The 543,288-nt window shown below is 36.4% G+C and overlaps 101 protein-coding genes, 3 long non-coding RNA genes, 8 other non-coding genes and 3 pseudogenes across 161 annotated transcripts; 59 read left to right on the top strand and 56 right to left on the bottom strand.

Moving 5' to 3' along the window:
- Positions 1–4,486: 4,486 nt before the first annotated feature.
- LOC105957170 (pentatricopeptide repeat-containing protein At3g06430, chloroplastic) lies at positions 4,487–7,198 on the top strand. Its single transcript, XM_088825559.1, has 3 exons — positions 4,487–4,570; positions 4,742–5,174; positions 5,473–7,198. Exons 2-3 carry the CDS (start codon positions 4,803–4,805, stop codon positions 6,640–6,642), a joined length of 1,542 nt encoding a protein of 513 aa, XP_088681685.1. The 5' UTR covers positions 4,487–4,570; positions 4,742–4,802; the 3' UTR covers positions 6,643–7,198.
- Positions 7,199–7,368: 170 nt separating this feature from the next.
- LOC105957173 (uncharacterized) lies at positions 7,369–11,542 on the top strand. Of its 18 annotated transcripts, none has more exons than XM_088825562.1 (13): positions 7,369–7,643; positions 7,755–7,846; positions 8,082–8,149; positions 8,259–8,321; positions 8,434–8,456; positions 8,894–9,077; positions 9,217–9,318; positions 9,414–9,664; positions 10,075–10,126; positions 10,212–10,250; positions 10,372–10,465; positions 10,551–10,581; positions 11,171–11,542. In XM_088825562.1, the coding sequence occupies exons 1-7, from the start codon at positions 7,462–7,464 to the stop codon at positions 9,253–9,255; spliced, it is 651 nt and encodes a 216-aa protein (XP_088681688.1). In that variant the 5' UTR covers positions 7,369–7,461; the 3' UTR covers positions 9,256–9,318; positions 9,414–9,664; positions 10,075–10,126; positions 10,212–10,250; positions 10,372–10,465; positions 10,551–10,581; positions 11,171–11,542. The 18 variants fall into 18 exon arrangements, with proteins under 18 accessions (XP_088681688.1, XP_088681689.1, XP_088681696.1 ...); XM_088825563.1 differs by adding an exon at positions 10,961–11,030 and having other exon boundaries at positions 7,372–7,643; positions 9,217–9,664; XM_088825570.1 differs by having other exon boundaries at positions 7,372–7,643; positions 9,217–9,664; positions 10,075–10,109; positions 10,382–10,465; positions 11,245–11,542.
- Positions 11,543–13,518: 1,976 nt separating this feature from the next.
- On the top strand, positions 13,519–19,922 carry LOC148767193 (uncharacterized). 2 transcript variants are annotated; one of them, XR_016034359.1, is made up of 4 exons: positions 13,519–14,023; positions 17,445–17,548; positions 18,526–18,675; positions 18,842–19,922. It is a non-coding gene; the product is annotated as an uncharacterized LOC148767193 (long non-coding RNA). The 2 variants fall into 2 exon arrangements; XR_016034360.1 differs by having other exon boundaries at positions 13,519–14,058.
- A 10,404-nt stretch (positions 19,923–30,326) lies between these two features.
- On the top strand, positions 30,327–33,472 carry LOC105957172 (uncharacterized protein ycf20). Of its 3 annotated transcripts, none has more exons than XM_088825579.1 (5): positions 30,327–31,116; positions 31,455–31,540; positions 31,832–31,993; positions 32,079–32,560; positions 32,761–33,472. In XM_088825579.1, the coding sequence occupies exons 3-4, from the start codon at positions 31,848–31,850 to the stop codon at positions 32,479–32,481; spliced, it is 549 nt and encodes a 182-aa protein (XP_088681705.1). In that variant the 5' UTR covers positions 30,327–31,116; positions 31,455–31,540; positions 31,832–31,847; the 3' UTR covers positions 32,482–32,560; positions 32,761–33,472. The 3 variants fall into 3 exon arrangements, with proteins under 3 accessions (XP_088681705.1, XP_088681706.1, XP_088681704.1); XM_088825580.1 differs by having other exon boundaries at positions 30,331–30,683; positions 31,460–31,540; XM_088825578.1 differs by having other exon boundaries at positions 30,331–30,683.
- On the bottom strand, positions 32,919–34,114 carry LOC148767192 (uncharacterized). The gene is made up of 2 exons (XR_016034361.1): positions 33,817–34,114; positions 32,919–33,714 (listed from the first exon to the last, which is right to left on the bottom strand). It is a non-coding gene; the product is annotated as an uncharacterized LOC148767192 (long non-coding RNA).
- A 21,953-nt stretch (positions 34,115–56,067) lies between these two features.
- LOC105961076 (plant viral-response family protein (DUF716)) lies at positions 56,068–57,489 on the top strand. Its single transcript, XM_012985314.2, has one exon. It carries the CDS (start codon positions 56,319–56,321, stop codon positions 57,246–57,248), a length of 930 nt encoding a protein of 309 aa, XP_012840768.1. The 5' UTR covers positions 56,068–56,318; the 3' UTR covers positions 57,249–57,489.
- A 1,252-nt stretch (positions 57,490–58,741) lies between these two features.
- LOC105961075 (RING/U-box superfamily protein) lies at positions 58,742–64,078 on the bottom strand. The gene is made up of 9 exons (XM_012985313.2): positions 63,416–64,078; positions 62,904–62,950; positions 61,536–62,762; positions 61,259–61,347; positions 60,688–60,790; positions 60,410–60,514; positions 59,771–59,876; positions 59,175–59,360; positions 58,742–59,083 (listed from the first exon to the last, which is right to left on the bottom strand). Exons 1-9 carry the CDS (start codon positions 63,570–63,572, stop codon positions 58,923–58,925), a joined length of 2,181 nt encoding a protein of 726 aa, XP_012840767.2. The 5' UTR covers positions 63,573–64,078; the 3' UTR covers positions 58,742–58,922.
- Positions 64,079–64,134: 56 nt separating this feature from the next.
- LOC105960893 (coiled-coil protein) lies at positions 64,135–64,889 on the bottom strand. Its single transcript, XM_012985105.2, has one exon. The coding sequence runs from the start codon at positions 64,844–64,846 to the stop codon at positions 64,268–64,270; it is 579 nt and encodes a 192-aa protein (XP_012840559.2). The 5' UTR covers positions 64,847–64,889; the 3' UTR covers positions 64,135–64,267.
- A 314-nt stretch (positions 64,890–65,203) lies between these two features.
- On the bottom strand, positions 65,204–70,344 carry LOC105961074 (aspartokinase 2, chloroplastic). 2 transcript variants are annotated; one of them, XM_012985312.2, is made up of 13 exons: positions 70,129–70,344; positions 69,306–69,908; positions 69,129–69,211; positions 68,994–69,034; positions 68,424–68,578; positions 67,390–67,539; positions 67,185–67,280; positions 66,877–66,993; positions 66,397–66,516; positions 66,216–66,308; positions 66,026–66,142; positions 65,748–65,864; positions 65,204–65,636 (listed from the first exon to the last, which is right to left on the bottom strand). In XM_012985312.2, the coding sequence occupies exons 2-13, from the start codon at positions 69,708–69,710 to the stop codon at positions 65,439–65,441; spliced, it is 1,692 nt and encodes a 563-aa protein (XP_012840766.2). In that variant the 5' UTR covers positions 69,711–69,908; positions 70,129–70,344; the 3' UTR covers positions 65,204–65,438. The 2 variants fall into 2 exon arrangements, with proteins under 2 accessions (XP_012840766.2, XP_012840765.2); XM_012985311.2 differs by having other exon boundaries at positions 66,020–66,142; positions 70,129–70,300.
- A 508-nt stretch (positions 70,345–70,852) lies between these two features.
- LOC105961073 (mitochondrial phosphate carrier protein 3, mitochondrial) lies at positions 70,853–74,962 on the top strand. Its single transcript, XM_012985309.2, has 6 exons — positions 70,853–71,406; positions 72,274–72,635; positions 72,714–72,757; positions 73,935–74,149; positions 74,290–74,414; positions 74,574–74,962. Exons 1-6 carry the CDS (start codon positions 71,116–71,118, stop codon positions 74,623–74,625), a joined length of 1,089 nt encoding a protein of 362 aa, XP_012840763.2. The 5' UTR covers positions 70,853–71,115; the 3' UTR covers positions 74,626–74,962.
- Positions 74,963–77,996: 3,034 nt separating this feature from the next.
- On the top strand, positions 77,997–81,468 carry LOC105961071 (protein AUXIN SIGNALING F-BOX 2). Its single transcript, XM_012985307.2, has 3 exons — positions 77,997–79,285; positions 79,922–80,417; positions 80,512–81,468. The coding sequence occupies exons 1-3, from the start codon at positions 78,834–78,836 to the stop codon at positions 81,274–81,276; spliced, it is 1,713 nt and encodes a 570-aa protein (XP_012840761.1). The 5' UTR covers positions 77,997–78,833; the 3' UTR covers positions 81,277–81,468.
- A 78-nt stretch (positions 81,469–81,546) lies between these two features.
- Positions 81,547–88,413, bottom strand: LOC105961072 (uncharacterized protein At2g33490). The gene is made up of 12 exons (XM_088825558.1): positions 87,715–88,413; positions 87,467–87,543; positions 87,312–87,371; positions 86,694–86,825; positions 86,177–86,249; positions 85,652–85,726; positions 84,828–84,889; positions 84,683–84,751; positions 83,825–83,853; positions 83,539–83,746; positions 83,214–83,444; positions 81,547–82,602 (listed from the first exon to the last, which is right to left on the bottom strand). The coding sequence occupies exons 1-12, from the start codon at positions 88,244–88,246 to the stop codon at positions 81,919–81,921; spliced, it is 2,232 nt and encodes a 743-aa protein (XP_088681684.1). The 5' UTR covers positions 88,247–88,413; the 3' UTR covers positions 81,547–81,918.
- Positions 88,414–88,820: 407 nt separating this feature from the next.
- TRNAQ-UUG (transfer RNA glutamine (anticodon UUG)) lies at positions 88,821–88,892 on the top strand. Its single transcript has one exon. It is a non-coding gene; the product is annotated as a tRNA-Gln (tRNA).
- Positions 88,893–94,674: 5,782 nt separating this feature from the next.
- On the top strand, positions 94,675–95,037 carry LOC105960891 (glutaredoxin-C5). Its single transcript, XM_012985102.2, has one exon. The coding sequence runs from the start codon at positions 94,675–94,677 to the stop codon at positions 95,035–95,037; it is 363 nt and encodes a 120-aa protein (XP_012840556.2).
- Positions 95,038–97,570: 2,533 nt separating this feature from the next.
- On the top strand, positions 97,571–99,720 carry LOC105961069 (large ribosomal subunit protein eL8y). The gene is made up of 6 exons (XM_012985306.2): positions 97,571–97,779; positions 97,872–98,115; positions 98,720–98,889; positions 98,976–99,104; positions 99,199–99,291; positions 99,376–99,720. The coding sequence occupies exons 1-6, from the start codon at positions 97,777–97,779 to the stop codon at positions 99,505–99,507; spliced, it is 771 nt and encodes a 256-aa protein (XP_012840760.1). The 5' UTR covers positions 97,571–97,776; the 3' UTR covers positions 99,508–99,720.
- Positions 99,721–100,647: 927 nt separating this feature from the next.
- LOC105960832 (protein LAZY 1) lies at positions 100,648–102,714 on the top strand. Its single transcript, XM_088825799.1, has 5 exons — positions 100,648–100,735; positions 100,829–100,901; positions 101,217–101,983; positions 102,139–102,391; positions 102,499–102,714. Exons 1-5 carry the CDS (start codon positions 100,730–100,732, stop codon positions 102,516–102,518), a joined length of 1,119 nt encoding a protein of 372 aa, XP_088681925.1. The 5' UTR covers positions 100,648–100,729; the 3' UTR covers positions 102,519–102,714.
- Positions 102,715–104,332: 1,618 nt separating this feature from the next.
- Positions 104,333–106,113, top strand: LOC105961068 (NAD(P)-binding Rossmann-fold superfamily protein). The gene is made up of 3 exons (XM_012985305.2): positions 104,333–104,735; positions 105,380–105,609; positions 105,696–106,113. Exons 1-3 carry the CDS (start codon positions 104,441–104,443, stop codon positions 105,972–105,974), a joined length of 804 nt encoding a protein of 267 aa, XP_012840759.2. The 5' UTR covers positions 104,333–104,440; the 3' UTR covers positions 105,975–106,113.
- A 749-nt stretch (positions 106,114–106,862) lies between these two features.
- Positions 106,863–108,383, top strand: LOC105961067 (uncharacterized). Its single transcript, XM_012985304.2, has 3 exons — positions 106,863–107,444; positions 107,565–107,632; positions 107,764–108,383. Exons 1-3 carry the CDS (start codon positions 107,025–107,027, stop codon positions 108,221–108,223), a joined length of 948 nt encoding a protein of 315 aa, XP_012840758.2. The 5' UTR covers positions 106,863–107,024; the 3' UTR covers positions 108,224–108,383.
- A 4,613-nt stretch (positions 108,384–112,996) lies between these two features.
- LOC105961063 (uncharacterized) lies at positions 112,997–113,499 on the top strand. The gene has a single exon (XM_012985301.2). The coding sequence runs from the start codon at positions 113,084–113,086 to the stop codon at positions 113,300–113,302; it is 219 nt and encodes a 72-aa protein (XP_012840755.2). The 5' UTR covers positions 112,997–113,083; the 3' UTR covers positions 113,303–113,499.
- Positions 113,500–113,870: 371 nt separating this feature from the next.
- Positions 113,871–114,350, bottom strand: LOC105961064 (uncharacterized). The gene has a single exon (XM_012985302.2). It carries the CDS (start codon positions 114,231–114,233, stop codon positions 114,024–114,026), a length of 210 nt encoding a protein of 69 aa, XP_012840756.1. The 5' UTR covers positions 114,234–114,350; the 3' UTR covers positions 113,871–114,023.
- A 755-nt stretch (positions 114,351–115,105) lies between these two features.
- On the top strand, positions 115,106–115,934 carry LOC105961065 (uncharacterized). Its single transcript, XM_012985303.2, has one exon. The coding sequence runs from the start codon at positions 115,158–115,160 to the stop codon at positions 115,362–115,364; it is 207 nt and encodes a 68-aa protein (XP_012840757.2). The 5' UTR covers positions 115,106–115,157; the 3' UTR covers positions 115,365–115,934.
- LOC105961066 (uncharacterized) lies at positions 115,638–116,116 on the bottom strand. The gene has a single exon (XM_088825120.1). It carries the CDS (start codon positions 116,028–116,030, stop codon positions 115,821–115,823), a length of 210 nt encoding a protein of 69 aa, XP_088681246.1. The 5' UTR covers positions 116,031–116,116; the 3' UTR covers positions 115,638–115,820.
- A 699-nt stretch (positions 116,117–116,815) lies between these two features.
- On the bottom strand, positions 116,816–118,391 carry LOC105961062 (nuclear transport factor 2A). Its single transcript, XM_012985299.2, has 2 exons — positions 117,985–118,391; positions 116,816–117,209 (listed from the first exon to the last, which is right to left on the bottom strand). The coding sequence occupies exons 1-2, from the start codon at positions 118,279–118,281 to the stop codon at positions 117,135–117,137; spliced, it is 372 nt and encodes a 123-aa protein (XP_012840753.1). The 5' UTR covers positions 118,282–118,391; the 3' UTR covers positions 116,816–117,134.
- A 713-nt stretch (positions 118,392–119,104) lies between these two features.
- LOC105956497 (protein FAR1-RELATED SEQUENCE 11-like) lies at positions 119,105–121,780 on the top strand. The gene is made up of 2 exons (XM_088825721.1): positions 119,105–120,306; positions 120,391–121,780. Exons 1-2 carry the CDS (start codon positions 119,447–119,449, stop codon positions 121,754–121,756), a joined length of 2,226 nt encoding a protein of 741 aa, XP_088681847.1. The 5' UTR covers positions 119,105–119,446; the 3' UTR covers positions 121,757–121,780.
- A 763-nt stretch (positions 121,781–122,543) lies between these two features.
- On the top strand, positions 122,544–125,354 carry LOC105961061 (protein NUCLEAR FUSION DEFECTIVE 4). Its single transcript, XM_088825262.1, has 3 exons — positions 122,544–123,133; positions 123,512–124,434; positions 124,528–125,354. The coding sequence occupies exons 1-3, from the start codon at positions 122,798–122,800 to the stop codon at positions 125,030–125,032; spliced, it is 1,764 nt and encodes a 587-aa protein (XP_088681388.1). The 5' UTR covers positions 122,544–122,797; the 3' UTR covers positions 125,033–125,354.
- LOC105960831 (Peroxidase superfamily protein) lies at positions 125,274–126,682 on the bottom strand. Its single transcript, XM_012985042.2, has 3 exons — positions 126,373–126,682; positions 126,084–126,275; positions 125,274–125,988 (listed from the first exon to the last, which is right to left on the bottom strand). The coding sequence occupies exons 1-3, from the start codon at positions 126,577–126,579 to the stop codon at positions 125,425–125,427; spliced, it is 963 nt and encodes a 320-aa protein (XP_012840496.2). The 5' UTR covers positions 126,580–126,682; the 3' UTR covers positions 125,274–125,424.
- Positions 126,683–137,834: 11,152 nt separating this feature from the next.
- Positions 137,835–140,441, top strand: LOC105960890 (nucleic acid binding / zinc ion binding protein). Its single transcript, XM_012985101.2, has 4 exons — positions 137,835–138,032; positions 139,026–139,090; positions 139,519–139,717; positions 139,825–140,441. Exons 1-4 carry the CDS (start codon positions 137,901–137,903, stop codon positions 140,197–140,199), a joined length of 771 nt encoding a protein of 256 aa, XP_012840555.1. The 5' UTR covers positions 137,835–137,900; the 3' UTR covers positions 140,200–140,441.
- A 47-nt stretch (positions 140,442–140,488) lies between these two features.
- On the top strand, positions 140,489–143,618 carry LOC105961060 (DHBP synthase RibB-like alpha/beta domain-containing protein). Its single transcript, XM_012985297.2, has 9 exons — positions 140,489–140,941; positions 141,014–141,129; positions 141,828–141,881; positions 141,997–142,021; positions 142,162–142,284; positions 142,436–142,602; positions 142,697–142,766; positions 143,041–143,139; positions 143,319–143,618. Exons 1-9 carry the CDS (start codon positions 140,753–140,755, stop codon positions 143,370–143,372), a joined length of 897 nt encoding a protein of 298 aa, XP_012840751.1. The 5' UTR covers positions 140,489–140,752; the 3' UTR covers positions 143,373–143,618.
- A 416-nt stretch (positions 143,619–144,034) lies between these two features.
- Positions 144,035–145,371, top strand: LOC105961057 (ribonucleoside-diphosphate reductase small chain). The gene has a single exon (XM_012985294.2). The coding sequence runs from the start codon at positions 144,261–144,263 to the stop codon at positions 145,248–145,250; it is 990 nt and encodes a 329-aa protein (XP_012840748.2). The 5' UTR covers positions 144,035–144,260; the 3' UTR covers positions 145,251–145,371.
- Positions 145,372–145,721: 350 nt separating this feature from the next.
- On the bottom strand, positions 145,722–148,302 carry LOC105961058 (mitochondrial import receptor subunit TOM20). 3 transcript variants are annotated; one of them, XM_088825384.1, is made up of 6 exons: positions 148,029–148,302; positions 147,872–147,950; positions 147,497–147,666; positions 147,357–147,404; positions 146,937–147,035; positions 145,722–146,067 (listed from the first exon to the last, which is right to left on the bottom strand). In XM_088825384.1, the coding sequence occupies exons 1-6, from the start codon at positions 148,122–148,124 to the stop codon at positions 145,933–145,935; spliced, it is 627 nt and encodes a 208-aa protein (XP_088681510.1). In that variant the 5' UTR covers positions 148,125–148,302; the 3' UTR covers positions 145,722–145,932. The 3 variants fall into 3 exon arrangements, with proteins under 3 accessions (XP_088681510.1, XP_088681511.1, XP_088681512.1); XM_088825385.1 differs by having other exon boundaries at positions 145,722–146,064; positions 148,029–148,269; XM_088825386.1 differs by having other exon boundaries at positions 145,722–146,061; positions 148,029–148,269.
- A 13,629-nt stretch (positions 148,303–161,931) lies between these two features.
- Positions 161,932–164,265, top strand: LOC105960830 (B2 protein-like; annotated as a pseudogene). Its single transcript, XR_016034258.1, has 5 exons — positions 161,932–162,407; positions 162,574–162,675; positions 162,973–163,056; positions 163,143–163,253; positions 163,340–164,265. The product of XR_016034258.1 is annotated as a B2 protein-like (transcript).
- Positions 164,266–165,035: 770 nt separating this feature from the next.
- LOC105961055 (transcription/mRNA export factor) lies at positions 165,036–166,615 on the bottom strand. Its single transcript, XM_012985292.2, has 5 exons — positions 166,457–166,615; positions 166,235–166,331; positions 166,020–166,114; positions 165,501–165,577; positions 165,036–165,401 (listed from the first exon to the last, which is right to left on the bottom strand). Coding segments are annotated over exons 1-5 (345 nt in total). The 5' UTR covers positions 166,459–166,615; the 3' UTR covers positions 165,036–165,327.
- A 253-nt stretch (positions 166,616–166,868) lies between these two features.
- On the top strand, positions 166,869–169,638 carry LOC105961056 (sulfite oxidase). The gene is made up of 12 exons (XM_012985293.2): positions 166,869–167,029; positions 167,123–167,244; positions 167,339–167,401; positions 167,489–167,525; positions 167,789–167,870; positions 167,960–168,078; positions 168,168–168,263; positions 168,339–168,449; positions 168,549–168,650; positions 168,844–168,891; positions 169,002–169,223; positions 169,306–169,638. Exons 1-12 carry the CDS (start codon positions 166,955–166,957, stop codon positions 169,441–169,443), a joined length of 1,215 nt encoding a protein of 404 aa, XP_012840747.2. The 5' UTR covers positions 166,869–166,954; the 3' UTR covers positions 169,444–169,638.
- A 57-nt stretch (positions 169,639–169,695) lies between these two features.
- Positions 169,696–172,006, bottom strand: LOC105961054 (Galactose oxidase/kelch repeat superfamily protein). Its single transcript, XM_088825088.1, has 2 exons — positions 171,506–172,006; positions 169,696–170,999 (listed from the first exon to the last, which is right to left on the bottom strand). Exon 2 carries the CDS (start codon positions 170,997–170,999, stop codon positions 169,812–169,814), a length of 1,188 nt encoding a protein of 395 aa, XP_088681214.1. The 5' UTR covers positions 171,506–172,006; the 3' UTR covers positions 169,696–169,811.
- A 2,922-nt stretch (positions 172,007–174,928) lies between these two features.
- On the top strand, positions 174,929–178,536 carry CLC-B (chloride channel B). The gene is made up of 6 exons (XM_012985287.2): positions 174,929–175,438; positions 175,525–175,725; positions 175,823–176,000; positions 176,255–176,787; positions 176,862–177,993; positions 178,144–178,536. Exons 1-6 carry the CDS (start codon positions 175,245–175,247, stop codon positions 178,249–178,251), a joined length of 2,346 nt encoding a protein of 781 aa, XP_012840741.2. The 5' UTR covers positions 174,929–175,244; the 3' UTR covers positions 178,252–178,536.
- Positions 178,308–182,063, bottom strand: LOC105961053 (S-adenosyl-L-methionine-dependent methyltransferases superfamily protein). 2 transcript variants are annotated; one of them, XM_012985290.2, is made up of 15 exons: positions 181,748–182,063; positions 181,559–181,673; positions 181,345–181,456; positions 181,171–181,215; positions 181,010–181,077; positions 180,794–180,848; positions 180,635–180,714; positions 180,470–180,553; positions 180,227–180,340; positions 179,935–180,053; positions 179,705–179,822; positions 179,420–179,550; positions 179,168–179,315; positions 178,927–179,006; positions 178,308–178,649 (listed from the first exon to the last, which is right to left on the bottom strand). In XM_012985290.2, exons 1-15 carry the CDS (start codon positions 181,954–181,956, stop codon positions 178,493–178,495), a joined length of 1,635 nt encoding a protein of 544 aa, XP_012840744.2. In that variant the 5' UTR covers positions 181,957–182,063; the 3' UTR covers positions 178,308–178,492. The 2 variants fall into 2 exon arrangements, with proteins under 2 accessions (XP_012840744.2, XP_012840743.2); XM_012985289.2 differs by having other exon boundaries at positions 179,168–179,321; positions 181,748–182,062.
- Positions 182,064–182,598: 535 nt separating this feature from the next.
- On the bottom strand, positions 182,599–185,741 carry LOC105961049 (disease resistance family protein / LRR family protein). The gene has a single exon (XM_088825672.1). The coding sequence runs from the start codon at positions 185,563–185,565 to the stop codon at positions 182,647–182,649; it is 2,919 nt and encodes a 972-aa protein (XP_088681798.1). The 5' UTR covers positions 185,566–185,741; the 3' UTR covers positions 182,599–182,646.
- A 292-nt stretch (positions 185,742–186,033) lies between these two features.
- Positions 186,034–189,551, bottom strand: MPL1 (Myzus persicae-induced lipase 1). The gene is made up of 9 exons (XM_012985286.2): positions 189,146–189,551; positions 188,960–189,064; positions 187,844–187,984; positions 187,382–187,492; positions 187,151–187,294; positions 186,990–187,030; positions 186,797–186,876; positions 186,584–186,679; positions 186,034–186,495 (listed from the first exon to the last, which is right to left on the bottom strand). The coding sequence occupies exons 1-9, from the start codon at positions 189,338–189,340 to the stop codon at positions 186,173–186,175; spliced, it is 1,236 nt and encodes a 411-aa protein (XP_012840740.2). The 5' UTR covers positions 189,341–189,551; the 3' UTR covers positions 186,034–186,172.
- Positions 189,552–190,468: 917 nt separating this feature from the next.
- LOC105961048 (uncharacterized protein At3g27210) lies at positions 190,469–192,677 on the bottom strand. The gene is made up of 3 exons (XM_012985284.2): positions 192,247–192,677; positions 191,168–191,248; positions 190,469–191,003 (listed from the first exon to the last, which is right to left on the bottom strand). The coding sequence occupies exons 1-3, from the start codon at positions 192,434–192,436 to the stop codon at positions 190,651–190,653; spliced, it is 624 nt and encodes a 207-aa protein (XP_012840738.2). The 5' UTR covers positions 192,437–192,677; the 3' UTR covers positions 190,469–190,650.
- Positions 192,678–195,984: 3,307 nt separating this feature from the next.
- LOC105961047 (Aldolase-type TIM barrel family protein) lies at positions 195,985–198,425 on the top strand. Its single transcript, XM_012985283.2, has 9 exons — positions 195,985–196,087; positions 196,190–196,350; positions 196,954–196,958; positions 197,098–197,160; positions 197,273–197,379; positions 197,542–197,639; positions 197,744–197,836; positions 197,927–197,968; positions 198,061–198,425. Exons 2-9 carry the CDS (start codon positions 196,237–196,239, stop codon positions 198,214–198,216), a joined length of 678 nt encoding a protein of 225 aa, XP_012840737.2. The 5' UTR covers positions 195,985–196,087; positions 196,190–196,236; the 3' UTR covers positions 198,217–198,425.
- Positions 198,426–199,595: 1,170 nt separating this feature from the next.
- Positions 199,596–202,202, top strand: LYK2 (Protein kinase superfamily protein). The gene has a single exon (XM_012985282.2). The coding sequence runs from the start codon at positions 200,028–200,030 to the stop codon at positions 202,059–202,061; it is 2,034 nt and encodes a 677-aa protein (XP_012840736.2). The 5' UTR covers positions 199,596–200,027; the 3' UTR covers positions 202,062–202,202.
- A 735-nt stretch (positions 202,203–202,937) lies between these two features.
- LOC105960889 (uncharacterized) lies at positions 202,938–203,815 on the bottom strand. The gene has a single exon (XM_012985100.2). The coding sequence runs from the start codon at positions 203,544–203,546 to the stop codon at positions 203,118–203,120; it is 429 nt and encodes a 142-aa protein (XP_012840554.2). The 5' UTR covers positions 203,547–203,815; the 3' UTR covers positions 202,938–203,117.
- Positions 203,816–205,566: 1,751 nt separating this feature from the next.
- Positions 205,567–206,333, bottom strand: LOC105960887 (uncharacterized). Its single transcript, XM_012985099.2, has one exon. The coding sequence runs from the start codon at positions 206,176–206,178 to the stop codon at positions 205,750–205,752; it is 429 nt and encodes a 142-aa protein (XP_012840553.2). The 5' UTR covers positions 206,179–206,333; the 3' UTR covers positions 205,567–205,749.
- Positions 206,334–210,202: 3,869 nt separating this feature from the next.
- On the bottom strand, positions 210,203–210,959 carry LOC105960886 (uncharacterized). The gene has a single exon (XM_012985098.2). It carries the CDS (start codon positions 210,870–210,872, stop codon positions 210,444–210,446), a length of 429 nt encoding a protein of 142 aa, XP_012840552.2. The 5' UTR covers positions 210,873–210,959; the 3' UTR covers positions 210,203–210,443.
- Positions 210,960–216,981: 6,022 nt separating this feature from the next.
- On the top strand, positions 216,982–217,054 carry TRNAK-CUU (transfer RNA lysine (anticodon CUU)). The gene has a single exon. It is a non-coding gene; the product is annotated as a tRNA-Lys (tRNA).
- Positions 217,055–217,144: 90 nt separating this feature from the next.
- Positions 217,145–217,217, top strand: TRNAK-CUU (transfer RNA lysine (anticodon CUU)). Its single transcript has one exon. It is a non-coding gene; the product is annotated as a tRNA-Lys (tRNA).
- An 85-nt stretch (positions 217,218–217,302) lies between these two features.
- LOC105961045 (EEIG1/EHBP1 protein amino-terminal domain protein) lies at positions 217,303–222,222 on the bottom strand. The gene is made up of 9 exons (XM_012985279.2): positions 221,822–222,222; positions 220,524–221,269; positions 219,317–220,278; positions 218,939–219,230; positions 218,616–218,831; positions 218,294–218,467; positions 218,023–218,223; positions 217,812–217,925; positions 217,303–217,726 (listed from the first exon to the last, which is right to left on the bottom strand). The coding sequence occupies exons 2-9, from the start codon at positions 221,214–221,216 to the stop codon at positions 217,409–217,411; spliced, it is 2,970 nt and encodes a 989-aa protein (XP_012840733.1). The 5' UTR covers positions 221,217–221,269; positions 221,822–222,222; the 3' UTR covers positions 217,303–217,408.
- Positions 222,223–223,804: 1,582 nt separating this feature from the next.
- On the bottom strand, positions 223,805–226,507 carry LOC105961044 (Ribosome recycling factor). Its single transcript, XM_012985278.2, has 8 exons — positions 226,185–226,507; positions 225,598–225,795; positions 225,391–225,506; positions 225,004–225,095; positions 224,744–224,765; positions 224,578–224,646; positions 224,161–224,259; positions 223,805–224,078 (listed from the first exon to the last, which is right to left on the bottom strand). The coding sequence occupies exons 1-8, from the start codon at positions 226,408–226,410 to the stop codon at positions 223,998–224,000; spliced, it is 903 nt and encodes a 300-aa protein (XP_012840732.2). The 5' UTR covers positions 226,411–226,507; the 3' UTR covers positions 223,805–223,997.
- A 121-nt stretch (positions 226,508–226,628) lies between these two features.
- On the top strand, positions 226,629–229,965 carry MDA1 (Mitochondrial transcription termination factor family protein). Its single transcript, XM_012985275.2, has 4 exons — positions 226,629–226,853; positions 227,693–227,742; positions 227,869–228,084; positions 228,613–229,965. Exons 1-4 carry the CDS (start codon positions 226,783–226,785, stop codon positions 229,734–229,736), a joined length of 1,461 nt encoding a protein of 486 aa, XP_012840729.2. The 5' UTR covers positions 226,629–226,782; the 3' UTR covers positions 229,737–229,965.
- A 913-nt stretch (positions 229,966–230,878) lies between these two features.
- Positions 230,879–234,691, top strand: COP13 (Proteasome component (PCI) domain protein). Its single transcript, XM_012985274.2, has 11 exons — positions 230,879–231,240; positions 231,550–231,665; positions 231,750–231,996; positions 232,543–232,600; positions 232,724–232,813; positions 233,048–233,113; positions 233,317–233,406; positions 233,505–233,663; positions 233,746–233,867; positions 234,146–234,218; positions 234,336–234,691. The coding sequence occupies exons 1-11, from the start codon at positions 231,044–231,046 to the stop codon at positions 234,399–234,401; spliced, it is 1,284 nt and encodes a 427-aa protein (XP_012840728.1). The 5' UTR covers positions 230,879–231,043; the 3' UTR covers positions 234,402–234,691.
- Positions 234,692–234,902: 211 nt separating this feature from the next.
- TPLATE (ARM repeat superfamily protein) lies at positions 234,903–241,939 on the top strand. The gene is made up of 7 exons (XM_012985272.2): positions 234,903–236,394; positions 237,196–237,792; positions 238,199–238,560; positions 239,240–239,543; positions 239,921–240,043; positions 240,296–240,745; positions 241,174–241,939. The coding sequence occupies exons 1-7, from the start codon at positions 235,267–235,269 to the stop codon at positions 241,705–241,707; spliced, it is 3,498 nt and encodes a 1,165-aa protein (XP_012840726.1). The 5' UTR covers positions 234,903–235,266; the 3' UTR covers positions 241,708–241,939.
- Positions 241,868–247,781, bottom strand: LOC105961041 (4-coumarate--CoA ligase-like 9). The gene is made up of 7 exons (XM_088825504.1): positions 247,583–247,781; positions 243,244–244,169; positions 242,878–243,067; positions 242,617–242,762; positions 242,464–242,531; positions 242,243–242,345; positions 241,868–242,157 (listed from the first exon to the last, which is right to left on the bottom strand). The coding sequence occupies exons 1-7, from the start codon at positions 247,668–247,670 to the stop codon at positions 242,038–242,040; spliced, it is 1,641 nt and encodes a 546-aa protein (XP_088681630.1). The 5' UTR covers positions 247,671–247,781; the 3' UTR covers positions 241,868–242,037.
- On the top strand, positions 244,182–247,450 carry LOC105953208 (uncharacterized). The gene is made up of 2 exons (XM_012976850.2): positions 244,182–244,436; positions 244,538–247,450. Exon 2 carries the CDS (start codon positions 244,690–244,692, stop codon positions 247,216–247,218), a length of 2,529 nt encoding a protein of 842 aa, XP_012832304.2. The 5' UTR covers positions 244,182–244,436; positions 244,538–244,689; the 3' UTR covers positions 247,219–247,450.
- A 61-nt stretch (positions 247,782–247,842) lies between the features above and the next one.
- On the top strand, positions 247,843–253,382 carry LOC105961038 (cytochrome c1-2, heme protein, mitochondrial). Of its 3 annotated transcripts, none has more exons than XM_012985270.2 (8): positions 247,843–248,139; positions 248,836–248,912; positions 249,542–249,762; positions 251,850–252,129; positions 252,216–252,287; positions 252,542–252,658; positions 252,780–252,845; positions 252,938–253,382. In XM_012985270.2, exons 2-8 carry the CDS (start codon positions 248,853–248,855, stop codon positions 253,052–253,054), a joined length of 933 nt encoding a protein of 310 aa, XP_012840724.1. In that variant the 5' UTR covers positions 247,843–248,139; positions 248,836–248,852; the 3' UTR covers positions 253,055–253,382. The 3 variants fall into 3 exon arrangements, with proteins under 3 accessions (XP_012840724.1, XP_012840725.1, XP_088681631.1); XM_012985271.2 differs by having other exon boundaries at positions 247,955–248,139; positions 248,839–248,912; XM_088825505.1 differs by having other exon boundaries at positions 247,971–248,139; positions 249,552–249,762.
- Positions 253,383–255,521: 2,139 nt separating this feature from the next.
- LOC105961037 (uncharacterized) lies at positions 255,522–265,322 on the top strand. The gene is made up of 2 exons (XM_088825812.1): positions 255,522–256,717; positions 264,921–265,322. Exon 1 carries the CDS (start codon positions 255,906–255,908, stop codon positions 256,689–256,691), a length of 786 nt encoding a protein of 261 aa, XP_088681938.1. The 5' UTR covers positions 255,522–255,905; the 3' UTR covers positions 256,692–256,717; positions 264,921–265,322.
- Positions 265,323–265,334: 12 nt separating this feature from the next.
- Positions 265,335–268,500, bottom strand: ZEU1 (P-loop containing nucleoside triphosphate hydrolases superfamily protein). Of its 2 annotated transcripts, XM_012985269.2 has the most exons (7): positions 268,368–268,500; positions 268,179–268,232; positions 266,916–267,257; positions 266,334–266,445; positions 266,166–266,225; positions 265,878–265,982; positions 265,335–265,614 (listed from the first exon to the last, which is right to left on the bottom strand). In XM_012985269.2, exons 2-7 carry the CDS (start codon positions 268,214–268,216, stop codon positions 265,498–265,500), a joined length of 774 nt encoding a protein of 257 aa, XP_012840723.2. In that variant the 5' UTR covers positions 268,217–268,232; positions 268,368–268,500; the 3' UTR covers positions 265,335–265,497. The 2 variants fall into 2 exon arrangements, with proteins under 2 accessions (XP_012840723.2, XP_088681939.1); XM_088825813.1 differs by lacking the exon at positions 268,179–268,232.
- A 208-nt stretch (positions 268,501–268,708) lies between these two features.
- Positions 268,709–270,324, bottom strand: LOC105961035 (uncharacterized). 2 transcript variants are annotated; one of them, XM_088825815.1, is made up of 2 exons: positions 270,208–270,324; positions 268,709–269,291 (listed from the first exon to the last, which is right to left on the bottom strand). In XM_088825815.1, exon 2 carries the CDS (start codon positions 269,279–269,281, stop codon positions 268,886–268,888), a length of 396 nt encoding a protein of 131 aa, XP_088681941.1. In that variant the 5' UTR covers positions 269,282–269,291; positions 270,208–270,324; the 3' UTR covers positions 268,709–268,885. The 2 variants fall into 2 exon arrangements, with proteins under 2 accessions (XP_088681941.1, XP_012840721.2); XM_012985267.2 differs by having other exon boundaries at positions 268,709–269,296; positions 270,208–270,294.
- Positions 270,325–270,406: 82 nt separating this feature from the next.
- On the top strand, positions 270,407–273,214 carry LOC105961034 (prohibitin-3, mitochondrial). Its single transcript, XM_012985266.2, has 3 exons — positions 270,407–270,847; positions 270,928–271,524; positions 272,935–273,214. Exons 1-2 carry the CDS (start codon positions 270,595–270,597, stop codon positions 271,515–271,517), a joined length of 843 nt encoding a protein of 280 aa, XP_012840720.2. The 5' UTR covers positions 270,407–270,594; the 3' UTR covers positions 271,518–271,524; positions 272,935–273,214.
- Positions 273,215–273,816: 602 nt separating this feature from the next.
- Positions 273,817–277,141, bottom strand: LOC105961033 (glyceraldehyde-3-phosphate dehydrogenase, cytosolic). The gene is made up of 11 exons (XM_012985264.2): positions 276,825–277,141; positions 276,617–276,717; positions 275,928–276,043; positions 275,721–275,820; positions 275,446–275,592; positions 275,300–275,360; positions 275,108–275,205; positions 274,687–274,829; positions 274,519–274,602; positions 274,188–274,277; positions 273,817–274,081 (listed from the first exon to the last, which is right to left on the bottom strand). Exons 1-11 carry the CDS (start codon positions 276,850–276,852, stop codon positions 274,036–274,038), a joined length of 1,014 nt encoding a protein of 337 aa, XP_012840718.1. The 5' UTR covers positions 276,853–277,141; the 3' UTR covers positions 273,817–274,035.
- A 245-nt stretch (positions 277,142–277,386) lies between these two features.
- LOC105961032 (glucose-6-phosphate 1-dehydrogenase, cytoplasmic isoform-like) lies at positions 277,387–282,330 on the bottom strand. Of its 3 annotated transcripts, none has more exons than XM_088825808.1 (16): positions 281,967–282,330; positions 281,231–281,449; positions 280,892–280,977; positions 280,648–280,702; positions 280,359–280,545; positions 279,821–279,978; positions 279,633–279,701; positions 279,486–279,544; positions 279,341–279,377; positions 278,946–279,017; positions 278,618–278,765; positions 278,432–278,527; positions 278,266–278,336; positions 278,000–278,115; positions 277,850–277,895; positions 277,387–277,747 (listed from the first exon to the last, which is right to left on the bottom strand). In XM_088825808.1, the coding sequence occupies exons 2-16, from the start codon at positions 281,405–281,407 to the stop codon at positions 277,577–277,579; spliced, it is 1,548 nt and encodes a 515-aa protein (XP_088681934.1). In that variant the 5' UTR covers positions 281,408–281,449; positions 281,967–282,330; the 3' UTR covers positions 277,387–277,576. The 3 variants fall into 3 exon arrangements, with proteins under 3 accessions (XP_088681934.1, XP_088681936.1, XP_088681935.1); XM_088825810.1 differs by having other exon boundaries at positions 281,919–281,982; XM_088825809.1 differs by lacking the exon at positions 281,967–282,330 and having other exon boundaries at positions 281,231–281,458.
- A 1,160-nt stretch (positions 282,331–283,490) lies between these two features.
- LOC105961031 (serine/threonine protein phosphatase 2A 57 kDa regulatory subunit B' theta isoform) lies at positions 283,491–287,210 on the top strand. Its single transcript, XM_012985263.2, has 3 exons — positions 283,491–284,075; positions 284,375–285,742; positions 286,620–287,210. The coding sequence occupies exons 2-3, from the start codon at positions 284,570–284,572 to the stop codon at positions 286,977–286,979; spliced, it is 1,533 nt and encodes a 510-aa protein (XP_012840717.2). The 5' UTR covers positions 283,491–284,075; positions 284,375–284,569; the 3' UTR covers positions 286,980–287,210.
- Positions 287,211–288,628: 1,418 nt separating this feature from the next.
- Positions 288,629–290,048, bottom strand: LOC148767188 (uncharacterized). Its single transcript, XM_088825986.1, has 2 exons — positions 289,761–290,048; positions 288,629–289,489 (listed from the first exon to the last, which is right to left on the bottom strand). Exon 2 carries the CDS (start codon positions 289,448–289,450, stop codon positions 288,629–288,631), a length of 822 nt encoding a protein of 273 aa, XP_088682112.1. The 5' UTR covers positions 289,451–289,489; positions 289,761–290,048.
- A 6,242-nt stretch (positions 290,049–296,290) lies between these two features.
- LOC148767187 (uncharacterized) lies at positions 296,291–297,892 on the top strand. The gene is made up of 3 exons (XM_088825661.1): positions 296,291–296,384; positions 296,522–296,665; positions 297,260–297,892. The coding sequence occupies exon 3, from the start codon at positions 297,271–297,273 to the stop codon at positions 297,718–297,720; it is 450 nt and encodes a 149-aa protein (XP_088681787.1). The 5' UTR covers positions 296,291–296,384; positions 296,522–296,665; positions 297,260–297,270; the 3' UTR covers positions 297,721–297,892.
- Positions 297,893–300,084: 2,192 nt separating this feature from the next.
- Positions 300,085–301,602, bottom strand: LOC105960885 (uncharacterized). Its single transcript, XM_012985097.2, has 2 exons — positions 301,317–301,602; positions 300,085–301,045 (listed from the first exon to the last, which is right to left on the bottom strand). Exon 2 carries the CDS (start codon positions 301,004–301,006, stop codon positions 300,185–300,187), a length of 822 nt encoding a protein of 273 aa, XP_012840551.2. The 5' UTR covers positions 301,007–301,045; positions 301,317–301,602; the 3' UTR covers positions 300,085–300,184.
- A 1,781-nt stretch (positions 301,603–303,383) lies between these two features.
- LOC148767186 (uncharacterized) lies at positions 303,384–304,985 on the top strand. Its single transcript, XM_088825663.1, has 3 exons — positions 303,384–303,477; positions 303,615–303,758; positions 304,353–304,985. The coding sequence occupies exon 3, from the start codon at positions 304,364–304,366 to the stop codon at positions 304,811–304,813; it is 450 nt and encodes a 149-aa protein (XP_088681789.1). The 5' UTR covers positions 303,384–303,477; positions 303,615–303,758; positions 304,353–304,363; the 3' UTR covers positions 304,814–304,985.
- An 885-nt stretch (positions 304,986–305,870) lies between these two features.
- On the top strand, positions 305,871–306,400 carry LOC148767185 (uncharacterized). Its single transcript, XR_016034514.1, has 3 exons — positions 305,871–305,984; positions 306,079–306,295; positions 306,371–306,400. It is a non-coding gene; the product is annotated as an uncharacterized LOC148767185 (long non-coding RNA).
- A 777-nt stretch (positions 306,401–307,177) lies between these two features.
- LOC148767184 (uncharacterized) lies at positions 307,178–308,696 on the bottom strand. Its single transcript, XM_088825654.1, has 2 exons — positions 308,410–308,696; positions 307,178–308,138 (listed from the first exon to the last, which is right to left on the bottom strand). The coding sequence occupies exon 2, from the start codon at positions 308,097–308,099 to the stop codon at positions 307,278–307,280; it is 822 nt and encodes a 273-aa protein (XP_088681780.1). The 5' UTR covers positions 308,100–308,138; positions 308,410–308,696; the 3' UTR covers positions 307,178–307,277.
- Positions 308,697–310,476: 1,780 nt separating this feature from the next.
- On the top strand, positions 310,477–312,092 carry LOC148767183 (uncharacterized). Its single transcript, XM_088825637.1, has 3 exons — positions 310,477–310,570; positions 310,708–310,851; positions 311,446–312,092. The coding sequence occupies exon 3, from the start codon at positions 311,457–311,459 to the stop codon at positions 311,904–311,906; it is 450 nt and encodes a 149-aa protein (XP_088681763.1). The 5' UTR covers positions 310,477–310,570; positions 310,708–310,851; positions 311,446–311,456; the 3' UTR covers positions 311,907–312,092.
- Positions 312,093–314,232: 2,140 nt separating this feature from the next.
- On the bottom strand, positions 314,233–314,719 carry LOC148767182 (2-hydroxyisoflavanone dehydratase-like; annotated as a pseudogene).
- A 3,288-nt stretch (positions 314,720–318,007) lies between these two features.
- Positions 318,008–320,846, top strand: LOC105961029 (putative carboxylesterase 16). The gene is made up of 2 exons (XM_012985262.2): positions 318,008–319,157; positions 320,109–320,846. Exons 1-2 carry the CDS (start codon positions 318,286–318,288, stop codon positions 320,647–320,649), a joined length of 1,413 nt encoding a protein of 470 aa, XP_012840716.2. The 5' UTR covers positions 318,008–318,285; the 3' UTR covers positions 320,650–320,846.
- An 803-nt stretch (positions 320,847–321,649) lies between these two features.
- On the top strand, positions 321,650–324,496 carry LOC105961028 (protein WVD2-like 7). 2 transcript variants are annotated; one of them, XM_012985260.2, is made up of 9 exons: positions 321,650–321,902; positions 322,096–322,626; positions 322,718–323,038; positions 323,124–323,182; positions 323,292–323,366; positions 323,445–323,550; positions 323,640–323,711; positions 323,805–323,915; positions 324,005–324,496. In XM_012985260.2, exons 1-9 carry the CDS (start codon positions 321,834–321,836, stop codon positions 324,254–324,256), a joined length of 1,596 nt encoding a protein of 531 aa, XP_012840714.1. In that variant the 5' UTR covers positions 321,650–321,833; the 3' UTR covers positions 324,257–324,496. The 2 variants fall into 2 exon arrangements, with proteins under 2 accessions (XP_012840714.1, XP_012840715.1); XM_012985261.2 differs by having other exon boundaries at positions 321,680–321,902; positions 322,721–323,038.
- A 99-nt stretch (positions 324,497–324,595) lies between these two features.
- On the bottom strand, positions 324,596–325,418 carry LOC105960827 (uncharacterized). Its single transcript, XM_012985040.2, has one exon. It carries the CDS (start codon positions 325,416–325,418, stop codon positions 324,810–324,812), a length of 609 nt encoding a protein of 202 aa, XP_012840494.2. The 3' UTR covers positions 324,596–324,809.
- LOC105961027 (cystinosin homolog) lies at positions 324,596–328,330 on the bottom strand. Of its 3 annotated transcripts, none has more exons than XM_012985259.2 (9): positions 327,872–328,253; positions 327,645–327,777; positions 327,436–327,525; positions 327,139–327,263; positions 327,003–327,045; positions 326,767–326,884; positions 326,592–326,641; positions 326,404–326,493; positions 324,596–325,438 (listed from the first exon to the last, which is right to left on the bottom strand). In XM_012985259.2, exons 1-9 carry the CDS (start codon positions 327,988–327,990, stop codon positions 325,415–325,417), a joined length of 792 nt encoding a protein of 263 aa, XP_012840713.2. In that variant the 5' UTR covers positions 327,991–328,253; the 3' UTR covers positions 324,596–325,414. The 3 variants fall into 3 exon arrangements, with proteins under 3 accessions (XP_012840713.2, XP_012840712.2, XP_012840711.2); XM_012985258.2 differs by lacking the exon at positions 324,596–325,438 and adding an exon at positions 326,160–326,213 and having other exon boundaries at positions 327,872–328,330; XM_012985257.2 differs by lacking the exon at positions 324,596–325,438 and having other exon boundaries at positions 326,160–326,493; positions 327,872–328,131.
- Positions 328,331–329,005: 675 nt separating this feature from the next.
- On the bottom strand, positions 329,006–331,502 carry LOC105961026 (succinate dehydrogenase [ubiquinone] iron-sulfur subunit 2, mitochondrial). Its single transcript, XM_012985256.2, has 2 exons — positions 330,604–331,502; positions 329,006–329,458 (listed from the first exon to the last, which is right to left on the bottom strand). The coding sequence occupies exons 1-2, from the start codon at positions 331,266–331,268 to the stop codon at positions 329,284–329,286; spliced, it is 840 nt and encodes a 279-aa protein (XP_012840710.1). The 5' UTR covers positions 331,269–331,502; the 3' UTR covers positions 329,006–329,283.
- A 2,332-nt stretch (positions 331,503–333,834) lies between these two features.
- On the bottom strand, positions 333,835–334,480 carry LOC105960884 (early nodulin-like protein 21). Its single transcript, XM_012985096.2, has 2 exons — positions 334,260–334,480; positions 333,835–334,167 (listed from the first exon to the last, which is right to left on the bottom strand). The coding sequence occupies exons 1-2, from the start codon at positions 334,450–334,452 to the stop codon at positions 333,869–333,871; spliced, it is 492 nt and encodes a 163-aa protein (XP_012840550.2). The 5' UTR covers positions 334,453–334,480; the 3' UTR covers positions 333,835–333,868.
- A 2,984-nt stretch (positions 334,481–337,464) lies between these two features.
- LOC105960883 (very-long-chain 3-oxoacyl-CoA reductase 1-like) lies at positions 337,465–339,761 on the top strand. Its single transcript, XM_088825618.1, has 4 exons — positions 337,465–338,135; positions 338,902–338,971; positions 339,074–339,443; positions 339,606–339,761. Exons 1-3 carry the CDS (start codon positions 337,495–337,497, stop codon positions 339,326–339,328), a joined length of 966 nt encoding a protein of 321 aa, XP_088681744.1. The 5' UTR covers positions 337,465–337,494; the 3' UTR covers positions 339,329–339,443; positions 339,606–339,761.
- Positions 339,762–340,036: 275 nt separating this feature from the next.
- On the bottom strand, positions 340,037–343,682 carry LOC105961025 (putative membrane protein At3g27390). Its single transcript, XM_012985255.2, has 10 exons — positions 343,159–343,682; positions 342,691–342,799; positions 342,398–342,590; positions 342,166–342,302; positions 341,642–341,930; positions 341,444–341,550; positions 341,227–341,362; positions 340,892–341,090; positions 340,536–340,779; positions 340,037–340,454 (listed from the first exon to the last, which is right to left on the bottom strand). The coding sequence occupies exons 1-10, from the start codon at positions 343,250–343,252 to the stop codon at positions 340,205–340,207; spliced, it is 1,758 nt and encodes a 585-aa protein (XP_012840709.2). The 5' UTR covers positions 343,253–343,682; the 3' UTR covers positions 340,037–340,204.
- A 7,360-nt stretch (positions 343,683–351,042) lies between these two features.
- Positions 351,043–352,018, top strand: LOC105960882 (BAG family molecular chaperone regulator 2). The gene is made up of 2 exons (XM_012985095.2): positions 351,043–351,342; positions 351,489–352,018. Exons 1-2 carry the CDS (start codon positions 351,102–351,104, stop codon positions 351,713–351,715), a joined length of 468 nt encoding a protein of 155 aa, XP_012840549.2. The 5' UTR covers positions 351,043–351,101; the 3' UTR covers positions 351,716–352,018.
- Positions 352,019–353,031: 1,013 nt separating this feature from the next.
- LOC148767181 (protein FAR1-RELATED SEQUENCE 5-like) lies at positions 353,032–354,249 on the top strand. Its single transcript, XM_088825985.1, has 4 exons — positions 353,032–353,040; positions 353,277–353,716; positions 353,803–354,004; positions 354,115–354,249. Exons 1-4 carry the CDS (start codon positions 353,032–353,034, stop codon positions 354,247–354,249), a joined length of 786 nt encoding a protein of 261 aa, XP_088682111.1.
- Positions 354,250–357,265: 3,016 nt separating this feature from the next.
- Positions 357,266–359,977, bottom strand: LOC105961023 (uncharacterized). The gene is made up of 4 exons (XM_012985253.2): positions 359,383–359,977; positions 358,891–359,272; positions 357,628–357,882; positions 357,266–357,524 (listed from the first exon to the last, which is right to left on the bottom strand). The coding sequence occupies exons 1-4, from the start codon at positions 359,757–359,759 to the stop codon at positions 357,501–357,503; spliced, it is 1,038 nt and encodes a 345-aa protein (XP_012840707.2). The 5' UTR covers positions 359,760–359,977; the 3' UTR covers positions 357,266–357,500.
- Positions 359,978–361,995: 2,018 nt separating this feature from the next.
- Positions 361,996–364,012, top strand: LOC105960881 (pectate lyase). Its single transcript, XM_012985094.2, has 4 exons — positions 361,996–362,131; positions 362,264–363,004; positions 363,386–363,524; positions 363,730–364,012. The coding sequence occupies exons 1-4, from the start codon at positions 362,025–362,027 to the stop codon at positions 363,943–363,945; spliced, it is 1,203 nt and encodes a 400-aa protein (XP_012840548.2). The 5' UTR covers positions 361,996–362,024; the 3' UTR covers positions 363,946–364,012.
- Positions 364,013–375,380: 11,368 nt separating this feature from the next.
- Positions 375,381–381,044, bottom strand: LOC105960824 (uncharacterized). Its single transcript, XM_088825983.1, has 2 exons — positions 380,463–381,044; positions 375,381–376,168 (listed from the first exon to the last, which is right to left on the bottom strand). The coding sequence occupies exons 1-2, from the start codon at positions 380,922–380,924 to the stop codon at positions 375,530–375,532; spliced, it is 1,101 nt and encodes a 366-aa protein (XP_088682109.1). The 5' UTR covers positions 380,925–381,044; the 3' UTR covers positions 375,381–375,529.
- Positions 381,045–382,873: 1,829 nt separating this feature from the next.
- GPDHP (NAD-dependent glycerol-3-phosphate dehydrogenase family protein) lies at positions 382,874–385,279 on the top strand. Its single transcript, XM_012985250.2, has 10 exons — positions 382,874–383,239; positions 383,445–383,521; positions 383,626–383,698; positions 383,803–384,020; positions 384,128–384,235; positions 384,342–384,405; positions 384,490–384,527; positions 384,601–384,721; positions 384,818–384,921; positions 384,995–385,279. Exons 1-10 carry the CDS (start codon positions 383,065–383,067, stop codon positions 385,133–385,135), a joined length of 1,119 nt encoding a protein of 372 aa, XP_012840704.2. The 5' UTR covers positions 382,874–383,064; the 3' UTR covers positions 385,136–385,279.
- A 416-nt stretch (positions 385,280–385,695) lies between these two features.
- LOC105961022 (uncharacterized) lies at positions 385,696–388,063 on the bottom strand. Of its 2 annotated transcripts, none has more exons than XM_012985252.2 (6): positions 387,836–388,063; positions 387,314–387,658; positions 387,108–387,144; positions 386,781–387,017; positions 386,618–386,665; positions 385,696–386,356 (listed from the first exon to the last, which is right to left on the bottom strand). In XM_012985252.2, exons 2-6 carry the CDS (start codon positions 387,613–387,615, stop codon positions 385,874–385,876), a joined length of 1,107 nt encoding a protein of 368 aa, XP_012840706.2. In that variant the 5' UTR covers positions 387,616–387,658; positions 387,836–388,063; the 3' UTR covers positions 385,696–385,873. The 2 variants fall into 2 exon arrangements, with proteins under 2 accessions (XP_012840706.2, XP_012840705.2); XM_012985251.2 differs by having other exon boundaries at positions 387,766–387,996.
- A 2,352-nt stretch (positions 388,064–390,415) lies between these two features.
- TRNAT-UGU (transfer RNA threonine (anticodon UGU)) lies at positions 390,416–390,487 on the bottom strand. The gene has a single exon. It is a non-coding gene; the product is annotated as a tRNA-Thr (tRNA).
- Positions 390,488–390,570: 83 nt separating this feature from the next.
- Positions 390,571–390,642, bottom strand: TRNAT-UGU (transfer RNA threonine (anticodon UGU)). The gene has a single exon. It is a non-coding gene; the product is annotated as a tRNA-Thr (tRNA).
- Positions 390,643–390,716: 74 nt separating this feature from the next.
- Positions 390,717–390,788, bottom strand: TRNAT-UGU (transfer RNA threonine (anticodon UGU)). Its single transcript has one exon. It is a non-coding gene; the product is annotated as a tRNA-Thr (tRNA).
- Positions 390,789–391,229: 441 nt separating this feature from the next.
- Positions 391,230–395,208, bottom strand: LOC105961019 (Pentatricopeptide repeat (PPR) superfamily protein). Its single transcript, XM_012985249.2, has 13 exons — positions 395,018–395,208; positions 394,760–394,898; positions 394,492–394,654; positions 394,305–394,370; positions 394,083–394,180; positions 393,666–393,783; positions 393,335–393,544; positions 393,048–393,124; positions 392,593–392,686; positions 392,062–392,127; positions 391,839–391,916; positions 391,600–391,701; positions 391,230–391,506 (listed from the first exon to the last, which is right to left on the bottom strand). The coding sequence occupies exons 1-13, from the start codon at positions 395,040–395,042 to the stop codon at positions 391,405–391,407; spliced, it is 1,338 nt and encodes a 445-aa protein (XP_012840703.2). The 5' UTR covers positions 395,043–395,208; the 3' UTR covers positions 391,230–391,404.
- Positions 395,209–397,946: 2,738 nt separating this feature from the next.
- LOC105961018 (E3 ubiquitin-protein ligase RGLG1) lies at positions 397,947–402,234 on the bottom strand. 3 transcript variants are annotated; one of them, XM_088825175.1, is made up of 13 exons: positions 402,027–402,159; positions 401,208–401,237; positions 400,852–401,176; positions 400,672–400,756; positions 400,448–400,588; positions 400,227–400,340; positions 400,039–400,136; positions 399,667–399,746; positions 399,467–399,572; positions 398,817–398,944; positions 398,560–398,722; positions 398,380–398,436; positions 397,947–398,288 (listed from the first exon to the last, which is right to left on the bottom strand). In XM_088825175.1, exons 3-13 carry the CDS (start codon positions 401,155–401,157, stop codon positions 398,208–398,210), a joined length of 1,359 nt encoding a protein of 452 aa, XP_088681301.1. In that variant the 5' UTR covers positions 401,158–401,176; positions 401,208–401,237; positions 402,027–402,159; the 3' UTR covers positions 397,947–398,207. The 3 variants fall into 3 exon arrangements, with proteins under 3 accessions (XP_088681301.1, XP_012840702.1, XP_088681300.1); XM_012985248.2 differs by having other exon boundaries at positions 400,852–401,237; positions 402,027–402,234; XM_088825174.1 differs by having other exon boundaries at positions 400,852–401,237; positions 401,371–402,130.
- Positions 402,235–405,102: 2,868 nt separating this feature from the next.
- LOC105960823 (GDSL esterase/lipase At5g14450) lies at positions 405,103–406,780 on the top strand. Its single transcript, XM_088825450.1, has 5 exons — positions 405,103–405,464; positions 405,561–405,770; positions 405,865–406,037; positions 406,122–406,395; positions 406,478–406,780. Exons 1-5 carry the CDS (start codon positions 405,212–405,214, stop codon positions 406,723–406,725), a joined length of 1,158 nt encoding a protein of 385 aa, XP_088681576.1. The 5' UTR covers positions 405,103–405,211; the 3' UTR covers positions 406,726–406,780.
- A 360-nt stretch (positions 406,781–407,140) lies between these two features.
- LOC105960822 (GDSL esterase/lipase At5g14450) lies at positions 407,141–409,405 on the top strand. Its single transcript, XM_088825449.1, has 4 exons — positions 407,141–407,490; positions 407,584–407,966; positions 408,367–408,640; positions 409,024–409,405. Exons 1-4 carry the CDS (start codon positions 407,247–407,249, stop codon positions 409,281–409,283), a joined length of 1,161 nt encoding a protein of 386 aa, XP_088681575.1. The 5' UTR covers positions 407,141–407,246; the 3' UTR covers positions 409,284–409,405.
- A 1,248-nt stretch (positions 409,406–410,653) lies between these two features.
- LOC105960880 (cryptic loci regulator) lies at positions 410,654–412,021 on the top strand. Its single transcript, XM_088825452.1, has 3 exons — positions 410,654–411,178; positions 411,307–411,457; positions 411,817–412,021. Exons 1-3 carry the CDS (start codon positions 410,777–410,779, stop codon positions 411,852–411,854), a joined length of 591 nt encoding a protein of 196 aa, XP_088681578.1. The 5' UTR covers positions 410,654–410,776; the 3' UTR covers positions 411,855–412,021.
- A 173-nt stretch (positions 412,022–412,194) lies between these two features.
- On the bottom strand, positions 412,195–415,076 carry LOC105961017 (glucuronokinase 1). The gene is made up of 6 exons (XM_012985247.2): positions 414,807–415,076; positions 414,304–414,453; positions 413,467–413,655; positions 413,251–413,367; positions 412,980–413,140; positions 412,195–412,608 (listed from the first exon to the last, which is right to left on the bottom strand). Exons 1-6 carry the CDS (start codon positions 415,017–415,019, stop codon positions 412,362–412,364), a joined length of 1,077 nt encoding a protein of 358 aa, XP_012840701.2. The 5' UTR covers positions 415,020–415,076; the 3' UTR covers positions 412,195–412,361.
- A 2,879-nt stretch (positions 415,077–417,955) lies between these two features.
- On the top strand, positions 417,956–420,269 carry LOC105961016 (uncharacterized). Its single transcript, XM_012985246.2, has 2 exons — positions 417,956–418,440; positions 418,818–420,269. Exons 1-2 carry the CDS (start codon positions 418,375–418,377, stop codon positions 419,919–419,921), a joined length of 1,170 nt encoding a protein of 389 aa, XP_012840700.2. The 5' UTR covers positions 417,956–418,374; the 3' UTR covers positions 419,922–420,269.
- A 1,604-nt stretch (positions 420,270–421,873) lies between these two features.
- LOC105960879 (SUPPRESSOR OF GAMMA RESPONSE 1) lies at positions 421,874–424,723 on the bottom strand. 2 transcript variants are annotated; one of them, XM_012985091.2, is made up of 6 exons: positions 424,448–424,723; positions 423,683–423,815; positions 423,387–423,573; positions 422,707–423,233; positions 422,355–422,537; positions 421,874–422,263 (listed from the first exon to the last, which is right to left on the bottom strand). In XM_012985091.2, exons 1-6 carry the CDS (start codon positions 424,453–424,455, stop codon positions 422,210–422,212), a joined length of 1,092 nt encoding a protein of 363 aa, XP_012840545.2. In that variant the 5' UTR covers positions 424,456–424,723; the 3' UTR covers positions 421,874–422,209. The 2 variants fall into 2 exon arrangements, with proteins under 2 accessions (XP_012840545.2, XP_088681772.1); XM_088825646.1 differs by having other exon boundaries at positions 424,383–424,448.
- Positions 424,724–427,086: 2,363 nt separating this feature from the next.
- LOC105961015 (serine/threonine-protein kinase STY13) lies at positions 427,087–430,021 on the bottom strand. The gene is made up of 6 exons (XM_012985245.2): positions 429,378–430,021; positions 428,880–429,012; positions 428,568–428,763; positions 428,090–428,214; positions 427,826–427,984; positions 427,087–427,662 (listed from the first exon to the last, which is right to left on the bottom strand). The coding sequence occupies exons 1-6, from the start codon at positions 429,506–429,508 to the stop codon at positions 427,348–427,350; spliced, it is 1,059 nt and encodes a 352-aa protein (XP_012840699.1). The 5' UTR covers positions 429,509–430,021; the 3' UTR covers positions 427,087–427,347.
- A 2,475-nt stretch (positions 430,022–432,496) lies between these two features.
- On the top strand, positions 432,497–437,376 carry LOC105961012 (uncharacterized). Of its 6 annotated transcripts, XM_088825267.1 has the most exons (22): positions 432,695–432,842; positions 432,945–433,006; positions 433,109–433,173; positions 433,284–433,327; positions 433,410–433,478; positions 433,569–433,611; positions 433,781–433,841; positions 433,927–433,994; positions 434,090–434,141; positions 434,489–434,553; positions 434,632–434,698; positions 434,831–434,876; positions 434,956–435,014; positions 435,146–435,226; positions 435,325–435,436; positions 435,658–435,746; positions 435,837–435,893; positions 436,093–436,216; positions 436,360–436,526; positions 436,611–436,683; positions 436,783–436,915; positions 437,004–437,376. In XM_088825267.1, exons 6-22 carry the CDS (start codon positions 433,595–433,597, stop codon positions 437,179–437,181), a joined length of 1,449 nt encoding a protein of 482 aa, XP_088681393.1. In that variant the 5' UTR covers positions 432,695–432,842; positions 432,945–433,006; positions 433,109–433,173; positions 433,284–433,327; positions 433,410–433,478; positions 433,569–433,594; the 3' UTR covers positions 437,182–437,376. The 6 variants fall into 6 exon arrangements, with proteins under 6 accessions (XP_088681392.1, XP_088681391.1, XP_088681390.1 ...); XM_088825266.1 differs by lacking the exon at positions 433,410–433,478 and having other exon boundaries at positions 432,497–432,842; positions 432,934–433,006; positions 435,658–435,740; XM_088825265.1 differs by lacking the exon at positions 433,410–433,478 and having other exon boundaries at positions 432,497–432,842; positions 432,934–433,006.
- Positions 437,279–439,377, bottom strand: LOC105961014 (S-adenosyl-L-methionine-dependent methyltransferases superfamily protein). 2 transcript variants are annotated; one of them, XM_012985244.2, is made up of 9 exons: positions 439,153–439,377; positions 438,986–439,047; positions 438,774–438,825; positions 438,382–438,496; positions 438,187–438,281; positions 437,964–438,070; positions 437,753–437,867; positions 437,621–437,665; positions 437,279–437,526 (listed from the first exon to the last, which is right to left on the bottom strand). In XM_012985244.2, the coding sequence occupies exons 1-9, from the start codon at positions 439,300–439,302 to the stop codon at positions 437,461–437,463; spliced, it is 807 nt and encodes a 268-aa protein (XP_012840698.2). In that variant the 5' UTR covers positions 439,303–439,377; the 3' UTR covers positions 437,279–437,460. The 2 variants fall into 2 exon arrangements, with proteins under 2 accessions (XP_012840698.2, XP_088681394.1); XM_088825268.1 differs by having other exon boundaries at positions 437,621–437,867.
- Positions 439,378–440,849: 1,472 nt separating this feature from the next.
- On the bottom strand, positions 440,850–443,907 carry LOC105960878 (putative glucose-6-phosphate 1-epimerase). 2 transcript variants are annotated; one of them, XM_088825451.1, is made up of 10 exons: positions 443,850–443,907; positions 443,653–443,727; positions 443,344–443,460; positions 443,069–443,143; positions 442,347–442,403; positions 442,103–442,260; positions 441,890–442,021; positions 441,669–441,771; positions 441,457–441,556; positions 440,850–441,354 (listed from the first exon to the last, which is right to left on the bottom strand). In XM_088825451.1, exons 3-10 carry the CDS (start codon positions 443,422–443,424, stop codon positions 441,140–441,142), a joined length of 921 nt encoding a protein of 306 aa, XP_088681577.1. In that variant the 5' UTR covers positions 443,425–443,460; positions 443,653–443,727; positions 443,850–443,907; the 3' UTR covers positions 440,850–441,139. The 2 variants fall into 2 exon arrangements, with proteins under 2 accessions (XP_088681577.1, XP_012840543.1); XM_012985089.2 differs by lacking the exon at positions 443,850–443,907 and having other exon boundaries at positions 443,653–443,818.
- Positions 443,908–445,625: 1,718 nt separating this feature from the next.
- Positions 445,626–447,697, top strand: LOC105960821 (Tetratricopeptide repeat (TPR)-like superfamily protein). The gene has a single exon (XM_012985033.2). The coding sequence runs from the start codon at positions 445,667–445,669 to the stop codon at positions 447,629–447,631; it is 1,965 nt and encodes a 654-aa protein (XP_012840487.2). The 5' UTR covers positions 445,626–445,666; the 3' UTR covers positions 447,632–447,697.
- A 7,582-nt stretch (positions 447,698–455,279) lies between these two features.
- On the top strand, positions 455,280–456,475 carry LOC105960876 (uncharacterized). Its single transcript, XM_012985088.2, has 2 exons — positions 455,280–455,559; positions 456,114–456,475. Exons 1-2 carry the CDS (start codon positions 455,319–455,321, stop codon positions 456,473–456,475), a joined length of 603 nt encoding a protein of 200 aa, XP_012840542.2. The 5' UTR covers positions 455,280–455,318.
- A 798-nt stretch (positions 456,476–457,273) lies between these two features.
- LOC105960875 (uncharacterized) lies at positions 457,274–459,046 on the top strand. The gene is made up of 2 exons (XM_012985087.2): positions 457,274–457,814; positions 458,494–459,046. The coding sequence occupies exons 1-2, from the start codon at positions 457,355–457,357 to the stop codon at positions 458,835–458,837; spliced, it is 804 nt and encodes a 267-aa protein (XP_012840541.2). The 5' UTR covers positions 457,274–457,354; the 3' UTR covers positions 458,838–459,046.
- A 5,980-nt stretch (positions 459,047–465,026) lies between these two features.
- Positions 465,027–465,133, top strand: LOC148767177 (small nucleolar RNA R71). The gene has a single exon (XR_016034593.1). It is a non-coding gene; the product is annotated as a small nucleolar RNA R71 (small nucleolar RNA).
- A 4,986-nt stretch (positions 465,134–470,119) lies between these two features.
- LOC105960874 (ARM repeat superfamily protein) lies at positions 470,120–471,908 on the top strand. The gene is made up of 3 exons (XM_012985086.2): positions 470,120–470,613; positions 470,715–471,132; positions 471,215–471,908. Exons 1-3 carry the CDS (start codon positions 470,411–470,413, stop codon positions 471,617–471,619), a joined length of 1,026 nt encoding a protein of 341 aa, XP_012840540.1. The 5' UTR covers positions 470,120–470,410; the 3' UTR covers positions 471,620–471,908.
- A 781-nt stretch (positions 471,909–472,689) lies between these two features.
- On the bottom strand, positions 472,690–476,471 carry LOC105961011 (uncharacterized). Its single transcript, XM_012985241.2, has 5 exons — positions 475,722–476,471; positions 474,473–474,558; positions 473,823–474,116; positions 473,603–473,686; positions 472,690–473,268 (listed from the first exon to the last, which is right to left on the bottom strand). Exons 1-5 carry the CDS (start codon positions 476,193–476,195, stop codon positions 472,944–472,946), a joined length of 1,263 nt encoding a protein of 420 aa, XP_012840695.2. The 5' UTR covers positions 476,196–476,471; the 3' UTR covers positions 472,690–472,943.
- Positions 476,472–478,296: 1,825 nt separating this feature from the next.
- LOC105961010 (serine/threonine-protein kinase D6PKL1) lies at positions 478,297–481,208 on the bottom strand. The gene is made up of 4 exons (XM_088825803.1): positions 481,044–481,208; positions 480,781–480,848; positions 479,444–480,278; positions 478,297–479,358 (listed from the first exon to the last, which is right to left on the bottom strand). Exons 3-4 carry the CDS (start codon positions 480,241–480,243, stop codon positions 478,515–478,517), a joined length of 1,644 nt encoding a protein of 547 aa, XP_088681929.1. The 5' UTR covers positions 480,244–480,278; positions 480,781–480,848; positions 481,044–481,208; the 3' UTR covers positions 478,297–478,514.
- A 1,020-nt stretch (positions 481,209–482,228) lies between these two features.
- On the bottom strand, positions 482,229–484,761 carry LOC105961008 (RNA-binding (RRM/RBD/RNP motifs) family protein). Its single transcript, XM_012985239.2, has 6 exons — positions 484,361–484,761; positions 484,208–484,248; positions 483,890–484,053; positions 483,711–483,807; positions 483,454–483,623; positions 482,229–482,905 (listed from the first exon to the last, which is right to left on the bottom strand). Exons 1-6 carry the CDS (start codon positions 484,489–484,491, stop codon positions 482,372–482,374), a joined length of 1,137 nt encoding a protein of 378 aa, XP_012840693.2. The 5' UTR covers positions 484,492–484,761; the 3' UTR covers positions 482,229–482,371.
- A 779-nt stretch (positions 484,762–485,540) lies between these two features.
- Positions 485,541–489,581, top strand: LOC105961006 (GPI transamidase component family protein / Gaa1-like family protein). Its single transcript, XM_012985237.2, has 6 exons — positions 485,541–486,013; positions 486,112–486,203; positions 486,575–486,674; positions 487,415–488,228; positions 488,359–488,483; positions 488,654–489,581. Exons 1-6 carry the CDS (start codon positions 485,925–485,927, stop codon positions 489,498–489,500), a joined length of 2,067 nt encoding a protein of 688 aa, XP_012840691.1. The 5' UTR covers positions 485,541–485,924; the 3' UTR covers positions 489,501–489,581.
- Positions 489,582–489,602: 21 nt separating this feature from the next.
- Positions 489,603–491,538, bottom strand: LOC105961007 (uncharacterized). Its single transcript, XM_088825804.1, has 2 exons — positions 491,306–491,538; positions 489,603–490,918 (listed from the first exon to the last, which is right to left on the bottom strand). The coding sequence occupies exon 2, from the start codon at positions 490,911–490,913 to the stop codon at positions 489,837–489,839; it is 1,077 nt and encodes a 358-aa protein (XP_088681930.1). The 5' UTR covers positions 490,914–490,918; positions 491,306–491,538; the 3' UTR covers positions 489,603–489,836.
- Positions 491,539–496,808: 5,270 nt separating this feature from the next.
- LOC105960873 (cyclin-dependent protein kinase inhibitor SMR6) lies at positions 496,809–497,690 on the bottom strand. The gene has a single exon (XR_016034316.1). It is a non-coding gene; the product is annotated as a cyclin-dependent protein kinase inhibitor SMR6 (transcript).
- A 15,994-nt stretch (positions 497,691–513,684) lies between these two features.
- Positions 513,685–515,142, top strand: LOC105960872 (LOB domain-containing protein 25 pseudogene; annotated as a pseudogene). Its single transcript, XR_016034346.1, has 2 exons — positions 513,685–513,816; positions 514,398–515,142. The product of XR_016034346.1 is annotated as an LOB domain-containing protein 25 pseudogene (transcript).
- A 2,469-nt stretch (positions 515,143–517,611) lies between these two features.
- LOC105960871 (oleosin H1-like) lies at positions 517,612–518,400 on the top strand. Its single transcript, XM_012985083.2, has one exon. It carries the CDS (start codon positions 517,678–517,680, stop codon positions 518,236–518,238), a length of 561 nt encoding a protein of 186 aa, XP_012840537.2. The 5' UTR covers positions 517,612–517,677; the 3' UTR covers positions 518,239–518,400.
- Positions 518,401–519,007: 607 nt separating this feature from the next.
- LOC105961005 (Transducin/WD40 repeat-like superfamily protein) lies at positions 519,008–522,856 on the bottom strand. 3 transcript variants are annotated; one of them, XM_088825462.1, is made up of 11 exons: positions 522,595–522,856; positions 522,274–522,374; positions 522,084–522,193; positions 521,931–521,997; positions 521,172–521,271; positions 520,682–520,798; positions 520,460–520,597; positions 520,252–520,333; positions 519,601–519,653; positions 519,336–519,476; positions 519,008–519,175 (listed from the first exon to the last, which is right to left on the bottom strand). In XM_088825462.1, exons 1-10 carry the CDS (start codon positions 522,664–522,666, stop codon positions 519,345–519,347), a joined length of 972 nt encoding a protein of 323 aa, XP_088681588.1. In that variant the 5' UTR covers positions 522,667–522,856; the 3' UTR covers positions 519,008–519,175; positions 519,336–519,344. The 3 variants fall into 3 exon arrangements, with proteins under 3 accessions (XP_088681588.1, XP_012840690.2, XP_012840689.2); XM_012985236.2 differs by having other exon boundaries at positions 519,008–519,211; positions 522,595–522,837; XM_012985235.2 differs by lacking the exon at positions 519,008–519,175 and having other exon boundaries at positions 519,251–519,476; positions 522,595–522,843.
- An 833-nt stretch (positions 522,857–523,689) lies between these two features.
- On the bottom strand, positions 523,690–527,515 carry LOC105961004 (galactinol--sucrose galactosyltransferase). Its single transcript, XM_012985234.2, has 4 exons — positions 526,093–527,515; positions 525,278–525,455; positions 524,772–525,139; positions 523,690–524,409 (listed from the first exon to the last, which is right to left on the bottom strand). Exons 1-4 carry the CDS (start codon positions 527,260–527,262, stop codon positions 523,852–523,854), a joined length of 2,274 nt encoding a protein of 757 aa, XP_012840688.2. The 5' UTR covers positions 527,263–527,515; the 3' UTR covers positions 523,690–523,851.
- A 1,416-nt stretch (positions 527,516–528,931) lies between these two features.
- LOC148767176 (uncharacterized) lies at positions 528,932–530,514 on the bottom strand. Of its 2 annotated transcripts, none has more exons than XM_088825316.1 (4): positions 530,398–530,514; positions 529,994–530,091; positions 529,598–529,771; positions 528,932–529,469 (listed from the first exon to the last, which is right to left on the bottom strand). In XM_088825316.1, exons 2-4 carry the CDS (start codon positions 530,089–530,091, stop codon positions 529,103–529,105), a joined length of 639 nt encoding a protein of 212 aa, XP_088681442.1. In that variant the 5' UTR covers positions 530,398–530,514; the 3' UTR covers positions 528,932–529,102. The 2 variants fall into 2 exon arrangements, with proteins under 2 accessions (XP_088681442.1, XP_088681441.1); XM_088825315.1 differs by having other exon boundaries at positions 530,383–530,464.
- Between the last annotated feature and the right edge of the window lie 12,774 nt (positions 530,515–543,288).

Genomic DNA, 543,288 nt, shown 5'->3' with positions numbered 1-543,288 from the left:
AACTCCACCCAAATTACAAATTTGACCCCATAGCGGATCTCTCTTTCAATATCCAAAATATCCGCCACATTTATGAAAATTCGCAACACCGAGCATAAAATCGTATGATTTACGATTCAAACTTTACGATTCAATTCATTCATATCTATGTTGATTCAAATGTTAAAATAAATCTTAAATATCAACAAATCGATTAAATTTTACGATTTTTGGTCCCTATTATTATATATATATATATTTTTTAATTCTGGTCCTTCAACTATAAATGCACCCCAAGTGGGGGTCAATTTGTAATTTTTGGAAATCCACCTCCCTGACTGTAACAATTTTGAAAATTGTAGAATCACCCCTATACTTACCCCATCTTCCCAGCCGCTCCAGCCCAATTGCAAATTTATCCCCAAAGTGGATCTCTCTTGCAATATCCGAAATATCCGCCAGCAATGCAGTATGCTTCTACTTTTCAACTATAATCGCATGTGACTCATTTATGCAAATTCGCAATACCGTGTTTAAAATCTTATGATTTACAATTCAAATCTTACGATTCAATTCGTTCATACCTAAATCGATTCAAAAGTTAAAATAAATCTTAAATATCAACAAAATGATCAAAGCTTACGATTTACGATTTAAGAAAATTTTAATTTATTATATTATTTTTATGATAATTACAGTTTTGGTCCCTATATTATATACATTTTTTTAATTTTGGTCCTTAAACCGGAAATGCCCCCAAGTGGAGGTTAATTTGTAATTTCCGAAAATCCACCTCCTTGGCTTAAATAGTTGTGAAGATTGCAGAATCATCCCTATACTTACTCCGCTCCACCCAAATTGCAAATTTGAACCCAAAGTTGATCTCTCTTTCACTATCCAAAATATCCGCCACATTTACGAAAATTTGCAACAACTAGCATAAAATCTTATGATTTACGATTCAAATATTACGATTCAATTCATTCATATCTATGTTGATTCAAATGTTAAAATAAATCTTTAATATCAACAAATCGATCAAATTTTACGATTTTTGGTCCCTATATTATTATACCTCTTTTTATTTTTGGTCTTTAAACCAGAAATGCACCCCAAGTGGGGGTCAATTTGTAATTTTTTGAAATCCACCTCCCTGGCCGAAACAATTTTGAAAATTACAGAATCACCCCTATACTTACTCTATCTTCCCAGCAGCTCCACCCAAATTGCATAATCAACCCCAAAGTGGATTTTTCTTGCAATATCTTAAATATCCGCCACCAACGCAGTATGCTTCAAGTCCTCCTCAGCTATAATCGCGTGTGACTTATTTACGAAAATTCGCATTACCGATTTTAGAATCTTATGATTTACGATTCAAATCTTACGATTCAATCCGTTTATACCTAAGTCGATTCAAAAGTTAAAATAAATCTTAAATATCAACATGACGATCAAATTGACAATTTACAATTGAAGAAAACTTTAATTTATTATATTATTTATAATAAAATTGCAATAATTACAGATTTGATCCATATATTATATGTGAATTTTAGTTTTGGTCTTTCAACCGGAAGTGCCCCCAAGTGGAGTTCAATTTGTAATTTCCGAAAATCCACCTCCCTGGCTGAAATAGTTGTGAAGTTTGCACAATCAACCCTATACTTACTCCATCTACCTAACTGCTCCACCCAAATTGCAAATTTGACCCCAAAGAGTGGATCTCTCTTTCACTATCCAAAATATCCACCACATTTACGAAAATTCGCAATAACGAGCATACAATCTTATGATTTACGATTCAAATCTTACGATTCAATTCATTCTTATCTATGTCGATTCAAATGTTGAAATAATTCTTAAATATAAACTAATCGATCAAATTTTACGATTTTTTGTCCATATATTACATGCATTTTTTTTTAATTTGGTCCTTAAACAAGAAAATGTACCCTAAGTGGGGGTCAATTTGTAATTTCTGGAAATCCACTTCCTTGACTGAAACAGTTTTGAAAATTGCAAAATCACTGCTATACTTACACCATCTTCCTAGTCGTTCCACCCAAATAGCAAATTTAACACCAAATTGGATCTCTCTTGCAAAATCCGAAATATTCGCCACCAACACAATATGCTTCGACTCCTCAACTATAATCGCGTGTGACTCATTTACGAAAATTTGCAATACCGAGTTTAAAATCTTATGATTTACGATTCAATTCTTCATGCCTACGTTGATTCAAATATTAAAATAAATCTTAAATATCGACAAAACGATCAAGTTTTATGATTTAAGAAAACAATAATTTATTATATTATTCATAATTAACGTGATATAATTACTATTTTGGTCCCTAACCCAAATTGCAAATTTGACCCCAAAGTTGATCTCTCTTTAAATATCCAAAATATCCGCCACATTTATTATCACAATTTTATCATGAATAATATAATAAATTAAAGTTTTCCTGAATCGTAAATCGTAAAATTTGATCGATTTGTTGATATTTAAGACAACAAATTCACCTCCCTGTCCGACACAGTTTTGAAAATTGCAGAATCACCCCTATACTTACTCCATCTTGCCAGCTGCGCTACCCAAATTGCAAATTTAACCCCAAAGTGGATCTCTCTTGCAATATTTGAAACATTCGCCACCAACGCAGTATGCTTCGACTCCTCAGCTATAATCGTGTGTGACTCATTTACGAAAATTCGCAATACCGAGTTTAAAATCTTATGATTTACGATTCAAATCTTACGATTCAATTCATTCATACCTAAGTCGATTCAAAAGTTAAAATAAATCTTAAATATAAACTAATTTTACGATTTACGATTTAGGAAAACTTTAATTTATTATACTATTTATAATAAACTTGTGATAATTACAGTTTTTATCTCTATATTATATACCATTTTTAATTTAATAATACACCATTTTTTAATTTAATCCTTAAACCGGAAATGCCCCCAAGTGGGGGTCCATTTGTAATTTATGGAAATCCACCTCCCTGGCTGAAACAGTTTGAAAATTGCAGAATTACCCCTATACTTACTCCATCTTCCCAGCCGCACTACCCAAATTGCAAATTTGACCCCAAATTGGATCTCTCTTGCAATATCCAAAATATCCGTCACCAACGTAATATGCTTTAACTCCTCCTCAGATATAATCGTGTGTGACTCATTTACTAAAATCCGCAATACCGAGTATAAAATCATATGATTTACGATTCAAATCTTACGATTCAAATCGTTCATGCTTACTTCAATTCAAAAGTTAAAATAAGTCTTAAATATCAACAAATCGATCAAATTTGACGATTTACGAAAACTTTAATTCATTATATAATTTATAATAAACTTGTGATAATTACGGTTTTTGTCCCTATGTTATATACAATTTTTAATTTTGGTCCTTAAACCGGAAAAGCCCCCAAGTGGAGGTCAATTTGTAATTTCTGAAAATCCACCCCTCTAGCTCAAATAGTTCTGAAAATTGCATAATCACCCCTGTATTTACTCCATCTTCTACCCGCTCCATCCAAATTGTAAATTTGACCTCAAAGTGTATCTCTCTTTCAATATCCAAAATAACCGCCACATTTACGAGAATTTGCAATACCGAGCATAAAACCTTATGATATACGATTTAAATCTTACGATTCAATTCATTCATGTCTATGTGATTGAAATGTTAAAATATTTAATGTTCCATTATTATTATTATTATTCTTAATATTATTATTAATAATAATAATAAAAAAAAACAGTGGAAGCAAATAGTGGGTTTAATGGCTTATGTAAGTTTATATAAATATATATATATATATATATATATATATATATATATATATATATATATATATATATATATATATATATATTTGGACATATTATTATTTTTTAATTTTCTAAAACATACAAAAGTCAAAAGTCAAAATTTATTAGAATTACGTAGAAACCCTATCCGACTCTCTAGCAGCAGTCATCGACGACCACCACCACCAGTGCCGCCCACCACCACCAGCGCCTTCTCCGACGACCACGACCACGACCACCAGTTCCTCCTGATTCTGACGACCACCACCACTAGCGAATCTCGGCTCTCCGACGACCACCACCACCACCAGCGCCTCCCAATTCTCCGACGACCACCACCACTTGCGCCTCCCGATTCTCCAACCACCACCACAACTTGCGCCTCCCGATTCTCCAACCACCACCATCGCCACCAGGCCTCCCGGCTCTCTGAAGACCACCACCACCAGCGCCTCCCGGCTCTCCGACGACCACCACCAACGTATTTGTGTGAGTCTCTTGTATTTGTGAAGATTACTTGTTTTTTGCAATTCGGCTACTGTGTGGTGATCAATTTTTCCCTTTTCCCCCTTTTTTTTTTTTTGGGAAAATTTCGAAAGAATTCCGAAAAATTCCGAAAATTCCGAAAATGAAAATTTCCGAAAAATCCGATTTTCCAAAAATAATATTGTAATTGTAGTCGGAAGCAAGGAAGGATTCGTTTCTTTGTTGTACAGCTGCAGAATAGTCAAAAGACAGAGACAGCTCAACTTGAAAACTAGTAGTAATAAAGCATGATTAGTACTAATCTAATTAGCGTTTTGCTGCTCTTATTATTATTATCAAGTCTTCTCTTCTCTTTTTTAGTTGCAACCAGTCGTCAAAGTAAATAAATAAATAAATATAGATAATCTCATCACTTTCTGGTTTGTTTTCCAACCATCTTCAACAACAGTTACAATTGGAGGCGTTTCTCAGATTTAGGTCTGACACCACCACAATTGAAGCAAGCAACAATGCAAATGGCGTTTCAACTCTCTCTTTCCTCCTCCTTCCTCCCATCTCCACTCCCCACAACCACAACCACCACCACCACCAGAATGACCGTTACCCAGTCACCCCGCAGGCTGATTTATATCTCCTCCTCCACCAATTCATCATCGTCGACAACCGTCAATTCTCCCAAGAAAAAGCACTGGAAAGTAGGGGAATATCCTGGCCTCACTCATACCTCCAACCCTAAATTCTCAACCAATAAGAAGAGAACCCCCATTAAGAACATCAAGAAAAAGCTCGACAGAAAGAGTAATGCCAACGCTTGGGTTAATACTGTCACCGAAGCTCTTTCTGATGCCATCGATAAAAAGCAATGGCTCCGGGCTCTTCAGGTTTTACTCTAATCCCCCAACCACTTTTCTTTCATCTTTTCCGTAAATGGTGTGCTGCTGTACTTTTCTTTCTGAGCTTATCGGCTCATGAATTCAAAAGGATGACGAGGGAGTTCTGAATTTGTATTGGATAAGATTCAATGCTTTACTATATATTATATGATATATAATCATCAGTAACTCAAATTGCAAATATAAGTCTTGACTGCCGAAGACAATGATGCATTACTTTTCTCTTTGCTTTCTGAACCAGAAATTAATCCATAAACTTATCACCACCCCCATTAAATCTTTATAGGTATTTGAGATGCTAAAGGTGCAACCTTTTTACCACCCAAAAGAAGGGACTTACATGAAGCTACTTGTTCTTCTAGGAAGATCCGGTCAACCTGGACAAGCCTCTCAGCTGTTTGATGAAATGCTTCAAACAGGATTAGAACCAACCCCAGAACTTTACACAGCATTGCTTGCTGCATGTTGCAGGAGCAATCTGATTGATAAAGCTTATGAAGTTCTTGAACAAATGAAGTCTCTCCCTCTTTGCCAGCCTGATGTCTATACCTATAGTATACTGATTAAGGCCTGTGCCGATGCTTTTCGTTTCGAACTGGTTGACTCCCTATATGATGAAATGGCTGAAAGATTAATCACCCCAAATACTGTAACTCAAAATACAGTACTGAGTGGTTATGGAAAGGCGGGGAAATATGAAGAGATGGAGAAGATTCTCTCCAAGATGCTTGAAAGTACGACAAGCGAACCTGATGTATGGACTATGAATACGATTATCGGTTTGTTTGGCAATGTGGGTCAGATTGAAATGATGGAGAAATGGTACGAGAAGTTTCGCAATTTCGGGATCGAGCCGGAAACACGCACATTCAACATTCTGATTGGTGCGTATGGTAAGAAAAGGATGTACGATAAGATGTCATCTGTGATGGAGTACATGCGGAGGCTTTCATTTCCGTGGACAACATCGACCTACAACAATGTGATTGAGGCATTTTCTGATGCCGGTGATGCAAAGCACATGGAGTACACATTTGATCAGATGCGTGCTGAAGGCATTAAGGCGGACACCAAAACATTGTGCTGCCTCATACGAGGTTTTGCCAATGCTGGTCTCTTTTATAAAGTGATCAGCATGGTTCAGTTGGCTGGGAGATTGGAGATACCTGAGAATACCTCATTCTTTAATGCAGTCATATATGCTTGCTCTAGAGCAGATGATTTAATGGAGATGGAAAGAGTGTTCAAGAGAATGAAAGATAAGTCATGTCAACCAGATTCCACAACTTACTCGGTTATGATGGATGCGTATAGAAAAGAAGGTATGAGTGACAAGGTGTATGACCTGGAGCAAGAAATGCAGAGGATGAATGGTGGTAAGGTATCCAAAGGGTACGATGATGTAGAAACAGAGGCTAATGATGATGTCAGCAAAGAGGTGTTGGTAATGGTATGAGTGTTGGTGGTGTCAATTAATTTCTGGGAAAATTGCTATGAAAAGTTGATCATGATTGATATCCAGAGTGGGTAAATCACTAATAAAGCCATGCTGGTCGTAGTAGTGTTAGTGATCGTGGCAAGAAGGTAGTTACAAATATCTAATAGCTGTTTGTCTTTGTGTTTCTCCCTTACCGCGATTCTGAACTCCGAGAATGAATTGATATCATACTTGCTGCGGGCTAAAGAATGAATTGATATCATAAACCTGCAGTTGTCCTCACATTTTCTGATGTAATTTTGTAGCCGTGCTATAAATCTTAAAGTTGTAATTTCGTAAGGCATCTATTGTTTATGAAGTGTTGTTTTTGCAGTAGCACTGCCACAGATGATCTAATTAGATCATATGGTTTCATTTTCTTTCTTCTTTCTTTCTTTCTTTGTTTGTTTATTAGTAGTGTTGTATTGAAGTTAGGAGTGTTGTATTGAAGTTTAGGCTGTAAAAAGATAAATTGTTGTATAAGGGGTGGCCGAATCCGATCCGAAATATAACGATTTTGGAACGACTTTTTCAATTCCGAATTCCGAAATTCCGATTTCCGAAATTAAGTATATATATATATATATATATATATATATATATATATATATATATATATATATATATATATATATATATATATATATATATATAGGGATAAGCCATTTTTCTTTACTGCCTTTTATTTTGCCTTTTTTTCGGTCCACTTAATGCTGAAACGCCGCCGTTTCGTATTCCCCCACCAATCAGCATCCGTAATTAATTTTTTTTAAAATTTATTTTGCAAGCAGCTCGACCATGTCGTGGCTGCTTGATTTCCGATTTTCTTTTATTCCGCTTTCTGCGAAACGACGTCGCTTTGCCGGCTGCACCCTTACCCATGGCCAACAATTGTTGACCTCCGCCACTGATCAGTCCCGCCGCCCGCCGCCGCTCCACCCGATGCACCTATACCACGGCACCGCCTTTTTTCTCCAATAGTATGCGTCGCCGCCCTCCTCGTCTCTATCTTCAATTTGTGTAAATGCTTTCCGCCTCGCACTCAATTCTTTCCCATCTTTTTGCTTTAATTGTTTTTCCTCCTAATAAAGCTCTGTGGTGATCTTTGCTCTCGTCCTCTTCTCCGGCCGTCCAAAGGGGCGGCCGCCTGGCACATGGTCGAAACAGAAACTCGCTCCTCTTGGTAAGTTTTGTTCGAGAGTAAATTGATGTAGAACTGAAGTAATCCTAATGTGTTATTTTCTTTCAAAATGCGATTTTTGTTGTCGAAAGTACGAGTCTTTAGGAGATATTGCCTTTGGTTTTCCTCTAAATGCACATGTTTCAGTATTCTTATCGATTTAGTTATCGTAAGTTCGTAACCTTTGTCAGTGAGATGTGAACTTTAACAAAAAGAGAAAATAATTATCTTTAATTAGGCGAATGGATGAACACGTCAGCGGGACTAGCATTTACACCACATGTACTACACGTTAGAGTCGGAGAAGTACGTTTGTTGCATTCCCTAATTAATTATCTTGATTTTATTCGATATTCCGTCAATTTGCAATACTATTTTTCATGTTGCAATTATTAATTTCTAAGTCATGTACAAGATATTACGGCAAAAATACTGGCATTTGCATGACAGCGACCGAGATGTTTATGCATCATGTCAGGTAGTGGAGGAAGTTATCCTCTTACTTTGACCTGCAAATTACAATATTACAAGAACAAGGTTCTTGGTAGTGATTTTTCCTCTTTGTTTTCTTGACATGCCCCTACCAATAGCTGAGATCAATGTGCAGGCTAAGGTATATGTCTTCAATGCAAAAGTTAGGTATTTGTTCTTACAAGATGGTCTGATCAAAATACTGAAAAAGCAAGATTGATTGTTTTCTGGAATAACTATTTTTTGGCTTTAATTTTCTGCTAAGTCAGCTTATTATATTTTCCAGACAAATTGCCTGCTGAGGAATATCCTCTGCTGCATTGTGCTGTTCATTTTTTTTGGGGTTGGGTTTGGGTTTGGGTTTACGATTTGTTCGGTCAAACTTTTCCCCGTTATTGATATTTCAATTTCTCTTTATGGATTGGATTAGTTTTACGGCCGTTTTGATAGTCACTTTTATGTTTTTCTACCTTTCTGAATTCCTTTATTATTTGTTGGTAGAATTAACTCAGGGGCTGATATTTTACACTATTTCCTTTTGGATTTGGCATTTGGCCATCAGTACTTTAATTATTACAGAAATCCGAGGTTCTTGAAGACACTGATGATTGTTAACGGAGCTGGGAATCGTCACCACGGAGGGAAAAGGCATTTTGCAGTCCACAATGTCGGTCTAGGCAAACCTCGATTGATGAACATAGCGAGAGGTCGCGTCGCTCTGCGGCGAAGAAGAAGAGGGAGTACTCTGTTTCGCCCTGCTCTAGTAAACTTGAGTTTATAGCAAAAAATATAATAGAAGATTCAAATGTTCCACTATTATATTGATGTTTCCGGGGACTATTATATTGATGTTTGCGGGGACTATTATATTGATGTTTCTTGTTGGCATTTATTTTTTACAGCTGCTTTTATTCGGGCGACTGAATTCTGAGATGGAGTAGCTTTGTGCGTCCGACGACTTCGTCAGCCGTTGGAGTTGTTTATATTTTTTTGATTTCTGCCTCGTATATTTCTGTTTTTTTCTTACAATTTATTTTGGTTCGTTTAGGTTTTCTAATCTGTTTTGCTTATTTGAGTTTAATGCCCTTTTGCTATTTAGATGTTTGTAGAAATTGTACTTAGTCCCGGTGAAAAAAAAATGGGGGGAGCTTGTTCGAGCGCCAGGATTTATAGACCTGGGATTCTCATTAACTTAATGACTTCTTGTTTCTGTTACTCTATGTACTTTATTTGTATTGAATCTATTTTTTTCAGTTCCGAGATTAGGGATGTTTATTGTGCTCAAAATTTTGATTATGAGTTTTTTTTCAATATAGGGATGATGTTGGTTTCTTCGGCAGCCACCATCAGGTTCGCTCAATTTTTATCCACATGACTTTTTTCTTTCCGTTCACTTTAATCAAGCCCCATAACATCCCTCTATAATTCTTGAATCCCGTACTCCTTGACTGGCGCCATCTCTTCGCCCCATCTCGATGCATATGGGTGTAACTTTCACTTTTGAGTACCAATTCATAAAAACGCAGAATCGATGCATGTTTATCGTTTTATGTGGTTTATATAAGTTAATTATTTGTTTGTGTTTACCTTTTCATTTGTTATAGGTTGCTGATTGAGTTTAGGCCTTCTTTAGTTCTGCGGGATTTTTACAGAAATTTTGGACTGATATACATTTATCTTTGGATGTTCTGTAATTTTAAATTTGTATTACAATTCTAGGTTGAAATTTTTGAACACTTTTGTCTCCTCATTTGATGTAGAACGCACAAGAGAATTTCCAAACGGGAGAAAAGAGGCACGAAGAGAGCACAAGTATTTATTATCTTTTACAGCATTAGGTTATTTTATTTTTTCCATTTTACGTGATACTTGTGGTTCCTTCATTACATTTTTGCAGCCTATTATTTTGGATTGACCTGTTTGCCTAAAAGGATTGGTATGACGTTAATGCCTCATCTGTTGTTTATAATTATTCGGTTTCTTTATCATATGAGGTTGGTTTTTTTTTTTTTTTTTTTTTTTTTAAATTATTTGTGGAATAGTCAACACTTGTTCAGCTTGATGCAGGTGCTTTTGTTTGTTGTCTTTCTGGAATGAAAATTCAGCACAAGTCATTTGAGCAACAGATGTTTTGTTCTATTAAATATCTCGGTATATTTATCTTATCAAGTTCAATTGAATTTATTTCAGTAAACTTTTGCTAATTTATGATGTTTTTATGTGTGCAATGCAAAAGAACCAGCAGCTGACGGGGGAGTAGGAACAAGGTAAGTGAGAAGTTATATGTGTGGATGATCAACTGCTTTGGCGTTTGTGCAGTGTGATGTTATTTTTTGAAACTTGGTCTTCCTATCGTAAATTATATCTATTTTGTAAGCATGCTCCTTATCTCATGTTTTTGGTTTTTGTTTCGGTTTCGGTTTTAGTTTAGGCGATGTTATGTGATTTGTAGATTGGTTCAACTTCGGTGTTGTTTAGAAGCGAACATATGTTTTGGGCTCTGTGTTTCATGTCTACTTAAATTTACGATTTTGTTGGATGCCATATATGCCTTCTTTTTAATATGTAACTTGCATAAATACACACTGGAAGTTGTTTTTGTTTTGTAAGCATGCTCCTTATCTCATGGTTTCGGTTTCGGTTTAGGTTCGTTTTTGGTTTAGGTTCATTTTCGGTTTCGGTTTTGGGAAATTGAATTGCTTTTCACCTGTTGCTCGTGGTTTCTCCCTTCCCCTTTTCTTCTTTTCGTTTTCGTTATATATATTAAAAGATTTGCAGTTTTGAGTTCTTTTGTGTGGGTTACGTCTATGATGGATTTTCGTATGTGTGTATGTATGCGGCATTTTCTGTGTGCAGGCATATTACGTTGTCCAGGCATATTACGTTGTCCTTGTCCAGTTACAGAGATTTGGAAATTGTCTGCTTTGCAGAATGGTCCATTACAAGACAAATTCCTGCAGTACCCCTTCACTAACTTCGTAGCTAAAAAAGGCCACATATGTATTTATTTGTTTATTTCAATCATTAGGCTACTGTTTTCGTAAGTGTAGCTATTACCTACCGTTAATGTCATATACAATGGCGGCCTTCATTGACAAAAATAGAGTTTAGCGTAAACGAGGTAGCTTATTTCTCGTCCTTTTACAATTTATACCAAGCAATTTTGGTATTGTAAAATTGTCTTTATTTCTTAAAACTTCCCAACACATTTGGAGTTTTTCTCTGTTACTCTTCTTTCTGATTTGCAAGACCACAGGTTGAATTAGCTTTGGGTTATCTTCCTTTCGTTGCTTATTTTTGTTTTCCATAAGCTTGCAGCTCCACTTTGTCCTCTACTTCATCTTTTAGGGTGTGCGGGGTATTAATTTTCTCAATTTATTTTGATCGAATTATCGCCGCTGTTTGTGGCACCACTTCTTTTCATCTGTGTATCATGTGCCTTATTGTCGATTTTAGTATACCCTTCGTTTAGTAGCTCTACCTTTATTTCCAGAAATACAAATTGGCCCCCACTTGGGGGTATTACCGGTTTAAGGACCAAAATTTAAAACTATATATAATATACGGAACAAAACTGTAATTATCCCAAGTTTATTATAAATAATATAATAAATTAACGTTTTCTTAAATCGTAAATCGTAAAATTTGATCGATATCATTTGAATCAACCAACTTAGGTATGAATGAATTGAATCGTAAGATTTGAATTGTAAATCATAAGATTTTAAACTGGGTATTGCGAATTTTGGCAAACGAGTCACACTCGATTACAGTTGAGGAGGAGTTTAAGCATGTTGCATTCGTGGTGGATATTCGGATATTACAAGAGGGATCCACTTTGGGATCAAATTCGCAATTTGGGTGGAGCGGCTATGAAGATGGAGCAAGTATAGCGGTGATTCTGCAATTTTCAGAACTGTTTCAGTAAGGGAGGTGGATTTTCAGAAATTACTAATTGACCCCACTTGGTGGCATTTCCGGTTGAAGGACCAAAACTGTAATCATCCCAAGTTTATTATAAATATTATAATAAATTAAAGTTTTGTTAAATAGTAAATCGTAAAATTTGATCGATGTCTTGCCAGTGAAGATTTATTTTAGCATTTGGATCGACTTAGGCATGAATGAAATGAATTATACGATTTGAAGCTTAAATCATAAGATTTTAGGCTCGGTATTGCGAATTTTCGTAAATGAGTCACACGTGATTACAACCGAGGTGGTGGGAAGATGGAGTAAGTATAGGGGTAATTCTGCAATTTTCAAAACTATTTCAGTTAGGGAGGTGGGTTTCGAGAAATTACAAATTGACCCCCACTCGGGGCATTACCGGTTGAAGGGTCAATATTAAAAATGGTATATAAGAAAGGGACCAAAACTATGAATATCCGAAGATTATTATAAATAATATAATAAATTAAAGTTTTCTTAAATCGTAAATCGTAAAATTTGATCGATTTGTTGGTATTGAAGATTTATTTTAACATTTGAATCGACATAGGTATGAATAAAATAAATCGTACAATTTGAATCTTAAATCATAAGATTTTAGACTCGGTATCGCGATTTTTTGTAAATGAGTCGCACATGGTTACACCTAGGGGTGGAAATCGGAACGAAAATTCCGATTTCCGCCGAATCCGATCCGAAAAATTTCGATTTTGGAATGATTTTTTCAATTCCGAATTCCGGAATTCCGATTTCCGAAAATTCCGAAAAAAATCGGATCGGAATCAGAAATACATATAAAAGATTCGGAATTTCCGAATTCCGATCCGAAAGTGGTTCCAATTTTTTCCGATTTTTTCCAATTTTTTCCGATTTTTTCCGAATATTATTAATTATTTTATATATACATTAAATTGTAGGTGTGACTAGGCGATATTTTTCATTACCTTTACCTTTTCTTTTTCTTTTATTTTTAGTTTTAATTGCATTATTAAAAAAAACCTAAAAGTTGCTTTTCCTTTTCCACTTTGTTGGTGTTTGCAAATGCTTTTGAAAGTGATTATGCGGTTTTTTTTGCTCATAATCTGTTTTTAGGTGTTTGCAAAATCAACTTTTGCTTTTGCTTTTCTTAAAATAATCTGCTTTAAGCTATTTTTTAAAAGCACTCATAACCCTGCTTTTTCTATTTTAGTTCATTTTCCGAAATATTTGCAAACACCCCCAACTTTTAAAAATAAACACTTAGGTGGTGTTTGCAAATGCTTTTTGAAAGTGATTATGCGGTTTTTTTTGCTCATAATCTGTTTTTAGGTGTTTGCAAAATCAACTTTTGCTTTTGCTTCTCTTAAAATAATCTGCTTTAAGCTATTTTTTTAAAAGCATCCCTAACCCTGCTTTTTCAATTTTAGTTCATTTTTCGAAATATTTGCAAACACCCCCAACTTTTAGAAATAAGCACTTAAAACTAACTTAAATCACAATCACTAACTTCTGCTTTTAAATAATCATTTGCAAACACCACCTTAAAACTAATTTAAATCACAATCACTAACTTCTGCTTTTAAATAATCATTTACAAACACCACCTTTGTTTTTCATCCGCCGCCGTCCTCCCCATCTTTCTTTACTTTCTCCCTCTTTCTTCACTCCTTTTCTCAAAATTAAATCTTCGATCTTTGCTCCAATCTTCGTTTCGTTTTAAAATACAAAGACCCGCTGGTTAAGGTGGAGTCCACGGAAGAAAGGATGGTGAATTAAGAGGTTATATTTGGCTCGCATTTTGTTCTCGTTTTTAGGTCTTTTTCTACAAATTTCTTTTATTCTCTTTGTTTGTTTTTTGTTACACATTTGGTTTGGGGACAACTATTTTGAATACTAACTTTTGCTTAGTTGAATACCAAAAAAATAGAAATTAAATAATTAATTGTAAATTACTTTAATACCCTTAATAAAAATTAAAACCAAATAATATTACAAATACTATTTTTCTTTCTTAAAAACCAAATAATCAAAAACCTAAAAAAAACATTTCCCTCCTCACTCCCAAACCCCTCACCTCCTCCACCTCCTTCTTCTCCCTCCCCAAAAACCCTCCTAAAAAACCCCAAAACAAAAGAAATCAAAACCTTACACAACTTGCAAAATGGCCTCAAATGACAATAGAATGGTAGTTTACGAGCAAGGAGAACCCATTCAGGTATGTATTCATGTATTTTTTGAGCTAAAACATCGATTTTGAATTTTTTTTTTTTTTAAAGCTCGCCATGTATTTTCGACACATACAGGTCGAAAATACACCTATTTTTCGACATGTATGTGTCGAAAATACCCTTAGATTTCGACGCCCAAGTGTCGAATTATGATGCAATTTTCGACACTTAAGTGTCGAAAATTACCCAAAATTTCGACACTTAAGTGTCGAAAATTGCATCATAATTCGACACTTAGGTGTCGAAAATTACCCAAAATTTCGACGCTTAAGTGTCGAAAATTGCATCATAATTCGACACTTAAGTGTCGATTTGGTTCCTGTTGCAAATTTACTTGTCTTATATTTTCGACACTTTTGTGTAGATCGATTGCACCCATTCATTTACCACGTCAGAAAAATTCCCAACAAAAGAAGCTTTAATGGCATGGGTTCGTGAATCCATGACTGAAAGAGCGTCAGCCAGCCAGCCATCGAGTTCGTTGATTTTTGTGAGGCTGAGGAAAGCTCATCGTACAACCGGCAAAGACATGCAGTGCCCCAAGCATACTCGCCGATCCGATCCAAATCAGATACAAGATTTAGGTACTCAACGCTTACCATATTGCCTGTCTTGTCGCACAGTATAGTACACCCGAGCAAAAATAACAAATACGCCCGAATGGCGTACGTCCTCTTCTCCGCACTATCTCTCATGGTCACTTTGCTAAATTTAGCCTTCAACCATTCCAACTTGACCGCTTTCTTCTTGTTTACATCGTCCGGGTACTCACCTAGCAACTGGAACATCAAAGTACTGGGAATGGTTTTGGAATCACGGACCAAACGCTCGCAGGATACGGTACGCCCAACAACTGGCAAACCGACCAACGAACTCACATCGTCAAGTGTGATGGTCATCTCTCCAACAGGTAAGTGAAATGTGTTGGTAGCTGGCTGCCATCTCTCTACGAAGGCTCTAAGTAGATGGCCGTCCACAGTGTTGTACGATGCCTGTACAACTGACATTAAACCACATCTTTGTACTACCTCTTTAATAAACGGCGCCGGCTCCCAACCTTTCAAAGTTGTTGTGTGATTTCGTATTCGAAATTCTGAGCCGCGCTCCGAACGATCTGGCCCTCCGTTCACAATATGATAAGCAATGTGCTTATCAAATTTTGTGTACAATTCCGGTATCTCGGGACCTAGGACCGGTTCATTGCTCGAATCACCAACTTGTACAGTCGAATGTAGAGCCGGCACCGGATTCGTTGACGAAGAACCCTCTCCAGACTTCTTCTTGGTCGTGGTCTTTTTCTTGGTCGTGACTGCTATGCCCTTGCCTTTATCGGATAATTCCTTCCTCTTTTTACGGTTCGAGACAGTCGGAGGTATACGAGGTTGACGTGGTTCTTCCACTGCAAAATAACACACAAATAAAAATTAATATACATAATATAAACACAAGCAAATAAAAATAGGAAGAAAAAAAAAAAAAAAAAAAAAAAAAAAATTTCACAGTTCAAATTCGACAGAAACCTGTCGAAATATGGGGTAATTTTCGACAGTTAACTGTCGAAAATGGATTGCATTTTCGACAGGTTGCTGTCGAAAATGCAACCCATTTTCGACAGTTAACTGTCGAAAATTACAAAATCCAAACTCAACATTTTCACCATTTTCGACATCTACATGTCGATTTTGGATGAATTTTCGACAACAACCTGTCGAAAATTCATCGAAATTCGACATGTACAGGTCGAAAATGGAGAACGAAGAACCGACCCACGAATCTCAAATCAATGCTCAAATCGACTGAAATCAGATGCACCCATTACTAATTAACGATCATTCTAACCTAAAACAACCAAATCCTAATTACCCATATCAAACATTCAAATCTTAAATAAATATTAAAGAAAAAAAAAATCGAAACAACTATAACTTACTATTCGAAGACGACGACGGCGGCGGCTTTGGGCGACGTTGGGCGGCGTGGGCGGCGTTAGGCGGTGTTTGGCGTCGGCGTCCGGCGGCGGCGATGGTTGGAGCGGCGGCGGCGACGTCGGGCGGCGTGGACGGAGGGAGGTTGACGGAGGGAGTTTTTTGTGTTTGATTTTTTTTTTTCTTTTTTTTTTTTTTTTATTTGGTTTTCAAATAGGTAATTTCAAAGAAAAATTAATGTAATTAGTATTTTGTATGAAAGGGTATTTTTGTACTTTTATTTTTATTTTGGTATTAAAGTAAGAAAAAACTTAAAAATATGTACTCAATTGTGGTTTTCAACTAGGTAGTATTCAACTAAGCAAAAGTTAGTATTCAAAATAGTTGCCCCCATTTGGTTTATAACTTTTTACGCTTTCATTTCTGAAACTTTTGATTATAAAACCAATTTAGCAATTTTTTGTACATTTGTTTTGATTTTACATATTGAATCGAAAACTTCTTGAATATTGGAAGAATATCTGTAAAATTTCCGAAAAATTCCGATATTCCGAAATTTCCGAAAAAATCGGAATCGGCGGAACCCGTATTTCAATTCCGAAAAAAATCGGAAATTTTCCGAAAGGGTCATATCCGATCCGATCCGTCCGATTTCCACCCCTAGTTACACCTAAGGAGAAGTCAAAGCATGCTGTGTTGGTAGCGGATATTTCGGATATTGCAAGAGAGATCCACTATGTTATCTAAATCTAAATCTGAACTTGTCCACGCTTGTAAAAAATAGAGTATTTTGTGTGTGTGTGTTAATGACCTTGATTACCTTTTATATCTTTACAGCTTCATTCGTGCAACGAATTTTCACCCACCTTTACTTCTTTCACTTTAAATCCATCTTAACTCATAAATCTTCAATGCTGCTTGTTCATTTACTTTTCAACTGTGCGGCTGCAAAACATCTGTGAACTATTGGCTCCCTGTTGTTGTTTGGTCAGTTCATAAAAAATTGATGAATACAATTGACATTATTTGTTTCTTCACTATTTGCAGGTTCAATCTCGTATATATAATGATATTACAGTGCAAAATTTACGGTGTGACAAGTTAATTAAAAAAACATTATCCTGCCCTTTAGGTTCACTTTTATTTAAGGAGTAAATTGCAAAAACTACCCCTGTGTAATCCTTAATTACTAAAAAAGTCCTTGTGTTATAAAAATTAGCGAAAACCCCCCTATATAATTTTTTTATTAGCTCACCGCACCTATTGAAATTTTAGTCATTGACCAGAGATGAAAAGACAAATATAACCTTTAATTAATAACATAAAATTATAATTAATATACAATAGAGGCCAAATTGTAATTTTACTAAATTTCTGAAACTTAATTAGGTGACTGAATTGTAATTTTTCAAAATACTATTAAACCTAGATTGAAACACACACACTACGCACAAAATTCATTGCACAGACCCTTGCCTCCTCTGCGGCGGCGCCGTCGACCAGTTCCACAGCCTTTTCTTCTTTTGCAAACTCTAAAACCATCGTCGGAGAAGACGGTAAAAAACAGAAAAACAATGGGGAGGTTTGGATCTGGAGGCATCAGATACCTTGCTCTTCTCCTCCACTATTTCGTGAGGCTGCCGGCTTCGACAGAGCTACAGGATTTGAGAGAATTAGGGGCGGCTTCGGTGGCGATAGTGACCGTGGTTGTTGGCTGTGTTGTTTTGAGTTCCAGAAATTTTGGGGAAGAGAATTAGGTGCTGGATTTTTTTTTTCCCAAGTGGGGGCGTTGAGACTTGAGAGGGTGATGGGGAGAACGAAGATGATTAGGATTTAAGATTTTAAAAATTGCTATTTGGTCCTTTGAATTTAATTTATTTACAATTACATCAAATTTAACATACATTTTTTATTTATATGTATAAAAGGGTGTTTATGTCATTTTACCCCCAAAATTTTCAAAAGAACCGCACAACCTGCGCGTGATTACCACGAGCAGCTTTAATGGACTTTTTCGCCTTTGACTTTTAATCATAGGGGGGTTTTTGCTAATTTTTATAACACAAGGACTTTTTTAGCAATTAAGGATTACACAGGGGTGGTATTTGCAATTTACTCTTTATTTAAGGGATCATGACGACTATAGAATCCAACTCACTAATGATACTCTTTATTTGAAGAACCGTGGGTTGGATGATTACGAAAAAATTCGACCATGATTCCCTCACGGCAATTTTTCAAACTTGGGGTTGCATACATACCTCTATTTGGATCCAAGGTACGTCGCTAAAATTCAGCTTCAGACAGATTATTACAAGGAATTTTGAATTATGTGATCTTTGTTATTTATATATCTTACAGATTCTCTTCTTTGACTCCAAACTCACACAACAATTTCATTTGTTACTATTGTTTAATATTCTTTTCATATGCTGGATAAAAAGTCGGAACTTCTTTGCTTATGGCTTCCAAAGGTTGAGTTGTGGTGCAGGTGACTCTCTTCTATTTTCCTGTAATTTTCTCTTTTTTGTGTTCACCCAATCTAATTTTATTACTTTCTTCATTCGCAACCATTGTTTCCTTTCTTTTCTTTTTCTTCGTGTTTTCTGTATTCAATTACAGGTTAGCCCTTTTTTGGTGTTTCAGCTTCGGTTTGCTGTTGCTCTCTCTGTTCGTATACAGGTTTGCCGCTTGTTCAAGAATTATATTGATGTCTTCCAGTGAAGTTTACTTCTTATAGCTGATTTTATTCGGCCGAGTGAATTCTCAGCTGGAGTTGAGTTCGTCCACATCTGTAGACGGCGCCACTCTGTCGAGTAGCTTTGCGCTTCCGACGACTTCGTTTGACGTTGGACTTCTTTATATTACTTTGATTTATGCCTCTTATATTTGTATTTTTTCCTTACGATTTACTTCTTGTACATTATCCTTCAAAATTTTTGCTCCCTCTCTCCACCAAATCCTTGTTTCCCGGCCTCCGTCGACTGGACACACGAGGCACACATTCCGGCGGTTTTCGATTTGTGTTCTCATATTTTCCAATTTTCTCCGCGCATATTGGTGCTTTAGGGAAGTGGATGAATTGCTGCTCGATCTCAAAAGGCCTTCCCTATTTCCTTCTATGATTGTTTCTTTTGTTCAGGAAAGCGGATGAAATCGCTGCTCGATCGCAAAAAGCCCTCCCTCTCTTCTATGAATATTTGTTTTCGTAGTTGGGGCTATTAGGTCTTTAATTTAAGCAACCTGGATCGTATAATTGCATTTTCAGAACTTTTGAATGCAACAAAATCAGGTGAAGAATCACACGTTCACCTCATATTCATTCTCTGTTTTCCCATTTATTATTTTCTTCTGGTTTTTCAATTTCCTATATATCAGATTACAAAAAGATTTCAAGCACGTGAAGGTATTCACAGTTTTATGTATGTAGACACTTGTAATCCGATCTTTCTCGTATTTTAATACCTCTTGGTAAAATTGAAAACCAAAAATTTTATTGTACGTCGCATAATTTTTTGAACTGTTTATCATGTTCGTGGCGTGCCTTTAAGTTTTGTTTTTAGGTTTGTACTGTTTCCGAATAACGATTTGAGAAAAAACTTTAATTTATTATATTACTTGGGATAATTACTGATTTAGTTCCTATATTACATACATTTTTTTTTTTAATTTTGGTCCTTAAACAAATGCACCCTACGTGGGGGTCAATTTGTAATTTCTGGTAATCCACTGAGACAATTTTGAAAATTGCAGAATTGCCGCTATACTTACTCCATCTTCCCATCCGTTCCACCCAAATAGCAAATTTTACACCAAAGTAGATCTCTCTTGTAATATCCGAAATATCAGCCACCAACGCAGTATGCTTCGACTCCTCAGCTATAATTGCGTATGACTTATTTACGAAAATTCGCAATACCGAGTTTAAAATCTTATGATTTACGATTCAAATCTTACGATTCAATTATTCATACCTAAGTCGATTCAAATGTTAAAATAAATCTTGAATACCGACAAAACGATCAAATTTTACGATTTAAGATTTAAAAAAACAATAATTTATTATATTATTTATAATTAACGTGTTATAATTACTATTTTGGTCCCTATATTATATCCCATTTTTAATTTTGGTGCTTAAACCGGAAATGCCCCCAAGTGGAGATCAATTGGTAATTTCCGAAAATCCACCTCCCTAGCTGAAGCAGTTCTGAAAATTGCATAATTACTCCTATACTTACTCAATCTTCATAATTGCTCCACCCAAATTGCAAATTTGACCCCAAAGTGCATCTCTCTTTCAATATCAAAATATCCGCCACATTTATGAAAATTCGCAACACCGAGCATAAAATCGTATGATTAGTGATCAAATCTTACGATTCAATTCATTCATATCTATGTTGATTCAAATGTCAAAATAAATCTTAAATATCAACAAATCGATCAAATTTTACGATTTTTGGTCCATATATTATTATATATATATTTTTTAATTCTGGTCCTTAAACTATAAATGCACCCCAAGTGGGCGTCAATTTGTAATTTTTGGAAATCCATCTCCCTTACTGTAACAGTTTTGAAAATTCAGAATCACCCCTATACTTACTCCATCTTCCTATCCGCTCCAGCCCAATTGCAAATTTATCCCCAAAGTGGATCTCTTTTGCAATATCTGAAATATCCGCCACCAACGCAGTATGCTTCTAGTCCTCAGCTATAATCGCACGTGACTCATTTATGCAAGTTCGCAATACCGTGTTTAAAATCATATGATTTACAATTCAAATCTTACTATTCAATTCGTTCATACCTAAGTCGATGCAAAAGTTAAAATAAATCTTAAATATCAACAAAACGATCAAAATTTACAATTTACGATTAAAGAAAACTTTAATTTATTGTATTATTTTTATGATAATTACAGTCTTGGTCCCTATATTATATACATTTTTTTTGTTTTGGTCCTTAAACCGGAAATGCCCCCAAGTGGAGGTTAATTTGTAATTTCCGAAAATCCACCTCCCTGGCTTAAATAGTTGTGAAGATTGCATAATCACCCCTATACTTACTCCATCTTCCGCTCCACCCAAATTGCAAATTTGAACCCAAAGTAGATCTCTCTTTCACTATCCAAAATATCCGCCACATTTACGAAAATTCGCAACAACGAGCATAAAATCTTATGATTTACGATTCAAATCTTACGAATCAATTCATTCATATCTATGTCGATTCAAATGTTAAAATAAATCTTAAATATCAACAAATCGATCAAATTTTACATTTTTTGGTCCCTATATTATTAAACCTTTTTTTTATTTTTAATTTTGGTCCTTAAAAAAGAAATGCACCCCAAGTGGGGGTCAATTTGTAATTTTTGGAAATCCACCTTCCTGGGTGAAACAATTTTGAAAATTGCAGAATCACAACTATACTTACTCCATCTTCCCAGCCGCTCCACCCAAATTGCAAATTTAACCCCAAAGTGGATCTCTCTTGCAATATCCGAAATATCCGCCACCAACACAGTATGCTTCTACTGCTCCTCAGCTGTAATCGCTTGTGACTCATTTACGAAATTTCGCAATACTGAGTTTAAAATCTTATGATTTACGATTCAAATCTTATGATTCAATCCGTTCATACCTAAGTCGATTCAAAAGTTAAAATAAATCTTAAATATCAACAAAACGATCAAATTATGATTTAAGATATTAGAAAACTTTAATTTATTATATTAATTTTAATAAACTTGTGATGATGACAGTTTTGATCCCTATATTATATACCATTTATAAATTTTTTGCTTAAACCGGAAATGCCCCCAAGTGGAGGTTAATATGTAATTTTCGAAAATCCACATCCCTGGCTGAAATAGTTGTGAAGATTGCAGAATCAACCCTATACTTAGTCCATCTTCCTAACCGCTACACCCAAATTTCTTATTTGACTCCAAAGAGTGGATCTCTCTTTCACTATCAAAATATCCGCCACATTTACTAAAATTCGCAATAACGAGCATACAATCTTATGATTTACGATTCAAATCTTATGATTCAAATCTTACGATTTAATTCATTCATATCCATGTCGATTCAAATGTTCAAATAAATTTTAACTATCAACAAATTGATCAAATTTTACGATTTTTGGTCCCTATATTATTATACATTTTTTTTTTATAATTTTGATCCTTAAATAAAAAATGAACCCCAAGTGGGGGTCATGTAATTTTTGGAAGTCCACCTTCCTGGCTGAAACAATTTTGAAAATTGCAGAATCACTCATATACTTACTCCATCTTCCCAGCCGCACTACCCAAATTGCAAATTTGACCCCAAATTGGATATCTCTTGCAATATCTGCCACCAACGCAGTATGCTTCGACTCTCCTCAATTATAATCGTGTGTGACTCATTTACGAAAATTCGCAATATCGAGTTTAAAATCTTATGATTTACGATTCAGTCTGTTCATACTTAAGTCGATTCAAAAGTTAAAATAAATTTTAAATATCAACAAAATGATCAAATTTTACGAATTACAATTTAAGAAAACTTTAATTTATTATATTATTTATAATAAACTTGCGATAATTACATATTTGATCCCTATTTATATACAAATTTTAATTTAGGTCCTTCAACTGGAAATGCCCCCAAGTGGAGGTCAATTTGTATATTTGAAAATCCACCTCCCTGGCTGAAATAGCTCTGAAAATTGTAGAATCACCCCTATACTTACTCCATCTTCCTAGCCTTTCCACCCAAATTGCAAATTTGACCCCAAAGTGGATCTCTATTTCAATATCCGCCACATTTACGAAAATTCGCAATATCGAGCATAAAATCTTATGATTTATGATTCAAATCTTACGATTCAATTCATTCATATCTACGTCAATTCAAATGTTAAAATAAATCTTAAATATCAGCTAATTGATCAAAGTTTACGATTTTTGGTCCCTATATAACCTACATTGTTTTTTTTTTTGTCCTTAAACAAGAAATGCACCCCAAGAGGGGGTCAATTTGTAATTTCTGGAAATCCAGTTCCTTGACTGAAACAGTTTTGAAAATTGCAGAATCACCGCTATACTTATTCCATTTTTCCAGTCGTTTTACCCAAATAGCAAATTTAACACCAAAGTGGATCTCTCTTGCAATATCCGAAATATTTGCCACCAACGCAGTATGCTTCGACTCCTCAACTGTAATCGCGTGTGACTCATTTACGAAAATTCTCAATACCGAGTTTAAAATCTTATGATTTACGATTCAAATCTTACGATTCAATTATTCATACTTAAGTCGATTCAAATGTTAAAATAAATCTTAAATATCGACAAAACGATCAAATTTTACGATTTACGATTTAAGAAAACTATAATTTATTATATTATTTATAATTAACGTGTTATAATTACTATTTTGGTCCCTATATTATACCCCATTTTTAGTTTTGGTTTAACGTATTATAATTACTATTTTGGTCCCTATATTATATCCCATTTTTAGTTTTAGTCCTTAAACCGGAAATGCCCCCAAGTGGAGATCAATTGGTAATTTCAGAAAGGCTGCGGCTACATACAAGACTAAAACCACTTGTGCAAGACCAAATTAAAATTTTAAATGTATAAATACTATAATACCCTTATTTGTTAAAAAAATAGAAAATTTCAAATGTGCAAGACAAAAAATTCAAAAACACAAAAAACCCTATCACAAGACCACAAAACCACAAGACCAACTTTCATCTTCTCCATCTTCCAAAAACCACAAGACCTTTCTCTTTCCTCCTCCATAAACCCACAAAACCTAAACATTCAAAATCATCAAAACTGAACAAATTTTACAAAGATGGCAAGTATGGAGTTAGAAGATATCAAAATAGAAGATTCTACGGTGAAATAACCCAATAAGGTATGCATTTATGGATTTTTTAGCTAGAATATCGTTTTTCCAAAAAAAATCCCGCACAAACGAATTCGACATGTACAGGTCGAATTTTATGGGTAAAAATCGACATTTAGATGTCGATTTTGAGGTATCAAATTCGACATTTGGCAATGTCGAATTTGTGCTATAAATTCGACATGTCAGTGTCGATTTCTGCCGATAAAATTCGACGCGTAAGTGTCGATTTGTAACATAGTTTTTTCAACACCTTGGTGTCGATTTTTACCAGTTTCAAATTTAATTTGTTTTTCCTCTTTTTTTGTAAGGTTTTACCAGTTTCAAATTTTTACCAGTTTCATGATTGTGAGCGGCGGGGCTGGCGGCGACGGCGATTAGTGGTGGAGCTTGAGCGGTGGAGCTTTGACGACGGAGAAGGTGGGCGTAGGTGGCATAGGTAGGGTTTGGGGGGATGGTTTAATTCACGCATCTATGTTTTTTTTCCTAATTATTTGTATTTGGTCTTGCATGAGAAAAAAAAACCAATTTAATTTATGAGTATATTTGTCATTTCATCTTAATAAAATAGAATCTTTTGGAATCTTTCTTTAATTTGGTCTTGCACAAGTGAAATTAGTATTGCATATAGTCGCAGCCTTTCAGAAAATCCACCTCCCTAGCTGAAGCAGTTCTGAAAATTGCATAATCACCCTATACTTACTCAATCTTCCTAAACGCTCCACCCAAATTGCAAATTTGACCCCAAAGTGGATCTCTCTTTCAATATCCAAAATATCTGCCACATTTATGAAAATTCGCAATACCGAGCATAAAATCGTATGATTACGATTCAAATCTTACGATTCAATTCATTCATATCTATGTTGATTCAAATGTTAAATAAATCTTTATATCAACAAAACGATCAAATTTTACGATTTTTGGTCACTATATTATTATACCTCTTTTTAATTTTGGTCCTTAAACCAGAAATGCACCCCAAGTGGAGGTCAATTTGTAATTTTTTGGAATCCACCTCCCTGGCCGAATTTTTTTTGAAAATTACAGAATCACCCCTATACTTACTCCATCTTCCTAGCCGCTCCACCCAAAGTGCATATTTAACCCCAAAGTGGATCTCTCTTGCAATATCTTAAATATCCGCCACCAACGCAGTATGCTTCAAGTCCTCCTCAACTATAATCGCGTGCGACTCATTTACGAAAATTCGCATTACCGAGTTTAGAATCTTATGATTTACGATTCAAATCTTACGATTCAATCCGTTTATACCTAAGTCGATTCAAAAGTTAAAATAAATCTTAAATATCAACAAGACGATCAAATTGTACAATTTACAATTGAAGAAAACTTTAATTTATTATATTATTTATAATAAAATTGCGATAATTATAGATTGGTCCATATATTATATACGAATTTTAATTTTGGTCTTTCAACCGGAAGTGCTCCCAAGTGGAGGTCAATTTGTAATTTCTGAAAATCCACCTTCCTGGCTGAAACAGTTCTGAAAATTGCAGAATAACCATTATACTTACTCCATCTTCCTATCCGCTCCACCCAAATTGCAATTTTGACCCCAAAGTGGATCTCTCTTTCAATATCCGCCACATTTACGAAAACTCGCAATAACGAGCATACAATCTTATGATTTACGATTCAAATCTTACGATTCAATTCATTCTTATCTATGTCAATTCAAATGTTAAAATAAATCTTAAATATAAACTAATCGATCAAATTTTACGATTTTTGGTCCATATATTACATACATTATTTTTTAATTTGGTCCTAAAACAAGAAATGTACCCTAAGTGGGGGTCAATTTGTAATTTCTGGAAATCCACTTCCTTGACTGAAATAGTTTTGAAAATTGCAGAATCACCGCTATACTTACTCCATCTTCCTAGTCTTTTCACCCAAATAGCAAATTTAACACCAAAGTGGATCTCTCTTGCAATATCCGAAATATCCACCACCAACGCAGTATGCTTCGACTCCTCAACTATAATCGTGTGTGACTCATTTACGAAAATTCGCAATACCGAGTTTAAAATCTTATGATTTACGATTCAATTCTTACGATTCAATTATTCATGCCTAAGTCGATTCAAATGTTAAAATAAATCTTAAATATCGACAAAACGATCAAATTTAACGATTTACAATTTAAGAAAACTATAATTTATTATATTATTTATTATTAACGTGATATAATAACTATTTTGGTCCCTAACCCAAATTGCAAAATTGACCCTAAAGTGGATCTCTCTTTAAATATCCAAAATATCCGCCACATTTATTATCACAAGTTTATCATAAATAATATAATAAATTAAAGTTTTCCTAAATCGTAAATCGTAAAATTTGATCGATTTGTTGATATTTAAGACAACAAATCCACCTCCTTGTCCGACACAGTTTTGAAAATTGGAGAATCACCCCTATACTTACTCAATCTTCCCAGCCGCGCTACCCAAATTGCAAATTTAACCCCAAAGTGGATCTCTCTTGCAATATTTGAAACATGCGCCACCAACGCAGTATGCTTCGACTCCTCAGCTATAATCGTGTGTGACTCATTTACGAAAATTCGCAATACCGTGTTTAAAATCTTATGATTTACGATTTAAATCTTACGATTCAATTCATTCATAGCTAAGTCGATTCAAAAGTTAAAATAAATCTTAAATATCAACAAATTTTACGATTTAGGAAAACTGTAATTTATTATATTATTTATAATAAACTTGTGATAATTACAGTTTTTGTCTCTATATTATATACCATTTTTAATTTAATAATACACCATTTTTTAATGGGCAAATTACCAAAACCCCCCTGAGGTAAGTTTGAATAACAGAAATTCCCCCCACGTTCTCGTAATTACGAAAACCCCCCTGAGGTATGCAGACATCTTACAAATCGCTCTAACGGTGTTAAACTCGATAGAATCTTTTTGATTCTCCCGAATATTCCTCCGATAATACCAATTTTGCCCTTGTACACAAAATTACCCTTAGGGGGGTATTTGTAAGCATTTTATTTAATGAGGGGTCAATATATAAGTGTCTGCAAAATACTTATTTTTCTTAAATTAAACCCAAATATAATCAATCATTATGAATGTACAATGTATTTTTATTGGATTAAAAAAATCAATGGATGAGATTTCAAAATTTAATTATTTTTATATATAAAATTAAATATTTTGCAATTCGAGAAATACAATCATCATTCAAGCTAAAAGCATAAATCCGTATGAACACTCCTCTGGATAAATAAAATCAATTAAAATATATAAATAAAAAAAATAAAAAATTTATAATATCAAATTATCAATACATCTGCCCCAAAGCAGAACTGTAGCCACGGACGAAAAATCGTCGTCCAAAATCACGATATCGGAGCTCTCCTTCGCCACCTCAGTGCCTTGGATTCCCATCGAGAGTCCCACATCGGCTTCTTTTAAAGCAGGGGCGTCGTTCGTTCCGTCGCCTGTGACCGCCACCACATTTTCAGCTTTTTTCTTTTATTTTCACATATTTAACAGAAGGAATTACGAGAACGTGGGGGGGATTTTCGTTATTTAGGCTTACCTCAGGGGGGTTTTGGTAATTTGCCTTTTTTCTTTTATTTTTCACATATTTAACGGAAGGATATAATAGACATTTCACCTTTTCGGTTAAAAAAATTCGGTCAACCGTTAGTCAATGGGGGTTTTCGTAGTTACGAGAACGTGGGGGGGATTTTCGTTATTTAGGCTTACCTCAGGGGGTTTTTGGTAATTTGCCCTTTTTTAATTTAGTTCCTAAACAGGAAATGCCCCCAAGTGGGGGTCAATTTGTAATTTCTGGAAATCCACATCCCTAGCTGAAACAGTTTGAAAATTGCAGAATTACCCCTATACTTACTCCATCTTCCCAGCCGCACTACCCAAATTGCAAATTTGACCCTAAATTAGAGCTCTCTTGCAATATCCGAAATATATGTCACCAACGCAGTATGCTTTACCTCCTCCTCAATTATAATCGTGTGTGGCTCATTTACGAAAATTCGCAATACCGAGTATAAAAAGCCGAAGCTCTTTTTCAAGAATCGCTGGGGATGCAGTAAATAAGAGATTCTCCAATTCCTGATGAAAATCATATGATTTACGATTCAAATCTTACAATTAAATTCGTTCATGCCTAGGTCAATTCAAAAGTTAAAATAAGTCTTAAATATCAACAAATCGATCAAATTTGATGATTTAGGAAAACTTTAATTCATTATATTATTTACAATAAACTTGTGATAATTATGGTTTTTGTCCCTATGTTATATACAATTTTTAATTTTGGTCCTTAAACCGGAAATGCCCCCCCAAGTGGAGGTCGATTTGTAATTTCTGAAAATCTACCTCCCTGGCTCAACCAGTTCTGAAAATTGCAGAATCACTCCTATACTTACTCCATCTTCTTACCCGCTCCATCCAAATTGCAAATTTGACCCCAAAGTGGGTCTCTCTTTCAATATCCAAAATACCCGCCACATTTACAAGAATTTGCAATACCGAGCATAAAACCTTATGATATACGATTTAAATCTTACAATTCAATTCATTCATATTTATGTGATTCAAATGTTCAAATAAATCTTAAATATCAACAAATCAATCAAATTTTAAGATTTTTGGTCCATATATATATATATATATATGTATATATATATATATATATATATATATATATGTATGTATATATATATATGTATGTATATATATATATATATATATATATATATATATATATATATATATATATATATATATATATATATACATATATATATATATATACATACATATATATATATATATATATAACCTCCCTTACTGAAACAATTTTGAAAATTACAGAATCACCCTATTTACTCTATCTTCTCAGCCGCTCCACCCAATTTGCAAATTTAACCCCAAAGCGGATCTCTCTTGAAATATCCACCACCAACGCCGTGTGCTTCTACGACTCCTCACCTATAATCGTGTGTGACTCATTTACGAAAATTCGCAATTCTGAGTTTAAAATCTTATGATTTACGATTCAAATCTTACGGTTCAATTCGTTCATACCTAAGTCGATTCAAAGTTCAAAAAAAATCTTAAATATCAACAAATCGATCAAATTTTATGATTTACGATTTATGAAAAAAATAATTTATTATATTATTTATAATAAACTTGTGATTATTACATTTTTGTCCCTATATTATATACCATTTTTAATTTTGGTCCTTAAACCGGAAATGCCCCCCAAGTGGAGGTCAATTTGTAATTTCAAAAAATCCACCTCCCTGGCTCAAACAGTTCTGAAAATTGCAGAATCACCCTTATACTTACTCCATCTTCCTATCCGCTCAACCCAAATTGCAATTTTGACCCCAAAGTGGATCTCTCTTTCAATATCCAAAATATCCGCTACATTTACGAGAATTCGCAATACCGAGCATAAAACCTTATGATTTACGATTCAAATCTTACGATTCAATTCATTCATATCTATGTCAATTCAAATGTTAAAATAAATCTTAAATATCAACAAATCGATCAATTTTTACGATTTTTGGTCCCTATATTATATACCTATTTCGCATCGCACGCGCCGTCATTCAGATAGCCTTTAACGGAAGGAAGAAATATTAACTCCTGATTAATTAGCTTTCGTTAACACAGAAATGAGTTTATATTTTGACAATCATTTGTGCACCAGCAAATTCCCTTGTTTCTAAGGGAGTGGACCCCACAGCACCCTCCGTAGACAACTTCAAATCGTCACTTCCCATCGCCACATTCGACACAAATTTTGCCTAATCGTAAAAAAAAATAACAAAATGCAGCCTAAAAATCGATATATGAAAGTATGTCGAAAATATATAATACGATAAGTTCTTAGGCACCGGCACCGCGCAATGCGCGGTGCTCTACACTAGTATATATATATATTTGGACATATGATTATTTTTTAATTTTCTAAAACATAAAAAAGTCAAAACTCAAAATTTATTAGAATTACTTAGAAACCCTTCTCTCCGACTCTCTCTCTAGCAGCAGTCATCGACCTTTCTTTCTCCCCACCACCACCAGCGCCTTCTCCGACGACCACGACCACCAGTGCCTCCCGATTCTCCGCCGACCACTACCACTAGTGAATCTCGGCTCTCCGACGACCACCACCACCACCAGCGCCTCCCAATTCTCCGACGACCACCACAACTTGCGCCTCCCGATTCTCCAACCACCACCATCGCCACCAGGCCTCCCGGCTCTCTGAAGACCACCACCACCAGCGCCTCCCGGCTCTCCGACGACCATCACCAACGTATTTGTGTGAGTCTCTTGTATTTGTGAAGATTACTTGTTTGATGTTTCTTTTTGCAATTTGGCTACTGTGTGGTGATCAATTTTTCTCTTTTCCCCTTTTTTTTTTTTTTGGGAAAATTTCGAAAGAATTCCGAAAAATTCCGAAAATTCCGAAAATGAAAATTTCCAAAAAATCCGATTTTCCGAAAATTCTGAAAAAATCGGAATTGGAATCAATTCTTGAATTCCGAAAAAATCGGAATCGTAATCGGAAGGCGTTTTGGACTTCCGAAAAAAATCGAAAATTTTCCGAAACACCCAAATCCGATCCGATCCGTCCGATTTCCACTCCTAGACTTGTATTTCATGTTTTAATTGACATGATAAAACATACTAGACTAGAGCACACATACATACTGCTCTGGGACTCTGCCTCTTGAGTCGGCATGACCTAAGTGTGGTAAGGGTTCGATTCGAACACTGTACTCTCTTGCTCCATCAACTAGACGACCCTTGCCTTAAATGTTCAAATATTTTATTTTGAGCAAGTATAATTGAGAGGAGTTTAGAAATTCAAAACAAGCACAAATGTTCAATTTCCCAAAACCAAACATTGTATAACAACTAATTAATTGCATTAAAAAAAAAAAAACTGGAATCAAATTTGAGATGTGAGATTTATCTTCTTATTACTTAATAACGGAAAAATACATGTGGTGGCATGTCATTTGAGTTTCAATCCTTTATAATAATAAGTCCGTGTAATAATATATTATACTATATATAATCCCCAAAAAGGAAAGCAATAGAGGCGAACATATTGGCCCTGCCGTCCGTTTGATTATTACTCAACCCTCCGCCGTCGTATCTCCGGCTACCATCAGGTACTTGGACTCTTCTCTTTACTGTTTTTCCTTTTGTTCTTTTAGGAATACCCATAGTTTGATTTCCTGTTTGTACACAGTGATTGATTACTCACTTTAGGGAAGAATAATGAATGCTCTCTATGATCTCATCAAGTCTGAAGAATGAATTTCCCAACTGGGCTTTATATATTTATGTTCACTCACGACTTTGAATCTTTTCTAAATTGTTCATCTCAAGATTTATTTATGTTTAAACATGAAACTACATATATAGATAGGCTTTAATGGTTCTTTGATGTGGCGTTGAAGGTGTTCGTTCGCAAATATGATGAGATCAGCTTTCAATTTAACAAGTCTCAACCTCCTGATACATAATAAAGATTCTAAACCAAGGTTACTTACTGCTCTTTCATTGGGCAAATTGATACCATTTCACTTGACTTTTTCTGATGTTTATCGGCCTTTTACCAAGTGAGTACCAGCCCCATCTTCATTAGTTATTCCTATTTATTATTTCGATACATAATAACAACAAGTATGGTTAAAAACTTAATAGCAAATTGTATACTAGTAGGAGGATGGGATGGTCTCTTAGAAGTGCAGCTGATGACTCCAGTGGGGGAACGAGTGGGGGAACGAGGCTTATTAGGACTCTCCAAGCTATTCAGTTCAAAATTGTTGCCAGATTAAAGGAGTTGCAAAAAAATCTGCCTGTCAAATTATTCTCTTTCTTGGTGGGATTCTATTGTGCAACTGCTTTTGCCACTGTAATAGGGCAAACTGGTGATTGGGATGTACTGTCTGCTGGTTTGACAGTTGTTGTGGTTGAGGGAATCGGGGCTCTTATGTACAAGGCTTCTCTTCCTTTAGTCGACAACATACGCGACTTTATCATCATTTTCAATTATTGGAAGGCTGGCCTTTCCCTTGGCCTTTTTCTTGATTCCTTCAAGTATTGAAACCTGTTTTTTAGTAGTTGCTTATGCCTTGGTGAATTTTTTTCCCTGGCTTCACAGAGAAACGAGCTTTCATTTCCAGGTTTGCCTTTTCCTTTACCCTCAACTTTTTTAAAATAACTTAAAAATGATAATTTTGGTATTTTAATTTTTCAGTTTAATATTATTCTTTCCTTTTTCTTTGAGGCGTATAGCTATCTTTTTTTTGTACTACTGTAAAGCATTCGATGAACTGATTAGTGATTACAAAATCATTACTGACAAATTCTCATCAAATATCAGGTACTTGAAATGCTGAAGGAGCAAGTTTTGTCGGTTTCTTGATAAAATGGTTCAAGAGAGAATTGGACCAATTTTTGAGGTGCTCTTGCTTGCTGCACGCTGTGGGATGGATGGATAAAACTTGCCTACATTCCTGAAGAGATATGAAAGCATCTTCCTATTTGCCAGGCTGATGATGTATACATTTCAGTCGCTGATTGAGGCATGTGTTGATTCTTGTTTTGTACTGGCCTTTGTACCATCGTTCTTAGCTTATGTGGGAATGACTAATGAGGGTGAGATAGATTGATATGATGGAAAATGTTGCTATTGAGGAACCATGGCAGAACCTCGTTCTTGGTAATAATATGTCATTGTTGCTTGTGGAAAGAAGAGGATGGAGAGTTCATGCTTTAAAGCTGGTTTCCCTGGGATTCATTTTTATTAGGACATAAATCAAGATCTTTTGCTGTCGATGGAAGGGGTTTCTAGACAAATCTACATCTGAAAGCAGAGATGATGACGAAGTTCAACTTCTTTTGAGAAACATATTGTTTACTTGATTCAAATTCAATACAAATGTTAGGGTGAATTTGACTTATGTCCCCTGTAATAATAATACATGTTCGTCGATAGCTTACTTTTGTTGTACTATTCAAACTTTCACTTATCTCCCTTTGTTACATAGTGATTGTACAGTAAGTAAATATTGGAATTTTCCTCTCAGTTATAATCCTTTCTTATCTTCTGTATACACAAAGTAACGACCATGCAATTTGACTAGAATTTCTTTTAATTGAAGAACAAATGGAACACTAAGTATAACTAACAACAAATTTTCAAATGGCCATCCTCTGTTCCAACAAGGAAAAGGCGGGAAAAGGGCAAGAGACCAATGGTTGATAGCACCGACACGTTCTTTGATTCCCCATCTGCCGTATATAGATGTTGAGGGGTTGTTCGATGCTTGCCTTCCTGTGCCATTACATAACAACACTACAACTTAGAAAAGAAGAAGAGGAAGAAGGAATATGCCCAAGAAACAAAAAAAGAAAACATGACAAGTTGAGTACGTACTTCATCTGTAGAACCTTGTAAAGAAGAAACGCCAATCTTATTTCTTCTTATAGAGATCACGTTTTGCCCCCACACTGAAAAGCCAGTAACTAGCTCCATCACTGTAACCTCTGAAAACTGTATGTTCGGCTGTCCCGTTCCTGTGAACATTCACAAACATGTCATCCTCGAGACAAATTAGTTTTTACAAAACCATGATTCCATTAGCTACCTGTTATAAGATTAGGTACAACCTACTAAATTCCATTAGTGCGTGTTTTTTTTTTAAGTGTGAGTTTTTGGTTTAGTGCGTGGTTTTTTTTCGGGTGTTTATTTTCTATTGTAATTATTGTGTTATTCAGTGTATGTTTTCGATGTAGTGCGTGTTTTATTATTCATTGTGTGTTTTGGTGTCGTGTGTTTCTTTTTTAAGTGAGTGTTTACGGTGTAGTGCGTGTTTTTTTTTCAGTGTGAGTTTTTGATGTACTGTGTGCTTTTTTTCCAGTGAGTGTTTTCCAGTGTATTTGTTGTGTAATTCAATGTGTGTTTTCGATGTAGTGCGTATTTTATTTTTCAATGTGTGTTTTTGGTGCAGTGCGTATTTTTTCCAGTGTGTTTTTGGTGTGCTGCGTGTTTTTTTTCAGTATGTGTTTTTGATGTACTGCGTGGATTTTTTTTCCTGTATGTGTTTTCCAATTTAGTTGTTTAGTAATTCAAAGCAAAAAAAAAAACCACACACTACACCAAAACACACATTGAATTAAATTCACAACACCGTGAAACACGCACTGGAAATTCAGTATAGTCCTTGTGTAAAACATAGACTACATAAAAAATGCACACTCAATTTCACAAGAAGTACACTCAATTTCCAGTGTGCGTTTCACGGTGTAGTGCATTTTATTCAATGTGTTTTTTGGTGTAGTGCGTGTTTTTTTTTAAGTATGAGTTTTTGGTTTAGTGCGTTGTTTTTTTTTCCGGGTGTTTATTTTGTATTGTAATTACTGTGTAATTCAGTGTATGTTTTCGATATAGTGCGTGGTTTATTTGTCATCGTGTGTTTTCGATGTAGTGCGTGGCTTATCTAGTCACGATTAGGCTTGTTTTCTCGTAGCATCCAGCCTAAGAGAATATAAAGAGGGAGTGGGTGACTTCTATTAGATAGATGCTTCTGCCGAATATAAATAGCTTTATGATCAGTATAATGTTTGGAACCTCCCTGCATTCGATCTCCTCCCCTTCCTACTTTCCGTCGGGTGGGACATAAGCTCGAAAGCTTTCTTTCGCGCCCTACTCAATAAAGATGGAATTTTAAGTAAATCGGGGTAGGGGAGAATGAATTAGTCCTATGCTTCCAAGTTACCCATGATTTTCTGGTATGGATGAGCTTCTAGAAAATCCGCCAGAGCCTTTCCCTTCACAGATTTATTGAATAAATATTCTCCCCGATTAAAAGAATAACAGAGACCATTTGGTCAATCGACCTGATAACATAGGTCTTTTCAATAAGAACTTGAGAGGGTCTGCTCTTGAGATTAACTTGATCTGATTGCTGATCAAGAGTAGCATAGCTTTTTGCAGCAAAGACCAAGATCGTAGGCATTGCTTTCACGTGGGTTGAATTCCCCACAGGATGCCCTGAATCGGACAAAGACCAAAAGAGCCAACTCTTAACCATTTAGTCTGAGGCCCAGAAGGTCATATCTGTTGGGAATCGAACACGTGTACGCAGCGGAAAACAAAAATTTTATGCAATTTAAACAAATTTAAACACATATACACATGCCCGATAATTGAAATCAATTAACTGCGTACCTTTGCGCTTCCAGCAAAATTAAAAACAACATACATGCTTAATTAGTTAATCAAAATTAAATCAACTAGCATGCTCGCGTTTAAATCAAATAACATGCTCGCAATAAATAAAACGATTTCATGTAATCACATAAAATCATACAATAACGAACATACATATCCAATTTAAACTTAAACGAATCTATCGACAATTGATTCGAAAGTTTACCTCTTGAAGCGTGAGGTAGGCGCACCAAGCAAAGCGGGATTGCTACGGAAACCTATCCGTACAATTCGGGGGGAGGCAGCAGCGGCGGAACAGCACCAGCGGCAATACGAGCCACGGCGGCGCGTGTGACTCACGCGCGGTCTTCGGGAGGCGCGTGGGGATGCGTGCGGCTTCGGCTCGTGTGCTACTCCTCGATTCTTCGATCTTCCTCCTCTCGAATTTCACCTCGTATACTTCGATCTATTAAACACGTGGCACTAGACACGTAATAGTTAGAAACACGGAAGAAAAAGAAAGAAGGAAAGGAATACCGAAAGGGATCGGCCAACGGATGGCCGATTCCGGCAATTTACAGCGACGACGGCGTGGTGGCCGCGGGGAGGTGGCCGAGCGAGAGAGAGAGAGAGCGGCTAGGGTTAGGGTTTTGTGTTGTGTGTGTGCAAGACCTATAAATCAAGTATTTATAGTATCTTGCATAAAACCCTAGCGGGTTTAAGTTGGACCGGGCCCAACAGCTTAAGTTCGTTAGTTCTTTTACTGGCTCGTCTCTCTCATTTCAATGATCGGAAAATTGACGATTACATTTTCGGAATCATTATAATGTCCTCGTCATTACGAGTGCCAACTCTCGATTTCCAACTTTCCAAAAGTGGAAACCCTAATTCAGTGCACTTTCTAAATTTGGAAACTTCCCGATTTAGAAAGTTCACTAATACGTTTGCCTATTCTTTTCCTTTTATTATTCTCATTCATAATTCCAAATCATGAATGTTGGCCCCAATCATATTAACTTCCAATCATGCAAAGATAAACCATTTTATCTCTGACCGTTTATTCAAAGATCTCATGTGCACGAGCAGTGTGACCCTCGATGGTTCAGGTGTAAGCTAGCCGTGGGCCCACAACCCTTTGTGGTCAAAACTCGTCCCTTCGAGTTACGATTAAGATGAAGCTCAGTTCACCTTAATCACCCAACGAATCAAGATTGGCGTCTAGCAACTACGCGTCATGATTCCCTAGATACAAATGAAGTGCCTGCAAGAACCTTCAGATATAGTTAACGTACAGTACGGTCCCTTCGATTCATATTTCCCGATTGAACTTGAGGCATTGGTTCGTCGAGACCTCTTTATAAATGACGGTGCGATCGTTCTAAGTGTTGTAATCGTTACGTGCATGACTTAGAGAATCGAATTCTCTAATCATCACTTAGTCACCTCTGGCCAGAGACTTAGAATGATTACAAACTTTCTGAACACACAGGACATCCAAGACTATTCTAGCGATCGAATCCCCGACTACAATGCACAGACCTCCTACTAGATTTCGGACTGCACGAACACTGGCCCTTGGGATGGTCCTCGGTGGAACTCAGGGACAGGTCACGATACAGCAGGTCCTCTAGTGAAGTTACGGTGATGTCTAGGTCATAAGGACTAATGGTGTACAACTATACCATAGATATCTCTACTCGATTATTGGGAACCACTTAGAGATTTCTAGGGTGAGGGAGTTCAGTGAACTTGTCAACTTACGAGCACCCACGTATGCATGCCGATATCACAATACCGTTTACTGATGAGATGCAGTACACATACACTAAGTGCTAGTCTCTTAATGGGAAAGGCCGATATCCTCATTGGTGGCGTAACCCTTCGACTAGGAACACGTTTAACAGTTAAAATACTTAAGTAAATATCTCACGATCCTAACGATCAATTATTAGTACTTGTAATAACTGTAAGGACTATATCTATGCTTGTGACAAAGGGACAAAGATATAGAATGCCAAGTTGTTTTATCATTAATACGAATAAAGGTTCGTTTATTACCATAATAAATACGAAAGACCACAGGCACATGTTGGCTTGTTGGTTACCTACTCTAACAATCTCCCACTTGACCTAAAGCCAACTACCCATGAATCGCAATCCCATCGACTCTCGATGTTTCTCGTGGACCGATCTCGGTAAAGGCTTCGTGAAGGGGTCTGCAACGTTCTCTTCCGAGGTGACTCGTTCTACTTTAACTTCACCTCTATCAATGATCTCTCGGATCACGTGATACTTCCTCAGAATATGCTTCGAATTCTGATGAGATCGTGGCTCCTTAGCTTGTGCCACGGCTTCGGTGTTATCACAGTACAACGGTACTGGATCACTAGCATTAGGAATGACACCCAACTCTTGGATGAACTTCCTTATCCAAGTCCCTTCTTTTGCAGCTTCGGACGCTGGAATGTATTCCGCTTCGGTAGTGGAATCGGCCGTCGTGCTTTGCTTGGAACTCTTCCAACACACGGCACCACCATTAAGCGTGAATATAAATCCAGAGTTCGACTTTGAGTCGTCCACATCCGATTGAAAACTAGAGTCGGTAAAACCCTCTAATTTCAACTCGGCACCCCCATAAACCAAAAATATATCCTTAGTTCTTCGTAAGTACTTGAGGATATCTTTCACGGCCTTCCAGTGAGCCGGGCCGGGGTTAGACTTATATCTGCTTGTGACACTCACAGCATACGCAATATCGGGTCTCGTACATAGCATGCCATACATAATGCTTCATATGGCAGAAGCATAAGGCGTCCTTTTTATCTCTTCGATTTCACTAGGTGTTTGAGGACACATAGATTTCGAGAGACAAACCCCATGAGACATTGGCAAGAATCCCTTCTTGGATTCTTCCATGCTAAACCGTTTCATAACGGTGTCTATGTACAGGCTTTGGGATAATTCAAGCATCTTCCTTGCTCTATCTCTATAGATGCGTATTCTTAATACATAAGATGCTTCTCCCAAATCCTTCATTGAGAAACATGTGGACAACCATGCTTTTGTTTGTTGCAACATCCCTACGTCATTCCCAATGAGTAGAATGTCATCAACGTAAAGCACTAAAAATATCACTGCCCTCCCACTAACCTTCTGATACGCGTTTTCCTCACGTATAAATTACCGCAAGTATACGGTATCGCATTTTGCAGAACAGTGGTTCCGGATATCGATCCACAGGGACCTTGTAGATTCAAATGCTGAGTAGTGTAATTATATTATCGTTATATTATCTAGCCGATCGTAAATAAGTGGATTGGTGAGAAACCCTAATTTAAAAGCATGCAAGAACGTAAACATGCAAATATAAAATGTACGTAAAATAATGTAACGACAACTCAACGCGGGGGACTTCGATTTAAAGGGGACTTCTAGGGCCAAATCCACCTAGGTATAATCAACAACGATCGACAAATCCACCATCTAAAATCACGTTCCTATTCGTTAACCCAGACGCTAATATACTCTAACCCCCGTCTCCAGTGTAGCTAGAGTCTACCCACAGGTCCGACGTCTCCGTTCAGAACCTGCTATTAAGAGAGCATTTAGGTCAAGTCCTTAAGGGCTACCCGAAGTGCATCACGTCTCCGTTTCCACACCCCGGGCTATGTTTTCCTAACTTCAAACAAGAAATCCTCTCTCGAGTTCATTCCTATTTAATATCAGTCTGAGAGCTGATCAACACAATCAGAAGCATTTAATACAGGAAAACATAAACGAAATCAAAACACGACAAATAGAAAGTAGAAATGACGATCGAAATCAATATATACAAGGCTTCATTACCCTAGAAGAAAATGTTCTTAGTTCATAACAAACATAGTATCAAAAGAATGTACAAAGGAAATGAAGAACAAAACGTAAAGAAATTGCGTAAGAAAAACCCAAGTCGGAACCCCCGTTGATGATTCCCGCGAAGAACCGTCGAAAACCGTAAAAAGTCGAAGAAGGATGAAGAGTGAGGGCTTGCTTCTATTTATAGTAAATTGCAAAGCTTCCTCAAGAAGCTTTGCAATTTAAAATATCTGCCCTTGAAAAACGTGCCAGATCGCGATCCAATAAAGCCAGATCGCGATCTGGCTTCTTTAAAAAAAACGCGAACCGCCTCCCAGATCGCGATCCAGGAAGTGCGGATCGCGATCTGGGTCTGAATCTTGTCTGCCACTGGAATTTGTCACCAGATCGCGATCCGACTTTCCTGGATCGCGATCTGGGTCTGAACTTTGCACACTACTGGAATTTGCCCCCAGATCGCGATCCGGCTTTCCTGGATCGCGATCTGGGTCTTAATGACCACTCTCTCGGCTTGAAAACATCGGTTTCGCTTCCAAATGGCTTCGACTTGGCAACAAAAGCTAACAAAACCTAAAAAAGGAAATAAAACAAGAAACGCAATAATATACACAAATAAAGCCGAAACTCGGACGAACGAAGACCAAAACTCGAAGATTTGATAAGCAAAAATCGTGCAAAACGAACACTTATCACACCCTCAAACTTAGATCTTTACTCGTCCCGAGTAAATCAAAACGAAAAATGCAACAAAAATGAAAATAAAAACACCAAACTAAACTAGGCCACTAACGTAGGGAATCACGATTGCATTTAGCGTATGCAACAAGCCTTTGAACCCCTGGGTACCCCCAAAGGACGAGTTGTGTCTCGTGAGGGTTTTCAGACAACACACCCACAAAGTTGCCGGATTGGTCAAAGCATTGCAATTACTTCGAAAGATAAAACGAGCTAGATAACCTAAAATCTCATAATGGCCCACGGCTTTAAGGTATTCGACTTTCCTACCGACGCAATTAGTTGTTTCTACACCAAAATGAAAGATAGACTCAAGAATCCGTAATTAAACAATAAACACAATCATCGAGGGTTTTGAGTAGAAATGTGGGTGAAAAGTAAGTTTTGATTCTGAAATTCAAAAACTCGAGTTGGGCATAAGTTGGTCTTTTTATTCAATAAGATACGACAACAACAATATATTGTGATTTTTCTCACAACTTTCTTTTTTTTTTTTTTTTTTTTTTCTTTTCTTTTTTTTTTTTTTTTTTTTTTTTTCTTTTTTTTTTTTTTTTTTTTTTTTTTTTTTTTTTTTTTTTTTTTTTCTTTTTTTTTTCTTCTTTTTTTTTTTTTTTTTTTTTTTTTTTTTTTTTTTTAACATATCGAATAAAAACGTAGAGACCATTGATAGAACTTCTAGCCAACAACTCGAAATCGTGAACACATAATTCAATTCTAACCTGCCCCCCAAACCTCAGGCTATTATACCCCTCAGAAAAATGCGCTCAAGCTTAATCGGAAAGGATTCGAAAGGCTATCCACACAAGTTGCAAAAACGCAGTCGGAAGGTTCATCTATAATTAGCCGGTGATCCATAATTTCAATTTTAAAATCAACTAGCCCATCTACTAATTCATTAATTGCTTTGCTTCAAAAGAACCCGGAAATGCAAATTACACTCGATCCTACATGAAATGCATGTGACAAACATAACACAATAACAGAAATCAAAATACATAAACGAAACTAAATTATATGATATGCATGCAAAAGACCAAATCAAAATAAGATAAATAAAATAAAATAAAAACAAAGTCTAGCAAAGATACATCGTAAACGAAATATCAATCCAACGACTCATCCCAAAACAAACGAACTAAAAACAAACAGGTTCAACACACACCACCCTCAAACTTAAATTCTAGCATAGTCCCTATGCTCAAAAGCAGAATAAAAAATAAAAGGGAAAGAAAACACAACGTCCCCTAGTTGTCGTGATCGTCCTCGTGGGCTCCTCCCTCCTCTTCCGGTCGTCCCCGCTCGTACTCCTCCCAGGCCTGCGCCACCAGTGTAGTGGCCGCCGCTTGTGCTTGCTCGTCGGCGGCGGAGGTTGATGCTCCATCATATCGGGGCCGTGGTGGGAACGGCCGTGGCTCGACAATGTCATCGGTCCTGCACTGAAGCGCTGCAGCCATGGCCTTCATCATTTTCTTGAACCATCCCACATTTTCCTCCATAACATCCATCCATTGGCCGACATACTCCGGGAGCTGTGGTTCTGCTTCTTGTCTGCCTCTTATGGCCCTTGGTTGTGGTCGAGCCGCATGAACACCTGAGGGACCCGCATCTGGTAAGTCCGAGTCGCCCTCGCCTAGGGGTCCACTCGCTGGCTGGAGCTTGTGGTAAGGGAAGATCGGCTGTGGTGATCTGATGAGCCGGTCATCAGCGTATGTGGGGACCCCTGCACGATCACACAGTGTAGTGATGAGGGAAGGGAACATCAGACCTAGAGAGGTATCACCTAAGCATCGTCGGATCTCAGAGTGTATGATCGCGCCCACGTTCACAGGTGTCCTCTTCATTATGGCATACATCAGTGTAAGACGTGGGGCATAGGTCTTGGCCGTCGACTTTGTGGGCATGAGCCTGCTACTGACGAAGTACATCCACACCTTCGCTTCTCTTGAAAGTTCCCCCCGACGGAACCAGTGCTCTCCTTTTTCCCACTTCGAACCCCTAGGGCAAAGAGTCTGAATCAGCTCCTCATAGGTCGTTGCCATCTTCAGTTGTTGAAACGGCTCGGTCGGGACTTCGGGTAGGTGGAAAAACTTGTTGATTGTAGCAGCGTCATAGCGCACCTCTTTGTCTCGAAGAACGACCACGGACCCCGGGTGAAAACCGGCATTGGCATAGAAGAGCCTCACTAGATTCTCGTTGTAGTCCTCCGGTCGTTTGGCCAAGTACTTCCATTGTCGACGATCAAAGTTTTCGAAGATCGAATCTTTTGGCATGCCATCGAGATCTAATTCCCTTTCTGGAACAAACGGTCGGCTGTGGCGACGTATGAATTCCCTTTTTGCCTCGACGTTCACGTACAAAAGCTCATCTCCCGGTTCGAGGACTACGCGGTCAAGGATGGTGTGTTGATTAGCCCGGGATCCCATCTCAAGTTGCACGTTTCCCGTGCGTGGGGTTTGTTGCTCTTCCGGCACTTGAGATGGTGGTGGTGCGCTCGAAGTGCCTTCTTGGCTTCCCGTGCCTCGAGAAGCCGCCTTTTTCTTCGGTGCGGCTTTTCCCTTTGCCGGTGCCTTCTCCTTGGGTTGGGCTTTTTTGGTGGTTTCGCCCGTCTTTAAGAGTTTCTTGGCCGGCGACGTCATTTCGTTCGACTTTGTGCGAGATGGAGGGTCGAAAGCCTTTGGAAGTTGGTTCGGGAATTTTTGTCGAACACTTGGCGTGCCCAACTTGGTAATCCTTTTGATTTCCACCGGTTGTTTGGTACCTATTCCTCCTACATCAATCACAACACCCAAGTGAGAATCCACCACCACAATCAACAATAGGTAGCTAAACAATCAACCCAAGTCATTCAAGTCTTTATTTTATCCTTTAGTTCGAAATTAAGAACAATAGGGCAATTCCTATATCTAAACATTGGTTCACCCGCAAATTCATGTTTTGAATCCCAACACCAAGTACAAATTCACGTACAAGCATACACAATTAACAAACAAGGGGAAAAATCATGAAATTTTGGGGAAATTCGAAAGAATTGAAGAAAATAAAAGAAATTAGGATTAGATTGAAAATTTACCTTTTCTTGAAGATTCACCCACAAATTCTTGGAATAAATGTGCAAATCGTGAATTTGTGATGATCAAGTGTGTGATTGATGTGCTTTTTATGAAAGAAATTGAAGATTTTGAAGTTGGGGAGGGGTTAGGGTTTGGAATTTAGAAAAGGGGGAATAAGGAAATGAAAGGGGAGGGCTGACTTTTGAACTGTATTTCGGCCCCAGATCGCGATCCAATATACCCGGATCGCGATCTGGGTCTCACCTTGCAGCTTCTGGAAAAACGTCCCAGATCGCGATCCGACATACCTGGATCGCGATCTGGGCCCAAAATCCGCTGCTTCTGGAAAAACGTCCCAGATCGCGATCTGGCTTTCCTGGATCGCGATCTGGGCCCAAAACTGGCTGCCACTGGAAAAACACCCCAGATCGCGATCCGACTTACCTGGATCGCGATCCGGGACACCTAAAATCTGCCAAAATGAAAATTTAAAAGGGGGTGAGATAGAGATGTTGAACCCTAAAATATAAAAATGCACGAAAAAGCTAAAAAAAGATAAAAACGAAAACAAGAAAAAAAGGAAAATGACAGAATATGAGCAACAATGGGTTGCCTCCCATTTAGCGCCTGTTTTACAGTCGACGGCTCGACACAATTTGGACGGATTATGTCCAATCCAAAGCCTTGTAGATTGCGCATCCATCCGTCAGTCTTGATACATACTTTGCAATCATATCGTGGACTAGATTGCAATCTTGTAATGACCATCCCAACCCATGGTACTTTTTGTTTGCTTGGGAAATCAGTCGGTAGGAGACTAGGATGGGTTGATTGCCTACCGATCTCTCAAATTCGTATACAAGATATTCGAGCTTTGGAGTAAGCTCTACCTCAAATCTGAAACTCGTCTCCTCGCTCACACTCAAATCCGGAGTAGCAATGTGGATAGGATTTCGTTCTTCAAGTTCCTCTACCATCATCTTCATCCCACTCTCATCACACACAAAAGTATCTACAGAACTGGGATGAATAATTCCCTCAAGGTGCTCAACCTCATCGTTCATACGAAAATCTGTAAATACCTTGTTGTCTTCATAAAGGATGGTCGGATGTGGTTTATGAATGTGACATCTCTGAAAATTTTCGAAAATATTTGCCAAAAAGTGGAGTTCTTCTTGTAGATAGCAGAAGTGCTCATTTGTTTGTGCAATTCCATTTTCTGGGTTCAACCTTCGATGTCTTTCAATATCCTCCAACTCATGTTGAATGTAATCAGCTCTGGATTGAATCTTGCAAAGAGAGAGATCATAAATCGAGGCCATCGATGTATACAAATCTGCTATAAAAAAAATCAAAAGAAAAAAAAATGTCTAAAGTAAAGTAAGGATAGTTGGTAACGATATTAGTAAATTCAAGATTAACTAATTCCCCGGCAACGGCGCCAAAAACTTGATACGCGTTTTCCTCACGTATAAATTACCGCAAGTATACGGTATCGCATTTTGCAGAACAGTGGTTCCGGATATCGATCCACAGGGACCTTGTAGATTCAAATGCTGAGTAGTGTAATTATATTATCGTTATATTATCTAGCCGATCGTAAATAAGTGGATTGGTGAGAAACCCTAATTTAAAAGCATGCAAGAACGTAAACATGCAAATATAAAATGTACGTAAAATAATGTAACGACAACTCAACGCGGGGGACTTCGATTTAAAGGGGACTTCTAGGGCCAAATCCACCTAGGTATAATCAACAACGATCGACAAATCCACCATCTAAAATCACGTTCCTATTCGTTAACCCAGACGCTAATATACTCTAACCCCCGTCTCCAGTGTAGCTAGAGTCTACCCACAGGTCCGACGTCTCCGTTCAGAACCTGCTATTAAGAGAGCATTTAGGTCAAGTCCTTAAGGGCTACCCGAAGTGCATCACGTCTCCGTTTCCACACCCCGGGCTATGTTTTCCTAACTTCAAACAAGAAATCCTCTCTCGAGTTCATTCCTATTTAATATCAGTCTGAGAGCTGATCAACACAATCAGAAGCATTTAATACAGGAAAACATAAACGAAATCAAAACACGACAAATAGAAAGTAGAAATGACGATCGAAATCAATATATACAAGGCTTCATTACCCTAGAAGAAAATGTTCTTAGTTCATAACAAACATAGTATCAAAAGAATGTACAAAGGAAATGAAGAACAAAACGTAAAGAAATTGCGTAAGAAAAACCCAAGTCGGAACCCCCGTTGATGATTCCCGCGAAGAACCGTCGAAAACCGTAAAAAGTCGAAGAAGGATGAAGAGTGAGGGCTTGCTTCTATTTATAGTAAATTGCAAAGCTTCCTCAAGAAGCTTTGCAATTTAAAATATCTGCCCTTGAAAAACGTGCCAGATCGCGATCCAATAAAGCCAGATCGCGATCTGGCTTCTTTAAAAAAAACGCGAACCGCCTCCCAGATCGCGATCCAGGAAGTGCGGATCGCGATCTGGGTCTGAATCTTGTCTGCCACTGGAATTTGTCACCAGATCGCGATCCGACTTTCCTGGATCGCGATCTGGGTCTGAACTTTGCACACTACTGGAATTTGCCCCCAGATCGCGATCCGGCTTTCCTGGATCGCGATCTGGGTCTTAATGACCACTCTCTCGGCTTGAAAACATCGGTTTCGCTTCCAAATGGCTTCGACTTGGCAACAAAAGCTAACAAAACCTAAAAAAGGAAATAAAACAAGAAACGCAATAATATACACAAATAAAGCCGAAACTCGGACGAACGAAGACCAAAACTCGAAGATTTGATAAGCAAAAATCGTGCAAAACGAACACTTATCACCTTCTTGTATACACAAGGTTCCTCCAGATTCTTCTCAAAATCAAACTCTTTGATAGTTGAGTCGAACCTAATGTTCCAACTTCGGGATGCTTGTTTCAATCCATAAATGGATCGCTGGAGCTTGCAAACCTTTTGCTCACTTCCAGGAGATATGAAGCCTTCCGGCTGCGCCATGTAAATTTCTTCCTCAATATCTCCATTAAGGAAGGCGGTCTTCACATCCATTTGCCATATCTCGTAGTCGTACCACGCAACTATGGCCAGCAAAATCCTAATGGACTTCAGCACCATGACTGGCGAAAAGGTTTCCTCATAGTCAACACATTGCCTTTGAGTGTATCCTTTCGCTACCAATCTAGCTTTATAGGTCGATACCTTTCCATCCACTCCAATTTTCTTCTTATAGATCCACTTGCAGCCTATGGGAACAATTCCCTTAGGTGGATCTACCAAGGTCCACACCTTGTTGGAGTACATGGAGTCCATCTCGGATTTCATGGCAGTAAGCCAATGTCCCGTGTCCGCATCCGATACGGCCTCATTGTATGTTCTTGGATCTTGTCCAAGATCAACATGATTTTCATCATTTTCGAGGAGGAATAACTTATCCGGCATTTTCCGAACTCTTTCGGATCTACGTACCGTAGGTTCAGGAGGTATATTAGTGGATTGTTGTATTGGTTCGATTACTTGTTCTTGCGCTTGAACTTCACTTTGCGGTTCTTGAACTACTTCAAGTTCTATCATGCTGCCTTTTCTATCGGATAGAAACTCCCTTTCCAAAAATGTGGCATTTCTCGAAACAAACGTCTTTGCTTCCTTGACATAATAGAATTCGTATCCCATTGAATCTTCGGGATACCCCACATAATAGCATAAGTCGGATTTACTATCCAACTTGTCTCCCACTAATCGCTTCACATAAGCGGGACAACCCCATATCCTAATATGTTTGTAGTTGGGTTTCCGGGAATGCCAAAGTTCATAAGGTGTGGATTTAACTGCTTTGGTGTTAACTCTATTCAGCAAATACGCGGCAGTGCGAAGTGCATGACCCCACAAGTATGCCGGTAAGTTCGTGAACCCCATCATAGATCGAACCATATCAAATAAAGTTCGATTCCGACGTTCGGAAACTCCATTGAGTTGAGGAGTTCCAGGTGGAGTCCATTGAGATTGTATCCCATTCTCTTTTAGATAGTCAATGAACTCGATGCTCAAGTATTCTCCACCATGATCGGATCGCAGCTTCTTAATACTTCGTCCGAGTTGCTTCTCTACTCAGTGTCTAAAATATTTGAACCTTTCAAATGTTTCGGATTTGTACTTCATCAAGTACACATACTCATACCTAGAATAATCGTCGGTAAAGGTAGCGAAGTAGTTGTATCCACCCTTCGCACTAACACTTAGTGGACCACATACGTCTGTATGGATCAAATCCAAAAGACCCTCGGCTCGTTCCATTTTCCCTTTGTAGGGTGACTTGGTCATTTTCCCTTTAAGGCAAGATTCACAAGTTTGTAGTGATTTCACGTCCTCCAAAGAGAACAATCCTTCACTAACAAAATCGTTCATCCTTCTTAAAAAGACATTACCTAATCTAGCGTGCCAAAGTTGTGCGGGGTTTTGATCTATCTCCTTACGTTTTGCTGATATGACATTGAAAGAATTTATGGTCCCGAATTCGTATTATACAGAGATGTTATCTGAGGTGTTGTGACACTTGAGATAACATGCAGCGGAAATATACAGATTAAAAACAAACACTCAGAAGTAAAAATGTTCACAAGTAAAGACTTGTGAACTTGCCCTTTACAGGACGGAAAAATATATTAAAATCAGTATTCTAAGAATACAAACAGAAGAGGTGCGAAAACTTCTTCCTTATGAATGAATCTTTTTCAAGATCATTCTTACAATCAAATCTAGATACTAAAAGAAAACTATTAAAAATTCTAGATTTCAAAGAATGTACTCTTAAAGAGTAAGTACAACAGATCCTAGAAACACTCTAAAAATATTCAAGATCAGCACTTCAGCACACTCTATGTTTCTTCGAAAATCTGTACAAATCTTGAGTCTTGAGTTTGGTATTTATAGACTTGCCAAGCTTCCACTCCTCAGCCCATGATCTGCAAGAAAACCAACCACAAGAGCACTCAAGATAATGGGTTAGTGGGTTAGTTAGGAAGTTAGAATAAAACCCACAATTAAACCCACTAATCACTACTTAGCCCACTAAGTCATAACACTTAGGCCACTAAGTAATAACTAAAATTTAGTTTGAAAGTAAGAGAGTTACAAAACACTTTTGTAAAATATAACAACGTGTTTCAAACATTAATAGGTATTTCATTTGGATTTAGTTCATACAAGTTGTTTAACAGTCGTCCTTTGCAAATCAAATTCTCATTCTTTTGTATAATGCAAATCGAATTTCCAAAAACAAAAGTAAAACCTTCAATATCTAATACAAGAATACAAATAAGGTTTCTAATGAGGGACCGGAACAAATAAACAATCGTTCAAACCAATAGAAAAACTAGAATCCAAAACATTAAAGTAAATCGTGCCAATGGCTTCAGCAGCAACTCTTGCTCCATTCCCCATCCTTAGGTAGGTCTCACCCGCTCTAAACTTTCGACTTCTTGTCATTAGCTGCAAATCATTGCACAAATGTGAGCCACAGCCCGTATCCAATACCCAAGAAGAAGAATTGACTGACAAATTTACGTCAATGAAATACATACCCTTTTCAGAACTTTTCTGCTTTAGGTAAGCCTTGCAATTGCGGCGCCAATGCCCTTTCTTTCCACAATGATGGCAAGCATCATCAACTTGCTTGCTGACCTTTGCCTTGGGGCCCCCACTACCTTCACCCATTTCGAACTTGCTGTTTGGGAAGGGAACTCTTTCATTTCTCTTCTTTTGGGAAGAACTCTTCTACCAGAAGTAGCAGCAATGAGAACAGACTTCTCTTTCTTAATGGTGGACTCAAAACTGACCAACATGTTCATTAAGTCATCCAGGGGAGGATCTAGTTTGTTCATGTTGAAGTTCACTATGAAATATTCATATGAACTAGGAAGAGACAATAGGATCAAATCCAACGAGAGCTCGGCCAGGAGGGTGATGTCGAGATTCACTAGCTTTTCAAGGAGAGTGATCATTTTGAGACAGTGCTCGTGGACCGAAGTCCCTTCGCGCAGTCTCGCCGTGATCAACTCCTCTGTAGCAGCGTACCTCGATGCCCTAATATTCTCACTATACATGCTATCGAGATGAGCCTTTATATCGAAAGCATGCATGTGAGACTCATATTTCCTCGCAAGCGCGGGCTCCATGGCGGTTATCATATAGCACCTAGCATGTGTGTCATCTTTCTTCCATGCTTCATAAGTTTCCTTTTCAGCATCAGTCGCAGTGGCAGGTATAGTGGTGGGAAGTCTCTCGTTCAGAACATAGAGAACGCCCCTCAACGGTTAGCACAACCTTAAGACTACGCAACTAATCTAGGTAATTAGGGCCATTGAGTTTATTGTCGAGGATTGACATTATGGGATTCTTAGACATGATTATCTAAGAGGTATAGAGAAGAGGATTATTAGAGATTCGCGTTAAATGATTGTTACAATTAAATGTTTGGTCTTATGTTATTTAATTGTTCTCCCACTAATTTTATCGAGTTCCACTTCCCTTTAGTAGACAAACGAGAAAACTGATTTTTCTTAATGGGCTTTAGGTCCAATAGACAAATATAACCCGTAGTTAATCTAGCCCGATTATATTTGCCCAAATGTAGATCACAATCAATCATATCCACAATATGACCCTAAATTAATTTTTCTCACACTTGATAATGACCTAAGTTAATCTCGCGAATATCAAAATCGTCGTGTGTCAAGTCTAACATGCCAATCAAAGATGCTTCATAGAACTTGATTATGCCAAACTAATGCAGTCCCTAGTTAATCTAGCCGACCACGTTAATCTAGCATAACCATTTTCTATGGCTACCTTCATCGCTATGTCAATTGAATTACAGCTTACTTTACCATAGCACTCCCCGCTAACATGGCTTACTGCACTACAGTAAAGGGCTACACATAATCCAACCGTTGGCAGAAGGAAAGAAAAAATTCAACAGATTGGGTTTTTCTTTATAGCCTGAAATCATTCTTAATTAGATTAAGAATGAGGGATTTTTATTAAAAGTTTTGTCTCATCAGAAGGTTCGGATTGGTCTATGTGATTCCTACATCTATGTTCTCTAAAGGTATATGGAAACGCATATTGTCCTAAGAGGAACATACGACCTAAATTAATTACATTAATTAATTATCGGGTTTTTTCAAACCAATTATAGAACCTCAACTAGCATAAATCATTCAAATAATGTTGAGGTACTACTAATTAAGTTGAACTATAATCAATATTATATATGTGTTCTATTAATTGAAATCAATTTAACAATTTAAATTAATTAATTAATCTAACACCTATTTACTAAAATAGATGATTGTTGACTCGATTAACTAATTGGGATTAATTGAAAATAATTTTCCAAAAATTAAAATCAATTTGTTTTAAGTTTAATATTAGAAATCTGATTTTTTTTTTTCAGTGAACCGGTTCGGCCCAACCGGTCTGACCGGTTCGGACCGAAGCGGTCCGGTTCTGCCCGGTCCAGTTGACCCAAATCAGTGGGCCGGGTCAGTCAGACCGAGAACCGGTCTGACCGACCCGAATCCACGTGGATTCGGTCAATTGGATCGTGCATAACCATCGAACCGGCCGGTTCGATCCAAACAATTAAAAAACCGACGTTTTAAAAATAATTTCAGATCCGTTTTTCCAATTTTAAACAATTTTAAAGTTGGAAGAATTCTAAACAATATTTCAAAAATATTTTAAACTTATGAAAACTCTCAATTACATAATACAACAATCACTACTTTAATAAATCGAACATGCATAAAATCATAGCATATTAAAACGAACGCAATTAATTGCGCAACGAGCTCTGATGCCACTGTTGGGAATCGGACACGTGTACGCAGCGGAAAACAAAAATTTTATGCAATTTAAACAAATTTAAAACACATAAACATATGCCCGATAATTGAAATCAATTAATTGCGTACCTTTGCGCTTCCAGCGAAATTAATAACAACATACATGCTTAATTACTTAATCAAAATTAAATCAACTAGCATGCTCGCGTTTAAATCAAATAACATGCTCGCCATAAATAAAACAATTTCATGTAATCACATAAAATCATACAATAACGAACATACATATCCAATTTAAACTTAAACGAATCTATCGACAATTGATTCGAAAGTTTACCTCTTGAAGCGTGAGGTAGGCGCACCAAGCAAAGCGGGATTGCTACAGAAACCAATCCGTACAATTCGGGGGGAGGCAGCAGCGGCGGAACATCACCAGCGGCAATACGAGCCACGGCGGCGCGTGTGACTCACGGGCGGTCTTCGGGCGGCGTTTGGGGATGCGTGCGGCTTCGGCTCGTGTGCTACTCCTCGATTCTTCGATCTTCGATCTTCCTCCTCTCGGATTTCACCTCGTATACTTCGATCTACTAAACACGTGGCTCTAGACACGTAATAGTTAGAAAAACGGAAGAAAAAGAAAGAAGGAAAGGAATACCGAAAGGGATCGGCCAACGGATGGCCGATTCCGGCAATTTCCGGCGACGACGGCGCGGTGGCCGCGGGGAGGTGGCCGAGCGAGAGAGAGAGAGAGAGAGAGAGAGAGAGAGAGAGAGAGAGAGAGAGAGAGCGGCTAGGGTTAGGGTTTTGTGTTGTGTGTGTGCAAGACCTATAAATCAAGTATTTATAGTGTCTTGCCTAAAACCCTAGCGGGCTTAAGTAGGACCGGGCCCAACAGCTTAAGTTCGTTAGTTCTTTTACTTGCTTGTCTCTCTCATTTCAATGATCGGAAAATTGTAATGATTACATTTTCGGAATAATTATAATGTCCTCGTCATTACGAGTGCCAACTCTCGATTTCCAACTTTCCAAAAGTGGAAACCCTAATTCAGTGCACTTTCTAAATTTGGAAACTTCCCGATTTAGAAAGTTCACTAATACGTTTGCCTATTCTTTTCCTTATCTTATTCTCATTCATAATTCCAAATTACGAATGTTGGACCCAATCGTATTGACTTCCAATCATGCAAAGATAAACCATTTTATCTCTGACCGTTTATTCAAAGATCTCATGTGCACGAGCAGTGTGACCCTCGATGGTTCAGGTGTAAGCTAGCCGTGGGCCCACAACCCTTTGTGGTCAAAACTCGTCCCTTAGAGTTGCGATTAAGATGAAGCTCGTTTCACCTTAATCACCCAACGAATCAAGATTGGCGTCTAGCAACTACGCGTCATGATTCCCTAGATACAAATGAAGTGCCTGCAAGAACCTTCAGATATAGTTAACGTACAGTACGATCCCTTCGATTCATATGTCCCGATTGAACTAGAGGCATTGGTTCGTCGAGACCTCTTATTTGTTCAATGACGGTGCGATCGTTCTAAGTGTTGTAATCTTTACGTGCATGACTTAGAGAATCGAATTCTCTACTCATCACTTAGTCAGCTCTGGCCAGAGACTTAGAATGATTACAAACTTTCAGAACACACAGGACATTCAAGACTATTCTAGCGACCGAATCCCCGACTACAATGCACAGACCTCCCACTAGATTTCGGACTGCACGAACACTGGCCCTTGGGATGGTCCTCGGTGGAACTCAGGGATAGGTCACGATACAGCTGGTCCTCTAGTGAAGTCACGGTGATGTCTAGGTCATAAGGACTAATGGTGTACAACTATACCATAGATATCTCTACTCGATTATTGGGAACCACTTAGAGATTTCTAGGGTGAGGGAGTTCAGTGAACTCGTCAACTTACGAGCACCCACTTATGCATGTCGATATCACAATACCGATTACTGATGAGATACAGTACACATACACTAAGTGCTAGTCTCTTAATGGGAAAGGCCAATATCTCACGATCCTAACGATCAATTACTAGTACTTGTAATAACTGCAAGGACTATATCTATGCTTGTGACAAAGGGACAAAGATATAGAATGCCAAGTTGTTTTATCATTAATACGAATAAAGGTTCGTTTATTACCATAATAAATACGAAAGACCACAGCCACATGTTGGCTTGTTGGTCACCTGCTCTAACAATATCCAGCCACACTAACCCTAGAAAAAGGTATTCGTCTTGAAATAAAGACATTCATAGCAGTTGGTGTCATGTAGAATCCCGAGAGAAAGAGAGAGAAGGATAATAGGTTTGGCTATTATAAGAGGGGGCCGTTAGTCCCTATAAAATAGAGTTATCCTATCATTCGCCTTCCTCAGATGAGACCTTCTCCCTAATGTGCCAGATAGCTACGTTTACCCCGTTTAAGCTTAAGCATAAGATTCTCGGATTTGTGCCCAGCGTGTGATCACAACCGGCACCGCATTTCTCTTTGCTTGGGGAGAGAGCCCGGTGTAAAGGAGGACAGGAAAGCCTACCCCTCGAAATCCTTCTTCCTCCGTCTGAGTCGTAGTAGGAAGCTACTTTAGGAAGAAAGTAAGACATCCTTATAGTATAGAATAGACCCGCCTCTTTAAGCAAAGTCTAAGAGGGCTTAAACATTATATCTATCAGGCCAAGAAGACCTTTCCCAAGACTGAGCCTTTTTTTTTATTTTCTCATTGCCCTTGAATAGGATAATAGGGGATCCATATAAGGTCGAAAGGAAAACGGACCATAGACTGTCCTGTGAAGCCTCTGAAGAGGGAGAGCTAGATCTTGATAGAACTAAGCATGGTCCATGTATAGGTAAACTGACAAAATTGGAATTAGTTTTTTGTGATTTTGATGGTTAAATAGTTTTTTGGACGTTCCGTCAGTTTTATCTAAAATTCGTGTACTTATTATAGTACCTGTTTTTTGTTATTTTGATCGTGAAATAGTTTTTTGGACGTTCCACCAATTTTAACTAAAATTTGTGTACTACAGTATACAGCTTTTTGGTGATTTTTATCGTGAAATAGTTTTTTGGACGTTGCACCAATTTTAACTAAAATTTGTGTACTATAGTATATACTGTTTTTTGTGATTTTGATCGTGAAAATTTTTTTTTTGACGTTCCACTAATTTACCCAAAATTTGTGTACTGTATATACAGTTTATTGTGCTTTTGATCGTGAAAAGGTTTTTTGGAAATATCCACCAATTTTATCAAAAAAATTGTGTTCTATAGCATACAGTTTTTGGTGATTTTGATCGTGAAATTATTTTTTGGACGTTCTACGAATTTTAACTAAAATTTGTGTACTATAAGTATACAGTTTTTTGTGATTTTGATTGTGAAATAGTTTTTTTGGACGTTGCACCAATTTTAACTAAAATCTTTGTACTATAGTATACAGTTTTTTGTGATTTTGATCGTGAAAAAAAATTTTGGACGTTCCACCAATTTTACCCAAAATATGTGTGCTATAGTGTACAGTTGATTTTGAACGCGAAATAGTTTTTTGGACGTTCCACCAATTTTATTCCAAATCTGTGTACACCAATTTTAACTAAAATCTATGTACTATTGTATATATATTTTTTGCTCATTTTGATCGTGAAATGGTTTTTTGGCGTTTTACCAATTTTACTCAAAAACTGTGTACTAGTCAAGCAAATTTACAAAAAAATTGTAGGGTAAATTACACCCACACCCCTGATGTATGCTTAAATAACTCTAAGGTCCCTGTGGTATCGATAATTACACTCATCCCCTTGAAACGTAGTTATAAACTCTAATGGGATAATGCATTGGATACGTTATTACGATAGAGTTCTAACGGACTATTGGTTTCAGTAAGTGGTGGAGACAACAAAGAGTTATTGGTGATTTAAGAAATAGGGATATTATATTGGGGGAGCCATGTCACCCCATAACTCTATATTATCTCCACCACTAGCTAAAAGTAATAGTCTATTAGAACTCTGTCGGAATAATGTATCCAATGCATTATCCCGTTAGAGTTTCTAACTATGTTTCAAGGGGGTGAGTGTAATTATCGATACCGTAAGGACCTTAAAATTATTTAAGCATACCTCAGGAGTGTAAGTATAATTTACCCAAAATTGTATAATATTGTCATGTTCTATGCCAAAAATATCTGAAATGTTCATATATTTGTTTAATAGTTTTGAACACTCAAATAAATAGCAAGTAAGATGTTAATTCATAAGTAGTTATAAAATAGTTCATCTAAATTTAATTTCACCAGCTTTTGACTAGTCGAGTAAAGTCATAAAAAATCGTATATTGTAGCTCACATTTTTAGCTAAAAATAGCTGAAATGGTCATATTTTTTTTCTAATAATTTTGAATACGCAAAGTCAAATATAAAGAAATGAAGATGTTAATTCATAACTAGGCAAGACATTATTTATCTAAATTTGGTTTTACTATTTTTTGACAAGTCAGAGCAAAATCATCAAAATCGTATACAATGTAACTCAGTTTTGTTGCTAAAAAGAGCTGAAATGTTTGTGTATTTTTTAATAGTTTTTAACACTCGAATATATGGCAATAAAGATGCTATTTCACAAATACTCAAGAAATATATCTCCTAAATTTTGTTTCACTAATTGTTTACTAGCCGAGCAAGCATATTTTTGTAAAAATAGTCATATATTTTTTAGTAATTTTACTAGCCACTCAAATATATAGCATATAAGATGTTAATTCATAATTTGTCAAGAAATAGTTCATCTAAATGGTGTTTCACTAATTTTTAAATAGTCGAGCAAAATAACAAAAAATCGTATACTGTATCTCGCATATATTACTAAAATAGCTGAAATTTTAATTTAAAATTTTAATATTTTTTCAAAGAAGATGTTAATTCATTACTAATCTATGGTTTCTAATTTTTTTTCTGAAATGACCCCATTTATAAATAGTATTTAAGTGGATTTTGTTTATTCTTCCGATGTGGCATAATCTCCAAATTCATTCTACTTATTAGAAGAAAAAGTACCCAAAGAAAAACCCTACACCATTTTCAACTCTCAAACAATTGATTTAGCAGGAGGAGACTAAATAGATGATGCTGCCGCCTTCCGCCATTGTTGTTGTTGTTGTTGTTTGATTAATTGAATATAACTTAAAATTTCAACTCTCAATAAATCAGAGAATCAAAATGGCAGCCCTAATTTACCAGATATTCTCATCGTCGGCGATGTTGTCGCAGGGTATTTACCACCTTATCTGCACAACCAAGAACCAGCTCAAATCTCCCCGCGATTATGTGGCCAAACCCTATCATCCATTCCCTCCTAACAGCAGCCACCGCTTCCTCCGCCATTTGCAGCTGTATCTCATCCTCATCTGCCTCTTCATCGCCTTCATACACCAGCTCATCGTCTCCTCCTACGCCGATCCCCTTCTCAAAGGTCGCACACCTGTCCATCTCTTTACCTCTCTCCAGTCCGCCGCCATACTCTTCTCATTCCTCCTCCTCTCCGTCGCCCTCCTCCTATCCGATGCCACCTCCCTTCTCCCTCTACCCCACGATCTTTTCTTCGCCCTAGCTTCCTCCCTCTTTTTCCTACAATACTCCCTCTCCTCCTCCTCCGCCGCCGTCCAGACCTCCGATCTCCAAGCCAAGTGCGACTCCATCTCCGCCTGCATCTCGGCCCTCTCCTCCGTCTTATGCCTTGCACTAGCTTGCTGTCCCAGGCTGTTCGTGGCTGATGTGGCACTAGGTGCCTCATTCTGCTTGCAGGGACTATGGGCTATGCAGACTGGTCTATCCCTCTATGTCGATGCCTTCATCCCAGAGGGCTGCCACAAGCTGTTGGACGTGGTAACCGGTGTTGAGGGATCCACAAAGTGCGATTTGGAAGACTCCAAGCTCAGGGCAGAGGCCATCCTGGATCTCATATTTGTCCTACACGTCCTTTTTGTGCTCCTTATCTTCTTGGTGCTCTACATTGCTCTTGCCAAGACTCTGGGTATCCGCAGCAGATTCGGTTCCTATGAAGCCTTGCCCAATACTGCTTCCACCACCGCCGCCACTGTTGATTCTAATCACATTCAATTGAAGGCTATGGCTGGCACTCAGGCCTAGCTATCTTTCTTGTTTGTTAGGTATCTCTGCTCTTGGCTTCCTTATTTACTCAGCTGCTCTGAATTATTACTTGCTGTATGGGACTATTGTATCTGATATGTGAATGTAGCGGGAAAGAAAATTGAGCTTGCTCGGATATCAAAGTAAAGTCATTATGAATGAATCCCTCAGATTGATTGATGTTGAACATTTTTTTGCGTATGAATTTCAGCGATTCTGGGCAATGGAGTTTTGCACCTACCGCCTTACCATTTATTATTTTGATGTGGTTATTATTCTCTTGCATTGTCCCTTTATTTCCCCCCGAATATCTAATATTACATTGATGATCAATATCTGCATTTGTTTTGAGTATGTGATGTATGCGATGGTTATAGTGATATTTACTAATTTATAGTCTGTTTCCTTGTTCGGTATGTATATGGTTTTACAAGGAGAAGAATGTATATATTGTTGTAGATAGGAAGAACACGATAGATGGAGAAATGTGGAAGGAGATATACAAATTGTAAGGGGAAGGGGAATTGGTTGATGTGTGGTTTCTGTATGTAAGGCGGTACCATCCTCTCAAATTCTTATTAAAGTTTTAGCCCTACCTACTGATTTGAGGGAGTCTGGAGCAGAATGGTAGGGAGGAAATCCATTTAAGAACAAGTATTATTTATATCAGTGATGATGCAATTGTCCATTTCATCTGGTGAACTAGAATGGGTTGGTCGATTTAGCCCCTCTCATGAATTTTCTTACATTTGTGAACTCATTTCAGTCATCCCGTTTGTAAAGATAACACTTATCAAATCTCTGTATAGCTATTTGTACATTGGCTTGTAGCTATAATTAAACGAGTAGAAAGAATTACCGAGGCTTTTCTTTAGGCTTGACATTTTAGAAAACGAATACACTAAGGTAAGTTGGAAAAAGGTTTGCCTTCCCTACAGAGAATCAGATCTCTTTATGAAATGAGACTGTTTAATTGGAAAACTGGCTTGGCAAGCTTTGCTTTGCAAATCATTGTGGTCAAGGTTTGTGGGAGCTAAATGTGGAATGAATAATAACAAGGGATTTCAGACACGGGCTTCTCGTACGTGGAGATTAATCTGGACTCGCTTGGATTATTTGAAACGAGTATAGCAGATGGATTATTGGGAGGCGTTCAATTGGTTTCTATAATTCTATTTTTCAGAGATGCAATTAGACCATGAATGAAGTTGCAGGTTGAAAAAGGACCCACTTTGTTGTATTAGTAATGCTCTTTGATTATCATGTATTAACTAAATGTGTTTGCGCAACCTCCATGTTTTCTGTAATCCCCTGTTATTAATACTTATTGTTGCTGCCAAGAGAGATGCCCATCCATCCAAGGTTAATTTGATTTGGATCCTTGTAACCATGATTTCCAGATTTCTGTTGGTGTGGGCTATTTATTGATATTTAATCCAGGAATAATAAATATTAAACACACTGATTGATTGATTGATTGTCACAATTACGGCTTTTGTATAACTTGTTCATATTTTAGTCAGATATTATAAGATATCCAAACAGCAATTATTTCATATCACCGAACAAAAGCACAAGTCCTAATAACAACAAGCATGTTGTTAATACACATTAGGGATTTGCTAGACAAATTTAAATTCTTCAAAGTACAAAGACACAGACACACAAGTTTCTTCAATAGCGCCTTCCACCTGCTGTGGACATGAGAATTCGGGTTGCCTTTTTCCCCTTCTTCACCACTTCATTCCCCTTGCTAGGAATTTGCGGCGGGACTTCCACTTTTTTGGCTCTAGATGTTATATTGGCAAATGAGGCACCCCCAACGTTTCTCGAACCTAAGACGAATGAACAAGAGTCAGTCTTGCCATATACAAATTTACACATTTCAATATATATATACTGATAAGTAGCAAAAAGCTGGTCTACCAATTGTGCTAGAAGATTCATCAGGCTTATCCATCTCTAGGGCCGTTTGGATTTCGTCAAATTTGAGAGAAGGAGAATCATGAGCAGCAGCAAAACCAAGCCTTGCAACATTTGAAAAAGAGTGCTTTTCCCCAATGGTGAGAGGCCTTGATGATGATGATGATGCCACGGCAGAAGTTCCCAAGGCTAACCGCAGTAAACAAAAGCAATGAGTTCACGATTATGTGGACCAAAAACGGAACCATATGTGATATAAATTGCAAATGTCAAGTGCCACAATTTTGCTATAATTGCTACTCCGTAATATTTTCAACAAGTTCATGGTTCAGGTTAAATAATGAAATTAACTGTGATTAGGACTCCATAGTTTACCATTCAGTGAATAAGATCTAGGAGAACCCTACCACCAATACTAAATTTGAAAACCATTGATTAAAATGAAAAAGCAAAAGATCATTAGAGTAATAAAACATAAAAATAAAAATACCACCAATTTAAACTGAATCTTACAAAATTATATATTGGTTATCAAGCTAGATGGATCTCTATATGGCAAGTTTTTTGCTCATATTATAAACGAACAAACAAAAAAATACCTTCAAAGTCATCCATGGAAAAGCTGGGAGTGTCTTCATACGAGTAATATGGTACATGCACAAACTGACTGCTCTCGGCTTCAGCTTTAATTTTGTCCTTGAGTTCCTATACAAAACATAACGTTACATCGCAGAAACTCCTAACAGAAGCATAATAATATCAACAAAAAAAACGTAAGTAAAGCCAACTTGGGGCAAAAAAACCATGTGAAACAAATTACTGGACATTATTAAGCAATTTTTTTCTGGCAATACAAATCCTCTACTGCTAAGCATTGTCCATAAAAAGGTCACTTCATTTTTAGTTTAAGCATCCATCAAATACACAAAAAAATTTAGCAAACAATATAAATCAAGTGGCTACTGGATATGCTAGTTCCTTAAAACGTAATTAGTGTGAAAAGCATCAACTGAGTTCAAAATCAGGTAGCATGATTAGTTAATCTGATTACAGCTTTGCCTAACTGCCACTCAGCAAACATAACTTCAAACCACCAAAAATTTCCACATTAAATTTCAAAAGAGGAGATGTTAAGGTTAAAACCAACTTACTGGAAGACAAGGCAACTGTGTCATAAATAATTAAGCACATTTTCCAACCAACTGAAATTAGTTAGATGTGAAGTATGAAGGTCATACCTTCTTAGCGAGTTGTTTTCTTTGCTTTTCTCTATTCTTGATTTCATCCATAAAGGGAGAAGTCGATTCAGCGGGTAATGTATCAGCCAGGTTGATTTCACAAAGCTGTAAAAGCACATATAAATGACTGAAGCTTGAACATGATTATCTATTGAAAATAAGCTCCTAAGCCAGGAGATGAAAAGATCAAAAAGAAAAATCGAAAGATATAATAAAATAAAAAAAGGCTTCTCTCGTCTACCAAAGGTACCCTGTAAGTAAATCTTACTAGTAATCACCTGAAATGTTGTTGTCAAGGAGAAATGGCTTAAAAATCGATAGCGCCGCCTAATGGCTTCCGATTGTGTCACTGTCTCCAACTGTAAGATCTTTCCAGTGATTCTGAGAATTTTGTTCTTGTCAATTCATAGTGCGATAGACAAACATTCATTTTTCTTTGACTGGTTTAAGACTTTAAGCATATATGACTCTACATAAACCTTTAAATTTCAGAAACATTTCCTTATTTTGAATCATAATCACCAAACATGCTGATGCAGAACTTATTAGTTCTTATGTAAGTAGTAGATTAATCATGAGTTGGTAGAATGATACAGACGTGTATACTTTTCTTGTATTTCTGCAATTTCCACAAGCAAAATCTTCTCCAGAACATTTTATAGACTTAGACAAGAACCCCAATACATATTATACCGAAATGAATATTATATAACATCGTGAGCGTGCAGATGCCTATTACCTTTCTCAACGTCTAACAAGAATAATATTGAGTAGATAGAGATTCTATTTGACTTGTTTTTGCATAGAAAAACTCAGACAAGAAGCGGAAGAATGTAACTTGTCTCATACCTGTTAGGAAGCCCTTCATAGCTACCATAATGGTGTAGAACACACCTCATGCTTAGTGGATGAAGTATGATGTGCTGACCATCAACAGCCTAGAATAATGAAATGAATAAAGATGAACATAAAAATGACATATTCTGATATTCAGATTTCTAATGAAGAAAATTCCTGGAAAGGGCAAAAACGAGGGATTTCATTGAGATTTATAGATGGTCATATTTAGATTTAGTTCTTCACAGATCTCAAGGTAAGACAAGAAACAAAGATATTATATAGGTACCTGGTAGAAATTGTATGCATCTCCATCTTTCCTCTCTTTGATGCCATTAGAGAGAGTCTGTGAAGAATTTGGTGATCTATCGTGATCTTGTAATGATTCACTGAACCCTGCAACTTGAGGTGTACATAACTCACCAGCCACTTTACTTATAGATGATTTTACAAACGAACCTGACTTATCACTCTTATTCCTAGAGATTGCTCCTTGCACAAATCCATTTGCACTATAATTCGCTTCCGCAATTGCAGATGGTGGAGTTCCATCAAAACTTGCACTTGCCTTATCGCCCCTAGAAATACGAAACTTATTCCAATATTTTTTCCTTTGCTCCAAATGTTTCATTGCGGCACAAACATATGGAAGTTTTTCAATGTCGTCAACTAGGCCTGAGTCGGCTCTGGCTATCCAACTATCTAGATCTGACATTGCTTCTCTGACAGACAGTTCTACATCCGAAGTCAAGGTGAACTTTGAGAAGGAGCGCAGAATATCCTCCTCAATATCAACACTTCCACTGTTTTTAAGAGAAGAGCTAAATGAACCCTTTTGGCGGGTCAGTAGCACAAATTCGATTTCATCGCCAACATGGTACTGCTTGACATTCTCGATACGAACGGTGTACAAATCCTTTGAAGAAATCATTGTGAAGCACAATGGACACTTTTTCCAGCACTCGTCTTTAAGATGATCTTCATCCATGGAAAAGTATTGCAAAATGCATGGGAAACAGAAGATATGACCGCATGAGGTTATTTGGGGACATAAGGGGTCATCCAAGCATATGGGGCACTGGACATGAGAAGGAGTGGAATACTTCAAACAAATAATGTTCTCCCAACATAACATCTTATCAGGATCCATAGACTCAGCCGCATAATTCCCAGAGTCTAGCACTACAAATCGGTAGTTTGCTTGAAGAAATAAGTCCTTGTTATAAGGTTTTCTCTTTTGTTGTCTTCGTGGTGGAGGTGTCCTGGACTGTGGACGAGAAACAGGAAGAGGATCATATTGAAAATTTAACAAGTGGTTCCCGTTAAACATCTGAGCTTTTTTTCCAGCCGAAGAATGTCCAGAGCTCGTTCGGGGGCTAGAAGATACAGCACCCTGATGACTGCGCCAATCAGAAGATCCAATCTGCACATGAGAAGCATCTTCTGGATGCAGCGTTTTGCCACGATTTGGATGAATAGGACCTTTTCCATGGTTCTGCCTCTCCCGCCCCTTCACCTATATTATAGGGAGATAAAAGGGAATACACGTAACCAAATTAAGTGTGAGATATATTTATATATATATATATATATATGAGTGAAAATGAAGCTTCTCTCTCCTAAAGTTATTTTAAGTGAAGTAAACAACATAAAATACCTGTTCGGAAGATCCAACAGAAGTGTGTGCAGCGGGAGCCACTTGACCTGAAATGGAAAATGCAAAAAGGTAAGCCTGTCAACTGCTCACTCATCTCCCCTAGGTAAACTAATAAGCTTGATATCAATTTCCGTTGGTTAGTTTATGAAGCTAATCAGTATAAGGGGGTCAAAACAAAAGAAGCAACCAAGTTTAGTTTGAACTTGTATGGATCAAAGTCTGTACAAAATCCCAAGTCAATAAGAAATTGAAACAAGCTAGTCATATTTATACTAGTTTACAGCTTCCAAGGGAAACAAACAAACTGAAAAATGTGAGGAACATGATAAGGAAATCTTTCTTCCCACAAATTCAAAAATTTTAGGTTAAAGTAAGAGTATATGTGAATTTGATTAGAATAAGAAAATCAGTGATAACCAAATAGAAAAAACTAGGGTTTCAATATTAACCATGAAATAAAGAAGAAAAATAAAAATTGAGCGAGTGGCGGTGTAAGAAAGAGAAAGAAAAACCTGAGAGGTGATGGGGCGGGGGAGGAGAATCGGGGATTTGATGGGGTTGAGGTAGAGAATTAGAAAAGAGGAATCCATGGTTGGATGTAGAAGAAGATTGAGATGGTAAGTCAGACGACGATGTTGAACCGGGATTCAGGGACGGCAAGATGGACATGAAAATATTCCTCAAAAACTTGATTGCTGTTGATTTGCCTCTCTCTAGTTTCTGACTTTCTTCTTCTTTTTGTGTCCCCCTTGAAGGGTTTCCTGCTGTATGTATTTGTTATATATTTCTCCCTCGCTACTCTACTCGGTAATAACCCGACTCTGCCCCAAAAGAATCCGAGTTTTGGTATATTACCCCCTTTTTAAAAAAAATGAATATATTACCCCCTTAGACTAGTATTGTTCGTCTTAAAAAGTGGATGATTAGTTAGTTAGTCTGCGTGATTCCTTGATCTCAATAATAAACCTTTGTACTATTGATTGAGATCTCAAAAAAAAGCTTTGTTGGTAATTATATGATGGGGTTTTTACAGTTGATATATATGCTATGATATGTTGCTTTAGCCTTGAAACAACAATCTAATACTACTTACTACTTGAACATACACAGCAATCAATTATTAAGAATGGAAAATTTTCCTACAAAACTTTAAACGGAAATGTCAAAAATCAAACAGCAAAGCAGCAGCAGCAGCAGTGTATATGTATGTGTAAAGGAGGATACCCAAAAATCACACAATTACCATCAATCATTCATTCATTTTGCTCATATATCATTCATAAACTGTTGTCTTGTCAACCACCAGATTTCAAAAGAAAGAAAAAGAAAAACACAAGACAACAAAACATAATTAAAAAAAAAAACTAGATCATCTTCTTGCTGTTGCTGTTGTTGTTGTTGACAAGATGATTATCAGGGACAACCTTGAGAAGCTTCCTCTGCTTGGATTTAGAAATCTTCTTAAGAGTTTTGGGATTGGTGATCTTCTGAAGCTTAGTACCAGACCTCAGAATATTCTCCTGCTTCTTCTTCTCATTCTCCTCACGGCGCCTCCTCTTCTCCTGCTTGTTATGACGTATCTCCTCCTTAAGCTCATTCATCCTCCCTTTGTATGCCTTCTTTATCTCCTTCTCTTTAGCCCTCTGCTCCGCCGTCGTTCCTTTCTTACTCACATGAACGGACGACGCTCTGCGCGTCCTCACTTCCTTCCAATTCCTCCCCGACACTCTTCCCGCTATTACCCCATCGTACGTCAATGACGACTCTGACTCAACTGCTTGCCTCTTCGATGGAGGAGGAAGAAGATCCATATCCACATCCATCGACTCATCCTGCGGATTCAGAAGTTGTAGCTTCTCTGCTTCTTGTTCCGATCTCTTTCGCTTGAATGTTTTTCCGCCGAATCCCTCGTCCAGGTTACGGAAATCGATAGTGCAAGCCATTCTTGTTATTTCTGCGCCGGTGCGACTGCGTTTCTAGGTCTGAATTAATAAGGGGAAATGGTTTATAAAGGACTCGTTAATGGGCCAATATTATTAATGGGCCGGGCCACCTTCAATTATTAATTCATTTTTTCCTTCATCTATTTTTTTAGAACCCAACCATACATATTAATGCCTTAAAAAATTCAAAAATCTTATTATTATATCTTAAATGTCGGTTAAATTAAGAATTAATGATATTTCAAATATTTTAACCAAAATTGTGAAATATCTTATATAAAAAAGTGTTGTAGGGAGTATATTATATAATCTATAGTCAGCTCAGCATAGTCCCAAAAATGAAGGGCTGCAGAATAATTAGAGTGAAATCACAATGTGCAGTGTGTGACCTTATTAATAATAATAACCATTCTCGTTGCTACACTTGGCATGTTATATAAGAGTTACAAAATCGGAAAGAATAGAAAATAGTTTGTCTAATGTCTTGCATTACTAATGAAAACCAACAAGAGACCAAAAAAAATAATAATAATAAAGACCCTACAACACAACCCTGGTGGTATGTTAGCATGCATATCCATGAGATGATTCTTTATGCATATTTAGTAGTTGTAGTAGTAGTAGCTGGAACTAGTTCGGATGATAGATCGCTCTCAAAGAAAGCAAAGTGAAGAGCCCTAACGCATTGTTCTGCTTCGCTGTCATTCACTATCAACGATATATTCACCTTTGAAGCTCCCTGAGATATCATTTGAACATTCACACCATTTGCCCGAAGCACATGGAATGCCTGCCACCCACATTTTCATTCCAAAACAAACACATATTCAGTCATTATTGTATTCAACAAATAAACATTGACAAGTACATATGAGATGACATAATTATCACAAGGCAAAACCTTTTCTAGAATGAGTGAGGATCTCTGAACATTTCCAATCAGAGAAATTATAGATCTGTGCTGGAGAAGATTTACTACTGCAATTTTTTCTAGTTCTTCCACCACATGATCTAGTTCCTGATCAACAAGTTAGAAGCAAGCCTTAGATTCCGAAAAGACGAATCTAGAGAATACTACATTAAACAAAAAGCATGTGCCTGGACATAGGGGGAGAAATACAAAGAAAGTGAAAGCAAATCTACAATGGCTACTTGAGAAGGCTGATATCATACACTTGCCTGCTGGATCAGTTCTCTACTCCAGAGCTTGGAAGGGTCCAACGTCAAGGAAATACTCACTTCGCTAGTTGCAACAACATCCACCGATATGCCTAAATCCTCAAACGTTGAAAATACCTGAAAAAATATCAACCGGATTGCATCAGAAAATAGGTCCATTGTATATGTATGTTTATCTTCATCTCTTCACCTTAGCAAGAAAACCAAATTGACCAAGCATTCTAGTGCTAGCGATATCCAACATTGTGACATTCCGTTTCAAGACAATGCTAGTTAGGATCGCCTGGAATTAGAAAGAAGACAAAATAAGTCCTCGACATTTCTTATGACCATTTATTTTCCTAGTTTCTGGACACAATTATGCAACTTACCTCGCTCATATCTCTTCTTCGGGTAATAAGGGTCCCAGGAGCTTTTGGGTTATAAGAGTTCTTCACGCGCACAGGAATGTCGCCCTCCCTAGCAGGTCTCATGGACTGTGGATGGAGGACCTTTCAACCCAAAGAAACAGATTCTTGGTAAATGAATATATCTCAGTTCTTCAGTCAATAACCTCTCAAGCAGCATTTCTCCATATGGTAGTACCCGAATATTATCTTAATTATTTGGAAATGCAAGTGTGATAACAACAATATTTGAATAGTTTGATCAATGTGCAACATCCTTTCAAATCTAATTTCAACATGTAATCCTATCATTAAAAGAAGTTTGTCCATCTGGATATTTAGACAACGCCCACCACGACCTCAAACAATTTGTTCATCCTTTTCTATTTTGGAAATCATGCAACATAAAAGCCGACTTTATAATGCAGATAGTACAAAAATATTTTATAAAATGGCGTATGAAACCTGAGCACCAAAGTAAGCAAGTTCAGCTGCCTCATCAAAAGTTAAATAGGGCACTGGCGCTGCACGAGGGTATATATTAGGATCACACGTCAAAACACCATCCACATCTTTCCACACCTATGAAGGATAGAATAGTTAAATGGTCAGTACTTTGTGCTTCGGGTTCTTCCAGAAACTGTATATATATCGTAAGTATTTGAGCGTGTTGCAGTTATAAATATGTGCAACATATAGTGCCAAATAGAAGAGGACACAACGAAATTACAGAGCCAGAAGATAAAGATCAGCAATGGCCGATGATGGCTGACCTGAATTTCTCTTAACCCCAATGCTTTACCAATTGTTGTGGCAGTCAAATCACTACCGCCCCTTCCCAGTGTGGTCACTGCACAAGTTCTCCAACCCTATAGCAGAATGAGATTAAGTCAAGATATCGTCATAGTTCATATGATTACGTATATGGGAATTGCATTGTGAAGAAATGTGCATGGGAATCATGAATGTTGGAGCAACCTTTCCAAGGAAGCCAGTCACAATAGGAATAGCAGGATCGCTAATCCAATCTCCGTGCAATCTCTTCGCAACAGCCGGATAGGTTGCTTCCAAAATATCCGCATTTGTAAAATCATCAGTGGTTATGAAACCTATGTCGAAGGCATCATACTGCAAAGGATTCAAAATATTGCTGTTATTCACAAATATGTTATGCCTAAAGGTACTCTCACTGGAAGGAGTTAGCAAATCCAGCAAAAAAAAATAACAAACAAATTCCACTCAGACTAAGCCTAACAGGGATTTGGAGTAAAGAAAGATCTATTGCATTCTAGGATCTTATCCTCCAGAAATGCCAATGCATTTTAGCTATTTTCTTTATTCAGCATCTGATAAGTGGATGGCAACAAGAACTCAATGCAGCTCCAATATACTTATTATTTAGCTTTTTTAGTTTTTTTTTTAACATATACTTCACATGAAGGGGTGAAAATAATAACAATAATAATAATAAATAAATAACTGGGATGAGGTCAATATATCCAATATTTTAACAATGCAGGATGATACCTTTCACTTGGCGGCTAAAGGAAAAAACAAGAAGCTGATGGGAAAGAAAACAATCAAATCCACCAAGATCAATCAGCTTATATTGTATATGTCTCACTTTTACCATACACAAAAAGTAAAAGATTTTTTTTACTCATGTGATTCTGTAATTGCGCATGCCATTCACCAAGATTAAATAAAAGACATATGGCAGTCAATCAAACCATGTAAATGGACCCGCTAAAATCATTTGAATCGAAATGATGTAGACATTGATAATGATATATTAGAGTATATACAAGATTGAAAATCAAAGATATAGGTTTAAGATGGATTTGTTTTAAAAAATTGGAAGACAAAATGGACATTTCCTCTAATTTAGGTCAAACATACACTATTTCAGTTTTACGAGCATTATATAATCAGAAAAACGAGTTTGAAAATAAGACATACGACCTAACTTGTCATGTGTACCATCTGTTAAATAATATAATAAGAAAACATACTTGGCGAGCTTTTACACCAATTTCATTTAAATAGGCAGCAAAAATCCTTGTAGACATGCACTCCCCAAAAGAGACTAGGTAGTCCTTTGTTCTTGGAGTCATCTCTTTCATCATAGCAATTCCGTTCAGAAGTTGTTCCAACTCAGAGAGGTGTTCTGCATAGTTGTTTAGAAAAAAAAAAAAGTGCAACCATAAAAAGGGGAAAGAAAAAAAAAAAGAAGAAACTGATAATTAACAGGAGTTACAAAACAAAATACTTCAGCAAACCACCAAAGATGGCAGCCTTATCCAGACTGGTTTTATATCAAATGGCAGAGAAAGCAGTATTTGTCCATGGTAATCATACATGGGATGGATAATGTATTGCAATGTAGCAAACATATCAAATAAAACAGCAAAAGCACATGCACATGCAAAATGAAAGTCGATGAGCTTAAAATGACTAAGAACAAGCGAAAAACACTGGTTTAACAAATTAACCTTTCTAGAGACCAAATCATCCATCAACCAGCATCTAAATAAAACTTAACTAAAGCATAAAATTCATTTTTCAGTGGAAGTGTTGCTCACTAGATATAATCGATTTATCTACACCAAGCTCCTCTGCAGTCCTGAGTATAGCAAAGCAGAACTCATTCAGATATATATATATATTCCCATGAGAGATTAGAAGGATGGAGAAATGCAAATATAACACACAGTAACCTCAAATGCAATTCTTTGATGAAGGCCAATTCTTCAAGATCAGAGATATTTGAAACACCACAACTGACAGCCTTTTCTCCAGCCTGGTACACATGTCAGCAACCTCCATCTCAAAATGTTACCAGAAAACGAGTTATGGAAAAGAAGAATTAAGACAAAGCACAGTAAACAAAGTACCAGTAAGAGCTTGTTGGTAGTTTTCCCCATGGCAGAAAGAACAATGACCGGCCTCTCTTCTGGGAAGCCGAGAATGAGGTCAGCCACTTCTCTCATTCTATCTGCAGAAGCAACAGATGAACCACCAAACTTCATGACACATGTCAACTCCTTGGCACTTTGGTCGGAATCTTGGCTTAGAGTATCATTCATTTCAAGTACATCAACCTTGCTAGCCGCACATCTGAGTCTCAGCGCTAGAGTTTGGGATAGGCCATTCAGCGGCAAACACGGACCAATGACTGAAGGCAGGGATACGGCAAAATGAAGATGCTGCTGCCTCGGAATAGGTTGACAGCAGCAAGTGCTCTTGGAGAAAGACATGTCCAGAGTTTTCACTCCAGATAAGTACAATGGTGCCGCCATAGTAAATTAAATTAAGATGAAAGAATGATATTTTAGTAAACAAATTAATTGATCTCCCACTAATGAAGAAATTTCGACTAATAAATGAACTAGAAGAATTTATGCCAGGAAGTGCTTAGACAGACAAATGTGCAACTCTTTCCACCCACACAGCCCCCGGAAAGGAATGCAAGTAAGCAAGCCAACCAACCAACCAACCTGCAAATTTAACAAACATGAGATCTCGTTTAATAGATGAATGAACAGTTTGTAATTTCTTTCTTGGAAGAGAAAGCAAACTGCAACAATGATTACAATTAAAAATGATTATCAATTACAATTTCATTCGTACATTTCGTTAGCATACGAATTGAAAACAACGACATTCAGTTTATCTATAGAGAAAAGGAGAATTAAAGAAAAGGAAAATGAATCTTACTTGAAAATGAATCGGTTGCCCAGAAAAGAAAAATGGGAAATGGGGGCTGCGGTAGTAAGGGCGGCGGGGAGTGGCGGCGCTTGGGGAAAGCGATGAGAGTGTTAGTCGGGGAGACTCACTCGACCTCCTTTGGTGTAATATATAATAATAAAATAAGATGCCACCCCCACCCGCTATTGCCTATTCAAGGGGCAAAAACGTTTTTCATCTTTCCCTATCTATTCAAGGGTTTATTAATAGAATTTAAGGGCACAATTGACTTATTCAATATTTTTAGTCCCACTTTAAATGACATTATTATAATTTGTTTATTTATTACACTATTATTTTGTTTGACAAATGAATCATGGTTGCTGCCCATTTACTTCAACCCTAAATTATAAAATAATTTTCTATTACATAACTAAAATTTAATGTCTCTGCAATATTATAAGTACATCAATGTATAAGAATTTCATCCTTACGTCAAATTCTAACATCGTATTTTAAATTCTAATAATATTCATTCAAATATTTCAATTTTATCCTTACAACTTCAAGGGTATAATTGTAAAACATATTCATATATTGTCTAACTTTGTTGTACAGTTTTATTTTGTAAAAGGGTATTCATATATGGTCTTATACAACGAGAAATGAAATTTCTAAAAAATACATTTTATTATGATTTATTCAGTAATAACAATAGTGCTAAAATATTTTGTTTCTTTTTTTATTTAGACCTGCCGGAAATGGGTATTCATTGTTCACCGTCACCCTAATTTATTTATCGCACCCTTGCAGTAACTGATACGTTAGACGACAAGTGCATTTTGGTAAATTCCTGCATTTGTCTTCTCCTTATAAAGAAAGGGTTTCACCAATAATGTAGCCCCATTTTGATTTCTTCTGTTGGAAAAGACGAGCTACGGAGTTGGGACTTTAGAAGAAAGATTTGATTCCCCGTCAATCGTCTCCTCTTTATCTCAGCCGCTCCTCTTTTCCGACATGGCTCTCTCCTCCGACCGCCAGTCTCTCATCCCCAGCTTCCTTTACTCCACCTCTTTCACTTCCAAAACCCTAGCTCTCGATAAAATGACCGGAAATTCCGACATCAACGTCACACCATCGGCATCGGCATCCAGAAAGAGCTTCGTTATTCCGGCACCAAGCGAGCCAGGGAAGATTGAGATGTTCTCACCTCAGTACTACGCTGCGTGTTCCGTTGGTGGAATTTTGAGTTGCGGTCTTACTCATATGACTGTCACCCCTCTTGATCTCGTCAAATGTAATATGCAGGTCCAGATCTATTCATTTCTCCTTTATTTTATTTGATTTGCCTTGATAGATTTTGTTGTTAACAGATCTCGTTGTCTTTTTCTTTGTGTTCTAATTCCTAGCACTATAGTTGTGATCTGTTGAACTCGTCTCTGGATTCGATTAGATCTGCTATTCCCGTTTCTTATACTCTGTATTTTTTTGTTATTACTCATATTGTGTTTCTGATTTACCTTCGTAGGTGGTATAAATTAAATCATGTTTTCTCCATGCGAGGTTATGATTAATTAACATAAAACAATTGTAGGTTGCTATTTTTTTTTTAAATTTGATATGAAGAAAAGCTGCACAATATTCCCCCAGTGTGTGTATGTATGTGCTGGAAACGTATCAAGAGTTTAGTTAACTGTTTCATGATATAAAGAGAGTGCAAGTTAGTTTTGTCGAGATGGACGGGAGTGAGGGTGCCAATGCATGTTTCAGATACTTGTTTTCAGTCTATTTCTCTGCTTTGTGATGAATGGATGATTTAATGCTAGTTGCTCTCTGGTCTCTGATAATTATATGCCCTACAATCCTCAATATGTACATCTTTTGATTATTTTTACACACTACAGTTTCTACTTGTATTGTACTGTTACAGTTGAATAGCTTTTAATGGATTTTATTTGGTCCAATGGTTTTAATGGATTGGGTCCCTTATTGTTTTATTATTCTACAATAACATTCCTTTGGCTGGTGGCACCATAAGGAAAAGAGGTGCCCCTCTCAGGGATCGAGGGATTGGGTTTGGGGGATGGTGCATACGTGGTTATTTTCTGGTTGTATTATACATGTCTGGTCCAAAGCGAGGTAGCATGAAATGATTCTTTTCGTTTACCATGTCAGATTGATCCAGCAAAGTACAAGAGCATCTCTTCAGGGTTTGGAGTTTTACTCAAGGAGCAGGGAGTGAAAGGTTTCTTCAGAGGATGGGTACCTACTCTGCTTGGTTACAGTGCTCAGGGTGCCTGCAAGTTTGGATTCTATGAATTCTTCAAGAAGTACTATTCAGACCTTGCTGGACCAGAAAATGCATCTAAATACAAAACTGTAATCTATCTTGCTGGTTCTGCATCTGCGGAGGTGATTGCAGACATTGCTCTTTGCCCCTTTGAAGCAGTGAAGGTTCGAGTTCAGACTCAGCCTGGTTTTGCTAGAGGATTGTCTGATGGACTTCCCAAGTTTGTCAGATCTGAAGGGGCTCTTGGGTATGTTTTCTTTCATGTTAATCTAACGTGGCATGAAACTGAAGTTGAGTAGGGGTAATAGTTTTTGTATGTTTGCAGGTTGTACAAGGGCCTAGTTCCTCTTTGGGGTCGTCAGATTCCATGTAAGTTTAGGCATTGTTTCATATTTATATTTTTCTCCCGTTCTTTTCATAATTTGGTCACTGGAAGACTATATCAGAGTAACACTTTGGTGGTGTCTGCAAAAGCTTTTCAAAAGTGATTATGAGCATTTTTTGGCTCTTAGTCAGTTTTTTTAAGTGTTTGGAAATGCAATTTTTGCTTTTGCTTCTGTTATAATGAGCTGCTTTAAGACATAATTTCAGAACATCTTTGCACCAGCTTTTTTTGTTCTTAAAATTTCAAAATATCTCAATCCAGTTTTTAAGAGTTTTAAGAACGTTTAAGTCAATTTACCGAAACAAGCTGCAACTTAAAGTTTATTTTGCCAACGCATCAACACTTTCAAATCACAGTTGATTTTTAATGCCATTTGCGAACACCCCCAACTTTCAGAAACAGGCAATTATTTCCACCTTTACTCACACCAACTTCTACTTTTACATAAGCATTTGCAAACACCATCTTTGTATGACTGACTGTACTGGTGATTGTAGGAGCTTCTATTTGGTGGGTGTTTCTACTAGAAATAATATTTGTTCCATAAAGAAGAATAAACTATTTTCTTGAATTATGTCAAATTGTCATTTTATAGATTTCATTCAATGCTCTCAATGCTGCTTATATACCAGACCCTGTCTGCTATCTTTCATCTGAAACACAAAACCGGTTTCCCTCTTGAACCTGGTTGCCATGAGTTGTGGTTTATCTGTGCACTGAATAGTTGGATTATAGTCTAATTTAATGGACAATTGACCTGTTGTATATCATCACAGCAATCTTTTTAATACAGGAGAAGAAAAGTTGGTAGTTCACAATATTTGGTCACATGAGATATTTAGTACTAGGGCAGAACTGAAGAAATTGGTTTATACTGCCATGTATTGGTAGTGCTTTGTGCTTACCATAATTGATTTTTAGGCTATTGTATGTTGTCATGTCTTTCGGTGGTCATATAATCAAGCTGCCTGTTATTCCTCGTGAAATTACTGTCTCTTTGTTCCTCATGCTAGGTAACTGCTATGCTGATTCCCTTGACGTATTGTGAATTCTACTCTCTCTTTTATTTTTCATTGAAAATGCTAATTCAAGATCTCTTTTGCTTATGCTCTAAATTCATATGGCTTACATCACCACAACTTGGTATGGTTTTACTTGCAGACACAATGATGAAATTTGCATCATTTGAGACTATTGTGGAGCTCATTTACAAGCATGCGATCCCGACACCTAAAAATGACTGCAGCAAGCCCCTGCAGCTTGGTGTTAGTTTCGCTGGTGGATATATAGCTGGTGTCTTGTGTGCTATTGTATCACATCCGGCTGATAACCTTGTCTCTTTCCTTAACAATGCCAAAGGCGCTACTGTTGGTGATGTAAGTGTTCTCCTTGTAGTCTGTGTTTGTCACCTTGATTTCTGTTTTCTTATTTTGTTCTTCAATTTATCCCTGACATACATACGGTCTTATTTTGAGTTTTCTTTCTATTGTGTTGCTCCTGTTTTAAATCTCCTCAGGCTGTAAAGAAGATTGGACTATTGGGTCTATTTACCCGAGGACTGCCTCTTCGTATTGTTATGATTGGAACTCTGACGGGAGCCCAGTGGGGTCTCTATGATGCTTTCAAAGTTTCTATTGGGCTGTAAGTTTTCTCTGTCATTTCTTTTGACAAATAATACTTTGCCTCCCTTAGCTTCTCTGCGTAGTTGTTCTGACCTTTACCTTCTATGTGATGTCTGTGGAGCAGTAGGTGTTTGATTGTTTTCTTGAATTTGACTTGCTAAGTTGTTCTTGTTTCCAGGCCAACAACTGGTGGTGTTGCTCCTGTTGCCATTGAACCCGCAAAGGAGTAGAGTTAACTGCAAAACCTGTTGGAGTAAACAAATTGAGATAGGCCCTTCTCCCAAAGGGCAATAAACATAGAATAGCTGATGTTTGGCTAACATCATAGCAGACAGTGTTTAAAAACTGTCATTGTTTTTTCATATTATTGGTTAATTTGAATTTTGGAGAGATCAATTCTCCGACATACTACAACCATTGCGGCATTTTTTTTGTTAGAGCAGTTACTGCAGTGTTCCGAATTTAGGATTGTGAAGCCCCTCCAGACTATGAAAATAATGGGCAGATGTTGAAACACATTAAGTTTATTATTATTTCTGAAGATTGAGGTTTGCGTATTTCCTTCAACGTGCTCATGTTGTTGCCTTTCTTGTCTATGCTTCTTGTTGTATATTTATTTTGTATGGTTCTGTTTTCTGCTTTGTGGTGACACAAGGTTTAGATCTTTCTTCTTGCCTTTCTTCTCGCCTTTTCTTCTTTAAGGACTGAGCTCGTAGACAACGATATGTATCTTCCCACTGCCGTAAAGTAGTTCTTTTTCACTAGCTGCGCGTAAAATTTTAAGGTCATACTCGCAAAGATCACGTAAGCTAATAGCAGAAGTTAAAATCCAAGAAGATTAACATTTTTGGCAATCTTTTATTTATTTATTTTAGAAACAGGCGTCGGTTACATATTTAAAATGAAAAACATACTGGGAAGATCAATACTAATGGGGTGTTTTATTAGGAACCAAGTGTGATAATCATTGTAGTTTGTTTTCTTGGCTTCATTTGTTTTAGCTGCAGCAGCTTCTTTTAGTGAATATAATTGTGTTCTAAAGTAGACATATATTTTGGTCCAATTTTCATTAGTTTACTCCTCCAATCATCTTCTTTTATAGCCACTATAGGCTATTTTGGTTTCTCGGTTAGGATGGAATGGGGTTTTTCTTTTATCTGGCTTGGATTACATTGTTTAGATTGGAAACAAGCATTCGGATTTCATTTTTGGTCTATTGCATGGACAAGCTACAAACATGCCCATGTTTGTATCAATCTTTCGTTTTGTTCGACTATTTTGAGCAATTTCAATTGAAAAAACCAATTTACGCCAAGTTTCCCATAATATATAGGGGCAATATGCCAAACACCCTTCATTAGAATTTTAATTCTTGATAAATTCATTATTTATAAATGATATTTGAGATAAATCCAATGGGCCTTAAAAACCATATATGCCCCCACTAATTATTAATTAGTATAACTATTTAATTTAAAAAAAATTACACCTATAATCTACACCCAAATCTTCTCCTAAAATTATTCCCCTATTCACGTTGATTCAGTTTTTTTTCCTTTTCTTTTTTATTTTGTTTAATGGTTTTCTTTATTTCCATTTAAAATAAAATTTTGTAATTATATAATTTTTTTTTTCGGTTGTTTATTTTAAATTATTCTTTTTCTTATTTATATTTTTCATGTTTTTTATTTTAATTTTAAAAAATGGTTTTATTTTTATTTTCGTTTTTTCATGGTTTTTCTTTTTTCTTAATTTTGATTTTTTTTGAAAATGGTTTATTTATATATTTTTTATTTCCATTTTTTTTAAATAAAAACCACTTTATATAAACATAAAAACCACTCTGTATAAACAGCTATATTAACATGAAAACCACTATGTATAACAATTATATAACATGAAAACCACTATGTATAACAATTATGTAAGCTTGAAAACCACTCTGTATAGCAACTATGTCAACATAAAAACCACTATGTATATACAGTTATATAAAAATTTGTACAAAAATGATTTAAAACCACTATAATTATTTATACAGATTTTTATAGTGGTTTATTTAAAAATATTGAAAACCACTATAAAAATCCGCGAGGGTGTGGATGTGGTCGTCCGGTGGGGCTGCGAGGATGTGGGTGTGGATGTGAGAGTGGGTTGTGGAGAAAAGAGGGAGAGAGGAGAAAGGAGAGAGACGCTATGGGTTAAGAGTCGACTCAGCCAAACTACGGCTCTTTCGACTGTCAACACTACCTCTCTCTCTTCATTGGCTGCTCTTTTCTTCTTCCATGGGAAGTTCACATTCTCGTCTCCGAACGGGGATTTCTCCGAAAACCAGCCTCGTGTATTCGGGAATATTCATTCATCAACATGTAATATGTCCTCAATCGACCCCTTTTCGATCACTCCCTTTGTACCCTCACTCTCGTCATCGATATCGTCTTTATAGCCGAACTTCTTCAATTTTTCGACGATTCTTTCCATCGTCGTGCCGTCGGTGCTCGTACTCGTGCCCTCTTCGGAATCGGAACTCGAAACATCACCCATGTTGCGGTAATTCATCATTGGTTGGGGCTTTCCGGGTTTATCTGAAATTATGGTTGCATTCCAATTATCCAACCAAGAACTACGAGATGAAATCGCTCTGCTATTCATGCAATTTGTAAGTAATACCGCCGATGATTCTTCAAAGCATGTTTGGGAGAACAAAAATTAAACAGTAGGTTTTTTTTTCAGATAACAGTGCCCAAACAAAAAAGCTGAAAATCAGAACGAATTTGTGGTAAAAAAAAAAAAAAAAAAAAAAAAAAACAGAATGAGGAAAAAGATTGTAAGAAAAAAAAACCTCCGTGGTGGTGGTGGGTGCTACCATTTGTGCTGATTGTGCTGGTATCTGAGAAAACGCAACCCCTTGGGCCGAACATTCTGCTTCTCTGATGTCTTTCCTCTTCACTCTCTGTTCTTCCCGTGATTTTTATTTTTTATTTTTGAGTAAGAGGGGGTGATTATTGTACGCAATAAAATTAGGGTTGAATAAATAATTAAAGGGTATAATGGTGAAACTTAACTTTTTTTAATTAATAAAATATGTTTTGGATTTATCTTAAAATTGAGAATTTTTTTTGGATCTAATGTAACTGGACTTGTCTAATGAGGGACTTTTGTGAAATAATCCCTAATATATAACATGTTTCATTTGGATGTTGAATGCAAAACCCTAAAAAATGCAAATCGCGAATCCCTAGTTTGTTTCGGTACAAAGAACCAACAAACAATTTGCGATTTTTGATGTTTAAGAAACATAATTGGTTAGTGCACATTTCAAATCTCATATTCATGAGCTCCAGTAATGATTATAGGCGAAGAAGAAGCTCAAACATGTACGGAGTATGGGTGTGCCCCGTGAAGCTTTATTTTGCCATTACGAGATGCAATTGATTGTCCTAACATCTTGGACTAAAACCAATCCTTGTCGTCGAATCATTTTATGACCTGTAAGAATTAGTTTAATTTTTTTAATTTTCAATAACAACTTTGTCATTTATTTTATTGGTCGATTTTACATTGTTTAGGAGCGAAAGTGAGGTGTTTTTTAATGGCGCAATCCACAAATGTGTGAACGCCCAAAACAGCGGAAGTATTTTCAAAATTGTTTTTTTTTTTTTTTTTTTTTTTTTTTGAAGTTATTTTCAGAAAATGACTGACAAAAGAAACAACAATTATCTCTCCAATCAGAGAAACGCACACGAAATATTAATACAGTTAGTTACAGTATATATATATAAATATACATAAAGGGAATATATAAGTATAGGTTTTGTATGTGTGATGATGGGCCGTCCTTTACAACAACCTTATCATCATCATCATTATTATCATCATCATCAGCATATATATGCTGAATTCGACTTCCGAAATAAGAGATGCATCTTACGACGACGGTCAAGATTCCCTCTCCCTTCAGCCCCCACACACCCACCGTTAGATCTTGCTAACCCCACTCTGATTACAATTCTTATTATTAACCCTAGTCAACCTTCCTTCTTCAACTATTATTATGCCTAGTTAGCTTTATTGCTGCAAGTAAACCCTTTCTCTCTCTCTCTCTCTCTCTCTCAAACCTCAACTGAGAGTTGTGTGTATGTATGTTTAAGAGCAGATTCAGCTTTGACAGGAGCGAGGAAGAGTGAGAGAGAGAGAGAGAGGGGGGGGAGGATCATCATCAACCTTTCGATTGATTTTGGAATGACCTTTCATTTATTATCCAATAACACCCCATTCTTCTCTCCGATTGATAAATATATTTGAAGTTGTCTTCTTTTATATGTTTCTCTCATCAGATCTACTCTCATATTCAAACGCTACTTTCCGTTTTCAGCTTCTTATCTTCAGATCTGTTTTATCTCAGATCCACCTAAGTTAATTGTTCGTTCATCGTGTGATGAATTACATCCCGGAGGAAGTATTGGAGCACGTCTTCGATTTCATCACTTCGCATCGGGACCGCAACGCAGTGTCTTTAGTGTGCAAGTCCTGGTACAGTGTCGAAAGATTCAGCCGAGACAAGGTTTTCATCGGCAACTGCTACTCCATCAGCCCTGAGCGTTTGATTGCTAGGTTTCCGAGGCTTCGCTCTTTAACTTTGAAAGGGAAGCCCCATTTTGCCGATTTCAATTTGGTGCCCCATGATTGGGGAGGGCATGTGTACCCTTGGATTGACGCCATGGCCAAGAGTGGTATTAATCTAGAGGAATTGAGGTTAAAGCGGATGGTGGTGACCGATGAGAGCCTTGAGCTGCTTGCCAAGTCTTTTCCCACTTTCAGGTCTTTGGTTTTGGTCAGCTGTGAAGGCTTCACCACTGATGGCCTTGCTGCCATTGCTTCCGGTTGCAGGTATACATACTTTGGATTTTGTCCTTTTGCCTTTGTGCTGTCATGTATTTGCTGTAGGAGGATCAAGCAATTATTCTGTATTTTTAAACCTGGTTGAACTCTGTTGGTTTTATTGAGCTTTGCTAACCGATTGCTACCTATTTATAGTTTGCTAAATTCGGGGCAAAGTGTACAAGGTTTTGTAATTCTAGAAAAGCTTTTATATGAACATTTATATCTTGTCTTCCTCCTTTTTATGGTTTGTTTTGGTCTTTTATTGAACTCTCATTTTTTATTTCTGCTTTTGCATATAACTCACATAATTCCTGGATTATCAGATATGATGGATTTTTAAGTTTAAATCATCATAAATAAGAAACAAGGCCGCTAAATAGCTGTGGATTTGGTCTAACGATCTCGGGTAATTAGTAGCTCATGCGCTACCTTTCTCAACCAATCACATTGTTTTTTTCCCATAGCTTTTATGTTTGCTTGCTGTAAGTTTTGAAGTATATGTGAGTGATTCTCATTTGTTGATTGGAGATGGAGTAGGTTGATGAGTGAAATGGTTCTCAATGTTAAAAGCTGTTTTTGTCTCTTGGAGAGTTGTTCGAGTTTGTGCTGTTCCATTAATGGTTGGCCATTATTATGATGCAGGTTTCTGAGGGAGCTTGACTTGCAGGAGAATGAAGTTGATGATCGCAAGGGTCAGTGGTTGAGCTGTTTTCCCGATACCTGCACCTCTCTCGTTTCTTTGAATTTTGCTTGCCTCAAAGGTGAAGTTAATGTGTCGGCTCTTGAAAGATTGGTCGGAAGATGCCCTAACCTTACAAGTCTAAGACTTAATCATACAGTACCTCTAGATGCTCTTCACAAAATATTGGCGCGAGCACCTCAATTGAATGATCTAGGAACAGGCTCTTTTGTTCACGATCCAGATTCAGAGAGTTGCAACAAATTGAAGAATGTTTTGCGCATGTGTACATCAATTAGAAGCTTGTCGGGATTTCTAGATGTCAATGGACGCAGTCTGCCTTCTATATACCCAATCTGCACCAACTTGACTTCTTTGAACTTAAGCTACGCCCCTGGAATCTACAGTAACGAGCTTATAAAGCTAATCTGCCACTGCAAGAAATTAGAGCGTCTATGGGTTCGAGTTTTACTTAAACTATACCTTTATAATCACTGTTTCCTTCTTTTTGGCTTTTAATGTAGTAACGGTTATTATAAATTGGTTTTAACAGATTTTAGACACAATTGGAGATAAAGGGCTAGGTGTTGTGGCCTCGACATGCAAAGAGCTGCAGGAATTGAGAGTTTTCCCATCTGATATTGCAGCCGTGACAGAAGAAGGACTAGTTGCAATATCTGCTGGATGTCCAAAGCTCAACTCACTGCTCTATTTCTGCCAGCAGATGACAAACGCTGCACTGATTACGGTGGCGAAGAATTGTCCGAATTTTATTCGGTTCCGATTGTGCACACTGAATCCAACAATTCCAGACGCAGCGACCAATCTACCCCTGGATGAGGGTTTTGGGGCAATTGTGCAGTCGTGCAAGGGTTTGAAGCGGTTATCAGTGTCGGGACTACTAACAGACCAGGTATTCCTTTACATAGGAATGTATGGTGAGCATCTTGAAATGCTTTCAATTGCGTTTGCTGGGAATAGCGACAAAGGAATGCTTTATGTGCTGAATGGGTGCAAGAAACTGAAGAAGCTTGAAATAAGGGACAGCCCTTTTGGTGACGTAGCACTTCTAGCTGACGTGGGGAAGTACGAGACAATGCGATCCCTTTGGATGTCGTCCTGTGAAGTGACGTTTGGAGGGTGCAAGACTGTTGCTCAGAAGATGCCCAGGCTCAATGTGGAGATCATCAATAATGAAGGTGGTGAGCCGATGGATGATGATGATGATGTTGATGGAAAGAAAGTCGAAAAGATGTACTTGTATCGGACACTTGTTGGGCCTCGGAGAGATGCACCTGAGTTTGTTTGGACATTGTAGATGATTGCGTGTTTGCATTAGTCCCTCGTCATCTGCTATTTTTACTTCTACTTGTATTAATAAGTAGGTCACAACTTGGTTTAGATGAACTATATATTTATTATGGCTTGTAGTTTTACTGGTGGTGGATTATTTGTATGTTCAAATAAACCTATTTCTTCTCTATATCTATTTGTACAATGCTTCTGTTAATATTGGCAATGACCCCCATTTTATTTATGTTTAGTACTGAGATATTTTAGTGAAGTGCTTGCTGGGGACATTATCTTGTGACGAATAACAAATAATCTCATTCCTAGTCAATAATTACAAATAACAAATAATTTCACATTTGGATTCAGAAGAAGATTACAAACACACCACTAGTATAATCGCGTATCATCAAGGTACGTAAATGTTGTCATCCTTCAAAACCAAAATAACCAAAGCTTAGAAAAATATAGACGACTGAAATCTAAGCATAGGGTAACTTGACTTGATATGATAACCAGTGAAACATAATCGAACTCGACCTAACTGCTTAAACTTGTTGTCACTTGAGCTGTAATCTGTCTGGAGTTGGGTGAGTTATTGTCTGATAAGGATATATATGTTAACGGCGGTGAATGAGCTTATTCAATAGCTTGCTGCCTGAATGAAAGGCTAGTCGGCTATTCCTCTCTGAAGACTAGAGGGGGAGGAGGAGGAGGGTATGGAAAAACTTCGAGAAACAGTTAGATGTGGGAGTGGAAGTGGAGAACCTTTTTTTAAAGAATAATTCATATGATCTGTTGGAGCTCCGACAGTATGCATGATCTTGTTCTTGGAACCAAAATAATCTGGGGGTCTAGGGAGTTGATGAAGCTCACTTACAAGGGGAGGAGGTGGAGCATTCAAAGACCAGGAACCACAAACTTCAATAGACGATGGTTTGCCGACTAGAGGACCGGAGAAGGATTGAGTTTTGATTTTCCGAGTCTCGAATCCCTCAGTCATCAGAGGAGGAGGGGGCAGTGGGAGGAAATGCTTGTTTCTGCTCTTCTCTTCAGCTGGGATTTGAGATGAATGCTTGTCAATGTCCACAGCCAGAGGTGATGAATGCCACAGATTTTTGGAGCTTCCACCAACTACTTTGGTGCTTGATAGGAGGGGTATAGAGCTAGTTATTGAACCCTTGCCATCATGTGGAGTGGGCAGCACATGTCTGTTTAATTTCTGTGTGGAGATCGTCCTTTTCTCGGCAGAGTCAAACTTCTCCGCGTATAATGGAGCAGAATGACTACCCGCCCTACGTTGTTGCACCTCCACATTTTTCATTCTTGATGTTTGTGCACCCAACTGATCCAGCTGCAAATTAAGTCAAACAGGATAGCATATGAGCTGTAATGCACAAGTTGATTCGCGTTCTTAAACATAATTCACTTGCTATATCAAAGACCAAAGGGTAGCTTATACCGACTTCAAGATCAAATGTACACGGAGATTTGTTTCTCACGTGGCTTAAATCATAGAAAGTTGCGCTGTTTGATATTTTTTTCAAGTCCGAAATGATATAGCACCAAATTTACCTTCACTTTATAGAGTGAGATGGTGATTCTAGTCCTGGCTCTCCTTCAAAAGAGAATCTGCTCTGAAGTAGTATAATGGTTCTCATTTGGATGGGAGAATTTGAGGGAGGAGTTTCAAATCCATAATAACAAATCTGAGTCATTTGACAAGGAATTTCAATTCCATAGCTCTCATTTAACATTTTTACTTGTTTTTTTTAGCAATTGTGGTGGATTTCAAATTCTTCCCATTTTTAAGTCATTTGAAATCCTTCAATCCGAATGCACCATAATTAAAGAATAAAGTTTGAAGATGAACAACTTGATCTAATGATGGAATTAAGAATCACTACTTCAAACATAGTGATTTGCACCAAAGCTCTAAATTGAAAGACTAATTAAAAATCTCACCTCCATTGAGTTCTTTGATGTGCTAGTATTGGCTGACTCTTTCTCGTTTGGACTATAGTCAAAATTTGAATCTCCATCTTCGTTAGTCTTATAACTGTTCCCTTCACCATTCCCTTCTTCCTCATCATTCCCTTTGCATATCTCATAATCAATGTGCTGCTTTTCTGCAACATTTCTAATATGAGGTTCAACAGCTTCTAGAGATTGGAGTCCTTTCCGAAAAAAGTTTAACTGCTTTCAGAAGATGGGAGAAAAAATTAAACTAATAACAAAAAAAGACTCATAAAGGTTATCGACGTCAAAAAAAAATTTAAATGAACAAAACCTGTGCTGCATGGTGACGAGCGGCCTGTGTCAATAGACTCCGGCATTGCCCTTGCTTCAATGATTCCACGCGGAAAACACATAGCCTTGCAGCCTCATCATATTCTTCACGAACTGCCTGCAATTGTTCTGAGGTAAAAGTCTCCCCCTTTCCATGTCGTGACTTTCCTTTTTCTCTCAATTGTCCCACCATGTATTCAAACGTCTCTCTGTAATTTTAGCACGGTCAATAGAATATAAATCGAGTAATAATATTCAGTTAAAATTATGGGGGAATGAGCATGTACCTTTTTTCATCTGATTGCAATTTCATCTCCTGCGCCAAGTGAAAAATAGATCATGTCCATGAATGGACAAAAACAACGCACCAGGCTTGTCAAATAAAATTTACAACATCAAACAACAGGCTTAAAATTATTCAGGGGCCAAGACATTGTTTTGTCAGAGCACAAAGGTACTTGATTAAGAGTACTTAACCATATTCATCTACTATTTAGAATCAACTGCGCAAACCACAAGTTGCCAGTGATTTCTCCGGACCAATTATCACCCCCATCCACCGGTTCCTCACCAGTGGGAAAGGGGAGAAGGAAAGGCAAAACACAAAAACATACAACATAGATACAAAAATAAAGTATAACAAAATTCTATACACAGCCAAGAACCAAAAACATGTTTTAGCCTCCTAACTGATTTATCATCCAGCTTTGACAACTCAACATTCACTTCTACATCCCAAAAAATAAAATAAAAATAATTAGAGCATACATAACCCTAAATACTCATACAGTGAGAGAGTTACCTGAATATCAATTATCACATAAACAATTTTACGAGGCACAATTATAGGACCTTGAGATCAACTTAAGATTATTGGTAAATACTGACTAGAAGAGCCCATTGCAGGCCAAAAATAAACAAGGCTGTTGTGGTCCCGCATAGTGCATACCGTACCATAACAATATAACATCATATCTGTAAACACCTTCATTTTCAACCAGTAGATGCACATGGTTGTGGATAACTCAAAACTTGAAGAAATCATCTACTGCCAAATAATATTTTTAGCATGCTAAAGAACTAGAAGGTATGAGGTCTGGATACAGAAATTCAAGACAATAAAATTAATGAAAGAGTGATTAAACCTCCACTTTTCGTAGCTCGCTTAGGAGAGATTCTGATGGGTGTGTAATTGTCATGATGATATGAGACCGCTGAAATAAAAATGTAGCAAGTTACAATCATTTTCTCTAGTTACAAAGGGATGAAGACATGACAACAAACACTAACATAGCTATCAACAAATTTCTGAAGTTCAAGCTGCACCCTTCCCAGGAGTGTTAATGCCACTCCTGCACGATCATAGAAAATAAGAAAATCAACATTTTACAACTTCCAGTTACATGCAGACTCAAAGAAAAAGTAAGACGCTTCAAGAAAGTAACAGGACAAAGAGAGAAATCTGATAGATATTACATTATATATCATGGTTCTGAAAATCTTTGAGCTATAGCTGCTTTCGGATTATCTAGATAATAACTGAAATCTTTGCTTTGGATCAACGATTCCTTGAAAATTGATGGAAAAACTGGAGCTATCATAGTAATCTATGAGAAAAAAAATATACTTGGCTGGTTAAATTAGGTATTCTGTCATTCATCACCCAAAGCCAACAGACAAAGAAAAATGAAATAATTTAGTCTCAAACTGGTCCAAGGTGGCTACACTTTGTTTGATATATGATATGAATGGATTTGCACAGAAGGTAAATATAAGCAATTAAGAAGTGACTTAGAAGAACGGAGAAGAAAGGATTACTTCACATATATCCCTTGATCATACTATCGCTATGGCTATATATAGCCTTACAGCTGCTAGAGGATAATCACACGATAACCCACAAACTAAGAAACAAGAAATATGCTTTGAACTACTTAAGCCACTACTCACCCCTCATAAACTTACCATTTTATGCAACAATTGCCATGCATTAGTATTAGACGTACCAATATATATTGGAGAAATTCGTACAAATATAATTGCAACTTTGTTCACATTTGTGACTTTGAATAACTAAAGAAAAATCTATAAGTATAAGGAACCGGCTAAATTACCACTTTCTCCATCATCATGCATTGCAGTTTTCTCCAGTAGACAATTCCCCATCTCGAGCAATGACTCCGAAAACTCTGAAAGGAGAAAATCATTTGTTATTGTATGACATAAAAAGCAAGCAAGAACAATTTTGTAAATGACGTAGGGATCTAATTTATACAGCCAGACTCTTCTCAGACACTCTTCCTTTGGCAAGTATAATAATGGTCTCTCAGCGTCAGTGCAACCTAAGATGATAACCTCCAAGGTGCATTATCATTTGTTTACATTTCATTCAGTTATGATACAACGAAGACTGAGTTTGCATAAGTTGTAACAAGTTTCACTGCTCAAAATTTATGAGGAGTTGTTTTATAGACTAAAAGTAAGCATATGCAATAAGTATATTTATGAGTTGTAACAAGTTTCACTCCTCTAAAAACTATCACCAGCAACCCATGTGTGAAGGTTCTCCACCAAAATGAGGTTTTAGATATTAAAGAATATAAGTAGAGCTAGTAAGTAGATCATATAAAAAGGAATACCATAAGCACTATTTGCTGTTGCAGCAGCTGCTGAAAGTAAGCTATCATAGCAAGTTCTCATGTCTTTCATATCCTGCAAGTGTAACGCAATAATATCAGTAACTATTACGCATACCATACCAAAAAAAAAGAGGCCAATATACACTTGATAAGTTAGCTAGTTCCCTCTTCACCTACTAACCTCATTTAATTCTCCGTTTCTACTTTCTAGTATTAGACCGAGGAAGAATCTCATTTAATTCTCCTTTGTTTGACATCTAAACTAGTGTTATACAATTTCTTCTCAGTTAGAAATAAAAAATCCAATTATTACGGTAAAAAAGACGAAATGAGTGGACTGGGGCATCAGCATTGGCTTCAAAATCAACACATCATGTATATGCATAAAATTGACCTAGAAGCTTGATGATACCCCTTTTACCGTATATAAGAAAGAAAAAAAACAGAGATGGTGCAGAACAAGTAAAAACAGTATTTGATTACAAAAAAAAAATGTATGAATAAGATGAAGATGGACCTTTGCAGCTTGAGTAAGGCCATCAACATGCACCGAATTAAGGCGGTGATTCGAATTCTCCTCCGCCTCCTCCGGGTCGGTCTTATTCAGCCCCAATCTAGTCAGCTTCCACAAAGGCGATTTCATCTCCGACTGGAAAATTAATCAGGTCTCTCTCCTTGTAAGATCAAAATTGAAAACTAACATCTATTATTTTTAACAGAATCAGAAAAATGGAAAAGGAAAGGGGAAAACCGAACTAGAGAAAAGGCTGTGGACTTGCTTCTAGTAGTGTGACTACTGATTACTGACTGGGTGTCTACCATTTTTTGTTTATTTGTTTTTCTTTTCTTTTTTTAAATTATATTCAAGAAAGAAAATAATGTTTTACAGGATATATATATTGTAGTTGAAAAAATGAATGTTTAAAATGAAAAAATATAGTATATATTGATTGAAGTTGAATGCATGACTGCAAATTAAAGAGAAAGGGAGACAAGAAGAAGTAGATATATTTGTAAAAAATAATGGAAAATAATTACAAGTTAATTATTATGTAGTAAGTATATAATAATGTGGTAATTATTATAGTATGTGATGGGCCTGGTTGAGGGGCTATGTGGTTGTTGTTGGTGAAACCTTTCTCAATCTTCTCACTCTTCTTTTCACTGCAGCTGCCACCCCACCAGAACCTGCTCCCTGTAATTTTTCTTTTTGTTTACATTTTTGTAATTATTATCATTAATTTATTCTATCAATAAACGAATTAATTATAAACAGATGTACATACATACCTTATTCTTAATGTTCTCCCTTCTAGTTCTGACCCCCACTACTGTTTTCTTCCTCATCATCTCCTCCTCCTCCTTGTCTGCACCCATTACTCATTAGTCATTACCAACACAAACAATATCTATTTATATTTTCATTTTCATTTTCATTCTCATTCCAACAATAATCCAATATTCAACTATATATTGATGCTAAAAAAAGACATACTATTAATTAGGGTCAAAATTATTATATAAAAAAAAAAACTCACCATTTGTATTGTTATTGTTATTGGTATTGATTTGATCTTCTGGACGGCAGTATTCCCTAAAGCTTGGTGATCCCCTAAACATGATTGATGATCCTTCCATCTCATCACCATTATTATTATTATTTTTATCAATATCATCCTTAGATATACATTTTCTCCCACCACCTTCTTCTTCTTCTTCGTCTTTTTCAGCATCCCGGCCATATTTATTAAGATTGTTGTTTTCTCTATCTAGAATATTCTTGTTCTCAATATCGCCGGAATTCCTTTTATTTGGCCGTTCGTGACAGCGGTGATGCTGCTGAGATGCTATATGATTGATCGGGAACAAGGACTTATTATATGGATGAGATGAGACACTCCTCCGACAACCGTCACCCCCTCCGCCGTTAGTACTGCTCTTGACAAATAGGAGACGTCCTTTGCCACCGTGATTGTTTTTGGTGGAACGGTCTTCTCGCCCATCACCATCAACACGATCATGATCGTGATCGTGCAACCGGGAGTCAAAACGGGAAATGCCACAGCCCATCGGAAGAAGAGGATGAGGAGCATTATTAATTGGATCGACAAATTATTTTATTACCATGAAAAAAGAAAAGGATTGATTAATGATGAGATGGATTAGAGATATAAGGCTGTAATTTGATGTGCGTGTGTCTGATTGTTTGAAAGAGAGAGGAGAAGAAGCTAGATAATACTCCCTCATTCCCACATAATAATCATTTATATTAATAATTTTAATTAAAAAAAATTATTTGAGAAAAAACACATTAAATTCACTAAATTCGTTGATGTGATTACGAGGAAAATAAATAGTTCGAAAAGGAATTGCAAATTTTGTAGCCTGCACTAATAGAGTCGTCTAGGGATTAATTTTGCACCCTTCGCTTCCTCAATATAAAATGATTCGATTTTCTTTTTAAAGCATTTTTTGGATTATCACAAAATTTGATATTATGTCATCACATCCCCATCATTTCATTCAAATGCAAACTAGTTGAGATAGTGAGTCTTCTAGGACTTGAAATGATGATCAATAGAAGAATATAATGCCATACTCGTTTCAGTGAATGTAGATTGATCAACGTCAACTTCATAAATATGGTTCTATGGTGTAGTGGTTAGCACTCTGGACTTTGAATCCAGCGACCTGGGTTCGACTCCCGGTAGGACCTTTTTTGGGGTGTCCGGGCGAAACCCGGAGTTGGATTAGGATTATGATTCCTAAATAAGTAGTGGACTTTAAGCCCATTAATTGTATTTCAACTTTTTAAATAATTGGGCTTATCTCAAAATGACCTACTGTTACCCCCTTAATCGGTGATATCGGTAATGACTCGAGTGTGGCCGAGTCATGACCGATAAATGGTGCCAAGTGGGGATTGGCACAAGGCAGCCACACAATCGGCCAATGAGTGGTCGAGTGATCGGCAAGCATTTGGGGTGCTTGGCCGAGAAAAGCAAGGATCGGCTTGATTCAAGTGGGAACGGTGATCGAAAGTACTTGTGGCTGGCACGGGCGTTGCTCGGCAGCAAAGACGGACAAAACGTGGGCAATAATCGGCATGCGGCCGATAATGTGGGCAAACGAACGTTCGAGGGAAATCGACCACGACTTGACAAGTGTGGGCAAAATGGGCAAGGCAAGCAAGGCAGCCCGATGAGCGGGCGTGCCGATGACCGTGTGGGCAAAGAACTGGCAAGTATCGGTAAAGGCAAGCAAAAGTGCGGAAAAGGCAAGGCAGATGGGCTGCCTAGCAACCGGCCGAGCTGTTTGGGCCGTTTGGCGCGCGTTCGCGGGCTCGTTCAAGTTGGGCTTCGGAAATCAGCCTTGTGGGCGGATTTGAGGAAGTTATGGAGCGGTTGAGGCCTGAAAATGCATGAAAACTGCCCCTTTATACTTGTAATAGTTGGCCAAGTGTCATGTTTGTATGCTGCCATGTGTCCTTAGGTAGTTTTGTGTGAAAACTACCTTTTCCTTGTATTTATTGGGCTATGAGTGCACAAATCCGAGGCATCTAGTATCATCTAGCATATGAGAGTTCAGATTGCAATTGTTGGGCAATTCTGAGTGAGGATTTTGTGTGTGCACCTTAGTCTCCTTTGTATTCGTTGTAGGAATTAATATAAAGGTTGGGCATTGCCCGTAAACGTGTTTGTGTGTTTGATTTCCGCTGCATACTCTTGTGTTCGCTTACGTTGGCTTGAAAAGACTTGTGTTGTGCTTTTTGTGCGAAGAAAATCGTGAGGAAGGCTGACTGGTTTGGTGGGCAAATCAGGCCGTACAAGGGAAAATTTCGGTGATAAATTAACCCCTGTAACAGTTGGTATCAGAGCCCGGTTCAAGGGTTCTGAACGTGTTGCTGTTCGGCATGGCTGACGATTCTGGATCTTCGACAAATCCAAATCCTACTCGTGTGATGATGCTAGAGATGGAATCAAGGCTGCAACGCCTTGAAGCCTTGGTTGGGCCGCCCCTAGATCCAACGGATCCACCGATCTTACAAAGGCTCGCTGATGGGAAGCGAGAAATCGATCGTTTGGCTAGATCGTTGGACGATCTGCCCCAATTTGTGGAGGGCAGATTCACGTCCGTTGCCGAGGAGATGGGACTCCTCATTGATGCCGTTGAGACGAAGCTTGATGGGATGCTTACAGATCTGGCGGTGCTTAAGAGGGCTGTTCGTAATGAAGGCTCGAGTTCTGAGGGCAGAACATCGGGATCCAAGGTTCGTGTGCCGGAACCGACTGCGTTTGATGGTGTACGCAGTGCCAAAGAAGTCGACAACTTCGTGTGGGATATGGAGAATTACTTCGAGGCAGCGAAGGTTCCGGATCGCGAGAAAGTGACCATTACAAGTATGTATCTTGTGGGCGATGCAAAATTGTGGTGGCGTGCTCGTTTGTCAGACGATGCAAGTGCCAACCGAGTCAAGATCGAGACTTGGGAGGTGCTGAAACGGGAGTTGAAAGAGCAATTCCTACCTTGCAACGTGGGCTGGATTGCAAGGGAATCCCTTCGGCAATTGAAGCACAAGGGAATCGTGAGGGAGTATGTCAAGGAATTCAGTTCTCTGCTCCTTGACATACGTGACATGTCCGATGAAGATAAGTTGTTCAACTTCATGGTTGGATTGCAGCCATGGGCCCAAACCGAGTTGCGGAGACAAGGTGTGAAGGATCTGCCAAGTGCTATCTCGGCAGCGGACCGACTTGTCGATTACAAGGTGATGGGGGCCGATGATTCCGATAAGGAAGGCTCGAAGAGGGATAAATCCAAGGGGAAAAAGTTCGGTGGCAAGGGTGGCCGGAATTGGAAGCAAAAAGAGAGCGGTGATGGCGAGGGATCCACGGTGCATGCCAAGACCGGTGGACAGCCCGTCGTCAATAAACAAAACCGTGGCTGTTTTCTATGTGATGGCAACCACCGGATGAGGGATTTGTCCGAAGAGGAGCAAGTTGAATGCTTTGATGCGGGAGTCGGATAGTTCGGATTCGGACGAGACGAGGAGTGCGAATCCGATCCAATTGTTGAGTGCTTTGGTCGTGGACAAGGCACCCAACGGCACCAAGGGCTTGATGTATGCTTCGGTGCAGATCAATGGCAAAGAAGTGAAGGCGATGGTTGACTCGGGAGCAACTCATAACTTCGTTGCCGAAAGAGAAGTCAAGAAGCTGGGCTTGACTCTCTCGAAACATGCAAGTCAAGTAAAGGCTGTAAATTCAGAAGCGGGGCCGGTGAGAGGCAGAACCGATGTTGATCTTGTGATCGGTTCTTGGAAAGGGCAGTGCGGGCTGACTGCCGTACCACTTGATGATTTCGACGTGATATTGGGGCAAGAGTTCCTACTTGCTGCTAAGGCTGCGGTGATACCGTTTCTCGGAGGGTTGATGATTATGGACGATGAGCGTCCATGCTTCGTCGAATGCTCGTACGTGACGAAAGCAAAGGCGGGAAAGAGACCGGTGGCGAGGTTGGCTGCGGTGCAATTGGAGGCAGAATCGAACGACGAGGAGTCATCGAGCCTAATTGCAGCCGTTGGAACCAAGACGGTGAATTCTCGGGCTGGTTTGCTTGTACGTGCGTTGCCGAGAAATGAGTCGAGGGCAGAAGGTAAGTTAAGGTATTCATTTGAGCTTATGAGTGGGTATTGTGGCCTTACTTTTGTTCCAAGTTGCTGCCGTGCGTGGCACATCTCGTGGGTTCGAAATGTGGTATTTTCTGAATTTATGTGGCATGTTTGGTTTTTCGTGGGCTGGTTTCTGTTGTGGATGAAATGGAAGCTGTGCTTGGGTGATTTTCGTGGGCTGGAAGTCTCCTTTCTTGATTGGCTGGGGAATCGAGATAAAATACTAGTTGTGCCAAAAACTAGTATTTTCACTTGTGATCGGGTGCTGCCGTTTGAACGTGGTTGGCGTTCGTTTTTCCGAGGGCTGAAAGAATTTGTGGGAAATTCGTGGGATCAGACTTGGAATATTTTGGGTTTCGATGTGGTGCTGGTGCTCAAGCACAATCGAAGACGGTGGCAAGACAAGTGGAAAGTTGAAGCCGATGGTTGCGGTTCGACGAGGGCGTCGAACACCGTTGGTGGGGGAGGTCTGTTACCCCCTTAATCGGTGATATCGGTAATGACTCGAGTGTGGCCGAGTCATGACCGATAAATGGTGCCAAGTGGGGATTGGCACAAGGCAGCCACACAATCGGCCAATGAGTGGTCGAGTGATCGGCAAGCATTTGGGGTGCTTGGCCGAGAAAAGCAAGGATCGGCTTGATTCAAGTGGGAACGGTGATCGAAAGTACTTGTGGCTGGCACGGGCGTTGCTCGGCAGCAAAGACGGACAAAGCGTGGGCAATAATCGGCATGCGGCCGATAATGTGGGCAAACGAACGTTCGAGGGAAATCGACCACGACTTGACAAGTGTGGGCAAAATGGGCAAGGCAAGCAAGGCAGCCCGATGAGCGGGCGTGCCGATGACCGTGTGGGCAAAGAACTGGCAAGTATCGGTAAAGGCAAGCAAAAGTGCGGAAAAGGCAAGGCAGATGGGCTGCCTAGCAACCGGCCGAGCTGTTTGGGCCGTTTGGCGCGCGTTCGCGGGCTCGTTCAAGTTGGGCTTCGGAAATCAGCCTTGTGGGCGGATTTGAGGAAGTTATGGAGCGGTTGAGGCCTGAAAATGCATGAAAACTGCCCCTTTATACTTGTAATAGTTGGCCAAGTGTCATGTTTGTATGCTGCCATGTGTCCTTAGGTAGTTTTGTGTGAAAACTACCTTTTCCTTGTATTTATTGGGCTATGAGTGCACAAATCCGAGGCATCTAGTATCATCTAGCATATGAGAGTTCAGATTGCAATTGTTGGGCAATTCTGAGTGAGGATTTTGTGTGTGCACCTTAGTCTCCTTTGTATTCGTTGTAGGAATTAATATAAAGGTTGGGCATTGCCCGTAAACGTGTTTGTGTGTTTGATTTCCGCTGCATACTCTTGTGTTCGCTTACGTTGGCTTGAAAAGACTTGTGTTGTGCTTTTTGTGCGAAGAAAATCGTGAGGAAGGCTGACTGGTTTGGTGGGCAAATCAGGCCGTACAAGGGAAAATTTCGGTGATAAATTAACCCCTGTAACACCTACCATTATAAAATAATTGGGAGCCCATCGTTAATCATATTGCCCTTAAATATAATTTGCACTGTAGCATACTTCAAGTACTGATGAACTTACGTAGCTCAGTCACCGTACGTCATCAGTGATCACAAAAAAAGAAGGATGCAGGCTGCAGGCAACGCTGTATTATATATTTGCAGAACTTCCATTCGTATATATATAGTTATTATGTGATCGATCATAATACCACTACTGGAGTGGTTGATCCCGATCGGACGTATTGATGTGGTATATTATTAATTATTATTATTATTCATATTTATATATCAATCTCAACTGACTTCTGTGTTGGATTAATACAGATTGACTATTATTATTTACATGCATTACTCGTGACAATTAATAATATAATTATATGTATATATTTATGCAGTGGGGACCGGACTACTTACAGGACATACATTGTCTATATCATCATCAGTATTCTCATCAGACATATCAATATCTAGAGAGATTAAATATTGGGCATGGTCAGCGACAATATATTCAATGCTATTTTTATTCATTTGTTGTACCATTCATTAATTACTAATAATTTACCATAGATTTGAATTGTCAAAAAAACAAATTAGGTAACGTTATTCTTATAGTAATATATATTCAGAATGATCATGCATGTACTATATATATATCATGGATGATGATGATGATGATGATATAGACACAAAACCAAAATAGTAAGAAACAACAAATTAAAGCTGCTCCGATGTCAAAGCTAGCTATGCACGGCGGAAATTATCTAAAGACTTTTGGGGAAAAAACAAGTCGATGACGGTAATGTACGTTCAGATAGAGGGAGAAATTTTTCTCACTTTTTTTTTTTTTTTTGAAAAAATTGAAAGTCAGAATTTGGAAATTAGAATGAGAAAAAATGTTCAAAATTAAAATCATAAAGTTTTGGATTACTAATATTGTTGTAATGTTAGTTAGTTGGATATTGAATGTATTTAGTTAAGAGGAGGGAGTGAGAATAAATGTATGAAAATAGTTAGTTAGTGGGTATTAATATGATGAGGCGGGAATATAATGAAAATAATAATCCCAAAAAAGGGTTAGAATTTTCAACTCCCACTAACTGGGCCGGGGGTAATAATCACTAGGAGTAGTAAGTACTGCATTTATTCTATCTATCTAATTAGCTTCCACACATATATATATGATACATGTATACTATCTTGGTATGTATCTATCTCATGAATAAGAACCCTAAAATAAATATGAATACCCCCAAGCTAATTAAGAACGAGCTGTAATATTAGCTAGGTAATAATTAAAATGCACCGACGGCGGCTCACAAAAATGATGTCATCGAAGAAGATGAATAGTAGGTGCATAGAGAAAATGGCTACAGCAAATGCGGTTGTTATATTCAGCAGGAGCTCCTGCTGCCTCTGCCACGCCGTTAAGAGGCTATTCTCCGGCATGGGTGTCAGTCCGACTGTCCACGAGCTTGATCAACATCCCAAAGGTAAACAGCTTTACAGGGCCTTGTCGTCGTTATTCACCACAACTAATTGTACCACTGGTGGATCCGCATCGGCTGCCGTGCCGGTGGTCTTCATCGGCGGCAATCTGGTTGGTGGAATCGATGCTGTTCTAGCTTCCCATATTAATGGAACCCTTGTTCCCCTTCTCAGGCAGGCTGGTGCTCTTTGGCTTTGAAACCATATATATATCCACATTCCACACATATATATATATATCTTCATTAATTGTATTGTATTCAATCTCTCCAGCTCCGATCCTTTTTGTTATAATATATATTATTATTAACTAGTAATAATTAATCATCATCATTTGCTTTTATATATTAAATTTTATATATAATGATGGGAGAACCGAAAAAGAATGATGATCAGAATTAATCTTGTTTCATTATTCGGTGGTTCCCATGAACGACATGAGTAGTGAGTCGTCGTCTTATTAGTTAATTATTCGCTAGCTTTAATCATTAATTAATTAGCGTTGTTGTCGTCGTCTAATTTGCTTGGAGAAAATTAAAACAACAAGCTAACTGCTAGTATGAATAATAATCAGATCTTCAGATCGGTTCATCCGCTCGATCATACTGAGATCACAAATTTAAAATTAAAGTTGAATTATTCTATATGGTTCACACATATTCTGATTGATCGACGGCATCTATCTTTTGTTATATGTATCTGTTAATAGATTATTATTACACTCATCTCTAAAAAACAAGATCAAAAGAAATACCAGATTTCGACCTTCAAACATATATATACATTTTAATCTTATTTTCTAATTTAATTTTGTTCTCCAATCAATATAATGTAGAATATAATATGCAAACTAAATAGATACTTGTATAAAATTCTGCACAAATTAAAACATTCCTGTTTCAAAGGTGCATAAAATATATTGATTCCAAAACAACATTAATATTTATATATACAAATGTGTGTTATCGCCCATTCCCCATGATCATAGAGTTAAATCTAGATACTTTGAAACTACTATATATGTGGTTTACAAGCATGTCTCGTGGGGTTTATGCATGTTAGTATTGTACTAAAAATAGAAAGTGGAGGTTTACCTATTAGTTCAACTAATTATTAGACTTGCATTTCAATATATATATACACACACACTTGACTTGGTGCATCGTATGTAATATATTAATTAATATATTGTGGTGGCCTGAGGCTGGGGAATACATACATTTACAGCTGCAGCCTGCAGCCAAGTTGCTCAACGTAACTATATATATTTATACATGCGTAGTAGTGGCTGACACCATTACTCTCTCTATATATATATATCAGCTGGCCTGGCCTGGCTGCTAGTGGTTACCTTAATTTACTTCACCTCTATATATTAATATCACTCTACCTATATATCTTTCTTTTTGCTTCCATTTACTATAACACATATTAAATTTACAGTGTTATCATTTCATTTGGACTTCATTTTTATTCTGTTTTTTTTTCTCTATATTTTTATATATAGGACACACATATTGTATGCATAACAGTACTCAAATCATATCCAAAGTTACGTTGCTGATAAAATGTATTTTAGTACAATAGTTTTCTAATTAAACGATTTTTTTTTTTTTGTTTTCTACTGTAGATTTTGATTTGTTATTATAGCAGTCAAATAATGTTTGAAGGTATGATAAACTTTTGAAATTGTTTTCTAAAGCTTAACAAACACATAGTTGATTTGGAAAAAATAATTACTATTTTTTTGAAGAAGAAAAAGGTTAATAATAATAATAAATAAAATAAAATTAAAAGTTAATATATTATGAATATATGTTTGAAATCAATTTAGTATATATTTTTATTTCAAAGAGGGTGTTTGGCTAAGCTTATAAGATGTTAAAATGAGCTTATAAGATGTTTTAGAGCTTATAAGCTCTTCCAAAGTGTTTGGTAAATTTTTAGAAAAAAATCTTAATTTTTTTTAAAATAAGTTGTTGGAGAGCAAATAAGATATTTTTAAATAAGTACCTCTACCCCACCTTTTTATTTAAGATCTTATATTGAGTAAAAATAGGAAATAAGCTCATTAACCAAACACTCTAAAAATTAATCATAAAAATAAGATGTAACAACTTATCAGCTCTTAAAACATCTTATCAGACGTAAAAGCTTATCAGCTGTTTAAAATAAGTTTAGCCAAACACCCTCTTATTTTGTCTTAATTCTATATATTTGGCATTAAACAACTTGTTTGAATCATTACACCGAGTTAATTAATAATGTTTATATTTTACTTTTTGTTCTACACAGTACAGTGAGTAAATTTCAATTCACTCATAAAAGAAAAAAAAATATTAAATTCTGAGCGGATCAGCTGATATTTAATATAAATTAGATTCCACTAATTTGTTGACCTATGACACTCTTAAGTCTTAACTCTTAATAAATCTGATATTTAATATAAATTGAATTCCACTAATTTTTTGACCTATGACACTCTTAAGTCTTAACTCTTAATAAATCACGCTGATTATAATTAGGGTTAGTGGGGTTATGGGTTTTGCTGGGTTTTCTTTTTCCTTTTTTTTTCCAATTATTAGAATCATAATTATATTTTTATTTGAACTATCCACGTGTCGATCTTCCTATGGCATCCGATTTTCTATTAAAATAGACCATCCGGTCGAAATTTGCACAAAAAAAAAATGCAAATACATATGAGTATGAAATGAAATAAGTGTAAAAATAAAATAAAAAGGAGTGATATGGGGTTGGGCTGTATGGGTAGAAGAAAAAATGAATGAGTAGGTGTTTGGCCCATTTAGGGTTTTAGGCCCACTGAGATTATATAACCCTAGTAGCATCGCCATCCATATACCCTCTCTCTTTCTTTACTCTGTGTAACTCGTTGTTTAGCAGCCGTTTCTCCATTGTCACAGCAAACGAAGAAGAAATGGTACATCTCATCCACCCTTAATGTGTTAAATTGACGTGTTTTTTTTATTTAATTTTATATTTCTAAAAAAAAATGTGGGATAAAAATGGCAGGCTCCAAAGAAGGGCGCAAAGCTGCCGTTGAAGAAAAAGAGTGATAAGGTTGTGAACCCACTGTTTGAGAAAAGACCGAAGCAGTTTGGTATCGGAGGTGCTCTTCCCCCGAAGAAAGATCTCCATCGATTCGTGAAATGGCCCCAAGTTGTCAGAATCCAGAGGAAGAAGATGATACTCAAGCAGAGGTTGAAGGTTCCCCCACCCATTCACCAGTTCTCTAAAACCCTTGACAAAAACTTGGGTTTGTTCTTCCCCCTTTATCTCTCTCTCTCTATGTATATCTCTACTTTTTTTCGTTTTATTGCTTTTGTAACGTATAAATTTGATTGTACTGCTGATATTATTCGATGTGATTAGTTTTATTTTGTGTGATTTACTTGGAAAGCTAGTTCTGATTTGAAGTGTAAGTCTACAGTTAATGTAGATGAGGGATATTCGAACTAATCTATTTTGTATGTTTAAGTGTCCGAGGATCTGAGATGCAGTGATACTTTGTTAATTTAGTTGAGGAAGAAAAAGTATCTATCAATCAAACATTTCTATCTCTGACATTGTATGGATATGTTTGTTTACTTGGAATTATTTTCACTTACAGTCCAGCCTTTTAATGTCGTTAGAGCTTTTGCCAATTTGTTTCAAGACCCCCTCAAATTTGTTTTACATTAGTTTCCCTAACGTGTTATGGTTACTTTAGTTTAATTGCTGACTGCATGATTAAGCATAATGCCATTTTATTTCAACTAACGTTTATCCATGATTTTGTAATAGTTGAGAATGAACATGTTTATTTTTTCTTTACGTGTAGAAATTTATCGGAATGTATTGTTTTTGTTAATGAATTGCAGCAACGAGCCTGTTCAAGATGCTGCTGAAATACAGGCCAGAGGATAGAGCTGAAAAGAAGGAGCGTCTATTGAAAAGAGCACAGGCTGAGTCTGAAGGCAAAGCTCCCGAGTACAAGAAGCCTATTGTTGTCAAATATGGTCTCAACCACGTCACTTATCTCATTGAGCAGGTTTTTATTTTTGTACACTAGTTTTGTGATATCTTTGATTTCATGGTGACCCATATGATTAACTGCATTCAAAATTCCCCATGCAGAATAAGGCTCAGTTGGTGGTGATAGCTCATGACGTCGATCCAATTGAGCTGGTTGTATGGCTCCCTGCACTCTGCAGGAAAATGGAGATCCCTTACTGTATTGTCAAGGGCAAGGCTAGGCTTGGAACAGTAAGTAGCACTTTTTCATTTTCTTTTTCTTCTTCGTCTCATATGTATGTAGGAACTAGTATAATACTTACTTTTACGTGCATGTTATTTGCAGATTGTCCACCAAAAGACAGCATCTGTTTTGTGCTTGACCTCTGTGAAGAATGAGGACAAGATGGACTTCAGCAAGATTCTAGAAGCTATCAAGGTATATTGTTGTTCGAAATTAGATTTCTCTGTACTTAGATTTGTGAGGGAAATGGTATTTGATTAAATAGTGATGTCAATGCAGGCCAATTTCAATGACAAATATGATGAGACGAGGAAGAAATGGGGAGGCGGTGTTATGGGCTCAAAATCCCAGGCAAAGACAAAGGCGAAAGAGAGGGTTCTTGCCAAGGAAGCTGCTCAGAGGATGAATTAAAACTCTTTACTGTTAGTCATAGAGAAGCAAATGCCAGTTTTTTTTCTTTCTTTGTATGTCCTCTATTTTATTTCGAGATTCAGAATGACCTTTTCTTTTTGCTACACTACATTTATTACCTTCTATCTAAAACCGCTGTTTTTTTTTTGTTTGAAGAAGAAATATGTTGTTTGAATTTATTGTGATGATTGCTGGCTAGTCGAATTCTTTTGATTCCTTGTTTTCCCATGTTCGTTCGTTTATACTTTGACCTCATATTATGTTTTTAGTTACACCAAGAAATGGTTCAGAGCCAAATTGAAACAAATAAAATTTATAAAATCAGAGAAGTGTACTTCCTAATTTTGCATAAACTGTTTAACCTTTCACTTGATTGCATGCATATTGTTGTTGTCTTGTTGATTGTTGAATATATAAGTGATTATACTAGATGTGATTGATTTACATTTGTTAATGAATCGACAAATGTGAACGTGGCCGGTCGATTTCAGACTCTGAGAGCAAATAAAATTGTGCCAAGTGATTGTTTTAACTCCAGCTCTGCTGATAACTAATTATGGTGACAGAAAGCCTTTGAACACCCAGCCCACAGCCTATTGTTATAACTTTTAATTAGACTTTCATTCTTGATAGCCTACATGCAGCCTTATAATCACTTGTTTTAATTAAAATGTCATTTCTGATTAATCTTACCTCACCAATTTCAAAATCTTAACAAAATAATGCTCACACCCAACAAGACATTGTCGTCGTTTTCTCTAATACTCTAACGTCAAGATTGATATGACCAATTAACAACTCCCTAATCGTGCACCAATTGCAAATACAGTTAAAATAATCATGCTGCTGCTGCTGCTGCTGCTGCGAAGAGTCCAGATGATTTTCCACAGACAAACATCCAATACAAGTTGATTGAAGTGATAATTAATACATGAATCGCAGTCATGTATGTACTAATTAGATGCGTGATTAGTGGCTAATTTCACATCATTAGGGAACAAAGCCACCAACTCCGACAAAGAGATATATATGTATGTAGGCATTGCCCACTCTGAGGTTGTCTTTGTAATTTTGTCAGTGTACTTGTCTTTGTAACACCATTTATGTGATGAAAATATACTCTCTCTCTCTATATAACTCCACTTTTTATATGATTGTTTATATCATTCGGTTCCATCTTAATTAGCTCCCCCACTATTTTCTTTCTTCGGATTCATCGACAATGAAGGTTAGTGCCACATAAAATTAAAATAATAATTTCATGAAACTTGGGTTTATGATCGATCGATCCCATATTTCTAACTTGTATATTTGGATGCAGTTACTAGGCTGGATGCATCGTAAGCTAAAGCATAATGGCTGCATTGAGGCGCTCAACAATAATTCCACCATAGGTAAATTTTATTATTTCTACCACTAAATTAAATATCTTGTCCCTCCTTTTCATGCAGCAACATTGTTCAGTTTAGTTAACTGCTGCTAATGAGATTACACACACATACACACCCACCTTTCGAAAGTTAGATCACAAGAACTCTCCATGTAAGCTCCGCTCTATAAATCCGAACTTGCGTTTCTGCTAATCTCTTACACAAGAAGACGTACACTTTCATGCTAATCTTATAGTTGCACAAAATAAGTCGATCAATGATATTCTAGTTACACTTACTTTTTTATTTTTATTTTTATTTGGTAAAAAAATTCCGCAGGAAACGGTTCCACTTGTTTTTCAGTACAGACAGTGTTTGATGAACATAAATACTACATAGAGCCCGCCAAGCCCTTGCCACACTCGAACATGATACATAGAAAATCTTCAAATAGATATGAAGGCGGCGTTGTTGAAGCTTCCTATAAAGAAGAATTATTTGAGCCTTTTGACTTTCTGTCAATCGGCACTTTTGGCTATGAGTTCATAACCGATACCCCGACACCCACACTTGCCGTGTCCATTGAGAAATTGACTGGTCAACAACAGATAGAGATGATTACAGAAAATGATGTCAATGTAATGAAGAATGAGTTAGACAAGTTTATTGAAGCTGAAGAAGCAGTGTCGTCACAAAGGACAAGTCAAGCAAGCATAATAACCCTTAGTTACAAGCCGATATTCGAAGGAGAAGATTCCATTGATGGCCACATGCACATGGTAGCTACTTGTCCTCTTCAGAATTATCTGTTTGCTGCATCTGTTGAACTACTAGCCGAGACAGAGAATCAAGAGTTAAAGAGAGAGAGGACATCACTCGAAGAGCTCTTCAAGAGAAACAGCGTATACCATGAAAATCCTCCTACCAAGAAATGTACTCATGAACTAGGATCACAAAAACAAGCCAAGAAAGGAAACATAATTGGTTTCATGAAGAAAGTGGCGAACAAGTTTCATTGCTCATCAAGCAACTGCGTTAGTGCTCCTGACAAAGATACTACTACTGCTACCACTGCATCAAATCCAATCAAGAAAAAACTCTCAAAGGTCCGTTTTACTCTCTCTCTCTCTCTCTGAAAGAGATTGTAGTACTATATATATATATATATATATATATATATATATATATATATATATATATATATATATATATATATATATATGTTAAGTTTGCAGTGAGTGTTGTGATGTGGTGACTGCAGAGGCTTATTAAAATGTTGAGCAAGAAGGTGTACCCAGAGGAGATGAACAGCGTGAAACGGATTCATAAGGTGTCAAAGAGTAACAAGATAAAAACAGTATCCATTGATCATCACATTGCAGGAGATATGAATAACAAGTTTGATGGATCAGATTCAGACAGTAAAAGGAAGACGGTTGGAATGTGCAAAGGTGATTCAGCAGCTGCAAAGTCATCATCATCATCAGGGCACTGGATTAAAACAGATTCTGACTGTACGTTCAAATGTCGAATAATTACATCTTTAATTTATCCAGATAAATGTCCTAACTAATTATTATTAAAAATTGTTATCTTTTTCGGGAATAATTTGGCGACAAAGACTTGGTGCTGGAGCTGTAGAGGAGCATGCATGGAGGAACAATGGGAGAATTAAGCAAAGGGGGAAGTAGCTCTCATTCTGTTCAAGTGTGGAATATTTTTATCTCAACTGCATGCATGCTTTAATTCATGTAATGTGTATATTTATTAAAATAAAATAGCGCAGCTACCTCCTCTTGGTTTGAATGTAATAATGGATTATGATGTTTGGTGTATTTGGTTAATTAGTGGTCAATCTCCTCATCATCACTACTAATTGCCGATCGAACAAGTTGTTGTGCTTTTGGTTTTGGCTCAAATGATATATATATATATATATATATATATATATATATATATATAGAGAACCCGTATGAACAAATTATTAGTACTACTACAGTCAGGGGCGAGTCCACCCAAGGGCTAGGGTGGACTCAAGCCCCCCCTCACTTCCCAAATTTTTACTATTATATATATATATATATATATATATATTCTATTTAATTTTTTAGTCAATTCAATTATATTATGGGTAAATTACAAACACCCCCCTGAGGTATGGTCAAATTACAAAAACACCCCTCTTGTTTGGATAATTACAACCAACCCCTCAACTCCTCAAATTTAGTGGAATCTTCGAGATTATATGGAATATTATCACTTTTGTACTCATTTTATCCCATTCGAACTCTACATTTTGAAGCAAGATGATCATAATATGTGATTTTTAGCTTGTATATATCAGTTTGTGGTGTATCGGAAACTGTATTTTTACACAAAACGAGTACAAACTAGAGCACATTTTACGGAACCTAGATGATTATGTTGAATTTGGCACCATAAGGGTGGAGGTGTAAGAAAAAAATCATAGTTGAGGGGGTAGATGTAATTATCCAAACAAGAAGGGGATTTTTGTAATTTGACCATACCTCAGGGGGGTGTTTGTAATTTACCCTTATATTATTTAAGCCCACTTATTTTTAGTCCACTTATTCAAAGCCCCCCATGTATATTCTATTTATTTTTTTAGTCTATTTAATTAATCCTATATATATATATATATCCTATTTTTCTTTTAGTCTGTTCAATTATATTTTATATATATATACATATATACTCTATTTAATTTTTAGTCTATTTAATTATATTATTTAAGCCCACTTATTTTTAGACCACTTACTCAAAACCCTCCATCACCTCATGTATGACTTGCTCTCATCTTCTATTTCTCAAGTTCATTACGTTTCTTGAAAAAAAAAAACTTTGTTCTCTCTCACAGTCACACTAATAGCGGTTAAATTGCCATCCACCGACGATCATTTTAGCATTTGACAACTTCTCTGTGTCAATTTGATAATCGACTTGATATTCATGTTTCTTAAATTTTCATAGCAATTTAGCTTTCGCGGTTTTGGTATTATCTTCTGAAAGTGAAGGAAAAAAAATTCATATCGAATTTTCATCTCAAATTTCTTTCGTAGCAAAATTTTTTTCGGGGGCGCTGCCCCCGAACCCCCGTGTGTTTAAGCCCCCCCTCACTAAACTTTCTGGCCTCGCCACTGACTACAGTACTACTGCATTACATTATTAGAGTAGTAGTAATATAGATCAATTTCTATTTCAAATGAGGGGTTTAAATATTTAGGAAAGTAAAATGTGGGTAAAGAAGATGTTGGACAAAACAAATTTGTTAATGCATTACTGGTGTTTACAAAGTCAAACAATTTATCCTAGTACCAGTTAATACGTGAGCAACGACGTCAACGATTCCAATCCAACGATTCTCACTCAATCTTCCGTACCCGGATGGGATGGCCGGACATAAATAAAAATTAAAAAATTCATTCCCGCACGAGTTTCTCACCTTTCATTATTTAATATACACCGATTTTTTCGGTGACGGATCTATTTGTTCTTCGTATCAATTGACACACTTCAGAGAGTACTATTTGCTTGAATTTAATATGGAAAATTCAGGAGGAAAGAAGGTTTTGCTGACCTCCAATGGCGACCTAATTTCTATCAACATCGCCCGCCACTTAGCTCAGCGTGGGTGCCGTTTGGTTCTGATGGGGAATGAGGGGCAATTGATGATTGCGGCTGAGAGGATCAAGGGCTCCTTAGACGGCGCCGTTTCAATTGATGTGGTCCCCCTTGATATGGAACAAGACAGTGAAGGGGTTTTTCACGATGCGGTGGACAAGGCCAGGATGCTCCTCGGCAGATTGGATGCTTTCGTCAGCTGTTACTCCTATGAGGGTATTTTCACCTCTCTCAATTTTTAGCTGTTCTCCTTTTTTTTTTTTTTTTAAGTAAAAATATAATATTCAATTGGTGATCTGAGAGTTGAGATGGAGTTTTGATTAGTTTTAATTGCATTTGATTTGGGGAAGGGATTTCAAATGAATAAAACAAGAAGAAAGCTCTCATCAATCTTATGTTGTCTATACACTTGTGTTGACTACTAGCTTCGTATCTGTACTCTGTGCTAACTGTTTCCTTGTGATCAACATTTGCATTCATGCGATTTCCGGCTTCCATTGCTTCCAAGGAAGTCTTGCATAGATTTCGTGTCTTTGTTTGTTTTGTGTTTCCAAAGATGGAGGTTAATAATTCCAACACCTCGGAACCAATCTCCCAAACCAGACCTACTAGGCACTTGACCTACATGTGCTTTCGCGTGTCTGCATTTCTGTATATCACAAAATTAATTTTGATCATACAACTCCAAATTGTTTTTTTGCAAACATTATATAATCCCGACATACTATTTTATGTTAACTCTGTCTATTTTATGTTTGTAGACAGCAAAAGCCTAATACTAATAATAATAATAATAATAATAATAATAATAATAATAATAATAATAATAATAACTTCCAACTTGTGATAATGTGAAACAGGAAAGATGCAAGATCCTCTGTGTCTGGGTGAAGATGAATTCAAAAAGATTGTGAAAATAAATTTGATGGCAACATGGTATATTGTAAAATCTGTGGGTAAAGCAATGAGAGATCAAAAATCTGGTGGGTCCATCATCCTCTTGACCTCAATAATCGGAGCTGAAAGAGGCCTATATCCAGGATCTGCAGTATATGGTTCATGTTTGGCCGCAGTGCAGCAGCTAGCAAGGGTAATAAGTCTTTCAACTTATTACAATTACTCAATAATTGTTTGTAATAACTAATAATAATGATTTCAATATTTCCCTCAATGCAGACAACGGCAATGGAGATAGGCAAGTATCAAATAAGGGTGAATGCAATAGCTCGAGGGTTGCATATTGAGGATGAGTTCCCCGTTTGGGTTGGTAAAGATAGGGCAGAGAAGTTGGTGAGTGAAGCAAATCCATTACAAAGATGGCTGGATGTTGACAAGGATTTGGCTTCGACTGTTATTTACCTGATCAGTGACGGGTCAAGGTACATGACTGGTACAACTATATTTGTCGATGGTGCCCAATCTTTGGTCAGGCCCCGTATGCGATCCTATATGTGATTCATCCTAAATAATACTATTATTTATTTATTTATTATACACATCTGCAGTTGGATATGATTTTTAGACTCGTTGGTGGCGAAATAAACAATGTGTGTATGAACACGTATTTCTTGATCAACGTTGGTTTTTATTTTGAGTCTTGCACTAATCGCATAACTATACCGTTTGTGGGTCTCGATAGCCTTATATATGTTACTCATTGTATTGTAACCCTTGTAACCCTGCTTGATCAACAATCAAAAGTGTGATTTATCTGTGTGTCTGGTTGTCAAGCAAATTGTTTATTACCCATGTTCACCTGAGGAAAAGGTTTAAAGTTGTTTGCTGTAAGAAATTTAGTTTCAGGATTACTCAAATAAATCCAACATATACAAACATGGGAATGCTCAAATTGGTATAGATGTATGAAGGACCCTTTGGCAAGGTGGACTCAACCCCCACCTTCAATTAAAAAAAACATTACATTATATTTTTATTTAGTCCACCTTGTTTTTGTTATTTATCCCACCAAAATCCAAATTAATGCATAAAAAAAAAAAAAAAGTCTTAATTTTCCTTTTCTTTTGTCTATTTTCTGCGTATGTCCTACTTTATGCAAAAAAATTGGAGGTGGTTCACCAGAATCCCCGAAAATTGAAGTCCACCTTGTATTATGAACTCCGACTGGAATTGGATGTATGTAAGATGGTAGGATATATGATTGTTAGAACATATATACATACATACATACCCCTGTTTAACTAATTATTACGCTTTCCTTTTGGTAGCATTTAATTAAAGCACATGCTGTGCAGTTGCGTGCACGTCATTGTTGTTACTAATTGATATTATCAGACCTGAGACCACTCCATAATTAATTGATACACATCTGTAATTAGTACTTTTGCTTTCAATTAACTTTATCTACCTAATTATTCAAATCAATAATTTAGTAGAGTGATTATTTGATCCTTTAAGTAGTCAGCAAAACTAAGGAGCAGATTGATATTGAAGCACAATTATCGATCTTATAAACATTAATTACTACTCTTTACCTATCAAAATATAATGCTGTGTGTTAATTTCCCAGCAGTTGCTCCAACAATATTCAACAATATGAGTATGAACAAACCACCCAGATTGTCGTCACATAACTATAGCAGAATTGAAAATAGAGATAATAATAATAATTACTGTGGTGGTGTTGTTAAGCGCGGTATGGGATCATCAATTATTAAATCATCATGTGGTACTGGTGGTGCTTACGAGGAGTTGCCTGAGGGGCTGGAGAAGGAACTGATGCCGAAACATGTGGCAGTGATAATGGATGGAAATAGAAGGTGGGCCAAAAGCAGAGGTTTGCCTGTACAGCTCGGCCACATTGCTGGACGACGAGCCATGAAACAACTTACTCGAAACTGTAAGAAATTTGGTGTTCAAGTTCTCACTGTTTTTGCCTTCTCCACTGAAAATTGGATTCGCACCAAGGTACGTACTTACGTGCATTACCGCTGATTAATTAATTAATCAGTGAACATATATAAATATAATTCATCAATAATCAACTAATTAATTATATATAAACGAATCAATATAATGTGCATGCAGGAGGAAGTTGACTTTCTGATGAACTTGTTTGAAGAGGTTATACGTTCAGATATGGAGGAGCTAATACAGTACGTAAGCGCTTCCTCCATATATATAATTATTACATGCATTGTCTCCATATCTCTATATATTAACTATCATCATATTATATAATTGTTGTTCCATTATTAATTAATGACATACATATTCATATGTGCAGAAATGATGTGCGCGTGTCTGTTGTGGGGAATGTAGGGGGACTTAGGCCGTCTCTGCAGAGTCTGATATCTTCATCATCGGAGCGGTCAAAGGATAACAAAGCAATGGATATGGTGACTGCTTTGAACTACAGCGGACGTTACGACATAACTGAAGCCACAAAACAAATTGCAAGAAAAGTGAAGGATGGTGTTTTGAGATCGGTGGAAGACATTGATGAAACCCTAATTGAGAAGCATCTTCAAACAAATGTGATAGAGGAATCGTCATTTAGAAACCCAGATCTGCTGATAAGAACGAGCGGTGAGTTGAGACTGAGCAATTTCATGCTCTGGCAGTCGGCCTACACCGAACTGATTTTCGTCGACAAACTTTTTCCAGACTTTGATGAGGCGGATTTAGTGGACGCTCTAACCCTATTTCAGAAGAGGCAAAGGCGTTACGGTGGACACAAGTACTAGTTAGCTAGCATATACATAATGATCATATCTCTCTCTTTCTGTGTCTACATGTTTGTGTTTCAGAGTGCATTATTGTACGTTCTTATCACTTGTTCTGCATTTCGGATTGTAAAAGTTACCTTTTTTTCAAACAAGTATGAATTAATTAGTCCCTTTATTTCATTTCATTCTCTGTACAAGGAATAAGGCTATATATCCAAGTTAATTGTGGGCACTTTCATAAAACTATAATTTTGCCTCATCTGCAGTCAGTCAGTAGCACATAGCTAGAAATCTACACATTTTAATTAGTTTAGTTTTTAACTATTAGAAATGATTACTCAAACTCAAGCAATTACTAATGATTAGGAGTGCAAATTAATCTCAGAGTCGTCGAACACGCTTGTTTGAACTTTTACCGAGCTTTAAGAGTTGTGTTTGAGCTTGATTTGATACATGCAACGGAGTCAAGTTGAGTGGAACGGAAGAACAAAAGTAAGTAATTAGTTTTTTGTATATGACTCTTAAATAAATTGGTTCATTATTTATCATGTTTCCTTCACATGCACGTAGTTATAGCGGTCCAATTACGTAAGATGTATCTTGTGTTATAAGAAAACGATTAAAAGATCACATCAGAAAATAATTGAAAAGATTAGTGAAATAAATCCAGCCAACTATTTGCAGATAGTTTTGTAGTATTAACAAAATATAATTCATCGAGATCCAAGTTTTGTGTCACCTTTAATTTCTTCAAGATTACGCTAGCTAGGTTGATCTCTCGTTGGCACCATCCATGCATTTAATTGAAGAACATGCATCCAATCCAAGCCAATTAATTATATTGCCTACCTGTCAGGATTCCTTCTTCTCGATCGATCTTAATTCTTAACACCTCAAGATGTAAAAACATAAGTAAACTGGCCGGCAAAGAACAATAAAATCCCCATGTAAAGATTGTAGGGTGCTATTCCCCTCCAATTATAACTAAAAATAAAATAAAGATTGTTTCAGTTAAGCACTTAATTTAGTATTATAGTGAAAATGTATTTGATCAAGAATTAAAGGTTGACATTTTTTTCTTTCTTTAAATAGGCAGCAAACCTAAGGATATCTCGGAGCAAATGAAGCACAATAATATCTTGAAAAACATTAGTATTAATAGTGTAGTACATACAAAAAAAATATAACGATGTGTGTTCAATTCCATGGGTACGTAGTAATTGCCTGGAACCAGAATTGAATGATGCCGATGGAAACACATATATAGCAGTGATAATATATGGATGGAAACAGAAGGTGTAGAGGTTTGCCTGTACGTTCAGCTCGGCCACGTTACGTTGCTGGATCGGAAGAAGAGCCATGAAACAACTTGCTCTTAACTTCTCCCTGTTTTTGCCTTGTCCAGTACTGAAAATTGGAGGTATCTATGATCTTATTATTAGTAATTAATAATACATGCATGAACCTAATTAAATGTTGTGTGTCAATTAGCTAGTTACAGTACGTAATGGAGCATGTATGCATGCAGGAGGAAGTTGAGTTTTTTGATGAACCTGTTTGAAGAAGTTATAGAATCAGATATGGAGGAGCTAATTATATATTGTGTTCCTGCAGCAATACAGAAATTAATGATCGATGTGCGGGTGTCTGTGGTGGGTAATGTAGGCGAGTCACTGCAAAGGCTGCTGATACATTCATCATCATCATCGGAGCGCTCAAAGGACATCCATCCATCGTATGGTGATTGCTTTGAACTATATATGTACGGTGGCAGATACGACATAACCGGAGCTGCCAGAAATATTGCTAGCTAAGAAAATTCAAAGATACGGACGGCGGCTCTCTCAGCATTTCAGGAGAGGCAAATTAAGGCGGCCGTTTCGGTGGACACTATTAATACGTACGTGTAATAGAATAATAATATTGTCATTATATATGTGATCATGGCATATGTGTGTGTGTGTGTTGTTTTCTGCAGTAGACTGGCATGAAATAAAGGGAAGGAAAAAAATAAAGATTTTAATTTATGTTTTGGTATTAATTGTATTACATATGCAGTGGTAGCAGCTCCTTGGTTGGAGCTTATCCTTAATTTTGTTGAGGTCTTATCCAAATAATATACATCCTTATCAAATATCCAGAATGTCAAGAATATAGATATAGATAGATAGATATATCGTGTAAAAAACAAACAATTGAACAGGCCTTATCACACACCTACACAACGACTCACGACTATAGTAGTAGTAGTAGTAGTAGTAGTTGGCGGCAGAAGAAAGAGTGAGAGAAGAAGATGAAGATGAGCAGAGAATTAGAGGAGATATGGACGATGATGATTCACATGTTCCGTTCACCGCCGATTCATCATCTCATCTCCTTCCCCACACTCACATTGTCATCTCAGCCGTCAAATAATAATTATTGGCAGATTTCACCTCTTTTTATTGGTATTTCTGTTGCTTTGATGCTCTTCGGGGTGCTCACCTTCTTCATCGGTTTCCTTTTGTTGCCCCTCGTTATTATATTATGCTCTATCTTTTGTTTCGCTCGGCTCGTCTCTAAACTGTTCGAATTCGGTCGAAGCCTTCTCTGCCCTACTTATTCTTCTTCTTCTTCTTCCAATTATTATAAGCTCAATGGTTTGATACGATATATATTTAATATATCGTATATTTATTCGTTAGTTAGTATTTTATTATTTAATATATTATTTAAGTATTATTTTAATTAGTAGTTTATTGATAATTAGATTAGATTAGTATATTTAGATTAATATATGGCGTGAGTAGTAGTGATTAGGGAATTATTAAGTATTTTATTAGTATAGGTAATTCTCTTTCCTAGTTAGATTAGGATTCTAGGGTTTTGATTCTCTTTAAATAGTCGTATTGTGCTAGGGTTTTGAGAATGCAGAGAGAAATATTAAAGAATAGATCTTACGTTTCGTAGGAAATATTTATGATACACAAGAGATCGCATCAATTGGTATCAGAGCGAAGTTGCGAGGTATCAGAGCGAAGTTGCGATTAACACCAACGCTTCGTTAGCAAGGCAGAGATTATATCAAAGCTACGCTGGAGCAAAGTTGAGATTACATCAACACTTTGCGAAATTATGTCGTCCGAGAGAAAACGTTTAGAGCGATTGGAAAAATCCGTGGAGGAGATACGGATTGGTCTCCAAAAACTGCTCGAACAAAGTCAAGGACGGCGCCAACATAAGAGCCGAAGAGACCGCCACCGCCGACCAACAACACCACTACCGCCGCTGCCGCTGCCGAGCCTATCGCCGGAGGAAGAGGAAGAGGACGACGATGAATTTTTCGAAGAACCCCAATTGTTTGTGAGTTCGCCGAAAGAAGAAGAATCGGATTCAACTGAGATAAAGTGGGACGACGAGCCGAAAGAAGAATTATCGGATTCCACTGAGATAAAGTGGGACGAAGAGCCGAAAGAAGAAGAATCGGAGTCAACTGAGATAAAGTGGGACGAAGACAAGAAATTAACGAAGGAGGAGAACAAAAAATTGCATGAAATTTTGAAAGAATTTCATAATTTTAAGGAAGATCCAATTTTGCATAATGAGAATTCGGTGGAATTAGTTGTTTATTGTGAAGAAGAATACCACTCCAAGTTATCTAGTTTTTGTTTGGCTAAAGTGGATCACTTTGGAGACCAAGTTCATGATTCCACCGAGAGAGATACTTCACTCATAAAATCAAGAAAGATAGTCACGTGCTTGTGAAAATTGGTCAAACAAAGGAATACATCTTGCTCGGAAAGAAAGTCGCTGAAGTCAAACATAGGTGGAAACGCAAAAAAGAGGGACCAAATTGACTCGAACCTTGAGGACAAGGTTCATTTCAAGAGGGGTGGTTTGATACGATATATATTTAATATATCGTATATTTATTCGTTAGTTAGTATTTTATTATTTAATATATTATTTAAGTATTATTTTAATTAGTAGTTTATTGATAATTAGATTAGATTAGTATATTTAGATTAATATATGGCGTGAGTAGTAGTGATTAGGGAATTATTAAGTATTTTATTAGTATAGGTAATTCTCTTTCCTAGTTAGATTAGGATTCTAGGGTTTTGATTCTCTTTAAATAGTCGTATTGTGCTAGGGTTTTGAGAATGCAGAGAGAAATATTAAAGAATAGATCTTACGTTTCGTAGGAAATATTTATGATACACAAGAGATCGCATCATGGTTCTACCTAGATGTATGTATAATGTATATTCATATAATAACATGTGTTATAAACAGCAGCTCTACTCACTCCGTTGTTACTCTTCATCATGTGTGTAAACAATTAATTGATGCTCTTGATTTTAGTTATTACAACAAATGTATGCCGCTCAGTTATTGTGCATATATATAATCGTACAATTAACAAAAGACGAACAATTTGTAAGCATTCCAAACCCTCCACCGCTCTTCAAATTATCTTTTTTTTTTTTTTTTGGTTTCCAAATAATAATAATGAATGATTCTTTTGATAATAATACATCCTTTACAAGATTCATGAATCCTCTAGAGAGGGAAAGATAATTATTAAAAAAAAAAACAATGAGAAAAAGGGTGGTCTATATTGGAAGCTTATGAAACAAAAGTAGTTTGTGTGAACCTCCAAATTAGATAAAGTCTTAATATACTTTCCCCACTTTAGAACTCTACCAGCAAGCAAGTTTAACATCCAATCCATCTTCTCTACTCCTTCTTCTTCATTAAGAAACACCCACCAACACACATTCCCCTACTTCATTACTTATCATTAACAACAACAACACAATCTCTCATCTTATTACTTTTCTTGCAAAAATAAGTGAAAACAGGGTGTGGTGGAAGTGGAACTTATAAATATATATAATGGGGGGTCATGCAGATTGGGGGCCTGTGGTGGTGGCGGTGGCATTGTTCATCTTCCTCTCCCCGGGGTTGCTATTCCAGATTCCGGCTAGGACAAGGGTTGTTGAATTCGGTAACATGTACACCAGTGGAATCTCCATTCTCATTCATTCCCTTTTCTACTTTTGCATCTACACCATCTTAATTGTTGCCATTGGAGTTCATATACATGCTGCCTAGCCTAGCTACAACATCATTTATATATTAATAAATAATGTTCTTTCTTTAGTGATCGTGTTAATTAATCCATAAATTATCTCCTCCTATATATTAATGTTTATGTGCTTCTACTTGGCTTCTTGTCATGTTATAGCATAGATATGTATAATATTGATTTATTATGAGAGAAATATACATAATGATGAGTTAGCATAAGATGATGTAGTTTCTTACATATATTCAATCTTCTTAATTAGTTGTTCATGACATAATTGGGATGATTATTTGACTATCCTATTCCTATGACATGGTCGTCAGTCAACTTAATTAATAGAGGACAAATTCTAGTTTATTTAATAATTGCTTAAATTTGTTGACAAACCCCTTGAAATTGGGCTTGATTTCTTTCTCAAGATTCTAGTCTAAATGCTTATTTAAACTACATGGACCAACCAACAGCTACTTTTAATATATCAATCAAATAATTGTTGTATTCATTCACGAATTGAAGCAGCACTTTGATTAATAATATAAGTAGTAAAAAAAAAAGAATATTAAAGCAATAAAGAAAAGGAAAAACAAATAATGATTTACAAGCAAAGTTGATTGCATAGCATAAAAACAGAGAAGTCGAGTACAGAAAGATGAAGAAAGAAGACAAGATCCATTCATTGTTGGATCGAGGAAAAAAGTAGAGAAAGTAGAAAGAGAAAAATGGCACCGACCGGTAATGAGAATAGGATCAGCCGGTATAGATGTGAACATGAACGGCGAGGATGAGAATAGCATAGAGAGCGAAGAAGATAAGTGTGTGGACGGCAATAGCCTTGCCGTTGGTCTTCATAGTCCCGAACTCCACGTGGCGGTTGTTCCCCGGAATCTCGAAAAGTAGTCCTGGCTGAAGCAGTATGAACAGTACTACTCCTATTAGCACCGGCCCCCAATCCGCCATTTCCAATTACTAATATATATATGAAGCGAATTGAATTGAGAGAGAGAGAGAGAGAGAGAGAGAAGAGAGATCTAGAGAGAGAGAGTAAGTAAATGTAAAAGTAACCGAAAGGAGGAGTCAGGTCAGGTGTGATGAAATGAAACAAGACACTTGTTGGGATTCTCATTCCTCGTTTTTCCCTTTTTTTTATAAATAAGCCCATTAACATTTCCCGAAGCCCACTGGGCTGAATTATGATCAATATTGGGCTGGATTATTATTATTATTATTATTTCTATAATAATTGATTTATTATTTTTAATGTATTGACAATTAATTAATTAATATTGATCCTTGTGTAGAAAAACAGTTAGGAAAGAAAAACTAGAAAATGGCATCATCAAAGAACAGAACACCGTTGTATTTAGGAAAGAATGAAACAAGCATAGTGATAGAGAATATAAATAGAACAAAGGAATATGGAAAGACCACAAATGTATGTGTGTGTCTGTGTCTCTCTCTACTTTCTCTAATGGAATGGTATAATAATACTTAAATGATTAAGCATCAGATACCAAAATTAGTGACTGACTATAGTCTATACATACAGTCAGCTAGAGCCCCACCGCCGCTACTCTATGTTTTCTGTCCAAACACACAAAATATATATATCATATATGAATTGGATTATGGCCATGGGGTAGTAGTATAGTTAGTACAACTCCAATAAAGCAAACATCTAAATAATAATTAAACAAAACGCAGATAGATTAAAGGGGAAACAAAAGTTAAAGTCAAATACTAGCTTAGTGTGCCCCACTCAAATTTAGTGATGATTTTCCCTCCCACTCACCTATACTATACTATATATATTCTCTCCCCATATATATATATATATATATATAATAGAAGAAGGTGAAGTAGAGAGATAGAGAGAATAGAAGAATGAAGGATTATGCAGCAGTAATGATAGGTACAGCACTATTTGCATTTCTCTCGCCTGGTTTGCTGATTCAACTTCCTGGAAAGCATAGGCCCCTCGATTTTCTCAACATGAACACAAGTTTTGTATCCATTTTCATACACACTCTTCTCTACGGTCTTCTTCTTATTCTCTTCCTCCTCATTCTTAACATTCATCTCTATGCTTAATTATATTACCCCTCTCTCTAATTTTAACTTCTGTAATTTATGTCATCTTTTATGTTATTACTCATGTATGTGGTCTTTTCTTCTTTATTTTCCTAGCCCTCAAACACAATATCTGTCATCTTTCACTTTGACAACAAAACTTATAACTGATAATTGAAATAAGGTGTTCTTTTTTTCTTTTTTAATTTACGGATGAGTCCATCAATGGCAGCAACAGCACAAACAACAAACCACGAGGTTAAGTATCCCAGCTAAATGAAACTCAGAAGCACATATGGTAATTAACGTTTCATATGCCCAAGAACCAAGACCATTATTTAAGCATAACTCAATTCAAGACTAAAAATCCAAATTCAAAAAAAAAACACTAGAAGCAAAAGATCCGCTGCAATTTGAACACACACACACAGAGAGAGAGAGAGAGAGAGAGAGAGAGTGGTAATTACTAATTAGTAATTAGCCGATGTACACGTGTACACCAACAGCGAGCAAGAAAATAGAGATTAGAGCAAAGTAAAGAATGGAGTGAACCACGATGGGAGCTGCACCAGTCTGGAAGCTACCGAACTCGATGAACCTGTTGCGGCCCGGAATCTTAAACAGCAGGCCCGGCGTCAACACCACGAACAGAACCACCGCCACAAACACCGGTCCCCAATCCGACATCTCTGCTTCTTCTGCTCCTTTCCCTTTTTTTCCCTGTTTTTTTTTTAATGAATTTAGGTAGAGTGACGACAGATGGTAATACCGGCCCACCACCAAACTTGGGCTTACTATTAACAATATGTACACAACTATCTAGTTGGATTAGGTGTTCAACAATGCCCAGTTAAATTCGGCCTATTAATTACTTATTAAACTAGTTAAATTTTAAATAATGTAACTCTTCAATTTATTTTGATTAATACTCATCTTACCAATCAATTTGTTCCTACTATTACGTGGGATTTGATGCTTGTAACTCTTGATCCGCACATAATCGCACAAACCCCCGTGTGTATGTGTACTTAGTGAATTGTTATTTAACCCTATCAATGGTTACAAACCACCATGTGTGGCATCTAACTCCCCACTATTAACAAACCTGGATATATATATATATATATATATCAGTATGGGCAGTGCAAATTCTATGATGTCAGGATTCAACTTCTTTACCATATCCCCTCCCACATCACCTAGTGGAGTTTATTTTAATTTCTATTCGTGGCTGATAAGAAAGTGAGCTACAAATTTCATGCTTTAGTGATAATATTTCGCAGTACAGTGGATTAAATAGCAAGGAGTGATAGTACCAAACTGGGCATATGCATTCTTAAGAAAGGAAGAGCTGAAAACTGTGCACATCTTCATGCGTCTTGGTGACAATTCAAATGCTCAAATACGACCTTAATAGCTTATAATTTGCTCCTAGTTAGAGAATCACTTAGCTGGAAAAACAAAAATCGAGCTTCAACTGCAAGAGATCCAATATCACAGTGACATGATAAACTATTTAAGAATGTCTACAGAGCAATAAATTGGAAAGTGGGTGGTACATCTCAATTTCCATTCCACTAGATTCAACACAAATCTTTAGATAGTCGACGCAATCAAGTTCAGCTCATTCCATTTTTTTGTAAATAGTCTAAAATCTCCAAAAATAGCCAACAAACCAATAAGCAGATGAATCTCAATACTTTTTTTAACAGTAAAGAATAAAGGACCTCCTCTATGCTGAGGAGCAGTTCATCAAATCCCTGGTCAAGTTCGAATCCTCAACAATGTCAATCAGGCATAATTCAAGCGGAAAATGTCATTCAACACAAAGAGGCTTCCTTGTGCTGTTGGCATCAACTGGAACATCTGTTCGCCAAAAATATGCCATATGATAATTATTTAAAACATTAATCATGAAGAGAAAACATTGGTATCAATTTCAGTTACGCAAATGACAAGAAAAAAATTTAGATATACAACTACCAATTGGAGCATTGAACAGTATTTGCATAGTAAACAAGAAAACTGTAACAGTAAACATACAGCATCAAATATTTAGATCCCCTAAAAGCAGATCTAAATCAAGTAAGCAAATATGCAACTTTCATTCTAATCCAATTCTTATAGCAGTAGATTGAGATTATTCAACTGAACGAAAAGGGAACATTAACATGATTGGGGAATGAATCTGTGCATTTAGATACGAGCTCAGCTAATTAAGACAAAGCATCTTGCTCGCTGCAATGTAACTTGTCGTTAACTCCAAAATTTCATTGCCAGCAATACACAGCATATGTTCAACAACCAAATCAGAAAATTAGGATTTCCAACGATGAGATAAATCATATATGCTCCCAAACTGAGTCTTCATAAATTATTATAAAAAAATAAAAATTGATGACTTAATTCAAGCAGGCTTGCATCACCATCATCTACTAGTTAGTTCCACAACATCCCACCGTATGTTCCAACTAATATATTATGAATCAACAGAAACTGAAGGAAGACAACCAATGAAACCCTAGATCAAATCAAGGAACAAAACGAAAGTAATTGAACAAATCGCAGACAGTCTGATGATTATATCTCTGTGTGAATGGTCTATGCAAAATCATATACAAAAACGTAGAAATGGTGTTACCTGACTGAACTTAAGCGCATGCTGTTCACCGGCGAGCTGGAGATTACCGGAGACGAAAACGAGCATACCGCCAGCGGGGCCGGATGGCTGGCAGTCAACGGTGGAGATTTGATGCTGACACTGCTGAAAGGGAAGGCCGGTGAGCTTGGCGACGATGTTTTGGGATCCCATGATTTTTTGGCCCTCGAAAGTCAACATAGATCCATCTTGATACAAGGTGGCGAGCCCGGCCCGATTAGCATCGAAGGTTGAGTAGTAATGCTCCACAAAAGCCTTGGCCACGGCGTCAGGATCCATTTTCAGAGGTTTGGGGATTTGGTTTAGCAGCAGCAGCGGCGGCGCCTCTTTCTTTCTCCTCTGTTAGTAGCACACGTCAGAGTGGCTTCATCAATCCGTAAATCAATTATTCTTTTTATTTAATCAAAATAAATATTTGAATTAATTTTCTTCTGTAATTTGGATGATCAGCATTAGTTGGGCCATGGCCCAAGTTAATCTATTTGGGTCCATTTTCCAAGTCGTATTTGGTTTGAATATAACAAATTAATTTGTCAAGTCAATATCATACGGACAAGGATCTCATAAAAAAATTATTTATTTAAAATTGTGAACCCTTATTAGATGTTAATTATAATAATAATAGTGTGTCAAATGAAATGAAGACAGAGGTACATATAAATATAAGGGATTTGCTTTTTACCGTTTGAAAAAGGCTATTTACCGTTCAAAAAAACTCTCTCTCTCTCTCTAAAAAAAATTGCTCTCAAGACAATTTCTTCACAAATCATTCTTATTGGTGTGATATACGAACATAAATGAATTTATCGAATGAAGATCGGGATAGCGAACACAGCGAGGTAAAAATTCCGTCTTTTCGATCGAAAAAACTGGGCTAAACATTCAAACGCCCAACTTGGGCGCCCGACAGTGCAGTGCACGCCCATGTTGGGCGTGCAGTTGGCTGTTACACGCCCATTATGGGCGTTTGTAGGCCAACTGCACGCCCAACATGGGCGTGCACTGCACTGTCGGGCGCCCGACTTGGGCTTTTGAATTTTAAACCTTTTTTTTTTTTTTTTTTTTTAAATCAATTTTTTTATGTTTTTTTCAGGACGATACGACTACATTTGAAGTTGATCATACCGATTATTTTACCACTACTCAGTTGTTTGACTCGAAGGATGAGGTAGTGGTTTGGGTGAGGTTCGTTGCAAGAGGTCTTTTTGTGAAAATAGTAAAAAGCAGCAGTCCTAAAAAAAAGATTTTTTTGACTTGTGACCTATTCGGGGAAAAACGAGAATGTCCATCAACTAATCCAGACGCGCGTCCGAGAAGGACCGGTAGCAAAAAAATAGGTTGTGGTTTTCATATTGTCGGAGAACTACGATGGGATGATAGATGGGGGGTCAGAGTAATATACGGGAAGCATAATCATGTTCCGATATACAAGTCCGGGCATGGGATGAGTGCATTGTCTCAGGAGGAGGCGAAGATCATTAGTGATCTGTCACAAAGTCATGTGCCGCCCAAGAAGATTTTGGCTAACTTGAGACAAAATGGTTTGGGTCTCGATGCTTATTCGAAACAAATATACAATGAGAAGGCGAAATTGAAAAGACTATCTAGGGGTGACCGTACAGTGATGCAACATTTGATTGGGTTGCTTGAGGAGCATAACTATTACAAGTGGTTCCGTACTGATGAAACAACACATGCAGTTACTGATTTGATGTGGGCTCACCCTCAATCTGTCGAATTGTTAAGTAAGTTTCCGTACGTATTACTACTTGACAGTACTTACAAAACCAATCAGTACAAATTGCCTTTGTTGGAGATTGTTGGTGTTACTCCTGTCGGGAAAAATTTTACTGTAGCAGTCGCATTTTTGCGCCATGAAAATGAAGACCATTACACATGGGTGTTGCAAAAGCTGAAGAGACTTTTCCCCCCTCAGACTCTACCTAGTGCCATTGTGACGGATCGAGAGTTAGGGCTCATAAAGGCGCTAGAGAATGTATTTCCGACCGTACCTCATCTCTTATGTCTTTGGCACATTAACATGAATGTGGGGCGTCGTGCTTCAAGATGTCTCGGCAATAGTAGGCGTCGCGGCACGGCTTTTGTAGTTGGTACGTGGCAAACCTTGGTAAAATCAGTGTCTGAAGAAGATTTCGCCATGAATTACACAGCTTTGTTGGACGAGTACGCGAATTATCCAGATTTGATTGAGTATCTCCAATACACTTGGCTCGTATACAAAGAGAAATTTGTAAAAGCATGGACGGATCTAATTTTCCATTTGGGTAATACATCGACAAGCAGGTATTTATTTATAAGTTGTTAAATATATATACTTAACTTACTGTCATGTAGTTTATTGAACATAGCATATTCTTAACATATTAGGGTGGAGAGCAACCATAGAGCATTGAAGAGATGGTTGGAATCGTCGACGGGTGGCTTCGACACATTTTGGGCACAGTATCACTCAATGATGAAAGATCAATTTAACGAGATACTAGCCGATTTTGCAAAATCAAAGAGGATTCGGGCCCATACGATCAACGTGCCCGTATTTAAAATATTGTCCAGTGGAATTGTAACACATAATGCTCTGCAGATGTTGGACGATGAGAAGGATGAAGACATAGACGGTTGCGTCTGTTATATGAGGAAATGTCTTGGACTCCCATGCAGACATGAAATTCGTGCAAAGATGAATGCACGACGTGGTGTGTTTTATGCAGAGGATGTCCACATTTTTTGGAGGACATTTATTTCGGGATTCGGGGATTCCCTAGATGAAAGTGTTGGTTCTGTTCCCGACCACAGGTCACAGGCTATTGGCAGGCTAGAAGGGTTAATGAATGATTTGCGTGATCGGTCAGAAATTGAGATCACGGACGTGACAGATGTCATTTTCGAACGAATGCATCCCGGGGCTATGGAAATGAATGAGCCACCAGTACTAGCCTGCCCGAGAGGTAGACCGCGGACGAACTCTACACAGAGGGATTGGTCAGGGCATGAGTTTCCATTATTTCCGGGAGAAGGTGAAGAGTCTGGACGAGGACGAGGACGAGGACGAACACGAGGCAACAGAGGGCGTGGTTCATCTTCTGAGAGATCTAGCCGTGGTCGTGCTCGTTCATCGACCGTGAGTGGACCCGCAATAGGTCAAATTCCCCGACCCCCTTGGATGCGACACCTTCATTTCTGCCTTGTTCCGGAGGTTGTGACGTGGACGGACGTTCAAGGGGATGGTAATTGTGGTTATCGAAGCGTCGCGTGTGCAGTGAAGAACCACGAGAATGATTGGATGGATGTTAGAATGGATGTTTATAACTGTATTAAAACCCACGAAGAGTTCTTCAAGGATTATTTCGGTGGTGGTAATTTAGTGTATCGGGTATTGGCGAGTGTCGCTTATTGGGACAACGCCCCAGCACCCTATGAGAAGTGGATGACTATCACGGACGTGGGCGTGGTTGTGGCAACATATTACAACGCGTTGGTCTTGTCGGCTAGCAGCTTGGGCAATCAGACTTATTTACCACTTTGGGCTCCCGAAGGTGTTTCACAGTTATCTTACGAGATGACTATACTATTTCTTGAATCAGGAAGCCACTTTGTGTATGTGAAGATGAATGACAATTGTCCGCTTCCTCCGTTTGATAGACAGTGGGCGAGGTATAGCAATAATAGTGTTGCATATCTACCAGAGGCGTTGCGGAGTCGACGTGAAATGTGGGATATTCTTAATAGTGTTTGATTTAGTTTTGTTTATTTTGTTGGAATGAATGTGTTACTATTGACATTGTATGTTATAATTATTATTATGTTATGATGTTATAATAAATATTACTATGTTATGATGTTCTAATAATAATAATAATAATAATAATAATAATAATAATAATAATAATAATAATAATAATAATAATAATAATAATAATAATAATAATAAGGCAACCGGGCGCCGGTTCGCCCGTTCGCCCGGGAAACGCCCAAACCGGGCGTCCAAACACTCATTTCACGCCCAAACCGGGCGCCGGCAGCATGAACGGACGCCCACTTTGGGCGTCGGTTCATGCAGCCAGCGCCCGGTTTGGGCGTTTGGCTCTAACTTCCGAAAAATTCAAAAGCCCTACAAATCGATTTGTAGGGCTTTTAAACATGAAATTGGTTGCAAAATCGAGTTACCCATTGCATATAACACATGTAGGTGTTGAAATTACCTGAAAAAATCGAAGCCCAAGCTCGATTTTGGTTGATTTCGAAATTTTTCGAAAAAAAAAAAAATTTCTGAAATTTTTGGAATGGGGGGTAATTGGAGAGAATTTCGAATTTTAGGGGTTTTAGAGAGATAAACTGTTTTTTACTTTGAACGGTAAATAGCAGTTATTAACCCGTAAAGAGCATTTTCTAAATATAATCAATCAGAGTAGAGATGTAATTTGAAAAGTGAGGTTGCTTTGTGTAACACAAAAAAAGTCAGTAGTAACGTGTAGTATGATTGATTACCTTAATTAATTAAATAAATAAATATAAATAAGGATGCCAGAAAGGAATAACTGTACCATGGCCATCGGCCATCGTTGCCTCACCATATTACATCATCATCATCATCATCATTGTCTCAACAAATACATGTATCTAATCAATATTCAAATCAAATCCAAACTTTCCTTCCTTTTTTTTTTTTTTTGTCCCAGAAGGAAATAACCAAATCCCACATCCTATTTCAAGGAAAAAAAAAATTAAAAAACCATCTTAGAAAACATCGAAAAGAAAAGAAGTTGAAGATTGAAAAATGGGTGGTCTGGGCGACAGGCTTTCATCGTTTTTGAATAACAGATGGCTTGTATTTGTGGCTGCAATGTGGATACAATCTTGTGCAGGGATTGGATATTTGTTCGGCAGCATTTCACCGATCATAAAGACCTCTTTAAATTACAATCAAAGGCAGATTGCTCGGTTAGGTGTGGCCAAAGATTTGGGAGACAGCGTGGGATTCCTGGCGGGGAGTTTATCGGAGATTCTGCCATTGTGGGCAGCTCTTCTTATCGGAGCTATTCAGAATTTTGTTGGTTATGGTTGGGTTTGGCTTGTCGTCACCTCTAGAGCCCCTGTTTTGCCATTATGGGCTGTGAGTTTCTTTCTTTCTTTCTTTCTTTCTTTCTTTCTTTTTATTCATTGGTCTGCAACTACTTTTGGTCAATGTATATGATGTATCCAGAGATATGCATATTATTATTATTATTCAGGGGATTGCAGATTAATTGGTGATTATTGATCTGGGAATTTTTATTTTTATTTTTTTATATGTGATGAATATGATCAGCTGAATTTACCTTAAAGATCACATCTTTAGGATTGTAGAAGATTTCAGACATTTGATTTTTAGTTTTTGCCATTGTTCTCATCAAAGGTCAGATGTTTCATTCAATCTGCAATAACAACGTGTAATACGATATTTGAAGCCTTGTACAAAAAAACGAAACATGATTATCGATTTTACTGGCAGATGTGCATACTTATCTTCATAGGAACAAACGGCGAGACATACTTCAACACAGCATCCCTCGTTTCATGTGTCCAAAACTTCCCCAAAAGCCGAGGTCCCGTTGTGGGAATACTAAAGGGCTTTGCTGGTTTGGGCGGTGCCATTTTGACCCAAATATACGCTGTCATGTATTCTCCAGACCATGCCTCCTTAATATTCATGGTCGCTGTGGGGCCCACAATGGTCGTCATTGCTCTTATGTTCATCGTCAGACCCGTCGGTGGTCACAGGCAGCTACGCCAATCCGACGGTTTCAGTTTCTCGATTGTATACTCCGTATGCCTCGTTTTGGCTTCTTATTTGATGGGAGTCATGCTCGTTGAAGATCTGTTCGATTTGAACGAAACCGTTATCAGAATCCTCACCGCGGTTTTATTCATCATTTTGTTGGTTCCCATTGTCATACCTATCACACTGTGCTTTTCGCGGGATCCAAGGGCATTAGTGGAAGAACCACTTCTACAAGATTCGCCGAAACAAGGCCCCGCCAAATCCGAAGAAGAAGATATTATATTCAGTGAAATGGAAGACGAAAAGCCACGTGGAGTGGATATGCTTCCAGCTTTGGAGAGGCAAAAGAGAATGGCACAACTTCAGTCGAGATTAGCACAGGCAGCTGCTGAGGGAGCTGTGAGAATCTCCAAAAGAAGGCCACACAGAGGAGAGGACTTCACTTTGACTGAGGCATTAATAAAAGCCGATTTTTGGCTTATATTTGTCTCTCTCCTATTAGGCTCCGGTTCTGGTTTAACCGTGATCGATAATTTAGGTCAAATGAGCCAGTCTTTGGGGTACGATAATACACACGTATTTGTTTCCATGATTAGCATTTGGAACTTTCTAGGCCGTGTAGGTGGTGGTTATTTCTCCGAGAAAATCGTCAGGTATTATTGATTCTTTATTTGAATTCAGCTCTATGTTATTATATGCTTCAATAATTAGGATCGTATTAAATCTGAATTTTATTAATCAAACAGGGATTATGCATATCCAAGACCAGTAGCAATGGCTGGTGCACAAGTTATAATGGCTTTTGGACATTTCTTCTTTGCTATGGGATGGCCAGGTGCAATGTACTTAGGAACTCTTCTCGTAGGGCTCGGTTATGGATCCCACTGGGCAATTGTACCTGCTGCTGCTTCGGAGCTTTTTGGGCTGAAGAAATTCGGGGCTTTATACAATTTTCTGACATTAGCAAACCCTGCTGGTTCATTAATATTCTCGGGCCTCATTGCCAGCAGCATATACGACCGAGAGGCTGAAAAACAAGCACATGGGCGCATTGGGGATCGAAATGGAATATCCTCATTTTCAAGATTCCTTGTAGCAGATGATCCTCTAAAGTGTGATGGTGCAATTTGCTTCTTCTTGACTTCGATGATCATGTCTGGACTTTGCATCATTGCTGTTGTTTTAAGCATGATTCTTGTTTATCGGACTAAGCCTGTCTATGCTCACCTTTATGGAAGATCTCGCAGGTAAATTTTGACAAGCAATGCGGGTCGGTGATCACTATAGCGGGATATGTATCTCTTTTTTTTTTTTTTTCTATTTTTTGGTGGCCGATTCAGATATTCTGTTTGATGTTGTATCTGTATATTATTACCTATTCTTTGGTAAAATTTTAATCCCAAAGAACAAAACATGTACTGAACGAGAATTGTTTTTGTTCTTCTGTGTTGTAACTTGTTGTTTCACATTATTCATTAGTTCAGAAAAATTCAAGACTGTAAATTTGGATATTCTGTAGTAGCAAAACATTTACTCCCTCACATTTATTACATGTTACTGCATATTTTCACTATGTGTAGAAGTCTTTAAAAAGCAAAAAAAAAAAAACATTATTGTTTGGAAATTCCTTTAGTATTAAAACATCATGAGTTGAAGGCAGAGCAATCCCTCCTAATTTCTCCCTGGTCACCTGTTTTGACACCAACTCTTCCAAGCTTAGTCATAGCTGTAATAAACGCCCCATTAAAATCACCCGGGTTTTGAGCAAAACCCAGCACAGTAGGCTGAGATGCTGGATCAGTGAACAGCACCTGATCAGAAGTAAACAAGCCTTTCCCACCAACCAGATTCTGATAGTAGACATTGTCGAATGTTCGTGGAGTCACTGGATCCATATCAATGGCGATCCTCGGGTCGACATCACGCGGGCACATCTGCATCAGCTGCTGTGCATAATTCGGATCCAGGGTCGGGTCAATCGGATTGGAATATATCCGGTCCGCAAAACGGTTGCAGTGTGAAAACCCGAGCGTGTGGCAACCTGACAGTGCAACCATATCGGTTTGTGACAGACCATGACTGGCAAACATTGTGTTGAGCTGGCCAAGATTGAAATGGGGATCCGGCAAATTTCCTGCCACCCGAGAAGCTTGAGAAACGAGACCGTCACGCCTCCCCAGTTCTACGTTGTATGCGGGACCCCCTGCCTGATAATAATCATTTACAAATAATGTATATATAAGTTTGTTATTATTTCTAAAAAAATCATAAAAAGGGAATTCATTATATAAATTGTGATTACCAGGAGGACAACATCTCTGGCAGCAAGAGCTAAAATGTCAGCACATGATACAATCCCAGGGCATTGAGCTTCTACTGCTAGTTTTGCCTTTGAAACAGTGTCGAATCCATCTCCTGCTAGAGATAGATTGTCCGGGGAATCTTTTTCAGCATCGTTATTCGGTGACGCTATTAGAACAGATGCATCACACCCCTATGTACGTACAATATATTGCATAATTTTGGTAAAGTTGTTGAAAAACTTGTTAGTTTATGTAAATTAGTACGTTAAAAGGGATGAACATACATACATCAACAAAGCAGTCGTGGAAAAAGAGGCGAACAGTGGCAGGAATGGTAACGAAAGTCTGGTTTATCTTTGTTACGACAACCTGACGAACGATACCCTCCACATTCGGACAACTTGAACCGTAAAAATTCAGCAGCAATTGGCCTTGTCCGCTCCTCACAAGTATCAAAATTGTCAATAGCCACAAACTCTTACAGGTTTTCTCCATCCTTCCCTCTGTTTTTTGTGTGTGTGAGAATTGATAATTGTCCAAACTTGGTGTAATATATACTTGAATACAACAGTTATACAATATTAGCTATACGATGATGTAATGATGTGATGACTCTATAAAAGAAAAAAAAAAACATTAATTTGCTAACATAAAGTAAGCTGTATACTTGGTCTAATGCTGGAGGCTTTACAGAAATTATTGTATCAATAATTCTCCACCAATGAAACGTAGCATAACAAATGTTACTACAATTATCCAAGGGGAAATTAAGAATTATTTTTTACTTAAAAAACTTTGTCATATTTAAGGTTTAATAATCCATCTTTGAATATTTCTTCTCTCGCTATCTGAGATATGGTAAGCCACCGCCCACCAGATTTGTATATAGGGATTATTATTTAATATTTAATATAATTAGAAGAAGCTTCAGTGACTCAATCAATAATTTGATAAATTCTCATTAATGTAGCTAAGCTAGCTCATTTATCAAAGTCTTGAAACAATAAACTAATTTACTTGTTAATTACTCTCTCCTTTCGAATAATTTATATATATATACAACAACTAGGTAAGGTGAGGTTAGTAGTAGTAGAGTGTATTAATACCTTTTCTAGATTTCCCAAATTGTTTTAATTTGACTAATAGCGAAAATGACATTGTAACAAATCATATCTGCTATACCATATTCTGCGTTTTCCAATTCCCACATGTAAAGGAAACAAGAATTTGTCTATTATTCATGCTAATACGCCACCTTTTTTTCCAGCTACAGTGTCAACCTTGTGCATTAATAATTTAGGATTAAAGTGTTAATCTGTATTTTTAAGGAAACTTGTATATAAATAATGAGATTTACAAATCAATAATACACATATATATATATATATATATATATATATATATATATATATATATATATATATATATATATATATATATATATATATATATATATATATATATATATATATATTGATGGTGCTCGAAATTCGCACCCTCAAGACCTCCTCCAAAACCCTACTCTTGGTATTGCCGAAAAGTCCATCGCTCGTCGGATCGAAGAACGCGACACCAAAAAGCGGATAAAGAAGAGAGAGAGAGAGAGAGAGAGGGCCCGTTTGATTGCTCTTAATGAGCCTCTTAATGACAACTTTGCTGATTCGGTAAGCATTTGGACCATTCAGGGCATTTGGTAGCAATAGCTGAATGGTTCCAAAAGGATCTGAACTATTCAGCCGGAAAATGATTGCTGACCGAATAAGTGCATAATTGAATGATGATTGTACCCTCTTTACCCTCGTTTATTGCTACCTGCGCAACACCCTTTTTTCTTTCTCAAAGTGTTCTCCACTTTTATATTGATTAATTATATTTTTTCCATCTCAGTTATTATTAAATTATTCTTTTGTCTTTATCCATTTATCAATTTGCCTCTTATATATTAAAATCAATTGGTCTCTTAAATATTAAAATCAATTTCTAATGTATATTAACAAAATTGTTTCATTTATTTTAACAAAATAATACGTATGTAAATTCCATCATTTGTTTTAACAAAAAATAATATGCGTTACTTGTCTTTAAAAAGTCTTCATGGAGCTTTCAACTTTCAACCCAAATACTTTTATTTTTGTCCATAAAACTTCTTTTGAGATGTAGAATAATTTATGTGGAATATTTTCGTATTTTACTAATTCAGTTAACCATGCTAAAAGATTATATTTATACATATATGTCTATAATAATTCAATTAACAAATATTTTAGTATTTAGCCAAGGTTAACAGTAACATGATATTATTCAGACATTACTGATCTTAAATCATCAAACGAGCTTAATGGTTCATCATTTAGTATTCAGACACAATTCTTAATCATTCAGCTATGAATTCAGCATTCAGCATTCAGTGCTTAATCGTATCAAACAAGGCCAGAGTTTGTAGAGAGAAAATATTATTGATTGTGTGTCAAAGCGTGACCCTAATTAGGGTTTATACATGTATTTATATAGGGAAATTATACTAGGTCAAAATTATCTCTCTGGCCCACTTTCAAAATGGTTCGGCCCAAGTTTGCCAAAATGGGCCCCATCATCTAGTCCCCTATTCTCTAGTGAACCTAATGAGGCGGTTCACTTGAGAATAACCATCCTTTTTTTCCAAACAAAATGCAGGCTAACATGCTACAATAATTGCGCAGTACTTCGATTACTTCGCCAACCGCATAGCCTTGACTTTTTATGTTTGTTTTTGAAACATGCGTTTATTGAAGTATCATTGTTTTATTCTTGTTTGATTTTTATATCCATAAATATTTCCTTCGAGCGAGCGCAATTAGCTCCACCATATGACCGTTCATAATTTACTTTTTGGACCGAAGTCGCGGGGATCTCCCAACTTTTTCATGTACTTTCAACTACCTTTTGGGCCGAAGCCGCGGGAGTCTTCCAATCCTTTTCACGTACTTTCTCAACTACCTTTTGGGCCGAAGCCGCGGGAGTCTTCCAACCCTTTTCACGTTCTTTCTCAACTACCTTTTGGGCCGAAGCCGCGGGGATCTTCCAACCCTTTTCACGTACTTTCAACTACCTTTTGGGCCGAAGCCGCGGGGATCTTCCAACCCTTTTCACAGACTTTCAACTACCTTTTGGGCCGAAGCCGCGGGGATCTTCCAACCCTTTTCACATATTTTCAACTACCTTTTGGGCCAAAGCCTCGGGGATCTTTCAACCCTTTTTCACATATTTTCAACTACCTTTTGGGCCGGAGCCACGGGAATCTTCCAACCCTTGCGAACAATTAGCTTTTTTTGTTTGTTTCTTTGTTTCCTTTTTTTTTTTCCGCTGCAAAACAGCCATCGAAGTTGTTGGACGTTCATCTCATACCGAAGGAACTTCTAAATTCTCCTTATTCTAGCAGATCACCGGCGTAGCTTCAAGAAGGTTGAGCTCCATCATCTTTTTCGAATCTCCTCGAGGAACCGTGGAGGGGAGTTTTGAGCTTCCCCGAATCAGTTTTCGAGAGGTGTCTTCATGTCTTATCTCTTGCCCATGTTGATTCGAGCTTATGAGCTCAAACGCGAGCCCCCGCGAGCTTCCAGAAATCTCGTGCCGACAAAGGAATTTGTGCTCCAGGAAAGCTTAACCCCTTTTTCTTTTTTTTTTTTTTTTTTTGACAAAAGATAATATCATTAATTTTACAACTTTGTTTGTTCGTGCTCGCGGTAATCCCAAATCAGCTCGCACCGGCTGAAATCCAAATATGCATATTAAGCGACCTAAAACTAATCGAGGCACAAAAATGTAGCGAGTTGCTTAAATAATACAAATATGGAAAATAAGAGATACAAATCAGAGTCGATAACAAAGAGTTAAATTGGGAAAAACCCTAAAAGATTCTTAAACTGTGAAGACGAAGAAAAATAAATAATATATCTAGCATACAAATTTCCCTTTATAATTGTTGAGCCTTTTTCCAATAACTTCGGTGAACATGGTCCACATAATAAAAACAAAAAAAAAATAGAAGCATAGCAGACTCACAAAAATAATTAGATCGAGATGAATTAGGGCTCTAAGAGTAGAAATTGGTCCCGTAACCACTATTCAATTTTACGACAAAAAACAAGAAAATTCAATTGAACTACTAACATGCACGAATTTCTAAGGCAGCATACGATTCAATAACATAAAATTGTTCATGCGAACTACTGCTAAACTTCAAAAACCTAAACATGCAATTTTATTTATTTACATGCTTCAAATATTAGGCAGATCACATTCAAATTGGTTCGGCAAAAAATCATATAATTGGTATGCATAAGAATTCACAAGATGAGAAATACAGAAATTTGAATAACACCTAAAGAGGATTTCCATGGAGTTCTAAACCATCGTTTTAATTAATCAATTAAATCTCTAATTGCTCATATCTTTCAACAATTAATTCATTATTATTATTCCCATGACTGAAAGGCAAAATTGATTAGCATAAAAGCCATATTGCTATCATCACACTAGCGATCATATAAATATATCCAAATTAACAAAGCATAAGTCCGGGATAACATCAATCTTCAAAAAAATTCACAAATAATTAAAAATTTATAGGGGATTTATATTTATCATAATCTTCCCTTAATTTATTGCTCAACGTCTCAACTCGACTCGAAGTTCCCACAGACGGCGCCACTTGATGGTGCTCGAAATTCGCACCCTCAAGACCTCCTCCAAAACCCTACTCTTGGTATTGCCGAAAAGTCCATCGCTCGTCGGATCGAAGAACGCGACACCAAAAAGCGGATAAAGAAGAGAGAGAGAGAGAGTTTGTAGAGAGAAAATATTATTGATTGTGTGTCAAAGCGTGACCCTAATTAGGATTTATACATGTATTTATATAGGGAAATTATACTAGGTCAAAATTATCTCTCTGGCCCACTTTCAAAATGGTTCGGCCCAAGTTTGCCAAAATGGGCCCCATCATATATTTTTATTGTTTGACTATTATTAATTTAAGGATTAGGCACGCAAAGCTGGCAAATAGTTCTCTAATTTATACCCAATTTAAAGCAATTTTTTTTAACTAGTTGAAAACCAAATAGTTCGCATGCGCCTGAATCCACGTACTCCTTCATCATTTTGTTTATTGGAGTACTTATCAGATTACTATATATGTATCCCTATACTATGCATGCAATATACATGCAACTTTTTATAAATTCGATCTTGTAGATGCTATATCGAATGGAATATATTAAGTAGCATATTATTGTATATATAATTCGGAGGTGTATAATATTTTTAGCATACAAAAAATCATATACACATGAAAGTGGCTACATATCAAACCATGCAAGTAGTTTTTTCCATGGATTGTGAATGAATTTAACATTTTCCATTTATATGTAAAATTAAATTAATTAAAATTTCGGTTTTTTTTTTTTCGTTAAGGTTATATAATTGTTTAGGGTAAATTACACCCACACCCCTGAGGTATGCTTAAATAACTTTAAGGTCTATGTAGTATAGATAATTACACTTACCCCCTTGAAACGTAGTTATAATCTCTAATGGCATAATGAATTGGGTACGTTATTACGATAGAATTCTAACGCACTATTGGTTTCAGGAAGTGGTGGATACAACAAATAGTTATGAGTGATTTAAGAAATATTGGGGGAGCCATGTCACACCATAACTCCCCGTAACTCTATGTTATCTCCACCACTAGCTAAAAGGAATAGTACATTAGAACCCTATCGGAATAATGTATCCAATGCATTATTCCGTTAGAGTTTCTAACTACATTTCAGGGGGTGAGTGTAATTATCGATACCATAGGAACCTTAAAATTATTTAAGCATACCTCAGGGGTGTGGGTGTAATTTACCCAATCTATATAATATATAAAAGTTGAATTGCATAGCTAATTGATTGACATTTGCCAATTACAATTGATGACATGTAATCAATTTCATCCCAAGTGGCGAATTGATTGGTGGAAATAAATCATCAAAAAACATGTCATCATTTTCCAAAATTAGAGGTAATTAAATATATTTAATTATTTTATTAATATATTTATATCCTACCATTTATAAAATGCTCTAAATATATCAACTTTCTTAGAAACCCTAAATAAATTTATTTTTTTTATTTCATTTTATAATTAATTTAATTTGAATTTAGTCAAATTCGATTTAAAATCTTCCCTTATTATAATTGCATGATTGGTGGCGTTACGAATTTTTTTAATTTTAATTCATAAAATTGGATTTATATTAAAAAAAAATATTGCAGAATAAATTATTTGATATTATACATTTTACATGAGCATGACAAGAGAATATGTATTTTTTTTACTAATTTAATATTATATATTAATATTATCTGTAAAAAAGAAAGATACATGTTTGAATTTACTATCTTGCAAAAATTGACACTATTTGTTATGCCATGTGTAGAGTAATGTACTCCCAATTATGTACCATATTGAAAATCATACTACATGAGTTTCATTTTATTATTTAAATAACTATTTTTTCTTCACTGAATCCAGTGGCAATAAATTTTACGATTGATTTAACCTTTTAAATTATATACTAATTAAAATACAAATTTTATCATGATTATACTAATATATTGAATAACCTAAGTGAAGCTTAATCAAATCATAAAAAAATGAATTGATTTTATATATTTCAAAATATAATAATATATATCTATATAATATATAAAAGTTGAATTCCATAGCTAATTGATTGACATTTGGCAATTTTAATTGATGACATGTCCTCAATTTCATCCCAAGTGGCGAATTGATTGATCGAAATAAATCATAGAAAAACATGTCATCGTTTTCCAAAATTAAAGGTAATTAAATATATTTAATTATTTTATTAATATATTTATATCCTACCATTTATAAAATGCTCTTAATATATCAACTTTCTTGGAAACCCTAAATAAATTATTTTTGAATTTAATTTTATAATTAATTTAATTTGAATTTAGTTAAATTCGATTTAAAATCTCCTCTTATTATAATTGCATGATTGGTGGTGTTACGAATTATTATAATTTTAATTCATAAACTTGGATTTATATTAAAAATAATATTTCAGAATAAATTATTAGATATTATACATTTTACATGAACATGACTAGAGAATATGCATTTTTTTAATAATTTAATATTATCTATTAATATTATCTGTAAAAAAGAAAGATACGTGTTTGAATTTACTATCTTGCGAAAATTGACACTATTTGTTATGCCATGTGTCGAGTAATGTACTCCCAATTATTTACCAAACTGAAAATTATACTACATGAATTTCATGTTATAGTTTAAATAATTATTTTTTCTTCACTGAATCCAGTGACAATCAATTTTACGATTGATTTAACCTTTTAAATTATGTACTAATTACAATACAAATTTTATCATGATTATACTAATAAATTGAATAACCTGAGTTATGTTTAATCAATTGATAAAAAAAACGAATTGATTTTATATATTTCAAAATATAATAATTCTCTTTGGTATTAAATTCATTTATCCACTTTATTTAATGGCTAACATTAAGAATATCAATTGTTTTGTTTAAAATGTATAATGGTCGTATATACTATATATTGTATTCCACTAATAAGTATTTCATTATAACTCTAATAAATATAGTTAAATATCTAGAGCAACACTAACCCAAAAGTATCAAAATGAGTTTGCAAGTATTTATGTGCTATTTAATATTTTATTTTGATATTTATCTAAATGTATTTGCTCCAACCATAGGTATTAAATAGTTGTTAATTAAATATATCTAATTGCCATATGTTATTTTCTAAATGGACACTAAGATGGTTAAATTCATAACTCATGTTTGATATTTTATACTCCATGATTGCATAATGTATTTTTACATTCTGAAAGATGAAATATCAAAATACCTCATTTCATAACTCTATTAGAATTAAAAATTACTATTTTGGAGTATAAAAATGGTGGTTAAATGTTTTGATAGCTCATTTAATAATGCCACTCGAAGTGCTCTTGCCGTAAATAGTTTATATTAATAATTCCCCTAATGTTTGTTTCCGTCTTACATTGACCCCCTTATGGTATGATTTTTCAAGGAATTTTTAATCCTTATTATACCCTGCACACACGACATTTCTTTATGGTACTTTTTAAAGACAAAAATTACCCTTAGGTGAACTTTACACGAAATCTTTTTTCTTCTTAAATAACACTTTCACAAATTTTTATTATTACCATAACCACCCATGAGGGTAACTTTTGAGTTTAAAATGTACGATAAAAGAAATGTCACGTCTGCAAGGGTAGACTCCATATTTTTTGGGACATTATATGGAATTAAAAAGATTCCGTAAAAAAATCAACCATAAGGGGGTCGTGTAAGACATAAACAACCATCAGGAGAATTTCGGTAATCACCGATAAGTTGGGGTGTTTTCTGTAATTTAGCCTAAGTTCAAGAGGATTTTCATAATTTATCTTATTAACAATGATTATTGTTCTTTTACGTCTTAACGTTTGCTTATACCCTTATAATATTTTAAATAATTTTAATGTCAGTTTGATAATATAATAAATATTAATTTCTAATATATTTAATATGTGTTTTTTTATGGTTCATGCAGCTACCACACATAAGAAATTTGATATAAATGTTCGAGATTGAATATAATTATTTATTTATACTAAATAATAGATCATTGCAAAAACAGATCTGTAAATTAGAATTTGTGATTAATATTAGTTTTGGAATTAAAATTATAATTAAGATTCTTTGAATTAGTAGTAGTAATACTAGAAATGGGATTCATACTGTGATTAGGATTATTATAATATTAGATTATGATTAATATTAGTATTAGAATTATAATTAAGATTATGATTATGCTTAGTACGATAATTAGTGATATATATTAGTATTAGGAATATGATTAACATTAGGATTATTGGAATTAGAATTATAATTAAGATTAGAATTAGAATTAACATTAGCATCATTAGTATTAAAATTATTAGGCTTATGATTAGTGTTAGAAATAGGATTATGATTATGATTATGATTCGAACTATGATTAGTGTTATGAATAGAATTAGGAATACGATAAGGATTTGGATAATATTAGAATTACAATCATAATTAGCATATTTAGATTATCATTAGCATCAAAATTAGTATTAGCAATAACATTAACAATATTAACATATTAGTATTAGTAACATTATTAATAATAGAATTAGTATTAATATTAGTATTAGTAATAGTATTAGTATTGGTATTAGTATTAGTATTAGTATTAGTATTAGTATTGGTATTAATATTAGTATTAGTATAAATATTAGTATTAACATAAGTATAAGTATCCGTATCAATATTATTATCGATACATGTATAAGTACCACAATATGTATCAGTACCACAATATGTATCAGTACCAATATCAGTATCATTATTAGTATCGATATCAGTATCAGTATCAGTATCAGTATCAATATCGGTATCGATATCAGTTTCTGTATATATGTATATGTATCATTAGCATTCGATCATTAGCAATAAAATTAGTTTTAGCATTTATATTAGTATTAGTAATGATATTAGTATTAATATTACTATTAGTAATAGTATTAGTATTAATATCAGTATAAGTATCCATATCAGTATTAGTATCGATATCAGTACCAATATCAGTATAAGTATCAGTATCGGTATCAGTATCAGTATCAGTATCAGTATCAGTATTAGTATCGGTATCAGTATCAGTATCAGTTTCAGTATATGTATCAGTATCAGTTTCAGTATCAGTTTCAGTATCAGTATCAGTATCAGTATCGGTATCAGTATCAGTATCAGTTTCAGTGTATGTATCAGTATCGGTATCAGTTTCAGTATCAATATAAGTATGAGTATCAATATTAGTATCAATTTCAGTATCAATATCAGTATTAGTATCAATATTAATATTAGTATCAATATTATTAGTATAATATTAGTATTAGTATTACTATTTTTATAGCATCAGTATCAGTATGAGTAAAAATATTAGTATCAGTATTTGTATGAGTATCAGTATTAGTAATAGTATTAGTATTAATATTAATATTAATATTACTATAAGTATGCATATGACTATCAACATCATTATCAGTATTAACATCAGTATCAATATCAATATCAGTATCAGTGTCAGTATCACTATCACTATCGGTATCAGTATCAATATCAGTAAGTATTAGTATTAGTATTAGTATTAGTATTAGTATTAGTAATAATATTATACTAATTATACTGATATGAATACTAATATTGATACTAATACTGATATTGATACTGAAATTGATACTAATATTGATACTCATATTAGTATTAATATTACTATTTTTATCAGCATGAGTATCAGTATGAGTAACAATATTAGTATATGTATTAATATGAGTATCATTATTAGTAATAGTATTAGTATTAATATTAATATTACTATGAGTATCAATATGACTATCAACATCATTATCAGTATTAACATCAGTATCAGTATCAATATCAGTATCAGTATCAGCATCACTATCACTATCACTATCAGTATTTGTATCAATATCAGTAAGTATTAGTATTAGTATTAGTATTAGTTATTAGTATAAGTATTAGTATTAGTATTAGTATAAGTATTAGTATTAGTATTAGTATTAGTATTAGAATTAGTATTAGTATTAGCATTAGTATTAGTATTAGTATTAGTATTAGTATTAGTATTAGTATTAGTATTAGAATTAATATTAGACTATTAGTATTAGTATTAGTATTAGTATTAGTATTAGTATTAGCTTTAATATTAGTATTAGTATTAGTATTAGTATTAGTATTAGTATTAGTATTAGTATTAATATTAGTATTAGTATTAATATTAGTATTAGTATTAATATTAGTATTAGTATTAGTATTAGTATTAGTATTGATATCAGTATTAGTATCAGTATTAGTTAGTATCAGTATTGGTATTAGTATGTGTATCGATATTAATTAGTATCAGTATTAGTATGGATATTAATTAGTATAAGTATTAGTATCGATATTAATATCAATATTGGTATCCATATTGGTATCGGTATTGATATCAGCATTGGTATCAATAAAGGCATATACATCTTATCTCTTTTGCAATATTTATAAGTTGTATTGTTGTTTGAGTAATGTGCATCACTAATTAAACGCGGTTAGTAATAAACTTACAGGTTATTTGAATATTTATTGTGTTACTTCTCTGCTACCGTGTTTGTTGTTAAGTTAGTTATTTTGCAAAAGATTGACACTGTGTAGTAGGTTGCATTCACCTCGAAATAGAGTTATACCATATGTTTTAAGTGATTTCACTTAATCTTCATATCGTGTTTGCGCGCTTCACGTTTTCTTCGTTGTAATATTTAATTTAATTTCATATGTTAAAACTCTGAATTAAGAGATAAAGTTTATGATTTTTTTATTTCCTTCCATTTTGTTTTACTTGAATTGGTGTTGTTATAAAGAGATAGTCGTTTACATATTATTATTTTTCTCATTTTAAAACTGACCTCCGTGCAACGCACGGGTGAAGAACTAGTTGTTTACTATAGATATAGAAATACATTCAATTCAATATTGCAAGCCCAAACCCAACTGGCCCAAATGTTTGTTTGGGAGATACTCGGCCCATAAATTCCTAGTATATTGAAATTCGGAGGAATCACTAATCAGTAATCAATCTGAGCTCAAACATTTTTGAAATTCCAGAAAACTGAAGAAATGGCTATGGTGGTAGAAGAGAGCGGAGCAGAGGTGAAATTTCCGTGCTGGAAGCCGGTACGACGACGTTTCCTTCCGGAAGCCCCCTTCTTCGCGGCTGGTAACATAGAAAGAGAACTCCTCGCCAAACAGGTATGTATGTATAACTCTCTCCTTTACTCGCAACAACATAGTATGTATAATGTATGATTAGATTCATATTTCTAGTTTTCGTGATTGTCTTAGCTTTTGGGATGCGATTGGAGTGGGGTGAGCCTGTCACTGATTTAGTTGAGTGTGACTTTTTACATATCTTCTTTTCAAATTCGGATGCACTTTGTTTCATTAGACTGGCGTTTGATTTAGTTGAGACTGATTCATCATACATATTTCAGCTGAGTACTATTCTTCTTCTGCTGCTGCCTGCTAATTTCTGGAACAGCAACATAATTTTGTATTTTCAGAATTAGAGATTAACTACACATAGTTGATCAATTTTGGGAAGACAGAGATTGAAATTAATCGGGAGAGTATAAGGGAGTTGAAAATACGAGGAATTAAGAAAATAATGATTTATACTCTATTCTGTTATTACTTGAGAACTTCTAGTATAGGTATAAATATCTAAATCATTTGCTTCTTCTAAACCGTCTGTTTGAATTATTAACCAGACATGGTTGATTTGTTACAATGAAATGTAGAATGAAAACTCAACACACAGTTGTATTCAACACCTTAGTTTGTGGAAACAATAAGATGTATATGTTATGTATTTTCAAGAGTAATCAATCAGTACTGGACCAAGGGAAGTAATAATGTTTGTAAAGTTGGTTTTGTTTTGCTTACGGCTTTTAATTAACGACCTTTGAAAGTTAAAAATAAAATATGACAGTATTGACAGCCTTATGCAGATCCAAGTCTTGGAGTGAACTAAGATTAGAAATTGTGTTGCCATCCCTATGTCTGTTATGTCTTCTCGTGAAAGTTTGTTGAGAATGACTTTTATATTGTGTTTTCCTTCGATGGCATCTTCATATCATGTTTAATTCAATGGCATTCACCCAATGATGCCAACTTCCTTCCCTTTGTTCTTCTTTTATTTATATCATATTTCCAAGAAAAAACCACTTACTCTATATGATATAGGTTGCTGTGGACTTAACTCAAGAAGAAAAGCAGCTGATGCGAGACGTGGAAGATTGGGGAAGCAGGTATCAAACATCTTCTTAATGATTTAGTACGTAGGACTTTTTACCATTTCGTAAAATCTGTCGATATTATGTTTTAGAGGATGGTGTGTGGATACCGATAGGGACGGCATGATTTTGTTTTCTGTGGGAGAAGCAGCAGTATGTAAGCTGGATGTTGTTTAAGCCTTTTTGCATTCTTTAAGCGAAATATTCAGTATGGATACATTCAATGCTAGGTTCTTTTCAATTTCATAAGTTGTTTTTGGCACATAATATTAAAATCAAAAGTTTGAATAACAAGATCTGCAGAATGACCTTCGGTCTATTCTTCATGCATCTGTAGTTCATTGCTGAAATGCCCATGGCCTTTTTTTCTCTTTTCTTTATATATTATACACAGATTCGTCATCTAATCTGTTCTACATCCAAACAAAATTGTTTTCAATCAGTGAAGTGTATTGCCCAATTGTTGGCTGTGGAGCACGTCTGAAATCTTTGGACGACTTTGAAGATCACTACAAAGCACGGCACATGGCATCTTGTTCCGTCTGCACACGAGTATATCCAACATCACGCTTACTCAGTATACATGTATCCGAAGCTCATGATTCTTTCTTCAAGGCAAAAGTTGCCCGTGGATTTGATATGGTAAATTTTTGACTTCAATTGTACGTACTTGTTCTTCTATTTTTCAGCGCAGCTACTTGTATGCCATCCTGGAATATATATTTGAATAACGAATTTATGTATTGTAGTATGAATGCCTTGTCGAAGGCTGTGATGCGAAGCTGAAGAACTATAAGAGCAGGCAACAACATCTGATCGACAAGCATAAATTCCCAGTTTCTTTCGAGTTCTTCAAGAAAGCTAAACTATCAAAAAAGCAGAGGCACAAAGTCCAGCAGAAAAAAGCAATGCACACAGACACAGAGGAAAGCTCAACAAGTGCAATGCAAGTGGATGAAGAAGAAATGGACAATCTTGTTTCATCAGTTTCGAGACTAAGTACTTCAGATTCTCCTTCAGCTATCAGTTTCGGGCGCCGCCACACTCGTGGTCTTGCTTTTGTCCCTCGGGCTGTTCAGAAAGAGAGAAATCCAGGCACTTCAGTTGACCAAAATAACAGATAGTGGACATTTTTTAAAGCTCAAAATTGAAGTGTCTGAAAGTGTTTTTGTAGATGCATATCTTTTCAATTTTGCTTGAGAACTTGTACTATTTCCTGGGTAACTTGGAACGTTATTAGTGGGGGCTTATTAGTAAATTCCCCACGTTTAGTTTGAATACCATAGAATATCATCATCAGTTGGTGTTTTGTCGAATGTAATTGGGATAGATCAACTGCAACTGTAGAATATATTTGTTTCCTTAACTGCCCTTTCAGTCTTAAGAATTTGGTGGACTGATTTCTCAAGAATTAGGGATTTAATGATTAACAAAAGCAAATAAAATTTAGACTGAAATACTAATATTTATTAATGGAAAAGAGAAGCTGCGGGAAATGAAAGATAAACCAATGCACTAAAAGACAAAAAACTATTTTAGTTTAATTTTTTATTGCAAAATAAAATTCAAAAAAGCGAAAAGATTTTACTAAAATATCCAGAAACTGCCCCCCCCCCCATTCTCTCACCTCACCCCTCTCTCCTCTCCTCTCCTCTCCACAGCTTCCGATTGAAAAAAATGGCGGTGGAGGTGAAACGTGTCTCTGGAACTGCCGCAGCACCGCTGTCGTTCCGACGATCGCTGAACCCGTGCCCTCGCCACGTGTCCTTTCAGTTTCCTTCAACGATTTCTCGTCGCTTCATTGCGCTCGCAGTTATCAAGAGGAGCCCCAAACGTCTAAAATACTCAACCCCTCGTTTTACGAAGGTCTGATTCGCTTGAAAATATTTAATAAGTTTTGCTGTTTTTGTTTTGACTGCTTTATTTTTCCTGTTTTAGGAGGATGGATTATTGTACGTTGAAGTTGATCCGGCTGGGTCGGACTCCTGGAAACTGGACCCGATCATTGAACTCCTGAAAGAGGGAGCTGTTGGTGTTATTCCAACTGATACTGTGTATGTTAGATTTTTTTATTTAATTTTTTCTCTTCTTTTTTGCTCAGTTCAATTTTATGGCCTTGGTTCGGGTGTTTAAATTTTTTTACATGTACATAGAAAATTGTAGAGCAGGCCGGAAATTATGTGGTAAGGCATCTGGCCTTCTTCGTTATCAGAATAAATGCTCTTACCTTAAACCTGTTAGGGTTCTTCCTTTACTTTGGATGACAACCTTTTCACTTGTATTTTTAAGTGAGACTATAACTAATAATAGCATGTGCTTCAGTTTTTTTCTGGGAGAATCACTCTGAAATCAAATTACATAGGATCGGAGTTAGTACAGAGTGGCTAGACGTGTATTGTCGTGATCTTAGAAATAAACAGAGGATTCAATACTTGAGCCTTACCTTCGGGGGCTATGGATTGGTATATTAATAGAATATACATCTGGTATAAGTAATGCGTATCTGATTGACCGGACATCGTTGGATTGGAGAAATTGAATTTAACATCTGAGGTGTTTATTATTATTAGAATATTATTTCCTTTTTGAGGTAAGAACCAGATTGAGGTGGCAATTCCTATTGGAGTTTAATGTGCTTCGTTGAATTTATATCTTTGCATTGTGTAGAGAGCTCACGTTTTGAGCAGAACAAAACCTGGAAAGGGAAAGGGGCTAGAATCTCATTAGCTTATGTATTTTTCTTTGGTAATAGGTATGCAATAGCTTGTGATCTGAGAAACAACGCCGCCATTGAACGGTTGCGTAGGTATGTAATCTTGACTTCTCTTAAAACCAGCTTTCAAGTTTATGCCTGTGATTTTATATCCTTTTAAGTCTTTAAATTATTTTGGTGACTATAAGTTTTTATGTTTTTTTTCCAGGATAAAGCATATCGAACCTTCAAAGGCAACTTGGAATTCACTCTGATTTTCATATTTAATATCTCCATGGCATTCAGAAGTTACCTATTTAAGTACCTGATTTGCCTTTTGGTTTTCAAGCAAGTACATATGTATGTATTGCTGATGTCTTTGTAACTTTTGCAGCCGCTGAGTATAATATGTCGCTCCTTCAAAGACATCGATACATACACTACCGGGTTTCCTCGTGGCAATGGCGAAGGTCTTACTAACATTTTTCGAGCTGTTAAACATTGCCTGCCTGGTCCTGTAAGTATCACTAATAATATTATTTTCTGGTACTGAAAAACAATCTTCAATCTTCAAAATGCTTTGAATCTTGAATGCGATTCATTGATATGTGTTGTATCTAAGTTTGATTGGGGTTTTGTCTTTTTCTAATCGAAACTTTATGTAACAGTATACGTTCATTTTGACTGCAAGCAAAGACCTGCCAAAACAATGTATCCGATATGGGACTACAACTTCCAAATACGCATCAAGAAAGAATGTAGGGATTCGCATACCAGATGATGCCGTGTGCAAGGCAATAATGGAGAAGATGGAAGCTCCTTTAATATCCACAAGGTGGGCTGCAAAGCTAGATTCAATCCATGACATTAATTACATGTTAGATTTCTTCTATTTATTAATCTATGGAAATGGTTATCTTGTGCTTCAGTGTCAGGTCACCAAAGGAGAATGAATGGATCTTAGATCCGGTCATAATAGCTGATTTATATGGACCAGAGGTACGTACTGCATTCTCTTAGCTCAACCCCTTTCTACAAATCTATTGCAATTGTTGCTTTGTAATCTTTTCCTTACAAAAAAGCCCATGAAAAATCTTGGTTTTTTTGCCCCTTTTCAATGATTTAGGACATACATGTTTAACTACTGTCATAAAACTCTTCATGTCTATATATTTATGTACTCGTCTATTGAACCACTAAAAATTCCCTGCACGCGTTTATGGTTTGTGTATGGTGTAGCTTATGAGTTGATTTGTATTTGGTAATGACCCAGGGGCTTGATTTTGTTGTTGCTGCTGATACTAGAATTGCTTACCCATCTACTGTAGTGGATATGACTGGGACTTCTCCTCGAGTAATACGCCAGGGAAAGGTAAAAATCTGACTTGTTAACGCTCTGATCAAAGAAGTAAAAGGAAAGGCAATACAATCACTCGTTCAAATTCTGAAATCAAAGATTTTATAATAACTGGTTCCTGTACAATGATGTTCGTAATTCAGATTCAAGAATGTGTTAAAAGTTTGGTGATCAGACTGTTCTTTTATTGTCAGGGTCCTAGACAGCCGTGGATGGTTGCAGAAGATGAGGAAGATGAAGATAACTGAAACTGTAATGCAAATACTCGATACTCTTTTTGTTGGGGGCATACTCATTGTGCATACTCAGTTTCCAAAATCCCCAAACTAACCCTCTATAACCAAAACAAAAAATGTGATTACACCACCCATACTGTGAAGCTTGTTCTTTTGTAATTGGCAGGGTAATTAGTACTAATTATTGTTAATGTTTTCCCGCTTGCTCGCATTTTGATGTAAACAGTGGAATGAAATGAAACTTGTCTTAACTTGATAGTTAGATGCCTCAAATTACTAAAACTCTTTCATGTTAAGATATCTGGAATTCCAGCATGCAGGTTTGGGATTAAGCTCTATTTAATAGCCTATTAGTTGTTATGAAATGCATAAAGCCTCAATTTGAGGACTATAGAATGCACTATTAAACTCCAAGACAATGGTTTTTAAATTATATCCAATTTTCCTTTTGATAAGGTCAGAGTCTAGTCAACAGGACATAGTTTTAACAAGTTTTTCCAACCTTTAATTGTTTTTAATCTCTATACAATACATATTTCGGAAAACAAAAGAGAAGTAGTGTGGGGAGCCGCGACAAAGAGTGAGGCATCAAACTCAAACCACGTGACTTGTCTACTTCTCCACGCGCTACTTTGATTCAGAAAGAATCTCAAAATTAAATTCGAATCAGAAACAAAAACAAAAAAAATGGCGCCAGAAAATAGAACATCATTTCCCCAAAACATTCAAAATCCCGCCCTAAAAAAATTTCACTCTATTTATTTATACCCACAAACTCACTCTTCCCAATGAATATCATCAATTCATCATTCATCATTCATCAGTCCCTTTCTTCTTCTTCCTCATTAATAATAATAATCCAAACCCTAGAAAAATCAATCACCTTCAAGCTTCCCCAAAATGCCCTCCATGCCAGAAGAACCCCTCCTCGCCGCTAACCCCGACCGCTTCTGTATGTTCCCGATTCAGTATCCCGAAGTCTGGGAGATGTACAAGAAAGCCCAAGCCTCCTTCTGGACCGCCGAGGAAGTCGATTTGTCCGACGACCTCCGCCACTGGGTAACCCTCTCCTCCGGCGAGCAGCATTTCATCAAACACGTCCTCGCCTTCTTCGCCGCCTCCGACGGCATCGTTTTGGAGAATCTCGCCGGCCGTTTCATGAAGGACGTCCAGATCTCAGAGGCCCGCGCCTTCTACGGCTTCCAAATCGCCATCGAGAACATCCACTCCGAGATGTACAGTCTCCTCCTCGAGGCTTACATCAAGGACTCGTCGGAGAAGAACCACCTCTTCCGCGCAATCGAAACTGTCCCCTGCGTCCAGAAGAAGGCCAATTGGGCGCTCCGCTGGATCGACGGCTCCGAATCGTTCGCAGAGCGAATTGTCGCCTTCGCCTGCGTGGAGGGAATATTCTTCTCCGGAAGCTTCTGTGCCATCTTCTGGCTGAAGAAGCGGGGGCTGATGCCGGGGTTGACTTTCTCGAACGAGTTAATTTCTCGCGACGAGGGTTTGCACTGCGATTTTGCGTGCCTGCTGTACAGTCTGTTGAAGATGAAGCTGAGCGAGGAGAAAGTGAAGGGGATAGTGGCGAACGCGGTGGAAATAGAGAGGGAGTTTGTGTGTGACGCGCTGCCGTGCGCGTTGGTGGGGATGAACGGAGAAATGATGAGCCAGTACATTGAATTTGTAGCAGATAGATTGCTGAATGCATTGGGATGTGGGAAGATGTACAATGTGCAGAATCCATTTGATTGGATGGAGCTGATTAGCTTGCAAGGTAAAACAAACTTCTTTGAGAAGAGGGTTGGAGAATATCAGAAGGCTTCTGTCATGTCTAGCTTGAATGGTAATGGTGACAACCATACCTTCAAGTTGGATGAGGATTTCTGACTTCTGCCTATTTATTTTACTCTTCTCTTCTTTGTTTTATTTATATTTTAATGTCTCTGTAAATGCATAAAATTGATATCTTGCTTTCAATGATTTAATCTAATGCAATGTCAACTTGTTCTGCTCTACTCATATGCATGTGTATTGCTAATAAGTCATATATCAAATAGTTTAAAGCATATTATTGGAAAATAAGCAAATAGTTTAAAGCTTCAAGTATAAACAAACAAGTTGTTTTAAGCTATAGGAAAAATTGTGCTGAGTGTTCAATGTCACAGTTTGATAACATAGAAACAACGAAATGTCATAAAATGTAAAAAGTAGGCAAAAGTATTACAACCCAATGCCCAAATTTAAGGCAACGAAGCATATATATATATATATATATATATATATATATATATATATATATATATATATATATATATATATATATATATATATATATTTATATATCCAGATCAAACAGAATCAATAACGTCATCTAGATTATAAAAAGAACGGCAGCTTCAAACAAAAATTAAGTTGAAACAAACAATTACAAAACCATCTTTGTTGGTACATATATAAAAAAAGGTCTTGTCGAGAAATTAAGTGCTCGTAATTTCTTGACCTATCAAAGGTGAATTCCTCTGGCATGCAGGAGTTACAGCCAACAGTTACACAAAGCAAACGGCATAATTTATCGGGGAGGAGGAGGTGGAGGCATATTCGATTTTGCAAATCCCACCCATGTAACAATGCCAACTGCTAGAATTATCCATCCAAATATGTCATATTTCAGATCACTGCTTTTGCTCTTCTTTGCACTCTGCTGCTGTACAAAAGGTCGAGTATAATCATATTTCATTAGTGACAAAATGCCAATCACAAGAGCTTCCAAGATAGAAAAGAAAAACAAATAAATAAATGCATGGAAAAGGAAATTTCATGAATTCTAACCATAGCATTATGAAAACAATTAGGCAACTTATTGGCTGTCTAATTGCCTCTTTTCCTCAATAAGTGACAGGATAATTATGTTATAACTGATATGCAGTAGCTTTGAAAGGACCAATATGTATAATTCATTCATCAGAATAGATGATAAAACATAGGGTAATTGTAATATAATAACTCAAGAGAGCATGAATAAGTAAAATCAACATAAATAAACCGTGTAACTCCTCTATAACAGCAATTATAACACTGCTACAAACATAAAAAATAAACTGTTTAGAGTGGCTCAGAAAATACAACTAGGTATGTTAACAAGACGGAGATTCCTAAATGTTAATTTAACCTTTTGAATAGGTCACCTCTTGGTCGTGATAGATAAAAGGAAAAAAAGAATGCAAAGATTGTCTAAATTAGGTAAGAAAGGACTGGCTAGTGCATTATGTAAGTACAAGTTTTCTTGTGATCAACCTTTTGCCATATAACGCGCATTCGTAAGTTGAGACAAGGGGAAGGGGATTTCATGACTGTTAGAAAATGGTACTATTAACAGGGCATATTCAATCTCTATCGCATTGATCAGCAAAAGAAATCAGAGCATCACAATTGAAGAACAACTCGAACCCTAGAGATTCCACTTATCAAACACAACCTCACCTATTTATTCTATTGAAGAAGCATTAAAAAAAACACTCACATGAAAGTACGAAAAAAGAACAAAAGAAGTACATCTGAGAGCAGACAATTTACCTTTGAACTAGCAGATGTTGAAGGTCCCGGTCCCGGTCCCGGTCCCATAGCCTGCTGGGCCAAACCATGCTTGTGGATCTCCACATGTAACTCGGGAGCCTTAAAGCCAAAAATAAGGATATTCATGCATGCATAAACCCATAAGCAATGGAAAATATTTGAAACAAAACTAGATACTTATGCTACAATCACATCAAGAATCCAAAAGCAATCTCAAGTGAACACAGAAAAAAGTGTATGCAACGGCTTGCAATATTGAAAAGTATGTAGCAAAACATTTTCATGTATCTCAATGAAATTGATAAAAGTGAAGGTCCATAATCATAACAATCATTGACACAGTTAGCCATAAAAAAATAAATCAAGGAGCACAAAATCAAACACGATTATATCTTAAAGGAAATCTAACATATGATTTACCTTGGACGCCACTTCTAAAGATTTCTTGTAAAGTTCATTTTCTGGTTCCTGCAAGCCAAAACAAGGATGTCACAAGTGACTTAGCAAGGAAATGAAAGCAGAAACCACTAAGCTCTTATTAAGTGAAAATACATACATACCAGTTCATATGCTTGCTGAAAGTATTGAGTTGCCTTGTCAAAGTAACCCTTAGCCACATCAAGGTCAGGTATAACAAATGCACTAGATGTGTATGCATTCCCGAGACACCAGAGTGCGTCGTGTTTCCTAGGGTTAACAACTAGAGCCTCCTCCAACTTCTGTATGGCATCTACAAATAGAATATACAGAAACCCAAGTTAAACAATTGACACAAGTTTTAGAATCATAACTAGGGTTCATAATCCAATAGCAGGCCAAAAAAATCACAAATAACTCCAGCACATTTTAATTTATCAAAAATAAGGAAAAAACGAAACAAAAGCAGCATAAAGTAGAAGAGAAGATATAGCAGAGTAGGATAGGAGGAGTTGTACCTTGAACCATGGCAGTGGAGTCGGGACCGTTCTGAAATTGGGACAATTCGAGCAACACACCTCCCCATCTAGTCAAATTCTGCATCAATTAAAAGAAAAATGAATACAAGGCGAAAACAACAAGAAGAAAAAACGATAATGGTGTGTGGGTACGAACATCGGCGTCGAGAGGGTTTTTGGCGTGGGTAGCTTCGGCGGTTCTGCGAGCGTGCTCGAAGAAGAGGAGGCGATCGAAATCGCTCGACATATCCATGTTTTTTGTTACTGTGATTAGGGCTTGTCTTGTTTCATGAGTCGGAAGACCGTAGTATTTCCTGATTGTGGCAAGTGTATGGTACGCGCGCGCTAATGAATAAGAACTTAAAGAAGGTTTGGTTAAAGAGTGATAACGACCGACGCGCTATGAAAATGATTTGCACCGGCAAATTGTAAGTATATACGAGAGACACCCATGGGTACACGATCTCTGCATCCTATGTTGCCACGTCATGGGTATATTACTAATTGGGCCGCACTTCATTGACCACAGTCCACAGTTTGGCCCATTTCTCCGACCGCCCTGAATAGTAGTTGACCAAAGTAACAACCAATCCAAGGAAACCGCAACTGAACTGAACTCGCCACCAAAATCGACCTTGTTTCTCCCTCTCGCAGGCCAGGCATCTTCCGGGGGATTCATGAGTACTTTCTCTCTCTAACTTATTCCGAGCTTTCGATCCCCAAATGTTGGGTTTTTTTTTTTTGCTAATCCATTTACTCTGTGTCGCCGGTGAAACTTGTCGAATCTAGCTTATTTTCTTAACAAATCGTTTTATGATTAGTGAGTTGAAAATACTAAAATCTTCGTGTTCATAGATTTTTGTTTTTTCACTCACAATTTTATAAGAAATGTGATTCGGTAGAAAGTAACTGTTTCGGCCCATTGAAAGAAGGCCCAATAAAGGCCCAATAATGGGAAGCTCGCGAGAGTCCACTCCAGGGCGAGAGGGGAAGAAGTTCGCGGTCGCCGAAATGAAAGGATGGGAACAAGGAATATTATCTGAAAAAGGGAGTAACATCGCCGACTTACATTTAATGCGTGTCTACTCAAATGTCAGGAACCGCAGAGAATATACAGACTAGATTTGATAAATCAAATATTCTGGGTCTAGCTAGGAAGCCTAATCAAAGGTCGACCGTGGGCGCGAGAGGGAAGACCCTCTCAGTAGCGAGAGGACATAGGCGAGAGTTATAAGATAATGATCTATATGATGCCCGACATAATTATCTTGCATTTAATATCCCCTCTCAAATGTCAAAAGCGTTCAGAGAATATGCAGTCTGGGGAATAAGCAGCTCACAACACTGTTCATAACACTGTTCACCGAGAAGACAGGTAAGTTTAATTTAATAATCTCGAAAAGTCTGAAACATCCCTGAAATGACAGTTAAAATGGAATTGGAGTCCGTATTTGAAATCCGTTCTCAAAAGTTCTCTATAAATAGCAAGAGATTAATTCCCTTAAAGGACACTACTACTTTATTTAAAAAGCATAAAGAAAACATATAATTATTTTTTTTTCCTAAATCAAAGCCGTACTGACTTGATCGTCGGAGTGCTAACTCCGGCCTCAGCCCGGTTTTCCTTTTTTGTGTTCTTATTTGCAGAATCCAAGAAATCCATCAACATATACGGGTCTAAAAGATCCACCAATATATTCGGACGAATCAAATGGCGCCGTCTGTGGGAAAGATTTAAATACAAATAGCCCAAAAGCCCTTTCAAAAAGTATCCTATTCTTTCTTCCAAAATCACTTTCTTCTAAATTCAAAATAAATCCAAAGATGGGTACCCCAGTTGAAAGGGCTGGTCAGCCCGATCCGACGGAGGCTGAAATTAGTCCAGCACCTGACCCTGACTTACAGGGACCTTACCTGGGAAGTACGTCTGCCCGGCAGGTAGAGGTGTTGCACACTCCGGACCCTGCAACCGCCAGGCCCACGATAACTATAACCATGGAATCACTCCAGGCTCTACTCACAGCCGTAGTTCAAGGGGGGTCGCCAAGCGAGAGAAGAGAGCGAGAAGGTTTGCCACCCACGAAAAGACGTTTGAAATATACGGACCAGGCTGGTGAGGAGCTTGTCCTGGAGCGAGAGTCATTGAACGCGGCGTTCGCTCCGGAGGAGTCGCGAGAGCATGTGCAGACCAAAATGAGCCCGTTCACTACACAAATATTGAATGATGAACTTCCCGGTTCGTTCCGACCTGTCACGTACGAATATCTAGGAACCACCGATCCTAGCGAGCATCTATGCAGATTTAACAACACTGCGGACCTGCATCGTTTTTCGGAAGGAGTAAAATGCAGGGTGTTCACTACTACTTTGGCGGGACCCGCTCAAGCATGGTTTAGCCAGCTCCGGCCCGCCTCAATAGGCAGTTTTGATCAGCTCGCTTCTGTTTTCCTCGATCATTTTGCGAGCTCCAAGAAACAGAAGAGGAGTACTTTGACCCTCTTCGCGGTCAAGCAGCGAGAAGGAGAGCATCTGCGAAGTTTCATTAAGCGTTTCATAACGGCCACTTTGGAGGTGCCTATAACATCGGAGGAGGTCCTGATCAATGCCTTAGCCCAAGGATTACGACTTGGAGATTTCTTTACTTCCATATCCAAAAAGCCGCCTCTTTCATTTAATGATTTATTAAGAAAGGCGGAGCGATATATGAATGCTGAGGAAGCCGAGCAGGGTAAGGCCGTAGACAAAGGAATGGACAAAAGAAAGGAAAGGCGAGAAGAGAAAGTACAAAGACTTGTCCCTTCAGTCAAAAAGGAAGGATTGGTGGAAAGAAGAATGGGCCCTCGATTCGAGAACTATGTCTCGTTGGTGGCGCCTCCTGCCGAGATCTTGATGGCAATCGAGAATCATCCCAAGTTGAAATGGCCTCGTACTTATTCTGAGGTCCCCAAGAAGAACCCGGTCGCGGGAAGTTTTTGTCGTTTTCATAATGATTATGGACATACGACGAACAAGTGTCAGCATCTTAGAGACGAGATAGAGAGGTTGATTCGGGCGAAAAATTTGCCCGAATTTGTCAAACCTGGACAGTCTCCCGCGAGCACACTGGCCCCGCGTACCCGGCCTGGGGCTAACCAATCGGAGAACGTTCGAGATAAGACTGGCGAGAGGAAGGACCAACCGGCAGCAGGAGGGTTTATCCACATGATACACGGAGGACCTTCGGGGGGTGATTCAAATAGGGCTCGGAGAGCCCATCTAAGACAGTTGAGGGAAACTGAAGAGCTTTTCGGAGAGGTCGAAGCTGCCGACCTGGCAAGTCGTGCGAACTTGCAAGTATTATATGAAATGGAATCACAGCTCGCGGAAGTGCAAAGGGTGTCGCAAGTCCCTCCCATCATGTTCGGAAGGATAGACGAAGAAGGGATACAGCAGCCGCACACTGACGCCTTGGTAATCACAGCCATGGTGGCCAATTTCGATATTGCGCGGATACTAGTTGACACGGGGAGTTCTGCGGACGTCATTTTCTACAGTTGCTTCAAGCAAATGAATATGAATTTCGAGCTGAAATATGTGGCGACTAGCTTAATGGGATTCTCGGGTGAGACGGTTCAAGCTCTCGGAGAAGTTTGCCTGCCCATATCATTGGGTATGGAGCCTGTGCGAGCTACTAGGTCAATAAATTTCCTAGTATTGGATGTCCCTTCTACATACAACATGATACTCGGTCGACCGTCCATGAACTTATTCCGAGCCGTGGTATCTACTTACCATATGAAGTTAAAATTCCCCATGGGAGATCAGATCGGTGAGGTGCGAGGAGATCAAGAGACCGCGAGAAGGTGCTATTACGATGCACTAAGACGAACGGGGAGGATAGATACCATTCATAGCGGGCGAGCTGTCATGATGGAAAAGGATGAGCCTCGTCCTAAAATCGACCCCGAGAAGGAGGACAGTCACGTGCGACCCATGGAGGAATTGATGACTGTGCAACTCTGCGAGAAGGACGCTAGCCGCACAACTAGAATCGGGAGAGATATGGACCCCACAATGGCGGAGCAATTAATAGAGTTCTTGCGCAACAATTTGGATGTATTTGCATTCTCGCCAAAGGATTTGGTGGGGATCGATAGTCGCTTAGCTGTTCATAAGTTGAATGTCGAAACGGGCACCAAGCCAGTCAAACAGAAAAGAAGGCATTTTGGAGCTGAAAAAGATAGAATAATCCATGAGGAAGTGCAAAAGTTGTTGCTGGCAGGTCAAATTCGGGAGATACGATTTCCCACCTGGTTATCCAATGCAGTGCTGGTAAAGAAGGGAACGGGCAAATGGAGAATGTGTATCGACTTCCGAGATCTCAACAAGGCATGTCCTAAAGATTATTATCCCCTCCCCCGAATCGACCAACTCGTAGACTCAACCGCAGGATGCGAAATGCTGAGTATGATGGACGCGTCCCAAGGTTACCACCAAATACCTTTGGATCGAGAGGATCATGCCAAAGTAAGCTTTATTACATCAACAGGCACATATTGTTATACGGTGATGCCCTTCGGTCTGAAGAATGCGGGCGCAACCTACCAACGATTGATGGATCGGATGTTCCGAACACAGCTAGGAAGAAACATGGAGATATATGTGGATGATATGCTGGTGAAGAGCAAGGAAGCTAGAACACATTTAGAGGATCTTGAAGAAACTTTCCACACCTTATGGCAATATGGAATGAAGATCAACCCAATTAAATGTGCTTTCGGGGTCCGGACGGGCAAATTCCTCGGTTACATGGTCACCGAGAGAGGGGTAGAGGTGAATCCAGAAAAAGTTCAGGCGGTCATCAACATGAAAGCACCTAGGAGCATTAAGGAGGTCCAAACACTTGCGGGAAGGATCACAGCTTTAAGCAGATTCATATCTAGATCCGGTGAGGCGAGTTACCCTTTCTTCAAAATACTGAGAAAGGGCGCTGAATTCAGATGGACGGAGCAATCGGAGGTCGCTTTCACCCAGCTGAAAGGGCTTCTCGCTCAGCTGCCATTGTTAACCAAACCCAAAGCGGGAGAGAAGTTGTATGTATACCTCTCTGTGGGCGAATATTCAGTGAGCTCGGTACTCATTCGGGAGGAAGAAGGAAAGCAGAATCCAGTGTATTATGCGAGTAGGTTGTTACGAGGGCCGGAGGAGCGGTACACCGAAATCGAGAAAATCGGGCTAGCCCTAGTAACCACAGCGAGAAAGTTGCGACCTTATTTCTTGTCGCATACCATAGTGGTCCGGACTAACCACCCAATGAAGACGGTGCTGGGAAGGATTGATGTTTCAGGAAGAATGGTGAAATGGGCGGTCGAGTTAGGACAATTTAACATAGAATATGAGCCGCGGTTGGCCATCAAAGGTCAAGCTTTAGCGGATTTCCTGCAAGAAACCACAAGGGTAACTGAAGAAACAGAATGGAGGTTATTTGTGGATGGCGCTTCTAATTCAATGGGAAGCGGGGCGGGAGTAATATTACACAAAGCAGGCGAGAGCGAGGGAGCAGAGTATGCTATCAAGTTACCATTTCGAGCCTCCAATAACGAGGCAGAATACGAGGCAGTGATACATGGTATGAAACTGGCAGCGATAGCAGGTGCAAGAAGAGTGACTATCTTTTCGGATTCACAATTGATAGTCCAGCAGATAAAAGGAGAGTTCGAAACCAAGGGCAGCCGGATGAATAGTTATTGCGAGATGGCGCGAGCCCTTATGGAGGAATTTGAAGAGGTAGATTTGAAGCAAATCCCGAGAGAGGAAAATATGAAAGCAGATTTTCTTGCCAAAATAGGAAGCATGGATATGGGGTGCGAGTCGCGGAAGATTCAGATAATCGTAGCAGAGCCATCATTGAAGGTTGGACATGAAATCTTGGGAATGACGGGAGTGCAGGATTGGCGAACAGAAATAAAAAATCATCTGAGGGGTAAAAGCCAAGGGAGTTCGCGAGAGATAACGAGACTAAACCAGCAAGCGAAGCACTTTTGTCTCGATGGGGATATTTTATATAAGAGAGGATATACAAGACCACATCTACGGTGCCTTGATATGCGAGAGGGCCAATATGTATTACGAGAGATCCATGAGGGATGCTGCGGCGATCATGCGGGAGGAAGAGCCTTAATAACACGGGTTCTGAGGAGCGGATACTTTTGGCTGACTATGAGGAAGGACGCAATGCAGTTTGTCCAAAAATGCAACAAGTGTCAGAGACATGGACCGTTAATCCATGTTCCGGGAGAAGACATGACGATCATCACATCTCCGCACCCATTCGCACAATGGGGGATTGATATTGTGGGGCCATTACCACTCGCTAGTGGACAGAGAAAATTTTTGGTAGTTGTAGTAGACTACTTTAGCAAGTGGGTCGAGGCCGTCGCGGTCGCTAAAATCACAGATACCGAAATTATGAAGTTCATGTGGCAAAATATCTGTTGCCGGTATGGATTACCAAAAAACATCATCTCCGATAACGGCACACAGTTCAATTCAAAGAAGATACGTGAATGGTGCGAGGGTTTGGGGATAAAACAACGATTTGCAGCGGTGGCACACCCGCAAGCGAATGGCCAGGTTGAAGTAATCAACCGAATACTACTCGAGGGGATAAAAAACGATTAGAAAAAGCGAAAGGAAATTGGGTGGATGAGTTGCATGCGGTCCTATGGGCATACCGAACAACACGAAAGGAATCAACAGGAGATAGCCCTTTCTCGCTAGTATATGGATCCGAAACAGTAGCCCCTGTCGAAGTAGGAATGCCGTCAAGCAGAATTATGAACTTCCAACAAGTGGCTAATGATCAACGGTTACGAGAAAACTTGGATTTAATATTGGAAAAACAGGAGGATGCTATGCGCAAGATGGAGGCAAGTAAAGCGAGGATCAAGGCTGCATACGATAAAAGGGTAAAAGCAAGAGCATTTCAAGTAGGGGACTTAGTCCTTAACCAGGCAAATGCCCTAAAGCAGGTGGGAAAATTAATGGAGAAATGGGAAGAACCATACAAGGTGGAAAAAGTCCTAGCGGGAGGAGCATATAGGCTGTGCGATATGTCCGGAAGGCAGGTCCCGCGAGCGTGGAATATTTGTCATTTGAAAAAATATTATGTATAAGACAGGGAATATGTTAGAAGGTCCCGTTTTTTGAAACTTATATTTTGTAACAATGTAAGGCTCATATTGTAGTTCGTCTCGCTTAAAAGAGATGAACAATTTTCTGTTAGAGTAGGTGACCAACAAGCCAACTTGTGGCTGTGGTCTTTCGTATTTATTATGGTAATAAACGAACCTTTATTCGTATTAATGATAAAACACCTTGGCATTCTATATCTTTGTCCCTTTGTCACAAGCATAGATATAGTCCTTACAGTTATTACAAGTACTAGTAATTGATCGTTAGGATCGTGAGATATTTACTTAAGTATTATAACTGTTAAACGTGTTCCTAGTCGAAGGGTTACGCCACCAATGAGGATATCGGCCTTTCCCATTAGAAGACTAGCACTTAGTGTATGTGTACTGCATCTCATCAGTAAACGGTATTGTGATATCGGCATGCATAAGTGGGTGCTCGTAAGTTGACGAGTTCACTGAACTCCCTCACCCTAGAAATCTCTAAGTGGTTCCCAATAATCGAGTAGAGATATCTATGGTATAGTTGTACACCATTAGTCCTTATGACCTAGACATCACCGTGACTTCACTAGAGGACCAGCTGTATCGTGACCTGTCTCTGAGTTCCACCGAGGACCATCCCAAGGGCCAGTGTTCGTGCAGTCCGAAATCTAGTGGGAGGTCTGTGCATTGTAGTCGGGGATTCGATCGCTAGAATAGTCTTGGATGTCCTGTGTGTTCTGATAGTTTGTAATCATTCTAAGTCTCTGGCCAGAGCTGACTAAGTGATGATTAGAGGATTCGATTCTCTAAGTCATGCACGTGACGATTACAATACTTAGAACGATCGCACCGTCATTGAACATATAAAGAGGTCTCGATGAACCAATGCCTCTAGTTCAATCGGGACATATGAATCGAAGGGACCGTACTGTACGTTAACTATATCTGAAGGTTCTTGCAGGCACTTCATTTGTATCTAGGGAATCATGACGCGTAGTTGCTAGACGCCAATCTTGATTCGTTGGGTGATTAAGGTGAAACGAGTTTCATCTTAATCGTAACTCTAAGGGGACGAGTTTTGACCACAAAGGGTTGTGGGCCCACGGCTAGCTTACACCTGAACCATCGAGGGTCACACTGCTCGTGCACATGAGATCTTTGAATAAACGGTCAAAGGTAAAATATGTTTATCTTTGCATGATTGGAAGTCAATATGATTGGGTCCAACATTCGTAATTTGGAATTATGAATGAGAATAAGAAAAGGAAAAGAATAGGCGAACGTATTAGTGAACCTTCTAAATCGGGAAGTTTCCAAATTTAGAAAGTGCACTGAATTAGGGTTTCCACTTTTGGAAAGTTGGAAATCGAGAGTTGGCACTCGTAATGACGAGGACATTATAATGATTCCGAAAATGTAATCGTTACAGTTTTCCGATCATTGAATTGAGAGAGATGAGCAAGTAAAAGAACTAACGAACTTAAGCTGTTGGACCCGGTCCAACTTAAGCCCGTTAGGGTTTTATGCAAGACATATAAATACTTGATTTATAGGTCTTGCACACACACAACTAAGAGAACACACGTTCATAACCCTAGCCGCTGCCTCTCTCGATCAGCCACCCTCTCCCACGGCCACCACCACCGCGCCGTCGCCGGAAATTCGCCGGAATCGGCCACCCGTTGGCCGATCTCTTTTGGTATTCCTTTCCTTCTTTCTTTTCTTCCGTTATTCTGACTATTACGTGTCTAGTGCCACGTGTTTAGTAGATCGAAGTATACGAGGTGAAATCCAAGAGGAGGAAGATCGAAGAATCGAAGATGCGAGAAGGCAATTCAGAAAAACTGCTCTCGGATTTTCTGCGCTGCCCAGCGAGAAAATTCGCCATAAATCAACCGGTCATCCGATGGACGTGAAATTTTGACAGCAGCTTCACGACTCATAAATCTACCACCGTCCAGTAGGAATTGTTCATCCAGTAAATACGCATGGAGATACTGAAGTCGGAGCAAGGCTGTAGTTTCAGATCAGCAAACAGGTTGGATCAATAGGAGTGGGAAGAGCAGCTAGCCATCTTCTCTGCGCGTGAATCACATGCGCCGCCATAGCTCGGATCATCGCCGTTGCTGCCCCGGATTGCACGGATTGGTTTCCGTGGCAATCTAGCTTTGCTTAGTGCGCCTACCTCACGCTTCAAGAGGTAATGTTTCGAATCTATTGTCATTCGATTCGGTTACGTTTAAATTAATATATGCATGTTCGTTTTAATAAGAAACTTGTATGATTTTATGTGACTACATGAAATTGGTTTTATTATTGCGAGCATGATTATTTAATTTAAACGCGACCATGCTAATTGATTTAATTTCGATTAAGTAATTAAGCATGTATGTTGTTTTAATTTCGCTGGAAGCGCAAAGGTACGCAATTAATTGATTTATATTATCGGGCATGTGCTTATGTGTTTTAAATTCGTTTAATTCGCATAAAATTTTTGTTTTCCGCTGCGTACGCGTGCCCGAAACCCAACATTTTCTTCGTAGCAACACAATATGAAAGGCCCTCCTTTTTTGACATTGTATGAGAAGCATAATTATGCTTAGAAAGATACGTGATAGAATTCAAGAATCATAAAGGCTGCGAGAAAGCACGCTTAGAAAGATACTTGATAGAATTCAAGAATCATAAAGGCTGCAAGAGAGCATGCTTAGAAAGATACTTGATAGAATTCAAGAATCATAAAGGCTGCGAGAGAGCATGCTTAGAAAGATGATAGAATTCAAGAATCATAAAAGCTGCGAGAGAGCACGCTTAGAAATTAAAGATACTTGATAGAATTCAAGAATCATAAAGGCTGCGGGAAAGCACGCTTAGAAAGATACTTGATAGAATTCAAGAATCATAAAGGCTGCGAGAGAGCATGCTTAGAAAGATCCTTGATAGAATTCAAGGATCGTAAATTCTGCGAGAGCTTATGCTCAGAAACATCCAGGGAATAATTCCAGAATCATTAAGGGTACAAGAGCCCCTGCCCATCATGGATACTGGACAATGAAACGCGAGTTCAAAAGCTCCCGATAAAGAACGAAATGCATAATATAAAAATACAAGGATCTCGCATGAAACAATTTCAAATAAACAATATTCGAAAGAAAAATAGCAGATAGAATAAAAAAAAAAAAGAAAACGAGAGTTAAACAAGAGTTTTTGAATGCCGACAGATAGTGAAATTACATAAAAATGTTTTTAAGAATCAGGAATAACGTCCGTAGCAATAGGGGGCTCGTTTGGACCAGAGCTTGCGAGAGCAGGTACTGAGGCGGAAGGAGGATCTGAGACGAAGGGATGACCCGAATCCATTAAAGCGTCCGTGGAGGGAGCATGAGAGGCATAACGGTTCAAGGAAGCGAGCATCTCTTCCAAGACCCGGGACCACCAATCATGGTCGAGCGGTTCTGCAGGATTGCCTTCCCACCCGGGGATCTCATCACCTAGCTGGTCGAGCAAATAACCGATGACTTCAGTGGGGTCAGGATAGCCGTTCTTTTCCGCATACAAACGAACCCCACGTTCGAAGTAACCAACCCCTATGGAGGCAGCCTTGGAGGCAAAGTTTATTGATAGGGGATAGTTGTTGATTAGCGCCTCGCGGTACTTGCTTAAAAAGTGTTGCCCGCTGGGCGAGCAGAGTGTCTCATACAGTCCTTTCGCCCTCTCGTGCGCCACTGCTCGTATACACTCTATCTCCATATTCTTCGTGGTCTCGCGAGCCACAGCCATCGTCTGTTATTTCTCTGCCTCCAATCTTCTAACCTTACTCTCGAGGGAGGACTTCATCTCCCGGTATTTGTGGGCCTCCATCTGAACCTTCTCATCCGAGGTCTCCTTCGCTTGTTTCAGCTGGCGAGCATAATCTCGCAGTTGGACCACCTCTACTGACTTCTCGTTTACCTCCCTCTTGAGGCGGTCAACTTCATTCTGGCGAGATGACTCGTCGGCACCGAAGCCATGAGCCAGAAGCACGTTCATCTGACAAATAATAAATGTAAGCAGTAAAAACAATTAGGTAAATGAGGCAATAAGAGTAGGGGTTGCCATTTTACCTGAGAGGCGTGAAACAGTATGCGAGCATGTTTTTGCTCGGGAGACAGCCGCTCGAGAGCCTGAGCATCCTCAACACACCTCAGCTGGTCAAAATGCAGCAACAGGTCCTCCATAGGAATGTCAGGATGGTAGGACGACAGGAAGCCTCCCTCTCGGACGCGAGAGCGTTTAGAAGCGAGAGAGGTTTCTTCATTTTCAGGCATACATAGGGACTTGGGGCCCATCAAGCCTGAAGGAGTTCTCTCAGCAGACATCGAGAGATCAGGCGTGCCTTGGGCAGTATTCTCACTGCCCAACTCGATAACTGGTTCCCATGTGGCAGCCAGCGGGGGAATAGAAGAGGCTCCCGGAGCCGCGCTGCTCACGGCCCAGTCCGAGGAAGGTTGGCGAGCTGAGGGAGCATGGCTGGTGGATTCGGAAATCTGGCGAGAGGAAGACTGCGCACGCTGTTTGGCAAGGGCCGCCTTCATGGCTTCTCGCATCATCTCGCCTAAACAAAGAACAATGTTATATAAATAAATGACGAGTCAACCAAATAAATATCTAAAGGGGATAAAAGTACCGAGCGAGCGAGAGTCAGGGCAGGACATAGCCCACAGTCCCGAGCGAGTAAAAAGAGAGGGAGTAGCAATCAGTTTTTCGACATCCCATCGCTCGGGAGGGGCGCGAGCTGCCAAATGAGCAAGGAACGGTTTACAGCCTTCCGACACCACCATGGGTGTCGGGGAATCTAACAAAAAGGAAGTAGGAAAAACCTCTGGAAAGGGGGGGCGCACAAAGAAAAATCTTTGGGGCCAGTTTTGAACTTTGTTGGACAATCCGCTGAAAAGCCCTAATCGCGGGCGAGAAGTTAAATGGAAAAAACCTGAGGGGGAGTGGTTTATAACAAATGCTGAGTGAAAAAGATCACCGGTCGGATTGAGGCCAGCTTCGAGACAAATCATAAAAAAAGCGGACATAAATTTGATAGAATTGGGGAGAAATTGGTTAAGGGGGACTTTGTATTTATCTGCCACCGCAAAAAAGAAGGGATGGATGGGAAGGGATAAGCCCGCAAGAAATTGATCTAAGTACCAAGTACTAAAGCCGAGAGGGGGATGTAGGGAGTCTTGGGTAGGATCCGGAAGGGCTATGTCATAAAACACATCCAAACCTTGTCGAACGAGAAGGTCGGCTATGTCATCGGCAGTGAGGATGGATTTAAGAGGGACGGAGGGAATGTGTATAGTAGGCTCTCTCGATTTAGGTTCGCGTATGATCCCGCGACCTTGTGACAAGGGAGGAACAGATCCTTCCGCCTCCCTCGCCTTGCGAGATGAAGGTTTACCACGCACTTTGGAAAGCACGGTTTTCTTCTTTTTCTTCGACACGACGGCGCGTGAGGGGCCAACCGTGGAAGGCGGAGGAGGGGCTACGGCGGCGCGTGAAGGGCCGACCGTGGAAGACGGAGGAGGGGCCTCTCCGGATGAAGAAGAAGAAGAAGCCATAGATATGGGAGGAAAAGAGTAAGATAAAACAACAAAAAGGAGTATGGTGTACCTGAGGAAAAAGGGAAGGCCGGAATAATCGCCGGAGGAAGAAGGAGCAGACGCCGGAGAAAGGAAGAAATGGCAGAAAAGTGGAAGAATGAGGAAGATGAGTGATATTTATAGAGGGAGGCGGCGACATGAAGCGACGGCTGCACAGTTATCTAGGGCAGCCCATACGTCGCCTTTAAGGCGAAAAGACGGCTCCCAGTGAGCGAACAGTCGCGACTTCGGGAAGCGTAATCGACACAAAAAAAAATATATATATAAAAAAAAAAAAAAAAAAAAAAAAAAAAAAAAAAAAGAGGAAACGTATATATGTAGTAAAATTTACTCGCGAAGGACTTCAACTTGGTCCTTGCGAGTAGGGGGCTAGTTGATTCGGTAAAAAGTAACTGTTTCGGCCCATTGAAAGAAGGCCCAATAAAGGCCGAATAATGGGAAGCTCGCGAGAGTCCACTCCAGGGCGAGAGGGGAAGAAGTTCGCGGTCGCCGAAATGAAAGGATGGGAACAAGGAATATTATCTGAAAAAGGGAGTAACATCGCCGACTTACATTTAATGCGTGTCTACTCAAATGTCAGGAACCGCAGAGAATATACAGACTAGATTTGATAAATCAAATATTCTGGGTCTAGCTAGGAAGCCTAATCAAAGGCCGACCGTGGGCGCGAGAGGGAAGACCCTCTCAGTAGCGAGAGGACATAGGCGAGAGTTATAAGATAATGATCTATATGATGCCCGACATAATTATCTTGCATTTAATATCCCCTCTCAAATGTCAAAAGCGTTCAGAGAATATATAGTCTGGGGAATAAGCAGCTCACAACACTGTTCATAACACTGTTCACCGAGAAGACAGGTAAGTTTAATTTAATAATCTCGAAAAGTCTGAAACATCCCTGAAATGACAGTTAAAATGGAATTGGAGTCCGTATTTGAAATCCGTTCTCAAAAGTTCTCTATAAATAGCAAGAGATTAATTCCCTTAAAGGACACTACTACTTTTTTTAAAAAACATAAAGAAAACATATAATTATTCTTTTTTCCTAAATCAAAGCCGTACTGACTTGATCGTCGGAGTGCTAACTCCGGCCTCAGCCCGGTTTTCCTTTTTTGTGTTCTTATTTGCAGAATCCAAGAAATCCATCAACATATACGGATCTAAAAGATCCACCAATATATTCGGACGAATCAAAATGAAATGTCCAGAAGTTGTAATAGATATATATGATAAAATATGCAGTTACGTCTCTGTTTGTAGTTTTAGCACTATGGATAGTATTCACAACTTTTGGCAGTTGGTGATGAGCTCCGATCGGAGGATCAGAAATGGTTGGTCGCTACTGAGCAGACAAGGTCAAAGGCTAAGGCTCTAGCTTCAATCTTGATCCCGGTTCATCTCAATTGAGACAAATGAATAATTTCGGATTTCAACAAGACAAGTTGAACTTGGATTCCAAGTTGAATGAGAATGTAAATAATAATAAAAGTTCCTCCATGAATAGTGGTGGTTCCAATATAAATCCAGTTTATCAAAATCCAATTGTCAATAATTCTATGGGAATTTTAGATGGAAGCAAGCATAGCGGTATCATCCACAACAACATTACTAACAAGGAGGACAGTACAAATGCAGTTGTTAAAAGGTTTAAGACCTTGCCTGCTTCCTAGGGATGAGGTTCTTGGTGGATATATCTTTGTCTGCAACAATGATACAATGCACGAGGATTTGAAGAGACAACTTTTTGCTAATTATATCAATTTCTTCTATTCTAAATACTCGTATTTATTTATTTAGAGATGTAGGCCTTGAATTGTCGAATGCCATGGATTATATATTTAAAAGTTATTAATCCTTGCCTTTCGAGGATGGTCTGCAATAATAGCATTTTACCACTGCATTTTCTTTTGTAGGTCTACCACCGTGATATAGAGATTATGTGAGGGCAATAATACCTGGTTTACCTCTGTTCCTCTATAATTACACCACTCATCAGTTGCATGGTATTTTTGAGGTATGTTTCTTTTGTTATTTTCAACGTAATTACTCCCATAGCAGAGTCAATGTCGATGTGCATTTTACTTGTGCATAGTGGGTCTAATTGCGTATTCATTAGACACAAATGAGATTTTATGAGCTTTTTACATTAAGAAGCACTCTTTGGGAGTTGAAATCCTTCTTTTTGATGAATAAGCATGGAAATTTTTTGATTATGTGGATAAATTAGCTTCTACTTGAGCTATGACTAGTATCATCGTTCTTGTGTCTGAACTCTTTATAAATTGTTTTTACATTCAATTTGGACTCACAGTCAACAAGTTTTGGGGGTTCCAACATCGATCCTACTGCTAGGGAAGATAAAAAGTGCAAAGGCGAATCAAGGTTTCCTCCTCAGGTAAAATTTCATTTTACTAACTATAATCATCACTTGTATTTTCTCACCTCAATAATTGACTGGGCTGCGTGTTATATCTCAATTAGGTAAGAACTTGTGTTAGGAAGCTCTGCAAACCTCTGGAGGAAGATGCTTTTAGGCCAGTCTTGCATCATTATGATGGTCCCAAGTTTTGTCTCGAGCTCTCTATGCCTGAGGTTAGTTTCGTTTTTGTATTATTATAAATAGTTTTTTTTGCTTTGAATAGAAGCCGATGGTTTGAACTTCTTTTGTGGTGTTGCAGACCTTGGACTTGCTAGATCTTTGTGAACAAGCTGGAGTCTGTAATGTCGATGCTGACAGTAATTCCAGCTCAGCATAAACAATTGTTTGTTATTATGGTTATGCTGTAGTTTTGGTGGAGCACCATTTGATTTCACAGATTTTCCATGGACTTGCAAGCTTAGAAAATGGAAGTAGGATTTGGCTGGTTTGTAGTGAAGAAAATGGAATTGAATTGTGTTTTGTGGAGAAGCAAATAGCTTCTCAATGTTCATGTAGTTTTATATGTCACTCAAACTCAAGTCTAAAATAAAGATTTCTGTTTGATGCGCTGTTTTATGTGCCTCTTGTATATCTGTCTGTCAAATGAAGCTAGTCATGCATTTTGAATTTGGATAAAGATACAATCGCAATGTAGGTTTGTTGCAATTGTAAGTTCCATAAATCTCAAGTGATATTTAAATTATAAGTATATCCTACATGATCTTGGCATGATAAAGATAACAATGCAGTAATAAAATACGTAAAGCTCAAGCGATGATAAATATATTCTGATAAAGATAATAATGCAATAATAAGTTACTAGAAAGAACTATGTATGGTTGAAAGATGCATAGGGATGAATAAAAAGAACTAAATTTATGCTCTCTTCTGCAGGATGTCACATGCTGCCCATTTTTGTCTTGGAACTAAGGATTTACAGTTGACCCATCAAGCACACGCATCAAGCAAGGCTGAGACGAAGGAGACCCAAGAGTAGAAAATTCTAGAAGATCTTCTAGAATCCTCCCATTAATATAGAGATTCTTAGAGGATCTTCCTTTGTATATATTTGGTAGAAGAAGATCATGGACTTAATTCGTAGCCTTTAGATCAAGATGATTACCACTATTCATTGAGGATGTTTAGTTTCCTTTGTATACATTTGGTAGAAGATCATGGACTTAATTCGTAACCTTTAGATCAAGATGATTACCACTATTCATTGAGGATGTTTAGTTGTATAAATAGGGAGAAACTCATTCATTTTTTATCATCCAACAATCCAATAATCTAACACCATGTATGGGGACTAGTTAGATTGAGATTCTTAGAGGATATTCCTTTGAATTTGAATATATTTGGGAGAAGATCCTGGGACTTAATGACCATTATCCATTAAGGAGGTTTAGTTCTATAAATAGGGGTAAATTCATACATTTGTGATCATCCAACAATTTGTCACCATGTACGGGATAGTTAGATTGTGTTAGATATAGAATATGTGTTGTATACAGAATTTGTATTTTGGTACATAGACGAGGAAATTCTATGTTTTTTGGACATGCAAATAGCTTCTCTGTGATTAAAAATATAAAGAAAATTGTATTTTATGTTTTTTGGACATGCAAATAGCTTCTCTGTGATTAAAAATATAAAGAAAATTGTATTTTTAAAGCTTCTAATGTAAAGAAAATGGTATTTGTAATGTATTAAAAATAATAGGTGGAAGATTAAAAATATTAAAAAATAGCATTTTTAAAACATTAGAATTAATAAAATAATGAAATATAAAAAACAATCAAAAACCCAATTGAACCAATTCGACTCTATAAAACCACGACCCAAATGGTCGTCCAGTTCAATAGCCGTTTGGTTCAGACAACATTAGACTCACTCCAACGAAAGAAAGCTAGTCATGCATTTTGTATTTGTATAAACATACAATCAATCCAATGTGAAAATTTGACAATTCACAAGTTATATATAAATTCTCAAGTGATATTTAACTTATAAATATATATCATACACGAACTTGACCTGATAAACATGATAATTGCATTAGTAAGTTACATAAAGCTCAAGTGATGATAAATATATCCTAAGCTTAGAAGGCCATTGTAACACTAGAAAGAACAACGTATGATCATCGAAAGATGCATAGGGATGAATAAATTTATGCTCTCTTTGTCAGATTTCTCTTGGGTGGGACTCTTGGCCCCCACCTAGCATGTTGTAAAACCTTGAATATCAATGGGCAACTGAAACGAGAAAAGTTCGGATTTTCTGCAGGAGCTCCGCTTTCACAGAATCTGGTATTGAAGCTGCACCGTTCAAGAAATGCATCACAAAAAACCACGAAACCAAAATATCAAAAATATAGAAAGATGACCAAAATAACTGGGGCGAAAGAGTTATCATACCCCTGCCTTTTGGGGTAATTGCACGAACAAGATCATCTACGGTCACATTATCCCTGCCGTTATTCTTTACAAATGCCCTAAACATAGTCGGTTCAATCAAATTAATTGGTTACCCTTAAAAAAATTGTGGAAAATTATGGGTGCAAGCTGAACGGTACCATCTATGCAAGGGTTTATATTATACATGAATGGTTTAACACATTCATTCCTTGCATGTGCAGAATGTAGGTAAACTACCTTCCTCTAACAGTCAATAACATTTAACAAATTTTACAGCATGCTAGATTATGAAATTACAAAGAAAGTACGTTTACAGGCTTATGCACCCTCAATTCAGGTACCATCAAAATTAATGAAAAAATTGAAGCTAGTTAATAATTTAGTAAGCTAAACTCATACACTGAGCAACATAATTTAAGCACAAGGCACAGTGTGTGTGTTTATCCACAATAGTTAGTGTGATGAATAGAGTGATTAGCAGCAGTAACATTAATTAGGAAATAGAGAAAAAAACAAAACCTGCAAAGAGATCTCATTTCATCTTTCCAGCCACACTCCACCAGCCTCTCCCTCACCAGTTCCATCAACCGCTCCTTCTCTCCACTTTCAGTCAACTATAAACCAAACCAAACCCCCCATTAATCAACCATTTTATTATTTTCAACCATTAAAAAAAAAAAAAGAATTAACTTCAAATAAGTCAGGAGAAGAGAGAGAGATCTAGAGAGAGAGACTTTGATGTTGACGATGTCGATAAGCGTAGGCTCCTTTACTCGTTCTGCACCATCCCGGTCCGGCGTCGGCGGCCGATTTACCGAATGCCTTCTACTCCTATTTTACAGTACAGTATGCTTACCAATTATTATTACATCAAATTAAAAAAATAACATAAATCAAAATAATTGATTTTCGAACAATTCTATTGTAAAGCACATAAATTGCAGTCATCGATTTACATTTTGTTGCTGAGCAGTGAGCACCGAGAAGACGGGTCGATTTATTGAGCCGATTGGAGTTTTTACGGGTCGTAAATATGGAGAAATGGGTCGATTTTTCCCCTCAACTTTAAATTACCAATCTGCCCCCCATACTTCATAAAACCACGTTCCAGAACCAACCAAATCCAAATGATTAGTTAGGAACATTAAACGTAGATTTAATTGGTTTAGTAGCAAATCATTGGTTTAAGATGATGAACCTAGTCAGGATTTAATCTACATTAAACATAGTTAGGCAGCCTGCTTTATCAATTAAAATTGTGTAATTAATTATACAAAAGTGGTCTGGAAAAGAAAACAGATAATTTAGATGATACAACCGTTTTTGTCGTTATAGTAGCGGCATTGCCTTTAAATGTCATCCTCAAAATAGCTCCTCAATGAAACAACAACAACTCTATATATATTCTCTCTGAATTTTTATATTTATATATTTTTTCTTTTGTTGGAAGAAAAATGCCAGGGCTAAGGGGGCCTTCCGATTACTCCCAAGAACCTCCTCGTCATCCTGCTCTTCTCGTAAACTCAAAGGTTCATCATCCCACCAAACACAAATATGTTTTTTTTTTTTTTTAAATTAATAATATGTTTTGATGATAATAATATAATGTTGCTTATGGACAGGAACCCTTCAATGCAGAGCCAAATCGTTCTTGTTTGGTTTCATCTTATGTTACTCCCGTTGATTTTTTCTATAAGCGCAACCATGGACCTGTTCCCTTACTCGACCACCACAATATTGACAAGTCTCATATTTCACCAATTCTTGAATATCAACATGCATGTGTTATTTTGCTAATTCTGACAGAGTTTGTTAGTTTGTTTTGTTTTTTTGAACAGATACAGTGTTTCTATAGCCGGTCTGTTAGAAAATCGTAAAGAGTTGTACATGAAAGACATCCTGTGAGTGCTTTGTTAAATTAATTTCATCATTTTCTATCTAGGAGTACTTGAAAAAATAAAAGTTTATTTTCTCCCCTTGAATAACAGAAAGCTTCCAAAATATGCTGTCACTGCCACTCTACAGGTATATTTTCATTTTTTAATTCCCGTGGTTTGTTTTGCATTTGTTTTACTGGTAATTGGTAATTTGTGTCTAGTTCATCTCAGTTGTCATTTCATTAAATGTGATGCTACTGTATTTTTGGTTAATGAAGCAGCTCTTGTCCTTAATTACTCCAACATATATATGTCTTTGTTTGATCCGATGAATAAAATTATATATTTTCCTTTTTCTCTTCAAATATGCTCTTTTGATCCAAGCTTTAATTTGGGGTTATATATCGACAGTGTGCTGGCAATAGAAGAACCGCCATGAGCAAAACTCGAAAGGTCAAAGGAGTTGGATGGGACATTTCAGCCCTAGGAAACGGTTAGTATGTAAATTTCTTTTTCTTTTTCTTTTTCTTTTTCATTTTTGTTTTATTTTGTATCACCGTGCATCATCTTCTTGATTTGCAGCCGTTTGGAGTGGAGCCAAACTAGCAGATGTTCTTGAACTGGTGGGAATTTCCAAACACTCGCATATATCACCACATGGAGGAAAACATGTGGAATTTGTAAGCATCGACAAGTGTAAGGTCAAATTTCTTGCACCTTTCTTTCGCGCTCCCATGACGACGTCGTTTTTCTTTACCTAGAGCATCAGCCATTTGTACTGTTATTACAGGAAGAGAACGGAGGCCCTTACAAAGCATCGGTCCCGTTAAGTCATGCAACAAACCCCGAGGCTGATGTTTTACTAGCTTATGAGATGAATGGAGAGGTATTCATTATATATATTCTGCACTTTCAGATTCTTTGAATATTTTATTAATAAACAGGACTTTCTACTCTTTAGACTCTTAACAGGGATCATGGATATCCATTACGTGTGATTGTCCCCGGTGTTATCGGTGCTCGTTCTGTCAAATGGCTTGACTCCATCAACATCATTGCACAAGAATGCCAGGTAATTTACTAATTAAAATAAATAGTTATGATCTATCTATTCTTATGCTTCTGTGAACCATATATATATGATGAAGTGCGTGGTTCTTCTTTTGCTTAGGGATTCTTTATGCAAAAGGATTACAAAATGTTTCCACCTTCAGTCGACTGGGATAACATCGACTGGTCCACTAGGCGTCCTGTTATGGATTTTCCTATTCAAGTATTTCTCTTTCTGCATTTTAACCATTTATAGTGTAATAATAATGAATATCCATCACTCGATGCTTCGTTATATAGTTCTTGTAATCTTTTATCTTCATTTCTATACCAATTCGTTTTCATATTTGAGACAGCAAAAACATAGCTAGTTTTCTTCTGAGATTGCTCATTAATGTACAATGTACTGCTTGCAGAGTGCGATATGTTCTCTGGACGAAGTAAACGATTTACGGCCTGGAAAGGTCAGTATATTCTTAATGTGTTTATGCTACTTATTGTATATAGTATACGAAAACCTCAGCCCTATGTATTTACGCACTCTAACGTAAACGTATATTTTTTGAATGAACAGATATTAATCAAGGGCTATGCAGTGTCGGGAGGTGGGAGAGGTATAGAGAGAGTAGATGTATCTATAGACAATGGCAAAATCTGGGCAGAAGCCTCAAAATCTCAGAAAGACGGCATTACATACATTTCTGACGACAATGAAAGAAACGATAAATGGGCATGGGTGCTTTTTGAGGCTGAGGCTGCTGTTACAGACACCACTACTCACATAGTTGCCAAAGCTGTATGTTTTATTACATCTATTTCCATTTTTTTTAATTGTAATAAAAACTCGGTTTTACGTTTGTTGAATGACTTGTTCACAGGTGGATATAGCAGGAAATATCCAGCCTGAAAACGTGGAATTCATTTGGAACTTGCGGGGGATTCTCAACACCTCATGGCATCGTGTCCGTGTTCACATTGGCGGCTCTAATCTTTCAAGTGCAAAATATTCCGTGTGATTTTAGCTCAGACTAAGAAAATTTGGCGACTGTAGATACATATGCATAGGAGTGTTTGTTCTTTGTATGTACTCGCGTTTTCGTTTTCGCCGTTTCTGTTATGTTGCTCTGTTTATCATTGTCAATTGATGCACATTCATTAAATGTTGTCTCTTTATTATTACAATAACAAGTTCTTGTTTCATGTTACACAAATACAGTACCATGTTAACTAACTTATGGATTGTAATTTGTTGTCCAGGATGAATTCAATAACCAGAAAATAACACTGTAGGATAAAATGACACATTTCAAGAAAGTAAATTATACAGAGTAAAACAGAGTAAGGTAGAGTGACTTATGATTACAAAGTGTCATTGCTCCCTCCCTCAAGCAACCATAACCGAACAATTCAAAATAAAATGGCTGAGTCGACTTCTACCACCGCCATCTAGAAGCTTCCATTCCATCTCACCGGACTCACAATCCACAGGGCAGCACGTGTAAATAGCCATATAATTACCAGCAGATGAAGCCCCAATAAGCAATAACTCATCCCCCAAGGACTTAAACGCAACTCCCCAACCCCTATTGCTATCTGCTCTCACCGGGACCCGTCCCAACCCCCGCCATGTATTCGTCTTCTTCAAGTACACCTTCAGCTCGTTCGTAGAAGTTTCTAGAGAGTACAGCTCGTTCTTCACCACCGCAAGAAGAGGAGGCGAATGCGAAGATGACTGTACGGAATCTTCTTTCAGCATCTCCGGTATCAATTCCCATCTATTCCTCGTTTCATCAAAAAATTCTCCACATGTTAGTTCGCCGTTTTCGTTTCTACCTCCAATCACGTAGAATTTACCATCCATATAAAACCCTGCACACAATTTCCTCCTCTTCTTCATCTTCGGAAGTGGGTCCCACGACCCACGGTCAGGATCGTACCTCTCGGCCGAGTCGTACACTTCGTTCCGTGAAATGGCCCCCATCCCCCCCGCTACGTAGGCACGGGCCCCACAAGTCGCCGACGCGAACAAGCATCTTGGCCAGATCATTGATGGGCCCTTGCCCCATTTGTTCTCCGCCAGCTCGTACCTCCAAATGACTAGACCCTCGATCTCTCGGCCAGAAACGAGGAGGTGGGTGCCGGCACAGAGGGATTCTTTATCTCCGGATAAGAAACAATGGTCTGAGGGAAGTACCGGAAGCTTCCGGAAGGACATGAACTCGCGGTCAAAGGCCCACCAGCTGCTTTCCCCGCTGGCGAACATGAAAACAGAAGGTTCTTTGAGTCCTATGTCTCGTCTGATCTTGTAGAGTTCGCCGGTTTTAACAAGGGACAAACATGACTTGTTGACAAAGCATAGTTTCCAATGCTCGGATCTTGGCAATCGGGCGAAGATTAGAGTCTCTAGCTCGTGGCTGAGGGAAGGAATGTGGGAATAATCTGCATCCTGAGATTCTTTATCAGACAAATTAGATCCACTCTGATTTAATTCATCTTCTTCTTGTCCGGCTATATTGCTTCCTTCTGGCATTGATTTAATACTTCCGAACCCAAAAATCCGACGATTTTTCATCTAAGAAAAACAAAGAATCCAATACAGAAAATGACCTCCCCAGGTTAATTTACATACCTTATAAGCAATATCATCTAATTTCGACAACAAAACCAAGTTGGGAGTTTTGAATAAATGGAAGATCAAAAAATCAAAGAAAAAATGAACTTGATATATAATTCAAAATCCAAACCTATTACACAGAAACAGAACAACCCAATCAAGAATGGGAGAAAAAAGGAAACTTGAGGTGAACATCAAAATGCAGCTGAAAACTCATGCAGCATCATATACAAATTCATGATTAACACTAATTAATTAAAAAAGAATATCACCTCCACTCCAATAGAAACTTTGCTCCTAAAGCTTGATTGTATAATCTATAAACCATTGTTATTCAAACTAAAAGAGGCCCTAAATGCACTAAACAAGCCCTACACATCATATATAATTTTTAAACATAAGTCTTTCACATACACACAGATGATTCAGAACAAGGAAGACTGATTAAGGAAGCAAAAACTTACCCAAAAAAAAAATCCAATTTCTGAAGAAAACCCAAAGAAGGCAAGTTGACTGTACAAAACCCTAAAAATGGAGAAGAGAAAAGATGAATACACACACACACAAAAACCCACACAAATATTACTTATATATACACCAAAAGTTAATCAAGAGACATATGCAGAGAAAAGAGGGAAAAAAAGGTATTTAGTAATGCAAGAAGGGGGTTGGATTCCTCAAATGATGGACCCCTCCATTTGCTCAACCGATTAAAAAATACATTAATTAATTAATTAATTATTTCTCTCAAAAACATCAAATCCCATTGTCGTATTCATTCGGGAAAGCAGGCGTTTTCTTTTTTTTTTTTCTTCCTAAAGGGCATTTGTTGAGAGGAAGAGGGGTCGGCAAAAAGAGAGAGAGAGAGAGACTGTTTCTTGTTTAATTTGATGGTGCTGAGTGCTGACTGACTGAATAAATTTTCCAAGAACTGATCATGGAATTAATTTCCAATGGAGATGAGTGGGGGACTTTGGAATATTTTATTGAATGTATATTGTAAAATAGCCTTTTTTTTTTTTTCTTTTTTTCTTTTTTTTCTTAACTTTACAGTGGAATATAATTATTAATTATAATCCTGCGACTAACTAAAACTAGCACCCGCCAACAGCTAGCTCGAATCATTTTTCAGCATTGACATGCCAAATTGGTCCAAATTTTATGTTACCCAATTTGATGAATGTCTTTTAACATTTTAATTGCAATTAAACCCTCTAATTTATATGAACAAAGTGAAATGTGGTTGAGATTTTACTAGAGATTAACTGTAGACTGTAGAGATGTGGTTGAGATTTTACTTTGAAAAATAAAGAACAAATCTTAGATATTAACATGATTGGTGGATTAGTGGTCTAATGTTGATTAAATTAACAATTAATAAGCAACACCTTTCACCCTCTTTTACACTTGCCTACTATTTGAAAATTTGATTTTTATTATTTTATTTATCTAAGATAATTCATATTTATTTAGAGTACATAAGGTAATCTCCATCTTCGTACAGTAGAACCTCGATAAATTAATAGTTTTCCCGACTCGGTGAAAACATATGAAATTATTAACTCAATAATTTAATAATTCACTAAATTAATAGAATTTCTCTATTTTCGATTATATTAATTTATAGAAATTTAACTGTATAATAAATCAACAACTTGCAAACTCTAGGAGAAAAGTTATTTAAGGTGGATTCGATCAAAATAGTACCGTGCTCTTTATCTTCTTTTTTTTCCTGTTGGAGTTGCCACTTTAGCATATATTAAACACTAAAGTAAACAATTAATTAATAGTAATTATGATAATTTTCTATAACATAATTTATTTAAAAAAAAAAAAAAACTTTATGCGCTGCGTGTCCACTGATTAGGTGGTGGGATTTGGCGTTGATTTTGGTTTGCTTTCCACATTTTATAATAAAATTTTCACAGTCACAGTCGAGTAGGCTTAGCATTGTAGTAATTAGAAATATTAATTTAATATAAAACCTGGGATTAAGGCCAAACTTGGCAGCTTTAAACCCACAGATTTGGAAGATTAGAATAATATCTCAAACCCTAAAATCTCAAACCTTATTAAAACAATTTTGAATCCCCCACTAATCCCCCTTCTCATTGGCTTACAATTTGTGGTACCACCACCGCCCACTACGACGCATTATATATATATATTTATTCGTGTGCTCATTAGTGAGTCAATAACTTTATTGGATTATTACTCAAAAAAAAAAAAAAAAACTTTATTGGATTATGAACTAGATATTAATCTGCAATTAATTAATTAATTAATGTAGAGAAGAGAATAAACATTTGTTAATGGTGTCTGCTCGAAGTCCATTAGCAAATGGACCTTCAAATATTAGTTATTATACTACACTTTTCTTTTGGGCCCATTATAGAAAAAAATGGCCCAACAAGCAACATATGATGAAAGTCACTTGTCCAAAACACCAGCCACATCATCCCAAAAAAATGTAAAGAAAACCTTTTTTGCCTTTTTTTTTTTTTTTTTTTTGTGTGTTTTCAGGAAAAATCAAAATAAAAATAAAAATAAAAATATGAGTTGGCAATGACAACAAAAATACAGCCTTATCAGATTTGGCGCAACGCGACACCGTAATTGGTAACATCATATCATATGACCATTAGTTTTTGGTGCCCACCCTTCTTCCACACTTTGATCTTTTTCCCCAAATAAATGTATGGCTCTAAAACACAACCCCAAATTTAATTCTAACCAACTTTTTTCAATGTGGGAGATTCTTTTCTATTTCATTTTTTTTTTTTTTTTTTTTTTTTTTTTTTGCGGAATTAAGTAAAAAGATTCTCCATATAATCAATTCAATTCAAAATAATTATTCATTGTCTAAATGCCGATTGATTGCCACTTTTAAAATAAAATATTCATCAATCATCAATTGATTGGTGAAGGAGACCTTTGACTATGGAATTGTTGTAGTTTATCCGCGGCTCATTTATATTCTTCTAATCTAATAATAGTCCTTCAAATATATATTGCATCGTATTTTCATCCCTCTCGTTTTATAATTTATCAATTTCACCCATTGACAAGGATCACAAATGCGTGATTTTCAGAGTAAAAGGATGGAACTATGGTGTACTTTTAAGACGAGGGCCTAAAATTAATAAAACAAAAAAGATGCCCATATTTGAGAATTGAGAAGCAATTAAAGAGACTTTGGCATCTTACCATAGCTTAACCTGGATGGAGCCTACTACATAATTCTTGTTAAAAAATAGGTGGGCCCACTTTGAAAGTGAAATTGATTCTTAAATCTATATATATTACTGCTTAATCATTGGCATTTGAAACACACATAAATTATTTACTTGCAATGTTGGATCAACCTGTTCCTCCCACCACTTGGAATTTGTTCTGTTCAGGATATATATTACACAAGTTGCAGCAATGGTGGTCCATAAATGTGTTAGAGATTTTATTCGTCAAGCAATCACGTTACTTAATAATCTAATAATATTTACTAGGGGATTAATCAAATAATAATACCACCACTTGTACAAAAAAATGTTCTTCCAGTAAGTACTTAAGACATTTGTTTTCCTTGCTCCAACTAATTCATTCAACACCCTTTACAAGCAACTCTTTATCTATATAAACAAATATATACAAATCTAATAATATAAAAAATTTCAGGTCTACTAGTATCAGTAAAATTTCTCAATCATCACCCCATTCATCATTGATCATTGATGAATGTAATAATCCCAACTTGATTGGAGAGCACACGTCAGCATTGCAAACTGCCAGTTACACAATAATCAAATTATTGCATCTATACAATAATAAATTATTTGTAGCTTTCAACCCAAGAGATATTTTTGCTTGCATTAGGTACTACCATACGATCTATGGTTATCCACATTGTTCTGTTTTCTCTATCTTATTAATGCAAATATATATTTATAATCAGAGTCAGAACTCACTTAATTATCTACCCCCAAACTCTATAATTAGACTCTAATCATTGCTATTTTAATATGTCCCAAAATTTATACTGTTCATATGGGACAACTTTCCAACAAAGCTTTGTCCTTATGTATCACCTAGATGCACATGTCTATTATTCCAAACTCAGGGGAACAACTCACCTTTTTTCTATTACATCTTCAAACTGAGAACTGACTCAGCTTATCTGAGAAGCTCCGCTTCACCCACTCACCTATCATGGAGGATTTCAACAAGTTAGAACAAACACAAGCAGCAGCTAATATACAGACACAACGACAAGATGAACAAGAACACGACCCTGAAAGCAACACACTCCATGAACCTCTGCTCAAAGTAAATCGAACGCTTTCTTCGAATCAACTCGCCATAGTTGGAGGAAAGGTTTCTCATATAGAGAGCTTGGACTACGAGTAAGTGCAACTTCGTAAGTAATTCTCTTCTTTTGCTTTTTACTAGTCTTGTATAATTAGTTGACGATTCTAAAAATTGAATGTAGGATAAACGAAAATGATCTATTCAAGCAAGACTGGAGAAGCAGATCAAAAGTGCAAGTACTGCAGTATATCTTCTTGAAATGGTTGTTGGCTTTCCTTGTGGGCCTCCTAACTGGATTGATAGCCACTCTCATCAATCTTGCGGTTGAAAATATTGCAGGATACAAACTTCTGGTCGTTGCGAAATATATAGAGCAGAAAAGGTACTGTTAGTTAATGAAATAACCTGTATGTAACCAATAGCAATTGTCGATGATCCAACTTGTAATTTGACATATGCGTCGATTTTGATGGATGCAGATATATAGCAGGATTCGTATATTTGGCCGGAGCAAACTTTCTTCTAACGCTGGTAGCTTCCGTTCTGTGTGTTTGTTTTGCACCCACTGCTGCTGGTCCCGGAATTCCTGAAATAAAAGCTTATCTTAATGGAATTGACACCCCCAACATGTTTGGTGCGCCAGAGTTGATTGTGAAGGTACCCTTTTTATTCGTAGAGTAAATATTAGCATCTCATATTTTCAATTTTTTTGGAGTTATAATCGATTAAGAAAAGGCAAAGCAATCATATATCTATCAGTTTAGCAAAATACATGTTCACTTATAGCGTGAGATTGTAAATTTTATCATGTGGCATCCATGAAACGAATATTTTCACTAATGTGCTAAAAGTTGAAGTTAAATACCGTATTATTGGCTGAGTGGTTTGTGCATCTGCTATCACTATCACAGATCTTTGGAAGCATAGGAGCTGTTTCTGCAGGGTTAGATCTCGGAAAAGAAGGGCCTCTAGTGCACATCGGTTGCTGCGTAGCAGCCCTATTAGGTCAAGGTGGGCCCGACAAGTACCGAATCAAATGGCGATGGCTAAGATACTTCAACAACGACAGAGACCGGAGAGATTTAATCACATGTGGCTCCTCATCCGGAGTATGTGCTGCTTTTCGATCACCGGTCGGCGGGGTACTCTTCGCTCTTGAGGAGGTGGCGACGTGGTGGAGAAGTGCTCTTCTGTGGAGAACTTTCTTCAGTACAGCAGTCGTGGTTGTAGTGCTAAGGGCCTTTATGGAGTACTGCAAATCCGGAAACTGTGGATTATTCGGCAAAGGAGGCTTGATCATGTTTGATGTCAGCGGTGTTTCCGTGAGTTATCACGCGGTGGATATTATCCCTGTGGTTGTGATTGGAGTTATTGGCGGCGTTTTGGGGAGCCTATATAACCATTTTCTCCACAAGATTCTCAAAGTCTACAATATCATAAATCAGTAAGCATCATCCTTTTCGATAAGAAGTCTCCGACTTTTAATTTGGTTTCTGAATTATAAACTTACCTTTGCAGGAAGGGCAAATTGCATAAACTTCTTCTCAGCCTGAGTGTATCCATCTTCACTTCTATATGCATATTCGGACTTCCTTTCTTAGCAGAGTGCAAACCTTGCGACAAAGCCCTTTTAGAAGCTTCCTGTCCCACAACCGGACGAGAGGGAAATTTCAGACAGTTCAACTGTCCAAACGGCCAATACAACGACCTAGCCACACTTCTCCTCACCACGAATGACAATGCTGTTAGACACATTTTCTCCATAAACACTCCAACAGAATTCCATATTCTCTCTCTATCTATCTACTTCGCACTATATTGTGTATTAGCGCTCGTCACCTTCGGCATTGCAGTCCCATCGGGCCTCTTTCTTCCCATCATTCTCATGGGCTCAGCTTATGGACGTATTCTCGGCATTGCCATGGGATCATACACAAAACTCGATCAGGGCCTATACGCCGTTCTTGGAGCAGCCTCACTTATGGCTGGTTCCATGAGAATGACAGTTTCACTATGTGTCATATTTCTCGAGCTTACAAACAACCTTCTTTTGCTACCCATAACAATGCTAGTTCTTCTAATAGCTAAAACGGTAGGAGACTGCTTCAACCCGAGCATCTACGATACAATACTGGAACTAAAAGGACTACCTTTCTTGGATGCACATCCCGAGCCGTGGATGAGGAATATCACAGTTGGCGAGCTTGCTGAAGCCAAGTCAGCAGTTGTTACAATTGGAGGAATCGAGAAAGTGGGTCGTATAGTGGATGTCCTGAGGAACACCACACACAATGGTTTCCCAGTTGTGGATGATGGAGTGGTTCCACCAAATGAACTTCATGGGCTGGTTCTGAGAGCTCATCTGATCTTAGCCCTGAAGAAGAAGTGGTTCCTGCGAGAAAGACGAAGAACAAAAGCAGAGGAGGTGAGAGAGATATTTACTTCCGCTGATTTGGCTGAAAGGGGAGGCAAGATTGAAGATGTGATAGTGAGTGATGATGAAATGGAGATGTTTGTAGATTTATATCCGTTGATCAATACAACTCCGTACAGTGTGATCGAAAGCATGTCCGTAGCGAAGGCGATGGTGCTCTTTAGAGAAGTGGGGCTCCGACATATGCTCATTCTGCCCAAATATCAAGCATCTGGGGTAAGTTTAAGATGCCATTCTTTAATGCACAAATCTTCGATGATGTTTTCTTCACTTCAAATGATACAAAATACAAATTTAATCGAAGAAACAAGTTATATTGCTGAAGATGGAATTATGTCTAACCTTGATTTTCTGACCATGAAATAGGTGGCTCCAGTGGTTGGAATTTTGACAAGGCAGGACTTGATAGCCCACAACATTTTGTGTGCCTTCCCTCAACTGGAAAAGTCCAATGCAAGTAAAAAGGGTCGTTAATAAATATCCAGAAAAATAATCACATTCTTCTTCTTCTTCTTCAGAATTTTCCTATATTTATCGAACAATTCATTCTTCTACCAGATTCAAAAGTACATAATATCCAAATGTGTGTAGGTTGTTCGTCGCCATACACTTTTACAGAAAGTTCAGAATTCATCTCATCTATTTGAGTAATTCGCTATGTACAATATTGTTCTATGGCAAAGGCATGTAAAATAGAAAACTGAAATTATTTTCTTCATTCCAAATTTTCAATATTATCGAAAAGCGATTCTTCAAAAAGGTTGTCCTCAATTACAGCAAGTGGGCCTCGAGCGGGTTTCTTCTTTTTCCCAGATTTCTTTTTCTTTATGTTCCCTCCAGAACCTCTTTTGAACACAGCCAGGATCTCAATACTGCATTAGTAAGGATATCAAAGTTTGATTAGTCACTCGGACACAAGAAAAATAACTCCTTTTATAAAAGAATAAGTCAAAAGCCAAAAGAAAATGATATGCAGCAAAGGAAAAATTTCTGTCACACTACAGAAATGACTCACGAGGGAGAAGATATATATATATATATGTGTGTGTGTGTGTGTGTGTGTGTGTGTGTGTGTGTGTGTGTGTGTGTGTGAGAGAGAGAGAGAGAGAGAGAGAGAGAGAGAGAGAGAGAGAGAGAGAGAGAGAGAACCTCTGTGTTCCAGGAAAAAAATTAAAACCATGGACTTTCTCCAAACGCCATGCCTTACGCGAAAGCAGGGACATGCAGTCCTGTATGTAATCCCAGGTTTATAAGCTTAGAGTGAAAACGACAATTCGGCAAAACGGTAAAGTAAAGGTGTTAAAGCTGAAAATTGAAAAAACAAATATATTTTAAACTTATTGTAGTAGTGTGGAAGCTCCATTTGGGTACCTAAAAAGTCCAAACATACCTCTTTGAAACTTTCCCATCCGCAGCTTATGTATATCAGAGTTTGTGGCAGTGACGACTGACTTTCACCTTGTCCCATTTCCTTATTGATCTGCACTGAAGTGTCTCCTCGAAGAATCCATGGTCTTTTCTCATTTTGGACATTTCTCCTGGTACTCAAATAAAAAACCAAAAGAATGAATGCATAACCATAAGACTTCCAATTTCACAAACCATAAGAAATTACTGACTCCAAATACAAAGCTTAGAATACCTTTCAGGTAGATTATGTTTTATCTTGGTGAATGAAAGAGACTGTAATGCAGTGAGTAGAGACTGGTCTAGCCCTTTCCTTGGAGGATCAACCACAACAACATCAGATCCCATCAGCCAAGAGAGTGGTTCCTGACAGTTTCTCACAAGTTAGCAGATTACGATAAACATATCCATGTGCTGTCAGAAATGGCAGTTTCAGTTTACTGCAAGAGTTCTAAAAAAAAAATCCTCATGATTCATTGTATTTGTCAATATTAGACTATGAATGAAATATACTATTAACCTTTGAAGTGTCTGCTTGATGCCAGCTGATGCAGCAGTCTGCGGTGGTTGGTAGCCGAGAAGCTGTCTTTTCAAAAGAATACTTAGCTTCTTTATTCACCTCCACGCATTTAACTGACCTATAAATGCAAAAAAAAAAAAAAAAAAGAAGAGAAGGTGCATTAAATTTTCCAGTGCTAACTCGTGATTAGATTAACGAAACTTAAAACCTAAAATCATCACTTCTCCCACCTGCATTTCCTTGTGGCAGACAAAGATAAACCAATCACACCTGCACCAGCATAGAGATCAACTACTGATGAACCATAAGGCACACACTTTTGTAGTTTTTGGAGTAGAGAATCAAAAGCCTGCCCACAAAATCAATCCAATACTTTGTGGGTTGAGTTAAAAATTGAAATGCCATCCACAATTGATACTATGCAGCACAAAGAAAATGTGATTAAGCAAGAATAAACGCTTCTGAAACAATTGATTTTCCAAATACAAACAAGTCGGATAAGTTTTTACTCCAAATACTAACCCGTGTATTTGCTTGCCCGAAACTTGAAGGGACCATAGAAACATCAATTCCACCAACATGCTCCCAGAAGTCTCTCTCTCCAATAAGATGTCTCCATCTGTTCCCGAAAATAACCTGTGTTATGAAACAACGAAAAATAAGGCTATGCACTAGATAATTTGGATATCAACCTAACTTTTCCTTGGTCTCATATAAAAATAACTGCCAATCAAAGATGTTCTGCAGGATCAAAATGAAACTTACATTACTCATTGATGTCTGAAAGTTAGCCCAAACAGAATGTATCAAATGCACGTCTCTCCTTGGTCCCCCTTTATTCCACATATACTACAACATAGAACTTGATCAACACTCGTACGAGGCATATACACCAACGAATACCAGAAAAAACAACCACAGTTATCTTACATTGGACAGAGCATTTAATTTTTCGAAACTCGGTGAGCTCTCACTTCTCGAATTCCAAACCAAAGCAACCTGCACTTTACCTGTAATCATTCATGTATTTTTTTATCTGAAGAGTCAAACTGTCCGCGATACTCGATACATAATTAAATATCTACCTACCATTTTTGTATCTTTCTGCCGAAGGGAGAGATGTACTGTACGTCGTAACAGCCATCTACAAGTGAAATTTGTTGACACAAGAAGATAACCAGTATCATTAGAAGCGTCTTCCATTTACTCGTTCAAGGAGAAATTTGTGTCATAGTTGGTCAGCAAATTAGATAACCACCACTCAAAATAGGTAACTATGGAATCAATACATTCACGATCCATTACCTGAACATATCTTAGTTCACCCGTCCCGTTGTCTTCATCATACGGTTCAATATTCAGTTCCACTATTGCTAAAATAACAAAAGAAAATATAAAAGAGCATCATTGGCAACAATCTTTGCATAAAATTAAAAGGAGCATGAAATAAAACATCGAGAAGTCACCTTTTCTTAGTAGTTCAACAGCAGCATTAATGCGTGGATGATGAGCTACACAACGAAGATTCGTTACAATACAAAGATGACAGCTGTATATCTCTATATAAACAGCCCCCCAGCGCCACCCACACCCATAAAACAAAAATAATCATATAAGTATTTAATAGGTGAATTTGAGACCTTGGCACTCAGGAATATCAACTGCATTATGAGTGCCCTCTTCATAAAGCCCAATTAATGGTTTCGTAGATGAACCGCGAACCGCAAGCTTTGCTCGACATCTCCATCCCCACTGCCAATTTAAAGAGAACCAAAAAAACCCTAAAAATATAATTTAGAAAGCTGAAATTGATGTACGAAACAAACAAGTGTCAGAGGTGTTGTATGAAATTACGAGTCTACAACTATCGAATGTGAAGTTAGAAACACCAATTTTCTTGAAGAATTTATTCACGTCGGCGAGAATGGGAGGGTGGTGAAGGTTGTACTCGTGGGTACAACCAGAGCAGCTGCAAATTCAAACAAAGAATTAGAAAACACACAATGAAGCCGAATGGGAAAAACAGAATAAGACTGGACCTACGATTGGAAGTGACGGCAGTTAAGAGCGCATGAAGAAGGGGAGATAGGGCTTGTCGTCTTCGGCTCTTGAACGAGCAATAGTGGTGCCGGCGGCGGCGGTGGAATGGTGGAAATTGTGGAAGGGGAAGTGGTGGAGCACGTGATGAAAGTAACGGAGGAGGGTGGTGCGGCACGTGATGGAAGGGAGAGGAGGCATACGGCGGCGGCCATGAGTTTGAGCTATGGCCAAGCTGCTGCTGCTGGTGGCGGGAAGGTTTGGGATAAATGTGTTTCGATGGGAATTATCTTCTTCGGGTGAAAAGTCGCATCACCAGTTTATCTATTTACAAACCAGTATAAGTAAAATGCGACGAGTATCTCTTTAGCACACAAAATTCTAAATTTGTTCAATTTAATCCTCTATTACTTCAAAATTATTATATTATTTTTTAGGGTAAATTACAACCACCCCTAAGGTATGGTCAAATTACAAAAATCCCCATTTTGTTTGGATAATTACAACCACCCCTCAACTCCTCAAATTTAGTGGAATCTTCGAGGTTATATGGAATATTATTACTTTTGTACCCGTTTTATCTCATTCGAACTCTACATTTTGAAGCAAAATGATCATAATATGTGTTTTTTGGCTTGTATATATCAGGTTGTGGGGCATCATAAACTGTATTTTTACACAAAACAAGTACAAACTAGAGCACATTCTACCAGATATAGATGATTATGTTGAATTTGACACCATAAGGGTGGAGGTGTAAGAAAAAAACATAATTGAGGGGTAAATGTAATTATCTAAACAAGAGGGGTTTTTTTATAAATTGATCATACCTCAGGGGGTGTTTGTAATTTACCCTATTTTTTTTATTTTAAGAAGCAATATAATTTTTTATTTTGTTTTGGAAGTTACCTACAATTGAGACAATCTACTATCCTGTTAATCAGTCTACCAACATAATTAAAATACAGGTCCCTCCATCGTTTCTTAATGACCAAAGACCCACAAAATCCCCAAAATCCTACAAAAAACCCCATTCCAACAGAAATAAACAACCACACCCTTTCCAGTTCATCCTTGTCATCATCCCTTTCCCCTGCATTTACTCCAGGAAACGGAGCAATCTCAGGCCTGTAACATTTAGCCGGCAATGGAAATCCACAGAGGAAACTGTTCCCTTCGTAAATCGTCGGATCTACATTCAGTGTTTCAAACTGATTGCCCCTCGGAATCGGGCCCGACAGATTGTTGTACGACAGATTCAAGTGATTCAGAAAAGTCAACGAAACCATGCTCAGTGGAATAGGCCCCGACAATCCATTCATCGATAGATCTAGGGTTTCTATCCGCTCGAATCTACCAATTGTCGCTGGAATTTCTCCCGTCAATTGATTCATCGACAAATTCAACGTCCCCAGCCTGAAAAGCGCCGTGATTTCCGCCGGAATTTCCCCGGAAAAACTGTTTCTCGACAGGTCCACGCTGTTGACGAGATACAAAATCGAGTCGTACTGTAGTATCCTCCCTTTCGCCACCACCTGCAGCCGCCCCTGGTACAGCGCGGTGTGCTCCGATGTGAACTCCGTTTTGAAGCCGGTGAGATTTCCGACGCAGGCAGGAATTTCTCCCGACAGGTTGTTTTTCGAAACGTCTAATATGTGAAGAACAGAGAGGCTGCATATCTGAGAAGGGATAGTTCCTGTGAAGGAATTGTTTCTCAAACGCAAGATCAGTAATGATGACATCTTTGATCCAATCCAAGGTGGGATTTTTCCAGACAATTTGTTGTCGCCTAGATCAAGACTAGCTAATTCAGTGCAATTTCTCAAGCTGGGAGGCAAAATTCCTGACAAATTGTTGGTAGATAGTACTAAGAATTTGAGACCAAGTAGATTGCCTATGGAGTCGGGTATTTTACCCGAGAGAGTGTTGTTCGACATGTCCACAATGTAAAGCATAGGCATACTATCCCAGAAATCAGGAATTTCACCGTTGAGATAGTTACTCGAAACAACGAAAGTGGTTAATGCTGCCATATTTCCTATAGAGAAAGGAATTGTACCATTCAGTCTATTTCTTGAGATATCCATGTCTGTCATAAACGGCAGTGCTGTCCCAATATTCTTTGGAATTGGTCCGGAGAATTTGTTATCCCTCAGATACAAAGTAGTCAAATTCGACGACCAAAGTGGGAGAGGTCCTTCGAAGTTGTTTGAACTCAGATCAACGTTCGAATCGGATTTGAACCGCAGAGAATTCGGAACCCTTCCACTCAATTGATTGTAAGCAACATCCAGTTCGTGGAGTTCCAAATCCATCTCCAAGAACCAATCTGGTATAACATCAGAAATGCCCGCGAAATTTATTATAATTCTTTCGAGATCGGTTTGGTTTCTGAGAAATGAAGGGAACTTGGGACCCAAATTGCAGCCTTGGATCTTAACATACTTCAGCACGAAAGGAGGTGTCCAATCCGAGCTGATGTCGAATTTGAGAGAAACATTCCCCGAAAATCTTCCAATTGATATCTCCCGCAAACTGGAAAGATTTGCTAGATGGGCTTCTGTTACAATACCTTCCCATGAGTTATCTCGTAACTCCATTACAGACATGGATTTGAGCTGGCCAAAGCTCTGTGGAATTTCTCCACCCATCCGATTGGACGAGAGGTAAAGCTCCTCCAATAATGACAAGTTGCCTATTGTTTGTGGGATCGAACCCGTGAATGAATTCCCCCACAGGAGCATATACCGAAGGCTGTTGAGGAGGCCTAATGAGCTTGGAAGATTCCCATCAAGATTATTGTATCCTAAATTTAAAGTTTCCAATTTGGGGTTTGTGCATTGGGATAGGCCATCAACGAATTCTGCAATACTCCCGTTGAGTCTGTTGTAATCAAGGGACAGTTTTTGCAAATTACAGAGTACTCCTAGCCCTTTCGGTAGACGGCCTTCGATCTCGAAATTCGAAGAAAGATCCAAATTTTCGAGGGAAGTTAATTCTGAAAACATATCCGAGAGCTCCCCTTGAAGACTGTTGGAATTGAAATCGAGGCTCCTCAAGTTAGTAAGATTGAACAACCACTTTGGTATTGTGGAGTTGAAGCCGTTATTGGATAGATCAAGAATTGAAAGGGATGTAAAATTAACAAAAGGGATTGACTTTGGAAGGTTCATAAGCTGACACTGTGGCAAGTGCAGCTCCAAGAGAGAAGGCAGAGTATTGATGGTTTGAAGCCAATAAGATGAAGTGGTGTAGAGGTTAACTCCTTCCAAATTTAGGTACTTCAATGAATGAAGCCCCGACACCCACTGCAGATCGTTTTCCACAGATTCGGGCTCGTAAAATCCGAGATCCAAATACTGCAGTCTCGAAAGATTTGCTATATTTTGAGGAATTTTTCCACTGAAAGATGCACCAGAAAGATTGAGATATCTCAATTCTGCGAAGGACCCAAAGAAGTGTGGAATTTGAGTCCCTTCAAAATTGTTCATGCTCAAGTCTAAATCAGTCAAGTACTTCAATTGGAGTAACGAAAAATCGATCGCTCCTCCTAGAGCAGAATTACTTGGAAACGAGTTCCGAAGATTGAGCTTGATCACATGCCCTGTTTTGTTGCTGCAGATAACTCCGCTCCATTCGCAACAATCTCCTCCGATTATCCAAGAAGATAGCCTATTCGACGGATCGATTATATTTTCTTTGAATTTGATAAGTGCTTTCTTTTCGTTCTCTTTGCATCTCGGTCTGAGGCAGGAACCAAAGTGGATCAAAATTTGAGACAAGAACAGAAGAAAGACAAGCCGGTGAAATGAAACCTTACTCATTTTTCACTCATAGAAAAGGAGAAAACAAAAGGAAGTGTGATTATGAAACCAGCAAGAATGAATTGGAGGTATGTATATTTTGATCCACCTGGTTTATGATGTGATTTATTTCAATGATGTTATTTATAAATGGGATATATACCAAATGGAAATTGACATTTTGATTTATGCATTGACCTCAAGTCAAGCTCTGGTTATACATACAAGTCTTGTTCACATCAATTTCATGGTCCAAGTTGCTGAATATATTTCGTCTGCCGTCTCCTGCGGGGTGCATCACTTTCCACTTTCTTCGTCTTTTCTTAATAATTTCGACGCTGTTAATTATGACTGACTTTGTAGTTAAAATAGCGACGTTAGGACAGAGAACTTGATCCTGTAAGTTTCCTAAGGAAAGGAGATTGAAAAGTTTGGTAATCACCAGTTTATTTAATTAATTAATTAATCAATCAATATAATACCCACTAATTAAAACCATTAATACTAAGCTTTATATATCTGAATAAGCTTCTGGGAATGGTTGATTCACATTCTGACAAGAGTAGTTCTCTTACACACACATGCACAAACCAACCACTCCCAAAATCAGTAATATATATAATAATCCTCAATGCAGGTTTCTGAAAAATGCTATAATCTGATTGTAAACTATATCCTTGGCCGTAACCCCCATAATAAAATCGGCGTGCGCGAAATCCTTGATGTACTGCACATGCAGCTTCTCCACGTCATGTAGTTTAAGACTATCGAGCAATGTGGCAACATCCTTAACATCCGCAAGTGAATCTTGTCCCCCATAGCTTATGAAGATGGGAAGATCGTGTGGGATTTTAGCCAAGTCATAGACTGGAGGCTTCGATTGTCCGTAGTGCAACATATTGAAGTTTGCATTTCCGTAGTCGTATTTGGACAGGGTACCGTCTCTAACAGCTGCAAATTTGTTCAGACAATGATACATAGTAGTGTAAGTTACTTCATTGGAAAAAAACAACTTGTGTACACTACAAATGAAACTTACTCTGAGCCAAATGGACAAGGTTCTTAGTTGCAGTGGATTGGGGTTCATTCTTCAGAAAAAGCTCAACGGTAGATGCATTGAGACAACAGTTCTTTCCTGTAATTATTACCGGCCAGATAATTAGGATTTCGATCGAGAAATGACATTTGCTATGTGTAGTATACTCGTATCTATATAAATTTAAATATTAATAGCAATAAATGGATAAAATACCTGTAACTGCAGTCATTAAATCATAACAGTCAATACCAGAACTGGCACACATTGCTTTCAGAAAGTTGGCTACTGGCTCCCTGTGAAACAACAAAAAATCGAGCCGTGTTGTCGTAAATAAGTCCACATAATTAACTCCAAACGTTTAAGCAGGTGGTTCGTACTAATTAAGATTCAGGTTTTGGAGGCTTACTCTTTGGGATTGAATTCTGCAAGTCCGAATATTGTAGTGATCTGTCAATAAATCCACGGAACATTAGACTTTATTTATTTATAAGATCATATATATATATATATATATATATAGACAAGAGTCGAAATTATAAAAAACAAAAAATGTACGAATTTGCTTACTTCACCAACAAAAGCTCGGGCAGTGAGAACTCCGAGAGCAGTGGTCATATGACTGAGATAGGCAATTGGGCTTAACAAAACAGCTGATTTTACTTTGTCTACTTGTTTTCCTTGTGAGAATGATGCCAGTGCTATTAGAGTTCCCTGTAATCACATTAGTTGATTACATTAATTATATATATATACACATGCATGCATAATGATAATGAATTAATAATGACGATTAATTACCATTGAGTGGCCGACGTAGTGAACTTTCTGACCGGTTTGTTTGAAAACTAACTCGATCACCGATGGTAAGTCGTGCGTTACCAGATCGTCCCATGTCCAGTTCCAGTATTCCTATTCCCACACGTGCGCGCGTAAATTAAATAGTATATATATATCTCACACATGCAGACACTACTACTTGATATATATATTTTCTTTTTGCTTCTTTAATTTAATATCTATATATAAATGATAAATCAATTTATTCTATTTATAGAAAGTGGGGAAACCTATATATAACAGCCACTAAACAATCACGGGAATTCTGAGTAATGTGACAGACTGCTGCTAATTCTATAGTAGTAATAGTTATCACATACTAACAACACAAGTCAAATTGTATTTTTCTTGCATATAGTTTAATTTTCCATCATAAAATAAATTGAAGTGTGTGTGTGTAAATGAATATAATATGGTGCTTACAGGATTGGAAGGATCAAGGAGGAGATGGCGGCGGCTGAACCGGGTTCCTCTGATGTTGGAGATCCATACATCGAACCCATTATCCGCCAATATCATCGCCAGCGACTCTTCTGGAGAATTCATCACCCACGTCATCCCATCCTGCGTCATTATATATTGCGTACATATATATACGTCCGTCATTTTTTTATTTATTCATTTCATTTCATTTTATTTCCCCACAATTAATTAATTAAATAAATAAATACCAAAACTAATATTTCATCCCATCTCTGCAAAAATATATATATAAGAGAAAAAGAAACAGATCGAGATATAATAATAATAATAATAGATGATGCATTGCATGCTGTACGGATTAATTGATATTTTACCGGCCCGGTACTTATCTCTAACAACAGACATATATTATATATATCTCAGTCAGTCAGTCAGTGAGTGTGTTGTATTGGCTAACACGTTCTGCGTTCAGACAAATCACGCCCATGCTACGTGGCAACTTGCATGTATATTCATAAATTCATAAATAATTGATATCAAATTACCTAATTGGTACTTGGATGCTTCTCTAAGCTTTGACATCATATTTTTTGTTGTTCTAGATTTCTCTAAGTTGGTTGCATTACATGACATAAGATTAATATATATGCCGATCTTCTGTTAGTATGACATCTATAAATTATAATTATATCTGATCTTTCTTTTTAATTCAGAACTCAGGATAATAATCTTTCATTTAATCAACCAAATATAATCCCCTTTTTAATTAACACTAGTATATATAAATAATCAATCTTAGTACTAGTTAGTATAAAGAAGAATAGAGAGAGTGGGAATCAATACCATTATATTGTCCCACCAATGTAATTATCTAAATTATTGCAAATAGTACTTTTTAATGAAAAGTGAAAACACTTCTTGTCGGTTTCACATTTTCTCTCTCCTCACTCTCTCTCTCTCTACGACCACAAACGTTTACATACACAACAAAACTCCATCTATATTTATATACATACATATGCTAATTATAATTTAGGGGAGATGGTTTTAAGTTTAGCAGTTAGCACACAAAAATATATATACGCGGCGGCGACGAATATATATGTATGTACTTACCACAAGAACCCCATGTTGCAATAAAACCGGTGGCCCACCACCACCGCCGCCTCTGCCCTCCGGAATCCTCTGCACGCTTAATATGTACCCATCATCAGTAGTCACCTGAAGAAAAAAAATTAATTAGTTAATTAACTATCAATCCAATTCCTATTAAATAATAATTAGCTCTTGATTAACCCTCACTTCGAATTCCTGGCACTTGTAACCGTGCACGGAGATGGCGGCGGAGCATGCTCCGGCCAGTGGCGCACCACCGCGGAATTCATGTGGAAGAGAAACGCCGCGGCTGGAGGCGAATGCTTGATAAGGTAGTATTGTTATAATTGGTAGTGAAAAGAAGCACAAAATAATTAAATTTCTCAACATCTTCAATTCCATTTCTTATTTAATTTGTTTTGTTTGTTTATAAGCTGGAACTCCAGAGTGTGTATATATATATTATAGGCTTCTATATCTATTCTAGAACTTGGACTTTGGTGTCTATTTATACAGAAAACAATATATATTTAAAATTTAAAGAAAATATATTTAAAATTAAAAAAATAGAGTGTGAAAGGTGTAGAGAAAATAGTAGGAAAATAATTGACTCAACTGAATAGTGACATTTTCTGGGCTTTATTCACACTTGTTTTACAGGGAGAAGGGAATGGGCCTGGTCCCACTTATATACTCCCTTCTTTTTACTTTTTTTGGTTTTTAGATATATCTTATTAAATTATGCAGGAAGATTTTAAAGTTAATATCCATAATTAATATGAATGTAGATTATTTCAATTCTAAATGGCAAAAAGGATTTGAGAATCCATTTCCAAAACAAAATACAGAAATCTTTCATTTTAAGGGAGAATAGAGAAATTAATTATTCAATAATGTAATTATATTTAGATTAAATTATAATATTAGAGGTGGAAATGGGACGAACCAGGGCGTCTAGCACTTTCTAAAGACATCATTTTTAAGTGGAAATTAATTTTAATTTCTCTACAAAAATCAGAAATTTTGAAAATTAGAATTCTACGAATTTCGGATATTGGAAATTTTAATTTTTATTCACATTATGAAATAAAATACATAATAATATCAATATTAGAATTGCAACTTTCAGAAATTAAAATGAGGTCGAAATTCGAAATTTTATATATATTCCAATTCCAATTCAATCCAAAAAAAATATCAAAATTGGGAATGGAAAAACGAAAAATAGTAACCGATTGGTGGATGCCTTGCAAGAAAAGAAGAATGCCAAAGATGATTATGACGTTTGAAACTGAACTGATTACAATTAGATACATCAACTTTTATTGCATGGGATGGGATTTCATAATTCATAATACATATTTCAGTTTCATTATTTGTCTGCTTCTGCAATCCTCTATGTATGTATCCCTTCAAACAATTCACTTCCTTCTCTATTGTATTCATTCTGTATTTCATACAATTAAAACTAATTAATTATCTAAACAATCTGATATATAAAATTAACTTTTACTAACCTCATTCGCATCCTTAAAAAACGAAACATCCTTATTCGCAAAAAAGATCCCCATAATGGAGAACAAAATATGTTCGTGCTTTACAATAAAAACGTACTTGTAGTGAGTGATAAATATGTATTTGATTGTTTCATATAAGTGAGTGAAACCTCTCACCATTTACATAGTTCCAACAAAAATAAAATTCAACAGAGTTCATCTTTCAGCAGAAGGGCTCGTTTTCTTCTTCTTTTCATCAAAGCTACGACTCGAGCGTAAACTCGGAAGGCAACACTGTGCAGACTCAACCGATTCTTCCTCTGTTTTGAGCACTCCGTTAGTACTGTTAGCTCCAATATCGTTTTTTGCTGCATTTTCCTCAACTATTACGTACTGGTTAGTGCGTAAGCTCTCTTTGAACAGATCCGAAAGCCTCTTCTTCTTATTACCGGGAGGAGATTCTTCATCTACAGAGCCAAATGTTTCTTCCATATCGAGGGCCTTAGTTGATACATTTACCGACGAGAATTTGTGGTGGACAGGTGTACTTCCACGGGACGGGGTGAAATCTGCATTTATTTTTCAAGTGGACGAAAAAAAGACTATGTTATCATGTAATGGAAAAAGCTCGTTTCATTTTACAGGGTAACATGGACTAATAATTATGCATCATCTAAGTAGTTTTGTGGAACGTTTAGTATTTTTCGAGTGAAGTAGAGTATTTCTTAATTACCACCATTAACGCTTAAGAAGTCCTCTTCACAATCCGAATCTAACCATGGTTGGGAATCGAAGAATGCTTCGTCTTTGCTACCTGCAAGAAATTGACACAACCTCATAAAACGGCGTCCAACATGGATTTAAAATACATAATCAAGATTTATCACATTGTTCACATGCCTTAACAAGCAAAATTGTAATAGCAATCACAAAATCGACATATAATCAAGATCCATCACATGACTCTGTATTCAGTCAGCATTAGCTTTCTCGCCATTATTTGTCCACTTAAGAATCATTAAAAACTAAACATTGTTAAGGAAATTCATCGATTAACATGTTGCTTAAATTAAAAACCAATTCTTTCGACGACCCTTATCGCAAACAGAGATATTTATTTTCCAAAACGAAGTTCGTAAAAAATAAACAGCCAGAACAAAAACAAAACAAGTTGACATGCAACACCCATACTGGCCAAAAATAATTGAATGACACGATGTGGCCTTATTGATTCGGTAGGATTAAATGTAGTCTGGAATTATGGAATTAGAAAAGAAATTGAAATAATATATAGAGGGCTACTACACCCATAATGCAGAAGAATTATTCGAGTTATCGAGCCAGTTGGACCACCACCTAATCAATAATGGAACATCAATATTCCAATAATTATTTCCAAGCCACTTATCTCAGAAGATTGTTTCTCTACGATAAGTCGTATAATCGAAACTTTCTTCTTCTTTTTTCCTAATCAGAAATTAATACAATTAACTTTATATTTCCAGACAAATTAAAAATTGCATCTTTTTTTTTTTTTTTATTGAACAAATAAAAAGTCAAGATTAATCAAATATGAAATAACAAACCCCAAAACAACAAGCATCAGGCAACAAACAAACCAACAATCAAATGATGTTTGAATTCTTGTATTTATTTCAAACAACATAACTACCTAAAAGTGACCATCACAAATTCTGGGCTAAAACACATTAGAACAATTATTTATAGCAAAAACATAGAAACACACACACACACACACACACACACACGTGTATAAAAAAAGAAACAAGAAAAGAAAAAAAATAAGAATACCAGCAACGTCGCGAAAACGAGGAGACGACCATCGAGACTTGAGTGGCAAGTCAGAAACGGCGCGATCACCGCCGTTGACTCTATCGGAATTCTCCTTGATCAAAAGCTCCTCCTTTTTAGACGACCCGACTGAAAAACGGAGCTTCGTCGCGGCTTCCGGGTTTCTGTGGATTGAAACGCACGAACCCATCTCCTCAATATATTATAATTACGCAACTCTTTCAAAATTGTATGTATGTATGTATAATCCTATTTATCAATTAGCAGCCATTTTCGAAGAGAATAGTATTTTACTTCTTCTTCTTCTCCTCCCTCGGTTTAGTGGTTATACGGGGAGAAAACGACTCTTTAAGAGAGAGAGAGAGAGAATCAAGAGAGAGAGAGAGAGAGTGAAGTAGAAGTGAGGAGAAGGTAAAGGAAGAGGGGCCGATGAAAAATATCCTTTCATTATATTATTAATATATATTAATTAATCAAATACGTTATGGCTAATTCATCATTAATTTTTTATTTTAACAAATTACGTGCGTGGCAAAATATATGCGAAAGATATATCTCATAAATACTCGTCATTCTCCTAAAGTTAATTTAATTTTTTTTTTTTTGTTTAAATGTAAGACATTATTTCCCTTGTGTAGTAATATAAATGTATATTATCTTTTTATAAATACATACATTATTGATATAATATGATTATTATTTTTTTTGTTAAAGAATATGAATATAGTATATATAATCCTACATGATTCGATTAATATGATATAAATTATTCCTTTGGAGATACACTCTTAAAATAATCTAAAATTAACCAAATATAGCCACACCTCTAATATTATGGCCAAAATTAACCGAATATAAATATAATGTTGCAAAAACTAATAAGGTCTAGTTTGGTTTGAAATTGTAATTGTATTGTTAGGTAGGTTGAAGATTATTGAACTCATCAAATATTCAATAAATTTCAGTTATCTAATTAGTCACGACTAAAAATTTATAACCAAATGAGTCCTTATAGTGATGAATATCTATGAAGAGTAAACTTATTTTCTATTTTAAAAGAAATTGATAACTATTAATTTTTATACCTTATTCATAAAATTGAAATAAATAGTGATAGAAGTCATGAAAAAAGAATACATTTACGTGTGTATATATATATATATATATATATATATATATATATATATATATATATATATATATATATATATATATATATATATATATATTTAAAAAAAATTAAAAAATCAAATGATTCCTAGAAAAATAGAAAAGTGTGCATTGTTCACACATTTATTATTATATAACGAGGTAGTAATAATTAAGGTAATAATTAACTAAATTATAATGCAATGTTATGCCTTTATGATTATAGAAACTGCAGGCACGTTATGAGTCTTTGTTCAACTAAATTAATCAAGCTATTTAACATTTGACTTTTCATATTTTGAATTAGCAAACTAAAAGGAAATAATATTAACTTAAAAATATAATTTATTCTATATTTGAATAAATAATTTTATTCTTTTTGCAACAATCGGCTTCATTTACTTTGGCAAAATACATATCTTATTAATAAAAGTAAGGTTGTTCTGGTGAAACCCTAGGGATTTTTTTCCCGCTCATTTTATGACTATATTTGTCATTTATTTAATCAATTTCATTTAATATAATGTATTTTAAAAATATTTAACTATTGACTCCTATTCTTTTGCCGCAAATCTCTGCAATTTCTTATTGACTCATATTATTAATTCCCTTGGTATATTTAATTTATTTAAATTATTTTTTTCAAAATTTTGTTTGTTCAAAATTAGTGAAAATATAAAAAAGTAGCAATTTTACTGACTCTTATTATTAATTTACTGGGTTTATTTTATTTATTAAATTAATTTTTTGAATCTTATAAATAAAAGTAAGTTTGCTGCTGGAAAACACTAGAAAACTTTTCTCGCTCATTTGATTGTTCAAAATTAGTGAAAATATAAAAAAATAGCAATTTTACTGACTCTTATTATTAATTTACTGGGTTTATTTTATTTATTAAATTATTTTTTTGAATCTTATAAATAAAAGTAAGTTTGCTGCTGGAAAACGCTAGAAAACTTTTCTCGCTCATTTGATAGTTATAATTGTCATTTATATATTTCATTATTTATTTTTATTATTTTATTTCATTTAATATAATCGAATTTTAATAAATTCATTAAGTATCCAGATTTTTTGACCCAAAATCCACGTATCTTATTAATAAAAGTAAGGTTGCTCCTGGTAAACTCTAGAAAATATTTTCCCCTCATTTGATAGTTATAATTGTCATTTATTTAATTAATTAATTTTATTATTTTATTTTATATAATATAATCATATTTAATAAATCCGTTAAGTATCCAGACCTTTTGGCCCCAAATCTACCGATTTTTTTCCAATTAAATTGCTGTTTTACTTAATATTAATTTTCTGGAAAAAATATTTAATTGTTGATAAAAACATTTGGTTATTATCTTATCAATAAAAGTAAGGTTGCTCCTGATAAACTATGGGGATGTAATGGCATCATTGATTTACAATAAATTTACTGAGACATATGTTGTGTGTGATAATAAAGTTTCGTCAAACTTCTACCTCTTAACTGAGATAAAATAAATATTCAACCATATTACATAAAAACTATAAAGTTAAATTAATAAATATGGCAAACAAAAAAAAGGATGGGTATTATCAATTTATCTTCAATACATATAGCAAAACTGTCAAAACATCTAAATGAATTGAAACTTGAATTTTATCATTTAAATTGATTTTTTTTTATTAATTTTACTTTAATCACGTGCATCGCACGGGCCAAAAATCTAGTAGGGTGTAAAATAAACTAAATAATTTGAGTTGATTATTAAAATCTTATTTGAATTTGATTTAAAAATTGAACATACTTATATGGTTGGTTGCAGTTTTTTTTATTGGAAAAAAAACTATAAAAATAAAATAAACGTAATTAACACCGGTTCAGAGTTGATTGAATTGGTAATGAATTCAATTTGAAGCACGTTTCTTAAAAGAAAAAAATGATAGAAATTTATGATTGATATCGTAATTTGCTTAACGCAATTAATATAAACTAAACATATAATGTATATGAAATAAAAATACCTTGTACTAAAATCTTAGAGAGACCTTAATTTAAACATGAAATATAGATATTGGATTGTCATGGCCGACATCACATCGGATATTGCAAGAAAAGTTATTATTATTAATAATATTTATTATAACAAAAAGGAAAAATCAAACTTATGCCCCACCACAATACATAATGTTGTTTTTTAATGGAAAAGAAAAGACAAATAATTGATGCGTGGATGATATAGATTAGAATTAGATCGTTGGTAGGTGGAATTAATTACATTAAAAAATGGAATAATTAACAACTCCTAAACAAAGTTTCTAACTAGAACCAATGTGATGTAGTAGCTTTCTCAATTGTCATCACTAAACTATATATTAATATAACCCAACTTAAATTATCAACTGTTTAAAATGTCAAAATTTGTTGGAAACTCGTTCTAGAAAATAAATTGAGTTTTTGTAATTGATTTTAATTTTGTAAATAACAATAAAAATAAAAAATTTATTATAAAAATATAATGTATGGGCTGGGCCCATTTTCATTAGGCCTCATTGGGCTGAATTGAATTGAATAAATTTAAGGCCCAATAGAACTTGAAAAAACTACCCCACACCACCAACCAAACCAACCCACCAAGGCAAAATCAGCATAAGAAAATGATCTGGTAAAATAAAATTCTAAAGGGGAACTGCGAATTTAGGCACGACAGAGAAGGTAAACAAAGTGGCGTAGTGCATCTGATGAATTCATGAAATTCTGTTCTAGGAAGAGGTTAATTTGATTTTTTTTTTTTTGTTTTTTTTAATTCTGTTACAGTTTTGGTGAGCTGAACTGAGTTGAGTCGTGGTTAGTCAGAGTCAGAAATGGTGAAGGCGAAGATAGCGCCGTCAATGCTTTCATCGGACTTTTCTAATTTGGCGTCGGAGGCGGAGAGGATGCTCCGCTGCGGCGCCGATTGGCTGCACATGGACATAATGGTACCTCCTTTTTCTTATTCCCTATTTTTTGTTTTCAATTTTCAACTACAGCTGTATAGATATAGATGATTGTATTGTTCGCTACGTATATATAATATGTATTGAGTATATGTATACTAGTATTATTTTTTATATTTAAATTTTGAAGAAAGTCGATAACTATGCAGATAGTGGTTATGAAATCAAAGTATATTCGAATTTTGATTGGATTTTCTATTGCAGTTCCATGGCTAGTGTTGTTGTACGGACTCAAACCTTATCATTTTGATTTTGTATGAGTAGTGAAAGTTTAGAAATGTTGCTCAATTACGTATATTTAGTTAAAAACATATTAATCACTTAGTTACACTGGACAATTTTGTAATGCTTATAGAAGTTTGTAAAGTTTGTAACTATCATTCCAAGATGTATCTTTTAGCTTACACGTCTGAGATTTACATATAAGAAGATGCATATTGCACAACATCAATATTAATGCCTGTTCCGCGCACCTTGAATTTTGCATCTAGTATCGATTTCCTGTTGGTTTTTATGGCGATCAAGCACTACAAATAACTTATTTATTGTTTCTGATATTCGTTTATATTCACGGTTTCAATGCAGGATGGGTAGGTTGTTATTCAGTTCAAGAATTCAATTCATCTCTCGTAATGATCAGATATCAAGGGGGAAATACTTTATTTTTTTAACTGTGTATTACCTTCTTCAATAACTTAAATCATAAGTTTTGTGCTTCCTGATTTACAGTCACTTTGTGCCGAACCTGACAATTGGTGCTCCAGTTATCGAGAGTCTCAGAAAGCACACAGAGTAAATTTAACCTCTCTCATTTTCCTCACATACAAACTCCAATCCTTGCTTTATGGCGATTTGATTCTGATGTTTAATCGTGAACAAACATTGACATTTTTTTCTTTTGCAGTGCTTATTTAGACTGCCACCTAATGGTCACAAATCCACTAGATTACGTCGAACCATTTGCCAAAGCTGGTGCTTCTGGTTTTACTTTTCACGTCGAAGTCTGTGAAGGTTTGAGTTTTGTTGTTGGTGACTTATCCTCCCATCTTTCAAATTTTAATCGGGTTCACATTTTTCTTGCTTGCAAACTCGATTAAGAATATGAACAAGAACCAATAACTCAATGTGTTTGGGTGCTACAGTCATTCTAACTGGATGCTGAAAAATGCGCAGATAATTGGCAAGAACTTGTAAAAGAGATCAAGTCAAAGGGCATGAAGGCTGGTGTCTCCTTAAAGCCTGGAACCCCTGTTGAGAATGTGTACCCACTGGTATTATGCTATCCTTGACATCCAAAAAGTGGATTAATTGATGATTGCACGAAACTTGTTACAAAAAAATATATCTTTTATTCATCATTATTCTTGATTGGCAGGTTGAAGCCAAAGATCCTGTGGAGATGGTACTTATTATGACCGTCGAACCTGGATTTGGCGGGCAGAAGTTCATGCCTGAAATGATGGATAAGGTCCATAAACTAGTCTCGTTCGTGATTCATCGTCATCATCAATTTTACAACATATTCCTCTAAATATATGATTTTCAAATGGATTTTCAGGTACGTGCTCTACGGGCAAAGTACCCATCACTTGATATAGAGGTGAGTTCATATCATCCTTAGTATTTAATGACTAAGATTGTTCGATTTTAATGTTTGAACTATCTAAGTGAGGGATTATTACATGATTGTAGGTGGATGGTGGTTTAGGACCTTCAACCATCGATGTTGCCACATCAGCAGGAGCAAACTGCATTGTGGCCGGAAGTTCCGTTTTTGGAGCTCCGGATCCTGCCCAAGTTATATCATTACTGAGGAAGAGTGTGGAAGATTCCCAACCAGTTAGTTGATACGAAGCATACACGAACGAAGTAATTGATCACTCCTCATCATGTATGTTATTTTATTATATTTATGAATTGCATTTGCTTGTTTTTTTAGTGACATAAAGTATGATAAAAATGCATATAAGCTTGTGATCGATTGCTGATAAAGATTGTATCTTAAATAAATTCTTGGAACATGGTTTTTGGTAAGAAATTTCAAGCTTGTGATCAAATCCCGTGAATGTTATTCTGATATCCAGTTGTCAAATTGGATCAATTTGATATAATCATTTAGAATATAGTATTTAGTATGAGGATGTATTGGAGTGGTATGCACGTGCTGTCACGTGCACCTCCCACCCCTCTCTGCACTGCATCCAACACATACAGACACACATTGGGCTTTGATCCATGAAAAGTGGTTTTCGGCCTTCACTTTACAAAATATTCTGAGTCAATAATATAGCCCTTTTAGGCATTGAATAGAAAATGTAATCCACTGGTTTCAACTTTTCAGTTCAATCCAAAAAACTAAGATAAAAAATGAAAATCAAATAGTCATTAGCTATTATTTTTAATTATGGTGGTAGAAGAATATTGCAGAAATTACAGTAGAGTAGTTCAATAATAAATTGCTTTAAGGAATTTATTACATTATCTTTTACAACTTTATTATTACAAAAATGAAATGATCATCAGTTAGTATCAGATCTGTTTAGTTCGAGCCCGATTCATTTCATTTTTTTTGTTATATTTTGTCGTAGAGGGCGCACTTCTTTTAGGTCTTTCCTCTTGTACTATCAATTTCTCTTGTGGACATTTGCTTTTGGGGATTGTTTATTTGTTGTCGACGCTCGATATATATCCGTGTATTATAATCATTAGTTCGATAAGCAAAAGGAAAAAATCATGGATGAGATAGGAATGAGAAAATCTACGAATTAGTGGAGATGATAATATTATGGCCCATCTAATCTATCTATCTATATATTGTATCTATTTGCTTCAATACTGCATCTGCTTTACCAGACACTATAATTTCTTGTCTAATGTCTATGTACATTCATACTCTTATCCTCGTTGCCACGTAACATTCATCAATCTCCCTTTCGACAATCTTCGTACATGCCTAATTCCCGAATCGTGTCAAATGTCTGCGTATTGAAATACCAGTTTAAGTGAATCATTTGATATTTATATCCCCGATACACCCCCTCAATTGCATCTGTGTTATGTTTTGAAGTCCACGTGAATATTTTTCAACGGGTTCCTCTATTCTCCACATTCGTAATATTTGTATCCATTTAGATACAAAGAAATAATTACCTGGTAAACTTTACTATGGGACTTTTCTTTTGCCTTGTATGAATTGATCACCATATTCAATGTACCTTATTAGAAGTGACTGAGTGATGTGGATTTGGGAACAAACAAATATCAAAATTCCTTATCAAAAAACTTTCAAATTCTCACTGAATATTGAGCCATACATAAATCAAGAATTTCACATGTTCAAAGAATATTCATCATCACTTCCATAACAAGAACAAATCTTTTACTTGGGATGAATAGCCACCCCAAATTACCACTTCATAAAATCAAAGGGTCGACCAATCAGCAAGAATCAAACTCAAATAGATTATTATTAATTACTGCTAAATCCAAGAATCTTGTCCCTGAATTCCCTCTTATTATATACACCACCTTGTTTACAGATCCAAAATTAATTAAACACCCCCCAACCTTAAAAGTTGCTACTACATTATATATTAACTTAGCCATCTCATCAAGTGGGCAGGCATATGTAATTCTTTCTCCAAATTGTCAAAAAAAATATGATCACGAAAAAACTCGAACTCAGAGCTTTTGTTTCGTTCAATCTCGTAATTTTATCGGTGATTGGCCAAAACTTGCTTAACTGTGACACAACATCTCAACCAGAGTACATTTGTGATCCAAAAAAGCCTCAACAAAACTGCAATACATTTGCTATTCTTCGTGCTAATTCTCACTACTCTTCTCTCTCAAATCTGAGCTCTTATTTAGGCATTGCCCCTTCCGACCTTCTAGAAGCTAATGGCTTTTCGAACGGCACCGAGTTCTTCTCCAACGAGCAGCCAATTTTGATCCCAATTGACTGCGAGTGCAACAGCAACAGTGGCTTTTTCGAAGCACAAGTGACAAAAAGCACAACTAAAGGTGAGAGCTTTTACGAGATTGTCGATTCTTTAGAGGGGTTGACAACTTGCAACGCGATTAAGGAGAAAAACCCGAGTGTTTCCCCGTGGAATCTTGATGAAAAAATCAATCTTTTAATCCCATTCAAATGTGCTTGCCCTTCTTCACTTGATTTCAGCAACTTCTTGCTGTCTTACCCGGTGAAGCAAGGCGACACACTAGCCGAACTTGCCTCCAAGTTCAATGTCAGCCAAGAAACCTTAGTTTCTGCTAACAACAGACACTCAACATCAGTTTTCAGACAAGATAACAACAACAGCCTTGTCCCATTCTCAACTCTTCTGATTCCATCCAAAGACAAGCCCTTTTTTGGTTTTTTGGCACAACCCTCATCAAATATTCGAGTTAGAGATTCCCACAAGAGGAGAAAGCACAAAATGTGGATGATTGGAGTTTACATAGCTATCGCCATAATCGCACTTCTTGCATGCATAGCCATCGGTGCAGCCTTTGCCTTCATTCAAATGAAGAGAAAAAAAGACGATCCAACAAAAAATGGTGATTTAGAGCTGCAGCAGCTCAGTCTAAGTGTCCGAACAACGAGCGATAAGAAAGTCTCCTTCGAGGGCTCTCAATACAATTTTGAAGATCAAACTAGGGAGGCCACCACCCCCAACAAAACACGAGCCGAAAGCTACACATTCGAGGAGTTGCGAAAGGCAACAGAAGATTTCAACTCGAACAATCTAATCGAGGGGTCCGTTTATCACGGCCGGCTCAACGGGAAAAACTTGGCCATAAAACGGGTCCCACTTGATACAATCGCTAAAATCGACCAACAGATTTGCTACGAGAGAATTCACCACCACCCAAACACAATAAGAATGTTGGGTACCTGTCTGAAAGAGGACTGTCCTGATTCGTACATAGTTTTCGAGTACGCGAAAAATGGTTCTTTAAAGGACTGGATACACGGTGGATTAGCAATCAAGAGCCACTTCATCGCCTCGTGCAGCTGTTTCTTGACATGGAATCAAAGGGTCAAAATATGTCTAGATGTGGCAACTGCATTGCAGTACATGCACCATATAATGAATCCTAGTTACGTCCACTCGAACATAAAGAGCCGGAACATATTCCTCGACGAAGATTTCAGTGCGAAAGTCGGCAACTTCGGTATGTCCAAATGTATCGAAAACCAAGAATCTTCAAGCAAAGGGTACTTGGCACCAGAGTGCATCACTAATGAAGGTGAAATGTCTGCAAGTAGCGACGTGTTTGCGTTTGGAGTGATATTACTCGAGGTTTTATCTGGAAAACCACCCGTGAAATGGGATGAGGAGAAGGGGGATTCGGTGAAGCTGTGTGATGAGGTAAAGGGCATTTTGGTAAAAGAAGATGTGGAGGAATTGAGGGGGTGGATAGATGGTGCATTGGGGGAGAATTATTCGTTTGACGGGGCGGTGATGCTGGCGAATCTGGCGAGATCATGCGTGGAGGAGGAGCCGTGTTCGAGGCCGAGTGCCGGAGAAATAGTGGAGAAGATGCTGAGATTGGTGGAGGAGTTGCCGGAAGGTGGTGGTGGTGATGATGGTCATCAGTTGAGTAATGTGTGTGAGAGTTCTTGCAGACCACTTGTTCATAATAATAATAATAATAATATTAATAATGCAGATGCAAAAGGGATGTGAAACTTTTTCTTTTTCTTTTTCTTTATTAAATGTTGCTTTTATATCACACAATGTTAGAAATGGTGCTCAGTTTTTTGTTGTGTGGATTTTGGTATTGTATTGACTTCGTATAGATGTTATGAAATGGAGTTCAAAAGACAAGATTCAAATAAATGTTTTATTGCAATATATATATATATATATTATATATATATATATTTTATAAATGTCTAGGCCTAGTGATTAAAAAAATATGGTCATTGTAAGTGGTCAAAGTGGTAGCAAGTCAACGGAAATGAAGTTGTACAAAGAAGAAAGGATTAGTTTACATTATCTTTCCAATGTGTAAGTAGCAGAGTAGTGTTGGAGCCAAATAAACCACAAGTTTGGGACTTAGGGCTCGTTCGGTTATCTATATTGGATTAGATTGGATTAACTCCCTATTGACTAATTAATTTTTTAGTTAGTAGCATGTTCGGTTTCTTAGATTAAATTTTCTATTAAATTTGTTAAAATTAGTTTTATATATGAATTGTCTATAAAACCACTTAGTTTACAATAATAAAATATAATTTGAAGGATAAAATTGTATTTTTCCCTTTTAGTCACCCCTATTAAATTAATCACAGGGGAGGGGTGCTACTAATTTAATGAAATAGTAGCATTTAATAGCGGACTTTGAATTTAGTAGCGGGTTTGAAAAAATGTGAATCTTATCAACCGAACATGTTACTAACCCCTACTACTTAGTCAGTAGAACCTTATAGCGGTAAGTCATTTCCAATATAGTACATACTTGTCTCTTTTATTTTTCAAATATTATCATATTAAATATGTATTAATTATGTATTGCATGCCATCAATACTGAGTAATATAAATTATTAACAAATAACCTCTAAATTGAAGTGTGTATACTATAAATTGTGGTGAGGAAAAATATAATTCCCACAAAAAGAATGTCAAAGAACAAACCAATATTGTCACGTCACAATCAATGCTCAAGTATTATCTACATACTTACACATACAGAACAAAGCTAGTGACGACGTCGTATCGTATGTACGTAGTGTCGTCAATCAACAAGCCGACATCATAACCTTAAACTCATCGAAATTGAGAACACCATCCCCATTAACATCAAAACGAGCAATCATATTCCTGCACTGGTCAACGGTACTCCTCTGACCCAATTTGCTAAGCATTCTTTTCAAACTCTCCGGTGTAATGCACCCGCTTCCCTCCATTTCGTACAATTTGAACGCCCCTTTCAAATCGCTCGCCTTTTCTTCATCACCCGCACCCTCCACTATCCTCACGAAATCATCCAAACACATCATCCCATCTCCGTCGGAATCCACCAGCGCCACCGCCGCCTCCGCCTCAGCCGCCGTCATCACACCTCCTATTGAGGCCACGCAGTGCCGGAGCTCCTCCGGAGATATTCTGCCGTCGCCGTTGGAGTCGAAGTGCTTGAAAACTCTCTCGTACTGCTCGTACCTCTCCATTGTATATATCTATAAACAAGTAAAATCCAAGAATTCGCGCGCGAAAATTGGAATATTATTATAAGATTTATGTGATCCGGTTAATTTATGTATTGTTGAAGTGAAGTTTGTTTGAATTGAAGATCGATATATTATATTTGGCCTTCTGGTGTAGTATATATATATAGTAGTTATAGTTCTATAGTAACGCGGAGTAGTACGTGTAGTTGACCGGTGATTTAATTACTATGTGGTGGTACTACGGCGGAGAGGAGAGGAAACAGCGGCGAAGCCTGTTGTATTGTTTATGGTCGGTTGAGATATATATTCCTTTTGAAGAAACACGGCGGATACACGAGTAATCAATGACGTCATCAATACCTACATCATTAATTCATCATATTAAAATATTTACTTATTTCTTATTGGTTGTACGTGGCACACTATACAAGTTCTTACACGTAAATGTTTATTGAGTGGACTTTCTATTGACTATTATTTCTTATATTTTAGTATAAATTTTGCATCTAGTTGTGTGGATATTGAAATGGATGATCCTATCTCGGAATTAACATTTTTTAAATAAAAAAATATTAACAATTAATTAAATTCGGAAATTTAATTTTAATATAACCGCCCTAACTATGATAGCTAGCCGTTCCTTCGACCCTACACCCGGTGATAAATACTGGGTGAGTCTTCTGCTGCCACGTGTTCCTTTTTTTATTTTTCTTAAACCCCTAAAGATAAACCCTAGCGGAGAATCTATTATAAAATACAAAAAAGAAACACGTGGCAGCAGAAGACCCACCCGGTATTTATCACCGGGTGTAGGGTCGAACAAATCGATAGCTAGCCAGTAAATGGGGATTCTAGTTACGTTCACGCGTGCATATAAGTACACGTCACCATTTTTTTTTATTTTTTTTTATAATTTTGTATAAAAAAAGAAAAAGGAAAACGAGGGGCACTGTTGATGAAACTAGTCAAAGTTGTGTAATTGAATTAAAGAAAGATGTGTGCAAACTAGAAACGCTATTTATTGTTTAACAACTCAACGAAAACGTTGTCGGCGTAGCCTACTATTTCCATAAGTTTAAAATTTTAATTAAGATGCAAACCACGTTTCTTCTTCTTCTTCCGTGTACCGTAATGAAAGGGATCCAACCTGATTTGTGCAAGTCTCCCGAAGAAAAGTTCTAGAAAGTTCTTCTCAAGTTGGAATTTATTTCGTCTTCCTCATTTTCTCCACTAAACACTTGTATGACAAGTTACTTATAAATTATAGGAGAAATTAATTGGAAGCTCCCTTAAAAATATTTTCTATAATTCTTCTAAGGTCACATGAATTTTGCATTATTTTCTAAAAGTTCTTGTTCCCTTTCTAGCTCTGAACCTGAAACTAAATCGAGTCTTCGTAACGGAATTGTTTAGGGAAAACTAACAGTAGCGATGATGTCGTGACAGTGATTTGCACACAACTCAATTATATTAATAAGCAAACAACTTAGTTAAAATAAATTAAAAGTGTAACAGATCCAGATGCATCACAAAACACTACACAGCTTACACAAACATCTTAGAAAATTTATTGACAAAGATTCCACAAATAAATTATAGTATGAAGTTTGGGTTAATTAGACAACTTAGAAAGATTTTTGCACAGCTTAATTACAAAGTTTAGTTACATCAGCAGCGTGGAAAAAGTGTAACCAAAATCGCAAGTGTGTCGCATGTGTTTGGTTCCGTATATGTGCATGTAGTTGTGTGAATATGTGTGCATACATGTGTGTGGCTGCGTGACAGAGCTCTGGCGATGGAAGCAACGGGGAGCGTGGTGAAGCAAATTTGTCGGTGTGCAACAAATTGGACGGAATTTAATGGAGTGCAATTAGATTGCATGAAGACGAGTCTAAAAAATACATGGCTTTCAATAAATTGCAAAATATCCGACTCTCCTAATTGAAAGATTATTAGTGCACCAAAATATTTAGTAAATTACCTCTAAATTACAATATCGAAAGATATGAAAACCGAGAAGGAAATTAAAATAAAATTGATCATTAATATTTACTATAAAGAAAGAATATCAAACAACAAAGAATACAAAGAATACAAATCAAATTCAAATTCAACAAATCAATGATGAATCTATTATTCATACATAAAACTACATGACAACAAACGGCGTCGTCGTATATGTATCCATATGATTATCGATCAACTACGTACTAGACATCATAACCTTAAACTCGTCGAAGTTGAGAACACCATCACCGTTAAGATCGAAACGAGCAATCATATTCTTGCACTCATCAACGCTCCTCTGTTGTCCTAATCTACTCAGCATTCTTTTCAAGCTCTCCGGTGTAATGCACCCTCTTCCCTCGAGTTCGTACATTCCGAACGCCGCCTTCAAATCGCTCGTCTTCTCCTCTTCACCAGCTCCTTCCACTACTTTCACGAAATCATCCAAACACATCAGCCCATCTCCGTCGGAATCCGTAAGAGCAATCGCCGCCGCCGCCTCCTCCGCCGTCATCACACCGCCGATTGTGCAGACGCACTGCCGGAGCTCCTCCGGAGATATTCTTCCGTCGCCGTTGGAGTCGAAGTGGTTGAAAACTCTCTCGTACTGCTCGTATCGCTCCATTGATTATATAAACTGAACAGGATTTTGAAATAATTTAAAGATCAATTTGCGCGCCAAAAGTACTGGTGTGTATAAAAGATTTATGAAGTGGTTTAATACTTTAATTTATTTAGTTTGTTATTTGTCTGAAGATATATACATACATATAGGTTCATACGTATATATTTATAGTATAGTTATTATCAGTTAAGGTAACGCGGAGTTGTAATGTGGAGTTGACCGGCAATATTAAATTAGATGGTACGGCAGAAAACGAAGCAGCGGCGAAGCCTGTTGTTTTTCTTTCATCGGCTAAGATTTCGAAGAAACGCGGAGTATTATAAGTAATCAATGACGTCAAATGACGTACACATCATTTGTCTTATATTAAAATATTGAATAATTTGCATCCAAGTCCTTTCAACTACGGTTATTTGGTAACCGTCCCCGAAGTATTTAAAATGTTAGCATTTACTTCCCTTTCATAAATCAACTACAACCAAAAATGAAACTTTTTTTAAAATTTTTTCATTCAAATATTTTTTGTAATAAGATTTTTATTTTTACTATAAAGATTTTGGTTTTTTTGCGTGAAGAAAATGCTAATTTTGACTTCACCATTACAACATCCACCCTTATACACTAGTTTTTTCTTTTTTTTTTTTTTTTTTTTTTTTTTTTTTTTTAAAGTAATGAAGAAAATAAATGAATAGGTTGTGGTGTCAAATTATTGTAGTGTGGATGCCAAGTTTTACATATTTCAAATTGATGTAAATGCTAAAATTATAAATGTTTGGAGTGTGGTAGTCAAATGATCATAATTCAGAATAAGTTGATTTATATATGGTATCAATATTTATAGTGAAAGTGTGGAGTAATTTACTAATTTTTACGTCGTTGCAAACATCAAAAACATATATGGTTTATGATTGTAAATGTTTCGGTTAGATCTTAAATTATGACCAACTACTCACTCTATCTCATATTATTTGTCTTTTTAGGGAGTTTTGTCCCAAATTATTTGTCATTTTAGATTTCCAATGAAGCATTAATTGTATTATTTTTAATTTTACTCTTAATTACTCTTAATTAATTAATTGAAAAACAATTAATGTCAAGGGTATTTTTGTAACTTTATGTGTTCTTTTACTATAATCTATGCGCATTTATTGATTTTCTTAATATGTGCAAAACAACCCAAAACGACATCTAAATTGGGACGAATGAGACTACTTTCTATACTAAAAGTTGGAGTATAATGTACTTTTGACTTTGAGTGCATCAATTGAATATTATTAAGATTGAGGATCTAGAAAACAAAGAAATTGGGGAAAGACTAGGAATTTAGGACTGGGAGTAGTAACTAACTATAAGTCTATAACCGCCCCAACTGTCATAGCCACTCAATGTGCGTTCTAACTTCCACGCGCGTGGAAATTTTGAGATAAATATCTTGTGCGTTTTTAGATATATTATACTATTCAATTTTTTTTTAATTACGTCATAAAAAAACAAACGGGCCCATAGAAATTACATAATCAGCGGCTAAGAAATTAGCAGTCTTGGAGCTGAATAAACCACAAGTTTCTGAATTAATTACTTCTTCCTAATTATAGCTGCAACCGACAAAAAAAGTCAATTTCATATATCTTTCTCACGACAAATGAACTCAATTCATCTATTTATTTAATATATATATAAACACGTACGCACACGTAATCAAAGATACATATAAATCAAATTAGCTCGTTGACTTGTGGAAGTTTCAGGAAGAAAAGTTGTGGAAGATTCTTGTAATATGGTTGGAATTAATTTCAGAAGAAGAGAGTTTCCTGTTTCCCTCTCGGCCTCTCCCACTTAACACCTGTTTATTTGGCGGCCTGAATAATTAAATATTTGCCGCCGTGGCTGATAATTTATTTTGACTAAATCAAATATAATTATTATTATTTATTATTCGTTTCCATTATTAGGTCGGTTCCCGACTCAGGTGGCGGTTGCCGCCAAATCCACCCTCAACCGCTGCACCGCCTAATAATTAATAAAAAAAAAAATTAAAACAAACGGAATACTGGTGTGAGTGAGTAAGGCTGTGTTTGATAACATTAAGCGCTGAATGCTGAATGCTGAATACATATCTGAATGACTAAGAGTTACGCCTGGATACTGAATGCTGAATCATTAAGCTCATTTGACAGCTGAAGTTCTGTCGTCTGAATAATATCATTTTACTATTATATCCTTGGTCAAATACTCTAGTATTTGTTAATGAGTAACATATATGTATAAATATAATTCTTTTAGCATGATTAACATAATCAACAAATTATGAAATTTCTGCAGACATTAAACATCTCTATGTGTAATAAATATCAAGTATTTAACATTATTATAATATAAATATGAAATATAAAAGCCAAACAAATTTAAAAAGTAATCTCTAAGCAACTAAAGGTAGTAATAGTAAAACTTATTAACTTAAAATATGAAAATATACTAAATTCACTAAAATTGACACGAATAAAATATATTATAATTACCTTTTATTTTAAAACATAATTAGACTTCATTAAGATAAATGAAAGAAAAAAGGATAGAACTTATTTATTGAGTAAAAAAGTTGGAAGTTGTGCAGACAAGTGATAGTGTGTTGGGATATTACCTGAGGTTAATGTGGAATATATGAGTTTATTAAAGGATAATTACGTGCAGATTTGATTCAGATGTAGCACTTGTTCGGTCAGCACCAACTTTTGGACTGAATAGTGAAGAGCATCATGGAACCATTCAGTCAATAATATCAAACGCACTTAATATTCCAATTGCTTACCGATTCAGCAAATTAGTGATTAAGAGGCTCATTAAGAGCAATCAAACAAGGCCTAAGTCTGGGCACTGCCCTGAAACCCCGTAAATTCTAACCCCACTCTGATTTGAATTCTTAGCTCCGCTGCTGTATGTTTGTGTTTTCGTATGTGAAGTTTCTTATATATAATATCAAAAGATGGGGGGTTTTTGCAATAACTACCCTTGTGAAATTTAGTCAAAGGTAATAAAGATCCTCTGAGCTTGACCTGAGATACACTCACGGTATATGCGATTGGGCGTATGTTTTCGGAACTGAAAAGACAAAAAAATACCCTTTAAAAATATATTCCGCAAATTACAAATTCACCCTAAAACCACACGCCCAAAATGAAGTTTTCATATTTTTTAATTCAGTCACTAATATTTTTAGAAAGGCCCTCTTCCTCACCATCAACCATATTAAAAGTCTTACCATTCCAAAATTGAGAAGCATAATCCCTACAATCCACCCACAATAATTTGGATGTCCATTATTTGGTTTGTGAAATGGAGACATCGTAAAAAAAAAAAAAAAAACAAAACACACACACCAAAAAATGGCAGTTTTCGTTGCAAATTGCTTCCCTTCTCTTCAACTTCATCCATTTTGCTTAGATTCGCGAGCTTCTCACTATTGCAACCACTTATCTCTCGTCCTTCGACTCATTGGTTGGATAATGTGGGTGCGAATCCTATATTGCGAGTGCCGGTGTAGTGGAAGGGGGCAGGGCTGATTGAGGGTGGTCTTTGACTGGTGGCGGTCATCGGCTGTTGGCGGAGGCGAATATTTCACCGATGGTCTAGGCGGTGATGAGCCGGAGGATGAAATGGCGGAGATTCGGGAGGTGAGGCGGAATCTGACGACGGCGGTGAGTTTGGGAGTTGTGGTTGGCGTTTTGACGGTGAAGAGGAACATTACATATTGTTTTCTCTTTCTTTTTTTTTTTCTTTTTTCTTTTTTTAATTTTGTTTATAGCTGATGAATTCATGAGGTTAATTTAGTCATTTTATGTAAGTCAATTACCATTTTATTAAAGGGGCGATGTGCTTTGTAAAAAACAATAAAGAGGGGTATGTGCTAATTTTTTTAGCATAGAAATTTTTTCGGCCATTCAAAATTAAACAGGAGCTTATGTGTAATTAGCTCTCAAAAGATGTGCAGTTAAATAAAATTAAATGAGGAAGATATAATTAGATATTGAAGAAAAATGAAGTGATCAACTATATATATGTATTATCGATTAACAAATACTAGCTAGCAACTGTGTTTTATCAATACAGATATCAATCAAAGATTAATAAAATCAAAGAATAAACTCGACCAATCAATATTGGTGAATTAATCTACATACATACATGCAGACGGAGAAACATATATTGAAAAAGGCTAACTAAGCAAATAACGACGTCGTATCGTACAGTAGACATCCATCCATGCATCAACAAGCCGACATCATAACCTTAAACTCGTCGAAATTAAGAACACCATCTCCATTAATATCAAATCGAGCAATCATATTCCTGCACTGGTCAACGCTACTCCTCTGACCCAATTTGCTAAGCATTCTTTTCAAACTCTCCGGTGTAATGCACCCGCTTCCCTCCATTTCGTACAATTTGAACGCCCATTTCAAATCTCTCGCCTTTTCTTCATCACCCGCACCCTCCACTATCCTCACGAAATCATCCAAACACATCAGCCCATCACCGTCGGAATCCACCAGCGCCACCGCCGCCTCCGCCTCATCCGCCGTCATCACACCGCCTATTGAGGCCACGCAATGCCGGAGCTCCTCAGGAGATATTCTGCCGTCGCCGTTGGAGTCGAAGTGCTTGAAAACTCTCTCGTACTGCTCGTATCTCTCCATTGATGATTTGAAATTAAAAGAATTTTAATTTGCTGGTATATTTATAATTTATATGTATCGCTGAAGTGATGATTAATTGTTAGGGGTTTTGGTTTGAGAGTTGTTATTTATAGTTAAATTGTAAGGACGCGGATTATTAGGAAGTATAGTTGACCAGCTAAGAATAAGTGATGACGTGGCATTGTCGCGTATTTTTCCAGAAGAAGAGGAAGTATCTGCGAAGGCTGTTGTGATATTATTAATATTAATATCAGTAATCAATTAATCTCCATATATATACGTCTTCCATACGGTTAAGATATACATTTGAATGTTAATCTTCTGATTATCAGAATGGAGGAAGAAGAAGATGGAAGAAGATGACAGAGAGAAGAGGGAAAACTTATTCATTCAACAGAAAAATGAATGTTACCGTTACAAGAGATGTGAGTTGGATATTTATATCCAACTATACAAAAGCGTGTTTTTAACTAAAAGAAGAAGTGCTACTTGTAAAATAACAACTTCTATACGACATGAAAGTAAAACTAAAACTACATTTATCAATGTGAAATATGTATATATATTAACATATATATATATATTAACACCCCCCCCTCAAGATGGAGAGTAAACATCTTTAACATCCATCTTGACCAGAAGATGATTGAAACTTGAAGATGGTAAAGCCTTGGTGAACAGATCAGCCAATTGATCTTTGCTTGAAACTGGCATTAGTTTAAGAATGCCAGACACAACTCTTTGTCTCACAAAATGGCAATCTATTTCGATGTGTTTGGTCCTTTCATGGAATGTTGGGTTGGAAGCAATGTGTACAGCAGCAAGGTTGTCACAAAACAGGAGAGAAGACTTGATAGGGATATTGAAATCTTGAAGAATCTGGAGAATCCAGATAAGCTCACTGGAAGTCATGGATAAGGCCCTGTATTCAGCTTCTGCAGAGCTCTTGGAAACAGTAGCTTGCTTCTTGGCTTTCCAGGATATGAGAGAGTCTCCAATGAAGACACAAAAACCTGTGGTGGATTTCCTAGTGTCTGGACAAGAGCCCCAATCTGCATCTGCAAAGGCTTTAACAGTAAGAGAAGATTTTGCAGAATAAAAAATGCCCTTACCAGGAGCAGACTTGAGATATCTCAAGATGTGATGAATGGCATGAAGATGAGGCACCCTAGGCTTTGCAACATACTGACTGAGCTTATGCACAGCATAAGTAATATCTGGCCTGGTAATGGTTAAATAAAGTAGCCTGCCAACTAATCTCCTATACTCAGAAACATCCTCCAAAAGATCCCCATCTTCATTATTGAGCTGAGCCTTGGGATCCATAGGCAATAAGGCTGGCTTACAGCCCAAATAACCAGCATCTTCCAATAACTTAAGGACATACTGCCTTTGAGAAAGAACAATGCCAGTAGAATTTCTAGCTATCTCAATACCAAGAAAAAATTTGAGCTTGCCCAAATCCTTGAGTTTAAAAAATGAGTGCAGCTGAGTTTTAACCTGTTGTATCTCAGTGGAAGAGGGACCTGCAATAATCATATCATCCACATATACAATTAAGGCAATAAACTGAGAAGAAGAACCTCTAGTAAATAATGAATGATCAGAAGGAGACTGAGAAAAACCAATGGAAGTCACTGCCTCAGTGAACTTTTGATTCCATTGTCTTGAAGCCTGTTTCAAACCATATAAAGACTTGTGCAACTTGCAAACCATTCTAGATGTAGATAAAGCAACAGAAGAATGCTTATAGCCTGGAGGAATATCCATAAAGACCTCTTCCTTAAGATCCCCATTCAAAAAAGCATTATTTACATCTAATTGGTGAAGTTCCCAATTATGAATAGCAGCTAAAGCCAAAAGAATTTTAACTGTAACTAACTTAGCAACAGGTGAAAAAGTATCAATAAAATCTACCCCTTCTTGTTGAGTAAAACCTCTAGCAACTAATCTGGCTTTATATCTATCCACAGAGCCATCTTGCTTTCTTTTAATTTTATACACCCATTTACAACTTACAGTGTGTTGATGAGCAGGCAATGGCTCTATAGTCCAAGTATGATTATCTTCCAAGGCTTGAAGCTCATCATCCATGGCTTGGATCCACAAAGGATTCTTCACAGCTTGTTTATAAGTAGATGGCTCAGTTTCAGCTGAAACATGCATAATATAATCAAAATGATCTGCAGAAAGCTTATTATAAGCAACATGACTAGAAATAGGATAAAGAGAATTGAAACCAAGAGAAGAATTGCACTGGAAATCAGCCAAATAGGCAGGGGGCTTAATGGCTCTGGAAGACTTCCTAGTCTGAGGAGGAACTGAGCCAGTAGCCTGTGGAGCAACAGAACTAGGAAGATAATCAACATCAAGAGCAGAGTCAGTAGAAATGGGAACAACAGAAGGTGGAACAGAATAATCAGGAGCTGAATATTTATCAAAATTCATATTTTGATCACCAAAAGGAAAAATGTGTTCATGAAACACAACATCCCTAGAAATGAGAACTTGATGAGACTGCAAGTCATAAAGTTTGTAACCTTTGATGCCAACAGGATACCCCAAGAAAACACAAGGTTTGGCTCTAGGCTGAAATTTTGACCTCTGAGCTGGTAAGGATGAAGCAAACACTAAACACCCAAAAACCCTGAGAGAATTATAGTCAAAAAGCTTACCAGGATACAACAGCTCAAAAGGAGAGAGATTATCAAGCTTAGCTGCAGGAGTTCTATTGATCAAGAAAACTGCAGTAGCAATACACTCATTCCAAAAAGTTAAAGGCATATGAGACTGAAACAATAAAGATCTGGCAACATTAAGAATGTGTTGGTGCTTTCTTTCAACTACAACATTCTGCTGAGGTGTATAAACACAAGAAAACTGATGAAGAACACCAAGCTTAGCAAAAAGCTGAGTAAACTGTAACTCATGAGCATTATCAGACCTGAATACCTTAATATTACAATGAAATTGAGTGTTAACCATATGGAAGAAAGAAGGAATGACAGTTAAAACATCAGATTTGGATTTGAGAAAATGAACCCAAGTAAACCTAGAATAATCATCAACAAGAGTAACAAAATATTTGTATCCATTGTGAGATTCAACTCTGTAAGGTCCCCAAATATCACAATGAATAAGATCAAACATTTTTGATGAAACAGTAGAACTAATAGGAAATTTCAAACGTTTTTGTTTGGCCATAGGACAAACATAACAACAAGAATTGCTCTGAGGCTTATCCATGCCTAAAGAATACTTAGTAGACAAAAGATCTAGCTTCAACTGAGGGATATGCCCAAGCCTATTGTGCCAAACAGTGGCAGAAACTTTATTACAAAAAACATCAATAGACCTAATGTGAGGCTGAAGAACATATAAACCATCAATTTTGCTACCCTTGCCAATCTTCTTCAAGAACTTGTCCTGAATAAGAAAGGAATGAGAATCAAAAATAACTGTGTGAGGCAAATTGTCAAGCAAGGCACTGACAGAGATTAAGTTGAACTTAAAAGAAGGAACATAAAAAACATTTTTCAAAATCAGATCATCTGACAAACATACATCTCCCATATACTCAACAACAACTAAAGAACAATCAGGTAATATAACTCTAGCAAAATTCACTTTATGAAGAGAAGAGAATAGAGTTTTATCATTACAAATATGACGAGAAGCCCCAGAATCAATGATCCAGTAATGAGGCAGAAAAGATGCATGAAGAGAAGCTGCTAAACATATACCTGATACACAAGAAATGTGTGCAGCTTCAACCTCATCACCCTGAGACTGTTGGGCAGAAACCTGTTGCTTGGCAGCCATTTGATTAGAGAAATATGCCATCAATTGCTGACATTGAGCAGCAGACATGTTAGCCAAAACAGGATCAGAGGAAACAAAAGAAGGATGAGAAGTACTCCCTGAAGGTGTATAATCAAGTGGAGACTCCATGGCAGAGACTTGATTAACAGAGAATCTGCTTTGAGGCAAAGCAGAATATCTTGGCTTGGCTTTATAACCAGGTGGATAGCCATGTAACTTGTAACACTTATCAATTGTATGCCCATAGATGCTGCAGTGAGTACAAAAACCCCTTTCCTTCCTTTTTGGTGCAGATGTGAAAGTGGTTTGATGATGCATAGGCCTTTGGGCAGGCTGATCACCACGAATGGAGAAAGCTAGTGAGTTCTGCACCTCATTATGTGAGGAATGAATAGATCTCTGCCTCTCTTCTTGGGAAACAAGAGCAAAAACCTTGTTTATAGGAGGCAGTGGATCCATGAGAAGAATTTGACCACGTGTAGAAGTCAGAGACTCATTCAACCCCATGAGAAACGCCATGACATGTTCCAAATTGTAATGTTCATTAAGCTTCTGAACACCACCACAAGTGCAGGCTCCACAAGTACAAGATGGACGGAAATTGGATAATTCATCCCAAATAGCCTTCAATTTTGTAAAATACACATTAACAGACTGCGTATCTTGAGTAAGATTAGACAATTCCCGACGCAATTGGAAGATACGCGGACCATTAGTTTGTGAAAATCTGGTATTGAGATCCTTCCACATCTCGTGAGCAGAATCAGAGTACATGATGCTGGCCTGAATATCTTTCGACACAGCATTTAAAATCCAAGAAATAACAATACTGTTATTCCGAACCCAGGCGTTGTGAAGAACTGCTTCATCCCGACTTGGTTCAACGATTGTACCATTGATGAACCCTAACTTGTTCTTCACCGTAAGTGAAATCTGCATCGCTCTACTCCAAGAGGCAAAGTTATCTTCAGAGAGTAGCTGCGAAACGAGGACTAACCCAGGACCATCAGACGGATGCAAATAGAACGGACTAGACACATCATCAACTCGCCGATTTGCCGCCATGGATATGAGAAATCAAAAAAAACTCCGAGACGAAGGAACAATTGAAGAAATTGATCGCGATCTGATCAATTAATGAATTATGCGGAAGCGAAAATTCGAAAACCTAAACTGATACCATGTTAATCTTCTGATTATCAGAATGGAGGAAGAAGAAGATGGAAGAAGATGACAGAGAGAAGAGGGAAAACTTATTCATTCAACAGAAAAATGAATGTTACCGTTACAAGAGATGTGAGTTGGATATTTATATCCAACTATACAAAAGCGTGTTTTTAACTAAAAGAAGAAGTGCTACTTGTAAAATAACAACTTCTATACGACATGAAAGTAAAACTAAAACTACATTTATCAATGTGAAATATGTATATATATTAACATATATATATATATTAACATTGAATAACACGTTTTTCTTTTTTTACAAAATAGCAAATACTAAATTAAAATAATTGGAGTTCAAACATAATATTTCAACAACTATGAATGATGAAATTAAAAAAATAATTACCTCAAACGTTTTATATAATTATTTGGAATTAGTGGTTTCATTTATTTAATAATTTTACAATTTAATGAAAATATTAGTTTGAATTAATTATTATGCGTTTTGCTTGACTCAGTTCATATTCATCCCTAATTATTTGTGTATTAAAGTCGATCTAATACGATGTATCAAGCGTTGAAAAGGAGAACGAAAAATTAAATAATAGAAGAAGCCAATTCCACAATTAAAATTATGATTGAGTGTTCTCACATTACATAATACATTACATAACATATGATTAACTCCTTTTCACATTACATAAAATATGAAAGGCTACAATATAATCTGCAGTTTCTTTATGGATTTGTTAAATTTTCTTCAAAATATAATGGTTGCAACTTGCAATTAGTACAACAAATACCTCGTTTTCAGTACTGCTGTTGGATATATAAACAATACGTTATTACATCCATATAATGTTTTGTTAGTTCGTAAACTAAAAAATATGTAATGATTGACAATATTCTAACAATACAAGAGGCCTTCCCGCACACCGACGTAATTGAACACGTACCTACATCAATGATGTATCATGTATCTACAAGGCTGCAACTGATGTCCCAAGTTGCATTTATTAATTATAACTAGATGTTTAAAGCTAGAGGCAATGAGTAATTACAACATAGAACCTCAAACAAGGATAGAATATTTACCTTCAGCTAAATCTGTTGGCATGTTGCCCGTCTAGCTCAGTTGGTAGAGCGCAAGGCTCTTAACCTTGTGGTCGTGGGTTCGAGCCCCACGGTGGGCGAGTTTTTCTTATTTTTTTTGTCCAGGAAGGAACATTTTCACTTTTACGTGCCGTCTTGGTATAAAATGTTCATCAGTTTTCCAACAAGTTGCCCGTCTAGCTCAGTTGGTAGAGCGCAAGGCTCTTAACCTTGTGGTCGTGGGTTCGAGCCCCACGGTGGGCGTTTTGTTATATATTTAAATCAATCACTTTTGGACAACCGTTAACAAATCAACGAAATGTTTTTTTTTTTTATTGCTAAATGACAATGAAATACAAACATCTGAAGCATTTCTTTTCCCGTTTCTGAACTATCTAAATACATAATTGATCCACAAAACAAAGAAATTATTGCAACTCATCTCGGACTGTTTTTTAATCACAGTCCATCCATACGTCTCGAAGGAGTTGATACCTCAAAGCATTACTACTACGACTTCCGTCCCTGTTCGGTGATGCCTGAAAATTGTCGATGATGATAGATTTCAGAGGCGAATCCAATTCGTCCAGCTCATCATCGCTCGTCTGTGATTTCTTCAGCACCGACGATTTACTACGCGTCAGCTGAGAATGGCTCTGTATTTCTCCCAATAAATTAGCTACCGAAGCAGTTGATGGCGGCTGATATTGAATACGAGCTGCACCACATGGGAAGCTCATAATGCCATCTTCCTCCTCAGAATCGAACGGATCCTACATTGAAGCAATTTCAAACCAAGGGTATTTTAGTAAAATGTTGTTCATGGAGATAAAGAAAAATGATGAAGATGGAAGGAACCTTGGAGTTTAAGGCTTCAAGTACAACTGCAGGAATCGGGTCGGGGCAAAACTCGTCTGGGACAAAAGAGTTGAGAACTCGTCTTATTAACGGTGGACCAAATGTAGGACATACCTAATAACAAAAGTAAAGAAAACAAAAAAATGTGAAATACGAATAAGGGTATTAATACGGAAGTGGAAATAGAATTTGTGGCTCTTAGTAAAGAAACCTCTTTTCTGACGGTACGGCTTAATAACAAGTCCTTGGGAAGCATCATAAGATCACTCAGTGCATTAAGGAGATGAAATGACTTTGATGATGTGTCATCCGACAGTCTCTCGTCGTCTTCATTATCATCCAAGTTATCCTTCAGTATTTCATCGTCATCAATGCCAAATAGATCAGTGAGCCACCTCGACCAATTCCCAATCTGTCACACGTAACAAACAAATTAAACAGTCGGTATTTCAATAATAAATAAATAAATAAAAAATGCTCACCGCATTTTTCAGTTGTGCACCAGCGCCGAAGCTAGCTTTCCCTGGTGGAATAGGGAGAACCTCAGCATCACTAATAGGATCAGCTACAGGATCTGTTGGAATTTCATCGGCCGATTCTCGAAGTACAGCATTGAACATTGCTACATCTAGACGAGCTATCAATTGCTCCATTATCTAGTTATGAAAAGAGTTGCATCAGTACACACGGAAAAAAAGGGGGGTTTCTTCGTAAGGAAAAACAAATAAAAAGTCGTAAATCATTTAGGCAATTCAAGGGAGCAAAATCACATGAAAAAACATCGATTCGAGTGTAGAGAAGTACCACTCTTGAGAGCACAGGTAAACAACCACAGACGTGTCCTCCTGCTCGAAGAGGACATATCCTTTCACATGCGTCACTGAAAGCCTTTTTCCAGAGTTCCAGTGAGAAGTTCACTTGCCGTTGATCAAGTGAACTCGATGTTCTTTCATATAACTTGCTAGATTCAGAATCAGCATCGGCTCTGGCATTGCTCGACTGCATATGTGGAGTAAAAGTCTAGACAAAAAAAAAAATCTACTTAGCTAAATGATTTGTTGACATATCATTACTTGACACGGAAATATTTCCGGAAGCACAGTGAAGAATGCGAGGTAAAAAAATACCTGCCACCATATAGACTCGATGATTCGAGAAAATATCCAAACTTCAACCTTCTCCAATGCAGTTAGGAAAGTTAGAGGATTCTCCCAATCATCTGAACTTTCTTGAATAGGACTCTTACCGGAGAACGATTCCCATTTAAGTGGTGACGGATTCTTCTTCCCGTTTCTATCTCTTGCTGTTCCGGTAGCTGTTCCAATAACAGGTCCGACAGAGATAGGCAACTTACTCTCTCCAAACGTCTTGCTCATAACTACTCTCAGTACGATCGAATTCGAGAGCCAGAAAGTTAATCTGTATTAGAAAAAAACGGAGTAAGTGGTTGTAAAACAACTCATCGAAACAAGAACAAGAATAAGGATTATTGGCAGAAACAATACCTAGGAACATCGTTTCCACATGCTTTAGAAACTAAAACCAGTCCAGATACAATACTTTTCGCAGCACTGCCTCTTCTTGATTTCGAATTCTGTTTGCTTGCGTGCAGATATAGCCTCGATAGGCGTCGAGCTGGTGCGTGGACTTTAGTCATCGAACTACCGTGCTCTGCAACCACAGAGTAAAGGCTAACCTCTATGGCAGCAGCCTCCCTCAACTCTGCTTCTAGAACTTCCATTCTACGCTCCAAATGCTGGACTTTACTGTCGGAGAGAAGGTTTATTTTTTCCTTCGGGTATATCTTAGCACCTTTATACTCGCTGCTAACTGAGCCTTGAGTATGATTCTTAGTATCGCCCGCAATAAACTGATTGCTTCGAAGTGATCCGTTGCTACTCCTGCTTGAGTCCAAAGACGATCGAACTGACTTCCCATGCTTTGATCTATCAATATTTAAAAAATTACTAGTCGTTGCAATTTTCTCATTGGGAGGCGCAAGTAGCACGTTTTCCAACACGGCTTGTTTCTGGACATCAAATTTAGACGAGCCACTCAGTGGGACGTCCTCGGTTTGTTCTTTCTCTTCGACTGTTCTAACTTCTTTTGCGAGCATTTGATGTATTTCTATTATACTTTTATCGGTTGAATAATTTATAGTTGAGTTTGTTCTTCTACCAGCGTCGGGATCTTCTTTAGCAGGAGACGAAGCATTCACGGGAATACCTTCTACTGCTGTTTTACGCTCGTTGATTTCTTTGTTGCAGCTCTGCTGTTCCTCCATTTCTTGCGATGCTGATGTCGGCAAACTTCTAGAAGAAATTCTTTTTGTGATCCAAGCAAGATCGGATGATAAATCCAACGAGGGGGAACGAGAAGAACCCCCTTCGGATTTGAAACGAGGTTTAGTCACTTGCTCCTCATTAGTTTGGGCCTTTCCAGCATTACCATTCACCACTGTCACATTCTGCAATTAATAGGAATCATAGTATCAACTAAGGCCTTGTTTAGTTCTCAATATAGATTAGACAAATATAAAATAATGCTATCTTAGGACAACAAAATTTTACAATCCTAATGCAAATATCAGATAAGACCTAATTGTTAATTAATCGTGATTGGTCTTAACAACCAAACGAGTCCTTAATTAACTGCATCATAAGACTAATGAACAACATGAGATTTTTATCATACACAATTGTATATTCTTACCTCTTCAGTTTGAGGCGACGAACTCCCATTTGATTCCGCTGCCGCTGAAGTAACAGCCAGAGACGAATGCGAGGAAGCATCATCGTCGGTAGTAAACGACGCCACCTCAGCTTCTTCTGCACATTCTTCACTCAATGCAGAAACAGATTCAAAATTACTCCTGTCCATTGAAGTTTCTCTCATCAAACTCTCCCTCGAGGAGGAGCTTGTTCGACTCCTCTCAAAAGGCTCGATTTTAAGGAACAGAAGCGGTTGTGCAGTGTTCCGATATGCCCGCTTACAGCTAATGGGAGCACTAATGCACAAACTTTCTCTAATCATACCGTGTTCTGCTAAATCCACAACCGCAGTTCCCAAGAGCTGGCCTTTGACCGTTTTGTCCATTCGCGGCTCGTAAAGATTGAACTCGATGCAATTCTTTTGAAAACCATCTCCTTTGATGGTGACTTCACGAATGAGTGTTAACGAAAGCCTGAAAGACTCGTTGAATTCGATTAAACCATCATCAATTGAAGGGACAACTTGATTGGTCGAACCGGATTTTTTATCGCCGTGTTCCCATTGAATCAGAACAGAACGGATCGTTCTCAGAGACACAGACGGGGGCCACGGCTTTACCTCCTGGATATGAACAGTGTAGTCAAGTTGAACTGAAGGGCTTTTTCGACTTTTGGCCCTCGGACCTTGAACCATTGTCACATCAAAAACAACTACGCGTCCCGACGGGGATTAAGTCAAGAAAACACCTGAAGAACATGAAAAACGACGAGCAAGAAGATGTAAGCATACATATATATATTTGCAGAGATACAAGTCGGAGTGATTAAGAGGCATGGTCTATCACTACAACCACATACTAAATTGAAGACGGAATTTCCAACAACAACAAAAAAGACATTGCAAAACTAAATGATTTCAGAGGTTGGCAGTTGTGTCACCAGAACACAATAAATGCACCTTCATTGTTATAACACACACATTTCATTAAGCAGCAAAAGAAAAAAAAAAAAATCAGAGAACCAGTTTCAAACACAAATCTACTACTTAGAAACTTCTTACAAACTTACAAGAACCAGAGAACATCAAATAGGAAGCTCAATTGAGGCAAAAACACTTGGCCGAACAGTTAATTAAGATCTAAGTTCAGCAAAGTAGCATAGAAAGAGCTTATTGTAAGATCATTGCAACAAACACACATCACCCAAAAACTAAATCACATTTGCAGAAAAATAAAATCAAAATGCAACATTTTGAAGTAAAGCAATCTGCATAAAAGGAAAATTGATTTGAAATCTCACCAAGCAGAACGGAAGTGTGTCGAGATTTAGTACAGAATGCGGTGAAGTAGAAAAAGAAAAAGTGGTCCTTTTTTTTGCAACCGGTGATTGATTGATGTCTCTCCGATTCTCAAGTGTGTGTGTTGCGTGTGTGTGAGAGAGAGAGAGAGAGAGGAGAGAGAAAGAAGAGAGAGAGAGTGAGGTGTGAGTGATGTGCAAATAAATGAAATAATGTAATATTCGGTGGTTTTATAATAAAAAGAAAAACAATCAAAGAATGTTCATCATAAATATTCCAACTAAATAAAGTATGTTTGAGTTTGTAGATTCACATTCATATTTACATTAATAATGTGATTAACTTATTAATGATGGGGTTCTCGTGATTAATAATGTGATTAACTGATTTAATCCGTTTTTATGAGTTTTGGTTTAGTAGAGGAAATTGATAGATAATTCACGAGTGTTTAGTTTAGCTGTTTAGGTGAGACTTGAGAGTGTCGGCACAGAGAAGCGAGTGTAGAGCACGCCTCAAACTGGGACTCAATGTACGTGCAGTAGACCTGACCACGGTTCGGTTCGGTTCCGGTTCCGGTTCCAAACCGCCGGTTCCGGTTCCGGTTTTGGAGGAACCGGAACCGAACCGAAAAAATCCGGTTCCAAGCGGTTCGGTTCCGAACCGGTTCCGGTTCGGTTCTCGGTTAGAACCGTAGAACCGTCCGGTTCTGATATAACTTTTTTTTTTTTTTTTATAATTTTTTTTATAATTTTAAAATTACTTGAGAATAATTATACTTATATTAAAATATAAAATGTATACACAAACTCTCTAAAATTATTTAAAATTACTTGAGAAACTATACACAACTCTTTCTGTTACTTACAGACTTACAGTGCTCTTCAATTTTTATTTTTAATATATATTATATTTACTTAAGAAAGACTTAAAAAATAGTTTAAAAAAAAAAAATACTTCAAAGACTTTAAAAAAGTTATGTTTTTCTTACAGTACATCAACAATATTTTTGTTAATACTTCAAAAATATTTTTCTCCTTTAAAAAACTTTAAAACCAGGTGCATTTCATTTTTTTAATTAATTAATCTGACCCTTACAAATTGCCATGTGGATATTAATATAATTTTTTTTTTTTAAACTGACCGTTACTTTGGACTGGAGTGGACAATTGGGTAGGATTTTTTATTTATTGTTTTAATAAAGCTGACATTTTATTAATATTTTATTATTTGAATTTTTTTTTTAAAAACGGTTCCAACGGTTAGAACCGCGGTTCTAACCGTCGGTTCTCGGTTCCAAAAATGAAGAACCGGAACCGAACCGGTTTTTACGGTTCCGGTTCCGGTTCTGGTCAAACCGGTTCCGGTTCGGTTCCAAAACCGTTGACCCCGGTTCGGTTCCGGTTCCGGTTCCGGTTAGAACCGAACCGGTGGTCAGGTCTACGTGCAGGCAGGCAAGCGCGTGGATGGAAATTTTGGTCGTGGGTTAGTGGTTGCCCTCTCATGCTTGGATTTTGGATAATCGGATACTTCTCCATGTTTTACTAAGCTTTTTATTTATAAAATAAATGGTAATTTACGGTCCCGTGAGCTAAGATTCAATTACGAAAAAAAAAACCCTTCATAAAATATTAATTGCATTATTTTCAATTCTCCTTTATTGTTTTTACTTAATTAGTTGAGAAACAGTTATTGTTAAAAATATTATAGTGATTATATATATTTTTTTTATCTATAATTTATGCATATTTATTGATTTTTCTTAATATATGCACATCAACCCAAAAAGATATTTAAATTGGGAGGAATACTGAATGTGTCAATCTTTATTAAGAAAATAAAAGGGATTTCCTACCAAGAATTAACAAGGAGAAAAGTGTAGATGAACCACTTAAATTAATAAATTATATATGCGTTGAACACAAGAAAAGATGCTAATTTATCAAGTAAGAGACAACACGAGTAGGTTGACATGTCACTCTCAAACATGGTCAAAACAAACTGGCATTGTTACTACTTCTGTAATAAAACCACCAACAATTTTTGTTTTTCCATATAAAGTAAATTTAATTCATTTTTAGCTGGGGCTTTACAGCTGTTCATACATCCAGCTATACCTTTTCCAATCAACATCTAATCATTTTTTATAAAATAAAATCTAATTAACCTAAATACCCAAATTCAGCCAGCCCTGATTTCCTTTTCTTTGGCCTTGCACATATCTTCAGCTGTCTTGATAAACTTTTTGGTCAACTCATCAATCTGGCAGATACACAGAAACATAAGTTACAAGTCGTTTATTTAGATTTTAGAGTGTTCGTTTTAGATATAAGTGCAAACTTACTTCTTTCTCGAGTCGTTTTGCATCATCTTCTGATATACTTGAACCAGATTTATCTTTGTCCTTTTTCTTCGGTGCTGCTTTCTTAATGCTTTCCAGTGCCTGTGATTACCATGTTCGCCGTTTTAGAGATTAAACATAACATTAATTGCACTAATATATGTTCCACCTGCGTTTAAATTCTTGCACGTTTTACCATCGCATCATGAACGGAAATGCTTAGAACAAAACTATTATATTTGCATGCAGCAATGGAGAAAAAAGTCCCATGCAGTGTATTTCACGGTATTCAACTGCATGGGAGAAGTTACAAAAGTACCCTTGACTTGACAAACACAGCAAACTACAACTCAAAAAGGAACATTTAATTTATGAAGTCGTGAACTTTGATGAAACGTGCGTGATAAGTTAAACGAATACCTTCTGGCGGGCTCTTCTTATGCTTTGCTTCACATCTTCAGATGATTTTGTAACCACCTTACACACAGCCTGGCAGAGACGTTTATTTAGGATATTGCTAATACTGGTGCTGGTTTATGAGCAAAAGAATATAATGTAGAAACATAAGAGAATGATTACGACTTACTTGCATGTGTTCTTTGGTCAATCTGCAAAGTGCAAGCACCAAAACATACAAATCAGTAGATAAACACAACATTGTTGCTTCACACCAAAAAATATAAAAATTCCATTCCTCGAAATAATTTATATTCTTAATGATTCAACGATGGTAAGTAAAAATCATCATATTCCTTGGGAGAAACAATATTGGATTCAACTCAATGATATATCCAACCATTAGAAGCAAAAAGACGTATTTATTGAAAAGAAGAAAAAAAATCTTACGGAGGTATAGGTGTAAGTAGTCGTTCGTTATCAGACTTGGGATTTAATCCTAGTGGAGATGAGATGATGGCTTTCTCCAACTCCTTCAGGGCCTGCAAAAGTCAAACCATTTGCTTATAAATTATTACCATACATGATACTTTACATCAAGATTGTCGATGCTCAATTACTCATGAATCATACTTACAGTAGCTTAATACATAACAGACATAAAATCGCATATATAAAAACTGAGATTTGACTTTAAATTTCGATCATTAGAATGTAGAAGGATCATGCCAAGAATAGCACGCTCTCGTGTTCTTACAAATAAACCACTAAAATAATCCAATTAAAAGAATAATCAAGAAAAGGTGACTGAACTGAACAAAAGTCGGATTACATTACATTAGGGTCATATGGAGTGACCGACAAGGTTTTTGAGTCCAATACTGAGACAGCTGCCACCCTGTTAAGAGGCGTCTTAACACCATATTGTTCAACCATAATGTGGTCAAGCATCCCTGAAGAAAACATTTTTCCAAAAAAATAAAAAAATAATCACATCAATTTAATGTACAACAATACATTAAATTACTAAAAAAAATTATGCACCTGCCGATGCCCTTCCGGTACGCAATTTAGTCAATTCTCGAGACAGTGCATCAACTGCTGCATTCATCAGTGTTACAGCATTAGCCTTAACCCTAGCCCCTAAATCACCGCCCTCTTCTTCCTCGTCATCTACATCCTCCTCCTCTTCTTCTTCTTCCTCTTCCTCCTCCTCCTCCTCTTCTTCCGACTCTTCCTTTTCTAGAATATATGATGACGAAAAACGAAACTACATAACCACATTTCATCTATAGATATATTTATGTGGCATCCAAAAGAGCCCAATTTTAGTTTCAATTGAATTGAAGGAAACTTTCTACAAATTTACTAACTCCTTTCACCCAAACGTACTGCTTGAATAGAAAAACGATACTTAAAAAATAAATCCAGAAAATCGATATCTCAGCACAACCAAACGATTCGAAATCGAAGATTTTCATTTCATTACAAAATTCATATTGCTTCATAGCAATGAACTGAAACTATCTGCTTAAAATCCATTTAGAAAAATGCTCGGCTCTAAAATTTCCCAATTAATCAGCAGCTAAACACAATAATAACAATAGCAAAGGATAAAAAAGATAGATTACTTATTGGTTGCTTCCTTCCTTTGGCGAATCCTCTCCGAGTATAAAATTGATATAGATCCGTCGTTAGCGAACTTCGAGAACTGTTAGCAACAGCAGAATCATGGGAATTGATAAAATTGGAGGTGTTTAAGTAAGAAATTGTTTGGTATGAGTGGATGGAGGCAGTTCTAAGTGCGTAAAAGAGATTCTTCGACGAAATTAAGGATCGTCTGAGGGAGATCGCCATTTCTGAATCTTTAATTTCTTCTTCTCAGCTAAACTGTGTGCATAATTTCACACTAGGGTTTAAAGGGTTTAGAAAAAAAAATGAAGGAAACCACGCTTTTGTGATGGGCCATAGCAATAAGCGTGTAAGCATAAACCCCAATAAATATCTTACAAAATTAATCTGTAAAATGCGACTTTAGTGTAAGAACAACAAAGGACGCGACTTTGGTTTAAGCTGGAGGAGGATATTTAGGAAGAAGACAAACGCATATATATCCATGGTGCTGCCTATTGGGTTTCCAGATTTTTCTCTCACTGCATATCTGTATCTACTTGCTTTAAAAACCCCCTTTTAAATCTACAATCTTTTAAGCAAAAATAAGTTAAAATTATGAAAGCTTGCAGCTTTTTTAAACCCTCGGGGTTTCCTTCTATTTCAAGGTCCGCATTCCCCCACTCAAGGTACAATTTTACTTCTCTGATGGGTTGCGTAAAGCTTTGTTTTTTATCCTGTGAAATTGTGTTTCATGGTGTGTTTTTTGTTTCTATGGTTCTTGATTGTCGAGTAATATGTAAAGTTCGAAACTTTGGTACTGTAGTTGATTTTCGAATTTTGTTGCAGTTATTTATGTTCCTGAGAAATGCCTTTAGTTCAAAATCAAGAATGCCAATTGCCAAACATGTCACATACACCACCTACTCTAAGTGTGTGAATAAGCACTAGGCTAGAAATGAATGGCTGTTGAAGTTGGGAGCTTTGTAGTTTGTGACATGGAACTTGCAGTGTATTCGTTTTGTACTATAATGTTTCTGTTTGCAGTTGGTGGCTGTTATGTGAATCTAAATTTGCGTCTAGAGATACTCACGTTTGAGTGGTTATTAAATTACAAACACATAATTATTAGTTAGTATAATAATTGAGTAGCTTTATGCTAGGAGAAGAACTTGTAATGCAAAAACATGGAAGACGGAGGCCCATAGTGGAAAGGGAAATTGACGTCTGGATTCATGGGATCGAGAAAGTGAGAAACTTAAAATTGTAGCTTTTTATGGAAAAAAAATATCGAAAATTTTCATGGGAAAATTGATTTATTTTCTCCCTATAAACTAGAAGAATTTGGCCTTGATAGCTTCACCGTAGTCTTTTTGGTTTGGAGAAGCAGAGGCAGTACAAAGATAAATTAGTCGATTAAATTGCTTCGCTTGCATGTCCTTTTTCGTACTGCAGTCTTAATATTCCGTTATGGAATTAGAAAAAATATTGATGACCTTCTTTTTCCATTCTTTTTTTTAAACTGCAGGACTGAGCTAATTGTTCCTCAGAAGGTTTTCTTTCTTCGAGCTAAACACGGTAAGATTTCAATACTCTAGCATTCTCAATCTGACTGCTATTGGGGCTATTTCGCATGGAAATTCGTAAAGAATGCACCTTTTTCACAAATTGACTTCTTTTTCCGGATGACTTTTGATTGAAAAGCTGAGTCGGGGATAGATGGATCGGTCAGCTTAAGGCTAGTGTCCCCATCACTGTTAGCAGCAGAAAAGGAAGAAGCCAAAGCTGTTCTGACATTATTCTTGAAGAAACAAGGTTTGAGCAATGCAGTTGCTGCAAGAACTATCAACAAGTCCGATCCTTTCATCGATCACCTAGTCTCAAGACTCCACTCTGTTCACAAGGCTCGATACTTAGTAGGTTTGATTTCTCATTCTCTTTTATCCATTATTACCATTTGAAAACATAATAACCCCTGGCCTCGTTTGGTTGATAAGATGAAATCATTATTAAGTGAATAATTATGTCTTATTTGATGATTGGTTAATGCAATAACTTTTTTGGCCCGCCCAAAAAAAAGGGGCTCTTATCTTGGCTTATTGGTGATTTTTTATCCGATATCCACTAGTCCAATCATACAATTGGGTTTTCGTAAGATTGCATAATCTTATCTTTTTTATGGAAACCAAATGGGGCCTTTTCTTGATTCTTATAGTAATATTACATGTACTAGTCCAATTATACAAGTGGGTTCTCGTTAGATTGCATAATCGTATCTTATCTTGGAAACCAAATGAGGCCTTTTCTTGATTCTTTTAGTTATATTACATATGCTAGTCCAATTTTACAATTGGGTTTTCGTATGAATGCATAATCTTATCTTGGAAAACAAATGAGGCCTTTTCTTGATACTTTTAATAACATTACGTACATTATTCGTCTTTGCAGGTCGAGAACTAACAACTCTCGAGATTAGAGACGCTCTGATTCCATATCTCGAGACGCTACTCGAGGAGTACGAAGCCATTTTAGTAGACGTTGTGGAGAACTTCCCAAACCCACCCGTAAAAGAAAAATTAGAAGAAAGTGTACATAAACAACCCATTACCGAAAACTCCATTGCATTAGTTTCCTCTTCTTCTATTCCTTCACTCGACTCCAAAAAGCTAAAAGCTTTAGCTCGAATAACCGACCTCAGCCCAACAAGCAAACTCCCTTCCCACATCATATACCTTCTAGAACTTGGAATGGAATTCAACGCAATCAAAGAAGTCATACGAAAATTCCCAGCATTCGCATACTACAGTTTGGATGGCAAAATCAAACCCGTAGTAGAATTTCTCCTCGATTTAGGTGTTCCAAAAGAAGATATTCCTACAATCTTGAGCAAAAGGCCTCAACTTTGTGGGATTAGTCTAACGGAAAATCTTATTCCCACAATGAAGTTTCTCGAGGAATTAGGCGTGGACAAAAAGCAATGGGCGAAAGTTATATACCGTTTCCCACCTCTTCTCACTTACAGCAGACAAAAACTTCAAGCAACCGTAGATTTTCTCTACGAGATGGGACTCTCTTCTGACAACGTGAGCAAAGTTCTTACACGATGCCCCAACATCATAAGTTACAGCGTGGAAGAGAAGCTAAGACCAACTGCTAACTATTTCCGATCTTTAGGTGTTAATGTTACCCTTCTTCTTTATCGGGCCCCACAAACTTTTGGTCTCAGTATCGAAGGTAATTTAAAACCCGTGACCGAGTTTTTCTTGGAGAAGGGTTATAGTTTGGAAGATGTTGCGATTATGGTGGCTAGGTATGGGGCTTTGTATACTTTCAGCTTGCCGGATAATTTGATGCTGAAGTGGGAGTTTTTTCTAACCACGTTTTATCCCAAAACCGAGCTGGTTAAGTTTCCGCAATACTTCGGTTACAGTTTGGAAGACAGGATCAAACGTCGGTACGAGATTATGAGGAAATGTGAAGTTAAGGTGCTGCTGAACCAGATGTTGTCTACCTCGGAAGACGATTTTCATGTACTTTTGAAGAAAAAGATGCAGAAAAAGGCTAATGTGTAGGCATGTAATTTGGCAGATACGAGTAGGTACTCTAGATTATACTTTGTCTTAGGTTTCTCGGTATTCTTGAGATAATTTTGATGCTAGGATGCTGTGTAGTAGTTGTTTGTGTTTGTTAAAGAAAGGTTCTTGAATTAGGTGGGAGATGAATTTCTTGAATGAATGAACTTCACTTTTGATGCATGTATTGTGCAATTTGTATTGGTGGTATTAAATGGAACTTTGTGTATGCTTCTTTGTAAATATTCAGGTGACATCTTATTCTATAGGGGTGTAAACGAATTGTGTCGAGCACAACCATGCATTTGTTGACGAGCTTTTAGAGTTGAGTTTCATTTTTAACTTGGTTTGATAAGCAATCGACTCGAGTAGTATAATTGTTACATTAGATATTTTTTCCTAATTGAGCTCGAGTTCTACACCTACCTTAAACTTTACTTGAAAGGAAATGGAGGGAGTTACAAACTTGGTTGATTTTATGTGGGAGTGGAAATCGGACACATTGGATCGCAAATTTACAAACTCGGTTGACTTTATATGGGAGTGAAAATCGGACATATCGGATCGCAAATGGCACTTTCCAAAAAAATCAATATTTTTCGAAAGTAAAAAACTAATTCTAATTACTTTTAAAAAAAAAGTCGGAAAAATAAAAAATGAAAATGAAAAATCTTGTTCCAAAATCCAAAAAAAAAACTCAAATCAAAATCGACATAATTCCAAAATTCCAATTCTTTAGACACATATTTAAAATATATAACAATACTGATATTATTAGTGTAATATTTGAAAAATAGTCAGAAGTTTTTCGAAATATTTTCGGAAATAAAATTGGATCGAAAATCGGAATCTAATATGTATTCCAATTTGGTTAAAAAGCAGTTCGGAAAATTCAGAAATCAGAACTTCCAAAATTTGGAATGGAAAAAATTGTTTCAATATCGGATATTTTGCGGATCAAAATCAATGGAATTTCAAAACTTTCGTTCCAATTTTCACCCCTAGTTTTCTTTTAAATCCTTGATATTAATTTATAAATTTATCCTTAAAAAATGGGTTTTAGCCAACAGATTAAAAAAAATTAAATTAAAAAGCCCAAAAGGCCCAACAATAATAACAAGAGCCCAAAGTAGTTCAGACTCATGATTTTCTTCTCACCTTTTCTCCTATAAACGTTCCACCACTCTCCCTCCCTTACAAATCCTCTTTTTCTTTTTTTCCTCTTCAATTATTATTTTATAATAATAATAATAATCAGCCTTCAATAATCGTGCTATATAAAACGAAGGTGCGAATTACTTGCAGCGATGAATCTGAATATGAGCTCGGCGGAATCGCTGTTGGCGCAAATCCAAGGGCTATCGAGCAGCATCGCCGACTTAACTCACCTCCGCAACTACTTGAAACAGTCCGATGATTTGCTGCGCACTGAGTCGACTCGACTCGTCCCTCTCCTCAACGAACTTGATCCGTCGATACACTCCCTTGGCTACCTCTACATTTTGTATGTGTTCTGAAACATTATAATTGTTTTTTAGCTGTTGTATTTAATTTTTGAAGAATTATGAATTTTGTGGAATTTGAGAAAACTAGGGTTTGCTTATGGAAATTCCAGTAATTTTTTTTCTTATGATAATTGTGCCCATATGGTGATGGTTTTTCACATGTTTTTTGGTCCACGCACTTTCTAGAAGCTAGTTTATCTATTTTTATGTGTAGCTAGTAGCTGGTGTAATGCAGGTTTTTTTTTTTTTCTTTCTATTTTGTTCCATTGAATATTCTTCTTAAAAAAATTATATATTGTTCATATCAGGGATGCATGCACAGCCGCTCCAATTTCAAAAGAGCAAGCCAATGAACTTGTGATTACTGTAGCTAGGTTTATCAATGTGTGTGCTGCAGAGCAAATTCGTTTGGCGCCCGATAAATGTAACCACTTCCTTTGTTAGATTCTCAGTTCAATTTTTTTCTTCTGGCTGTTTTCTTACTGATTATAAAATTTTGGCGCTACAGTTATATCTGTTTGTAAGAGGTTAAAGGAGCAAGTTATGTTGCTTCAAGATCCCATGCGTGGCGTGGCTCCATTATTGACAGCTATACGCAAGCTTCAAACGTCCACTGAACAGTTGACAACTCTACATCCCGACTTTGTTCTTCTCTGTTTACTTTCAAAGTGCTATAAAACAGGTTTTTCCATTTTGGAGAACGACATATTTGAGGTTGATCAACCTCGTGATCTTTTCCTCTATTGTTATTATGGGTGAGTTGTCTCATCTGTACGTAATACTTCCTCCCCTATGATTTACGTTCACTTCATATAGTTCATCAGATTTTGCATTGGATGTGATAACTCTGGTTATACACAAGTTTTTCATATTACTTGTTTCTCTTAAACTGAACTTGAGGATAATTTTGTGTTGTAATTTTCTGCTGCTATTGTATTTTCCTCCCATAGAATCTTCTTTGAACACATACTCTGCTTCTGGTATCTTTATAACATCTTACTTAGGTTGGGTTGATTCTTGTCACAAATTTGGATCGAGTCAAATGCCTTTTGGTTCTTGGATTGTTTAAAATGGCATCTACTAATTTTTTAAGTCAAAGGCCTTCGGTTCTTAGAGTCTAAAGATACTGATATTGTGTATTGCTACTATTTCATCATGGATTAATCCAGTCTCAAGTATCATGTTGTAGAAGTATATTTATGGTTACTTATCATCTGAATGCATTGACTGCTACATGAATCTTGTTGATTATTACTATACAAGGATATTGATGCATAATTTGTTATTTGATATAATTCCAGGGGTATGATTTGCATAGGACAAAAGCAGTTTAGAAAAGCTTTGGAGCTCCTACACAATGTATGTACCTCACTCTGACTATTATTTCATAGTGATTTATGCTAGATTCTTATTGTATATGATGTAATAATGTTGCACGTTCAATCTAATAGTTTTGATATTTGTTGTTGCTGTGAGTTTTAGGTTGTAACTGCTCCTATGGCCATTGTTAGTGCTATAGCAGTTGAAGCATACAAAAAATACATTCTGGTTTCTCTCATTCATCACGGACAGGTATGTGCCAATACTGATGTGGATGCATGCTTGTCCCATTAACTTGTTTTTTTATATTAAATATTTGTTCATCTGCAAGGATATTCTTAGGAAAGAAAATAAAAATTGTTTTTGGTACTTTGACAATGTTGAAGAATCGTTGTTGTAAATCATTTTAATTGATTTTTGCTTAATAGTTGGCCTGTCACGGCTGTATATTTAAATGAATTACCTGTTTTTCAATCTTGATGGCAGTTCTCGACCAGTTTCCCCAAGTATGCTTCTCAAGCTGCTCAAAGGAATCTGAAAAACTTTTCTCAGGTATATTTACGGGGGGCCGTTTTTGTTTTTATTAGGGTATCAGATGCCCATTCAAATAATATGGCAAGACAATATTATTTCTGCCATTCCCGTGAATTTTTTCAATGCTGTAAAGTTACTTCTGATGTGGTTTTCATTTTCCTGTTTTTGCTCAGCTTCAGTTATTTAATTGTCTCATTATTATCTTTTGTTTATTCGATCAGGCCTACCTTGATTTGGTAAATAGCTATAGTACTGGCAAAGTATCAGAACTTGAGACATGTGTGCGGGCAAACACTGAGAAGTTTGAAAGTGTAAAAATTCTCTTTCCTTGCACCTAATGTGGGTGTACTGCACTCTTCACTCGAGGACTTCGATTTAAGTCTTATATAATTTCTTATTCCATTTCCAGGACAAGAATCTTGGGTTAGTGAAGCAAGTAGTGTCTTCAATGTATAAACGCAATATTCAGAGGTTAACTCAGACATACCTGACTCTCTCCCTCCAAGACATTGCTAATACTGTCCAATTAGATAGCCCCAAAGCGGCCGAGATGCATGTACTTCAGATGGTAAGTTACGCATATACATGCTTTACTTTGCTAGCAAATGCACTTGAAACTCTTGAAATTATGCATTTCTCTTTGGATATAGATTCAAGCTGGTGAAATTTATGCTACGATTAACCAAAAGGATGGAATGGTTAGATTCCTCGAGGATCCTGAACAATACAAAACGTGTGAGATGATTGAACGCATCGACTTCTCAATCCAGAGGTATATATATTGTCATTAAAATTCTAGATTTCATGACAAGTATCAAGAAAGTTAGGAAGGTCATTCTTAAACAGTCATGCTTTATGACACTTGCAAATAATACATTCTATATTACTCATTCATAGCTTGACGACACCCTTCATCTATTCTGTGCACTAGTACTGTACTTGCTGCCTTTTAGATCGTACGAATATTGGAGTGTCGTATCAGTAAATTTAGATAGAGAATTGGTCAGAAATACAGTTTATCATAGTAATGCTGTTGAAACTCTGTTTCAGGATAATGATGCTCTCGAAGAAGCTTACAGGCATGAATGAAACAATGTCATTTGATCCTTCTTACCTAGGAAAGGTACATAAAGATCGATTTTTTTTTAATTGCTTAAACCCTATGGTATAGTAACAGCTGCAGTTTATTATTCTCTTTATTTTTTGCTCACATCAAATCTTGATCCTCTTCTCTATTCAGGTTGGAAGGGAGCGCCAAAGATTTGATTTTGATGATTATGATGTTCCTTCGAAGTTCAACATATGAGTAGTTAGTAGTTACAACCGAAATATGCATCGTTCTGTGTTATGGCATTTGATCCAAGTTGTGAATTTTGATAGGAGGAAAAAACTTGTTTACGTTTCTCGTTTGGTGGACGATAATACACACTCTCGAAGTTTTACTTTTGGTGAAAAATATTCGCACACAGCTTCATGCTTCTGGTGAGAGATGAGTGAGGGAGTAAACTTTGTAAAGCTCTAAATATTAGTTTTAGTTTATTAATTCACCAGGGACTAATGCCATGTCTCTCTTTGAAGGGTTGATTTGTCATGAAATGATGTGTTTATTGTTTCAATTAATTTTACTACATATTAACATATAATTTTATTGGTAGGGTGTTAAATTCACTGATTCGAGTTTTATTACAACCTAATAGTGTAATATGAAACAAAAATATTTCGTCGAAAATTTTAATATGAAATGTATGGAGTAATACAAAACACTAATGTTAATTTGAAAAGGTAAAAAACATTTTTAATTTAATTTGAAAAAAGGATATAATGTTGAGTTGGCTTAAAAGTCTGCAAGACTAATCCTTAAACCTTGTCTCGACTAGCGACTTTAGTTATCAAAACGGAAATAGCAACTTGTGTATTTTCCCCTGTAAAACAGAGAGAGAGAGTATTTCACCTTTACAAACTCCACCTCCAACCTCCGGCGACCGCCTCACCACTACTTCATTGCGCCGGAATTAATCAACTGTTGAGTTCAATTGCTAGCGTTTCAATTGCTGATGTTTCAGGAGAATCTATAAGCTGGTGCTTCAAGCACCGAAGTTCCAGCTCAGATTCAATTCCTGCAGATTTAAGTTCTGAGTATAGTTTTGGCGTGAAGGAAACATCCTACATAAATGGACATACTGTTTGCTCAGATCCAAGCGGACCTGCGGTCTAACGATGCGCTCCGGCAATCCAGCGCGTTACTCCAAGCGCTGCAACAATCCGCCGCCGGACGGGATATCTCCGTCATTGCAAAATCCGCCGTTGAAGAGATCGTCGCTTCTCCGGCATCCGCGGTCTCCAAAAAACTCGCATTCGACCTCATCCGCTCCACTCGTCTCACCGCCGATCTATGGGAAATCGTATGCACCGGCATCCGCGACGATCTCAATTTTCCGGATCCTGACGTAACTGCCGCCGCCATCTCAATCCTGTCTGCCATCCCCTCCTACCGCCTCGGTAAACTCATCAACGACTGCAACAAAGAAATCTCCGCCTGTTTCGATTCGGTCAGTGACAATCTCCGCTTTTCAATTACGGAAACCCTAGGCTGCATTCTGGCACGTGACGATCTCGTTACATTGTGTGAAAACAATATTAACTTGCTCGATCGTGTCTCCAATTGGTGGAATCGAATTGCTCAAAACATGCTGGACAAATCCGATTCTGTGTCCAAGGTCGCATTCGAATCCGTTGGTAAACTATTTCAGGAATTTGAAACAAAGAGGATGAGCCGGCTTGCTGGAGACAAGTTAGTTGATACTGAAAACTCCGTCGCGATTCGATCAAACTGGATATCATCAATGGTTGATTTTGTGTGGAAGAAGAGAAACGCTTTGATGTCTCGAGCGTTAATTCTACCTGTTGAGAGTTTTAGAGCTACCATTTTCCCATTGGTTTATGCAGTGAAGGCAGTGGCTTCAGGTTCAATTGAGGTAATCAAGAAGTTATCAAGGTCATCAAAGAATAGGAACAATACGACCCCAGATTCAGGGAATGCAGAGAGCTTCGTGGGAGTGTCCGATGTGGTTTCTCATTTGGCGCCGTTTTTGGTATCATCTTTGGACCCTGCATTGATATTTGAGGTAGGGATCAATATGTTATACTTGGCAGATGTGTCTGGAGGGAAGCCTGAGTGGGCCTCTGGGTCAATTATTGCGATTCTCACACTTTGGGACAGACAGGAGTATTCTTCTGCCCGCGAGAGTATAGTTCGAGCTGTTGTTACGAATTTGCATCTCCTTGACCTTAGTATGCAGGTACGTGTCTGATTTCCTGCATTCTGTTGTTGGAGTTTGATCCAGTCAAGTTTATAGATTCTAGCATATCCTAATATAAATATCTATTATTATATCTGATCTAACAATTCTGATGAAAATTATGCCCGATATTCTTATGTGGCTGATCAAAATCATATGCGTACATATTTTGGATGAAACCACCTGTTCATTGGCTATGGCCTATGAGTTTCCTAGAACCCCAACATGTTCATTAATCGCATGAACCAAAGGATAATTATAAGAATCATGTGAAGCTCGATAATGTAAAAAAACGATGCAATGTCCTAAAGCTAAAGCAAGGTTTGTAAAATAACAAGAGCGGCATGTTCCTTAGAAGGTCATCTGCAAAAGGAATTATATTAAATAAAATTCTATGTATATTAGGAATCAGATATTTCTATGACCATTTGTCATGCAGATGAAAGAGAGATAATCCGACTTCAGTAGCAAACAATAGTCATTAATCTGCGTGGCAGTGAACTGAAATCTGATTAATGAGTTTCAATTTACTCTTCCCTCTTATGGAAAAGCCTCTTCATATAAGAGTTGATGGTATTAGAAGTGAAAGACTTCTGTTTGTTTATTTCTTCAAAACTATGTCCATTTCGTTTTTCTTGCAGATTAATTCTTGCTTTGAGACAGGACTTTTTTTTACTGTTACTTTAAAGTAGTTGTTATAGACAAAAATCCAGGTTTTCTATCTTGAATCTGTCCTGTGAGTCATGTGGTACTTAGGTTGTGATGATGTGTAATTTTGTGTGGCATTGTTCACTACTGTAGGTGTCATTGTTTAAAAAGCTGCTTCATATGGTGCGGAACTTGAGAGCAGAATCTGATCGAATGCATGCTCTGGCATGCATCTGTCGAACTGCTCTCTGTGTTGATCTTTTTGCAAAGGAGAGTGTTCGCCGAGGGCAGAAACCAGTTGCAGCAACTGATATTGCTTCACTATTTGAGGATGCGAGAATAAAGGATGACCTCAACAGTGTCACTAGTAAGAGCTTGTTCAGAGAAGAACTAGTTGCAATGCTGGTTGAGAGCTGCTTTCAGTTGTCCTTGCCATTGCCTGAACAAAAGAATTCAGGCATGGAAAGCAGAGTGATTGGAGCCTTGGCCTATGGAACTGGTTATGGTGCATTGAATTGGACCGAACCAGCTTTAGAAGTTGTGGAAGTGTGTAGGCCTTGTGTTAAATGGGACTGTGATGGCCGGACATATGCCATCGATTGTTATCTAAAGTTGCTTGTTAGACTTTGCCACATTTATGACACTCGAGGTGGTGTCAAAAGAGTCAAAGATGGTGCTTCTCAAGATCAGATATTGAATGAAACACGACTGCAAAATTTGCAGCGAGAACTTGTTAGAGGTCTGCAAGAGGTTTGTGATACTCTGTCAAATTATATTCTTCCTGGCATGCTAGGACATTGTAGTTCTATCCATAACTCTGTGCTCTTACTTACCCTACAGTTTGTGAAAATTTTGCATCATAGTAGTTGTCTCTAATGGTTACCATATAACAACTTTGGAAATTATATTCATTACATTTCTTCACAATTATCTCAGACCTCCATTGTGGCTTTATAGTATCTTTCTCATGGGTAATATGAATTTCATGTAAGTTTTGTGTAGATATGCACCCTCTGATAATAAATATTGTTTGAGATGTTTGACATCTGCTAGCTTAATTTGTTGCATTATGATTAGAAGAGCACGAATTTATTTTTTGGTTTTTATGGTGTCTATCTTTAGCTATCACATTGCATAATCACATCTTATTTGGCAGGTTAGCACCCCTAGAATCACTGCCCGTCTTCTCTGGGCAATTTCAGAACACATTGACTTGGAGGGGTTAGACCCTCTTCTTGCTGATGACCCTGAGGACCAATTAAACATAATTGTATCAAATATCCACAAAGTTCTATTCAACATAGACTCATCTGCAAGCACAACAAATCGGCTTCAAGATGTTCAAGCAGTTCTTCTATGCGCACAGCGTTTGGGATCACGTAATGCTAGGGCTGGGCAATTATTGAGTAAGGAGCTTGAAGAATTTAGGAGCAATCCCTCTGCTGATTCAGTCAACAAGCACCAATGCCGTATAATTCTACAGAGGATTAAATATGTTTCAAGTCATTCGGATGATAAGTAAGTATTTTATCCTAGATTCATATACTTAAATAAAGCTATAAGAAGACTGCATTGCTTTGACTAAAATTGAGTTTCTATAAGAAACTGCTTAATAGCAAACAACTGATATACTCAGCTGTGCCCACTAACACAAATGTATTATGTATTCTTCATTATTTCTACGGTTTAGTTAAAAGTCCTATAACCGCTGAAAATACCAAGGTCACATCTCAACAACATATGGATGATGATATAATTCACAGCAGTCCACTGATGGCTAGATTGTAAAGCTTGCAGCTTAATTACATACTGTTTGAACTTTGAACCAGTGCTTTGTGAAATATCAACTATAGATGATTCTTGCTCATTTGTTTGGTTGATTGATAACCTACCCGGTTACGGGATTGCTGGAGATCTTGCCTATCTAAAGAAATTTATTTGAGTCCATCTGCCCAATATGCGGATCTTTATACTCGATTGTTTTAATTGGTTTGAAAATATGATCTGGTTTTGAGTCTTATTAAAGCAGTTTCATTCTAGAATTGGAATTTTAGGACTGCTGTTTAAAGGCATGAGTTACTGAGTATAAAATATATACTATCAACTGACTTTGTAGCAGTTACTGTGGCAATCTAACTTTTTTTTTCTTTCTAAATTCTTCTTTGGTTGCCTAATCTTGTTTTCTTTTTGTTTTTAGATGGGCTGGGGTTAGTGAAACCAGGGGAGACTACCCATTTAGCCACCACAAGCTAACTGTTCAGTTCTATGACACATCTGCAGCTCAGGACCGAAAACTAGAGGGATTGATTCATAAAGCTATTTTAGAACTGTGGAGACCAGATCCCAATGAATTAACTCTGTTGTTGACAAAAGGGATTGACCCGAGTTTGATCAAGGTTCCTCCTAGTGCATTCACTTTAACTGGTAGTAGTGATCCTTGCTATGTTGAAGGATATCATTTGGCAGATCCAAATGATGGAAGGGTTACTCTGCATTTGAAGGTAAGACTGCTGTTTTTAGCTACTTCTGGTGCTTTCTGAGTAAGACTGCGCTGAACAAATACTCTCTCGGTCTGTTTGTTTTCAGCCTATATATTTATTTGCATTTATTTGAAAAGTGCAAACTCAGCTTGACTATTTTGGATTTCTAGTGGGCTTGAAATATTCCCTTGTTTTATTGACTTGTAAGTTGTAACTGACAAGTATATGCTGGTTTCAAGTAAGCGTAGTGAGTAAGTAATGACATGCTTACTGCTAGAGGTACTAGGAATGTAGGTCGTATTAGTATGTTTCTTTTGATGACAATTTACGCTCTTTCTCGGCACTTGATAGCATTTCATTGGATTTACCAGTCTGATCCAATAGATAAATTGTTGCAGGTTCTGAATCTTACAGAGATTGAATTAAATCGCGTAGACATCCGAGTCGGTCTATCGGGTGGGTTATACTTCATGGATGGATCGCCTCAAGCAGTGCGGCAGTTGCGTGATCTTAATTCACAAGTAAAGTGGCAAACAATACCTTTTTTTGTTGCATCTGCATTGATATTTACTAAACTCGTTTTGGACTAAAAAAGATAATAGTGAAGTTAAAGATTCTCCTCTAGAACTAATAGGTCAAAAACACAGGTTGATTTTGTAAAAAGCATCTATTATTATTTCAGCTCATTAGATTCTACACTCGGAAAAGCTTTACACATACTTTTAAAGGTACTAATCATGCTAACAAAAGTTAATTGGCTCGTCTTTATTCAGGAGCCAGTGTTGTGCAGCGTAACTGTTGGTGTTTCACATTTCGAGCGATGTGCCCTATGGGTCCAGGTGTTGTACTATCCTTTCCACGGTACTCCAGCAGATTACGAAGGCGACTATTCTGAGGAAGATCCACAAGTTATGAGACAAAGGAAAAGCCTGAGACCTGAAATAGGGGAGCCTGTGATTTTGAGATGCCAGCCATACAAAATTCCCCTTACCGAACTTCTTATGCCGCACAAGATTTCACCGGTTGAATATTTTCGTCTGTGGCCTAGTTTACCTGCTATAGTGGAGTCCACCGGTACATATACATATGAAGGAAGCGGTTTTAAGGCAACAGCAGCTCAGCAGTATGGGGAGTCTCCTTTTCTCAGTGGCTTGAAATCCCTGTCTTCTAAGCCTTTTCATAAAGTTTGCTCACATATTATTCGCACAGTTGCTGGTTTCCAGGTTAGTTTTACTTTAATGCACTTTTATTGTACTCATATGGTTACTTCAGCTCTACCTATGTTATCCTTTCTCCATTTTTCCTAGGTCTAAATTTTTTTTTTCTCTTGGAGAAGACTGGACATTCAAAATTCGTTACGTTTATTTTCTTTAGTAATTCCTTTTGGTATCAATGACAGTTTGAAAATATAAGATTTCAAATACAGAAAAATAAAATCTTCTAATCTCACTAGGATATCAACCCATTAAGTACTTTCATGAATACATAAAGATTATATTATTACTATGGGACATGTTTCTTGTGAATAAGGAAACAAGATCACATATAATCAAACAAGTGATCTCCTTGGCTACACCTACGGAACTCTATTCACACACACACAAACACCTGACTTTCTCTACTCTTAACTGACTTTTTGGTCTAAAAACAGCTGTGCTACGCTGCTAAAACCTGGTACGGAGGATTTGTGGGGATGATGATATTTGGTGCAAGTGAAGTGAGCAGAAACGTGGACCTTGGTGACGAAACCACAACCATGATATGCAAATTCGTGGTACGAGCTTCAGACGCATCCATCACAAAGGAGATTGGTTCAGATCTACAGGGATGGATGGACGACCTTACAGATGGCAGCGTTCACTACATGCCTGAAGATGAAGTCAAAGAAGCTGCTGCAGAGAGGCTTAGAATCTCAATGGAACGAATAGCATTGTTAAAAGCTGCTCAACCTCGTAAAACAAAGTCTCCCAAACCAGATGTTGATGAAGATGAGGAAGAAGAAGAAGAAAAGGAAGAGGATGAGGAGGGAAAGGAAACCGAAGGTAAAGTAAAAGAGAAGAAAATAAAGGGACCTTCGACTTTGTTTAAGTTAACTGCGGAGGAGGTTGAAAGTCGTGCTCTTCAAGCTGCTGTGTTGCAGGAGTGGCATGAGCTGTGTAAAGACAGGAAGACCAAAGTTAATTAGCTGATTTTTGTTTTTTTTTAATTCATTTCTTTTTGTTGTGAAATTTTTCGATTGTAATTCATTTGTTTGTGGTTCTTTTAATTCCTCCACGTGTACTTGTTAGCCAGTTGTAATTTGATTTATGATAGGAAAATTTTTTCGGAGTTGTGTTGTGTGCTTGTTTTGTAAGTAAATTATGTGATTTGAACCCTTGTTAATGTTACAACGGATACAAGAGAACATAGTGATATAATGCTTCTTCTACACATTGTAGGTTATCGAAAACATTATCAAATCTTGAAATCTCCTCCAAGAAAATGTCTACTGAAGCGAACAAGTGAAACGTCGTCACTAAAGCTTAGACTCTGGCAGGAGAATCTTCTGCAATTCTTTTCTCAATATCTTGCCGGATGCACTCTTCGGTATTGAGCTAATAAATGCTACACGCCTTACTTTCTTGTACGGAGCAACCTATAAAATAAGTAGTTCAGAAAGAATGGTTTCCTCAAATATTGCACCAAATGTTGTTTTAGACCAAAAAATTAGAGAAAATTACCTGTTTCCCAATAAATTCAATAATTTGTCTCTCATCAAGGTTGCTTTGTGGAGATCGGACTACAAATGCCAACGGCACTTGACCAGCTTCTTCATCAGGGTAACTGTAATATATATTTGTAAGAGTAAGAAAATAATAATAAGAAGAAAAAAAATATACGAGAAGAAAATAATAAGAAGAAAAAAAATATACGAGAAGTTAAAGACACGAATGAAGCTTACGGTACTACAGCAGCATCCACAATATCAGGGTGGGCGAGAAGCAGTTGTTCTAACTCAACAGGTGCAACCTAATCCAGCAACACACAATACACTTTCTTTAACTGAAGGTATACTTAAAACAGAAACAAAAGATGGACTATGGTTGATATTAACCTGATATCCTTTGTATTTGATCAACTCCTTTAGCCTATCAACCACAAAAAGGAACCCTTCTTCGTCAATATAACAAACATCACCGGTTTTCAGCCACTCGCCCGACACCAAGGTTTCCAAATTCGCCTTTGTGTCGTCCACATATCCTTCAAAAAAAAAAATTCCGGACATTCCTTGAAATTTACACTTGCAAATAATCAACATTCACATGATTTTCTAATAGAATTAATACGTTAAGCTAAGTGATTAGTAATGAATTACCTTTCATCACGGTCGGTCCTCTTATCCATAGTTCCCCTTGCTTCCCAGGAGGTAGAGCAATGCCTGTTTCAAGATCAACAATCTTGGCTTCATTAGTCCCTGCAAGCTTTCCCACCGAACCCCATCGGCAATATTCTTCACGATTTATCGCTCTGAATGCTGCACCACTTGTTTCAGTCATCCCATAACCCTTTTTTAAATCACCATTTCAATCCCTTCTTAGTTTTTCAATATCAAACACTCTAAACAAAAATAAAACCAAATTGAGATTATAGATTTAAAATTCTAAGGTTTTCATTGAGCTTGTTTGGATCGATTCATCGGATAACGGCACACATCAAGTTAATTTTCGTGTATTGTTCTAACCTGAAAAAGTGAAACGCCTGGAAATTTCTTTGTGAAGGCTTCAATCAAATCTGTGCCGAGTGGTGCTGCGCCGCTGCCAACAGCTTCCAGCGAGCCCAAGTCGAAATTCCGAGTGACGTCACTCTTCACCATCCCCACCACGATTGGCGGCACCACCGCCAAATGCGTCACTTTATGCTCCTCCACCGCCCTCAGCATTTTCCCCAACTCAAACCTCTCCATAACCACCACCGTCTCAGCCAGCGCCACCGATTTCAAGCTGTAATGGAACCCGAACACGTGGAAATACGGAATCGTGTACAGCCCCACCGCCGGAGATGGCCTCTCTTGCCGCTGGTGGTAGAAATTAGCGACGACGGAAATTAAGTTCCGGTGAGTTAGGGCCACGCCTTTTGTCTGACCCGTCGTCCCGGAGGAAAAGAGTATCGCAGCGACGTCGTTCTGTCTCACCTCCACCACGCCGAGTCCGCCGCCGGCGTCGATTCTTCCCGTCATCATGTACTCGAACTCGACCGAGTCGATGAGAACAGTTCTACATCCAAGCTCCCGGAGTTTAACGGCGGTTGCTGACGTGGCAAACGCGACGGCCGGCTTCGAGATTTTGATTTGGCGGGAGATTTCAGACTCCGTGCTGAGAGGATTGGCCGGAGAGACGGCGACGCCGATGGAGAGGAGCGCGAAATAGAGAATCGGAGTGCGGGTGGAGTTGGGGGAAAGCACAAAAGCGACGTCATTGTTTGAGAGGCCAATTTCCGTTCGTAGAGAGAAGGCTAAGGCATCGACGTAACGACGGAATTGGGAGTAGGAAATTCGGTGGCCAGTGGCGGAGTTGATGAGCGCGGTAGAATCGGAGCAGGTGGAGGTGGAGTGGAGGGAAAGAGCATAATCGGCGGCGGAGAGAAGTGTGTTTGCCGGTGGAAGGGGGACTAGTGGGCGGAGTGTCACGGCCCGCTAGTTTTGACCCAACCCCTTGCCGATTTCCCTTGGGTTGGGGAGGTTACAAAGAGTCCAAGTTGTAGCCCAAGTAGGGTTAGGCCCAAGTTGGCCCAATTGTATAGTGGTAGGTAGAGCTATTTTTGGTAGGTAGGGTAGGTGGTGGTAGGTAGAGACAATCAAGGGATTGCTCCACTCCCATCCGTTAGATCATATCGATCTCCACCGTCCATTGAGGAGGTGGTCTTGTATAAATAGAGGTAGGGACCTCATTTGTAATCATTCACCAACAAATCCAATAAAGTATTCTTCTACCAACTCTCTTGTCTTCTTACTTTCTTTCTTCGTTTTCCATCACTAGCATTCGAGCAACACATTCGGGAGAGGCTGACTTAGCTATCGCGAGGGGCGAGAAGGAGCTAAGGCCGCACGGTTCTTTGTTGAGGGAACAAGTCCGTGACAAGTGGTATCAGAGCCCGGCTAAGGGCTTTGTGTCGATCGAATTCTCAAGCGATGACGAACGTCGAAGACATTTCGTACGTGACCGAGGGACGTGGCAGGGAGGCCCACGTAAACAACAAGAAGAAGAGGGACCACAGCAAGGCTCATGGGGAGAGTACCAGTACCGAGGCCGTGCTAACGGATCATGGCGAAAGACTCGAGAGGCTCGAGAATAACATCGCCATAGCGGAGCTTAGCGAAAGATTCGAGAAGCTCGAGCACGATACGGGAGTGTTGGAGAATCACGTCGCCGAGCAACTCGACTTGTCTAGGGACAATGAGGCGTTGCGGGAGGAACGGTTGGATCGATTTGAGGCCATCATCCAATCCCTCCAAGAGAGCATCGAGGGGATGCGCGACGACTTGGCCTTGTGCAAAAAGGCCGCCGCTAACGGTAGCGTTGGCGCTACATCGAGTCCAAGGGTGGACTGCCCGAAGCCAACGGGATTCAACGGCGTAAGGGACGCCAAGGAAGTCGAGAACTTCCTATGGAGGATGGAGCAATACTTCGAGGGTATCGGTCTAGTCGACGAGACGACTAAGGTAAGAACTTCTTCCCTTTACCTTTCCGATACGGCAATGTTGTGGTGGCGTAGAAAGCACGCCGATATCGAGAAAGGCATTTGCCGAATCGATACTTGGGAAGAGTTCAAGAGGGAACTCAAGCGACACTTCTACCCGGAGAACGTCGTCTATGAGGCTCGAAGGAAGTTGAGGGAACTCAAGCAACGAAGTTCAATCCGCGAGTACGTGACGGAGTTCACCACCCTCACCCTTCAAATTCCCAATCTCTCCGAGGAGGACCTTCTTTTCCACTTCACCGATGGGTTACAAGGCTGGGCCAAGCAAGAACTCCACCGACGAGACATCAAATCCGTCGATGAAGCTATTGCCGCCGCCGAGTCTTTAACCGAGTATCAACCGAGAGAGCCGTTGCGAAAAGAGAAGTGGAGCCCGACTAAAGGCGGAGAAGAGAGACGGGACAATCATGGTCGGGACTACCGAGACAACCGAGACCCAAGGCGAGCGTCAACCTCGAGGGGAGGAGACAAGCCATCCTCACGCCATCAACTTGAAGAGAAGAAGAAGTCGTTTGTGCCTAAGGGAGGATGCTTCGTGTGCAAGGGGCCGCACGCGATGAGTCAATGTCCCAAGATGGGGTCGTTGTCGGCACTCTTACAACAAGAGGCCGAGCAAGACACAAACGAGGAGCTAGGCCACATGGGATCGCTCCAACTTCTGAACGCCTTAAAGGCAAATCCGATGCCGGCAACATCAAGCAAGGGGCTGATGTACGTGGAGGCCCGCATCAACGGTACCCCAGCAAAGGTGATGGTGGACACGGGAGCGACCCACAACTTCATCACCGAAGACGAGGCCAAGAGGGTTGGCCTACGGTGGACTAGACGAGACGGTTGGCTCAAGGCCGCTAACGCTAAGGCACAACCGCTCAACGGTGTAGCACGAGACGCGGAGCTGCACTTAGCCACTTGGAAGGGCCAAGTGGATTTCTCGGTAGCACCAATGGATGACTTCAAGGTGGTGCTAGGCATGGATTTCTTCCGCAAGGTAATGGCCATCCCGATGCCTTGTTTTAATTCACTTTGTATCTTAGAGAAGGGGACACCTTGCATGGTGCCGGCCATCAACGGCACCACTAAGGAAGAAATCACACAACCAAGACAACTGTCGGCCATGCAAGTTGCCAAGGGAGTTCGACGGGGCGAGCCGACATTATTAGCGACTTCAAAGGAGGAAAGCCCGCCCGTCAACAAAGAAGAGGACGTGCCACCGATCATCCAAACCGTCTTGGAGGCCAGCCAAGACGTGATGCCACCGAATTTGCCCAACAAGCTTCCACCTAGGAGGGAGGTGGACCACGCCACCGAGTTGGTCGAGATGGGGGAGATCCGACCATCGAAGGCAAGCGTTGTGGCCGACGCATTGAGTAGAAAAGCCGAACCCACAGCGATTAGCTCGACAAGGGGGAACTTGGCCGACATGATCCGAGAAGGGCTCGAACATGATCCAATGACCAAGGAGCTAATTCGACTCGTCAAGGAGGGCAAGACGAGAAAATTTTGGGTAGAGGACGGCTTACTCTACACGAAGGGGCAGCGACTCTTCGTTCCGAAGTGGGGCAGCTTGAGGAAGGACCTCATAAAGGAATGCCACGACACCAAGTGGGCGGGGCATCCGGGCCAAAGGAGGACAATGGCGTTGCTCGAGACGGCCTACTTTTGGCCTCACATGCGGGACGGTGTCGATGCATGTGTGAAGACTTGTCTTGTTTGCCAACAAGACAAGGTGGAGAATAAACAACCGGCAGGGCTGGAGCCTCATCAAATGAATTACCCAAGTACGAGGCAACGTGGAAGACGAATGAAGACTTGTGAAAATTTCGAGATCGTCTCCACTTGTTCGAGGCAACGAGGACGTCGCCGGATTAGGCGGGGGAGGATGTCACGGCCCGCTAGTTTTGACCCAACCCCTTGCCGATTTCCCTTGGGTTGGGGAGGTTACAAAGAGTCCAAGTTGTAGCCCAAGTAGGGTTAGGCCCAAGTTGGCCCAATTGTATAGTGGTAGGTAGAGCTATTTTTGGTAGGTAGGGTAGGTGGTGGTAGGTAGAGACAATCAAGGGATTGCTCCACTCCCATCCGTTAGATCATATCGATCTCCACCGTCCATTGAGGAGGTGGTCTTGTATAAATAGAGGTAGGGACCTCATTTGTAATCATTCACCAACAAATCCAATAAAGTATTCTTCTACCAACTCTCTTGTCTTCTTACTTTCTTTCTTCGTTTTCCATCACTAGCATTCGAGCAACACATTCGGGAGAGGCTGACTTAGCTATCGCGAGGGGCGAGAAGGAGCTAAGGCCGCACGGTTCTTTGTTGAGGGAACAAGTCCGTGACAGGAGGCTGTAAAATATTCCGGTTTCGGGGCAGAATCCGGATCTCGGGTCGATAGATAATGATTCGGGTTTGTCCATTTTACTAACTCTAGTAGTGTAATTTCAATTTGCCTGCCCAACTATAAACTATATAATATATAAATTAATTAATTATAGTAACCTTTTTCATATCAACAAATATTTTTTCTTAAAAAGACAAAATATTACTTTTGTTGGCATTATAAGAAGTATATGCTAAAGTTGCTAATTCAAATAAAAATACTTTATTGATGGAAAGAACACGATTTCAAATTTATTTAATTGAAATTCTACTCGAATTATATCGAGTGGGCCAACTTTGCATACAGTTCATGCATAAATACCAAAGTAAATGGGCCTACCCCCAGAGGCCCAGCAGCTCCTCCGCCAGACCTCCAGAGTAGAACGTCAAATTGCGAAAAACAGCCTCATTTTTACCATTTCCGATTGAATTTCTTCCCACTGGTCTTCGTCTTCCTTTTTCCGGATCTCCGATTACCAGCCGCCGATCAATTTTTCGTGTTTTCAGGTGATTCTCACCAAGATCTGTTAATTATATACATACATGCCTTTTTTTTTTTTTTTTTTTTTTTTTTTTTTTTTTTTTTTTGTGTTTGTGTGTGTGTGTGCAAGTTGTAGCAAAAACATATATTCGCTTGGTTGTGTGATGTTCGAATTGTCTCTTGATATGATTTTGTTGTTTTTATCGTTTCGGAATGGTCTATTATCTAATTGACAGCTGCATTTCCATCTGATAAATTCTATGTATTCGAGTTTTTTGTTTGAATGTAAAAATGTTGATGTAAACTGCATTTTCTATTATTTTATTTGCGACCATTTCGCATCTTTCGGGAGTAAATTAATATCTATACGAATTCGTATGCATCGATGTTGTGGAATATTGTGGAATACTATGATGTGTATTTTGGTATGTTGTGAATGATGGTTCGACTCGTTGATCTTAATAAAAAGGATTACGTTGGGATATATGTATGCTCACGGCCTCATCTGTTTCGACAAATGTTTTTTTCCCCCTCTCTTTTACTGTTTATGAGGGAGCTAAGTGATAGTCGTTTTCCGTAGTAATGATTTTTAAACTTGCACTTTCCCTCCCTTTATTTTATGGTCCTTGAATGAAGGGTTTCCTGTTGATAAAACTATCTGTCTAATATGTGTTGGATTTTCGTATTCATAAATTCAATATCTGCACCTTTGTTTCTTTTAGCAGGGCGATTGTTTAAGATGTTTGGAGGTAGAGCAATCCATCGGTTGCTGAGAGAGAAACTTCTGTCACAAAACACTGTAATGCTCTTCTCAATACTATATATAAAAAAGTTATACACTCATCTTTGATATGATCTATCTAATATGCTTTCAATATATCCTGCATCTAACCCGCAAGGGTGGCCTAGCGGTTGGAGCAAGAGAGCTTGGGTCAATTGACCCAAGTTCGAATCCCCTTGTCAACGGTCGCTAGGTCGAGCTTGTCACACATGGTTAGCCTAGTGTGGTTTACATCTCTCGTATGGTTTGCAAGCTATTATACGAGAGTGTAGGTTTACCCAGTGCACCTATATGGTTGGCTGCGGGTTCCTGCATTACCAAAAAAAAAAAATATATCCTGCATCTAGTCATCACCGCAGAGAATGAGAATATCTGAAAATTTGCGTATGATTGAAAATTTACCGAGCATGATATAATTTGTATTGGTTGCACGTCAATTGCAAGTCATTCATCTATTTATCTCCAAAAGTTATAATTGTCAATTTTCGTACTATGAGTAAAAAGTTATAATATATTATTTTTCTCCTTCAATTGGATTAGAAGCTCATTCTCACTCTTTGCTTATACCAAACCTGGGTTGTTACGGTATGTTGTAGGCTTACATGGAAAATGAAAAAGGACTCCCATATTAATTTTTTCACTTTCAGGTTTCTCCAGTTTTATCGTCTCTTGTTTCCAAGAACGAGCAGAAAGGAGTTGAATCTGCCACAATGAATTCGTGGAGGGTATTGACTCTCTTTGGAGCAGGTGTCTCGGGGCTGTTAAGTTTTGCAACAGTAGCATCTTGTGATGAGGCTGAACATGGCCTGGACGCACCTAACTATCCCTGGCCCCACAAAGGCATTCTAAGTTCATACGACCATTCCTCGTGAGTTTTATTCTTCTTAACATCGGCACTCAGCTCTTTATTAAGTACTCCCTCCGTTTGTTTTTAAGCGTCGTTCAAAGTAAATGGTCACCTATTCAGAATCTATCAAATAGCCTTGAGTTTAGGGAAAAAAGTTCTTATTGGATCATATAACCCCTTGTGGCTTTTCACCTTCTTCTCTATCTCACTTAATTAATCTGTCATCAATGTTAGGGTAAAGTTGGAAAACCGAAATTAATTTTGCCTTCATACTCTAAATTGACACTTCATATGAGAAAAATCATATGGCTAAAGAAATGGAGGGAGTAAGATATTTGCTTAGTCGAAACTTGATCTGGTGATTTTTGCCAGGGAATTGCTTTTTGCGGTTTGAAAATTGCTATTTGCGGTTTTTGACAAAACCCCCCAAAAAAACACTTTATTTCACTAAAACCCCAAAACTTTCCAAAAAAAATCCAAAAACCCCCCCAAAACGCCTAAAAGCCCAACTTGGGCGCCCATTTATGCAGTGCACGCCCAAGTTGGGCGTGCAAGCTGCATTTGGGCGCCCGAGTTGGGCGTCCAGTGCAAATTTTTTTTTTTTTTTTTTTTAAATTGTCGAACGCCCAAGATGGGCGCCCAAGGCGTGTACGAACGCCCGGAACGGGCGTTCGTACACGCCTTGGGCGCCCATCTTGGGCGTTCGACCATTTTTTTGCGAAAAAAAAAGCCCTACAAATCGATTTGTAGGGCTTTTTAACATGAAATTGGTTCCGTAATCGACCTACCCAATGCATATTACACATAAAAGAGTCGAAATTACATCAAAAAATCAAAGCCCAACCCTTCTTCAAGCTTGATTTCGAATTTTCGAATTTTTTTTTTCTTTTTTTCTGCTATTTGCAGTTTTGGGGGTTTTTTTGATATTTTTAAAAGTTTTGGGGGGTTTTGTTAGAAACCGCGAATAGCAATTTTGAGACCGCAAATAGCATTTTCTTTTTTGCCATGGGTCCATTCCTATGTACCTGTCTGTTTGTTTCACATATGGTTCCTGTCAATTGTTCTCCATGAAAGGATATCTTCAGGGCCACCACTTACCTGTTTCATCGCCTTTCTGCTCGACTTATTGTTCCATGTATTGGTGTATAACCTGACATTGGGAATTTTTATACTGTTTGTAGTTGCTTTCTACCTCAATATGACTTTGGTTTAAGTAGCAGATACGAATAAGTTGTTTCTATAGGCTAATGAAGATACAATTGGATGTTCGTGATGTCTACTTTCCGAGACTTGTCTCCTTTTATAGACTGGTTCTTGATTGATTTGTTCTTCACGAACTCCAAAAATTGCTGATCTGAAATTATGAATAATTGATTTAATACCAATGATGTCCGTCTTCCAATATACTTTCCCAAATAAGATGGAACATAAACTTCATGAATAAATTTTTTTCTTTCTTTTACTGTGTCTTACCATCTTCCTGTAATCTCCACATTTTAAATAACTCAATACTCTTTTCCTCATTGAGCATATATTGGACCTTTATATTATTTCATTGAAAGTAAAAAAGAGTTTTGATAGTATCCACACCCAAACAATAGGAAAAATGAATATCTGGTCTAACTCACCTGTGTCTACCAAACAAGAGTGAAAATTGAAAACCAAAAATGAAGAAACCCCTGCATAATGATTATAGAAAGTAATGCATTTGTCGTACGTGCTTCCAGTTTCGGATTAGGAACATATTTAAAAATGTTTATCGTAGATATTACTGAACAGTTTACAGTAACATTATAGTAGATTTGGCAGTATCTAACGTTTTACATGCTTCTCTTTGAAAGTTTTATATTTTTAAGATGGAAATTTTTAATTAGTTTTAGCAACATATCAATAATAAGAGGATTGTTTTTATGTTTCTAGCAATATTATGGTTCGTGTTCTTCTGATTTGATTTATATCTTTCTCTGCATTTAAATGCACAGATATTCTTGTTTATTATGTAATGTGAGGACAAAACATAACACTCCGATTTTGTTTATCAAAAATTGAAGAACTATAGTACTCCTTCACTACTTTTGTATTAACTTGTCTTGTTCACTATTGAACAGTGTACGCCGTGGTCACCAGGTCTATCAACAAGTGTGTGCATCATGCCATTCCATGTCGTTAGTTTCGTACCGTGACTTGGTTGGTGTGGCGTATACAGAGGAGGAAACTAAGGCTATGGCAGCTGAGATTGAGGTAGTTGACGGGCCAAATGATGAAGGAGAGATGTTTACTCGTCCTGGTAAACTGAGCGATCGTTTTCCTCAGCCATATTCAAATGAACAAGCAGCTAGGTTTGCTAACGGGGGAGCCTATCCTCCTGATTTAAGTCTTATTACCAAAGTATTTCCTAATTTTCCATCCATTTCTTTCTTTGGAATTTTTATCTGTATGTCTCAACTAATTTTTTTCCTTTTTTTCCTTTTAAGGCTCGTCACAATGGTCAAAATTATGCTTTTGCCCTTCTGACTGGATACCGTGATCCTCCTGCTGGTGTTTCAGTAAGTTCTTCTGTAAACAACTTCGATATTATTTTGGAACTTTTAAGTTTTCGTCATTTTTAAGAAAATATTAAAACAGTTGTTTTGACTTTTGACCTTGATACCTTTAGGCTTTAACCATGCTTCCAATTCATAATGGAACTTTTATTCGCCTTAGTGATAAATTCTGTAATAAAGTTTCCTGTTCTTTTAAGTAGAAATTCGACGTTATTTCTTAGTTTGATAACCAGGGAATGTATTTCCCCTCCTTGTAGATTCGTGAAGGACTGCATTATAACCCTTATTTCCCTGGTGGAGCGATTGCCATGCCTAAAATGCTTAACGATGGTGCTGTCGAATATGAAGACGGCACACCAGCAACTGAAGCTCAGGTAAATTTACTTTTTCATCTTAACAATTCGTTTTTTAGCAATACGTGTATTTTGGGCATTTCTACAAAGTGCAAAAGTCTCGTCATCAAATCTCATCTTTTATCCGCCATGTGTCCTCTAGATGGGAAAAGACGTGGTGTCATTTTTATCCTGGGCTGCAGAGCCCGAAATGGAAGAGAGAAAACTGGTAAGACGTTAACTAATACAGCACAAATTATTTTATTTTTATTTTTTTCCGCCATCGTTTGACATGTTGGCGTACTAAATGCAAAACCACAGATGGGATTCAAGTGGATACTTGTCCTATCACTGGCGCTTCTTCAGGCTGGTTATTACAGGCGATTGAGGTGGTCCGTTCTCAAGTCTCGAAAGCTTGTTCTTGATGTTGTCAACTAGATTCCCTTTACTTACTCGAAATGTCTCGTGCATTCGGGGATCATAAATCCGCATCTGGCAATTTCTTCTTCTTCTTTTATATATATTTCACAACCAATTATTTTTTTTCTTCCCATTTTGATGGATAATAAGGAATTCATACCACCGAAGCTTTTCTTCTCAGTTCGAGCTAATTAAGAACTGTCCGAGTAAGAAAGTATACGGTTGGTTGTGTACATTTGATGAATTTCGTTTTGGGTTCTTCACGAAAGATTACTTTTGGCATGGGCCGGAAGTTCTGCTATATTTATGGCAATTTTGAAGATATAGAATTCGAGATATTTAACAATACAAGTACGATCACGTTGCCAATATTTTTTAGGTCCAGCTTATCGCACATTTGATGAATTTCGTATGGGGTTCTTCTTGTGTGGTTTGCGTGTTATTGCGAAAACAATATTTATTATGTATCTAGTAAACATACATGACTACAAGTTCATTCACCAAACAAAATTAGGTGTGATGAAAAGAATAAAGAATAGCAATTTACTTTACGTATTAATATTATCCTTTAAAATATATAATGACATTATAAAATTATTACTCAAATAAACATTTCAAAACCTGGAAAATATCTGCTATAAATTATTATTATAATTATTATATAATAGAAAAAAATGTTTGAACTGGAAAAGCATCCAATCATTGAGCATTATATATTCCCCCATTCATTCTTGAAATCCGACAAGACGTCATCCAGCCATCCACGCGTCCTCAATCCAACACCTCATCCACCTTTTTACACACACACACAGCAGAGCGAATTTCAAATAATTTCAACAGCTTAGGATAATGCGCCACGCGTCTAGTTAATCCCGTAGGTTGTCCCCACACAATAAACAATTGTCATCGAGTGCTCAGCCACATGTCCCTTCTCCCATTGGTCCATCTCAACCACCCAATTAAAACGCTCTCTTTCGGAAGATACGCTCCTTTTTCAACGGGCCCACCTAAATCTTCATCCACCAATTAAATATTACCATTTTGAAATGTGGACCCGTCAAAACATCTGCCTTCTGCAGAAACTAGTGTTGTGTAATTATCAAACACGCACATGGGTATAATTGTACTTTCATATTTTGCTCTTCGTCTTCCTCTTTCTCATGATTAATAGCTGATTCATTTTTTTACTAATATTAATTACAAAATAATGACATATATTATTATTTATACGGTCTACTGTGATTACAAATTATATATATATAAATATATATAATATAAGCATGTGGTTTTTTCAGTGCTCGAGCAGTCGTACACTTGTCGGGTAGATAAGATTAATAAAAGCATAGCAAGTCACAGGATGATGACATTGCATGTTAATCTATGTACTAAACGAAGAAAAATATGCTCATGTATGTGCATCACACATACATACATATATATATATATATATATATATATATATATATATATATATATATATATATATGAGCGGAGAAAATGAAAAGCATTTTTATGCAAGGCAAAAGAAGATTTAAAATTGTGGATATAATGGTACAATGTGATAATATTATTTGCACCGTGTGATTGTTAATCGTTGATCTGCACATAATTGCGCACACACACATGTGTATATGTGCTTAGTTGGAGGCTATTAACCCTAATACAATTAACATTCACCTGATGTAAATAATCATGTATAACATCTAACTCCCAATGTATCGTAGCTGATTGTGTGAAATGAAAGACGAAAAAATAAAATGTAAAAATAAAAATAACCCGGTATAGCATAAATATTTAGACAATTATAAAACTTTATAATGTTTTTTTTTTTTGAGTTAAAAAAAAAAGAAAAAACTTTATAATGTGGATAACTAAGGAAAACTTTAATCTTTGTATACCAACCAATCAATGAAATTCTCTTCCAAATCACAACCAATCACAATCTACATCTTTGCCCTAAAACAAAACTACCTCACAAAAACTTCCACGTATTACATACAAACTCCCTTCTTTCGAATAATTCACATTTCATACCACACTCGCTTTCCCTATTCGTGCACATCTCTCCTCACTTTTCCCCAAAACATACATGCATACATAATATAAACCCTGGTTTTCTCTTTCATTTTACTTATTATTATCCATCTTTAATTAGTTGATAGTAATAATATATAAATATATTAATTAAGGGGAGGAATATTTGATTTTTGATCTAAATCAACTGCAATTAATGTAATTTGTTTTATTGTTTTAATGAAGCTTGTAATTTGCTAAAAACCCTAATTTTAGTTAACTTGGCTCTAATATTTAATTTATTACATGCTCAACACTTAGAGCAGCAGCGAGTGAGCTTCCTTGTAGTTGTAATGCGTGTACTACTACATATTTTACACACACACACACACACACAAAAACGTATATATATATATATATATATATATATATATATATATATATATATATATATATATATAAATAAACGAATAACAATGCAGAAACAAACACGTGTCCAGGTTCTGGAACCTTTCCATATCACTCCATAAGAGAAATTAAACAGCACGAAAGAATAAATGGCTTGGTGCATCCACCTCTACTGCACCAGCTGACACCTACCTCTCTCTCATTGGTCAATTTTCTCAATCAGCCAATCAGATAATTCCATGAATTTCATTTTTTATTTTATTGCCTGTATTGGACTAACATAGGTGGCCATTTTGTACGCCCACTTTAACTTTTGCTGCTTCTCAATCCATATATATGTACTGACCCTCGCTGCTTTTCGGGTTCGGGTCATTGTACTGGATCCGCAGATCGATGAATGCAAAACTTTGGTCCTTTGATTTTTCTGGTTTTCTAGATCGGTAGATCTATGCAAGGTTGGGCTATCAGATCTTCCGATAATCGGGCGTTGATTGACCGTATGATGCTCAGGTTCCGTCCGATTGCGCCGAAGCCTGTTGGCGGAGATGCGATCTCCGGCGCGGCGGAGCTGGACGGAGGTAACGGCGTTGGGAGAAGAACGAAGAGGAAGTATGTTAGGGTTCGTGGCCGGCAAACTAAGGAGTCCGCTAGAAGGAAAGGCGCCGAAGGGAAGCAAAAGTCGCCGCCGGATTCGCCGGTGGTGACGCTGCAGCTTCTGCCGGAGAGATCTGAAAGCGATGAAAATAATAATAACAGTTCGGATAAACAAGTTCTTCAAAGCTGGAACGCAGACGGCGTTAACTGCGAGGTGACGGCGGATTTACGGAGCGGCGGATCTGTTAACGAGACGTGGGTAATCGTGGAAAGCGTGACCGATAAATTCGCTGGGGTAGGGTTAGGGTTTTCAGATAAGGAAAGGATCTACAGCCTGGAGCGTGACACGTGTCCAGGTTTCATATCAGACTGGACAAATAACGTGATCTGGATCAACGATGCCTACAAGAAGTTGGTGGCGGCGGCGGAGGAGGAGGAGAAGGGGTTTGGAGTGCGGTTGGTGGTGAAAGAAGAAATACCCTATTATTACCCTTCATTTGCATGCAGAGTGAGGGTTATTCAAAAGAGGGGTAAGGGGCAAAATTGGAATAAGATAGTCCCATGCGATGTTTGGAGGATGGAATTTTCTGGATTTGCATGGAAATTGGACGTACACACGGCCCTCGGTTTAGGCCTTTAGCAGATTATTTCACAAACTACTTCCAGGTGATTATTAACAATTAATTATCTCCTTATTTTATAAGGTATTTTTTTAATTTTATTATTATTTTTTATTTAATCAATTGCTGGGCAGGGGCAGCCCCTCAATTGTTTTTTTTAATAATATTATTATTAATAATTAAAATAACATAATAAAATTGTTTTTAATTTATAACATTTTAAATGTGTTGATTGATCAAAATGAAAATAATATCGCCCGATAAAGACTTACACTGTCCGAAAGTAAATTAAAAATACAATAAATTAATTACTATAATAATATTCTAAATAGAATTTTCAAATTCTTATATATTTAAAGTAATTATCGGAATAATATAATTAAGAATGTATTTACTTACTTAAAGGCTGAGACTTCAAAAAAAAAAAAACCTTTAGAGGGTGTTTGGTTAAGGAATTATATGCTATTTTTATATTTTTATAATATAAGAAAATCTCAATTATGTTAACAAAAATAATAATTTTAATTACAAAACAAAGTACCAAAATTAGCATCTTAAGACTTAACAGTAGTCAAAATATTTAAACAACTCAACTTTCGAATAAAATATATATAACATCTTATAAAATCGATTAAATTATAAAGATTTGCTTAACACTTATCGGTTAAGTTGAATCAACTTATAACACTTTCTAAAAAAAATTAGATTAGCCAAACATTTCCTATTAGGGTCATTTGCGTCGGTAATTAAATTAACATCACTAGATATATAATATATAAATGATTATATCAATTATTTATGTAATATCTCCACAAATTTCATTTATCAATTATCCTTCTAAAAATGCAAAACCCCGTATATATTTTTTTTTATGAAACCTTAATGGTGCTTATTTTGCACTATTTCGGTATATTTATTCGTAAACAATAAACATATATAATCATAAAGAATTGAACATTTAATATTGTTAGAATTTATTTCGTGCAGATATAAATTATTTGTGTTAGATTCAGTTTTTCGTTACTGTTGCGTGAAGTGTTGCAACAGTTCGTGAAACAGTTCGTAAAAACAGAAATAAACGAGACACAAATTTTAATGTGGTTCGGATACAACTGTACCCTACATCCACGGGGACCTGCAAATAAAATTTACTAATTTTTAGTTTTACGAATACAATATTAGGACTTAATCAAAATACAAAGACTCCCTCTTTGTTGACGCCGTTCTTGTATACTACGCTGAATTATAAATCTTCAATTTGCAGCACGTCCCTTGCTCCGCACGGTTGAACTCCCTTCAACGCTGAATCCCTCAGTCGGCGGATCGATCTCCTCCCGAGATCTGTTTAAGCCCCTCTCCCGAAGAACCGATCTTCTTTTTGTATAGAAGAAGCAAACTTGTGATACTCCTTGAATCTTGGTGTCTTCACCACAAAGCCTTGAAGCCGGTATATGTTCTATGAAAATCACGTATCACGATGGAGCAATAAAAACGAGAGCAAATAATAATTTCTCTGTGAATTTTTCTCTCGATAAAAAAGACGCTTGAAGAGCGACACAGAAAAGAGAAAATCTTTCTCTCCAAAAAAGCCGCACGGCACTAACGTGTATTTGCTCCACTTTTATAAGCCTGATAAAGAATCCTACAAGAGTCCAATTCAAAATACGTATCAGGCATATTAGGATATAAATCTTATCAAAAGATATTAACTCCTATTCAAACACTAATTCCCAAATAAAATAATATCACAATTAATGACAATATATAAACCAATGGAAACCACTTCTTCCTTTTTCAATAAAAAAAACACACGGCAGTTTATATGGCAACATGAAGACTTGTTGCCCAAGACTTTGAGAATAATTAGACTCCAATTTTGATTCTAACAATAGGAGACCTGCACACAAGAAAGTCTTGGGTTAAAATAAGAATAACTCTTTAGAAGAATAATTCCTATTATAAATCAATTAATGACAAATTAAAAGAATTAAAAGCTACAAGGACTCTTCCCTTCTTTAGCTCACGGTATATGAAAACTTGTGGCACAAGTTTTATTAATTCTCGTACAATTAGAATCCATAGGATTCTAACAATCTCCCCCTTTGTCGTTTATTGATTATAATTATTTTCTCCCGCTGAGTAAAAAACCTGAAAATAAAACAATCAGATGATTAGACCGAAGCAAATAAAACAAAAGATCATCATCAACTCTTTTCAACAACAAGAGTGGCATCAACTGCTGCATTAGTAAGTGCCACAGTTTCAGCAACTGTTCCCACAGTAGTGGCTTCGGCAGGTGGTTCACAACGGAGTCAGCTCCCCCTGCATGTGTATCTCCCTCTGTGAATGATCCTTAGGCAGCTCCTCTTGTAAATGCATTCATTCTTCCCCTTTGGTTACTCGGCTTGATAGACTTGGAAGGCGGTGGATGACAACGTGGTAAATTATCCACGTGATAAGAGACTCAGCAAATAACATCGGCATTATAGCTCCTCCTTTTATATTCTTGTGAAGACCTAAACCAATTAATGACAATAAACATCTCCATAGAATTTCACTTGGTGTTGTGGACTTGAATCCCACGAGATTCTAACACTCTCCCCCTTTGGCATTGATTGGTCAGAATATTTACTCCCCCTAACTATATGATACATGCATGAACAAGGGTTAGCAAATTCAGAATAACATCTGCACATATAAACTGTTGCAACAGTTTATAAAACAGTTCACCAGATAATGTAAACTGTAAATAAACCATAGTTCCAAAATAAAAGCAGATAATTCGTTCAGATAAGCACGAGAAAAAAAGGATATGCAGTAGCAGAAACAACTTCTCTTCACAATGCTTATTATTTGTCCTATATTTCTGCCCAGCAACTGTCTCATGCACTGTTTCAACAGTTGTCTTAACCCCCCTGCATTCCTGCACTGTTCCAGCAACTGTCGCAACAGTTGTCGGAACTCCCCCTGTGTTCATGCCATCGTTACTGTTCTTTTCTCCTGTTCTTTTCTCCCCCTTTCTGGGCAATCACCATGCAGAGATAACTCAACATGGACTAATGATCTTGATGATTCAAGCAAGTTGTTCAAACACTTAACAAAAAGATCAAAACGAAGAGAGAATCTTGGAAGTAAGTGAGAAGAATCACTATACATAACGTGCACATAAAATCACAAACTCACAAACTCAATACCACACGATAATTGCAATGCGAAAATCAAAGGATAGTGATATCAAATCCAACATTAAATAGCAAAGACTACAGACTTTGCCAAACTTCATAAGAAACGTGGAAATGTAAGGAGTAAGCCCAATAGTTCCGGCTGCAACAAAAAAATTAAATTTAACCGGCACATAAACAAAAAATCCCGTCTCTCTCTCTCTCTCTCTCTCTTTTTTTTTTTTTTTTTTTTTTTATTTTAAAAAAATGCCTAATGCAAGACAAGAAGTAAACATGAGAAATAAACATGAGTGAAGAGACATATGTGAATAGGATACTGCATGGACAAACAAAACATATGGGATTTATCTTCACATTTACGACAAGCGCAATCCCCAAAAATCCGACTGCCAATGCAACCAATAAACTTAATAATCCCAAGTCAAACACAAAGATGCTCTTATTAGGTAGCGTACACACACGTCTAATGGTAGCTTTTTCCCATGAAAAACAGAGCAATTAAAAGGAACGAGATTATGCTGGTCGTGCAATGTGTAGTCCCCTGGGCTTTCTAATTGACCTTTGTAGTAAGTGTTCGGTCAAGTGTTTTACTGGCTCGACTCAACTAGGCTTCGAACTATTCACTGACCATATATATAATTTATATTGGCCGTGCAATGTGTAGTTCCCTGGGCTTTCTAATTGAGCCTTGTAGCGAGCTTTCGGCCACGTGATTTACTGGCTCGACTCAAAAAGGCTTCGAACTATTCACTGACCAAATGGTTGTAGTTATATATATTAGTAACAGTAGTTCAAGAGTAGCTTTCACTCATTAAAAGAGGCAGCTTTTCCCTATAAAAACATCCAACCATGACAAGACTATTCAGAGAAATAAATAAGTTGGAGCCTTTTAAGTAATCATTTTGGGAATTGGTGAAGTTCTACCCCACAAAATTTAGAAATACACGAAGTATCAAATTCACATTTGTCTCAATCATATGCAGTATGCTTAATGCAGGTCCTATATGAGATGCAAAAACATATGAAGTGTCCTACCACTAAAAGTTGCAAGTCTGGACACACAGACTGTTGCAACAGTTCATGCAACTGCATCAGATTAAACAACATAAATTCCCAGCGATTTTCGCAAGGAATCAAATTTCTGTGCATCAAGGGTTTTTGCAAAAGCATCAGTTAATTCATTCTCCGTTGCAACATAATCAATTGAGACAACCCCCTTTTCGACCAAGCCCCTTATGAAACAATGACATATATCAGTAAGCTTAGTTCTCGAATGCTGAATTGGATTCATAAACTTATTTTTCGCATTCAAATTATCACAATTCAGATTACCAAGTTTTTTATTCCCAAAACTAGCTTTGTCACCAGAACTGTTGGAACAGTTAGTACTATCATGACATGAGTTTAAAGAAGTAATGGCAGATAAACAATTAAGATCAGACTTCTTTACCCAGATTTTTTGTTGAGTTTTATTCACTAAATCAACCTTTATCTTGGGTTTTTGAGACGACACAAAAGTGTGATCAATTTTGGCGGAAAGTGGTGAGCGGGCCATTATTCTTTTAACCATTTTCAAGTACTTAAAACACCTGGGTCGTATATGACCAGCAACATGACAAAAATGACAAATAGGCACAAAACGTTTTCTTTGAAATGACTGTTTTGGCGCAACTGTCGCAACAGTCTGTGAAACAGTGCATTGTTTAACAAAATTGATTTTTCCTATAGGATCTTCTTTCTGTTTCAAAGCATCATCAGATAGTTTATTACCCCTTACACCTAGATGACCATAGTTCGGCTGATTTGTTCTCAAAATTTCATTCAAATTTACCCTACCTGTATTTAATTTTGAAATAGAATCTTGGGTTTTAGCAAATTTGGCCTTCAAACTATCTGTTTCTCTACTAGCAGAAATAACATTTTGTTCAAGAGTAGAAATTCTTACCTTCAATACTTTGTTTTCCTCAATTAGGACAAGCTTCTCTTTTTCTAAGAATTTATTCGACTCGCATACCTGAAGAAATTTTTCGTACATCCTTTCATAGCACTCCTTTAATTCTTCCAAGGATGACACGTCATCATCGCTGTTGTTTTCTGAATCCCAATCATCACCTGCAAGATTTAACGGAGTTAATATTTTATCAGATATTGAATGTAACTTATCATACCTAAGTTCTGTCTTAACAGTCTGTTCAACTGTTGCAACAGTTTCAGCGACAGTCTGTTTGCACTCGTTTATCTGAGTAGTTCCTTCGTAGGCCTCTTGTAGAACATCCCATGCCTCCTTTGCTGATTTGCACATTGATATCAATTTGAATTGGTCTTCATCGATACAACTCAAGATAGCATTGGTTGCCTTGGAATTATAATCTGCGATTCGTACTTCTTCATCACTCCACTTCTCTTTTGGGGTTTGAATGATCTCGTGTGACTCATTCATTGAGGTAGGAGGTGTCCAACCAATTAGAATCGCGCGCCAGGCCCATTCATCGATAGATTTGATGAACATCTTCATCCTTATTTTCCAATCAGAGTAGTTCAATTCACCCAAGAGAGGTGGTAGGAATGCGCCTTCACGATGATTATTCATGTCTGCACAAAAAAATAAAAAAATAATTAAATCCCAAAATCTCACTAAGTGTATCTAGTGACAGGCTCTTGATGCCAATTGTTAGAATTTATTTCGTGCAGATATAAATTATTTGTGTCAGATTCAGTTTTTCGTTACTGTTGCGTGAAGTGTTGCAACAGTTCGTGAAACAGTTCGTAAAAACAGAAATAAACGAGACACAAATTTTAATGTGGTTCGGATACAACTGTACCCTACATCCACGGGGACCTGCAAATAAAATTTACTAATTTTTAGTTTTACGAATACAATATTAGGACTTAATCAAAATACAAAGACTCCCTCTTTGTTGACGCCGTTCTTGTATACTACGCTGAATTATAAATCTTCAATTTGCAGCACGTCCCTTGCTCCGCACGGTTGAACTCCCTTCAACGCTGAATCCCTCAGTCGGCGGATCGATCTCCTCCCGAGATCTGTTTAAGCCCCTCTCCCGAAGAACCGATCTTCTTTTTGTATAGAAGAAGCAAACTTGTGATACTCCTTGAATCTTGGTGTCTTCACCACAAAGCCTTGAAGCCGGTATATGTTCTATGAAAATCACGTATCACGATGGAGCAATAAAAACGAGAGCAAATAATAATTTCTCTGTGAATTTTTCTCTCGATAAAAAAGACGCTTGAAGAGCGACACAGAAAAGAGAAAATCTTTCTCTCCAAAAAAGCCGCACGGCACTAACGTGTATTTGCTCCACTTTTATAAGCCTGATAAAGAATCCTACAAGAGTCCAATTCAAAATACGTATCAGGCATATTAGGATATAAATCTTATCAAAAGATATTAACTCCTATTCAAACACTAATTCCCAAATAAAATAATATCACAATTAATGACAATATATAAACCAATGGAAACCACTTCTTCCTTTTTCAATAAAAAAAACACACGGCAGTTTATATGGCAACATGAAGACTTGTTGCCCAAGACTTTGAGAATAATTAGACTCCAATTTTGATTCTAACAATAGGAGACCTGCACACAAGAAAGTCTTGGGTTAAAATAAGAATAACTCTTTAGAAGAATAATTCCTATTATAAATCAATTAATGACAAATTAAAAGAATTAAAAGCTACAAGGACTCTTCCCTTCTTTAGCTCACGGTATATGAAAACTTGTGGCACAAGTTTTATTAATTCTCGTACAATTAGAATCCATAGGATTCTAACAAATATATATATTGTAATAATAATAATAAAAATAAAAATAAATTTGTCGTTTTATATATTATAAGCTATTTACAAATTACACTCTATAAAACTCAAGGAGTTTTCCTTGCCTAACCCCACCACGTAGATAGTTTCTTCAAAATAATAATAATAATAACTTGAGGAAATTTGTCTCAAGAGTCTTATTAAGAATATTTAAATTTTATCTGAGTAGTGATAGATTATTTAACTTTTTTTATATTATTATAATATTATTTAATTTTGTTTTTTTTTTTTTAATATCCTTTGAGATATTTATCCTTAAAATTTCATAGGATTTTCTTATAATTTACTTACTATTGGGGAAAAACAGCATTTTATTATTTTCCATCCGAACACATTTTCATCTTTCCAAAATTTTCTAAAAAAATATTAATTCATACATACATATTTAAATCTTACTTTAACCTTTGTATAATTTAAATCTTCACTTACCTTCGTTGTACAATTTAAAACTTTTTTATTTACCCCTCTACAGTTGTGCTGATAATAACTTTCAATTGCCCCATAAATTATATTTTTTTGTGTGCTAATTATATCCTCTTTTTTTTTTTAATAAAAGTTTACTGTCATCTCCGTTTGTTAATAACCTTTTTTTTTTTTACTTTCAATTGATTTTAAAGTTATTATTTTCAATGTAAAATTTAAAAATATGCCCATTTCTTTAAAACTATTTCTCATTTTATATTATTTTGCTCATTTTTGGGATAATCATGTTTTCATCTTAATTGGTATTTTATAAAGATTAATAGGACATAAAATATATGTTGTCCAGAAAAAAAAAAAATGCATATTAATTATGTTAAATTTTTACATATAATTGATTTTAGAATCTCACTGATTAATTTCAAATATATAAATTTTCAAATTCACCATTTCATTTGTACATTTTCATTTTTTTCAAGCTCTTGTCTGATGATAAGAGACAATAATTAGCCAAACCTATACTCCCACATAATTAGTCCAGCTAAATTTCGGATTTCACCCAATATCTCGATCGCCCAATTCTCGATCGTCCAATTTTTCGCATCAATCTTAATCATTGAATTAGCATAAAATCTGATACCAACCCCATTTTAAACGTTTCTCAAAAAAAAAAAAAAACCCCATTTTAAATGGAAATTAACGTACATTTCGTTGTGCAGCCTGTTCATATCGTCAATGACTTGTTTAATATTTTTAACTTGTAACACATATATAGTTATATAACTCTTATAAGTTTTTCGTACGCAGGCAATGTGAAACGACGTGCTTTGCAACAGCAAATCGCTAAATGAGCCAATATTTCGCAGCTGAAATTTGTGGGTTTGGTTAATAAAACTTAATGTAATAGAATGTTAAATAATTTAAAAAGAAACATGTCTAGTTTGGAGAATATTAGTGTGATTAACGAGGTACGGACAAGTTTGTTCTAATGCTACACCTGATGAACTTGGACGGGTTATATTTTACGATACACGATTTGGCACACATTAAATGTAAATGCGTGTGATTGTGTGTAAATTAAAAGTGAAAAACCGTCCGATATATTTCAACAGGTGTAGCATGCATGTACATAATTGTATAGAGGAATTATGTATCCTAATTCCTAATTAATCGGAGTTAAATTGTAACCAAGTAGTAGTTTGCTTCTCATTTATGACACCATTTTCTACTTCTATAGTCAATTTATAGCTAGTTAATAAATAAAAATCCAGGAGTAATTTTGCTCAAATAAAAAAACTCCGAATTGCAAACTCAATTCACCAGTTCCCCTCGGGCTATAGGCAAATTAGTGACATATACGTTACAGTCCAACTCTATAAATAACTTAATTTTGCCACAGCTGTGTAAAAGGCTTCCCTTCTTGACATTTCAGCACGCATTCCGTAACAATTTGTTTCAATTGTTCCTCGACATCTTCGATTGAACGGGTTGCATCTACTATCTACAATGACGAGCATGAAAAAGCAAAATCATCAGGCCATGTTATACGGTCCAGCAAATGTTGATTTTAAATCTATTTATTCAGACATAGGTCCAACTTTACGAAGAATGTGAGTGATGATGTAAGCATTCTTGATCTAATTACTAGAGTTATCGAATTGTGATTTGTACCAAAGTATTATCCTAATTTCACTCACGTATTCAAATAAAAATAAACATGTCTGATGAAAATAAACGGGAAAACGAACAGTCTAGGCTCACTACCTTCCATGTGGCATCATAAAGAGTCTTATATGATTGAGCAACTCTTTGTTGAAACTCGAGCTTCTCATACCTCTCATCTCCGTAACCTCCTCTTTCAGCAGCTTTCTGTAATTTCAGAACATAAGTTGGTACTTGGTAATATTTCAATTTGGAACAAAATATCTACACTTGAAACAATTGCAACATGCACAAAGAAAATTACGTATACTATATGAAGTTTGATAATTCTGCATAATATAAGTCATACGATTCTGTCATGAAAAAAAGGGTGCATAAAACATAATATACCTCTGGCGATATGTCAAGGTACAGAACTAGATCTGGAGCTAGCAATCCAGCTTCTGGAGCCTGCAAAAACGAGACAGATATAAGCTGAATCGTAATGGGGTCCGCACCAAACAAAGTCCGGTACTAATTTGGACAACCATAAAAACAAATATTTCACAATATCTTTACCTTGCACCACTCGACATCAAGTCCTTTGGCAGATGAGAAAGCAACCCCGGAAAAAGCATAGCGATCAATAATGAGTGTGGTCCCACTTCTCAGCTTAGACTCCATCAATGATCTAAATGCAGTCAGTTCCAGTAAATATGTTTAAACTTTAATTTCGTATTGACCGGATACGTGAATTCTTTAGAATAAACATGACCCCGAAGTAAATTGTGAAAGAATGTCACGAGTGAATTTAAGTTAAGATACAAAATGATGCCATGTTCTGCTTAATTCAAAATAAACAATCATCTGTGGGCCAAAAAACAGTTTAGAATAACGGAGGCGTTAATACAAAAGAAAGAAAGTTTCTCCATATTCACCAAGAAGCAAATTCTTTGTCTAGTCGATTCATATGTTAGGGGTTTGCAGAAATAAAAACACTTCAAGTTTTCTAAGGCAGCTCGTTCGTACAAATCCCATGCATTAATATAAGATTAACTCCATTGCAGCCCATCACTGAAGTCATTGAATACCCAAAATTTCGAAATTTTACCACCAATAGAACATGATGTCTATATATAACATAAGAAAGAAGTCGCAAACCTCTTTTCCCAACGATTTGCACTGAAGAGCAGATGAATAGCATGATCGTCCAAATGTGATTCGTTCATTAGGTAGGAAGAAATCATTTGTCCGACACCTGTGTTTCTATCAGGGAATCTCCATGATTCAACTGCATGTCCCGACCCTTCTAGGTAAGAAATCAATTTGCTGCACTGAGAAGTTTTTCCACAACGGTCCAAACCTTCTAACACAATTAAGGCACCCCTTGAATCACTTTTTTTGCTACTTTCCATGTGAACTTGTCTTAACGAGCACTTGGACTGGAAAGCCAAATTGCAGCGAGAACTTAGTGATTGTCGTACCACTCCTGTTGCTAAATTTCTGAACAAAAATACACACGCATTAAATATTCACTCCCTAATGTATTTCAAAAGAAGCAGACTTCAAGCAGACTTCAAATATCGATGAAGAAATGCAAATTCCATAGCATCCATGACGCGGAACGGAGGCGTATGGATAATTAATTTCTACGAATTAATTCTATGGAACCAACAAACATTTGGAATCCACCGAGAGAGAAAGAAAATTCTCTAAAAAATTATTAACTTTGAAATTATATGAATCCCTAGCTATTACAAATGTACTTATAATGCTGAAAAGTAACAAAGTCATAGTAAAATTAAAAAGCTAAATAAACTAGGAAAATATGAAAAACGGCAAGAAGAGTTAAGCCCTAATTCTAAATTCTAATAGATCTCATAATTTTCGGAACAACCCAATTTACGGAATCCTAATCTTATTTTCCTATGAATTGATATAAATTTTCTAAAACTTCTCTAGAACGGCAAAAACGGACTTCTAATAGTCTAATCAGTGTTGGATGACAAAAATATGATGTGATTCATGAGCATTTGCTCATGAGTTTTGTTCCTTGGGCCATTTCGCTTGAGAAAGAGTTCGTTTCAGACTCCATTTTACGTCCCTCATCAATACATTTGGTACAATTTTTTTTATTTCAAACACTTCATTTTTCTCTAAATCAGATTCCTATACATTTCAATGGGGAAACAGGGAAATTTTATCATTCTTTTTAAGAAACTTCGCGTTGATACTATGGATCAAAATCTACAAGTTACAAACCAACACAAAACCTACAAAAACATATTCATTCGTGCATTTTATCAAACAGCTAGTGAGCACGTCACTTATTACGCCGACCACTGTTGATTCTACCCCATATACAAAGAAATCAAACAAATATCACAGTAGGAAAAGTAAAGGATCGTGCGGAATTTGACTTACAAAGCCTTAAAAAGTGTGAAACGGCAAGCATTTGTCATGTGCTATCGTTCAAACCTACATATAATCCCAAACCCAATTTAAAACTTGCCGAATTCAATATACAAAAAAGCAATACTCGAAATCTATACTTAAAAATTGCACGAATCGAATCAGGAAAAACGAGATCTTTGGATAAAAGGAAACAATTACCCGTTCAAGAAGCCGTGTCTGTGTTCATTTGCTCAAATAAGTTAACTGGAAAGAGGAACATTTAGAAAATGTGAAGAATTGAAAAGAAAAAGAATTGGCGGCAGGAGTTCTGGTTTGGTGGCTTATATACTTCTTACACACATTTGATTACATTAATTTTGCAATTTAATCATCAGAAATTTAGGCCCAAACGAAGTCCAGAAAAATTAGTAAAAGCCCAAATATATCTTTACATAATCATTGCCCAAGTTCATGTTATTTCACAAACGTGCCTATTTTTCAGACAATTTTGTCTTCAACTTTGTGTATGTATGTGTGTGTGTTTAATGGAGTTTCCTCAATTTATCTATCACAAAAACTTTCTGCATAAATGTTCGAAGCCAACATTATCTGGCATTTAATTGATGGTAACTAATTGTACGAATTGAAGCTTCAACAAAGCACGAAATATCCAAAAAAAACAGGCCAAGCGAAATGTTCAAAACGAAACACTAATTCCCTATTTAAAAAGCTCCAACTTAATTCTTGGCCTTAAGAGAATTATTCTCCTTGATCCTTGCTCGGTTATCCAGCTTCACAAACCGTTTCAGATCGTCATACGGAAGGGTTTTTATGTCTTTTCTCTTCAACTCACTGAGAGGCGGCTTTTTATCGAGCAAATGCCACAACCAATCCGGGTACTCAGAATCGGGCAAGATTTTAGGGTCTTGCCCATCTTTCAGAATATTCGCACCAAAAACGGTAGTCGATTTCACTTCGTTGCTCAGCAGGGATGCTTTTGGAGCGTCTGAGGCGGCACCACCTTTAGAGCCTTTCTTTTTAGCTCCGGCAGCAAATGTTCTCCGGCCCACCACCCCAACAACCTCCTTCACAGAGGCGGCACCTCTCAATGATCTGACGAGAGCAATTGGCATGTCTTTATAGCTGCACTAATAGTAAAATGTTATTTACAAGTTAAAATATCGAAATCTCAACATAGTTACATTTTTATCATATGGTTCTTATTAGTTCCCGATCGACAAAACGAAATAAAGTACTACTACTCCTTAAAGGCATGATGCACATAAGCAACCATATAACTAGCAAATGTTCTTAATACGGAACATCTAGCTTTATCAACTTCTTTACTCCTAGCACTCTCTTAGTACACTTGTCTACATTTCGATACATATTTTTGACACTCGCAACTAAATTTTTATAACCTCGCGACTCATCGATCTCTTTTGACATCGACAAAATCCCATTTCATTCAGAAAGCAGAGAGAGGTCGTGAAAAACAAGTTATCGCAGTAAACTTTCAGAATCGCAAATTCTCTAACAATATTAGCTAAAAGATATCATAGTTAACCATAACCGTAACGCTATTTGCTCTCGAACTGGCTAATCGAGAGTAATTCCTCTAGATAACAAAGATTCGCTTTCTACGATTTAGAATCTAAGAGTTCAATGAACAAATTCCCCAATAATCGAGTGACGAAAGAAAACCGACAAACAACTCGTGAATTTTTAATCTCCAACAATTACAATAAGGATAAGTGCAGGGGTCAATAGGAAAACCATTCTCACAAATAGGATTTTGAATTAGCAAACCATTTTGAAATCATAAATAATCAAATCCGCCGGCAAATTCGTAGTTTAAAAACAAAATTAGGGCACCCAGAACAAATCCCATACCACAAGATGCAATTTTGCACAAATATAAAATCATATAACGGCTAACATAAACATCAATCAGATCGTGCCGGAAAAAAAATTAATTAAAAAAAAATTGAAGATCCTTGGCAAAATAGAGAAACTGGAATTCGAGCAGAAAATGAAAGAATTTAATTTCGATTACTACCTGTGTTTGTTGCTTTAAGCAGAAGCTGGTTTTGGGGAGGTTCTCCGAGCTAGGTAAAAATGGCTTCAGTGTAAGCATTTTCTAAAGCCAACTCCACGTTTTTTAGTACAGTAGAGCAGAAGTAAATGGGCCGTTAAAGTAAACGGGCCGTTAAGAAAAAGCCCAATTAATATTTAATAGACCGAACCCAAATCCTAACGGAGTGATCTGTAGCAGGGGGTTAAGTTAGGGTTTAACACGCGCACTTTCTCTCTCTAGAGTTTCTTGAGGAAAACTCCACTACCTTCTACAAAACCCTCATTTCTCTCTCTAGATCAGGCAATCGCCATTTCCTGCTGACCCACCACCCTCACTTGAAAACTTTGAATCAATTCGAAATACTGCAGAATGGGTAGCCAAGCCGCCGCCTCATTTCTGACGAACATCGCACGCGCCGCCTTCAGTCTCGGCATCGGCGCCACCGTCGTGAACTCCTCCCTCTACACAGTCGATGGCGGCCAGCGCGCCGTTCTCTTCGATCGTTTCCGTGGAGTTATTGAAGAGACCGTCGGTGAAGGGACCCACTTCCTAGTACCATGGCTTCAGAAGCCCTTCGTCTTCGATATCCGCACTCGCCCCCACACCTTCTCTTCCGTCTCAGGTAGCAAACATTTCTGCATTTCTGAAATTATAATTCGAGAAAACAATTCGGAATCTAATTTTTTTTTTTCGGATGATTAGGTACGAAAGATCTGCAGATGGTGAATCTCACTCTGCGTGTGCTCTCACGCCCCGAAGTCAGTCGCCTACCCGACATCTTCAAAACCCTAGGTCTGGAATACGACGAGAAAGTCCTCCCCTCAATCGGCAATGAAGTTCTTAAAGCAGTGGTTGCTCAATTCAACGCCGATCAATTGCTGACCGAGCGTCCACACGTTTCTGCCCTAGTGCGCGAGAGCTTGATCCGCAGGGCGAAGGATTTCAACATCGTGCTTGATGATGTGGCGATCACTCATTTGTCGTATGGAGCCGAGTTCTCGAAGGCTGTTGAGCAAAAGCAGGTGGCTCAGCAGGAGGCAGAGAGGTCTAAGTTTGTTGTGGCTAAAGCTGAACAGGAGAGAAGGGCTGCCATTATTAGGGCTGAAGGAGAGAGTGAGTCTGCGAAGCTGATTTCTGATGCAACTGCAGCTGCTGGAATGAGTTTGATTGAACTGAGGAAGATTGAGGCTGCCAAGGAGAATGTGTTGACCATGAGCAAGAATGGGAATATTAGCTATCTACCTGGTGGCGCGAACAACAACATGCTTCTCGGTCTCAATGCTGCTCGTTGATTACGAGGTAGTATTCTTAATAGTTTGTATTGATATTGTTTGATTTCTCATATTGTTTTTCTTTTGTCGGTTGCTTGAATGATATATCATATGTGGTATTTGTTGAAGATGTTTCTTGTTCTTGTACCTTTTAATTTTTTTTGGATCTGTTAGATTTTTTGTATCTGTGCGACGATAGGGCATTACTTGAAGAACTTCTAAGTTAATCCTTTGTGTAGAGAGATATGAGCAGATATATGTACTCAATGATTCAAAACATTACTAACATATATTTACACATAAGATCTTAATATGCTTAGTGCTCAATACCTATTTTAGAGATTAAATGGGAAGAGGAATTGGATTTACTGTATTTGTTTAATCTATTAGGTGGTGTTTGTCCTTTGGAAGGATAGAGTATAACTTGAACTTTTAGGTTAATCCTTCCTCTAGAAAACACGAAAACTTTTGTACTGCATTTTCATCAAAAAAGGACAATGGTACAATGGTATAAGAATTGTTGGTTTTTGAATAATTTTTTAATTACGTAAACATATGGTAATACAACACATCTAAGATCTTAACATGTTTAGTACTTGTTTGGTTTCCTGTTGAGATAGCTTTATTGGACACGATAGTGTTAATTTGATAGGGCTAAGTTCCACTGCATAAATTTATTCTCGTTGAAATGGTTTCTAAATATCGGAGTCGTTTTTGGTTAGGCCAAATGCGGTAGAAACCCATTGGCCTTATTAGTTAATCAAGGGCAGTTAAGCCAATTGGCATTTGATAGTTTGGTAGAAACCCGTGATTGTTTACTCGATAATTGATCAAACCAAGAGTTTTGATATGGTATCTACTATAATAGTGCTTCCTATGTTACCAAGGCAAATATAACCATCTATTTGGTAACATATTTGAAAAATAGATAAATATCATAACTTCTGAATTCTTATAGCCGGTCTACTTGTGATTAATGATACACATATCTATGTAATCACATCCTCCTTTCAAATGTTACAATATAGAATTGGGGGATTGCCTGAAGAAGCTTATTAGTTGATATTGCTTCATATTTCGGCAATAACCACTAGTTTTATGTTTGATTTTGCCAGTCTTTGAGGTGTGTTGGTTTTTCTTTGCTTTATTTCTTGGCATAATAAGTGGTATAATGTTATTTTTTGCCGCAATTTATGTTTAAGTATCACCGTAATAATTGCCATCACTACAATTGTATAAATTATTTTTGTCCATATTAGCATTCAAATAAGATTTTTTATCCCATGGTTTAGGTCTAAATATGAAATGATGTTAGATTCTTTTCTCGTGTTCTATCACTTTGTTGTGCATGTTATGTTTTCTTCTCTCACAAGAGAGAAAGTTGTTGTATGAGGAACTGTGATCGATCTAATTTACTTCTCTTGTGTTGTTGTTGTAGGGCTTTGAGATGACAGGATTCCTGGTCGGCTTTTTGGCTGTTAGCGGTCTTTTATTTTCTGGAATATTTGAATCTTTACTATTTTGCTACCCTTCGATCAGTTGTATGGATATCTAGCAGAAACTAATGATTGAAGCCTCTACCCTTTTTTTTATTGATGTGGAAGATCTATTTACGTTCTCTTGTTTAGGTTCTCGAGAAATTATAATAATTTTGATGCCTATGTTTCTTGTTTCTTGAATGTGGCAAATCCCCCTAAACATTGTTGATTGGTTTGCAATGCCCCGGTGTCAACGGTTCTCTTTTTGTGAACATCCTCATATTTTGACTTAATTGTATGGTTATATTTTTAGATTGTAACTGGATTGTGTTCTACTATTGATTAGTAGCTAAATGAGTTCAGATGTTTATCGTCTTTCTGTGCAGTAAAAGTTCCCTTGATCAAATGAAAATTTATAATTGGAAAAATTTCTCCGTTTGTCCCATTTTTCTGACCTTGAGGAACACTTGTTTAAACTCTTGGATACGGATTACGTTAATAACATATTTTTTAATTTAACAACATTGTTCGAATTAACATTGGTTGTTAAGATATAATGGTTTCTAACAACTTTTTAAAAATTTGTGAGTGAAGTGAAAAAGCATTTCTTTTTTCAGAAATGTACAAAATTTGAATTAGAAAGAATTGAGACAAATAATTTGAAGCCAAGTATTTTTGGTTGCTTACAAAATGAAACCTCTGAATTTAAGGAGTATTTTTTATGTATATTTTAAATAATTTCACATGAATTTTTAAAAGGTAAAACATTGGGATTTAAAATGCACACATCCAAATCATTAAATCACATGGAAACCTTTCCTCAACTACTGGTAAATGATATGTGCTGAGAAACATAATTTTATTAAACAGAAGAAAATGAAAACACAAAACCAGAGATATAAACTCTGTTCTACATCATTACCGAATAAAATTCTCGCACAAAAGAAAAGAAAGAAAAACTAAGTCCGCAGAAGTTCATCAGCTCATTTATTCCAAAACTACCTCAACGAGGATAATCAACAAGTGAAAGAAGTAAATTTCTTTCAAGCAGAAGCAGCAGCTTATGCAACAGATGCCATGTGTCGGATCAAGTCAATCACACGGTTACTGCAATAAACAGAATTATATATTAGTTAGTATCGCGGCTTTATATATTTGCAGTTGAGAGCAGAAACAATATTTATCTTCAACTATGCAGTAAACAAAGTCTTACCTGTAACCCCATTCGTTATCGTACCACGAGACAACCTTAACAAAGTTGCCATTAAGAGCAATTCCAGCCTTGGCATCGAATATGCTTGACCTGAGAAAAAATAGACGGATGAAAAGAGTGAAGATCACATATTTTCAAGAAAATTATGATAAACTTTTCAAGAGTCTAGAAATGGATGGGGCACTGCATAGAAAACAATATGTACGATAGATTGTATTTGTATTGCATAAAAAAGTATAATGAAAATTTTCAAGAAACGAGAAACGGGAGGGGCAGTAAAGAGAAGATATACGATATACGACTAATTGTACTAGATAAAAGATAAAGGTACCTGCAATCACCGACAAAGTCAGTTGATACAACATCATCTTCAGTGTATCCTAGGATTCCCTTCATGCTAGTCTCGGACTCCTCCCTACAGCAGACAAGAGACTCAGAACATATGACAAGGCTGCCTTCAAAAGACACAAGAATGTCGAAAAAAGGCAATAATTCTTACTTGATAGCAGCTTTAATTTCATCATAAGAAGCTGCCTTTGAAAGCCTGACAGTTAGGTCGACCACTGAAACATCAGCAGTTGGAACACGGAAAGCCATACCAGTAAGCTTTCCGTTTAGTGCGGGAAGTACCTTTCCAACAGCCTGTAGAAAAAAAATGTACCATTCTTAGACTAGAATGACACTATAAATTAATGGTCCTACGCTATTGCGTAATCATACGACGGTGCATACAAAAAGAATAAAAACAGTCACCATGTAACTAAATACTTATTCAACAGTACCTATAAACAATCACTAAAAGCCCGTTTCTTGTTAGAGATTGCTAAATAAGTATGTAGTCATCAAGGAAAAAATTGAGAAGTTGAAAATATATTTTTTGGAAATGAAGTTTGTAAGATGTAAAATGACATTAACGGTACCTTTGCAGCTCCAGTGCTGCTGGGAATGATATTGAATGAAGCAGCTCTTCCACCTCTCCAGTCCTTCATCGACGGACCATCAACAGTCTTCTGTGTTGCTGAATTTCATTTCAAAATAAAATAAAATAAAATAATCAGCTCAGTTATCCTATCACACACATGTTTAATTAATAGTAAATTGACAAGATTTACCTGTCATGGCATGGACAGTGGTCATCAAACCCTCAACGATACCGAACCTGTCATTGAGAACCTGCAATATTGTAGACAATTAGATTAATATTATTCAATCGAAGTAACTTAATGCTTGCCCAGCGAACACGTAGTACAGTACGTACCTTAGCCAATGGGGCAAGACAGTTGGTAGTGCAACTAGCATTTGAAACAATGTCAAGGTCTTTCTTGTACTCCTTCTCGTTGACACCCACAACGAACATAGGGGCATCCGCACTTGGGGCAGAAATTACAACCTTTTTCGCCCCTCCCTGTGACCAAATAAGAGTATTCCAAGAATCAGACAACATGAATTATGAGACACTTAAAGATAAGCAGAAAATTGGGATATATAATATTGATTTCAGACAGATATTTAAGGAATTCATTAAATGAAAACCTTAATGTGTGCAGAAGCCTTAGCCTTGTCAGTGAAAACCCCTGTGGACTCCACAACAAACTCAGCACCAGCCTCGCCCCATGGGATCTCCTCTGGGTTCCTATTCATCGGAGAGGAAAATGTATAAAATGACAAGAAATATAAACTAATCAAACACATCAAGTTGACAAAAGAGTATAATTATTAATAATTATTAATAATTATTACCTCACACCAAATACAGCCACAGGCTTCTCACCGAAGAGAAGGGTCTTTGAATCCTTAACCGTAAGCTCGTTATGTTTCCACTGACCGTGAACACTGTCGTATTTGAACATGTATGTCTGTACAACAGAGAATAGTAATTGAGATTGCGATTAAATTAGATAATAACAAATAGTATTTGACAACAGTTCAAAGAACATTATTCAAGAATCACATATGAAATATTGGACCGGCATGCAAATACTTGCATTAGTGAAGGAAAAAATGTGCTGAGAATGAAATACGCTAAGTGGCAAAGCTTCAAACGCTACAGAAAATACAGAAAATAGAAGTACAGAGCATAATCAACAATTTGTAAGATGATAAATATTTGTTTCCAACTATATTTTTTAGTGTGAAATTTGATGTAGTAAAACATGCTAATTGTCTGAGATTTAAGTCCAAAAAAGGTTTTAAAACCAATCAAGGCTTACAGGATTCAATACGTTTGACAGATCAATCCAGTATACATCAACATAATCCGAAACAAATTTTGTAAAAAAATACAGATCTATTTGTTAAATCAGAGAAAAAAAGGTAACGAGAAACAAATTCACACAAAATTGTGGTTTCACTCAGAACAGTCGTATAAATAGAGATCCATATATCCACAAACACACACACACACACACAAATCCATAGAGAGAGAGTACCATGTAATCGGTGGTAATAAATGGGTCGTTGACGGCGACGAGTTCAATATCATCACTCTGCAGCGCAACTCTAGCAACCAAACGCCCGATCCTTCCAAATCCTGCACGAAAAAGGTAGATCAATGCGTTCAGAACTTCAAAAAAAAAAAATTGGATCCGAATTACAATTACAAATTGACGACAATTTTCACAAAAACAATAAAATTACCATTGATTCCGATCTTGATTTTGGCCATGGTGATGAATGTAGTAGAGATCTAGAAAAATGAAGAGATTAGGAATGAGATTAGCGGCAGATAGTAGAGAGAGAAAGAGTGTGTTATCATTTGGTCATTAGGGCTGTGATATATATACACGATTCGAAACAGTGAGGCGGAGTCGTCGATGCTGAAATGTAGGTGGGGACCACTACGTGCTTCAGTAAGTAAGCGATATTTTCGGACAGTGCATGATTTGGTCACGTGACTGTCACGGGCTGGACGGTAATTTTTAAGGTCCGTGCATTCTTCTACTCACTTTGTTGCCTTCATTGTAGCTGAATTACTCAAACTTTAGATTCGATTTATTAGTTCAGAAAAAAAAATATATCCTTTTTTTTTTTCTTTACATAAACATTTTTTGAAATAAATTACGCAAAATAAATAATACCTATAATTACACAATAGACCTTTTATTTTCAAAGTTGTTGCAGTTTGCTGTCAAAGAAAATGTATCTATTTTGATCTGCCTATTTTTATTCTTCTGTTTCTCAGGGATAATTCAAATTTGGATTTGTCAACAACAAGAAACAAAAGTTATTAGTTATTACACAGGAGATTCAGTACAAATGTTTATTACATATTTCTCAATCTCAAATATGTTCAAACTTCAAACCTGCCTTCGCCACAAAACACGAGGTAAAAAAACACGAAAAAATGCACGCTGTAGACAAGGTACAATTAAGTTGAGTGTGGGAAAAGTTTAAGCTAAGGTTGGAGGGATCCATAAATAGCCATGTGTCTGCACATACCCTGCCTTCTCCAACAGTTCATCTGCTTCGGCAGGGCCTCTGCTACCAGGCTTGTAGGGCAGTGACTTAACTTCTCCGTTATCTATTCGGTGCAGAAGTGGTGTGAAAATCTCCCATGCAGCCTAATCAAGATTGCCAACAAAAAGTAAATACATATATATGTACTCGAAATGTTTATTTATGCATTTTCAAGAAATGTTCGGGTGCGGTTTCGTAGTGTTTACCTTCAACTCGTCTCTTCGGACAAAATGCTGCTGATCACCTTTGATTCTGCAAACAAAAAAAATTAAACTTAGGATTACCAAACAAAATAAGAGAGTTTTTTTCTTCTCTTTTTTCTATAATAAATGGCAATAAACGTAAAGTGTGCGTACGTGTCGAGAATTAGACGTTCATAAGCCTCAGGAATGACAACCCCTTGATAACGTTGCCTGTACGACAAGTCTAGTTCGCTCTGAGCAGTGGACATTTCCAATCCAGGCTGCTTCACCTGCATGAGAGAGAAGAAGAAACATAGTCGGGAACAGAGGAGAGAGAGAAACGGCCAAGTGGCTCGACGAGAGCCATCCGATTACACCAAAGTCATGATGTGATTGACCAGAATATCTATAAGGAAAATAACACTACTGAGTTAACTGACAGTTAGTTTCATGTAAATGGCCTCTGAAGGTTGCAGACGAATTACAATTTCGTTCCTTCCTTGATTTTGACCTAGATAATATTAAATTTTCATCAGGTTTATCCAATCAAAATATTGAGTTCCTGGTATATTTAATTTGCATTTTAAGAAAAAATTTAGCACATACATTTAAAGATATCACCAGGAACATTCTTCAATTGAACCCGTATATCTGCTTTCCTTGAACCTAAAGCTTTTCCTGCCTTAAGTATAAAGGGTACACCTACAGCAAGTAGTTCCCGGTCATCTTACAAAACATCGTATTAAATAGTATATAACTCTAAAGTTTAATAAATGTAAATATCTTGGCTACCTTCCCATCTTTCATTGTGTATATGTAGAATCACTGATGCAAAAGTGGGAGTGTTTGAGTTGTCTGGGACCGTCGGATCGTCCTTGTAGCCTTCATATTGTCCGAGCACCACCTCTTCGTCTTTAATTGGAACAACTGATTGAAGAACCTGAGTTTCAACTTCATTTAGTGAAACTATAAGATTATCTGCTATAAAAGCAAGACACAACATATTGAAGTACAAGATTAAAAAATGCAGCAAATAAAAAGAAGTAGAAATAAAAATGGCTATCGGCAATCAAACACATCAACAAGAAATTGCAATTTTAAGGATCCTTTCTGTACATACCTTGACTTTTTCATCTCGAATATGCTCAGGTGTCAGAGAAACAGGCTTCTCCATGGCGACAAGACAAAGAACCTGGCACATTTTTTTTTTCACCCATAGATTTAGGCAAAAGGAATGGTGTTAACTGAAATCAACTGCTTACTTCAAACAGAAGGTTAATAGAAAGGAAACTGATAATAGTCGCATGCATATTGATATTAGAATCTACAAGAAATATTTCTTAGCTACACTATCAAGAATGGGTACAATATGTCATCGAATAATAAGTGCTATCAGACGAAATATTATAAGTGGCGCATCTCTGATCATGATCAAAACAGATGTATATTAGAAACAAAGTTGATTTTGACAATGAATTTTGCAAGCAGGAAAACATTCAAAATCAACGAGGCTACCTGCAATAGGTGATTCTGGATTATGTCACGGATGATTCTGCAAAGTAGATAAAACATACTCAAATTAAGAACAAAATATACATTTCTGAAGTTGATAAACAAGATTTATTTTCACAACACAAGTAGTCAGAAGTGGAGAGCATACCCATACTGATCGAAATACCCGCCACGTCCCTCAGTTCCAAAATCTTCTCTAAACACAATCTGCGAATGGAGGAGTCAGATTTGTAATAATTTAATCAAGAGGAAACATTATTGTAATTTCTCGTCATTTAAGCGTGAAATAACCTACCTGTACATTATCAACATTGTCGCGATTCCAGAGAGGTAAAAAGAAGCGATTCGCAAACCGAAGTACCAACTGCAATGTTTTACATGATACGGAGATAAAATTATTATCTTTAGCCCCATGTGCTACATAATATACCTAGGTAAGTTGACAAATATTGCATTAGACAATTGAGTTAAATGAGTTATTACCAAGTTCTGCACCAATTCCTTCCCCAAATAATGATCTATACGGTAGATCTGTGGTTCTTCAAATAATTCTCCTATTTGGGAGCTTAGTTCCTCTGCTGAAGCCAAATCCTTGCCAAAAGGCTTCTCAACAACAACACGAGTCCATCCAACAAGATCAGCTGCAAAATATTATATCAAAGAGTCACGAAAATCACACTTACATGTCATGGGAAGCACCAAATTAAATAGCATTGACAGTTTCCAAATTAAGAAATGTCTTCTCTCTCTAAGAATACAGTAGCTTGAAAAAAACTAAGTTTGCATTTTCAAGCGGTAGACATCAAGGTCGTTAAAACAAGGATTCAATAGTCAGCATTATCTATACCTATAAATAGTCTTTTCAATCAGCTTATTCCCCGGTTTGGCCAATTTTACCCCCATTAAAGTCCTTTAGAAACTAGAATAAAATCCCGATCATAAGACAGATTTTTAAACAATAAAAGACCGATTATTGATTAAGGAAACACATAAGGAGTGAGAGTCTGCAAATAAAACATACATCTATTCATGGAATAATTCTTGATCATTTTGCAGACTTGTGGATACACAGATGGAGGCAGCGCAAGGTAGAATAGCCTGCGCGATGACCCTTCCGCACTGTTTATCGATATTTCGTACTCAGATATTGCCTTATCTAAGGCTTGAAATCCTTCTGGAGCATCGTAAGCCCCACTAACATATTTGATCTACATTTCCGAGGAAAGTTTAGCCTATTGTAACCATATATTTCCCTTTAAGGTTAAGCAGAAGATGATATATATATTTATATATAACCAGTAACCACTAACCAACTGCAGAAAGTTGGAAACATCTTCTGTGCCTTCTTTCCCCTTGGGAAGGTACCTACATTAGTTAATTATAGTCGGTGAATCCAATCCAAAAACTAGCCAAATGCATAAGCTTTGGGCAATACTTAAGAGAACTACATATTTTATTGCAAGGCATTCCCAGATGAAAGATGTCAGTACATAAACACGCAAAACTACTCCCACAATTTGATCAAACTCAAACTGAGACATTCAGAAACCTTACCCTCGGATCCGATCTCGCAGTTCCTCGTCAGATATCTTGGTCCTTGCATATCCAAAAATGTAAACCTCGTTTGATGGTAAAAATCCCTGAATATCGAACAGTTCAATTTAGTATAAACCATAAGAGATGAGTTTGCTTTCAAAAGACAGTTTTCAACCAATGAACTTTTCTCACACACGAAATCTTAAAAGGGAATATCATCTTCTACAGATAAAATAACAACATGTAATTAGCCTTAACTATTTCATTGAATAAATTTCATTCTAGAAGCAAATAATCAACCACATACTAGATGAAAAACACATTGAATTAAAAGCGGAACCAATATTTCTGATTAACCTGCCGATAAAGGTTGAAAAGTGCAGGGAAGGTCTTCTTCTTAGCAAGATCGCCAGAAGCACCGAGAACAATGATAGAGAGGCTTCCCGTTTCAGACACAGTCTCATGTACTTTAGTAAAAGACTCATTCTTAGGGAAAGGTCTCTTTTCACAGTGCCATTCACCCAATTCCGACATTCTCCAAATTCAGCGGAAGCTAAGATAAATCTCCGATTACAGCTCTCCGATCTGCACATTATAATCAAGTCAACAAATTCAATAGTTTAATTTGCATACTTAACAGCTTAACATTAATTCATAAACACAATTAACAAATTCATAATCAACTGCCAAAACAGCTCAAAGTACGGATACAGTCAACTCTAACGCCGATGCTAAAATTCATCTGTGATTAAGCAGCTACACAATCAAATCGAGAAAAAAACAAATCCATTAATTACTATTCAAGTAACTTGCATTAAAATTGGAATACTGGAAAATGAATTATTCCAAACAGCAATTAACTAAAACAGAAGCAGTGATTCAGTCAAACCAGCCGATTTTTGTTTTGATCCTAAAAAAGGAAAAAACAACAGATCCAAAAAAGGATCGTCGTTCGCACAAATCTGGCGCTAGTAAAAAACACAAAAAATAGACTGCCAAACAACAGAAATACGATCAATCACAAAAATTTAATGATTTCTTTCACCTCAGATTACAAGCAATAATTAGGTGAAAGAAAATGAATCGAGTATACCTGTGCAGTATCGCCTGATCGGATGAGATGTTTTGGCAGAGTTGTCAAATTTGACTTGCTAGTGCGCGAGAGTGTGAGAGTTGGTGTACGAATTTGCAGATATTATTTTTTGGAGTTTTGATCAATCATTGACCCTATTTGCCTCTAATTGGTCATAATCACCAAATTGACCCCTGTGTTTATAATTAATTACAAATTGTTAACTGTATTTGATTTGGCAGGCAGATTGGAAAAGAGGCGTGATTTGAAATAGTAAATTGACCCCTTTGTTTATTGTTAGTTGCAAAGTGGTGTGATTTGGGGTGTATAATTCTTGAAATAGTAAATTGACCCCTTTGTTTATTGTTAGTTGCAGAGTGGTGGTGTGTGCTCTTCATATTATTCTACAATCTACACTTGTTTGAGATTTTTTTTTTTAAATGAAAACTTACACTCTTGTATAACAGCTTACAGTCAATTATATAGGTGAACTGGGTAAAATTACATTTTTGTATAATAACTTGCAAGATGCATTGGATAACCTACACTCTGGTATTATAGTTTGCAAATCATACGAAAGTCAATCATATAGGTGAACTGTGTAAACTAACACTCTCGTATAATATCTTGCAAAGTGCATTGGATAAACCTACAATATGGTATAATAATAGCTTGCAAACTATATGAAAGACGTAAACCACAATCGGTTAATCATGCGTGACAGATTCCACCTAGCGACCGTTAATAAGAGGATTTGAACTTGAGTTAATTGACACGTAATCACTTACTCCAACCGCTAGGTCATTCTTTACGGGTATCTTCTGTATTTTAGACATTAGGCAAGCCTACTATGCCTAGGACGGTAGAACCCAAACTATTGTATATTTGTATTTGGGTCCTCAAAAACTATGTTGATTATTATTAAGGCCTCCAAATACGAATAAAATTTTATATTTTTATATAAATAAAGAAAAAAATAATATGGACCCCAAATTTTATAGAAAATATGATAATAATACTTTTGATTATTCCACTTAAAATAAATAAATACCCAAAATATTTACTTTTATATTAAAATTTTAATTTCACTTTATCTTTTTGCCTACGGCCCTATATGAATTTGGGCCGAGCATGACGTCATCCGACGGGTCTAGACATTCAGAGGCCCAATTCCCCATCCATAGTATTTGGTGGAGGTGCAGAGCACGCGCCACGTAGCACGTGATATCTTAATGGAAAAACTTTATGCCCAACCATGCTTTCTCTTTCATCTTTATCAACAGTTGTACAGCTGATTCATTCCTCATCTTTGCTTCCACCATAACCTGCTGGATAATTAATTAAAACTCTTCCCTAATTATTTAATTAAATCAAGCTTCAATATTTTATCATTATTTACCAAATAAGTCATTTAATAAATCATAATAATAATAATAAGATCTAGCAATAACGTATATAAGATTTCATTTAAATTGAAGACTTTAATTTTTCTAATATTTTTTTTTGGATATGTTATTTTATAAAAGAAAAGAAATTAAAAAGAGTGGAGAGACGAAAAGGAAAGCTCTTTAAAAGAGAAAAATTCAGTAAAAATAAATAATAAATTAAATAAATAAATAAATAATAATTCAGCAAAAATCAAAAAGTACAGCTCCACAACCCAACCCAACCCATCATCAACAAGAACAAAACCAACGATTGCTTTCTCTAATCTTCGCCTTTTTCCCTCTTAAACCCCATCGGCGAAACTTTTGCTTTCTCTCTCTACATCTGCTTTCAGTTGGGGGCATCTGTTTTCTGATTTCAAACTCTTAATCGTTTTTTTTTTTTGTTGTTGTTGCCCCCAATTGGTTTCTTCTGCATCAAAAAAAAATTGAAACAAGCTTTAATTTCTTCGTCAATGGCTCATCGTGTTTGCAATAATTACCTCAATCTTTGAGCTTTAGGTGGTAATTTTAACTTGTGTAGCTATTCTGGTGTTAGGTTCAAGGTGTTGTTGCTCTTTTGATGCTTCTGTTGGCGATTTTTTTATGAAATGATGTTTTCTGGATCGCGCCTAGATCTCGAGGCGTCCTGATCTGGCTTTATAGTTGGAAATCTGTATGAAATTAAGCACAACGGAAAGCTGAGGTTAGTTCATAAACCTGCATCTTTTTTTCTTTAGGTTTTTATTTTTATTTTTTGGATTAGAAGATGTATATCTCAATTTTTTGAATTTTTTTTGCAAAATATTGAATTTTTTTGGTCAATTTTAATTTAAACTCCGTTTTTTTGGATTTTCATCTATGGATTTGACGATGACATGAAAATTATGTTTGACCTTGATTGCTTTTTGGAAGGGTGGACTTTTGCTATTTTGGGTATTTTTTGGGGGCTTTTCTGGTGTTAATTCTGTTTATTTTCGTTTTCATTTCCGTTTGTTTGAACAGGAGACGATTCCTAAGCTGGTAAGAGCGTAAGCACATAAGTCAGGGTGGGGAATATATCGAGTATAAAGGGGGCTAGTTTCCCCACGATTAGCCTATGATTGGTTCGCCGGATTCTGTTACATTTATGGTGTTGTGATTGATTGGTGACAGCATTGGATATAATTTAAGGAAAGTTTCGATTTTGTGCTGTCAGTTATGATAAAAAATATTCTCAATAGGCTTCCTCGAAAACAGAACAAGTTAGTTGATAATCGCGATGGAGGATCCTCTAATTTGGCTTCAAATTCTTCAAGAACAAATTCGCGTTCAAACGCCGCCACAGCTGTTTCCGGTATCAACTCAACTTCAAACTCCGGCCAACATTACATGCCGTTACATACAAAGATAAACAGGAATGGAGCACATATGCCGTACGAGGCACTTCCCAGCTTTAGAGACGTGCCGAATTCCGAGAAGCAAAACTTGTTTCTCAAAAAGTTGAGCATGTGTTGTGTAGTGTTCGACTTCGCCGACCCAGTGAAGAATTTGAAAGAAAAAGACGTCAAGAGGCAGACATTAGTGGAGCTTGTCGATTACGTTGCTTCAGCAAATGGGAAATTCCCAGAAAACGTTATGCAAGAGATGGTGAGAATGATATCAATTAACTTGTTCCGCACACTTTCCACTCAGCCTCGTGAAAACAAAGTATTAGAAGCCTTCGATTTGGAAGAAGAGGAGCCTCTGATGGACCCCGCTTGGCCCCACTTGCAAGTCGTTTACGAATTCCTTCTCCGATTTGTGGCTTCGCCCGAGACAGATGCCAAGCTGGCAAAACGATACGTGGATCACTCTTTCGTACTCAGATTGTTAGAGCTTTTTGATTCGGAAGATCCTAGAGAGAGAGACTATTTAAAAACTGTTCTTCACCGGATATACGGGAAATTCATGGTCCACCGCCCCTTCATTAGAAAATCGATCAACAATATATTCTTCAACTTTATTCTTGAAACGGAGAAGCATAACGGGATAGCTGAGCTTTTAGAGATTTTGGGCAGCATTATAAATGGATTTGCGTTGCCTTTGAAAGAAGAGCACAAGCTTTTCCTTGTTCGGGCGCTCATTCCACTTCATAAACCGAAGTGCATTCCCATATACCATCAGCAGCTATCTTATTGCATAACGCAATTTGTCGAGAAGGACTGCAAACTTGCTGATACAGTCATAAGAGGGTTGGTCAAATACTGGCCGATCACAAACAGTTCGAAGGAGGTCATGTTCTTGGGCGAGCTCGAGGAAGTGTTGGAAGCAACTCAGCCTCCAGAGTTTCAGCGTTGTATGGTTCGTTTGTTTCGTACCATTGGTCGATGCCTTAGCAGTTCGCACTTTCAGGTGGGCCCCTCTGATAAAGATTTTTTTGCTCTCCCGTTTATTTCTATTATATTATTATAGTTCTTGATACTTGCTAGAGATGTTGTGGATTTGTTGTCTTCTTTTTTGCTCCCCTTTTAACTGAATCCTTTTGACTATTATTTATGCATTCATATGATTTACACATGCATCTTTCCACAATCCAGATGAAATGTAAAAATCCGCCCCTAATGTATGTTCATGTTCCGAATGAAATTCGTAAATATTAATGACTTGCTCAATTTCTTGACTCATTTTTGTTTGTTGAATTATCATCCTTCTTCTTACAAGGCTAATATGTGCATTTTGACGATCGGTCAACAGATCGGTCAACAGAGATGCGTTTCATGCTGCTTCTAAATTGATTGGCCCGTAGCATATTGCTTATCATGCTGCTTCTAAATTGATTGCTGGAAACTAGGCGTGGTTTCAAATCCAATAATTTATCTTCCCTGACTAACTTGAAATTTCGAGTTTTTGACCCGTTGGTTTGAAATAACTTCTCTTTTATGTGCGTGAGCTACATATAGTATCACTTTTAATGTTTCCTTCGTTACGAAAAAGATTATATGATATTCTTGTCAACACTTTCTAATTGGAGACATAAACTATTGAAAAGCATGGTTTGATGTCAAACATAAGTTCAACAGCCATTGAAAAAAGATTGCAATGCCTAGTCAACTCTAAAAGAAAATGCATTACCAATTCGAAGTATGAAACTTTTTAGTTATGATTAGATGATAAATGTTATGGAACTTCGGCTCTCCGTGGCTTAAATTCTGCCCCCCACCCCCACCCAGTGGAAGTTAAGAGGGCACTCTCTCGTTATGATCTTTTAATATGATTCTTGTTTCTACAGGTAGCAGAACGGGCTCTCTTTTTGTGGAACAATGATCACATCGAAAACCTGATCAAACAAAATCGTAAAGTCATACTCCCAATTATATTTCCTGCATTAGAAAGAAACGCAAGAAGCCATTGGAACCAGGCTGTCCAAAGCTTGACATTGAATGTCCGGAAAATCTTCTCCGATGTGGACCCAGAGCTATTTGAGGAGTGCTTGCTCAAATTCCAAGAAGACGAAGCAAAAGAAGAAGAGAATAAGACGAAACGAGAATTAATATGGAAGCGTCTAGAGGATATAGCCGCAATGAAAGCTGCTAGTAATGAACCGGTGCTCGTTCCTCTCAGGACGAATAGCAAGGCGACATCTGGTTGAAAGCCCTGCCAAAGGGCTGCTTCTTTCTTAAATTGCTATTGGTTGCTATGTTTGCTTACTGTGTTGATTGATTTTGCTCTAATCACACCTTGTCTTCTTTTTTTTTTCTTTTTTTTTTTCTTTTTTTTTTATTTATTATTATTGTTGAGAAACAGTGATTGTACATATAGAATTGGGGTTTAGAATCTTCAAGGGATGTTTTACATGGAGAAAATTTCTTTTATACCCTTACCCCAGTTGTCCAATTATGCCCCTTCATCAGTAGTTTTTATTTTTTTTCATTGTTAACTTTTTTATTGTCTATCGGCTATATTAATCGACTATGAAACATAGTTGATTAAATGGCCTATGAAGCATAGTCGATTAAAAAATCGAATACTAAAAAAAAAAAAAAACATAAAAACGAATCAACATCTATTTTACAAAACAAATACAATACGTAAATTGTAATTGATTTATACAAATCGGAATTAATACACAAAAATCAAAAAATGAATTAAAAAATGAAGTCGAGTAACCTTAATCCGCGACAAAAAAACATAGTCGATTAAAGGTTCAATCTGCGCGAATTTCTCTACTCGCACCGTCGTCCGCCCGATCCACAAAAAAACCCTAGATATGTCTCCCCATCGTCAGCACACCGTTGTCACACCACACCATCACCACTCCACTTCGATATTCTGATGGTTTTTCGTTACAAATACAGTAAATCATAACCCGCACCATCAACCAAAGTAGAACCATCGCCCAAGAAAATCCGATTCCAGCAACAATCGACGAAAAAGCCAACTTCCTAGCACTCGTTCCGACAACACTCGGCGAAAAAAACTATCTAAGGAGAAGAAGAAGACAAAAGCTCCTCCTCAAACGTGGTAACTTAATCACCCAAGAAAAGTGTTCCACTCACCTGCAAGGCCTGACTTGAGCCTCGGACAGATCCTTTGACGTTCAATTAAGATGGGAAAGACGGTTAGAGTAGGAGAGTAAAAACATAACAAATAAAACGTATGAAAATAGAGAAATAAATGTATGATTGTGTGGGAATCATGTGTTTTGTGAAATACCCATATATTTTGTTGGAAAATAAAGTTGTATTATGGGTAAATTAAAACAACCTCCATGAGGTAAAGTGTAATTACAAAAAAAATCTTTATTTTTGAGAAATTACATCCAGTCGCTCTGCATTTTGTAAATTTCTTACACCTACCCCTATAAAAGGGTGTTAATAAAGACCTACGGAGGACCTTACCTCAAGGAGGAAAAATAAAGGTAAAGAAACGAGGCATATTTGAGCTCTCATCTCTTGCACAACATATATGACCTACGGAGGGGTAGAAAGGTCATAAAAAAGGCAAAAGGCTCTAATAACCACTGGTAACAAAAAAGTCAACATTTGACGTCAACATATTTAAACGGGAAAATTAGCAAGAACCCCCTTTATTTGGAAAAGTCATGTAAGGTAGAGCCCCTTAAATAAATAATTTGAGAAAACCCTTTTGCCTTAAATATAGGGAGTGCCTATAACTAATACTAAAATTTGCTTACTTTAATACCACAAAAATAAAAATTAGATAATAAATAGTCAATGACATTAATACCTTTAATGAAAATCAAAACCAAAAAAATATTACAAATCTTCTGGATCATAGTCATGCCAAAGTTTTAGACATTTCATAATCTGCTGGATCAAAATTTGCATAAGCAGCCATAGGATCAAACGTCACCAAAGAATGGCACAAAGGGCACTCCCTCTTCTCCAACAAGCTTCCAACAATGCAATGTGAGTGCATGGCATGACCGCATGAAGGGAGCACCGATATCTGATCACCCACAATTGGGGCCCGCAAACACACACCGCAATCTTGCATCATAGCCAAACCTTGATTAAGGTCTTCCACTCTAGTCCTCTCTAGCTCCCACAAAAATACTCGAAACATATCGCCCAACGGAATAGCGGGAGGCGGCCCGTTTTCCAACCCCATCTGCAACGGATACACGTACAACGGTATCAACTTTTCCGCCCTAATCACCCTCTCCAACGCGGGCCCCACCTCCTCGCCTTCTTGCTGCACCGTGCAAACTTTTAGGTCAATGCCTATAGGAACTGTTCTCCGGTGGGCCCGCCCGGGGTCCGCCTCTATTTTTTTGGTGAAATCGATAGCGTCTTGGTCGAATCTAGCGATATCCTCTTCGGTCATCCAGTACTCCTTCAGTCGGTAACTAGCCAGCCAATTAAAACCGAAAAGCAGTTCGGCTTCTTGTTCGCCGTTTACACTTATTTCCGCAAAGCATCTCTCCGAGCCCATGATCTCATCTACTCCGTCCGTTTTCTTCAAGATGAAGAGGGTTCTAATCTCAAAGAGGAAGGTCTTTTTTCCTGGGACAAGTGTGTAATTATAGCGCAGGACAATTTCATCATCCACCGAGAACTCATAATTGTATTCGTATCCCGCTCTTCCTGTAGCAGACATTTTTTTTTTGTCCTTGTCAAGTACAGCCAGCAGATTGACCTACACATATCACAATATCACAATCCGATTAAAAAATATCTAAATTTATTATGAATCAAGTCACTAAAAGTAAAACAAATTTGCTTCCAGCAAAATATCATCGCAAACAACAAAAAAGTTATATCTTTTACAATTTCCCCAACCACGTATTCCAGCAAAAGATCATCACGAAAAATTAAAAATTATATATTTTAACAATTCCACCTATGTGTATTCCAGCAGAGAGAAACAACATAAAAACCATCAAAATAAGCAAATAAACGTAACGTACCTCACGATGAAAGGAAAGCACAACCAGCGATTTGTTTTCAAGAGAAAAAAAAGAGTAAGGAATTGTATAAATAAGAGAAAACCCTAGTATTCAGAAAAGAGGTCAAATTGAATTGGGAAAGTTTTCGGTGGTGAGTTAGGAATCTGGAATTATATAAATAAGAAAAAAACCCTAGTTAGAGATCAAATTGAATTGGGAAAGTTTTCGGTGTTGAGTAAGGAATTATATTCGGAAAAGAGATCAAATTGAATTAGGAAAGATTTGGGCGTGAATTTTACAAAGAGATCCACTTAAATCGAGGAGGTATTACAGTAAATTTACACTTGGATCCCGCTAATATTTCCTGTGTGGTAAATACCCCTGAACTATCGAATATGTCAAAAGTACCCCCGAGTATAAAACATTATTGAATAAACAACGCAAAAAGATATATCTAGTTCTACGTTGTCTCCACCACTTCCTGAAATTAATAATCGGTTAGAACTCTCGGCATAAGGTATCCAATACATTTCTCTCAAATAAAAAAGTATTCAATACATTATCCGTTAGAGTTTCTAACCACGTGGACCTTAAAGATATTTTAGCATACCCTCGAGCGTGTAGGTGCAATTTATCCTTTATATTATTAGGGCTAAATACACTTTGCACCCTGAAGTATAGCTTATGTAACACTTACCCCCTTAAAGTATCATTTGTAACACTTACACCCCTCAACATCAATTATTTTATATTTTTAGAGATTTAGTCCTATACGTTATCATATTTCAATTTACATGCAATAATTATTGACATGCCTAATTGGAACAACCCAATAGGCCAGCAATTTCTTTGTCTATTGGGCTACGAGCACAATATTGAAGACCGCTACTACCGAGGCCCAATCACCTTGAAATAAGGTTTTGGCCCGACAATCTCAACTAATTAAACTTCAGCACAATCAATGAGCTATAAATAAAGGTTTGAACTCATTCCTTAAGGTACGTCATATTATCTGAGCAATACTACAACATGTATTCTCTGGACTATTTCTACTATCCGCACGTCTGACTTGAGCGTCGGAGAAGTTTCCGCCGGATCAACCCCTGGTCTAGTTCACAGATTTTAAAATCGCAGATATCTTAAGGTCATCAATCGTAAGTCATTGATCCAGTCTGCTCTTCCAGCTCATCTCACTTCAACACTCTAAGGTGATTTATCTCTAGCATCATCAAATTATGCAAAAGTAGTATTTTTAGCCATATTTCACTCGAACTTTGAATTTTAGCCGTCGTTTAATGACGTACCTTACAAACTCGCATAAATTTATTTTTATGGACACTTAAGAATTATCAATGCTCCATTAATTTGATTTAAAGATGTGTCGTCTCACATAATTAAAGTTCTACCAATGGTAAGTTAGATGTCGAATTTATAAATTTCCAAGCATCCATATAAGAAAAATGCGTCAAGTTTATTTGCCCTGATATGCCTAATTGGGCCAACCCAATGGGCCTACAATTTCTTTACCTAATGGGCTACGAGCCCAATATCGAAGACCAATATCACCGAGGCCCAAACACCTTCAAGTAAGGCTTGGGCCCAACAAAGCAAACTCAACCCAATAAACGACATATAAATAGAGGTTTTACTCATTTTATTAAGGTACGTCCTATTATCTGAGCAATACTACTAATACGTATTCTCTGGACTATTTCTATGATCAGCACGTCTGACTTAAGCGTCGGAGGGGTTTCCGCCGGATCAACCCCCGGCTTAGTTCATGTGTTCTATGATCGCAGGTACCTCAGGATCATCAAGTTGTCAAGCTACTGATCTGCTTTGCTCTCCCAGCTCATTTTCTACACTACCCCAGGTGATCTAAATATTTTAGCATCATCATTTTGGCGCCGTCTGTGGGAACGATGCAAACCAGATCACGTAGCCAACAAGATCCTCCTGAGGCGTCTGCTCGGAGAGAAAATGACACAGCTAACAACCTCCCACCTCGTGGAGGCTCTGGCTTGCCACCTCCTCCCCATCTCATGGATCCGCCTCGCGAGGTTCAGGTGATCCCCCCTCGGGACCCACCACTCGCCGATCCATCACTCCCTGTTCCTCGAATGGTTCAAATAACCGAGGATGCGCTTCAACCCATGAGAGCATAAGCTTCAACTCGCGCTGCCACAGAGGCCGTGATCCAATATATCGCCACGATGGGAGCAAATGCTCCCAACGCGATACCAGCACCTGCTCCACATGTGGAGCCACATGTGGCACCACCGCCATCGACTTTCTGGGGTTTTACATCGCCCCCAAAATATTTCGTTCGCCAAGGGTTATCGACTCCCTGGGGGCTTACATCTGCCCCCAAAATATTTCGCTCGCCAAGGGTTATCGACTCCCTGGGGGCTTACATCGCCCCCAAAATATTTCGTTCGCCAAGGGTTATCGACTCCCTGGGGGCTTACATCGCCCCCAAAATATTTCGTTCGCCAAGGGTTATCGACTCCCTGGGGGCTTACATCTGCCCCCAAAATATTTCGTTCGCCGAGGGTTATCGACCCTCTGGGGGTTCACATCGCCCCCAAAACATTTCATTCGTCATAGCAGGAGCCAACGCTCCTCCTCGTGAGGCCCCACTGGGTCCTCAACATGATCAATTTCTACTTACTTCTCGAACGGTTCAGATAACCGAAGAAGACCTTAAGCGTATGATCACGGAAGATTCAACTCGTGCTGCCACTGAATCAGTGGCACCATATATCGCCAAGGTTGGGCATCTCACCCAGTTGGTTCGTGATCGCCTCATCCTAAATGGGGGGCTATCCCATCCTAAAGTTGGGCATCTCATCTCAAGGGTGGTACATCCACTTACCTTTCAATCCCAAGGGGTTTCACATCCCATCAAGTGTTTCACGTTCCTACTTAAAAAACAGAAAAATGGTCTGACGCGCACGCGCGAACCAATGGCACAACCGTGCGCATCCACCTCAGACCATAGGTCTCGAGCGTCTCATCCTACAGTGGGCAGTTATCCCCATCCTAAGGTTGGGCATGACCCTTACCTTTCAACCCTAAGTGGGTTCACATCACATCTCAAGAGACGAGTAGAATCTCCCTACTCAAAAAATAGAACATCCCCAAGGGGGCGCACATCCCATCTCAAGGAACGAGGACAATCTCCCTACTCAAAAAAAATAGAACATCCCCAAGGGGGTGCACATCTCATCTCAAGGAACGAGGATAATCTCCCTACTCAAAAAATAGAACATCCCCAAGGGGGTGAATATCAACCAAATAAAAAAAAGGGGGGGTAAAATCGCGCACGCGAGACCCCAGAAGAAGATGAAAAAAGAGAAAAAAAAAAAAAAAAAAAAGAAGAAGAAAAAAGAAGAAGATGAAAAAGAAGAAGAAGAAGAAAAAAAAAGAAATAAGAAAGAAGAAGAATTAGAAGAAAAAAGAAAAACAACAAAAAAAAAAAAAAGAGAGGAAAGGAGGCGCGCGTGCAGTGCACGCGCGCTCTGACGCGCGCGCGCGTCAGCAAAAGCACAAAAAAAAAAAAAAAAAAAAAAAAAAAAAGGCCAAGAGGCGCGCGTGCACCGCACGCGCGCGTGGCAAACACGCGTGCACAGCAAGCGCGCTTCAGCAAAAAAAAAAAAAAAAAAAAAAAAAGGGGAGAAGAGGCGCGCGTGCACCGCACGCGCGCGTGGACGACACGCGCCTGCGTCAGCGTCAGGAAAAAAAAAAAAAATAAAAAAAAAAAATAAAAAAAAAAAATAAAAAAAAAAAAAAAATAATTGGAGCGCGCGCGCGCGCTTTCCAAGGAGCCTTGGACTGCGTGCTCCCATCAGATCGCGCTCAACTTTCACCGTCCTCCACCAAATTGCGCGTAGATTTTGACTCGCTTCTCCAAATCGCTCGAGAATTTCAACACGCTCCACCACATTCCGCGAGCTCTTTAACGCACCTACCAAATGGCGTTCGCTATCAAATGGAAAATAAAAAAAAAAAAAAAAATTTATTTCTCCACGCCATGCCAACGATTAAAGAAACACTACAACACCGATCTACTCTCAACACGATCCGGTACCCTTTTCTACTTGGCTTCCACATCGTCTCGAGAGTGGGGGGCTTGCGAGACAACTCCCACGAGGAGCCAACTCGCTCAGTACTACCACCCGCAGCGAGACAACTCCCACGAGGAGTCAACTCCCTCGGGTCTACGAACCCACAACGAGATAACTCCTACGAGGAGACCACTCGCTCCATCCTATGACCCGCAGCGAGATTACTCCCACGAGGAGCCAACTCGCTCGGTACTACAACCTACAGCGAAATAACTCCCACGAGGAGACAACTCGCTCGGTACCCCAACCCGCAGCGGGACAACTCCCACGAGGAGCTAACTCGCTCGATACTACAAATCCGTTGCAAGGCAACTCCCACGTGCAACCACCTCGCTCGATAATAAGACTCGCTGCGAAACAACTCCCACGAGGAGACAACTCGCTCAGAGCAACCTCAATCCACACGCGCCTAAATCGCGCATCATCCAATGCTCCTACAACTTCGCTCAAGACAACTCTCTCGAAGAGCCAACTCGCTCGATACTACAACCCGCAGCGAGACAACTCCCACGAGGAGCCAACTCGCTCGACACTACAAATCCGTTGCAAGACAACTCTCACGTGCAACCACCTCGCTCGATAATATTACTCACCGCGAGACAACTCCCATGAGGAGACAACTCGCCCGAAATTCACCATATAATCGCAAGCTCAAGTTAGCACGATTACAACCCTAGAAGCACTTAGAGATATTATGAGAATCTATATAGCCTGGCCAGCTTGATTACTCAAATTTATCTACTTGTTTTCGATGGGTCATTCATTAAAACGTGGCCACGGTCCAAACATACTTAAGACCCACGAGGTCTAACAAGGGGCACGACCCCCATATAAAAAAAAAAAAATCTTGAGAGTCTGATCCCCTCCTCAAGTACATCACGCAGAAGGCTATATGTAAACACATACAAGCAACACGTCAAAACATTGAAAATGTCGAAAAATAACAACTCCCACGAGGAGAATACTAGCTCCGTGCTACTACATTATCGTGAGACAACTTCCACGAAGACGTAACTCGATCAACTCGATTACCCCAGAGACAACTCCCACGAGGAGATTACTTGATCCGTGCTACTACATTATCGCGAGACAACTCCCACGAGGAGATAACTCGATCAACACTATTACCCCGCGACAAGATAACTCCCACGAGGAGATAAATCACTACTACATCGTCGCGGGACAAAACCGACGACTCAATTAATTTATATCGCGGCAACTTTGTCGCGCTATGCGCCAACGCGCATTCACACCCCTCCGACACACGCTCCAACGCGTTTTCGCATACCATTAGGCCACACGCCAACGATCGACTTCTACAATTTTTACTCTCGACACGATCTGAGACCCATCACAACATGGCCCCCACATCGACTCGAGAGTGGGGGGCTTAATGATATGCCTAATTGGGCCAACCCAATGGGCCTACAATTTCTTTACCTACTGGGCTACGAGCCCAATATCGAAGACCAATATCACCGAGGCCCAAACACCTTCAAGTAAGGCTTGGGCCCAACAAAGCAAACTCAACCCAATAAACGACATATAAATAGAGGTTTTACTCATTTTATTAAGGTACGTCCTATTATCTGAGCAATACTACTAATACGTATTCTCTGGACTATTTCTATGATCAGCACGTCTGACTTAAGCGTCGGAGGGGTTTCCGCCGGATCAACCCCCAGCTTAGTTCATGTGTTCTATGATCGCAGGTACCTCAGGATCATCAAGTTGTCAAGCTACTGATCTGCTTTGCTCTCCCAGCTCATTTTCTACACTACCCCAGGTGATCTAAATATTTTAGCATCATCATGCCCCTTCATAAAATTAAAAATCATGCAAAATAAGACTAAAACTACTATATTTGCAAAGTTATTAGAGTAAAACTGAAACATGACGAGTTACAGGACTAAATTCATAAATAGGAGAACATAGAGGACCAAAACTACAATTTTCACTTTATTAAAATTCCAAAAATATTTTGCGATTATTCTAAAACTGAATAAGTCGCGTTTACTCATGAGAAAAAGAAGAAGTCGCATTTTAAGAAACAGACGAAGCTTGGAGGGAAGATATAACTGCACACTTATAAATTCACACTCTCTCGTCTTCACAATTTCCCCCCTTTCCATTTTTTTGATTTCAATTTCTTTAGCGTCAGCCATTCCGAGAGTAGAAGAAGTACTAACTCCGTTCTCCTTTCTTGCGGTTCGAGGATTTCTCCGATAATTGGAGTTCGCGAAACAGGTAGATCACTCAATTCATATTATTTTGATTTCCTTGTGTGTTTTTTTCGGATATTGTGTCCATACTCCGATTCATGAATATTTGGTTCATGAACTTTTAATTCATCAATTTCCGGAAACAGACATATTTTCAGAGGGTTTTTTTTTTTTTTTTTTAACTTGTGTTTCTAGGGTTTGTGGGGAGCGAAGTATTATCTCTGTTCTCCTTTCTTGCGGTTCGAGGGTTTCTCCCGGTTCAAGGATTTCTCCGATAATTGAAGTTCACGAAACAGGTATATCCCTCGTTTCTCTTAGATTGATTTACTTGTGTTTTTTTTTGGATATTGTGTCCGATTCATGAATTTTCGGTTGAACAATTTCCGAAAACAAACAAGTTTTCGGAGGTTTTTTTAATAGATTGTCTTTCTAGGGTTTGTGGGGAGGGGAGAAAATTATTATCTCCGTTCTCCTTTTTCGGTTCGAGGATTTCTCCGATACTTTCTTTGGGTTGAGGATTTCTCCGATACTTTCTTCGGCTCGAGTATTTCTCCGATAATTGGAGTTCACGAAACAGGTATATCCCTCATCCTCTAAGATCGATTTCCTTGTGTGTTTTTTTTTGGATATTGTGTCCGATTCATGAAATTTCGGTTCATTAATTTCCGAAAACAGATATGTTTCATAGATGTTTTTTAACAGATTATTGTCTTTCCTTTTTCGGTTCGAGGATTTCTACGATACTTTCTTTGGTTTGAGGATTTCTCCGATAATTGGAGTTCACGAAACAGGTATACCGTATATCCCTCATTCCTCTAAGATTGATTTCCTTGTGTTTTTTTTTTCGGATATTGTGTTCGATTCATGAATTTTCGGTTGAACAATTTCCGAAAACAAACAAGTTTTCGGAGGTTTTTTTAATAGATTAATGTCTTTCTAGGGTTTGTGGGGAGGGGGAGGTTGGATTTGGGTTTTTTTTGTTGGATTTGGAGGTTTTGAGGATTCTTGTGGATAAAGTTTTGATTGTTGCCTCTGTTTTCGTTTGATTGCTAATTATCTAGACTTGACTGTTACTTGTTTGTTTTCTTTTTCTTTTCAATAATTGTGGTTTGCATGAGTTTCTTGATTTGTATAATCTTTATTTTTATTTAATTTCGAAATTCGGTCGTAGGAAAAGGAAAGATGGAAGTTCTACCAGATGATATGAAAAGAAAGATTTTCAGTTTTCTCCCGGTGGAGTCAAAGGCAAGACTTATGATGACATGCCATATGTATTACGATATGCTTGAAGTAGATATGAGAAGGATCATTGAAGAACGAAGCACTCCGGAGAGTATCGCTGAATGGAGGGTCAAAATTAAGGAAGAAAGACAAAATGTGCGAAAGATGCTGCTGTATATGAAAGACGGAGAAACTGTTTTGGAAACAGGTTTTAGGCTCAATGCTAGGCCACCCCAGTTTAAGAGGTTTTTCGTGGACTTTACTTATGCATCGATGCGTGTAAACATTGCGAGAACCGTCCCTCCTACACCTCTGTCAGCATTCGTCATTGGGAAGTGGACAAAGGAGAAGGTTTCAACTCTCACAAAGCCATATCTGTATGATGGCCTCCCCCCTCCTCGTGATATTTGATGTTGGGACAATCGAACTCTTACACACACACTTACTACACATTCACACACACCTCTAAATGTGTAAGAGGAACGATCTTTTATCTGTTTTTGTTACTTCTGAATTTGGTTTAATATTTTTGCAAGTTTATGACAGTGTATACAAGTAGATCATATTGACCGTCGGAATTCAGTAAAAGTTCCATCATTTGGTATTTCTTGGGCGATAGTTATCATAGTTAAGTTCTGCTTCGCCCTTGTGATTGTCGATGAGCTAGTCTGTAGAACTTATGCAGGTTAATATTACCTGCATGCAAATTTAATCTGTTTCTACTTTTTTTTTTATGAGAAAAAATAATGCATTAATAAGACCAAATATAAGAGTCAGCAGGGGGTGACCTAAGTCACAAAAACAAAAAAGAGGAATACAATTAGCATGAATTACACAACACAATTTAGACAAAAACGCCCATTTAGCTAAATTATGAGCGGCAAAATTAGTATTTCTGGAGCAAAATTTGATTCTCCACTTTTGCGCCAAATTTTTTGGATTTCTTCAATGATAAATTTTGCAGACCAATCAATGAACCATAGTCCGTGGTGAAGAGAATCCGCATTAAGAGAGTCGGCCTCAAAGATAACATTCTTGATTTTGGCTTCATTAATAAATTGGATGGCTTCATGAATTGGTTATCTTTTGAACCATAGTATTGAGATCTTTTATGGGATTTTATGAATTGAAATTAATCTTTTGGAACAAATCATTTTGAAAGAAAACATGTGAGCCTCAATTTCCACGAATATAGGTTTCAGTTGACTAGAGCCTGGTCCTTGATCGACGACTTCTATTGCTAGACAGATCTGGATACACTGGCCGGTATGAATCATAAAATTTCACATTTTCAATGAAGAACCATCCTCGTTTTAATGAGCTGTTGGAGAACATATACATTGTACGTGTTCCACCGCAGAATATATCAATTTCAATTCCTCAAGCAAATTAATTATTTTTTGAGACTTGGTATTGCACACTGAAGTTAAGTTCAAGCAAATTAATTATTCTTCTACTACAGGTTTTGGATTTTTTCAATAGTCGTATGGATGCCCATAAAACGGACGACGAATGGTCGGTGGAGAAAGTGCTTCAAGTCATAATCAACAATTGCCGATCCTGGAGAGGTGAAGGCATGAAGGTATCGAAGCTAACGCTCGTGTAAATAGTTAACTTCAGTATTTGTTTTAAAAATTCACATTTTTTTTTTATTTTCTTTTTTGGGTTTTGGAAAGATGTTTATGCAATTACGAACCTACGAACAAGAAAGTCATCCCGATGAGTTCTTCATGCCATACGTGTGGCAGTTGATATTGTCTCACAGGCAAATCAATATTAGATTTTTTTTCGCTGGCTTTCGATTATTTGATGTCTTTCCCATGTCAGTACATACACAGTGGCTTCCCTTTCAATCCAAGCAGCATAAACTTATTCCCAGTACCTGTACAACAAGTAAGAGTGTCATTTTCATTCAAGTTATCGATTATTCTAAATAGATACTATACAAATGTTCGAACTCCGATACAGGATATAAATGACGGGTTTGAAGATGAGTCGATACACTTCAAGTATAGTAGATTCGTTCGCTGGAGTTATATAGTTCGTTCCACCTGAAGAACTCATGTTTTTATATAATGTACATACACACAAATAGTATAATTTTTTTTTCTTATATGGTATATGCTTATTGCTTTATACGACTCTCGCTCGTGTATCGACACACCTTGTTCATCAACGTAACCCATGTAACAAAAAGGAACAACATTTTTATTGATAGTTTACAATAGACGTAAATATAAATCGTAAAATTTCCATTGCGAAATAAAAGTAGCCCAACGTTTGATGATTGAGGAATCCAGAACTTCACGTTTGTATTTGAATCTTTTAGATCAAATGAAATGAAAAGATTGAATCAAAAGATTTCGTATTGGAAATATTATTTACTTGTTATAAATATCTTATTTGGCCACGATTGAAGGAAATTTAGCTGGAAAAGAAAGGGAAAAAAAATACTAAAATGTATTACATGATTTCCGTAATTAGAACTTGCAAGTGTAGTTCTATATATATTTCATTCTTATGTTTTATCTTGTTTTTATAGTAGCATAATCGACATATGCAATTCTCTATATATTGAATGAAGTTTAAAATTTATAATTTATTTTTCTTGGTGGGTGATGAATTAACTTTTATATGCTCAAAGCTAGGTGTAAGAAGATATACACATGATATAGCAAGTGGAAAAGACAATTGGTAATTCAATTATAAAAAATAGGAACTAAGCACACAACAAGGGGCAATATCAGCTGTAATATTAGCAAAGACAAAATGAGATTGAAATTTTTAAATCATTAGTCATAGGCAAATAAATATTGAAAATAGATTTTAACTAAATCATGCCAAAAGTTTTAGACATTTCATAATCTCTATTGAATCATGCCAAAGTTTTAGACATTTCATAATCTGCTGGATCAAAATTTGCATAAGCAGCCATAGGATCAAACGTCACCAAAGAATGGCACAAAGGGCACTCCCTCTTCTCCAACAAGCTTCGAACAATGCAATGTGAGTGCATGGCATGACCGCATGAAGGGAGCACCGATATCTGATCACCCACAATTGGGGCCCGCAAACACACACCGCAATCTTGCATCATAGCCAAACCTTGATTAATGTCTTCGACTCTAGTCCTCTCTAGCTCCCACAAAAATACTCGAAACATATCGCCCAACGGAATAGGGGGAGGCGGCCCGTTTTCCAACCCCATCTGCAACGGATACACGTACAACGGTATCAACTTTTCCGCCCTAATCACCCTCTCCAACGCGGGCCCCACCTCCTCGCCTTCTTGCTGCACCGTGCAAACTTTTAGGTCAATGCCTATAGGAACTGTTCTCCGGTGGGCACGCCCGGGGTCCGCCTCTATTTTTTTGGTGAAATCGATAGCGTCTTGGTCGAATCTAGCGATATCCTCTTCGGTCATCCAGTACTCCTTCAGTCGGTAACTAGCTAGCCAATTAAAACCGAAAAGCAGTTCGGCTTCTTGTTCGCCGTTTACACTTATTTCCGCAAAGCATCTCTCCGAGCCCATGATCTCATCTACTCCGTCCGTTTTCTTCAAGATGAAGAGGGTTCTAATCTCAAAGAGGAAGGTCTTTTTTCCTGGGACAAGTGTGTAATTATAGCGCAGGACGATTTCATCATCCACCGAGAACTCATAATTGTATTCGTATCCCGCTCTTCCTGTAGCAGACATTTTTTTTTTGTCCTTGTCAAGTACAGCCAGCAGATTGACCTACACATATCACAATATCACAATCCGATTAAAAAATATCTAAATTTATTATGAATCAAGTCACTAAAAGTAAAACAAATTTGCTTCCAGCAAAATATCATCGCAAACAACAAAAAAGTTATATCTTTTACAATTTCCCCAACCACGTATTCCAGCAAAAGATCATCACGAAAAATTAAAAATTATATATTTTAACAATTCCACCTATGTGTATTCCAGCAGAGAGAAACAACATAAAAACCATCAAAATAAGCAAATAAACGTAACGTACCTCACGATGAAAGGAAAGCACAACCAGCGATTTGTTTTCAAGAGAAAAAAAAGAGTAAGGAATTGTATAAATAAGAGAAAACCCTAGTATTCAGAAAAGAGGTCAAATTGAATTGGGAAAGTTTTCGGTGGTGAGTTAGGAATCTGGAATTATATAAATAAGAAAAAAACCCTAGTTAGAGATCAAATTGAATTGGGAAAGTTTTCGGTGTTGAGTAAGGAATTATATTCGGAAAAGAGATCAAATTGAATTAGGAAAGATTTGGGCGTGAATTTTACAAAGAGATCCACTTAAATCGAGGAGGTATTACAGTAAATTTACACTTGGATCCCGCTAATATTTCCTGTGTGGTAAATACCCCTGAACTATCGAATATGTCAAAAGTACCCCCGAGTATAAAACATTATTGAATAAACAACGCAAAAAGATATATCTAGTTCTACGTTGTCTCCACCACTTCCTGAAATTAATAATCGGTTAGAACTCTCGGCATAAGGTATCCAATACATTTCTCTCAAATAAAAAAGTATTCAATACATTATCCGTTAGAGTTTCTAACCACGTGGACCTTAAAGATATTTTAGCATACCCTCGAGCGTGTAGGTGCAATTTATCCTTTATATTATTAGGGCTAAATACACTTTGCACCCTGAAGTATAGCTTATGTAACACTTACCCCCTTAAAGTATCATTTGTAACACTTACACCCCTCAACATCAATTATTTTATATTTTTAGAGATTTAGTCCTATACGTTATCATATTTCAATTTACATGCAATAATTATTGACATGCCTAATTGGAACAACCCAATAGGCCAGCAATTTCTTTGTCTATTGGGCTACGAGCACAATATTGAAGACCGCTACTACCGAGGCCCAATCACCTTGAAATAAGGTTTTGGCCCGACAATCTCAACTAATTAAACTTCAGCACAATCAATGAGCTATAAATAAAGGTTTGAACTCATTCCTTAAGGTACGTCATATTATCTGAGCAATACTACAACATGTATTCTCTGGACTATTTCTACTATCCGCACGTCTGACTTGAGCGTCGGAGAAGTTTCCGCCGGATCAACCCCTGGTCTAGTTCACAGATTTTAAAATCGCAGATATCTTAAGGTCATCAATCGTAAGTCATTGATCCAGTCTGCTCTTCCAGCTCATCTCACTTCAACACTCTAAGGTGATTTATCTCTAGCATCATCAAATTATGCAAAAGTAGTATTTTTAGCCATATTTCACTCGAACTTTGAATTTTAGCCGTCGTTTAATGACGTACCTTACAAACTCGCATAAATTTATTTTTATGGACACTTAAGAATTATCAATGCTCCATTAATTTGATTTAAAGATGTGTCGTCTCACATAATTAAAGTTCTACCAATGGTAAGTTAGATGTCGAATTTATAAATTTCCAAGCATCCATATAAGAAAAATGCGTCAAGTTTATTTGCCCCTTCATAAAATTAAAAATCATGCAAAATAAGACTAAAACTACTATATTTGCAAAGTTATTAGAGTAAAACTGAAACATGACGAGTTACAGGACTAAATTCATAAATAGGAGAACATAGAGGACCAAAACTACAATTTTCACTTTATTAAAATTCCAAAAATATTTTGCGATTATTCTAAAACTGAATAAGTCGCGTTTACTCATGAGAAAAAGAAGAAGTCGCATTTTAAGAAACAGACGAAGCTTGGAGGGAAGATATAACTGCACACTTATAAATTCACACTCTCTCGTCTTCACAATTTCCCCCCTTTCCATTTTTTTGATTTCAATTTCTTTAGCGTCAGCCATTCCGAGAGTAGAAGAAGTACTAACTCCGTTCTCCTTTCTTGCGGTTCGAGGATTTCTCCGATAATTGGAGTTCGCGAAACAGGTAGATCACTCAATTCATATTATTTTGATTTCCTTGTGTGTTTTTTTCGGATATTGTGTCCATACTCCGATTCATGAATATTTGGTTCATGAACTTTTAATTCATCAATTTCCGGAAACAGACATATTTTCAGAGGGTTTTTTTTTTTTTTTTTTAACTTGTGTTTCTAGGGTTTGTGGGGAGCGAAGTATTATCTCTGTTCTCCTTTCTTGCGGTTCGAGGGTTTCTCCCGGTTCAAGGATTTCTCCGATAATTGAAGTTCACGAAACAGGTATATCCCTCGTTTCTCTTAGATTGATTTACTTGTGTTTTTTTTTGGATATTGTGTCCGATTCATGAATTTTCGGTTGAACAATTTCCGAAAACAAACAAGTTTTCGGAGGTTTTTTTAATAGATTGTCTTTCTAGGGTTTGTGGGGAGGGGAGAAAATTATTATCTCCGTTCTCCTTTTTCGGTTCGAGGATTTCTCCGATACTTTCTTTGGGTTGAGGATTTCTCCGATACTTTCTTCGGCTCGAGTATTTCTCCGATAATTGGAGTTCACGAAACAGGTATATCCCTCATCCTCTAAGATCGATTTCCTTGTGTGTTTTTTTTTGGATATTGTGTCCGATTCATGAAATTTCGGTTCATTAATTTCCGAAAACAGATATGTTTCATAGATGTTTTTTAACAGATTATTGTCTTTCCTTTTTCGGTTCGAGGATTTCTACGATACTTTCTTTGGTTTGAGGATTTCTCCGATAATTGGAGTTCACGAAACAGGTATACCGTATATCCCTCATTCCTCTAAGATTGATTTCCTTGTGTTTTTTTTTTCGGATATTGTGTTCGATTCATGAATTTTCGGTTGAACAATTTCCGAAAACAAACAAGTTTTCGGAGGTTTTTTTAATAGATTAATGTCTTTCTAGGGTTTGTGGGGAGGGGGAGGTTGGATTTGGGTTTTTTTTGTTGGATTTGGAGGTTTTGAGGATTCTTGTGGATAAAGTTTTGATTGTTGCCTCTGTTTTCGTTTGATTGCTAATTATCTAGACTTGACTGTTACTTGTTTGTTTTCTTTTTCTTTTCAATAATTGTGGTTTGCATGAGTTTCTTGATTTGTATAATCTTTATTTTTATTTAATTTCGAAATTCGGTCGTAGGAAAAGGAAAGATGGAAGTTCTACCAGATGATATGAAAAGAAAGATTTTCAGTTTTCTCCCGGTGGAGTCAAAGGCAAGACTTATGATGACATGCCATATGTATTACGATATGCTTGAAGTAGATATGAGAAGGATCATTGAAGAACGAAGCACTCCGGAGAGTATCGCTGAATGGAGGGTCAAAATTAAGGAAGAAAGACAAAATGTGCGAAAGATGCTGCTGTATATGAAAGACGGAGAAACTGTTTTGGAAACAGGTTTTAGGCTCAATGCTAGGCCACCCCAGTTTAAGAGGTTTTTCGTGGACTTTACTTATGCATCGATGCGTGTAAACATTGCGAGAACCGTCCCTCCTACACCTCTGTCAGCATTCGTCATTGGGAAGTGGACAAAGGAGAAGGTTTCAACTCTCACAAAGCCATATCTGTATGATGGCCTCCCCCCTCCTCGTGATATTTGATGTTGGGACAATCGAACTCTTACACACACACTTACTACACATTCACACACACCTCTAAATGTGTAAGAGGAACGATCTTTTATCTGTTTTTGTTACTTCTGAATTTGGTTTAATATTTTTGCAAGTTTATGACAGTGTATACAAGTAGATCATATTGACCGTCGGAATTCAGTAAAAGTTCCATCATTTGGTATTTCTTGGGCGATAGTTATCATAGTTAAGTTCTGCTTCGCCCTTGTGATTGTCGATGAGCTAGTCTGTAGAACTTATGCAGGTTAATATTACCTGCATGCAAATTTAATCTGTTTCTACTTTTTTTTTTATGAGAAAAAATAATGCATTAATAAGACCAAATATAAGAGTCAGCAGGGGGTGACCTAAGTCACAAAAACAAAAAAGAGGAATACAATTAGCATGAATTACACAACACAATTTAGACAAAAACGCCCATTTAGCTAAATTATGAGCGGCAAAATTAGTATTTCTGGAGCAAAATTTGATTCTCCACTTTTGCGCCAAATTTTTTGGATTTCTTCAATGATAAATTTTGCAGACCAATCAATGAACCATAGTCCGTGGTGAAGAGAATCCGCATTAAGAGAGTCGGCCTCAAAGATAACATTCTTGATTTTGGCTTCATTAATAAATTGGATGGCTTCATGAATTGGTTATCTTTTGAACCATAGTATTGAGATCTTTTATGGGATTTTATGAATTGAAATTAATCTTTTGGAACAAATCATTTTGAAAGAAAACATGTGAGCCTCAATTTCCACGAATATAGGTTTCAGTTGACTAGAGCCTGGTCCTTGATCGACGACTTCTATTGCTAGACAGATCTGGATACACTGGCCGGTATGAATCATAAAATTTCACATTTTCAATGAAGAACCATCCTCGTTTTAATGAGCTGTTGGAGAACATATACATTGTACGTGTTCCACCGCAGAATATATCAATTTCAATTCCTCAAGCAAATTAATTATTTTTTGAGACTTGGTATTGCACACTGAAGTTAAGTTCAAGCAAATTAATTATTCTTCTACTACAGGTTTTGGATTTTTTCAATAGTCGTATGGATGCCCATAAAACGGACGACGAATGGTCGGTGGAGAAAGTGCTTCAAGTCATAATCAACAATTGCCGATCCTGGAGAGGTGAAGGCATGAAGGTATCGAAGCTAACGCTCGTGTAAATAGTTAACTTCAGTATTTGTTTTAAAAATTCACATTTTTTTTTTATTTTCTTTTTTGGGTTTTGGAAAGATGTTTATGCAATTACGAACCTACGAACAAGAAAGTCATCCCGATGAGTTCTTCATGCCATACGTGTGGCAGTTGATATTGTCTCACAGGCAAATCAATATTAGATTTTTTTTCGCTGGCTTTCGATTATTTGATGTCTTTCCCATGTCAGTACATACACAGTGGCTTCCCTTTCAATCCAAGCAGCATAAACTTATTCCCAGTACCTGTACAACAAGTAAGAGTGTCATTTTCATTCAAGTTATCGATTATTCTAAATAGATACTATACAAATGTTCGAACTCCGATACAGGATATAAATGACGGGTTTGAAGATGAGTCGATACACTTCAAGTATAGTAGATTCGTTCGCTGGAGTTATATAGTTCGTTCCACCTGAAGAACTCATGTTTTTATATAATGTACATACACACAAATAGTATAATTTTTTTTTCTTATATGGTATATGCTTATTGCTTTATACGACTCTCGCTCGTGTATCGACACACCTTGTTCATCAACGTAACCCATGTAACAAAAAGGAACAACATTTTTATTGATAGTTTACAATAGACGTAAATATAAATCGTAAAATTTCCATTGCGAAATAAAAGTAGCCCAACGTTTGATGATTGAGGAATCCAGAACTTCACGTTTGTATTTGAATCTTTTAGATCAAATGAAATGAAAAGATTGAATCAAAAGATTTCGTATTGGAAATATTATTTACTTGTTATAAATATCTTATTTGGCCACGATTGAAGGAAATTTAGCTGGAAAAGAAAGGGAAAAAAAATACTAAAATGTATTACATGATTTCCGTAATTAGAACTTGCAAGTGTAGTTCTATATATATTTCATTCTTATGTTTTATCTTGTTTTTATAGTAGCATAATCGACATATGCAATTCTCTATATATTGAATGAAGTTTAAAATTTATAATTTATTTTTCTTGGTGGGTGATGAATTAACTTTTATATGCTCAAAGCTAGGTGTAAGAAGATATACACATGATATAGCAAGTGGAAAAGACAATTGGTAATTCAATTATAAAAAATAGGAACTAAGCACACAACAAGGGGCAATATCAGCTGTAATATTAGCAAAGACAAAATGAGATTGAAATTTTTAAATCATTAGTCATAGGCAAATAAATATTGAAAATAGATTTTAACTAAATCATGCCAAAAGTTTTAGACATTTCATAATCTCTATTGAATCATGCCAAAGTTTTAGACATTTCATAATCTGCTGGATCAAAATTTGCATAAGCAGCCATAGGATCAAACGTCACCAAAGAATGGCACAAAGGGCACTCCCTCTTCTCCAACAAGCTTCGAACAATGCAATGTGAGTGCATGGCATGACCGCATGAAGGGAGCACCGATATCTGATCACCCACAATTGGGGCCCGCAAACACACACCGCAATCTTGCATCATAGCCAAACCTTGATTAATGTCTTCGACTCTAGTCCTCTCTAGCTCCCACAAAAATACTCGAAACATATCGCCCAACGGAATAGGGGGAGGCGGCCCGTTTTCCAACCCCATCTGCAACGGATACACGTACAACGGTATCAACTTTTCCGCCCTAATCACCCTCTCCAACGCGGGCCCCACCTCCTCGCCTTCTTGCTGCACCGTGCAAACTTTTAGGTCAATGCCTATAGGAACTGTTCTCCGGTGGGCACGCCCGGGGTCCGCCTCTATTTTTTTGGTGAAATCGATAGCGTCTTGGTCGAATCTAGCGATATCCTCTTCGGTCATCCAGTACTCCTTCAGTCGGTAACTAGCTAGCCAATTAAAACCGAAAAGCAGTTCGGCTTCTTGTTCGCCGTTTACACTTATTTCCGCAAAGCATCTCTCCGAGCCCATGATCTCATCTACTCCGTCCGTTTTCTTCAAGATGAAGAGGGTTCTAATCTCAAAGAGGAAGGTCTTTTTTCCTGGGACAAGTGTGTAATTATAGCGCAGGACGATTTCATCATCCACCGAGAACTCATAATTGTATTCGTATCCCGCTCTTCCTGTAGCAGACATTTTTTTTTTGTCCTTGTCAAGTACAGCCAGCAGATTGACCTACACATATCACAATATCACAATCCGATTAAAAAATATCTAAATTTATTATGAATCAAGTCACTAAAAGTAAAACAAATTTGCTTCCAGCAAAATATCATCGCAAACAACAAAAAAGTTATATCTTTTACAATTTCCCCAACCACGTATTCCAGCAAAAGATCATCACGAAAAATTAAAAATTATATATTTTAACAATTCCACCTATGTGTATTCCAGCAGAGAGAAACAACATAAAAACCATCAAAATAAGCAAATAAACGTAACGTACCTCACGATGAAAGGAAAGCACAACCAGCGATTTGTTTTCAAGAGAAAAAAAAGAGTAAGGAATTGTATAAATAAGAGAAAACCCTAGTATTCAGAAAAGAGGTCAAATTGAATTGGGAAAGTTTTCGGTGGTGAGTTAGGAATCTGGAATTATATAAATAAGAAAAAAACCCTAGTTAGAGATCAAATTGAATTGGGAAAGTTTTCGGTGTTGAGTAAGGAATTATATTCGGAAAAGAGATCAAATTGAATTAGGAAAGATTTGGGCGTGAATTTTACAAAGAGATCCACTTAAATCGAGGAGGTATTACAGTAAATTTACACTTGGATCCCGCTAATATTTCCTGTGTGGTAAATACCCCTGAACTATCGAATATGTCAAAAGTACCCCCGAGTATAAAACATTATTGAATAAACAACGCAAAAAGATATATCTAGTTCTACGTTGTCTCCACCACTTCCTGAAATTAATAATCGGTTAGAACTCTCGGCATAAGGTATCCAATACATTTCTCTCAAATAAAAAAGTATTCAATACATTATCCGTTAGAGTTTCTAACCACGTGGACCTTAAAGATATTTTAGCATACCCTCGAGCGTGTAGGTGCAATTTATCCTTTATATTATTAGGGCTAAATACACTTTGCACCCTGAAGTATAGCTTATGTAACACTTACCCCCTTAAAGTATCATTTGTAACACTTACACCCCTCAACATCAATTATTTTATATTTTTAGAGATTTAGTCCTATACGTTATCATATTTCAATTTACATGCAATAATTATTGACATGCCTAATTGGAACAACCCAATAGGCCAGCAATTTCTTTGTCTATTGGGCTACGAGCACAATATTGAAGACCGCTACTACCGAGGCCCAATCACCTTGAAATAAGGTTTTGGCCCGACAATCTCAACTAATTAAACTTCAGCACAATCAATGAGCTATAAATAAAGGTTTGAACTCATTCCTTAAGGTACGTCATATTATCTGAGCAATACTACAACATGTATTCTCTGGACTATTTCTACTATCCGCACGTCTGACTTGAGCGTCGGAGAAGTTTCCGCCGGATCAACCCCTGGTCTAGTTCACAGATTTTAAAATCGCAGATATCTTAAGGTCATCAATCGTAAGTCATTGATCCAGTCTGCTCTTCCAGCTCATCTCACTTCAACACTCTAAGGTGATTTATCTCTAGCATCATCAAATTATGCAAAAGTAGTATTTTTAGCCATATTTCACTCGAACTTTGAATTTTAGCCGTCGTTTAATGACGTACCTTACAAACTCGCATAAATTTATTTTTATGGACACTTAAGAATTATCAATGCTCCATTAATTTGATTTAAAGATGTGTCGTCTCACATAATTAAAGTTCTACCAATGGTAAGTTAGATGTCGAATTTATAAATTTCCAAGCATCCATATAAGAAAAATGCGTCAAGTTTATTTGCCCCTTCATAAAATTAAAAATCATGCAAAATAAGACTAAAACTACTATATTTGCAAAGTTATTAGAGTAAAACTGAAACATGACGAGTTACAGGACTAAATTCATAAATAGGAGAACATAGAGGACCAAAACTACAATTTTCACTTTATTAAAATTCCAAAAATATTTTGCGATTATTCTAAAACTGAATAAGTCGCGTTTACTCATGAGAAAAAGAAGAAGTCGCATTTTAAGAAACAGACGAAGCTTGGAGGGAAGATATAACTGCACACTTATAAATTCACACTCTCTCGTCTTCACAATTTCCCCCCTTTCCATTTTTTTGATTTCAATTTCTTTAGCGTCAGCCATTCCGAGAGTAGAAGAAGTACTAACTCCGTTCTCCTTTCTTGCGGTTCGAGGATTTCTCCGATAATTGGAGTTCGCGAAACAGGTAGATCACTCAATTCATATTATTTTGATTTCCTTGTGTGTTTTTTTCGGATATTGTGTCCATACTCCGATTCATGAATATTTGGTTCATGAACTTTTAATTCATCAATTTCCGGAAACAGACATATTTTCAGAGGGTTTTTTTTTTTTTTTTTTAACTTGTGTTTCTAGGGTTTGTGGGGAGCGAAGTATTATCTCTGTTCTCCTTTCTTGCGGTTCGAGGGTTTCTCCCGGTTCAAGGATTTCTCCGATAATTGAAGTTCACGAAACAGGTATATCCCTCGTTTCTCTTAGATTGATTTACTTGTGTTTTTTTTTGGATATTGTGTCCGATTCATGAATTTTCGGTTGAACAATTTCCGAAAACAAACAAGTTTTCGGAGGTTTTTTTAATAGATTGTCTTTCTAGGGTTTGTGGGGAGGGGAGAAAATTATTATCTCCGTTCTCCTTTTTCGGTTCGAGGATTTCTCCGATACTTTCTTTGGGTTGAGGATTTCTCCGATACTTTCTTCGGCTCGAGTATTTCTCCGATAATTGGAGTTCACGAAACAGGTATATCCCTCATCCTCTAAGATCGATTTCCTTGTGTGTTTTTTTTTGGATATTGTGTCCGATTCATGAAATTTCGGTTCATTAATTTCCGAAAACAGATATGTTTCATAGATGTTTTTTAACAGATTATTGTCTTTCCTTTTTCGGTTCGAGGATTTCTACGATACTTTCTTTGGTTTGAGGATTTCTCCGATAATTGGAGTTCACGAAACAGGTATACCGTATATCCCTCATTCCTCTAAGATTGATTTCCTTGTGTTTTTTTTTTCGGATATTGTGTTCGATTCATGAATTTTCGGTTGAACAATTTCCGAAAACAAACAAGTTTTCGGAGGTTTTTTTAATAGATTAATGTCTTTCTAGGGTTTGTGGGGAGGGGGAGGTTGGATTTGGGTTTTTTTTGTTGGATTTGGAGGTTTTGAGGATTCTTGTGGATAAAGTTTTGATTGTTGCCTCTGTTTTCGTTTGATTGCTAATTATCTAGACTTGACTGTTACTTGTTTGTTTTCTTTTTCTTTTCAATAATTGTGGTTTGCATGAGTTTCTTGATTTGTATAATCTTTATTTTTATTTAATTTCGAAATTCGGTCGTAGGAAAAGGAAAGATGGAAGTTCTACCAGATGATATGAAAAGAAAGATTTTCAGTTTTCTCCCGGTGGAGTCAAAGGCAAGACTTATGATGACATGCCATATGTATTACGATATGCTTGAAGTAGATATGAGAAGGATCATTGAAGAACGAAGCACTCCGGAGAGTATCGCTGAATGGAGGGTCAAAATTAAGGAAGAAAGACAAAATGTGCGAAAGATGCTGCTGTATATGAAAGACGGAGAAACTGTTTTGGAAACAGGTTTTAGGCTCAATGCTAGGCCACCCCAGTTTAAGAGGTTTTTCGTGGACTTTACTTATGCATCGATGCGTGTAAACATTGCGAGAACCGTCCCTCCTACACCTCTGTCAGCATTCGTCATTGGGAAGTGGACAAAGGAGAAGGTTTCAACTCTCACAAAGCCATATCTGTATGATGGCCTCCCCCCTCCTCGTGATATTTGATGTTGGGACAATCGAACTCTTACACACACACTTACTACACATTCACACACACCTCTAAATGTGTAAGAGGAACGATCTTTTATCTGTTTTTGTTACTTCTGAATTTGGTTTAATATTTTTGCAAGTTTATGACAGTGTATACAAGTAGATCATATTGACTGTCGGAATTCAGTAGAAGTTCCATCATTTGGTATTTCTTGGGTGATAGTTATCATAGTTAAGTTCTGCTTCGCCCTTGTGATTTTCAGTAGATCATATTGACTGTCGGAATTTGGTTTAATATTTTTTGCAAGTTTATGACAGTGTATACAAGTAGATCATATTGACTGTCGGAATTCATTTGGTATTTCTTGGGTGATAGTTATCATAGTTAAGTTCTGCTTCGCCCTTGTGATTGTCGATGAGCTAGTCTGTACTTATGCAGGTTAATATTACCTGCATGCAAATTTAATCTGTTTCTACTTTTTTTTTTATGAAAAAAAATAATGCATTAATAAGACCAAATATAAGAGTCAATAGGGGGTGACCTAAGTCACAAAAACAAAAAAGAGGAATACAATTAGCATGAATTACACAACACAATTTAGACAGTGATGAACGTTTGATTTAGCATAAGCAACCGAGCCACCTCCCAGTTGCACCGGTTATTGCTCCCCTTATGGTCTCTCATTTCCAAAGATACCACCACCACCACACAATTGCCCCCCAAAACAGGTAATTACAAACAAATAAATCAAAAGGCTGCAACAAAACGAAAATTGGGGGGGGGGGGGGGGGGGGGGGGGGGGGCTAGATCAGAAGATCCGTTTGTTTACATATCAATGGTATCCAGTTGATATCATTTTTATTCAATGCGGAACAAGCGCATATCTTGCTTACCTGAATCAAAGAGTCTTTACCAAATGGTGTGGGACATTAGATAAATCAAGCAATTTTCACCGCATTAGACTACGTCATAATGTATAGAATTTCATATGTTTTGACAAGGGAATACTTGTCCCCTTGTATTAATTTTTCGGTTGCTACAATAATCAAAACACCGATTTCGCGGGAAAGAGCCTGTGAATTTGTGCTACCTGACTTGGTTTTTGACACGTGTGTATGGTACGAATTTCTGTTTTTTTCTCAAAGTTTAGATTAGACTAAAGATCACATAACACATGCAATTAAGTTCTGCCGTGATGAACTTGTGTTGCTCACATTTATTACGTTAGGAGATGGCCATACGTTATCCTTCTCAAACTCCTGCACGTGCGAATAGTTTGGGGCTTATGTGGTTCTTTCTCCTTTTATTCATTCCTATTCAGCGTAATTTTTTTTCTTCTTTTAATGGAAAATACTTTCTTTCTATTTTTCCTTTGTTCATGAGTTGTAGGTGAGAGATGTATCTTTTGTAGCTATTTAACATTATGCTTATGCATTTCCCATGGTATAGAATCTTCTCAATGATAAATTGCTATCCCTTGTGTATCTTTTGAAAGGAGAAATGTATCTTTTTTTGTCAATTATTAATGTCCAATTTTTTGTAGATAAATTGGAAGAACTTGAACATCAAATATCACAATCTTTCCGTATATGCTTTTAAAATATATTTTTATTTTTTTCACTGGTCTGATTCTATTTTGGCTTATTTGCATGCAGCAATGAACAATTGTAGCACAAGACACCTTGCAAAGATTTTGGTTCACCTTGCTTGCAAGAGTGTATTTCTGATTCACAAAGGTTCAAACTGTTACGTCATGATTTAATTGTTTTTATTTCGTTATTGTTTAAAAAATTAACGCCGTCCATATGATCAATTTTTTTTTTTAAATAGATTATCAGTTTCATCATATTTAGTTTTTACCAACTATATACTCCTTATTGAGTTTCTTTTCCTGACTGCTGTAATTCTACTCATTTCTTCACTTTTCAAAGCAGGGGAGAATGTTGAAAACCTCATTAGCCAAAGTTGATGTTAGGTACGCATTATTTAGTGAAATATATCCAGAAATGCATTTCTTTGTGTTTACGTGATCTAATTTATGCTGTAATTTTTCTCGTGAAACATACCTTTTGCATCATGAGCTGCTTAATTTCATGGTCATTGCCATGTCAACTCAACTTCTCTCTAGGCCATCACCATAAATATATTTTCGCTGGCTTTCGATTATTTGATGTCTTTCCCATGTCAATACATACACAGTGGCTTCCCTTTCAATCCAAGCAGCATAAACTTATTCCCAGTACCTGTACAACAAGTAAGTGTCATTTTCATTCAAGTTATCGATTATTCAAAGTAGATACGATACAAATGTTCGAACCCCAGAAGTACGGATTGCGCCACAGCTGGTAAAGTAAACTCTGATCTATATCTTCTTTAGGTTCGTTTCCGATCGGATTCGAACCCCAGAAGTACGGATTGCGCCGGCGATTTTCACGTTTCTGGGTAGCGGTTCCGAGCCGGAGCGGAGGGCGAGGTTGTGGGTTATGTTTCCGGCCGCCGATGGAAATCCGGCTGAAATCGGCGTGGCTGGAAATACATATCTCTTTCTCGGAATTGGTTTGAGTATCTACGACGTGTGAACAAACCCATTTCAGAGCGTCCCAGGAATCCTCGTACGCCGCCGGGAGATTACCAGAGCTCCGGCTTCGGCGGATATGACGGTCATGAGGCGGTGGTCGAGGTGAGAGATGCAGAATCCTCCGCCGTGGTAGTAGACTAAAACGGGGAGCTTTTGAGTGGGTTTTGGGAGGTGGATTCTGGCGGACACGGTTGGGGAAATGGTGGCGTCTTTGGAGGCGCTCGACGGTGCCGTCGGTGTAGACTTTAATGAACGGAGAGAGGTCGGTTAGCAGACTTTATGTGGATTTTTCCTTTTATTTTTTGTTAATTGAGGAATCCAGAAGTTCATGTTTGTATGTGAATCTTTTAGATCAAATGTCATGATTTCCCTAATTAGAACTTGCAAGTGTAGTTCTATATATATTTCATTGGTTTGGGGATGTGATTAATGCCTCATTCTTATGTTGCAATTCTCTATATATTGAATGAAGTTTAAAATTTATAATTTATTTTTCTTGGTGGGTGATGAATTAACTTTTATATGCTCAAAGCTAGGTGTAAGAAGATATACACATGATATAGCAAGTGGAAAAGACAATTGGTAATTCAATTATAAAAAATAGGAACTAAGCACACAACAAGGGGCAATATCAGCTGTAATATTAGCAAAGACAAAATGAGATTGAAATTTTTAAATCATTAGTCATAGGCAAATAAATATTGAAAATAGATTTTAACTAAATCATGCCAAAAGTTTTAGACATTTCATAATCTCTATTGAATCATGCCAAAGTTTTAGACATTTCATAATCTGCTGGATCAAAATTTGCATAAGCAGCCATAGGATCAAACGTCACCAAAGAATGGCACAAAGGGCACTCCCTCTTCTCCAACAAGCTTCGAACAATGCAATGTGAGTGCATGGCATGACCGCATGAAGGGAGCACCGATATCTGATCACCCACAATTGGGGCCCGCAAACACACACCGCAATCTTGCATCATAGCCAAACCTTGATTAATGTCTTCGACTCTAGTCCTCTCTAGCTCCCACAAAAATACTCGAAACATATCGCCCAACGGAATAGGGGGAGGCGGCCCGTTTTCCAACCCCATCTGCAACGGATACACGTACAACGGTATCAACTTTTCCGCCCTAATCACCCTCTCCAACGCGGGCCCCACCTCCTCGCCTTCTTGCTGCACCGTGCAAACTTTTAGGTCAATGCCTATAGGAACTGTTCTCCGGTGGGCACGCCCGGGGTCCGCCTCTATTTTTTTGGTGAAATCGATAGCGTCTTGGTCGAATCTAGCGATATCCTCTTCGGTCATCCAGTACTCCTTCAGTCGGTAACTAGCTAGCCAATTAAAACCGAAAAGCAGTTCGGCTTCTTGTTCGCCGTTTACACTTATTTCCGCAAAGCATCTCTCCGAGCCCATGATCTCATCTACTCCGTCCGTTTTCTTCAAGATGAAGAGGGTTCTAATCTCAAAGAGGAAGGTCTTTTTTCCTGGGACAAGTGTGTAATTATAGCGCAGGACGATTTCATCATCCACCGAGAACTCATAATTATATTCGTATCCCGCTCTTCCTGTAGCAGACATTTTTTTTTTGTCCTTGTCAAGTACAGCCAGCAGATTGACCTACACATATCACAATATCACAATCCGATTAAAAAATATCTAAATTTATTATGAATCAAGTCACTAAAAGTAAAACAAATTGCTTCCAGCAAAATATCATCGCAAACAACAAAAAAATTATATCTTTTACAATTTCCCCTACCACGCATTCCAGCAAAAGATCATCAGGAAAAATTAAAAATTATATCTTTTAACAATTCCACCTATGCGTATTCCAGCAGAGAGAAACAACATAAAAACCATCAAAATAAGTAAATAAACGTAACGTACCTCACGTTGAAAGGAGAGCACAACCAGCGATTTGTTTTCAAGAGAAAAAAAGAGTAAGGAATTGTATAAATAAGAGAAAACCCTAGTATTCAGAAAAGAGATCAAATTGAATTGGGAAAGTTTTCGGTGTTGAGTAAGGAATCTGGAATTATATAAATAAGAAAAAACCCTAGTATTCAGAGAAGAGATCAAATTGAATTGGGAAAGGTTTCGGTGTTGAGTAAGGAATTATATTCGGAAAAGAGATCAAATTGAATTAGGAAAGATTTGGGCGTGAATTTTACAAAGAGATCCACTTAAATCGAGGAAGTATTACAGTAAATTTACACTTGGATCCCGCTAGTATTTCCTGTGTGGTAAATACCCCTGAACTATCGAATATATCAAAAGTACCCCCGAGTATAAAATATTATTGAATAAACAACGCAAAAATAAATATCTAGCTCTATGTTGTCTGCACCACTAGGGGTGCAAGTTGGAACGAAATTTTCAATTTTCGGCAATTCCGATCCGAAAAGTTCCTATTTTGGTACAAACTTTTTCATTCCGACTTCCGAATCCGATTTTCGATTTTTTTGAATGGAATTGAAATTATATAAAATTTATTTGGAATTTCCGATTTTCGATTCGATTTAATTCCGAAATTAATTCCGAAAGATTCCGATTTTTTTTCAAAAAATACAGCCTATAAATAATATATATTATATAATGTTTATTTTCCGAAAAATGCACTTACAAGTTTTGTTTCAGGATTTTGACATAATGAATTTTTGTTAGAAGTTTTATTGGATGTTATGCTCTGTTTATTTTTATTTAATTTTTTGAACTGAAATTTAGTAGTTATTAGTTTAACTTTTATGGACGTGGATGTTCTTATTTTTGACAAATTATGAACATTATCGAAAATAGTTTTGAAATTTTAAATCTTATGTTATTTCCGATTTTTTTTCGAAATTCCGAAATTTCCTGGCCTTTTGGAAATGGAATGAATTTTTAGATTCCGAAAGTTTTGGAATTGATTTTGTGCTTCTGAATTTTTTTGGAAATTTTCCGAAAAGGCTAATTCCGATCCGATCCATCCGACTTTCACCCCTATCCACCACTTCCTGAAATTAATAATTCGTTAGAACTCTATCGGCATACGGTATCCAATACATTTCTCTCAAGAAAAAAGGTATCCAATATATTATCCGTTAGAGTTTCTAACCACGTTTCAAGGTGATTATAATTACTTATACCACAGGGACCTTAAAAATATTTTAGCATACCCTCGTGCGTGTAGGTGCAATTTACCTTCTATATTATTAGGGCTAAATACACTTTGCACCCCTGAAGTATAGCTCATGTAACACTTACCCCTTAAAGTATCATTTGTAACACTTACCCCCTCAACATCAATTATTTTATATTTTAGGGTAAATTACACCCTCGTGCGTATAGGTGCAATTTACCTTTTATATTATTAGGGATAAATACACTTTGCACCCCTAAAGTATAGCTCTACTTATCCCTTAAAATATCAAAATAATTTTTAAGGTATTAAAATTTAAAATACAAATTAAATTGTACTTGAGAGGATACGTGTTTCAAATAATACTTTAAAGAAGTAACTGTTACAAGATATATTTTATATTTTAAGTTGCAAAATGTATTTAACCCATATTATTATTACTCCGTAATTCCTACTCTCTCTCATCTCTTCTCTCTCTAAACGATTCAGAAAATAATTCGGAAATTTCAGTTTTCCAAGAGCTAAAACCCTTGATAATTGCTATGGTGTAAAATCCACACAGCAGTTCTGATTTCCTGACGCCGTTCAGTAAGCTGTGTTTTGCTCGCCTAAATGAGCTGTAGAGACGGAGAATTGTAGAGTTTTAAGATAGATTTACACAAAAAAAAATTCTATCTTTTTTTGGGGGAAATGCCAAGCATTGGTGTGAAATTGTACAGCGTCTTCTTCAAATTTATGCTCAAGCATCGCTTACAGAGCCGATTGCAGTCGCCGGAAAACGACGCTGTCGGTGGTGGTTCGTTTGGGGTGACGTCACGGCCGCAGGAGGAAACAGCCGCAGCCGCCAATCCATCCTTCACCGACGGCGTCGCGACCAAGGACATACATATCGATCCCGTAACATCTCTTTCCGTTCGTGTTTTCCTTCCCGATACCTGCCTTCACCTCCCCGAAGCTCCGGCAAAATCGCGGGTCGGAGCTCCGATTCCTGGATCCGATTCGAATCCAGTCTTAACTCGCCGCTTCAGCTACGGATCGTCGGATAACGTTACTGTTTCCGGCAGCAATGCTGTGGTTGTGAAACGCGCACAGAACAACTTTGCTGATAGAAGGAGTAGCTACGGATGCAGTATAGACGATGCGAATTTAAAATTCGAAACCGGAAATGGAAATTACAGAGGGTATAATCCGGTCGGTAAAAACCCCCGCAGATTGCCGGTGATGTTGCAGTTTCACGGCGGAGGGTTTGTGAGTGGGAGTAATGATTCGGTGGCCAACGATTTCTTCTGTAGAAGGATTGCGAGATTATGCGACGTCATTGTGTTGGCGGTGGGTTATAGATTGGCACCGGAGAATAAATACCCGGGGGCGTTCGAAGATGGATTGAAGGTGCTGCATTGGCTTGCGAAGCAGTCGAATTTGGCGGAGTGCGGGAAATCTCTGGGGGGGTCGAGGGGGGCGGGGGTCGATGTAAGGCGGTCGGAAGGTAATTGGCATGTTGCAGATGCTTTTGGAGCGTCGATGGTGGAGCCTTGGTTGGCTGCTCATGGAGATCCATCTAGGTTTGATTTTCAATCTCACTTACCTTTTTTTTCGATGTTACTTGCTTGTTGATTGTTATTGTTTGTTATTACAATGTGATAGTGTAGAAGCTGTGATGTAATGAATGGTGCAAAACAGGAAAAAAAAAAGGCGGAATCTTACATATAGTGTGATTCAATCTCAACATGGTGATCCAATTTGTAGCTGGATCAATCATCTTTCCCAAACTTGAGCATGAGATTAAACATTTAGGTAGTGTTGCTTAGAGCTTGCATGTCTGTTTCATTTGTAGCTCGTCTTAGTGGTTCTAGCAGAGTTTTTTCGAAGTTCGTTTCTGTTATAGTTTGTTGATGAGTTGAAGATAATTTTTAGATGATTCGTGGTTCAGGATTCATGGAGTTTTACAGTACTTACAAGCCCAGTAACGATGACATGTTTTTTTTCCATTATTCAAACTCTGTGATATGTGATTTGATACAAAATAGATGGTCTAATATACACAAAATAGCTAGATATAATAGCTATTTCCAGTATCGGGAGTTGCTGTTACGTCTTAAAGCCCCACCTCGCCTTGGTTAGTTGGTTCAACCATAAACCGTCAAAATTTCACTATTCAACCAGTATATTCCCTTTTTCAACTATGTCGATCAAATTTCTAACCTTTGGCTGCGCTTCGAATTATACGACTAGTGTTCAAATTGAAGCGATCAAATTTCTAATCTTTGGCTGCGCTTTGAATTATACGACAAGTGTTCAAATTGAAGTGTATGGTTAGAAACAAGACTGCGACCAAATAAACCCCCATGTCCTGGCATTGGTTGTTTTTTTGTCGCAAAATCACCCAATTCGGATTTTTACCCTATTTTCTTAATTTGGTTCGCTGTCAATTGAAGTCACTGTTTTACGATTTCGCCAATATTTTTATCACCATCTCCTTAAAATTCAAGAATCTTTGAATTACATTGAAACAGATGTGTACTTCTTGGAGTTTCTTGTGGAGGAAATATCGCCGACTATGTGGCAAGAAAATCCGTAGAGGCAGGCAAGCTACTAGACCCCGTAAAAGTGGTGGCACAAGTTTTGATGTACCCGTTTTTCATCGGAAGTATACCAACACCTTCAGAAATAAAACTCGCAAACTCCTACTTCTACGACAAGGCCATGTGCATACTCGCATGGAAACTCTTCCTGCCGGAGGAACAGTTCAGCCTTGACCACCCTGCCGCCAACCCACTAGTCTCCGGCAGAGAGGGCCCACCTCTGAAGCAGATGCCTCCGACACTGACTGTGGTGGCGGAACACGATTGGATGAGAGATCGAGCGATTGCCTACTCTGAGGCTCTCCGAAAGGTAAATGTAGACGCACCTGTTTTAGAGTATAAAGATGCAGTTCATGAATTTGCTACTCTTGATATGCTTCTCAAGACTCCTTTAGCTCAGGCTTGTGCTGAAGATATTGCTATTTGGGTGAAGAAACATATTTCTCTTCGAGGGCATGAATTTTCTTACTGATTTTCCGGGAGGGTATTTCGGGTATCTTCTCTTCTTTTTTTCGTCTTTGTTTTCGTCTTTGTTGTATGATAGTTAGTTGCTTGTATGAGATTAGGAATATAGGTGAGCTTGATCTGCAACTTTCTTGAAGAAGTCCATTTATGTTGCTTCTCATGACCAATGTATTCATACTGTTATTACTTGAATTACTTGATCCAGATTATGTGTGTGTATTTTTCAATTGATAATGTTCTGGTGGACCATTTTTTATAGAACTAGTATAGTTGATAATTTTTATTTTTTTTAGTATAATGGACAAAATTACTCAAATAATATTTAGTACTAAAAAGTTATATATAAATGACTTAGACAAGTATTCATCCTTTTTTTTTTCAAAACAATTGAGGAGCTCGCAATGGCCAAGTTTATTAAAAAGAGATTATACAATGTTTGAGAACTTATAAGCTCTTCTAAAGTGTTGGATAAATATATTTAAAAAGATTTTAAAATTTTCAAAAAATAAGTTGTTGGGGAGCGATCAAATAAGATCATTATTCAAACACTTTAATAATTAATTCAAATAATAAGACGTAATACCTTATAAACTCTTAAAATAATTTATCAGACAGAAGAACTTATCTGTTTAAAATAAGGTTAGCCTAACGGGACCCTTATAATTCGTTTTTCATTCACAGCCCTCTATTCAATTTGAACTCAATTAGTCTCGTATTTTAAGTTCTTTGAAGTTTGAATAGTGTTATGACTTATGATAAGTGATTTTACACATAACATATATATATTATATAATATAATTTATATTGCATACATTATTAAAAGAAAAAAAAAAGTCAAAATAATTGAACGTTACTTGACAATGAGTTTTGAAACAGTTGGGACCCATTCAAGTCTGAAAAAAGAAGAGCCTAAGCCTTGAATATCCAAGAAAAAAAAAAAAAAAAAAACATTTAAAAAATAGCGGTAACAGTACTCTACACTCTCCACTGTGTGTGGCCTACACTTTATAGCTCCCAACGTTTGCTTTTTGCAATTTAAATTTCAAATTCTCAAGTAGAGAGAGTAAAAAGACAATCATTACACAATGAAAGCACACACAAGAGCAAATATGCACACAGACAAATCCTTTTGTCTTTAACTCGTTTTTCTCTTCCTCAGTTCACCAAATCAATCCTCTCTGCAAACTAGAAATGGGAGATTCAACTTGTCTCTTGCATGGTTTCTCTTATGCTTCTGCCATCCCCAATCAATCCAAACAGGTCTCTCTCTCTCTCTCTCTCTCTCTCTCTCTCTCTCTCTCTCTCTCTCTCTAACAAAGTAACTAGTTCGAGTTCATGGAAGCAGTTGTTTGTGGAAAAAGTAGCACCATGGTTTTGAATTCTTGAAAAAAACTCTGGGTTTTTACTTTTTTTCAAGAACTGATTTTTTTTTTTAATTTTTTTTTTTTTACAGGGAAACTCCATGCATCAGCTGGGAGAATCAATTTCATTCGGAAGATTCATGAATGAATCTCTATCATGGGATAAATGGTCATCTTTTCCACACAAGAAATACGTAGAAGAAGCCGAGAGATACGCGCAGCCAGGTTCCGTGGCCGAGAAAAAAGCTTTCTTTGAAGCCCATTACAAAAGAATCGCCGCCCAAAAAGCTGCAGCTTTATTACTACTCGAGCAAGAAAATGCTTCCAAAATCGAAGATGTTGTTAAACCAGTAGATATTGATGATGATGATGATCAAAGACCAATCTTTGATAATTCTCATGCTCAATTTGATGTTCTTGATACAGAGGAAGAAACTGTTGAAGTGAATGCTGGTAGTAAAGATAGTTTAGTTTCTGCAGTCGAAATAATCGAAGAAGGCGAAAATGCGGATATCGTCGCAGAAGAGAGAATTTCAATTGACAAGTTTGATAATCTTGAAAACAAAGAGACAACGGCTTCTGTGTCAGAGGGTAGTAGTGGAATGGAGAGGCCTTTGCTAAAGGTATTACCTTTTTTTTTTCTTGTCTGAAATTTGTTGTGTAATATAAACTAAGTGTTGTGTGTGTGTGTGTGTGTTTGTGTGTTAAATGCAGCAGAATTCAGATGATGTTAGTGAGGAAATTTCATCGGCGACTAGCAAGAAATTACCGGGTATTTCTTCGATTAGGCGAAAAACGTGGAAAATTCCGCCAACTACCCCTGCAAAACCGGCTACTCCTCATTTCAAGAAAGAAAATAATTTCATTCCAATTAGCACAAGAAAGTGTAATGTGGAATCAATGGAGAATAAGAGACCTTCTCCGAAGTCTTTCCGTAGATTAATTAACTTGATCCCGAATAAAGATCCCGATAAAGAATCGATTTTTGCTTCGAAGAATCCAGTGCTTAAAACCCCTATGAGGACTCCAATTTTGGTGATTTTTTCTTAATTGAATAAATTATTACTCAGTAATGTTTATTGGAAATTCTTGATTTTAATTTTAATTTTTTGAATTGCAGGGAGCTGCAAAAAAGGGTGTTTCCAAGAATCCTGCAGCTACTCCTCTATCAGAAAACAGGTGCCGATTTTTTTTCCCTTTTTTCGTAAATATTTCTACGCATTTAGTTATCGAACGGAAAATTCGTTGGGTATCGACGATTTACGAATGTTATAATTACAATGCACAGGATGAAAACACCTATTGCTCCCAGTGGCAATGGAAGCAAGACAGCTGGCCCTAAATGGCATGTTTTGTCTGCTGTGTAAGTTTTATCTGATTACATTTTGATTGATTATTCGATTATGGTTTCGTAACAATGCTTGTAATTACTTACGCGCAGTTGCTCTAAGTCGTTAACCGCCTGTCGGAACAAATTACAATCGCCGGCAACTTTGTCCACGCCGTTTACTCTGAGAACAGAAGAAAGGGCAGCAAAACGAAAACAGGCAAGATTCTTATCTCTTGCAGTTTTAATTAAAGCTAGCTCATCGTCTAATTTTTTAATTAATTTTTTTGTTTGGCCGATACTTTTTAGAAACTCGAGGAAAAATTCAATGCGGATGAGGTACAGAAGAAGGCTCCCACGCATCAACAGAAAACATTGAAGGTATGTTTGTTTCATGAGAAATATGTAGCGGATTTCGTGTAATAAGCTTACGATTTTGACGGGACCTCGTTTTTCGTTTTTTTTGGTGTGCAGGAGAAAGCTGGAAATGAAATTAGGAAACTGAGTTACAGCTTTTGCTTCAAAGCTCGCCCGTTGCCCGATTTCTACAAGGAAAGAGAAACCTCGATCAATCACGTTAAGAAGGTAATAACATCCTAGAAAGTGCATCGTTTTTGTTTAAAGAACTTTGCGTTTTGCCTTTTATATAAACACATTTAATTTTCGATGTGCAGATTCCAACTGTCAAATCACAGACAGCAGTACTAGGAAGAAACATTTCGAACAAGAAAGAAGTTGGCACTGTCTCAATGCCGCCTCCACCCCCGCCTCCTAAACCGTTGGCCAAGAACGGTGCTCACAAGAATATTCCATCCAACAAGAATATTCCGTCCAAAACGAACGCTGTGAAAGCAAGTAAATCTCTTAATACACCGTTATCTGAAAGAAATGCTCGTGAGAACAAGTCTCCAAATATTCAGCATTGAACAGAGCAGCAACGATCAAATGTCCGTTTGAATTGATTACAGGAGATATCGTATACATCTTCCATATTTGTATTCAAGAATTCATGTAATTCCATTGTTTCTTTTCATTTGCGGTTTTTGGTTTTGGTTTTTGGTTTACACGATGATTTCGTAAATACTCATAGCTACAGTTGGGCATGGAAATTGATTGAAATTTCCAGAATTCGACCAATTCAGATCCAAAAAATTTCAATTTTCAAATATGTTTCTTCATTCAAATTTCCATTTTTTTTGGAACGGAATCGGAATTAATTTTTCCATACGACTTCCTCGGTATATTCTAATATTTGAAGCATAGTCTACAATATGAATATATGATATATACACCAACAAAACATAGTTTATTACAACACATAAGAAGTTCATTCATCTAAAATTACGATTGTAATTCAAGAAATCAATTAATACAAATTTATTAGCAGTTGCCACATAAGTTTTGGCATCTTCACAAGCAATCATGAGGGAATATACAGACAAATTCATTAGTAGTAGTTGAAATTTTGTAATAATAAAATCACATTTCTTCAACCAAACACCAACTCTCATCTCCATCAACAGGCCCCCAATTAAATCCCACCTCATAGAAACTCATGACATCATCATCCTCGTCATCATCATCCTCGTCAACATCAACATCAAGAACAACCCCACGAATACCAACATCAACTAATCCTTCGATCTCAAAAACATCAGTCGAAGAAATTTCAATTTCTTGATCATAATCAACATTAATATCAGCATCAGCATCAGCATCAATACCATCAGCATCAACATCAACATCGTAATTGTCTAAATAGTCAACAACGCCACTCGCAGAAAACCCGGTCAACTTAAATCTACTACCCGACACAATCTCGGACGAAGACCGTACCTTGTGGGCCCCCTTGACCTTGTCCTTAGACTTCGCCGGAGGGCAATCATGGCATCCGCGGCACTTTGGCCGGCCGCACTTTCCGGTGAACTTTGAGTGGTTGGTCGGCTTGGATGAAACCCGTGTGAAGAGGCCGGCGGTTGGGGGTGAGCTAAGCTGGTTAGCGTTCCTAGGCTTCGGGCGTGGGTCCCACGGAGCCGATGCGGCGAGGTATGTTCGGACCATGCCATGCTGACGACCTTCTCTCTTCATTGTCGGTTATTTTTCTTGAGCTAAAAAAAATGGATAGAGATAAAAATGCAATGAAATTGCTTTCCACCATTAAATAGAAGTATTGAAGCTTTCTCATCTTGGCAAGCAAGAATTTTATTAGTCAACAACACGCAACTCCGGTGTGCGTGTTGGCCAAGCCTATATATATATATATATATATATATATATATATATGATAGACAAACTTGACTGTAATGACTGATTATGTATGGGACATGAATTAAGAATGACATTAAATATTTCTTCTGAATAAAGTATTTTATCTTCGAGTCTAAATTACATCGCTATCCATATATAATAGGTCTAATTATACTTGGTTTTTATCGAATTTGGAATATTATCTAAAAATACCCATTGAAAATTATTTCTACAGGATCTCTTATTTTCACTTTGCACTAATTTACTCAGTTTAATTTGAGTTCTTGAACTTTGAATATTGAATACATTCTTTAATAAGTTTTAATTGCTTGAGAAGAAAGAAACCTGCACGTATAAGTTTACTCAATCTTGAAAAATTCTTAGTAAATTGCTTATAATTTCAGCCTTTTAATTTCCACCATATTTTTCATAACTTACGTACAAGCAAATACAAATTCAAGACCCTTTTTTTCTCCATCTCTTTTTCAACTTCGTCGAATTTTTCGGAAAAAAAAACGGAAAAAAAAAATATCGGTCATGATTCAAAGATCGAATAATGAAAGTAGAGCAGCAAATGCAACATTTGAAGGAGCTTTCTTTATATGATCTTCATGGTATGTCTGAGTCCTGTCGATTCTGCATTTGTTTCGTATAGTACAAATAACATGGTACAAATATCCCAGTCAGCTATCTAAAAATTCTAAACTATTTTTTACAAATCTATCAAACATAGTTCGGAATAGAAAGTGGTAATATAAATCGCAATATCGGCTTCTTTTTTCTTTTCTTATTAGCAGAGGTTTTGGAGCAGTGGCTCGTTGCTTACCTCAGTAGGGTTCGGAGGGGAAACGGCCTTTTTGTTGCGATATAGCACATAATGCTGAAACATGAAAAGAATATCGAAGAAAATCGACACCTACAATACAAAACCATTTTGTATCACATTTAATTTATTCGGATATATATAAAAAAGTTTATACAGTATTGAGAAAATAAAATGACGGCATTTCGTACCAAGGATATCATCGTCTTTCCTATGTTTCCGTAGAAGTTCACCCACGAATCTGTCAAAACAGAGTTAGCATTAGGGCATATATATATATATATATATATATATATATATATATATATATATATATATATATATATATATACAAAACCGGTGTATGTATTTGGTGAAGAAACTCACTTTGATCAATGGATTGCACAGCCATTTGACTGTAATTAGTTACGCCTCCAAGAAAATCGAGCAAGATGTTGCCGATGCTAAACCCAATCGTGCTTTTTCGTTGGAAGTTTAAGATGGCCTAAATTAAATAATTAGAATTGAATATTAAACCATCAAATATATATTTACGCAATGCAATCAAGAAATAGATTAACTCGATCTGAAATAGCTACACGAGACATAATTCAGAACCCCACCTGAGGAATGTACTTGATTATCGTCATAACAACCTGAATATCGCTGCACCAAATAAATAAATAAATAAAATCGTTGTAAATTAATAAATATGATGCGACACTAGTCAATTTTTTGAGAAAGGAATCATCATCTTACCTAAAGCAGGAAATTAGCCATAACCAGGAATGTTTCGGTATAGCTATGAACACACAAACAGCAGCAGCTAACCAGGCCACCGAAACAATTCCTATTGAAATTCTCGATACTTTTTGGTTCCCACGCTGTGAAAAATAATCAAAATCGGAAAAATAATTAGAACATTCTTGAAATCATTTTTTTTGGGCATTCATGTATAGCTAATTACATCTCAGCTCGATTTGCGAATCAGGAAAATCGAAACGAACCCACAATTAATCCAATCCAATAATGCTTGACCTTAAAATGAATTCTTACATCGTAAATTGCAATTTGTAACAAGGTGAAAGCAGTCAATAGTACAGCATGTATGGAGAAAGCCACATCATTAGCAGCAACCGGTATCATCTGCAAGTAAATAAATCACACACAATTTAATCTCATTTTCTTCGAAAAAATTACGAAAACTAAAAAAAAAAAAACTTCTTAATTCATCAAAAAACATTGCAAAATAAATAAAGAGAAACCTCATTAGAACCGAATTTGCTGCGGTACTGTGTCTGAACAGCAGAGCTAAAGAAGAGGGAAGCGTTGTAAATGAGATACGAAGAGTGCTTCGTCAAATTCAACACTACGAAATCGAAATTCAACCCAACCACACTGCCAATAAATTACACAAAAACCCATTAAAAATAAAAAAAAAATCATTAATTAATTCTTGCAATTATAAAACAAGTGAGAGAAAAGGACAAACCTTTTTCTTCGGAAATTTAAGAAAACTTGAGGGTAGAAACTAATGGACCAAGAAACGAAAGCAACCCATCCCAAAACAGTGTACACAACCTCAAGCTGAACTGAATTCCAAGAACCCATCTTTCTTTCGTTTGTTTTTAGAGATAAAAAAATATAAATTGCTGCGATATAACGAAATCAGGTTAAATGGAGGGTCCGACAAGATTCAAACGGGTCATTCTTCTGACACAAAGGATAACAAACAACCAGTCTCGAAACTGAATGGATCTGAGAAGCGGCGGTTGGGACCCATATATACGGTTATTCGGGTCATGAATCTGACCGCTTTGTCGTCCTTATTCTTATCATGGCAACGGATTTCCGTTGGATCTTTGAAATCACTGCATGGAGAAACTCCGCTGAATTCAGAGTCTTGATTACAAGATTGAATTGATTTGATTTTGACATTTTTGAGAAATTTAGGCTAAAACTTACTAAACTAGCACGTTTTATTTTAGGTTTTTTTTTTATTATCTATTATTTATTTATAGGAATCCTTCAATTTTGGACGAAATAATTGTTAATTTACTTATGAAAATGGGTTAATTCTATGCTAGACTCGATAAATGTTACATTTGGAAATTTTTTACCGTGGCAACAATATACAGTTAAACCTCTTTAAATTAATACAGTTGGGATTAACATTTTTTTATTAATTTAACGAAATATAAGATTATCGAACTAATAATTTAATATGTTTTTACCGAGTTGGGGCCGGAAGAAAGTATTATTTAAGCGAGGTTATTAATTTATCGATGTTCATCTATAGGTGAGGGCAATTTAATACATTTTTACCGAGTTGGGGCCGGAAGAAAGTATTATTTAAGCGAGGTTATTAATTTACCGAAGTTCTTTTATAGGTGAGGGCGAGCAGGGGCGGACCCAAACTAGGGTGGCCCCCCGGGAAAAAATATTGCATTTTTATTTAATTTCATATCTATATATTATTTTATAGACTTTCATCTCCCAAAGTCGATCCGCCCTGGGTGTTTGCATGTTTATGTGTATATTAATGGTAAAGATTTACTCAGGTGTATTTCACCATGTGTACCTAGACAGTGAAAACTGATACGATATAAGTTGATTTCAAGAATCATAGGAGAATCCAAATAGAATATATTGCTAAAAACGAAACACATAAGAAACCTCAAACATGTCCGAGTTTACACAAGAAAATCACATGCCAAGCACGACGACGAAGCACATCCAAATTTCCGTTGCTAGAAATAATAGAGGACGGGTTATGATGTATGTATTATTTTCGAACTAGAGAGCGCCTTTCCTAAGGTATAAAATCTGATCAAATTTGCAAATAAAAAATTACATTATTGCCACAAAATAATATCAATACTTGAAAACCAATTATTTAAGAAATCAAGAAGATGTGAGCTCGAGTTTCTTGATATTCTGGATCTGCATTCCAGGATTGAGTCCCTTGGGGCAAGCTTTAGCACAATTCAATATGGTGTGGCACCGATACAGCTTGAACTCGTCGTTTACAGCATCCAGCCTCTCCTTTGTGTATTCATCTCGACTGTCCATTATCCATCTGCATTCACAATATTATATAAATTACAACTTCTTTACTTTTGAAAAATCAAACTTATCTCGTATTAGAAGTCAGCACACGAGTGCATATCGGATATTACATAAAAGATTGTCTTAGCGGGAATCTGGAAGATCGAACATGCATTCAGAGTATAAAATCAGGCAGGTAAAAACTTAGCTTCCAAAGCACATCAACATCAACAATTTAGAACAATTTTTGTCTGAGTTAGATGCATGCTCCTAGAAGGCACATTCTTTATATTGATAGAATAGGGCATTGCTCATTTCGTGACAATTGATCAGTCCGTAGTTTGTATTTCCTTTGCATTACTAAATAAAATGGTGACACCAAAAAAAAGAAAAGGCGATCGTCTTTGTCCCCCCAAACACCTCCATATCACATATCTCACAGAGACTATAGATATCGTAAAAATCACCATTAATCTCAAGAGTTTCTGATGCACCTTAAAATAGATAAAGAGTTTTTATTATACAGTAAGTCATATTGCACAAGCAGGGGCTCATGGAACTCTCAGCCACTTTAACTAGCTTTCGCGAAATCTTTGCTAATTTTGTTAAGATTTAGAACAAATAGAACATAAGTAATTGTGTCAACTATAACCGTGGCACAAGTGAAAGGGAATCCACACCTGGATAATTTCTGAATTTATGATACGCACAAACTCAGAATTACTGGAAAGAAAACGGAAAGCAGTCTGTAAGAAAGTGACAATGGAAGGAGGAATTTTTTTTTCGAAACGAAACTCTAACCAAATGATCATCACGATAAGGTCATACGATCGTTATCGCTTTTCTTCCATTAACAACTGATCACAGAACACATCTCTGCCATATATATGTATTCATTGCTGGTTCAATTCTGATTCCCAACCTAGCCTAAGAAAGCTGAGAGATACATCAACTCTTTTTTTCGAGTGAATTTCTAGAGTTCAGGGCTAATTCCCAAGACTAGAACGATACGCGAAACTGCGAAGAATTATGAGAACAGAACGAACATGATATAGCATCATAAAACAGATAAAATCGATCCAAACTCCAATATATTTCACATTAATCAAATTCCACAAATCTCACAATAGAATGATAAAATATACACATAAAATAACAGAGAACAGAAGGAAATACCTGTTGGCGTGCAAAAGAGCAGCCGGACCCAAATAAGACTCCGGGTTCCACCAGTAACTAGGGCAGGATGTGCTACAGCAGGCACACAGTATGCACTCGTACATCCCATCAAGCTTCTTCCTGTCATCCTTGCTCTGCAGAATCTCCTTCGCCGGAGTCTCCGCCGGCGTCTTCCTCTTCAGCCACGGCTCAATCGACTTGTACTGGTTGTAGAAATTCGTCATATCCACCACCAAATCCTTAATCACGAACATGTGCGGCAGAGGCGTGACCATCGTTGGGCCGCCCGAGGGTATTTTCGTCAGACAGGCTAAACCGTTCCGGCCGTCGATGTTCATCGCGCAGGAGCCGCAGATTCCCTCGCGGCAGGATCGGCGGAAGGTCAGGGATGGATCGATCTCGTTTTTTATCTTGATTAGGGCGTCGAGCACCATCGGACCGCATTCCTTGAGGTCGATATCGTAGTCCTTGAGCTCTGGTTTCTGCGTCGAATCAGGATTCCATCGGTAGATTTGGAAGGTCTTCGGTGTGGAGGTTGTTTTCGCCTTCGGCTCCACCTGCTGCGCCTCCGCCTCGGAGGCGTGCGATCGGTAAATGATGGCTCTCGCCGCCGGTGAAACGGACGGAACCCTAGATAACGCTCGTCGGACCAATCCAGTCGCCATTGATCGGAAAAACAAGAGAGAGAAACGCTGCTGTGTCCTTGTAGAGAGAGAAAGTAGGAATAATAAACGATGATGATAAAATTTGGGCGTGTGTAATGTGTATCCCTTGCTACTTTTTTGTCAGGGCAAATGACGGAAATGGGTTTGGGTGGTCATATTGAAGGGTGAGGCGGTTAACGCGATTGACGAAGGGTATTTTGGGGAAACCATAGTTTAGATGGCTGCCGTGGATGCATTGGTCTCCGTTGGTGACGTGGCATGATATGAGCGGCGGAGATGGGAATCGGGCAACGTGGTTGGCTCGTCCAACATTTGTTTTTAGTCCCGTGTTTGTGTTATTTGGGCATGAAACGTCGCCGTTTGGCGGATGCTTAACATGAGTCCTTGTCGATTTGATTTTCTCTTTTATCCTTTTATATTATTAAGGTATACAAAATTAATTTTTATTTTTCCTATAGACAAATACTTTTTTATATATATTTGTTTGGTCTTTCCTTCTTTTTCAAAATTCAAATCATGTTAGAAATACATAGGGGAGCAGACTTATAGTTCCATTTCATTAACGAGAAAAATTAGAAATTACAATGTTATATATGAAATCTGGGAGAACATCAACGGTAAAAGTCGACATAAGGGACAATTTTGCGATTTCACGGGCAGCACGGTTACCTTCCATTTTGATATGGCAAACTTTGAAGTCTTCAAATATGGATGAGAGCCTTTTGATATCGTCGATGAAGTGAACCAACAACTTAATCAAATGTGTGAATGAATAATGATGTAAATCGAAAACCGAATACTGTATAATTATAGATTATAAATATAAAAAATTAACATTATTACATTATAATAAACCGAAACTGAAACCGAAACCGAATAGACTCAAACGAAGCCCAAGAGATATATTTTAATGAGTCTAAAGCCCATTGAGTTTGTCTGGGCCTTGGGCTAAGCTTATTAACTTTGATTTGCTTAAGCTCATCTAACCTTTACAATTTTCATTTCATTTTCTTTTTTGATTTAATTAATTAGTAGAAAAACAAAGTCAACAATAAAAAAGGAGGACCATTAATTAGAAAACATGTTTATCCAATATTAAAAAAAAAAAAAAACGTGATGTTTATCCATCCATTTGCAGAGCTGTGTGTTAGAGAAACTATAAAATAGAATAAAAATGTAATCACAGAGTGGATGTGTGAATTAGTTGGATGCTACGTCCATTGTTATCATTCTTCTTCTTCTCCATCCTAAAATCTCTCCTTCTCAATTCCCCCTCTCTCTCTCTCCTCTCTTTCTCTCTCTAAAAAAGATAGCTCATTTTTTTCTTTTTATATTCCATCTGACTCCAAAGGCCAAATTATTCTGCAAATTGTTTTATGGCAACAGTAAGGCTCAATTGTAATGTCTTTTTTGTTGCAATACATTGGCATTTAATTTGTTTTGGATATTAATTGAAAATTGAAAATTGAAAATTTAGGGATTTTCTGATAAATTCTGTAGCAGGAGAAAGGTCGGCCATTGCCGAAATTTGGGGAGTGGGACGTGAACAACCCAGCCTCCGCCGACGGATTCACGGTCATCTTCGCCAAAGCTAGGGATGAAAAAAACTCCGGTTCCACGGCGGCGAATGGTGCTCAGCCACCATTGAACGGCGGATCGCCGTCGCAACAGAGCCACGATCCTCCTAAGGTCTCTCTCTCTTTTTTTATTTTCCGATTTTTGATTTTAATTAACCAATTGTAAATTGATTACCCATGCCTGAATTATTTGACGAATTTGATGCAGAAAAGTTGGCTGTGCTGTTTCTGAAGAAAATATAGTTTTGAAGCTGACGAATCGGGTCAGGATGTAAGAGAATGAACGGGTTTGGGTCTCACGAAACGGGTACGTAAACAGCAAATTGGGGAAAAAGTTGTTGAGGATTTGTAGATGTGAATTATGGGAATTTGACAAAGATTTATTGCTAAACAACTATTGATTGATTGATGATTGATGATGATGATGATGATGATGATGATAGAGCAAATATGCAAGTGTAAATTAGGACATTTTAACTAGTCTCCATCCCAACAATTTCTAATTTATTTCAAGAAATTATTTTTTAATTTGATCCGATTTGTTTGAATATGTTATTGCATATGAAATGTCGGTTTTGTAGATGCTCAATGAAATTTATCGGGTGATTCTGCGCCATTAATCTACATATAACAGCACATTATATGCGTGTGCATGTGTAACATTTCATAGACCTGATATGACCGTCGTAAAAAAATATCAGAAAAATATATATAGCGTAATTAGTTTCCATTTGAATAGTAAAAATTAAAGCCCATTTGAACCATGGCATGAAAAAAGCCAATGTTGATTGATACAACTTATTGTAAAATAACTAATTATTTAAGCCTCACATTAAGATTTCACCTTTTTTGTGTGAAAAATTTAAGGATTTCTTTAAAATATATTAGATAACAAATTTAAAATAAGTAGATTTGTTTTTACATGAAATTCATATAAAACAAGCCAGCCACCCTAAAATACTATATTCAACACAATGTCAATTAAAAAAAAAAAACGACTGATGAAATCCTAAATGTAAAAGGCTAAAGAAGGTAAGCAAACTGAAAAGCAACTAATAATACAAATAGTGCATACGAGAAGAAGGCATTGTTTGGAGCATGTGAGGTTCCACCGGGAGCTTCCTGCGCTATCACCCACACGATCATACGCTGCCCTTTCTCACAGTGCCCGGTGGCTCCACTTATGAAGTAGAAAAAACCGGACCGGTCCAGCGTGACTGCTGTGTTACCCGAGTTGGAAAAGAAATCAGGGCGCGTTGAGTTGCACTCGTTGTAGTCTTGCTTGTTCACCTTCATCACCGAATCCTTCTTGTACTTGAATACTAAACAAAATCGAAAATTAATCATTTCTGAAATTAAAAAAAATGTTTTATAACTAAGGATCGGAATTTGTTAGGAGGTGTTTAGTACTTACTAATGGTGTCGCTAATCTTGAACCTCTTTTTGGAAGCCCATTGGTTGTACACTTCGGTTTCGTTTTCGCGAGGTACAACCCAACCCGCTCGCTCCCCGACTTCAAACTCAGAGCAACGAACGCACTGCAACATTTGAAGGAAACACAAAGTCGTGGTTGCAGCGAGCAGAAAGCGTGCTTTGGACGACGCCATTGTTGCGAATGGAAGCTTAGTTGATAATTTTTTTTAATGGAGTTTTATTGAAACGGAAATGAGGTTAATTAAGAAGTGATTAGTGATTAAATAGTGGTGCGGTAATTTGCAGTTAACGAGTAGTAGTTATAAGTGGGGTGGTGAACGTGAATGTGATTATGGGATTAGTGGGAAATAACGGTCAGAACAGCTTAATTTCGAGCTCTAATTTTTAATTGGGCTTAACTAATGGGCCATTAAGAATTATAAGCCCAAATTTAGATTATAACTATTATGTAAACAAATTTTGTATGGCCCAATTTAGGCCCATGGAAAAGAAAATTTATCAATTGTTCGTACATGATATTGTATTTTATTTTAGATTTTATTAATATAAATTAGATGTATAAAAATTTATATCACATAGTCGTAAATGATAATATTATTATTGATAAAAGATCCAATTAGTTAAAGGCACATCATTTATTTTTAAGAGTTTAGTACAACACTAGAGAGGGATTAGGGGGTTATATATCTTTTTCAATAGGTGTCATTTAATAAATGATGTGATAAATGTTGTTTCAGTTTTAATATTATCATTTCACCCTTCAAACGAGATTCTGATCATTTTTCAATCCAAATTAGGCAAAAATCGAAATTAAAAAAATTGTAGCTATTTGAGTTGGATTTGTAATCCAACTTAAATTACTAAGATTGGATATCAAATGAGAAAGTTATTCATGAATCAATGAACACTGCGCACAAATTTGATAATTTGAGTGATCTAAAATTCAAAACGTAACTAATTCATGCTTAATTGTTATAACTCGTGTTGAATTAGAAAGCAAACACAAATGGCTACAATTTCGTGTTTTATTTTTTGCTGAAATTGGACTAGAAAATAGTAAAAATCTCGTTCTAAGTTAAAACAGTATTAATAAAATGCAAACGACATTTAACATTTCAATTTCATAAGCTTGTTATTAAAAAAATAATTTAAGTGGTATTGCAATTTCCAATTGTACTAGAAAAGGCAATTTCCACCTCCATAAATTAATGAAAAGTGAGTAGTTAGTTAGTTGGTGTAATTAATTCAACGATGTCGTCACTCAAACCAACAGAAACGCGTTAGTTGCAAACGTACGATTTTAAGGTTTACCTAAATGGAAATAGCAGCTGCCTAATTTCTGCTCATCTCTTTCAACTAACCTCTCATCTAAAATTCCAGCCGCCGGCTGCACGCAGCTTCATTAATTGTTCTTAAAAGGTTTAATTATAATAAGGTAAGATCTATTTACAAATACCCCTCATGTTTATATAATTACATTCAACCGTTTGTAGCTTGTAGATTTCTTACATTAACGCCCTTTTGCAGAGTGTGTATATAAAAATTTTATAAACTACCGGGGTCTGAACATAATGTTTTACAACATAAGGGGGTTTATTATAATTACAGTTTACCTCACGAAGGTGGTTATAATTTATCCGTACTTGAATAAATAAGGACTGCGGCTATATGCCATACTCATTCCACTTGTGCAAGAATAATGAGAAAAAAAAACAAAAAAAAAAACATAGAAGCGTGAATTAAACCCCCCCCCCCCCCCCCCCCCCCGAAACCCTACCTACGTTCACCTTCTCCACTGCTCAAGCTCCGCCGCTCAAGCTCCACCGCCGATCGCCGCAGACGCCAACCCAGCCACGCACAATCATGAGTGACCTAAATCTGCCCAAAAAAAGAGGAAAAACAAATTAAATTTAAAACTGGTAAAAATCGACACCAAGGTGTCGAAAAACTATGCTACAAATCGACACTTAAGCGTCGAATTGCATAGGTAAAAATCGACATTGACATGTCGAATTTATAGTACAAATTCAAATGTCAAATTTTATACCTCAAAATCGACATCTAAATGTCGATTTTTACCTGTAAAATTCGACCTGTACATGTCGAATTCGGTTGCGCGGGATTTTTTTTGGAAAGTCGATATTCTAGCTAAAAGAACCGATAAATGCATACCTTCTTGGGTTCTTCCATCGTAGAATCTTCTATTTTGATGTCTTCTGACTCCATACTTGCCATCTTTGTAAGATTTGTTGAGTTTTGATGATTTTGAATATCTAGGTTTTGTGGGTTTATGGAGGAGGAAGGAGAAAGGTCTTGTGGGTTTTGGAAGATGGAGAAGATGAGAGTTGGTCTTGTGGTTTTGTGGTCTTGTGATAGGGTTTTTTGTGTTTTTGAATTTTTGGTCTTGCACATTTGAAATTTCCTATTTTTTTAATAAGTAAGGATATTATAGTATTTATACATTGAAAATTTTAATTTAGTCTTGCACAAGTGGAATTAGTCTTGTATATAGCCGCAGCCATAAATAAATGCCACCAACTGTTTTCTCCTCACCACTCACTAGTGTTATTCTCTCTAGGCATTAATTAAATATTCAAAATAAAATATATACTCATGAAGAAAATAAAATTTTGGGTAAACATCACTTAATCCGCGTGTGGTTGCAAGCTTTTGCAGATGACCCCTTATGCTCGTAATACGATTAACACATAACCCTCTATAATTTATGTAGTAGCTTTCATTAGTTTTCCCGTCAAAATTAACTGCATGTATCAAACTTTAAGGGGACCGTCTGCAAAAACGAAAGGGAAAATGAAAGCGCAAGGGGTTCATCTGCAAAAATATACTTTAATATTTGACACAGACGGTTAAATTAGACAGAAAAACTAACGGAAGCTACCCTCAACAATCACAAGGGGGTTATGTTCTGATATTACAAGGACGATGGGTTCATCTGCCAAAAAATACTTTAACGTTTGACACAAACGGTTAAATTAGACGGAAAAACTAATGGAAGCTACCCTCAAAAATCACAAGGGGGTTATGTGCTGATATTACAAGGACAAGGGGTCATTTGCAAAAGTTTGTAACCACAAGGGTGTTAAAGTGCTATTTACTAATTTTTTTAATAATTTGATAAATTACCATTTGGTCCCTTCATCCATCTATATATAACAGCTATTTTAAGGTGCAAAAAAATATTAATTTATTCAGTGATGGCGGAGTGCATCTTAGACCAGCTAAAATCTCAGCCCTTATGGCTTCTCTTCCCACTATCACTCGGCCTCTTCTCTCTCCTCAAATTCTCACTCTCAATTCTCAAATGGGTCTACGTCAATTTCATCCGACCCGGAAAAAACCTCAAAAAATACGGGTCATGGGCTCTAATCACGGGCCCCACCGACGGCATCGGAAAAGCCTTCGCCTTCCAGCTGGCGAAGAAGGGGCTCAATTTGATTTTGGTCGGGCGGAACCCTAGCAAGCTGGACGAAGTATCCGAATCAATCAAGTCCAAATACGGGTCGTCGACCCAGATCAAACAAGTGGTGGTGGATTTTTCCGGCGACTTGGACGGCGGCGTTTCTAGGATCAAGGAGGCCGTTCGGGGAGCAGACGTCGGCGTTCTGATCAACAATGTCGGCGTTTCGTATCCGTACGCCAGATTCTTCCACGAGGTGGATGAGAAATTGCTGAGCGATTTGATTAGGGTTAATGTGGAGGGTACGACGAAAGTTACTCAGGCTGTTTTGCCTGGCATGGTGGAGAGGAAGAGAGGGGCGATTGTGAATATTGGATCTGGCGCCGCCATTGTTATTCCTTCTGATCCTCTTTACTCTGTTTATGCTGCAACCAAAGCGTGAGTACTCTTTTAATTACTTTTACAGTTACCAAAATTCTATTAATTTAGTGAAATATTAAATTATCGAACTAATAATTTAATACGTTTATTACGAGTCGGGACTTGAGAAATTATTATTTCAGCGAGAACCAAAATTCTATTAATTTAGTGAAATATTAAATTATCGAACTAATAATTTAATACGTTTATTACGAGTCGGGACTTGAGAAATTATTATTTCAGCGAGAATATTAATTTATCCAGGTTCATATATATATATAGATATAGATATAGATATAGATATATAGACGCGTCAGAAGCAATGCTACACTGGTTAGATCTTTATCATACATCTACACACCAACATGGATGTGTGTGTGTGTGTGTGTGTGTGTGTGTGTGTGTGTGTGTGTGTGTGTGTGTGTGTGTGTGTGTGTGTGTGTGTGTGTGAATGAATGATGAAGATGTAACCGGTGCAGCATGGAATATTTACCGATGATTTGTATGATTCTTGAAGGGTTTTTTTATCTGTCTTTAAGGTGTGTTTTATCCCGATCCCGGTCTTGTACATGATATAATATACATGGTCAAATACACCGGGTAGTGTATCTACACACAATCACACACTCGTACGTGTGGATGTGTGTAAAATCGATAGTTATATAAATACACGTGTCTGGTGAGATCTTACCTAGTATGTTGTAATAATAGATCGTTATATATACGCGTCTTATAGTGAGATCTTACCTAGTAAATTAAAACGACGGTTGTTCGAAATTTTCAGATATGTCGACCAGTTCTCAAGGGGACTCTATGTTGAATACAAGAAGAGTGGAATCGATGTGCAATGCCAGGTATCATATTTTATTCATAATTAGTTTATATTTGTCCTCTTAAATCGTAAATTAATTAATCGGATTTTAGTCGCTACATTTGTTTCTTCATACCGTATGTAGGTACCTTTATACGTAGCAACAAAGATGGCTTCGATCAGACGGTCCTCATTCTTTGTTCCATCAACGGACGGATATGCTCGATCTGCCTTGCGCTCGATTGGCTACGAGCCTCGCTGCACACCTTACTGGCCCCACACACTTGTATGGGCGTTAGCGAGTTCTTTGCCAGAATCGTTTGTTGATGCCTGGCGTTTTAAATTTTGCCTTGGAATTAGGAAAAAGGGCCAACTCAAGGACTCGAGGAAGAACGAATAAATGGTTTATTGATGTTTTATATATGTTGCTTTTAAACTTTGCTACTCGAATGTAGCGGCAGAGGAGATAAATTTGTGTAATTTAAGTTCTACGCTTAGTTCGTGTTTGCAATAAAGTAGAACCTCGATAAATTAATAACCTCGATTAAATAATAGTTTCTCCCGGTCCCGACTCGGTGAAAACGTGTTAAATTATTAACTCGATAATTTAATAATTCGCTAAATTAATAGAATTTCCCTGGTCCCGACCGTATTAATTTATAGAGGTTTACCTGTAGTTTGGACGTTTTATTTATTCTTTTAGCTCGGCAACCATGGGTGGAAATTGAAATAGAATTTTCAATTTCCGATTTGAAACATTAATATTCCATTTTTTTTAATTGGAATTAGAATATGGAGGAGACTCCGATTTTCGGATTTGAATTTCCGAAAAATAATCCCAAAAATGTTGACTTTTTGTTTCCGAAAAATACACCTATAATATCAGTGATTATGTATTTTATACTTTATAGGTTACTAAAAATTCGAATCCTCCAAATTCCAATTTTGGGGAGAAAACAATTCATTCTTATTTCCGTTTTTCTTCAAACGGAAATGGAACTAGTTTTCACTTCTGAAAAATCGGATTTTTTTTTCCAAAAGTGCTAATTCCAATCCGATTTCCACCCCTATCGGCAACTATTCCTTTGCAAACAGAAACTACATAAAGTAAAATGTGAAAAGGGGAACCAAAATTGAATAAACCATTTCAAACATATAGGTACATACAAATCTTGAAAAGAGATGAACTATAAATAGTGATACAAAAAAAAAGGAGGGGTAAAACTACCTATGCATAAAAAGAACTATCATACAACAACAAAATCGAAAAGTTCGTTCATCTGATTTCAATGTCCGTTTCAGGTTCGTTCTCTTGATCAGAAAGATGGTCGTTTGTTTTGCTCTTCAAAGATTTCTGGCTAAATATCCGATCGAACATACTTCTCGATCTCGGCAGATTACTTGCTCTAGATTTTCTGCTCCCACCATTCTTCTTTTCCAGCTCTTCTAAAATGTTCTTTACACTACCATCAAATCGACGTCTAAAAGTCGGGTATCTTGATATAGATTTCGTGATCCCTCGAAGCCTTGATTAACGAAAATCAAATTAATAGCCGACTTACAATAATTATAATAAACTATAATCTATTTTTTATATTTATTTTTACCTTCGAGCCAATGCATCAAGTTCAGCTTGTCTGAGTTCAGTATCGGGTGCTAAGCCAATATTCGAATTCTTCAATCTCGACGGATCGCCACTCAATAAAACTAACTTTCCTAAGTATTCCTCCTCTGTCTCAGAAAGATTATCAGCCTTAATCTGGTCTTTAATAATTAATAGTGGATTAAGAAACCAATCAAAAAACGTGTCTTTCGGCCTATTCGAAGACGTTATTTCCGTAACATCATCACCTGCATAAAATAAAATTAAAATATTACTTATTCGACAATAATAAGAGCTAAAAAAAACCCGATTTTTTTTTTCAAATAAATGAAGAAAAAACGGAGAACTTTTTTCACTTACTTAGCAATATACCGGGAGAATTAGCATTTGCCGATCGAATAAGTGACTGAAGAATGCAATAAGCAGGCAAACCGATACTTATTACACCGCCACCATCTTTATTATGCTTAGCATCTTCGATATCCTTGAAAGTAATTATCCCTTCAGAAGCCATAACTTCCCCATGGCGTTGACACTCATCGAGCAATGCATCAACTAACTTCAAAAAATATAAATAAAAAAAAAAATTATTCAACGAAAATAAAACGGGACCAATTTAGTAATTAATAATAATAATAATAATAATAATAATAATAATAATAATAATAATAATAAAATATTTAATCCAAAAATACCTCAAGTGGCTTCAAATCAAGCATGGGTGCATTCATAGAACTTGTTCGAGAAGGTGGCTTTTTGAAAGAGCCTGGCCTTGAAAACGAAGCCGAGGGAGAAGTAGTTTGTGGCAGAGTCTTCTTTCTATAACACGGTCTAAATACACAAAACGGCAATATCAATATTCAAAAAATAATAATTAATCGAAGAAAAATTACACGAAGATCAATTATTAACCTAGGAAAGCAGGACCCTTCGGGCATATCAAGAATATCGTTGCTGTACTCATCATAAATCGACAAAGAAGCGACAATGTAACAAAGTCCAAACCAAAAGGACCTTTCCTGCAATGCAAGAAAAACGAGATCTTTTATTAATTAATTAATTATTCATTTCTTTCGATTTTTTTCTTTTTTGAAGAGAATTAAATTCAACCTGATAAACAATGACTGCAGCATAAGCGCCCAAGAAAATACTCGATACCATCGAGCCCAAAACGGCTCCTACAACGGCCAACGGCCAGAGTAAAATTGCTAGGCCTGCAAATGGAACACATATAGTTTCCAAAAACGGGCCTTCTCTTCCTATGCAGTCGTGGAATAATCGATGCCAGCCTTTGAATAACATGTAGAAGCTTTTAAATAGTGCGATAATCGAGATTACTGGTAGATCAACCATTGCACCGAGTACTCCAGCTATTAAAGCCAGTGGCACGTAGAACAAGCTGCAATAAAGAACGAATTATTTTCTTGAATTCAGAAAAATCGCCATAATGGAAAGAGTTTATCGAATTGCTAAAAAAAAATCTACGATGCGTATTTTTTAGCACACGAACCCCCAAAATGGTGGGTTTTTAAGGGGTAGTTTTTTGCTAATATTTATAAAACGGGTAATTTTTTTTAGCAATTAGACTAAACATAAGGGTGTCGAATGCAATAACGGCAAGGAGAAAAACGGACCTAATCTCGTAATATTTACCCTCTTGGGGGCCTTGGCGCCGTAAATCATCCATAATGGAGAAGTACGAGAAGTAACAAACATCCAAGAAATCTCTAATGATAGTGAAGCTACCTTTAACAGAGCTCCAAATTCCATCCTGCGAGTACGAAGCACGATGATTTTATTTATTTGAAGTCCCTAGAAATAGTGGGAATACGATAAATTTTTATTGTGATTTCAAGATTTGCGTACACATATACAGTGATAGAATTTGTCCGTTTTCCCTTCTTCAACAGCTTGAAAAGTGGCGAAAGATGGTGCAAGAAGACCATAGGCGGCACCACCTAAAACGCCGCAGGCTATTCCGATTGGCGGCCATGCTATTAATATGGCGAGAACGCATATGCATAGTACGAGCTTCAAAGCTGGACCAAATTGTTTAGTGCTGCCATTATTAAAAATAATAATAAAAAAAATCAGTTCGATTATGATTGCGAATGTGGTGAACTAAGCATACAAGTTAAAAAAAAACTTAACGAACAAACCTTAAAATGCAGTAATAAGTATAGAAGAAGTGAACAGGCCAAAGACCGAGTATTATAGCGCAGACTCCGGTTGTCATTATCAGAAATACAACGGGGAACATAATTATACCTGTAACAAGAAATTGCAAATTATTTATTCAAAAATTCCAATCATTGCTGTAACTAACCATAGTTAAAACTTACCCTAAAAGGTCCATCTGTAAATCAAACTGTAAAACTGGGAAACTATCTAAAATGGAACTAAATTTAACAATTATAGTTTCATAAATTTTGAAAAATCTGAGATAAAATTAAGTTAAAATAAATTTTACCCACTTCTAAACATAAACATCACTGCAGAAATCTGACTAAAAAAAGTACTAATTGTAGCAACAAAGACAGAATATATACATCTATTACAGAACACACATGAAAAAACCTCAGAGGAAACAATTATTACACACACAAAAAAAAGAAAAAGAAACAGACCTTTAATGAAGCCAAGAAGGAGAAGGCCGATGAAGAAAGGCAAGAACAAAATGAAGTTCCACAGAGAAGCCCATATCCCACTTGGTGGTTCCATTTCTTCCTCTTTCGATTTTCTTTTTTTTTTTTTCTCACTCAAATCACTAAAAAGTAAAAACCCATCTCAAAAATCAACCGAAATATTCTTGAAATTCTCGAACAAGGAGCAACGCTGTACAAAGACAGGAGTAGTGGGTTCTTTATCAAATGATTCTCTTCTTTATTAATTTACAGAAAATAAAATAAAAAAGGGGGTTTTTGTGGATTTGAAATGGAAACTATTTATTATTTTAAGAAAGAAAAGAGAGTGGGAGATTTTATAAATGTGGGTTTCTTCGTAATTGTCGAACTTAGCGGTTGATGAATTGCCGCTGGAAAGCACTTTTCAGATTGGTTTCTCTTTGAGGTTTAGAAGCAAAGAATAGTAATATAGTATTATAACTCTTGCATAAAAGAAAGGCTTTTTTTCAGTATTTTATTTTTGATTTGTAATATGGGCAAATTACGTCCAGCTCCCTGAGTTATGGTCAAATTACGAAAATTCCCCTTATGTTTGGGTAGTTATAGTCACCTTCTCAACTATGTATTATCTTATGAAAAGACCCTGGAGTAAATTTAGGGATGTCAATTCCGTAAAACCGAACCGAAATTTCGGTACGTCAACATTTCATACCGTTTACCAAACTTAAATATACAATTTGGTTCGGTAAATTACTGAATTATATAAATTTTATGTAAAAATATTTAAAAGAAAGAGGTGGCTGTAATATTCCAAATAAGAGGGGTCTTTTTGTAATTTAACTATACTTTAGGGGTGTGCGTAATTTGACCTTTGTAATAATCAAAAGCTAGAATTTAAGACCAGAAAGCAAACAAAAATATTCCAATTTCATCACTTCGATGCTGTAAAAAGAGGTGCAATAATTAGTTTTGATTAATTAAACAATAATATTGATATTGAAAAAATAATAATAATTACACAAGTCAAATTAGATGTTGTAGGGTAACAATTATTTTTAACCGACAGTTTCTCATTATTATTCCCTCATCGCTAGAATATTTATGGATAAATAGCATTTAACATCCTGTAGTTTGAGCTTTGTAATATAACATCCTTATACTTTTAATACAAGCACATAACCCCCTTGTACTTTTAATACCACCATATAACCCCTTATGGTAGTTCACTTGATAAATAATCTTGCTCATTAGGAAAATGAAATTTTTGAAAGTATAAAGGGGTTATATGCTTATATTAAAATATAAGGGGATCATGTGTTATATTAAAAGTACAAGGGGTCATCTGTACTAAATTCAAACTAAAGGGGATAAGTGTTATTTACCCAATATTTATTATTTTAAATTACTGCGCATGTATTAAATCCTAATCAAAATGCATGGTTTATAGCACACAACATAAAAAGAATATCTAAAATATTACTATCATTAATTATTATTGTCGTTCAAGTTTAAAATTGCATGAAAAAAAATAAAAATAAAATATAGGTATCGACTCACGTGATAATCACGTGTATGAGGTTGGCCTTTTCTTGGGCCTTTTACATACATTTATCGACACATTTATTTGGGCCTCGGCAACGGAAAAATTCGAGTTATCTTTAGTGGGCTTGCTTATACTGAGTTTATGGATTGTTAATTGCACAAATATACGCTTCTTAAATCTTTAATTGAACAATTTGTCGTTTACAAAATTTAATTGGCGTTTCTAAAGTTTATATTAACTCAAATATACAGGAGAACCTTGATAAATTAATAGCATCCCTTAAATAATAATTTCTTCCAGTTCCGATTCTATATAAACGTACTAAATTATTAGTTCGATAATTTATTATTTTATTAAATTAATTGAATTTTGTTAATTGTTAGTACTAACTGCATTAATTTATTGAGGTTTATGCCAAAGTGTAAAAACTTTTGAAAAAAAATTCATCATTGGGCAATGAGCTTGACTGCACAAATTTTGAAATATGGCTTATCGACTATATGATAAGTGTAATCATATAATTTACAATTAATATTATAAATTCTAGGTGTGTGACAAAAAAATATTTTAATAGTAACATTTATTTAAAAAGTAGGTAAAAACCTTTAAAAAAATTAAACAAAAATAGTTACATGGGATCTAGCGTAAAAAAAGGTTGATAGAATTGCATGCGAAGAAATGCAAAATCTTATGAATGGCGTAAAAGTATCTATCTCGTGCTTGGTCCTATTTTTCCTTATTATAAGCACGCATGCATGCATGCGCATTCAAATCAAATGAAACCTGCATAAATAGGGCTATTTCTAGTTTCTACTCTACACCCAATGAAAATACGCAGGATGATTTTTCACCGTTGATCTACACATACTAATGTGTGTGTATGTGTGTTTTTATGTATATATGAATAGTAAAGATCTTTCAGTGTATTTCACTCGTTGTACATCGAGCATAAAATAGATAAATAGTAAGTATCATTTTCATTTAACAATTCAAGTCATACCGTAATGATGATTATTGATTAGTGAATTAATATTTTGGTAAAATACAATTTGCACCCTTAAAATATGGGATTTGTAACAGTTATCCCTTACCTAAAGCACATCGATCATAACAAATCGATCTTTCCAAATCACCATAACTAAGGTCAAGTTTTAGTTATTGTGTAAGTAATTGAATTCATTTCAGTATAATCGGAGCTTGTGTACGTGTAGTCATTCACCAATTTTACGGTCAACTCTCCAGCTCAAATGACTCGTAAACTACTAACTCGAGTAATCCCGCGTCGAGTATCATAAGATTGTATGATTCTATCTTGATTAATTATGTATTAAAAACTAAACGAGGCCTAAAAGTTCTAATAGATTCCTTATTACATTAGGGAAGATTCTTATACAGTTGAACTTGGCCTTATTATTTGAACCTTCAAATAAAAATACTACCACATATTAATTTTCATAGGGTTAATATGCTAGAGGTCCCTAGTTGGAAACATAATTAGATATGAGTTACAACCCTAATATTTTTTTTTTTGAACTAAATCCTTTTTACAAAAATAAATATGACCCACATCCTTTATTTTTTTTTAATCCCAAATTTGCCCTCAACTTAAATCCATAAATTCTACACGTTTATTCCAGATCTATTTTGCTTATTTTCTTCCCTCTTCTCTCTCTCGTTCTCCCTCTCTCGTTTCTCTTTCTCTCTTTCTCCGTCTCTCGTTCTCCCTCTCTCGTTTTCTTTCTCTCGCTCTCTCTCTCCATCACTTCCCACAATTATTGAGGGGGCGATGGCTATGGCGCAACTATGGCGGTGGAGGGGCGTTAATAAGGGGATGGTTATGGAGGCATGAGGTTACGACGACTATGGTGGTGGTCAGATCTACGGTGGATGGTGGTTAGGTTTTAATTTGGTCGACGGCTAGGGTTTAATTCGGTCGACAACTATGGCGGTTAGGGTTTAATTTGCTCGGCGGCTAGGGTTGGTGGACCATTAGGTTTTTGAATATAGGGTAGGGTTTATTTTGGTCGACGGCTAGAGTTTAATTTGGTCGATGGCTAGGGTTTAATTTTGTTGAAGGCTAGGATTGGTGAATGACTAGATTTTTGCAGGTAGGATTTGGCAGCGTATACTCACTGGAATTGTGCTCGTGTTATCAGTTATTTATGTTGTACTAGTAAGTTTTATATACACTTGTAGGCCTTGTTTGGTAATTCTTTGGTAATTCTGATTAGATTTGCGCCTTGTTTGGAAATTGTGATTTACGTTTCAAGTCCATGATTTAAAAAAACTAAAATATGCACCCGGATTTTAATCGAAAATATGGAGGATATGTACTATCTGTTTCTTTTCTTGCTTTTTACTTACCTATAAATCGATTTTTTTTAGTTAAGTTCTTGTTTTCGTAATATGCAGGTATGCGTTGTTATAAAAACGGTGGTTCATCTCGGCGATGATGCGTATTTTGTGGCAGTTATGGCGTCGGTATTGCTGATAGTGATTTTGGGATACTTCGTTCATGTATTAGACAATGTTATAGAGACGGTGTACGTGTGCTATGCGATAGATAGAGACAGGGGAGAGGTTTATAAACAAGATGTGCATGAAGTTTATGTTCACCTTCCAATCAGTAGAAGTCATAATTATAGGGCTAGTTTTGCTACAAGAACTCCACTTCTTGTTTAATGTGAATCTCAGCTTCATCTGTGTTGTGTATTATTATCTGTAAGTTTTATTTCTGTGTTGTGCATATCTGAGATTTTATCTTTTTAATTTTTGCACTGAATTTTGTTGAATAGTACACCATAGTATACCGTAGTATGTCATAGTGTACCATAGTATACCATAGTATTCTTTAAACTCTGTTGTATTATTTGACAAAAACGAAACTACGGGTGTCTGCAGATGATTACGACCGGAAAAAAAATAAAAAAAAAACATCATTTTCGAAATTATGTAGAAAAAAAAATCGATTAGAGAAACGTATTCCATATAAAAAATAAAATAACAAAAATGCTAAATGCAAATTAAATTTTTTAAATAATACCATAGTACATCATAGAATATTTACAATCCGATACAATTTCGAATTTGTGAGTGGAGGGGCATTTTTGGAATGAATTATGATAAAGGATGTGAATCAAATTTTAATTAGACGTGTCATTTAGTTCTAATAAGGTTTGTCACCAGGGACTTATATCTTAAGACCCCATTTTCATATTAGGATCACATTAGCCATGCTGCCCCTAATTTAGGGGTGGCTAATTACCAACAATCTTGGTTAGTCATTTTAATAATAATAAATAAATAATTATATTTAGACTATAAATCATGTGCACATGTGAATGTATTCGGATTGCATAAATTATGGTTATTGATTTATATCCTACTATTAAATTTGAAGATGATTTTGCTAATTAATGTCCAAATGATTGATGTAAAATTCTGATCCAAGTCACCCAACCCAAATTTATCAAATTTCGATTTTTATTTTTTCATTTCATTATATTATATGAGCATAAAAATAAAATGAAGAATATAATAATGATAGATAATGATAGTAACACAATTATTACTGTAAATATATTCACGTTTCTTATAACACAAGGAACAATAATTAATGTCGAGTATATTTTTGAGGTAAAAATGCACTTGTAAGAATCATAGAAAAACATAAAATTTGTGAAAAAATAAATCAAAATTATATTATTCGATGAAATGTACGAATGGTGAAGATCTACAACACATGTCTACACATCTATATATTAAATAAAATAAGTCGTATCAGATCCCACAATAAATGATCTAGTGGTTGGAGTAAGAGAGCTGGTGTCAAATGACGTAAGTACGAATCCTCTTGTCAACGGCATATGGTCAATCAAGTGTGATTTAAGTCTCTCGTATATATAAAAAATCAGTCGTATTAGTATTATAAGCCTAATTAAACTCGAAGCTCGAAATAAATGAGATGAATTTAAGTTTTCTCAGTCGTGAAACTTTAAACTGTATGAGTTTGAACTAAAACTCGACTAACATGGCCCGATAGTCACGCATGAAAAAACAAAAAAAAAAAAAGGTTTTCTCTATTATTAAACCATAAATACTAATTTATTAATTAAGTAATTAATAAATAAATAAATAAATAAATAAATAATAACAAGTGGCCAACATCCTTTGTTGTTGTAAGTGCAAATATGTTTGAGCAAGCCGACATAACAAAATCCTTTTCCGGGACCAATAAGTATGGCTTCTTTTGGACTTTACTCTAACCCAAAAAGGAGAGCTTCTCTTATATTATTAACTACAAAATAATATTATTATTTTTTATTTTCTTTTTTTGATAATTAATTATTAGTCCTCTTTTATTTTTTATTTAATTTTTTGATAAATAATTATTAGTCCCCTTCACCAATATACATGTGGGGTTGTCACTTGTGAGACAAAAAAAATCCTGAGAATCTTCTCTTATTTTCTTGTGTTTCTTCTCCATTTGGTTTCTTGCATTATTTTGTGTGTTTTTCCATGATTAGCTTTGCTATCATGTTTTTAGGTTTTGGTCTGAAATTATTTTCACAAATGATTTTAATCATTTACTCAATTTATTTTAATTTAGTGCATTAAGTTTTATATAAGCTCATAATGGAATTCACTTCCATCCTCAAGTGTATAACCATGTTCTAGAATTTACTATCTCAAATATTAAAATAACTCTTCATAGTTCATGTGATGGCTAAGCTTATAAGCTGTTACAAAGAACTTAATAAGAGCTTATAAGCTCTTTTAGAGTGTTTGGTACTTCTTTTTCAGAAAAAAAAATCATAAAAAATAAATAAAAAAATAAGCTGTTCGAGAACAAATCTCATAATGAGTAAAAACAGTTTATAAGTTCATTATCCAAATATTTTAAAATTGAATTCTAAAAATAATGCGTAACAACTTATCAGCTCTTAAAACAGCTTAGCAGATGTAAGAGCTTATTAGTTGTTTAAAATAAATTTAGCTAAAAAAAATTAATTTGAGAGCTAGTTTCCCCAAAAAAAAAGCAGCTTGAACTAGTTTCTTAGTTATTGTGGAGAACTTGAAAAAAAAAATAGATTTCAAATTCTTTCACCTAATCCTTGTCAAATACAAATTAAAGAAATTAATCTTGTTTTATTTGTGTTTTATTAGAAAAAAAAAATGATGGTTGAGGAGGATAAGAGGCTGCAAGTAGCTGTAAATCACTAATTGTAGCTTTAAAGCATAATCAATATTATCCATTTGTTGTTGCTTGAATGCCTGATTAAATGGCCCCCTTTTGACCCCCTTGAAAAATAAAAATGCCCCCCCTCCTAATTCCCCCAATTTTATGTGAAACTAATTAAGTATGAATAAAGAAAATTTTAATTTCTTGTTGCACATGGTTTGATACCCTAACGGTAGCCAACCCCCAACAATACAAAAAAAAAATATATATTTAAAGTATGATGATACTTAAATAATCACCCAACTTTATTAATTAACAAGTAAACTACTTTTTGAACACACTTATGTAACTTATTAACAAAATTAATTTTAATTTGGGAAATAAATAAATTGCAGAAAGAATTTAATTGTGATAGAAGTATTCGTTTTATCAACCGACTATGATGTGATAGTTTAGGGCCCGTTAATTAAGCAAAGCGTGTAACAAACCCACCCCCATGTGCCTTATGTAGGGGTGGATATTATAAATTGAATAAAATAAAATAAAAATAAAAAATCGATTTTTATTCGATATTTTATTTTTAATTTTGAAACAATATTTTTTTATTAGGAATTCTGAAAATTTCCAAAATTTTCATTTTTCAATATGCATTCACTTCTTATTGTAATATAAGAGATTCTGATTTTCGAGCCGATTTTAATTTTACAAAATACTTCAAAAATTTATATTTTCAGATAATTATACTTATAATATCAATATTATTATATATGTATTGTGTATCATAGGAGAATAAAACAAATAAAAGAAAAATCAGAACTCCACCGATTTTATTCATTATTTTGGATTAAATTTTGTCATTTCAATCTTTGAAAATTCCAATTCCCAAATTTTCCAAATATTTTTAATGAAATTGGAATTCGTTTTTCACTAAAAAGAAAAAAAAATGATCTATTTCCGAAATTATTAATTTTAATATGATCCGTTCGATTTTCACTCCACATTCATGCCACGTGTGACAAGGGGTTCATCAAATTATTAATCTTAATACAAGTTTAATAAGAGATTACTTAAAGGTAAGGCTGCTTACATGTTAATTAATATTTCACATTTTTTTATTTATCCAAATATAATTATCCCACCTGCTATATAATAGCCCTCTCCTACCACTCTTCTTTCCCCCCATACTACCAAGACTAAATATTTAATTTAAGAGAGAGAAAAATGATCAAGTTAAGGTCAAAGATGTTCTACAGATGCAGCTCTAAGCTAGCAAGTGGCGGCGGCGGTGGTGGTGCCGCCACACACGGCAGCGGCGGCGAGATCAAATGGGAATTAAGGCCCGGCGGCATGCTTGTCCAAAAAAGAGAGAGTAACGAAAACTCCGGCGAAGTCATGATCACAATTCGAGTCTCGACCGTCTCAAAATGGCATGATATTTCAGTTCAACCAACTTCAACATTTGGTAAACAATTAATTAAACCTCGAATTCTTTTATTTCATTATCATATTAACCTCTGACAGCGAGCTGGTTCACGAGCTTTTTATAAATTATATTTATCGGAAATCGAATTGATTTTTTTTTTTTTTTCTTGATTTTCTTTTATTTAGGAGAATTAAAGATTTTATTGTCAATATTGACAAATTTGGAGCCACAAGAGCAAAGAATATTGTTCAAAGGGAAAGAAAGAGAGGATAATGAACACTTGCATATGATTGGTGTAAGAGACAAGGACAAAGTTCTAATGTTGGAAGACCCGGCTATCAAAGAGAGGAAGCTTCTCGGGTTGACCCGAACCGCAGGAATCGGGTCACCTTATTGCACTATTAGTGTCTAAGTAATCACACACTAATTAAACCATAATCAAGTTTAGGAGGGTGCATGCCTGTTTTTCTATCTTCAACTAACAACAACAACCAAAAAAAAAAAAAAGAAGTTAATATTGTTTGTTTTTAAGTGTTAATGATGATTATGTTTGGTAATTAACTTGGTTTAAGTGGGGGGACTTAGTTTTTTTAATTGTAAGATACCCTTGTCGGCTTGGATATAATTAAATGTAAGCTGATGATTGTCCAAGTCATTCTGAACTAGTTTTGTATTAGGGTGTGTTTATGTATGAAATTATGTTGTTTTCTCTCTCTCTCTCTCTCTCTTACTTTTATTTATTAATTTTACTAGTACTTTTTTTTTGTTAATTTTTATGTACGATGAAGGGTTGAGGCGTGCATATAAAAAAATGCAGATCGTGCAATTTAAAGGTGGATGAAAAAGTTCAAAAAAGTTGTAAGATAGGTTAAAAAGTTCATCAAGTACATAAAATACAACTAAAGTAATTTGTTTAGACTTCAGACTAATTAATTAATGGGCTTAAGTATCATTATTAAGTTAATGGGCCCATGGCCTTAGTAACAATAACTAAGAAGTATTGGATAATTGGAGATCACCTAATATTGGGCCGACACCCTATGGAAAGCGTGTCAACTGGGATCAAATCAGTGTAAATCTCGGACGAATAAAGAGACTTTAAATTAGGAGAAGGGGGTGCTAAATTCTACACTAAAAGTTACTAAATCACGCACATAAATAAAAAATATGTATTTTCTACTAAAGATATTCTCTCTCTACAAAATATTTTCTCTGACTTCTCTCTAACTTTTTTCTAGGGTTTTCCACACAAAAAATTACTAAATCCCGCACATAAAAAAGAATTCTCTCTATACAAAAAAATATTTTCTCTCTACGCTCTATTTTTTCGATTTCTCTCCAACTTTTTTCTAGGTTTTCAAAATACTTAAAAGTCGTCAAAGGTCGTTTTTTGTTACGTAAGAATCATCGACTAATGAGTTCAATACCTTATAACGACAATCCACTTCAACCGAATGTAAGATTTTAATTTTTTTTGCCAACAAGTCGTCATACGCAGAGGGCAGACAACCTGGAAGACCAAACAAATAGCGCACACATGTTGGGCTCGTAGTACACTGTATTCGCGTCCAAGGTGCGCGATGTCTTTGACGCGTCCGCTTCTACTTTAGATGCGATTCGGTGTTTTTTTTTTTTAATATATATATATATATATATATATATATATATATATATATATATATATATATATATATTTTTTTTTTTTTTTGTTTATTTTTTTTCAGGATAATGGGGAAGGTTATTATTCTGAATACTTTTGAGGAGTACAATTGTTTAATTGTAGAGCTGATTTAATACAGTGTGCGAGAGACACAACTGAAAGCCATGGCATTAAGCTAATTATTGGTCATACTTTTTGTGATAGAGTATACGTCACCTGTGATCGGTTTGGAAAAAAACAGGTGAAACGAAAGAATAGAGGTGTAGAAAGTACAAAATGTACTGGCACGAAAAAATGTTATTGTGGTTTCCAGTTGAAGGGGGCTCTACAAGCTGGGGATAAATGGGAACTCTCTATAGTTTACGGGAAGCATAATCATCCTCCGGCTTCGAAGCATGGTCTTTATAAACAACTCTCGAAGAAGCAATATGAAGTTACCGAGATGTTGACGAGAAGTCACGTGAAACCTAAGAAGATTTTAAACCATCTTCGACGTGAAGATCCAAATATTATCACTTCGCTGAAATATATTTATAATGCAAGACTCATAATCAAAATTAAATTAATGGGCGGAAAGACAGTTATTCAACATTTGATGCAGTGTATTAATGAGAGCAAGTATATACAGCGACACCGCGCCGATTCAATGACGAATGAGGTTATTGACTTGGTGTTTGTTGATCCTCGAATTCCTGATATGTTGAAGTTGTTCCCGTATGTCATACTCATGGACTCTACATATAAGACCAATAGGTAATTATTCGTTTATAGTTGATGCAATTTAATTTAGAGTTTAAAATTTTGTTGAATATTAATATTAAATAATTATTTTGTAATAGGTACAAGATGCCATTACTGGAGATTGTAGGTGTGACCCGAGTTGGAAAAAAAATTACTGTTGCAATTGCATTTATGCAGCATGAAAACGAAGAACATTATAATTGGGTATTGAGTCAAGTAAAATCAATATTTTATGGTTGCTCAGAACCAGGAGTAATTGTGACAGATATGGAGTTAGGCCTTATTAAGGCGATAGAGCATGTCCCTAACCGAGTTTTCCATTTATTAACATTACTCAATTTAAAAATTAAAACTTACCTCACTAGCCTCTAAACTGTCGATATATCGTCGATAATATCCCATATCCCTAGAGTTTTCCTGCGATTTCTTCGGAATCTTTCATTTCATACATCGTGGCCGACTTTCATCATATGTACCTAGTACAGGGGGTCGGAAACATGAAAAATGCTCGTATATCCAAGACTGTTTCATGGTACATTCATTAGCCACATAATAAAATATTTATATAAATAAAAGAATTATGAGTTAAAATCAGTACCTCCAACAATACCAACAGACCCCCTATCTGCTTTACTTCGGCGCGCGAAACGGCACCTAACTGACGGTACAAATATGCCAATGCACCCGAACCCCATGAATATTGATTGACTTTCGAAATATCTTCAATCAATGGGATGTATGTCGACTTAAACATGCCCCCGCTCTTCTCAACGATCAATGTGGAGCCGGTAAGATATAAGATATATCTTCGAGCACGAGTCTCAGCGGAGTCATTATCCCTGCAAAGTGCAACAACTTCCCCATATGTTGGACCTTTATTGCCAAACCATTTGCGCACATTTGAAAGCGGAGCACACAAACAACGAGAAGCAGCTCTAATCCCATGATATAACTAACATCATGGAGGGTGATGGACATCTCTCCAAACGGCATTTGGAATGTGTTCGTGTCCGGCTGCCATCTTTCAACAAATGCAGAAATCAATGCTGAATTATGATAAGCAAATGTACAATCTTTCAGTTGGTACAACCCCGATTGCTCCAACAACTCTAAACTATCTCGATCAGTGGGGCCTCTCCAAGTCTGAAGAGATGTGATGCGAGACTGACACTTCAACACACCACGCGATTTGCCCATCCATATATCAAAAGCAATATGAGAACCAAAACTCAGGATCATATTGATAATCTTAGGCCCTCCCGGTGTTGGCTCTAGCAACTTCCATGGGTGACTAGGTTCCGTAACACCAACACCTTGAACGGGAACACCGTTACCCTCAGCTACATCATTAATTGGATCATCAACCGGCTTATCAACCGCCTCATCATCAAATAAATGGTGCTCATCAATGTCTGGATACTCAAACTCATCATCGACGGTATGCGATGAGGGTCCCTCTCCGACAATATCCATACGATCACTGTGTCTGTTGTCATCCAAAAAAAAAATTGCTAGACTTATGGTGCCGAGCATTATGAGATGCTTTTGCTTTACTACGATCGGACATTGTAACAATACGGTCCTTTAATCTACCACATGTTCGTTGTTCCTTGTCAGCTCTAGGTCGACGAGGCATCTGTAAAAAAAAAAAAACAATTACGAAATTATTTATTAAACATTTTACAAAAAACATTTAACATAAATTAAGGATTTATTAAATATTTAAAAGTTACTTAGTATTCATTAAATAAGTTATATATTTATTAATTATTACATATTTATTAAACATGTATACAATATTTTAAATTTCTAATTATTTCATTTTAAAATATTTATAACATTTATTTATTAAAAATTTAATAAATAATTGAATTGATATGAATTAATAATAATAATAATAATAATAATAATAATAATAATAATAATAATAATAATAATAATAATAATAATAATAATAATAATAATAATAATAATAATAATAATAATAATAATAATAATAATAATAATAAATAAATTAAAAAAAAAAAAAAAATACCGCATCCAACCCAGCCGCCCACCCCAACCCCCCCCCCCCCCCCCCCCCCCCCCCCCCCCCCAAAAAAAAACCCCACCACCTGCCATGACGTGAATTTCATGGCAGCCCCCAGCCCTCAAAACTTTCTATGGCAGGCGCACCATCCGCCTTCCCCCCTCTCCCTCCCAAAATCCCACATCTGCCATGGACGTGAAATTTTATGGTAGGTTTTTCATCACCCTCTATCGTTCACCACATATTGACAAGTAATAAAATTGAATTGAATTTAAAAAAAAAAAAGAAAAAAGAGAAAAGAGAAGAAAAACCTATTGTACTATTAATTAGTAGACATAATTTGAGATAGAATGATTACCTTGATCGTGGAATAAATTTGAGAAGATTTTCTTCAAGTTCGAAACTGGAATTATGGTACTGTTTTTATGATGTTTTGTGCAAGGAGAAGAACTTGTTTCGGGAGAGAAAAAGACGTCGTTTGAGATTTTAGAGAGATAAATAAATTTTATTATGTACCGAATCTAGTAATTTCCATGTGGGATTTAGCATATCAGTTAGGAAAATAACTATCGGCAAACCCTATATAAACAAATGTATTAACGCTTATTAATGTAACGTTGACGACGCAATTAAAATTGAGGGTCATAGTTCCGACGATAGATGACCCTTTCTGGTTGTCAATGGAGTAGGGTTCGAAAAAAGATATTGAGAGTGCAAATTTTGCTCCATCAAACATGTAACATAAAGAATGGGAGGCAAAAATTAAACTATTTTAATATTGATCTTTGTAAGCATCAATTATATATATTGCCAAATATAAGATATATATATATATATATATATATATATATATATATATATATATATATATACTTAAATCTCTATAAATTAATACAGTTGAGACCATCAAAATTTCATTAATTTAGTGAAATATTAACTTATCGATAGATTAATAATTATTAATTTATACATTAATTAATAAATTATTAATTTATGAAATTACTTTTATTAATATTTTCAGTAAGTACATTTTTTTTTATTTTTTACGTGTATATTATTCATTGTACCATTCAATGCATTATAGAGCCCGTTTCACAAACGGAAGCTCTTAAAGCAGCAATGGTATAGAACGATTTTATGTTGACTTATGAGAAAACTATACCGAAAGTTCTAACCATGTTAAGAAAAGTGAGGTACGAGATTGATGGTAATGTGAATTTCAACAAGAAACAAGCAACAATTAAATTATATTGTATTGAGCTTTCATAGATTTATAAAATATGTACTATACCATGTAATTTAAGAATTATTTTTATGCATTATTAATTTATATATTATACGGGGCTTCTTAAATTTTTCGAATGTGTATTATCTTATAAATTTAGCGAATTATTAATTTATCACGTTGTCCCCGAGTTGGGACCGAAAAAATTTATTATTTAAGCGAGGTTATTAATTTATCGAGGTTCTACTGTGAGTGTCTGTGTGTGTATATATATATATATATATATATATATATATATATTGATCTATTTTTCTAATTTTGTTCCAATATTGGAAGCTAATAATATCATTTATTCCCTATAATGTTTTTACAAGAAAAATCGACACTCTATTATAACATGATTTTTCATTATCATTTTTATTTCACCAATACACGTCACACACATTATTGACACACGTGATATATACTAGTGAAAATAAATACTAAATAAAACACTATTTTCGAGTAGAAAATGATATTTTGCCGTAGTGTAGCACAAACCTTCAAATTCTCTTAACGAATCGACCCTGCAAAAACAATTCAACCAACCATTAATTACTAAAAAAAGCTAGATAAACAAACAATCATGATAAAAAATAATTATTTTCTAAAAGAAAGATATTAATATACCTTGAGGCGAGGGCGTTTTTCGGCATTAAGCTTTCGAACTTGATAACGAATTTTATTTGAGAAGAGCCTATTCTGCCTCTTCTCTTTGTACCTTAAAACACTCGCTTCTCTTTGCCCCATCGTCTTCGTTATTTCTTCTCCATTATTGTTTATTCTCATTATTTCACCATTATTATTAATATTATTTTCTTCAATTTCTCCCACCATTTCCGGTACTGCCCACAACCCTCCACCACCGTATCCCCACCTAATTCCCTGCCAAACGAACCAAATTTGAATACTGACGTTAGACGCAACTTTGAAAGCCCGATAAAAGAAATTCAAACGAACTTGTATGAAAATGCACATACACAAACATCAAATATCCAACACCACCTTACCTTTCTCATGCATGTAATCAATTTCTCACTAGAAATTGTAACACCAACCATACCTAAAGGGAGAGCCCATGACTCGTGAAACGAGTTTAAGTTTATGTGTGGTACCACACTACCATTTACCCCTTCAATTCATTTAATTTCTAACATAGAATTGAATAAATACAATATCTTGAGTTTTAGCCATAAAAATAAAAAAAAATTCCCTTTTATTCATGTAACTTTGAATTTCCTTATTTGTTGTAAATATATTATATATAAACTAATGTTTGTAACAATCGATATATAACAATATAATACAAGTGGAATTATTTCATGAATTGTGTTAATCACTTAGTTGTAATGGACCCCTTAATTGAAAAAGATAGCAACACCAAACACGAAAAAAAGGGTCAATGCCATTTATTGCCCACCTTCAATATTCATGTTCAAGGGGTTTTATTTGATAATATATTGGTGAAACACATCGGGTCATTATTAACCGTTGATCTGCACATGTGTATGTGTGGTTAGTGAAAAATTATTTCACCACATCAATGGTTAAAAACCATCCGATGTATTTAACCGAGTGTAGGCATTTCAATGACATAATTCATCAAATTGGACTCTATATTTTAGATATATGTTAATTGATGATGTTTTCTTTTCCGTATATGATAACCTACGAAACTCAGCTCAAACTCGAATTCGATGAGGAAATTAATAATAAAATATGAATAAACAAAATCAAACTACTTGAATTCTATTTGATTAAAGTTCATGGGGAATTCTTTATTTACTCTCTCTCAAAACTCACGTGGGTGATTATTACTTATTTAATTAACAAAATTAATGACAAACACACCGTGATTAATTAATAATTAAAAAAAATAGAGATAAAACTTACGTAATTGGATGAAGGATCATGCGATAGAAAATGGTGGTGGTTAACGTCGGGAACGATCTGTGAACTCTGATCTGCGTCGATGTAAAGCGGTCCTTTGTTCGACCACGCGTTCATTATCTCCTCGTAATCCAGCTTCAACGACACGCGCCGGATCACTCCTGCACCGCCGCCGCCGTCGCCCGGCCGCAGATCCACGGCGGAGCTGCTGGTCACTTCCTCCTCCTTGATCACCTTCTTCCGTTCAACCACCTCCGAGTAGCACACCCACTTATCCTCGCTGGAATCCCGATCTCTGCTCCTCAGCGCCGTCCGTACGAGCGCCGCCCTCTCCTCGCCGTATGCGTACGTTAGCGACGCCGACGACGGCGACAAATAGTCCACCCTGCAACCAGTACCGAAAATCGTTAATTAATTAATTCGGATCTGATTAATCAACATTTTTACAAAGTTATCGAATCCCGCGGTTCGATCATTATATATATACATATATACCTGGAACTATCGTTGTAATTGTGGGACGAATTGGACTCTGCGGCGGCGGAGCTGTCGAGAAGTCCGGTGAGTGTGGTGGCGCCACCGTCAGCGGCGGAGAAAAATAAGGCTACGTTTTCCTGATCGTGTCCTTCTCTTTCTTCCACCTGGCTTTCCGTGTCGAACGGGAACGAATTGAGCTGTGGCGAGTACTTATTAGCCGCCGCAGCGTCGTCGTTGGCGGCGGAGGCGGTAGCTTTAGGTCGCACGCCGCCGTCCGGTTTGGTGTCCTTAATAGTACTTTCATTCGGCGGAAATTGGAGGCGGAGGCTGAGGAACTTGGATTTCTTAGCCTTAATTCTAGATTTGCGAGCTTTAGGGCGGCGTTTATTGTTCATTGGAGGAAACGATCGGCGGTGGATTTAATTTCTGATCGGCGACGGAATTTCGCCGGTGTGGAAATTGGGGAACAATCTAGTGTAGTGTAGTAGAGTCTGGAAAAGGTGTGGAAAAAGTGGAGGGGCTTTTTTTGTGGGGTTCAGTGTATATTTCATTGTCCCCGTTGGAAGACGATCATCAGCTGAGTAGTACCTTTCCAACGCCACGTGGACCCGTGTTATTGGTTTGTGATCAAGATAGGTTTTGCTTTCTAGATTTCATTTGATAGATTGGATGATTTTCCAATTTTTTTGATCTCCTTTCTAAACAAAATATCTACCTCGTTTTATATCTTTATCTTATTAATTATTATTTTTTGATAATGAAGAAATTCGCTGGATCGCATCAACTATATATGTAAATTGGGTAAACTTATACTCACGTGTAATAATTTGCAAATCATAGACGTAAATAACAATAGATTGATCATGTGTGACAATTTCTACTTGGCAAGCGTTGACAATAGATCCGAACTACGATCAATTAACACAAGCTCATGACTTGCTTCAACAGCTAGGTGATCATCCTTTACCAGACTTTATCTTATTTATATAAACATGTCAAGTTCGTGTTTATCGCGATATTGTTAACACTAAAACAAGGAAATTATCTCTCCATCGCTCTCCCTATCGTGTATAGTGGTCTATTCTACGCTACACCCGGTAATTAATGGATGCATTGATGTGTAGAACAACGGTAAAAATTCACCCGATATATATTATATATAGTGAGCATAAAAATAACGCCTATGTATGTAGATCAAAAAACAAGAGACACGTGATAGTTTTGATGTGTTTTTAATGGCCACTTTCCAATCACGTGTAAAAATACCAGTAAAAGCTAATAAGTGCATTATTTTAATACAATTTTTGGAGATATTAACTTTATAACAAAGCCTAAGTTGGGCACTATTTAAGGCTAGCTCCTATTAAAATTTCAATCCTTCACGAGGCTAAAACAAAAACAAATTACATTGGGGTTTTCTTTTGGGCCATTCCAAATAAAAACTCTAATTTTTCACTATGAGTCCAATTTCTTCCTATGCAAATCAAATCTTTAATTTTACCATACCCTTATATAAAATCCAATTGATTTTGGACCAAATTCGTCAGTCCTAAGGCGGCAAGCCCAACTAAAAGGCTCGCCTTTCAAATTTACTGCTGATGGATCGAGATCAGAAGTAATGCCGAGTCCACAGGTCGTCACCATGGATGGCGCATTTAATGATTTGACCCATTCAGTTGTTATTGCACTGACACTAACATTTAATGTTGGGATGTCTGCCCGCGGTAGAAAAAGGGAGAGGCCGTAACTCCGTACCAAGAGACGTCACCTAAAAGCAGACTTGGAGGTGTGGTAGGTACTCTCGGGCACCAACCCTCATTAGGAGAGTTGGTACCTAACATTTACCAATATGATAAAGGTCTAGGGTTCGAGTAGTCCCCCCCTCCCCTACTTTCCCTTATAATGAACTTGAATTTACTAAAAAAAAAAAGGTACTATCAGGCCAGTCTAATGATGATGATTGTCCGGATTACCATGGAACGTGTGGCAATGTAACATGATCAGAGAGGTGACACAATTCAATCTATTTTGAGAGATAGGTTTGGAATCCGATAAGAGGGAAGTATAACTAGAAGCAAAACTTAGATATTCGATACATTTTCCTTTATAAATCTTTCATCTTACATATTTAAATATATACTAACTTAATCGTCGGAGTGTTCTTCTTTACCAAGTCGAGTGAAACCTAGAGAAACGAATTCCCATATACTTCCTCTCGTAAAAAACTTGAATTTACTCAAAAACAATTATTTGACAAAATGTGAAATGTATACTTTAGAACAAAATGATGACTTAAACTTGAAAGTCAAAAAGTCGTTTCCGCAGTTAGTGGTGTTGACTTTAATATTTCACCACCAATTGGGCATGCAGCACATTATTTATTTTGAAATATAGGTCTTTTATAGTTATATAACCGTGAATATATATGCTGCAAATGTATAAAATATTAATAGTTTTCGAATTTATTTGACAAACAAATCAAAATATCTTTGATTAAACACGAGAAGATGTGAACTCTAGTAATTGAAAACAAAAGGAGCCCCACATTGCCCAATTAAATCACGCCATTTATTACGGCTTTAATTTGTCCCTTTTTATATATTTGTCTATTAATTCCAAATTATATATCATATATTTTCATCAATTAATAAGTTACAAAAATGTCTCAATTATTATTATTCTTGTTAATATTAATTACTCTTGCAACTCCGATCCTCGTCTCATCCTTTCGTCATGATCCAGATATTACGGTCCGAGAAGTACAACAGTAAGTAACATATTAAAAAATTTCAAGTATTACTAGTCGAAGTAATAAATATTATATAGAGGGTTTTTAGTAATAAGAAAAATTATCGAGGACGCTTTTGTAATTTAACAACTCGAATTTATTTTTTCGAAGGAGCATCAATGCATCGAGAAGGAACTTGGGCTACATCTCCTGCTCAACCGGCAACCCAATCGACGATTGTTGGCGGTGCGACCCCAATTGGGAGACCCGCCGCCGCCGATTAGCCGACTGCGCCATCGGCTTCGGCAAGAAGGCAGTTGGCGGCAGGGACGGCCGCACGTACGTCGTGACCGACTCGGGCAACGACGACCCGGTCAACCCGAAACCGGGCACCCTCCGCCACGCGGCCATCCAATTCGAGCCGCTATGGATAATCTTCCGAGCCGACATGGTCATAAAGCTCAAGCAGGAGCTCGTCGTGAACTCCCACAAGACCATCGACGGCCGCGGCGCAACCGTCCACATCGCCGGCGGCGCGTGCGTCACCATCCACCACGCGACGAACGTGATCCTCCACGGGATCCACATCCACGACTGCGTGAAGGCGGGGAACGCCGTGATCAGGGACTCGCCCCGCCATGCGGGGTGGTGGGAGGAGTCGGATGGCGACGGCGTCGCGATCTTCGGCGGGAGGGATATATGGATCGACCATTGTTCGCTGTCGAAGTGCGCCGACGGGCTTATAGATGCGATTCAGGGTTCCACCGGAATCACAATTTCGAATAATTACTTCACTAATCACGATAAGGTGATGCTGTTAGGGCATAATGATGGTTACGTGCAGGATAAGAACATGCAGGTTACTATTGCTTTTAATCATTTTGGAGAAGGATTAGTTCAGAGGATGCCTAGGTATTTTTAAATATTCTTTTTTAATTTAATCATTTTATTTATTTAGTTTGCATTTTTTAGGGTAAATTATATTACCAAAACCCCCTAAACTTAGATTAAATTATAAAAACCAACTCCACCTATTCGTAATTATCAAAAAACCCCTAATGTTTTTTTCAATCTTACATCAACGCCTTACGGTGTGACTTTTCACGGATTCTTTTTGAATTCAGGGAACAGACTTTACAAAATTTCAAATATTTTCTTTTATTTCTCAATTAATCAGAGAGGAATTTTGATTATTACGGATACGTGAGGGTATTTTTCGTAATTTAACTTAAGTTCAGGAGGTTTTTTTTTTTAAATACTAATTAATTCGTTGAGAAATTGAGTAATACACAGGTGCAGGCATGGTTATTTTCATGTTGTAAATAATGATTATACCCATTGGGAAATGTATGCAATTGGTGGGAGTGCTTCTCCTACTATATATAGCCAAGGAAATAGGTTTCTTGCACCTAATCTACGATTCAGAAAAGAGGTATATTATCGGATAGTTAGATGTTACACATGATTATTTACAATATATATATATATATATATATATGTTTATATTAAAAATATATTAATTAAATGATCCTTTTCTATCCACATAAATATTACGGTAGTATTTTCGATTTTTTTTAGTGACGATTAAGATAAATACACATTAATTAAGAATCCTAATAAGAAATGAATATGTATAGGTGACAAAACATGAGGATGCGCCGGAAAGTGAGTGGAGGCGTTGGAATTGGAGGTCGGAAGGCGACCTAATGTTGAACGGAGCTTATTTCCGGCAGTCGGGGGCGGGGTCCACATATGCAAGGGCTTCGAGTTTAAGCGCAAGGCCGTATTCTCTTGTAGGAACAATCACCACTTCTGCAGGTGCACTCAATTGCAGGAAAGGAACCCGTTGCTAATTCAATTGTACGTACGTAACAAACTTAATCTAGAGATCGATACGATATTATATAGGGTAAATTACAACCACCCTGAGGTATGGTCAAATTACGAAAATCCCCTCTTGTTTGGGTAATTACAACCACCGTACCCCTTAACTACAAAATTTAGTGGAATCTTCTGGATTATATAGAATATAATCACTTTTGTACCCGTTTTATCCCATTCGAACTCCACATTTTGAAACAAGATGATCATAATATGTGTTTTTTGGCTTGTATATATCATATTGTGATGCATCAGTAACTGTATTTTTGCATAAATCGAGTACAAACTAGAGCACATTTCATGAAATCTAGATGATTGTGCTGAATTTGACACCATAAAGGTGGAGGTGTAAGAAAAAATCATAGTTAAGGGGTAGATGTAATTATCCAAACAATAGGGGTGATTCAACCAAATAAGCTGATGGATCTCCTGGATCCGAATATGTTGGTGGATCTTCTGGATTCTGCAAATAAGAACACAGACAAGGAAAACCGGGCTGAGGCCGGAGTTAGCACTCCGACGATCAAATCAGTATATTTCTGGTTTTAAGAGATTTTAAAGAATAGATTATATGTTTTGTAATTATGGAAAAAGGATGATCCTCTGATGAATTAATCCTTACTATTTATAGGAAGAGCTCCTGAGAACGGATTCCAAACACGGACTCCACTCCTCTTTTAGATGTCACTTCTAATGACTATTAAATTAAACTTACCTGTCCCCTCGGTGAACAGTGTTATGAATAGTGTTGTGAGCTGCTTATTCCCTAGATTGCATATTCTCTGACATCTTTTGACATTTGAGGAGAGGGGCATTAAATGCAAGACGATTGCCTCAGATATCTTAGACCATATCTTACAAATCTCCCATTTGCCCTCTCGCCACTGAGAACAACTTACCTCTCGTTCCCCGAGATCGACTCTCGATTAGGTTTCCTAGATAGGCCCAGAACAATGATTTACCGAATCACCTAGTCTGTATATTCTCTGCTATTCCTGACATTTTGAGAAAACACGCATTAAATTACGTCGGCGGTGTTGCTCTTCTTTTTAGATAATACTCCTAGCTCTCGCCCTCTTTTTGAACGAGCGGGAATCCCCCTCCTCTCGCCTTGGAGTGGATTCTCGTGGGCCTCCCAATAATTGGGCCACTATTGGGCCTTCTTTCAATGGGCCAAGATAGTAATTCTTTACCGAATCAACTAGTCCCCTACTCGCGAGGACCGAGTTGAGGTCCTTTGCGAGTAAACTCCCTTGTATTCGACCTTGACGCCTGGAAAATCGAAAATATATATATACCATTATTATTATTTTTTTTTTTTTTTTTGGTCGATTGAACTTCCCGAGGTCGCGACTCTTCGTTCAAGGAGAGCCGTCTTTTCGCATTAAATGCGACGCATGGGCTGCCCTAGGTAACCGTGCAGCCGTCGCTTCATGTCGCCATCTCCTCCACTATAAATAGCCCCCCTCTTCCTCATTTCTCCATTTTTCTTTCTTCTGCTATTTCCTTCTTTCTCCGGCGTCCGTTCTTCTTTCTCCGGCGTCCGTTCTCTTACCTCTTCTGACGATTGTTCCGGCTTTCCTTCTTTCCCCAGGTACATTTACTCCTCTCTGTGGTTTTCTGTTTTACTCCGTTCTTCAAAAATCCATGGCTTCCTCTTCTTCCTCTTCTGGAGAGGCCCCTCCTCCACCCTCCTCGGTTGGCCTTTCACGCGCCACCGTGCCGAAGAAAAAAAAGAAAACCGTGCTCTCCAAAGTGCGGGGTAAATCCTCCTCTCGCGGGACAAGGAAAGCGGACGAACCTGCTCCTTCCCTGTCCCAAGGTCGCGGGGTTGTACGCGAGCCTAAGTCGAGAGAGCCCACCATACATATTCCTTCCGTCCCTGTTAAATCCATCCTTAATGCGGACGACATAGCCGACCTTCTCATCCGACAAGGTTTGGATGTGTCTTATGACATAGCCCTTCCAGATCCTAACCAAGACTCCCTACATCCTCCTCTCGGTTTCAGTACCTGGTATTTAGATCAATTTCTTGCAGGTTTATCCCTTCCCATTCATCCTTTCTTTTTTGCGGTGGCCAGCAAATATAAAGTCCCTCTTAACCAATTTCTCCCCAATTCTATCAAATTCATGTCCGCTTTCTTTATAATCTGTCTCGAAGCAGGCATCAATCCGACCGGCGATTTATTTCATTCAGCTTTCGTTATAAACCACTCCCCTTCAGGTTTTTTCCATTTAACTTCTCGCCCGCGATTAGGACTTTTTAGCGGGTTGTCTAACAAAGTTCAAAATTGGCCCCAAAGATTTTTCTTTGTTCGCCCTCCTTTCCCCGAGGTTTTTCCTACTTCATTTCTTTTAGACTCTCCGACACCCGTGCCGGTGTCGGCAGGCTGTAAGCCGTTCCTTGCTCATTTGGCGGCTCGCGCCCCTCCCGAGCGATGGGATGTCGAGAAATTAATTGCTACTCCTTCTCTTTTCGCTTGCTCAGGCCTTTGGGCTATGTCCTGCCCTGACTCTCGATCTCTTGGTACTTTTATCCCCTTCATATTTATTACGTAATTTTACTTCTCACATTTATATAACATTATTCTCTTGTCTAGGCGAGATGATGCGAGAAGCCATGAAGGCAGCTCTTGCCAAACAACGAGCGCAGTCCTCCTCCCGCCAAGTTTCTGAGTCTACGAGTCACGCTCCTTCAGCTCGCCAACCCTCCCCGGACAGGGCCGTAACCAGTGTAGCTCCGGGAGCCTCTTCCGCTTCTCCGCGAGCTGCCACACGGGAACCCATAATCGAGCTGGATAGCGAGAACACTGCCCGAGGCACGCCTGATCTGTCGGTTTCTGCCGAGAGGACTCCCTCGGGCTTGGGATTGGTGAGGCCGAAATCTCTAGGTATGCCCGAGAATGAAGAGACCTCTCTCGCCTCCAAGCGCTCTCGCATCCGAGAGGGTGGTTTTTTGTCGTCTTACCATCCAGATATTCCTATGGAGGACCTACTGTTGCATTTTGACCAACTGAGATGCACTGAGGATGCTCAAGCTCTTGAGCGGCTATCCCCCGAGCAGAAGCATGCTCGCATGCTATTTCATGCTTCTCAGGTAAACCGGCAACTCCTTATGTTTAATTGCCTCTTTCATATAATTCGTTTTACTGCTCACTAGACCTTTGTATTTGAAATTTTAGTTTTTGTTAATGTTGTTTTATTTTTTCTAGATGAACGTGCTTTTGGCTCACGGCTTCGGTGCCGATGAGTCATCTCGCCAAGTTGAGGTAGATCGCCTCAAAAGGGAGGTAAACGAGAAGTCAGTGGAGGTGGTTCAACTGCGAGATTATGCTCGCCAGCTGAAGCAAGCTAAGGAGACCTCGGATGAGAAGGTTCGAATGGAGGCCGATAAATATCGGGAGATGAAGTCAATCCTTGAGAGCAAGGTCAGGAGATTGGAGGCGGAGAAAGAACAGACGATGGCCGTGGCCCGCGAGACCACGCAGAATATGGAGATAGAGTGCATCCGAGCCGTGGCGCACGAGAGGGCGAAAGGGCTATACGAAACACTCTGTTCACCCAGCGGGCAACACTTTTTGAGCAAGTATCGCGAGGCGCTGATCAACAACTATCCCCTATCGATGCACTTTGCCTCCAAAGCTGCCTCCATAGGGGTTGGTTACTTCGAACGTGGGGTCCGCTTGTATGCCGAAAGGAATGGCTACCCCGACCCCACTGAAGTCATAGGTTCCTTGCTCGACCAGCTGGGTGATGAGATTCCCGGATGGGAGGGCAATCCTGAAGAACCGCTCGACCACGATTGGTGGTCCCGGGTCTTAGAAGAGATGCTTGCTTCCTTGAACCGTTATGCATCTCACGCTCCTTCTACGGTGGCTTTAATGGACTCGGGCCATCCTTTCGTCCCGGATCTTCCCTCTGCTTCAGCACCCGCTCTCGCAAGCTCTGGTCCAAACGAGCCCCCTGCTGCTACGGATGTTACTCCCGATTCTTAAAAGCAGTCTTTTTATTTGTAATCTCGCTATCTTCTGATATTAAAAACTCTTGTTCAACTTTTGTTTTTTGTTATTATTTTCTCTTGTTTTCTTTCGGATAGTCTGTTTATTTGAAACAATGCTTTGCGCGAGATCCCCGCGTTTTTATTTTTCAATATATTATCTTTTATCGAGAGCTTTTGCACTCGTGTCCACTGTTTTAATGATCTTTTAAAATCTACCAAGCATTTTTTCTGAGTACATGCTCTCGCAGCCTCTATGATTTTTGAGTTCTACCAAGAATGTCTGAGCATATGCTCTCGCAAGCTTTATGATCCTTGAATTCTATCAAGAATCTCTCTGAGCATCTGCTCTCTCCACTTTAATGATCTTTTGAATTCTACCAAGGATTTCCTGAGCGAAAGCTCTCGCGGGCTTTATGATCCTTGAATTCTATCAAGGATCTCTCTGAGCATATGCTCTCGCCACTTTAATGATCCTTGAATTCTACCAAGGATTTTTCTGAGCATATGTTCTCGCAGGTTTTATGATCCTTGAATTCTATCAAGGATCTCTCTGAGCATATGCTCTCGCCACTTTAATGATCCTTGAATTCTATCAAGGATCTCTCTGTGGCCAGCTGTTTTTCATACAAGTATATCAAAAGGAGGGCCTTCCATATTGTGTTGTTACGAGGAAAATTGTTCGTCTCTTTCATGCGAGACGAACTACAATATGAACCCTATATCTACACAAAAATACAAGTTTTCAAAAAGCGAATCGGACCTTCTACCGTATTCCTTATCTTATACATAATATTTTTTTAAATGACAAATATTCCATGCCCGCGCAACTTGCCTTCCTGACATATCGCTTAGCCTATATGCTCCTCCCGCGAGAACTTTTTCCACCCTATATGGCCCTTCCCATTTCTCCATTAACTTGCCCACCTGTTTTAGGGCATCTGCCTGTTTGAGGACCAAGTCCCCCACTTGGAATGCTCTTGCTTTTACCTTTTTATCATATGCAGCCTTGATCCTCGCTTTACTTGCCTCCATTCTGCGCATAGCATCCTCCTGTTTTTCCAATATTAAGTCCAAGTTTTCTCGTAAGCGTTGATTATTAGCCACTTGCTGGAAGTTCATGATTCTGCTTGACGGCATTCCTACTTCGACAGGGGTCACTGCCTCGGATCCATATACTAGCGAGAAAGGACTATCTCCCGTTGATTCCTTCCGCGTTGTTCGGTATGCCCATAGGACTGCATGCAACTCCTCCACCCAATTTCCTTTCGCCTTTTCTAATCGTTTTTTTATCCCCTCGAGTAATATACGGTTAATTACCTCAACCTGGCCATTCGCTTGCGGGTGTGCCACCGCTGCAAATCGCTGAGCTATCCCCAAGCCCTCGCACCATTCGCGTATCTTCTTAGAGTTGAACTGTGTGCCGTTGTCCGAGATGATGTTTTTTGGTAACCCATACCGACAACAAACATTCTGCCATAGGAACTTCATAACTTCTGTATCCGTGATTTTAGCGACCGCGACGGCTTCGACCCATTTGCTAAAGTAGTCTACTGCCACTATCAAGAATTTTCTTTGACCACTAGCGAGCGGTAAGGGCCCCACAATATCAATCCCCCATTGTGCGAACGGGTGTGGAGATGTGATGATCGTCATGTCTTCTCCCGGGACATGGATTAACGGTCCATGTCTCTGACACTTGTTGCATTTCTGGACAAACTGCATTGCGTCCTTTCTCATAGTTGGCCAGAAGTATCCGCTCCTCAGGACCCGTGTTATTAAGGCTCTTCCCCCTGCATGATCGCCACAACACCCTTCATGGATCTCTCGCAATACATATTGACCCTCTAGCATGTTGAGGCACCGTAGATGCGGTCTTGTGTATCCTCTCTTGTATAGGATATTACCATCGAGGCAGAAATGCTTTGCTCGCTGATTCAGTCTCGTTATCTCTTGCGAACTGCCTTGACTTCTACCACTCAGATGATTTTTTATTTCTGTTCGCCAATCCGGCGCTTCTGTCATTCCCAAGATTTCATGTCCCCCCTTGAATGAGGGCTCTCCAATGATTATCTGAATCTTTCGAGATTCGCACCCCACATCCATGCTTCCTATTTTGGCCAGAAAATCTGCTCTCGTATTTTCCTCTCTCGGGATTTGTTTCAAATCTACCCCTTCAAATTCCTCCATAAGGGCTCGCGCCATCTCGCAGTAACTATTCATTCGGCTGTCCTTGGCCTCGAACTCTCCTTTTATCTGTTGGACTATCAACTGTGAGTCTGAAAAGATAGTCACCCTTCTTGCACCTGCTATCGCTGCCAATTTCATACCCTGTATCACTGCCTCGTACTCTGCCTCGTTATTGGAAGCTCGAAACGGTAATTTGATCGCATACTCCGCTTCCTCGCTCTCGCCTGCTTTGTGTAACACTACTCCTGCCCCGCTTCCCATTGAATTGGAAGCTCCATCTACAAATAACCTCCATTCTGCCACATCAGTTACCCTTGTAGTTTCTTGCAAGAAATCCGCTAAAGCTTGGCCCTTGATTGCCAACCGCGGTTCATACTCTATGTCGAATTGTCCTAATTCGACTGCCCACTTCACCATCCGTCCCGAAACATCAATCCTTCCCAGCACCGTTTTCATTGGGTGATTTGTCCGTACTACTATGGTATGCGATAGGAAATATGGCCGCAACTTTCTCGCTGTAGTTACTAGCGCCAGCCCAATTTTCTCAATCTCGGTGTATCGCTCCTCCGCCCCACGCAACAATCTGCTCGCATAATATACTGGATTCTGTCTTCCCTCCTCCTCCCGAATGAGGACCGAACTTACTGAATATTCACCTACGGAGAGGTATACGTACAACTTCTCTCCCGCTTTAGGCTTGGTCAACAACGGCAGCTGAGCGAGAAGCCTCTTCAGTTGGGCGAAAGCGACCTCAGATTCCTCTGCCCATATGAATTCGGCACCCTTCCTCAATATTTTGAAGAACGGGTAACTCGCCTCACCAGATCTGGATATGAATCTGCTTAAAGTCGTGATCCTTCCCGCTAGCGTTTGAACCTCCTTAATGTTCCTGGCTGCTTTCATGTTGATGACCGCTTGGACCTTCTCTGGATTCACCTCTACCCCTCTTTCTGTGACCATGTAACCGAGGAACTTGCCCGTTCGGACCCCGAAAGCACATTTATTTGGGTTGAGCTTCATTCCGTACTGTCGCAAAGTATGGAAAGTTTCTTCTAGATCCTCTAAGTGCGTTCTTGCTTCTTTGCTCTTTACCAGCATGTCATCTACGTATATCTCCATGTTTCTTCCCAGCTGTGTCCGGAACATTCGGTCCATCAACCGCTGATAAGTTGCACCCGCATTCTTTAGGCCGAAGGGCATCACCGTATAACAATATGTGCCTGTTGATGTGATAAAGCTTACTTTGGGCTGATCCTCTCGATCCAGAGGTATCTGATGATAACCTTGGGATGCGTCCATCATACTCAGCATTTCACATCCTGCCGTCGAGTCTACGAGTTGATCGATTCGGGGGAGGGGGTAATAATCTTTAGGGCATGCTTTGTTGAGATCTCGAAAGTCAATACACATTCTCCATTTATTCACTTCCTTCTTTACCAATACTGCGTTGGACAACCAAGTGGGAAATCGTATCTCCCGAATTTGTCCTGCCATCAACAACTTTTGTACTTCTTCATGGATTATTCCATCTTTTTCGGCTCCAAAATGCCTCCTCTTCTGCTTGACCGGTTTGGCCCCCGCTTTAACATTCAACTTATGAATAGCTAAACGACTATCGATCCTCCCCAAATCCTTTGACGAGAAGGCGAACACATCCAGATTGTTGCGCAAGAACTTGATTAATTGCTCTGCCATTGTGGGATCCATCTCTCTCCCGATTCTAGTTGTGCGACCAGCGTCCTTCTCGCAAAGCTGTACAATCATCAACTCCTCCATGGGTCGCACGTGACCGTCTTCTTTCTCGGGGTCGATTTTGGGACGAGGCTCGTCCTTTTCCATCATGTCAGCTCGCCCACTATGAATAGTATCAATCCTCCCAGTTCGTCTTAGTGCATCGTAATAGCACCTTCTCGCGGTCTCTTGATCTCCTCGCACCTCTCCGATCTAATCTCCCATGGGGAACTTTAACTTCATATGGTAAGTGGATACCACCGCTCGAAATAAGTTCATGGATGGTCGACCAAGTATCATGTTGTATGTGGAAGGGACATCCAATACTAGGAAATTAATCGATCTAGTAGCTCGCACAGGCTCCATACCCAATGATATGGGCAAGCAAACATCTCCTAGGGCCTGGACCGTCTCGCCCGAGAATCCCATTAAGCTAGTCTCCACATACTTCAGCTCAAAATTCATATTCATTTGCTTGAAACAACTATAGAAAATGACGTCCGCAGAACTCCCCGTGTCTACCAGTATCCGCGCAATATCGAAATTGGCCACCATGGCCGTGATCACTAGAGCATCGGTGTGTGGGTGCTGTATCCCCTCCTCGTCTACTCGCCCAAACATGATAGGAGGGACTTGCGACACCCTCTGTACCTCTGCGAGTTGTGATTCCATCTCATATAGTACCTGTAAATTCGCTCGACTCGCCAAGTCGGCCGCTTCGACTTCTCCGAAAAGCTCTTCAGTCTCCCTTAATTGTCTCAGATGGGCCCTCCGAGCTCTATTCGAATCACCTCCCGAAGGCCCTCCATGTATCATGTGGATAAACCCCCCTGATGAGGGTTGGTCCTTCCTCTCGCCGATCTTCTCTCGAACATTATCCGATCGGGCAGCGCCAGGTCGATTATGCGGGACCACTGTGCTTGCTGGGGACTGTCCGGGTTTGACAAATTCGGGCAAGTTTTTTGCCCGAATCAGCCTTTCTATCTCATCTCTAAGATGCTGGCATTCGTTCGTAGTATGCCCATAATCATTATGAAAACGACAAAAACTACCCGCGACCGGATTCTTCTTGGGAACCTCGGAATAGGTACGAGGCCATTTCAACTTGGGATGATTCTCGATGGCCATCAAGATCTCAGCGGGAGGAGCTACTAATGAGACGTAATTCTCGAATCGAGGGCCCACCCTCCTCTCCACTGATCCCTCCTTTTTGGCCGGGAGGTTAGGTCTTTGCACTTTTTCTTCCCGCCTTTCCTTTCTTTTATCCATTCCTTTGTCTATGGCCTTGCCTTGCTCGGCCTCCTCTGCATTCATATACCGCTCTGCTTTTCTTAACAAATCGTTAAATGAAAGGGGCGGCTTCTTGGATATGGAGGTGAAGAAATCTCCAAGTCGTAATCCTTGGGCCAAGGCATTAATCAGGACCTCTTCCGAGGTTATTGGCACTTCCAAAGTGGCTGTTATGAAACGCTTAATAAAACTTCGTAGATGTTCTCCTTCTCGCTGTTTGACCGCGAAGAGGGTCAAGGTACTTCTCTTCTGCTTTTTGGAGCTCGCAAAATGATCGAGGAAAACAGAGGCGAGTTGATCAAAGCTACCTATTGAGGCGGGCCGAAGTTGACTGAACCATGCCTGAGCGGGTCCCGCCAAAGTAGTAGTGAATACCCTGCATTTTACTCCTTCAGAGAAGCGATGTAGATCTGATGTGTTGTTAAACCTGCATAGATGTTCGCTAGGATCCGTGGTCCCCAGATACTCGTACGTGACTGGTCGGAATGAACCGGGCAGTTCATCATTCAATATTTGTGCAGTAAACGGGCTCCTTTTGGTCTGGACATGCTCTCGCGACTCCTCTAGAGCGAGTGCTGTGTTCAATGACTCCCGCTCCAGAGCAAGCTCCTCGTCGGACCTGTCTGTGTATCTCAAACGTCTTTTCGTGGGCGGCAACCCCTCTTGCTCTCTTCTTTCACTTGGCGATCCACCTTGAACTACCGCTGTAAGGAGAGCCTGGAGTGACTCCATGGTTATAGTTACCGTGGGTCCGGCTGCTGCAGGATCCGAAGTGTGCAAGGCCTCTACTTGACGAGTAGATGTGCTTCCTGGGTAAAGTTCTTGCAAACCAGGACGAGGTGTTGGACTGATTTCGGGCTCTGTCGGATCAGGCTGACCAGTCCTTTCGATGGGGGTATCCATTTTCAGATTTGCTTTGATTTTGTAAGAAGGAGAGAGTGATTTTGGAAGGAAGAAAAAGGGATGCTTTTAAAAGGGTTTTTGGCTATTTATAAATAAGTTTCCCACAGACGGCGCCATTTGATTCAACCAAATAAGCTGATGGATCTCCTGGATCCGAATATGTTGGTGGATCTTCTGGATTCTGCAAATAAGAACACAGACAAGGAAAACCGGGCTGAGGCCGGAGTTAGCACTCCGACGATCAAATCAGTATATTTCTGGTTTTAAGAGATTTTAAAGAATAGATTATATGTTTTGTAATTATGGAAAAAGGATGATCTGAATTAATCCTTACTATTTATAGGAAGAGCTCCTGAGAACGGATTCCAAACACGGACTCCACTCCTCTTTTAGATGTCACTTCTAATGACTATTAAATTAAACTTACCTGTCCCCTCGGTGAACAGTGTTATGAATAGTGTTGTGAGCTGCTTATTCCCTAGATTGCATATTCTCTGACATCTTTTGACATTTGAGGAGAGGGGCATTAAATGCAAGACGATTGCCTCAGATATCTTAGACCATATCTTACAAATCTCCCATTTGCCCTCTCGCCACTGAGAACAACTTACCTCTCGTTCCCCGAGATCGACTCTCGATTAGGTTTCCTAGATAGGCCCAGAACAATGATTTACCGAATCACCTAGTCTGTATATTCTCTGCTATTCCTGACATTTTGAGAAAACACGCATTAAATTACGTCGGCGGTGTTGCTCTTCTTTTTAGATAATACTCCTAGCTCTCGCCCTCTTTTTGAACGAGCGGGAATCCCCCTCCTCTCGCCTTGGAGTGGATTCTCGTGGGCCTCCCAATAATTGGGCCACTATTGGGCCTTCTTTCAATGGGCCAAGATAGTAATTCTTTACCGAATCAACTAGTCCCCTACTCGCGAGGACCGAGTTGAGGTCCTTTGCGAGTAAACTCCCTTGTATTCGACCTTGACGCCTGGAAAATCGAAAATATATATATACCCTATTATATATATATATATATATATATATATATATATATATATATATATATATATATATATATATATATATATATATATATATATATATATATATATATATATATATATATATATATATATATATATATATATATATATATCATCGAGTTAAATTAATGGATAAATAATTTAATTTAATTGATCGAACTGTACACAAGGAGATCGTAAATTGTTAGATGATGTGGAGCGAACGTAAACGGGAGTGCAATAATTACTAATTATTAATTAATTAAATAAATCGAGAGTCGAATAGAATTTATATTTTATTGATCGCATTTAATTAGTACATAATTGATGCAGAAACTATAATATTTAAGATCAAAGGAGAAAAATAATTCCTTGATCAATATATATATATAGAAACATAAGATATAAACTATCTAAAAATATTTAATCAGAAGAAGAACAATCCGGCGACAGCGGTGGCGCCGACGGCGGCGGACACCTTCAGTGAGGAACCGCTATTGGCCGCCGGTGTGTCAGCTGCTGGGGTTTCAGTACTCGGGGCGGGCGCGGCCGTTGTAGTATCAGCGGCGGGAGCAACAGCGTCCGCCGGAGATTCGGCGGGGGAGGCGTCAGGGGAGAGTCCCTCATCGGAGGGAAAGGGTGGAGATGAGGGTTCCTCCTCGGGGGAGGCGGCAGGGGAGGATTCCGGCGTGGCGGCGGTGGATGAAGACGGCACCGGGGCTGCTTCGGGAGTGGCGGCAGATGCTGAAGGGACGGAGGCTGCTTCCGGGGTGGCGGCGGTTGACTTAGATGGGGCGGAAGCAGGGGAGCTGGTCGGTGATGTTTGGGCGGCGACCGCCGCGATGAGGGCGGCGATAAAGATGAGGGAGAGAGCAACCTGGCGTGCCATTGTTAGTACGTAATATATAAATTTGTGTTTTTTTGGGTTGTGAATTTGCAGCACTTCCCAAATTAAATTGTTAGAGAAACACTGCACAAAAAGGGATCGGAAGATTGATGAGGGAATGAAGAAGGAGGCGGAGGGGCTTTTTGTAAGGCGGAGGACGGGCGGAGATGGCGGGAAATACTGGTGGACATTATTTTAATTAGCAATTTTTGTGTGTATGAGATTAGTTTTTTGACCTTTTTCCACGGTCAACGTCCAATTTCATGCATGAAAAGTGAAACATAGACTATGAGAATAATATTGAAATATTTGTTTTAAAAAATTGAAATAAATTCATTACTTTTATTTTTACTTCTCCTATTCTCGTCCGTTTGTAATTTAGATGTTATTGACCTCAATCGATCACATGTATATATAATTAATTAATTCATGTTTGTGTTGAATAAATGGATATTTTTAGTATATTTTGTTATTCTGTATTTAGTTATTATTATTTTCTTGAAATAATTAAACCACTCTTCAAGAATATAAGAAATCATGAATTTCCGTTAAAATAAAATAAAAAAAATCATGAATTTGCTTGCTATTTAATGACCACTTTATAAACTTTTTTACTAAGTAATTAATATTTCTTCCGTACAATGCACAAGATAACATTTGAAAAGTGAAAGAAAAAAATATAACTATTTGAGTACATGGCAATAATAATTATAATAAGAAAATATTTTGTATTATTATAATAAAGCTTATTATTGATATTTAAATCACAATAACAACATCAACATTCATACAAACTGATAATATGATACGTGCTTAAACCTAGTAATTAGTGGTATTAGTGGAATGACTAGTAGAGTAGTGTGTTAGTGGCATAAGTAGTAGAATAAGTCAATATTCAGTTGCATGGAAATAGCTAACTACTTAGAATTGCACGTTCAATTGTGCTTAGTGGGTTGTTTAGATTAGTTTAGTGGCATAATTTAATTAATTACTATTAGCATTATAAATATAGAGTAAATGGGAAGAATAGGGACGGGTATTATTTTCCATTGAGAATCCATTTCTTCTATTTAATTCTTTCTGATTCTTCTCTACGTTTCTTAAAATCTCTTCTTCTTGCTTATTATTCTCTCTACCCAAATTAAACCATATCAGTGGTATCAGAGCCACGTTTCATGGAAACTCGAAATAAATCCAATGCCGAGTTTCGCACCGAGGTTTTCGAAATCCTTGCAAAACATGAATCCAATTTCGATCAAATACACAATACCCTCCAAATTGTCCTCAAAGAGCTTCAAGCCCTACGGGCTTCCGCACAACATAAAGTTCCCGAAAATGATATCAACCCCTTTGTTGTGGGAGAAACATCACAAACAATCAAGCCAAATACAACCATAGCGACAACTCGCACACCTCCAACTCTTCTTCCTAACACAAACCTCAAGTTGCAATTTTCAAAGTTTACCGGCGAGGATCCAATGGGGTGGATATACAAGGCGGAGCAGTATTTTGAATTTCAAAATATCCCAGCGACGCAACATGTTCAACTCGCTTCCTTTCATCTTGAGGGGATCGCCTTGCAGTGGCACCGGTGGTTAACAAAATTCCGAGGACCCTTGTCGTGGGACGAGTTTTCAAAGGCTCTTTTAAGCCGCTTTGGACCGACCGATTATGAAAATCCTTCTGAATCTCTCACCCGCCTCAAACAAACAACAACCGTGGCTGTGTATCAAGAGGCTTTCGAAAAATTATCCGACTAAGTGAACGGTCTTCCGGAAAACTTTTTAATCGGTTGTTTTATAGCAGGTCTTTCCGATGAGATTCGCCTGGATGTGAAAATTAAGCAGCCTAGTTCTCTAATAGATGCGATAGGCGTGGCACGACTTGTGGAGGAAAGAAACATGCTACAACAAAACCCACAACCCTTCTACTCGCAAACTACACCAACAAACTTGAAAGTCACAACTATTCCCACGTCCGGTATTCTAGGCCCTCCACCCACCATTTCAAGCACTGCGCAAGCTACTAATAATCCGAATATTTTGCCGCCCGCATTTACAAAAATAACTGGCCAAGAAGCTCGTGAACGAAGACAAAAAGGCATGTGCTACTATTGTGACGAAAAATTCAAACCAGGTCATCGTTGCCAACGACCCCAATTCTATATGATCCAGGATGTGTACGTGGAAGATTTCCAGTCAACTGATCCTCCGAACACTCAAAACGATCCCGTACATACATCAAGATTTTATCCTTGAGGACAAGGATATTTCGAGCGGGTGGGAATGATACGTGCTTAAACCTAGTAATTAGTGGTATTAGTGGAATGACTAGTAGAGTAGTGTGTTAGTGGCATAAGTAGTAGAATAAGTCAATATTCAGTTGCATGGAAATAGCTAACTACTTAGAATTGCACGTTCAATTGTGCTTAGTGGGTTGTTTAGATTAGTTTAGTAGCATAATTTAATTAATTACTATTAGCATTATAAATATAGAGTAAATGGGAAGAATAGGGACGGGTATTATTTTCTATTGAGAATCCATTTCTTCTATTTAATTCTTTCTGATTCTTCTCTACGTTTCTTAAAATCTCTTCTTCTTGCTTATTATTCTCTCTACCCAAATTAAACCATATCATAATAGAAATACGCCAACCCGCAAAAGATTATATAGACTTAATTGTCATCAATAGGAATTGATCTTTAAAGAAATGAAGCAATAAATTTAGGAAAAAAATTAAAAAGAAAGAAACGTATATATAAATATAAATAGAGATGTTAGATTGAAAAATAAGAAATTGTGGTGAAAGGATTCTACACAATTTAGTTGAATTTTGAACTTTTTATAATTAGAAAATTCGTAGAAAAAAAAATAATTTTAGCCCACATTGATGAAGACCCATGAGTCACTTCCAGGCAAGGTCCGTTAAGGGAATGACGTGAGGGCTTAGGCCCAATCCAAACTCCATCTCAAACTATCGGGACTAATGGAAGGATCAACGCTCGAAGGGGCGCGCATGACGCGCAAGATAAGGGGCGCAAGGGCCCCACTGCATGCATTAATGGCTATGACAAGTATGGAATGGGTGCATTAATTAAAGACTGACAGTCATTCTTTATGCCCCTATCGGTGTATTAAATTGGCATGACACCATCATCTAATGCTGGAATGACCAAAGACCGCCGGAAGTAGAGAGACGTGCATGTTACACTACTCTTGGTAATTAGGGGAGAGCGGTCGTAGTTGTTTCGAGGATGATGACGACTTGGGTTGTCCGAGGGAGATGAGAGGAAGAGCATCGGAGTACACCGAGATTCATGCAAGGCATAGGCTAAGGTATTATAAATAGAGGGTCACACATGCAGAAAGACAAGTTCGTCTATCTCTTTTACAATCACTATTAAAAATTTGCCTTTAGAACTATCTCTTGTTCCACTGACTTAATCGTCGGAATGCTAACTCTGACTTAAGTCCAAATCATTTCCTTTTGAAGTGCAAACATATCCTATTGCTCCATAAGCGTATTTCTATTAACAACCACCCGAGGAGCCAACACGATTTTAGAGCGGAACAATGTTGCTCTAATATTTACTTTTTTTTATACATAAGAAGATTATTGCTTTATACTTAGTCATTTTATTTTCCGAATTTTCATGAATTCGGAAGTAAAATAATAACCTTTCATCTTGAAATACATATATATATATATATATATATATATATATATATATATATATATATATATATATATATATATATATATATATATATATATATATATATTCCACTTTCAAAGTGATATGCTTAATTGGGCCAATCCAGTGGGCCTACAAATTATTTACCTTCTGGGCCACGAGCCCAATATTGAAAATCACTATCACCGAGGCCCAATCACCTTCAAGCAAGGTTTGGACCCAACAATCTCAACTAAATTATAAATAAATGTTTGAACTCATTTCTTAAGGTACGTTCTATTATTCACAGTCAATCTAGAGTATTATTCTCTCTACCATATCCACCATCCGTATATCTGACTTGAGCGTCGGAGGGGTTTCCGCCGGATCAACCCCGGCTTAGTTCACATGTGCTCATTTCGCAGGTACCTCAGGACTATCTGAATGTTAAGTTACTGATCCGATTTGCTCTCCCAGCTCGTTTTCTACACTACCCTAGGTGATCTAAGTAATTAGCATCATCACAAAGGTTCATTGTTTTAATTATTGACGGAAATATCATATGATGAAGGATGTTAATGAAATAAATTATTGGAGCGAGGGGTTAAAAAGAGGGATCGAGAGAAATAAGGGATCGATATGAAATACTGCAATTACTTAATTTCCTCATATATTTGCTAAAACGCGCAAGATAATATCTATGAATATATAGTGATTACAAACAAACAAACAAATTCCAAAAAAATCAAAACATATATCCAAGAATTGATGAACGACCCAATTCTAATGGACACTCAGAAGAAGAAGAATCCGGCGGCGGCGGTAGCTCCGACGGCGGCGGATATCTTCAAGGAGGAGGCACCATTCGGCTTGGGCGTGTCAGCTGCGGCGTCGCTTGGGGTGGGCGCATCAGCGGCGGCTGCGCTGGGGCTGGGTACATCGGCGGCCATCGGAGCATCAGATGCATCGGGAGCTTCGCTGGGGGTGCTTCCGTCGGCGGCGGCGACGGGTGAATCAGATGATGGGCCCTCCTCGGGGGAGGCGGCGGGGGAAGTTTCCGGTGCGGCGGCGTTGGAAGAAGCAGACGGCCCTTGGGCGGCTCCCTTGGGGGTGGCGGCGACGCTGGAGATGGGAGCTTGGGTGGGGGATTTCGACTTGGATGGAGCGGCGGCCGGAGAATGGGTAGGTGCTAATTGGGCGGAAGCCACCGCAGCGAAGACGGCGATAAAGATAAGAGCAAGAGCAACCGCTTGACGTGCCATTTTTATTATTATTTTATTTTCTTTTCTTGAATTTTATGGATTCTTGTTCGAATATGCAGCACTTCTCTGTTTTTATTAGAAGAGAAATACTGCAGAAGAAAAAGAATGAGGAAAAGGAGAGGCGGTGGGGAGGGTTTTATACGGTGGAGAGTGGCGGAGATGGCGGTGGATGTTTGGACGACATGCAGAAGGTTTTTTTGGTTGACTTTCTTTAACGGTCAACGTCTAACTTTAGATGACAGTTATTAATTTGTGGTTATGAGATATAATGACCGTAATTTGGCCTTGGTTTACTAAGATGTTGTTTGGGTTGTATATTAATTTCTATTTGTCTAATGAATATTTCATTAGTCTCTACTATTTATTTAATAAATAAATATTAGTAGTCTAAATTAATTTTTGTTACTAGTCTTGTCTCCCTAAACAACATAATTAAATAATTTATTTCTATTTGGTTTTGTAATTGTAGTCTAATGGAAGCTATTAATTTTTTCGGAGTTGTGATTTATGTTGAATGGAATCTGCAAAAGAGAAGAAAATCACGGACTGAGGTTGGAGTTAGCACTTCGACAATCAAATCAATGATTTTTCTAAAAATGATTTTTTTAGCAAGTTATAAATATTACAGTTGTTTTTCTTACATTGCACGGCTCGTTTCTAGTATTTATAGGTGCATGTGACGTCAACTCCTTCATTTAGTTAAGCATGTATAGTCATTCGAGTAAAGTATTTTTGTACTTCAAATTAAACTTTCAGTTAAATTTACTATTTCACTTCAAACTGAATACTGAATAGCATGCCAAAAGGAGCAAACATTCTCTAAACCCGACAGTTGATAGGATATACATTGAAAATGTTGTAACAGGGCCTAGGCGACTGATTGTCTCTCTAATTTACGAAGGTTGTCCATTGTTTATCTTGCTCCCGAAGAGTTACTCGCAGGCATCTCGCTTTGTGGAATCTTGCGAGCGACCGCTTTATGTGGGCCTCATTTCTTCTTATGGGCTTACTTTCGACTAAACCTGTTTAATGAGCCAGAAAAAATGAAATTAATCTGGATAAAACCCTTTAAATATGGCTTATTATAGGATATGTATGGGCTTTTTTTTTTATCAGAAATATGTATGGGCTTTTATTTTTTTTGATAATTTAATACGTATGGGCTTAAAATTTTGTAAATAAGTTCAGTCGAGTGGAACTATATCACCTATTGAGTGTAAATATGTACAGGCTTAATAATTGCCCGTATGAGTGTAACTCAACTGGTTTCAGAGGTGCTAAGTTGGTTCAAGGTCCTACTTAGGAGCGAATTCAGGTCCGTTATCTTAACGGACCGTTGAATTACCATGATTTACATTCCTCCATTAAATACTTGTCGGACCAAGAGATAGGGGGCCCTGGGAGCGAGGGATTTCGCCTTTTTGATGCATGTACGAGCTTAATATTTTCTATTTTTTTTTATTTTGGATTCTGATTCCAATAATATATATATATTATTGGAACATAATATATATATATATATATATTTCTCTAATTAGAATTCAAAGCACAACAACTTAAAATCAAAAGTGTCCGCGAGTGTGATATAATAGAGGAAAAAACAATGTCAAATGAAAGTGACAACAACAAATAGTCTCGCAAGGGATGACCTAATGGTTGGAGCAAGTGATTATGTATCAATTGATCTGGTTCAAATCTCATTGCCAACAGTCGTTAGGTGGAATTTGTCACACATGATAGTGTAGCCTGTAGATTTACGCAGTGCACCTAGATTTACACAGTGCACCTATACAGTTGGTTGCGAGTTCCTTTTATACAAAAAAAAAAAAAAAAAAAAAGACAACGACAAATAAAATAAAATAAAATGATATAATTTTCCGTTTTTTATTAATTTAATTTAGTTTTCCAAAAGGTGAAATAGCAAAAAAATGTAATTAGTAGAAGCAGTTATATAGAGAAGATCGCCAGATTTAACACACACACACACAGACACGCATTGATAGTGACGAGCGAGTAGTTGTTTCTCTCTCTGAATTCTCCGCCCAATTCCCAATTTTAATTCCCCCCCTTTCCTATTTTCCCTCTCCTCCATTCCTTTCCGATCTCCATTTTCTCCACATTCCTAATTTCTTCATTCTCCATGCCTCAATTTCTTCTGGATAATAACCACATCGCCGCCGCCGCCGCCGGAGGAGGAGCTGCTGAAGAAACAATGACGGCTAAGTCGAGAGTCACCGTTGTCGGTAGTGGCAATTGGGGAAGCGTCGCCGCCAAACTCATCGCTTCCAACACACTCAAGCTCAATTCTTTCCACGGTTTTTTCTCTTTCAATTTTTCCCCCTTTTCATAATTTCCGCATTATTCAATTTTACTGTGTTTATTATTGATCAAACTAGTTTTAATATTTTTTTTTAAATATATATAATATAATTTAGTATAGCTAAACATGCAAAGCTAATTTCAGTGTCATTTGATTTTTTTATTTTATTTTTTATTTGGATTCTTATCATTGAATTTCAGATGAAGTGAGTATGTGGGTATTTGAGGAGACACTGCCAACTGGTGAAAAACTTTCACAAGTCATCAATCGAACTAATGTAACCACAATTACTCTGTATTTTTCTCATCTTCTTCATTATAGAGTAGTATTCATATATCACAAAAGATGCTTGTTTCTCTCTCTACTGTATTCTCTTTCTAGGAGAACGTCAAATACCTACCCGGAGTAAAGCTCGGTAAAAACGTCGTTGCAAATCCCGATCTTGAAAATGCAGGTTCATACAATATACATTTATAACTAGTCTTCCCCAAATTTTAATATATACACTGTTTTATAATTTTTTATTACTAAATTGGCGAAATTCGGAAATTCGAGCAGTTAAGGATGCGAATTTGTTAGTATTTGTGACGCCACATCAATTCATGGAAGGAATTTGTAAACGGCTTGTGGGGAAAATAAGAGCCGATGCCGAGGCAATTTCTCTAATTAAAGGAATGGAAGTGAAGAGAGAGGGTCCGTGCATGATATCTACTCTAATCTCGGAACAGCTCGGAATTAATTGCTGTGTTTTAATGGGCGCAAACATTGCCAACGAGGTTTTCTTTTTTTTTTTTTTCTTTTTTTTTTTGGATTAATTTTTTATGCTAAGACAAGCATTTTTTGTTTATCATAATTTAATATATTTTCCGTGTTATATTTGCAGATTGCGGTGGAAAAATTCAGTGAGGCAACAGTCGGATACAGAAAGAATAAAGAGATGGCTGAGAAATGGGTTCAGTTGTTCAACACTCCGTACTTTATGGTCTCGCCTGTGAGTGAAATATATACGTCTCCTCCAATTTTTATTTTTCGAAAACTAAATTAGATTTTTTTTTTAATTTTGCTTATGTCATCGAACGGGTTTTATTTTCAAATAGGTTCAAGATGTGGAAGGAGTCGAACTATGTGGGACGTTGAAAAATGTCGTGGCTATTGCAGCAGGTTTTGTTTTGAGCCAAGAATTCTCGTTTTTTGTTTTTTCGAGTTTGTTTTGCTTAAGGTTTGATGATTCTGGTCATGAAACAGGATTGGTGGATGGATTGGAAATGGGGAACAATACAAAGGTAACGAAATTCTGAAGTTTAATTCGAACAGTCTTAATTTTTGTTTATATAAATGGTGATTTATTGAGTTCAGGCTGCAATAATGAGAATTGGATTGAGAGAAATGATGGCACTTTCGAAGCTACTTTTTCCTTCTGTCAAAGATAGTACTTTCTTCGAGAGCTGCGGTGTAGCCGATTTAATCACAACTTGCTGTAAGTAAAATATTTTAATTATATCAAAATGCCCTTTTTGACGAATTTCTTTTTTTTTTCAATTAATAAAATTCGTCATAAAATCCCGATTAACAGTGGGAGGAAGAAACAGAAAATGTGCGGAGGCTTTTGCTAGAAACGGTGGGAAGAGGTCTTTTGATGAGCTCGAAGCAGAGATGTTACAGGGCCAGAAATTACAGGTACATTTCTTATACTACATTTTATTTTATTTTTTTTAATTAAACTTCAAAATCCGTCTCGAAAATTTGTTAGGGAGTCTCGACTGCAAAAGAGGTTTACGAGGTTTTAAACCATAGAGGATGGTTGGAGCTTTTCCCACTTTTCTCGACAGTTCACGAGATCTGCATCGCTCGTCTCCCACCAATTGCTATTGTTAATGTCAAATTTAAATAAACTAGAAATATACTCTGTTTTACCTTAATTGAGTGTCTTATGCTAAAGTTTTAATGTTTCTGCAAACTAATGCAAATAGTGTCTTATGTAATAGTAACTGGTATTTTAATTTTCAAGTCATGCCTTGTTAATCTCTCTTTATTACTCCTCCGTCCTTTTTGTTAATTAACTAGGACTCGTTTGGTTATTGCTACAGTCCTATCGATCAAATAATAGGATTTAATACGATGTTTGGTTGGCAAGATTGAAACTAACTCAAAATCCGCTGTAAAAGTTGAACCACACAATAACGGCTACCATTTAATAAAATTTAGTGACAAAATAAGAAAAAAAAAAAAAAAAAACTCCATAAATATTCTAATTAGGATATGATTATTGTTTGAATTAAGGATATTATTGAAAATTCACATACAATATCATATTTTAGCAATTTTAATACTAGATATAATACAACTAACCAAACATCTAACTAAATAAATAATTAATTAATTAGTAGATAATTAATCCAATTCAATTTGATCTAATCTAATCTAATCCGATTTATGTAAACAAACGAGGCCTTAGATAACAACATTTTCAGCATAATTAACCATTCCCACATTGTGATTAACGGAACGATAGCCTTTATAGGAGGAAATATCCGAATCCACATTTACAAAAAAAAAAACCCAATTTTAATTTCCTCTATACCCTTCACCAAACCATATTCATGCATAAATTTTAATATCGAATTTTTTTTTACCCATTACGAAGAATTCTATCGAGACTGTCAACGCTCTTGCGCGGGGCCCGTTCCAGCTGATGATGATCAATGGTCCTCCACGATTTATCAATGCAATCAACGCTCCTCCTTGTTCGGTCAATTGGATCGAAAGAAATCCTTAATTTATCAACATTCTGCGACTGAGTTTTCGATCTTTCGGCCTTGTCTATACTCGGCCTAGGTTTCTCTCTCCTGTCTTGGCTCTTCCTCGGTAGATCAAACATATCCGTGCTCTTTCTAGAAGGTTCCAACTGGTCCGTACTTTTACGACTACTCTTTCTGTGCGAAGGAGATCTTTCCACCGTAGCAACAAATTTTCTGAGATGTTTTACGTAATCGGGGTAGAGTTCTAGATTGCAATGGTTGCCTCCTTTAATCCACAACGGCTCGTATTTCTCCTTACACAGTTCCCATAAATGCTTACCATGTGAAAAATCCACCACTTCATCTGCAGTTCCCTAGTAACACAATCACAGTTCATCTAACCATGGTTAGTTTTAATAATAGCCTGCATCACATTGAACCACACTTTCAAGAATTTACAAATAGTCGTAAAAATCGCAAGGAAAAAGCCGACTTCAGAAATGTAGTTAAACTTCACAACAATATGCAAGCTTGACTGCATAATTTTTCAAGATTCGAATATGAGTCGTATATATTTCGATTCAAGAACTGAATCGAAACGTGCAAATAGTGTAGAGAATGTAGTAATTACTTACATGAATAATGAGCACCGGACATTTAACCAGTGGGATCTTTTCAATGTTCTGCAAGGCAATCAATTAAACATTAAGCAGATCAAATAAACGCAAGATTTTTCGTTATTTTTTTTTTAAATTACACATAGGAACTATATATATAGACACACACACACACGCACACCTTGTAGATGTCGAACCAGTATGTGCGTTTCACGGCATACATAACTCTAACACCAGACAATATAGGACTATGCAAGACAACAGCTCGTAAACGAGGCAAACGACAAGCGAGATCCAAAGTGGGCCCACTTCCGACGGATTGACCGTATAAGATTACGTCTTCTTGCTTAGTACCGTAATTCTCCTCAAGACATTTAAATGCAGCTTCAATGTCTGCATATGTGTTCTGCTCACTTGGCTAATATAAACATAAATACCACATTCATAATTAATTATGTTCCAAAACAAATAATAAAATAAATAAACAAATCTGATTTAACAAATATACCTTCCCAGATGATTGGCCATACCCAGAGTAGTCATAACTGAACACATTCAGAGAAGAAGCATTTAATTAATCATTTTTTTCAGATATAATTATTTAATTTGATAAATATATTAATTGAGATTAATTTTTTAAAATAAATTAAAAAAAATTAAAAAAATTAAGAAAAATTAAGAGAGAGAGAGAGAGAGGAAATTGATGAGACTAACCCGAGGAGATTGACGCGCAAGTGGATACTGAGTTCGATGAAGAGCTCGTACATCTGACCCAGATCGGCGGCGTTGCCGTGAGAGTAGAGAAGTGTGGAATTCGCCATGGGGTGGCGCACGTACAACGCCACAATCTCCGTTCCCCGCCGCGTCGGCAGCCGCATGATTTCCACGTTTTCGCGGTGGGGGAAGGGGCTGAGGAGCAGCAGCTCCGTCGCGGCGTCGTGCACCAGCTTGTAAGACGGAGGATTAGGAGGGAAGAAAGCGAACTTCGCCGCCATCGATGACGTCATCCCACCCATTTTACTACTGCCGCCCGCTCAACTCCGCTTCTCCGATCACCACCTGGTAATTAACGAATACAATCACATGCCCCAAGTAAATAAAAAAAAAACATGAGATCTCTGAACTGCTGGAAATTGGGTGAAAAACATGCAATGGTGGCTGCTTACCGTCGAAATAGAATTGTGAAATGCAGAAGGTGAAAGTGAAAACGAAGCAAAGAGTAGAAATCTCCTTTACCTTTGTCTGCTACTGTGTGTGTGTGTGTGTGTTTTGGGGGTTTGATAAATTATGATTTCAGAGTGTTTGATGGCGCATGGGAGGTGTTTGTATTATTGTTCCAGAGACAATGATCGAAAGGGATATGATGACTTGGGAATTACCGAATTACCCTCCCCTCCAAATTTCCTTTTCTTTTTTTTTATTTATTTTTTTTATTTTTTTTATTTGTACATATGGCCACATGGCATGTTTGGTTTTCTGCCTAATCTACTAAATAATGTTCTTCTGTCACGTTTGCAGATATATTTCTATTTCATTGGCCATAATTTTGATTGAATTATTGATTATCTTATCAAATATCATCAGTCTATATACTATTTACTGATTTGATTAATAAGACAATTTACTATTTATTCACTATTTTAATAATATTTTATTCGTCTAATAATTTTCCGGGGCCGACCAACAATTATTATAGTAAAATAAGCTTCATTATGGATTAAATATTTGATAATTTGAAAACCGAAATTATTATTTCATTTATAGTGTGAGGTCTTTGGCTTGCGCGTGCAACTATTTTATATAACCTGCTAATAAAATATCAATTTCATTTTGGCATTTCATGAAAAAAAAAAATTAAATATTTGATGTTACTAAAATGCATAATTTATAATAAAAGTAAAAATTAGCACAACTTATTTACTAGTCGAACTACTCGGTGCACCTGCAACTCTCCAACGAGTCGATTATCGAATAATTTGATTTGATTTTAAGCCTCGCCCTAAATAAGATTCATTTCACTACACAACATTGAAGAATATCTTAATCCCATATCACGAGTATACAATATTATTCAAAAATATCACTTATTGACAAAAACAAAACACATAAATAAATAAAATTGAAAACACAATTTCAAGAAATTCAAATAACTATCTTATGCTTTACTTTAATTCCACACACTTAGACTTTAGAAATTAGATCATTACATGAACAAAAAGTTAGTTTGTAGCCGTAGAAAACTTCAATCAAATAATAAAAAGTAGAACAAAGCATGTGCCAGAGTCCACAAAAAGGTTGTACTAGATTTTCAATATATATGATGATGACGACTCGTGCTCGATGTAATTAGTGGTCGAGAATATGTGGTCGTTAATTTTTCGATGGGAGATTAATCTAATCATTTAATCACAACACAATTCAAGGTCTAAATCGGCAGGCAACATACTCTCAACAAAATTGCTAATCAAGATTCGCAACTCCAACGAACTTTGAAGTGAAGAAAAACGAGAAAAAGTATCCAGATACCGTAATTTAAATTGAAGAAGTTATATATCAACTTAAACGCCTCTATCAAATCTATAAATGTAAAACGGAAAAATATGTCCAACATAAAGACAAATACTTCAGAATTCATAATGTGAAACTATTAAATTATGCAAAAGCATTTCCCGAAAGTTAAACGATAAGTGAAACAAGGGGATAACAGCACTTACACATCTCAATATCAGTTCACGAACAATTACTCGACCCAATAATACGTTAAGTTGATTCTTGTAAAATTCGGTTTCCTAAATCATAATCGACGTATTTCTGTAATCGCATCTAAATCATCACCAATTCAGCTCATCAGTTCCACCAAAAAACACACTATTACAAAATAAATTTACCTAAATATTGTGTTACCGCCGTACGCACAAATTCAATTCAAAACCATAACGAATAAACGAAGATATTGCAACATATTGATTAACAATGTAACAATGAACATAAAAACCCCTTGATTCTGTCAGCAACTACAAAATATTTCTCATCTGCATAGTTTAACAATTATTGATGTTCTTCATGAGTAGGAACTAAACACCTTCAATGGCGGATCATGCGAACATTTCAAATTAAATTAAACGAATGTCTCAACACAAATTCCCAAAAAAAAAAGTTAATTTAACAAAAAAAAAGGAGAAATTAACAGTAAGCTCACCAAAAAAACAATCGAAACTAGGTTTTCTTCCTGAGACGCTTTCTCAGCTTCCTCAACTTGTGTTTGTTCATCTTCTTTTTCCTCTTCTTTTTCACACTATCAGCTCTTATCACATTCGAATCGTCCGCATCAGACTCCTCGTCGGGTTCGGGTTCGGGTGGAGAATTCGGGTTGAGAAAAAACTCGAAAGAAAAAGTGGGGTAAAAAACGTGGCCAGAAAATGAATGGATTTTTGGATTGGGGGAATCCGTTTTGGGGTGATCCGGAGAAGACGACGAAGCTGAATCAGTAGGGCTGGAGATCTGAGGGATTTGGTTCAGTAATGGATGAAGGGAGTGGCGGAAATTGGTGAAGATTTTAGAGGCGGAATGGGATTGATTTCTGAGGAGTTTTTGCAGCGCTGAAGACGACATTTTCTTTCGATCGAAAAAAATTGCAGAATCAATTATAGAATATTACATTGGGGATGAAAAAAATATGAAATTGGTCGATTAGGGTTCTTGGGAGGGTTTTGACAGTGTGATAACGGTAGTCTGATGAAACGCGATTTATGTTTTATTTTTTGCAGAAAAATTAAAATATTAAAAACAAAAAAATACAGAGGACGATTGATTTAATGCCCTCACGCAGGATCGAACTGCGGACCTTCAGTTTACAAGACTGACGCTCTACCACTGAGCTATAAGGGCGATTTGCTGGGTTGTTTCGTGTTTAACTTTGTAATTAATGTACACTGCAAAACAAACAATATGAATTGTAAATATTGAGAAACTGCCCTCACGCAGGATCGAACTGCGGACCTTCAGTTTACAAGACTGACGCTCTACCACTGAGCTATAAGGGCAATTTTGGGAAGTTATTATGTATTTCTTAATTCATCCTTCTGTAGAACAAAAAAATGTTATCTATATTTTAAAATGCCCTCACGCAGGATCGAACTGCGGACCTTCAGTTTACAAGACTGACGCTCTACCACTGAGCTATAAGGGCAACTCTGGCACATTTAATTTAATGTTTGTATTTGTTAAAACAGAATGAGCTCAGAATTTTAAGAGAGAAGTGCTGAAGGACTTGCCTCCAAATACTTTTTCTCTGTTAGAAGGGAAAATTAAAAGCCATTTATATTAAAATTGTAAGTAGATATAAGACTGGTTGAATACTCCAACATTATACGTAATTCCTTTTGTGGTCGGTCACTGGTTGCTTGCCCCAAGTTGAAGTACTTCATGGCATAACTATTTCCCCAGTTGATTTATGTTTCGGTATAATTTTTTAAATGTAGTAAGAAAACACATGTATTCTATATCCTACACTCGCGCATGCTACTTTTCGCGTGCATAAGCATGTATCGAATTCATGTTCACATATCCATATGCATATGTGCGTAATAAAGTGTAGATATAGAGTTCTTTGCTACTCAATGGAAACAACCATCTACAAAATTCCAGCATTCCTCAAAGTAAATAGCAACGAAGCACTAGCTCCACAGATTTATTCAGCCACAGAAACATTGTAATTAAAAGAAGGTAGATAAATATAGCAGGAAAAAAGAATGCCTCAAATCTGCGTAAATTGCTAGTCTAAACAATTCTTTTTTCCAACTGATTTAATTCGGTCTTCCACCTCCGGTTCCAACTCTAAGTCGAAGATTGTTGAGCGTACTGGAAACTAACATCAATCGAGGATCATTCTCGGGTATCTCTCTTTCCTGAAACACACAGAAAATCGAAAGGGTAACATGGTAATTAGCACACCGATTTCTGACAGAAAAAAAAAGTCCGAATAAAAATGAAAGACTCACTTTCAAACCGGCATGATATGCGTCAACAGCAGGGAGGGATGGGATCAGTTTTCGAGCTTGCATCATATCCCATATTAAGTTGGCAACTGTATACCCGCCAGTCTGTCGAAGAATATCGTAATTGTTAGTTTACCAAAAATGGATTTGCAGTCGCAGAAAATAATTTTCTTTTTTTTGTTAAGTTGAAAATTTCCCACAGAACCAGAATTAGTTGTTTTTATTTATATATATTGGTTTACCTTTTCACCCGAGGCAGCAAGGAGGAGATCATTTGCCATTTTAAAACTCAGAAACAATCCCCGACCGTTCATTTTAACCTGGATGATCAACGAGAAATATGTTTAACATAAAATATTCACCGACAATGAATATAATTAAATAGTTCAATTGTTTTCCCGAAAATAATAATAACAATAATAATAAAGCATGGTTCAAAAAGACACTTAGCAAGCCAATACACACCAGAGTCTCTTGAGCAAGTTGCATGCCCTTTGGTGTATATCCAACCATTGCTCCTTCTGCAAGTGTCTGCAGACACAAAAAAGTTGCATATCATTTATCAATGTTAATCGTAATGATAATTTGTATTTTTTTAAATTAATTATTAGTATTTTTATTTTCCATTTTTTTTTTCTCTAATGGCTTTCATAGCAAAACGGATTTGTAAAATTCTCTAGCAAAATCATAATCCATTCGGATAGTAGTGTGTTTTTTAACTATCTCTCTCTCTTACATACATCGATGTGAATTTATTTTTTTAATACAATTTGGTTATCATATATTTAAGTTTTCTTCCTTTTTACAATTTCGTGCATCGCAGAGGAGAATTGCTAGTGGGCTTAATTAGAGTAGGAAATACCAATCACGAATATGTGAAACCAAGTTGAGTGGATAACAACTAAAATAGTTAATTGAAATACCAATCAAGAATATGTCACATATCCAAATTCGCTAGGCTTAATTTTTGAAAAGCAGGTTTACTTGAGAACTCACCACATATAATTCTACCATAGGGGGTTTGTTCGAACTCATGTAGTCTTCAAATATTTTCAGACCACGGTCTATGTCCCCAGCATGAAGATAGCACCTGCATGAAGAAATTACTGCATCAAGCAGATTAATGACAGCAAAATACGAGAAGTGGAAGTAGTTTATGACACAACATCTCGAATTTCATGGAAAATATAAAGATAATACAAAGACAATATCTGAACTGAGCCAACTTAACGAGTTCATGTTGTGAGGGATAAAATGATGTCAAGAACTCTTATCATAGAAATATACAAAACCAAAATAAAAAATGGAGCTTCTTATAATTTATGAGTACGTCAAATTTAAGAGTGAATTGGTTATTATATATCATCAGCATATGAGTCGGATGTTATTACACATACTCATGTAAGACGCTAAACCAAGAAAGAAAAGGTGGATAAGTTGAATAAGATTACCTCATAACTTGCACCAAAATGAAAACATCAGGGGTTCGTCCTTCCTTCTCAAGCATCTCAAGAAGCCTTTCAGTAGCCTGCCAACACCAGAATTGTAAGATCCAAATGTGAGAATTAAGACAACAATATTTTGAAAGATCACTTGCTTGCACGCAGTTATAATTTTGAAAGGTCCAAACACAACATATTGTATAATACCAAACCATGAAAGTGAATACTATAAAATAAAACCAATTAAATAAACAACTGCAGGATGTCAATGAATGCATTAGAGTAACTAGCATTACCTGGACACTCCTAAGGTCAGCACAAGCATGAAAAGCAACATGAAAGACGGTCAACGATCTTGCTATGAATCCACCACGGCGATGAATATATTCAGCTGTAGGGAGATTGTACAATTCTTCTTCAGAAATACCCATCATAACATTTTCAGCGGTGTCATTTGTTTTATCAACCGAGGACCATCCTTTAGACTGATCAACAAGCTCGACAATCTTTTGCACAAATAGAAAGGCAAAAAAAAATGTTCAGGACATGTATATCTGTAAAATCAGCCAATACGAAAACAACCGAAAGAACCAACATCAATAAATTCTACAAGCACTTGATGATTACTTTGGAAGTTGTATCGTCAGCAGGCGCTGAGCTATTCTTGTGTGCAATTATAAGTCCAGCATAGCAAAACTTGTTCAAACCAAGACCAGCAGAAGTCATATCTCTAACTATTGCATATCTACAGAACAAAAAAGAAGACGATGCCAAATCATCATTAATCGAGAGTAGGAAATTTAAAATGTGTAAAAACATCATAGGACAAATGACTAACAGTCTCATAAAGTCATAATTAAGGACATTCTCAGGCTCAATTTGTCAATGGTTATCCATCTTCTTTGCAGACAGAATGACTAAAATCTTACGTCACATTGATCATTTAAAATTGCCACAACTAAAGCAACAACAACGAAAAGAAAAAATTGAACCCAGGAATCAAAAGGGTTAGTGAACAATATTACGATAAGCTGATAAGCTTACACTCGATCTAATCTGCCAGATGCTGCACATGCATGAAGTAGACATATGTAGGTTTGTCCAGTAGGTTTCACCTCAGATCTCTTCATTTCATCTAGAAGCTTCAGTTCAAAGGCAAAATAAGAATAACGAAAACCCATTTAGTTATTCTTCAAACACTATCAACTAAATCCAGCATGAGAAAAAAAAAAAAAAAAAGCACCACACGCAAACAAATGAAAATACCCAGATCGCCTGATCAGAATTCTTGCACTTCCCACAGGTAGATATCAAGTAGTTGTATAAAGCAACCTGAAGAAAAAAATTAGAATTTCAAAAAACAATAGAGATATGCGTAATCAAAAGCACTAATGACGATTCACCCAAATTCCACTGATTTGCTATGAATTAAGCAGAGTAGTAAATAACATACATCAGGAATCAAACCCATCGATTTCATTTCGTCTCGAAAGAAGAATGCATCTTGCATTCGAGACCCTTTCATTGTCCCGATAATAAGTGAGTGGAAAGTATCCCTCTCTGGCTTCACCCCGTCAAGCATCATATCATCATATACATCCCTCAACAAATAATGCCTAAAAATAATACAGCATTATTACCAAAACCAAGTCAACCGAAAACAAAAATGTTCAGAAATTACCAAAATTTGGATCTAATAAAAAAAAGGGAAAAGGACAAACCGTCGCTGAGAAGTGATAGAGCCAATCACGGTGTTGTATTCAGCGTCATTGTTCGCGTAGTTCCGCTTCAAATATTCCTCCGACGGCGCCGCACAGAAATTCCGGCGCCCTATAGCTCGAATTACAGCACGATGATTTCCTAAATGCACCAAAAATTCATTCAAACAGAAAATGTCAAAAAAAAAAAAAAAAAAAAAAAAAAAGCATTTTCAACCTTGGAGGTTGCATACACTTGTTAAAATCAGATGGAGATTTGACCTGAAATTGCACGGAGGATCTTCATGGTGGGAAAAATCAGTTGAAAATGGAGTTAAATTCTAGGGTTTTCTGCTTTAAGCAGGGTTGAAAAAGAAGAAGAGGAACTACGCATAAACCCTTTGGAAAAGGGGGAAGTGGATTTTGTTAAATTCGTTCTACTTCACCGAGTATTCCATTTACAAAATATTATTATTTTATTTTAATTTAGTACTAATCATATTTTAGATAAATTGTGTTATAATTTATGCTATTTGATTAAAGTTTATAAATACTCTTTTCTTAATCCCATTAACAAAGCCATTAAGTTTATAAATTACTTTTATTTCAAAAAAATTAATAATGTTTGAAATATCTTTTTTAGGAATAATCTAAAAACTAAAAATTAGTGATTTTTACATATAAAAGTAAGATATGAGCAGTCTAAGAAACTCTAATGTCATATTAGTAAATTTTTAAATTATTATTGTTACTTTTTCATTTTCTATTTCGGCTATTTCTGGTTTTTCTTTTTGCTAAAAACTTTCATACCAAATCAGATTTATAACCACTAGTTAAATTCTAATCCACTCGGCTAGTGTTTTTCTTTTAATTATCTCTCTATCTTACACACATTGATGTGAATTTATTTTTTTAATCAATTTAATTATCATATATTTAAATTCTAAAGTGACATTATAATTGCTAGTATAATTATATTCTAAAGTGACATTGTAATTTTTATTTTTTAACAAAAATGTCTATTAAAACCTTAAAATGAAAGGAGTACCCAATAAAATTCACCCTTTTGTGGGCCGGGCCATAAATGTAACTTTGTAGTTTGTATACATTTTTATGGCCCGTAAATGTGAGCCATCAATTCCATCTCTACTCCCACCCATACGGGGCTTTTGAGATCCTACGTCGGCTGAATACACCGGGTAGATCTTTACCATTCATATACACACAAACACACATACACCCACATTGGTATGTGTAGATCAACGGTAAAAAATTACCCGGTGTAACCTTCACCGGGTGTAGGATAGATAAAACCCCCATACGGCCCACCCCAATTTGTTACTCATAGTCATATTAATATTATTATTTTGGGTAAATAACACTTAACTCCTATGTCGTTTGAATTTATGCACATAACCCCCTTATAATTTCAATATAAGCACGTAACCCCTTTAAAGTACACTGTGTTATGTGCTCATATTAAAATAAAAGGGGTTTATCTGCAAAAAAATCAAACCACAGAGGATTAAGTGCTATTTACCCTATTATTTTTTTTTTTTTTCACTCCTAACACTTTGTTTTATCCTTGTTTTTACATGACCAGAAACTAAAAAAAACATTAATCATTTGATGTATAATATGAAAAAAAAAAAAAATACAACATAATAAAATTATAAGAAAAACTACAATCAAGAACTTCCATCAAACACCAATATTCCGACATAAGTTAAATAAAATAAAAATAAGAAGTAACAATTAATCTAATAATTAAAACAATAAATAATTAAATAGAAATTACAAGGGACAAGGTTGAAAATCATAGTCCTTGACAAAAGATTTCCCATTATTATTAATAATAAAACTATGATTAATATTATCAGCAGCAGGCAAGATTAATTTGTTGACTAGTAATGGAGTATTAATTTGCATGAAGAGATAATTGCCAGCAAAAAGATGACCAAAATGGGCTTGGCTTTCTTTCATCCTTCTCCAAATCTTACTCCACACATTCTTCACTACTAAAAATCGCTTTAATCTCCGATTTTTTACCCTTAATCTCTTCTTAATCTGAACTCCTCCTCTGCACTTTGGGTGCCTTAATCCCCCGATAACATGCTCTCGGATATCTTCGTACTCGTCGTCTATCGAAATCTCCTGTTTCAGTCGTTGGTAAGAGAATTTCGAGCTTGACCCCATATTTTTCGTAAACGAAGAGAAACAAAAAAAATATGAGAATATGAAACAATTGAGAGAAAAATGGTTTCTAATATATATATATGGAGAGAGAGAGAGAGAGAGAGAGAGAGAGAGAGAGAGAGAGAGAGAGAGAGAGAGAGAGAGAGAGAGAGAGAGAGAGAGAGAGAGAGAGAGAGAGAGAGAGAGAGAGAGAGAGAGAGAGAGAGAGAGAGAGAGAGAGCTTTTTTCTTGTGCATGCACATGCAATCTGCAAATGTAATAATAATGTGAAGAGGAATAGCTGCCCATGTATTAATTGCACAGCTATTTTCTGGTGAAAAAGGGGTTCAATGGTAGCTTTCTTGGTCATGAATTTGTGACAAGTTATTGGATTTAATCACGGGTGTCATCTTTTGTTACAAAATTTATTTATTTATTTATATATATATATATATATATTTTTTAAATTTGTAGAGTTAAAGAACTATTATAAATCAAGAAATGGGTATCTTATTAATTTAACAAAATATTAAATAATCAATAAATTTAATAATTGTGGAAATGATAAAAGTGATTTTACAAGAAATTTAGGTTAAGGAAATAAGACAGGTCAACTTTTTCTAGTGTTTGGTTCACAATAGTATGCAATTAGTATAGGCTGGAAAACATTTTTGCCCTTTTATTGCCCCTATTTTGTATACGTCATGTTTTTTAATTATGTTTATATTAACTAGTAAATAGTAATATCATTTAGTATAATTTCACTCTGATTAAAACTTTTTAATATTAATATTTTGCTATAAATTAAGACGATCTTTACATTCATGGTCTATTTTCATATTCATAAGATTAATTTAGAGATAAGAAAAAAAAAAACAGATTTAATATTGTATGCTCAACACACACACACACACACATTTATATATATATCAAAGGCATTACAATTTCCACCAACCAAACCAAAATAGTACAACCATAAATAAATAAAAATAGAGGTAATTTACATTAATAATAGAAAAAATAAAAAAATTAAAAAAAAAAAAACACCCTCCACAGAATTTCATAAAAATTTACATCACCCAACCAACACAATTAATATCATTTACAATTTTTTGTTTAAGGTCATAAAATCCTTACCAGTAACTGTGTTATTGGTCTGAATTCATTAACTTCTTCAAACCAGCCAACAGAAAAAAAAACCAATATACACAAACCAAACAATAATGTACAATCAAGAACTTCTTTAAATAATTTGGCGCCGGAGTACATTAGTACCGATGAATTGTACGAGTTTTACTCAGTATAGTTTTATTCTCGTCTGAATTGGACATCGACAAATCGGACATAGTTGAAGTTCTTGTCCACACTCGAAACATGTCTACAAAAAAAAATTAACAACTTTATCTTAATTCTCTTGTGAATCTAATATAAGTCACTTAAAAAAAAAAATCGAACATCTAGATTATTACCTGGTGACCGCAACCAAAAGCCAGGTTCTTTGGATCACTAAGGCAAATGGGACAAATCTGCAAAAAAAAAAAAAAAAAAAAAACGAGAATGAATTAATTCTACACAAATATAATTTTTTTTAGATATCGAAAAATATTCATTATTTCTAGTGATTAAAACATGCACGTAAAAATAAATACCTGGTGTTCGTAATTAGAGTTTGGAGCAGAAGGAGCAGCATTTTCCTCCTTGTAATACGAAGTAGACGTATTTGTCTGTGACGGTTTTGAATAACCGCCAAATGACGCACGTGTAACAGGAGGAGGTAGAGCAATCCTCTCGGGAATATTCCCTTTCCTTCCACTAAATTACCGATAAAATAAATAATTAAGCAGCAAAAAATTTGCACCAAAAGGAAGGGAAAAAAAATATTAGTAAAGCGAATAAAAAACATTACCCCAACAAATGAAGCTCCATTGTTGCTTTAAACTGAGACGGTATTTCCATCAATGCCGAAAGAGCAAACTCCGTTTCTTTTCGATTTTGGGGCACATTTTTTGTCATAATCTCTGTAAAATTGACAAACTAGAACCCCCGGAAAGAGTTCCTCATTCAGTAAAGAGTACGAAATATATATTTAATTAAATTATAGGGTAAATTACGGTCAAATTGCAAAAAAACCCCTCATGTTTGAGCAATTACAACCAACCCCTCAACTATAAATCTTCTTAAACGTCCATCCTTATAGTGTCAAATTTAGTGGAATCTTCTAGATTATGTGTACTATTCTTCAATTTGTACCCGTTTTACCCCATTCCAGCTCCAAATTTTGAAACAAGATGATCATACGATGTGTCTCTTGGCTTGTAACTATCAAATTATGGTGCATCAGAAACTGTCTTTTTGCATAAAACGAGTACAAACCAGAGCACATTCTACGGAATCTAGAAAATTATGTTGAATTTGACACTATAAGGGTGGGCACGTAAGAAGATTCATAATTGAGGAGTGGTTATAATTACTCAAACATGAGGGGTTTTTTCGTATTTTATCATTACCTCAGCGGTGTCCGTAATTTACCCTAAATTATATAAAAAAATTATTGACCTGGAAATTATCGAATTCTCGAGTAGGGATGTTGTCATCGAATTCCCTCATCATATCCCACGGGCCATCTCCAACACCAACCAAAATAATGGATAAAGGCAATTTGCTACAAACATTATAGCAACATTAGTCCAAGATTGCAATCGAGAAATTTAAAAAAAGCATGTACAGTTTTTTTTAAAAACGGAAAAATTATTTACCTAGCTTGAACAATTGCTTGAACTGTTTTCAGCTCCTGCGGACTCAACTCACCATGTTCAGTGTCAACACTTCTGGTTACCTAAAAAGACGAACACGATTGCTAAGACATAATATATTTTTTCGAAATGCATCCACAATTGAAACAAATAATTTGCGTCGAGTTCATGCACAGATTTCAGACATAGATTTGCATTATTTTTTCGTTTGCTCCCAACTATGATAAAGAAAAGAGAAAGAAACGAGTAAATCGAATTTAAAATATCGAAAATGTTTCAAGAATTACGAGAAAAGAAACGGGAAGACGAAGGTGGTGGTTTAAAAATTGAAAAAACGATAAATTTTAGCCGTGTATCCAAGATTAATTTAAATACCTGTCCATCAGCAATAATCAATAAAACGTGGTACTGCCCGCCACTCTGCTCAACAACCGTCATAGCCATTTCAATTATCGGTGCAAATGACGTCGGTCCTTCGTACAAAAAAAAAAATATATAAAAAATAAATAAACAACAAATTAAAATAAATCCGACACTAAAGAAAGGATAAGACCGAGCAGAACCTGCCAGTTTGAGTTGTGGAACAAGTTCTCGGTATCTGCTTAAAACTTCCTCGAATCCATTACTAACTCTCTCGTCGGGGTAGAAACTGAATACATCTTGATCGTGTGTATATGCTGCCAAATATCAATTAAAAGAACGAAACACGTCATATTTTGCTAATTGAGTCGAGTATAGATAAATTTACGAAGAAAAAAAAACGGGTTTATCATGCAGTAAGTACCATCTCCGAATCCAAAACATGGAATCAAGTTATCCTCATCGAAAACCGCCAAGGTTTTTCCGATAATACTTATCGCTTGCTCGTAAGGGTTCTGTTCATTTCCAATGTAGTGCAAGCTTTTCCCGTTGTAAGAACGCTTGCCTAGAAGAGGAAACGAGCTTCTAATACTGATTATTTAAATGCAACAAAAATAAAAATAAAAAAATAAAAACACAGACGCAAACCTGTCCATTCGTTGCTCTTAGTGAAATCAATCCCGATAATTAGGTTCGAAGACTCTAGACCAGCACGCCCAAGAGCTTCAGTCACCTACATAACAATATAACATAGTCTTCGATCATATTTAATAAAACGAGACGAACAAACCATTAATGGTAACACGTATACATGTACGTATGACATACCTCCTCTAACGAATTATAGTTGTCGGCGATCCTCGAATACCTCCTGTCGAACTTCTTTTGAGGTGCGTGCATTTGAGGGTTATGAGGCATATTAGGCTGCGTTTGGGGTGGAGTCCCGTAATTTTGAGAGGGAGCGTATTCTGCTGGATAAGGATTCTGCGTCGGATAAGTTTGGGCGTATTGTGAAACGGATGATTGCCCGTAATTGTGCTGCCACCCGGGTGGCGAACTAGCTGGGTTCGGGTTCGGGTTCGTTGAATATTGTCTCCTAGGACTTTGGTTCGGACTCGAGTTTTTGTTTCCCATCAAATCAGTTTATCAACACAAGATTATCTCAAAACCTCACAAAACGAAACCTTTTTCACTTCAAATAGAATCACAAAGACCTGTCGAAATCAAGAATAATCGATTACCCACAAAAACACACCGTAAAAACGACAATTTCACCACACAGAGAATCACAAAGACCTGTCGAAATCAAGAACCCTAAACAATTCAGCACAAAACAGAATCCCTTACCCCGGTAAAAACGCTAATTCGACGGAATCGGATAAACAAAGTAAAAACCCTCGAAACAAACTTGCATCAACCGATATCCGATCGAACCGAAATTGCACACAAATGAATTGCTTGATTCTCTAAATTGACAAATGCAATGAAATCTGGTATTTCCTATTTCCAATATATATACATGAAAATTCAAAATGGAATTGCGAATTGAACAAAGCTATATATTAATGGAGGAAGACAAAATATATATAAAAAAAAAGTAAGCGGTTAGAGCAACTTCTTGGTAAACGGTGCCGCTGACGAAGTCCATTAAAAAAAGTACAGGTTTCTTCGACGCTACTCTATTCAGTTTCAGATAAATACGTAAATTAAAATGAAAATGAAAATCATCTGCAATAACTCGACATTTCCTCGAATACACTAAACTCCAAAAACCAGTGAAATAACGCCCAATTAATATATGAGGAAAAATCAACACGCATCAAATTAATGCTTGCTGCCAAATTCGAAGATCAATCTAAGCAAAAATGCGGATTTTTTCTTCAGCAAGTCAATTAAATAAAATTTAAATTAGGTAAAATGCTAAACCCACATTTCCGAGATTCTGTTTCCCGGATTTGAATTGAATTAATACTAACCTCAAAATCACACACACGAACACACACCTGAGGGTGGAATCTAGATTCCCTGCAACATGATCCTTGCGAAAAAAGCGTTGCAGGATCTCGGAAGAAAATGCCAAGAAAAAAAGTCTTCTTTTTTAAGAATTGTGATTGATTGTTTTTGCCTAATTTGATACCTAGAATTATTATTATACACATGGAATCGTTCTTCCCTTTTTTTAAGGATTGAATTCATTATGATTGAAAAGGTGTTTTCCTTTTGGTGGCAAATTAGACGTGCACCTTAATTACTTCATTAAAATTTAATTACTCTCTCTTTTTTTTTTTTTAAATTTAATTATCTTCTCTGTGTAAAAATACAGTTTTCGATGCTCCACAATATGATATTTACAAGCTTGATGACACTTTTTTTTGTCGTCTTGTTTCAAAATGTGGAGCTCGAATGGTGTAAAACGTGTACGAACTGAAGAATATTCCATATAATCTAAAAGATTCTACTAAATTCGACAACGTAATAATGAACGTGTAAGAAGGCTTGTAGTTGAATGGGGGTGATAGTAATTACCAACACGAGGGAGTTTTTCGTATGTTGACTTTACTTCGTGGGTTATTAACTTATTATATTATTAAGGGTAAATTACAATCACATCTAATGTATGATCAAATTACAAAAACTCCCTTCTTGTTTAGATACTTACAATCATTTCTCAACTATAAATTTTCTTCCACATTCACTCTTGTGGTTTCAAATTTAGTGGAATCTTTTAGATTATATGTAATATTATCACTTTTGTATCTGTTTTATCCCATTCGAGCTCCACATTTTAAAACAAAATGATCATAAGATGTGTTTTTTGGCTTGTATATATTAGATTTTTTGTATCAAAAACTGTATTTTTATACAAAACAAGTACAAACTAGAGCACATTCTACGAAATCAACATGATTATGTTGAATTTGACACCATAAATGTGGAAGTGTAAGAAGATTTATAGTTGAGCTGGATAAATATAATTATCCAAACAAGAGGGGATTTTCGTAATTTAACCATACCTCACGACTGTGGTTGTAATTTAGTCTATTATTAATTATATCCATCTCATATTTTTATTTTTAAGGTCGGACACCTTCATGGTCTTTTTCTAATGCAGTTAAAATTCCACTAACTCAACAAAATTTAAAAAAATTAAAAAATTGAATGATTATGCAATAGGAGACTTCGAATTAAGTTATAAAATTAAAATAATTATAAAATAAATATACATTATAATTGTGATTTATTCCATAAATGAAAATTGAGTTGGTGCAATTGACCAATGAAATTGACTCCTCGTGTATATCGAACGTTGACTAATCTAAAATGGTTAAATTGCACTAACCATGGTTTAAATTGTGTGGGACCCGATTATTAGTCTAAATTGAAATTCGGCCCGTTTACTAAACATTGAATAATTGGGCCCAAAACATAACGGGCCGAACCTATGGGGGGTTGGGCTAATTAAACAAAAGAAACTAGTTCGGACTTTTGATTAGGATAATCTCGATTATCTATTATAAAATAGGGTAACTTATGGAGTGATTTAGAGCTCGTTTGGCTAAGCTTATTTAAAACATCTTATAAGCTCATACATCTGATAAGATGTTTTAGGAGCTGATAAGCTGTTAGATCTTATTTTAAAAATTATTTTTTAAGGTGTTTGGATATGTAGCTTATAAGTTACTTTTTGTTTTTATAAGTTGTTCAGCTGTTTGGAAATAAAAGGTCTGTTTATTGCTATAATGACAAAAAATTACATGAGTATTTTTATATACATATAAAATATAAATAGGGAATATTTTTTTTTTACAATTATTATGATAATTACGAAAATTATATTTAACTAATTATTAATCTTGATTACAAGGATACGTTGTTTTGATAAAATATAAATATTATTAGTATTCATGTAATATAATAAAGTATTTGAGGGTAATTTTGTATTTTAAGTGTTTTAGTAAAGAAGCAAATAAGATCTTAAAGAAAAAAGGTGGGGTAGAGGTACTTTTTAAAAAACATCTTATAAGCTCCCTAACAACTTATTTTTGGAAAAAATAAGATCTTTTGCAATTTTGTTACCAAACACCTTTTAACAACTTATAAGCTCCTAAACATCTTATAAGATGTTTTTAGGAGCTTATAAGCTTAGCAAACAGGCTCTTAATGTGAAATTATCAAAAAAAAAAAAAAAAAAAAAAAACTAGAACTGTTTGGGTAATTATAACCAACTAACTCAACTATGAATCTTCTTACACGTCCACCTCAAATTCAACAGAATCTTCCAAATTCCGTGGAATGTTCTCTAATTTGCACTCGTTTTGTGCAAGAATGCAATTTCTGATGCAACACAATCTGATATTTACAAGCCAATAAACGCATCTTATTATCATGTTTCAAAATGTGGAGCTTGGATGAGGTAAAACAGGTACAAACTGGATAATATTCCACATAACCTATAAAATTCCACTAAATTTGACACCGTAATAGTGAGCGTCTACAAAATTTATAGTTGAGTGGTGATTATAATTACCAAAAAATGAGAGATTTTTTCTTAATTTGACATTAACATAGGGGATCACCATAATTATCCTATAGAATAATACTTTTTTTTTTTAAATTCAAATCCTATTACAAATAATACTTTATTTCATATTTATAAATCGGAAAAAAATAAAGTTTTCATTATTCAAGTTTGCATAAATTTCACATGTGGTCCTTCATGTTTCAAACATTCAACACTTTTAGTATTATTCTGTCAATTTTTCATTAGTACTAACGAAATTAAGCGTGTGCCCATCACCGCCTTAACTAACGGACTAATTAACCGTAAATGGACAGAGATAACCTAAAGTGTTAAATTATTGAAACATGAGGGACCAAATGTGGAATCCGTGCAAACTTGTGGGGGTGAAAATTGTAATTTTCATTTTATTAATCACATATGAAAAAGATTCCAAAAAAGAAGAAGAAAAAACACATTCCACCAGAAAAGAACAATACAAAGGAGCACGAACAATGCCATCCCCTCTGCTTAAAACCAGGATTTAAACAAAAAAGCTAAATTCATAAACAAATCACAACACATTTTTTGTGTGAAAAAAGATTCTTTTAGAAAAAAAAATACATTCTTATCTCCATTCAAATATTTAAATCCAGAGTAACTAATCAAAGCAGAAAAACAAAAGGAGCAATGGCAACATATTCAAGAATCCTACTCCTCACCATTTTACTCATATCAACTTCAATTCAAACTTCTGCAGAAAAATGGTCCAATGCACCACCACCATGCAATTTTCCCGCCATTTACAACTTCGGCGATTCAAATTCCGATACCGGCGGCATGTCGGCGGCATTCGGCCCCATCCCACCACCCTACGGCCAAGATTTCTTCCATGGCCCCGCGGGAAGAGAATCCGATGGCCGCCTTATCATAGACTTCATCGGTAATAATTTCCAAAAAATAAAAATAAAAATCAAGTCTTTATACAATTATATTATATTATAACAATGAGTTAAAATAAGTTGTTTTTCTTGTGCAGCTGAGTATCTAGGCCTACCTTATTTGAGTTCATATCTCGATTCGCTAGGCACGAATTTTCGACACGGTGCGAATTTCGCTGCCGGCGGATCAACTATCCGTAGACAAAACGAGACTATTTACGAAAATGGGATTAGTCCGTTTTCGCTCGATATACAAGTTACGAACTTCGATCAGTTCAAATCAAGAACTAGTGAACTATTTCACAGAGGTGATCAATGATTTCTAAATATAGGTCACATAACTCTTTTGATTATTTTGTGTCAAAAAATAATTTATTTATTTATTTTCTAAAAAAAATTCAGCAAAAAATCCGTTCGACAGAAGTCAACTACCTAGGCCTCGAGAATTCTCGAGGGCTTTATACACATTCGATATCGGTCAAAACGACATTCTTGATGGTTTCCGAAAGCTAACTATGCCTCAACTCAAAGCTGCATTACCAGATATTGTCAACCATTTTGCTTCATCTATAATAGTGAGTTTTATTTTTCGGATAAATATATTTCATTTTATATATTTTTATCGAAGATTCCATTTTTTTTTTTTTTTTTTTCGACAGCATTTATACGAAAAGGGGGCAAGAAATTTCTGGATACATAATACGGGCCCACTCGGATGTTTGCCGGCAGCCACTCTTTACATCACAAATCCGAAGCCCGGTTTTTTCGACAATTACGGTTGCATTAAAAGCCATAATTCAATGGTTATTGAGTTCAACAAACAGCTTAAATCAAGAATCGATAAGTTGAGGAAACAGCTTCGTCGAGCTTCAATAATCTACGTCGACGTCTACTCAGCTAAATATCACTTAATCAGCAACACCAAATACTACGGTCAGTCGAAACATAAGTTCTTGAAATCTTTATTTTTAAATCTTTATATTTTAACTTTTTGTTACGCGAAATTTCGTAACAGGATTTACGGACCCTATGAAGATATGCTGCGGTAGACACGAAAGTAATTTCGACGTATGGTGTGGGCAAACAATGATAATTAACGGCTCGGAAATTATAGGCGTTTCGTGTAGTTCACCGGCTTCGTATATTAGCTGGGATGGGGTCCACTACTCTCAAGCTGCTAATCAGTGGGTTGCTAATCACATACTCAACGGCTCGTTTTCCGATCCACTGTTCGACGTTACTCATGCATGTCTTAATCATTGAGCTTTTGTAATAATAATCGAAATCGTAGTAAAAAAGAAAACGTTTCATCGGTCAACATTCCGATCCCCTGTCTTAATTCTTGGATTAAAAAGTTGCTCGAAAGATGTCATAAAAATCGAATCTTTACCATTGCAAAAAAAAAAAGGTAGTAATATAGATAAGATAGAAAGAAACTTAGTGCATGAATGGAATTTGTGTAATTGCGACGCGGGATTACGATTATATTTACATAAGTCAGCAAGTCACGATTATGTCTGAAAAATAAGACAAAATTGCGGCGACTAGATTAACATTTTTCGATATTATTACCACTTCAGCTGAATTAGATCACCTAAAGCAACTAGATTATTACCATAGTACTAAATAAGAAATTGTGGTGACTTAGTTACTATTATACTGTACAATTACGATAATCTAATTACGGGACAGATCGAATTGATCTGTCTATATATAATGAATATCTAATACCCGAGTCCTAGGTATTATTCCACCCGAAAAAAAATTTAAAAAAAAATACGACGATGGAATTACCGGTGGTTTTAGTTTTATGGTTTGTTTTCTCGTTAACCGTGATAACAAATGGTGACGAGACGATAGATTTACCACCGTGTGATTACTCTGCTATATACAACTTCGGTGATTCCAATTCCGACACCGGAGGTTTGGCTGCAGCTTTGTATCCAGAAGGGCCGCCTTCGGGGGAGACGTACTTCAAAATGCCAGCTGGCAGAGCCTCCGATGGTCGACTGATCATCGACTTCATCGGTAAAAGATTTAATTCAATAATATTATGAAGGTTTTTTTTTTTTTTATTTTTTTTTATTTTGCTAACGTTAACTTTTTTTCGTATATATGAAGCTGATAATCTGGGGAAACCGTACCTGAGTGGATACCTGGATTCGATAGGATCAAGTTACGAGCAAGGCGCGAACTTTGCGACAGGTGGCGCAACGATTCAACGGGTGAACGAATCTTGGTTCCAAAACGGCGTTAGCCCGTTTCCACTCGAGATCCAAGTCGAGCATTACACTCAGTTTAAAGATAGATCAGCTTATTTCTACAAAGAAACAAAGGATGAGTGTTTAAGGAAACGGCTTCCGAATCCCGACGGATTATCGAAGGCTCTTTTCACACTCGATATCGGACAAAACGATGTCGCTTTCGGTATACGTAGTTTGAGTCTTGAACAGCAAAAAGCAGCCATAAGAAATGTAGTCAGCCAGTTTATCTCACAAATTAGAGTAAGTTTTATCATTCCTTGTATAATTTTTTTTGGGAAAAATACAGTTTTCATCCCTCAAGTTTGCTCAAATTTCACATTTGGTCCCCAATGTTCACAAAAAACACATTTGGTCCCTCATGTTTCAAAACTTCAACACTTTAGTCCTTTCCGTCAATTTACGTTAAAAATAACGGAATAAAACGTGTTCCCATAACCACCGTAACTGACGGAGTAACGGTAAATTGACGGAAATGGCCAAAAGTGTCAAATTATTGAAACATGAGGGACACAAATATATTTTGTGTAAACATGGGGACCAAATATGAAATTGGAGAAAACTTGAGGGGTGAAAACTGTAAATTTCCTTTTTTTTCTATCTTAAAAGCTTATAAAGATTGGATTTTTATTTATTTATTAAGGTTTTATATGAGAGAGGGGCAAGGGCATTTTGGGTACACAACACGGGCCCCATCGGGTGTTTGCCGGTGACACATGCGAAAGTGAAGGATCCTTTGCCGGGGTATCTCGACGAGATTGGCTGCGTGAAGGACCAAAACGACGTAGCTTTGCTATTCAATCAACAACTTAAAGAAGAAATTGTGAAGCTAAGGGCAGAGTTCACATATGCTACATTAGTCTATGTTGACATGTATGCAGCCAAGTATGAATTAATCAGCCAAGCCAAAAATCAAGGTGATCATTAAATATATATATTTTTCTAAATTTTAAAAACCACTAAAAATTCAATCTTTTTTAATCAAGATTATCCGAAAAAAGGGCAAATTATGGCCACCCCTGAGGTATGGGTAAATTACGAAAACCCCCTCATATTTGAGTAATTACAACCACCTCTCAACTATGTATTATCTTACACGTCCACCTTTACAGTGTGAAATTTACCTGCTGAATGACGGATTTTTTTCGTAAGACAGTACATAGTTGAGGGGTGATTGTAATGACTCAAAGATGAGGGGTTTTTTCGTTATTTGACCTTATCTCAAGAGTGTGACCGTAATTCCCAAATAGAGAAAAAAAGGTTACCATTATTTTATGAGGAGAATTGTTGAAATTTGCAGGATTTGAGGACCAATTTGAAATATGCTGCGGCTACCATGGAATCGACTATGATGTTTGGTGCGGAAATAAAGGAAATGTGAATGGTACCGAAATGTATGCTGGTTCTTGTGCAAATCCTTCTGCGGTTATCAGCTGGGACGGTGTGCATTACACCGAAGCTGCTAACCGTTGGATTGCGAATCGTATTATGAATGGATCTTTATCTGATCCAATGGTCCCGATCAGTCGAGCGTGCCATAAGCAGATGCATGTTTCTTGAATTATGATACAACCAACAAGCATTTCATGTTTACTATAATCTAACTATATACTCAAGGATGAATATGTAAGCAATACTTATTATACTTTGACAATAAAATTCAAGAATATTTGATTTGTGTATTTCGTCACAAATTTGTATTTATGTAGTAGCGAAGCCAACATAGGATTATAAAACTTCGATTTGATCCTTTTTGTTTTTCAAAACGCAGAGCATTTATAGAGAATTAATACAAAATATAATATTTGGGATAAATTACAGTTACTCCCTGATGTAGAGTCAAATTATGAAGATAAAATTTTATTGTTTGGGTAATTATAACAACTTCATCAACTATGAATCTGTATACATGTTCACCTTTATGGTGTCAAATCCAACATAATCTTGTAGATTCCATGAAATGTTCTTTAGTTTGTACTCATTTTGTACAAAATGTAGTTTCTGATGCACCACAATCTATTATTTACAAGTCTAGCGTCTTGTTTCAAAATGTGGAGCTCGAATGAGGTAAAATGAGAGAATATTCCATATAATGTAGAAGATTCAATTAAATTTAGGATAAATTACACCCACACCCTTGAGGTATGCTTGAATAACTTTAAGGTCCCCGTAATATCGATAATTACACTCACCCCCCTGAAACATAGTTAGAAACTCTAATGAGATGATTCATTGGATACGTTATTCCGATAGGATTCTAACGGACTATTACTGTTAGCTAGTGGTGTAGACAACATTTATGAGGTCACATGGCTCCTCCAACATTTCTTAAATCACGCATAGCTCTTTGTTGTCTCCACCGCTTTCGAAAACTAATAGTGCGTTAAAATCCTATCGGAATAGCGTATCCAATGCATTATCCCGTTAGAGTTTCTAACTATGTTTTAAGGGGGTGAGTGTAATTATCGATACCACAGGGACCTTAAAATTATTTTAGCATACCTCAAGGGTGTGGGTGTAATTTACCCTTAAATTTAATACCTCAATGGTGGACGTGTAAGAAGATTCGTAGTTAAGGGAGGTGTTAGTAATTACCTAAATGAGAGGGGGGTTCCTCGTAATTCTACATTACCTAAGGGTCGTGGCCGTAATTTACCCCAATATTTATGAGATATTCAAAATTCATATTTAATTACATATTTACCTAATATTGATTTGATAACAATCTAAATATTCAAAAATATTATTCCAAGAGACAAAATATTTTGGGATGGATTGGTGTTAAATATTCATAAGGCGCCTATAGAATAATATATATATTTTGTTTTTAAATTTGAGGAGGTAAATTGAAAAACAAATGATAGATTAGGGGCCGAAATGATAATATAGAAAAATCAATAAAAGGTTCAATAAAAACAACGTTGAAATCGACTTCTGAGCTCTGCCGCTCAAATAATTCCCAATATTTTGAATTTTTCGACTGAAATTAAATCCGCTCTGTATTTTGTTCGTCGTCGGAAACCTCAAATTTCCCGACGGACCTGAATGTAGCCATGGCCGCTGCCGCCGGCTACGAAAACCCCGACGAGTGGGAACTGGTGAACGACGACGGTTTCGTCCACAAGCGCAGGAAGCGCCCCCGCACCGACACCGCCGCCGCCGCCGTCACCTCATCCGCCGCACCTCCGCCGCCGGATCCGGCCGTGGAGAGGAAGCACCTTCGCGAACGGAGGAAGAGGACTCTCCTGAAGTTGAGAGACAAGTACTTAACAGAAATCAGTCGGTGGGAACTTTTGTCGAACACCTTGAAGGATATGGAACAGAGCGCCCAGACACACTCACCGGAGCGGCAGCAGCTGCATTCCACGGCGTCGTTTGGTGGAGCCTCCACCTCAGAAGACCATTCCGCGTCGGATTCAACTCGCCGGAGCATAGTTGACGATCTCCTCTCTCAGGTATTTCTCCAGATGCGTTTTATTTTGGTAGCCATTCTCATATAAAATTCAAAAACAAAAAAAAAAGTTATTAAAGATGAGCTAATAATTTTAATTAATTTTGAACATGATTTACTATGAATTTGTAGGTTGAAGCACAAGAAGCTATAATCGAAAACGTATCGAATTTATGCGACATAGCTGAAAGATTGTGCATTTCACAAGAGGAAAGATTGAGGCAGCAGCTAACCGACCTGCCTATATGGGAGCCTTCGCCGCACGAGCTCATGGCTGTATTAGGTGAACAACAATAGTCTTTCGTTTTAGCAATATCGTTTATGTAGTGAGTGCTCCGATTTGAAAAGAAAAAAAGAAGTAGCAATTGTTAGAAACTGTATAATTGGCCACAGTTGCTCAAATTTGTATCTCGTGTGTATTCGAAAAAAAGATTTGTTTCCTCATCGGTTATATAAGTAGAGTTGATGTTTTAGATATAGAAACTAGGGTTTGCCTTTGCTGTGACTGATTCTAGTGTGATAAAGAATGTTCGATATTTTAGGTGTTTGAGAATTGAAATCTGTTTTCTTCTTGATTTCGTGCTTCCACCGTTTATGCCGTTGAGTCTTGAGGCTGAAGGGTTTTTTGATGTTGCTTTCGAGTGGAGACAGACGAAAACAGTATTCTAGTGTTGGCTTGAGTTCTTTGTAAGAGGGAATTAACAGTGATAAATAAGGTATGATTGTTTTCTTGGTGTTGTATTATTGATTTATGCTCGTATTATGAAATCGATTTGTGAAGTAATATTCTACAAAGGATTGTCTCGTCTCGTTTTTTGAAGAACATTCTCGAATCTAGACGGTTATGCAGGTCTTTAGTTTCATATATTTCCTCCTCTTGTGTTGAAAAACAGCACCTGTTTATCATGCACACTTATTATCCATAATTGCACATGAAAATCTCATCGATAGAAGTCGATACGTTATAACGCACATTGTTACTAGTTACTAGTGACTAGTGATTCACACTATGAGAGGGAGAAAGAGGGAAGAAGTCTTTTGCATTTGATTGTACCAAAAAAATGTTGAAATTACACTTATTTGTGCATCATAAAGCACGAAAATTTTAAAAAACAAAATAATTGAAAAAGAAAAGAAAAGATTGATGTAGTTCAGAAAAGCCGGGGGTGTATAGATTCATCCGGTTTTCATCTAGTTGACATAGTTCCAAGATCGACTTCGGTTAGAAAAGAGGGCATAACTTTAACCGGTTGGAAGAGAAAACCGGCAGTTTTGCAGGCATCCTCTAAAAGCTTGGCTTGAGAAGGTCCTTGAGGGCAGAATACAATAACAGCCCCTCCACTTCCCGTAAATTTCGATGCGGCCCCAATTCTTCTTGCAATTTCGACCATCTCTATGTTCATTGCCCCAAGTACTTCATCACCAAACATTTGCCTGAGTAAAAACATTTAGCACTTAATAAACAAACATAGGCCAAAAAATTCTCTATCCAAGGCAGTGAGGCACAATGCTGCACTGTTTTCGGAAAAAAAAAAAACAAATTTCTACGTAAAAATAAGGTAATTTTCGACAAGTGGTTGGAGGCCATGGCCTCCATGTTGGCTCCACCACTGCAAAAGAAGTACTAAAACAAGATTCAACTAACATGGACAAGGGTTATTTTACCTTTGCTTTGAGTCGCTTTTTACAAACTAATTATATATCGGCAAAAAAAAAAAAGTCAAATTGGAAGTGAAGTATAAAGAAATCCAGACAAACAAAGCGTAACAAAGCATTCGAACCCACATTTTGCGCGCGTTTCTTACCTTCGCAAATCAAAGTTATGATTCATGAGGGTTGCAAGTTTTGCATGGTCCTTTTCAATCAACGCAGTTCTTCCTTCTAATGCAACATTCGCTACCTCTTCAAGTGATGATATAATGAACTTATCACCATTTAACCATCTTTGACGAACTGTACTATGCACCTGCATTAAAATAATCTTCCATCACACACACACACACACACAAACTTGAAATATACAGATATATATATATATATATATATACATAAATAAATGATAAAATTATTTATTACCTTTCCAGAATCACTGGGGTTCTCAGCATAGATAAGATAGAGAGGTGGAAGAAGATCCACATCCATAGGTGTATATTCGCCGTACCCTAAATCTTCCATGTGTTTCTTGTTAAAATCCTTGAGAAAAAAATTAAAACATTTTTGTTTTTAAGGAATGGTTAAAAAGATAATTTTCAGTAGTGGGAAAAGGAAACGCTAGTCTGTGTGTGCGCATACCATATAGACCAAGCCCCCGTAAACCTGAGCTACTCTATCTTGTAGACCAGCAACAATACCTAATTCCTTCTCTGCATTGAGGATAAGGTTTGGGCGGACGCCCACTTTTATGAGGTGCCTCACTTTGTAGAAATCGAGAAGGCAACTAAGTGCAGCACATACTATTGCACTCGAACCAGAAAGCCCCGTCTGATTCAATTTAAGGAAAAAAAAAAGAGAATAAAGTTCAAAAGTGGTTGATTTAAGAGAAAAAAAACTACGTAATCAAATGTAATGAGTGAAAATATAGCCGAATTCGTGCATTTCTGGGGAAGGGCATTGAGCAATAAAAAGAGAAACTTGAATGTTAATTCATATTCTTGAAATCTTAGGCAAAAAAAAAAAAAAAAAAAATAGCAACTTATTTCTGCATCTAAATTATGCAGAGTCCAACAACGAGAAAATGGATGTGAAACTTAAGGTGGTTAAAACACAACCGAGTGTGTTCTTGATTTCGCTTCAACATAAATAGACAGGAATCCGGACGAACGATTGCCATAGCCTAAAGTTGGAAATTTGTGATGCCATATTATATTTTTAGAGATATATAATTAACTACTGCATTGCAACAGAACTATGTGATTATAGAATTGGATTCTCAAGAACTAGTTAATTCAAATTTTAGCAAAACATGGGCTTTTAGCTTATCCGCTTCTAAGATATCGCTAGCCTATTACACACTACAAAGATTAACAGAGTACCGAGAATTCAAATATTCCGATAAAATTATGAATTGCCAAGAACTGAAATCATATAAACCACGACCACTAAAAAAAAAGAACATCGTAAAGCCATTACCTGGCGAGGTATGTTTGTATCGTAAGACATCGTAAAATTCCCGTCATGTAAAGTGATGCCATTATCCTTGCAATAGTTGCTGAAGATTTTACAGATCGCTATAAGCAAACGTACCCCTCCGTAATAGCCATCGCTTTGCAACCGAGTAACCTACACAAATAAAACACATTAACCAAAAAAATTAAAAGAGTAGCACGATTAGGCCATAATTAATCAAAATTAAATCTCCATTAACCATGGATCAGATCTACATCAGAAGTAACATTCCAAATTAATTCAACATTAGCACTTAAATTCATTCATCTTAATTCCAGCTACCAAATCAGTCGATCTCTAACACATCCCAGAATTAAACCAAAACTAACAACTTATAATCAAACAAAACAATTTCCAGAAACCCCCATTATCCAAAACCACAGCCAATTTCAAATTTATCTATTTCACAAATTATGGTTAACAAAAACAGAGAAAGCAAAAAAAAATGGAGAGAGAGAGAGAGAAACCAGATGAGAGAGAGAATCGAATTGAACAAGATCGTGAGCTGGGTGAGGAACGATCAACAAATTATCGGAGGGTTCTAGTTTAACCGAAGCCCAGAAATTGCCGAGGCTAAATGAAATCGTGCGCCCATTGTACACATCGCTCGGATTACCCAGTAACCCGACCCGAGCATACGCCCAGTGCTCGATCGCCGTAGTTTTATTATCAGTCGCCATTTTCTCGATCCTTTCTACCACCTGAATTTTGTGTAACGGAGATTGTATATATATATATATATATATATATATATATATATATATATATATATATATATATATATATATATATATAGTAAATAAATTTCTGTAATTTAACGGACTTTTGCTGTGTGAAGTTTGACAAAAACAGATTTATTTCGTATTTCTTAATCTTTTTCTTTTTTTCTTTATTTGGAAATTATTAAATAAATTGGAAGTACTCTCTGTCATTTGGATGAAATTTCTCTGATTTATATAGTGTTCATAAATATTGGAAAATACCGAAACCCGAAACCCGAAACCCGAAACCCGAAACCATATACAAAAGTCAAATTACACCTAACTAGATTACATTATTTTATTACTATAGGCCCTCAAATTTGCATTAGTTTCACATTTGGTCTCTTATGTTTATAAAAAAAACATATTTGGTCCCTCATGTTTCAAAAATTCGACATTTTTAGTCATATGCGTGAATTATCTGTTAGTACTAACAAAATCAAGATTGTGTTCATCACTGCCTGATGCACTAACGGTAAATTGAGGAAAATGACAAAAAAATATTAAATTATTGAAACATGAGGGACTGAATGTGTTTTTTTTATGAATATGGGTACCAAATGTGATTTTTTTGCAAACTTGAGGGGTGAGATTGTAATTTTTCCCATAAATATTATTGCCCAAAATGCTGTCATATTGCAAAGTTACTCCACTTGTTGTATTCATATTTAAATGACAACAATGTATTAAATTTATATGAAATTTATCTTAGTAAAAAATGATGTTAATTAAATTGAATAAATATTTTATATTAGGTAAGTTAACAACATATATCTACAATATTTATATCTTAAATACTAGTTTTGTGTATTTTAAATAAGTATATGCGTTAAATTACTTTGAAAAAATGATTTTCGATTTTGACTCAAATAATAGTTAACATAAATTGGTAATTATCATTACCAATATCATACTTTAAAGCACGGATGGTTATTTTTTATGCTACACTCGATGAAGATAACACCAGATAGATTTTTACTGTTGATGTACACACATCAATGTATGTGCATGAATGGTAAAGATGTACCACCTATATTTCACGCACTGTAGCATAGTATAAACCCCATGCCGATTTTTTTGTATACCAAATTTTTTGACATGCAATGTTAATAAATTTTATAATACCGAAATTCCGATAACGACAGTAATTTAACAAGTACGACTGCCCTACCAATCTCACCCTAATTAGGTGTAGATAGTCAATTTGTTTCCTTCTACTTGTTTGTTTCTTCTAATAGAATTTAAATTAAATAATAAAACAAATTGATAATATCATGTATCTCTTAATAGAAAAAATGGGTAATGACAAATAGGCCCATGACAATGACACTTAATTAAAAGAGGACATTCAATTTTTTTGTCTTTCAAATAAATCCACCACCACATTCAAACTTATTTGCAAATAAGGAAAATCCTTTTATATATATCAAAATTACCCCCAATTCATTGAAACTCAATTCAACTCCAATTTCATGATTTACACCCCAATTTAGCCCAATTTCATCAATTAACCAATTTTAACCCTAATTTCAATTTTGACCCCAATTTTAACCCTAATTCTTATCAATTTCACCAATTATGCTCTAAATTCCTTAATATTACACATTGACCCCGGATTTAAACAAATATATCACATTAACCCCCCAAATTTTTTTTTTTCAGAAAATATCTTTTTTTTTATGTTTTTTTTTCCGGCCATATTCCGGCGTTGACCGCCGGAGACTGCCGGTCTCCGGCGTTGACTTTTTTTTTTTTTTTTATAATTTTGTTTTTTCTTAATTTTTTTTTTTAATTAATATTACTGTCTTGGCTGCTAAATTACTGTCTCCAGCAGTTATGTAACTGCCGGAGACAGTAATTTAACTGTTAATTGACTTTTTTTTTTCTTCAAAAATATTTTAATTAATATTACTGTATTCGTTGCTAAATTACTGTCTCCAGCAGTTATTTAACTGTTGGAGACAGTGATTTACCTGTTAATTGACTTTTTTATTCTTAAAAAAAATATTTTTAATTAATATTACTGTATTCGTTTGCTAAATTACTGTCTCCAGCAGTTATTTAACTGTCGGAGACAGTAATTTAACTGTTAATTGATTTTTTTCATTTTTTTTTAAATATATTAATTAATAGTACTGCCTTAGATGCTAAATTACTGTCTGCAACAGTAATTTAACTGTCTTAGACAATAATATTAATAATATTACTGTTCGGAAAAATAATATTCATAATATTACTGTTCGGAAAAATAATATTCATAATATTACTGTCCCAAACAGTAATATTACTGTCTGAGACAGTAATTTAGTAGCTAAAACAGTAATATTAATTAAAATATTTTTTTCTTCTAAGAAAAAAAAATTCAAAAAAAAAAAATGTCAACGCCGGAGACCGGCGGTCAGCGCCGGAATCTGGCGAGAAAATAAATATTTCAGAAAAAAAATTATTTTCTGAAAAAAAAAGTTTTGCGGGTTAATGTGATATATTTGTTAAAATCCGGGGTCAATGTGTAATATTAAGGAAGTTAGAGCATAATGAGTTGAATTGATAAGAATTATATTAATGAGGGTATTTTAGACTAAAGACATGGGGATAGGCTTAATTGATTGACTGTTTTTTTTTTTTGACCAAAATGCATTTAAGTCCCATGTGATGGCATTTTTGTAATTCGCCGTAGAAAAAATAATTAAATTTTCTAGGGGGTAAAAAAGATGAATTTTGTGATTTAGAGGAGAAGAAAGTAAAGTGTGCAGGGTTAGTTACCATGTGGTCCGCCGCAGATTTATCCTCCCACGTTTGTAATTATCATTATTATTTTATTACTAATTATATTCCTAATAGGAATCTATTATAGTATGGATAAACTTTTTCTGTTCTCGTGCAATTCTATTTCTATTCCAACTCCTATTACATTTTATAATATTATATAATCGTCCCCTCCCTCTCTCTCTCTCTAGAAAAAACCTGTAAAAATTTCCAGAGAGAGAGAGAGAGAGAGAAAGACGAACAAGTTAAATCGGAGACGAAAACCTCCTAAACCCGACCCGTTTCCCAATCAAAACTGCATGTTTTAAGAAACAATTGAATCAATTTCATTACCCTAATTCCTCGATCAATTCCTTCCCCTCTCCACCATTCACGGAGGGGGATAAATTCGAAGAAAAAACGAAAAAAAGGAAGCTTCTTTTTTTTTCCGCGAGATTTTGGATTAGCGATAATTTGCAGAGAAATTGAAAAAGGCGACGAGCATTCTGATTTCTGTGGGAGAAATAAAATGAGTTGTGATGATTATTATACTTCTAAAAAGAGTGATGACATATTCGAAGATGTTTGTGGTCAGGTTTGTATCTCTCTCTCTCTCTCTAGAATTTATTAATTGTTTTTTGTGGTTTTTTTTTTAATTATTTATTTAATTTTTTTGTTGTTTTTAGCAGAATGTTGATTGTTTTATGATTTGTGCTTCAGTTAATTTTCAAAATTAGTGCTTCTTCTTTGTTGGTGATCTTCATTATACAGTTAGTGTGTATGTATATGTGTATGTATATATCCTAGGGAAGAAGATATGTTATTGTAAAATCTTAAAACAATGTCGAAAAAGTGTGATGAATTTTCTCAATGAGAAGAAGAACAATTAGTTTTAACTTTTAAACACTGGTTTTGAATTAAATTTTCTTAATGAAACTAATTTTTTTTTGTTTTTGTTGTTTTAATATGCAGCAATCTTCACCGTCGTCGATCCTAAGCATGTCTCGAGTCCGCTGCCTCCTCAACGGCCTCGATTTCAAGATACTCTTCTTCCTCTTCGTCTTCGTACCAGCTGTCACCTTCGGAGTATACTGCCACGGTCAAAAAATAACCTACTTCCTCCGCCCCCTATGGCAGTCACCCCCCAAGCCGTTCACCCCCATCACACACTACTACCACCCCATCATCCCCACCACCAGCCTCTGCCGCCTCCACGGCTGGCGGCCCCGGGAATTCCCCCGCCGCGTATTCGACGCAGTCCTGTTCAGCAACGAAATCGAAATGCTCAAGATCCGATGGAAAGAACTCTACCCTTACATCACCCGTTTTGTCCTCCTCGAATCGAACTCAACCTTCACCGCCTTACCAAAACCACTAAACTTCGCGGAGCACAAATCCGAGTTCGATTTCGTAAAAGCCCGTCTCAGCTACGGCGTAGTTTCCGGAGGGTTCCGGAAGGGCGAGAACCCCTTCATCGAAGAAGCATACCAACGCCTCGCGCTAGACCACCTCCTCAAGAACGCGGGGATCGAAGACGACGATTTACTAATAATGTCCGACGTGGACGAAATTCCTAGTAGCCACACGATCAACCTACTCCGATGGTGCGATGAAATTCCCGACGTTATCCATCTCGAGCTCAAGAATTACTTGTACTCGTTCGAGTTCCGCCACAATCAGCTGAGCTGGCGGGCTTCGGTGCATAGGTACAAACATGGGAAAACAAAGTACGCGCATTTCAGACAGTCGGATTATCTCTTGTCCGATTCAGGCTGGCATTGCAGCTTCTGCTTTCGAAAGATTAGCGATTTTATATTCAAGATGAAGGCGTATAGCCATAACGACAGAGTGAGGTTCAGTCATTTTCTTGACCCGAAGAGGATTCAGGATATTATATGCAGAGGGGCCGATTTGTACGACATGTTGCCGGAGGAATATACTTTTAGGGATATTATTGGGAATTTAGGACCGATTCCTCATTCGTTTTCAGCCGTTCATTTTCCGCCATATCTATTGGAGAATGCAGAGGAGTTCAGTTATCTTTTACCTGGGAATTGCATAAGAGAAGAGAGATGAGAAACAGAGGATAAAAACTCCATACTTCATGCAAGAAAAAGAGAAGCTTTTTGCTTCCATTTTCTTGATTATATTTTTTTTGGGGGGGGGGGGGGGGGGGGGGGGGGGGGGGGGAATGACTTTTTTTTTTTATGACTGACCTCTCGATTTCATGGCACTTCTTTTTTTCGAAATTTTTTACTGTTAGTTAGGGGGTAATTTATTTTTGTGAATTACTGTAGCTTGTTCTCGATTTGTACCGTTCGATAGAAGTAAAGGGAATATATAGATGCCGGCGCTCGTATTTTTTTTTTCGACCTTTGTTCGATTGCTACTATTAAGTTCTTATTGACGAAATAGTTTTTTTGATGAACTTCAAGAAAATTAAACTTGGTACTAGGTTTTAATAATTGTTGATATTAAGTAAGTTAAGATTTTGAAATTTGAATTGTGAGTAGTTGTTGTCTCATGTGGTGTTGGCCTTAACTGTTTTTGATCTGCTGGTCTTGGTGGTTGGGTTGCTTGTTTCCCAGTTGATGGGGATTTGTTGGCCTACAAATATTTTTTTAATGAAAAAATTACAATTTTCATTCCTCAAGTTTGCACCAATTACACATTTGTCCACTTTGGGTTAACAAAAACTTTTTTGGTCTCTCAAGTTTGCACCGATTTTACATTTGTCCACCTTGTCTTCATAAAAACATCTTTGGTTTTCATGTTTCAATAATCTAACATTTTTGGCAATTTTCGTCAATTTACCGTTAATTCATCAATTAAGGTAGTGATGTGCACAAGCTTGATTACGTTAGACGTTAGGGAATAAATGTGTTTTTTATAAACATTGAAAACCAATTGTGATATCAGATTATCAGTGCAAATTTGGAGGATGAAAATTGTATTTTTCCGTAGACTTTTTCTTACTTTTTATTAAAAAAAAATAGTGCAAATTACAGCCATCCCCTGAGTTATGCTCAAAATACGAAAAAACTTCTCATGTTTCAATAATTACAGTAACCCCCTTCAACTATGTGTTATCGTACAAAAAAACCTTTTTTCAGTAGGTAACTTTGACACTATATGGGTGAACGTGTAAGAGTAAGACAATTCGTAGTTGAGGGATGGTTGTAATTACTCAAACATAAACGGGTATTTTTGTAATTTAACCTTACCTCAGGGGTATCCGTAAATCGCCCTAAATAAAAATTATCTAAATTGAATTATAGTTATTAGAAACAAGACCTTGAAATTGACTTTCATTTGTTTGTTAATAATCAATGATTGGTCTAGTATTATTTATAGGTGATTTAAGAAAAAAACATTGACCTAACTTTCCCTTTCCAATTTAAAATAATAGTATGACTTGAGATAACATATAGAGTGAGACCTCTTTTAAATATCAATACCAGCCTCAGAAAATGACATAACATCGTTTTATAATGGGTAAATTACAAACACCCCTGATGTATGGTCAAATTACAAAAACTCCCCTCTTGTTTGGATAATTACATTTACCCCCCTCAACTATGATTTTTTCTTACACCTCCACCCTTATGGTGCCAAATTCAACATAAGCATCTAGATTCCGCGAAATGTGCTCTAGTTTGTACTTGTTTTGTGTAAAAATACAGTTTCCGATGCACCACAAACTGATATATACAAGCTAAAAATCACATATTATGATCATCTTGCTTCATAATGTAGAGTTTGAATGGGATAAAACGGGTACAAAGGTGATAATATTCCATATAATCTCGAAGATTCCACTAAATTTGAGGAGTTGAGGGGGTGGTTGTAATTATCCAAACAAGAGGGGTGTTTTTGTAATTTGACCATACCTCAGGGGGCTGTTTGTAATTTACCCTTTTATAATAATGAATTCAATTTATTTATTTATTCTTTTGAGAAAAAAATCAAATTAATTCTTCTGAAACTCAAAATAAATAAAAATGAATAATACTAATAATTAAAAAAAATAAAAATGAAACATCCACAAATATTAACATAAAACATAATCAAGAAGATAGAGAATCATACAATACAAGTTAGTACATATCACAATAATACAAATTTTAAGGATTTAGGAGTACAACAAAATCAGAGCCCACAAAAAGAAACTGCTCTAATAGTAATAACATATGTTGTTCACTGTCCAACCTCAACTTCTTCAACTACAATTTCACTCTTTTCTTTTCTTTTTTCTTCTTTTTTTTTATTATTTTTTTTTCTTGTTAGATGGTTTCTTGAATGTAGTAAAAATCCGATCGGGAACTCGGGAAAAGGCACGAATCGTGTCATTCCATTATCGTCTTCTATAACCGATCCAACCAATCAAAGACACTGTCTTGAGAAGCAAACTGCAAATCCTGCAAAAGAAAAACATTAAATCAATAATGATGTAATGGCCTAGAAAATCATAAACTTCTAAAAGCAAGTAGTAACTAAAGAGCTTCTTACATTAAGCTGGAAATCCGGTGGAGTGTCGAGTTCTATGTTCTCAAGATCGGCAATTCCACACGTAAAATCTCCACCAACTTGAGGGTAGTTTGGTCTTAAATCATCGAACGTGCCGTAAGAACCGATTATCTCGTTGCACAATAGAGACTCCCCTCCACTTAAATCAACAGCTTCCATTTCATCCTTCAAACGGGACACGTTAGACAATTAGTTATGACAGTAAGTGTGCATTCACATGTTGTAATAAAAGAATGCAAAAATGTATTTTTGGAGAATGCATTCTCAATTAACAATATATTTTGAGCAATTAAGCGAATTTAAATTTCGATAAATATATGAATTTGATAAAAACCTGAGCAAGTAATTCCGTAAGATAATCATTGGAGAAGCAATCGGAAACGGGGGTTTTCTCCGATCGAGGAGGATCCGGAGTATTTGTCTTGGGAGTTCTCGGAATCTCTTCAACTTTCACAATATTATTATTATTATTATTATTATTACACTCTTCTTCGATGATCAAAGAAGCTTCGTTTTTTTTGTCCCTGTCTTTCTGAGGTTGATAAAAGATTTTCGAAACAACGTATTCTCCTTCTCTCTCATCTTCGTCGGATCCAAGATGGTACTGATGCATGACCCAATTACATTTATCAGGTTTGGATCCCGTCTTTGAACCTGCATATAAAACCATGATTTTCTTGAAACCCTTTTGAACTCCGTTTTCCTTCACGGATTTGGTTTTTCCCGTTTTGTGCCAACGAACATGTGCAGCTTTTATAGTTCTTTCTTGATCTTCGATTCTCCTCCGTTTTCGTTGGCCACTAGCATATGCATTCACTATTCTGTAAAAGAAATGGAAACTCGTTCCATCTTTTTTCGCTCCTGAAAATGAAATAAAAAACCAATCTTTAACGATAAAAATCCAATCTTCAACACCGCATCATAAACTAGAATGCCCGAATAAAGATCCGATTTTTAGAACAATAAACTAAAAATAACAACACGGGCCAGCTAAATATTGGCTATTGAACTAACCAGGAAGATTTTCTGGATGAGTGTAACATATCCCTTCGTCACCTTCTAAAGTTGGGATGAATTCGTCGATAAACATGTGGGGCCCTTCAAATCCAACCCCACATTTTGCAGCCAAATGTTCTAATAGCTCAACATCGGACGGATCAAATTTTACACCAGCAGGAAGGCCAGGCCAATCGTGAGAAGCCTAAAGAAAGAAAAACAAGAAACGGGGTTCACTAATTCTAGTAATTGAACGTGATAAAGAGTCGAATTGCTTGTAAAAACAAATTGATGAGTAAAATATCGAGGCTTACATCACTATTATCGATGAGATATTGGCAGTTGGGACATTGCCAATTTGCTCCACAATCATTGATTTGATTTGCAGTCGAAATACCGGCATTCTTCACCTTTTTCGCAAGACCCCGACTATCGATAATCCAAGCCCTGCATCACTTAAAACAGTCGGTAAACGCAAACCCGAAAAGAAAAAAAAAACACTACAACCAAAAACAGAACTGCATTTTGCAAGAAACAGAATAAAGGCAATTCTTGAATATTCTACAGAAACAGAGGATTACTTATCCGTGAAATAAACATCTAATCACTGCAACATCAGATAATATCGAAAAACAAAACCGATCGTTATCCTATCTGTTTCGACACAATCTCCATTTTATCACTGTTAAATTTATAAGCTCAGAATAACATGTTACACTCAAATTGCATTGTCCAAAAAGAAACCCAACCCATCAATCAAATTATTCGATTGAGCCCACAATAGATTGAAGAACCCTAATCAACTGTAGCTGACTGAAACCGCAGCTCAATCAAAAAAACCCAAACCAGAAACAAATAATTTCTCACAATAAAAATTGAATCTTGATTAGATTTTGTTTCTATATAATACATCCATCCATGGCCGCAGCATTCAGACAAATCGATCATTCTAAATCGAACCCATAAGAAATTATACATTTAATTTTGGATAAATCATTTGAAACTTTTATTTACCTACTATCCATTTGAAAAATTTATTCTCGGACAGAAAAAAATAGGTGGTCTGAATATTTTTTTACCTAGCCATGAATAAGAAAAGGCAGAGCGCATTTGAAGGTGCGAAGAGAAGAAGAGTGTCTGATACTTTCCCTCTTTTCTCCACTCGACTAAGTAAGACTGTGTGTGTGTGTGTGAATGAGCGGGAAAACCCATAATTATGGTTCGGCTTTTTCCGAACCTGAGGCTCGGAGAAGCGTCGTCTGCAGTTAAATTGGGTTCGGAGAAGGGACCCACGGTTGACTGAAGGTAGTTCCGAACCTACGCGTTGGCCAGTGGCGATGGCCGATGACTTGCCCTCCAAGCTATAAATGGAAATCGACGACAGCTTACGAAAACCCGGTTTTGCCCCTGGGGATTCTTGGTAATGACTTTCTTGTACACTTCTCGTTTGGTTTTATGTGGAAAGGGAAATTTGGGTATTGTCTGAGGGTAGGATGGGAAACACTGGAAAAACTAGGTTTAATCTTTTTTTGTAAATTAGTAACAGTAGAATATTTGGAAATCTAGCAGGTGGATTTTCTGCAGAGCTACTTTGTATTGTCTATTTTCAAATAAATGCATATTTTCATTATTAATTAATTACATAAACTTGATGTAATTTTCTTATTAGTTTAGGAAATAACTATATTATCTTTATGTGTTATTATAGGTCATTATCTATATATAATATAAAAAGAAGATCTATGCCCTCAATAATTGACATGTGACAAATAATGATATCATTTATCAAAATTGCTTAGTTGGAGTTCAATTGATGAGGTGGATTCTTTAATTGGTCAGTTGTCAATTTTATTTTGGTATGTATTTAAGTTATTTCCTATTTAACATTTATACACTCATTTAAAGTATATATATTATTTCCAAAGTCAATATTTTATAAATTCGAAATAAAAAAATCTTATTTATAATTTAAGTATTTCAAAATATATTTATTGAAAAAATTCATTATACTCTATTTTTTTACGAATATTCAAATAATTTTCAGAAAAAAAAACATTTTTTAATATTCAAATATTAAAATAAAGGAATATAGTTGTTTTTTTTTTTTTTGGAATTTTCAATATTTTGGAATATTCGAATATCCATCCATTAAAAATAATTATAAAAAAATATATTTTTTTTAATTGTACTATTTAATCTATATATTAAAGATTACCACATATACATATATTCTTTAATGTATTTAATCTATATATAAATTCGAAAAATATTTATTCTTTAATGCATAATATTCATTTTTTTTATATTATGTATATATTTTCGATTTTTTTTTAAATAACGTATATATTTTTTAATTTTAAAAGATTTTGAAAATTTTCGAATTCTAAGCAAAAGAAATTCGATATTTTTATTATAATAATATTCAGAATCTTTTAAAATAAATTTAATGCATTAATATATTTTATAAATTTAGATTCATGTATTTATTATATTTTATTAATCATTTATATTTGTTATCTTTTAGAGTTAAATATCATTTATTTTAATTATGTCCATATATAGTAAACATATCAATTTATATTGAAAGAAGGTTTGTCATATCAATCTATATATATCAATATATATCATCCGGATATATATATATTTTACATACTATTTTTTTAATTACATATAACAACCATCTATGTATTTATTTATATCTTATATGTAAAAGAAATAAACGTTGGGCAACCCTAAAAAACCCTAATGGTATTTGTGTAATTATTTATTTTTAATATTTTTTCTCTACTAATTTCTAACTATAATTTTTAACAATTATCAAAATTAAAACTAACTCGTGAAGAATCCTACCTCATTGTTACTTATGTAATTATTTATTTTTAATATTTTTTCTGTACAAATTTTTTAACTATAATTTTCAACAATTATTAATCTCCTATTTTCATCAATACATCTCAAATCTTAAGAGATAAAGCTAGAAATTCGATATGTTAAATCTTAGTCTATTTATTTGGATTATAAATCTTAATATGTAAGATTTAAAAAAACTAATGTTACATAAAATATGAATAATACTACATTATTAAATTTTACTATATAGTACTATATTTTTTTATTATGTATTAAATTGATTAATTTTATTTTACTATTTAAATATATTTCCGTGCATCGCATGAGGAAAAATGCTAGTTTTCATAAATTGAAAAAAAAAAAATCATTATTTTCATGGGCCATTGGAATTTTCCTCTAAAAAAAAATGATTCATTATTTTCTTATGATAAAAATAAATTAATTTTACAATGTGACTTTTTTTAAATAATTAAAATATATATATCAAATCAAATGTTAATGATATAAGTCCTACCATGAATGTAATTAGATAGTAAAACTATAAAACATACTAGTATATGTTGATTTATATGCCTAAATAAATCAATTTTATTTAATTGTAACAAATTAGTAGCGTAAATTATAACTACTAAAAACATAATAAAATAACATAAGAAATTAATGTAATTCATACACAAGTAATTCAGATTTACAGTGCACATTAATATATCAGTTGTTTAAATCATATGTCAGTCTTATACACAACTCGAACATCTGATTTCTTTCTTCACGCAGCTCCTCTATCCACACTTTCTTCGCTACAAATCCGGCGCCAACAAAATATATGTCGATTCGTGCCCCCGTTACATGAAAAGTTTAGACGATAAAAAAGACCATAATAAAAGTTTATTATCAATAGATGAAAATACTAAACATAATCAATGGAGTAAAAGGCCTTTGGATGGACCTTATTATTATTTTTTTATACAACTATATATATATATATATCATATATATAATAATACATCACAGCAACCCAAGACTCCATAATTCTACAAGCTCTTGCACTTGATTAGTCAGATCAAAACCACAGTTATTACCAGATAATATTGTCTAATAATAATAATAATTATTATTATTATTATATAATTTAGTAGCAGTGGTTAAAGCAAAAGAAAAAGCCCCTAGGCTTGTTCTCGAGGGGCGTTTTGGGCGTTTCACAGTTGTCGTCCCTCTTGGCCATCAAAGAGCTGGTTCCGGGAGATTCCGGTGGGAATATGGCATTTTCCGACGTGAATATACGAGCGGGTATAGCTGGCTCTGGCGGTGATATGGTGGATAGATAATTAAGGAGCATGTGTATTATTTGACTGAAATTCGGACGTGTGTTCGGATCCTCTTTCCAGCATGATGTCACTATCGAAGCTAGATCTTGCGGGAGATCTTCCGCACTCGGCCTTGTATTCTGAAAATTAAAAAAAAAAAAAAAAAATAACACATAAGATTTTATATAACAAGGGGGTCACGGCCCCCGTCATTATATCAATTATTCGAAGCATAAATTTCAGCTGGATTAAATTCAGAGGGGAAATATTTGCGAATATTAGAGGGGTAAAAAGGTAATTTACTTTAAAAGCAGCAGCATAGGCGGCTTGCAGATTCGACATGCCTTCGAAGGGTAACTTATTATGTATGAGCTCCCAAAGCACGATGGCGAAACTGTAGGCATCCACTTTGTGGTTGTAGTGCTTCTTTTCTCCGTGTCTAAGTGTCACTGTACTGTAGAGCTGTATACCGAACAGCAGAGAAAAAATAAATAAAAAGGGAAGATATTTTCAGAAATGAAAAAATAGATAAAAGCACGAAGAATAATCGGATGGAATATACCATACCTCTGGAGCCATCCAACGATAAGTTCCGGTTTCGGCTGTCATCATCTCTGTCAACGACTCTTCTCTTGCCAAACCGAAATCCGCAAGTTTGATTGTTTTATGATCTGCTGTCAATAGCAAGTTTTCTGCAACCAAAAAATTAACGAGAAGGGTATTTTAGTCATACACAAAATATTTATCCCTAAATCCACGTTTACGTATTAGTTTTCTAAATACGTGCGCACAAACCAACAATTATCCCGAAACGAGTTCTTGATTTATTAGCAAGAGTTATTACAATGCCTCAAATTCATGACAACTATATATATATATGCTTCGGCCTCGTTTGGTTGCCAAGATAAGATAAGATATGGCAATATCTTATCTTATACACGATCCCCGAGAAGGCAATCGAACATCAATTTACGACCTAATTATTTAATCAATCACGGCTTATGTTACGCACCAAACGATGACGAGTAGCAAAATTATTACTCACCAGGTTTCAAATCACGATGAATGATGCCATGCGAGTGCAAGCATTCCATTCCACGAGCAATATCGAGAGCAAATCCAATAGCGACTCGCATATCGAGGCACCTAGGTCGTAAATTCAGCAAGTACTTTCTCAATGTCCCACCGAGTAGAAGCTCCGTTACTATCACCATTACAGGTTCTTTACAAGCTCCGATGAACTGGAAAAACGAGACACAAAACACGGGTCACCACTACGACATCCTTAACAAACAAACATCTTACGATATATATATATGTACATAGTTATATATCTATATATATATATATAGACAACCTTAACTAAGTTCTTGTGTTGGACTCTGGATAACATCGCAACTTCTCTGCCGAATCTGCCCTCTCTCTTGGTAATCTCTTCCGGCGTGTCTCCCCGATGAACGATCTTGATAGCTACATTCTGGTTTCTGTATCTGAATAAACGGGCAATTCACGAAAGGCGAAAAATTGAAATTAAAACTTTATCGCCATTCGAATAATTCGACTACTTTTCGGTTATGGCAAAATTGGCAACTTCTACTCACTAATGACATATTCATTTTAAACGCAACTAGATCGGCGAAAATTACGTCCCCGTTTTTCGTAAGAACAAATTGCTAACTGAAATTGCAGAAACATAAAGGAATCTCATTCTCAAATCATGGACAATTTCAATTCATACATTACTATTAGGAATTCAAAAAATAAAAAAAAAAATCAAATAATGAGCTCAATTAGTGCTAAAACTTCATAGTTAAAGATCAAGATTCAGACAAGAAAAAATAAAAAGTCAACTTACTTTCCCTCGTACACTTTGGCATGGGCGCCTTCACCAATCTTAGGCCCGACAAAAAGAAGCTTCGGATCCACCAACCATTTGGGGTCCAAACTAAACTCTTCTTCCGGGTAAAACCCATTTCCAGATCCCATTTTTTTTTTGTTTCTCTCTCTAAAAACTCTCTCTTTCTCTCTCTAAACAAGCACCGACATTAATTTAATGAAAACATCATCACCAAGATCAAAACTTTATGACTTGCTAAAACATTTCTAGCAAAACCCACATCAAGACTACCTATGTTTAATTATATATATTCATCTTTTTTTCTGTTTTTGTCACTGTCTACCTTTCCCCATCAAAACCCACACACACACACACACACACACAGATCACTTGGACTTCAAAAAAATTTAATCTTTCTGGTGTCTGAAGCTAAAAAAAGAAATGCAACCGACATATTCTTTAAGAGATTCCCACCATATAAATATATCCTAACTGAACAATAACAAAATCAAAGGTTGCAATGAAACAGCAGAAAAGAAAAAAAAAACTGTAAGAATGGCGGATTGTAAGATCAAGTGGGGGAGAGTTTATCTGAAAGCTTTTCTCTTTGATCTGCAGAGAGAGAAAGAAAGAGAGAGAGAGATAAAGCCGCGGATGGAATTGAGTCTGTCAGAGAAACAGTGTGGGGGGACTTTTTTTTTATTATTGTCTTTTTTGTTTTATTATTTTTAATTATTTAATTCAACAAACGTAAGAAGCCAATGGTGGGAGACAGTGGGGGGCAAAATTGGAATTTCACTAGATGCCCCCCGTTGAAATATTTATTACATTTTTATTTTAATTATATTTATTATAAAAATTGAAATTATTAAACTTGCACATGGAGATGGATACTTGTGAAGGAGACAATGCCACAAACCCACCAGTTTCTGTTTCTTTGATTTATTTATAACATTAATTTGCATATTTATTTATTTTTTGTTCAATTATTTCATGATTGATCCATTTGTAAGTAATATTTATTTATACTCAATGGGGGTATATTTAATTATTAATTAAACCAAATTTTTGATCCCATGAAAACTTTAATTTATAATGAAATCGATATTTTAAATGTCTTAATATATAAGAAAATTAACGATAAATAAATCAGTAATAATTCACATGGACACTCCACACGTGTGGGGGTGTCAAGGTGTGGACATAGCAAAAATGATTAGAGTATATAATAAATAAATCCAAGATTGTGTACTACTGTATAGTGTCTATGTCAATTGGGTGTCGTAGTACGGTAGCGGCTTAATTATTTAAAATTTAATTCATCTAAGTTATTTAATTTTTTTACTTACTGCAATATTCTTTTTTTTTTTTTTTTTTAATTATGATATTTCTATAAATGGAGCGTACCAATCCAAAATTTTATTTAAGGAGTTGTATATATATATATATATATATATATATATATGTTTGTTGTGAATATGAAGTTTGTATTCAACAAACCTACTTAATAAAACAATAGCAAAATTCTTATGTCATTGTCCATGTTTTTCAACAATTAATCATCTTACAAGAAATATTAATATAAAAAACATTGACAATTATTGTCTATATTATCTTATGGTTCAAGAGAATATAATTAAGCGACAAACTATAACGACTTCTGATGCGGTCGAACAATAAGTTGACTCGAATCACCTCAAGATGATTCTCGAACTTGCAATAACTATTCAAGAACCGAAATAATTCTTCGATAATCTTTTCTAATTGGGAGAAATTAGTGCTTTCTGCGTAAAAAATACTAGTTATGGCACCAGAACCTGGGCCCTAGTTAATAATTGGACCTCAGATTTGATTTAATTAATTTAGTCTAATAAATATTATTTTGATTAATTCATAAATTGTGTAGTCGATTATAATATTAAATTAACTAATTTCATCTTAGAAAATAAATAAAGTCTTAGTATGAATAGGGATTTTCCATTTTAAGGGTCAGAAAAATTGACATGAAAACAGGGATGTTTTTATGCGTCGGTGGTGAAAAATAGAAAATATCAGCCCGTGAGGCTGACCACTTTTTTATTTATTTTTTATTTTATTTAAATGCCATATCTGTTTTTCAAATTATATATAAATAGATTTATTTTATTTTTTTATTTTTAAATTATATTTTAAACTATTAATATATTGAAATAGTGAAAGTTATGAGATGAAAAAGCAGTCGGTGAATTGTTTTTCAATAACTCACAAAAATTTCCAAGTGAAATGGTCAAACATAGGGGTTGAATTGAAGTTTCTGTGGTCATCTCATTTCATTAAATCATATAAAATATATTAAAAAAAATCATTATTTATGTCGGTGAAATCACATATCTATATATATTTATATATATGATAAATATGATGACTATTTAACCCTTGGGCCTATTGGGCTAAATCTTTCACAACAAATATGATGTAATTGGGCCCGAAGTAGAAAAAGCCCAAACTCCTCCAGTGAGATCCAATACACTTCTGAGGTATGCTAAAATAATTTTAAGGTCCCTGCAGTATCGATAATGACAATCACTCCCTGAAACATTGTTAGAAACCCTAACGAAAATAATGCATTGGATAACTTATTCTAACGGACCATTAGTTCCAGACAGCGGGAAGACAACATAGATGTAGGTGGTGACATAGCTCTCATAACACTTCTTAAATCTTTACTATTTTATATAAGATTTTTAATTTCTTTTGTCCACGGTAGCATTAACGGCCCCGCGGGAAATAAATATAGTGCATATCGGCCTCCGGGACATGAAATCTTGGTTTGGTAATTGTTTCAGGGGTGTGTCTGTAATTACCAATACCACATGGACATTAAAGTTATTTTAGCATACCTCAGGGGTTAGATGTAATTTACACTTTATTTTTTGTATAAAATACTTTGATGCAAACAACATTTTTATCTTTTATAATTAGGTCCTTGTAATTTCTTGCAAAGGAAAGAGTGATACAGCCAAAATCCGAAATTAATTCAAATTAATTTATATATCGAGACAATTATAACAAAATTTGTCTTAATTGAGATTAGCCACGTGTTAATCTCCGCCGGCAGCCTCGGTTAATTCATTTTGGCGCACCCGCAATTTGTTTTTGGCGCCAACGGGGTATAAAAACGACGCCGCCGAACGTTCCGATTCGCTCGTTCGAAAATTTCACTCAAATCTCCGGTGGCGATTAAGAATTCATCAAATTTTAATTTTTTTTGTTGTGCAGAAATGATTAGTGCGCGAATTGCATTATTCAATGTTCATTCTCCCATTAATTATCCTCTCCATAATCCGCCGTTGCAGATTTTCCCACCCCCAATTTTCCGGTACGCACCGGCGAAACCATTTCGCGGCCGATTGAGAGGAATTCAGATCGCATTTTGTACGGAAAATCAGTTTGATTCGCCGTGCGAAGATGATTCACCGCTCAGAAAAATTGCAGCACCCAAATGTTCGTATTTCTACAGCCCTAGCTTTCATTTTATAAATTTCCCCTAAATTAATAGATGCGTTCTGTTTAGATATTAATTAATAAATTTCAGTTATGATACAGGCGGTAATTCAGCTAGCGCTGCTACATGGGTTGGTGTGGCTACTCTAACTAGCAAAATTTTGGTGATTCTTCTGCAATTTTTCTTCTTCTTAATTTGGGGTTACTGATGAGTGATGTCTATGTATTATTGGAATTAATTAATTTCATTGTCTGGATGGGTGCAGGGTTTACTTAGAGAAGTTACGATGGCTTCAGTTTTTGGTGTTGGTCCGGTTGTCTCGGCTTTCAAGTACTCTGAATTTTCACTAATTACCTCATGGGCTGTTGATATATTTCCGTCGAGAAGTATAGTTGAAAGAACATTCTGTTTGATTTGAATTTTGGTGGTTATATTTTCAGGTATGCTTGGGTTTTGCCTGGTTTCTCGTCATCGCTTCTTGGAGGTTAGTCCTTCTTCATTGATAATTTCTAATGATTTGACTAAGTATTGTAATATGTTGACTCATTACAAAGGATGTAATATAGATTTACATATGTTTTGGGATGCATGATAGTGGACAGTTGACTGCAGTTCGGTATTATTTGCGTAGACAGGTTGAAGTTCAATGTTTATATCAAGTGACATCACCGTTACATATTTACTTTGCACCAACTAATTTGTGGCTGGTTATATGTCTCGTGCAGGTGTAAATGGTCCTATCCACATTATCATGGCTACAACTTTAAGGTAATGCATCATCCTTAGTGATGCTGATTATGCATTTTGTATATGTTTTTGTACGTGTAATAATCTGCTCATTATTCACATCTTTTTGGTTCTTGAATCATTGGACTTACCATATATGTATATTCTATTTTAGTTCTCTGTTTTGGCATTTATGAATAAAATTTATCAGTAAACTCCCGAAGGAGCGAGGAAAGAAGCTATTTCTACATCTGACAACCATCTTGTTTCTGGTATGCGTACTGTCGATCCACCTTTTTGTTATTTGTTTTTATTGAGCTCATAACCCAGTTCATGATAGTTAGTGGTGCCATGCAGATAGGAGGTGTTGCAGGTGCTCTTGTTTATATCTTTCCGGAACTCATACTACGTATTTATGCACCTGGGTAAGAAATTGATTATAATATGAAGGAGAGTTAAATACAGATTTAGTTAATTCTTGGACAATGATAAATATACATATTACTCGCTGACTTCACAGATTATGGATCTTGGTGGAAGGAAAAATAATACGAGAAATGGCTATGGATCAGGTAGGTTGTGCTGGTCATCTAAGGATTTGATAATTGCCTCAAGAGTTATGTATATATTTCTAGACATTTTATATTCCATTTTAAGCGAAAAGTACATAAGTTAGTCTTAGCTTAAAACCTTGCCATTTTCGTATGCATTTAAGTTTTCGTTTAATTCCGTTGCTGATATACCTACCTCTAGTAAATGCTGGTAATGGTCTTCAGATGTCTTGTATAACTAGTCAACTTAACAACCATCTCCTCAGCAGCTCAGTGTATACCTATTTTCTGGAAGTATTTTACGAAAATGATTTTCTTTTTTTCTACTTTTTCCTATTAATAATTGTTTTCTGTTGTTTCGTGATCAGCTGAAGATAATGGCACCATGCATAGTTCTTGCAGGTCCTGTTGGGCTTGGCTTTGGATACATGAGGTATGTTCTTTCCTCATTAATTTTGTCGAGCATCAAGTTGTCCACTGTCTAATGAAACCCCACCCCCTGGGCTATCAGTGCAGAAGGAAATAATGCTCTCCCTTCCATTAGCCCTGCTTTTTCCAGCTCACTCCTGATTGTTGGTGTAAGTGAATCCCAATTCATATTGTTCACATTGCATCGTTTCTCTCTCTAGCTTTTTCTTGCTCGCAATATCCATATCTTTTTATTTTTTATTTTTTATATAAGATTCTAATAGTATTACAAAATACTGCAGTGTCTCATTCACATTTTTAGCAGAAGGTTAAATGCTCCTTCTACCGGTGAGTTAGGAAAATGTTCACTACCTCCTTCAATAATTGTCAATAATCCCGCTCGTATGGTTTCTACTTCGCTGTATAGGTGGAAAGATTTTAGCAGTTGCAGTGTCGCTTGGATTATTCCTCCAGTGGATCATCCAGGTCTACCTTGCTCAATCAGTATTTCTTGAAGTATTTCTTCATTGTGATATGAAGCTAATTATGCTATAACGAACAGTTTCAATTTTTTTCTGATTTATTATTCTGTTGGTTTTGTCATACTTCAATATCAGGTCATACTGCTCAGAACAGAATGGTCTTCTATTTTTCCAGATTCATTCAGTAATGTTGTGAAAAGTGGAGAGGTTCGTGAGGTAAATGCTCAAAATCTACGGCCATAGGTTAATCATACTGTTAACACAATGCCAATCAATGGTTCCCGCTAACTCCGCTCATTTTTTTTCGGGTGCAGTTCTTTTCATTATTGCTCCCAGCAACTGTAAGTTCAGGATTGGCTCAAATTGCATCATTCACTGACCTCTGTTTCGCTTCTCTCATTCCCGGTGCTGCTGCCGGTCTTTCATGTGAGCTTTCATGCTGACCTATGTGTGTGTGTGTGTGTGTGTGTGTGTGTGTGTGTGTGTGTGTGTGTATATATATATATATATATATATGTATATATATATATATATATATATATATATATATATATATATATATATATATATATATATATATATATATATATATATATATATAGTCGATAGCCGTATTGTTATGGTACATTATTGAATGCATTTTTCAGATGCATATCTTATGGTAATGGCACCATTGGGTGCTCTTTCAAGCATCATAGTACTGCCCCTTGTGGCTACCTTCTCCAAACAGGTGAAGGTATATTCACCTTTCTTCCTATAACATATATACTTTCTGTTCGATTTTCTTCGTTTTTGTTTCTATTAATGATTTATTTAACTATGGCAGACATCATCATGGGATCGCTTAGTGGACAATTTAGAAAGAGCACTGCTCCTTAGCATGGTAGGTTATTGACAATGTTTAACTCTACATTGTCGACATAATTACGTTTAGAAACTTTGTCACCACTTCCGCCACATGTTGGATTAAAAGCATATAAAATTTTGGGATCCTTGGTAATATATTAAAATGAAGTTTCACTAACAAACATGCAAAAGTAAGAAATAACTTGATAATTTGTATATGTTTTCCTATGATGCAGGTGCTTCTCTTGCCTATTTTTTCTGTTATGCGTGTCTTAGCAGAGCCAATTATCCATGTCTTGTTCCAACGTTTTGCATTCGATTCTTCAGCTAGCGCTCTAGTATCTGATCTCTTCCTTGCTTGTGCGTATAAAAATAACTCTCTCTCTCTCTCTCTCTCTCTCTCTCTCTCTCTCTCTCTCTCACACACACACACACACACACACACACACACACACAAGGCTATTTTCTATAAATCTTTCAGTAACACAGGCTAATTCACGCAGATTCTCTTGGTGCACCTTTCTTCATCACTAAAGACTTACTAGTTGCAGCTTTTTACGCCCTCGGAGATGGTAAGGGACCTTTCCTAGTCAGCGCAGGTGCCGTTGCTTTAAACGCCCTTTTGGATTGGCTTTCAGTTTCCAGATTTAACCTCGGAGCAAAGGGACTGGTAACGTTTTCATATCTGCTCCATCGAAAGATTAAATGGAAAAAAGTTTTAATTCTATAATGATATAAATATCCATTTATTCAGGCACTTTCGACATCGTTTACAGCTGCTGCATCCACTTTCATTTTATTCCATCTCCTCAAGAGAAAACTTCCAGGTACAAAAAAAAAAAAAGAAAAAAAGAAAATCCTTACGAAACATCCCATGAAATATAAACGTGCAGCCATTAATTATTATGTTAATAAACGTGTCTCAGGAATAGCAAATTATGCTGATATCTTCTATCCTACTACGCTGCTATTATTTTGCTGCGTTATTTCGAGCCTCGCCACATCTGCTACTTACAAATTGATGTGCCAGCTGTTGTCTTCTTCAACCTTCCTCTCAAGGTCTGCTCTTTTCGTATTAAATATAATTCTTTATACCATTTTTTTTAATTTTTAATTTTATTTTAGCATCGATCTTTTTTTATCATAGGCACCATTTGATGAAAGCACTCGTGACTGCATCAATAGCAGGATGCCTTGGAATTGTCGGCTTCTTTGTTCCTGTCATCGTCCTACACTTGTCTGGATTTAAGATTGTAAGAGATTTGTATAGGATGCTTATTAAACAGCAATCTTTCCAACCAATGGCTAAATCACAGACCCTCTGACGAGAATTTGTGAATATTCATTCTGGTTTCCATCGAAGAAACTCGTGCGATTGTATAGATAAGAGCAGTGGACAAATTAACTTGTAATACAACTAGCTTGGTAAGAACTGTCTATAGATCTTACATTAATGTAACATTCCCGCAAAAAAATAAATTATTCAAAAAACATGAATTGAGAGAGAAAATCGATACAAAGTACACAAAGATCTCGATATGGCGTCCTTTTACGTACTTTCTACACTAAGTAGTATTACAAGGCGAAAATTCTGATTCCACCGCCTAGCGGCGCTTGTATATACAAGGTTTCAACTCAGGCCACTTAATGTTTTTCGATTTCTGTTTCTCCTGCATAGAGTAAACAAAAGATCTTTTTAATTACAATCTTCTTTTAGCAATACTCGGAAAGTATAGACGGTGTAATAAATAGCATCAAACGAACCTTTTTCTGAAAGTAGAAGAGTATAAACATTTTATTCGAGAAGTCCTGTAAGAACAAGAAACCATTTAGTAATGTAATATATAAAGGCGACCGCAATTCCAACGATGAAATAGCGAATAAAATGTATAGAACCTTCGATTTTGCGATAAACCCTAGTTCGCATATGGCTTTCACAAAGTCATTCGGGTCTGCTCCTCCAGTCGTTGGATCGAGCCTGCTTTTCACTTCCGCTATTAAAAGCCACCCACTGCAAATAAATTTTTTTTCATTAATTACAAAATCGTAAAATAAACAATTTATTTTTTAGCTTTAAAAATATTCAGACAAAATATGAAATACATACTTAGGCTTAAGAACCCGATTTGCTTCCTGAAGATAACTGGGGAAGTTTGTCCCCATTAGTGAAAGGCAAAAGACAGCCACATCCACCGAGGAGGAAACGAGGGGCGTCTGCATTTTACAGACAATAGTAGAATTAATTATTTATTTATATAACTATATATTATTTTTTTATTTGGCCTTCTAGTTACGAATTTCAAGAGCAGAGAGAATAAGAGGAGACGTACTTTCGACATATCACATGCAACTACAGAAGGATTATTCGAGACAAGATCAAACGAGAAAACTTTATTCTTCACACTTTTAGCAAGCCGCGCATCCCCTGAATAAAATTTAGAAAAAAAAAATTAATTTCAACATAATTATGCAGAGAGTGGTATTTATTTATTGATTTATTCATACAATGCCTGAAAGATTCTTACCACAACCGAAATCAGCAACAACTAAAGAAGGGCTGCGACCTTTTATCCATTTTATGATAATATCATTCGGCTGCTCAGGCCAACCCGACATTTGCACTTGGTACCCTGAATGATACTGGTAAGATAAAAGTGAATATAAGTCGAACTCGTTTAGTAGAATACGAAAAAAAAAATGGATAACAAGAAATTCTTATAACTATATACGGCCTCTATTGTGTTCTTACACGTTTTGTCCGTACAAAATTCAAGACAACTTCTTTCGATGATGGAACTACACACCAATTCGGCTACATTCATACACTAAATAATAATCTAGCTTTGTAATTCGTTACATAGGATTTACTCAATAGTCAGCTAAAACGAACTAACACAAGATCGAAAAAAGGACGTACCAAATCGAACAATGACGGATTCTCGTTAAAATACTTCAAGGCCTCATCTCCACTGTGTAAACAAACAAACAAAAAAAAAAAAAAAGAATCTTTACAAAAATATCATAGCATAAATAAACACAATTGATAATTATACCTTGTAAATGAAAGCATAAATTAATAATAATTAATAAATAAAAAGGATTGGAGGAAAGAATGAATTGTAATTATACCTGCAGGTATAGAGCTTCTCGTTGAGCATGCGGAAGTGACCTCCCGATAATCTAGCTTTCATCTGCTCATAACAATTTATTTTTATATAAAAATTAAAATACAATCAACAAAATGAACCTAATTTTCATACTAGGGCAAAAAGTTAATTAAATAAATTTGCTCGTACTTTGTCCATGAAAGATGCTGAGGATTTTGAGCCACTCTTAATTGCAGATGAAGATGCTGCGGCGGCGGCGGCAACAGAAGAAGATTCATCATTCCCTTTGTGACGGCGCCCCCTTTTTCTCTTCTTACCCCGCTGCTGCTCCTCCGTCATTATTTCTTAATTATTTTTTGGTTAATTTTCAGCGCTCGAAAATCGGTATCAGAAGGAAGAGGGCAAACTTTCGGAAAAAGGCCATTTTTTTTGTCTCATGGCCCAATTAACTATTGGGCTTTAAGCTAATTATTTGAGCTTTAATTATTGGGTAAATTACGTGCCACCCCTGAAATAAGGTTAAATTATGAAAAAATCCCTCATGTTTGGGTAATTACAACCACCTATCAACTATGAATTTTCTTACACATTCACCTTTGCAGTGTCAAATTTAGTGGGAGCTTTTAAATTATGTGGAATATTTTCCAGTTTGTACCCAGTTTACCCCATTCGAGATCCACATTTTAAAATAAGAGGAATATAAGATGTGTTTTTTAGCTTATATATACCAGATTGTGGTGCATCAAAAACGCATTTTTGCACAAAACGACTACAAACTAGAGAATATTCCACGAATCTAGAATTTTCTGTTGAATTTGATACCATAAGTGTGGACGTGTAAGAACATTCACATTTAAGGGGGTTGGTTGTAATTTCCCAAACGTGAGAGATTTTTTCATAATTTGACCTTACCTCAAGGGTGTGGCTGTACTTTACCGTTAATAATTTGATTTTAATGTATGTAAAATCTCGAATATTTGTAGCCGTATCTAGGGCTGTGCATGGGTCGGTTTTAACCACCAACCAACCCATTTTCGACCCATAATTTGTGAGGGATAATCAACCATCAACCGACCCATTTAAGTTGGGTCGATAATATCAACCAACCCATGTATAGTTGGGTCGATAATGGTTTCTAATATGCTAAAAAGTTGGTTAGTCGGGTAATATCGGCCAACCAACTTTATTTATTAATTTATTATTTATTAATTTTAATTAAAATGTTTAATATTTTTAATTTCAAATTTTTATTTTATATCACATTTATTAAATTGTCTAATATTGACCAAAATCGTAAAAGCAATAAATCTAACATAATTATCTAATTTGAACTATTTTACTTTTAAAACATAGCCTAAATATTTGGACGATTATTATTTGTTTAAATATTTATGTTTAATTGCAATATATATGCCCGTAATGTTTTGAATCTTTTATTTGAATATTGTTGAACTAGTCACATTTAATTTATAAAAAAAATAGTGTTATAACAACTAATAAAATAGTAAAAGAAATTAAAAAAATATTTAAATGGATAACCCATCAACCAAACCACCAACTGACCCACCAAATTGGTTTTCAACCATCACCCAACCCATGTAAAATGGGTCGATAACGGTTTCCAATATTTACCAAAGTTGGTTGGATGGGTTGGGTTGATTTTCTGCCTGATTTTTAACCAAACCAACCAACGCACAGCCCTAGCCGTATCTAGATTTGAGTTTTCATTTACTAGCTAGAAAAATATTTAAATTGCACATGCATTATAGCTATTTTACTTTAAGTACCACAATTTTAAGAAACATAAGTATTATATTAGTGCAATAAAATTCAAAAATAAAAATAAAAAGTTAGGTACTAAATGATTTAGGGGGATAAATATTATCTTTGCAAATCTAAAGGGATATTAAATGAGACTAAATTAAAGTTTAGGTGACAAAAACATGAATATATGGTTTCATATGGCAGCAGATGCATCAAAAATCAGCCCATATAACCCCACATATATACACCACTCAAATCAATAAAACGCTAAGCGAAAAACACGCTTTTTATGCAGAACCCCCCAAAAAGAAAAAGAAAAAAAAAAAAAAAAAAAAAAACCTAATAAAACATCATCAAGAAAAATCCTAGGAAATAACAGAACTTCCAATTTAAGTTAAGCAAATAGTTCAAATCAAGCTAAGCCAAGAACTTTCCTAGGATCCAATTGTCCGCTGCAATAACTCGACGACACAGTCGTCAGCTCTTGACGCCCTTTCCACTCTTCAAAGGGTTTCAACACTATCCCCGTTTCGATTGCAGCCGAATTTACGCACAACATTGTTTTGTAGTCCTCGTCTCCTAAATCCGGGATTGCTTTCGCTTTTTTGTCCCAAGGGTTCCATACGACTGCACATTATTATATCCATTTAATTTATTTAAAATGTTTTAGAAAAAAAAAAAATCGAAAAAATTCAAAAGTGCAAGTGAGAAGTATAGAAGTAAGCTTACCTGCATCGGGCATGCCTTCTTTGCGGAGTACATAGGTTCGTTTCTTCTCGTGATCGATTATGGCTATCTTTGTCGGTGTGGTTAAATATATCCGATCAATCTATATAGAGAAAAGGAAAACAAAAATAATAATTTCACGGAAGGAATTATTAAGAGTTTTAAATTATTATAAAAAAAAGAAAAAAAAATAATCGATTAGATACACACATTACCTCACCATCAAAAGTAATTGCATCTGCCTGCTCTGTGTACCTTTCTCTTTGCGACAAATTATCAAAGTAATCAAGTGTCTCTAAGCCCTCGACACGCACTTCACTACAAATCAAACAGAATTCCTCGTTTATATAAAATACCTAAATAATGTAGTAAAATGATTTCGAATCGACCGAGCAAGAAACATTAACTACTAACTAGTAAAAGCAACGAGGTAAACCTGATATCAGACACAGATAGGTAATTACACAAAGCAAGCGAGAACGAGAAGGCCTTGTTATCGATATTTCTCACACGAGGTATCATCGTTAGCTTGCCAGCACTCAGAGAAATACGAAGACGCAACTCAAATCTGCAAAACCGAAAGATGGATAAGAGAATTTTCTTGATTTAATATTTTCCAAAAGGGCATTATGGTCTTTTGGAGCCTGACCTATGAGGCCAAGTCTTGAGATCCTCTTCTGTGGATTTCAGAATAAGATCGACAGTTGACTGATTGTTGACCGAGGGCAAAGGCGAAGGAGAGCTGTCCAATGACCATAATCTATTCCTTGCAAATCCAGGTTGATCGAGAGTACCGTAATTCGAAAACTAAATAGGCAAACGCAACAAATAAGAATTAAATACTAAATGTGATATATTTACATTTTCGAATTTTGCTAGTTACGGTGGTTAACCTGTGGAAAGCAAATCAGTATGCCTCCCCTCAAAACCCTAGGTTGCTTCGACGCGGCCTGATGAACAACAAGAGATGCATGTTTTTTGTTATAATTATTCCGTCAATTGAATTTGGCCACTTTTATACTCTCGTAACAACATTCTTTTTCAAATCAAAATAAATTAAATTTAGCCGAAGTTCGTAAATCATAGATACCTAGACCACAGATGATGCAACAAAAACCATAAAAAACAGTCGTTTTGTTATTGCCTTAAAGACCACATACACTAATTCCTTAGTCAAGAACAATCGAATTAAGTTGATAAACGTAGGCTTAATTTTGTGTGGGAAGCATCCAGAGCTTTTTAAGAGAACTGACTATAACGAAAGCACTCATAAACACCACCATGATATCAATCATATTCATACCGTAGAACAAATAATCGAAACTCTAAGGCCTCGTTTGGTTGCCAAGATAAGATAAGATTAAATAATCTAATGAAAACACAATTAATTTATCGAACCCCGGAGTGTCTAACAAAAAAAAACCCTAAGAGGCGAGATAAACCATGATAACAAAATGTTGGCGGATCGACCCGGCAAATTATTAGGGATACCAAACACCAAACAAAGTCCAATTATTTAGTTAATAATATAGCTAATCTCCCCAACCAAACGAGGCCTAAGCATTAAATAAGTACGCCGAACAATTTTCGGAAATCAGAGAATTAATGTGTTCACCTTGGTGCTCATGAAAAGCATCTCTTGCCTCTTTTCATTCTTCCAAGAAACAACCTGCCCACCATTCAAAAGCACCTGCCACAGCAAATTAAAAAAAAAAAAAAAAAAGGATTATATTTCTTTTTCACCCACAAATCTGTACAGTAAACACACCAACATTTCACCCTTAAAATCATTAATTTTAAAAAAATAAACAATAAATCAACACCGAATTTACACTCTGCTACAGAAATTAATTGCAAAAAGTAAAAAATAAAAAATAAAAAATCACGAACCTCGGCAGTTGAACCAGTGGGTTCTGATAATATAATCCGAGGCAATCCATCACCGTCTTGAATTACATTAAACGGCATCATATTTTCTCCACAATTTCTGCTTCAAATCGCAATTATCTGCAATTTCAAAAAAAAAAAAATTAAAAAAAAAATTATAGATCAAAGAAATTGGGGGTTTCACCATTCAGGCATGCAACGTCCCATATAATTACATAAAATTAAATAATAATATTTAAAAAAAATTTAAACACAGCTGAATGATTAAAACACAAACAATAAAAAAATAGGGGAAGAAAAAATCAATCGTACATTCGGCGATCAAAATGATTAAAATTAAAATTATCGGCTTCGAGTTTTGTTGAACGATGAACAACACGCCAGCAGCTTCAGCATACGCAATTTATATATATATATATATAATAATTGAAAAAGGAAGCAAAAAATGAGATGAGATTATGAACAAAAAAAAAAAAAAAAAAAATTGATTAGAAAATGGAATTACGTACAAGATTATAGATTTATTATTGTCATCGGATTCGTTGAGTTTTTTGATATAATAATAATAAAATTAAAAAAAAAAAGAAAAAAAGGGAAAAAAAGTGGACCTACTTTGCTTTGGATTTGGGCCAGCAGTTGTCTTCCTTACTTTGCGATCGACCACGTCAGCATTTGGGCCCGGTTTTTTCGAATGATTGCCCCTTATTTAGATTTTAGGAGTGGACCGAACGTAACCTACCCTTTCTTATTTCACAATCATACGTGTGTCTTTTTTTTTTCTTTTTTTTCTTTTTCCTAATTTATAAAATAAATATCTTTTATGATATTAAATTATTAATAATTACAATTTTTTTATATTATTATGGTAAATTTTTTTTTTTTTTATATTAAGAGTGGATTTGAAAATTGAGTTTCCATTCAAAGCTTCCCAATTTAAGTGTTAAATATCGTTTAAATTTTACTAATATCGTTTTGGTTTTGGACCTGATTTTTACTATCTTCGATTCTGATTTTCCTATTTTGACAAAATTCAAAATAGGAAAATTGTAGTATTTTTAGTTAACGTTTCTAATCCAAGTTGATTCGGCTAGATGAGATTTTAGGTGACAAAAATTATACATGCATGAGTTATATTTTGGATTTTCAATAACTCAAAATATTAAAATTGCGAGCGGTTCATTGGTTCGTGAATATATATTTCTCATCTGGTATCCGATCTTGGTGATTCAAGTTGAATTGAATAGCTAATTAAAAACACTACAAAAATCGTGATTTGAGTACTTTAAAATTCAGCATCGAGTAAGATCAAACTTATGTCTTTTTTATTTATTTATCATGAACAAGAATTATGTTTGAAGTCGAAACAACATTTATCATGTCTCGTTCGGCATTCCACAACTCTAAAACAATATAATTTAGGGTAAATTACAAACACCCCCCTGAGGTATGGTCAAATTACAAAAATCCCCCTCTTGTTTGGATAATTACATCTACCCCCTCAACTATGATTTTTTCTTAGAGCTCCACCTCTATGGTGCCAAATTCAACATAGTCATCTAGATTCCGTGAAATGTGATCTAGTTTGTACTCTTTTTGTGTAAAAAATACAGTTTCCGATGCACCACAAACTGATATATACAAGCTAAAAATCAAATATTATGATCATCTTGCTTCATAATGTAGAGTTTGAATGGGATAAAACGGATACAAAAGTGATAATATTCCATATAATCTCGAAGATTCCACTAAATTTGATGAGTTGAGGGGGGTGGTTGTAATTATTCAAACAAGAGGGGTGTTTTTGTAATTTGACCATACCTCGGGGGTGTTTGTAATTTACCCTATAATTTATTTCAAATTTGAAAAATATATTTATAATATTAGTTTTGGTATTTTTGAGAAAATATTAGAAAATTACAAAATATTTTTAATTCTGATCCGATCCATTTATCTTCTACCTCCCCTTAGTTATGTGTAATTCAACAAAGACCCTCGGGTTTGAAAATTTATACACATTTTTTGTAGTATTTATTTTCCAATTAAAAGGAGTTTAAATGTAAATTGTAGTTAGTCTTAGTCCAACCTCAAGGGAGGTTTGTAATTCTTCATATGTGAGAGGATCTATCTATAATTATAGATAACTACAGTGGGGTCGAAATGTTTGCAATTTCTCAAAAGTGAGGGGGTTAACTGTAACAATACATAATTTTAGTGGAGGTAGTTACAATTTATCGTAAATAAATAAAGAATATAAAATGTTGACGGCGTTTTCTGCAAATAAAATTTGATTGCACCACCAGAAACACATTTCATCAGTTCTACATACATGATAACTGGAGAGCTGCTCGTCAAGCTCTTCGAATCATGTAAAAATGGCGGATGCCTAAGCCAACTGCATTCTCTCACCATCAAATCTGGTCTCACCCACGACACTTTCTTTTCTGCTAAACTGATCAGTCTCTACTCTGAACTCACCAATCCTCGCACAACCCGCAAACTGTTCGACGAAATTCCCCACAGAACCGTATATATCTGGAACTGCATCCTCAAATGCTACTGCAGAGACAGACGCTACAAAGAATCGTTGCTTATCTTTTCCCAATTCTTTTCATCACAAAAACCGGATGTCTACACGGTTCAGATTTCCCTTAAAGCTTGTTCTGCGGTAAAATCACTTGGTTTCGGTAAGGTAATTCATGGTTTTATTAAGAAGACTGATCAGATTGATAGACACTTATTTATCGGGTCAGCTCTAATCGAACTGTATTCGAAATGTGGGAAAATGGACGATGCTTTGTGCGTATTCGAGGAATTTATCGAGCCAGATGCTGTTTTATGGACTACAATGATCACGGGGTACGAGCAAAACGGTGAGCCTATACACGCACTTAAGTTTTTCGCTCGAATGGCGACGAACAGAGGAGTCTTGATTGACCCGATTACTCTTGTAAGTGTTGTATCTGCTTGTGCAAAAATCTTCGATTTAAAGTTTGGAAGGAGCGTTCATGGTTATATGTTCAGAATGGGATACGAAAATATAGTATCTTTATTGAATGCTCTGTTAAATTTGTACGGAAAAACGGGCTCAGTGAATGCTGCTTCTAAATTGTTCAAGAAAATGGAAGAGAAAGATGTGATTTCGTGGGGTTCGATTATATCCTGCTATGCTCATAATTGCTTTCCTGAGGAAGCAATTTTTCTTTTCGAAGATATGTTAGCTAGAGGAATCGAGCCGAACACTGTTGTGTTCATTAGTGCTTTGCAAGCATGTGAAGCTACTTGTAATGTAGAAACGGGTAAAAGAATACATAACCTTGCTGTAAGGAAAGGATTACATTTAGATATATTGGTTTCGACAGCTCTAATTGACATGTACATGAGCTGTTCTTGCCCCGGTGAAGCGATTGAAGTGTTCGATCATATGCCTAAGAAAGATGTTGTTTGTTTTTCAGCCGTGTTGCATGGTTGTGTTAAAAATGGAAGAGAAAGCCAATCTATTGGAGTATTTCGTGATATGTTGGCACGTAATTTTAATCCCGATAATTTCGATTTGGTGAAAGTCTTGACTGCTTGTTCAGAATTAGGCGTTCTTCGCCAAACTAGCTGCATGCATGGTTTTGTTGTCAAATGTGGCGTAGCGAATAATTCTTTTATCGGAGCTTCACTAATAGAATCCTACGCAAAATGTGGTACCTTGGATTCCGCTACTGCAATTTTCAGACAGATAATCGATAGAGACGCTGTTATTTGGAGCTCCATGTTAGCAGCTTACGGGTTTCATGGAAAAGGCAAAGAGGCCCTCGATTTGTTCAATGAAATGATTGAGAGTTCATCGGTTAAACCAAATGAAGTATCGTTTCTCTCGGTTTTATCTGCATGCAGTCACGCTGGTCTAGTTAAGGAAGGAATCGAGATATTCAATGTGATGGTAAAGGACTATGATATTTGTCCGAATTCAAAACATTATGGGATAGTAGTTGACCTTTTGGGCAGAATCGGAGAGCTCGAAAAGGCTATGGTATTTATCGGTCAAATGCAAGAGCCCGTCGAGGCTAATGTATGGGGAGCTTTACTTGGCGCATGCAAGATTCATCAGAATGTGGGAATTGGAGAAACTGCAGCGAAGGAACTGCAGCGGTTGGGTTATTGCCAAGCGGGTTATTACATTTTGTTGTCGAATATGTATGCTGTCGATGAAAAGTGGGATAATGCAGCCGATGTTAGAAAGTTGGTTAGAGAGAAGCAATTGAAGAAGGTAATAGGGCAAAGTGTTGTTGAGATAATGCCATAAAATTGAAAAGACACAATCTGGACAGAAAATTTAAATATTGACTAAGCTGAGTTTCATGCTTTATTATTTTCGGGATTCAAATTTTAATTAAGTAATCCGGGTAAACAGCATAAAACTCCCATGTGTTAAGGAAAACCTGCGCCAAACCTCATTGTGTTTTTTTTTTCTTGCGTAAAACTCCCTCGTGTTTCATTTTACTTTGCACGAAATCCCCTTTTCCGTTAAAAGTTAACACCGTTAACTATAGAGGGGATTTCGTGCAAGTTTTTTATGACATATGGGGATTTGATGCATGGTTTTGCAACACAAGGGGCGTCTACGCAAAATTAATTTTATTTAAAATTCAAATTATTTTCTTAAATTAAGTCGAATACATCTATCAATTTAAAATATGAAATCCAAAAAAATTAATATTCGAGATGGAAGATGGAACGAATTCTCAAACTATTTATCTTCTTTCAATTTTCACATATAATTAATCCAGAATAAGTTATAAAAAAAGATGATAATTCTAATAAAATAATTATATATTTAAAAAAATCAAAATTCTTAAATACAGTAATAAATTATATCATACAAAAATTGATTTTTTTTAAATACTCACCACACCTATTAAATTATATTTTTCATATTGTAACTGAATAAATGTGTTCGACTTAATTTAAGAAAATAATGTGAAAATATGAAATGAATAAATTAATTTTGCATAAAATCCTTTTTTATTGTATAAAATATGCAAAACCCCCCTATAATATGCAAAAATTGCATAAAATCCCCTCTATAGTTAACGGTGTTAACTTTTAACGGAATAGGGGATTTCGTGCAAAGTAAAATGTAACATAAGGGGGTTTTACGCAAGAAAAAAAAAACATAGGGGGTTTGGCGCAGATTTTCCTTAACACATGAGGGTTTTATGTTGTTTACCCAACTAATCCAGTTCCAAATTTTAATGTCCGGTAGTTTGAAAATTCTAAAAAAATTCAAGAATATGGAATCGGGACTTGAAATCCCAATTTTTTCAATTTTATGTAACCGTACCGGCTATGGAACAGGACGATCATTTGTGTCATGGTTTTATAGGGTCGAACTGGTTCAACCGTAATTTTTTTTTAATATATATATATATATATATATTAATGCTTAAAAAATATCTTTATATTTTTTAATCTGTCAAAAGTGAAAATTAGAGAATTAATTAGGAGTTTTTTTTTTTTATAACCAAATTGCCATACCAACCCGTCGCCCTACTCAAGCCTATCGATTCTATACCGATCGAAATATTTCTACTGAATTATTACCCTACCGTACCATACCAAAATGTTTTTGTAGGGCAACGGCACTCAATATTATTAAAATGGTATTATCCTGCCGTACCAAAATATTATTAATAAATAATAATAAATAAAATAAAAATTTAATAATTAATTTATTATATATAAAAAGTGAACATAGTATCCTAACTAACTATTATTAGTTAAAATTAATTACACTCCTTAGGCATGTCAAAAATATTTTAAATTGTTTTCATTAATTTATAATTGATGTTAAAAGTTTTTATGTTATAATTTTATTTAAGAAATATTTTATGTTATGTAAACTAAGAACATATATTTAAAATACTTATATTTTAAATACTAGTTTTGTACATTTTAAACTTGTATATACCTTGAATTGCTTTGAAAAAATAATATTTAATTTAGACTTAAATAGTAGATAACATAAATTGGTAATTACCACTACGGTAACCAAACTTTTGGTATACCGTTTTTGGTAGGACATTGGTAATGAATTTCATAATACCGAAATTTCGATAATAATATTAATTCGAGGGGTTTTGTACGGTTGCCCTACCAAACCCACTCCTAGAATTAATAGATAAAAAAGAAACCAAAAAAATAAAAATTAAAATTAAATACGAATATGCCGCCTAAAAATAAAAATAAAAAATAAATAATAAAACCCCTTATATGGGCTGGTTTTTTTCTCATTTGTTTCTTTTCATCATTTTCCCGCCTAAAACACGGGTTTTTTCGTAAATACCCTCAGGGGTGTGATTGTAATTTTGCCATTTTGTTATTTTCTGATCGTGTAACCACCTGGGCAGGCTGGGTTTTCCTCATTTAAAACAAATTTCATACATAGCCGCTCAAAACACTATCTCTACACTTCTTACACCTACATCTCTCGTGGAAATCTCCTCTCTCTCTCTCTCTCCTGGAAATCTTCGCTGGTGGAAATCTCTCTTCTAGAATAAAATCTCGTAGAATTCATCAAAGGTATCATCAGGGGCGGACCTAGGGGGCTTTTTTTTGGGGGGGAGGGGGGCGGAAATATAGGGGTAATTTAAGAGATAATTTTTTTTTGTTTTTGGGGACTAAAGTGTACAAAATTAAACGTTTGGGGGGCAAAAATGTATTAACTAATACATAAATACCAAAAAAAAAAAAAAAACAGCTTAAAAAAAAAATCTTGGGGGGGGGGGGGGGGGGGGGGGGGGGGGGCACCCCAGCCATAGGCATGGGTACGCCCCTGGGTATCATCGCTCGTTGAATACTCTATGAATTTGATACAGTTTGAAATAATTTATGGTCCCGAATTCATTTAATAAAGAGGTGTTATATTAAGTGTTATGATACTTGTATAAACATGCAGCAGAAATATAAAAACAATACTCAGATTTAAAAATGTTGACAAGTAAAACTTGTGAACTTGCCCTTTAAAGGACGTAAAACTTATATTAAAACAATATTACAAGAATACAAAGAGAAGAAGTACAAGAACTTCTTTCTTATGAATGAATCACTATCTTGATCATTCTTACAACCAAATCTAGAAACATAAAAACTATATACTAAACAATCTAGACTACAAAGAATGTATTCATGAGGAGTACTTAGAACAGATTCTAAAAACACACTAAAACTCTCATGTATTCTCTTCACCTCTCAGTTTTTGTTTCTTAGAATCAATTAACTTCCCTGAGTCTTGAAGCCGGTATTTATAGACATTCCAAGCTTCCACTCCTCAGCCCATGATCTGCAAGAAAACCGACTACAAGAACACTCAAGAACATGGGTTAGTGGGTTAGTTTAGTAGATAAAATAATATCCTCAATTTAGCCCACTAGGCATTATACTTAGCCCACTAAGCACTACTTATTCTATAACTAAAACTTAGTTTAAAAATAAGAGAGTTAAAAATAAATTGTGGAATTCCATGCGTTTCACAGTTTAATTTGATTTATCCTCTTTAATGTGATTGCTTGCGGTGAAAGTTTCATCTATCTTCAATGCCTACACTTTGTTCGTTTTTCACCTATTATTTTGGTGTTGATTTCACATCTTAGTGAAATAGTTAATGAATTTACTGACATATGCTGTTATTAATTAGCGGATTTATACTGTTAAATGGGATTGCTTGTGATGAAAGTTATATTTGTATCCTTTTCTCGATGCAGCTGTTCGTTTTTTCATTTGTTATTATGGGGTCAATTATCACATCTGAATGGAATAATTTATGAAATTAATGATATTTACATTGGTTGTTGCAGATGGCTGGGAATGGTGAAAAACAATTTCCGTTTAAGATGAGTTACCTTGCTAAAAACCCTGAAGATTTAGTCCCTACAGTACCAGAAATTGGTGAAGATGAACCAACTGAAGAAGCTATGTCATTTACGAATGATTACATTCTCGATACTCCAATCCAAAGCCCCGGTGCTGAGCTGCACTTGATGAGATTGATATCGACATCGCCGCAGAAATTGTCAATAGACTGTAGGATGCCACATGCTTTGTTTACATGCGTTGTTTTTTCTCAACTCATTTTTGGTTTTGTGTTTATAGGAGAGATAATCCTTCAGCTCCAGCAGATGAGGCAGTGCACATATATATTTGATGTTTTGATATACTAATGACTTATTTTGTATATGATAATCAAAAAGTGTAGTTTTTGATTTTTTTTATCTTCATAATAGTAAAATTTATTTGTATCTTCCTTTAGTCTAGCAGTCCCATGGATCTATTATTTTTTTCTATGGTTTACAAATGAAAATTCATACCCCTATTATACAATTCGGCCTTCTCAACTGACGATGGCAATCAATTGGATCCAATAACTATGAATTCTCTATAAACTCCGAAAAATTCTAGTATTTACAAAAAAAAAAAAAAAAACAGAAAAAAAATCTAGAATTTTCTTAGAATCTCTACATATGCCTATTGATCCCCTTTTAATTGAATTGGGCGGCATCAAATACAATTTTATGACACTTTAAAAAAATAAAATGGTAAATTATGGCCTCCCTTAAGTTAGTGTTAAATTACAAAAAAAACTATTTTATTTGGGTTGTTACAATCACTCCTTAACTATGAATCTCTCAACTATGAATATTCTTACACGTCAAATTTAGTGAAATCTTCTAGATTATGTGGACGCATTTGAACTCCACATTTTGAAACAAGAGAATCATAAGATGTGTCTCTTGACTTGTAAATATCAGATTGTGTTGCATCGGAGACTGCATTTTTATACAAAACAAGTACAAACTAGAGAACAAACGAGTACAAACTAGAAAACGTTCAACACAATTTACAATATTATATTGAATTTAACACCATAGGGTTGAACAATTAAAAAATTCATTGTTGAGGGAGTAATTATAGTAATTAATAATTATCCAAATAAAATAGTGAATCAGAAAATTGCATTTGTTGCGGCTCAATTCAATTCAAAGCAGATACATATGGAAAGTTGGCCCTAAAATAAATAATCAAATCCCGAAATGAAGAAAATTAAGAACGGAATTAGGGCTTTCTACACTCCGTTTCTTTCTTCTCTTCAAGTTCGCGATTCATCGGTCGGTATTTTTGTGGTTTTGTTTATTATCTTATGATTCTTTTCTTTGGGCATTTTGAACGTAAATTTGTGTGTTGTATTTTGCTGGGATAATTACAGTTTTGGTCCCTCAAGTTTGCACGTTTTTCACTTTTGGTCCCCCATTTACCGCCGTCAACAAAATACACACTAATGTTGTCACATTTTAACACATTTAGTCCCTCCGTTAGTTTGACCGTCAATAAGTAACGGTCAACTGTTGAATTAGGGCTGAATTTGGGATTTTTCATAGATAAAAATTGCACTCAGACCCCTGCATTCCTTTAAAATATTTTAAAAACCCCCTAAAATTTTATTCAACCCCAATTTAACCCCAATTTCATCATTTAATCAATTTTGACAAACGGCCCCAAATTTTATCACCATTACCGCTGACCGTTGACCGCCGTTGATTTTTTTTTTTTTTTCTGCATTGACTTTTTTGTTTAATATTGATTTTGACGCCGTTCACCGACATTGTATTCTCGGTTAACAATGTTGACTTTTTTTTATTTTTTCTAATTTTTTACGAACTTTTTCCTTTGACTTGTTTTTCGATCAATACAATTACTGTATAACACAATAATAATACTATATTAATATCTCGTATCGTTGTAACAACAAATTCTTATCTGCGATATAAACAAACAAGAAAAATTGAACAAAGATGATTTTATTGAATTAAAATAAATAAATTGCGGGTTACAATCTCTATTTTAATCCTCTGATTCTTCTCTCAAGAACAATATATAGTTGACTTGAATTTTCGGAGTCGGGTCGTTGACTTGATCTTCTCCGGATTTGATTTTGGATTTGGATAACGTTTTCCGAGGGTCTTGCGACTTGAATCTCGGATCGAACGTTGAACTTTGACTTGATTTGACTTGAAGATCTTGAAATTCTTGATGGATTTGGCCCTTCAATCTTCCAATGATCTTGACTTGAATTGATTAACGTTAATCCGAAGGTTTGGCACCGTTATCTCGGATCGAACGTTGGATTTGATGAAGAACGCCTTGAATTTGCTCAAGAACACCTCGAATTTGACGAAGAACACTTTGAATGTAGAGAGAGAATCTTACCTCCTACGAATTCTTCTTCCTTGCTTCTTGAATTGTAGAGAGAATTTTGCTCCTACGGTTTCTGTTCCTTCAGTTGTGTTTTTGAATTGTGAAGGGAGGATCCCTATTTATAGTGGTAGAATAAGAGTCCTTGATGGGCCTTACTGATGATGTGGCGCGATTTGATTGGCCCGATTTAAATTGATATTTATCTCTTGTAACTTGGAAGAGAAGAAATAATCTGATTGGCCAATAATTAATTGATATTTATCTCTTATAACTTGGGAGAGAAGAAATAATCCTATTGGCCAATATATATTTAAAATCAATTATCTATTTAAATTAGGAATTTTTTTTAATAAAATTCTTAACATTAAAATAGAAAACATATAATTGATATTTAATATATATTGCTTTTGACGCATAAATTCACCCGGTTCTATGGAAATTAGCAATTTAATTGCTTGAAAATTCTTTCGTCTACAATCGTAATATTAAAATTACAAACTTTTAACAAAGTTTTTATCTAAAATTCTAGGGCCTAAATACAATTTAAAAAAATTCTAAAATCCATAATTTCTTCCCCTCAATTTTTTCTTCGTGGAACCGGCAATGCATCCCTAATTTATTCCCAAGAAAATATGAAGAAGATGAATTAGGCATGTGCGGAGTAATTTGAAATGAGATAACCACTCTAGTATACAATGGTTTTTTAATTTGGGCTAACACCGGCCGTTAATTTTTACCTTTTTTTTTTGTCTTAAAATTTTACCGTCATTGAAATGCGTTGACTTTTTCCTTTTTTGTTTATTTTGATTTTTTTATGATATTATTTTCTCGCCGATTATCTGCTTTGATTTTTTTTTGTAAATATATTTTTTCATTACTCAACAATTTAAATAAAGATAAAATAAAAATCAAGAAAAAAAATGTCAACGCTGTTAAGCCGACATTCAACATCGGTCAACAGGGGGAAAAAAAAGATCAATCGACAAAAGAGTCAACCGAGTTAAAAAGAAAGTCAACGTCGGATTAACACATTTTGAAAAATCGGGGTCATTGGTTAAAATTGGTTAATTGATGAAATAGGGGTTAAATTATGGTTGTATAAAATTTTAGAGGTTTTTAGAATATTTTGAAAGAATACAGGGGTCTTATTGCAATTTTCTCAAAGAAAAACTCCAAATTCAACCGTTGACCGTTACTACTTAACGGTCAAACAGACGGAGGGACTAAATGTGTTAAAATGTGACAACATTAGTGTGTATTTTGTTGACGGCAGTAAATGGGGGACCAAAAGTGAAAAACGTGCAAACTTGGGGGACCAAAACTGTAATTATCCCTATTTTGCTTTTTTCTCCCTTCAATTTTTTTTTTGTTTAAGAAAGAGAAACATATAATTATGTTTAAGAAAGAGAAACATATAAGTGGAATCAGTGGCAGATCCATGATTCATACTCTCTAAAAAAAATTCCAACAACAATTAAATAAAAAAAATTAACATCTTTTTTTAACATAAAAAAAAATGGCGGGAAAATTCGAGCATCTCCGGAAGTCGATGGAATCGTATAAATCTCAAATGGCTAGCGCTATGGGGAGTGTTCCCATGCAGTTCATACTAGACCATCCGTACCCGCCAAATTCTTCGGTTCCGATTCCACACGAAACCCTAAACGACGAAAAGCTTCTAGCTAGAAGCATGGCCTCAAGTTGAGAAACAAATATTAGAGTGGCGTAAGATCGTGTACCTGATGAGCTACCTTCTGAGGGCCCACGCAGAAGAAACGATTCTTAGTTTGGATAAAACGAGAGCTAATCTCGAGAAATTGAGGGCTTGTGAGAAACCAGGACCTAATTTGCCTTACTTACAACAACTCACGGCTTTGAATGAGTTCGTCTTACAACGCGGGCTTGAAATCATCGAACGAGCCAAGGCTTACGAGGATCAAGCTAGGGCTTACGCTCAAGAAAATAACGATGTCGCTACTATGGGTAAATAAATATATATTATATAAACCTCCTAGCTAATTGTTAGTTGCCCTTTTGATCATTTACCAGTCCATTGTGTTAATTTGTTTCATTGAGGTTTAGTAAATTGTACTCTTTAAAATTTCGTTTATTTGGTCGAAAAATTGGAGTTCATATTTATCTTTTTATTTTATCACAGTTTTAACTTAACAATACATTCTTGAAAAATTGCTGCATTTAGGTTGTCTCTGTGGATAACACCAAATCTGAGTATATTGCAATTTTTACTCCTGTGTGATTTCGAATTGCTAAAAACGAGCCATGTACGTCATTTTATCGGCAAAGCCCACCCCCCGATGATTCAACTTTCTTAGCAATTAGTATCCCTATTCAGGGGGTTGTGTGCTAAAAAAATGAATCACAGGGGGGGTTTTTGCTAATAAAATAACATGGGCCAGGGTAGTTTTTCAGCAATTCGACATAACACAAGGTAGCCGAGGTGTAGTTTACCCTTTTTCTCTTATTTTTTTGGCCCATATCTTATAACTATATGTTTATGTTTATTTTGGATGTGCTAGAATGGTATGCGAAGCATGCGAGTACGTATTTGCCTAGCCCTGATGACATGTTGGAAATACTACTTATCGTGCCGGTGGACATAAATCAGTTTCCAGATCCGAACGAAGGGCTGCACCTTATGCAGCAGTTCCACCAGCTGCGGCAACTTTACGGGGACCACACACTAGATTGTGGCCCTCTGAAGGCGGATGGTCTGCACATTGTGCAGCAGTTCCAACGGCTGCAGCTCCACGTTAAGCAGCAACCACCTGATTGGGGCTCTAATGGCATCATGCAAATTAGGATCGCATCATCATCATCATCATCATCATCATCATCATCATCATCATCATCATCATCATCATCATGCCTCGAAGTCTAGTGGTTTATTTGTTCGTTCAAATTATATATATATTCTTTTTGAGTTTTGAACTCGTGATTGCGCTTTTTCATTGAAATTATTTAGTGTTTAGTAACATTATAATTAATTGTGGTTGTGATATAACTAGGTAATCAATATTATGTGCCTTCTTTCACTGTATTAATTTTTCTTCAGTTTGTTGTTTGCATTTGACCAAGTTATACGGAGTTTGCTGTTTGTAATTCGATAATGCAACTTCTAATTGTCAGTTTGTTATTTTCATTTACACGGAATCATAGGCGGTCGTAGTTTTTTTAGAGTCTGAGCTTGTACAATAAATAGCAATGTTTTGAAAACTGTAACCAACCGGCTGGTTTGACCGATTCAATGGGGAACCGCTCACCAATCTGGTCCGGTTAGATAGCAAAACCCGGAAAATGTCAAACCTAGGTCGGAAGGCTAAAAACCGGGAAACCGGTGGTTTAACCGGAAAATCGGAAACATGAAAATTGCTATTTTGTTTCAAAAACATTTAAATATTTAGATATTAATAATCAAATTAAAGCTTTTAGATTCTTGTTAAAGATAAGTATTTATATTTTTAAAGTATGTTTCTAAGATAATCACTTAAAAAATATTTATAAACAATAAAAAATACAAAATAAGTTAAAAAAAAAAAAAAACCGATTGAAGTTTGTTGTCGAGTCCGATTTTAAAAACATTGATAAATACTAAATATATTTAATTAAGGATATTTTTGCCACGACTTATTAAATTAAAGAAAAACGTTTTTGGTATATTTCATAATTTTCCATTGGACTTGTTAATTTATTTACAGCCCTCTAGAAATTAGGGTTTTCTGCTTTCTTCTCAACGAAGAAGAAGAACAAGAAGAAGAAGATGGAAAAATTCGAGTTTCTCCGGAAGTCAATGGAATCATATAAATATGAACTGGCTTGCGCAATTGGGGGGGTTCCCATGCAATTCATACTAAACCACCCCTACCCGCCAAATTCTTCGGTTCCGATTCCGAACGAAACCCTAAAAGATGAGAAGCTTCTAGAAGCATGGCCTCAGATAGAACAACAGATATTAGAGTGGCGTAAGATAGTGTACCTTCTGAGCTACCTCCTGAGGGCCCACACAGAAGAAAGGATTCCTCGTTTGGATACAATACGAGCCGCTCTCGACCAATTGAGGGCCGATGAGAAGATAAACCCTAATTGTCCTGACTTACAAGAACGTAGGGCTTTTTGCGAGTTCGTCTTACAAAATGGTCTCGACTCCGTCGAACACGGCAATGCTTACCAGGAGCATACGAGGGCTTACGCTATACATCAAAACGATCTCGCGACTATGGGTATATTTAATATCAAAATTATTTGGAGTTAGTATTTTATGTGTTTGTTTTCTCCATAAATTTGAAATTTTTGCTGCATTTGGAACCTGAGTTTGTTGCAATTAGTACCCATGTGTTATGTCGAATTGGTAAAAACAACAACCCGTGTACGTTATTTTATTCCCTTCATTTGGAACCTGAGTTTATTGCAATGTGTACTCCTGTGTTATGTCGAATTGGTAAAAAAAAACAACCCGTGTACTCCTATGATTTACCTTTATTAGCAATTGGTACCCGTGTTAATTAGAGGGTTGTCAGCTAAAAAAGTTGAATCACATGACATGGGCCGTGGACAGTGAGGGAGTCCAGAATTTAAGACATGGTGGACTTAATATTTACGGGGGTTCAGGGCCAGAGCCCCGAGATTTTTTTTTTTTGATTCATTCATATAAACTTAAACTAACAACACATAATTTTTTTGGTGGGTGTGCTAAATTAAATTACTTGGGTGAGCTAGTTATTTAGTAGATTTTTTTAGAAATCGAGAGTGGGCTGGAGCGCCCCCCCCCCCCCCCCCCCAAGGGTAATTTTCAGCAATTCGACATAACACCAGGGAACCGAGTAATTTGCCCTCTTTTTTTTTCTCTTAATATTTTTGGCGCCTAACTTATAACGAAATATGTTTATTTTGATGTAATAGAATGGTATGCGAAGCACGCGAGTACGTATTTGCCTAGCCCTGAAATCATGTTGCAAATGCTATTTGCCATGCCAATGAACGGTCTGCGGTTTCCATATCCGTTGGATGGGCAGCGCCATATGCAGAATTTCCATGCGCCATGGATAATTTACGATGGGAAGCCCACACTAGATTGTGGCCCCGAGGATGCGGAGGCCGAGGAGGAGCTGCACATGATGCAACAGTTCCAACAGCTGCAGCTCCACGATAAGCAGCAGCAGCAACCGCAACCGCCACCGCCACCTGCTTGGGGCACTAACGGCCTCATGCATATCAGAATGATAACTGCACTCCTCCCACCGTGATTGGTTGCGCTTTTCGATTCGAAATTATTTCGTTTAGTTACATTAATATTAGTAAGTATTGGCTGTGGTTGAGATAAGAAGGTAAGTTCCTGGACAAGTTTTTATGTGTGACTGATTAGTGTGTCCAATAACTTTGAATTATGTTTTGTGTTTTTAACTTTTTTGGCAGTGAAATGATTTAATATTTATGAAAATACCTATCTTAATTTCTTCTCGTGTTAAGGTGGCGTTTGCAAACGTTTTTCCAAAGTGATTATGAGTTTTCTAATGTTTGAAAAAAACTGATTTTGAACTAAGAAAAAACTCATAATCACTTTGGAAAAGAGTTTGCAAACACCACCTTAGTTTGTGGAAATGAAACTAATTAATTGTACTCCGATTTCTTCTCTCGTAGCTAATTGTATTCCGATTTCTTGGTTTTGCGATGGCGGTTCGCCCATCATTTACTCTTGCTCCTTTGCTTCGTTTAATTTTAATTCTGAATTGGTACTGAAAAATATATGGGATAGAAGAAACCCAAATTCATTTGTTACTACTCTCTATGTTTCACGATAACCATCACTTTTGAAAAATATTTATTTTATATTAGTTGTTATTTTAGATTTTCAATACTACATTAATCAATGTATTTGTCCTATTTTAGCCTTATTAATTCAACTATTAACATTAACTCTCTTTTATAAATTATAAAATGACAAAGGTTATTGTAGTCTTTTTTATTTATTTTTCTTAAAATAAAGCCGCATTTATTCTACCTTGTTTAATTATGCTAGCAAGAGGCAATGTAGTGTTACGATATATTAATAATTAGTTTATCCTTTAATTATTGATTAAGTTATTATTTAATTATTAATTAATTAAAGTAGTATAGGCAGTTTTATATTGCCGTGTGTTTAGTATTTAGGATAGATATTAAGTATTTTATTAGTATAGGTAATTATCTTTCCTAGTTAGATTAGGATTATAGGGTTTTATTATCTTTAAATAGTCGTCTTGTGCTAGGGTTTATAAGGAAGAGAAATAATAAAGAAGAGTTTTCTTACGTTTAGTAAAGAAATCTTATGATACTCAAGAGATCTTATCAATTGGTATCAGAGTGAAGTTGCGATAACACCAACGCTTCGTTAGCAAGGCAGCGATTATATCGAAGCTAAGCTGGAGCAAAGGTTAGATTATATCAACACTTTGCGGAATTATCACTTTGCGGAATTATGTCGTCGGAGAGAAAACGTTTAGAGCGATTGGAAAAATCCGTGGAGGAGATACGGATTGCTCTCCAAAAATTGCTCGAACAAAGTCAAGGACGACGCCAACATAAGAGCCGAAGGGACCGCCGGCCAACAACGCCACTGCCGCCGCCGCCGAGCCTATCGCCGGAGGAAGTGGACGAGGACGAGGATGACTTTTTCGAAGATCCACCACCACCGCCAATGCCAAGCCTACTGTTGGGTGCTAAATACCAACACGCAAGTGCACGTATCGCAAACAAGTAGTAAAAGTAGACTCGTGAGAGTCGGATGTCGATCCCACAGAGAATACTCAAATTATCTAATCCTAAGTACCAAATTCTAACAATTATGATTTTTATCCAGCCTACGCAAAGTTGTCAAATAAAATCAATTAAACAATTAAACTAATTATGAAAGCAATTAAACACGAGAAAATATCAATAAAAACGGACCTAGGATTTTATCTTCCCCCTATGCAAGAATTGCTCACCCAAAACCCCTCAATTATGCAATATCTGATTCATGATTATTAACCCGAGACACTAATTTACTCATAACCCGCTGTCGCGTGTATTATGAGTCTATTATTCATAAACGGTTCACTATATGTCTATGCAAACAAATTATGAATAAAGCATTAACTAACAAGTCTCGTAAATGGCTACCTAAGGTGATATCTGTATGTCTACGACACCACATGCAATTGACACACTCATCCGGTGAAAACTACTCGAAGGTTCTTCTACTTACCGTCTAATTATCAAAATAGCTCTGTCGAGTCAATCGCAATAATCACAGATAAAGCACATAAATTGATCAAGTTCATGCACTAACAATCATATCAAGTAGAAGAAATAATCATAAAATCATAATTGCACAATCTCAAGAAAACGGGTTCACCATCCCCACATAGGGTTCCAACAAAATCCTAGATTAAAAACTTAGCTATGCATAACGAAAAACATAATAAAAGTAATAAAAGTCATAGATTAAGAAAAGATAGGTGAAAGAAGAATTATGATGAAGAGTTGTCAATTCTCCGTCTTCGATTCTTCGTTCTCTCGCTCCTCTCGCTCCAAGGTTGTGTCAAAAGTTCTTTGATTCGTGCTTGGTTTGGGCTTAAATAGATGTCCCAACTTGGTAGATGATTCTAGGTTTCCTTGTGTGTTTAAAAGTCCAAAATTGCCTCCAACGTGATTTGGCACGGCCGCGCGAAAATCAGTGCAATTCTCGCACGGCCGCGCGAGAATCGCCGAACCTTCTGCCCAAATTCAGCATTTGGCACGGCCGTGCCAAAATAGGCTAATTTTGGCACGGCCGTGTGGGCCTGTTTTCAGCCAATTTCAGCATATTTTTGATTATTTCACTTTTGGCCCATATTTTCTCCAAAAATGCAGTTTTGACCCCAAACTTTTCCAATTCTTCAATTTGTACCTAGAATACAATAAATCAACTTTTTAAGCACCAATTATCGTAAATTCACACAAAAAGCTCAACTAAAAAGATACGATAAAGTGTAAATATATACACTTAACACACCCCCAAACTTGATCTTTTGTTTGTCCTCAAGCAAAAACTAGGAACCTTCAAATCAACACTTTCAACAAATGCTTCTCATCACATAGATTAATGGTCAATTTCATGTTTTCAGAACTTGCAATTATCATGACAATTCTCAAAAATTTACAAGCTCGTAATTCAAAGATACGTATTCACTCACCATTGCTAAAAACCACAAACCATGCTATCGCTTCAAGTATCCCATATTTGTACATTAAAAATGGAGAAAATTTATATTTACATAATAATATTCAACTCCAGAGACTCACCAAATTTCTTTACTCGGCTAGTATCAAATAATTGAGCTATTGGGATCATTGGGACTTTTTGGCTTTCAAATGTTGGGCTTTTTGGTTCGAGGTAGGAGATATGGGTATAGGTGGCTATGCTTCTTGAATTGAGGTGATTACGCCAAATTTTGAAAGATAAGCGTTTGAAACAATGAATTCACCTCCAAGGACTTTTAATAAACTCGATTTTTAAGAGTTCAAAAGTCTCCACTTTTGCTCTTAAGACAATGGATCGAGCTTTCAAACAAAAATTCAACAACTAGTCATTTCTCTTTTTTTTTTTTTTTTTTTTTTTTGGTAGAGGAAGAAGAAGAACCTTATAAAATTTTCCAACCGAACTCCAAAGGGTAATTTTTCAAGAATCTCCATTTATTCTACCTTATACACATTGGCTAAAAGAAAAAAACACCGTTTCTCCAAGGCTCAATCAAGGTTCGAATGATAAAAATTTAAAGGTAGGCTTGAAAGGCTCAAACGGTTCAAAGATGGCCCAAATCACTTCCCAATTTGCTCAACAATTTAATATTTCACTTTGTAAATTCATAAGACAAGTTCTAAAACCGAATAGCATATGATATAACATAAATTAACTCAAATTTTAAAACACAAAACTTTCAACCAAAGCAACGCATAATTCGAGATTCCTAACAATGACTCCTTCTTAAGACACTTTGAATCAAAAGCTCACCAAAATTCGATCAAAATCAAGATAAAACAAGCAATTTCATCATTAAACATCGACCATCTTTCATCATCATGATTCATCGAAGCATTTATCTCAAGCAATTTTTTTTTTTTTTTTCGAAAGAAATAACTAAAATAAAATAACTCAAATAAAAAAAAAAAACTTAAGGCATGCAAACTAAAAAATTAAAGCACATAAAAACAAGTAATTTTCCACCCCCAAACTTAAAATTTACATTGCCCTCAATGTAATTAACACGAAGTTTAAGGATAGAATACACCTAAATAAGTCGTCTTGGCCATGTCCGGGCTGCTCTTCCACCCTCGCCTTTATTATGCTTCAGTTGAGGTTCGCACGGCCGTATGAGATTTTGAACTGTTTTCCGCACGGCCGTGCGAAACTTGAATTCTGGGCAGTAGCCTATTGTTTCTCGGACGGCCGTGCGAGAATTCAGTGTAAATTCCGCACGGCCGCGCCCCTTCTCAATTTTGGGCAGTAGCCTCTCCGATTTTCCACACGGCCGTGCTGGATTCAAGCTTTTTTTGGTGCGGCCGTGTGAAGTGCAAAATTGCACTTTGACCCCTGAAAATAAAAAAATTGCTTATTTAATTAGCTTGCATGCATATAAAATAAATAAATAAAATAAAACAAGAAAACATAAATAATAAAAAAAAACGAAAATCTCGGGTTGCCTCCCGGGAAGCGCTAAGTTTATAGTCTTCAGCCAGACTTTGTTCCTTCTCTTCAATTCCTTAGCTTTTGAACCCATCTCCTAACTTCCTTTTGGAGAAAGTCTTGAATAAATGGGTTGATCCGATTCTTCTTTTGACTGGTTCGCTTAGGAATGCCCTTTAATTTATTCTTCTTGATGTCATGAGGCGTGCCATCATCGTCTTTTATCACGGTGTTTTGAGTAGGTGTTGTAACCAACTCAACCTTTTTCTCATCAAGAAGATAACATCCATTAGCCGTAATAGGCTTTTCATCCACCCAGTACACCTTGAAGATCACTGTTTCTTCCCCCACACTCATTCTTAGCTCTCTCTTTCCTACATCAATAATTGACCTACCGGTTGCTAAGAATGGGCGTCCTAAGATAAGGGGAATATTTTCATCTTCCTCTATGTCTAGTACTAGAAAATCGGCCGGGAGTATGAACTTATCTACCTTGACCAATACATCTTCAACTATACCTAAAGGGTGAGTAAAAGATCTATCGGCTAGCTGCAAGGTCACGGAAGTAGGCTTAATTTCTCCTAAATTCAATTTCTCATAAATTGATAAAGGCATTAAATTTACGCTCGCCCCTTGATCACACAACTCCCGCCCAAAATACCTAGTACCTATTGTGCATGGAATGGTACAACTGCCCGGATCTCTAAGCTTCGGTGGAATTTTATTTGCAAGGATAGCACTACTTTGCTCATTGAGGTCTATGATTGCTGCACACTCCGGAAGCCTCATCTTCTTCGACACAATCTCCTTTATAAACTTAACCCAATTTGGCATATGCTTAAGTGCCTCAACAAAAGGAATATTAACATGCAACTTTTTAAGATAATCCAAAAATAACTGAAATTGCATATCAAGCTTGGAGTTTTGAAAACGTTGAGGGAAAGGTACCTTGGGAGTAGATTCACTTACTGCGATCTTTGTGTTGCTTGGCCTGACCTCGGTCTTTTCTTTGGGCTCCTCTACAATAGGCGGTGGTGCAACGGACTTCTTAGGACCTTCCTCTAATTGCCTCCCATTTCGCAAACTTACTGCATTGCACTGCTCGATGTTGCTCTTTCGAGGATCATCCGTATTCGACGGCAGTGCTCCCAATGGCCTCGCGTTTAGTTGGGTTGCAAGTTGACCCATTTGTGTCTCAAGGTTCCGAATGGATGCTTGAGTCGACGTCATGAATTTTGCTAAGATATCAGCGAGGTCAACTTCTTGGGGTGGAGCTTGAGGCGGATTTTGGAATCCGGGAGCTGGCCTTTGTCCTTGCTGATTTCCTCCCCATCCAAAGTTGGGGTGATCTTTCCATCCCGGATTATAAGTGTTGGAGTATGGGTTCCTCTGTTGTCGGTTGGTGTCATTCACGTAATTTAGAGACTCCGTTTCTTCTAAGCATCGGTCCGGAACTTGGACTGCATGGACTTGTTGAGTTTGCAATGCTGCTACTTGCTTTGATAGCTTCTCTAATTGGGCAGTGATTGCGGTGACCCCGTCTAACTCCAAAATTCCTCCCGTCTTTATGGCTCCGCTATTAGACTGGTCCGATGCCCGCCTGTATTTATTCCTAGCGATTCGCTCCAAAAGTTCGTATGCTTCGTCATAGGTCAAGCTCATGAACATACCGCCAGCTGCTGAATCGAGCACCGTTCTCGAATTATCTTGCAACCCGTCATAAAATATTTGAAGTTGCCGCCACTCTTGAAGACCATGATTGGGGCATCTCCGAATTAATTGTTTGAACCGCTCCCACGTCTCGAATAACGCTTCACCGGCATCTTGTATGAAATTTTGTATTTCTCTCCGGATTCTCTCAGTTTTTGTTGGGGAGTTGTATGTGTTCATGAAGAGTTGTGCTAGTTGGGGCCAAGATGAGATGGAGTGCGGTGCACGAGTTTGTAACCATTCTCGGGCTGCCCCTTGTAAAGAGTGCTTGAACAGGCGGAGTTGCAGTGCTTCGGGTGATACTCCGTTCATCTTGTGCGAATCACATGTTTCGAGGAAGTTGACCAAGTGGAGATGCGGATCTTCATGAGCTAATCCGCTGAATAACCCATTGTTTTGGAGCATAGTATGGAGTCCCGCTCGAATTTCGAAATTGTTGGCTTCAATGGGGGGCTGCTGGATGCTCGATTGAAACCCATTGAGTGTTGGAACGGTGTACTCATGCAATGCTCGTTGACGAGGTGGTGGATTAATTAGCAGAAGTTGCTCTTGCTCGTTGACGATATTTCCTACCGCATTCGGTAGGCGCCCTTGGTCATCTCCCCTACGATTATTCTCTTCTTCCATTCGCATAAAAAGTACCTAAACAAAAATAATAAAAATAAAATAAGCAAAGAAAATAATAAAATAAAATAAATAAAACGGCTGAAGTAAAAAAAAATTGCTCAAATTTAATATTAGGATAAATAGATAATTTAGCCGTATTCCCCGGCAACGGCGCCAAAAACTTGTTGGGTGCTAAATACCAACACGCAAGTGCACGTATCGCAAACAAGTAGTAAAAGTAGACTCGTGAGAGTCGGATGTCGATCCCACAGGGAATACTCAAATTATCTAATCCTAAGTACCAAATTCTAACAATTATGATTTTTATCCAGCCTACGCAAAGTTGTCAAATAAAATCAATTAAACAATTAAACTAATTATGAAAGCAATTAAACACGAGAAAATATCAATAAAAACGGACCTAGGATTTTATCTTCCCCCTATGCAAGAATTGCTCACCCAAAACCCCTCAATTATGCAATATCTGATTCATGATTATTAACCCGAGACACTAATTTACTCATAACCCGCTGTCACGTGTATTATGAGTCTATTATTCATAAATGGTTCACTATATGTCTATGCAAACAAATTATGAATAAAGCATTAACTAACAAGTCTCGTAAATGGCTACCTAAGGTGATATCTGTATGTCTACGACACCACATGCAATTGACACACTCATCCGGTGAAAACTACTCGAAGGTTCTTCTACTTACCGTCTAATTATCAAAATAGCTCTATCGAGTCAATCGCAATAATCACAGATAAAGCACATAAATTGATCAAGTTCATGCACTAACAATCATATCAAGTAGAAGAAATAATCATAAAATCATAATTGCACAATCTCAAGAAAACGGGTTCACCATCCCCACATAGGGTTCCAACAAAATCCTAGATTAAAAACTTAGCTATGCATAACGAAAAACATAATAAAAGTAATAAAAGTCATAGATTAAGAAAAGATAGGTGAAAGAAGAATTATGATGAAGAGTTGTCAATTCTCCGTCTTCGATTCTTCGTTCTCTCGCTCCTCTCGCTCCAAGGTTGTGTCAAAAGTTCTTTGATTCGTGCTTGGTTTGGGCTTAAATAGATGTCCCAACTTGGTAGATGATTCTAGGTTTCCTTGTGTGTTTAAAAGTCCAAAATTGCCTCCAACGTGATTTGGCACGGCCGCGCGAAAATCAGTGCAATTCTCGCACGGCCGCGCGAGAATCGCCGAACCTTCTGCCCAAATTCAGCATTTGGCACGGCCGTGTGGGCCTGTTTTCAGCCAATTTCAGCATATTTTTGATTATTTCACTTTTGGCCCATATTTTCTCCAAAATTGCAGTTTTGACCCCAAACTTTTCCAATTCTTCAATTTGTACCTAGAATACAATAAATCAACTTTTTAAGCACCAATTATCGTAAATTCACACAAAAAGCTCAACTAAAAAGATACGATAAAGTGTAAATATATACACTTAACACCTACCGCAAGAGGCAGAGGAAGATGACGACGATGATTTTTTTGAAGATGCTCAAATTCTCATCGGTGCTCCGAAAGAAGAATAATTGGATTCATCTGATATAAAGTGGGATGAAGAGCCGAAAGAAGAAGAATCAGAGTCAACTGAGATAAAGTGGGACGAACACGAGAAATTAACTAGGGAGGAGAACGAAGAGACACAGTGGATATTAGGAGATTTCCATGGTGTTCAAAAGAAAGGAGACGAAGAACCGATGGTCAGTTTGGATGAGAAAAAATCTAAAAAAGCAATTGAAAAGGTTGATTTGTCGGGAGAGAGATTGAGAAATTTCGTTCGAGCAGATGGACTCATATTTGGAAAAGATCTCGATTTTTCATCATGTTTTTCGGATTCAATCGGAAAGCAATTCGATGAAATCAAACATAGGTGGAAACGCAAAAAAAGAGAGAGCTGCAACTATTGAAACCTTGAGGTCAAGGTTCATTTCAAGAGGGGTGGATTGTTACGATATATTAATAATTAGTTTATCCTTTAATTATTGATTAAGTTATTATTTAAAGTAGTATAGGTAGTTTTATATTGGGGATAATTAGTGAAAAACCCCCCAATTCATTTGCCTATATTATGGTGAATATAACCTTATTTTCATTATTAGTGAAAACCTCCCACCTTACATTAAATAATTTATTTTTAATTAATATTGTTTTTGACATTACTAATATACCTAATTTGCCCTATTATATCTAAAATAACCAAACATATTTCACGTTCTCTCTATTTCTCTTATTATTCTCTCTATTTTCTCTCTACATATCGCCGCCTCCAACTCTCTTCCATATGTGTTCTGCCACCGCCTCCAACCCTCTTCCATCTCTGCGCCGCCATCGTTACTCTCTTCTCCCAACGGCATTCTTCCCTCCACCGACGCGAAAAGAAGACGGTTTTCACCCATGGGATTCTCTCGTCAAGGACGGCGTTAGGGTTTCCGCTAGGGAGAAAGACGAGATTATGCAGCGGCGCTAGAGTTGATATTGTGTCTGAGATTTCAATACAGACCACCGCCAACATTGTTTCATTGTTGTTGTTCTTCTTCTTTTTCTCTGATTTTTTTTTGGAACCCAATTCTCGAATCTTAATTTTCTTAATTGGAGTTTTTGGTTGAATTCTTATATAGAAGGCTAATTTTGTGTTCAATTAATAGTATAATGGATGTTTGTTTTTGTTGAAATTGTGTGGTGTTATTTATAAATTTATAGATATTTTTCGTACAACAATATAGTTGTTTTCGTAGAGCAATATAGTTGTTTTCGTACACCAATATAGTTGTTTCCGTGCAGCATTATAGTTGTTTTTATTACTTTTTAGTTGAATATAATAGTTGATTTAACAAATAGTTGATTTTGATAAATGCGAGTTGCTGGAGATATATAGTTGTTTTAAACATATTGTTTTAATAACAGTTCTTTTAATAATAGTTGTTTTATTGAAATATAGTTGTTTTAACTGAAGACAAAAAAATATAGTAAAAAATTATTTTTAAAAAATATAATAAAAAGTTAAAAAAATATTTTTTTAAATATTTTTTTTAAAATAAGAAATAAATAAAAAACAAAAATTAAAATAAAAAAAAAAAAAAAAAAAAGTGTATCAAAGTAGTGTATAATAGGTAGTGAATAGAGGAAGGGTAAATTTGAGAATAGAAAAATGATGGGTCTCTCACTAATAAAGGAAAAGGAGTTGGATCCATCCTCATTAAAATAAAGCTAGAGGGGGTTCTCACTAATAGTCCCTTTATATTGCCGTGTGTTAAGTAGTATTTAGGATAGATATTAAGTATTTTATTAAATAGTCGTCTTGTGCTAGGGTTTTATAAAGAAGAGAAATAATAAAGAAGAGTTTTCTTACGTTTAGTATCATGTAAGCATCACAACTACAAGTAGCATAATGCCATAATCTATAATATTATTAAACTCCATACATCTATATAATAAATATATGAAATGTATCATCTACAACACCAATTGAATAAAAAGAAAATGGTTTTTATTTATTTTATTAATTGATATATTTATTAAATGCAGAAAATAATGGAGTGTAGGCGCCCACAGTTAAGAAAGGTGGTATTATTATTGTTGTTCAAAGAACTGACACTGAATAAAAACTGTGCTAAAGAGGTAACCAACCCCCCAATCGGAATTTCCTTAAAGATACAAATTCTGTTTCCCCGTAAAAACGCCGCCGTATATAAGCAACTAAGCATCCGTATAGAGAGAGAGAGAGAGAGAGAGAGAGAGAGAGAGAGAGAGAGTATATCAACGGATAATGTATTCACTTGTTGCAATTTTCGATACATATCAGGCTCTCTGTCACCCTTGATTTCAGAGAAGAGAGAGAGAGAGAGAGAGAAAGTATATACCAACATATATATAGGGCATGTTAATCCGGATGTTTGCATCATTTTCAAAGATTATTTGTCTATTTATGGATCTCTACGTTGTGATTGCTAGTGAAAAACATTATTCTAAATTCAATTTCGATTTGGGCCGGAATTAGCACTTTTCGAAAAATTAATTTCAATTTTGTCTAGTAATAAATCAGAAAATCAAAGCTTTCGAAATTCTAAATGAAAAATATTTTACTCAAAAATCAGAAAATCAGAAAATCAGAACATTCGAAATTCAAAATGGAAATTAATTTCCGAAAATTGAAAATTTTCTAGATTGGAATAGGATACTACTGGATCTAACTTCTTACTCGGAGAAATTAGATTATACATCTGGTTATTTACACCAAGTGAATTTGAACAGTAGATTTAATTAAATAACTATTTATTAAGCACACATACATAAAGGTGTGTGTAAATCTACCTATGTTTTCATGCATGCACCATAATAGAAGCTAGGGGTATTATACATATATATATATATATATATATATATATATATATAGAGAGAGAGAGAGAGAGAGAGAGAGAGAGAGAGAGAGAGAGAGAAAAGCTCAAAGGTGAGAGGTAGTTAGTTACTTCTATATAAGGAAAGAGAAAGATTCACTCCCAAGGAATTCCCACTTAGGGTAGTTACCCCAAAAAGCTCTTAACAAAAAAGAGGGAGGGAATACTCTCATTGCTTCCATCTCAAACTATACAAATTAATTCCCAAAAGAAAAAAAAAAAAAAAAAAAAAGACCCTTATCCTTCATACACCTAAAAAGCAATCAACCTTGCATCCTTCTCAAGCAATCACTCCTCTCTACTTATTATTATTACACTATATATATCTATATATATACATATAGGTTGGGCTAAATTTCGACTCGGGAAGAAGAAGAAGAAGAAGAAGAAGCTATGGCAGAAGCCCTTTTATACGGCGAGAGAGAAGCTCGAATCATGGCGGCAAGAGAAATCGGCAATCTCAACACTAAGCAGAAGCAAAGATTAGCCGATAATGGAGTCATTTCTCCATTGGTTTCGATGCTTCATGGCGAAGATTATGACTCCATTGTGGCTGCTCTGTTTGCTCTGCTCAATCTTGCCTTTGGAAGTGAAAGGTTTTGTGATTAAATCTTTTCGCAAAAATCGAAAGTGAGAATACAAAAATTATTCAAGAAAAAATCGATTGATTTTTGTCGATTTTTTTTTTTTGGTGCAGGAACAAACGATGTATAGCGAAAGCAGGGGCGATTGCAGCCATAGTAAAGATTCTGATCCAATTCAAGAACAATGAGTCTTTAATGGAAATGGGATTGGCTGCACTTTTGATACTCTCTTCTTGCTCGATGAATAAACCCGAAATCGCGTCTTCCGGTGCGGTTCAGCTTCTCTTGGAATTACTGGACTCGGAGTTTCCAATAGGGCAAAGCATTAGCCATCAGGTGAAATTCGATATCATATCCACACTTCACAACCTATCAACTTCACCACAAACAATCCCATCGATTCTCCTCTCCGGCGGATTAATCACTTTGATCCAATTGATTTACGAGTACGACAACTCGTCCGATTTGGTGGAGAAGGCAATGGCCTTGCTGGAGTCGATTGTATCTTCGTCCGAAGTCGCCTTGAGTCAGGTATTTTAACAAACACCTTACCTGCATGCTCATAAATGGCAACTGCAACAAAGGTTTTGAAATTTGATGACTTATTTTTTAGGTTTGTGAAGTTGGGGGTGTGATAAGGATGTTGGTGGAGGCGGTGGAGGAGGGGACGGCGGCGTGCAGAGAATACGCCGCCGGGATACTGGTGCTTATATGCAGAAGGTGCAGAGAGAGGTACAGGGTGATGATTCTGAAGGAAGGGGCGATGCCGGGGGTGATGCATTTGAGCGTTGACGGCACGTGGCGAGCTAGAGAGAAGGCTAAAGCTTTGCTTTTGCTGCTTAGAGACTGCAACAATGGCGGCGGCGGTGGATCTTCTTCTTCGTCTTCTTCGACGGAGAGGGTTCAGTTTTCGAAGAATGTGGCTTTGGAAGAGGTAATGAGAGAGATTGATAGAGGGGGAAGGAGTGGAACTTGTGTTCGGATGGTGGAGGAGATGATCGCCAAACTTAGAACATGAATACATGATATGTATGTTTCATTAGTTATATATCATGCTCTCTTTTTATTCTTTTTCTTTTTTTTTTTTTTTTTTTGCTTGTCTAGATGTCCTATCATTAGATGTTGTGTAGAGGGTGTGGATATACTTGTTTGAATGGATTTTTTTTTTTTTTTTAATTTACAATATATGGGTTTGGGTAGAACTCATTTCCGAAACCAGACATCGTTTACAAACTCGTGATTTCCGAAACCGGACATCACCTACAAACATCGTGATTCGACACCATGTCGAATGAGTTTAAAAAATGGTGTTCATTTCACATATATATATATTCATTGTACGAGTATAGGTGATTTGAGAATTGCGACAAATACAACCATCTAACAATGATTAAAAATTTCATAGTTTTAGAATTTAATTATGTTCCTAAATCATTATTTCATGTAGGTGCGCGCTTTAAGCAATCACCGCTCAGATTCAGACCAATTAACTAGTTCTATGATGACAGACAAATTTAATTACCAGAAGAAGTCAACAATTGCCGCACACAAAACGGCAAGCTGACGCTAGGTCAATTCGATGCTACACCGAGTGAAATACACGAGATAGATTTTTACCATTCATATAAACACCTACACCCACATTGGTGTGTGAAGATCAAAAGTAAAAAAATCACCCGGTGTAGTCTTCACCGGGAGGAGCATAGAAATAACCTTACGGACCAATGGAATAAGGGGACCACATTTTAAGCTATAAATACTGCACACACATATAAGAGTAAAAATCTGAGGATGCACCATACTCCAAAAGCACCTGATAAAAACCCTCGAGCATTAAAAATGAACCGAACAAACATTTTTAGTACCCATACACATGGCATATAAATGATTGCACCACGTGATGATAGTGTACCTACCTGGTGTGTATTCTACCAAGTGCACAAATCCAACAACCCAATCCACACAACACGCACATCGGTGTGGATTGGACGGTGAATTTAGGACCGGATGGAATATCTCGAGATCAAATATCGAATAAGCTAAGATAGACAGGATCGATTTCTCACATTTAGTTATACAGATACGATCTATAAAATGGCCACCCTTTACGAACACGGTAGTGAAATATCGATAATACAAACCCAGTCAACAGTGTATTAAAATCTCAATACAACTCGATTTCTAGCTTATTCCATTTTTTTGTTTTTTCGCACAAACATAGTCTGCATAGTAATTCATATACTCGAGTATTATATATATCCCTACAAAAATCGAGGGGAATTAAACTCCCTATCTTAACCATTTAAAAGGCAATATGTTTGGCAAAAAAAATAGCAATTTTTTCACCTTGCTTTTCGGTACACACCATAAGCCACAGCAACTGTAGCTAATGCACCCAAAATAGCAACAGTAGTGAGGGTATGATGCTGCTCCCATTTCCCCGTATAGCAAGAGAGTCCTTTCTTAACTGGCTTCTTCTCGACATTCTCTTCTTCTCTGCAGCATGAGAATGCATTAGCGCCTTGGCAACAGCCCCCATTACTTGCCGCCTTTTCTTCAACAACAATCTCTTCAGCCTGTTTTTCTTCGCTGATTACAGTTGTTCCATTAGCAAGCTTTGGTTCCTCGACTTTTTCAACCTCCTCAACTTTTGCACCCATTCCACCCCTGTGTATAACCATAATATAAAAAGAAAATCAATCCTCATAATTGAAGAAATTCCAAAAGGACAATGTTACTTCTCATTATTGCGAAAGCAATAACTAAAACAGAACCTAAATCTCCAGCTTCTATTATTATCCAAAGTAGAAGGGGGGATGAAAGATATAGCTCAAATCACATTGCAGTTTATTTTTTTCTACAAGTATGATGGAGAAAAACAATATCGCATTTTATTGGCAAGGAAAGGCGAATTTACTGGTTTCACACTAGAATCCAGTCTTTAAGAATGATTTTATTCTCAAGTCACAATAACTAGAAGAAGAATAAAAATAAAACACACCTCCAAATACGGTCAATGACTTTTCCCTGCCCAATTTGTTTATCAAGCAATTCATGAACATCGCCAGGTGTAACATACCCGTACCTGCATAAAGGAATATGGACCATTCATTTGCCGTTATGATGTAAATCAACATGCAACACATACAAAACTATATGAACTAAACATTTAGCTAAAATAAATAAAAAAAAAAACAGAGCAGAAAAAGTGTAGTCCTTACCAGTTACCAGCAATTTTTCCATCAGAATCTGCACTGAAAACTATCACGTTGCCTGCATACTTGTGCCCTCCTACATGTGAGCAAGCAACCACAGATACCTGGTTCTTCAAATCCTTGGATCCAATTTCCTCCTTAAACTTCTCAATCAGAATAGGGCCACAAACACCACATCTGCGGTCTCGATTGTTATGAGCACAGACGAACACATATGAGCCAGTCATCTTTTCCTGCACTTCCTTTCCATTTACAAGCACATCCTCAACAAAGCTATCCACATCTGACTCAGTCAAACCCCTTCAGTACACAAAACAACCACAATTTCCAACCAATTAAAACTTAGGCAATCAAGACGTCAATTTACAAATCTAACTGTCGGCTCATTGCCTTAAGATACATCGTATATAGTGTAGTAGTGTAGTCTATAGTGTATTCCAATTTTGAAGCATAATGCAAACTATAATTATGAAGTGCTATTGGTGTTCTACAGGCCAAGGAGAAACACAATTGAAAAAACTAAGATGAGTTTGGCTATGAGCAGTAAAAGCTGATAAAAACAAAGGCCGATAGTATTTTCCACTCCAACACTGGCATAAGTATGTTCATTTTTACAGAAGCACGACTGAACATCATAGACCAAATTTCATTCATACCTGTATACAACCATTTCAGGGAAAATCAGTACATCTCCATCCGACAGCTTCACATCATCGCCTGCCTCGCATATGGTCAAACGAGTCTACAAATTCCAAAATCATCAGACCAAGAAGGTAATATCATCCAAACTTAAAAGGTAAATGTGTTTTGATATCTTTCCAAGAAATACACCAAACGCGGTAAAAACAATTGAAAAAACGCGGTTAAATACACATTAGCTGATGTGGCAATAGAGCAAGACTACATCTGAAATACAAATTGCAAGTGCATACAAATAACAAATCTACTGTGCTTCACTAAGTAATAATGAAGTCAACAAATAACGAACAAGCCAGCTCACCGGGTTAAACCATCAAAACTTAAACAAGACAAATGGTAAAAAGCTGATTTAGCTATATATATGAACACCACATCTAGATGTGGAAATGCAAATACACATGCTAATCCATAACCAATATACTGACTAATTTCCTCAGCTACTAATGAAAAGCAAATTGAAAATAAAGCACAAAGAAAACAAGTTTCAGTGAATTTTGGAGTAGATATTGTCTATATGCAAAAAGAAAAGAAATGAGAAGGGGAAAAACTCATCTAGCATGGCAAAATTTCTCGATGTTGAATTCTATTTTAGATGTTTTAGGAATCCTCGTCCTTGTTTGCATATAATTGACCTTTAACATACACACACTCTACACACACACAATTTCTAGATGTTGAATTAATGAATTCTATTTTATTTGTTTTAGGAATCCTCGTCCTGGTTTACACGACGTATAGGCTATAAGATACACACACACTCACACCACACTCACACCACACACACACAAAACCTGATTGTCTACTATTTAGTTTCCTCAAACGTTTTAAGTATTTCGTGTTTGTTTGAAAATTTGTAACATGAAGTATTCAAAATCAAATCTGAAAACGTACAATTCTAAGCTCAATGAAGTTCTCTGTTCTACTGAAAACCTTATCATATGTAAATGAAACGTAATTATAAATGGATTATTATGATAACATATTCAAAACACATCAAAATCAGTTTTCCGTAACTACTAGTACGAACACAACACAGATCTCATCTCTGAAAGAAAAACAAGTATATATACAAACCGATCTAGCAACAACATAACCAAACCATATCTACAAAAATGAAAAACGCATACGCAGAGTTAAAATATGCAAACAACTAAAATAAAAAAATAAAAAAAGTAGAAAAACACGCTTTACTCTAATAGTACGGACCTTGAGATTCATATCGTTTTTACGAGCTTTCAGGGCGGAGGCGAGCAGCTTGGGGAGCGGATCGGCGTCGGAATCCTCGACGCGTGAAGGCCACGACTCGTGAGACTTGTAGCAGAGAAAAACGTGACGATCGTACGGGTCAACGGTTCCGGCGAGCTTGCTTTCGTACATCTCGCTTCGCTCGAAGCCGTACTTGGTGGCGGTCTCATCGACGGCGGTGGAGAAGCTCTCGGATTCTCCGGCCATGGTGAAGGAGGAGGAGGAAAACGATTTAGGGGTTGGATTAGAGATGAAGCGGGTGGGAGAGATTTTTTGAAGGTTTTTGGAAATGGTTTTGGGGGAGTGGAGCGTGAGGTATATTTGTGTGACCGAGGTGATAGATCGGGTCGGGTACCGAATTAGCATCTCACGGGTTTTTGACATTTTGTATGTAAAAATTGCGTGACTTTGAAGTTCAACTAAACGACGTCGCATCGATAAGTGGCAAAGTCGCAATTGTAAAGAATTTTGACTTTGAATACGCGACTATGGTAGAGACAAATCTTTAGAACTCATATTTATAAATTTGAATTCGTGAATTTTGATGAAGTTTAAATGGCCCTAAGAATTAATGATAAAAATGAAATAGGCCTTGGGGAGAAAGAGAAGAAAGAAAGCTCAATCCAGAAAGAGCTCAACTGACCTAGGAGAGCTACTAAAAAGGAAAGTCAGGGATGGGTTTTTCGACGTTAGAATTTGAACGAAGTATCTATGGTAGATGTAAAGAATGGTATATTGAATGTAATATATGGAGAGAAGGAACGTGTTTTTCCTTGTATTCCACGGCTGAATTTATACCTGCCATGGGTATGAGTCTGGTGGGACCCTCTGTCTTATCAAGTCATAATGCACGTGTATTGTAATGTGACTTGATGCGAAATCATTTTACATATTGAAGGCGGTTTGTTTCCTCTCACATCGACCTCAATCGCTCCGTGGTTGCTCTTAATTGCCCTAAACGAGCTCACTATTGGTTGGTAGGCCTCTTTATAGTCCATTTCACAATGTAGAATTTCCTTCCCTATTTATGACATTGGGTTGAATGTAGGGGTGGGCATTCGGGTCGGGTTATTCGGGTATAACCCGACCCGGTCGGGTATTACCCGACCGGATCGGGTAATTTTTGACGTAACCGGGTTTTTCCCGGGTTCGGGTACCCGGTGATCCCAAACCGGGTCGGGTCCGGGTAATAGAAATTCTACCCGGGTACCCGATCGGGTACCCGGTTTGAAATTTTTTTTTTTATATATATATATATATATATATATATATATATATATATATATATATATATATATATATATGTCTGTAATACAGACTATGTATATATATATATATAAGTCTATGTTTGTATGTATATATATGTATATGTCTGTGTATATACATATATATATATGTATATCAGTATATGTATATGTATATGTCTATATATATATATATATATATAATATATATATGTATATCAGTATATGTATATGTCTATATATATATATAATATATATGTATATCAGTATATGTATATGTATATTTCTATATATATATGTCTGTATATATATGTATATCTTAAGTAAATTTAGTTACTATTTATTTTTCAAAAAAAAAAAAAAAAAAAAAAACAAAACCCCCGGGTACCCGGTTATTTCGGGTCGGGTTCGGGTAATTTTTTTTTTTGCAAAAAACCCGATAACCCGACCCGAATAACCCGACCCGACCCGAATGCCCACCCCTAGTTGAATGTAGAAGATATGCCGTTATACATGTCGTATGTAGGGATACATATTTGATAGGCTTTAACAGTTGTAGTGGGTGAGGCAACCTTAGGTCTGGCCGCCCTTAGGCTTTGTATAGGGCTTTTAAATCAAGTCCCTGATCAAAATCAACTACTCAATTGGTTCGTTTTGGACGGACGCAAAGTGCTCTGTTTAGAGCAAACCTTATGTCTTTTTACTGATTTTTTTTTCAACGGGCTTATTTTTATATTACAGTTATATCCAATATGCACTCGTTGTACTCCCCCAGTTCGATGGGTTGGAGCAGAGAGTGAATCGGGCGAACTATTGTTCGTCTTTTACGAAAAGAATCAACGCACTGCTTACCCATTTTGCTGATAAGCGAGTGAACAGGTGTCGGTCATGAAGAAATAATGTACGCACGACTTACCCATGTCGTTGGGGTGTAGTTAAGTATTTGGTAGGTTTTAGCAGTTGTAGTGTATAAGACAACCTTGGACATGGCCCACTATTGACACACGTAATGTATACGTGTGTTTAGAGAGATGTTTTATTCAACCAATGGGCACCTGACAAATAATATTTATGACATAATTTGACTGATTAGTACTAATCAGTCTTAAAGCAATTAGATCAATCCACGAATTCTTCTTGATTGAGGACATGCAACATTACTATCATCATTAAAATCATATCATTGTCAATTTGCCATCCACCTAATAAATTATCTTTAATGCATGGTCCCTAATTACACTTGACTTATTACCAATTCCTCTCATCATTTTCTTGCACGCTAAAGCAAAGTTAAAGTAAAATTACATACATTAAATAAATACACACAAGTGTGTGTTTTGTGAAAATGGGAAAGTGCAAAAAGAAATTGTGGGTCCTTAGTGTTTGTGAAAATAAAAAGGGCAAGAGAAACTTACATATGATTCCAACTTTTTTTTCTTTTCGAAAAATCGTAATTTTACCGATCCAATCAAACCACTTTCCAGCCCAATTGAATTAATTTAAAAAAAAATCAGAAAAAATCAATCTCGTAGTAATTACCCGAAGGCTTCACATCGACCGACGGTGCATGCGCATGCGCAGGTGCAGGTGCAGGTGCACCCTCATCCTGCATCATCACAAACGGCACAGGCACATCCGGTGGACTAGCACACCGGATCAAAGCCCAATTCACGCTCTGAAAGAAAGGGTGCTGCTTTATCTCGGTCGCACCACGCCTATACGCGAGCCTATTCTGCGGCTCCTTCACAAGCAAACCCCTAATCAAATCACGCGCAGCAAAGCTCACACTAGTACCTTCCGGAAACCTCAAGGGCTGGCCCACAACATTGAACAACGTCGCCCTATTCCCTTGCCCCTTAAACGGGGTCCGCCCAAACAAAAGCTCGTATAAAAAAATACCGAAAGTCCACCAATCCACCGCGCTTCCATGCCCTTCGCCCTTTATAATTTCAGGCGCTAAGTATTCATGCGTCCCGACAAATGACATGGAGCGGGCGCTCGTGGGCTCCGCCATGAGTTCCGGAAGAGGGTTGACTTGGGTGTTGACCTCCGTTGACTTTTTGTTGACTTTTTTCGATTTGGGTTTTAAGAATCTTGGTCCGAAGCATGTGGGTTGAATGCAAGATGGTTGGATTACGCACGAGGGTTCGATACAAGAGGCTTTGGACTCTAGGGTTGGGCTGGAGGACTTAACTAGGGTTGGGCTGACTGTGCACCTTAACGAAAGGTCGAAATCCGAAAGCATTATGTGGCCGTCTTCTCTCACTAGAATGTTTTCGGGTTTGAGATCTCTGTATATGATTCCGAGCATGTGGAGATACTCTAATGCGAGAAGAACTTCGGCTACATAAAACCTGATAAGAGTAGCATTAAACATCTTTAAAATCCACACACACGCACAAACTAATTTCAAGAATTATATTAGATACACTTAATTACCTTGCAGCACTCTCTGGAAAACACTTGCCAGGCTGTCTTTGCCGAAGCGCATGCAAATCTCCACCTGGGCAAAACTCCATCACAAGAAAAGACAATTTCTCTGTCTCGAAATGACTATACAAAGTCGGAAGAAACGGGTGATCAAGACACTGCAAAATCTCTCTTTCTGTTTGTGCCCTTAGAAGTTTCTTCCTACTAGCTAAAACTTCCTTATCCATCACTTTAATCGCAAAGCAAGTCCTTGTACCTATAAGCTCCGCCAGGTGTACGCTGCCTATATCGCCGCCCCCCAATTTCTTGAAAACCCTAAAATCCTTCAAGTCCAACGGCCTTTGATTACGTGATCTAACGGCCTGGATCGCTTCCCATCTCACGTCGTTTGATTTGTGGGGTTTGTATATAGCACTGCTAAAGCTACTCGAGCTGCTCTCTTCGCTGACATCACTGCCTGTGCTTCCTCTGTAGATATTACTACTCTTTCTACCCTCGATAACATCATCACACGAGTTTCTAACCTGACCGTTATTATTTTTTTCTTCACCGTTGGAATCAATTAGGTCCTTTCCTTTATTGAACCTGATTTTATCACCATCTTCTTCACGGATAATAAAGCGAGATTCTTTATAGGAGCTTTTGGAACTAGTGTTATGGGCAGTTTTTGTGGTGTGATCGGGAGGTAATTCGTGAGATAGAGACGAGCTTTCGTATCTAGGTTGTTTGGTGGATGGATGAAGTGGGGCCCGGCGAGTTCGTGGAACAGAAGCATTAAAATCTAGAGTGGCTACTGAATTGGATGTCATCTTCAGAGAAGAATATCCCTCAATGAAGCGATTATCTGACATTGAAAAAGCACTTTGTCACTTGAACAATCATCCAGCAAACTAAGCACATGTTTAAGAAACGGCGAAACGAAACAGATGTTTATCAAGAAAATTTGAAGCAAGAATCAAACATACATAATCAGAATGCAAATTTAACAGCTTCACTGAAAACTAATATTGCACCTTCTGCAGAAAAAATCGAATAAGACGAAAAAAAATTAACAATAATTCCGGTTTCGACTTTCGACACAAAACACAATCAAACACTGTAAAATTTCTCCAATGATTCAATAATATCAAAAAAATCAGCGAATCTACAGATTAACATATAGAACAAAAAAAACTTTAAATCAAACTAAAAATTATCTCCTTCTTAATCAGAAAGTGATTCCAATTCCAGATTCTAATTTTTAGGGCTTAAATTAACACATAAACAAAAATTAAATAGTCAATTAGCAAAACCAACAAAGAACACAACAGTAAAAAAAAAAAAAACATATCAGATAATTTAATTACCTTATCTGTGAAACGAAAATGCTGAATAATCGTTCATCGCTATGAATTCTGAATTCGGACAACTGTATCTATATTTTTGTTTTCAGATCCGATCAAAACAAGGCGGAGTTAGAGGAAGATTGGATTATACTTTAAAACGCACAAGAGAACAAAGGGAAAAAACAATGAAGAGTGTGTTGTAATTTTGTGGAGAAAGGGATCGAGAGAAACAAAGAAATGTGCCTGCAAAAGTAGAAAAAATTGCCAATGGGGGTTTCTTCTACCTTTGCTTAATGAAATCGAAAAGCCGTCTTTACTCTAATTAAGTATATAACCTCTCTCTCTCTCTCTCTCTCTCTCTCTCTCTCCCCCATTAATCTTCCACCTTTTCTTCTCTCTCCTCTCTCTCTCTTCTCTCTCTCTAGTATTTGTACGAAGGGAAGTTAATAATACAGTACACTCTTCGTATACTTACATTGGAACGCGGTACGTGTGTTGGTGTGTTTAATGAAAAAAAAAATATATATTAGAATTTTAAAATTTTGAATTTTAAATATATTTTACATAATTAAATGCTTCCGAATGGACTTGAATTTACTCAAAAAAAAAAAAAAAAAAAAAAAAAAAAAATGCTTCCGAATGGGAGAGCAAAAATAGGTTTTTATCTTATGTAAGGATTTAGGTTATTTTTAATATATATTAATAAGTAAATTTGATTAAATTTAAACAATCTCATAAATAGTAAAGCTTCTTTACTTTTCATTTAACTTTGCAAAATATCACATTTTTCCACTTTTTAACTTGTACATAACCATCAAATCGGGGTTATAAGAACTTTAATCATGAAATTGAGTTTTTTTTATGTTACATTGACGAACTTTATCGAATTATATAATATCATGCACTTTGTATAGATTAATACATATTTGTATGTATATTTAGACAACCAAATATGTATAAGTACAATTATTTATATATGAAAGATGTAAAACTACGATCGTATTTCACCACGTATAACATCTACATAACTGTAATTTTGAGTATAAGTAATTTTAATGTGTCATCCAAGTTCATGCACTTGGTATGAATAGGGATAGTAAAAACAAAGGGAACATAAATTATAATCACATGGGATTGAGTAACTAATTGATTTACTTATTTTCAACAAAAAAAATAAAAAAAAATTGATTTAATTATTAGAAAACAAGTAGGTGCCACGTGCAAGCACGTGAATATGGGCCGTGTCTTGCGGACAATTGTTGTTCACATATAGGCCCATTTGTAGAGCTACTCTCTCACTACATATATCTTTTGTTTTTCTTTCCTTTTTGTTTTTCATATAAATAATAATTTTATTTAAATTCAAATTGAGAATATTCAATTTAAACATGTAGGAAAAAAAATCAATTCATACAATTAACAAATTGGTAAAATGACAGACAAATAAATCTACATGCATTTAAAAGTCATTTCAGACTGAATTTCAATTTCCATTCCAATCAGAAAATTAGGCTTAAAAAGTTGTACCAATTTGTTCAACACAAAATAGAGTTCTATATAACAAAACACTAACAACACACTACTCTCATATTTGTAAAGCCCCCATTATTCCCTACCTTCCATAAGGATGGTACCTTCCACTTCCACCACCACCACCACCATACCCTCCTCGGTTTCCGTAAAACGAGCCTCCACCACGGCCGCCATAACCACCATCATAACCACCACCACCACCATACGCACCACCACCACCACCATACCCTGCATAGCTATCTCCGGGCCCACCATACTCGTTACCTACATCATAGCCTCGACCGAAGCCACCCCCAAAACGGGAATATTCTAAAGAAGGATCCGCCCTAAAACCTCCATATCCACCAGCAGCACCACCGTATCCGCCATAATCGCCGTACTCAGGTCCACCGTAACCACCGTAAGGGCTCGGTCTACCTCCGTAGGGTCCACCTCCGTAGGGCCCACTTGATCTATAAGAAGTGGGGCCGAAACTGTTTCCGCTGAAACGACCACCGTATTCACCGTAGGTATCTTCGTGCGCACCGCCAAATGGAGGTCTGGAATTACTTTGACGCCTCGATGGTGGAGGTAATAGGCTTGGCTTCTTCGGCTCTGCCTTTTTTATCTCCACCTATGCACAATAAAACAAATAGATACTCTTAAACATAAAATACACTAAAGAAAATTAAATAACAATGCTTCGATACAGACAGATGTGAGGTTTGAGCAGCCAAATTTTAATCCCAATAACTGCTGATTACTAAAGGAACACATTCTACACAAACCTTCACACGATAATACAGAAGAGTATTAATAATGGGGGTAGTTTTTTATACATTAGATACGAATATCGTTGTGTGTTTCTGCAATTTTTTATGTGGGAAATAATTTATTTAGATAGCGAATAGCCCGATCATTTAGTTAATTACGGAAAAATAGACAAAATATAAGGCAGATGAAAAGGGCGAATTGCAAAGTACGATATTTACTTGCCAAATCAGATGTAGTTAAAAGCATTTACACCAAACAAGGTATTAAAGAAACCTAACAGAACGTGTGTGGCCATTAAATATAATAAATCGCCAAAATATCTTGACATATTGATAGGAAAATAAATTAGTATAAGTTACACGTGTTTCGAATATCATTTTATTAAATGGTATGGAGGCATCTACGTACCTGAGCTCCATGAAAGTCGATCCGGTTACCATTTGCTAAAAGATCATCAACAGAGCGATCAGATTCAAATGTGACGAATCCAAAGCCACGAGACCTACCAGTCGAGTGATCCCTCATAATTTGTTGCTCCACCACTTCTCCGTAATTAGAAAAGAAGCCCCTGAATTCATCTGCCACATAACAAATGCAACGAAAATCAACCCCACAAAATAAATAAATAGGGACCGACATTTTTCCAAAAGAAATTTTGAAATTACCTTCGTCTACAGTTGTTGGAAGACCACCAACGAAGATCTTCTTTGTCTTGAAATCTTTGGAGCCCCCTCCTCTTGGTATAGTTCTCTTTATTTCTACCTTTAAACGGTCAAATAAATGTCAGAAAAAACGTAAAAATAATGCATATAGATCTTAAAATTGAAATTAATATTCGACCTACTTGTTTTCCATGAAAAGTGTGTGTGTCCTCAATAACCCTATCAACCACAGCAGCATCAGCGTATGTCACAAACCCGAACCCTCGAGGCTGTCCTGTATTCCGGTCCTTCATTATCACCGAATCCGTGATTTCTCCGTATTTACCAAAATGCTTTACGAATTGTGCTGTATTCAATCAACAGTAAATATCAAGGCTCCATTTAAAATTCTAAAACCTAAAATTGTATCATTGAATAACAAAAATTGGGGAAAATTTGTTTCAAACAGTACAAACACAATTTTATTTAAATATATGTATGAAATATGAAATGCAGTTTACCAGATGTTGTTTCTCGAGCAAGACCTCCGATAAATATTTTACTACCTCGCACAAAAAAAATTGATAAAAATCACTATCAGCAATTCGTTCACATGATGAACAAACAAATACATAAATAAAATTAAAAAAATTAAAAAAGAGATATTAAATTACCCAGGACTAGCTTCGTTGCCGCCGTGACGGCGAGAACTCTCGTAGTTCATGTTATCGGGGCTTCTCTGATCGTCGTCGTTTTCCTCTTGTAGCCTAGGGTCGATTTTGCTGCCAATTTGATGCTCATCCATGGTAACGGCGTTTGGAATTTTTTACGGCGGTTGGAGATGGCTGTTTGCAGTGGGTTAAAGATAAGCCTGAATTGAGGCTCGATTGGTCGATTCTTATGAACTTTGTCGGCGAATTTCAATTTGGCCGAAACCCTACCAGAGTTAAATGTAGACGCAGCCGATATATTTCGTCCTTTTTTATATGCAGTGGCTTAAGAAGTTTATATTTACACATTTGCCCCTTGAGAATTTACAAATTACTATTTCATTCCAGCTAGGGGTGTTTTGGGCAGGCTCGAGCTCGAGCTCGTCGAGTTCTTTATAGGTTCGAGTTCGTGCCATTTTGTCGAGCTCGAACCCAAGCTTTTTTTTTTTTTTTTGAATTATTTATTTTATTATTATTAAAAATTATTTAAAAAATTACAAAACAAACAATAAATTGTAATTATATATATTTTTAATATTTATATTTTATTTTTATAATAATTTATATTATTATACATTATTCAAATACAAAATAATATATAAAAATAATATTATAAACAAGGCTCACGAGCCGGCTCGTGAGCTCATGAACAACTAAAAACTGGCTTGAACTCGACTCGTCAGAAAGCTCGAGCTCGAAAAACTCGAGTCCGAGTTCGAGATTTTTTCGAGTCGGCTCATCGAGCTCACGAGTCGGCTCGGCTCGTTTACCACGCCTGCTAAACATATGTTTGTTAAATTTTATTTAATTTTAATATTGGTTTGATAAGCAATCTAACCCAATTTGAGTAGTTTCTTATTTAGTTCATATTGTAATATTATCGTAATCAAACTCGAGTCGAGTTTATACGAAATTTGTGTTCAAATTATGATTGTTATATGAGTAAATCAATTTTAGAACACGTTTTTAACGAGTAATCTAATTTGAGTATTGAGTTATTTAGTTCAATTTAAATCCGTATCTGTAATAATAATTATTCATTTGTTTGATTTCATTTTCCTTCCTCATCACTCAAAATGTTCGACTAATGATATATATATATATATATATATATATATATCGAGTACGTAAGTATGTTAGTTTTAACATAGTTTTTAAGATTCGAACAAGATCTTATTTTTAAGCTAATAAATCAATAATATACAAATTATTTGAACAAAAAGATTAATTTTATTTTTTGTAAAAATCTCATTGTTAAATTATATAACTACTTGTTCTTAGTTTTTTAATAATTTAAAAAAAATTACTACAGAAATCGAATATTTGACCATAAAAAAAGTATTTGAAAAAACACCCCAAGAAAGCTCATATTCACACTCCGCACCCACCTCCACCGGGAAAGTAAAAGAGGAATGCCAAACTTCTTAATACGACGTCGTATTAGAAGTTGAGAACTGAAAAGCTCAAATCGACTACTGTAGAAGAAGAGGCGAAACTCCAAAAGCTTAACTCCGATCGGTGCTCAACAATGGCGGAAACCGAACCGGCTGTCAAATCAAAGCCTCGGCCAATCATGCGGATCAGCCTGTTTCTCGTTTCCCACAGTCTCTTGTTCAGGTATAATCACACAATCCTTCGTTCGTTTCGAGTATTATCGAAAGAGGTTGATTCCTCAGTTGAAAAAGCAATTACAAACCAAAATTGTTTGAATACAGTGTGGTGTGCTGCACAGCCGGAATTGTAGCTCTTCTTATTTTGCCCCTTCTCGCCAAGAACACCTACATTTCCGAAAATGCACTGATGCCCGGTGAGTTTTGCAGCATTATTTTTTTAATTATTATTATATTGATTCATTAATTGCAAATTGCGAGTGTTGCTTGCGGTGAATTTATCTCTACTGCAAAAATCGGACCATAGCTATACTCTATGTGGACTTTATTGGTGATCTACTAACATTCAAGTATGCTTTGTTCATCTGACTCAAATTGTATTACTTCAAAATGTTTTCGAGCTATGATTTTTCTGCCATGTGAAAGAATTCCGTAAGTTGGAATTAAATAAAGTTTATGGGCTGAATTTTTGGTAACGATATAAGTGTTATTGACAGCTTTCGTTGTAGTTCATGCTCGAGTGGTATTTAGATTCATCGACATGTTTTTGATCCGCCACACACTGCAGGTTCTGCAAGTCCTATGCTCTCGAACGATGATGCTTCGGATGGCTACAGATTTTATAACAGGATTATGGATCTTGATGCAAAGACGACAATCGCTGGCAAGTAGGTGTTTTCTTTTATGCCTATGTTTGTGGCTACTCCTCATATCTTACCTATAAATTGACGTTGCATATAGTCAGATGATTCAATGTAATAATAAGTATGGTTTCACTTGAATGCCTTTGCAAAGTATAATCTACAACTTATTTTGCGTTGTATTGTCCATGTTATGACCATCCTCGTGTATTTCTACCTGGTTTTGTTTCTTCCACTGTATTTCAGTTTCACTTGATTCCCATCCATTGCTTGCTTTCTTCACCTCTTTTATGAACGAAAATGTGTACCTTGTCACACCCTCTTCCGTTCAGCCTCAAATAGTTATTCGTTCATCCTACTACGACCATGAAAATAGGGTGTTGGTTTTGGTTAAGTTAAGGTGGTTAAAATACGCGGTAGATGTAGCCACGATAGAGTGCAAGAGAAAATTTGTCAGGGCCGAATTGGCGTCCAATTGAATTTTGGCTTTAGTGAGTGCACTTTAATTAGAAGCTCAACACATTTAGATGGTGTTTGATCATAATTGAAGGACACAAACTAGTTTAGAGTTTGTTATTCATCAGCAGTGTATCTTCTTTATACTTGCTGTTACTGGCAATCATTCGTATTTGAGCATGTAACAACAAAAATCATGCAAAATATTTCTGTGTTCGTCCGTTTCTTTCATGCTAAGTTTGTTATAACTTATACATCGGTTCAAACTTCTTTCAAATCAATAACCTATGTCCTCTAATATTTGCATCCAGTGAAATTCCAGAGCTGATAGCAGAACACATAAAAGAGTTAGATGGCGAAGTTAATTACCACAAGTTCCTCCCAATATCTAATAAATTTCATCCATTGCACTTTTTCTTGGGCCCTGATGCTGGAATAATCCAAGAGAATTTTACCTGTTCATCTTACGGAATCAACACTGTTGGAATAATAAGAGCTCCGCGTGGTGATGGGAAGGAAGCTATTGTACTCGTAACGCCTTATAATTCCACCAAGATCACTACCGGCGAGGCTTTATCTCTTGGAATCGCATACTCAGTCTTCTCTCTACTTTCCCGAGTCACTTGGCTTGCTAAAGATATTATATGGCTTGCTTCCGATTCAAAACACGGGGAATATGCTGCAGTTTCTGCATGGCTGAGAGATTATAATACACTTTCTTTTGGTGACTTGAAGCTGCAGGATGAAATGTGTAGTCCAAGTATTTCTAATGGTTTTCGACGAGCTGGAACAATGGCAGCTGCACTTATCATTAAGGTTGCTGATAGCAGTATGGAGTTTGAAAAGGATAATCTCAAGATATATGCTGAAGCGTCTAATGGGCAGATGCCGAATCTTGACCTCATAAATATTGTTAATTATCTGGCTGTGCATGGGCAGGGTTTGCAAGTGAGGGTGGAGAAAATTTGGTCATTGCTCGATTCTTGGTGGCTGAAAATTCTGGGACAACTACTTGAGTTGCTCGGAAGTGTGGCTAAAACCTTAAATCCACAATGGAAATTCGGCATCCCTGTTGCAGATTATGTTGAAGGCTCTGCCACTCTTGCTAGTTCCCTATATAACCAGGTAATTGCTTTAATTTCATGGATAACCATTATGCAGAGTCTGCATATATCATCATTATTACACCCTTTAGTTTTTTTTTCCCTACTTTTATCGTCGGTTTCCACATTCAATTGTTAATTTTGTTTGCCAGGCGTTAGGTGTTCCGACTGGTCCACATGGGGCCTTCCGTGATTATCAAGTTGATGCAATTACTATGGAAATCTCACCAAAGTTCTACTCAAGTCAGAGGGCCCTGTTCCTTTTGCGAGTTGGCAGGTTAGTGTTAATTACAAAAAATGCAGATGATCCGTTTTGTATGCTGTTATTGTTATTTTTTTTCCCTTCATATATTTTGTGCTAGATGCTACTTTTTTTTTTCTTTCTTGGAGAAATATATATTTTGTTTGTGTTTCTCCAGTTGAGATGACTTCTCCCGTACTTTATAGGTTGATCGAAGGAGTCGTACGATCTGTGAATAATCTCCTCGAGAAGTTCCATCAGTCCTTTTTCCTGTATCTCATGACATCTCCTAGTAGGTTTGCTTCAGTTGGGGTCTACATGATTGCCTTTGCATTACTCGTTGCTCCTCTTCCACTAGTTGCAACATCTCTCTTTTCCGATGCTAGTAATTCAAAACCGGAGAAAGATGAAATATCATCCAAATCTCTCCCAACTTTTACATCATGGAAATGGCTTAGTGCTGCAAAAACAGTTCTTTTTGTGCACTTATGGAGTGCAACTGTAACACTGCTTCCTTATTTCATCTCAAAAATTCCTAATTCCACCCCATCTTTCAACTTCTTAAGTTGGATCGAGCTTTCTTTGGCTAGCTTCTTATTCATGTACGCCATTCCTGGTTCTTTTTCATCTTCGAGTACAACTCAACCACAAAGAAACGAATGGGCTCTTCTGAAATCAGTAACTATTGCCGCTGCTTTCATAGGGCTTTGTCTCATGTCTGTAATCAACTTCGCAACAGCTGAAATCGGAGCACTTCTGCTGGTTCCTATGTGTTTGACCGTTTTACCCCTGAGGCTCGATTTGAAAGAAAAACCCGTGAGAGCGTTCGTGCGTCGAGCTTGTAATGTGCTATTGGTATTCCTTGGGTTTCCTCCAATTATATTTCTCTTGTTAAAAGGTGCGTTAGATGGTTTTAGCAGCGTTGGTTTCGGTGATTTCTGGAATTGGGCAGAGTCCCTTTGGGCATGGAACAGTGCTACTTATATCTACATGTGTATGGTTCATCTGCCCTGTTGGGTTCTTTGTATTCGCACATTACTACATCGTTGCTAATTTTTCTTCGATTCTTCTGGGCTTGTTTCTGTTTGTATCGAATTAATCAGATATCGAAATAGTATACATTTTTAGCATCAAGGCTTGTTTGATAAGCTCGAATCCCACAACTAAATATTCAATATTAGTGAAATTACGATGATGTCTAAATTATTACAATCGTAATATTTGTCGACACGATTTGGGACCATAAGATCAAACATTACTCAAAACATAGATACAATACAAAATTCATCAACCTACTAATACATAATTTAAAATTTTCAAGTTCTAATTCTACACACAAACACACAAAAATACCTACTTCTAAGAATCACAACATATGCATTATGCATACTAATCGACATTCGGAACCACGCACGTGTGGTCCCCACCATACCTCGTAATAGTGAAGTGGAGTTTATGAGCTTTCACCAACCCTCTCACCCACCATCTACAAGGTCTATCCGCAGTGCCATGCTTGCACACCACTTTCCAAGAATTCGGCGCATTATCCACCACTCTATACTCGCGCTTCGCAAATCGAGTGGAGTAATCCTCAACCGCACACACCAAACCATTTTTACTATTAAACATCATCCCCACTTCGAGAACACCTGTACTGCGATCGTAGGTCTTTGCCCACGGCCCTATCGGAACATCAATCGAGTCCGCGGGTATTTCCGGATAAGCCTTTGCGAAAAACTCCTTTAGAATCACTTTTTCGTTGTGGGCGGCAAGTGGTCTTTTCGCAACAACTTTTCGTTTTGATGATGCCTCCTCCACATTATTATTGTCGCCGATTGGATTTGCAACTTCTCCAATTTCTAAATTCGAATCGGAAATTCTCTTTCTTGATTCATTCATAGGATTTCCAGGATTGACATAAACCGGTGTCGAAGAACTAGCACAAGTGTCCCTAAACCCCACACCACCAACATTAGGAGTATTAAAATTCGAGTTTAAATCAAATCGTTCCTTCGAATTAAAAGCCCCGATTTTTCCCAATCCCACGTTAGGAACATTGTCTTGTGACAAAAGTGACATATACTTGCCCCATTCATTTCTCACCGTAGGCGGTATATTAGCAATATTGCGATTTATCGATTCCCTTCTGATGAAAACGTGCATTTCGTCACAATTTTCTTCGGGATCCAAAAACATTTGAAGTTCTTCGTCATTTTTTACCTCTAAAAGCGTCTCCTTGATTCGATTTACGTATAATCGAACCCATTTGGAAAACACCCTCAAATAAAATTGAGTCTTGTCGACCTTCGTGCATTCGTACAATTTAGATAATAATTGAGAGAACAACGTTTTTCGATCGACTCTGAAGAATGTCCGAGGTGGACGATCGTATGCCACTGACCACTCATCTTGTTTTATATGACCTCCTATGTAAACCATCACTGTAACCTTAGTCTTTGGCGCCATTCGATCTTCAAAATAATAACCGGAAAATAAAATATTTATTTATCAGTTACATATATTTTATTTGTTATATAAAATAGAACACATTTACTTCAAACTTTATTTAAATAAAATTATTCTTCAAAATATAATAAACACAATTAATTATAATCTTGTAAAATACAATTAAGCTTAATGAATTCTTACAGTTTTTTTTTCCTACTAAAATACTATTTTTTTTAGATATTGTTAATTAAATCTGCTCAAAGAATTTAATTTACTAAGCCAAATCTAAACTTCTACAAACTTTGGAAGTTTTCATTATTCAGCTAAAATTCTAATATAAATTGAACTTTTAAATAATATAAATAATCTGATTAATTAATACAAAAATAAAAAAAACTGAGAAAAATAACCTATTACGTATATCCGAGTCAAAGCTGTGGTTAGGGCACCGGCGGCGCCGGTGGTAGTGCAGCCTGCAAATATAGAAAATTACTTACAGATTTAAAAAAAAAAAAAAAACAAGCGATAAATAAATAAACAGATAACATATTATAATTAATCAATTGAGAGAAAAAAAAATTAATAAACAAAAAATCAAACTTGTGAGTAAATGAGTATGGAGGGAGCAACTATGAATGTGCTGAAGCAATAAATTTACTGATGGTTATTTTATTTTAATTTAGTTTTATTTATTTTTCGGGGTTAAAAAATGCGGCGTCCGTTGATTTTACAACTCGTTTGATCTTAAATCAGGACCGTCCATTCTGCCTCGGGACTCACCCAGACGATATTGGTCGTGACTCGTGAGTCAGTCTTCCCCGTGACTCTAAATTTTGGCGCGAAGAATTCTGAAGCAATTTTTACTTGGCATTTGCTATTTCGTCAATTTTTTTTATTTCTTTTTTTTTTTTTTTTTTGGTTCCCAAATTTCTTGGCTGTCGATCACTGTTAATTCTGAACAAATTAGTTTTCAAAATCGATTTTTTTTTTTAAATTTGGAAACCGATTATCTTAAAATCAAAATCGACGAATTTCAAAATTTTTCATTCAGAATTCCAAATAAATACGTCCAAGTAATTGAAGATCGAGTTTTGAATGACTACACATTTAGTTCTTTAGTTAGTAACATGGTCTGTTTTGTTAGATTACTTCTCGTATTAAATTAGTCAAATTCTATGTCCATAATATCTCTTACTTGATAAAATTAAATTAACTGTTATTTTTCGTGAAAGATAACAGTTTTATTAACTTCACGAAAAATTTTAATAAAATTTTAGCTTATAGTAGCTGATTTTAGTTTTTGTAGCGATTTTGAATAAATAAAAATCTTATCAATCGAACGTTTTATTAACTTCTACTATTTAGTTGGTGAAACCTAATACTGGTAAATAACGAGCCCTAAAGTTTTAGCTCGATATAATTGAAATATATTTCCTATAATCATAAAATATATATATATTAGTAATTAATTTATTATATAGTACAAATAAACATAAATATTGTTCTGAAAACATAAAAAAAAAAAAAAAAAAAAGAGTTTTAATCGACAAGGGTGAAGATTGATTGGCTGAGCTGTACAAGAACATACAGCTAAGTACACATTGCTAAAATCCAACGGTCACAATATCACATTGAAGAAAGAGACTAATCATTCACAACAATCACCGCTTTCTTCGGGCTACATTTCTTTTGGCGCCAACTCTTTAAAATTCTACTGCGTTTCCCGCCCAAAAAAACCCGGGCAGTCCGGGCAGACCAATTGCTGGGAAAATGGGCCTCAGGCCGAAAGTTGTAACTGAAAGATAAGCCCATCACCAGTTAGCTTTTCATACCCAATCAAATTTTAGGGTCAAAATTACATATTGCTGAAAAAAGTTTAATAATTCATTTAAAAGAAAAAAAAAAAGTTTCCAATCAAATATAATTGGTCTAAAAACTAATTATATAATTAAATTAATTATATATTGCTGAAAAAAAGTTTAATAATTTATACGGCAATTTTTTTTATAAATATCTTGCTCTATTATTTACATGATATGCTTGAAAATTCGATTATTCTTTTAGGGGTATGTTTATCCATTCAACAAAAGGGTTTTTTATTATGTTGTGACGCCTTATGTTCCATATTATTTGTCTTTTTGAGAATTTTTCATGTCCTAAATTATTTGTTATTCAATGAAATATTAATTGTATTATTTTTAATTTTATCTTTTGTCATTTTTAATTAATTAGTTGATAAATAATTATTATTGATAATATTTTAGTAATTTTATTTGTTTTAACTAAATAGCATATTTATTGATTTTTTTAATATATGTACAACAACTCAGAAACAACATTTAAATTGGGACGACGCACGATTAAGTGAGGATTATAAATATTCCTAAATTTGGAATCTTCTCTTCCATTGGATTCCTCCCAAGCCTCATGTGTGCATGTCTTCTCTATCTCTCCCTTTTTTTTCATTTTTCATTTTTTATTTATTTATTATTTATATTTTGATTATAATCTACATGCATCGGATTCCAATCTATAATAGTTTAATATCAACCTATAAAAATAAAAATGAAAAACTTATGATCATCTATTTATTTTTATCAGAATCATTAACCAATAAGTCAATGGATTTGACTTATTGATTGGTGGACGTTGACTTAATTAATTAGCTGCGTGCTATCTTAAAAGCAAATGAAATAATAATGTTGGTCTGAAATCTCAATCTTATATAATTGCTTCTCCATAGAGAACATCTATTTGCAGTTGGCAATTAAGTCAAAGGTGATGCTTTGAAAAATGTTTTGTTATTGCATGTTCACTCTTCTTGAAGCCAAGTTATAATATATATATCTATATATACTTGAACTTATACAATTTTATCTGAACTCGTTTGGCCAAACTTATTTTAAACAATTGATTTCACTATAAGAAAAAGTTGAATTAGCGATACTCTAATTGTGACAAATGCAAAAGTTGTCATTTAATGTACACATTAAGTGACAACATCTTTTTTTTATTGTCGCTAATAACTCTTTTTGTTCTCACATAATCCTTATTTATTGTCACTATAGAACATTAGCGACACCCCGTTAGTGACAAGCATAGTGACAGCATTTTTTGCCTAACTATGTGAAAAATAGGTGTTGTCACTCAAAAGATTTTTTGCTGTAGTGTTTGATCGATAAGTTCTTAAGTCTGATAAGTTGTGATCTTAAGAGTTGATGAGATGTAATTACTTACTCCCTCTCTGTTTCAAATTAACTGTCGCTTTGGGGAGTTTTTCTTGTTCCATATTATCTGCTACTTTAAAATTCCAATGATGCATTAATTACTGTTTTCTCAACTATGCCCTTATTAGTTATTACTTTTAATTAGTTGAGATATAATTAATTACATGGGTATTTTAGTCATATTATATGTATTTTCCTAAAATCCACGCATATTTATTAATTTTCTTAATATGTGCGTAACAACCTAAAACGACAATTATTTTGGAACGGAGGGAGTATATTTTTAAATTAGTTTTTGGATATTTTTTCGGGGAATATATGGCGGGGCGGGTATCCGCATAATGTTCACGGGGACAAGGATGAGGATACGCGACACGAAATTTTACGAGGATGAGGGATTAAAAAAAGTATTAGGGTAAATTACAACCATTCCTGAGGTATGGTCAAATTACGAAAACCCCCCTCAACTATAAATCTTCTTACACGTTCACCCTTACGATTTCAAATTTAGTGGAATCCTCGAGATTATATGGAATATTATCACTTTTGTACCCGTTTTATCCTATTCGAAGCCCACATTTGGAAGTAAGATGGTCATAGTATGTGTTTTTTGGCTTGTATACAATAGATTGTGGTGCATCAGAAATTGTATTAAATTTTATATAAAACAAGTACAAACTAGAGCACATTCCACGAAATCTAGATGATTATGTTGATTGATACCATAAGAGTGGAGGTGTAAGAAAAAATTATAGCTGGGGAGTAAATGTAATTATTCAAACAAGATGGGTTTTTTCGTAAATTTATTATAGCTCAGGGATGGTTAATTTATCCAAAGTGTTAAGTATAATACATACAATTTCTTAGTCAAAACAAATTAAGGAGGTACTTTGAAACTTTGTGGCAGCAGCAGATAGAGAATCCTATGATAGAACAAACTACAAAGTAATATGATCATTAATTACAACTTTAAATTAAGGTAAGAATTGCTAAATTGAATCTGATAAAGTTATAAAGACTGATCTCAGCTTTTTAGCAACTCTTGCAACTTATAAGCTTTTGTTTCACTGATCATAATCTCAAGAAACTTTTTTTCTTTGTCACAACTTCTCTTGATCCACACAATTACATACCCTAGTTCTAGTTAGGAGTGGTAAACGAGTCGAGTCGACTCGTACGCTCTAGCTCAACAAAATGGACTCGAGGTCGAGCTCAGAGTCGAGCCTGCCAAAACATGCGAAAATTTCACAGCCCACATGAATGTTTATAGAAAATACTAGAATAATTCTACTGTTTAATGAGGAAATAGTATTGGAAAAGCCACTGTATTACACAAAATATAAACACCTATGAATTCTTTAAAAATTAAATATTCAATTTTAGATAAATAATTAATTATGAAAATTGCAAGAATACACATCATAATGACCTCATTCTTATCCTTCACTGTAGCTCTGATTTCTGCCACTAACTAAATTACAAATATTACAGCATGAATGTGGGCCCCAATAATCACCAATAAGTAAAAAATGAACAGTGCCTTGAATTCACCAAAATTACTACATAGGATTCTCTCTCTCAATTAAGAACCTCAATTACGCAACTGCTTGTCCTTTTTTTCCCATCACATTACAATTACTTTTCTTTTTCTTGTAAGGAAGGAAAAAATAATAAACTACGGTCACGTTAAATTACGAAAAATTCTTATTTTTATACGTCTGTTTTTACGGTGTTAAATTTAGTGGAACCTTTTAGTTTACGTAGAATATTTTTCAATTTGTACCCGTGTTACATTATACGAGCTCCACATTTTGTAACAAGATGATCATAAGATGTGTATCTTGGCTCGTAAGTATCAAATTATGGTGCATCATAAACTGCAATTTTTTTCACAAAACAAGTACAAATTAGAGAATATTTCATCGAATGTAGAAGACTCAGTTGAATTTGATACAAAAAAATGAATGTGTAAGAAGATTTATAGTTAAAAGATGGTCGTAATTATTCAAACACGAGTAATTTTTTCATAATTGCCATTGCTTCGAGGATCAAACGGTAATTTACCCAAAAGAAAAAAAAATGGTACTTGGTGTCCAAGGAATAATATATTTTTGATGGATATTTGTCCAATGGTCAAAATCAAGATTTGTCAAGTAAAATTTTAACTTTTTAACTGTGTTGCCTTTGTTGGATTAGTCACTGTTTGCTTGCATTTCTATGCACGCACGTGTTCACTTGTCAGTGTGGTGATGAAAAAGAGAGATCTTTTTCTTTTCTTTTTTCTTTTTTCTTTTTTCTTTTTATTTATTATTTTTTGGATGTCAATTTTTAGTTTTCATTATTCTACTAATTGAATCCAATTCTTGTATGAACACAAAGATTGAACTTTCTTACACAATTGAAAACAAGAATAACACCATTAAGCAAACGATTAAGTCTTCGTTTGGTTCTCAAAATAAAATTAGTCAACATAAAATTAAATAACAATCTGACAAAAATTCAAAATACATGATAACATAGTATTTTTTGGATCGATTCAAAAAGTCATTCAATTTACTAAATATCAAATAAATTTTAATTATTCAATTAATTATAGCTATTTTTTTTAATTCTGTAATAGTGTTATAGAATAAACATCTCAAGAAACAAAAAATGAAGCAAAATATTGGAAAAAAAAAACACAAATAAAAAACCAAACTTTGATCTTAGAAAACAAAAATCCATACTAATAATTAGTGTATTTATACATCCACTTAACCCTAAACACTACCACTAAACACTGACAAAACAAAATCTAATGGGACCCACTAAAAAAACTAATAACAAATACAAAGAGAAAATAAAAATCTAATCTTTTTCTTTTTTTTTTTTTTTTTTAATCAATTGGCTCGCCCAGCATGGCAGATGAACACTGATTCCAAATCTGGAGGAATGAAGAACTCTATCGCTCCGTTAACATGGCAAGTTGAAGCGGGGCGGCGCTTCCTCGGCGCCGGCGGACACGACAGCTTTTCCGGCAGCTTCGACTCACGCGCCGTCGGGGTTGTTGAACCCGCCGCGCGTGCAAAATCTTCGCCGCCGTCGTCGTCTTCTCTGGGCTTTGTAGATATGGGTTTCAACGGCGACCGGATTGCTATTCCGGCGATAACCCATTTCTTGACTTCTGATTCTTTGCCTACTTCAATTTGGTGTTTCTTCGAGAAACCCATTTTGATTTAAGCCAAAAAAAAAAACACAAGCAATTGGTAAAGTGAGAGAGAAAAGGAGATTTAATTTTGGAGGGTTTTGTTTTTTTTGCAGAAACTTTGAACGAGAGAGAAAGGAGAAGTGATGGCGGCAAAATGAGAGGGGAATTTTGTGCTTCAAATAGGGGTTTTATTTTTTCTTTATAGAGAGAGAAAGAAGAGAGAGAGAGGGAGAATAGAAAAAGGGGGAATTTATTTTTTGACCTAATATGTGTGGGAATTGGGAATTGGGTGGAACTGGTGATTTTCTCTCTCAAGCTGCCCGTGAAAATATTCGGGCAGCTGAAAATCAGCGATTGGGGGATTTTGGCGCCACTTTTTGGTGGTTTGATATCAACGGCTCTCATTCCCGCCCATTTTCACAGCTGTTTCAGATTTAAATAAAATTGGGATTGATTTGTTGTATCCGACGTCGTTTATGGGCTTTGGGCTTTATAGTAGTGTTTTGAGTTAGATTTGGGCTAAATTTGGACTGTATATTTAGGCCTGGAGCAAAAGGTACTTTTATTTAAAAGCCCATTATTCATTCTAAAGAAAAACTTTTCCTGTATTTGCATTTTTAATTTTCTAACTGATTAATGTTTTAGAATATTGAATTTTTTTATAACAATTCTCTAACTTATGCAAATTAAATTTTTTGATTGATGGGGTTCAAGTTGGATAATTCGAGAGTCCTTTGAGCTAGAGAGTTGACCGAAACTCGGAATACCATATCCGTTAAAGCTTAAGTCCAAATAATTGGGCCCGAATCCATCAGGCCCAAGGCGGCTAGCCCACTGAAGGGCTCGCCTTTCATCCCGACTGTCGAGGTTGAGATTGGAACGTAATGCCGAGTATATGGTCCGGCACCCTGAATGATGCATTTAATGATGTGACTCATGCATGTATTACGATAACACTAGCATTTAATGTTGGGTGTCCGTCGAGGGAGATGTTATAACTCATGTACTGACCGACTAATCTAATGATGATGATTATATTGTCCGAATTACCATGGGACGTGCGGCGAGTTGATAAGAGCGACGAGATGACACAATTCAATCTAGTTTTGGAGGAAGATTCGGAATCGGGTAAGAGGTAATTAATTTATCATAAAATGGGTCAAGATTTTCCATAACTCATATACTCAATACATTTTCTTCACAAATCCTTCAACCAACGTACCTAGGAATCAACTGACTTGGCCGTCAGAGTGCTAATTCCACGTCAGTTTGAATATTCTTCTTTTCCAGGTCGAGTGAGCCTAAAGGAACACTTTTTTTCAATATTTTTTAAACCGGATCGGACATCGACCCGGCCAAGCTACCGGGTCACGGTTCGACCGATTCAACCGGGGTCCAACCGGATTTCTTACTTTTTTATATATATATATATATATATATATATATATATAATTATATATTAATTTCATACCTCAAAAATAATATATTTTATATTTTTATATTTGCTTCCCACTTTCATCATTTATTATCCAACTCACTCCACTTGTTTTACAAAAATATAATTTAAAATTATTAATTTTCTCCTCTTCTCACTCCTCTCTCTCTCCTCTCCTCTCCCCCCTCTTTCACTCCCCTTTCTTCTTCCTCCCGTCTTCAGAGGCCCATCCCCTTCTTTCTTTTATTCTCTTTTATCTATGTTTATTTTTAATTATCTCCATTTCCACCCAGACTTATACTCTATTTTCTCAACTTATTTTTTCATTTTTTTCTTCATTTTCACTTTCACCTTCTTCGTTTTCTTTTCTTCGGTGAAAATCTATGGCTGCCAGCAATTGGATTTGGTCACTACTACTCAGATCCGTCTATATCCGTTCACCAACAACCTTTTTCGACAAGATTATGTCACTCACGACCACCATTGACATAGATCCGGCCATGAATTTTTTTTTAGCTAAAAACCGGTTTTGGGACTGGGTTCCGGGTTAACCGGTTCTTACCCGTCAAACCGGGGTTTTGGCATTTGACCCGGGTTTTTGGGCTTTTTGGTTTTTCACATCTAACCGGACCGAACATGGCTGCGATTCGCGGTTGAACCGGTCCAACCGGCCGATCCGGTCCGGTTATCAAAACATTGTTTTTTTTAATTTCCAGTCGACCTAGCTCCCAAGAGAAGTCTCATCCTCTCCTCGATGCTTGGCGAATGGATCATGGAGAGTCACTGCATACAAGGTCTCACGTTGAACGAACAAGGGTAGTATTGGGTTTTCATCCTTTTCCCCAATATGTTTTACAAATGGTAAAAATAAAGTTTTCATCATCTAAGTTTGCAGTTTGCACCGATATCACATCTGGTCCTCCATGTTCGCAAAAAAAAAAGAAGAAAAAGAAAAAACACACGCGCACACACATTTGATCTCTCTTTTTCATAAAAAAAACATTTTCGCCAATTTTTCGTTAATACTAACAGAATCAAGCATGTGGACATCAGTACCTAATTGACTAACGATAAATGAACAGAAATGACTAAAAATGTTAAATTACTGAAACATAAGGGGACCAAATGTATTCTCCATAAACATGGGGAATCAAATGTGAAATCGGTGCAAACTTGAGGGACGGAAACTGTAATTTATCCATTTACAAATTAAACCATTCTTAATGTATGCATTAATTTTTGGTATATTTTAGTTCAAATAAAGAGCATTGCACTATTCTGAGAAAGTAGGGTTCACTGCTTCACATGTGGTCATCATAATTACACAATTATGCCCCTAGCAAACTTTTTTGGCCCAAATTGGACATGCCCAAACAACTTCTAATAAATTATTAAAAAATAAATAAACCGTGCTTCTTAAAATGTTGCACCTCTGATTGCATAAATACTTTCCAATGACATTTGATTAAAATAATTCAATCAAAACCTAATATATATATATTTTAGTAATCCACGCCAAAAGAAATAACAATAATATAACAATTTATACATACTCCATTATGTGGAATAATCGGCTTCCTAATGATTAGCAGCATACTTGTTGATTATGTCTAATATTATTCCTCCAAATTAAATTATAAACTAATTAAATTTATATTCATTGATTAAAATCTCATGGTTTAATTAATTAATTAACAGGGTACGTACCAATAACTATTACTACACAGAGCTAATTATTAATTTGTCCTAAAAAAAATAAAAATTTCTGACATAATACTCATTATACATGCAACTTGTCGACATGTCGGCGAGGAACAAGAGAATAAATATGAAAATTAAATTAAATTAAATAAAAAAAAAAAATAAAAAAAAAAAGAAAAATAGCAGTAAAGTTGGAACCATGTTTTATTGTTTGTCTGATTTATTTTGGGATCAAAGTCTTGTGAAGTAGCCAAATATTGACCTAGCTAGATTTACATGCATGGAAAATCTTGTGTTTTATTTGTGGGCTATATCTATCTATCTATCTATCTCTATATTTGCTGACAGGCCAACTGTGTGTGTGTTTGTGTGTGTTTAATTTTATTCAATAATACAAAGTAAATAGTGAAATGCAATTGAGATATATATAGACTTCAGTTGTACAGTTGAATTGAATTATGAATACCTGACAAATTAAGATCGACTTACAGAGGAATATATTGCATATATATGTCCATTCAAAATGCACACACTCACACACATTATTTTTTCACGTATGGGAGACTTTTGTCCCCCATATGTTTTTTTTTCCCTCTATTTTCATTATTTATTTTAATTCACTCAATTCAGATATGGAATATAATCAAGAAGCTGATTTTTATGGATATATTCATATATATATATTATATATGGTGTCGAATGTTAGGCATAAGGAAGTATATATATATTTACCATTCATATACGTACACACAAATCCATATTGGTATGTGCAGATCAACGGTAAAAATCCATCTGATGTAGCAAGTTCTGTTGGGAAAATTGGTTAAAAAATTGAGTCATGAACAATTTTTATCAATATTAGTGTACGGTCTAATACATAAATGAATTTTGGATTAGAACCAATTTTGTGGTGAATGAAAAATTACTAGTCCAAAAAAAATATAAGGAAAGTGGGATTTTAAGTTATCCCACATTGGAAAAGTAGAGAAGTACTGAGCTGTATTTATATCAAAATATGGGGACAAAGGGTCACGCCCTTTGGGCATTCAACTTTGTTTGGGAGAAAGGCCTATATGTTATATGTTTCAAATCGTGCCCACACACGCGCGCGCGCGCCGCCGCCGACCGACCGGCTCGGCTCGGCTCGGCTCGTTCGTATGGATGTCTGGATCGGATTTGGATTTGGGCTCGGGCCCAAATCACTACATTAATTTTTTGGGCCAAAAACATTAGGTCATGGGCTTTAACCCATTCAGTCGAAGCCCATCTCGATTGATCTGACTGGTCTGAATTGGTGCGGCCGAACCAATGCAAACCATTCAGGCTCAACCCGAAATGGTGCAACTATTACTCCCAATTGGCTCCATTCGAAATGGTGCAACCATTCAAACAAAAAGTACCTTTTTGCCCCAAAGGACACTACTTTTCAAACCTTATAAATAGACCCTAACATTCCCAGAATTCCTCACTTCAATCCAAATAAAAGCCTACTGCATATTCAGCCTTCCCTTTACAGATTCTCTCGAAAAGTTCTACACAAAGTACAGTTCGTTGTACTTGGGATTTGGAGTGCTCCTATTCCAAGTTTTGCCGTTGTATCTTGGGAGACAATTTCCATTTAATCCGTTAGCACCGTTGCGGGGAAATTTCGTCTTAAGGACAGAGACAACTCGCCTCGGCAAAATTTCCGTTCATAGCAGGTTGACAACAATCTTAAGACGAAATCTTACTTTCAATCTGCAAAATGGCCGAAGGAGACGACAACAACAACAACAACACCCCGGAAAACCAACATGTTGATCCACCAAACCAAGGAGTGCAGCCGCCAAATGTTCCTGTTCCTTTCCCAAACGGTGCTGTTCCACCTGCGTTTCGTCCCGCCCCATACCCTCCTGTCGTCGCTCATGGTGAAAAACCGGAGAAGTTTAAAGGTATTGATTTCAAACGTTGGCAACAGAAATTGCTCTTTTACCTCACCACTATCAACTTGGCTGTTTTCGTTACGGAAACACCTCCCGCTGTGCCTGATGCCAACGCTACCTTGGAAACGAGAGTTGCGTGGGATGCTTGGTTTCATTCCGACTTCTTGTGTCGGAATCACATCTTGAATGCTCTAGATGATTCACTATACAATGTGTATAGTGCGATCAAAACCGCTAAGGAACTGTGGGAGTCCTTAGAAAAGAAGTACAAAACAGAAGATGCCGGGTTGAAGAAATTCATCGTCGGGAAGTTCTTGGATTTCAAAATGGTGGACAGCAAGACTCTTATGAGCCAAGTCCAAGAGTTGCAACTCATCATGCATGATATTCATGCCGAAGGAATGAGACTAAGTGAATCCTTTCAAGTCGCTGCAATGATCGAAAAGCTACCACCGCTTTGGAAGGATTTCAAGAATTATCTCAAGCACAAACGCAAGGAAATGGGGCTTGAAGATCTTATCGTGAGGCTAAGGATTGAAGAAGACAATCGAAAGACCGAGTCCAAAACCGGCAAGCAGCAAATGGAGGCTAAAGCACACCTTATGGAACCTAACGTGCAAGTTAGCAAGAAAAGAAAGGCTCAAGGAAATGCTAGTGGCGGTGGAAATGGAAGCAACAACGGCAAAGGAAAATGGAAGCCAAAGAAATTCAAGTTCAATGGAACGTGTCACAATTGCGGCAAGCCAAATCACATGGCAAAGGATTGTCGTCAACCCAAAAGGCAAGCTAACATGGTCGAAGACAAAAGTGTTCCTATCGACATGTCCGACCTCAACTTATGTGCCGTAGTCTTTGAAGCTAACTTGGTGGACAATCCCAAGGAATGGTGGCTCGATACGGGCGCAACTCGCCACATATGCTCCAACAAGGAGTCGTTCTCCTCCTACACTCCAATCAATGGTCAAAAGGTGTTCATGGGAAACTCTGCCACCTCGGATGTTGTAGGCATAGGAAAGGTTATTTTGAAGCTCACCTCCGGGAAGGAGCTCACTTTGGTTAATGTAATGCACGTTCCGGATATCCGTAAAAATTTAATTTCCGGAACATTGCTCACTAAAGCTGGTTTTAAGTTAGTTCTTGAGGCTGAGAAATTAATTCTCACCAAGAATGGTTGTTTTATAGGGAAAGGCTATGTTGATAACGGCCTTGTTAAGATGAATGTAATGACGCTTGTTCACAAGCTTGATGATAATAAAATTACTACTTCTATGTACTTGATAGAGTGTTCTAAATTATGGCATGTTAGACTAGGACATGTGAATTTTAAAACACTCAAAAAGTTAGTAGACTTAGAACTACTACCTCATCTTAAATTCGATTATCAAAAAGGAAAATGTGAAACTTGTGTAGAAGCAAAAATGACTAAATCGTCATTTAATTCTGTTGAAAGAACAACGGAACCTCTAGATTTAATTCACAGTGATATTTGTGATTTAAAATTTGTGCAAACTAGAGGAGGAAAGAAATACTTTATTACGTTTATTGACGATTGCACTAAATATTGTTATGTGTTTTTGCTAAGAAGCAAAGACGAGGCCTTGGAAGCTTTTAAAAGCTATAAAGTTGAAGTGGAAAATCAACTCGGAAGGAAAATCAAAATGATTCGTAGTGATAGAGGTGGAGAATATGGTGCTCCATTTGATGAATTTTGCTCTCAAACCGGCATTATTCATCAAACTACGGCACCTTACTCTCCCCAATCAAATGGTGTTGCTGAACGCAAAAATCGGACTCTTAAAGAAATGATGAATGCAATGTTGATAAATTCGGGTTCACCTCAGAATTTGTGGGGGGAAGCACTCCTCTCGGCAAATCATATTCTTAATAAGATTCCGCACCGAGAAAAGAAAGAAACCCCTTATGAATTATGGAAAGGTCACAAGCCGTCCTATAAATATTTAAAAGTGTGGGGGTGTTTGGTTAAGGTACAAGTACCCAAACCAAAACAAATAAAAATTGGGCCTAAAACTGTTGATTGTATCTTTATTGGCTACGCAAACAACAGTAGTGCATATCGATGTTTAATACACAAGTCTAATGTTCTTGATATGAATGAAGGCACTATCATTGAATCAAGAAATGTTGAATTTTTTGAGGATAGATTTCCCTATAAAGAAAAATCAGCAACGGGGTCTCACAAAAGAACATATGAAACTGCTAATGATGGGTTTCAAAGTGATGAAGAACCTAGACGAAGTACTAGGGCAAAAATTGCTAAGTCCTTTGGACCGGAATTCCTAACATATACTTTGGAAAATGATCCAAGGACCATAAAAGAGGCCTTATCCACTCCCGAAGCGCCGCTTTGGAAAGAAGCAATCAATAGTGAAATTGATTCGATTATGCAAAATCATACGTGGGTATTGGTTGATTTACCCCCGGGAAATAAACCGTTGGGATGCAAATGGATTCTCAAAAGAAAGTATAAAGCCGATGGCTCGATTGATAAATACAAGGCAAGGTTAGTAGTCAAAGGATTTAGACAAAAGGAAGGTCTAGATTTCTTTGATACCTATTCGCCCGTAACGAGAATCACATCAATTAGAGTACTTCTAGCAATTGCTGCTTTGCACAATCTAGAAGTTCACCAAATGGACGTAAAGACAGCATTTTTAAATGGTGAATTAGAAGAAGAAATATACATGGAACAACCCGAAGGGTTTGTTGCTCATGGACAAGAGTCCAAAGTATGTAAACTTGTGAAGTCACTTTATGGACTAAAACAAGCTCCCAAGCAATGGCATGAAAAATTTGATAGAACAATACTATCAAATGGGTTTAAAATAAACGAGTGTGATAAATGTGTATACATTAAAAACACACCAAATGAATTTGTGATTATATGTCTCTACGTGGATGACATGTTAATTATGGGTAGTAATCACGAGATAATCGTGAAAACTAAGAAAATGTTATCAACACATTTTGACATGAAAGATATGGGTCTAGCCGATGTAATTTTGGGAGTAAAAATCATCAAAAATGACAATGGACTGGTTCTTACTCAATCGCATTATATTGAGAAAGTACTACAAAAATTTAAAATGTTTGATAGTCCACCTGCTACGACCCCAATCGATTTGAAAATTCACTTAGCCAAAAATCGTGGAGAACCAGTGGATCAATTGAAATATTCTCAAATCATAGGCAGTCTAATGTACGTCATGAACTGCACTCGTCCGGATATTGCTCATTCGGTTAGTAAATTAAGTAGATTTACAAGCAATCCCGGAAATGACCATTGGAATGCACTAACTAGAGTACTTAGATATTTAAAACACACTCTAGAATTTGGTTTGCATTTTACAAGATATCCATCTGTACTAGAAGGATACAGTGATGCGAATTGGATATCCGATACCAAAGATTCTAAATCCACAAGTGGATATGTTTTCACTATAGGTGGAGCTGCTGTGTCATGGAAATCTACAAAGCAAACATGTATAGCTCGATCCACAATGGAATCGGAGTTCATAGCTTTAGATAAAACTGGAGAAGAAGCGGAATGGCTTCGTAATTTCCTAGAAGATATTCCGTGTTGGAATAAACCAGTGCCGGCAATACTGATTCATTGCGATAGTCAATCAGCAATTGGAAGGGCACAAAGCAGCATGTATAATGGTAAGTCTAGACACATTCGTCGCCGACATAATACCATAAGGCAATTGATCTCAAATGGAATAATTTCTATAGACTATGTAAAGTCTAAAGACAACTTAGCGGATCCGTTGACTAAAGGTTTACCAAGAGATCAACTACAATGCCTATCTAGGGGAATGGGATTAAAACCCATAAATTAAGAACAATCTTGGTGGTAACCCAACCATGCTGACTGGAGATCCCAAGAACTGGTTCAAAAGGGACAACTAAGCTAAGAAAGTTCAGTTGAGCACTAAGGAACTCATTCCTAACTCATTCCCGCGAAAGATAATAGTGCTACCTGCAGAAAGGGTAAAGGATAAGCTAACGCTTTTAATGATTCCAAAACCTTATAACAAAAGGTGAGGTATTGGCAGGATACCTTTAATAGGAGATCACCTATGTAAGTGTATGAAGTGAGGGCCGCTTCAAAACTTGACAAACACTTATGAATCCAAGATGTCTGTCCATGGCCAAAACGGACACAATCATGAGAACTAAGGAAATGTGAGAATAGTATTGTGTGGGTTGCATTGTCTTGGTTTACACGAACGACTGACAGTTCAAGACATCGCGTTCACTACTCAGCCTAGTAAATCCGATGTAACTCCACTACGGAAGGTTCAAAGCTATATGCTACCTATCCCGATGCAATACTATTCGTGGGAACTCTAGAGAGAATCGACGCCCTCGTTTTCATTCATGTGGGGGATTGTTGGGAAAATTGGTTAAAAAATTGAGTCATGAACAATTTTTATCAATATTAGTGTACGGTCTAATACATAAATGAATTTTGGATTAGAACCAATTTTGTGGTGAATGAAAAATTACTAGTCCAAAAAAAATATAAGGAAAGTGGGATTTTAAGTTATCCCACATTGGAAAAGTAGAGAAGTACTGAGCTGTATTTATATCAAAATATGGGGACAAAGGGTCACGCCCTTTGGGCATTCAACTTTGTTTGGGAGAAAGGCCTATATGTTATATGTTTCAAATCGTGCCCACACACGCGCGCGCGCGCCGCCGCCGCCGTCCGACCGACCGGCCGGCTCGGCTCGCTCGTACGTACGTACGTACGTATGGATGTATGGATCGGATTTGGATTTGGATTTGGGCTCGGGCCCAAATCACTACATTAATTTTTTGGGCCAAAAACATTAGGTCATGGGCTTTAACCCATTCAGTCGAAGCCCATCTCGATTGATCTGACTGGTCTGAATTGGTGCGGCCGAACCAATGCAAACCATTCAGGCTCAACCCGAAATGGTGCAACTATTACTCCCAATTGGCTCCATTCGAAATGGTGCAACCATTCAAACAAAAAGTACCTTTTTGCCCCAAAGGACACTACTTTTCAAACCTTATAAATAGACCCTAACATTCCCAGAATTCCTCACTTCAATCCAAATAAAAGCCTACTGCATATTCAGCCTTCCCTTTACAGATTCTCTCGAAAAGTTCTACACAAAGTACAGTTCGTTGTACTTGGGATTTGGAGTGCTCCTATTCCAAGTTTTGCCGTTGTATCTTGGGAGACAATTTCCATTTAATCCGTTAGCACCGTTGCGGGGAAATTTCGTCTTAAGGACAGAGACAACTCGCCTCGGCAAAATTTCCGTTCATAGCAGGTTGACAACAATCTTAAGACGAAATCTTACTTTCAATCTGCAAAATGGCCGAAGGAGACGACAACAACAACAACAACACCCCGGAAAACCAACATGTTGATCCACCAAACCAAGGAGTGCAGCCGCCAAATGTTCCTGTTCCTTTCCCAAACGGTGCTGTTCCACCTGCGTTTCGTCCCGCCCCATACCCTCCTGTCGTCGCTCATGGTGAAAAACCGGAGAAGTTTAAAGGTATTGATTTCAAACGTTGGCAACAGAAATTGCTCTTTTACCTCACCACTATCAACTTGGCTGTTTTCGTTACGGAAACACCTCCCGCTGTGCCTGATGCCAACGCTACCTTGGAAACGAGAGTTGCGTGGGATGCTTGGTTTCATTCCGACTTCTTGTGTCGGAATCACATCTTGAATGCTCTAGATGATTCACTATACAATGTGTATAGTGCGATCAAAACCGCTAAGGAACTGTGGGAGTCCTTAGAAAAGAAGTACAAAACAGAAGATGCCGGGTTGAAGAAATTCATCGTCGGGAAGTTCTTGGATTTCAAAATGGTGGACAGCAAGACTCTTATGAGCCAAGTCCAAGAGTTGCAACTCATCATGCATGATATTCATGCCGAAGGAATGAGACTAAGTGAATCCTTTCAAGTCGCTGCAATGATCGAAAAGCTACCACCGCTTTGGAAGGATTTCAAGAATTATCTCAAGCACAAACGCAAGGAAATGGGGCTTGAAGATCTTATCGTGAGGCTAAGGATTGAAGAAGACAATCGAAAGACCGAGTCCAAAACCGGCAAGCAGCAAATGGAGGCTAAAGCACACCTTATGGAACCTAACGTGCAAGTTAGCAAGAAAAGAAAGGCTCAAGGAAATGCTAGTGGCGGTGGAAATGGAAGCAACAACGGCAAAGGAAAATGGAAGCCAAAGAAATTCAAGTTCAATGGAACGTGTCACAATTGCGGCAAGCCAAATCACATGGCAAAGGATTGTCGTCAACCCAAAAGGCAAGCTAACATGGTCGAAGACAAAAGTGTTCCTATCGACATGTCCGACCTCAACTTATGTGCCGTAGTCTTTGAAGCTAACTTGGTGGACAATCCCAAGGAATGGTGGCTCGATACGGGCGCAACTCGCCACATATGCTCCAACAAGGAGTCGTTCTCCTCCTACACTCCAATCAATGGTCAAAAGGTGTTCATGGGAAACTCTGCCACCTCGGATGTTGTAGGCATAGGAAAGGTTATTTTGAAGCTCACCTCCGGGAAGGAGCTCACTTTGGTTAATGTAATGCACGTTCCGGATATCCGTAAAAATTTAATTTCCGGAACATTGCTCACTAAAGCTGGTTTTAAGTTAGTTCTTGAGGCTGAGAAATTAATTCTCACCAAGAATGGTTGTTTTATAGGGAAAGGCTATGTTGATAACGGCCTTGTTAAGATGAATGTAATGACGCTTGTTCACAAGCTTGATGATAATAAAATTACTACTTCTATGTACTTGATAGAGTGTTCTAAATTATGGCATGTTAGACTAGGACATGTGAATTTTAAAACACTCAAAAAGTTAGTAGACTTAGAACTACTACCTCATCTTAAATTCGATTATCAAAAAGGAAAATGTGAAACTTGTGTAGAAGCAAAAATGACTAAATCGTCATTTAATTCTGTTGAAAGAACAACGGAACCTCTAGATTTAATTCACAGTGATATTTGTGATTTAAAATTTGTGCAAACTAGAGGAGGAAAGAAATACTTTATTACGTTTATTGACGATTGCACTAAATATTGTTATGTGTTTTTGCTAAGAAGCAAAGACGAGGCCTTGGAAGCTTTTAAAAGCTATAAAGTTGAAGTGGAAAATCAACTCGGAAGGAAAATCAAAATGATTCGTAGTGATAGAGGTGGAGAATATGGTGCTCCATTTGATGAATTTTGCTCTCAAACCGGCATTATTCATCAAACTACGGCACCTTACTCTCCCCAATCAAATGGTGTTGCTGAACGCAAAAATCGGACTCTTAAAGAAATGATGAATGCAATGTTGATAAATTCGGGTTCACCTCAGAATTTGTGGGGGGAAGCACTCCTCTCGGCAAATCATATTCTTAATAAGATTCCGCACCGAGAAAAGAAAGAAACCCCTTATGAATTATGGAAAGGTCACAAGCCGTCCTATAAATATTTAAAAGTGTGGGGGTGTTTGGTTAAGGTACAAGTACCCAAACCAAAACAAATAAAAATTGGGCCTAAAACTGTTGATTGTATCTTTATTGGCTACGCAAACAACAGTAGTGCATATCGATGTTTAATACACAAGTCTAATGTTCTTGATATGAATGAAGGCACTATCATTGAATCAAGAAATGTTGAATTTTTTGAGGATAGATTTCCCTATAAAGAAAAATCAGCAACGGGGTCTCACAAAAGAACATATGAAACTGCTAATGATGGGTTTCAAAGTGATGAAGAACCTAGACGAAGTACTAGGGCAAAAATTGCTAAGTCCTTTGGACCGGAATTCCTAACATATACTTTGGAAAATGATCCAAGGACCATAAAAGAGGCCTTATCCACTCCCGAAGCGCCGCTTTGGAAAGAAGCAATCAATAGTGAAATTGATTCGATTATGCAAAATCATACGTGGGTATTGGTTGATTTACCCCCGGGAAATAAACCGTTGGGATGCAAATGGATTCTCAAAAGAAAGTATAAAGCCGATGGCTCGATTGATAAATACAAGGCAAGGTTAGTAGTCAAAGGATTTAGACAAAAGGAAGGTCTAGATTTCTTTGATACCTATTCGCCCGTAACGAGAATCACATCAATTAGAGTACTTCTAGCAATTGCTGCTTTGCACAATCTAGAAGTTCACCAAATGGACGTAAAGACAGCATTTTTAAATGGTGAATTAGAAGAAGAAATATACATGGAACAACCCGAAGGGTTTGTTGCTCATGGACAAGAGTCCAAAGTATGTAAACTTGTGAAGTCACTTTATGGACTAAAACAAGCTCCCAAGCAATGGCATGAAAAATTTGATAGAACAATACTATCAAATGGGTTTAAAATAAACGAGTGTGATAAATGTGTATACATTAAAAACACACCAAATGAATTTGTGATTATATGTCTCTACGTGGATGACATGTTAATTATGGGTAGTAATCACGAGATAATCGTGAAAACTAAGAAAATGTTATCAACACATTTTGACATGAAAGATATGGGTCTAGCCGATGTAATTTTGGGAGTAAAAATCATCAAAAATGACAATGGACTGGTTCTTACTCAATCGCATTATATTGAGAAAGTACTACAAAAATTTAAAATGTTTGATAGTCCACCTGCTACGACCCCAATCGATTTGAAAATTCACTTAGCCAAAAATCGTGGAGAACCAGTGGATCAATTGAAATATTCTCAAATCATAGGCAGTCTAATGTACGTCATGAACTGCACTCGTCCGGATATTGCTCATTCGGTTAGTAAATTAAGTAGATTTACAAGCAATCCCGGAAATGACCATTGGAATGCACTAACTAGAGTACTTAGATATTTAAAACACACTCTAGAATTTGGTTTGCATTTTACAAGATATCCATCTGTACTAGAAGGATACAGTGATGCGAATTGGATATCCGATACCAAAGATTCTAAATCCACAAGTGGATATGTTTTCACTATAGGTGGAGCTGCTGTGTCATGGAAATCTACAAAGCAAACATGTATAGCTCGATCCACAATGGAATCGGAGTTCATAGCTTTAGATAAAACTGGAGAAGAAGCGGAATGGCTTCGTAATTTCCTAGAAGATATTCCGTGTTGGAATAAACCAGTGCCGGCAATACTGATTCATTGCGATAGTCAATCAGCAATTGGAAGGGCACAAAGCAGCATGTATAATGGTAAGTCTAGACACATTCGTCGCCGACATAATACCATAAGGCAATTGATCTCAAATGGAATAATTTCTATAGACTATGTAAAGTCTAAAGACAACTTAGCGGATCCGTTGACTAAAGGTTTACCAAGAGATCAACTACAATGCCTATCTAGGGGAATGGGATTAAAACCCATAAATTAAGAACAATCTTGGTGGTAACCCAACCATGCTGACTGGAGATCCCAAGAACTGGTTCAAAAGGGACAACTAAGCTAAGAAAGTTCAGTTGAGCACTAAGGAACTCATTCCTAACTCATTCCCGCGAAAGATAATAGTGCTACCTGCAGAAAGGGTAAAGGATAAGCTAACGCTTTTAATGATTCCAAAACCTTATAACAAAAGGTGAGGTATTGGCAGGATACCTTTAATAGGAGATCACCTATGTAAGTGTATGAAGTGAGGGCCGCTTCAAAACTTGACAAACACTTATGAATCCAAGATGTCTGTCCATGGCCAAAACGGACACAATCATGAGAACTAAGGAAATGTGAGAATAGTATTGTGTGGGTTGCATTGTCTTGGTTTACACGAACGACTGACAGTTCAAGACATCGCGTTCACTACTCAGCCTAGTAAATCCGATGTAACTCCACTACGGAAGGTTCAAAGCTATATGCTACCTATCCCGATGCAATACTATTCGTGGGAACTCTAGAGAGAATCGACGCCCTCGTTTTCATTCATGTGGGGGATTGTTGGGAAAATTGGTTAAAAAATTGAGTCATGAACAATTTTTATCAATATTAGTGTACGGTCTAATACATAAATGAATTTTGGATTAGAACCAATTTTGTGGTGAATGAAAAATTACTAGTCCAAAAAAAATATAAGGAAAGTGGGATTTTAAGTTATCCCACATTGGAAAAGTAGAGAAGTACTGAGCTGTATTTATATCAAAATATGGGGACAAAGGGTCACGCCCTTTGGGCATTCAACTTTGTTTGGGAGAAAGGCCTATATGTTATATGTTTCAAATCGTGCCCACACACGCGCGCGCGCGCCGCCGCCGCCGTCCGACCGACCGGCCGGCTCGGCTCGCTCGTACGTACGTACGTATGGATGTATGGATCGGATTTGGATTTGGGCTCGGGCCCAAATCACTACATTAATTTTTTGGGCCAAAAACATTAGGTCATGGGCTTTAACCCATTCAGTCGAAGCCCATCTCGATTGATCTGACTGGTCTGAATTGGTGCGGCCGAACCAATGCAAACCATTCAGGCTCAACCCGAAATGGTGCAACTATTACTCCCAATTGGCTCCATTCGAAATGGTGCAACCATTCAAACAAAAAGTACCTTTTTGCCCCAAAGGACACTACTTTTCAAACCTTATAAATAGACCCTAACATTCCCAGAATTCCTCACTTCAATCCAAATAAAAGCCTACTGCATATTCAGCCTTCCCTTTACAGATTCTCTCGAAAAGTTCTACACAAAGTACAGTTCGTTGTACTTGGGATTTGGAGTGCTCCTATTCCAAGTTTTGCCGTTGTATCTTGGGAGACAATTTCCATTTAATCCGTTAGCACCGTTGCGGGGAAATTTCGTCTTAAGGACAGAGACAACTCGCCTCGGCAAAATTTCCGTTCATAGCAGGTTGACAACAAGTTCCACCCAACGACTGCTGACAATGGAATCGTATTCGAACATGAGTAAATTGAGACAGGTTAATAATTTTATAATATCTATATATAAATAATGGCAGAGGCTTTAGCTAGTTGCACCATTATATTCACTCTCTCTCTCTCTCTCTCTCTCTCTCTCTCTCTCTCTAATCATATGCTTCACCTTTAAGATATATAAATATTGGAGGTTAACTATTTGTCTCCTGTCTCAATAATATTGCATCTAGCTAGGGTTTTCATTTTCTCTTTACTCTTTCAGCATTTTCTTCAACTCAAAAAACTTGCACATTTATTTTCATGGCTGCTGATAATTAGCTGGATCAACCTTAAAACAATCATGGGCGAATTGTCTTTAATTGATTATCAAAGCCTATTAAAATCCAGATTATAAATTACTACCATTATTTTCCCCTTTTTTTCTGTTTTTTTTTTTATAGAAAACCCTTGTTGATTGATCTTCTTTTTTCTTCTGAATATCGTCGGACTTCGATGTTGATCTTGATTGGATCGGATCATCATATTTGCAAATTAATTTGATAGATCTACAACAGGAGGTAAGAATATTCTTGATTCCTTTCTACTTTAATTTCATATGTATATATACATAGATCCATCCATCCATAGTTATTATTTATATACTGATTATTCTGTGTGTGTGTATATGTTCAAAAAAAAAAAAAAAAATTTATGTGGCTGTGAATTTTGTCAACAAATTGTAAGGCTTTTGTTTTTTGAATTTAATTTTGAGTACACGAATTCAGGACTTACATCGATGAAGATTTAATACATATATAATACACGTCAAAAACCTCATAATTAATTAATTTCCTTATGGTAATTTTGTTTAATTAATTACGTCTTCAACCCAAATTCCTAATTCAATAACAATTTATGATTTTCCAATAACTCAAAAGATCAAGAAAATATTTAAACTTTTTCTAAAATTAAATAATTTATTTTCCTTGATATATATATAGCACATATATATAGATATATGCATGTTGGTATATATGTTTCTTGTTTCATCCTCAATCACAACATATTATTATACGTGTAATTGTGCTTATAAATATAGATTGATTTAATAATTCCACATAATAATTAAATTGATGAAATTAAATAATTTAATTTGCAGGTGGAATATATTATATATATATATATGGCTTCTTCTTCTTCTTCTTCGTCAAGTAGCTACTCAAACCCTCCGTGCGCAGCGTGTAAATTCCTGAGGAGAAAATGCCAGCCGACACTGTGCATCTTCGCCCCGTATTTTCCGCCAGAGGACCCCACCAAATTCTCCAACGTTCACAGAATATTCGGTGCCAGTAACGTCAGCAAACTGCTGAATGACATCATGCCTCATCAGAGAGAGGACGCCGTTAACTCCCTGGCTTACGAAGCCGAGGCTCGGCTCAAGGACCCTGTCTACGGCTGCGTTGGAGCCATTTCCCTTCTCCAGAGCCAAGTCGCTCAGCTCCAGAAGGAATTAGACGCCACTAATGCTGATTTAATGCGTTTTACCACAATTAATAATAATAATAATCATGGGCGGGTGGCGGGTTATGGGGGTGGATCCGACCCGAATTATTCCGGGTTCTCTTTGCCGTATTCTAATCCGGGTGGAGAAGATGCCAATTACAGCTAATTAATATCTGATATATTGTGTGTGCTGTTGTATCTATTCTTTTGTCACGTGTACATGAATGTTCCGTGCACGTGCGATTGATAATTAAGGATGATGGAATAAGATTTGAAATGTAAAATGTGGGGGAATATTCATTAATTGTTAAAAAATCCTCTTTTATTTAGTATTAGCAAAACCTTCCAATGTAATACAATTGTTTTAGAAATGTATCCCCAAAACCTCTTCATTTGGTCCATTTGGAGGACTATGCGGTAACAAAAATTCCATTAGCGGGGGATTTGTACTATTGTTAATAAAATGAGGACTTTTTAACAAAATTCTGTATAATAGAGAGATACCAAATGGCGAATACAATGAATTAACTCGTGTGTATATCATATATATATATTAACTCCTCGTGCCGTATGGTTGATTAGTAGATCATTCGTACTAGGAAAATCCCGTTCTCGTACAATAATCGAAAGTAAGAGCAAAATTCGTTCAAAACCATGCACTCGGTGGATATATGCTTATAAAATGGTTTACATTCGCCCCTATGTTCGGTGTGTTACACCAGATACAACATCTCATACATCGCAAGAGCGTGTGTATGTCAATGGAGAGAGAGAGAGAGAGAGAGAGAGAGAGAGAGAGAGAGAGAGAGAGAGAGAGATTTTGAAGGAAGGCTGGATTTTTCAAATTTCTAGAGAGAAGTAGCACCTCCTTTCATATATGAATGTCTCTGTCTAAAACAGTAAGAAAATCCAATGAAGATTTTATATCACATGTGAACCAACATTGAAACCTACAGAACTTGCTTCAATTCCTGCTAATTACTTATACTACTACTATCTTTATTTCTAATCTTCCAAAAAATATTATACAAATGTATATATATTTATTTATAAGGGTAACATCATGTTTTTGACTATTTCTTCACATTAAGGTAAAAAGTAAAGGACAATCTTTCATTTCACAATTTTCTTATTGGAGATAATGTACTAGGAGAAATTCTTGATTTTATACTTCATACAATTTCTTGAGGCCAACAACAAATTCAACTAGAAAACTTCTTACCAAAATCAATCGGTTGGAGCAAATGAGCATGTGTCAATTGACTTAAGTATAAATTCTTTGCTGACGGTCGCTAGGCCGAGCTTGTCATCCATGATTTATATCTCTCGCATGATTTGCAAACTATTATACGAGAGTGTAGGTTTACCTAATGACCTATATGATTTACAGTTTCCTTCCCAACCAAAAAAATAATAATATTCGATTATGAGTTGAAAGTAGATTCTTTCTATACAAAATATAATATTAATTTTAAAAAAAAAATCCAAGAGAATTATGAAGATCTCACTACTCTTAATTAAAGATTTAAATCCAAGCAATTACAAACAATAAGTCTCATCAATCAGTCTCCGGGGATGGGCCATCTTAACCGTCCAAAAGTACCCCCATTCACTAAGTAGGCCCAAATCAATGGTGATTGATTGATTTGATGTGCTTAAAAAGCCATTTTAACACAGTTTCAACCAGCAAATTTCACTATTGGAGTGAGACAATAAATTATCTTTCCCTTTTTTTCTTTTCTTTTCTTTTCTATTCTATATTTTGCCACGTTTATCTTTTGGGATGTGATATGTTATTTAGTTATAATAATACGGTTTTGGCTTCTAATTAACGTGATTTTGATCATTTCGTAGTTCGAATTTGTAAAATTTAAAACATCAAAATTTAAAGTTCTTTGAGTTAGATTTCTAATTCATCTTGAATCATCAAGATTGAATGTCTGGAAAGAAAGATATACACGTATCACTAAACATTGCCCATAAATTCAAAGTTTTGCATGAAATTTAAAATATAACTCATTCATGCATAATTTTGTCACCATACATCTAATCTAGCTGGTGAAAGTTAGATCAGAAAGCTAATTCAAAGAACTATAACCTTCGTCTTTTGAAATTTGCAAAAACTGGACTATAAAATGGTCAAAATTACGTTCGAAGATGAATTAATACATTTTGAATTATGCATAACTCATTGCGCCCGTGGTGTCCTCTAATTTTGTTTATTTTGATAATACATTTATTCATCGTTTGATTTCAATATAAGTATACTTTCGTGAAATTGGAACAATATTTGGCATCCCGGATTCGTTTTTCTTTCTTCCCGAAATTTAATGAATCGGAATCAAAATAAATATGAGATTCTGATTTTCAATCCGACTTTAATTTTAAAAATAATTAAAAATTATCATCTCACTCCGAAAATTACACTCTTCATATTATTAATTAGTGTTATACAGTTAAAATTTTAGGTGACTTTAAATTGAGTTTTTTCAATCCGCAGATTCCAATCCGAAAATTTCTAATTTTTCAACCAATTTTCCAAAATTCCAATTGAAAATCGGCCACATTGACCGTGGTTTCGGCCCATTATTAGAGTTGAGCTGACCCAGAAATTTAGCTCAAGCAGTCCAATTTATAAAAATTGGGCTAACTTTCAATATAAAAATTTGTATCCAATTAAAAAAACTAATAATAATAATAAATAATAATAAAAAAGAAAAAAAAAAGAATAGTGGCAGGTGAAAAAAATGCAACATGTATATCATGCAAGCACTCATCTCAAAACGTCACACATGCAAACCAACACGTAGCACTATTCCTCTCTCTTTTTATACCTTCTTTCATTATATCTCTATTTTCATTCATTTCCCACTCACTCAATCACTTTCTCTCTCTAGAAGAACTCTCTCTCTCTCTCTCTCTCTCTACATATCATCATGGCTGACCGCGGCGGCGACCGTCCACAGGCGCACCAGATCCAAATCCACCCCCACACTCAGCCGCAGCACCGCTACGAAGGCGGGATGAAAAGCATGCTCCCTCACAAAGGCCCCTCCACCGGCCAGATACTCGCCATTGTAACCCTCCTCCCCATCGGCGGCTCCCTCCTCGGCCTCGCCGGACTCACCCTCGCCGGAACCCTAATCGGCCTCGCACTCGCCACCCCCGTCTTCCTCATCTGCAGCCCCGTTCTCGTTCCGGCGGCCATCCTGCTCGTCGGAGCGGTCACCGGATTCTTGACCTCCGGCGCCTTCGGGCTGACCGGGCTCTCGTCGTTCTCGTGGCTGTTCAACTCGTTCCGGCAGGCGACCGGGATGGAGCCGGCGGAGTATGCGAGGCGGAGGTTGCAGGAGGGGATTGTTCAGGTTGGGGAGAAGACGAAGCAGGTCGGAGAGATGGTCGGAGATAAGACGAAGCAGACCGGTGAAGCGATTAAGTCGAAAGCTCAGGAAGGCGGCGGCGGAGCACAGGGAAGAGAAGCCGGCGGTCGTACTTGAAGAAGCTATTACGCATGCAACTGATCAGAAATAATCGAAAATAATAATAATAATAATGATGATGATTATGTTTTTATTTGTAATCTACTTTTGTTAAGTGTTTTTTATTTTGTTTGTGTTTGAAGGTGTATTATGTGAATTTTTCCAGATTTAGTTGTGTGTATTTGCTTCTGATTTCAGTTTTACAGTACTAAGAATAAATAATTAAATATGATATGGTATCAATAATTATCACAAGCTTGTTGCAGAAGCTAGTGTGATATGTTATAAATAATTAGATAATTATGTATCTCTATTTGATACTTAATTAATCTAATAGCTTTCCACAATACTTCAAATAAATTGCTCTAGTTTAATTCTCTAATACTAGTTTAGTACTCTAATACTGACATTTCATGTAAACTAATTTTATTTTATTTACTTTATTAATCTATTATCTGATTTATTAGAATATTTTTTTAATTAGGATGTGAAACTGAGTTGTGTACCGAACAGGTGGTTAGGTTAGATGCAACACCAAATAACTAGGTCATATATATATATATATATAAGGTGAATTAAGGTGAATTTGAGCCGTAAATTTGATTAAATAACTATTTACACTTATATTAGGTCATTTATATAAGGGGAATTTGAGCCGTAAATTTGATTAAATAACTATTTACACTAAGCAAGCACACAGATATGGGTATGTGTGATTATGTGACGATTCAAATCCACCCAGTGTTAATAGTGTTAATAACCATGTGTAGAAGTCCAGTTCAACTGATAATCAACACGAACACAAACAGATTAATGTTTCGTACTTTATCATTTTTCCCACTCGAGTTTGAGGAGTTGTGTTCAAATTTGGTTCGTTGGATTAACAAACCGAGTTCGAACAAGCTTCTATAACCGTGAATCGTGCAGATTGGTTTGATTTCAATCTCCACCACGCCTATCGTCTCGATTCAATTTGTTTCAGCTATCATTTCTTTCAAGAGAGAGAGAGAGAGAGAGAGAGAGAGAAGGGTAAAGGGGAGAACAGAGTAGATATCAATATATCATGATTAGGAATTCGAAAGAAAACCAAAAAAAAAAAAAAGTAGTATTTTTACGTTTATAATTTAAATTGTCGGTGGAGCGTCGTTAGGAATCCAGAAGGTGAGGACGGAAGAGGAAGCGGCAGCAAACATAACTCTGCGAGGAGCCCATTTCAGGCACGACGTAACTCCTATGTAGCTATCCAACGACGCAATCTGTCCACGTCAGCAAATCAATTTTGTTGACGTGGAAAAAAAATTAAACTGAATTAAAACCTCATTTTACTATAGATTATTTTATTGGCTGCATTTCTATAGTGTTTTGCAGTTGCTAAATTACCTTATTTGGTTCATCACTGATGTTCCATGCATGTATATTTCCATCCCCTGAACCTGGAATTAGGTTAAACACCAATTTCGGTAAGACGGAAAAAAAAATAATGTTACAGAACAGCTTTAATAGAAGAATCAGACAATATTTTCATCCCCTGAACCTGGAATTAGGTTAAACACCAATTTCAGTAAGACAGAAAAAATATAATGGTACAGAACAGCTTTAATAGAAGAATCAGACAATACCGAAACCGACAGACATCCACAGGAATCTTGGGGAAGAAAATTATTTTTAAAAAAATGCAGCGATAATTAATACGAAAATCCAAATACCAATTGCATAGTAAACCATAGTGACTCCAATTACGAAGAAGATTAATTTCGAGAATGACCAATTTGATGATCCGGATTATTATCCAGAAGATTTAAAGACTTTTGCTCGTGCCTTACCTTCTATTACGTCTAGTTCGGTAGCTAAAAAGGGTGGACGAGTCTTTCCTAAATTTGGTGGTGATTTTAGCACTTGTTTAGTTTACGTAGGTGCTTGAATTTTGTTTGTAATTTACAATTTTATCATCTAAAAAATTGTTCATTGCCGATAAAAAGAGATTGATTGCATATATTAAAAGAAACGCAAATCTGTCATAGATGCTTGTACCAGAGAGCACATATTTGCCATCGGGGGTGAAAGTCGCCTCTATGGTTGCATTTAGTGACGTATCCATGCTAAATCCACACTTCTGAAACACCCAAAAATTTAAACCATTTCAAGACTTCAGCACAACAACGTATTCACAAATAATTATTCACAACATTTGATGCAACGAAGACGCGATTAAAAAAAGTAATTCCAAGATATAACTGACCTTTTCTCCATGATAAGCATCAAGGAGATAAACATGGTTGTTTGTTGTTGTCAAGAGCATCGATTTACCGTCATTACTGAATTTAATATCACACACCTCAGCTGTATCACCACCAACTAGAAAAGTGTCGAACGGACCCTGGAAAATCGAAAAATGAATTATATAGGAAAATAATATATAAGATTGTAACTTAAATGACCTACTAAACTCTAAACTACGTACCTTGTCAAATGATCTGGAATCGAATAATTTGATGGCACCTCCTTCCATTGCGACTGCAAAGACCAGTCCTTGTTGATCGTAAGCAACAGTAGGTCTACCTCGTAGATGTAAAATTCCCTGAAAGCTACATTAGTGAGCACACATCAGATATGTTCGTTTGAAGCAAAACAATCTTTCGTTTTCCCACAATTCCAACAACCATAACATATTCCCTTAGTTTAGAAATTTCAAAATCTAACATGTATACGAGAAAGTGGATTTTCTTGAAATCGACATAAACATGTTGGCCAAAGTCATTTACTCAATCAACGCAAAACCAACATATAAAATGATAGATAGTCCAGTCAATTCTTGAAATCACTTTAAACATGTTGGCCATAGTCATTTATTTCATCAATGAAAAATCAACATATGAAAATAAACAGATTTTCCATTCAATTTAATAGCATTCTTACTAAACCAATGCAAAGTAAGAATGGGATTAACCAACCTGACAGGCATTCACACGAAGATCCCACATGCGCACACTGTGATCCAAAGAACCAGACATGAAGCCATCATTAACTGGAGACATGCACAGAGACACTACCCTGCAATTATTAACACATAAGATTTCAGTAGAATAACCAGTATCACCAAGAAGAATATTATTTTCATAAGCTCAACCTAAAACTCGACACACCGACCAAGCACATTGAATAGACGAAACTCTAATTTTACGCCCTTAAGTTCTGTAGTTCAATGCATGGATGTGTCTCTTCCAAGATCAAATTCTGCTCGGTAATAATATCAAAAACTTTTTACTTTCTTCCAATATATGAAATATATGCTTCTCAAGTGATCACACTCTTTGAACTCAAATCATTCCGTTTAGCTATTCTATGAATTAATAACAGAAAAGCAGAGGATCCTACTCTGCATTTCCATTTCTTCCACTTATTTAAGTTCATTTTTCTAGCAACACTTTTATTCAACGATAAAAAGAACAAATAGCAAGGTGAATTCCCAAGACAAGGTAAAGGCGAATCACCAGAAATCCCGAATCCACTCCATTATGCCACATCCTGTATTACCACATTACTCCCATCAAAACGGGACTTCGTTTACAATTTTTAACCAAAAGTGCATTCTTGTGAAGCTAGGTTAATAGAGGCTAATAAATCATTAAATTTCACTTATATATTCTAAGTCACCGCAAAAGAGAAGTGCAATAGTTCCAACAACATCTAATTAAGTCATGCAACCTTACCTCTCTTTGTGCCCCTTAAAGTATCGAAGGCACCTATTGTCGTACACAGACAGATACCTCAAAGATTCTGGCAATAAATCAAGAAAAAACATATCAGAATCAGATTGTCATACAATTAAATACGACCATCAATATGTACCTAAAGCAAATCACCTTCATGGTTATCCAAATTGTGTTTTGAAGAGCATATAACCGAGCTCGGGTGGTGCGTAAAGCATATCCGATCAGCCCCATGTTTCTTATGATAAGTCGTTTTCAGCAATCTGAATCAACAAAAATCCATCAACACAAAAAATAAAAGTAATAAAATAAAAAATAAATAAATAAAATGAAAATGTCTTACTTAGCACTCGAAATGTCATAGAATCGGACTGAATCGTCGTCACACGACGTCACTAACAAATCAGCAGTCCGATGGAAATCGATCGAATTAATTTTCCCTCCCTGAAAATGCATGCAAAATTTCTTCATTACAGAGTTATAATTAATGCATTAAATTATTTTTTTCTCATCAACCCAATACATGCAATTACAGGAAAAATCAAATTATGCCGATAGCAGCTGTTTTTACTGACAGCACAAAACCTCGAAACATGCACCAAAAAAAAGAAAAGTTTAAAAATCAACAATTAAAAGAAACAGGTGAATAAAGAGAAGAACTGACGAAATCTGAGAAGACAGCACCGACTGACATGCTACGAACGACGTCGTCGTTGAGCTCCGATAGAGTCGTCATCTACGCCGGCGATTGGGTAGAGAATAAGTGGCGGGAAAATTGGAATCAAGAGAACTATGCAGCGATTTCAGAAGAATCGGAATACAAATTGTCCGGGAAATTGCTGTATTTTGCTGCTCTGATTAGGTTAGGGTTTATGTGGAATTTTGTCTTTTCTTTTGCCCCCTTTTCTTATTCATTTCATTTTATTATTTATTTTTATTTATTTGATACTTATTGTTTGGGCTTGCTGAGACTACTCATTTTTTGGGCCATATTCTATATTATTTGTTGCAAAACCGTAATGGGAAGGTTTGAATTTATGTAATACATTTATTGAATTTTAATTAAGGGAATTAATTTATTAATAAATATTTTATTTATAATTCTTATCGGTAGCTATATTTTGAATTGTTTTGAGGATTTTATTTATACATAATACAGTAGAACTTCCACTAAATAATAATTTTTTTCTGGTCCCAACTCAGTAAAAACCTATTAAAGTATTAGCTCGATAATTTAATATTTCGCTAAGTTAATAAAATTTTACTATTCCCGACAATATTAATTTATAGAGGTTTAACTGTACATTACATAGTGTCACTTGAAATCCTTTCTCATATTCTTTTCATAAATCCAAATGCAAACTAAAGCAATCGATTCCACGAAATTTATCGATCAAGTGTGAAAATAACCAAACATTGTATATTAATTTTAGATAACCGAAATTTAAATTTCAAGAGATCTTAATTTATTAGTCATTACATACATTGATCTCAAATATAACTCATGAAGTTTGATATAAATCAAATAAGCGTGAACCTCGTACAATAGTTTGCAGAATATACGAGAGACGTACACCACACCAGCTAATCAGCTCAACGGGACAACTCAACATGTTAGTTGATAATATATTATTTGGTCCAAATGAGTAGAAAGCAAAAATATTATATTATTGAAAATTTTGGGCATATTGAAAAAAGTGTACACATGATCAAACACATAACTTATGTTATTATTAAAAACAGAGACAACCCAAAATTAGGGAAAAAAGAACTTATTTATTATTGTTTATTACTCGGAGATACATTTCTTGATTCAAATAAAAGTACATCCCAATTTATCATCATGGGGAAAAATGAAGGTAAATCCCCAGATTTATAGCACACATAGTTTTAAATTTAAATTTTATAAAATTTGTTTATATCAAAACAAATATTCAACCATAGAATCCTCAGAAGACTCTGGCCACGGCACTTGTGTAATGACCATGCTACCCTCGTACCCAAATTCAACACTCTTCCCATTGACTTTGCATGCCAAAGGCTTGTCCGAGGCATAAACCCTCATCTCTCCAGTTCCCTTCACTCCAATTCTTACAGTGCTCGCCTTATACGCCAACGACTGGATCGCCCCACCCGTGTTGAGCATGTTCACTAGCCCGATCGGAGCGAACTGGACCGAGTTGTGGGCCAGAACAGTGATGGGCGAAACCGTAATTAGCTCGAAGTTGAAGGGCTCGAGCGTAATGTCAATTGTTCCCGAGGGCTTGGAGATGATTAGCTTCTTTTCGCGGAACATGTACATGGCGAATAGTTTGACACCTTGGACGAGTACCGGCTTGTTGCCGTGCTTCCACTCGATGTCGCTCGGGCCCGCCACGGAGGAGACGGCGTGGGAGTATTCGGAGGCGCACTTGTTGCGCCTTGTCTCGCGGCACCACCCTCCGCCTTGGCAGTTGAATGCACCCACCACTCCGGTGAACTAATAATATCCGAATATATATATATGGAACTACGTCAGTGGAGAATTCAGGATTTTTTTACTTCAGAAATGTGCAACGAAATTAAAAGTAAAAATTAATCTTGTACGATATCATTTCTCGAAAAATATTCGTCAATTTATTCAAATTATATCAGATTTCCAATTTCTGATCCAAATTTAGTTTCATAAAATTCTATATAATGAACCAAAAAAAATAGAATTTTTGAATTCAGTCGATTCCGATTAAAAAAAAAAATTCAATTTCGCAACAATTCTGTTTTCAATTCGGTTTTCGAAATTTCAAAATTTCCGAATTTCATAAAAAAATAGAGGGAAAAAAAATTCAAATTCAATATGTTCACCTTGTTGAGGTTCCATATCTTCAACATAGTCTTGCCATCATGGAGTGGATCCTCGAAGAGGCAACCGCGGGTCGGTAACGCATAGTAGTCGCACCTCAAGATGGAGCCGTCGGGCAAGACGAGGCTCTTGAGCAGCGGGAAGTTGTGCTTGCCCACCGAGTCACTAACGTAGATGGGCCCACCAGAGATGGCGCGCGAGGCCGCGTGGAACTCGGCGCAAGGGTGCGTCGACTGGAACATGTCCCAGTCAGGGTGGATGAAGTTGCCCATCCACAAGCTGTTGTAGGCGCAGTGCACCATGTGGCAGCCCTGCAGCCAGAACGTGCCGTTCGGATCGCCCGATGGATCTGTGCACCAAAAATCATCCCCTGTAATTCATTATCGGGCCACAAATTTTCTCATTAGTATAGTAACATTTGATGTTTGAAATTAGTACTTTTTGGAAAAATAATAAATATTTCGAAATTTCGTTCCGAAGAAAAGTGGGAAAAAAGTGTAAATCGTACCGACACGGCCAAGGGTAATAGCCTCGGTGCCGAGGAACATGAAGTCGTTGCAGTGCTCCATGCTGGCAATAACACCATTCCCTTTGAAATGCTTATTCACTGAAGTTGTCAATGCTTTGTAGTACGCTTTTGCTAGATCCACTCTTCCTCCATAATCCTCGCATAGCATTTCCAGCAACTTTACAAAATAATTTATTAGAGTGAGTCAAAATATTGCTATGGGAAAAATACAAAGTTTCATCACTCGAGTTTGTACCAATTTCATATTTGGTCTTTCATGTGTCAAAAATTCAACATTTTTAGTCCATTTTGTCAATTTTCGGTTAAAACTAACGAAATCAAGTGTGTGCCGATCATTTCCTTAACTGGCGGACTACCGGTAAACTGACGAAAATGACCAATACTATTAAATTATTGGAACATGGAGACCAAATGTATTTTTTGAGAACATAGGGGATCAAATGTAATATTAATGCAAAATTGAGGAATGAAAACCGTAATTTTCCATAATTAAACTGTAATTTGGTAATTTAATTTCTAATTATTAAACAACCATATCCATCGTTGTAAATTGTACTCCATCTGTCCCGTATCGTATGTCTTTTTGAATATTTTTGTTTCCCAAATTATTTATCATTTTAAAGTTTCAATTTAATTATATTTCTGTCAATTTTGCTCCTCATCACTCTTAATTAATTATTTAAAAAATAATTAATAATAAAAGTATTTTAGTATTTGCTATGTTATTTTTAGTATAGTCCATGCATATTTATCAATGTTATCATAATATACGCGCGTAACCACCCAAAACTTACGTGAATGACGTCAACTTTGACTCCGTCGATACCAACAGACTCCAGGTGAGAGTGCAGCCCTTCATACATCGCCTCCGCCTGCTCCGGCGGCACAAGCCCGATCCCATTATTCACAATCTTATCAACCGCCAAATCTTCCATGGTCGTTTCCAATCCAGGCGTAAGCTTCGGCGCAATCACCGTCGCCTCCGGTAACCCCGGCACACCGGGCCTCAGTCCACCCCAGTATCCGCACAGCGCATGCCACACGTAAACATAGTCCACGCTCTTGAAGTTGTCCTTCAAATCCCTCACGAACGCACCCATACCCGTTTTCTTAGCCGGGTCGGACTTATTCGGGCTCTCGTAGTCCCTGAATTTGTAGTTCTCCTGGAACCGGATCAGCCGGCACGGCATCTGCTCGCCGGCTGACGTCCGGTTCATTCCCTCATATGTTATCGGATCCTCGTCATGGCAGATGGACTGCCACCCGTCGTCGATGAGGACAAGCCCCGGCGGGCAGCCGCCGTCGACCAGACCCTGGACACCCTCGTACACGCCGTGAGGGTGCACCGTAAGGTAGAATGCATCCCACGTGCACCACCCGAACTTGTCGACGATCCCCGGCGGGGTTTTCTCCTCGAGAAGCTTGAAGGTTCCGAGGTGGGCCCTGGCAACCCTAATGGCGTCTTTGACCAGGGTGAACGGGTCGTCGCCGGCGTGCATGTACAGCGCCGCCCGGAATGAGGATCCGGTTACTTTGGTCGACCCGCTCTCGAGGCAGATGTCGATGTTGTCGTCGGATCCGGGTTGGAGGGAGCCCCGGAACTGGCCGTCGATGAGCGGGAGGAGGAGGACGTAGGGGCGTTTGCCGCCGTCGTCGGATTTGTCAAGGATCACGATTTGGGTTTCCCGCTCGAGGTCCGACCCGTTTGACCCGACCCAGTGGGTGGTCCACCACACCTTGAAACGGAAGATCGACATGAACTTGATGTTCTTGAGCTTCCCGATGGGGATCACGTGGTGGCTGCTGGCCTCTTCGGTGTCGAACCCGACGAAGCATCCCGAAGCGGCGGCGGCGGTGGCGGAGATGTTGGCCGGGACTTCGGAGAGGAAGACTTGGTCGTTGACGGTGAAGTTTGAGTGTTTGTCGAGGGCTATTGACCCAACTTTGCTCGCACTTGGAGCCATTGTTGAATACAGACCAGTTTAGAGAGAGAAAGTTAGAGAGAGAAAACTGAGGGCTTGATGCAGAAAAATGATAGCACAAATGGAGTCTTTATATAGATGATGATGATGAAGAAGAAGATGAAAAAAAATTCATTTAAATTTAAATTGAAATTAAATCGAATCTTTAAATATAAAAATAAAGTAACCAATATGGGCTACATATTATTCTTTTGGGCTGCAAAGAATATTGGCCCATGTTGTGTAATGTTCCTATGATTAGTTGATCACTTGATTGGAATTTCTTGATCGATTATATTTCTTTTTACGGACAAATTACGAACACCCGTAAAGTCAAATTGTGAAAAAAAAATCTTTATGTTTGAGTAATTACAATCACCTGCGTGAATTATGTATTTTTTTTACGTCAATTCTTACGATGTTAAATTTATCTACTGAATGAGGGGTGGCTGTAATTTACTTGATTTATATGGATCACATATATTAATAATTGTTTTTGTTGGGATATTATTATTTGTAATAATTAGTAGTAATATATATCCTAATAAGACCTTGCTCGATTACATGGATGGAATTTTGTTCGGTTCTTTGTATTAGATATGATACTAAAATTGTTCAAAAACGAAAGACGGGCGTTGTCACAAACATTTCGATATCATCGTTCGATTCTTAATATAAGATTAATCATCAAGATAATATTCTTGAATCTCGTGAGAAAATCCAATCGATAATTCTCAATAAATAAATCGGAATTGATTTTTAATATTTTTATCAATAAATAAATAATTCGGTATGTAATAAATACTATTATTGTAATAATTCAAAAGAGATGGGGGAATCAAGGGTCACTATATTGCAGGGAACAATTTGTGTGTGAAGAAATGAGAGGAGGATGTTTTCTTTACAAAAAGCTAACTTTTTTTCTTCACTTATTCTTCCCACTTCTTTGTTATTCCCTTAAGATGGCATCTTTGTAATTATTTTAAAAGAAAAAAAAATCTTCGAAAAAGCTTATCAACCCTAATTTTCTTTTTTTTTTTTTTCTCTTAACGTTTTTTTCGAATAAGCTCATTTTTTGGTGTGACTGTGTTTAAATATTTAGATCGAAATTATAATTCTCGTATAATACATAAATTCGTTATTTTGTGGAAAAAGGAAAAGGGCATCAAGTAAAGATCCCTTTTACCCCTACTTATCATTTCATCAACATAAGATCCAAATAAAAGGAAGAATAAAATGATCTTAAATAAAAAAAGATTCAATAAAAAGTTATCTTTCTTCATATTCTCATTCTATTTAATTTGTCCATACTACAGACCAGATTGCCAAAAAAAAATTCTTCTTAATTTTTTATTCCCTACATCTTAAATTACACTAGTTAGATTAGGCTTCAAAAATAAAATTAAAGAAAGAATACATGAATTAAAACAATATCAAACCAAGTGTTGAAATTTTCGAAAAAATCATTTTCTCCACCGAAAAGCTGTGAAAATCTTCAAATGAAAATTCTAGTCACTCTTATAAATATTAAACAGTAACTTAAAAATTCCAAGATTTGATCGAAAAACTCTGCGAAAGATGCGATTCTTCCCAAATCCTATTGGCGAAAATCTACAAATTAAATACCAACAATAATAATCAATGAAAATGAGAAGGAACACGCAACCAACCATATGAAATTAAAAATTTGTACCTGAACATGAAATCAGTCATTGCATAACATGTTATCAAAACGTAACAAACTCAAGTTACCGAAGCAAAACTCACGAAAAAAGAAAAAGAAAAATCTGTCATAAAAAGCATTTGAAAGTCTAAAACATCAATTGGGCACCAAGTTTAATTTCTACGAACTGGAGTTGGATGGAGAAGCGTCGTCGAGATCAACGCGGGCCCTCTTAGGTGGCGCGCTCGTTGCACCATCATCTTCTAGAACACGAGTAATACCATCGGCATTAATGGCAGCAGATGAACCAACAATCGAAATAGTTGATGCAGAATTGGAGTCTGCAACGGAAAATGAATGAGATGACGGACGACCAAATAATGTTGGGTGTGATGAGAACAGGGTCGAAATAAATTCATGCAGCATCGGACGCAACTGTTTCTCCAATTCAATTTGCATTATTTTCATGTGTTCAGCTTTAATTTTACGGTTACGAGCATCAAGGTCTTCATCAGTAAACCCATACTTCTTTCCGACAGAAGTTTGCCTGAAAAAAAAAATTAATTGCAAAGTTAAGAAAAATTACGCTTTACCACAACACATTCTTAATAGACTTTAATTTAGAAATTAACACATTTTTGCTTTATATGGATCATATAATGGACTACGGAATACCAATTTTTCCCCGAGTATTGATCACCGTCATCATCATCATTAAGTTGATGTAGTAGTGCGTCGATCTTCATTTCTTCTATGATTCCAGCTTTAATTTTACGTTTACGTGCATCAAGTTCTTCATCAGTAAACCGAGAAACCCGCTGCATTCCAGTAGAAGTTTGCTTGTAATACCTGAATTTTTTTTTAAAGTGCAAAGTTAAGAATGCTACTTCAATTTAGAATTTTTCTAAAAAGCACAAATTCTATTTCAACTAGATTCTTAAAATTTGCATTCAAAGTCGAAAAAAATACACTTTACCATAACACATTCTTAAAAGTCTTTAATTTAGAAATTTACACATTTTGTTTTATATGAACATCAAATATGGATCGATCTAATGGGCTACGGAATACCAATTTTTTCCCGAGTCTTGATCTTGATCATCATCATCAAGGTTTTGAGAAGGCTCCGAGAGACCATGAAGATCTTCATCATTAAGTTGTTGAGACATCTACAAAACACAACACAACAAGTAAATTCATCAAACCAAGAACAAAACATTAAAAACATACAAATATTCGAAAGTTATGGCGATGAAAATTTTCAAAAGATGATGTAACTGAAACAAACTAATAGCAAAAAGATAACTCGTTTCTATTGGGTAACGTTGAACTAAAACAGATCTGTTCATAAACAAAGTACAAGTGGGAAAAAGAAAATCAAATAAACCCTAAATCAGAAGAACAAAAGCTAGTTTATTGAAGAAATCATAACACTGAGGTAAAAATAGAAGAAAAAATACAAGAAGCTTTGACACCTAATGTGGCCGGACGAATGTGGTTTTGTTGAGAATCGGTGGTTTGGTGATATATTTTTATCATGCATATATAACAACCCTCATTTAATTTACGTTTTAATTTTAGGGGAAACCCTCGTTGTATAAAATTAGGGTAAATGGTAAATAGGCTCATGACAAGAGCACTTAATTAAAAGATGGACATTCAATTTTTTTGTCTTTCAAATAAATCCAGCCCATTCAAACTTATTTGCAAATCAGGAAAATCTTTTTATATATACTAAAATTACCCCCAATTCATTGAAACTCAATTCAACTCCAATTTCATGATTTAAATTCCAATTTATCTCAATTTCATCAATCAACCAATTTTAACCCTAATTTCAATTTTGACCCGCCACACACCGGAGACCGCCGATCTTCGGCGCTGACTTTTTTTTTTTTTTTTTGAATTTTTTTTCCAGTAGGTGAACCGCCGTTGACCGTCGGGTCTTCAGCGTTGACTTATATATATATATATATATATATATATATATATATATATATAAATTTTTTTTCCTTAAAATAATTATTTTAAATAATATTATTGTCGTGGCTACTAAATTACTGTCTCTAACAGTAATTTAACTGTCTGAGACAGTAATTTAACTGTTAATTGACTTTTTTTTTTCTTCAAAAATATTTCAAATTGATATTACTGTCTTGGCTGCTAAATTACTGTCTCCAGCAGTTATTTAACTGTCGAAGACGGTAATTTAACTGTTAATTGTTTTTGTTTTTTAAATATTTTAATTAATATTACTGTATTCGTTGATAAATTACTGTCTCCAGCAGTTATTTAACTGTCGGAGACTGTAATTTAATTTTTATTCTTAAAAAAAAAATTTAATTAATATTACTGTTTTGACTGCTAAATTACAATCTTCAGCAGTTATTTACCGTCGGAGACAGTAATTTAACTATTAATTGACTTTTATCTTTTGAAATTTTCTGTTACAAAAAATTTATTTTAATTAATATTACTGTCTTGGGTGCTTAATTACTGTCTCTAACAGTAATTTAATTCTCTTAGACAGTAATATTAATAATATTACTGTTCGGAAAAATAATAGTCATAATATTATTGTCCCAAACAGTAATATTAGTATCTGAGAAAGTAATTTAGTAGCCAATATAGCAATATTAATTAAAATATTTTTCTAAGAAAAACAAAATCGAAAAAAAAAGGTCAACGCCGGAGACCGGCGGTCAACGATGGTTGACCCGCCGGAAAAAAATTTCAGAAAGAAAAAAAAAAGTCAACACCGGAGACCGGCGGTCTCCGGCGGTCAATGAAAAAAAAATATTTTCTGAAAAAAAAATATATTTTCAAAAAAATATTATTTTGGGGGTTAATGTGATATATTTGTTTAAATCGTGGGTCAATGTGTAATATTAAGGAAGTTAGAGCATAATGGATGAAATTGATAAGAATTATATTATGGAGGGTATTTTAGACTAAAGACATGTGAATGGATTTATTTGAGAGACTGTTTTTTTTTTGTGGACCAATGTGTATTTAAGTCTCATGTGATGGGTCTTTTTGCTATTCGCCCATAAAATTATTGGAAGCTTGTTTTTTGTTCGAAACTGTCAAATGGGGCATTTTTAAATGGTTTAGGGCTTTGAAATACCATAACTCACAACACATCACTAAATTCTACAATCTATAGTTGAAAATCTTTGTTTGATTTGGGGTATATGACCTTTTCTCAAAATTTTTGTAAGAGTCTTCAATTCAAACTTTCAGATAACCTAAAATTCGAAAAGAAAAAGGGAAATCATGTAGTATTATGCTATGAAACATAGAAACCTAATTATATATTGTAGAAAATTAGGATTTAATAGCATGTTTTCGTTTCCCTTCTCTGCAATTCACTAGTTCTAAATTTTATCGAACAAATATAGAAACCTAGTGTTCTACCGAAGGTCATACATAATTATAAAATCATTTAGAAAAATCTTATTTGAGCTATAGTACACAATAACAAGTACATTTATGTTTTCGTTGTTGAAACCCCGATCTGGTTCTTATTTGTTCGTCATTCTTGAATCATACCATGATATTAATAGTGTCATTACATATGATGAAGAATTTTGGCCCTACCTTTTCGTTCCTTCATTTGGTTGTGTGTTGTAGTTGTTCCCAAATTCAGAATTATATATGCTTTGATTGATGCATAGCTAATTAAGTATTTCCTTCATTCCATCGATTATCAAATCCATATAGTTGATTTTATGAGGATGGAAATAGAGATGAGATTTTGATCTCTTGAGGGGTGGTTCAATGTTATCTCATTTATGACATAAATCGACCAACACAAATCAACCAAGCCCGATGTGTTACTTCAATGCATAATAAGATGCCTTAAGCTGTGGGGATGGGCCTAGACACTGCCATGGGCCGGTTTTGGGCCCGGAACCGGCCCAAACCGGTCCGTTGACGACCCGGCCCAACCCGTTGATCGGTTACTGGCCCGTCGTCCCCGGGACGGGCCCGGTTCTATGAAATAGTGAACCGTGAACCGTCGTGCCGGCCCGGCGGTTCACCCGGATTTAAAAAAAAAAAACAAATAACGGCGCCCGAACCGGCCCGGGTGAACCGGCCGTTATTTGTTTTTTTTGAATCCCCCCCCCCCCGCCCAATTTTTCCTATAAATACTCTCACACCCCAATTTTTCCTATAATTTACTTATTCATCAAATATTTCACAAAAAAAATTCAAATTTTCTGGATAGGCCCGGAACCGGTGGGCCGACCCGACCCGCCGAACCGTGCATATTACGGACCGGTTCTTGTTCCGGAAAATGTGAACCGTGAACCGATATGAACCGGCCCGTGCCCGTGTCTAGATGGGCCTGCATGGCATCTATGGTAATGTTCTTCCAATTGCTGCAAGTTGTGTGAAATTTTTGAAGATTATAAATGAATGGATGAATTAGTTTAGAAGCTAAAGTAAAGAATATACAAAAATTGATAGCAGTAAATAAACAAGAATTCAACTAAATTTATGACTGAATCCTGTGTAAATCAAAAGGCTTTTGTTTTACACAGTTGTGCAGTTCAATGAACATAATCCAAGTCAACACAAATATAAAAGAATTCATTTTCTCAAATATTTACAAAAAAACTAGTATCCAAACAAGTTCATAACTAGAAAGTATTGCAAATCAAACTACAAAGTAGCCAAAACTACTTCTCTGAATCGGAAGTGGAAGGGTTTCTATCAATACAAGCTTTTTTATTCGGCGGGTCCAGCTCCTCATCATCAATAGTTGAAGTATTGGGATCAGTCGAAGAGATGGGGAAAGAACTCAAAATGGATGGCGTCTGATTTGGTGAAGGGTCAGAAAGAAAATTTGTAGGCAAATTTGTTGCCATTTCCCCGAAGTATATTTTAACCATCTAAAACTTTTTTTTGCACGTCCATATCATGAGCGTATAGTTGTCCGTTCAAAGACATTTAATTCTTTTAATTCAACAGGGAAATTGTCATTCATTCCATTATACATTGAAGATATTTCTTCTGTTGTGAGCTCTTGATTAATTTTCTTTCCAACCAATTCCATCCTCGGCTGTTTGTCATCAACAGATAGCCTACAATTTTAAGATATAAAAGTAAGAATTACAAAAACTCTAAAAGCATTAATTCTTAGAATTCCCCCATAAAGTTTCATAATACAAAAGTGCATTTCTAGAAAAAAACACGATGTACTTTTTATTAAAATTTACGAATACAAATCAGAGATTTACTTTTTGAAAAAAATTAAGAATATAAATCAAGGATTCGAAATTTCAAACATAATCATTTTGTTCTTAGGAATAACATATAGACATTTCTTAAAGCAATTAAAAAAATTCAATTGAATTTAACGTAAATTTCCAGAAAAACACAAAGCACTTTTTAAAAAAATGTAAGAATTATAAAAACCTCAAAGAGACCTTAATTCTAAAAATACATTTCCAGCAAAAACACGAAGAACTTTTCAAAATTTAAGATTAGAAAAAGAAAATAAACTGATCAACTTACCTCTCAACAATGTGACCTTTGTGGGGAAGAAGTGTTCTTGGACGCCGAAATTTCTGCCGATGTCCACGATGAATAACGCCGAAATTCCTGCCGATGTCCACGATGAACAACATCATTTGCGACTGCGTATCACTGAAAAGAAAATTAAACAAATTAGAAATGAAAACACACGAATTATTTTAGAAAAATAACTTGAAAGAGATACGATACTTACAAGTAGGCCCGAGGCCTAGACACGGCCACGGGCCAGTTTTGGGCCCAGAATCGGTCCGAACCGTTGACCTGTGAACCGGCTCGTAACCCGTGAACCGGCCCGTCGTCCCCGGGATGGTCCCGGTTCTATGAATTGGTGAACCGTGAACCGCCGGGTCGGCCTGCCGGTTCACCCGAATTAAAAAAAAATCAAAAAATTCAAAAAAAACAAAAAACGGCCGGTGAACCGGCCCAGTGAACCGGCCGTTATATTGTTACAAAATTTTGAAAGATAACAATTATATTGTTACGATATAGACTGATCTGATTACAAGCAGCATCTTGCCTACAAGTGTAAGAATTAAAAAAAACATACATTTACAGCAAATACACGAAATACTTTTTGAAAAAAATTAAGAATATAAATCAAGGATTCGAAATTTCAAACATAATCATTTTGTTCTTAGGAATAACATATAGACATTTCTTAAAGCAATTAAAAAAATTCAATTGAATTTAACGTAAATTTCCAGAAAAACACAAAGCACTTTTTAAAAAAATGTAAGAATTATAAAAACCTCAAAGAGACCTTAATTCTAAAAATACATTTCCAGCAAAAACACGAAGAAGTTTTCAAAATTTAAGATTAGAAAAAGAAAATAAACTGATCAACTTACCTCTCAACAATGTGACCTTTGTGGGGAAGAAGTGTTCTTGGACGCCGAAATTCCTGCCGATGTCCACGATGAATAACGCCGAAATTCCTGCCGATGTCCACGATGAACAACATCATTTGCGACTGCGTATCACTGAAAAGAAAATTAAACAAATTAGAAATGAAAACACACGAATTATTTTAGAAAAATAACTTGAAAGAGATACGATACTTACAAGTAGGCCCGAGGCCTAGACACGGCCACGGGCCAGTTTTGGGCCCAGAATCGGTCCGAACCGTTGACCTGTGAACCGGCCCGTAACCCGTGAACCGGCCCGTCGTCCCCGGGATGGTCCCGGTTCTATGAATTGGTGAACCGTGAACCGCCGGGTCGGCCCGCCGGTTCACCCGAATTAAAAAAAAAATCAAAAAAATTCAAAAAAAGCAAAAAATGGCCGGTGAACCGGCCCAGTGAACCGGCCGTTATTTGCTAATTTTTGAATTCCCCCCCCCCCCCCCCCCCCATTTTTCTTATAAATACCTTCACACCCCATTTTTTCCTATAAAATTAAGTTAAAGTCATTTTATTTATTTCCTTTTGTTTTTTTCCTTTTTTTTTGTTTTTTTTTTGGCCAAAAAAGAGATTTTATTATTCCATTATGATAAAACGTTTGGGGCCTCGTTAAAACTCTGTGGGCCTATCACAGGGAAAAAGAGTACCCCTACAATGGCAATAAAAAATCATAAACGACCCTATAGAGTCTATTACAATGAAACCCCAAAATGGGGTAAAACTGAAAAAACTAAAATTTCTATTCCTCTGGAAGTCTCGATATTTGTAAAAGGACCCCGGGCAGGGATTAATATGCAATTCCGCCAACTAGAAAAAACTCTCCACGTAACTCCATGTAGCTGATTTTGAATTTGAACATTAGTCTTCATATTGGGGCAGCTATGCAATATCAAAAAGTCAATCCACCACGCCATCTTCATTATCGTAACTCCCATAAACCCAACTGATTGCAACGAAACATACCCCAAACAGAGCTTGGAAGTTCTCTAGTTTGAAAAGTAACTAGTACTTCACCCGTGCGTTGCAAGGGAAATTCATCATAAAAATAAATATTTAATTTTAAAAAGTTCTCGGAATGTGCAATACAAAGTTTAAAAAAATATTTCATGTTGATAATAAATTCAGCCAAAATAAGTGAAAAAGCTAAATATCGAAAGTTTAATTTCCGTATACAAAAAGCGAGTACGTCGTTACCGTTATCGTTACCATTACTATTACCATTACCATTACCATTATCAATACCGACACCAATACCAACACCGTTACCGTTACCATTACCATTACCATTATCATTGTTATTATCATTACGATACCAGTACTGATATAGATACCGATAAAATACCGATACTCATACCAATACCAATCATTACCATTACAACTACCAGTCACCATTCTCATTATCATTACCTACCATTGCTAATACTAATACTAATACTAATACTAATCTGATAAAAATACTATTACTATTAGTAATCCTAATGCTAATCTTAATCATAACGTTAACGCTAATTCTAACCATAATCCTAATTCTAGTACTACACCCAATCATTATTCTAATCAAAATTATAACCATAATCCTAATACTAATATTAATGTTAATCTTAATTCTAATACTAATTCTAATTCTAATTATAATCCTCATCCTAATAATAATACGAATCATAATTATAATCCTTATAGAAATGTAAATATGCTATTGCTAACACTAATTTTAATATTATTCTTAATATGGTAATGCCAATGGTAATGTTAATCCTAATTCTAATCATAATTCTAATTATAATGCTAGTAATATTAATAATCAAAATGCTAATATATCGCAATACTAATATTCATTATAATATGTTAATAATAATGCTAATGCTCATCATAATACTAAACTAATACTTATATGCTAATGATAATGCTAATCATAATATACTAATGCTAATGATAATCGTAATTCTAATTGATCTACAGCTCGTGCTAGTACTAATGTTAGTCCTAAACTAATGCTACTAATCCTAGTCCTAATGCTAGTGCTAATATTAATCAATAATCAAAATCCTAATCTTACGCATAATCATAATGTTAATTTAAATGTTAATGCTAATGCTAATTCTAATTATAATTCTAATGTCAGTGTTAATTCTAATAATAATAATCATAATCCTAATCCTAATCATAATGATAATCATAATCGTAATCCAATCCAAATCCTAGTAGAAATAATCATAATACTTACTAATACTAATGTTAATACTCATGGTCGTTTCTGAGAATTAAGGGGCCCTAGGCGAGATTTAAAAAACAACTCAAAACCGGGGCCCCTATTTGACCAATCAATTTTATAAAAGGGTGTTCAAAATTAAATAGACTAAAAACATATAAATAATATTTTCTAAAAATGATGAAATAAAGATTACGGGGGTTCGAGGGCAGTGCCCCCCGAAACATTTTTTGAAATGTATGAACATAAAATAACTTCAAATATGGAAAAAAAAATTCAAAATTAACAGGATGATTTGCTGGTTCACTTCCTCCCGTGATGTATAATCTTTATAGCAAATAAACTTCATAAATATTTATAAAACTTAAATAGACTAATGAATAATGATTCTTACTTTAGGTATAATAATAAATAATTAAGACATTATAAATTTAATATTTAGGGGCCCCAAAGTTAAGAAAATTGAAAAAATATCCATTGATCATTTATATTAAATTTATTTTAGAGTTGATGTTCCAAAATATTATATATAATAAATTTTAAAAAATAAGTATTCATATATAAAGTGTATGTAACATAATTTGGGGCCCTAAATTTCTTTAGAAATTCGGGGGCCCTAGGCGACCGCCTACTTCGCCTCCCCCAAAACCGGCCCTGTTAATACTAATACTAATACTAATACTAATACTAATGTTAATGCTAATGTTAATACTAATAATAATACTAATACTAATACTAATACTAATACACTAATACTAATACTAATACTAATACTAATACTAATACTAATACTAATACTAATACTAATACTAATATACTAATACTAATATTAATACTAATACTATAGTCATATTAAAACTAATACTAATACTAATACTAAACTAATACTAATATACTAATCCTAATATATTAATGCTAATCCTAATATATTAATGCGAATTCTAATGTTATTATTAATATTAATGCTACTCCTAATTATAATACTAATGTTAATACCAATCTTAATGCTAATGCTAACGCGAAACTAATCTTAATCCTAAGACTAAACATAATCCTAATATTAATACTAATTCTAATCCTTATCATAATCACAATCCTAATACTAATTCTAAAATGGTAATGCTAATGTTGATGATAATATTGATGTTGATGCTAATGCTAATGCTAATGCTAATGTTAATACTAATGGTAATGCTAATGATAATCTTAAAACTCATGTGAATGTTAATACTAATATTAATATTAACCGTAACATTAAATAAGACCAGACATATTTATTCCATAATTAATTAATATTTCCTTTTAATAGTGCACAAAAAATAATTAGGAGTACAAAAAATCCGTTTAATCAATTAAAACATATTTCTATGAAGTAATATATGGAAAAGGAATTGATGACATGTTTACTTTATAATTTATTTCCATTATAAATTGCCGTTTATCCATTTTTTTTTTAAATCTAGTAGTTAGTAAGAGCAACTCCAATGGAGGCACTAAATGAGGTATCAAACTAAAAAACTACCACTTTGATGCTCTAAAATTAAAAAATCCTTCTCCAACGGAGGCATTAAATGGAGAATTATTTTGATACTCAACTACCCCGAGCTGCAAAAATACTCCCTGGAAAACGAGGTATCAAAAATATAACCACTCCATTAACCTATCACAATTTGACACGTGACATTTAAAAAAATAGATATTCATATATTTAAAATTTGATAATCTATTTGATACTCGTGGTTGGAGTGAATTTTTTTTCAAGAAGTATCAAAGTATTATATCAAGTATCAAATGAATATTTAATGATCCATTTTGATATCTCCCCATTGGAGTTGCTCTAATATTAACAAAATAGATATTTTATAAATAATTTATCAATATTTAAATGGATTTAGGTTAGTTAAAATAACTAAAATCGTTCAACACGTCTAATTCACTAAACAATTACTTATTGTAAATTTTTATTTATCCATTTTTTTAATTATTTGTCCAGTGATAATAACAAAATAGATATTATAAATGTAATTTATATATTTGTGGTTTTATGTTATTCAGAGAAATTAATATCGTTCAATGCACATAATTCACCGAACAATAACTTAAGATTTTAAAATAATTATTTCACTATGAAATAAATAAACAATTATTACTTTTCCAGTATGAAATGTCATTTAATCATTTTAAAAAATATTTTATCTAGTTGTGGTAACAACATGGGTATTTCGAAAATTATTTACTAAAATTTGAATGGCTTTATTTTAGTTGAGGCAACTAAAATAGTTAAAAACACAAAATTCATCGAACTATAACTTACAGTAAAAAAATATTATTTTCCCATTACATTATAAAATAACGTTTACCATTTTCTTAAATGTTGTTTCTAGTAATGCGAACATAATAAATATTTTAAAAATTATTTATCCCTATTTAAATAAGTTTTTTATTTTGTCAAGACAATGAAGATAGTACAACACACATATATAATTCACCAAACAATAATTAAAAATGTTACACAATTTTTACTTTTCTATCTAGTTGCAATAAGAAAAATAATATTCTAAAACTACTTATCCCAATTTAAGTGAAATTAGGTTTATCAAAACAATTAAAATAGTACTACACATAGTTCACTAAACACAATTAAACAGTAAAATTATTTGATTATTTTGATATATATATATATATATATATATATATATATATATATATATATATATATATATATATATATATATATTGTTCACCCAATTTTTAAATATTGTATTATTGTTTATGGTTTAGCGGAAAAAAGTTTTTAAAAAAAAACATGTCGCAACTTGTATATTAGGATAATTCATTAGACAATCGAAATTATATTGCAAGAATACCTATTAGGATGTCAAAGAAAAATATATGAGATAAAGATATTTGAGGATAAATTGTATGTGTATAAATAAAAAAGGAACAAATAAGTTAAAATTGGAAATGCGTAATTAATGGGATTGTCATTGAATGAATGAAACATAGAGTGTAAAATTTATATTTTTATAAACAAACTTATATGTTAAATATTGATCATATTTGATTGGTGGTTTTCTAGTAAGTAAATTCAAAGTAACTCTTAATTAGACTTGAATTTTTACTCCAGAAAAAAAAAATTGACTTAAATTTGAATGATTCAATTGAAATAAATAAATAAACAATGTAGTTATTAGGAGAAAAAGCTAAATATCGAAGGTTTATAAAAGAAAGAAACGTTGGACAACCCTAAGAAACCCTAATAACATATTTGTAATTTTTTGTTTTTTGTAGTTTTTTTTTTCATTTTTATCTCCTGCATATTATTTGTCATTTTTTATTTCTTTTCGATCTCAGTTTTTTTTCCCCATTTTTATCACATTTTTAATATTATTTTCTCTCTAGCATATTATTCGTAATTTTTTATTTATTTCCGATCTCAATTTTTTTTTCCGAGTTTTATCACATTTTTAATATTATTTTATCTCTATCATATTTTTTGTAATTTTTTATTTATTTTCGATCTCAATTTTTTTTCTATTTTATCTGCTGCATATTATTTGTAATTTTTTATTTCTTTTCGATCTCAATTTTCTTTCCGATTTTTATCACATTTTTAATATTATTTTATCTCCAACATATTACATATTTGTAGTTTTTTATTTTTTTCCGATCTCAATCTTTTTTCCGAGTTTTATCACATTATTAATACTATTTTATCTCCAGAATATGTTTTGTAATTAATTATTTATTTTCGATATCAATTTTTTTCCGATTTATATCACATTTTTAATATTATTTTATTTCCAGCATATTTTTTATCACATTTTTAATATTATTTTATCTCGAGCATAATTTTTGTAATTTTTATTTATTTTTTATCTCCATTTTTTTACGATTTTATCACATTTTTAATATTATTTTATCTCCTGAATATCTTTTGTAATTTTTTAAAAAGAAAGAAACGACGGGCAACCTTAAGAAACCCTAATGGAATATTTGTAATTTTTTGTTTTTTGTAATTTTTTTTTGTGTTTTTATCTCCTGCATATTATTTGTAATTTTTTATTTCTTTTCGATCTCAATTTTTTTCCGATTTATCACATTTTTAATATTATTTTATCTTCAGCATATTATTTGTTATTTTTTATTTATTTTCAATCTCAATTTTTTTCCGAGTTTTAACACATTTTTAATATTATTTTATCTCCACCATATTTTTTTATCACATTTTCGATATTATTTTACCTCCAGCATATTTTTTGTAATTTTTTATTTATTTTTATCTCAATTTCTTTTTCGATTTTTATCACATTTTTAATATTATTTTATGTCTTTCATAGTTTTTTTAATTTTTGAAAAAGAAAGAAACGATGGACAACTTTAAGAAACCCTAATGGCATTTTTGTAATTTTTTTTTTGTAAATTTTTTTTTCGCTTTTATCTCTTGCATATTATTTGAACTTTTTATTTCTTTTCGATCTCAATTTTTTTTCCGATTTTTTATCACATTTTTTAATATTATTTTATCTCCAGCTTATTATTTGTAATATTTTATTACTTTTCGATCTAATTTTTTTTTCCGATTTTTGTCACATTTTTAATATTATTTTATCTCGAGCATATTATTTGTAATTTTTTATTTATTATCGATCTCAATTTTTTTCCGAGTTTTATCACATTTTTAATATTATTTTATCTCAAGCATAAGTTTTGTAATTTTCTATTTATTTTCGATCTCAGTTTTTGTTTTCCGATTTATATCACATTTTTAATATTATTTTATCTCGAGCATATTTTTTGTAATTTTTTGTTTATTTTTTATCTCAATTTTTTTTTTCGAATTTTATCATATTTTTAATATTATTTTATCTCCTGCATATTTTTTGTAATCTTATATATAAAAGAAAGAAACGCTGGGCAACCCTAAGAAACCCTAATGGCATATTTGTAATTTTTTGTTTTTTTTAAATATTTTTCATTTTTATCTCCTGAATATTATTTATAATTTTTTATTTCTTTTCGATCTCAATTTTTTTTTTCCGATTTTTATCATATCTTATATATAAAAGGAAGAACTTTTGACCTATAACCTAGACCTAAACCTAGGGATATTTTAGTCATTTTCAAATCTCAAGAGAATACAAAAGAATATATTTTAGTCCGTGGTAAATACATATTATACCACTACCTTTTATTATCCTTTTTTTTTCTCCTATTAGTTTTGCACACGTTCACTATTTATTATTTATATTAGATTTTTTCTTCTTAAAAATTCTACACATTCCATAATATAATATATAATATATAATATAATAAATTAATTTTAGGATTTTTCTTCTTAAAAAAATCTGCACACATCCACGGACTTTAATTATAAAACAAATTTTTTAACATAAAAATAATTATCCTAAACTAACTAACTAAGTTTTCTTAATAATATATAATTAATTCAACATTATATATAACTTCCATATTATATATAACTTCCACTTTATATATATAACCGATCACATTATATATAACCAATCACATCATATACAACTTCCAACTTACTTTTCAACTCCTCCATTACAATGTATTAGTATTAATATTTCATATTTTCCTCCATTAATATCGCGTTTTCAAACATCTTGCACATCAAGAGTTTCATATTGTTTAAATCTTTCATGGCAATGACTTTTCGTTTCATCTCGACAGTTGCAAACTTATGTTTG

This window comes from Erythranthe guttata, chromosome 11, assembly GCF_056151865.1.
Source record: "Erythranthe guttata isolate IM_541 chromosome 11, IM_541, whole genome shotgun sequence".
In the NCBI taxonomy this organism is placed as follows: Eukaryota; Viridiplantae; Streptophyta; class Magnoliopsida; order Lamiales; family Phrymaceae; genus Erythranthe; species Erythranthe guttata.
The sequence above is the reverse complement of the archived record's forward strand: the minus strand, read 5'-3'. Positions and strand labels throughout refer to the sequence as shown.

Excerpts from the sequence above, each read along its gene's own strand:
- LOC105957170 (XM_088825559.1), top strand. The coding sequence starts at position 4,803 with ATGCAAATGGCGTTTCAACTCTCTCTTTCCTCCTCCTTCCTCCCATCT. Across the intron at positions 5,175-5,472 it reads AATGGCTCCGGGCTCTTCAG|GTATTTGAGATGCTAAAGGT; the intron begins GTTTTACTCTAA and ends AAATCTTTATAG.
- LOC105957173 (XM_088825562.1), top strand. The coding sequence starts at position 7,462 with ATGTCGTGGCTGCTTGATTTCCGATTTTCTTTTATTCCGCTTTCTGCG. Across the intron at positions 7,847-8,081 it reads ACAGAAACTCGCTCCTCTTG|GCGAATGGATGAACACGTCA; the intron begins GTAAGTTTTGTT and ends ATCTTTAATTAG. Across the intron at positions 8,150-8,258 it reads TACACGTTAGAGTCGGAGAA|ATATTACGGCAAAAATACTG; the intron begins GTACGTTTGTTG and ends GTCATGTACAAG.
- LOC105957172 (XM_088825579.1), top strand. The coding sequence starts at position 31,848 with ATGATGAGATCAGCTTTCAATTTAACAAGTCTCAACCTCCTGATACAT. Across the intron at positions 31,994-32,078 it reads GTTTATCGGCCTTTTACCAA|CAAATTGTATACTAGTAGGA; the intron begins GTGAGTACCAGC and ends AAAACTTAATAG.
- LOC105961076 (XM_012985314.2), top strand. The coding sequence starts at position 56,319 with ATGGCAGCCCTAATTTACCAGATATTCTCATCGTCGGCGATGTTGTCG.
- LOC105961075 (XM_012985313.2), bottom strand. The coding sequence starts at position 63,572 with ATGTCCATCTTGCCGTCCCTGAATCCCGGTTCAACATCGTCGTCTGAC. Across the intron at positions 60,791-61,258 it reads TATGAAGGGCTTCCTAACAG|AATCACTGGAAAGATCTTAC; the intron begins GTATGAGACAAG and ends CAAAATTCTCAG. Across the intron at positions 60,515-60,687 it reads CCTTGACAACAACATTTCAG|CTTTGTGAAATCAACCTGGC; the intron begins GTGATTACTAGT and ends GTGCTTTTACAG.
- LOC105960893 (XM_012985105.2), bottom strand. The coding sequence starts at position 64,846 with ATGGCTTGCACTATCGATTTCCGTAACCTGGACGAGGGATTCGGCGGA.
- LOC105961074 (XM_012985311.2), bottom strand. The coding sequence starts at position 69,710 with ATGGCGGCACCATTGTACTTATCTGGAGTGAAAACTCTGGACATGTCT. Across the intron at positions 68,579-68,993 it reads AGATAAATCGATTATATCTA|AACACCTCTCTGAGTTGGAA; the intron begins GTGAGCAACACT and ends ACAACTATGCAG. Across the intron at positions 66,143-66,215 it reads AATTTGGTTTTCTTGCTAAG|GTATTTTCAACGTTTGAGGA; the intron begins GTGAAGAGATGA and ends ATATTTTTTCAG.
- LOC105961073 (XM_012985309.2), top strand. The coding sequence starts at position 71,116 with ATGGCTCTCTCCTCCGACCGCCAGTCTCTCATCCCCAGCTTCCTTTAC. Across the intron at positions 72,758-73,934 it reads TTGGGGTCGTCAGATTCCAT|ACACAATGATGAAATTTGCA; the intron begins GTAAGTTTAGGC and ends TTTTACTTGCAG. Across the intron at positions 74,415-74,573 it reads TTCAAAGTTTCTATTGGGCT|GCCAACAACTGGTGGTGTTG; the intron begins GTAAGTTTTCTC and ends TCTTGTTTCCAG.
- LOC105961071 (XM_012985307.2), top strand. The coding sequence starts at position 78,834 with ATGAATTACATCCCGGAGGAAGTATTGGAGCACGTCTTCGATTTCATC. Across the intron at positions 79,286-79,921 it reads GCCATTGCTTCCGGTTGCAG|GTTTCTGAGGGAGCTTGACT; the intron begins GTATACATACTT and ends ATTATGATGCAG. Across the intron at positions 80,418-80,511 it reads AGAAATTAGAGCGTCTATGG|ATTTTAGACACAATTGGAGA; the intron begins GTTCGAGTTTTA and ends TGGTTTTAACAG.
- LOC105961072 (XM_088825558.1), bottom strand. The coding sequence starts at position 88,246 with ATGGGCTGTGGCATTTCCCGTTTTGACTCCCGGTTGCACGATCACGAT. Across the intron at positions 84,890-85,651 it reads GCATGATGATGGAGAAAGTG|GAGTGGCATTAACACTCCTG; the intron begins GTAATTTAGCCG and ends ATGATCGTGCAG. Across the intron at positions 83,445-83,538 it reads CTCGTCACCATGCAGCACAG|TTAAACTTTTTTCGGAAAGG; the intron begins GTTTTGTTCATT and ends TTCTGAAAGCAG.
- LOC105960891 (XM_012985102.2), top strand. The coding sequence starts at position 94,675 with ATGATGTCATCGAAGAAGATGAATAGTAGGTGCATAGAGAAAATGGCT.
- LOC105961069 (XM_012985306.2), top strand. Across the intron at positions 98,890-98,975 it reads TCACTTATCTCATTGAGCAG|AATAAGGCTCAGTTGGTGGT; the intron begins GTTTTTATTTTT and ends TTCCCCATGCAG. Across the intron at positions 99,292-99,375 it reads AGATTCTAGAAGCTATCAAG|GCCAATTTCAATGACAAATA; the intron begins GTATATTGTTGT and ends ATGTCAATGCAG.
- LOC105960832 (XM_088825799.1), top strand. Across the intron at positions 101,984-102,138 it reads TCAAGAAAAAACTCTCAAAG|AGGCTTATTAAAATGTTGAG; the intron begins GTCCGTTTTACT and ends TGGTGACTGCAG. Across the intron at positions 102,392-102,498 it reads GATTAAAACAGATTCTGACT|ACTTGGTGCTGGAGCTGTAG; the intron begins GTACGTTCAAAT and ends TTGGCGACAAAG.
- LOC105961068 (XM_012985305.2), top strand. The coding sequence starts at position 104,441 with ATGGAAAATTCAGGAGGAAAGAAGGTTTTGCTGACCTCCAATGGCGAC. Across the intron at positions 104,736-105,379 it reads CAGCTGTTACTCCTATGAGG|GAAAGATGCAAGATCCTCTG; the intron begins GTATTTTCACCT and ends AATGTGAAACAG. Across the intron at positions 105,610-105,695 it reads CAGTGCAGCAGCTAGCAAGG|ACAACGGCAATGGAGATAGG; the intron begins GTAATAAGTCTT and ends CCCTCAATGCAG.
- LOC105961067 (XM_012985304.2), top strand. The coding sequence starts at position 107,025 with ATGCTGTGTGTTAATTTCCCAGCAGTTGCTCCAACAATATTCAACAAT. Across the intron at positions 107,445-107,564 it reads AAAATTGGATTCGCACCAAG|GAGGAAGTTGACTTTCTGAT; the intron begins GTACGTACTTAC and ends ATGTGCATGCAG. Across the intron at positions 107,633-107,763 it reads GATATGGAGGAGCTAATACA|AAATGATGTGCGCGTGTCTG; the intron begins GTACGTAAGCGC and ends TCATATGTGCAG.
- LOC105961063 (XM_012985301.2), top strand. The coding sequence starts at position 113,084 with ATGGGGGGTCATGCAGATTGGGGGCCTGTGGTGGTGGCGGTGGCATTG.
- LOC105961064 (XM_012985302.2), bottom strand. The coding sequence starts at position 114,233 with ATGGCGGATTGGGGGCCGGTGCTAATAGGAGTAGTACTGTTCATACTG.
- LOC105961065 (XM_012985303.2), top strand. The coding sequence starts at position 115,158 with ATGAAGGATTATGCAGCAGTAATGATAGGTACAGCACTATTTGCATTT.
- LOC105961066 (XM_088825120.1), bottom strand. The coding sequence starts at position 116,030 with ATGTCGGATTGGGGACCGGTGTTTGTGGCGGTGGTTCTGTTCGTGGTG.
- LOC105961062 (XM_012985299.2), bottom strand. The coding sequence starts at position 118,281 with ATGGATCCTGACGCCGTGGCCAAGGCTTTTGTGGAGCATTACTACTCA. Across the intron at positions 117,210-117,984 it reads ATGCGCTTAAGTTCAGTCAG|ATGTTCCAGTTGATGCCAAC; the intron begins GTAACACCATTT and ends TTTGGCGAACAG.
- LOC105956497 (XM_088825721.1), top strand. The coding sequence starts at position 119,447 with ATGAGTGCATTGTCTCAGGAGGAGGCGAAGATCATTAGTGATCTGTCA. Across the intron at positions 120,307-120,390 it reads GGTAATACATCGACAAGCAG|GGTGGAGAGCAACCATAGAG; the intron begins GTATTTATTTAT and ends TTAACATATTAG.
- LOC105961061 (XM_088825262.1), top strand. The coding sequence starts at position 122,798 with ATGGGTGGTCTGGGCGACAGGCTTTCATCGTTTTTGAATAACAGATGG. Across the intron at positions 123,134-123,511 it reads CTGTTTTGCCATTATGGGCT|ATGTGCATACTTATCTTCAT; the intron begins GTGAGTTTCTTT and ends TTTTACTGGCAG. Across the intron at positions 124,435-124,527 it reads TTCTCCGAGAAAATCGTCAG|GGATTATGCATATCCAAGAC; the intron begins GTATTATTGATT and ends TTAATCAAACAG.
- LOC105960831 (XM_012985042.2), bottom strand. The coding sequence starts at position 126,579 with ATGGAGAAAACCTGTAAGAGTTTGTGGCTATTGACAATTTTGATACTT. Across the intron at positions 126,276-126,372 it reads TCCACGACTGCTTTGTTGAT|GGGTGTGATGCATCTGTTCT; the intron begins GTATGTATGTTC and ends GTACGTACATAG. Across the intron at positions 125,989-126,083 it reads CCAGAGATGTTGTCCTCCTG|GCAGGGGGTCCCGCATACAA; the intron begins GTAATCACAATT and ends GATTATTATCAG.
- LOC105960890 (XM_012985101.2), top strand. The coding sequence starts at position 137,901 with ATGGCTATGGTGGTAGAAGAGAGCGGAGCAGAGGTGAAATTTCCGTGC. Across the intron at positions 138,033-139,025 it reads GAGAACTCCTCGCCAAACAG|GTTGCTGTGGACTTAACTCA; the intron begins GTATGTATGTAT and ends TATATGATATAG. Across the intron at positions 139,091-139,518 it reads GTGGAAGATTGGGGAAGCAG|TGAAGTGTATTGCCCAATTG; the intron begins GTATCAAACATC and ends GTTTTCAATCAG.
- LOC105961060 (XM_012985297.2), top strand. The coding sequence starts at position 140,753 with ATGGCGGTGGAGGTGAAACGTGTCTCTGGAACTGCCGCAGCACCGCTG. Across the intron at positions 142,603-142,696 it reads GCTCCTTTAATATCCACAAG|TGTCAGGTCACCAAAGGAGA; the intron begins GTGGGCTGCAAA and ends CTTGTGCTTCAG. Across the intron at positions 142,767-143,040 it reads CTGATTTATATGGACCAGAG|GGGCTTGATTTTGTTGTTGC; the intron begins GTACGTACTGCA and ends GTAATGACCCAG.
- LOC105961057 (XM_012985294.2), top strand. The coding sequence starts at position 144,261 with ATGCCCTCCATGCCAGAAGAACCCCTCCTCGCCGCTAACCCCGACCGC.
- LOC105961058 (XM_088825384.1), bottom strand. The coding sequence starts at position 148,124 with ATGGATATGTCGAGCGATTTCGATCGCCTCCTCTTCTTCGAGCACGCT. Across the intron at positions 147,951-148,028 it reads AAAACCCTCTCGACGCCGAT|AATTTGACTAGATGGGGAGG; the intron begins GTTCGTACCCAC and ends TAATTGATGCAG. Across the intron at positions 147,036-147,356 it reads CTTTAGAAGTGGCGTCCAAG|GCTCCCGAGTTACATGTGGA; the intron begins GTAAATCATATG and ends TTTGGCTTTAAG.
- LOC105961055 (XM_012985292.2), bottom strand. Across the intron at positions 165,578-166,019 it reads GAAATGAGATCTCTTTGCAG|GGCATTTGTAAAGAATAACG; the intron begins GTTTTGTTTTTT and ends GACTATGTTTAG. Across the intron at positions 165,402-165,500 it reads AATTACCCCAAAAGGCAGGG|CTTCAATACCAGATTCTGTG; the intron begins GTATGATAACTC and ends TGAACGGTGCAG.
- LOC105961056 (XM_012985293.2), top strand. The coding sequence starts at position 166,955 with ATGCCAGGGCTAAGGGGGCCTTCCGATTACTCCCAAGAACCTCCTCGT. Across the intron at positions 167,245-167,338 it reads GACCACCACAATATTGACAA|ATACAGTGTTTCTATAGCCG; the intron begins GTCTCATATTTC and ends TTTTTTGAACAG. Across the intron at positions 167,871-167,959 it reads CATTTCAGCCCTAGGAAACG|CCGTTTGGAGTGGAGCCAAA; the intron begins GTTAGTATGTAA and ends CTTGATTTGCAG.
- LOC105961054 (XM_088825088.1), bottom strand. The coding sequence starts at position 170,999 with ATGAAAAATCGTCGGATTTTTGGGTTCGGAAGTATTAAATCAATGCCA.
- CLC-B (XM_012985287.2), top strand. The coding sequence starts at position 175,245 with ATGGAGGATTTCAACAAGTTAGAACAAACACAAGCAGCAGCTAATATA. Across the intron at positions 175,726-175,822 it reads AAATATATAGAGCAGAAAAG|ATATATAGCAGGATTCGTAT; the intron begins GTACTGTTAGTT and ends TGATGGATGCAG. Across the intron at positions 176,001-176,254 it reads CGCCAGAGTTGATTGTGAAG|ATCTTTGGAAGCATAGGAGC; the intron begins GTACCCTTTTTA and ends TCACTATCACAG.
- LOC105961053 (XM_012985289.2), bottom strand. The coding sequence starts at position 181,956 with ATGGCCGCCGCCGTATGCCTCCTCTCCCTTCCATCACGTGCCGCACCA. Across the intron at positions 180,849-181,009 it reads GTGAACTAAGATATGTTCAG|ATGGCTGTTACGACGTACAG; the intron begins GTAATGGATCGT and ends TTTCACTTGTAG. Across the intron at positions 179,823-179,934 it reads TCTGCCACAAGGAAATGCAG|GTCAGTTAAATGCGTGGAGG; the intron begins GTGGGAGAAGTG and ends TTGCATTTATAG.
- LOC105961049 (XM_088825672.1), bottom strand. The coding sequence starts at position 185,565 with ATGAGTAAGGTTTCATTTCACCGGCTTGTCTTTCTTCTGTTCTTGTCT.
- MPL1 (XM_012985286.2), bottom strand. The coding sequence starts at position 189,340 with ATGGAATTGAAGATGTTGAGAAATTTAATTATTTTGTGCTTCTTTTCA. Across the intron at positions 187,295-187,381 it reads ACTACGTCGGCCACTCAATG|GGAACTCTAATAGCACTGGC; the intron begins GTAATTAATCGT and ends ATGTGATTACAG. Across the intron at positions 186,496-186,583 it reads CCTTGTCCATTTGGCTCAGA|CTGTTAGAGACGGTACCCTG; the intron begins GTAAGTTTCATT and ends ACAAATTTGCAG.
- LOC105961048 (XM_012985284.2), bottom strand. The coding sequence starts at position 192,436 with ATGGGTTCGTGCGTTTCAATCCACAGAAACCCGGAAGCCGCGACGAAG. Across the intron at positions 191,249-192,246 it reads TCGTTTTCGCGACGTTGCTG|GTAGCAAAGACGAAGCATTC; the intron begins GTATTCTTATTT and ends AATTTCTTGCAG. Across the intron at positions 191,004-191,167 it reads CTTCTTAAGCGTTAATGGTG|ATTTCACCCCGTCCCGTGGA; the intron begins GTAATTAAGAAA and ends AAATAAATGCAG.
- LOC105961047 (XM_012985283.2), top strand. The coding sequence starts at position 196,237 with ATGGTGAAGGCGAAGATAGCGCCGTCAATGCTTTCATCGGACTTTTCT. Across the intron at positions 197,161-197,272 it reads AGTCTCAGAAAGCACACAGA|TGCTTATTTAGACTGCCACC; the intron begins GTAAATTTAACC and ends TTTCTTTTGCAG. Across the intron at positions 197,640-197,743 it reads TTGAGAATGTGTACCCACTG|GTTGAAGCCAAAGATCCTGT; the intron begins GTATTATGCTAT and ends CTTGATTGGCAG.
- LYK2 (XM_012985282.2), top strand. The coding sequence starts at position 200,028 with ATGATCACGAAAAAACTCGAACTCAGAGCTTTTGTTTCGTTCAATCTC.
- LOC105960889 (XM_012985100.2), bottom strand. The coding sequence starts at position 203,546 with ATGGAGAGGTACGAGCAGTACGAGAGAGTTTTCAAGCACTTCGACTCC.
- LOC105960887 (XM_012985099.2), bottom strand. The coding sequence starts at position 206,178 with ATGGAGCGATACGAGCAGTACGAGAGAGTTTTCAACCACTTCGACTCC.
- LOC105960886 (XM_012985098.2), bottom strand. The coding sequence starts at position 210,872 with ATGGAGAGATACGAGCAGTACGAGAGAGTTTTCAAGCACTTCGACTCC.
- LOC105961045 (XM_012985279.2), bottom strand. The coding sequence starts at position 221,216 with ATGGTTCAAGGTCCGAGGGCCAAAAGTCGAAAAAGCCCTTCAGTTCAA. Across the intron at positions 220,279-220,523 it reads CGTCGCCTCAAACTGAAGAG|AATGTGACAGTGGTGAATGG; the intron begins GTAAGAATATAC and ends TATTAATTGCAG. Across the intron at positions 218,832-218,938 it reads TCGAGTCTATATGGTGGCAG|ACTTTTACTCCACATATGCA; the intron begins GTATTTTTTTAC and ends TTTTTTGTCTAG.
- LOC105961044 (XM_012985278.2), bottom strand. The coding sequence starts at position 226,410 with ATGGCGATCTCCCTCAGACGATCCTTAATTTCGTCGAAGAATCTCTTT. Across the intron at positions 225,796-226,184 it reads AGGAAGGAAGCAACCAATAA|AAAAGGAAGAGTCGGAAGAA; the intron begins GTAATCTATCTT and ends CATATATTCTAG. Across the intron at positions 225,096-225,390 it reads TCACTCCATATGACCCTAAT|GCCCTGAAGGAGTTGGAGAA; the intron begins GTAATGTAATCC and ends TGACTTTTGCAG.
- MDA1 (XM_012985275.2), top strand. The coding sequence starts at position 226,783 with ATGAAAGCTTGCAGCTTTTTTAAACCCTCGGGGTTTCCTTCTATTTCA. Across the intron at positions 226,854-227,692 it reads TCCGCATTCCCCCACTCAAG|GACTGAGCTAATTGTTCCTC; the intron begins GTACAATTTTAC and ends TTTAAACTGCAG. Across the intron at positions 228,085-228,612 it reads CAAGGCTCGATACTTAGTAG|GTCGAGAACTAACAACTCTC; the intron begins GTTTGATTTCTC and ends TCGTCTTTGCAG.
- COP13 (XM_012985274.2), top strand. The coding sequence starts at position 231,044 with ATGAATCTGAATATGAGCTCGGCGGAATCGCTGTTGGCGCAAATCCAA. Across the intron at positions 231,997-232,542 it reads TTCCTCTATTGTTATTATGG|GGGTATGATTTGCATAGGAC; the intron begins GTGAGTTGTCTC and ends ATATAATTCCAG. Across the intron at positions 233,114-233,316 it reads ATCTGAAAAACTTTTCTCAG|GCCTACCTTGATTTGGTAAA; the intron begins GTATATTTACGG and ends TTATTCGATCAG.
- TPLATE (XM_012985272.2), top strand. The coding sequence starts at position 235,267 with ATGGACATACTGTTTGCTCAGATCCAAGCGGACCTGCGGTCTAACGAT. Across the intron at positions 240,044-240,295 it reads TGCGTGATCTTAATTCACAA|GAGCCAGTGTTGTGCAGCGT; the intron begins GTAAAGTGGCAA and ends GTCTTTATTCAG. Across the intron at positions 240,746-241,173 it reads GCACAGTTGCTGGTTTCCAG|CTGTGCTACGCTGCTAAAAC; the intron begins GTTAGTTTTACT and ends GTCTAAAAACAG.
- LOC105953208 (XM_012976850.2), top strand. The coding sequence starts at position 244,690 with ATGACGAACGTCGAAGACATTTCGTACGTGACCGAGGGACGTGGCAGG.
- LOC105961041 (XM_088825504.1), bottom strand. The coding sequence starts at position 247,670 with ATGGACAAACCCGAATCATTATCTATCGACCCGAGATCCGGATTCTGC. Across the intron at positions 244,170-247,582 it reads CAGCCTCCTGTCACGGACTT|TCCCCCTTCCACCGGCAAAC; the intron begins GTTCCCTCAACA and ends TCCGCCCACTAG. Across the intron at positions 242,346-242,463 it reads GTGGATGCTGCTGTAGTACC|TTACCCTGATGAAGAAGCTG; the intron begins GTAAGCTTCATT and ends TATATATTACAG.
- LOC105961038 (XM_012985270.2), top strand. The coding sequence starts at position 248,853 with ATGTTTGGAGGTAGAGCAATCCATCGGTTGCTGAGAGAGAAACTTCTG. Across the intron at positions 248,913-249,541 it reads AACTTCTGTCACAAAACACT|GTTTCTCCAGTTTTATCGTC; the intron begins GTAATGCTCTTC and ends TTTCACTTTCAG. Across the intron at positions 252,659-252,779 it reads CACCAGCAACTGAAGCTCAG|ATGGGAAAAGACGTGGTGTC; the intron begins GTAAATTTACTT and ends TGTGTCCTCTAG.
- LOC105961037 (XM_088825812.1), top strand. The coding sequence starts at position 255,906 with ATGCAAGGTTGGGCTATCAGATCTTCCGATAATCGGGCGTTGATTGAC.
- ZEU1 (XM_012985269.2), bottom strand. The coding sequence starts at position 268,216 with ATGACAAATGCTTGCCGTTTCACACTTTTTAAGGCTTT. Across the intron at positions 266,226-266,333 it reads TTGATGTCGAGTGGTGCAAG|GCTCCAGAAGCTGGATTGCT; the intron begins GTAAAGATATTG and ends TCGTTTTTGCAG. Across the intron at positions 265,983-266,165 it reads ACCTTGACATATCGCCAGAG|AAAGCTGCTGAAAGAGGAGG; the intron begins GTATATTATGTT and ends CTGAAATTACAG.
- LOC105961035 (XM_012985267.2), bottom strand. The coding sequence starts at position 270,285 with ATGCTTACACTGAAGCCATTTTTACCTAGCTCGGAGAACCTCCCCAAA. Across the intron at positions 269,297-270,207 it reads GCTTAAAGCAACAAACACAG|TGCAGCTATAAAGACATGCC; the intron begins GTAGTAATCGAA and ends TTTTACTATTAG.
- LOC105961034 (XM_012985266.2), top strand. The coding sequence starts at position 270,595 with ATGGGTAGCCAAGCCGCCGCCTCATTTCTGACGAACATCGCACGCGCC. Across the intron at positions 270,848-270,927 it reads CACCTTCTCTTCCGTCTCAG|GTACGAAAGATCTGCAGATG; the intron begins GTAGCAAACATT and ends TCGGATGATTAG.
- LOC105961033 (XM_012985264.2), bottom strand. The coding sequence starts at position 276,852 with ATGGCCAAAATCAAGATCGGAATCAATG. Across the intron at positions 276,718-276,824 it reads AATCAAGATCGGAATCAATG|GATTTGGAAGGATCGGGCGT; the intron begins GTAATTTTATTG and ends TTTTTCGTGCAG. Across the intron at positions 274,082-274,187 it reads GATAACGAATGGGGTTACAG|TAACCGTGTGATTGACTTGA; the intron begins GTAAGACTTTGT and ends TGTTTATTGCAG.
- LOC105961032 (XM_088825808.1), bottom strand. The coding sequence starts at position 281,407 with ATGTCGGAATTGGGTGAATGGCACTGTGAAAAGAGACCTTTCCCTAAG. Across the intron at positions 279,979-280,358 it reads GAATTATTCCATGAATAGAT|CTGATCTTGTTGGATGGACT; the intron begins GTATGTTTTATT and ends AATATTTTGCAG. Across the intron at positions 279,545-279,632 it reads ACAATGTTGATAATGTACAG|ATTGTGTTTAGAGAAGATTT; the intron begins GTAGGTTATTTC and ends CTCCATTCGCAG.
- LOC105961031 (XM_012985263.2), top strand. The coding sequence starts at position 284,570 with ATGATAAAAAATATTCTCAATAGGCTTCCTCGAAAACAGAACAAGTTA. Across the intron at positions 285,743-286,619 it reads TTAGCAGTTCGCACTTTCAG|GTAGCAGAACGGGCTCTCTT; the intron begins GTGGGCCCCTCT and ends TTGTTTCTACAG.
- LOC148767188 (XM_088825986.1), bottom strand. The coding sequence starts at position 289,450 with ATGTCTGCTACAGGAAGAGCGGGATACGAATACAATTATGAGTTCTCG.
- LOC148767187 (XM_088825661.1), top strand. The coding sequence starts at position 297,271 with ATGGAAGTTCTACCAGATGATATGAAAAGAAAGATTTTCAGTTTTCTC.
- LOC105960885 (XM_012985097.2), bottom strand. The coding sequence starts at position 301,006 with ATGTCTGCTACAGGAAGAGCGGGATACGAATACAATTATGAGTTCTCG.
- LOC148767186 (XM_088825663.1), top strand. The coding sequence starts at position 304,364 with ATGGAAGTTCTACCAGATGATATGAAAAGAAAGATTTTCAGTTTTCTC.
- LOC148767184 (XM_088825654.1), bottom strand. The coding sequence starts at position 308,099 with ATGTCTGCTACAGGAAGAGCGGGATACGAATACAATTATGAGTTCTCG.
- LOC148767183 (XM_088825637.1), top strand. The coding sequence starts at position 311,457 with ATGGAAGTTCTACCAGATGATATGAAAAGAAAGATTTTCAGTTTTCTC.
- LOC105961029 (XM_012985262.2), top strand. The coding sequence starts at position 318,286 with ATGCCAAGCATTGGTGTGAAATTGTACAGCGTCTTCTTCAAATTTATG. Across the intron at positions 319,158-320,108 it reads GCTCATGGAGATCCATCTAG|ATGTGTACTTCTTGGAGTTT; the intron begins GTTTGATTTTCA and ends ACATTGAAACAG.
- LOC105961028 (XM_012985260.2), top strand. The coding sequence starts at position 321,834 with ATGGGAGATTCAACTTGTCTCTTGCATGGTTTCTCTTATGCTTCTGCC. Across the intron at positions 323,367-323,444 it reads TGGCATGTTTTGTCTGCTGT|TTGCTCTAAGTCGTTAACCG; the intron begins GTAAGTTTTATC and ends ACTTACGCGCAG. Across the intron at positions 323,916-324,004 it reads CGATCAATCACGTTAAGAAG|ATTCCAACTGTCAAATCACA; the intron begins GTAATAACATCC and ends TTCGATGTGCAG.
- LOC105960827 (XM_012985040.2), bottom strand. The coding sequence starts at position 325,418 with ATGAAGAGAGAAGGTCGTCAGCATGGCATGGTCCGAACATACCTCGCC.
- LOC105961027 (XM_012985257.2), bottom strand. The coding sequence starts at position 327,990 with ATGGGTTCTTGGAATTCAGTTCAGCTTGAGGTTGTGTACACTGTTTTG. Across the intron at positions 327,778-327,871 it reads TTAAATTTCCGAAGAAAAAG|TGTGGTTGGGTTGAATTTCG; the intron begins GTTTGTCCTTTT and ends ATTTATTGGCAG. Across the intron at positions 327,264-327,435 it reads TACAAATTGCAATTTACGAT|CGTGGGAACCAAAAAGTATC; the intron begins GTAAGAATTCAT and ends TATTTTTCACAG.
- LOC105961026 (XM_012985256.2), bottom strand. The coding sequence starts at position 331,268 with ATGGCGACTGGATTGGTCCGACGAGCGTTATCTAGGGTTCCGTCCGTT. Across the intron at positions 329,459-330,603 it reads GCTCTTTTGCACGCCAACAG|ATGGATAATGGACAGTCGAG; the intron begins GTATTTCCTTCT and ends TTGTGAATGCAG.
- LOC105960884 (XM_012985096.2), bottom strand. The coding sequence starts at position 334,452 with ATGGCGTCGTCCAAAGCACGCTTTCTGCTCGCTGCAACCACGACTTTG. Across the intron at positions 334,168-334,259 it reads CAAGATTAGCGACACCATTA|TATTCAAGTACAAGAAGGAT; the intron begins GTAAGTACTAAA and ends GATTTTGTTTAG.
- LOC105960883 (XM_088825618.1), top strand. The coding sequence starts at position 337,495 with ATGGCGGAGTGCATCTTAGACCAGCTAAAATCTCAGCCCTTATGGCTT. Across the intron at positions 338,136-338,901 it reads GTTTATGCTGCAACCAAAGC|ATATGTCGACCAGTTCTCAA; the intron begins GTGAGTACTCTT and ends CGAAATTTTCAG. Across the intron at positions 338,972-339,073 it reads GAATCGATGTGCAATGCCAG|GTACCTTTATACGTAGCAAC; the intron begins GTATCATATTTT and ends TACCGTATGTAG.
- LOC105961025 (XM_012985255.2), bottom strand. The coding sequence starts at position 343,252 with ATGGAACCACCAAGTGGGATATGGGCTTCTCTGTGGAACTTCATTTTG. Across the intron at positions 342,591-342,690 it reads ACTTATTACTGCATTTTAAG|CACTAAACAATTTGGTCCAG; the intron begins GTTTGTTCGTTA and ends TAATAATGGCAG. Across the intron at positions 340,455-340,535 it reads CTTGATGCATTGGCTCGAAG|GCTTCGAGGGATCACGAAAT; the intron begins GTAAAAATAAAT and ends TCGTTAATCAAG.
- LOC105960882 (XM_012985095.2), top strand. The coding sequence starts at position 351,102 with ATGATCAAGTTAAGGTCAAAGATGTTCTACAGATGCAGCTCTAAGCTA. Across the intron at positions 351,343-351,488 it reads TCAACCAACTTCAACATTTG|GAGAATTAAAGATTTTATTG; the intron begins GTAAACAATTAA and ends TCTTTTATTTAG.
- LOC148767181 (XM_088825985.1), top strand. Across the intron at positions 353,717-353,802 it reads TCTACATATAAGACCAATAG|GTACAAGATGCCATTACTGG; the intron begins GTAATTATTCGT and ends ATTTTGTAATAG. Across the intron at positions 354,005-354,114 it reads TTATTAAGGCGATAGAGCAT|AGTTTTCCTGCGATTTCTTC; the intron begins GTCCCTAACCGA and ends CCATATCCCTAG.
- LOC105961023 (XM_012985253.2), bottom strand. The coding sequence starts at position 359,759 with ATGAACAATAAACGCCGCCCTAAAGCTCGCAAATCTAGAATTAAGGCT. Across the intron at positions 359,273-359,382 it reads AATTACAACGATAGTTCCAG|GGTGGACTATTTGTCGCCGT; the intron begins GTATATATGTAT and ends TACTGGTTGCAG. Across the intron at positions 357,883-358,890 it reads ATGATCCTTCATCCAATTAC|GGAATTAGGTGGGGATACGG; the intron begins GTAAGTTTTATC and ends TTCGTTTGGCAG.
- LOC105960881 (XM_012985094.2), top strand. The coding sequence starts at position 362,025 with ATGTCTCAATTATTATTATTCTTGTTAATATTAATTACTCTTGCAACT. Across the intron at positions 362,132-362,263 it reads ACGGTCCGAGAAGTACAACA|GAGCATCAATGCATCGAGAA; the intron begins GTAAGTAACATA and ends ATTTTTTCGAAG. Across the intron at positions 363,005-363,385 it reads TTAGTTCAGAGGATGCCTAG|GTGCAGGCATGGTTATTTTC; the intron begins GTATTTTTAAAT and ends AGTAATACACAG.
- LOC105960824 (XM_088825983.1), bottom strand. The coding sequence starts at position 380,924 with ATGGCACGTCAAGCGGTTGCTCTTGCTCTTATCTTTATCGCCGTCTTC. Across the intron at positions 376,169-380,462 it reads CCGCCGCCGGATTCTTCTTC|TATTTCCCGCCATCTCCGCC; the intron begins TTCTGAGTGTCC and ends AATGTCCACCAG.
- GPDHP (XM_012985250.2), top strand. The coding sequence starts at position 383,065 with ATGCCTCAATTTCTTCTGGATAATAACCACATCGCCGCCGCCGCCGCC. Across the intron at positions 384,021-384,127 it reads GCGCAAACATTGCCAACGAG|ATTGCGGTGGAAAAATTCAG; the intron begins GTTTTCTTTTTT and ends TTATATTTGCAG. Across the intron at positions 384,722-384,817 it reads CGATTTAATCACAACTTGCT|TGGGAGGAAGAAACAGAAAA; the intron begins GTAAGTAAAATA and ends CCCGATTAACAG.
- LOC105961022 (XM_012985252.2), bottom strand. The coding sequence starts at position 387,615 with ATGGGTGGGATGACGTCATCGATGGCGGCGAAGTTCGCTTTCTTCCCT. Across the intron at positions 387,145-387,313 it reads TTGCGCGTCAATCTCCTCGG|TTATGACTACTCTGGGTATG; the intron begins GTTAGTCTCATC and ends GAATGTGTTCAG. Across the intron at positions 387,018-387,107 it reads ATGGCCAATCATCTGGGAAG|CCAAGTGAGCAGAACACATA; the intron begins GTATATTTGTTA and ends TGTTTATATTAG.
- LOC105961019 (XM_012985249.2), bottom strand. The coding sequence starts at position 395,042 with ATGAAGATCCTCCGTGCAATTTCAG. Across the intron at positions 391,917-392,061 it reads AACTTGCTCAAGAGACTCTG|GTTAAAATGAACGGTCGGGG; the intron begins GTGTGTATTGGC and ends TTGATCATCCAG. Across the intron at positions 391,507-391,599 it reads CATATCATGCCGGTTTGAAA|GAAAGAGAGATACCCGAGAA; the intron begins GTGAGTCTTTCA and ends TGTGTGTTTCAG.
- LOC105961018 (XM_012985248.2), bottom strand. The coding sequence starts at position 401,157 with ATGGGAAACAAAAACTCGAGTCCGAACCAAAGTCCTAGGAGACAATAT. Across the intron at positions 400,757-400,851 it reads ACTATAATTCGTTAGAGGAG|GTGACTGAAGCTCTTGGGCG; the intron begins GTATGTCATACG and ends ATTGTTATGTAG. Across the intron at positions 398,437-398,559 it reads ACTCTAATTACGAACACCAG|ATTTGTCCCATTTGCCTTAG; the intron begins GTATTTATTTTT and ends TTTTTTTTGCAG.
- LOC105960823 (XM_088825450.1), top strand. The coding sequence starts at position 405,212 with ATGGCAACATATTCAAGAATCCTACTCCTCACCATTTTACTCATATCA. Across the intron at positions 405,771-405,864 it reads TAGTGAACTATTTCACAGAG|CAAAAAATCCGTTCGACAGA; the intron begins GTGATCAATGAT and ends AAAAAAATTCAG. Across the intron at positions 406,038-406,121 it reads ATTTTGCTTCATCTATAATA|CATTTATACGAAAAGGGGGC; the intron begins GTGAGTTTTATT and ends TTTTTTCGACAG.
- LOC105960822 (XM_088825449.1), top strand. The coding sequence starts at position 407,247 with ATGGAATTACCGGTGGTTTTAGTTTTATGGTTTGTTTTCTCGTTAACC. Across the intron at positions 407,491-407,583 it reads ACTGATCATCGACTTCATCG|CTGATAATCTGGGGAAACCG; the intron begins GTAAAAGATTTA and ends GTATATATGAAG. Across the intron at positions 408,641-409,023 it reads CAGCCAAGCCAAAAATCAAG|GATTTGAGGACCAATTTGAA; the intron begins GTGATCATTAAA and ends TGAAATTTGCAG.
- LOC105960880 (XM_088825452.1), top strand. The coding sequence starts at position 410,777 with ATGGCCGCTGCCGCCGGCTACGAAAACCCCGACGAGTGGGAACTGGTG. Across the intron at positions 411,179-411,306 it reads TTGACGATCTCCTCTCTCAG|GTTGAAGCACAAGAAGCTAT; the intron begins GTATTTCTCCAG and ends ATGAATTTGTAG. Across the intron at positions 411,458-411,816 it reads CGAGCTCATGGCTGTATTAG|TGGAGACAGACGAAAACAGT; the intron begins GTGAACAACAAT and ends GTTGCTTTCGAG.
- LOC105961017 (XM_012985247.2), bottom strand. The coding sequence starts at position 415,019 with ATGGCGACTGATAATAAAACTACGGCGATCGAGCACTGGGCGTATGCT. Across the intron at positions 414,454-414,806 it reads TCGATTCTCTCTCTCATCTG|GTTACTCGGTTGCAAAGCGA; the intron begins GTTTCTCTCTCT and ends TTATTTGTGTAG. Across the intron at positions 413,141-413,250 it reads ACCCCAGTGATTCTGGAAAG|GTGCATAGTACAGTTCGTCA; the intron begins GTAATAAATAAT and ends ATTTTAATGCAG.
- LOC105961016 (XM_012985246.2), top strand. The coding sequence starts at position 418,375 with ATGAGTTGTGATGATTATTATACTTCTAAAAAGAGTGATGACATATTC. Across the intron at positions 418,441-418,817 it reads TCGAAGATGTTTGTGGTCAG|CAATCTTCACCGTCGTCGAT; the intron begins GTTTGTATCTCT and ends TTTAATATGCAG.
- LOC105960879 (XM_088825646.1), bottom strand. Across the intron at positions 423,574-423,682 it reads ATCTCATCGATAATAGTGAT|GCTTCTCACGATTGGCCTGG; the intron begins GTAAGCCTCGAT and ends TTCTTTCTTTAG. Across the intron at positions 422,538-422,706 it reads TTACGGAATTACTTGCTCAG|GATGAAATGGAAGCTGTTGA; the intron begins GTTTTTATCAAA and ends TCCCGTTTGAAG.
- LOC105961015 (XM_012985245.2), bottom strand. The coding sequence starts at position 429,508 with ATGGGATCTGGAAATGGGTTTTACCCGGAAGAAGAGTTTAGTTTGGAC. Across the intron at positions 427,985-428,089 it reads ATCGTTGGATGGCTCCAGAG|CTCTACAGTACAGTGACACT; the intron begins GTATGGTATATT and ends TTCGGTATACAG. Across the intron at positions 427,663-427,825 it reads CCTATGCTGCTGCTTTTAAA|AATACAAGGCCGAGTGCGGA; the intron begins GTAAATTACCTT and ends TTTAATTTTCAG.
- LOC105961012 (XM_088825263.1), top strand. The coding sequence starts at position 432,620 with ATGATTAGTGCGCGAATTGCATTATTCAATGTTCATTCTCCCATTAAT. Across the intron at positions 435,747-435,836 it reads CCTTCTCCAAACAGGTGAAG|ACATCATCATGGGATCGCTT; the intron begins GTATATTCACCT and ends TAACTATGGCAG. Across the intron at positions 436,217-436,359 it reads ATCTGATCTCTTCCTTGCTT|ATTCTCTTGGTGCACCTTTC; the intron begins GTGCGTATAAAA and ends TAATTCACGCAG.
- LOC105961014 (XM_088825268.1), bottom strand. The coding sequence starts at position 439,302 with ATGACGGAGGAGCAGCAGCGGGGTAAGAAGAGAAAAAGGGGGCGCCGT. Across the intron at positions 438,282-438,381 it reads TGTTGCTGATTTCGGTTGTG|GGGATGCGCGGCTTGCTAAA; the intron begins GTAAGAATCTTT and ends AATTTTATTCAG. Across the intron at positions 437,868-437,963 it reads AATCGGGTTCTTAAGCCTAA|TGGGTGGCTTTTAATAGCGG; the intron begins GTATGTATTTCA and ends ATTTATTTGCAG.
- LOC105960878 (XM_088825451.1), bottom strand. The coding sequence starts at position 443,424 with ATGATGCCGTTTAATGTAATTCAAGACGGTGATGGATTGCCTCGGATT. Across the intron at positions 442,261-442,346 it reads TACTGATTTGCTTTCCACAG|TTTTCGAATTACGGTACTCT; the intron begins GTTAACCACCGT and ends TTGCCTATTTAG. Across the intron at positions 442,022-442,102 it reads CTCAAGACTTGGCCTCATAG|ATTTGAGTTGCGTCTTCGTA; the intron begins GTCAGGCTCCAA and ends TCGGTTTTGCAG.
- LOC105960821 (XM_012985033.2), top strand. The coding sequence starts at position 445,667 with ATGATAACTGGAGAGCTGCTCGTCAAGCTCTTCGAATCATGTAAAAAT.
- LOC105960876 (XM_012985088.2), top strand. The coding sequence starts at position 455,319 with ATGAGCTACCTTCTGAGGGCCCACGCAGAAGAAACGATTCTTAGTTTG. Across the intron at positions 455,560-456,113 it reads TAACGATGTCGCTACTATGG|AATGGTATGCGAAGCATGCG; the intron begins GTAAATAAATAT and ends TGGATGTGCTAG.
- LOC105960875 (XM_012985087.2), top strand. The coding sequence starts at position 457,355 with ATGGAAAAATTCGAGTTTCTCCGGAAGTCAATGGAATCATATAAATAT. Across the intron at positions 457,815-458,493 it reads AAACGATCTCGCGACTATGG|AATGGTATGCGAAGCACGCG; the intron begins GTATATTTAATA and ends TTGATGTAATAG.
- LOC105960874 (XM_012985086.2), top strand. The coding sequence starts at position 470,411 with ATGGCAGAAGCCCTTTTATACGGCGAGAGAGAAGCTCGAATCATGGCG. Across the intron at positions 470,614-470,714 it reads CTTGCCTTTGGAAGTGAAAG|GAACAAACGATGTATAGCGA; the intron begins GTTTTGTGATTA and ends TTTTTGGTGCAG. Across the intron at positions 471,133-471,214 it reads CCGAAGTCGCCTTGAGTCAG|GTTTGTGAAGTTGGGGGTGT; the intron begins GTATTTTAACAA and ends CTTATTTTTTAG.
- LOC105961011 (XM_012985241.2), bottom strand. The coding sequence starts at position 476,195 with ATGCGACGTCGTTTAGTTGAACTTCAAAGTCACGCAATTTTTACATAC. Across the intron at positions 474,559-475,721 it reads AAAACGATATGAATCTCAAG|ACTCGTTTGACCATATGCGA; the intron begins GTCCGTACTATT and ends TGGAATTTGTAG. Across the intron at positions 474,117-474,472 it reads CCTGAAATGGTTGTATACAG|GGGTTTGACTGAGTCAGATG; the intron begins GTATGAATGAAA and ends TGTGTACTGAAG.
- LOC105961010 (XM_088825803.1), bottom strand. The coding sequence starts at position 480,243 with ATGACATCCAATTCAGTAGCCACTCTAGATTTTAATGCTTCTGTTCCA. Across the intron at positions 479,359-479,443 it reads TTTCCAGAGAGTGCTGCAAG|GTTTTATGTAGCCGAAGTTC; the intron begins GTAATTAAGTGT and ends TACTCTTATCAG.
- LOC105961008 (XM_012985239.2), bottom strand. The coding sequence starts at position 484,491 with ATGGATGAGCATCAAATTGGCAGCAAAATCGACCCTAGGCTACAAGAG. Across the intron at positions 483,808-483,889 it reads ACACTTTTCATGGAAAACAA|GTAGAAATAAAGAGAACTAT; the intron begins GTAGGTCGAATA and ends GACCGTTTAAAG. Across the intron at positions 483,624-483,710 it reads TCCAACAACTGTAGACGAAG|ATGAATTCAGGGGCTTCTTT; the intron begins GTAATTTCAAAA and ends GTTATGTGGCAG.
- LOC105961006 (XM_012985237.2), top strand. The coding sequence starts at position 485,925 with ATGGCGGAAACCGAACCGGCTGTCAAATCAAAGCCTCGGCCAATCATG. Across the intron at positions 486,204-486,574 it reads CGAAAATGCACTGATGCCCG|GTTCTGCAAGTCCTATGCTC; the intron begins GTGAGTTTTGCA and ends CACACACTGCAG. Across the intron at positions 488,229-488,358 it reads CTAGTTCCCTATATAACCAG|GCGTTAGGTGTTCCGACTGG; the intron begins GTAATTGCTTTA and ends TTTGTTTGCCAG.
- LOC105961007 (XM_088825804.1), bottom strand. The coding sequence starts at position 490,913 with ATGGCGCCAAAGACTAAGGTTACAGTGATGGTTTACATAGGAGGTCAT.
- LOC105960871 (XM_012985083.2), top strand. The coding sequence starts at position 517,678 with ATGGCTGACCGCGGCGGCGACCGTCCACAGGCGCACCAGATCCAAATC.
- LOC105961005 (XM_088825462.1), bottom strand. The coding sequence starts at position 522,666 with ATGACGACTCTATCGGAGCTCAACGACGACGTCGTTCGTAGCATGTCA. Across the intron at positions 520,334-520,459 it reads ATGCTTATCATGGAGAAAAG|AAGTGTGGATTTAGCATGGA; the intron begins GTCAGTTATATC and ends TGGGTGTTTCAG. Across the intron at positions 519,654-520,251 it reads TGGCAAATATGTGCTCTCTG|GTTCAGGGGATGGAAATATA; the intron begins GTACAAGCATCT and ends ACCTAATTCCAG.
- LOC105961004 (XM_012985234.2), bottom strand. The coding sequence starts at position 527,262 with ATGGCTCCAAGTGCGAGCAAAGTTGGGTCAATAGCCCTCGACAAACAC. Across the intron at positions 525,456-526,092 it reads TCAAAGTTGACGTCATTCAC|TTGCTGGAAATGCTATGCGA; the intron begins GTAAGTTTTGGG and ends TATTTTGTAAAG. Across the intron at positions 525,140-525,277 it reads TATTACCCTTGGCCGTGTCG|GGGATGATTTTTGGTGCACA; the intron begins GTACGATTTACA and ends AATGAATTACAG.
- LOC148767176 (XM_088825316.1), bottom strand. The coding sequence starts at position 530,091 with ATGTCTCAACAACTTAATGATGAAGATCTTCATGGTCTCTCGGAGCCT. Across the intron at positions 529,772-529,993 it reads CAAGACTCGGGAAAAAATTG|GTATTACAAGCAAACTTCTA; the intron begins GTATTCCGTAGC and ends AAAAAAATTCAG. Across the intron at positions 529,470-529,597 it reads CAATACTCGGGGAAAAATTG|GCAAACTTCTGTCGGAAAGA; the intron begins GTATTCCGTAGT and ends TTTTTTTTTCAG.